This window comes from Apodemus sylvaticus, chromosome 3 (assembly GCF_947179515.1).
Source record: "Apodemus sylvaticus chromosome 3, mApoSyl1.1, whole genome shotgun sequence".
NCBI classification, from domain to species: Eukaryota; Metazoa; Chordata; class Mammalia; order Rodentia; family Muridae; genus Apodemus; species Apodemus sylvaticus.
Genome location: NC_067474.1, coordinates 99815443 through 100392158, shown reverse-complemented (window position 1 = coordinate 100392158; position 576716 = coordinate 99815443). Strand labels below are relative to the sequence as shown.

Sequence of the window (576716 nt, the reverse complement as noted above, 5' to 3'; positions counted from 1 at the left end):
AAGTTTTACCCTAATTCCTGGAGACCTATCAATCACTGTCAGATGATCACTAAATAAAATCTCAGTCAACTGGAACAGAGACCTAAGATGCAACGTGCTTTATCTGACAACTTTATCCTCCATTAGCCTGACAGAGCAGCATGAACTTATCTGGTGTCCAACTGAATTTGAAAAGTCAAAATATTTTTCCCTGGATGCTAGAATTAATACATATAAAGGTTAAAGGAGCAAAATGATTTTGTAAGGCTACTTAGAGAAGGGGTGTGATGTTAGTTAGAAATTATATTTTGAGTATGAGCCATAAGGAATCTAAGTTTTCTGCCTCTATTCCTGCTCAATACCATAAGAAGAAAAATTTTAAAAATGTGGGCCAGTAACCATTAAAATCATCAGTGGGATGTCTGGTGAGGCCAGGCGTGAGGAAATAATTCTCAAACTGCATGAGAGGTAAACGCTATAATCCCCTCATTTTTCATTAACTTTTAAAAATGAATATTCTATGTGTATGAATGTTTTGTCGGCAGGTGTGTCTACATACCACATGTGTGCCTGTGGGGGCCAGAAGAGTGCTTCTGTTTCTCTAGATCTGGACTTAAAGGCAGCTGTGAACTGCAATGTGGCTGCTGAGAATTGAACTTGGATATTCTGGAAGAGCAAGCAGTGCTCTTAACCACTGACCTGTCTCTCCAGCTCCCGGATCTGCAAGGGTTTTTGGGAGTACTTAGGTACATCTGCCTTTTGACCTATGGAGCTGGTCAAGGGTACATTCCACAGATATGCTTGCCAACTGCACAAAGATGTCTTTCGATTGTGGTGATTATCCCATTGTTCAAAATAGCACAATACCGGAAACCATCTAAACGTCCTTCCCTAGGGAAGAGTTGAGTAAATAGTGGTCTGTATCGAATGATAAGACTATGATGTTGAAAGATGGCCAAAAGCGGCTGGAGAGATGGCCCAGCCGCTATGGGTTAAGCTCACAAATGGAAAACAAAAGATGGGCAAATCTGTATGTGGCCGATGTGTAATGTGTCCATGTTATGAGAACAGTACACAGAGAAACAGGAGAGTGAGATTCCATTTGTATTAAGAGAATTAGCAAAGCATAGGTATGGTTGTATTTGCATAGCAAACTATACAGGGGGCAATGCACAATTCCTTTAAGCATATACAGATGGAGGAAGTTGCTTAGTTCTCTTTCTCGCTCTGTCCCAAGAGCATTTTATTTGACTCCAGTACTTATCTTTTATGAAACTCTCCTTTCCCACCACATCCATCTCAGATTATACCCAAGATGCAGTGGCATCCTTTCCAATTAACGAGTTCCCTGGAATTGTCATAACACATCACTGCAGGCATTGAGGCTTAAAACAACATAGTCTTATTTTCTAAATTCTGAAGTTGAGAAGTCCCAAACCCATGAAGCATGAGGTTTTTATTCCCTCTATGTGAGCCAATCACCGTCTTTTGCCTCTTCCAGCTCCTGGTGGCTCCGGGTGCCTCTTGTCTCTCTCTCTTTTTTTTTTAATATTTTTTATTCGATATATTTTTTTATTTACATTTCAAATGATTTCCCCTTTTCTGCCCCCCCCCCCACTCCCTGTAAGTCCCATAAGCCCTATTCCCTCCCCTTGTTCTCCTACCACCCCTTCCCACTTCCCTGTTCTGGTTTTGCCTTATACTGCTACACTGAGTCTTTCCAGAACCAGGCCACTTCTTAGTTCTTCTTGTACCTCATTTGATGTGTGGATTATGTTTTGGGTATTCCAGGTTTCTAGGTTAATATCCACTTATTAGTGAGTGCATACCATGATTCACCTTTTGAGTCTGGGTTACCTCACTTAGTATGATGTTCTCTAGCTCCATCCATTTGCCAAAGAATTTCATGAATTCATTGTTTCTAATGGCTGAATAGTACTCCATTGTGTAGATATACCACATTTTTTGCATCCACTCTTCTGTTGAGGGATACCTGGGTTCTTTCCAGCATCTGGCAATTATAAATAGGGCTGCGATGAACATAGTAGAGCATGTATCCTTATTACATGTTGGGGAATCCTCTGGGTATATGCCCAGGAGTAGTATAGCAAGATCTTCTGGAAGTGAGGTGCCCAGTTTTCGGAGGAACCACCAGACTGATTTCCAGAGTGGTTGTACCAATTTGCAACCCACCAGCAGTGGAGGAGTGTTCCTCTTTCTCCACATCCTCGCCAATACCTGCTGTCTTCTGAGTTTTTAATCTTAGCCATTCTGACTGGTGTAAGGTGAAATCTCAGGGTTGTTTTGATTTGTAGGTACAAAACTATCTCTGCTTCTTTGGCTGGCTGGGCTTTCTCTCCTTCTGACTCTTACTAGGATAATTGTTAGATTTATTTGCTAGCATTTAAGATGTGACCTAAGAAATATAAACACATTGCTCTAGCTAGAAAGCACATCACACTCTCTAATTTTATTAACATAGCTGTTATCCATTTCAATGCTGACATGACAGCCACGGGGGTTCATGTGGGGAGTAGGGCTGTTGTGATGATGAGGAACAAGGAGGAATTATTTTCCCTTAGGACAGCCATGATGGGTGCTGTTGAACGGTTAGAGCCCAAGAAGATGGCAGAGCTGGACAACTGAGAACTGAAGAGAGGCGGCTGTGTGTAGAATTTTATGCAACTCTAGTTGTGACAGATCAAAATCTGTCTTTGGATTGTGCAGAGGAGAGGAAATACACATGGTCATCTTACTCTTAAAGCCAATGAGACACAGGTTGGTGGAATTGAGGCAAACAGTCTAGAAACCATAGAAACCCATTCTGTGCGTGGAAACAGGATGGTTGGAACCTGGGGATCAGTTGATAGAGAAGCCCTCAGATGCTGCCCTCACTTGTTCACTTTTTCACTTGCTCTGTTGGGAGGCCGCTGAACCACTAATGAGCCTCTGGAGAATGGTATGAACAGTGTCAAGGGGTTCTCTTCAGTCACTTCCTATGGTAGCTGGCAGGCACCCAGGCAGAGTCTGCTGTGCTTTGCCTTTTAAATGTCTTCCCAAAGCCCATATACTGGAGACCAATGACCAGGAATGCCATCAGTGGAAAGATGACAGGTGTTTGTTGGCTGCCCTTGAAGGGAATCTCATGCCTCAGCTCCGCCCTTCTCTCTTTGCTTCCTGGTCTCCATAATTTGAGGTCTTCCTCCACTGTACCTTTACCTTGATATATTGTGTCAAAACTAGTCAAGCAAACATAGATTGGAACTTCTGAAACCGTGAGCCAAAATATTTCTATTTTATAACTTATTTACCTCAGGTATTTTGTCACAGTGATGGAAAGCTGACTAACACAGAGAACCAAGGCCTCTGAAAAGGTCTGGGGTCAGTACTCCGAAGTGCTCTTCCTACAGAACACAGGGAACAGCTGTTCCCAGGTGCTTCAGGCAAGACTGTGTGAAATGATACCGAAGAGTATCCCTCCTCCCCCACAGCTGATCCGTCATCCCTGTGCCCCCTTTTCTGTGTTTATACACCCCATCCCCACTATGGGTGCATCTCCTCTCTAGGTGAGATACAATCCCTTCTCCGGAGACACTGAAAGTCCCCGCACCTGTTTCACAGGCAGCACAGGCAAGGGAGCCACCATGTTGTCTTTTAGATATCTGAGAAGGTTAGTATAGAGGATTATAGGGGATGACTTGAGAATCATGGGAGTCATGTTCAGTTATTAGAGGCATCCTGGAGCCTCTTCCAGGTAAATGGAATTCTCTTCCCAGGTCTTTCAGCTGCAAACCATGGCCAGTTTCTTAGAGCAGAGCAGCAACATCTCCAGTCAGACTTAGGGCAAGACTGGGACATGCTTCTTGGCTTCTCCTCGCCCAGCAGATTCCAAAGAACTAGGGCAAGCATACCGGTGAGAGGGGCACTTGCTTAGGAGCTGAGCTTCCTGTGAATAGAAGAGGGAAGCCCCACACTGTGGCAAGCCAATGGTAAAACAGAACACAACTCTTTTCATAATTACAATTTATTCATTTGGTGTGTGTATGGGGGCAGGATGTAAGGTGTGTTACATGTGGGTGTAAGTTAGACCTTCCAGGTGCTTCCAGCAAGACTGTGTGAAATGATACCAAAGAGTATCCTCCCCCTCCCCCACAGCTGATGCATCTTCCCTGTGCCCCTTTTTCTGTGTTTATACACCCCACCCCCACTATGGGAGCATCTCCTCTCTAGGTGAGATACAATTCCTTCTCCAGAGACACTGAATGTCCCTACTGCTGTCTTCATGTAGAGGTAAGAGGTTATATTTGGTGTCTGCCTCTATCACTCTCCGCCATGTTTTGTTTTGTTTTGTTGTTTGGTTTGTTTTGTTTGAGACAGGGTGTCTCACTATACTGAGCTCACATCTTTGCCTAGACTGGCTGGCTAGTGGCTCCTGGGATCTGTCTCATCCCCAGCACTGGCGTTAAAGACCAGCCCCCGCCCCGACCTGGCTTTTCTGTAGGTAGGAATCCAAATTCAAGTTCTGTTTGCTCAGAAAGCACTTCACCCACGGAGCCATCTTCATGGCTCCTATTTTTTATTTTAAAAATAAATTTTATTGTGTATACTTTAGGCTTACAGTGGGATGCTATTGTAAGACAGTAAAATGCTCCAACAGTATTCTGGTATCATGATAAAGTAGATCAACTTTTATTGTCTCAATTACTTTTGTGTGAATATGTTGAGACAGGCTAAGCTTTATTTATTTGACAAAACATTCACTAAAGTACAGTTTTATGAACTCTAGCCCTACAGTTGTATGTTACAACTCTATATTTGTGCAACGTACACCTCTGCTATTGTGTACATTTTTTTAAATGTACACCTTCCTATATCTTTCGGGGCTCTGCCTGGACACTATTAATACTATTTTAGAGTCTATGCAGAGCAACAATATCAACCAAACAGACCCCCCAGAGCTCCCAGGGGCTAAGACATCAACCAAAGGGTATATGTGGCTCCAGCTGTATATGTAGCAGAGGATGGCCTTGTCGGGCATTAAAGAGAGGAGAGGTCCTTGGTCCTATGAAGACTCGATAGAGGGGTGGAGGAACACCCTCATAGAAGCAGGGGGAGGCAGGATGGGATAGGGGCTTTCTGGGAGGGGGGCTATACTGGGAAAGGGGATAACATTTGAAATGTAAATAAAGAATATATCCAATAAAAAGAATCTATGTATAGCTTCAATTGCATAGTGTTTTCCTTTCTGTATCTAGCTTATTTCATTTAGCATGACTCCAAGTCCATCTTTATTGCAGCAAAGGATGGGCTGTTCTTCCTTATTGAGGCTGAATGGTAATCCATTCACGTACCATACATGTACCATAGTTATCCATTCATCTACAGCCTCCTGTCCAGGGTAATGTTGCTTACAAGAGCCATGGTGTGAGAAAAGCTAACTACTGACTTTGTACTTTTCTCCCCTTCCCCTTTGTGGCTCCTCATTCTCCACCTTGCTTTCCTATTGTTTAATTCCTTGTATTAGATTCCTATGGTTTTCAGAGGAAATGGGGTAGCTCAAACAATATGGCTGCCATCTCCCCATCTTTCTGGGGTTTGACATTCCTCTTAAGAGCTGCAGCATCATGCTCCCTTGAAAGTCTGCTTTGCCCTTTCCAGTTGCTGGTGGTTTGCTATGGCTCCTTGGGGCTCTGTGGATGCTAGCTGCAATCTCTGACTCCTTCACTCGATTACCTTCACCTTTCAGAATTCTGAGGCAAAATAAGAGGAAGCTCACCCAAAGGGCAAAGAAGCTGGGCGTCAATCTCATTTGACCCTGTCCTGAGAAGCTGGTTGGCAGCTAAGATTGCAGTAATTTCACTCTTGTTATTTGTATCCTAGGAAATGGGAATCTGCCTGTAATCTATGTTTACTTTGTCCACCTTAAAATTTTATGCACCCTGTAGTTATTTTACAGTGATGTGTTTTAGAAATGGGGGTGGGGTACAGATGTGATTCTGCTTGCAATTTTGAACTACTAAGAGACATTTGGGAAGCTGAAATGCAAAGCATCCTCTAGATTTTTCAGATAATGAGCCATGTTTGCCTCCTGTGACCCTTAAAGCCCCCCAGAAGTTTGCAGACAAGGGAAGCAGAGATACTGAGAAGTGAAGTATTTCAAATCAGAAGAGAAGAGGGTGACTCCCTCCTCCTAAGAGGATGCTCCAAAGAGGATGAAGACTCTATGTTGTCAGTGCACCTGGCCCTACTTACATTCTTCTATAATCTAACAGGGATGGAAAGGTGATGGGTGATCAAGATCCTAAGGAGAGCAATGTGTGAGGTCTGGTGACACGGGCTCCACTCTGAGCTTTATGGACAATGAGCTCAGTAATGTGACCTTGGGAAGGGCATCTGACCTCTTCTATCTCATCTGCCTCTAGCCCATCTTCTGTGAAACCGTGGTAATAATCCTGAGAGTTGTTCCAAGGATTAGACATGGCAGTAGACACATACTAAGTGTCATTGTATGGTGGATTAATGTTACATCTCTTCCCAATTCCGTTTCTGCTTTGTTATTATACTTAATATGAGTGGTTTCTAAGCTATTAAAAAGCAATAAAAGTAGCAGAACCAAAGTAATGAGAAGAAGTCGTATTTTATAAGAAAGATCCTGAATTCTGTTTGGATCTAGTTCAACAGAAACAGAGAACTACAGCACCAGCCCCAGTCCCAAGGTTTTGTCCACTGCAATAGAAACTGGAGAACTACTGAACTATGCAGCATGAACTGTGCAGAACTGTGACTCTCTCGAGAAAAAAAGATCCAAATAAATGGACCACAAAATAACAACACACAGCTCCCTGCATTCTTTCTTTTCTCCCTTTCCTGTCCCTTCTTTCCTCCTTCCTTCCCGCCCTCTTTACTAAGTCCCCCCGCCCCCCACTTCTCTATCTGGTACCTTCCATGAGGCAGGGTTGTGAATCAATCAGGATGTCAAGCTGTAGCTGCAACATAATCCCGAGCAAAACCACTGATTGTCCCAAGTGATCAATTGTTAGGCTCCTTGGTTACAGGCCAGGACAGAAGTTTTATAAACAGTCTGTGTCCACTGAGGCCCTGGTCTCAGTCAAGTTCTTAGGCTCACATACAAGGTAAGAATGTGATATTAGTGCCTAGTTCCTAGTGTTGGGAAATTAAAGCTTCCCTTGGGGTGGACGGAAAACACCAGCATTTGTGACAATTTGTATTATAGTCTCCTGAGAGAAATTACCAACATGAACGACATGAATCTGAATTCTTATACTGCACTTACAGTGTGCTTTCAGACAAGCAAATAGCAGCTATTTTCTGGTGTGATGGCTAGAACTTCAAACAAGAATTCCCTTGGCTTGGGTTTTGATGTCAGGTTTTGCTGTCTTGTTCTTTTCATAATTCTAGGTTAATTCAGTTTTTCTCTAAGATCCCTAAGCTGGAAAAAAGAATAATTTTCTCTAAAAAAATATATGAGTATGAAGCTTTAATCTCAGTAATATTCTGTGTATATACAGAATATAATGTACACATATATCATGTAGAAAAATCATTTCCTCAATTAATTTTTTTAAAGGTATGAAAATTTTAGATTAGAAACCAAAGAATTGGTGAAAACCAGATTGGGAAAAGATCTTTGTAACATTTCTGAAAATTAAATATAATATGCCTATCTTAGTATGCACTGAAATGCTTTTAAAAAGTACTAAAAGTATACTAAATGGCATTTTCTGGGTCTGGGCTAGCCAGGCCCTACAATGCTTAGATATTTCTATCTCTGATGCATTCCAGGGTTCTAGCAGGCTTATTTATCCTGAATAGTGAACTTGGTCCCCAAGAAATTGGAATGCCACTTCATGATGGTACTCTATGACAATGGTGAGAAGACCTTTAAGATGGAATTAAGGTCAGCAACATTTAGTTGTAGTTAATCAAAGGAGAGATTGTTCCAAATGGGCTTGACATGGTCAGATGGTCTGACAAAAAGGTTTGAGGATCAGAGCTGGGAGGAATCAGAGGCTCTCTGACCAATGCATCTATGTCCTACAGCTTTCAGAGAATGAATTTAAAAGAGGGACCAAAGCATCAAAGGAGACCCAGCCTATGCCAACACCTTGTGAGATCTCCTACAGAGGACCAGGTACATTGTGCTTGAATTCCTTCCTTTCTCAAGAGCTACACGTCATTTTGAATTCTTTTTTGGCTCTAAGGTGACAATCACAAACTGCAAAGATTAAGCAAGGTCATATTTAGGGGAACATCCTGCCACAATCCTTCCTATAGTTCTGATAACTTGATACATATTTGAAGTATGTCAGAATTGAGGCCCCCCACATCTAACTCATTTGCACTGATGCTTTGATGCTGAGAAGACTCAGTGTCTTTACTATGTTTTGAATATGGACAGTGTTCCCCAAAGATCTGTGAGCTAAAGGATTGTTCTCTGGAGAGACACTATTAGAAATGCTGTGGACCTTTAGGGAGTGAGGTTTCATGGGAGATCTTCATATCACTGAGTGCTTTAAAAGGAATTGTGGAACCCACTTCTCTTTCTGCTGGTTTCTTTGTTTTCCTTCTTGGATTAGGAGTGATCAGTGTATTCTGAGATATATAGAGATAGATATAGACAGAGATAGAGATAGAGATAGATAGAGAGAGAGATAGTTATAGAGATAGATGATAGATAGATAGATAGATAGATAGGGAGGAGAGGGAGAGGGAGGGGGAGGGAGAGGGGAAAGAGAGAGAGACAGAGACAGAGAGAGAGAGAGAGAGAGAGAGAGAGAGAGAGAGAGAGAGATTATATATCATTTTTACCAGAAGTTGAAGGCAATGAATCCAAACTCATATTGGCACATTGAAAACTGTGTGTTTAGTGAATCTTTTTTATTCTAAGTTAATTGCTACAGGCATTGTAGTAATGCATTTCTATGATACTAGTGATGAGAGTGATACAGGCAAACTCCAAACCCTCTGTCTTCTATTATGAATGAAACTATCAAATTCCCAGTTGTGACTGCTGAAAGCATTGGCTGGTAAGCTTATTGCCTAAGCCAAGTATTTCTCAGGTACCCTGGGGTTTTCCCTCTAGCGTTCTTAGACAAATGTGAGGTCAAACAGTCTTGTTCTGGATGTCTCTTTTAACTCCTTGGAGAGCTTCTAAGAACCTGGTTCTTTTTGAGTTCTTTGTATATATTGAATATTAGCAGAGAACCAAATAACCCTATTAAAAATGGTTACAGAGCTAAACAAAGAATTTTCAAGTGAGGAATACTGAATGGCTGAGGAGCACCTAAAGAAATGCTCAACATCCTTAGTCATCAGGGAAATGCAGATCAAAGCAACTCTGAGATTCCACCTCACATCAGACAGAATGGCTAAGATCAAAAACTCAGGTGACAGCAGGTACTAGGGAGAAAGAGGAACACTTTTCCAATGCTGGTGAGATTGCAAGCTAGTACAACCACTCTGCAAATCAGTTTGGCGGTTCTTCAGAAAATTGGACAAAGTACTCCCTGAGGACCAGCTATACCACTCCTGGGTCACACAGAAGATTCTCCATCATGTAATAAAGACACATGCTCCACTATGTTTATAGCAGCCTTATTTATAACAGCCAGAAGTTGGAAAGAACCCAGATGTCCCTCAACAGAGGAATGGATACAGAAAATGTAGTACATTTACAGAATGGAATACTACTCAGCTATTAAAAACAATGAAATTCATGAAATTCTTAGGCAAATGGATAGAACTAGAAAAATATCATCCTGAGTGAGGTAACCCAATCACAAAAGAACACACATGGTATGCACTCACTGATAAATGGATATTAACTCAAAAGCTTGGAATACCCAAGATACAGTTCACAGACCACATGAAGCTCAAGAAAAAGAAAGACCAAAGTATGGATATTCTGGTCCTTCTCAGAAGGGGGAACACAGGAGAAGACATAGAGACAAAGTGTGGAGCAGAGACTGAAAGAAAGACCATCCAGAGACTGCCCCACCTGAGAATCTATCCCATATACAGTTACCAAACCCAGACACTACTATGGATGTCAACAAGTGCTTGTTGATAGGAGCCTGATATAGCTGTTTCCTGAGAGGCTCTGCCAGTGCTTGACAAATACAGAGGGGAACACTCTCAGCCGGCCATTGAACTGAGCACAAGGTTCCCAATGGAGGAGGTAGAGAAAGGACCCAAGGAGCTGAAGGGGTTTGCAGCCCCATAGGAGGAACAACAATATGTACCCCCAGAGCTCCCAGGGACTAAACCACAAACCAAAGAGTACACATGGAGGAACCCATGGCTCCAGCTGCATATGTAGTAGAGGATGGCCTTGTTGCACATCAATGGGAGGAAAAGCTCTAGGTCTTGAGAAGGCTAGATGCCCCAGTATAGGGAAATGCCAGGACAGGGAAGTGGGATTGGGTGGATTGGTGAGCAGGTGGAGGGGCATGCGTTAGGGGGTTTTGGGGGGAACAGGAAAGGGGACAATATTTGAAATGTAAGTAAAGAATATATATAATAATAATAAAAAAGAAACTTGTTTTTTTAAGTCTATTCTTAATGTCATTTAAGCATCAGGTCTTCATGAATTGATATTGCTGGAAGACTTTACCTCTTTGTTATTCTTTGCATAGTACTGGATCCTTTAGCAGAAGCAGAAACATTATATGAAGTCAAAGATGGCTGCATGTCTAACTTGAGACTTTTGCCTGTGGTTTGCGTGTCTTATTTGCAAACAATCAAATAGTTAATGATTGCTCCCTAGAGTAAACAGTTATTAAGACAAGGCTCTGTTTATTCTTATTGTGAGAATATGATTCTTATGTAGTCATCACCTTCTGCTTGGTTCATTTCCGGTGGCAAATTCAAGAGACATACAGTCTTGAATTCTGGTTCAGGACAGGCTTCTCAATGCAAGGCTTGTTTGGAGAGGGTAGGAGCCAAGCTGTAGTTGCTCAGGACTAGTGGATACACAATAAGATTGAGAGTCAAGGGATTAGAGATCTTAGAGAGCAAACGAGTATTTTCATTGCTCAATGTTGTCTGTGAGGAGTTGACAGCTAAATGATGATGTAAACTGATTTCATAAAAAATTCAAAATAAAGAATAAAGTTATTTGCAACATTTATCTTCCTGAAGAATACTTTCCCTGAATAAGTGAGGTCAAGTAGATGAAGACTGTGGCATAGTAAAGTTACTATAACATTGACTGGTTCTGTAGATACAGATGGCTTGGTTTTTACAGCAAATGATTTTGAGTTCATACCCAGAGGTGGTAAGACTATAATGATGAACAGAAGGGGTATGAAGAAGAGAGTTCACTATGGGAATAGCTTCAGTTTTATGCAGCAATAAAGACTGCTCTGACAAATAGAAGTGTTAAGGAATTAAAAGGGGGTTGGAAAGACAACAAGTACTGATTATATTGTAATGTAGTGAGCAGAGCTTCAATCAAGAAATCCCAATATTTAGATTTCTATGCAGGCCTTCACTGACTTGTTCTCTGCATAATTCTAGGTAACCTTGCTTTTCTCTAAGATACTATATTCATAAGAATAATTTTTACATAGTATACCAAAAGACCTCAAGGTTAAGGCATGAACACTGTAAAAATGAAGAAATAAATAGAAAACAAAAAGGAAAAGGATTCACAAAGCATTTTCTAATTTTTACAAATATCAAAATAGCTACCAAAGTAAAGCAGTCATATTATCTTGGATGCATAAAAATCAGAATATCCTGTGCTGTGGGAAGGAGAGAGGCATGGGTTACATGGAGAGGCTGGTGATGTTCTACTCCTCTACTGGTGTTCTTAATTATACAAGTATTGGCATCAGGACCAATTTTAAACTGTGCGTGTACATTTTTCAGTTTTCATGTTTACATTTCACAATAAAAATATGGATACCACAGCCAATATAGAATGCTATCGTCTTATGCATGCTGTGACAGAAAGAGCTAAAAGAACAGTGAAAATTGCTACAATGGTTTATGGCAGATTGGAAGCCAATGTGGAAGACAACTATGTTCTTTTGGTCAAAATTTCTGAAAATCTAGTAAAATGATGTGCTATAATGTTTCACATACTAAAGCATTTCTTACTAAATCCAACAAAAAACCTTAGAATTGGATTTTCATAATTATAAAACCCTGGTATTCCCTAATGTTATAGCCCAGGATATTAATGATATTAACCATTGTGAGGATGAGATCGCTGAAACCAAAGAGATGTCAGTAATAATTAAGAAATAGTATAACTTTAGTTTTTCAGTGTCTACTTTTAATGGAGGTTCTTAAACCTCCCTTTTAGCCCACCACCCACCAGTGGTAGTAGAAAGGCATGTGGGGGAAGTGAAACTGTTTAGAAATGGTTCTTTGGAGCAAATTCCATCTGCTTTGTCAGAAAACAAGCAGTTCGATTCACAAGTGAGCAGCCACAGCTCGATCTAGGCACCAACACAAACACTTCATGGGTGACTGGCAGTCCAGTTCTGTAGAGTCAGAACAGCATACAGGAATCAGCAGCAATGGCCCCACCTAGCAGAGACAGTCAGGCCTCAGCCTCAGCAGGAGGGACCAGAAGGAATGCCAGAAGTTCTCACTTGTGCCTCTCTCAGTGAAGGGAAGATCAGTCAAGGCTGGAGCTCAGCAAGCATTGCACAGCTAGCTCTATACACAGCCAAGCTCAGCCTCTGTCACTCTCTGTTGAGTCCTACTTATACCCTCCAAACATAATGTGTCCTCCACAGATCTTGCCTCAGCACATGTCTTGCCTCAGTGAGTCTCTCTCAGCTGACATCACTCTGCCAATCGGCCTGAGTCTGCAGAGATGGCAAGAAACTGTAGCACACCACCAGAAGTATTTTTGGTGTCTTTCTCTCGATGGAGTCCCAACAAATGCAGCTCAACTACATGCAATGTAAGGCAGACCAATACATGCATGTCATTAACAAAGAATCCTTCATCATGTGTCCTTTCATATGCTTGTTTTAGTAGAGCATCCTTTCACCTGTGTCTGCTTCAGCTAAATGTTCCTTCATGAGTCTGTCTTAGTCTTTGTTTCACCTGTGTCCACTTCAGCTAAATATTCCTTCATGTGTTTGCCCCAGCAAAACACCTTCCAACACAAATGACTTTTCAAAGAACTCTTAAGTTTCCACTTCAAAATAGGGGAACTAGAAAACAATTATTCTGAGTGAGGTAACCCAGACATCCAAATAAAACTATAGTATGGATTCTCTTACATGCAGATGTTAGATTCTAAGCCTTTGATAATAGTCATACTGCAATACATATAACCACAGAGGTCAGATATAGAATAAGTGACTAAGGGGGAAAGATTGAATGGAGGGAGAAGGGAAGAGGGGGTGAGGATGAAAATATGACAATGGGTAACAAACATTAAAAGTTCATTTGAGAGATCATATGGAAACCTACTATAGCAGAAGCTTCTTAAAATATATACATATATGAAAAAAATTAAATGAAGTCAGCAAATAATGGAGGCAACAAAGCCCAATTAGACACCCTTCACCACCAAGAAAAAACCTCAGTGTCATGGATAGGTTATATCTAATTGAGTTTTTGACCTGTGGGGTTCCATAAAATCAGTCAGTCAGCCCACACTATGGCTGATGCTATTGAGTCCTCTCCATAGCACTGATAGTAAGGTTTTATTCCTGAAGACAACACCTATGTAACTCACTGAATACAGAGAAGTCAAGCTGGGGCCTGCCTAGAGCCTTCACCCTTTCTGATTAGTGTTCATGGCACCAGAAGTTACTATTTGCACTATCAGAGGAGAAAGGTAAACACCAACCCTTCAGTCCACACTAGTTCAATAGTGGTACAAAGCTGGTGGGAGTAACCAATCATTATCTGACCGGAAGTAAGGCCTACTCCATGTAATAGAACCTATGCCTAACACTACTCTCTGGTCACCTAGTAACCTGAAACTAGATAGGCTGTGGACCTAGAGGAAAATCAAATAGTATTGTTCTACTCAAGGAACAGCAAAAATAACTTGTAAGGAAGCTTTGATAAACCCATGGAACAACATCATGCTCAGTCACTATCAGGCAAACTTCTTCCTGCAGAAGATGGGAACTAACACAGCTCTACAACTGGTCAATATGCAGAAAGTGAGAGATCATGGAACACTCAGTCCTAAATGGGATGTCTTCATCAGATTTCTCCCCTAAAGGCTCGGGGAGCTATGCAGGAGAGAAGGTGGAAAGATGAAAAGAGTCAAAGAGAATGGATGACACCAAGGAAAGAGTGTCTTCGGGGCACAACAGAACTGACACACATGAACTCACAGAGACTGTGGCCACGTGCACAGAGACTGTCCAGGTCCAAGCCCCAATTCTGAGAGCGGGAAGAGGACAGGAGTCTAACCAAGCAGCTATCTCCAAATGACAACTACTTTCAAAGGAAAGATCAGTGTCCTCCAATTGAGTCTCACTGGCTATATAAGCCCCGTGCTCAGTAGTAGTTGGCCAACACAAAACGAACTCAAAGATGGTGTGTATGTGTGGTGGGGGAGGTGTTTCTTGTCCCCTTTTCTCTTTAAATTTGGATTGTTTTGTCTGCTTTCTTTCTTGTGTGTGTTTGTTTTCTAAAGAGAGAAAGAAGGCATGGAGTAAGATGAGTGGGGAGATAGGGAGGATCTGGGAGGAGATGAGGGAGCAGAAATCATGAACAGATGTATTGTATAAAAAAAAGAAATGGGTACAACTGAAAATATTCCTAATACAAATACATATTTCTCTGAAAATACCTTTGTGTAGCATAATGCAGTATATATATATATATATATATATATATATATATATAATACATAAAATATATATCATATGATATATATTGTTTATGTATATCTGTATATATATGAACAAGTTTTAAAGAAAAAGATGTATACTTAGGAAGAAATAATTAAATCATTCAGAACAGAGTAAACAGAAGAGATGGGAGAGAGGGAGAAGAACAGAGGGAGGAGGAGGGGAGAGGAAGAAGGAGGGGGAGAGGGAGAGAATTTCATCAACCAATTTGGTAGTTACTTGGAAACACAATGCTCTCCACCCTACACACTGCCTACTTTTATGTTAGATAAGAAAGCTCTCCTCTCTAGCCACAGTTTAATTAGTGCAATCACAAAATTTAACCTTCCTGAACTATCTACCACCCTGAGTGTATACCCATATTTCATCAGTTGTTCAGTGGGATCCTTTTTATGTTTGTGCTTATTGTCATGTCTCCCAGATACCTTAAGTCTGGAAGACTCCTAAGATTGTGTTTTCCTTGGCCAGGACACTTGAGAACAGTATGGAGTGGTCAATTGGGGTGTGTCTGTTTTCATAGAAGTAGATGGAGTCTGCACTTCTTTTTTCAGATGTGCTGGCCTGTCCACATTTCTGAGTTGAAGTGTAGAGTCTTGTTGACATGTTTGGTCTAATACTATGTGGCCCTGCTTTACTTGAGCAGATGTCAGTTACTGGCTCCTCTATCTTCATATGGAGAACCTTCAATAAACTAAAAAGAAAGTGAAACATAGAACTCTCATTATCCAATCAGAGGCAGATCATCAAGATGAGATAGATTCTTTTTTTTTTTAAAGACAGTTATTTTATTATATCTGAGTGCACTGTAGCTGTCTTCAAACACTACAGAAGAGGGAGTCAGATCTTGTTACGGATGGTTATGAGCCACCGTGTGGTTGGTAGGATTTGAACTCAGGACCTTTGGAAGAGCAGTCAGTGCTTTTAACCACTGAGCAATCTCACCAGCCCCAAGATAAGGTAGATTTTTAGCAACTCTGACTTGTGTTGAAGAAGCTTATGGTGGTGGTTTAAGCCATCACAGTAGAAAGGTTGTGACACTGACCTTGTGCCAATACAGTCATTGACTGGGGGACATAGGTGACTAATTTCCTGATTTTGGCAGTGTCTTGGATTAAATGAGTCAGGTTAAATGATTCTATTAGTTGAATTGAGACCTCTTTAAATATTCTCAAATTAGAAAAATATCCAACACACAGGCACACAGGAAATCAGCACAATGTAGGAGAAAGAAAAAGAATCCAGCCACATACCCCAGTAGTTCCTCCTTTAGCCACACAGTGTTTATATAATGAAGACAGAAGAAAATAGAGAAAGAGGAACTGAGATTAACATCCGAGCACAGATGTGAGGTCATCTTCATTAACTTTCATCTTTTAATGTCATTTTTCTATGAATATTTTCACTGTGTTTGGAGTTAAAGAACTCTTGAGCTCTCTGAAATAAACTGTGCTCATCCACTGTAATCTAGAGCCTAGAAACCATAGTAGCTGAGACACGGCCTGTTAAGACAAAGCTTTCAGGTCTAACAAATGAAAACATGAAACAACTAATTACATTTAAGTTCACATAAACAAAAAGTAATTTTCAAACATCTGTTTATCTCAGATTCTGGATGATGACTGTATCTATTTATCATACTCAGGGAATACAAAACTATCTTGCTTTTCTTCTGCCCTCCTCCCTCCTCCTCCCCAGCTACTCTGTAGAAACCTTAAGTATCCATTTAACCATCTTAGAAAATCCTCTCTAGAGTTCTAACTTAAAAAACATTGTGAGTCACGGGCTGGGCTGTCCACTCTTATAGAATACAAAAGGCTTTGATTTGCAAAGAGAGGAGGGGACTGCCTGAGACAACATTGTAACGCCAAGACTGCTCAGCGACAAGAGAATGAAACAACTAATTTTTAAAAAATCAGACAGGAATCAAAGCAGCTACCACAGACTAAGAGAGCAAAAAATTTTTCTTTGCCCAGGTGTACTGCCTCACTGTAACTACCCCATTGCCACTGTAGTTTTACATTAAGATCCCAGGACACCCAGAAGTCAACTTTGTGCCTAGGATATTATTTAGAAGTTTTACTCTTTTGGGGAAGTAATATGAGAATAAATTATATTGAAGCAAATACTGTCTGGGAAATAAAGCAATGATGACAAGCTTGACACAAGTTTTAAAAGCAGTAAAAAAAAAAAAAAAATACACGATGACAATGTTTGGTGCTTGCATGACAGGAAAGCCTTCCCTGTGTGAGGAAAATCCATCTAGAACAAATTGCTCCTGAGACTTCCAAACCACAGACATTTTCCTGTGGTTACTTTTCGGGTTGATATATTTCAGGTGAGCATGTTAACTGAGTTGAAATTGTATGGCTAGTTTCCTTAATGTTTTATTTTCCTTGGCACATGGTGACCCAGTTCTTTCTAAACAATTAATCTCTGAGGTCATAGTTTCAAGGAACTCAAGTCATACTTGTTGCTTGGAGTAAGAATTTAACAAGCTTTTGGAAACCTAGGGATTCAGAAAGACTGTCCAAGCCTTTTTACTGGGATTGGGGAGGAAGTGTGGGTTATTTCACTTAAGGAGTATGTCTTTAAAAGAGTGGTTTCTAGGGGTCCTTTTAAACCAAAGCCTTTTCGTGCACTAAAGTAATGTTTAATTAATACCCATGTTCTGTATATTTCTGTGCTTCTGTTTTGCAAAGAAAGATAAATATGTCACAAAGCTGGGCTGTGCAGATGGACAGAACTCTCTTCAAGCAGGCCCTTAAATGTGGAATATGGATAGAGAAGCAGAGTGAGACAGCCAAGTGTCAAAAGAAATCTGTCGGCTTTTCAGTGGTTGAATAATTCAGAAGATGTACGGTAAGCCAACTTCTTAATTTCCAGTGCCCCCTTTCTAATTCTTTCCTTTTCATCCTGTGATCTTTCCTTCCTCTCCCTCAAAACTATTTGCTACAGAGATGCCCTGGGAAGCAGGTGGTCTTCCTTATATGACAGCATCTGCTGCTCCAAATGAGAGGAACAAGATCTAAAGGCTGAGGAAATGAAGCCCACACCTCTATAAATGCCTTTAAAAACAAAAACCAAAAGCTGTCGTCTTAGTTATTTTTGTTGTTGTTGCTGAATTGATTGGAACATTTTTATTCTTCACAACAAAACAAATTGTCTAAAGGTAATACTCCCGCTCCTTGTCTATTTCAGATACACATGTTTGTCTGTTTTTATCCAGCCTTGTTTAATTTGTTTTTTGTTTGTTTGTTTGTTTTTATTTTGGCACAGGCCTCTTTCCTAGGATTTGCAAATGCTGTGGGCAGCTGCAAATGCTTGAAGGTTTTTCTTAAGCCATTTTTTTAATATCCATAAATGGACTCCAGCCTTTATAGTTGTTGTTGTTGTTGTTAGTGATGTCTCAATGGCACAGTGGTAAGGTATTTTTTTTGTTTTTGTTTTCTTTTTTTTATTCTTTCAGGACTGGAGGAGAAAAGAATTCCTAGAAAGACTTCTAGTTGGCTTATTATCACACCAAAAGAAGGAACCAGAGAGCACAAGTTTTGCATTTTAGGTTCTTGTCTGCATGTAGGTATGATGGATAATGTCACCTGTTTTACAAGTAGCAATGGCAGTTTTGAGACCTTAATTTCCTCAGGTGAATATATTAATATTTATACCACAGGGTTAAAGGTGGAACTGAGTGGAAGTACCACATAGCACTTGTTTTGTAGGCTCTTCAGTGTCAGTTTCCACTGGGCAGCACCTTCCATTTCCTCTGTCTCACTGCCAAATACACAATAGCACAGGTAAATATCTACATCTATATGAAGCCAGGATGTGGCCTTGCCATTTACAAAGAAGACTTGGGTGAGGTAGGAACCTGTCCCAGCCTGTCACATGGACACAGTGAACTTTGACTTATGAATAACATTCTTTGTCTTAGTCTGGAGACCCCTACGGGTAGGGCCTGACTCAAGCTCACTCTTGGCAACCCCTGCACAGAAAGGAAGTAGGGCCTCATTTTGGCAGAAGACATTTTCTTTTTGAACCTCTGCCATTTTGTCATGTTTTCTAGTTTATCACAAAGCTATGGAATGCAATTGTATATTCTTGGAACTCCCAGAGTATACTCCCAGAGGACCTTGAAACAACCATCCCTGCTGTATGAAACCACAAAATGGTGTCATCTGCCTTGGGATCAACCAAAGCTGTCTGTCAACATTGTGTTCTCTCTTCTTGCTTCCCTGGCTTATTGTTTCTCCCCTAGGCTGGTATTTCCCTGATCTAGGCTGGCTGGCTGGCTCCACAGCAGTGGGACCCCCAGATCTTCATGGAACACAAATTCAATGATTCTTAAATGAAGTTCTAAAGATGATCAACTCTAAACCTAAGTTTAGAAACTTTTACCACCACTTAATTCCTCACAAATCTGTTTGTGATCAATTCCCCAACTCTAGACAAAATTAATCTACTTTCTGTTTGTGTCAATTTGTTCATTTACATAAATAGAATATTATAATATATATGTTTATATATGTACATATATATTATATACATATAGTATATTCATGGTTTTAGTGTTTTCCCTTTATAATGCTTTGAATTCATCCATATTTCAGCATACATTGGGGTTTTCTTTCTTTTTTTCTCTTGTAAAAAAGTAATCTACTATGGTGAGCACAACACTAAGTATGTTGCACTCATCAGCTGCAAGGAGCATAGACTGTTTCCAGTTTGGATTATTAATGCTTCTCTGAACATTATACTCAAGTCCTGGCATATTCTTTTGTTTTTCCACTAAGCTTTTAAGAGTCTGTTGGATACCTGATCATACTATGAACCCCAAGATTATGTTGTTTACTGGAATAACCTGTGTCTAGCTGTGGTGTGGCTCAGCCTTAACATACACATTTAATCCTAAACTATGATGGAAAAGTTAGTTTGTAGAGGGAGTTTAATTGAGTGGCAGACAAAGTAATGAATCAGAGAAAGATTTGACAGAATAGGATATGCCCAACTCTCTTGAGAAGAGGGAGGAAAGGGAAGTTAATTGAAGGACAGGGGAGGGGGAGGCCGTTTTACTGGTATAGTTGTATAGTTGTGTAGAGACAGGTTGAGATAAAGAACAAGGTCAACTTAGGTGAAGATAGATGAGCCCAGGAAAGAGAAGGAACCAGAGGTTTAGAACATATTGCCAAAGTTAGTAAGAGGCCAAGCAGAGCAAAATGTCAGAAACCAAGAGAGAATTGATCCCCTTCTAGGGGAGTTTGAGTCAGAACCACTGAGTTGAACCAGCCAGTTCAACTTATTTAGCATCAAGTATAGGCCTAGATTAGATTGCATGGAGGCTAGAAGCATCCAGAACTAGACCTAGTTTAGCAGAAGAGATGGCAAGTGTCAGAGATCACAATTACATCAAGCAAAAAAGATACTTTTACAGGGCTCCTATGCTAAAGTCTGGGTGCAACTCTTTAAAGAAATTGTTCAACCCTTTTGTAAAATGCATTTGGCATTGGTTTTCTTTTTAATACTAGCCCTTTGAACTTGTGGACTTTGGTAGTGATAACTCCATGTGGTTTTAGATTTCTCAATGTATGGTGATAATAAGAAATTTGTTTGGTTTGGTGTGGTTTCGGAGACAGGGTTTCTGTGTACAACCCTAGCTGTCCTGGACTTGCTCTGTGGAATAGGCTGGCCTCGAACTCACAGTAATCTACCTGCCTTTGCCTCTCAAATGCTGAGTTTAAAGTTCTGTACCACCACTATCCTGCTGATAATAAGAACTTTTAAAAGTACATAACTTTTCCTGTCTGAAAGAATTACAGGGATGGAAATGGAGAGGAGCCCAAGGAAAAGAAGGTCCAGTGACAGGCCCAAAGTGGGATCTAGCTGAAGAGGAAGTCCCAAGGCCTGACACTATTACTGAGGTTATAGAGTGGCCACAAAAAGGGACCTAGCATGATAGCACTCGGAAGACCCAACAAGCAGCTGAAAGAGTCAGATGCAGATATTTGCACCCAACCAATGGACAGAAGCAACTGACCCCTGCTGCTGAATTAGGGAAGGCTGAATGAAGCTGAAGGTGACCCTGTAGGAGGACCAGCCATCTCAATTAATCTGGACCCCTGAGATCTCTCAAACACTGGACACCAAACAGACAGCATACACCAGCTGATATGAGGCCCCTAGCACACATACAATAGAAGACTGCTGGGTCTGTGTTCATCCAGAGATGACAAGAGACTGGAGGCCCCAGGGAGTTTAAAGGTCAGGTGGGGTGGGGGTAGGGACATTCATGTGGAGACAGAGGCAGGGGAGGAGGTATGAGATGTGGAACAGTTGGAGGGTGGACAGATTGACAGGGTGGGGAATAAAATATAGAGTGTATAAAAATAATTAATAAAATGATTTTAAAAAGTACTTGTTAGCTATTTATATGTCATCTTGCTAATTTTATCATTGGACTATCATATTAAAAATTGAGTTCTTTGGTATTTTGGATGTAGTTGCATTACTCAACAAATGATTAGTTAGCATTTTTACCTGCTCTAAAGTTTCTCTCCCCGCCCCCTTTCTACCTCTCTACTCCATGCCTCATTTCCTTTTATTTTTTCTCATTTTCTCTCCTTACTTTCCAGCTTGCTGTGTCCTAAGCTAACCTTGCCCTAAGCTCCCCATCCTCCTGCCTTAGCCTTCCAAGCACTGAAATTACAGGTGTGCAACGTTTACTTCTTTCTTCCTAGGGGGGGTCTCTTAAAGCTTGCTTCAGCCAGAGCGTGCTCAGTCCACCCTTTCTTTGTAGGTTCTGCATGAGCCCTCGCACCACAGCTAAGACCTTTCTGAGTAGTCAGAGATTTTAAAGTTGGACTCTGGTGTTCACACTGAATGTTTTATATTTTTGTTTGTGGCAGTATCAATGATCCGTTCCGAGTTTTTACCTTGTGGTGTTAGGACAAACATTTATTGAAAAGCCTCTTTTTTTTTTTCATTGGACTGCTAGGCATCTTTGCCAAGCAATGTCCACCAACACAAGGTTTATTTCCATACTCAATTCTGTCCCATTACTCCAAATAACTGTCTAACAGCAGTACCACACTGCCTTCACACTGTAGCTTGTAATAGATAATTTTTCACAGTTACTTTGACTATCTTATGTCCTTTGCATTTTCATTTATATTTTATCATTACCATGTCAGTTTTCACAATGAATCCTCAAATTGTGTCTGTGAACATGAGTTTCTTCTCTACTTATGGAAACACTCTTTAATCTCTTTCAGCAATACTTTGTGGGTTTTACTATAAAATCCTAAATTCCTTTTATTAGACTTGTGGTCATATATCTGGGCTGGTTTCACTTTGTCAGTGGATTAGAGTGCTTGTCACTAGTTTAAACAAATACAGTTAAGTTCTGTGTGTTAATCTTGTATCTTGTGAGCCTAAAGAAGTTGTCCTAATACTTTGATACTGGGGACCTATGTCCGTGTTCCTTAAACATAGGTATGATGAGGATCACATCACCCATGGATACAGATAAGCATGTTTCTTCCCTTGTGGTTTCTATGGCTTACTTTAATTTCTTATATACAGAAAATTCCAGATTTCACCATGAACTACAATGATAGCTGAAGAATTTTCTTGGATATTCTTTGAGGTGGCTAGAGTTTTGGCAACTTTTGTCAAGCTAGGCTCATTTGGAAAGCGGAAACCTCAATTGAGAAATGCTATCATCAGATTGGCCTGTTTGTCATTTCCTTGATGAGTGACTGATATGGGAGGGCCTAGCCCCTGTGGGTGGTGCCACCCACAGGTCACAGATGTATGATAAAGCAGGCAGAGTGAACCATGGGAATCAAGAGAGTAAGAAGCACTCCTCTACACTCTCTGCTTCTGTTCTTCCCTCCAGATTCCTGCCTTGACTTACCACTCGAACTCCCCTCAAGGATGCTCTGTGATCAGATGTGTTGACCAAATAAACTCTTTTGTTACAAAGTTGGTTTTGGTTGGTGTTTTGTCATAGGCATAAAAAGCAAACTTGAATACTCTTCAGTAAGTCGAGGAAATCCTCTTCTATTATAGGATGGGAGGATTTTAATCATGAATTATTAATAATGAATTAGTACTGAGTTTTTGCCACATACTTTATCACTTTTCACTGAGATACGGATGTTGTTCTTTATTTTATTAGCTGATTTTTATACATGAGGTCCAACTTTCACTTGGGAGACAAATTTTAATTGATCTTTGTTTTTTAATCTGATTTGATATTTCATGTGTGCCGAGACTGTGAAGATAGTTTAAGGAAATATACAACTATCAAACACAGTACCCTGCGTTTGAATCTGAAGGACTCATAGAAAAAGCTGAGCAGACACTTTTAAACCCTGTTCTGTGTGGGGTGGAGACCAGTTTGCTGACCCTAGCTTCAGGGTCAAGGAGAAAATTTGTTTCGAAGGAGTAAACTGGAGGCTGGAGAGCAGAATACCTAATGCCATTACCTGGTCCTTGCATGAAATTATGTAGGGCTTGAGTACCTACATATACATGTGTATATACACCCCACATACACACATATACCCCCCACAAATATACTATATACATACACATACACACACATAAACCATAAACCACACACACATATATATACCGCACACAAATTTACCTTACTCATACATACACATGTGCATACACATTCACACTATACACAAGTATACCACATACACACAAAATACCACACACACGTATGCACAGAAACCCTTTCCCCACACACAAAAATACTACACATATACAAACACAATACATACAAAAATCATACACACATACACATGCGCACACAGACATAAACACACAAAGACCACACACATACCATATACAAATACACCACATCCAAACGTGAACACATAGATCCATACCAAACATAAATATACCACACATAAAAATAAACTTATACATACACATACAAACATGCTACACACATAAACCCACACACAAATATACCATACATATACATGCATTTACATCATTCACAAATATACCACAAATCACATGCAAATATACTATACACATACACACCACACAAATATAGCACACACACATACACCACACAAATACAAATACACTACACACACATACACACATGCACACATATGCATGTACACACATACAAAATTTCATATATTTGAATCTATGATCTGTGTTTGAGAAATACTATGTGTTTTTTTTAATGTTATTTTTATCTAGCTTTTGCCTCATACAATGGGTTAGGAGCTATTCCTTTCTATTTTCAGGAGAGTCTGAGGAGGATGGAAGTTATTATTTTTTAAAGTGTTTGGTAGGATTCACCATTGAAACCATATCTGGTTCTCATCTAATCTTTGTTAAGTATTTTTCAGTTACTGATTAAACTTTTGTGATAAATCTGTTCAGACTTTCTTTATAAGACTTTAATCATTTGTGATTTATTGGTTTAATCTTTCATCTAATTTGTTGTTTTAAAAATGTTGATAGTGTTTTCTTATAATTCATTTTGCTCCTGTAAGGACAATAGTAATGTCCCACTTCTACTAGATTTCTAATTTTACTTATCTCTCCAGTCCTCTTTTCTTTAGTCAATGTAACTAAATTTCATCTTTTCAGAGAATCAGCTGTTTGTCCCACCATTCTTCTGCTCAGTGGTTTATGTGGCCCCACTCTGATGCTCAGTCTGCCCCACTATCAAAGTCTTTAGGTTTGGCTTGCCTTCTAATTTTTGGAGATGGAAAAATGGATTATTGGTTTGATAGCTTTTGGGGTTTGCTCTGTTGCTATGGATTGTACCCATACACCAAGTGATACTATGTAACCTTGCCTCTCCATCCCCAAATTATCCCTGTTTGCTCAGTAAAGATGCCTACAGCCCTTAGCTGTGCAGAAGAGAGGTAGGCAGGGCTTTGGTTCAAGAGTTTGCGATCTGAGGCAGCGATCACAAGAGAGAAGAGGAAAAGGAAGAAGACACAAGTAATATCTCTGAGTTACTGATAGGGAAATGGGTAAAATAACATAGAGGGTTGATATCTGTCCAGCGCTAATGCTTTAAGGTTTAGTATGATATAAAGGTTGTGGGTCTCTTATTTGATAATTAAATGGTCTAAGGTGGGGTAGAAGTTCGCACAGATAGTTTTCTTGTTGTTGTTGTTGTTGTTGTTGTTGTTGTTCTTCTTCTTCTTCTTCTTCTTCTTCTTCTTCTTCTTCTTCTTCTTCTTCTTTCTCTCCTCCCTCCTCCTCTTCTTCCTCCTTCTCCTCCTCTTCTTCCTGCTCCTGCTTCTTATCATAAGAATTAATAGCAATGTACAATCTTCCCTTATAGCACCCCTTTTATTTCATTTCAAAAGTATCAGTAAACTGTATTTTCATTTTTCACTTGTCTCAAAATTTTTAGAATGTTACTGTATTTTGTTTTCTTTTGAGAGTGTGCTGCTTGATTTTAACAGATTCCTCAATTTTTCATTTTTCATTATGTTTTAGTCCTAGAAAAATATTTTTGTTTGATTTCAATATTTTCAAAATTATCAAAGTTTAGTTTGTCCTTCCTATATGTTTTACCTTGAAAACATTACATGTATACATGGGAAGAATGGATATTCTAGCTTGTCATGCTGCTTTTCCAGGTCTTCTCTATGTGAGCTTATATCTGATGGTTGATGATTTCGCTTTCTCTTAAAGGCCATTGTGAAGAAATTAGGCTGACCCAGATAACTAAGGACACTCAACCTATGACATAATTTTATTTTAAAACTTTTTAAATTCTTTAATAATTCCATACATGTATATAATGAAGTTTGCTATTTCCAGTCCTCAGTACCCTCTCTCATCCCCCTCATAGGGCAGAGGAGAGGGTAGAAGGAAAAGTTAACCATGCTGTAATTCTTAATCAGATTTGTAATTTCACTTTTAACTTGAAAGGGAACATACATATTTCAGAGATTAGGATGTAGGTACCATTAGGAATATATTATCCACACTACCAAATACTCTTGACTATCAATCTATGACATATTCTTAGATACTGTCTATAACCAGCACAGTCATATTTCTAGAGTAAGATAACATAGACTCATGAGAAAGAAGAGTGTATGCCTACAATAGCATTTGTAAAATATTAATATCAAAAGATTCTTGGGTTTGCAAAATGGGTCAGTGGGATAAAAGTACTTGTGTGCCAAGCTTTATGACCTGAGTTCAATACTTGAAATAACCATGATAGAAGAGAACCTACTCCTGCAAGTTGTCCTCTGATCTACACGCACACTTCCTGGTATGCCAGCAACCAGCTACGGATATACACACAAAAATAAACAAATAATGTAAAAGAAGATGCTATTTAAAGCAGTATTTTGATGGTATTTTATCACCATGCTGTGGTGGCATATTCCTTTAATCCCAGCACTTGGGAGGCAAAGGCAAGTGGGTCTCTTGGAGTTTGAGACCAGTTTGGCCTACAAAATGAGTTCAGGATAGACAGGACTAACTACATAGAGAAACCCTGTCTTGAGTATAAAGGGGCCTCTAACTTATGTAATTCTGAAAGTCAGGTCTGAAAACTACATTTAATATACTTACTATAATAAAAAGTATTCAATTTAAGTGGTTTCACAAAGTGGCCAGAAGTTAGAATATGACTCTCTTCCAAACATTTCTGTTTATTTGGGAGATTTAATTGGGGCATAGAAGGACATAAGTTTGTACCAACCTATACTTTGTGCCTCTAATTATGAGATTTCAAGGTACAACTTCCATTTCTAAAAAGGAAAGACCCTCATTCCCATATATGGTTATACCATAAAATATGTTATAGGGTAGAAAAGGTTTATATATTAGGGATTATATTTTCCTCTGAGGACTTTTGTAAAAGATTTTCTTTAAAAAAAATAGTTCATCTTTGTTTGATGTCACATAGCTTGAAAGAAATTGATTTAACTTCTATTCAATTAAGATTTACTACTTTGCATTCCAAAGCTAACCCATAACTATAAACCTACAAAAAATAGTTGTGGCTGAACAAATGTCACATATTAAGTGCCTTCCTTCCAGTATTTAGAAATGTCTAGCTATCAGCCAGGGTATTTCTGACCAATAAATTCAGTCTTAAAGTTTGATGCTCCCTTGTCAGACTTTAAAGTTTTTGTTGGCAGAGGTAAGGTCTTTTGAAGGATGCACACAATATCCCTATAGAAAATAACATGGGAATTGTTTTTGATAATCTGTTGAAGAACAGCCAGATGATGGATTTTCTGACTTGTTTCTGAAAATTACAATTTATGTAACCCAGGAATTCAGTATCTTTGAATCTCTTTCTCATCCATAAAGTGAAGGTGATACCCACTCAATCAGTTTTATGAGTTACTGGTGTATGTCTTTAAAAATGCAACATATAAAGCAAAGGAAATGGATGACCACCACAATCACATCAATAGCCTTTCCAGTCCTGAATCCTAATAACAGTGGCAAATGTGTGTATGGCGAGCATCAGGAATGAGTGGTTTTTTTGTTTGTTTGGTTTTGTTTATTGTGGGAAGTAAAAATCCATTCATGGATGTAATGGATTTCCAGTGAATGGACTGCAGGGCTGAGAGAACAGATGTAGACAGTGTTTCTCTAAATGAGATTGATATCTATGTCTTATCCACATCCCTGACTCTCCCAGCCATCTCACAAGGAACTGGTGTGGCATTAGGAAGGTTTAGCAAGCCATGATGGATTTAGTCCTGACTAGGGAAAGGGCCCGAAGACACAGCTCCCTGCATGGTCATATGTGACCTCAATGAAGTAAAACACCAAGGTATGTTGATGTGGCAGAAGTTGGGTCAGTAATATTGATAAAAAGTCAATAGTTATAAAAGTAACAAGTATCACACTCAAATGTAGCTTTAAAAATGATATCATAAATGATTTAGTGGGAAATTTCCTGACAGTATGAACTCTCTGATCAAATATTTGTACAATATGCACACACAAATGGACACAACGCAAACAGCCTTTTGTATGTCAACTAATTGAGAAAAAGTATATTTCATTTCAGTGTACATATTGTATTCATAACCTCTGCTATGGTGCTACAATGAGAGCAGGTATATACTTTGAACTAAAGGAAAGGTTTCTATTAAAATAATTTTAAATTATTTAGATATTGTGGAGTTTTAAAAATCATTTAGAGAAAGGAAAACCAAAAAGGAGACAGAGTTCCTCAGCCCATTAATGTCATTGAATACATGGAGTATATATAATACTTTGCTTACACTTTATTGCTAGACAGTCATATTGCTGCATCTATCCTTCTCGTGTGTGTGTGTGTGTGTGTGTGTGTGTGTGTGTGTGTGTGTGTGCCCATCCATCCAGAAATGGAACCCAGAGCCATGCACATCCAAGGCAAATACTCTACCACGGACAAGTATCTCCAGTACTACACTTAAATCATTATGCCACTCAATCAAGCTGCAAAGATCAAAGAAGGATTAAGTTGGGTAAAATCAAGCCATACACCCCATGTTTGAATGCCTATATCCAAAGAAGGACTTCCAATGAAATAGTCAGTAGGCATGTTCATAAAATTGGAAAACTTTTTTGTACTGCTAACCTAAACAAAAAAAAAATCCTATACTGTTTTATAATTAGTGCATTTATTTAAGGAATGTACTCAAGCTGACCGGACACTGTGAGCTTAGGTGATTAATTCAAGTACTTGTTGGTCACTGATCAATAGGAATAGGAGTTTGCGTGGTAGACTGAGCTTTGCAGAAGAACACAATAACTCTTATTGCACATTCTCTCTCACCCATGATTAATATTAATATTTTATTCCCTTTGTATCTGGGAGATATACTTATTAATTTGTACATTGAACCATCTACCAAGCCACCTATCACTTGCCCATGAATATGTATATTCAGTTTTCATTTGTATTTTAAATAGATATTATAAAAACATGATATTGAATAAATATATAGCAATTCAAATTTCACAATTTTCTGTATCTTAAGTACAATTACTATTTTACATATAGTCACTGGGAGAAACACAATTGATTTTATGATTGAAACAGTAAATCTGAGACTGGGAGCACACAGCTTGCTCCAAGAGCACGGAGCTTAGGTTCCAGTCCTGAGGCCTCTGGCGGGAGCCTTCAGATCTCCGCTTTGGGATCTAGAACAGCCTGGGCTGGAACGCCATATCTCCAGGTCCTGCAAGACACAAGAGGGGCATCCGGGAGGCCGGCTGGGATGAGTCAGTGTGCTTTGGTGAGTCCAGAAGGCCCCTGTGGGAGCCTTCAGGTGTCTGCTTCGGGATCTGAACAGCCTGGGCCACAGGACCCTGTCTTTAGGCAGTGCAGAAGGTCAGCTGTACACCAGAGGCCACCTGGGAAGACGTAGCTTGCACTGGTGAGTCCAGCACTGACAAGACCAACTAACACCAGTGAGAACTAGATGGCAAAAGGCAAACGCAGGAACTTCACTAACAGAAATCAAGGCAATATGGCAGCATCTGAACCCAATTCTCCTTTATCAGCATGTCCTGGATACCCCATCACACCAGTAAAACAAGATGTGGATTTAAAATCACTGGTCATGATGCTGGTACAGGAAAACATGAAGGACATACTTAAATAAATTCAGGAGAAAATGGATCAAAAGTTAGAAGCCCTTACAAGGGAAACACAAAAGTCATTGAAAGAAATCCAGAAGAACACAAAAGCCAATAAGGAGGAAATGGAAAAATCACTTAAAGAAATACAGGAGAACTTTGGTCAACAGACTGAGGTCATGAAAGAGGAAACACAAAAATCTCTTAAAGAATTACAGGAAAGCACAAACAAGCAAGTGAAGGAGTAAGCAAAACCATCCAGGATCTAAACTCAGAAGTAGAAACAACTAAGAAAACTCAAAGGGAGACAACTTTGGAGATAGAAAGCCTTGGGAAGAAATCAGGGGACATATATGCAAATATCAACAACAGAATATAAGAGATAGAAGAAAGAATCTCAGATGCTGAAGATACCATAGAAACCATGGACTCAACAGTTAAAGAAAATGCAAAATGCAAAAAGTTTGTAACCCCAAATATCCAGGAAATCCAGGACACAATGAGAAGATCAAACCTAAGGATTATAGGCATAGATGAGAGTGAAGATTTACAACTTATAGGGCCAGCAAATATCTTCAATAAAATTAAGGAAGAAAACTTCCCTAACCTAAAGAGAGAGATTCCCATGAATATCCAAGAAGCCTACAGAACTCCAAACAGACTGGACCAAAACAGAAATACCTCCCGTCACATAATAATCAAAACACCAAATGTACTAAACAAAGAAAGAATATTAAAGGCAGTAAGAGAAAAAGGCCAAGTAACATATAAAGGAAGACCTATCAGAATCATAGCAGACTTCTCACCTGAGACTATGAAAGCTAGAAGATCCTGGACAGATCTCATGCAGACTCTAAGAGAACACAAATGCCAGCCAAAACTACTATACCCAGCAAAACTCTCAATCACCGTAGATGGAAAAACTAAGATATTTCATGACAAAACCAAGTTTACCCAATATCTATCCACAAACCCAGCCCTACAAAGGATAATAGGAGGAAAACACCAATGCAAGGAGGGAAACTTCACCCTGGAAAAAGCAAGATAGTAACCTTTCATCAAACCCAAAAGAAGTTAACCAATCAAATTTAAAAAATAACATCAAAAATGACAGGAAGTAACAATCACTATTCCTTAATATCTCTTAACATCAATGGACTCAATGCCCCAATAAAAAGACACAGACTAACTGACTGGATACGTAAACAGGACCCTACATTTTGCTGCATACAGGAAACACACCTAAGGGTCAAAGACAAACACTACCTTAGAGTAAAAGGCTGGAAGACAATTTTACAAACAAATGGTCTCAGGAAACAAGCTGGAGTAGCCATTCTAATATCAGATAAAATTGACTTTCAACCCAAAGTCATCAAAAGAAGACTCTTCCTTAAAGAGACTTCTTGCTGGTCAAAGGAAAAATACAACAAGAAGAATTCTCAGTCCTGAACATCTATGCTCCAAATGCAAGGGCACCCTCATTCATAAAAGAAACTTTACTAAAGCTTAAAGCACACATTGCACCTAACACAATAATTGTGGGTGACTTCAACACTGCACTTTCCTCAATGGACCGATCAGGAAAACAGAAACTGAACAGGGACACAATGAAACTAATTGAAGCTTTGGACCAATTAGATTTAACAGATATATATAGAACATTCTATCCTAAAGCAAAAGAATATACCTTTTTCTTAGCACCTCATGGTACCTTCTCCAAAATCGACCATATAATTGATCACAAGACAGACCTCAACAAATATAAGAAAATCGAACTAATCCCATGCTTCCTATCAGATCACTATGGAGTAAAAGTGGTCTTCAATAGCAACAAAAACAAGAGAAATCCCACATACTCGTGGAAACTGAAAAATATTATACTCAATGATACCTTGGTCAAAGAAGAAATAAAGAAAGAAATTAAAGACTTTTTAGAACTTAATGAAAATGAAGACACAACATACCCAAATCTATGGGACACAATGAAAGCAGTGCTAAGAGGAAAACTCATAGCCCTGAGTGCCTCCAAAAAGAAAATGGAGAGAGCATACACTAACAGCTTAATGACACACCTGAAAGCCCTGGAATAAAAAGAAGCTATTTCACCCAGGAGGAGTAGAAGGCAGGAAATCATCAAACTCAGGGCCGAAATCAATCAAGTAGAAACAAAGAGAACCATACAAAGAATCAACAAAATCAGGAGCTGGTTCTTTGAGAAAATTAACAAGATAGATAAACCCTTAGCCAGACTAACCAAAGGGCACAGAGGCAGTATCCAGATTAACAAACTTAGAAATGAAAAGGGAGATATAACAACAGAAACTGAGGAAATTCAAAAAATCATTAGATCCTACTACAAAAGCCTATACTCAACACAACTGGAGAATCTGGAGAAAATGGACAGTTTCCTAGACAGATATCCGACACCAAAACTAAATCAGGATCAAATAGATCAACTAAACAGTCCCATAACACCTGAAGAAATAAAAAGGGTCATAGAAAGTCTCCCAACCAAAAAAAGCACGGGACCAGATGGCTTCAGTGCAGAATTCTATCAGACATTCATAGAAGACCTAACACCAATACTCTTCAAACTATTACACAAAATAGAATCAGAAGGAACTCTACCCAACTCATTATATGAAGCCACAATTATGCTGATACCAAAACCACACAAAGATCCAACAAAGAAAGAAAACTTCAGACCAATTTCTCTTATGAATATTGATGCAAAAATACTTAATAAAATTCTTGCCAACTGAATCCAAGAACACATCAAAACGATCATCCACCATGATCAAGTAGGCTTCATCCCAGGGATGCAGGGATGGTTCAATATAAGGAAATCCATCAATGCTATCCACTACATAACCAAACTCAAAGAAAAAAACCATATGATCATCTCATTAGATGCTGAAAAAGCATTTGACAAATTCAGCATCCTTTCATGCTAAAAATCTTGGAGAGAACAGGAATTCAAGGGCCATACCTAAACATCAATAAAGCAATATACAGAAAACCGGTAGCCAACATCAAACTAAATGGAGAGAAACTTGAAGCAATCCCACTAAAATCAGGGACTAGACAAGGCTGTCCTCTCTCTCCATATCTTTTCAATGTAGTACTTGAAGTTCTAGCTAGAGCAATTAGACAACATAAGGAGGTCAAGGGGATACAAATTGGAAAGGAAGAAGTCAAATTATCACTATTTGCAGATGACATGATAGTCTACTTAAGTGACCCAAAAACCTCTACCAGAGAACTCCTACAGCTGATAAACAACTTCAGCAAAGTGGCTGGTTATAAAATCAACTCAAGCAAATCACTTGCCTTCCTATACTCAAAGGATAAGCAGGCTGAGAAAGAAGTTATGGAAATGACACCCTTCACAATAGCCACAAACAATGTAAAGTATCTTGGTGTGACTCTAACCAAACAAGTGAAAGATCTATATGACAAGAACTTCAGGTCTCTGAAGAAGGAAATGGAAGAAGACCTTAGAAAATGGAAACATCTGCCATACTTGTGGATTGGCAGGATTAATATAGTTAAAATGGCCATCTTGCCAAAAGCAATCTACAGATTCAATGCAATCCCCATCAAAATCCCAACTCAGTTCTTCACAGAGTTAGAAAAAGCAATTCTCAAATTCATCTGGAATAACAAAAAACCCAGGATAGCTAAAACTATTCTCAACAACAAAAGAAATTCTGGGGGAATCAGTATCCCTGACTTCAAGCAATACTACAGAGCAATAGTGTTAAAAACTGCATGGTATTGGCACAGTGACAGACAAGTGGATCAATGGAATAGAATTAAAGATCCAGAAATGAACCCACACACCTACAGTCACTTGATCTTCAACAAAGGAGCCAAAACCATCCAGTGGAAAAAAGATAGCCTTTTCAACAAATGGTGCTGGTTCAATTGGAGGTCAGCATGCAGAAGAATGCGAATTGATCCATTCTTATCTCCAAGTACTAACCTTCACTACAAGTGGATCAAGGTCCTCCATGTAAAACCAGACACACTGAAGCTAATAGAAAAGAAACTGGGGAAGACCCTAGAGGACGTGGGCACGGGGGTGGGGGGGTGAGGGGGTGGGGGGGAGGGGGAAGTTCCTGAACAGATCACCAATAGCTTATGCTCTAAGATCAAGAATTGACAAATGGGACCTCATCAAATTACAAAGTTTCTGTAAGGCAAAGGACACTGTTAAAAGAACAAAACGGCAAGCATCAAATTGGGAAAGGATATTCACCAACCCTACATCTGATAGAGGGCTAATATCCAATATATACAAGGAACTCAAGAAGTTAGACTCCAGGGAACCAAATAACCCTATTAAAAATGTGGCACAGATCTAAACAAAGAATTTTCACCTGAAGAAATTCAGATGGCCGAGAGGTACCTTAAGAAGTGCTCAACATCATTAGTCATTAGGGAAATGCAAATCAAAACAACCCTGAGATTTCACCTTACACCAGTCAGAATGGCTAAGGTCAAAAACTCAGGAGACAGCAGGTGTTGGCGAGGATGTGCAGAAAGAGGAACACTCCTCCACTGCTGGTGGGGCTGTAAGATGGTACAACCACTTTGGAAATCAGTCTGGTGGTTCCTCAGAAAACTGGACATGACACTTCCAGAGGACCCCGCTATACCTCTCCTGGGCATATACCCAAAGGATTCCCCGGCATACAATACAGACACATGCTCCATTATATTCATAGCAGCCATATTTATAATAGCCAGAAGCTGGAAAGAACCCAGATGCCCCTCAAAGGAAGAATGGATACAGAAAATGTGGTATATTTACACAATGGAATACTACTCAGCAATTAGAAACAATGAATTCACAAAATTTTTAGGCAAATGGTTTGATCTGGAAAATATCATCCTAAGTGAGGTAACCCAGCCACAAAAGAATACACATGGAATGCAATCTCTGATAAGTGGATATTAATTAGCCCAGAAGCCCTGAATACCCAAGGCACAAATCGCATAACAAATGACTCCCATGAAGAAGTCATGATCCTGAAAAGGACTGATCTAGCATTGGAGGGGAATATAAGGACAGAGAAAAAAAGGAGGGAGGTGATTGGAGAACGGATGGAGAGAAGAAGGTTTATGGGAAATATGGGGAGGGGGGATCCGGGAAAGGGGAAATCATTTGGAATGTAAACAAAGAATATACAAAAAAACAAAAACAAAAAAAGAAACAGTAAATTTTAACTTCTAAACTTAAATACTCCACATTTCTGTTGTTTCTACCACACCAGAATCTATTATATACTACATAAATTAAGAATATGGGCTGAGTATCATTGGTTCATGCCTCTTTGAGGATGAGGCCAGCTTGGTCTATAGAAAAAGTTCCTGGATAACCAGGGCTACACAGAGAAACTCTGTCTTGAGAAACAAAACAAAACAAAAAAAACAACAAGAATATGGCTGTGGATATGGTATGACCAGATTTAAATTCTGGCCCTGGCTCTTAAATATGTTAACACATGAAAATCATTTAATCTTCTATGCTTTAGTTTTGTTATCTGTAAATACAGATAATCATGGCACATGCATTGAATGATAGCTATAGAAACTATGTTTGATTAATATTTGTAGAATACTTAGAATCAGTGCCTTGAAAATAGTTAAACATTTTCAACTACAATGATATATTATCAACTACATTGATAATAATGGTTAGATAATACATTAAAAATAATACATTTCAATCTTCCCCATGTATTTTCCCCTCAATTTTTTGTCTGTGTTTATGTGTGTGTGTGTGTGTGTGTGTGTGGCTTCATGTGTGATTGCAGAAGCCAGAGAAGGATGTTGAATGTCCTTCTCTGTTACACTTCACCTTATTCCTTTGAGACAGAGTCTCCCAGGACCTGGAGCACACCCTCCTAATCCTTCTTTCTGGCTTCTAGTACCTCAGAGCATGCACAACCATGTGCAGCTCTCTTATGTGTGTTCTGAGGTTTTGAACTAGGTTTTCATACTTGTACAATAAGCATTCTTACTGAGCTATCTCTCACACCACCCTTTCCTCAATTAAACCTAAATTTTGTGGATTATATAATGGAAATTTTGCAAAATAGCATCTCTGTAACTCTTCTATTTTCCATGAAGGTGCTTGATGCACAGGGTACAAGTAAGTAGTTCTTTCTGAAATGATAAAACTTTGATACAACAAAGAGATATGTAGGTGGGTGCAAAAGATGTGTATGAATTCTTTACCTCCTGAATATTCATATCTATAACATTTTTGGCCCATAAATATCTCCTTTTTTGCTTTGCATGTTCATAACTGATAAGATTATGCTTTTATTTTACAGAGCAGTTTAAAATGTAGCACAACTGAACAAAAATGACACAAAGTCACCAAAGTCATTAAAAAAAATCACTTTCAGGATTACCTTCTGATATTGCTTTTTATGATTGGGCCATTATCAATAATCTAATGCAGCTGGGCATGAAGACATATGGCTTTAACCTCAGTACTCTGGAGGCAGAGACAGGCAGATCTCTGCAAGTTTTAAAGCCAGCATATTCTACACAATGAATTCCAGGACAGCCAGGACTACATGGAGAGGCCTTGTTTCAAAATAACAAAGCTCTAAAAGATTAAGTTAATGCAATTACAAAAAACACGTGAAGACAATGTTGATCAGTGTCTGACTGCCATATGGACCATATCCGTTAAAATATCTATTTATAAATGTAGTTTAACATTCAGTTCTGTGTTTTCATCAGGATACAATCATATCTCTCTTGTGCAGTTCTGGTCACCTATTTTGTGCTTTCAATTAGAACTTACAGCTCAGCCACCCAGCTGATGCTCTTCCTTGAGCTCCCTGTGCTCTTCTCAAGGCCAACGCGGAGTGGAGCTGAGGCGTGCAGAAGACTCAGAAAGTAGAGGCACCCGCTGTCGACATAAGTCAGAGAGAGGAAGGCATCAAACCCCTCATGCATATGCAGCACCAAATGGAGAGAAAGGATTTTCACAACAGGAAAATGGAAAGCAGCTAATATAGTCATAGGAAAATTCAGGTGGGAGTCTCTCAGTCTGTTCAGGCTACTGTAACAAAATGCCATACACTGGGAGGCCGGTAAGATTAGAAACCTATTAGTTACTACTGCGGAGTCTGGAAACTATGAAATTGGGGCACCTTCAGAGTCACAGCATGATGGGGGCTGGGGTCCTGCTGTTAGCAGTCAGCTGGCTGAGGCTCTAGTGTTCCACTTAGTCAGAAACTGTAGATTGACAAGATGCTATGCAAGGACTGGTGCTTGGCAGTTTTTGAATTGACAGTGCTGTGTGGCGTGCTGGGTAGGTGGGAGCAGCAGCAGGAATGCCCTCTAGAATTCAGTTTTCATGCACACCTTGGGTGTTGAGACCCTTAGCTCTACAACTACTATAGTAACTCCATCAATCTGGGAGTTAAGTTTCCTTAGCTCTAGGCAGAAGCTGGCCTTGTAGTTTCTGGGCAGGTCTAGGTATCAGGATTCCTTAACCTTTAACAATGGCCGGTATTAGAGAGGTCCTCTCTCTAAGGCTTGGCAACGTTCCAAAGTTCTTCCAGTGATCAGAGCCTGTAGTTCGCCTTCTCTGACTCTATACAGCCTTCTAGCTTGCTTCTGCTCCAGATTTCTCTCTCCTACCACCCCATTGTTCTGTCTGCCCTCTCTCAAAAGGCTCATCAGCCTCTTCTTCAGCTGCCTGTCACACCACCAGCTGCCTTGCCACTTCTGCTGCTTAGTGAGAAAAGCTCTTAGCTATTGCAAACCCAGGAGAGGCAGCATAGCAGTCTCCCAGCGAACTCACTAAGTAAGCCTAAGCGGCCTACTTGTATAGAAGGTGTTTGTACTAATCAGCACACTTCACATGCAAATGAAGGTTTGTTGCACCAAACATAGCCTTGCCTCTTTAGCCCAAGTCACAGCAGTCTCTTTGCTTTGCCACCAGAAGGAACATACCCCATCTGACCTGTATGGAAATGGTTTTAGGGTCACCCAGAGTTCATCAAGACTTGTAACAGCCCTGGCACAAACTATTGAACATGGTCAAGGCTGAGGCTGGACCTTCAGAAGCTGGAGTAGTCAGTGTTGTTTGGTTTTCTCAAGATATCCACTGCGTATTCAAAATGGCTGGTGTTGGTATACGTATAGTCCACAGGATTGTTTGACTGACAGTACTCAGTGCTCCAACTGCTTCTAATCAGGAAGTTGAATTTCCAGCCTCCGACATGTTTGCTTATTTGCAGGAAAATAAACAAGAGACAGAGCCCTTATAATGAGATCTAAACTTATTATTAACACTAATGACTTTGGCAGAGCTTTGACAACACTCAGCATCTCAGTGTCCCAGCGAGCGAGAGGTGGTCCCTATGTCTCTCTGGTTCATCAGCAGCTATCTCTTTTTCTGTAACTACACATGGCAGATAGGTGGTAAGGGAGTTCTCTGGAGTCTCTTTTACAGGACATGAATCCTGCTTGTGGTGGCTCTGCCTTCACAGCTGTAACATTGGCTACTTACTGGATTCCAGCCTGTGAATATTAAAGGATACAAGAAGAATTCAGACCATAGAGATGGCAGGGTGGTGGTTTGGGCAGCTGGACACGGAGACCAGCCTAAAGAAATAAGTCAAAATGAATATGACGCTTTGAAAGCAATGAGAAGGCAAATGAATAAAATATTTTGCATAGCAAAATACAAGTTGCACAAAAAGTCGCCCTTCCTCCCAGCTCCTCATATGCCTCTCCTCGGTGCATGCTGGAATGCCCTGGGTAGGGGACCCTTGGCCATCTCTCTAAGGCATGAGCAGTTCAGCAGCTGACAGCCACTTATCAGGCTGGTGGCTAAGGGAAGGAGGAAGATAGCCAGGGAGTCCTGGGAAGGAAAGAGCATCTAAAGGATGGGAAGCTGAGCAAAGATTAGCACATGCGCATCACCAAGTCAGATGGCATCCCTTACAAGATGGCCATCAAGGCAAGCCAGGCAGGCAGAAATGTAGCTCAGCAGTAGAGTTCTTGCTTAGCAGTCTCGAGGCCCCAGGTACAGTCTCTATCATTGCAAAAACTAATTTTTTAAGTGAAATGGAAAAGCCCGTCTCATATCGATTTGCCATATCTCAGTTTTAAACATTTTAATTCAGCAAAATCCAAATGCTGAGTTCCTGCTTTTAAAACAGTGGAGGTAGCGAGGGAGGATGAAATCCATATGTTTCCGATTCATTTACACAAACTCATTGAAATTCAGCTCAGTGTAGGGCGATTGAATGTCACTTAGGCAACACACAGCACAGTGATCGTTTCTAAGCCATTTTTGACGCTCCAGGAAGTCTCCAAGAATAAACAACATGAAGCCCCAAAGGCCTCACAGAGCAGCCTGAAAGAGAAAGCCAAGAATATCTGAACAAGAGTCTCCATTTCCAGATTCAACAGTCTGCTGTGAGGAATCCAAGGATATTTTATGATGCCCAGGAGGCAGGGAAACAGCAGACAGGACATGACAATCAGAGAGGCTCACCAGTGGAAGAGATGAAAAGACCAAACCAAGTTCAAATGGAGGAGACAGTGGGGCTCTGTGTGGGAGTGAACTGGAGGTGGATGGAAGAACTAGAAAGGGCCACAGAGAAAAGGGACTAGATGAAAGGGCTAGCAGCAAATCCCTTCATTAAAAAACAGTTTCAAGGCTGCAATGCTAATGGGATCCCTTTAGCTCTATGTCAATGTACTATTGTATTGCTTTCCAACATAATATTTTTATTGATTATTTGGGAGTTTCGAATCATGCACCCTAATCATACTTACTTTCCATACTCTCCAGTCTTTCCAGGACAACCACACACACACACACACACACACACACACACACACACACACACACACATTGTGACTCACCAAGAAAAGGAGAAGAAGGGAAAAATCCAGTTCGTGCTGCCCATATTCACTGGAGCATCGTCACTCCCAGTGACCTGACCTGCATCCCCACCAGAAGCCATCAATTGTCCCGTCCATATGGAGACTGACAACCTCCCAGGGCTGAAGATGACTGAGCATGCCTGTACCACTGAGCAGCTTCCACAGTGGTGGGGGAGAAAGGCTGAAAGAAAGCGGGAAGAATTGAGGGTGAGGAGACATTTTGGTTTACACAGTGGTAAGGGTGAGCAAGTCATTATTGAGGTCAGCTGGGCTTGAGGAGGCTCAGACACATCCATGGGGCATGGTAAAGGAAGTGATTGGATCTCTTTATTCTGGCATCATCAACATTACTGAAATTTGAGAGGAGTTGAAACTCCTGAAGAGTAATAGGGAACATGAAGTGAATGTTTCCATGTGCTAGGCACTATTTTGAGTGAGTTTAATAAAAATCCTATTTATTATCACAAGGCTCTGTATATCTGGAACAATTATTACACAGAATATTTATAAGAAAACAAGGCATCAACAGATTCTGCTGTGTGAAAATTAATGTGCCCAGAGCACAGACTATGGACAAGCAATGTGAGAGGCTCCAGTAAACAGCAAAAACATGGTACCCGATACTTAGAGCTTAGAACTATGTCTATAGTATCCCACTCTATCTCACATCTTCAAGGATGAGCACACACTGTTTAAAAAGCATCTAAACTAAAACACAAAGAGCAAAGCAGATGGATACAACAATTCAAACCTTCAAACCCAGTGCTAGCACAGTGACAGATGTGAAGAATGACTTTGTCTTCATCTGTTGTTCAGTAAAGTATCTTTTAATGAATGGTCAGTGGTTAACTGGCCTATACCCACAGTGCCATGATTCGCAATACTGCACTATACAAATTCGCAAGGTCAGACTTGCTAATCACAGGCACAGTTCATCGATATATATTGATTTATCTCCTATCGATTGCTCAGAGGTATTTAAGACATACTAGATTAGTGTGATTATTATCACTTGTTTTAATTTATTCTAGGATTAAATTTTATGTATTCTAAAAATCTTATGTTAAACTAAAGTTAGGCTTTTGGTGGTCTTGCACATACTAGTATATCACAGAGCAACATTTCCTGATAAAAAATGTAAACACCAACTAGAATTCTATCATAATAAAACCATCTTCATCATTTTTATCAGGTCCTTTGTCTGACAGTTTGATATTCACATTGTTTGCATTTTGTTTACTCTTTGCATAATACAACTTCTGACTTTCGTGTATCTAACTTAGCTCTAGTCCTTTCTGAAATAAGTACATAGTTGTATTTTTATTATTTACATATTTATTTTGGAGGTTTCCAAGACAGGGTTTCTCTGTGTAGCCCTGGCTGTCCTGGAAATGTCTTCCTGTAGACCAGCTTGGCCCTGTCTTCTGAGATCTGCCTGCCTCTGCCTCCTCCTGAGTTCTGAGGTCAAAGGTGCGTCCCACCATGCTCAGTGTTGTCTTTGTAGTTTTATCCACTCAGACAGCATTTATGTTTTCAGTTCTTCCACCTAGTCCATTTATATCCAAAATAATTGGAAATATTTTTGTAGTTAATTTTTTTAAATTTAACTTTATGAAGAACTGAGTTGGGATTTTGATGGGTATTTCATTGAATCTATATATTGCTTTTGGCAAGATGGCCATTTTAACTATATTAATCCTGCCAATCCATGAGCATGACAGATTTTTTTTCATTTTATGAGGTCTTCTTCAATTCTTTTTTTTTTTTTTTTTTTTTTGTCTTTTTTTTTTATTTGATATAATTTATTTACATTTCAAATGATTTCCCCTTTTCTAGCCCCCCCCCACTCCCCGAAAGTCCCGTAAGCCCCCTTCTCTTCCCCTGTCCTCCCTCCCACCCCTTCCCAGTTCCCCGTTCTGGTTTTGCCAAATACTGTTTCACTGAGTCTTTCCAGAACCAGGGACCACTCCTGCTTTCTTCTTGTATCTCATTTGATGTGTGGATTATGTTTTGGGTATTCCAGTTTTCTAGGTTAATAACCACTTATTAGTGAGTGCATACCATGATTCACCTTTTGAGTCTGGGTTACCTCACTTAGTATGATGTTCTCTAGCTCCATCCATTTGCCTAAGAATTTCATGAATTCATTGTTTCTAATGGCTGAATAGTACTCCATTGTGTAGATATACCACATTTTTTGTATCCACTCTTCTGTTGAGGGATACCTGGGTTCTTTCCAGCATCTGGCAATTATAAATAGGGCTGCTATGAACATAGTAGAGCATGTATCCTTATTACATGGTGGGGAATCCTCTGGGTATATGCCCAGGAGTGGTATAGCAGGATCTTCTGGAAGTGAGGTGCCCAGTTTTCGGAGGAACCGCCAGACTGCTTTCCAGAGTGGTTGTACCAATTTGCAACCCCACCAGCAGTGGAGGAGTGTTCCTCTTTCTCCGCATCCTCTCCAACACCTGCTGTCTCCTGAATTTTTAATCTTAGCCATTCTGACTGGTGTAAGATGAAATCTTAGGGTTGTTTTGATTTGCATTTCCCTAATGACTAATGAAGTGGAGCATTTTTTAAGATGCTTCTCCGCCATCCGAAATTCTTCAGGTGAGAATTCTTTGTTTAACTCTGTACCCCATTTTTTAATAGGGTTGTTCGGTTTTCTGGAGTCTAACTTCTTGAGTTCTTTATATATATTGGATATTAGCCCTCTATCTGATGTAGGATTGGTGAAGATCTTTTCCCAATTTGTTGGTTGCCGATCTGTCCTCTTGATGGTGTCCTTTGCCTTACAGAAACTCTGTAACCTTATGAGGTCCCATTTGTCAATTCTTGCTCTTAGATCATACGCTATTGGTGTTCTGTTCAGAAACTTTCTCCCTGTACCGATGTCCTCAAGGGTCTTCCCCAGTTTCTTTTCTATTAGCTTCAGAGTGTCTGGCTTTATGTGGAGGTCCTTGATCCATTTGGATTTGAGCTTAGTACAAGGAGACAAGGATGGATCAATTCGCATTCTTCTGCATGCTGACCTCCAGTTGAACCAGCACCATTTGTTGAAAAGGCTATCTTTTTTCCATTGGATGTTTTCAGCCTCTTTGTCGAGGATCAAGTGGCCATAGGTGTGTGGGTTCATTTCTGGATCTTCAATCCTGTTCCATTGATCCTCCTGCCTGTCACTGTACCAATACCATGCAGTTTTTAACACTATTGCTCTGTAGTATTGCTTGAGGTCAGGGATACTGATTCCCCCAGATTTTCTTTTGTTGCTGAGAATAGTTTTAGCTATCCTGGGTTTTTTGTTGTTCCAGATGAATTTGATAATTGCTCTTTCTAACTCTGTGAAGAATTGAGTTGGGATTTTGATGGGTATTGCATTGAATCTGTATAGTGCTTTAGGCAAAATGGCCATTTTAACTATATTGATTCTACCGATCCATGAGCATGGGAGGTTTTCCCATTTTTTGAGGTCTTCTTCCATTTCCTTCTTCAGAGTCTTGAAGTTCTTGCCATACAGATCTTTCGCATGTTTGGTAAGAGTCACCCCAAGATACTTTATACTGTTTGTGGCTATTGTGAAGGGGGTCATTTCCCTAATTTCTTTCTCAGCCTGCTTATCCTTTGAGTATAGGAAGGCCACTGATTTGCTTGAGTTGATTTTGTAACCTGCCACTTTGCTGAAGTTGTTTATCAGCTGTAGGAGCTCTCTAGTGGAGTTCTTTGGGTCACTTAGGTAGACGATCATGTCGTCTGCAAATAATGATAGTTTGACTTCCTCCTTTCCAATTTGTATCCCTTTGACCTCCTTATGTTGTCGAATTGCCCGAGCTAGTACCTCAAGTACAATATTGAAAAGATAAGGAGAAAGGGGGCAGCCTTGTCTGGTCCCTGATTTCAGTGGGATTGCTTCAAGTTTCTCTCCGTTTAGTTTGATGCTGGCTACCGGTTTGCTGTATATTGCTTTTACTATGTTTAGGTATGGGCCTTGAATTCCTGTTCTCTCCAAGACTTTAAGCATGAAGGGATGCTGAATTTTGTCAAATGCTTTTTCAGCATCCAATGAAATGACCATGTGGTTTTGTTCTTTGAGTTTGTTTATGTAGTGGATTGTATTGATGGATTTCCGTATATTGAACCAACCCTGCATTCCCGGGATAAAGCCTACTTGATCATGGTGGATGATCGTTTTGATGTGTTCTTGGATTCGGTTGGCAAGAATTTTGTTGAGTATTTTTGCATCGATGTTCATAAGGGAAATTGGTCTGAAGTTCTCTTTCTTTGTTGTATCTTTGTGTGGCTTTGGTATCAGCGTAATTGTGGCTTCGTAGAAGGAATTGGGTAGTGTTCCTTCTGTTTCTATTTTGTGGAATAGTTTGAAGAGTATTGGTGTTAACTCTTCTTTGAAGGTCTGGTAGAATTCTGCACTGAAACCATCTGGTCCTGTGCTTTTTTTGGTTGGAAGACTTTCTATGACTCCTTCTATTTCTTTAGGCTTTATGGGACTGTTTAGATGGTCTAGTTGGTCCTGATTTAATTTTGGTATTTGGTATCTGTCAAGGAAATTGTCCATTTCCTCCAGATTCTCCAGTTGTGTTGAGTACAGGCTCTTGTAGTAGGATCTGATGATTTTTTGGATTTCCTCAGTTTCCGTTGTTATGTCTCCCTTTTCATTTCTAAGTTTGTTAATTTGGATACTTTCTCTGTGCCCTTTGGTCAGTCTGGCTAAGGGTTTATCTATCTTGTTGATTTTCTCAAAGAACCAGCTCCTAGTTTTGTTGATTTTTTGTATGGTTCTCTTTGTTTCTACTTGATTGATTTCGGCCCTGAGTTTGATGATTTCCTGCCTTCTACTCCTCCTGGGTGAAATAGCTTCTTTTTGTTCTAGGGCTTTCAGGTGTGTCATTAAGTTGGTAATGTATGCTCTCTCCATTTTCTTTTTGGAGGCACTCAGGGCTATGAGTTTTCCTCTTAGCACTGCTTTCATTGTGTCCCATAGATTTGGGTATGTTGTGTTTTCATTTTCATTGTGTTCTAAAAAGTCTTTAATTTCTTTCTTTATTTCTTCCTTGACCAAGGTGTCATTGAGTAGAGTATTGTTCAATTTCCACGTGTATGTGGGTTTTCTGTTGTTTCTGTTGCTATTGAAGACCACTTTTATTCCATAGTGATCAGATAGGAGGCATGGGATTAGTTCTATCTTTTTATATTTGTTGAGGTCTGTCTTGTGACCAATTATATGGTCGATTTTGGAGAAGGTACCATGAGGTGCTGAAAAAAAGGTATATTCTTTTGTTTTAGGATAGAATGTTCTATATATATCAGTTAAGTCTAATTGGTCCAAAGCTTCAATTAGTTTCATTGTGTCCTTGTTTAGTTTCTGTTTTCCTGATCGGTCCATTGAGGAAAGTGCAGTGTTGAAGTCACCCACAATTATTGTGTTAGGTGTAATGTGTGCTTTGAGTTTTAATAAAGTTTCTTTTATGAAAGAGGGTGCCCTTGCATTTGGAGCATAGATGTTCAGGATTGAGAGTTCTTCTTGTTGTATTTTTCCTTTGACCAGCAAGAAGTGTCCCTCAGAGTCTCTTTTGATGACTTTGGGTTGAAAGTCAATTTTATCTGATATTAAAATGGCTACTCCAGCTTGTTTCCTGAGACCATTTGCTTGTAAAATTGTCTTCCAGCCTTTTACTCTAAGGTAGTGTTTGTCTTTGACCCTGAGGTGTGTTTCCTGTAAGCAGCAAAATGTAGGGTCCTGTTTACCTATCCAGTCAGTTAGTCTGTGTCTTTTTATTGGGGCATTGAGTCCATTGATGTTAAGAGATATTAAGGAATAGTGATTGTTACTTCCTATCATTTTTGACGTTATTTTTTAAATTTGATTGCTTAACTTCTTTTGGGTTTGATGAAAGGTTACTATCTTGCTTTTTTCAGGGTGGAGTTTCCCTCCTTGTATTGGTGTTGTCCTCCTATTATCCTTTTTAGGGCTGGGTTTGTGGATAGATATTGGGTGAACTTGGTTTTGTCGTGAAATATCTTAGTTTCTCCATCTATGGTGATTGAGAGTTTTGCTGGATATAGTAGTTTTGGTTGGCATTTGTGTTCTCTTAGAGTCTGCATGAGATCTGCCCAGGAGGTCTTCTTCAATTCTTAAAAAAAAATGTTCAACATCATTAGTCATTAGGGAAATGCAAATCAAAACAACCCTGCGATTTCACCTCACACCAGTCAGAATGGCTAAGATTAAAAAACTCAGGAGACAGCAGGTGTTGGCAAGGATGTGGAGAAAGAGGAACACTCCTCCACTGCTGGTGGGGTTGCAAGTTGGTACAACCACTCTGGAAATCAGTCTGGCGGTTCCTCAGAAAACTGGACATGTTACTTGCGGAGGACCCTACTATACCACTCCTGGGCATATACCTAGAGGATTCCCCAGCATGTACTAAGGATACATGCTCCACTATGTTCATAACAGCCCTATTTGTAATAGCCAGAAGCTGGAAAGAACCCAGATATCCCTCAACGGAGGAATGGATACAAAAAATGTGGTATATATACACAATGGAGTACTATTCCACCATTAAAAACAATGAATTCATGAAATTCTTAGACAAATGGATGGAGCTGGAGAACGTCATACTAAGTGAGGTAACCCAGTCTCAAAAGATCAACCATGGTATGCACTCACTGATAAGCAGATATTAGCCTAGAGACTTGGACTACCTAAGACATAATCCACATATCAAATGATGTCCAAGAAGAACGGAGGAGTGGCCCCTGGCTCTGGAAAGACTCAGTGCAGCAGTATAGGGGAATACCAGAACAGGGAAGTGGGAAGGGGTGGATGGGGGAACAGGGAGAGGAAAGAGGGCTTATGGGACTTTTGGTGAGTGGGGAGCCAGAAAAGGGGAAGTCATTTTAAATGTAAATAAAAAATATATTGAATAAAAAAATATATGATCACAGGAAAAAATTGTTAAGTTTAAAGCTGTATTCCTTATTTGAAGTTGATTTTTTCATCTCTCCAATTGTGACATCATTACAACAGACAACAGACTGCAACGTAGTTGACTAGCCAGCCCCTTACATCAGTCATATGCAGCATATACTATGTATGAAGTCTTAAAGTCTGACTTAGGATTGTATTAATCCATTTCAGATATACACTTTCCTTACCATCCTAGACACTGGGATCACTTCACTGAGGTTCTTTAAAAAAAAAAAAACAATAAAACACTGTGAAATGAAGTGAATGTGTTATCATGACCTTTTATGCCTCTATAAAGCTGCTATGAAGATTAAGTCAAATGATGTTTCAAAAGCACCGGACAACTGATCCTACCATGTGGTTATACCACCCTTGTCATTTTCTAAGATGGAAGTGTTGATGAGATTGCAAACCATTCTGCATTCTTAGGGTCCTATACATTCAGAAACTTAAATTGTCGTGCACGTAGCTGGCCTTATTTATTTTACTGGTGTACATTGAGAGTGTTTAGTTGCGGTGTAAGAGCTAACATGTGTGTGTGTGTGTGTGTGTGTGTTTGTGTGTGTGTGTGTGTGTGTGTGTATGTGTTCTCGCTTTGTTGAAGCCAGGTATCTTTGATGCCCTTCCTTACTCTGCTCAGTTCTGCATGGTGACCAGTACCTACAGTACCTGGGATTTGTGTGTGCAATGCCTTCTGTCAGCTGCTTCCTACCACGTTTTTCGAGGATCTTCTCATATCAAAGTTGTGACCAGAGGGCAGAACAAAACTCAGCCTTAATCCATTGCTGTTTGAGCCTGGACGCTTCCCCCCTCTCCCCCCATAGCTGTTTTCTCCACTGCTCATTTCTTTGAACAGACTTGCTGTACATCTAACTTTCATCCAGTTACTTCTGCAAATCTCCCCAATCCCTCTATTTTACTAGTAATACTGTCCTCATGTTTGGGTTATCTGTGTCCTCCTTATGATTTCTTGGCAACCCACCCTTATTGTAACCAGCCACATAGGCTAAATGTCTTATTTTGTAAATGCTACTGCAGAAAGAGAGAGCGAGAGCGAGAGAGAGCGAGAGAGAGAGAGAGAGAGAGAGAGAGAGAGAGTTGTATGTGCTAAGCAGTGAATTAAAGTAAATGCATTTCCATTTTTTGTGACTGTAGCTTCATCCAAACTGCTTTGAACGCTTTGAAATGGTTAAATATGAAGCTTGAACCAACTAGATACTCTAAGGATAAGAAGCCATTTAATGGAGTCACTGAGTAATTGTAATGTCCTCAAAGAGGTGTGGCACTACAGATTATAGGAACACTTTGTGGGTTCTATCCAAAGACAGTTGTTGGTTGAGTGATGTAATATTTCTGAAACAATAAACATCATAAAGTAAAAACCTATTCCTTTCCCAAAAGGGGTACTTACTCACTCTCTAAGCTGTCTGCCCACCTCACTATTTTTCTGTTGCTAAATGAACACAGAAGAGGGCCTTCTATACACACTCACTCTTTAATAATATCTGTCATCCAAGTGGGAACAAGATCCCCAAAGAGACAGCAGCTGGGCTGCTGGTAAAATATCATCTAAGAGCTAAAATAAAATGCAGACATGGTGAGTTCTGGGCCTAAATATTCGGGGGGTTGGGTTGTCTGAAGCTAGTTTTGATATAAAATTGATTTCCATTAGTAATCTTGAGATCCTTGAAGAAAATGGAGCAAGAGAAATGACTCCAGAGTGTTCCAGTCTTCCTGACAGAGATGGCTCTGCTTCTTGGCGCTCGCCTCCCGCGCTGAAGCTGTGCTCTTGTTTTATTTGTCTGCATGCCTGTTTCAGATTTTCATTTCCTTGTTTTGAATGTTGACTCCTTTAATTACTTTGTTATACATGTGCCAAGAAGAATATTTTTCAGTCTAACTCTGCGTGCCTGAAAAACACCAAGCAATTTCTCTAAATAATATCCCTCTTGACACATTACTGGCACATACTGCTTTCCTTCAATTCAGGCCAGTGTAGAAAAGCTTTTCACCAATGCAGACAGATCTCTGAACCAGATTTGATCACACACACACACACACACACACACACACACACATAGTCTTTTGTGCTTCAGGTGGTTAAAGTCAAATGCTGTTGGTGCTGTTTCCAGGTTTGAACTGCTAAGCAAGTTACACATGTTCAAAAGGGATAGCCTAGGAATGCTCAAAATATTTCAATGTCGACAAATATTTACTAGATGTCTCCTATGTGCCAGGCCCCCTTCTAAGCAGTACAGGATTTTAACAATTAGACTCACAGTTATGTGGGGATTAAAATGAAACAAGCTATTTTGGCACTTAGTGTTGTTTCTGGCAGGTAGTAATGCTCAGTAAGTGGAATTTAGACTTCATAATCTGGCATCCCGTATCCAAATCCTGTGCATTGAGTGTGGGTAAGATAGGTTATTTGCCCTAGGATCCTGACTGTGACTTTGTTTATTTCCCATATTATCAGCTTGAATCTAACCACTGACCTATTATATGCTTAGCTTGACCGCTGTTGCTGTTACCTATATATTGATAACATTTTGTGATCTTGGCTCCCGCCATGTTCTGATGGTACTCCCACTCAACAATTATGGAAAATGTAATTCCTGGTTATTAGGAAATGAAACCATCAGCAGGTGATTATACAACCAGGACTGGGCCCTTGTGGCCTCATGAAGGAGACCCCACAGGCCTAGCTCTTTCTGTAATTTCTGTGAAATGACAATAAGTCAATAGCTCCCTAGCTATGAGGATACAGGGATCCCGTGTCCTCACCAGACACTCAGCTGGCCAGTGTCTTGACCTTGGATTTGACAGTCTCAAATTTCTGTTTTGTATAAGAAACTCAGCAATAATGAACTGTTCACATTTAGCCCAGTCCTAAGCTCAATGCTTCGCTAGTATTCAGTCTGGTCACCCTCTCCTTTCACTCCCTACTAACCAAGGCTAAGTAAGATCTTGTGAACTGTCACTGGGACCTAGAAAGTGGCAGGGCTGGGATTTGCCTCTAGATGACTTGGGGCCAAAGCTATGATCTTTAAATGTAGGTCATATCACCAGAGCCCTGGAGTCTCCACACCACACACCTGTCCAACCCCAGGTCATGAAGATGCTCTTCTGGGCCCATGCTCTTAGTGATTTTCAAGGCCTGGCCTCTTGAAGATTAAGTATAAAGAACTAGAGAGTTATGTAAAAGGGGAGAGAGATATCAGATTATAAGAAGTAAGACTTCCCTATGTGGTCTTCCTGGTTTTTCTCTTTGGACACAAGGAAGAGGAAACTGAAAAAGTAAATGGTGTTTGGTATGGTGGTAGAGTCCTTAATATCAGCATTCAGTAAGCTGAGGCAGGAGGATTTCAACTTCAAGACCAGCCTGGGCTGCAAAATGAGACCCATGATTACTTACTTAAAATAAAAATGGATAGATTTTTTTTTAAAAAAAAAAGAGGCCTTTTGTGAGAAACCAGGTAGAAAGAAACAGCATCCTGGAGGTTTATTACAAAGAGAAACAGTTTTAAGATGGGCACTTTTTGATTAAAAAATAAAAGGGAGTCAGTAAGAGAGCTCGGTAGAGAGATTGGAACTTTTGTATATATCCAACAACCTGAGTTTGATCCCCAAACACAGCAAAATGGTGGGAGATAACTAACTCCTGCGAGTCAGTTGTCCTCTGATCTCTGCAAGCCTGCCATGGCATGACATGCATGCACATGGGTGCACACATGCATGTGTGTGCTCACACACACACAGACACAAACACACACAAATAATAATAGCACTAATAAACAATAAATAATAGACAATAAATAATAAACAATAATGATAACAATAAAATTGAAGGGCCATAAGCAAAACCTAATAGTAAGGGAGATTTCTCTGGAAGGACCGTAGGGAGGAAGGACTTTGAAGAAGCACTCATCCTCCCTGCAATGTATCCTTTCTTCTCGTCGTTGTAGGCAAAAGGCTGCTTCTCCACTTTGTCCCTCCTCTGCTCTCTAAAGATGTCCATTCTCTATGTCTCTGTTTCCTCTCAGGCTGCTCCCCTGACCACCGTAGAGCATGCCTTGAGCTGTAAGCAAGCCAACCCTAAGCACCATTCTCTGCATGAAAAAATATTTCTATCTCAGAGACATATGGCTTCAAGACAAAGATGGGCTTAATTTGCATTTTTGTTGACAAAACCAGTTTTGGCTTAAGGTTGGGCAGTGTCCTCCTAAGTACTTCTTTATGTGTTGTGAGCTCCAGCTGCCAGAGGGGCCAGAAGAGCCTCTGGGAGGAACCTGCAACTCCTTTCACTCTTCCTCCCTGCATCCCTTCCCGAATGTCTTCCCTCCCTCTCTCCATCCTTCCTCTTTACCCATTTCCCTGATCTTGTTTGTTTGTTTGATTTTGTTTCTTTTCTCACCTTTCCCAGAAATGGTTAGATGCTATGAAGAATGGGTGCCAGCAAGCCTGCCTTGCCAGGACACTTTGTGGTCGCCCCTCCCAGGGGACACTTGTCTCTCCTCCTGTATTCTAGGCCATTCATCCTCAACATCTTATCTCCCAGTGCATGTATGAGCCGGCTCTGTGAAGGTGCCTTGTAGATAAAGCAAGATGGAAGACATCCAGCTCATCAGAATTCTTTGCAAAGAAGAGATACCATGTTTCAGAAAGAGTTCTACTTTGTTTTGTTTTGTTTTTTGAAATTATAATTATATACTTTCCCTCTTTCCTTTCCTCCCTGCAACTCCTTCCATATACCCCTTCTTGTTTTCTTTCAAACTCATGGCCTCTTTTAAATTTCTACACACACACACACACGTTTATATGTATATATGTATATATGTATATATGTATATATGTATATATGTATATATGTATATATGTATATATGTATATATGTATATGTGTATATGTGTATATGTGTATATGTGTACATGTGTACATGTGTATATATGTATATGTGTATATGTGTACATGTGTATATGTGTATATATGTATATGTGTATATGTGTATATGTGTATATGTGTATATATGTATATATGTATATGTGTATATGTGTACATGTGTACATGTGTATATATGTATATGTGTATATGTGTACATGTGTATATGTGTATATATGTATATGTGTATATGTGTATATGTGTATATGTGTATATATGTATATATGTATATGTGTATATGTGTATATGTGTATGTATGTATGTATATATGTATGCATGTATATATGTATGCATGTATGCATGTATGTATGTATATATTTATATGTGTATATATGTGTATATATGTATATATGTATATATGTATACATGTATATATGTGTATATATGTATGTATACATGTATGTATACATGTATATATGTATATATGTATACGTGTATACATGTGTATATATGTATGTATGCATCTATGTATACATGTATATATGTATATATGTATACGTGTATACATGTATACATGTATACGTGTATATATGTATATATGTATACATGTATATGTGTGTGTGTATATATGTGTGTGTGTATATATGTGTGTGTGTATATATATATATATATATATATATATATATATATATATATATATTCCTAAATACATAAGTACAACTTGCTCTGTCTGTATGATGTTACCTATATATACCTATATGTATGTTTTCTGGGCTGACTGTTTGGTACTGGATAACCTGTTGATGTGCTTTACCTTGGGGAAGATTATTTCTCCAGATCTCAGCATTCCTTAGTTGCCTGTAATGTTTTGTGTAGGGTTGAAGCCTCATGGGTTTCTGTTCCACATTAGCATGTCTCGTGTTGCTATTGTCCAGCCCATTTTTAGGCTGTCCTGTTGATGAGACTTTATGGATGTAGCTTCTGACATTCCTAGAAGACACAATCTCACAGGAAACTCCCTGTTCCTCTGGCTCTTACAATTTTTTCTGCCCCTTTTCTATGTTGTTCCTTAGGTATGAGACTTCTATTATAGGTGTATCCCCTGGGACTGGGTAAGACAATTCTGAATTTTAATTGGTTATGGTTTTCTGTAATCCTCTCCATCTGTTTCAAAGAGAATTCTTCTTGACGAGGGGTGAGAATTCACTTATCCATGGTTCTAAGAACAAATATTTAAAATATAGTTAAGGATTATGTTGGTTTAGTAAAGTGGTAGCTGTAGGTTCTCTTCCAAGATCCATGACTTTCCATGAATCTAGAGCCTACCAAACCCAAAGGGCACGTCCCAGCTCTGCAATGCTGGCTGCAGTCACTTAACCACTGGCATCTTGCTCTGTGCTCCCGAATAATTAGGCACAGTCAAGGTAATTTCATTGCAGAGTTATGACAGTGAGATGAGTTTACACATAAAGCCAGGACAGTGTGCGGACATAATAATTATGTGTGTCTTCTTTTTTAATATTTTTATTTTCCATATCCTTTGTTTACATTCCAAGTGATTTCCCCCTTCCCAGATCCCCCCTCCCCATATGTCCCATAAACGTTCTTCTCTCCATCTCTTCTCAAATCACCTCCCTCCTTTTTCTCTGTCCTTATATTCCCTTCCCATGCTAGATCAATCCTTTCCAGGATCAGGACCCTCTCCATACTTCTTCATGGGAGTCATTTGTTATGCGATTTGTGCCTCAGGTATTCAGAGCTTCTGGGCTAATTAATATCCACTTATTAGAGATTGCATTCCATGTGTATTCTTTTGTGATTGGGTTACCTCACTTTGGATGATATTTTCCAGATCAAGCCATTTGCCTAAAAATTTTGTGAATTCAGTGTGTCTTCTTTTTATGTCCTACTTTAACATATTAATCCTCATTATATCAGTTTGAATGTACTCTCAGAGGAGTCCATATTTCTGCAATAATGAACTTCTGTGTCCCTCAAGGCTGCAAACATATTACACACCCAATGTCAAGGACTCATTCAGAGTAAGTCCTTATTTTTTTTTCTGAACATGCAAGCAAGGGTTCTATATAGAAAGGCAACTCTATTGTGATTTATTGAATTCAATACAAATATTCTGAGTACTTACTCTGTTCCAGACACTGTATTAGGACCTGGTCAATCTGAGAATTAAAAAAAAAAAAAAAACAAGTTCTAGAGGAGTTTCCAGTAAAGTCGGACTGCTCTGTTCCAGTTATCATAGACGATGGGGTGGAGCCTGGTTAAGTCTCGTGCCTACTCAGCACTGAGTCAACAAGCAGCACAAGTGGTTGGAATCATTTTGGCCTCACTGAATATTATGAAAGCACAGTGAGTAGATGTCTATAGGAAATACTAGTAGAGACTATATCTTTAAAAAATAAAACAGAATAATCAGAACTCTTATTCTGTAGAAAATAATTTGCACCAGGGAGGAGGGCTTTGTAGCTTTCATAGCTCTAGATCAGGGCTCTTTTTGCCCTCCTCTAGATTAGCACATAGTTTCACCCACAGTTGGCTAAAGGAGAGGAAATCTGTCATTCTTCCAAGAACCCAGTGAGGATCCATACCTTCCCCTAGATACCCTGTTGTTCAGCCAAAGGGAAGGCTTGGGAAGTGCCTGCATCCTTGCCCCATAAGCTCTGCCCTGTCCACAGCAGAAACACACATTTTCTCTCATTCATTCAACATCTCTTTGGCTGATTCTTATCATGTATCTCCTGCTACAATACTGGGGGTACTAGGAGGCTCCATACATGTATTCCTCATGAGTGAGGTCTAGGAGTTAAAAGGAAGGCTCTCTCACACGTGTGTGTTGTGTGTGAGAGAGGAGGCTTCCCTAGGCCCTATTTCAAGTGTCTGACAATCCTTCAGAAATCTTGTAAGATATAGACTTAAAGGCCCCAAGTCCTCTTTACCGTTTCCTTCAGAAGGCTCAGATGTCGTTGTACAAACAGAATCCTAGATGTGTCCTCAGAAATGCTGGAGTTCTCCCGGGGACAGAGAGTGAGACTTGTGATTCTATTTTTAAATGTGACTGTACCTTTTTCTGCCTTCCTCAAGGCAACCATTGATTTTCATCATCTCTTCCTTGCCTGGTATGTGACCATAATGTGACTATACTCAGAGGCTGCCCTCCAGAAAGGGCTGAGAGATTGGCAGGCTGCAGAACTACCCCAGGGCTGAGCTGCCTTGTCCCCTGCTGAATCCTGCCACAGACTGCCCACCAGGGACGGTGTCTCTCTATGCTTTACTTTCCAAGCCAGGGACCACCAAACAATTGGCCTGCCATAATATGACAGACTCCCCAGTCCAGGTGTCAGCTTCCTCTCCTTTCTCATGGTAACTCTAGGAGCTGGTAGGGCTACAGAACAGAGTCTGGCACTTGACTGGCATGAGGCAGAATTGCTCTCAGCAGCAAGCCTACCTGTCAAGTGCCTCTGGGATTAGGAGTACCCCGTGCCAGCTCTCCTCTTTGGAAGAAATGATGGGTGGGCCTCTTGCCAAGAGGCAGAGCTCAAAACCCTTCTGTGAATGTGCTTCTCAGGCCCCCAATTGGCTACTTAGCTGTTTGGCTAGATCCCAGCTCTTTCAGCAGTGTTTCCAAACCCAACCCATCTTTAGTTTGGCTGGGTTGAACAGACCCACCGTCAAATGCTATCAAATTCCCTTCATACATGAGGCAGGCTCTGAGCAGTTTGTTGGGTTGGGTCCATGTCTTCCCTGTACCCTAACTGCCAGTCTCTCTCCTCCACCAACACTTTTGATGATACAAGGCTGGTTTTGTCCTTTTGAAACAAAGCCCCTGTTCTGGGTGGATGTTCCAAGTCAGAAAGCCTGGTTGTGTTTATCCCGGACACTGGCGGAGCATTCACATGCTTTTTGTATTGGTAAGTGACAGTATTTGCAAAAGCTGATTGCCACAGCAGGCTGAACAGAGACCAGACCAGTGAAAACATGTGTCAGGAACATATGCTGGAGGCTTTTCTTCTTTGCTTGAAGGACTAACACTTCCTGCAAGAAGAAGAAGAAGACTTTATTTTACATGTACATAGATTATAATGGGGTGAAAAAGAGCAATGCCACTTTGTGACCTGAAGGAGGAAACAGGCATATCTCTCTATCCCGTCTCCTCTTATCATAGATCACATGATATACACAAACTCATCCAGCCTCTCCACTCATCTGCCATAAGCGGACAAAAAACTCAGTTCTGGCTTGTTTTGAGAACTTAGTCACAAAATACACAAAGAAAGTACCTTCTGCACCCTCAGGGTGGGAGTTGGGTAGGGATGGGTGGGGATGCTCTTCTTTCTTTTCCCAAGTCAACATGCCTTGGAAGGTGGTTTTATGTAGCTATGACACTTCCCTTTAATTGCATCATCTTTGACCAATAGCAGCCGTAGTGACTGTGGGCAATCTAGCATAGTTCTGGAACTACTTAGAACCTAACAATTCACTTCATGTATTTTCATGTAGCCACACACAAACAAAAATGAATCTGAAAGTGGATCTTGGGAAGCAGAACCAAATGGAACTCAGATTCCTGCATTTTAAGGAATTTTGCCTTTGTCATGGGTGGAAGTTCAAAAGAAGTGGGTGACGCACTTTGGGATGGAGTTGGCAAGAGCCTCTTGTGCCTTACTGGAAGTTCAGAGACTTCAGCAATAGCACAACCACCATTTGATTTTTTTCTTCCACTTGTAAGTAGCTCTCTCTCCCATTTGAAGACTGAAATCGCTACGCACTGATGGGTTTACATGAGTTTTTCCAGCCACTTTCCACATTCTTCAGAGAAAAAAAAAACATATCTCACACAGCTCCCAGATACCTGCTTCTGCTGGTCCCCGTCTCTTAATGTAGACTCACAAGACAGTACATGTGGGCACATGTTGAATGAATAGAAGGAGATGCTTCTTACTGGGTACATACTCTTGTCCTTGGAGTTATGCCAAGCATACATTGTTACTGTAATTTACAGCTACCTCAGGAGACAGCTTCAACCTTAGTCTACAACCAAAAGTTAGGCAAGTTGCATTACTTACACAACATATCATACAGTCAAGAAGTAGCTAGGAGTCTTGGACACAAGATAACACAACTTTAGAGCCTAGCATTTAACCATTATACCAAGTCAATAGGTATTAGATTCTCAGAGAACTTCATCAAAAGCTCCATGTCTGACACACTTGATCACTGTTGTCTCTTCTTTATAGTTCCAGTCCTGCCTGTCCTCCAACAAGGCAGGCATCTTTTAACCCTGTTTCCTGGTTTGCTGCAACTCTCATTCTCTGTTTCTTATAGCTTTGTCTCCCTGTTTGCTTCCTCAGTGCACTTTCCATCCACATCTTTAGTTGTTTACTCAAAGAGCCATCCCTGGGCAGTGAAGGCAGAAACTGGCATGGCTCTTTCTACCAACTGCAAGACTGAGAAACTTTTTCCTTTCTGTTTGGCCCACCTCCTAAATCCTCACCTCTGCAGTCGGGCTACCTGTGGCAAGAGTGTTCTTAACCTCAGCCTCTGCACTCTGGTGTTCTTTCTTGCTCTTGCACTCTCCGGATCTTTCTTTCTGTTCCCTGTTTGATGGTCCAGCCATGGTTTCACTCTGCCTTGTCCCAAGTTGGCCCACTCCAGGTTGTAACCCCTTCAGATCTGTTCCTCACCCTGCTATTAACCAGGACAAGTCCACTGTGTCTCGGACATAATAGAACATTGTCTTGTCCAGGGCCCCATGGAGTCCTCAAAGGCTCAGGGATGTTCATAGTGGTGTCAAGGTCACAGCCATGACACACCAGAGCTGTCTCACAGTTCCTCATTCTTCCCCACTTTTCCTTTTGTTCACCCTTGATTTTCTTTCTTTGCTCGTTCACCCACCCACACCTTTTTAATTTAAGTTTTCACATCTGTTCTCTCTTAGCCCATTATTGCTGCAACATTTTGTATTATGTTGAATTTCCATTTCCATTTCAGACCACTTTTCTTACTTAAAAAACACATTTGAGCCCGCTTTCAAATGTTTTTATATAACTTTTAAGATCGCTACAGTTCTTTCTAGCACCTTGCTTGCCTTCTCGTTTTTGCTTTCTTAACAGAAGCAACTGTTTTCTGTCTCCCTGCAGATTCGCTCCCTCTACTCTCCATGCACTATAATATCAGCTCTGTAATCTAGTAATCCATTCTTCGTTATTATTTGTGAAACTTGTACCTTTAAAATCAAACCAAGAGACTAATGGTGTTAGATTCTTAATGTTTATTTGGGGAGAATAAACAGGACTTTCCTTCTCTCTCCTCTTTCTCTCTCATATTTTTATTGACTTACGGGGGGGGGGGGCGGAAGAAACCATGGAGAAAGAAAGTGCCATATGTGAAAGAGACTCTTGCTCCACATGGTATTGCTGTGATATTTTACCTTTTTGGTTTTCTTCCCATAATACCACCTGCAAAGAGCACTTCACTGTGAGTCAGATGTTCCCCCCTTGGGCCTTCCACATCTGACATGTATTGAACAGCTGGGATCCTTACCAGGCTCTTGGATGTAAAGACCCAATTCACTAGAGAGAAAGCAATCCCACCACTGAAAAGGAGCCTAGTGTTTCACAAACATTTGTGCTGTGTTAGTCAGGTACTAGGCTTGCTTGTTCTTCCCTATGAAAAGCCTGCCACCTCATGATCTCCACCTAAGAGAGAAGGCAGAGGAGGAAATGGAAGCTTGAATACTGAAAGCTTATTGAGGTATTTCCCTAAGCGTACACAGGTAGACAACAGCAGAGTCAGGATTGAGCCAGCTCCTCTAAGTATATAAGACTATTTCAGGGAGACTTGATTGCAAAATGCTTGTCATATATTAGAACTAAGGTGCACCCAGTAGGCTCAAACCATGAAGAGTCTAACTCCATACTGTTGGACAATGGAGAATGGTCTCATTCTATCTGAGCTCTGCCAGCTACGGTATTTTCAGACCTAGCCACTCAAAGTGGTACTGTTATGATCACAATGCTAACAGCGAGTATTTGAGATTATAACTGGATGAAGTTTCTAAACTTCCATACTTTTAACTTGGGGCCTGAATAATCGTTGGTTGTGAAGAACTGAGCTGTGAGAGGTTTCCCAGTGTCATGGCCTCTTCCCCCTGCACATTGATATGACCATGCCCTCTGCCTCCTCTGTCCTTTTTTACAGTCTTGGGATCAAGACAACCAAAATTATATCCAGACATTTCCAAACATCCCCCGAGGGACAGAACTCTTCCCTGGCTGAAAACCAGTCTATAAGACATTGCCCAAATTATAAGTACCTGGCTGGATTGTGACTCATCTGAATGGGGCCACATTGTACACTCTTTTCTGGCATCCTCAGAGCTTAAGCTGAAATGTTGTTGCCACTTAGAAGAAGAGGTCATTGCTCAGCTCCTTAAAGCCAGGACTCTTGTTTTCAGAACTGTCCAGTGAGAACTATCAATACCTAGGATACCCGCATTCTCTCTTTCCCTATTCTTTCCTTTACAAATTGACCTTTGTAAAGGTCATTTTATTCCTCTCTCTTCTATCTTGATCTCAATCACTCTTATCTAAGACAAATTATAAAGTTTAGTAATTTTCAATAAGGAATAACTGTTCTCCTACTGATCATTCCCCCCACACCACCAAGGGGGAAAAAGCAGCCATTTTGGCATAAAATTAACTGGTAGAAAAATTCTTTAAACTTGTCCTAAATGTGAAAAGATATTCCTTTCAAGATCTTGATAAAAGTTCTCTTGGGAAATTCCACTTCTTTCATTGCACATCTCTACTTTCCCTAGGAATTAGCACATTCTAAGCAAACCTATACATCTTTGTTATGCTTTCAATAACTCAAACTGAATAGCACTGGCAATAACTGAGTGCTAATGTTTATTGAGAACTCACTATGCGATGGGCTCTCTACATGCTTTACAAATAGTCTTATTCAATCACCACACTTAACACACTTACCTAGAGCTTCGTTGCAGGCATCAAGCTAAAGGTTTGTACAACTAAGCATCACAGATGTTCTGAAATCTTGAACAATTTTCCCAAAGTCAGTACAACCAGAACGAGGACTCAAGCCCTGATCATTAGTACATTACTACACCCATTATTCCTGCCCGCCCTCCCCAATTTCAAAAGATTGACTAACACCTTTTCTAGTATACATTTTCTCAGTGTAATCATGCAGCATATTTTGAATATACATAATGTCAAATGGATTTATTTTCGGTTTGGGGAAAGTCACAATTGAGACCTTCCTGTAACAAAAATGTAATTTGAATTTCATTCACTCATGTTCACATGATTTTGCCACTCACTGATAATTATGCTATTGGGTCTGATCCTATTTTAAGTAGTATCAATTGGTTTTTGAGTTCTAAAACACCAAAGTACTTAGGAATGAGCACATTTTCCTCCCAGTAGTTGAGTTTATTTATGAAGTATCTTCAAGAATGCAGTGGAGACAAATGTAATATAGGACCTTAAAAAATATAGCAAGCCAGAAACCTGAGAGTAGACAGGTAATGGGCCTAAGGGTAAACCAAAAACTTTTATTTTGCTAAAGGAACAAAGCAATAGACATATTGCTTTATACATAGATACTGGTGCATTGCTCAGCCATAATCAGAGAAACCTCTCCTTGCTGAAGATGATAATTAACAAAGAGATCCACAACTGGACTAAGTGTGAGAGATTTTGGAGTGCTCAGCCCAAAATGAATATTTTTTTTAATCAACATCCTCTCCTCAAGGATCAGAGATCTATGCAGAAAAAGAGGTGGGGAGATTGTAAGAGACAGATGTGGTAAATGACTCTTAGGAAGCAGCATCTTTCCAACACAATAGAACTGGTACGCATATGAACACACAGAGACTGTGACACCATACACAAGACCTGCACAGGCTCAAACCAGACAAAATATCAGCACTGCAGAGAAGAAGTGGACCCAAAGTCCCACCCCTATCCAAGAAGTTATTTGTAATTGAAACCTGCTGGGGAAGAAAAAATTAATTTTCTCCAGTGAAGTTCACTTCGTGCCATAAGCACGTTCTAGGGTAGGCCCCATGTTCTGGAATAGTTGACCAACACTAAACAACTCTGTGGGTTTTGTGTGTGTGTGTGTGTGTGTGTGTGTGCATGTTTTTTGCTTTGGCTTTTGTTATTGTTGTTTCCTTCTTGTCTATTTTGAAAGCTTTTATTTTATTTTATTTTATTTTATTGTATTTTAGGGAGGTTAAAAGAAAGAACATAAGGTTGGGTGGATGAGAAGATGGAGAATTCTGAGAGGAGATTAGTAAAGGCAAAAGAATATGATCAAAATCTATCGTATAGCAAAAATGCTTTACACAAAAAGACAGATCAATTAAATGTAAGAGTCAGAGTCTAGGACCAGCTCTTCCAGAGCCTGATGCTCTTCTTTTCAACTTACCATGCTTCTCAGGGGCTTTTTTGGAGCACTAAGAGAGATTTACAACTTAGAAAACTACAGATAGGGTCATGCTCACTACCTACAAATACCTCTTTCAATGCCTATTCAATACTCAGACTTTTAAATCCAGCAAATCTAGACCTGTGTATTCACACCTGGACTTCAGGAATCAAAGAATTCTGAAATGATGTGCACCTTTTTGTGCAAGTGTCACAGGTGTGCTACCCAGAGATTATCTTTCCTCAGTTTCTCAAAGGGGTCACTGATCCCGGAAAGGAAAGAACATCTGCAGTAGAGAAGATGTGAGAACCATGTGATGTCATTGCCTATGTCTGGATCATCTGCTAGGAAACAGAAGTGGTAATCAGTTTTAATAAGAAGCCGTCTTAATACCTGCACCTTTCCTGTCTTCCCTTTGCCTCACATGTCCACGTGTTCTCCTTCCTGTCCCCTACCGGAACTGCCTTGCTTATGACAAGAGCTCTTACAAGCAGAATTTCTTTGACTACAAGTGATGAGGAGTTATATTTTCTTGTGTGCTAACTAAAAAATGAATGATGGGTGATCCAAATTGTAAAACATGTTACTGTAAACAGGATAGAGACCTTTTGTGAAAGGAAACAGTTAGTGTATTCTCTGTTGTCTGAAGTCTACAGAGAACAAAAAACAATGGTAACACAACCCTGGGCAAAACACTAATGGCTGCATAATTGACTTAGCAGATAATTATAAAACACAGTTTCACATTAAAATACAAAAGATGTAATGATTGCACTTTATAAACTAATTAATGAACACTAACTCAATTCAATAATTAATAATTCATTATTTAACCTCTAATTAAATAACCATCCTTTTCTCTGCAAACTTTGCTGGTGGTTTAATTACTCTTGGCTAAATAATACAAGCAAGCATTCCTTCTCTGTCAATTAAGCAGTGAAATCACTGTAACTAAGAGAATGTGTGCATTTAAATAGAAGTACCTCCCACCTGCAAAAGACAAGAGCAGAGATCTCAAATGATTCAAAGTAAGATCCGGCTGAAGAACTAAGGCAGTTGGTGGAATAGTGAAAGATGATTGGGGTATAGGTCGAGTCCAGTGGCAAGGTAGAGGCCCATACAAATATTTGAATAGTTAAAAGCCAGTTCTCTGCAGGACCTATGGGAAGGAAACAGTGGACATAGGTCCATCTGATCCAGCTGTGCATACATCATTAACTCTTTTCTGACATCTGTTGCTCTCTTGAACTAGTCATCATGAGAGTTTAGTAGATGCACAATAAGCCATTTCCACACACACTGCCTCCTCTTTTTCTCACTTCTCTTGCTGGGATGGATTATCTAGAGAGAGACACACTGAAAGAGGTTCACAAACCAGGGTCCTTCCTACTCCTTTCTTCCATTCCCTTTCCTTCCCTTCCTTTTCCTTCCCTTCCCTTCCCTTCCTTTTCTTTTCTCCTATCCTCCCTCCCTTTTATTCATTCCCCCTTTCCTAGATAGATAGATGGTAGATAGATAGATGGATAGATAGATAGATAGATAGATAGATAGATAGATAGATAGATAGATATGTATATACATATGTATGCATATCTTCTGGGCATGATGGTGCATGCCTTTAATCCTAGCACTTAGGGGGACAGAGGCTGATGGATCTTTTAGTTCAAGGTTAGCCTAGTTTACATAGCAAGCTTAAGAACAGGCAGGACAACATAGTAAGAACCTATCTCAAAAGGGAAGTCGCACAGCACAGTCTTCCTTGACAGTTACTGTAACCAGACCATTGGCAATGTTCTACTCTCTAATGAATTCTTCACATTTTGATGAATATTTTTTTCTTGAGACAAGGTTTCATGAAGACCAAGCTGGCCTCAAACTCCCTGTAAACCAGTGGAGTTCTTCAACTCCCAACCATCCTGCCTTTACCTTTTGAGTGCTGGTACTACAGGCATGTGCCACACAGCCTGCTTTATATAGCATGATGCTAAGAATCAAACCCAGGGCTTCATGCATGCTACAGGGACTATGTCAGCTAACCTACATTCTTAACTCTGTTTTCTACTTTTAAAGTTTATGTTTGTGTGTGCAGATACAAGTGTGTGTGTGTATGTGTGTGTGTGTGTGTGTGTGTGGTGTGTTAGTTCTGAATAACATTTATGTCTTTGATTCTTTTGTGTTTATTGTAGGCAGAGTAAAATTATCACAGCACAGATCACATGGATGTTCTGTGGAGAGGCCAAGGAACAGCAGATGGGTCTAAGGAATGCTGTCCTTGCAGAGGCCCTTTCCTATGGCAGGAAATGCTGGTGGGAGTAGGGAGCACTCTGACATGCTGGAGTCATCAGTGTGGTGGCATAGCATCAGATAGTAAGATAGAACACATCTGCTGTTTCCCTTTCTCTCCTCCATTGTGGTTTCCTAGAAGAGCTCATCTTACTTAACAATCACTAATAGTTTCCTCATTTTAATTATCATTTTTAGTCTATCCTATCCTATCCTATCCTATCCTATCCTATCCTATCCTATCCTATCCTATCCTATCCTATCTTATCTTATCTTATCTTATTTTATTTTATGTGTATGGGTATTTTGCTTGGGTATATGTCTGTGCCCCATTTGAGTGCAGTGTACATAGAGCTTAGAAAAGGACATTAGGTTCCTGGGAACTGAGGTTAAAGGTGTTTGCTGGGAGTTCAATGTAATAACTAGTGTAGAATCTTAACCACCCCCAGGTACCATTCCTGTCACAGGATCAGCACTGTAGGTCAAGGGGAGTTTAGCTGAAGAAAAACTAGTTGTAAGGCGAATGACTCAACAGTGAGCTGCACCTCTTCAGTTTCATAATGCAGCATCTACAAAAATTGATTAAAAGGAGTTCTTAGCTTGTATAGTTGTTGCAAAAAATAAATGAAATCAAGCAACTCACTTCTCTATGACATTTTCTTTAAAGTTAGGGATCATCAGTTGGCAGCTACTTGGGATAGCAAATGAATGACAAGCAGATCAAGATGGATGTACTGGCCCTGTTACCAGGGATTGTGTGGGACATGGACCTCTTTATGGCTCTCCTCTGGCCAGGCATTGACCATGGGCTTTCTCATGGCTACACTTCTGACAAGATTGTATGGTCTCAGAGCTGAGACCATAATGTTTGGCTCCTGTGTCTCCCAAATAGCTTTGGTGGCAAAGATTTGGCTCTTGCTCCTCAGGTCCCACATTAAATCACAGCGAGTGATAAATTGCTAGGATGTGGGAGCAAAAGTGATGGAGGGGGGGTACAGTCTGGCCTGAGAGGTTTGCCTGAACTTTCAAGTAGCTTCCACAATAAATCCAGGACTGCCGTGTGATGATTAGTTAGAGGAAACAGAAAGTGCAGGACAAAGCCAGGAAATGACCATAGAGACTAAACACAGTGTATTTTATTTTAGGGCTTTTTCTCACTTAGAAGTGCTGCCAGGTTGTTTAAAGAGAATGAGTGCTATCAGGGAAGGATTTGGGGGATCTGCCAGGCTTTGACAACATGTGGTAAAAGATTTACAAAGCCTGGAATCAAAGGAGAAGGATGGACAGGAGGATGTGTACTCAGGAGATGCCGCAGGTGGGCTGGAAACTCACAGGCTTTTTATTGCCCCTCAGGGAGTTTTCTAGTAAGCTTGGTGGACTCTGGGGCTTCAGGGGAAGCAGACAAACTTGTTTCTGTGAATTTCAGAAGACTCAGGGAAGGGTAGGAAGTATTAGGAACCCATGAGAGTTACTCAGGGAAGGGAGTAGAGGGGGCAGAAAATCAGGGCAAATGAGACTTTGGGCACAGGCTTACCCTCATTTTTGTACAGATGGAAATTGGGGAGATATTTGAGCAAAACAATTCAGACAAAAAAGTTAAAACCGTTCACAGGAAATGGAGCAGAAGAAAGGTAAAAGGAATTGGACCCATCATTCTGTCTTGTTGCTGGATTGCCTTTCAACACTAACCCATGACTACCTTAACATGACAGAGAAGACAACGGAATACTCAGGCTGGTTACATTCACCATGTTTGTTGCAAGGGGAGAATGAATTTAGCACCCAAGATCCTCTCACTCCAAAGCCTTCTGTTGGACTGCTCAGAAGAGCCAGGCAGAGAGAGCTGAACACCAGCTGAAGTAAACCTGCTTCTCCCAGCTTCTCTAGACAACTGCCTTGTCACATATCTTAGGAATGCTGTACAATTCCCTGAAGTGAGTGCTCAGGAGTCTCCTTACAGATTCACAGCATCCCAAGGATATATCTGGCTTACCAAACATAAGATTATTTACATTCTCACATTTGTAGACAACTGTCTACAGGCTTATCTGCTAATTATATAGCTGGATTGACCTAAACCTGTTTATATTTAATAGGACAATTAATTGATGTGTGCTGTCTTAGACTTGTATTAGTTAGATTTCCTATTACAGCCCCACCCACTCTCAGTCACAGTTCATCATGGGGAATGACAGGGAATGGACTCAAGGTTGGAACAGGGGGCAAAGATCATGAAGGAGTGCTGCTTACTAACTTACTTTGTCTGCTTTCTTATACAACCCAGTACTAGCTGCCCAAGGTTGGCATCATCCATAGTGAGATGTGCCCTCCCACATCCATCATTAATTAAAGAAATACAGCCATAGATTCATCCATATACCAATCTGATGGCATTTTCTCAGCTGAGGTTCCCTCCTTATAGATGACCTAAACTTGTGTCAAGTCAACAATAACAATGGCAAAAAACAACCAGCCAACCAAAATAAAACCAAAAAAAAAAAAAACAAAAACAAACAAAAAAAACAACCCAGAAAACATACAAAGGGATTATTCTGGAGTGATTTATTTTTTCTACTAAAGAGACCATGTGACTTGTGCCCTAGATTTTAAAATATGACAAGATAGCTAATAATTGCTTCAATTTATAGAATGCTTACTCTATGGTGGAACTGTGAGAAGCATTTTATGATCAATAATCTTGCTGCTGAGCATGTAGGCAAAGTACAAGCCTGAATGTCTTCAAATGGAGCCTGTGCCTGCCTTTAACTCACTGAAGCTCTCACCAGGGCCCAGTAGCTGCACACAGACTTTTTACGGTATAGTCAGTGGTCCATACAGCAGGGACCATAATGATTTACTGCTGTGGCCAAGAAAGAATATACAGCTTGGCTAATGTCTTCTGCTGAGAAAGTGGCAGATTGGGTTTTGAGAACAAATTCTTCTGACCAGAGAATGATCTTTTTACTAGTACATTCTATTCCTTGAGGGTCACAGTGAGGTTTTCATGCTATGTTACGGTGTCTTTTATTAAAGAGAAGGGAGGTAGTTTGTATTGTTTCCTTCAGTAGTTTCAAAGTCGTGGGTCTTGAAATTAAGAGTTCATCAAATTAAATCCATTTTGAGCTGATGTTTGTACACAGAGGCAAATACCTGATAGTCTTGGTCTTCTACATGTGACTGTCCAGTTTTCCCAGCAACACTTTTGAAAAAGACTTTTTCCTAGTAAGTGTTTGCTACTGTTAAAGAGTCAGTTGGGTGTTGCTGTATGGGCTCACTGTTTCTGGTTATCCTATAACATTGGTCTATCTGTCATAGCTACTACTATTATTATTATTATTATTATTATTATTATTATTATTATTACTATCAGTGATAAAGCAATGTTCACCCAACTATCTATAACCAAAGGATTATAGTTGCCATTTGTTCCATCATTATATCTTTCCTGTTTAATTTGTAAATTAAATTATTGTGTCTGCACTGGCAAATATTCTTGTTTGGGTGCTGAACATAGAATACTAACTTCAATTTATTCATTTACTACTCATTTATTCACTAAATACTTACAAAGTGACCAAGTGTTAGGAACAGAAAGAGTGATTAAAATTCTTGCCCTCAAGGTTAATACATTCTAGTGTAGCACTTTCAAACAGCAGGGCACAATTCATTAGTGATACATAAAATTAATTTAGTGGGTCATGACAAGCATTAAGGAAATAAAATGGAATAGAAAAATACCAAAGTGAACTTCATGTACTGTTTTACAAGATTACGGAAATGAGGCAAATATCCCGGGTTGCAGAATAAAAATATAGGGTTTTATTGTTTTGTTTTCTTTCGTTTACTTTACAACGGACTAAGATCAAAAAGCACTGAACACGAGCATCACTGGCCTTGTGGTCTAGGAAGTGGGCACATGAGAACAGATGCTTGCATAAGGAGGTGGCCAGATGGCCGAGTTACAGGGTTTTCTTTTCCCTTCAGGTGTTGCTCAGTAAGTCAACAGATGTCCACAGCCTGAAAAGCACTTGAAAGCACAGTCCGGAATCTCTCTGGATATCAATGCATCATTCTTTGTGACTAGACCTCTTTTTTGGTCTTAAAACCTTCTCCCTCCCCTATTCTTAGGGCTAACATTAGAGACTCATTCTTGCTTACAGAGGGAAACATAAACAGTATGCACACATATTCTCACATTCTTTCTCCATTTGTAGACACAGAATCTTGCCTTATCAATGAGTCCATGAGTTCTAATCATGGGGTCACATGACCAGTGTGACAGATAGATTGGGTGGGAACCAATGTGGGTAGCTAAGCTATCAGGCTTGGCAGCTTTCTCAGAAACCTAGCAGTAGGCTACTTGCTGATGGCTCCCAAAGCCGGGAACACCAAGTCCTGTGCTCAACCTAGCCTCAGTGTAATTCAGTTTCCCATCGCTCTTCCCTTGCTCCCATGTGTGATTCAGGATGTGAACAGCTACTGTTTATTTTTCCTAAGCCTCCTTTCAAGCTCCTCGCAAATCTCTAGCCACGTTTGTGCTTAGAAAGGTTTTGTTTCACATTCTCCAGATTTTCAACTGAATCCAGACGTCACAGTCTCGTTCTGTTTAGGTTTGTTTTCCTTAAAGTAGTCTTCCAACGAGCTTTGAAGCAAGCACCATACAATGATAGATGAGACACTCACACCTCTTTGAAGGACTGCAGTCCTATGCTGCCTGCCTGGAACCCATGCCAGGCAGCTCTAAATTGATTTAGGGAGACAACTGGGAAACCAGGAGAGTGCTCCCTTGGAAATGTCACTGATTAAGGGCTAGACTCACCAACTTGGTCTTTGTTTTACTTTCTTAAGAACTACACTCCAGCACAGAAGTTCCGTGGCTCTGCAGTGCCCATAGGACTTTACCACATTGGAAACCAGAATTCCTCAGTAGAGAGGCAGGTATTATTTAGAGATATCCTTTTTTAAACATTTGCCTGCCTCTACTGGGGGTGGGGCAAGAGGAACAACTATTTTTTCTTCCCAGTTTGTTTTGGGGAAACAGCTGCTTCCTGGACACTTGGTTAACTCTTCTCTAAACTTGAAGAAAATCACTAACAACAAGAACTGAGCATATAAATAAAAAAGTAGGTGCCCTAAGGTAAAAAGATTGTGCAGGTTTTCTTATATAGATGTTGTCCGACTAGCAAAATGGGAGAGGGATACTTGTCACAGTTCAAGATCGGTGAGGGTCTTCAAGACAACAGAATGAATTAAACCTTTCTGCTTCCAAATGAAATGTGGTGTTCATAGATGAAAGACTACAAAAATTGAATAATCTCCAAAAGTCGTAATTGCTACCCAGGTAATTATTAACAATAACCAAGGCTGCCAATTTTCTTCCCTTTTCTCTGTTACCTCCTGCCTACTTCAATGAGATTTCCCTTTTTTGTTTCCATGGAAACACAGAATAGTTGACACGAAATGTTTCTTAAAAGCAACCATGGGAAACCCATCCTTTGTGTATTAATCTTATTAACTGCATTCTGCTGCACCGCTTTGATATCACATCAGATGGATCATGTCAAATTTTTGGACCATGGATTTTGCCCCCATGTCAGTTCTACTTTAAAGACAGAGCATAGGTGTGATATGAGACTTGGTGTGTTGTAGTCTTCAAAGCTGAGTGGACAGATATTTTTTCACCCTGCTTAGTATATAAATGGTAATAGGAACCCAGTGTCACTTCTTGTCTATAAGCAATAAAAGTAGTAATTCCCACTCAAGCCTAATTTCAAGTTCTCCTTTCATGCCTTTCCCACGTTTGACTCAGGAGTGCTACCGTATCTATGCCCATCTGTGTTTTGCTGATCTCCCAGAATTAAATCAATTAATGAAAGCAAACCTGTCTAGAATAATGCCTGGCATATACTACAGATTTCAACACATTCATCTTTGTCCTCAGAGCATCTGTGATGTGATCATTCTTATTAGCAAATAGATAGCTATTCAAGGCAATGTTTGCCATTCAAGCCAAGATCATAGCAGAGGACTGGGTTTGTTTGACTACATTTGTAAGGAAAGGTCAGCTCCTTTTTTTCCTGCCAAGCTTTTGGATGAAGAGTCCAGAATGGAAGTGGTGAGAGAAAAGCATCAGAGGCATATTCTTCATAAATACAGAGTATTTGTCAGGACCTGTTGGTGAAAACAGACTGAGCATGTGGATTAGGAACCCTACTGCATGGTCTTTGGAAACAGGGACTTAGGTACATTGATTACAGGACTCTGACCCCAAGGTGACCGCTTGTACCACTAACAAGAGATGAAATGTAGGCACTGTGTCTGTGTATTTGGCCCTTAAACCTCTCATTTATAAACTCTAGTAAAGAACTCATCATGGAGGGCTGTGGTAGAAATTTTAGTGTCTATAAATTGCCGCTGCAGATAGAACTAGCTCCCATTCTTCATCAAAGATGCTTCTTTTTGCATCAGACACATGACCATTACAGAAATCAATTGATCAAAAAGCAGAGAATCACATGGATCCCAGCCCCAAATAATATAACAAAACCCCTACACCTAAAGCTGAGGGGTCGTCATGGAAAAGCAAACTGAAAAATGATATGCACAAGAGGACCAGGAAGTCTGCTTCCAGACTGTGTTTCCTAGAAATGACAGCAAATCTATATTCATGATACCTCAACTACATAGCTGACTAAGGCCTAACCAATGATAATACCCATGAATGTGCTAACATGGTGCTAATGTGGAAAGAAGAACTCTCATGTAGCCCCACCCCTAGATGAATAGCTACAGGCAACTAATGAGTGCTGAGAGAGAGAAAATTAGTCTTCCCTAAGGACATGTCCCCTAATTAGTTATCAAATACCAACCAGTCATTCCTGAAATCACACACACACAAGCAACTCTAATGGACTCAGCAAGTTGTACATATACTGTGTGTGTGTGTGTGTGTGTGTGTGTGTGTGTGTGTGTGTGTGTGTGTGTGAATAATAACTAAAGAAGAGGCCATGAATTTGATTGGTGATGATGGAGAATATGGAAGGGCAAGTTGTGTAATTAAATTTTAATTGTAAAGAATTATAAAAGACAAAAGTATTTGGCTGAGGAGAAATGCTGCTGCATAGTATAGACTGTGTCCTCTTTTGGTCTTACTACCAACACCCACACACAACGTCTTCAACTTCGTAATATATACGATATTTGGTGAGTGGTGCGCAGAAGAAAGGATGTACATCCTTAGAGGAAGAGAAGAAAATTTAGAAAGGTGTGGGTAGTATTTGGAAGGGGCACTGAGTGGTACTTGGAGATGCCTTCAAAGTAGTAAGCCTGGACATGTGACAATGTATCAGGTTCAGGCTATAGACAGATTAAACCAAATCACAAGTTCCAGGAGGAAAATGGAAGAAGAGGTGAGGTAAGCTCATCTGCTTACAGTCTGGGCAACAGCATAAGGAGGTGAACCGTGCTTGGTTCATGCAACTGAGGCAGTATTGATTCAGGCTGAGGAGCTGAGCCCAAGTTACTCTGCCCCACTCCGGCAAGGGTGAAAGTAGTTGGCGCTAGTACACGGAGGGTGAGTGTGTTTTTGTGCTAATAATAATGTAATGAAAATATCAGATATAAAGTAAGTGAATGGCTATTCAAAGTGACCCAACACTTGAGAGGAAATTTTAAAACAAAGACAGTACAATAGGGATTCATAGAGCTGTCCAGACAGGACAGTGGTTCTCAACCTGTCACGACCCCTTTGGGGGTTTCAAATAACCCTTTTACAGGTGTCACCTAAGACCATCAGAAAACACAGACATTTACACTGAAACTCATACTAGTAGCAAAATCACAGTTATAAAGTAGCAACAAAAATAATCTTATGGTTGGGGATCTCCACAACATGTTTAACAGTATGAAAGCAGCTCAGCATTAGAAGACCGAGAGCCACTGATGTAGGCGATGGTGTGAGATTCATAAATCTCTTCAACATTCAGGTATGATTCTGTGTGAACCTGTGTTGCTCCAGCTGTTAGAGAATAGCTTTTGCCTGACAGAAAACACTCCAGAGCTACAAACCCAGAACATTTCAATTGGCACAGTGGTTTTGGAGGTTGCAGGGAGTTAGTAAAGTTCTCAGGAAATGAGTGTTGCTGATCTGGGCACTGCATGTAGGAGAAGCAAAGTTTCCTCTGGGTGAGGCTCCACAGAATGACCTAGCCTTCCTCCAGTCTGAATGTGAGGGTTGATAGTGTGTGTGTGTGTGGGGGGGGGGTAATGCCTACCACAGTTTTCTTGTCTGGGACATTTATAGCCCAGAGACTGCTCCTCACAAAAATGACTCAACTGAGATTTGATAAACTTTCCTGCTTGCTGTATGTATAACAGCTGTATGTATACCCTAGCTGCTCTGTTCAATTGTTTTATAGTAGCCCTTCCTCCATGTTCCTCCATGTATACAATCACCCTGAATCCTTGACTGCTTGTATATAACAACCCCACCTCCCTGTTCAGTTGTATATAATAAACCTGCCTCCTTGTCTGCCTGTATGTAACAACCCTGCCTCCCTGCCTGTATGTAATAGCCCAACTCCTATTCAACTGTATCTCATAAACATGCTGAGTTCCCAGGGTGCAGCAGCTTTTCCATCAGAGAGACCAGTCCACCAGATCCTAGCTTGTCTGTGTGTCTATCTGTGTGTCTGTCTTTTATTCATTTCTTCACTTTCCTAGTTAGGGTGCTAGGACATAAGCCATGAAGAGAAAGATTGTTTCTAGTGTGGTTCCTTCCCATTTGTTTTATTTTTATGATGAATTACAAATCATAAGTTAACCTGTCACATATATTCAAATACTTCAAGATCACATACTGTATTCATAACATTTAAACACACACACACACAAATTCAAGAGCAGTAGACTGAAAATGGACATCTTCATATTAACTGAGTATAGCCATCTCTGTTTTAAAAGACTTATTTTATTTTTATTTATTGTGTGTGTGTGTGTGTGTGCGCGCATGCGTGTGCATCCAAAAGGATGACTAGCAATTGGAATTTCTGCCTTAGCAGATGAAGCTTATATGGATTTGCATGTGTGTGCACATGGGGATGTTTATGTATCTGACCTGCCACAAATTCTTAATGTATGAAGAAGGAAACAATCACCACAACTCACAAACTAGGCTCATTTGAGGACAAATGGATTATGCGCACAAAACCACATTTGTCTACAGTTACCTTCCAATGTATGTAATAAGCTAAAAAAAAAAATGGAAATTGTAAGACTAGAGGGATGGCCTAGTGGTCAAGGGCACATGGTGCTCTTCCAATGGATTCAAAGTTGATTTCCAACAAACACACTGGGCAGATTACAACTGTCTATAACTACAGTTCCATGGCACCCAACACCTTTGTTCTCCTTCAGTAACTGTACACATGTAACATGCACACACACACACACACATGCACACACAAATAAATAAATATAAAACAACTCCTTTAAAACGGAAAAGGTTCTACTCAGTTAATGTGAAGATGTCCATTTTCTACACACGTGTGTACTTATATGTTGTGAATACAGTATGTGATCTTGAAGTGTTTAAATGTATATAATGGGTGAACTTATGATTTGTAATTCATCTAAGCAAATAAAAATAAAATAAATGGGAAGGAACCACACTAGAAACAGTCTTTCTCTTCAATCCACAAGGCTTATGTCCCAGCACCCAAACTAGAAATGTATAGGAATGAAGAAAAGACAGATACACTGACACACAGACAGTTGGGATCTGGTGGACTGGGCAGACTCGTGATCTGTAATTCCTCAGGGGCAAATAAAACCAGAGTAAATGGGAAGGAACTGCATGAAAACAGTCCTCCATATCTTTTAAAGTTGACATTTGTTTTTAGTTCTGTGGATGTGAATGTGTGTGTGTGGGTGTGTGTGTGTGTGTGTGTGTGTGTGTGTGTGTGTGTGTGAGAGAGAGAGAGAGAGAGAGAGAGAGAGAGAGAGAGAGAGAGAGAGAGAGAGAATGAGATTTTTTGTGCCCAGGGACACCAGACAAAGGGGTCAGAGCCCTGAGCCCAGGAGCTGAAGTTGCAGGTGGTTGTGAGCCACCAGACAGGAATACCGTGTTCTTTAAATGAGCACAAGACACTCTACAGCACTGGGCCATCTCTCCATGCCCAGCTTTTCATATATTCTTACTTTAATTTGAATTCAATAGGCCTTTCAACCTCAACATTTTTATTTACCATCCTGGAATTGTAAGGTAAAGATACAAGTTTTAATGAATCTACTTTGTAATACAGAGGAAATAAGACTGTCTCTAAAGGTCAATATATATTGATATATATTAGTTTTTTTTGTTGTTGCTGCTGTTGTTTTAATGAGAGCTTGAGTAAGTCACCCTCGTTTTTAATGCCTGTAGGTTCCCCACGCCCATGTATAAAATGATAATTGTTGTGTTAGCCAGCATTCCACAATTATAATAAAATACCAGAAATAATTAACTTTTAAAGAGTGAGAGTGCTTTTGCTCACAGGTCTGAAGCCCATGGTGCACTGTCAATCAGACCCGTTGCTTTGGGCTTATGATGAGACAGCATAACCTTGTGGGAACAGGTGCTGAAACAAATCACTTACACAGGAAACAAAAATTTCCTTAAAATGAACACCCCCAGTTACCAAAAGGTCTTGCTAGAGCCCATCTTCCAAAATTTCCACCATCTCTCAATGCAGCTGCTGTAGACCAAGCCTTAAAACAATCCGGTAGGAAACAATCAGATTCTAAATTGTCATAAATCCTTCCCTCAGCAGAGGAGGGAAAGGCATGACTGCAGTTACCAATGGAAACAGCTGGAATGTAGTGGGCCTTCAAAACCCATGAAGATTGTTACCTGTGATTTACTTTTCATGTTTATAAATCTTTTGACTTTTGAGACAGGTCTCATAGTGTAACTCTGTCTGGTCTAGAATTCTCTGTGTAGACCAGGCTACCTTCAAACTCACAAGATCCACCTGCTTCTGCCTCTAGAGAGCTAGGATTAAGGGATTACGCCACCATACCCCAGTGTTTGTAACTTTTAAACTGCAGAAGTATCATTTTAAAGTAATAAGACATAGATAAATCAGTATGGGGGAAAGGGATAAAATGAGGGCAAAGAGGAAGAGGAGGAAGAAATAGAGAGAAAGATGATAAAGTAAAACATAGAAAGCGATGAAAGTTCCTCTGCACCTCTACCTAGTGGTGGTCACACCAGTTTTTAACTTCTTTCTTTCAAGTTTTTTCTTTCTCCTTGTTTCCTTGTTTCTTTCTTTTCTTTCTGGTTTTTGTTTTTGTTTTGTTTTGTTTTGTTTTGTTTTGTTTTGTTTTGTTTTTGACCCAAGATCTCACCATGTAGCCTTGGCTGGCCTGAAACTTCCTGAGATCCACCTGCCCCATTTCTCAGAGTGCTATTATTTAAGCTGTGTGTCCCAGCAGCCTGCTGTGTTTTTTAAGGTATGAATTACCTTGTGGAAATTTCTCTATATACATATATAAAACATAGATGCGCATTCTAGCTAAACAGACAGACAGACAGACAGACAGACACAGAGCACATTTTATAAAACTGACACCATCCAAGGTATACTTTTAAATACCCTTGTTTTGCACACTTATAAGACTGTTTTTGTGCCCCAAATAGAAGCGTTCACTGTGCTGTGAATGTTTACACTGATGATTTCACTCTTAGTCCTTACCTTTTACAGTAAGATGTACATTATCTTTTAATTCAAGTTATATTTGTTTCATAAATACTCAGTTTGTATTCAGTTTTAAAAAACATGAATAGGTTCCTCTTTCTGCCTTCTTTGTACCCATTCTTCAGACAGAACTGCTGTTTGCAGTGAGGTTTGTCCTTCCCTACCTCCCCTCTCTCTTTCCCTCACTCCTTCCTATCCTCACTCCCTACCTCACATGTACCTGTGCATATGCATATGTGTGTGCGTGCATGCATGCATGCGTGGGTGTGTGCGTGTGAGTGAGTTTGTGTGTAAGTGTGTGTGTGTGTGTGTGTGTGTGTGTTTAGGGAGGTTGTTCCATTTTATTTCAATGGATGGACAGATTAAAACATATTCTCCAGTTACTGAAAATATTTAGTACTTATAGAAAGTATTTGTATTGCTTTAGTTTTAAAACTCACACTTAATTCATAGTTTATCTTGAAACATGAATAGAATTAGGTTAAATCTAGAAAACAAGTCACCTCAAAACTTTTGTGTAGAGGATAAGCAGGGGTGACTAGAGCAAGACTCATAAGGAAAACACCCCTGGGACATCATATTGCGGAGTAGAGGACATCTTCCAGGTCGTTCCATTACCCTGGTGAGCTTTTTCACAAGTCCCCCTATAATAAATCTACACGTGTATCTTCAGAGTATCTCCTTCCAGTCTTGGCCCTGAAACTGAAACTCACACATGCAAATCATTAAGTACGCATTACATTGCCATATTTTTCCTAGTGACAGTATTCCACAATAACAACCCGACTTCTTTAATACTATAATAAAATCAAGCTAAAGAATAACATGACACCATATTTAACATAATATTTCTAAGAGATGGATTATACAGATAAGACAAACAACATTTCACTGCTGTCATTTTGTACACTCTTCATGGCTAAAAAGCATTGGTCTAAGAGCTGGGGAAAAGGATTCTTGGGTAAGGGTCCCTTGGTGCAAGAATGAGGACCTGAGTTCAAATCCTCAGAGCCCATGTGGAGAGTCAGAAACAAGTCTGTAACCTCAACCTTGGTGAGGCGTGAGGCAGAGTACAGGTGAAGGCAAGTGAATCCCTGAAACTCACTGAGCAGCCAGGCTAGCTGAAGTAAGAAGCTTTGGGGTTCAAGTAGAGACCCTGTCCCCCCCCAAAAGTAACAGTGTGGAGTGATTAAGGAAAGACGTCTGACTTGGACCACATGTCTCCACACACATGTAATATAACTCCCAAGAAGAGTGATTAGTGCAATATAAACTACATCAGGTTTTAGTCCACATTGCATTCAGACTTTGCAATAAAGTGCATACTTTACAAGTAGATGAGTTTCTATGTACACATATCCACACATATATACAGTTATATAAAGATAAGAGTTTCAAATGCTTGAGATCGTGGGATAAGTTTAGTAACTGCTCAGCACGTGTGGCTGATATCTCACCCTGCACCTCCTTCACATGGGGAAACGCCACCACTCGTTCTACTCTTTCTCTCGGACCCAGGACCCAGGTGTACACTTATTTATAACCCAGCATTCTGAGCCACATGTTAATTAGTCTCATTCGGGATTCTAAAGCACAGCCCAGGAGCACGGAGTCTGATTTTAAGCTGTTAAATTGATCTGAGACAAACAACACTTTGCATTTGTTCTGAGTCCGTTTATTCTCACAAGGAGCAAAATTCTAGTTCGCTTTATCAGAATTCATCTGGTTCATCAACCCTGAGCATAACAGAGTTGGCTAATTAAGAACTGAGGAAACAGCAGATAAAAACACTCGCTGCTTTCTAAACACTGAACTGTTCTTGGCCTGCAATACTTGTTTTGTTTGCCCTGTTGCTAGTATCATTAGGAATGCATAAAAATATCCCTATCTTAGAGATCTACCAACGTCTGTAGAAGGAAAAGCCTCATACTCACTGGACACTGTGATCAGCTATGAATGAAGGGAATGCTGGCCTTTTGTCTTAAAGGAAATGATCAGATTTGAGAATATTAAAATTAACCAGACTCTCCTTCATGCTCCTCTCCTGTCCTTCCCCCCTCCTCTCCCCTCCCTTCCTCCTCCTCCTCCTCCTCCTCCTCCTCCTCCTCCTCCTCCTCCTCCTCCTCCTCCTCCTCCTCCTTCTTCTTCCTCTCTCTCTCTCTCTCTCTCTCTCTCTCTCTCTCTCTCTCTCTCTCTCTCTCCATCTCTGGAATTTTATTGTAATGCTCTAATGCTTAAAACCCAGTAACAAGAGATATAGTTTGGGAAATCGTTTCTTTATAATAACTAACAGGCTGGTGTAGTAGGAAAAAAACTTTTTAAATAATCAGATTCTTGAAAGAGAGAGAAGACCATACTGCATTTTCCCCATGTGAAGTTGTTTTCAAGTTTGACTCATTCAGAAACCCTCCCTTTTCATCAACCCAGGGAAGAAAAATGGTGTCTTCACAGCTCATTGTTGGACTTTTTAATAGAAGCATGTCTGGTTTGTTTTGTTATAATCCCTTATTCTTTAGGATTTAATGAGACAAGATACTGTATTTTGAAATGAATGCATACACAAAACCAAGTTGATTGCTTATGGAGATAAATCCTTTACAAAACTCCAGCTCTACAAATTTGAATCTAATAATGGCTTTAACTAAATCTGTACACAGTGAAATCCACTAATGGAGACCACCCCATAGTTCAATAAAGGGAAAAAATAAAAAAGGGTCCTTTAGGCAGGTGGTCTTGCGTACAAATTCATAGTGGTCCATTTTCAATTACTCACTGGCAGGACTGGTGGCCATCTAGAGTCAGTGCTATTCTTTTCCCTTCTTAAGGAATGTCACGCTTTCTTCTTCCACCCACAGCGTGATTCTCGGGGATGCATGGTTATGAGTCCAGCTTCCTTGCAAAAGGCCAAATAATACAACAGGCATGTGCTCAGCTCTGGGCAGCAAAAATGCCCTACCCATCTCTAGTGTTAGCCCAGTGACAGGAAACACTCAAAAACAAGGAGCTAAGGATGTGGGGAGCAAAGCTGTTGTGCAAAAGGAGGCTACCTGAGAGGAATCCATTTTCCTTTCTCATCTTTTGGCTGCTTGAAAGCATCGGCATCCAAATCTATTTTATACATATTTAACATTAATGTAGGGAAAATTATCAAAGCTGAGAAAATCTTTTTTTTTCAGAGCAAGAAAATAAAATAACCCTAAATCCTGGCTCCTTAGCTCAGCCACGGCTTGCTTGTGTATGTTTTCATCCCACAGTTGTGTATAAACGTAGAGACTCACACATGGAGTTGAACTCATTAAAGGTAGATCCTACTCACTTTCATTAAACATTTGATTTCACTCTACAGTCATTAACTACATAACAGTACTAGGAGCTGATAAACTTTCTCCCATATCTGGACCACTGCATGTTTGTAAGCAAAGTTTTATTGAAGCACAGTAGTGTCCCTCCATTTCTGTGTTGCCTTAGGATGCTTTCAGGTGACAACAACTGAGCTGGAAGTTGTGACAGGAGACTACTTTGCAGACTACTACATGTAGTCTGAAAAGCCTAACATGGTTATTGCCCAACTCTAGTTACCCAGCAAGCATTCGCTTGCATTTCGTCATGTGTATATGTTAAAAAGTTTTTTGGCCATGATCAGTTTTTGCCCTTGACTGTGTCTCCAGCACATGTACTTCTCTCTTTTTTCTTTATATCAAAGCCATATTCCATCATTTAGTTCAAAATCAGAGCCTTGAGGTGACAAAATAACCTGCACAGGTCCAGTCTTGTCCCTGCTACTTACAAGCGCCACACTCTTTATAAGAAAGAGCCAGTCAGTGGAGCAGTCAGTGGAGCTCTCTATCCCATTTCCTTATGTGTGGGGGGTGGGGTGGGGGATGGGACTGTGAGAAAAGACTACCAGTGTGTTTACTGTAGTTCCTAGATGCTAGCCATCATTAATATCAGATGAAACAAGAATATTCAGTAACTGTCTCTTTAGTGTACATAGGGTTAAAATATTTTAAATAAGCACCATTACCCACCATTTTACAGTAAGGAAAAGAGTGCCCAGATCACATGAATAAGCCACCATAGGGCTATCTGACCCCACCTTCACTTTCTAGCATTCAGACCATCAGCATCCTAAACTGGGGAACCCCAAATCTTCTACCACCTGACAAAATTTCCACTTATGGCTAGAATAAAGAGATGGGAAATGGGCTCTTTGTGAATGTAATCTCTCAGCCATGGGTGCTGACTGCTTTCACCTGTCTCTTGGATCTCCCTGATAACCACTCTCTGTGACTCTAGCTCAGGAAGTGGAGGGCAGCAGACAGGAGGTCAGCCCTGTAATTCTGTAACCACTCAAGCACTCTCTGCTTAGTGAGAAGCCATGATGACAGCAGGCATCCTTTCTGTGATGAGTAATTGCCCCATCACACAAATCTATGTAGACCACATCCTTCTGGGTGCAACCACCAGTTGATTTAAGATGCAAACCTCGTGTAGATCATTGCCAGAGGGGTGAAATATGAAGTTTACCTAGACTTTTCTTTGCTGAACCATTTATTATAAATCATTAGTTACTGTGAGTTGCTATCTATATATCATGCCATTGCTACCCGGGTTCAGGTGATAAAAGAATTCTCTGTACTTGTCCAACAAAAATGTACCATTTTTTTCCAGGAATAAAATGACTAGTTTTTTAAATCCCAGCTAAAATATTTGTGTGGAGAAACTCAGACCCAAGGACACTCAATTAGCTGGGAGCTGCAAGTGTGGTTTTTAATGCAAGAACCATGAGTCTTTAGGGATGTTTATGAACATGGATAGCAAATTCCTTACCTACTATTCATGCTTTCAGGCTGTGAGAGGAAGAGGCAGACAGGCAAAGAGCAGAGCGTCCTTCTGTTCCAAATCATCCATTAAACACTCTGTGGCAACTTAATTCTCCTGACAACCCCTATGGGTAATCTTTTATCATCTTCATTCTATAGATGAAAAAACTACAGCTCACTGTCTCATGCCACAAACCAATATAACCACAATCCACAGTGGTTCTATAATTAGCCTTACCAAAAATCTCAGTTAGATCACCACATAGGAAGGCTCACAGCCTCAAATGGCTTTTTCTTGGCCTCTTTGGGTGGCTTTTCAGAAGTAGGGTAGCTAAGGTTGCCCATCATCATGACTGCCCTCTCCCAAATATCAAGGAAGAAAGCTGCTATCCATAGCAAGCATTTTCATCTTGGCCACCAACAAAGATCAAGCACATAAAATCTGAAGACCCCTGGGGTAGAAGAAGCAGCAAGGTTCTCTTCTGCCCTGAGCATTCTACCCAGAGCACACAGCAATATGGACAGATAATTAGTATGAATGGATTTGATCCAAGCACCAAATCTGATTGATGCCGAAAGCACACCCTTGTGGAAATACACAAAGGGGTGGAGGAGAGGGCTAGACATATGAATCCAGGCCTGCTTATGAATTCTAATCCTCATAAGCTGCTCTTTTCACTGGGTGGTTTTTAATATTTATTGGCAGGGGCTGTTTTAATCCTGCTGAAAATAACGTGTCCCAAGGAAATGTGTTGTAGCTAGAATGAATGAATGTGGCCTTGGCATTTAAAACGTTCCACGGAGATCAATAGGAATACAGTGGAGTCTAGCAGAAGGTAAAGGTGACCCAGAAATGAATCCTGGCAGAAGACGGGAAATATTACTGCCAGTAGGAATTTGAGCTCAGAAAACTCAGCTCCGGCTGAGTTACTTCCTTACAGCAAGACCCACTAGGACAGGAGAAAAGTCAGTATAACTTAGAGGTGAGAAGGAACAGTCAGCGTTCATCTGCCAGGGTTCAAACCCCAGCTCTGCTGTCTCTCAGAAATTAAACGAAAATGAGTACAAGCCTTCTTGTTTGATATTAGCTGAGACAATTCACGTAAGTCGCAGCATGTCGATGTTGGTGCAGATCAAGTGTGGCGTAACTGGGAGATTAACCCGCCAATTGTTTTCAGTGTATGTTTTTCCCTGAAGCCACCGAACTTTTTTTCCTAGAAAATTAGCATATCAGATATGAATGAATCAAGAGACAGAAATTAGGAAGATCTGTTGGAAAGAGTTAGGGGAAAGTAATGGTAGGTCTCCGCCGATTCAATTTAGATTTGAAGCAGATTGCAGTTAGGGGGAGAATAAGACTTCATCCCTTGCCCTGAGGGACAGAGGCAGATAATGTATTCATACAATGTTTGCATTGGCAAGCAAGAGCTATAGTGTCATCATGTTGGGTGTAAGTAGTGCTGACCTGTGAAGAACCTTAAAGACTAGGAGATGGTCTACCGGCTCCCATTCCCCTGCTGCTGTTGCAATCCCGATGTTTCCATTGATGGCATAATTTCTAGCACCCAGAACATTTCTGTCCTCTCCTCTTCACTAATTGCCCTAGCAATGCAAGTATCTGCTTTATCTTTGATGAGTGTGGGTAACAAGCCTCACATGCTGTGGTTTTATTAAGCTTATGACTGGGGATCTCAGATTCCTATCTCCAAGGATTAGGCTGAACTTAAGAGGTTCCATGGTCAGGAAGAGTATGATATCTCAACTTCTATATGAAGCTTAAGTAAAACAGCATTAAATTATGAAATGTGTTCATTGTTCCAAGTGATATGTTCCAAATAAATGGCACTGGAATTACAGTGTCTTCTTCCTCATTCTCTCCTTGTCACCTGCTTTACTGTCCTAGCTGCACACTGACTAGTGTAGATGCAATATCAAGATTATAACAATTACTAGGAAGAGACACAAGAATTTGGGCAACTGCTTAGTGAATACAGTGCTTGCTGCACAAGCGTGAGGAACTGAGTTCAGATCCCCTGTACATAAGTAAAACTGGACACAGTAGTATAACCTTATAACTCCACCTCTGGGATTGGTGATGGATAACTCCCCAGGCCTTGTTGGCTAGCCAGTCTAGCTGAGCTCTGGTTCAGTGATAGACCTCATGTCAAAAACTTTAAGGTGGAAAATGACAGAGGAAGATACTCTGGGTCTTCCTCTGGCTTCCATACATGCATGAGTACATGTATGCATGCACGTGGATACACACACACAGACACACACAGACACACAGACACATACACACACACACACACACACACACATGCACACGATGAAGAATATACTATTTTTTTCTTCTAGATTGAACTCTGCATGCCCTTTCCAGTCATGATGAAAATGCCTTATCATTTCTGTAGTTACTATTCTTTAAATATATATATATATATATATATATATATATATATTTAAATTTTCAGTTTATGTGTAAATGTGTCTTTGTGCATATATATGTGCACATGTTTAGGTACCCATAGAGGGCGTTCTATCCATTGGAACTAGAATCACCGGTTGTTGTGTGCTTTTCATTGTGGGTGCTAAGAACTGACCCTGGGTCCTCTAGCACAGAAGCGAGTGCTGGCAACTGCTGAGCTGTTCCTCCAGCCATGGTGAGTACTGTTCTTAGGCATACCCAGCTACAGAGCAGAGCTAGACTAGGCCTAGCTTTCTGGTATTCAGACTAACCTCAGTTTGTAGCCACAGGTAGTTTCCTAAGCTACTGCTCCCTAGTCTTTCTCCCTTTCACTTCATTCCCTGTGCTTTCATCACAGAGGACAGTTTGAAGTATAAATCCAATAATGGCACTGCCTAGTTAAACATTTTTGAAGGCTCCTCATAGCTAGCGCTAGAATTTTCCAAGATTCAGTGAGAGTAAAGACAAACATGATGACCTTCATGCCAACAATGATAAATATAAAAGAATTTCATAGAAATAAAATGGATATATTACTGAATGTAGCACATAAACTTGGATGTCAAAGACAAAAATGTAAGACTTCTCTTTTGGACCAATGGCTCTTCAGGGGGAGGGAGGGCAGGCAGACATGCAATATTGTCCGAGGACTTTAAAATGGAGAAGCTAGCAAGGCATTGTCCTAAGGGACAAAGACAAACTTCCTGCCAACAACTTTCAGACGCCGGTCTTTTGTCCCCAGCCTTATATTTCCTTCCCAACCACACTTTCTAACATCCCACATTTCATGTATCTCATATACAGTGCCGGTTACAACCACCCTGGCTAACTCTGGTCTTTCACCCTGTCTTGGAAATCCCAATCCTTACCTATTACTCACGTTAACATCTGTAGGATGGTGATTGTTTTCAGATTTCTTTCCTCCCACCCAGAGAACTCAATCTGAATGCCTCCTCAGGAGGCTTCCAAAGGGGTAGTTCAATAAAACTGTGAGGATTTTTCCCTCCCTGAACCTGTAAGGTCTAAATAAAGCCATCTGTAAGTTGCCTTGGTCATGGTGTCTTAGCACAGAAATTCTAAGGAACTAAGATACCAGGTTTGCATATGGCTCCCTAACTTGTCATCTAGATAATTTTGAACTAGTTAAATATGTCATGTTTCAATTTGCTTGTCTGTAAAAATGGGGATTACAACAGGATGATGATTCTGTAGAACAAGTCAGAGAGTTCAAATATGTTTAATACTTTGATGAAAAGGTCTCCAAACAAGCAAGAGTGGTTGCCACCTTTCGACAGTATTAGCTACTATGAAAGACTTTGTTCAGGACACACAGTGTTCTGATGAAACAGGTCTTGGTTCTCAGGCATTTGCACAGGACCCTACAACATCCACATTTTCCAATTTATTTTTTTGCCCCCTTCAAGAGGGCCAGAGCATTTTGAAGCATCTATATATGGGCTCTACCCTTTTCCCTCTTGAACATGTAAGTTACAAAGGAGACTGAAGGAAGATATATTTTTAATATAGAGGCCATGAATGAAAAATTAAGTATTGAATAATCGAGGTTATAAGATTAAAACTTAGATAATTTATGTGTATGTATGTTTTGCCTGCATGTATGTGTGTATGTATGTATGTATGTATGTATGTATGTATGTATGTATGTCATGCTCACAACTGGTGCCCACGGAGTTTAGAATAAGGGGCTGAATTCTTTGAGACTGGAGTTACAGATGGTTGTGAACCTCAGTGTGGGTGCCGGAAATGAAACCCAGGGCCTCTGCAAGAGCAGCAAGAGTTCTTTACCACTAAGCCATGGCTCCTGCTCTGAAATTATAATATTTAATGGGCATAAAGTTTATATACTAGACCACAATCTTCTTGAAAAGATATGCATGGAAAATAAAGAAAGAATAAAGCCAATATTTGTTGTAAAAATAATAAGGCCAGTTTCCAATAAGCAATTTCCTATAGTAGCCTCAGACTAACGCCCTCAGACTGGGAGCTGGCATGCTGTAGTGAATGACCCCTTGCCGCTCTTGCAGAGGCCCTGGGTTTCATTTCCGGCACCCACACTGAGGTTCACAACCATCTGTAACTCCAGTCTCAAAGAATTCAGCCCCTTATTCTAAACTCCGTGGGCACCAGTTGTGAGCATGACATACATACATACATACATACATACATACATACATACACACATAAATGGAATAATTATAATTCAGGGGATGAAAAATCAAAACTCTTAAAATAAGTTGAGATATTAACTCACACAGGGATTAAATCCCCCCTGCCATCCTGTAAATTAAAACATGTGGGCATTTCCTTCTGATGAAATTCAAAAGGGCAAATGGTGTTATTTTAGTTAATTTTAACTAATTTTAAATTAATGAAATACCTGTTCACTAGGAAACAGACTCCAAAAATCCCTCACCTCTGTGTATTGGATATAATTTCTGATGTTAAGCATGATTCTCTCTGCAGGTTGGAGGAAGGCAGCAGTGGCAGTTTGGGGGTCAGGGGTGGGCTAAAAGAAAGTACGTGGGGGTCCTGCAAGAGCTGCTGAGGCTGGATACTTGGAGCCATGCCATTGTCAAGACAACAGACAGCAGTTGGTGTCCCATAATCACATGAGGGTCCCAAAGAAGTCACTCTGGTCTCTCTTTCCATATTGGCATTCACTACAGCATGCCAGCTCCCAGTCTGAGGGCGTTAGGAAGGACTTGAAAAGTCAAGGGCATTGCTATCATTCCTCTTGAGCATGATTTGTTAATCCACTGTGAAAGGGCCCAAATGGAAAACAAAGCAGCTATGCAGCTGCAGGACCCACAGGAACCCAGCCCACTGGGACACAAACCAGCCGCTCATGTTCTAGCTGGGATTTTGTGACTCAGAGTAGAGGCTGCAAGGTCTTAAATCTTGTGCACAGAGTTTGGTGTGTGCATGGATAATTATTCTGATTATTCATCCCTGGGCTTTCTTTCCAGAGACTTTGCCAATGCCACAGTTTGCTATTGTCTTTTCATTTAGCTGTTGGCAACAGAAGCTCCTGTTTTGTGATAACTCGAAACCAGTGTCTTTCTCCTCCTGGAATGGGTTGTTCTCACTGCCCTTAACTCCCTTCCTACTGGAAGAAAGGTGCAGTAGGCTCTTGAGTGAGAAGAGCAGCTCACCTGGAGTTAGGTGACCTTCTGAGCTGCCCCCAGCTCTGGCACCAGCCTGCTCTATGTACTTATGCAATCTCCTCAGCCTCTCTGTGGCTTCCTAACACACAGCATTGCTGGAGAGATTCATTACAAATAAAGAAGATACTTATGGAAGAATGCCCAGAAATCATGGGTGCTTAATAAGTTATATTTTTCTCTTCTCTTCCCGTGAATTGGGTATTTTCAACATGGGCATTAGTAATTATGTCTTGTTAATAGCTAAGAATTAAGTTTATAGGGTAGCCCTTAGTGATAAGCTGACATATAATATGACATTCTGGAAGGCTTGATATCTTTGTTAGAGAAAACACATAATCTGAAAATAGGGAAATATGCCTAATTGCTCATTTACTTCGCATATGCCATCTAGGCAGGATAAGGGGATACTTGCCTGGCCATGGCTTTTCAGGTCCAGTTTTTTAAAGGATTTGGTATGAAGAATTAGCCACTCTCCACCATGAGCATTGTAAGAGGTACTCTAAGCAGTAAATGTATGGAATGAATGACTTTTGTGATGTAAATTCTTTAGAGAAAAAGTGAATGTTTAATGGATGTGAGAAGAATGTGTTTTAGGAAGGACACGGATAAAATTTTTAAATCATGATTATTTGTTTTCATTTTATTTAAAAGAAATGTTTGGATGAGGTACATGAAGAATGGGAGGAGTGGCCCCTTGTTCTGGAAAGACTCAGTGAAGCAGTATAGAGCAAAATCAGAACAGGGAAGTGGGAAGGGTTGGGTGGGAAAACAGGGGAGGGAAGGGGACTGATGGGACTTTCGGGGAGTGGGGGTCCAGAAAAGGGGAAATCATTTGAATTGTAAATAAATATATCAATTTGAAAAAAAGAAGAAATGTTTAATTTACTTCTATTCTATCATTTGAGGGAAATCAAATTTTGTAAAGTACTTTGATTTTTGAAATATTGTTAGAAAATATAAAAGGTGACATGTGGATATGGGGCACATGGGACGTTCAGGAAGTTTTGCTAGAAGTACTAGGATCCACTTCCTGGTTCCCTGCCAAAAGAAAGAATGACTTCTGTGAACCCAAGTAATTTCTTTCCTCTTTCTTTGCACCATTTCCCTTATTTCTTAAGGGATAATTCTGGTGCTACTTAAGGAGCTGAAGATGAATATCCGTAAAACATTAAAACACTAGTTGGCATGTGCTAATGTGAGATTAGAATGAGAAAGACAGCATGGCATAAGGTTGGCCTGGAGTCTGTCTCTAAGTGAAACACAGTGGTGCTAAGTGTTATAGCAGATCTCTGATAAGCAGACAAACTACTACCCACACAAAGGACACTTAATAGGTCGACAGATTGGACTGTGTTTAGTAAGAGTGGAACTGCAGTAAGGGATTCCCAGTTCTACTTTCTAAGCCTTTGTGAATTACTTAAGGTCATAAACATATTACTGTATAATTGAGAAACCACACACTTGGAGAGCTGGGAGCATGCTTCTGCCAAAGTACAAAGAGCAGAGGAAATAACTGCACAGTGATTTCTCCTGCGAGACAAAACGTACCAACCAACTCGGATGACTACTCTGAGCCATTGTGGGACTGGTCCAGTGACAGTCTAGGCTCCCCAGAGACTCCAAAGGCATATGAAACAATTCTGCACCCTTTCTAGTCATTCTGTCTATGGGCATTTCATTCCATTGTTTCCAAATACTCACAACTCTGAACTTAATAGGTCACAATCTGTACATAGAGCTATTTAGTTCCACCCAGAGATAGATACATTTTAGTTTACATCCATGTTGCATTTCTAAACTAAATATTCCATGGCTTGTGGCTTAGAATTTTAAAACTATCTTAATTGAACAACACATATCAAGTAAAAAAATACTGTGGTAGACTTAGGAATACTGCCATCAAATGTTTGTCGAAAATATTTTCAAATTTTTCATTTTTAGGCCCTCTTTCTTGAGCCCAAGGTATTTGGCTACAACCAGAACATCCCAGTGCATGCGGAATTGCTTGTGTATGTGTTTTTAATTCTCAGTATACAATAGTACTTAAAGATAATGAGGAGACCTACATCAAAGAATTCATTTAACCTAATCATGTTTAATAATGGGCTTCTTCGGTGCATATGCATTCATGATTATATGGGCATGTGTCTACATTCATGCATCATCTGCACATGAAGGCCACAGGTAATCTCGAATGTCATTCCTCAAGGACTTTGTCTTTGATTTGGGTTTTGAGATAGTCTATTACTAGCCTGGCACACTCACCAAACCTCACAGGCTGGCTGGACAGAGAACCTTCAAGTCTACCTGTCTCTGCCTCCCCAGTACTAGGATTACAAGCACGTGTCACCATGCCTGGGTTTGAGGATTGGGTTCGAGGATCAAACTCAGACCATCATACTTGTATTAGCCTCAGTGGTGGATCCTTTTAAAAACGGTAGCACTAAAAGGCAGAATGAGACATAATATTCGTTATAGGCAATGGTCACAGCATCAGTGCAAGAACTCAGGGGATTTACTCTGCTTCTTCATTTCACTCATTCAGCCAGTCTTAAAGGCTTAAAGCTCCTGCTTTGGAAAGGTTTTTAGAGTTTCCTGAGATCTCTCCATTCCATTACCAAAGCTTGAGTCTTCCTCGTGTTTAATTTTTATGTTAAGTCCTCTCTCTCTCCTTCATCCTCTCTCTTCTGAAATTAGCATTCAAAGTTGTCTTCCTTTATTATTATTATTATTATTTTCTATATTCTTTGTTTATATTCGAAATGATTTTCCCTTTCCCGGTTCGCCCCCTCCCCATAAGTCTCATAAGCCCTCTTCCCTCCGCCCATTCCCCAAGTTGTCTTCCTAATACGTGTATTTATCAAATTGCATTTCTACTTAAACTCCTCCCCCTGACCCTAGCTTCCCACTGACCACACAATTAAGACAAAATAATTACCCCTAATTTGAAGGTCAGATACAGGATGGTAATCAATAGATTAATATTTGGATGCAAATAGTTTCATGGACAGGGCATAGAACATTTATTTAATCCACTCTAGCCTCATTTTTCTAATCTCTTAATTGGGTATATTTATTCTTCTGATTTTGTAAGGTTACAGATGATGAAGCTGGATAGGTAGATGTTGTCAGATGATAAAAAAATCTGAAAATGCTTACAATTTTAGAGATTGTATTAGTGCTGTACTGCTCAAGAACAGAGTCCTGGCTCCCCGGTTCTCTAGTTCCATTATTTCATATCACTCCCCAGCCTCCTGTGTTTCAGCCACAACAAATGTGAGTCCCTTCTCCAGTGTGCCAAGCCTTTGATTGCTCCATGATTCTGCAACCCAATTCTTCTCTGTACAGAACTCTGCTCCATTTCAGCAGTGGAGACAACCCCTGGTGTGTATTGCAGATTTAAATAAATATCACACAGCTTAGTTATTTTTCCGTGCAAGAAAGATTGAAGCCTTAGTCTTCTTACTCAGAACTAGGGAGAGTTAGAGATATCCTAATTTGGCACGACTGATTGCCTAAGCTTCTCCCTAAGTGGAAAAGGAGATCTTAGCTGATTGACAGATCTGATTAAAGTCAGCAAAAGAAAAGACTCTAAAAGCTTACATGCCAAGAAGCAAAAGCTAAGAAAGAAGCAGTCCAGGTAGAGTAATAGACATTTACTGTGGAGCACAGTCGACGAGGAAATTACAGAGCCATGTGAGCTTTAACCCCAAAGACAGTCTGGACTGGACAGAGATAGCTGACATTCCTTACGATGACTCCAAATCACCGGAGACTGTCAAAATAATAATATACACATACCTTGATTTAATAAGACTTGATGAGGTGACAACACTATGCTCTGCTTTTTTTTAAAGTTTGTGTGTGTGAGTGTGTGTGTGTATGTATGTGTGTGTGTGTGTGTGTGTGTGTGTGTGTGTGTGCAGGCACATGTGTGTCTGCAAGCAGAGGTCAGTGGACAAACTTAGAAGACAGGGATTCCTGTCTCCACCTCTCTTCCATCTTAGGTATTCTGTGCTTTTCATGTTGCTTGATTTGACTCACAGTCATTGGACTATTACTGTCATGTGGACCCTGCACATTACAATGAGAAAGAAATGTACTGAGAGGTGAAGAAAGCCTTGGTAAGAAGGTTCAGGGAGTGGAAGAGTTCTAACAATCAGTAGTTCTCAGTCTTCCCAATGCTGCAACTCTAATACAATTCCTCATGTTGTGGTGATGACCCTCAGCCATAAAATTACTTTTGCTGCTACTTCATAACTGTAATTTTGCTGCTGTTATGAATAGTAACATAAACATCTATGTTTTCCAGTAGTCTTAGGCAACCCCAGAGAAATGGTCATTTGACCCCCAAAGGGGTCATAACCCACCGGTTGAGAGTCACTGTTTTAGGGCCAGTTGTCCATTGATGAGCCCTGTATACACAGCTGTGAAAAACTATTGATATATATTTGTTATCATTATTATTATTATTAATTTGTATGAATAAAAGGCTTTATTTAAAATGTCAAACAGCAATGCTTATATTTTTAAACACTACAGCTTTAGAAATCATCGAAGTAGAATATCATCTGCCTGAACAAGCAGATTATGTTTAACTTACAAGTAGAAATCCCTAATGCCGGTTGCCATCTTTGAGCTGCAGGACACTATTGTGTAAAAGTTAAGTTGTACACCCTCTCAGGATGTTGCCCTTAGATCTAGAGACACAGGGTCACATAAGACTGAGGGGGAGTGGGTGCGTTCAGTGTTCCTCTCATTTCAGTTTTGCTTGTGAGCTGGTTGTCTCCCTTCTCGAATGCCTGGCTTGCCCGCCCCCCAGCCCCCAACAAAAGCAGAACCACCTCTCTGGAGGCCTATTCCTTGTCCCTTCAAGGTCGTCCTTAGAGTGTCACCTTTTAAAGCCAGCCCTTGTTTCTCTTCTTATTAAAGCCAGCTCCTCCCACTCTTGTCTAAATCTTAGCCAAGCATAGCACAGCCAGCTGGTGAGAGCCTTGCAGGAGACAATGGCGCCGGCCCTGCTTCATGGAACGCTGCCTTGCCAGGCAAAGCTTCCTGGTTCAGAGTGGTTGGTTTTGAGTTGTAGCCCATCATCTGACCCATATTGACGTGCTGTGTTCAGTGGGGATTAAAGCCTTGTGAACTGGAGTAAGAAGAAGTAGAAGAAAGAGGGCATTGTGGGTCTAGAGGGAATCAATATTGTGTCTTTGAAAAGGCATGTGTTTATTCCCAGACTGACCATCTGGGCTGTGTGGCCCCATTTCAGCCACAAAGGAGGAAAGACAATGGAACTGGCACTAGAGAGAACTTTGTAAAAGGGCAGGTCTGCAAGGTAGCTGGTCTGGGAAGACAAGGACCTGACGAAGTCACTATACAGCAGCACTTTCAAGTAAAGGGAAAAAAGGCACATTCTGTGCACATCTGCAGGTCACCCATCCTTCCCCGCTTCCTCCCCAGTGTTCTCCAGTCGTGAATAAAGAACTGTCTCTTCAGGACCCACCATTTCTTCCTAAGTTCTCTCCAAGACCCTTACATGTTTTGACAACAGAGTTTTGTTTACAATACAACTAACACAATACAAAGCTACTTAGGTGGCTTCCAAACATGAAACTTAGGAGGCATATGCACAGAGTGGGGCGTGGGGAAATGGAGAGATCACGTCTGCGCCAGGGCCTCCAGAGCACAGGAAGTGCTCTCTGAAGTCTGATGAAGACACAGCATCAAAAGTAGCCAGAAAAGACTGGCGATGTGGGATAGTGAAGCAGAAAGCAGTCCAGGCTACATTTGAGTTTGCTCAGAACAATCAGGATACCTGAGGAATATTTTAGGGAAACAAATTTGTTTCCTGGGACCCCAACTAGTCAAATCCTACTGACAGTGCCCCTAGGCACTGTCTAAGCAGGAAAGACAAGAAAATGTATGTAGGATGACCCAGATGACTTTGTTGTATGCCAGGATAAAACCCTTAACATATATTTCTCAATCTTTTATGAACCAATATAAATGGCATATTTTAACTTGCCAGAAGAATCCTAAGTGGAGTAGAAAGGTAAGAAGTTGGTAGATGCATGTCAAGTCAGAAGGAAGGTATTATTTTAACTTGATTGATTGTGGAGGGAGCCTGTGTGTATTGGGGAGGGGTGGGTATACCACAGTATGTGTGTAGAGGTCAGAAGGAAGAGTTGTGTCTCAATTCCACCAGGAGGATTTGAGAGACCAAACTTAGGTTTTAGGCTAGGCAGCAAGCACTTTTACTCACTGAGGGATCTCTCCTGCCTAAGAAGGGACTTTTATTAATAAGGTCTGTCTACTAGGATCTCCTATTATCCCCCTCTCCCATTATATCCAAGTGGCAAGGAGTCACCTGGCTGTCACATGGTTGTATCTGAATTCCCCTAAAGATATGGGGAGTCCCTGTGATCCAGTCAACTTCACTATCTCTACATACCAAACCTGTGTGCTTCCCACATCTCCATCTGCGTCTTAGCTTTTCCAAGGGAGAGGCCTCGACCTTTACCCCACCTTCTCTGTCATATTACCCACCTCCATACCACCTTCAAGGCCTGCCTCTCTTTTTCCTTTGTTACTGACTCTGCTTGAGTACCAACTTGTGATTTACCAGGACTAGGACATTTCTGTCTTTTGAATATAACCATCCTAGGGGTAGATATAGCTTATTGTTGTGGGTTTCACTTATATTTCTCTAATAATATTATTGGACATTATTGAATGCATTTTGAAACATATTGACTGTATAAACTTGTTGAAGAAATCTCTCTAAATTCTTTGCTCATTAAATTCAAATTGTGATGTCTTTTTATATAGTCTGGAAACGAGGTTCATATTAGATATTAGATGCATGATGTGAAGTATTTATTAGTATGTAAGTTGCTCTTTTACTTTCTTGATGATATATCTTGATACACAAAGCTGTGAATTTTTGTGAAGCCCATATATTATTTCTTCATCTGCACTTTTAGTGTCAACCTTAAATCCTTAGGCCAAGGAGATTAACCCCTATGATTTCTTCCATGAGTGTTGTAGTATTAACTCGTATATTGAAATTATTGATCCACTTTTATTTTAAAAATTTTATATGCATCTTTGGGGGCTTTTGCTCAGCTTTCCAGCCTGTCCATCAGCCTTCTAGGAATGGTTTTCCCTCTGTGCCATCTCTGGTTTTGCCTGTGCCTAACATAATATGCAAGCCCTTCTCTTCATCTCTGGCTCTGACAACTGCCAGGAATTTTACCTAACCTGTACTATAGGGGCTTTTGTTGTTTGTTTTTTTGTTTTGTTTTGCTTTAATTCTCATAAGAGCAACCTCAAATTTCAAAAATAATTCTTTAAAATCATTTTGTAAAAGTATAAGTTACAACATCCATCAATTTATACAACCTTGGCATTGCTTTGTAAATGCTAAATAGTTTCTTGTTATAGTCAACTGAACCCCTCCAACCCTGACTCTAGGTAATCAGTAAATTGCTGTACGTCAGATTAATTTTGTTTTGTCTAGAATTTTAGGTAAATTAAGTAATATAATAAGTGGTATTTGTGTCTGCTTATGTTTTAAATTTTTCATTTTTACTTTTAATATGTGCCTATGTTGTGCATGTAAATATAGTACCCACAAAAGTCAAATGAGGGTGTCAGATTCCCAGGAGTTAGAGTTAATGGTCTTAGCGACCCATTCAAGATGAGTACTGGGAACTGAAGAGGAAGCCTCTGCCAGGATAATACAGGCTTTTGACAGCTCAGCCATCTCTCCAGTCTCTCTACTTAATACTTTTGACATTTGTTTAACTTGTTATACATATTGGTAATTTATTTGTCTTTTTATTTCTGCATAGTATTCCCACCATGTGTTTTTATACCAGTCTGGTTTCTCTGAATACCAGATGATAGACAGACTTTTATCCTAGTATTAAGCACTATAAAAAAAATTGCTATGCACATTTTATAACAAGCCTTTTTTGTGGACATACAATTTTATACTTCTTGGGTAAATTCCCAGAAGTAGAATTGCTGAGTCATATGGTAAAGGCATATTTAATCTTATAAAAAAATGCCAAAATATTTTCCAAAGCTGGTTGTGTTTTCTGCAGTTCTGTAAAGTGATGTGTGCACTTCTCAGATGTCCTATGCCCTAATAGCACTGTTCTGTCTTTCTTCATTTTAACTCTATGAATAACCTCCATTAATGTCTCAGGGTTTTCCCCCCTTCTTTGGGCATTTACTTTTTAAATTGGATTTTAGGGTAAAACAGGAAAACTGACATTAGGTTACAATGGGGAAGCTCTCAGAAAGGACAGTGAGTTCCTATATGCTCCTCTCTCGGCCCCTTGACCATTTCATAGGGTGTGAGACAGGAATAGGACACGGTTATTTTGGATAGATATCGCAACTGTCATCCCAGCACCTTGGTTGGGAAAACAATTCTTTCTCTATCTGGTGGTGTTGGTGTCAGTCAAAGTCAGGTAGTTGTGGGCGTCTGAGTCCACTTAGTCCACTTTGCAGCTTTTAATCTGTTGCTTTACACTCTGTTTCTACTTTGTAACAGGATCAAGCTGTTAGGTTATTGTAGCTTCCTGGTACATTTTAAAATCAGAAATAATCGCCAAATCTTCTACAGTTACTTTACAAGTCCGTTTGGCTGTTTAGTATGGTCTGTGGTCTTATATGAATTAAAGATAAGCTTTTCTATTTCTTCCACAAAATTTAAAGTTTTGAAAAGATTTCATTGAATAAGTATACGGCTTTGATATTTTCCTCGCAATTATATTGATTCTTCTAATCCATATACATGGTGTGCCTTTACATCTATATATTACTTCTTTAATCTTTCACTAATGCTTTAATTTTTAGAACACAAATATTTTACCTCCTTTGTTAGGCCTATTGATAGACTTTTTTTGCTCATTCTTCTATGCCAACTACATTTGTACCCTTTATTAAGCCTTCCTCTAACATCTTCCCTCCTATATTTCTGAGCCTCTGGTGAACACTACTCTACCTTCTCTTGTATAAAATCAACTTTTTAAGTGTCTATGTATATGTTTGAATGTGAAGCACTCATTTTTCTGTGTCTGAATTATGCCCAGTAACCATACAATGTTCCCCAATTCTACCATGTCGAAGCAATGACAGGATTTCATTGCACTGTAACTTAGTCACCCTATGTGGTGGTTCAGATAATATTGTACCCAACAGGCTCACACATTTGAATGCTTAGTCTTTAGAGAGTGGCACTACTTGAGAAGGATTAGGAGAAACAGCCTTGTTGGGGATAGGTTTGTCACTGTGGTTGGGCTTTGCAGTTTGAAAAGTCCAAGCCATGCCCAGTGTCTCTCTTCCTCCTGCTGCCTGTAGACCTGGATATAAAACTCTCAGCTAATTCTCCAGCTCCATGTCTGCTGCGTGTTGCCATGTCACCGCATGGTGACAATGGACTAAATTTCTGAAACTGTAAGTCTGCACCAAATAAATGCTTTCTTTCATAACAGTTGTCTTGGTCATGGTGTCTGTTTCACAGCAATAGAAAACAATGACTAAGACATCCCACAAGTGTGTTAGAGCATTAGAACTTATTCTTCTAAGCAGCTGAGTCATTGTTACCCAAGTTATAAAGAACTAGAAGAGGTTGCCAGAAAAAGAAGTGATATGTTTCAGGAGATGACATTTTGATTATTCACATTTGATCATTACATGTTGTATGTGTATATTGGATTTCCATACACAACCCATAAATGTGTACAACTTTCATGCGTCTACTTTAAAAGCAATCTCTAAAAAGAATTTCTACTTTCCCTCATCACCATAGACTAATTTGAAAAAGAATTTAAGAGCATGAGTCAATTTACAATCCCAAGTGTTCTGTATTGGTTAAGAAGGTCTATAAATGATTGGTGTTAAGTTCTCAATGTTTGTTGGCACTCACCAGTGAAGCCAAACCAACTGAATCTTTATTATGTCCCTCCTCAGCACTTCCTAATCCAGTCTTCCTCTTGTACCCATATTAATTTTCCAAAATATTAATTATCCCAAGTCATGCCACTCCAATAAACCCTTTATTGGTACACACACACACACACACACACACACACTTCTAACTTTCACTTCTAATCACAAAGAATTGTTTTGATATAAAGCAAACTCTTTGGGGACTTCTGTTAATTTTTTTATTATATTTCTTTACCTAGTACACCATTGCCCATTTATAGACCTAGCAAATACTTCCTCATCTTTGGGGACTGATCACAAATATCACCTCCTCTGTGAAGACTTCCAAAACTTCCCTACTCTGCCAGGTGAAATAATTCTATTCTGAACTGCTCTTCATGGTTATCTTTTGAGGTCTCTTTTGCAGGTTTTCCCATTGGCTTAGATAATGTGATAAGTATTTTTGAAATATTCTCTTCTTTCCTTCTCAGTCCTCCTTTGATAATGACCTTGGCTATGTGGTAGTTTAACTTTGTTGTTGGCAGATAGAATATAGTCCCTTCCCTATGCCAGTAAGCTTGAACTTACAGCTTGTTTAAAATGGAATATTATTAGAAGTCTCATGAAGCAAAAACATGAAATGTGTGTTTGGATGGCCACCGACTTGAAACCCCTACTCCTAGATAGCATTTGGAATGAGCACGGATGCCCCATGCCCAACCTAGTGCTACCCCTGGCACAATTTGAACAGTTACCGGTGAGGCCAGGCCTACATTACATCACTTGTCTGTTAACACCTCTAAGTTTGGATTTGCTCGAGGCTTTCATAGAACTAACAGTTTATGCCAAAATTGGACAAGAGGAACATTGAGTTAATAGTGTGCTATTTCTGTTCTGTATTTGGGTCCTATGATATAGGCTGGCCCCTAAATTGGTGATGTTTTCATCATCTGTTTATGGGAATATGCACCAGGTTATTCCACATTGTAATTTGTAAGTAATGTATATGGGAATGTGTTAGATTGTGAGGACATGCTATTCCAAAGCCAACTTCATCCCTCAAAGTTAGCTCTAATAATCACTTCTAATGCCATCTGTGAATGTGTTTGTAATTTGCACAAATGCATTTATACTTTATATCTTCATTTTAAAAATCCACCTTTAAGAGTTCTTCTCATTTCTTTATATTTTACAGATTATTTAAGATCTTTCCATGAGACTGTATCTACCTGTTTGCTGCTTTTAGCTAGGGTATATTACCAAATCACCATATTGTGCTCATCCTATCCTAACCTTTTAATGTAGGGCTCCTTTTAACATATCAGATTCCTGTTCATTTCCCTCTGCAGAACAGATTCAATCTTTTTCTAAGATATAAGCCTAAAAATATGGCTGCTGGGCATCACATACATACGTATTAATTTCATCAGGAACAACTTTCCCTGAATGACTGCTGAGTCACCCCCCCACCCCGGCAGATGTGCAAGCAGATTCTTCTCTCAACATTATCATCAACTGGGATACTATGCGATTCCTTCCTTTCTGCCCACCACAACCCCACTGATGAAAAATCACATTTCTAGGATTACTGGAGAGCTAGATGCTATCCGAACACACTAGTTATTTAAGCTATCTCATATTGAATTGTTTCTTGAGGCCTTTTGCTATTTCCCTATTGAGTGTCCTGAAGTTTTATTATTTCTAGGTAGTTATTTTCTGTAGTCTATATGATTATCTCATGTTTATTTTGCATTGAAAGTAGTTGTATTTGCCTCTCACTCAGTAAATCAATGTAATATACTCTGCTGACCAGAGGGGGGAGATAGGTATTACAAGGTAGATATGAGTCTAAACTCACAGTAATGTAGATATTTACAATAAACAACTCCTGTATTCATGTTTAAATTAATGCATTGATTATTCACATTACTCTATTTTATTTTTCAGATAGTAAAAGTCTCCCCCAAGTTCAATTCTGTGACGCTCACAATCATAAGACATTGACTAAGGGTTTGTGGCTCAGGAATTAATTCTGATGCCATCATTTACTAGTGATAGAGTGCAGACAAGTCATTTACTTTATTTTTCCCTTAGGTTTGCTTATTAAATTAAACTAACTGTTTGCCTTATTTTCACAAATGTCTACTGTCAGGACAAAATAGAAAAAAACTCTCACAAACATACTTTAAAAACCACACAGCACTTTATGACTGTTATTAGCTATCATAATACTTTTTAAAATGTTTTGGGAAATCGCTGGCATCATAGACTTACCCCTCTACTTGTTTCCTCCTGATTTCTCTTTCAACAGGCTATGGAAATGACTTTACACTTTAGTCCAGGTATATGACTAGCATACTTTCATGTGCATCTTTTATTGGATTAAGAAAATAACCATTTTACATGCAAAATATTTTTTAATCTTGACCAGACATTTTAAGAAAATCCCCTGTCAAAATCCATTGAATGGGTGGAGATGGGCCAAGATTGTATTCAATACCCAGGATGGTGCACTGTAGAAGGAGAAAACCAACGCCCACAGGTTGTTCTATAACAGATACAACATAGGCTGTGCATCCCTCAACCTATTAATAAACTAAATGCTGAGTTGCATATCCCCTAATATTGAACTATATACAACAAAATATCATAACAAAAAATAAAAAGAGGGTGGCACAATATGTAAAAAACCTCATCCTCTGAAGGTAGAATGTATGTTTGAATTATTAAACTGTCTGCTGCGTGGCCTTGGACTAATTACTTTATTATTTCTAAATTTCTTATTCTTTATACTACAAGTACAAAGTTATAATCCTTCAGAAGTTTGGTGTAAAAGTTCATTAGCTAACTCAGCTAAGAATTAGGTACAAGTTTGTTGTTATTGGTTTGTGATATTTTTTCCTGGTCGATCTATTTCCAATTACACTAGAAGACAAGGCAATGACAGACCCAAGAAACTGTTCCATTAAAGTCCAGTTTGCTGGACTCCTGGTTTATTCTGGTTATTTAGAAGTGTGAACAATTGGTTTATCACAGAAGCATGGGTGCCTTGGGCATCTTCCTCAAAAAAAAAAAAAATCACCCCAGTGACTTTGGGTGGAAGTTCATAATGGTGCAACTGAAAAGTATCACTTGCATCTCCTATGCAACTTGGAGGCAACTATGCCACCAATGACTTTAATGACATTAGATCATGCAGAGTAGAAGATTAGGAAACTAGCAATTAGATCAGCCAAAGTCAAGAATGCACTGAGTAGGCTTGACTATTGGCACGTGCAGAATCCAAGCAGACAGTCTATAACACTACTGAAGACTTGACAATGAACCATTGTGCACCAAGAAGCATCTGATGCTGTGGTCTTCAGTTAACCTCTGAATTTAAGGTTCCTGCAACATATGCAATCAAACAATCCTGTATGATACATTCCTTCTATCTGAGCCTCCCTCCAGTAGGTAAGGATGCACTGGCCCTAACAGTGCTTGTCAGTGGTAAGAAAAGCTAGGTTGAAATGCAGCTGACATCATAGAAATACCATTGGTTTCATCTAATAATCTATATCCATGATTGAAATAAAATAAGGGTATTTTTATAACCATAAACATATCAGTAAAGGTTGTTATAAATTGACTATATATGGACTAAATAAACACAACTAAGTATTTGTTTATATTTATTTATATGTGTGTAATATTTTGCATTTATTCATGTTTTAAGTGTACCATGTATGATCAAGAGTTGACAAGAAGGAGGTGGCTATAGGAAATTTCATTCAACAGGGCTCTACACCTGGAAATTATTTGGCCTCACTTTCTGCATGGAGATGGTAAGTATGTCTAAGAGGGAAAATCAAATTCTTATTCAGGATATCTGGTAATGTGACGGTAGACATAGGAAGAAGGCTAGGAGCAATACAGTATGATAGGTTTCCAAAGCTAAGCTGGGCTTTTGGGGAAAGAGCCTGGATGTAATAGACCTTTAAATCACACTGTGTTATAGTATTTGGTCTGAACCAATGATGTTTACTCTATTTCTGCCTGGCTGACACTGATAATTCTATTATTTTCCCCTTGGAATAAGCATGTGCCCCAGTTTTAGTCAATGAAAACCTAAGAGAAATCTGTTGAGGTTTGGGCTTCTGGGAAATAAAAAGGGAGTGTGTGTGTGTGTGTGTGTGTGTGTGTGTGTGTGTTCGCGTGCATGTGTGCACGTGTGTGTAGGGATTTCCTCTATTTCCTTCTTGCTGCCAAGATAAGTATGTGACATTTGGGTAAATAGCAGCTATCTTTGACCACAAAAGAACTGTAAAGCAGTAAAATCTCCCTACAAAACAGCCACACTTGACTAACACAGGGTTTGCTAGTTCACAAAGTACTTTCCCAAACCAATCTCATTTGATGTTTAGAAAGCATCGTGAGCTGGTTAACATGTATGTTCAGAAAGGATAAAAAAAATCTGTGAAGTTTCACTTGTATGATAGCACAATGGCAGGAACGAAGCTACCAAATGTTTCCAGATGGCTTTCCAACTAATTCTTGAAGGAGGGGTTGAACTACAGCCCCTCTGGGTGTTGCAAGGAAAATCAATTAGTTTGCCAAAAGCATTTGTGTTTTGTTGAGACTAGAACTGGGATCTAGGCAGAGCTGTCCAGAACACAGGGCATTTGTTAACACAGTGTCAGAGCCAACTGCTAGGGAAATGCTGAGGGCACCAGGCTGCTCCAGCTCCTCCATGGAGTGTGGACTTGAAAATCATCTAGCAGGCAGATTTTACTAATGTTCATTTTGAGAGATTCCATTCTAGGGAGTTGGCACAAAGTCACTGGAGTTTTAAATCACCAAAACTCATAATTCTACCTTCCACTTGGAAATGATTTATTCCTATTATGTCTGAAAGAGCCCACAAAGTTAAATCATTGCACATAATTAAATGCTACAAGGTAAGAGTGACCTAAAAATTGTATCACTTTTAAGTACAATAAGTAAAGGGATAATATATTTCTATGATTATCATGCTTCCAAAACTATGTTACCTAACCTAATATGACTATCCCAGTATACTTATAAGATCATCAACCTATAAACCTATACAGTGAACAAATCACAAAGCTAATGAAACCAGTTTTCAGGGTAAGACAAATGAGGGCCATCATTGACAATTATTAGGCTGTCAAGGAACAAAAGCAAGCAAAAAATTCTTAATTCAAGTTTTTTTAATTGAATCAAATAGCCCTATTATATTTCTTGTTTGAAAAACAGTATCAGTTGAATAATTTAAGTTTTTAAAATTTTTAATTAATTATTTTGAAATCAGTTGAAGCATTTGAAAACATCTCAAACAAGTTGGCTCGATTCACGTGGTTGCAGGATTTCCAATGTGAGTATCTCCTCTACTTCACATTTGATGAAAGTGAACACATAGCTTGGTTATTCCCAGTCTCCTGAAGTATAAGTCACAATTAACAAATGAGAAGAGCGTTGGGAGATGTCAGCTTTAGGCTAGCGTTAGAGAGCAAGAGGGTGCAGCAAGCCCATGTACATCGCGCTTGCAGCCCTGACCCATGCCTGTCCTGCTGTTGCGTTGTGTGCTCTCTCACAGGTGACAGGGGAAAGTACCTTTTAACGCACAAGATGAGTTGCTTCCCTAGCTGAAGCATCTGCCAGGCCATTTCCCCCTTAAGTGAGGGTTTTGTGCATTTCCTATTTGCTCCCTAAGGGAGGTGCTTCAGGAACAGAGGAGAAGGCTGCACTGCTTGTCTCTGGGTGAGGCTTTGTGGATCACAGCCTTAGTAAGGACCACGGCTGTGTCTGCTACACAAACCCTATTTGTGTCATTTGGGGATGTGCAAGTGCTCTTGTATTCATGCTTATGGATGTGTTTACAGTTACAGCAACAAAGCCCAAGACCTGACACACACAGAGGAGGACTCCCTCTACCACTGGGTTACACACCCTTTTTTTAAATTTTATTTTTAAAGTCATATTTCTAGGTTCTCTGATGGCCTCAGTGATCATCAGTGAGAATGCCAAGTGCCCACCACTCTGCCTGTTCTGCCAAAATTAGTCAGGCTAGACGCACACAGTCTTTGTCAAACTGGAAAATTTTTAGCAGAAATTAGGATTTTTTTTGGCTCTTTTTGGTTTGTTTTTTTTTTTTAAGGATTCTCCAAGAATCAATTCTGTGATCTAGAATACTCTTCCTAAACTGCCATTCTATCTATCTATCTATCTATCTATCTATCTATCTATCTATCTATCTACCTATCTTTCTTTCTATCTAGCATCTATTTATTATCTTTCTATCTACCTATCTATCACCTATTTATCATCTATCTATCTAATCTATCTTTCTGCTTATTTTGTTTTGATTGCTTGCTTGTTTATTTATTTACTTTGAGTCAGGGTCTCTTTATATAGTCCTTCCTGTCCTGGATCTTGCTATGTAGACCAGGCTGGCCTCAGACTCAGAGATTCTCCAGCAACTGCCTCCAGAGTATGGGGATTAAAGGTATGCTCCACTATACTCAACCTCAAACTGCCTTTCTTAAATATTCATTCAATATACTTAAGAAAAAATTTGTAAATATAAATTTCCATGGAAATTAAATAAAAACAAAGATATATAAAGTACATACTTGGTTTGCATGGTTTTATGTCTTCGATCATCAGATTCAACAGAAAGAAACTACTCTTACTTAAAAACATACCTTTTGTTTCTATGATTTCTCACCAATTTCTGGACAGATCAAGCTTATACACTACACTTAGTGCAGGGACCATTCACCTTGAATAGCACTAATCTTTAAAACCAAGAATAAAAACATCTCTTGCCCTTGGAAGAGTGGCATCTAGAATTCAGTGCCTAATGTATCTGAAAAGCTTGGGGGGCACCTACTCTGGCACTTTTGAAACATGAGCAAATGTCACTCCTGGAAAAAAATTAAACCCTCTTATCAGTATTGATAACCTGAGAAATGAGAGACCAAGAAAAATCTGAGACATTGTTCTGAACACTGACTCCCTACCTTCCCTACAAATTTTGCTCCACATCCCAGTACATATACACATCAAGTCTTAGTCTATTCTCTTCCAATTCTGCTGTAATTGCTGTAATAGCCAGAGTAGAGAAAACAGACACGCGCGTGCACACACACACACACACACACACACACACACATACACACAGAGTTCGTCATTGCAGGGAAGGCAGAGTGGAACATTGTGATCCATGGTAATGTGAGCTTGTAGCTGCTACTGTCCAGGTTAGCAAGTCAAAAAGCAGACTATAGAAGCAGCAGCAGAGCACTAGAGTCCTTCCTCTACTGGCCTACATCCACAGGCTGGGCACAATGGCACAAAGGTTTCAGGCACTATCTAGGGATCCTACACATGAGCTATAGGGGACTTTCCAGATTCAGACCATAATATGGAAAGTTCTAAATGTTAAATGGCTCAGATCCTGGTCAGTCTTCACACAGCAGAAGTCACAGAGACTGAGATTTAAAGAAACATCTTGACAAAGGCTATGTGACTCACCTAAGATTCATACTCTTAGATTCTCTATTTGTAGAAAAGCTCCTTTTCCATGAATGTTTGATACACAAATGATCATACCTTTCAAATGAAGGTATTCCCATTGTCATGGCTAGCTTTTATATAGACCTACCAGTTCATCTTAACATATATCCCTGCTGGATCTTTCATAGAGCATGTAATACAACCTATACATTTTGATATCTAGATACCATTTTCTCACTGAAGTTTTATACACATCATCTAATATTTATATTATCCCAATAGTACTAGGTAAGAAACTGCCATATACCCAAACCACACAACCATAAACATCTCTTACCCATGCATGTGGTAAGCACATTAGGAGATATGTCAGAGTTTCTGCTGTCTCTTGAACTTGCATACACATGGGAAGAGTGGCTGGTTGTACTCCAGTTAGGATGATACTCCAGCTTGACTATTAAAGGTCCCCTGAAGGCCCATGGGCTACACTATTCAGGAGCCTTTAGGAGGTGATGCCTAGTGAACAGTCTTCCAGTCTTTGGAAGCATGCTCTTGAAGGGCATTATGATGCCCTTCCATATCCTCGTCACAAGTGAGGGCCTGACTGAGCACTCTTACCCATGCTGCCTTCCCACAGGTCCCAAAACACATGGGGCCAATCATGCATGGACCGTAACCTCCAAATTGAGGTAAAATAAATATATTTTTCTCTTTGTCATAGTGACAGAAAGATGGCTGGCACAGATGATCTCGGCTGGAGTGACTAGGGTAGTTTGGCTTTTGCAATGTGAGTCTTTCATGCCCTAGCAGGTTAATGAAGACATGTTCTTGGGGCACCATGCAGGGGAAGAGCAAGTATGAACTCATAAGCACTCTGTTTGCACTTCAGTTAGTAACACTCCACCAGCCAATGTGGGTCCCAAGGTTGAACACAGAGTGGAAGTGGGAAAACATAATGAGTTTTGACGACAGTGAGCCTGAGTATTACATGCATAAACTGTTAATTCTGCCTCTCATTTCCTGATATTCCTCTTCATTATATCAGAAAATCTACTTGATGATTAAGAATACCAAGTCGGAATCATATAAGAAGACAAGACACTGTGCATGTCAGTATAAACGGGATATACACTCAGGATTTGGTTTGCTCATTTGTTTAATGAAATCTGCACTTTTCTTTCTCCTGCTGGGCAGAAAACAGACCCATTTTTAATAATGGATATATGAACATTTCTTGCTGTAATCCCCAGAATAGCTCATAATTCCTACTGGGACTAGTCTTCATCCCATGGTATTATGGTATTCTCAACAAATGAATTTAACATTCAAGAAATAATGCTAAAATAACTACTTATTATAGTTAAATGCTTTTCTGGTAAAACCCGTAAAATATAAAATGAGCTTTCTTACTGGAGGTAGACTCTAGGGAGATTTCCTGTTTTAAGAATTTGATATCTTCTTTTATTTTCATTTCAAAAAAGGCAGACCACTCTGTTTTTTCCTTTTCTGATGTGTTAAGTAAGAGACACATTGCTAATTCCATTTCTTAAGGAAATAGAATATAAGTATTTCCATTTGCATAAAGCTTCTCTGGCCATCTTAGTGAAGTGGAAATTTAATGTCTGCTCCTCTGCTAGCATCTAACGTTTTAGGCAGTGACTTTATGGGCAGTCCCTAAAGGAAATCAAAAATTTCAGAAAGGGTCCACGTTGTTAGGGAAAAGCTCATCCCCCTGTTCTGAAGGCGGTCCCTGGACATGCCTGAGAGTCTGTGTGACAGAATCTTGTGCTGATGAGTTGGGATCATTGTCTACTTTTGTTGACAGCTGTTTTGGACCCATTATTTTGGCTGGATAATGGTATATGGATAATTCCTCATAAACATGTGAGAAGCAATAGAAGTATGTAAAGATGGTGTGTGATATTGCATGGAGTTTGTCTTCCTGTGGCTGCATCACTGACTTCACACTTCTGCAAGGGATTAGGACTCCAGGCTCAGATGGCTTTGTGTCCGTATTTTAACCAGATCATTTACAAGCTTTGGAAATGGTCTTGAACTTTGAGATTCTTTACATGAACTTAAGATTACTCACACAAAAAAATGAAAATGTACTTCTTATATCTACAGCTATGCTTAGTGCAGAAGAGCTCACTGGTTTCCCCATCAGCGTCCACGCTGTAGCACAAATTTCTAAACTCTGAATTCTTAGTTCTTTTTATCATCATCTCAAGTAGAATAGAAATCACTTAACTGAAGAGAGAGAAGAGGGAGGGGGAAGAGACTGGGGGAGGGAAAGGAAGGGAATGAAGAGGAGGAGGGAGAGGAGAGGGAGAAGTAACTAAATCTTGAATTTTACATTGAATTATGCTGTAAATATCTCTAGAGTAAAGCAGAGCTGTGTCTGAGTGACAAGAAGCAGGGGAGGAGGGATGGGAGGGTGTGTGGCGTTTCATCTTGAGAGGAGGAGGAGGGTGGAAATTTAGTGTTTTGCTGGCATGAGACCCAGGATTTCAATGAGAAAGGGAACAGGGACTGAAATGACTTTGGCTTTCATGGAAATTATTATTTGACTTTGATCTTGAGAGAATGTCATTGAGCCAAGTTCTGATGTTTATGTTTGGGGGAGGGAGTGGAGGTCGATGTGGGGAAAGATGAGAAAAGCCAAATACACTTCATTCTGGGAAGAATAAGTGGTGTGTGTGTGTGTGTGTGTGTGTGTGTGTGTGGTAATAGGGTGGCGGATGTAGAGCACAGGGAATTCCCTTTTGCCCTCAGGAATTCAGGTTTAAAACAGAAGTCTCAGAGAAGATGAAAGATGACTGGCTTTAATTCCCTCAGTTCCGTGCTAGTTATAAACACGGAAAGAAAATGGGATTGAAGAACGTCTGGGGGAAACAGGCCCTGTAAACCATTTATTATCATATTTGTGGCTTCTGGGGGATGACTTTAAAGCTATCTTTTAAGATGTTGCTTACTTAAAGTAATTGAATTTAATTTTAAATTAAATTTTAGAAACTATCCAAAGTATTTTTCTCCCTGCAATCTATTTTCCATTTACTCTTTTTTTCTAAAAACAGTATGCACAGTTAAATATGTTTGTAAAGGGCATTTGAAGAGAACTATTAAACAGACTTTAAAAAAAAAAACGTATGGAGATAAAAAGCAGGGCCTTGTCTCAGCAGGAATGCTTGCAAAAGTTCTCCTTCTCTCTGGTCATAACCTGCTGTGTGATCCAGGATTCATCACGAATTTCTCTGAGTCCTAGTTTTTTATGGGGTAGAACTGCCATGCTAGCTCGGTTAAACTTGTGTCATAATTAATCTAGAGGTAATTATAAAACATGGTTACTATAAAGTACGATAAATAGGTCCATCTACTCAGCATCTGCTCATCTCCAGTCAATAAACCAATTAGCTACCTCAAACTCCAATTTGCTAACCTATACATATATAAGAAAGTATATTATCCACAGTACTGAGCTTGTGAAATTTGCATGATAAAGGGCTTGCAACGAACCTAGCACATGACTGGAGCTTAGGAATTGCTCCACGGATGATGCTTTAAAAAGAGAAGAACAAGAAAGGCTGGGAAGATTCAAAATCAAATGGCTTTCTGTGGTCCACAAGACTTATGAGGGTGTTGCCTGTATCAGCTCCCTTGGTCCCCATGCCACACCTAAGATGTCTTAGATAAACATGCCATCCTCGGTTTAGATGAAAAGATGAGACGGGTTATGGAAAAAGAGCCGCCTTTGTTCTTCCCTTAGTCAGCCTGGAAGTTGACACTTTCCCTGAAATATGTGTACAATGGGGCTGAGGGTGGGGCAGAAAATTCTATTCCTGATTTACTTGGTGGGTGGAGGGGATGGTCCAAGGATGCTGGTGTGGGCTGAATAAATGAGATGCAGGCCTGAGGTCAACTGAAAAAGTTCCCTGCCCCTGTGGTCCCAACTGACTCTCCTGAACAAGCTCATGGAGGTGACACATTTGTCTAATGAAGTTAGTTATGCTGCCCCCTGCGTGGTGATTATGAGCGGAGCTGTGCTGTGGCTTCAGCAAGCAGGTGGTGGAAATGCTTAATGAAGATTGAATTCAGATTATAACATTTCAGCGCACTCTGTGATGAGATCCGCCAAGAGTTCAAAACCTTTTCCAATTGGCTCACTTATCCTCCTGCTCACAGGACGCAGAACACAGGAAGAACTAAATATAAATCGCATTGGCGCTGCCCCCACGGCAGAGGGCTGACTCAGAACGCTCATGAATAGAGAGCTTCTGCCTGCTCTTTATGAGGGAAAGCCCATAGGAGACAAAAGCATGGACTCGGAAGAGCAATTCTGACGGAAGAGTACTGGCGCTGATTATGAGCTATGACCTCTGCTGGAGAATGAGAAATGTGTTAAAAATTAAGAGCTATTTGCACCTGGCTGTCCGGGTGAATGATCAAGTGCTATTGTTACAGAGGTTGAAGAGGTGGTCGGCAGCTTCCTACACTGAGGAGAAATGTTCTCGTGCTGCCGTTGGGAGCTGAACTATTGACAGATGGTCACCCTCACTCGCAGTGGAAACACTGTTTCCAGAGGAAATAGACTGGGAAAGAAAACGTCTCAGTGTATTCTCTTTTCTCTGTCTCATAAGACAGTGCTAAAAATAGTGTCACCCATAGGTAAAGGAAAGACATTTGAACTCAGGAATATATACATGCAAATCAGGAAAACAAACCACACACAAAGGATGAAATATTTACCCCTTCTCCATTTTAAAATAATGTTTCACACACACACAAAGGTACAGGTTTGCTCATAGTAACACACAAAGCCTGGGCACTATTTGTTTGTGGCCGTCTCTATTCAGCTTGTTGATAGTAATTTTTCAATTAATCCTGTTGTTTGAGAAGGATTTGTATTCAAATTTTCATGTTTCCAGCTATCACAATCAGATATCACTGTGAGAATCTGCCTGTCTGCTTTTATGGGGATTTAGAAGCTTAGTTGTTTTTTTGTTTGTTTGTTTGTTTGTTTGTTTTGTTTTTTTGGGTTTTTTTTGTTTTTAAAAAAAAAAAAAACAATAGTTTGGCATCTTTTTTGAGTTTTTATTTCCCCAACAGAATATTCAGCCTGACCCTCTCATTTACCAAAGGATGTTAATAGTGTTAATAGTGACATGATCAGTAAGGCTGTGAAATTAAACCAAACATCCCTCACTCTTCAAAGACAGATACAGCTAAGATGTTTCAACATACACAGCATAGTCTTTTCCATTTAAGACAAATTTGTTCTTAATGAAAAAATATTAGGGCTTTTTTTTGTTCGTTCGTTTATTTGTACTTTGAGCTTAGCTAAGAGAAATTAGTGACCCTCAGGATGCTGAAGTGATTTTTATATTCAGACCTATTCACCGTTAAACAAGGATGTCTTTTCATTAAAAACAAAGGGAGTTACTTTATACACTATTATAACATGTACATGACTACTATTATGAGCCTGCACACAGAGATTCAACTCTATTCTTAATTATTCATTCAGGCAGAGACAATGCAGAACTTTATACAGTCCCTAATCCTTAATATTTTCATTTAGGATGTCCTGTTTGACTCTTTCTTGAAACATGAAAACGTACAAAAATGATGTGTTAATATTTAAGAACATATTAGCTACCTTCTGTATTGAGTTTGAGACAACAAGGCACAAGATGAATCAGTAAGTCATACATCTGCTGAGAAGCCAAGATTCAAAAGGAGGGCTACACTGACCAAGTGCACCCCTGTGAAACTATGCAAGCGAGCAGAGGAACAGTGGATCAGTTAATAGTGAATATCTAAAATCTTGGTACTGAGCCAATGAGGTGCTGAGTTGAAGGACTTAGGGGCTCTAGTTTTAGGGAGTAAATTAGATTTCTAGAAGAATATGGATAGGAAAGTATAAGACCACTCCTCCAGACAGTGATTTGCCAGTAGCAGTAAAAGAACAGAAGCTCATATACCTGCTTTCTGGTTCTTGTGTCAGTGAAAAGATGGGACCCCATCTTTTGTAATCATTTTGTCGTTGTTTATTTGCTTGTTTGGGGGGCATTGTTTTTGTTTTGTTGTGGTTTGTTGTTTTGTTTTATTGGACTTTTTTGGAAGCTTGTTTGTAGAAAACAGCCTTAATTGCTGTTTTGTCTATAGTCACATATGGAGAAAAATGCATTGAATGGACTGAGGCTTAAGGTGATAGCCATACACCAGAGCAGCCGGTGCCCCAATCATGTTAAACAGCTCATTCTTCACACATTCCACACATTCCCCATGTTTCCTCGGAGCTTGCCTCCATCTGGGATGCATTGTGCAGTAGTACAGACTAATTTAAAATATTCCTGAAGTCACCGTAACGGTAAGTAGCTACATCTCATGCTCACGTTCTGATCCACAGTGCCCTCAGAAGCCACCCAATTCCTCCTCCCCCAACAACTTCCTCTAATCAGCTTCATAAAAGGTATGTGATGGCGAACGCTTGTCCTGACTGAGTGGCTCTTGGCTATGTTCATTTTGAGTCTCCTCTAGAGACTTTGATCTTCAGTCAGAGAGGTAAAGATGTGTTCCTGGCCCTGGCTGATGTCTCCCCTGGGCTTTGATTGGCGCTCCCTCCTGGATCACTGCTTTGGCTTGAATACAGGATGCTCACAACGATGCTCAAGCTCCTGCCTGTGCTGCCCTCTGGGGAGGTTCTGCAAGATTAGGGAGCTGGCCCTAGGTATCAGAAGTAGGTTTTTGGGAATGTGACTTTGGGAGTTCCAGCCAGTCTCCAGCTGTTGGCTGATTCTCTGTGTCCTGTTCACCATGAGCTCCGGCCACAAGCTCACTGCCGTGGTGTTTCAGCCTCACTGGTGACAGGCTCGAAGACAAGGCTAAGCCAAAGAATCTTGGGCTTAACCTTCTAGAACTGTGAGTTAAAAGAGACAGACGTTCTGTTTCTGTTGAAACAGGAGAAATTGAAAGAAAAGGACAATCTTTCAAATTGTCCTATCACGACGTTTGGTCACAGTAAGGCGAGAAGGTAGATAACTAGAAACTAAGAAACTAGAATCTTGGAGAACAAACATAGTTTATCATTCAAATGGAAAATTCACGCTTTGGTATCAAGTCTCAGGTTGTGTCAACTCCTGTGGTGTCTCTTATCAACCCATAGGGCAGGTTAAATGCATCCCTAAATCCTCTATCAAAACCGAAGGATGGGACAGTTAGATGGTTCAGCATGTAAAGGCACTTCCAACGAAACCTGATTTCCTGAGCTTTATTCCTGGATCCCATGTGCTGTAACAGAAGAAATGACTCTACAAATTGTCCTCTGACCTCCACATGTGCACCTGGCACCCTAGTGCACACACGTGTGGACACAAACCTATATGATAAACAAATTATGAAAATAAAACACCTACATGGTGACATTTAACATGCGTTGATCATTTTAATCACCAGTCTGCCTACCAAAAGACTGAAAGCTTCCTCAAATGATGTCCTAAGACACTGCCTAACACAGAGCACAAAGTTCACCAAAGTTCACGGAGAATAAATGAGTATGTAATTAAATCATTGAGCTAATATGCTGCTGTAGGAAGTGAGATTTGTGGGCACTATGGTAGCTACTTGCTGTGATTTAACAAGTTATCCCTGAAACTGGCCAACTGGAAGAGTTTGTTATCCTGGATTCTGGGAGTCACAAATCTGGGAATGTGTTTTCTGAGGGAGATTTGCTTTGTCAAAGAGGAAGTCAAGTCATTCATTGGCTAGGACTATCATCATCCTACAGGGTTGCAGGCAGGAGGTTTCGTTTTATGTTTTTTCTTTCTTTCTTTTTTTTTCCATAGGGCCTTCTTCTTGTGACTGCCCACATGGTAGTTTCCCACAGAGCAAGCTCCAGAAGAGAGGCCAGGTCGTGCAGTCTTTTATGACGTATTCTCTGTGTCGTATATTGCTGCCTCCATCTTACTAGTTAGAAATAACCCTCTAAGTCTAGCCCACATCCAACAGGAGAAAGGATTTCACAGAATCTGAATGACAGGGAGGGGTGATGGGCCTTCTTCCAGGCTGTGGTGGGTCAGAATCTTGTTTCTTCTTCCTTTATTCACTGTGCTGATGTCATTGTTGGTGAATAAAGCATTCTACTCCAAACAATCTTTCACATCAAACCAATGCCTTGCTTTTGTGGAAACAGAGGAGCACTAAGAAGGGTGAGTGACAGTGTGTACCAAACCTTTCTTTTCTAAACTAATTTATTTTCAACCATATTAGATTTGACCCATAGAAAACTCTGACCCTATGAAGTGGGCAGAGCGATACTGACGTCACACATCACTCTGGCCTGAGCCTCTTTCACTAAAATGAACATTGTAATTCTAAGGAGTGGGCAGTGATAGCAGCTACATGTGCTAGAGAGCTGATATCACTGATAATTTACCAAGCAATTAATAAGCACCAGACACTGTGCTGGGGGCTTTGGATGTATTATTTCACTCACAACAGCTCCAAGAGGTAGACCTGATATTTTCCCATTTCTTTAAACATGGGTATAAACTGAAGCTCTGAGATTTGTGATTGACCCAAAGGAAGAAAATTGTTAGTGCCAGGATGGACATTCTATGGCCTTAACCTCCTTATATTGATGTCTCTATGCTTTAGGGAGACATATGCTACAGTTGCTACAGGTGTGCCGCTCATTATTTACTCTTGAGTTAGCTACCTGACTAATTAAGGATAGGTTAAGGGCTCTTAGAGTGCCCTCCCTAAATCTTACCTTTTTTGCTCTCAGAATGGGATAATTGTGTGCTCTCTATATGTTTTAGAGACTGGGTATGATTTTTAAAGTTTATTTTGATTATTATATATATGCGCATAAGTCTGTGTAGAACGTGGGGCATGTGCACATATGTGTGTGTGTGTGTGTGTGTGTGTGTGTACTTGCTGAGTCCAGAAGAGGGCATGGAGCCCCCAGAGCTGGAATTATAGGCTGTGAGCTATCCTACTGGGATTCAAACTCAGTCCTGTACAAGACCAGTAAACTCTCTTAGAGCTGTCTCTAACTCCCTGAACAAAAGTTTGCGCGCCTCTCACCTCAGCCTCTTGCAAGTCACTGTTCAGTAAATACAAACAGTAAATAAACAAGAACAAATCTAAAAGAAGAGAAGAAATGTATTCTTCAGTCATGAAAATATAGATTGACATTGCTGGGTTTGCATTGGTACAGCTCACTTATTTGTCCTTACATTTATTCATTATGCATTTGTTGAATGCCTACTGTGTGACGAACACTGGGATCATCTACAATGACACGGAGTTTGTCTACAGGTACGACTCATATTTATCGACAGTTCTTGAGGTCGGGTGTGTAAGAAGAGCATAGTGATACATCACCCTGACACTGTTTTCATGACTGTGGATGAGAGTGTTCATCCCGTGGCTCTTACACCTGAGCTCTGTCAAATGAACTTTAGTGATAATAGCCTCATTCTTTAAAGCCCTGTCTGCCCGGCGTCTGATTGATTGGACCTGAGGTGCCCACTTTCCATTTCTATAGCTTGGTTCCTTCTTTCTCCATGGGACTTTCAGGACGATTGATTTTCCTTGTACATTGTCATTTCCACTCACAGTCCCCAGGCTCCCCACTTTCCCTCCCACTTCCCGCAGTCACTGGTCCCTGCCTGCCCTGTGTTTTGCTGATCTCTGGCTCTGAGGTTTGTGTTTCACATGTTTCCCATACACATTTGCAATAAGAAGTGAGTTAGACTAGGACAAGATACAGTGTTGGGGTGTAAGACCAAGATACACTAGGGCACTCATTGCTAATTCTCTGTCAGACCTCCTTGGGTTTTAGCAGGAGATGAGGGATTTACACACCAAAACTTGTGTGCCTTTATAGTGCATCAATTAGTAACAGTGCATCTCAAAGAATCAGCTATTGGAGCAAGGCCTCAAAAATAACACAAAATGATACTTTATCCCATGCTTTTTTTCAATTACTATGCATTTTACTGTTTTTTACATCATTGCCTTTTACTTCAGCTAATCCAACAATGACAGGCAATGAATGGGAAATCCAAGAACCCAGAAATTGCTCAGTCCATGAGGCTGAATGTCTCAGTTGGTCTTCAATATACACTGGAATCTCAAAGAAATAGGCTATAATGCCAGTGAAGGGATGGGCTTGTTAGCAGAGAAGGGCAAGCATGCAAAGAGCAAAAGCTTCCTTCTTCCATGTCCTTCTACAGGCTTCCGGCAGATGTGGCCCCAATTGAAGTCGTGTCTTCCCACTTCAAGATCTGGATTAAAGGTGTTTGTCTTTACATTAGAAGCAGATTTTCCAACTTCAAATTAAATAAAAATCGTTCACATGTGTACCCTCCATTTTTGGATTTTAGTTAATTCCAGATGTAGTCAAATTCACAACCAAAAAATAATAATCACAAGGACCCAAGTTCAGTTACCATAACCCACCAAAGATAGCTCATAAATACTGGTAACTCCAGCTCTAGGGGATCCAACAATCTCTTCTGGCCTTCATAGACACTGACACACACACACACACACACACACACACACACACATAAAATAAAATAACATTACCTCTTGTCTTCCGTCAGGTGTGGGTATCACATGCCCTGACCAGAATTCCCAGAGGACTAGAACTTGCCAAAGTAGAATTAGGAAGGCACAGTGACTTCCCCTGCAATGATCCCATGGCCAATGATGATATAGATGTGCTCCCATTGGACAAAACTGTTCAATTCACCAGATTCCTGAACTCAAGAGCAGGCCCAGAAGAGAAGTGAACATTTTGACAAGTGGGCAAGGCCTAACTCGGCTGGCTCCTTCCCCACAAAGGTGGTTCCAGTAAGAAGATCAAGTAATTTTAAATGGCAGAGGTGATCCATAAAATAAAGGGACACAGTAGGGACAAGAGAGACAACTGAGCAAGCCAGGTCCACTCCCAGTGTCTCCCTGTCTGCCTCCTCTAATTATAAAGCCAGAGTCTGAGAGACCTCTGATTCTTTCACAGCTTTACCTGGCCCTAATTCTAGTTGATTTGTGTTTTACAGCTGAAGATAAGGAAATGAATCCATCAGACAATGGCATCTTTTATAACAAATATTCTTCCAGGGCTCTGATTCCTGAGGATTCAAATCTTGAAGCTGAGAATGCCCGAAACTTTTCCCACCACCAAGAAATGTCTAGGCCCCCTGAATCTCTGAGGGGAATCTAGCACTCTGCAGGCCACACTGTGAGCATGCTAGAGATGGACGGGAAGAAATAGCTACCACAGAGCAAAATCTGAAAGTTAGATGTCCTCATCCCCACTGGATTCTAGATCTTTCTGCTGTAGGGACTGTGGGTAGTACCCCATATCAGCTCTCTTTTCACTTTAGCACAGACACTGAAAGTCTGCATAGTTAGTTATACCTCAGTACACATTAGACACATCTAAGGCATAGTGACCTTTCTTTGCTTTGATTTTTTGAGACATAATCTTGTCATATAGCCCCAGGTGCCCAAAGAAACTATCTGTGTAGGCCAGGTAGTACAGTTAGACTTTGAACTTGCAATGATTCTCCTGTCTGCCTCTTGAGTGTTGAATAATTGGCCTTGTGAATATTGCTCTGTGTGTGTATGTGTGTGTGTGCGTGCGCGCATTGGGTACATATTTGTATGGAGTTGAACATGTACACTTTTGCACAAACTTGTGGAAGCCAGAGATCAGTCTCTGCTTCATTACTTGAGTGTTGTCCACCTTGTCTCTCATTGACCTGGAGCTTGCTTGTGCCAAGAAGTATAGGCTGGCTAGCCTGAGAGGCCCAGAGATCTGTCTATGTCTATATCCCCAGTGCTATAATTACAAATATATACCACCACACCCAGAATTTTATGTGGGCTCAAGGGGACCTGGGCCCTCATACATGGTAACAACTGAACTTTCTCACAGCCTGATAGCTGGCCTTGGAGAAACACTAGCACGAATGTGTCCTTGTGTAGAAGGTGTCTTTTTGTTCTGCTTCAGTGTAAAATCAGGAACCTCAGAGGGATCTGTGACACTTTGTTCTGCTTACCCCAGACAACCACTTTTATCACTGCTTACTAGGCAAATAATGTTCTCTTAGTCCCTTTGGACTGCTGTAACACGACACCACAAGTTCCATATGAACAACAGAAATGTATTCCTAGCAATTCTGAAGGACAGAAAGTCCAAGATAAAGGCACCAGGGGACCAGTGTCTAGGGGAGTCCACTTCCTGGCCTTAGCTTTTTAAATTATTGGACCATTGCATGGCAGAAAAAGCAAAGATATTCTCCTAATGGGGCATTAATTATACTTATAAGGGCTATGCCTCTAAGAGTTAATTACCACCCAAAGCCCACCTTGAGACACGATCACAGTGCAGACTGGGTTCCCACATGCACACTGGAGGACACAGCATTTGGTCTACAGCAATGTGAATACTGCTTTGAAAACCAGGCTTCCTGGTGCCTTTACCTCTATGGATGTGGGCACGACAAATCATAGAGAGATGTTCCCTGCAGCAGAAAGATGTTCAACTTTTGTTCTCTGGCGTCTTGCTCGCACTGTACTCTGGCCTTGTCTATCAGGAGACCAATGGTTCATTTAAGATCTAGGAATAATCAAGGTGGCAGGCTTCCTGCTCTCTGCTACTTTTCTCTCACTGACTTCTCAGTAGACTATGGGTCCCCTTGCCCTGCAGTCAGTGTTTAACACAGTAAGTCTCCAATCTGGGCTGCTTGAGGGATGCTTCATTTTCATGTGCCACAAATAGCAAACACTAATGTAATTTTTTTCTTGCATTTTAAAGATTGATTAATTCCATTTCTGGTGGAAAACTGCAAGGGAGGAAACTCAGTGTATTGGTTGGTGTACTGATGAGTTTTCTTGCCACTGTGACAAAATTCCTGACATAATGGCAAACATTCTCAGGGTGAGGAAGTCATGGTTCCAAGAGCCAGAAGGGGCTAGTCCCGTTGTATCCACAATGAGGAAGCAGAAAGTGGACATGGAGTGGGGCTGTACTCTAAAACATCGAGGCCCATTCCCAGTGACCCATTTCCTCTAGCAAGTTTCCATAGACTCCTAAAGGTTTTACAACTTTGCAAAGCAGTGCCACCAGCCAGAAACCAAGTGTTCAGACATGTGAGCCTTTTAGGAGGCAATTCATATTCAAACCACAAAAGATGGCAAACTTTTTGAAATGGCATGAATGGTGATTATAGGTAGACTGTGGCTGTAGGCTTCATAGGAAACTAGTGTTTTTCTGTTCTGATGTTTGCCTTCTTTCTGGGATTTGAGAGCTTTTCCCCCTCTGGGGAATAGAAGATATAGAATTTTCTTCTATACAAAGATATTCTCTTCCCCAAAGAGCCTTTGCACACACTTCCATAGCTCACCAAGGAAAGGAAACCAGAAGACTGACTTTCATTTCCTCACTGTGTTGTGTTGTGTTCAGTCGTGGCTTGAACCCTGACTCAGATACTTGCTTTTGCTGTGGGTAAAGTATATTATCTATATAAATAGATGGTCTTTCCATAGAGAGAAAATAGAATGTGAAATTATCAGAGTAGTTTACTTATTTGTATCCTTTGTTATACTTGTACTGATTATTTTGATAACAAAAATAATCCATAATACCTTTTTTAATATTTATTTTATTTTTATTTTATCTGTACACATGAATGAACCACATGCATGTTTAGTGTTTGTTGTGGTTTGAATAAAAAAGTCCCCCCATAAACTCATAGAGAGAGAGAGAGTGAGGTGTGGCCTTGCTAGAGGAAGTATGTCACTGGTGGTGGCCTTTGAGGTATCAGAAGCTCAGGCTGGGCCCAGTGTGCCATTCTATCTTCCTGCTCTCTGCTGATCTGGATGCAGGACTCTTGGCTCCTTCTCCAGCATCATGTCTGCTTGTGTGTTGCTACGCTTCTCTCCTTGAAAACAATGGATTAAATCTCTGAACTATAAGCCAGCTCTAATTAAATGTTTTCCTTTATAAGAGTTGCCGTGGTTGTCATGTCTCTTCGCAGCAATGGAAACTCTGATTAACACAGTGTCTACGAAGGTCAGAAGAGAGTATTGGGTCTCCTAGAGTTACAGACAGAACTGAGTTGTCATCTGGATGCTAGGAACTGAACCAAATTCCTCTGATAGAGAAGCCAGTGCTCTTAACCTCAGGATTATCTCTCTAGCCCCCTTATTACTTTTTTGAGAAAGAAAAAAGCACCTGAGACTTTCTGCTTTTATTCAAGGTTTTTATGCAGTGTACAATTCTTCCTACTAGCAAACAAAGTCCATTGTTGAATGCCTGCATCCTCCAGCTTGTATAGTATTTTATTATAAATGAACAACTTTAGCCCTTCCAATCTAAACAATAGAAACACATCAGAATTTTATACATTACTACATTCAACCAATTCAGCCAGTTCATTATTATACCCCACTGATTGTGAGATACAATGATTTCAAAAAGACTAATGTGAAGATACGAGCATCTAAAATTGATGACAGTCTTAACAGGAAGCACGATTGGAAAGGTGTGTGTTTAGAACTGTGTTAGCTCAACTACAAAGAGCAACAGCAACAGTTCTTTTGGTAACCCTATAAGTCAATGACCACCATTTTATAAATTAGCAAGCTGCAGACCTAGAAAATTATAACAACAATCACGATCAATGATCATAATTAGTAATATGAAATAAATCATGAGTATCATTTTTATGGCCACTTGCTATTAGGATAACAAAATTTTCATAATAATTACACCTATTTGCTTAATAAATTTATCTTTCTGATATCTGTTTTTATCTGATGTCTTGAAATAATTAATGAGACATCTGTAAATAGAGAACATTTCAGAATCTCTGTATTAGATCACAAAGCACGTATTTATTTTCTGGTTGTTAGGCAGGACTTCATGGAGGAGCTAGTGGCAAAGCTGTGAGATAAATTGGACAAAAAGCCTTAAGTTATGTTCACTGAAGACTATATGTTGACAAAGAAATCAGTAACATAAATGGAGACACAGCACGTTAGTGGGTTGGAAGCAGAATTGTTAAGATCTCAGTTCTCCTCCCATGTGGACTTGGAGATTCAGCATAACCCTGATCAAAATCTTTATGGGTTTTAGAAAATGAAATGATGAAGGAATTTTTAAAATAAATATGCAATGGTAAAGGGTGTCTATTAGTCAAAACATTTTCATAAAACTAGAGCAAGTGTAGAGACACCATGGTGATCATGATGTCGGGCTATAAGGATAATCATGAATAAGCCTTTGGTGTTTTGAATGAGGATGGTCCCCAGAGGACTTCAATGTTTGGGAAAGATTAGGTTTGGCCTTAGTGAAGTAGGCATGTAGGCTTTGAAGTTTAAAAGTCCATGATAAACCCAGCCTCTCTCTTTCTCAATATCTGAATATTTGCTGAATATAAATGGATTTAACTGTAAGAACATTCTAAAACAGACAAAAAACCCCATGATTTTCCTAAAGATTATGACATTTCTTCCTTTCTTCTAATTTTCACCTATGCCCATTATTTTAACAGTGGTTTGACAGCTTCATCAGAGTTCAAATGGCTTAAACAGACTAGAAGTTTATTTCCATAGTAACAGTGGCAAGGTATATACTTCATTTCCATATAACAATGGATATAGTCCTACACACCCCTATGAAGGAGCTATCACCTTCTGTTCTAAGGGCCAGAAAGCTGATCCACAAAGAGATGTGATAATTTTCCCAAAATAATATCATTAAAATATCAATTTAGATTTAAACTCAGAATCCACGTAGAATCTATGCTCGTAGGTATACAACTTTCAATGTGTCTACAAATCTTTGGGGGAAAAATTTAAAGCAAACTATAATTAAGCAGGCCTGCAATTCCGTGTTTCTAGTAAGCTCTCAGATGCCACTGCTGGTCTGAGGACCATGCTGATTGGCCAGGCATTCCACTCCATTCCTCTCTCCTGAGGATCAAGATTAATAAGCAGTCTAGAGTATAGGCTAGGTCGTACTGGGTTAATATCAAGTGCCTTCTTCCTTTTCACAGTGTTCTTAGGTAGCCCTAATCCACAAAGGTTGTGAGGAGCCATCCTTACTGCATCTCCATACACAGGAAGGAGAGAGGAGAAAGCACTAAGTAACTACTGTCCTTTATGGGGTATGAGCAAAGGTTATATATCTCCTCAGTGCTCTGCTCACTGGATAGCCACAGCTGCAAAGGATAGACATACAGTCTCTCACTCACTGTCTTTTGGTGAAAACAGAAAGAATCTTCTTGAAGGGAGTAGTGGCAATTGGCGAGACACCTGGAAGTCTCCAACACAGAAGCTATGAGAGCCTTCTACTGTCTCCTCACACCTCCTCGCCTTTCCTCTCAGAGCAATCTCAAGGGCTCCCACTGGCCCTCCCTTTCCCTTTGGTTGATGGGCACAGGAATTCCTTTGTCTTTAAGAAAACCAAGTTTACAACTGAGTCTCTTCATTTCATTCAATTCCTCCAAAATTCTAATCAAATGGAGGGGGGAAATTAATTTTTGTATAGCCCAAAAGCCAATAGTTTAGGATGTTAAATAATGAACACTAAATTTCTGAGAGCCCACTTTTATCCATAATTTTTTAGTGACCCACCTGTTCTTTAATCACTACCATCTTTAACGCAACTCACCGACATTGGAAACAGCATCCTCAAAGAGATTTATTTTGCTTAAATTCTCCTTTTTCTCTTTAACTGCAAGTGCTGATAAGTAGCTTTTGTTTTCTTATCTCTATTACGACCAGAGAGGCCCCTGGAGTAAAGACTAAAGGTAATTCATTCTACACAGATGTGATTTGAATCAAGTGCGGGCAAAGTCGGGGAGGCTCTGCTCATTTTTATTGGACCATCTTGGCCTAAACCTAGCAACTCAGAGACATTTGGATTAGACAACTTACACAAAGCACTTATCCTCCCAGCAGTCACGGATGAGCTGGCTGGATGTAAGAATGCAGCCAACAGCGGCGCTCACAGAATGCATCCAGTTCCTCTGCAAGTTAAAAGAGAAGGCTTAGGAAGTAGCCATTTTATTTTTGCAACTTGCTATTTTTTTTTTAAAAAAAAAGAAATTTATCTTCTCAGTTAGGAACTATGTTTGATGAGATTGAGTGCGTTCCAAGGAATATGGTCACAGACAGAAGACACATTTGTCATGATAACTGTTTCTTTACCCCTTTTGAATTAAGCACGAGCTTTAAAAAAAAATGAGAAAGAAAACCACACAAAGAAGAACAACAAAGGAACACAAGACTGGACGACGCAGAAATGATCCTTGCCTATGGCTTGTCACCAAAGCCATTAAACTTTTGTTTCTGAAGTAGGTCACTCTGCAAATGTACCCAACAAAGTTTATTGGAGTACATTGTAAAAAACCTTCCTCTCCTGTCTTTCTGGCTTGCTTGCTTTCTGCCTCCCTCCCTCCCTCCCTCTCTCCCTCCCTCTCTCCCTCCCTTTCTCCCCTTTCTTTCTTTCTTTCTTTCTTTCTTTCTTTCTTTCTTTCTTTCTTTCTTTCTTTCTTTCTTTCTTTCTTTCTTTCTTTCTTTCTTTCTTTCTTTCAGGATTGTTGTTGTTTGGTTGTTTGGTTGATTTGGTTTTTGCTTTTATTTTGTTTTGTTTTCTCTTTGGCAGCCAAAGCACAGGCTCACTTTCAGATGGACCTGGGATTTTTCTAATAACCTTGGTTTTTCAAAGGGTGGCACCCATCTGCATCTTGACAGAGGTTTAGCTATTGAATGAGCCTTGGCAGACAGCGAGGCAAATGCATTTGCTTTAGCTTTCTCAGTAATCAGCGAGGGTCTCTGCAGGCTCGGTGAGTCTGACTGATTGATTGTAAAGACAGCCAAAATGAACAGCTCGACCATCTCACAGCCTGATTTCCCCGCCATGTATTGACCCAGCCCAAGTTACATATGTTACAGTATTTGCAAAGCTGTCTATGTTGTAAAACACTGACTGGGAACTCACTATTGACAGAGGTTTTATGAGAACCCATTAAAATTTGAAACCAGATAGTCCTGGCCTGTTTTACATTTGGAAAATTCTTTTATATAGGGAGAGGGAAGCCATTTATTAGATATCTACACATTCACGTGAACAAAATAGCAGTTAAGAACACTGAAAAGACAGCTCTTCCTGAGAATTCCCTTTGATGTGATTAACTGAGCAGAAACTTGGAATGAAAGGAGAGAGAGAGAGAGAGAGAGAGAGAGAGATCTTGTATATGAGTGCATACAACTATGTGTGTATGTGTGCATGCCTGTGTGTGTGTGTGTGTGTGTGTGTGTGTGTGTGTGTGTGTGTATGTGTGTGTGCGCGCGCACACACGTCTGTCTGTCGGGTTGTTCTTGTTTTGATTTAATTAATTTTTTAGATTTCAGAGGAGCTCAAAGCCAGGATCCTTTCTCACCCTAAGAAGGAGGCGGTGCTGGCATCTGCTGGTAAAGGTAAGCCCTGTTTTTAAAACGTGTCATCTCATTAACTCTGGAGATGACCTGGCCTGTCTGGAAACTGTCTGCGTTTGAGACCTCTTGGCTGATTTATGGTTAAAGCAAAATGGGTCATTTGAACTTGTGGAGCCAGCGGTTTCCTTTCATTCATCTTTAGAGCCTTTAGTTGAATTCAGGCCAGATCAGAGAGCTCTCTCCTCGAGCTGAATAAACTTCTGACTTTAGTAACTGAACTCTTCAGATGGGCCACTGTAGGAATGCGGGAAACTCAAGGCCTGTTAAATTACTGAGCATCATAGCTGAAATTATGATGTTTGGTCACCCATGGCTGAATAAAGAGCTGAGATTTAATGAGTTTACCAAGTTAAAATGAGCCAGTGCAAGGCAGGAATCAGACTTGATAATTAGGGATCCACTTAAACTGTTGGGCATTTTCCTTAACAACAGAACTGGAGGTGGGGTTAGAAATGGGGGTAAACACCCTTGCTCTCAGCCAATCATGAGCCACTAAGTGGAGGCTGACAGTGGGAAGCCAGTAGGGAGCAAGTTTACCTAGTTTTACCATTGACCACAAAATGAATGGATACCCCAAATTCTAGCTGCCTTACTTTGAATCCAGTCAATACTCAAGAATGATAGTCTTTCCTACCTGAGGAAATTTCTAGAACATAGATGGCTCCTATAATCTTGTGTTATTTCTGAAGCCAAAGGTGGTATGAAAAAGGAACTTGGCAGTCTTTCTCAAGAAAGGTAGACTTTTCTTAAGATGCAAGGCCCTTGTGGGTGAATAGAATAAAATCAGTTTATCCCTTTCCATAATAGCCGAGGATGAGGGAGCCCTATTGCCACCTAGCCATTGAAGACTGGAGACATTGGCTTTAGAGAAATCTTGTCCCTGTGTCTTGCTTTAAAGTATTGAGTGCCCTTTTTTCTTCTTCTAAAATAAGGATAATGGTTTTTAATTGAAGCATACACGCCAGGGACTCCACATGGTGGTTTATGCAAAAATACTTGGTGCCTGTTATTTACCTCTGCAGAGTAGGTGACCCAGAGTTCTGCCCTCAACCTTAAAGGGGACACTAAGTAAGCATCATATCATCCTTTCCAGTTCTAGTTATAGCAGTGTGTATCAATGACTATAGAAACGAGAAGGAAAGTACTGTAGCTGCAAAATGTTTTGTGGAGTTTAGTCTGGTGGGTAGACGCAGGCACTGGGTAATTCTTCTGTAAGAGAACTTGATTCCCACAGATCTCACCGCTACGCTCTATCTTGCGTACATCTCTGTCTCTTCTTCTTTCCCTCTGCTTGCTTTTGTAATAGAAGACTTCAGACCTGCTAACATCTTCCTGCTAGGACAAAGTCATCCTACTTCTGATGGATAGAAATTGCTAATGACATTGTACCAGACAAGTCAGGAAGCCGATGTCTTTTGTGACTGTTTGGGACAGCTTAGTGCCGTGTTCAACGCGCTACTGTTCTGATGTAGGCATCTCGGATTCTTCATTCAAAGATGAACAGCTGATCTAGATGTAGATGCCTACAGTTTGGCTGATCAGGCACATTCTGTCGGTATAAAAAGAATGTAAGTGAAGAAAGGTCAGTTCATCCACATTAGGTGGAGATTACTGACAGGATATGGAAGGGTGGGGGAATGAGGTAACCTTTCTCTTCAAGTTAAAACCTGCATCTCTAAGCCCTGCAATCCAGAATACACTTTTCCCTGAAACTATGGTACATAGTTCATCACCCCTGTGCATGCTCTCAGTACAAGGGCGTGATAAGGGAAGTGAAGCATCTAGCTTTGAATTCACATGTGTCTTCTTGTTGCTTGCATATGTATAATGCTGGAATGGACATACCTCCTGGTCTACTAGGGACTCTGAAGCTTCAGAAAGACCCTGTCCCATAGAGCATGCTGCCAACAAGTAGCTCTTAAGAAACATGATGCCCACATCTTTAAATATATACCCATTACGGAAAGGGGGATCTGGATATGAGTAAAAAATTCTTTCATAGATTAGACCCTGATTTCCAAGTTCTACTTGTTTCACTAAGTCAAGACTCATTCCCTCTCAACTATTCTTCCATTTTAAACCTCTTTAAATGTTTAGGAAAAAAAATGATGTTGTGAGTAAGGCCCCTAAGAGTAGACTTTTTAAGAAAATCACCATTGTGTTCTTAATTCACTTTCATATCATCACCAACTAGGATTTCAACCTTATTTTGATGAATGGACAAAGAGAAGTAACCTTTGCACATCAATAATTAGAATAGGGTAACATTTGTAAAAAGAGAAGATAGCATCTTCCTTACCTGAGATGCTGAAAAAAAAATGAGAGTCTTGGAAATAACACTGTTGTATAGCTTTGGTCAATCACAACATATATTATAAACATGTCGTTGGAGAGCTATCTGCAAAATTGCTTTCTATTTAATTTCAGAGATGTGTCAAAATTTTTCTCTCAACCTTTTGGCCTGATTTTCAGTAGCAACTGTGTTTTGGATGGTTGTGAGCTCAAAAGGACTGTATATGTTGTGAAACAATAAAGAGATTGCTAGAACCACAGCAAAGAAAGAACTAATGAGAAGGGACCTGAGCAACATAATGAAAATAAATAGTTCTCCCTACAATGCTCCTCCTGGGAGCAGGTTATGAAAGAGAGCTAGAATCGCAGACTCTGGAATAAAATTATCCAGGGTAGAAAGTAATTAGGGGTGAGCACATGAAAGCGTGGGTTTAATTGTTCTTTTTAATGTAGTGAAGAAAAGGCATTCGTCATACAACTTTAAGTGAGTGTCCCATTAATGGAGTGCTCACCCAATGGAATACTATAAATTAATATTTTTATATATCCTGTAATTATTTGGTGAGTAGCACATTTGTGGTGCACTGTACTTGGGGGTATGTGTTAAAAGCATCAATCACATAAATGCCATCATTTAAGATACCCTGTAACAGTTAACTCTGAGTTTGTGCATTTCTTCGTTTCAGTGTCCCAAGATTCTCTTACAGATGGTTGATACTTGCTTCAGTTTCTAAGAAATCTATTTCTCGTTCTGATTCTAATTTACTTTCTGATATTGATTTCCTTCCTTCCTTCCTTCCTTCCTTCCTTCCTTCCTTTCTTTCCTTCCTCCTTCCTTCCTTAATTCCTTCCTTCCTTCCTTTCTTTCTTTCTGTCTGTTTTCCTTCCTTTTTTTCTTCCTTTCTTTCTGTCTGTCTGTCTGTTTTCCTCCCTTCCTTCCTTCCTTCCTTCCTTCCTTTCTTTCTTTCTTTCTTTCTTTCTTTCTTTCTTTCTTTCTTTCTTTCTTCCTTTCTTTCTTTCTGTTTTCCTTTCTTTCTTTCTTTCTTTCTTTCTTTCTTTCTTTCTTTCTTTCTTTCTTTCTTCCTTCCTTCCTTCCTTCCTTCTTTCCTTCCTTTTTTCTTTCTTTCAAGATTTCTCCAGGAAGCACACTTGAAGTCATTCTTTGGTTCTGATCAGGGACTGAGACATTAATTTTATTTGCAACCTCAAGTATGTCTATCCAGAGGCTCTTGGAGCTTCCTAATGTTTTGAACCTTTAATACAGTTACTCAGGTTGTAGTAACTCCCAAGCATAAACTTATTTCTGTTGTCACTTCATAACTGCAGTTTTGCTACTGTTATGAATTGTAATGTAAGTATCCATGTTTTAAGATGGTCTTAGGTGAAGCTAAGCATCAGTTCTCAATGCACAAATTGAGAACTGACACTCTAGACCCATCAGTTCCTGAGGCTGGGATATGAACACCCAGGGTTTCCCTGCCCTGCTTCAGAGACAACATCAGCTTCACTGTCTCTTACATGTGATGCTTCTTGGTAATATGAAGGAACATTTTGAGGCAGATATCATTGTCCTGGGTACCGCTCCATGTGAACATACCTGGCCTCAGGACACTTTTGGAAAGCTGGTTCTAAATGTCTTACTTCTAAATACTCAGATAGCAGTGCAATTGTGTGAACTAGGTTAAATTAGAAACACAGCATGCTATTTTACCATGTTAATCTCATACCACCATCCTGCAAGAAATTCGTATTTCCTTTTGGAGCTATGATCGCTGTGATTCAAAATGCAGAGTGTTTTGTTTTCGTTTTTAATACATGCAAAAGAAATTATGGTCTCAAGAATCATCAATCGGCCACCAACTCCCTAGGAGTCTTGGGCCAACACTTAGCCTGTTTGCAGGTCTGTTTCCTCATCTCTAAAACAGCAGTGATCATAGAGCCTGCATCTCTGAGTCTTGTTGAGAGACTCATCCAGTTATAGGTGGACTGTGCTTAGCAGGGCTCAGCCACTTCCAAAGACTCGGTCTATCTTACTGTTCTTCTTCCCCTAGATCAGCTGCCTCAGTTTGCTCTAACAGAGTTTCAGATTCTGAGGGTTTAGAAAACGAGATAAAATATACACATGCCTTGGAAAATTACTCAAGGAGATGTGACAGCTTGCAACATCCCACCCAGTGTGAGGAGTCAAACATGAAATAAAACACGGAACAAGAATGTTTAAGCTCCTGAAGTAATTATTCTTTGTTTCAAATTACGGTATTCTCACATTTCATCTTTTGAAGGAAATCCCTATTGTTTGTATAAATGTGCACATATGTCACAGACACAAACGAACCACTACTTGTGGGATTAAACTTTCTACCACTGACATCTTGTTAGTGGTTTCTCGTGTTTATCATCCATGTTGTGGAGATGGAAATCGACCTTGACAGCAGTCATGCTTGCTGAGTATCCCCTTACCCACAATGTCCTTACTAATTTTTGTTTTTATAAACATTAATCATGAACTTCCAGTGAGCACAAAGTTATACGTGTTGTATGATAGTAATTGTAGTCAAATGTGTTTGTAAGAGATGACAGCATCTCACACTTCCATAGGACACTCCAGTCCTTCCTCGTATGCACATATATGAGTGCGCAAACGAAGACACTCACTCTTCCTCCTCCGTGAAAAAGGATAGATCCAGAGGCTTCCAAAAGCAGGTGGTGAGGAGCATGGGCAGTTAGAATAAATGCCTTATACTAACATGAAGCCTAGAACAGACATTGAGAAACTAGTTAAACTCTCAGAGAAGATGGAAGTGTCCTGGAGCTGTGCCACCAAACTGACTCATGAACACTGAAAACCCCAGTGAATTAGACAACCAGAGGAGAAGGTTTCAGGTTTCAGTCTCAAGGGATTGAGCAGACCTCCAAGATTTATCTTCAGACATTTTTTTTTATTAGTCTCTGTTGCAAAGTAAAACTTGGGTGGGCAGAATTCTCCCCATTCCGGGGATCCTGTATAGACTGTGGCAGCATTTTATGGGACTGGTACAGTTCACTTCAGGGGCCATTTCTGCCCAGTGTCTTTGCTCCCCTCAGTCCATGTACACCAGTCTCCTCCCCCACCTTTGAAAATTTACAGCATTTTTCAACCAGGCTTGGCTTAAAGCCATTGACCTCTGTGGCCTGCGTTATTGACCAGAACACAGCATCTTCTGCCCACATAATATATGTCTCTTTATCTCCCTGAGAGGAAAGGAAATGACTCTTGAAATGGCCAGGAACACAATAAAAATGAGAGGCTTTCCCAGTTTTTCTCACTGGCACTTGCTTTAGAAACAGCCACCGTGGGGTGGACATTGGTTTGTGTTTTGAGCAGAACACTGAGGGGCCATCCTTGCAAGCAGCCTCTGAAAGCTCAGAAGATCCAGCCCAGATAAATTCACATTTTTCAGCTTTTCATGTGAGTGAAATCAGTGGCTTTTCACCAGTAATACCTTGGAATTAAATCTATAGATACCTCACTTGGTAAGCCCACAGAGACGGTCATGAAAATACAGTAGGATTACCCCCCCCAAGGCCTTGGGATGTGCACTGAGGTGAATAAGAGAATTGTTGGAGCTGAGAGAGAGGAAGCAGTCATCTGACACCCGATATGAACACCTGGCTTACCTAAGGTCTCATGGAAAGTTCAGGCTTAAAGATGGAGCCAACCACTAGGCTAAAAAAAAACATATGCATGAAGCACAGTCAGTCCTCAAAACCTTGTCTGAGGAGTACTCAAGTATTAATCCTCAGGAGAACTCCAGCCAACCAGGTTTGTCTGTAAGAATGAATAACAGCCCTCTGTCTTCCCTGTCAAGTAATTGTCTCAAAAGTGCACGCTGGAGAGCTCTCAGACTCCTCTGGGTACCGCTTTCAGTCAGGAACTGGGAGTAGCCCAGAGACAAATCCTAAAGAGCAGCGATACAGACAGCGTCAGTTAGAGCTTTACAGTCATGGGTGAGATGCCCATCCTCTCTGCCTTCACTTCCCCATGTGCGCAGAATGATGGCAACCTCTGTCAACCTGGATCTTGAGACATGAGATAGCTGGTATAGGGAAATGTTCCATGTGTGAGGCACTTTTGCATAGCCTAGGGTTCAGAAAAGATGTATGCCACCGTCAAACACTCTACAGGGCTTGCGGTATTTTATTGGAATGTTCTAGGACTTAGTTAGGAAGTGCTTTGGCAGAAGTCTTGTATTAGCAGAGTGCTAACTCACTAAGAGCTGGTCACCCTTGGTCTCCCTAGACTTATCTGTAGAGAGTGTTCTGCACCTAGGTAGTGCAGTACTCTCTGCAGGACACCAGGATAGACTCTGTTTCTATACTCAGATTTAGGAACTGGAACCTAGACAGATTTCTACAATGCATATTGCCACCTTATATCCCCATGGCCTACCATTGAAATTCATGGCCAGTTAGAATGAGTCATGTCCCTCATTAAGGGAACTTCTCTCTGCAATAAATGCAGACCATTATAAAAAAAAAAAAACACAACTGATGGAAATCAGTGCCAACCAACACATTTACAGCACAACTTCTGCACTGAAGGCTCAGGTATCCTTGTGGAAGAGGGGATGGAAAGATTGTCATAAGTTTAGGGAGTTTGCTATGAGACTGTCTCCTAGAAATGTCAGAGAAGCCACACCATGGAGTCTGTCTAAACATGGTTGTCTAAACATAACCTGAACAAAGATACCAACAGACATGCTAATGTGGAAAGGGAAAAGCTCTTGGGGCCTCAACCATTCAACAAAGAATTGCAGGCAACTAATGAATGTTGAGAATGGGAGAAACAGTCTTCTTCAGGGAAGAGCAAACTAGTTGGTATCCAAGGGGAGACGTTGGAGAGAGGAAGTGGAAGGGAGGAAATAATCTCATTATGTTATAATTCTCAAAAATAATTATAATAAAAATAAGAGACTCAGAACAGCAGACTCCCATGAAGTTTGCCATTTCTACCACCAGTTATTCATTGCTTATCTTTAGGACTGATAGATGGATGGATGGATGGGCGAGTTGATTTATAAAACAAGCTTTAGCAAATGCCAAAGGTTCAAGTAAATATAGAGCAAATTTTTTAATGAAAGAATTCTATCTCCCCATAAACTTGAAAAGCACATATTATAGAACTCTAAAAATAGAGCATCACAGTCCAGCTTGTAGCACATCAAAGATGCAGGGACAGTTTAAAAGCCACTGTATCTGAGGGCTAATAACCAGGAAGGCCACCATTTCTGGTGATCTCAGTGTTAAACCAATGGATGGAAACAGACAATTGCAGATCAGCTAACAGTGTCTTTTAGGAAACATGAAACAGAATGAAGCCATCTCAGGGTGTGTGGTCACTTGTTTAGTTTACTTTAATAAACCATACCTCAGTCACCAAACTTGAAAGTCTGTGTCCAAGTTCCTAGATGTAAACAGGAATCTGTCAATCAACCAGAGCATAAAACATATCTGCCCCTCCTGAAATACTTGGTTTTCTCAGGTTTTTCTTGTGGGACACAATATATAAGAGAGTAATAGCAATTTGAATTTAAAACTGGGTTTCTGTTATGTTTCAAAACTGAACACTTCAGTGTTCCCCTGGTAGTGATGCAGACCTTAAACCCCTGCACTGGGGAAGCAGAGGCAGGAGGATTTCTGTGAGTTCAAGCCAGCCTGGTCTACATAATGAGTTCCAAGAAAGATGGGGCTACATAGTAAGACACTGTCTCAAAAAGGTAAACAAAACAACAACAACAACAACAAAACTGAGCACTCAACAATAGGCAACAAATATGTCACTTGGATGGAAGTTGAGACAATGGCATGGAAGGATAGACAGACACTCTGTGTCACAAGAAAAAGATTCCACTGATAATGTTATTTCATTTTTAATCATAAGTAACAGTTAATGCTATTCACAGCTACTGTGTTTGACATTTTCATAGATTTTTTTTTAATAAACCTACTACTTTTGTATTAAACAAACCATCATTCTTATGGCAAAAATTAAGCCTGAGTTTCTGAGCCCAGCAACTTAATGGCTGAATTACCAGAGACAACACATCTCACCCACCAGACTGCTTGTTCCACAGGGATCTGAAGGCAATTTAAGAACAGTACCCTGGGCTAGACACTGGTACAGGAATTATGGGTACCTGAATTTAGTTATGTTTATAACAGCCATTTACAAAACAAAATGTCTTTGACAGCACTGATTAGCCATAATATACATGAATTAGATTTTTTTGGGCCCATTGTTAGCTAATCATTTTTGATAGCTTAGTTGAAATCCAATTTAAAAGCAAACAATTCTATCATTACAAAACAAAATTTTATTTTCCAAATATCCTAATCTGAAATCTCTAGATCAAACAGGGGGCCGAAGTCTTGTGGAATGATTTATCTAATTTGCACCTAACTGTGACAGCAGTAATCTGGGTTGACAATTTTTCTAGTGGGAATGAAAACTACTACTTAACACATTTCAAAGATATTACTGCTGTTGTTGTTACACTGTGTCATCTTTCAAACCTTCAGGAGAAACTCTGCTCTGAATTCCATAGACAAGGGCAGCCAAAATTCTCCTGGAGAGTTGGTCTGTTTCTACCTTGAGAATCCAGTGAGTGGACTGACCATGTTTCCACCTTGAGAATCCGATGAATGGGCTGACTAGACACCTTTTGAGTTGCTCTTGCACAGCTTGAATCCAAATGTGTGGTCCAAGTGCAACAGATGTGTGAGCCCAAGTAACATGTATGAATACGTGTGTGATATGTGAGCCCATGTGACATGTGTCAGTCCATGTGACATGTCAGTCCATGTAAGAAGTGTGATCCTATATGAGATGTGTAAGTCCATCTGAGAAGTGTTATCCTATGTGAATCCATGTGACATGTGTGAGTCCAGATGAGAAGTGTGACCCTATGTGAGATGTGAGTCTATGTGAGAAGTGTGATCCTATGTGAGATGTGTGAGTCCAAGTAACATATGAGAGCCCATGTAAGAAGTATGATCCTATGTGAGATGTGTGAATCCAAGTAACATGTGAGAGTTCATGTGAGAAGTGTGATCCTATGTGAGATGTGTGAATCCAAGTAACATGTGAGAGTCCATGTGAGAAGTATGATCCTATGTGAGATGTGTGAATCCAAGTAACATGTGAGAGTCCATGTGAGAAGTGTGATCCTATGTGAGATGTGTGAGTCCAAGTAACATGTGAGAGTTCATGTGAGAAGTGTGATCCTATGTGAGTCCATGTGACATGTGTCTGTCATTGTGAAAGATATATGAGTCCATGTGAGAAGTGTGATCCTATGTGAGTCCATGTGCCATGTGTCAGTCCATTTAAGTGTGACCCTAAATGTGATATGTGCCAGTCATTGTGAGAGATGTGTGAGTCCGTGTGAGAAGTGTGATCCTATGTGAGATGTATGAGTCCAAGTAACATGTGTGAGTTCATATGAGATATGTGATCCTGTGAGATGTGTGATCCTATGTGAAGTGTAGGAGCCCATGTAAGATGTGTGAGTCCATGAGACATGTGTGATCCTATGTGAAGAGTGGGAATCCATGTGAGATGTATGAATCCATGTAACATGTGTGAGCCTAAGTGACATGTATGAGTCTATGTTACATGGGGAAGCCTATGTGAGATGTGGGAGTTGTTTTGCTAAACCTAACTCCTACTATTTTGCTTCTTGCTTGGAAAAAATTCCACTACAGACATACATATGCATGGGGACAAATCTACAGGGACAGGAGTTAAGGGCCTAGGAACAGGAGCCTCTTATCCCTTGCTTTCTTCCTCTGCCCTCACAGAGACTCAGCCACTTTTATCTGTTTGTTTTGGGTTCTTGTAGCAGTTCCCTCCATAAATCTAGATAAGAGGCTTACCCTCCCTTTCCCATCTATCAATCTCAGATAACATGTCTAGACACCTTAATATAGGAAGGGAAGATTGAGCATCCCAGCTTCTTCCTCCACCAAGGATTTCATATTTATCATTTTTAGTTCTCCTATGATTCCTACCTTTGAAACGTTAAGTAATATATAAGCCTTGTAATTAGCGGTTCTAAGGCCCTGATCTTTAATCATCTCTATAATCACAGCTGTCATTTTTAAACATGAAAACAACTAATAGCACAAACTCAAGACCAGTAAGGCCAGCAAGTGATGAGGATGAATAGAAAGCTACAGAGGTAGATAGGCCCTGAGACCATAAGGGAGGGCTGGGGGAGCTCCAGACATCCTGGGGAAGCATTCAGGTTTACTGTGTGCCGTCTCACTTACGGCTGACTCCACGTGTGACTTCAGAGGGGGGTTTGCAGTGAGTCGGTAGCATCCAGCCACACCCAGGAGAATTCTCTACAAAACATCTTAGGCTTATTTGATTTTGAGTTTGTCTTTCTCAAAATCTGTAGTGCATCTGTTGAATACTTCTTTCCTATAAAAAAAAGTTTTCTGTCTCCATCTCCTGATGCTTCTATCTTTGGGTCACTTTGAGAATGAAAGTGGTAAATTGTGTTGACGTTAGTTTATGGTATTAGATATGTAGATATATTCGGAAGCACTTCACCATGCTGAAAAGTGGCCCCTTCCAATGGGCTTCTCCCACCAGAACACATTAGGGGGATTTAAAGACTGTGTCTAAAAGCTATAACCAAAAACATCAGCAGTAGGAGCAGAGGTGGGCCCTTCACCACTCAGCAGCCGTGCACCTCAGTGAACTATGTGCAGAACTCAAGACCAGGACTGCAAAGCATACAGAATTGGCCCTCACCCGGAGGCAGATGGCTGACTACCCGGAGTGGTGACTGACTGGTGGGGTCAGATGGTAGGGTGCTTTTGTATTTTCTAGTTTTCAGCAATGGTGTGAATCTGGGCAGTTGGCTTGCCTTAGTGAATAAGCGTAAGGGTCAGAGTTGGCATCCACAGCAGCCACGGGAATGCTGGGAAGGCTGTAATCACAGCATTGCTAATCCCTGGAGTGAGCTGGCTGCCTAGACTGGTCCCGCTCACAAGCTCTGGTTCAAATGTACCCTCAATATACGAAATGAAAAGGAATTCAGGAAGATACCAGAAGTCAGTCTCTCTCTCTCTCTCTCTCTCTCTCTCTCTCTCTCTCTCTCTCTCTCTCTCTCTCTCTGTCTCTCTGGTCTCTCTCTCTGTCTCTCTGTGTCTGTCTGTCTGTCTGTCTGTCTCTCTCTCTCTCTCACACACACACACATACACACACACACACATATGAATTCACACCAAAAGAAAAATCAAAAAACCAGAATGAACCTATAGTTTGTATTTTGACCCAGTTTGTCTCAACCCTGCTACCCCTCAGGGCTAGGTTTGGTGGTTGGTTTAGCTGTTGCTTTTCCTTCCGTTTTGGTTTCAGCTCCCTTAGACTCTCGGAAGTATCCTATCCTGACCAGAACTGAATCCTTCTCTAGCCCGAACTTTGTGCTTAGCAGACGCTCTTGTTCAAGTCTACATGATAATTTCATGTGGCAGGGTTCTCAAAAAACTCACCACGTATGCTGCGCTCCACTGCAGGATCTCCAGCGCAGTCACTGCACATCATGGGAGCTGCTTGCACAGCGTGACGAAATCCACAAGAGTAACAAATATGCAGGTAAGATTTGGGCCACGTTCAGAGCTATTTCCACCCATCTTGGGCCAGATTCATCCCTGTTACTAAAGGGGGACCCAAAATAATTTGTTTTTACTATTACTACTACTACTACTACTATTTTATTTTATTTTATTTTATTTTATTTTATTTTATTTTATTTTATTTTATTTTATTTTATTTTTATTATTGATCCCACCAAGAAACCCAGCTTTTCTTTACTACCAAAGGCACTAAGAACCACAAATCTTCCTTTAAGAACGTCCCTTGCTCTCTCACGGTCAACCAAGCCCACAGGCAGCCCGGGATAGCTATGAATGCCTGCGACCCAACATGAAGTCATAAACTAGTTTAATGGACAACTTTTGTTTGTCCTAAATCCTTCCTGCGGTTCTGCAGTGTGAAGTCTGCTTTCTGCAGAGTCCCTGTAGCGCACTCAAAAGATTAGGGGCACTTGGGAGGCCGCACTCCCACCCCGGCCCGGGTTAATCAACCATCCCTAGGGCCCTTCAGGAGCAACAAAAGAAAGTTCCGGGTCTTTAAAGAGCTCCCGGAAGTCCAGGGTAACATTTCCTCTCAAAAGCTCTTTGCCACCGGTCCTCTCAGGGATACATTTAAGTGAAACTCCCAAAGGAAATTACCACTTAAATTAGGCAGGGCAGGCAGGCTGCTGGCCTGGCCTGTGCCACCCGCACTGCAGGGGATGGGGGCTGGCCCAGCAGAGAGCAGCCTGGCTGTGATGGATGCTGTGGTGAACCAGAGCCCAGGCTTGGGGAGAGCCCACCTGGGCTGGGGAAACCCCGGGTGCAGCTCTCTGATCCTTTCCAGTCATTTTGTGAGAGATTACATTGTGTGGTCATGTACATTTTATCAGCTCACAAGTTACTCAAGTGGAAGTTGTTTCAACTTTTTAGCTGTGCTGACAAATGCTGCCGTGACTGTGACTGTATGTTGTACATTTTTAAGTCGCTGCACGTTTTTTTGAGCATGCAACCGGGAGTGCAGTTGCCTGTGTCCTATGCCAAGCTGCTGTGGAGCCTTCAGAGAGGATCTGTTTGTGCCTACCTCAGACACCAGTCTAGTTCACTAACAACTAGAAGAATAAATCAGATGGATGAGCGGATGGACAAAAAAGACCAGCTATCAAATAAGTGTACTTATAACCTTTTCTATGTGGTAGCATTGCATATTCATTTACAAATGGGATTTATTCTTAAGAAATGGTCATTATTGATACTTTAAGTTATGCGCGCGCACGCGCGCCCACATACACACACACACACACATTATACAACTCTAATCTGAGGTCTACAGAAAGGCTACTAGATGGCTATAATTTCAGAAATTATATACAGAGAGAGTAATTTCAAAGAGTCAAGCAAATCTTCACCACAAAGAACAAAAGAGGAGACACGAAACTACCTGACTTCAGAATGTAGTGCTGAGTTGAATCTGGTAAAGGCACGTGCTGCAAGGTCAAACAGCCTGAGATCAGTCCCTGGATACAAGGATTGAACCTGCACCCTCACGTTGGCTTCTGACTTCCATACATGCATCATGGCACCCATGTGCCTCTCTGAAAAAAAATGAAAACTGTGTGTGTTTCACACACACACACACACATACACACACACACACACACACACACACACACACACACACGACGTATGGTGGCTCTGAAGGCTTGGCTGCCCAAGCATCTCAGGGCCCAGGCTGAGAGAAAAGAAAAAACAGAACTGGATGTGGTTTTGAGCATCTATAACTCTAGTGCAAAGGGGCAGAGATAAGCAGATCCCTGGAGCTGCCCAGCCTGCCCAGAAAGGCAACCTCCAGGTTCAGTGGGAGATTCGGTTTCAAACAACAAGATGCAGAAAGCCTGAGGAAGTCCTACTGACATGAACTTCGGGCCTTCACATATATGTGTGCACACATGAATATGCATGTATGTATTCATACACTAGCCCCCATATATACAAGCATGTGAACTTGAAATAAAAGCATTCACACAGAGCAGGTACACAGAGTCCAGGGATTAGACATTAACCCAGGCAACTGGAGCCAACTGATTTTCAATAAATGTGTTGAGAATGCAGAGAAAACTAGATACCCACATCCAAGAGAATGAAGCTTGACCCCCTATCTCTCACAGAAAAATGTAGATACTACTAACAGTCTTAAACACAGCTCTCTTAAGACCCAGCATCCTATCCTCTGGGTGTGTCCTGTCTCTTGCTGTGACTTTGGTAGCGGGAGGCAGTGTTTCTCACCACCGTCCCGTATTCTGCCTCTTACACTATTCCTCCCCCTTCTTCATTCATACTCACGCCAACCTTATAGAAGCATTGCAAAGATTTAATGTAATTAATATAACGTGCTCAGCTTACTTTGATGGGTGTCACGATTGCCCAGCGATCTTTTGGGAAGAACATGGAGCCCACTGAGTTAGACCGGTGAGAGGGAGAGAGACTGAACAGCCTTAGTAAGAGCCTTGGGGGAATCCAATTACTTTGTCCAGCTATCTCAGCTCTGTGATGAACCAGGACATGAACGCAGTCTGTCTGGCTCCAGAGCCTGTGCTTTTCAGCCCTGTCCCCTAGTCAGAAACTTTCCCCCTCTAGTTCTGTGCTGAGTGTGTCATTTTAGAAATTTCTAGAAATCCTGCTGGCTTCTCAAAGACGTTAACCATTTTAACAGCATTCACATGCCCTAGCTCAAACTTAGATCATGCTAAGTTTTTCAATTTAGGTTATCAGAGATCTTGGGGGGAGGGGGCGATAGTCGGGGGCGGGGGGACGAGGGTAGTGGGGGGGGGGGCGGGCAGAGCTAGAATTTGCTCCCTGGTTGTGGGAAGAAATGCTGTCTTCAGGAGACTTTCAACCAAGCCTCACTTTCTCCGTGTAACCAGCCAGGAGTCAGCAAGACAAAGCCTGCCTGGCTGCCGAGGGCTCTGGCACAAGGCCAGTTCCAGGGGTGAGCAGGGGGCCCACCTCTAGAAAACAATAGCCCATTGCCCCTGGCCAGGTGCAGCAGGCCCTTCTCAGCACAGTGTGGAGCTGCGAGAGGAAGGCTCACAGAGAGGAAAGCTCTTTGTGAGCTCCGGAGCAGCCGCGGAGGGAGGGGCTCTTTGATTTGACTCCTCCAGGAGCTCCTGACAGTCCGCTTTCCGGAGACTTTCTTGGGATTCAAGTCACACCCCATTGGATTTTACTTCGACCTGAAAACTCACAGCGGTCAGCTGAAACAGCTGATTTTGGCTGGCTCTCCCTTCAGGGCCATAAATCATACCGGTGCCACCGTGGAACAAGAAGCAAGACAAGAACCTGGGCCCAGACTGGTCTAATTTGCCCCAAATATGGGAGAAGTCGAGGAATAAGAAAGGGTTTGAAATGCGCTCGTCTTCTTGCGGTTTCGCCATGAAAGGTTTTCATCCCAGAATTGAAAAGTGCTGCCTTCAGCTTAAGTACTCGACACAGATAAGGAGCAATAAGCAGTTGCATAGGTTGTAAGGGGTCTTTCTAAAGGAGATCCTCTCCTCCCCAGGTCTTGGTAGCAAACCCAGTAAGGTGGAGAAAACTGACTTAAGCCACCAGTTGAGATTCCTTCTGACAGATCTAAAAACTTGGTTCCTCTAGGAAGGAGGGCTCCTCTCACAGCCGTGCCCTGGTGTCTCTACCCTTTCCTGGTGAATATAAATTCCATTAACTTTATTGGCGCCATCTGCCCTCGGGGATCATAGATCTCTAATTGGTGTGAAAAGAGGCTTGGGATACCCACTTTGCCTCTGCTACCCCTGACTAAAGGATCCGTCCCCACTGCTCTCCACTGGGGGGCGGGCAAGGTCTGGTGCGTCTCTTCCCCCAGCTTCTGCAGGAGGATTTGTGTGCAACTTAAAGATCGCTAATTGCAATATAAAACGGATGCAATCTCGAGGATGCCTTAAGGACGACTATGGCTTTCTCCAGAGCCTTCTGCGTTGTTGTTGTGGGGTTTTTTTGTCCTTGTGTTCTGTTCAGCGAATTGCCTGTCCGATGCAATACGAGGAGGAAGAGGGATGGCAGGTCTCAACAATCTGTTTGGCCTTCATTTCCACAACGGATTATTTCTCTTAAAACCCGTCTCCCAAAAATTTTCCGATTCACACGTTTGAAGCTGTCCGCCCCAATCCCGATGATAATTGAAGGCACAGCATCACCCCTAAGGTACTCATAGCTGAGCTGTAGTCTCAGGATGAAATGAACACTTGGCCGAATGACATTTTAAAATCGTGGGAAGGACCTGAACGGGTATGCCTGCCCTGGGCAACAAGGGCTGCTGCTGGCGCGGGACAACCAGAATCCTTGCATAGAGAGATGCGAGACCCCAACCCCGGAGGCTCAAGACAAGACTTTCCTTAAACAAGGGTGTTGAATGAAAGGCGACATGTAACTATCGCGAAGAGAAAAGGAGATAGAAAATGGTGAAATCAAACAAAGGGGCAGGAAGAAAAAGCAGAGAAACAAAAGTGGTCCTCCTCCGGCTGGGTGAAAAGAGCCGCCTCCAGGGCTCTCTCGGTCCTCTCCTGCCATCTAGTGGCCGCCGCTTGCTGCTACTAGTACGGGAGATGTAGTTCGGAATTTCACCACCTCCCAGTCAGAAGAGGAGACTTATTCTCCAACACAAAGGGTAACCTGAACCTTTTCCGCGCGGAAGAGTTTGTTTTGATTTGAAATACTGAGCAATTAAAGAACAGATGTGTGTCTTGCTCAAACTGCAGGCCAACGGAAGTTGAGCTTGGAAATTCCCCAGCCCCCAGCAAGTTCTTTAAAAGGGTTCATGCGTGTAACTCAAAATTAAGATCTCTGCCAGGAAAGGCTGGCTCTTCAATACTAAAGACTATTTGTTACTTCTGTTTCTGACACTATCCAGAAAGAACAATCTTCATTTCCACGAGAAGCTGGCAGGGAGTATGTCGCCAGGATCCAGTGTCCTGGATCTACTTCATGGGGTAGCTTCCAACAGTTAGCTTTCTGTGAACAGTTTCTGGGGCATCATCTCCTGCCCCTGCAGATATCTCCAGTGCCAAATAAATATTTCCAATCCTAATGATCAAATTGAATTCAGTTTTCACTGGTTAATATTTAAAAGTAGTACAGTATTCAATGGTTAATATTATAAACTTCAGAATGCTCCCGAAGGTGGGACTGAGGTGTTAGAAATAAAATTCACACACGAATGGTTATACTTCTAGAAGTAAAGGTATACCCTGAATGATTATTCTTGCCAATGTCAAAGGCTCTCACGTATGCTATATTGTAAAAGATCACAAAAAAGTAAATATTCTGTACTTGCATATACAACTTAAACAACAGCATGTACATCTAAACAGCAGCCTACTTTCTCCTAGATGCCTCTGTCTTCTTTCTAGGTCACTAGACTTACACAGTTGTCTGACTGAGTAGGTACAGAAGCAGCCCAGGGAAGTTTGGATACTTGCGCTGTAGCTCATCTGATGGGACTGCAGGGCCACTGTCCATCCTGGGATTGGCACTACTTACTCTCTCCGTTTATCGGAGGGCTTTATTGGAGGGCTGGGGACTGAAGGTCTAAAGATACTTTTTCAGATGTCCCATTGGATGCATAGGTGTGTTCTGAGACCAAATCCCCTTGACCTTCGAGGCTGGCATGAAGACAGCCTGGATCAGTCAGCAGGACACGGGCTGGCTCTGTCCTTACTCCTGCCACAGGACTGATTCTCTCCCTTAGGCAGGAGAAACAAAGGGAGAGGAGGAGGAGGCAGAGCACAGGGGTCCTGTGGGGAGCACACGAGTGTTCCTGTGGAGATGCAGCTTCCCAGTGCCGAAGCCTCAGAGACTCCATCTTCTCTCCCCTTTATTCATCTGGAGCCCAAACTTAAAACATTATCTTCTGAGGGCAAAGAAAGTTATTTATCTTGAAATAAGTGTTATGGGGTCCTTCCGGTTCTTGGGGAATTATAGAGGCCCCTGTTTAAATCAATGATGCACATAATAATAGCTGACTAGATTTACCATAGTGTCCAATCAGGCCTTTTGCAAACACATCTTCTAACATTTCAGCTCCAGAAGTCAGGGTTGGTTGAATTAGGAGGATTGCCACAAGTTTGAGGCGCTTAGCAGAGTACACAAGGGGTTCCAGACCAGCACGATTAAGACTAGACAGACAGACAGACAGATGGATGAAAGGAAGATAGATAGATAGATAGATAGATAGATAGATAGATAGATAGATAGATAGATAGGCAGACAGACAGACAGACAGACAGCAGATTTAAGAAATAAACTGAATTCTAGTCAAGTGGGTGCTAATAGAATCTGCTCTGGCTTAACCCTTGAAATGAGCTAAGATGGCTAATGAGTCCTCTTACCATCCTCCCAGTGCCCCCAATCACTGTTAAGATCAATATTATTGGTTAAGAGCACTGGCTGCTCTTCCAGAGGACCTGACTTCAATACCCAGCAGCTACATGGCACCTCACAACTGTCTGTTACTCCAGCTCCTTCACACTAATGCACACATACACACACATTAAATAAATTGTTTTTAAAAGGTCATCTTTAAAAAATACAGACATGGTGGTGCATGTGTTTAATCCCAGCACTCTGGAGGCAGAGGCAGGTGGATCTCTGTGAGAGGCAAGCCTGGTCTACAAAGCAATTTCTAGGAGAGTCGGGGCAGTTATATAGCAAAATCTTGGCTCAAAAAAAAAACACAAACAAACAAGACAAAACAAAACAAAAACCCAGAACAATAAATCAATATTCTCGAAGGCTGAGAAAACAGCTCAGTCAAGTGATTGCTACCAAAACATGAAGACCCTCATTCCAATCCCTAGCACCTACATAAAAAGCTGGGTACTCATGTATAGTCACCAAACCCAGACACTATTGCGGATGCCAAGAAGTGCTTGCTGACAGGAGCCTGATATAGCCGGCTCCTGAGAGGCTCTGCCAGTGCCTGACAAATACAGAGGTAGATGCTCACAGTCAACCATTGCACTGAGCACAGGGTTGTCAATGGAGGAATTAGAGAAAGGACCCAAGGAATTGAAGGGGTTTGCAACTTCATAGGAAGAACAACAATATCAACCAACCAGACTTGTCCCCCCTCCAAGAGCTCCCAGGGACTAAACCACCAACCATAGAGTACACATGGAGGGACTCATGGCTCCAATTGCATATGTGGCAGAGGATGGCCTTGTCTGGCATCAATGGGAAGAGAGGCTCTTGGTCCTGTGAAGGTCCTGTGATGCCCCAGTGTAGGGGAACTCGAGGGTGGGGAGGTGTTAGTGGTTGGGTGGGTGGGGGAACACCCTCATAGAAGCAGGGGAAGGGGAGATGGGATGGGGAGTTTCGGGGGGGGGGGGCTGGAAAAAGGAATAACATTTGAAATGTAAATAAAGAAAATACCCAGTAAAAAAAGAAAAGAAAGGAAGGGAGGAAGGGAGGAAGAAGAAAGAAAGGAATGAAAGAAGAGAGAGAGAGAGAGAGAGAGAGAGAGAGAGAGAGAGAGAGAGAGAGAGAGAGAGAGCTGGGTACTGCAGCATGTACCTGTAATTCCAGCAAAGTGATATACAGACACATGGATCCTTAAAACTCACCAGGCTAACTAACTTGTTTTGTCCAAGTTCCGTTGGAGACCCTGTCTCAAAAAACAACCAGTTGACATCTTAAGATACTTCATGAAAACCTGCAGCCCCCCAAGACACACACACACACACACACACACACAGAGAGAGAGAGAGAGAGAGAGAGAGAGAGAGAGAGAGAGAGAGAGAGAGAGAGAATTTTACAATCCCACTGTGCAGCTTTTGGATGGTCGGAGCTGGAGGCTGAAGATGTGATGTGGGCAGTGTTCTAGAACCTCAAGGGCATAAGGAAGGAAAAGGAGCAAGGCAGGAATTAACTGCAAGAAAAGCAGGGTGTGACATCTCCTGCGAGCAGCCACGAGGTCGGAAACAGCACATCTACCCCAAGGGTGTTCTCCCACCTCAGCTGGCCAAAGAGGATGTCTTGGATGCTACCTTTTCTGCTATGCCCACTCTTCTGCACAACAGGTTGGCAAACCTCTGCATGCCCGAGCACAGACAAGGCACAACGAAAGGATTAGAAGGCCCCGTGTTGTCATCTTCATCTGGGCTACCATCTTCCTCTTTAGAAATAATCCCAACCTGTACTAATGTGTCTCCATCGAGGGACAATCAATAGTTGGCGTCATCCAGACATGGCCACCACAGTATTCTTCATTCCAGGACTGGTCCTACTGTGTGACTTCACCGTCCCTAGGTGAATGTGGCTGGGTTTATAGACACTTCAACCACGGACAACAAAAGCGATGTGGTGCATCTTCCAAGGGCGAAATGGCCAAGGGCTCTCCCCTGGTGAGGTGGGTAGGAAGCTGTGTCAGGGACATTTCCAAGAGGATGAACTGCTTTTCTTCATCTTTACTGGGGTGTCGCCTCCTCGGCAAGATGTTACATATGAACGTGTATGAAGTATCAGAGGCTGAGGCTGTGATGATCAGCAGGAAGTGCTTGCCCAGCATGTGAGGCTATCTGTGCAGTCCCCAGCACCACAAAACAGAAAGAAAGACAAGGACATCAGCAGTTCAGCGAAGAGACTTGGGGAGCATTTCACCATGGCTAACGTGACATCTATTGTACGACGCATTCAGACTCAGAAGACAAGGGCAGAGGGAACTATTCTGTACCCTCATTGTGGCCAGACACCTTTCAGCACATAAAGGACAAGGGAGTTATAAGGGACTTCACTTCCATTGTGTGCCAGCCAGCAAGACTGACTTATTCACGACACATGGTACCTAAGGCCCACAAAACTTTCAGGACTCACAGAAAACATTTCCATCTCATTTCTGATATATGCAATATCAACTCCCAAGCTGAATATCATGCTTTAATATAGTCTTCTTTAGAACAACATTCTCATAAAAGAGAAAATAGTCAATATCACTTACATTTTTATAGCTGGAAGCTTTTCTTTAATGTGGTTTACAGGGGGGAAATAAACATGTAGTTGAGTTATCTTTGGTCGCCTGCTCTTGCTCTCTTTTGCTGTCTCAGTATCTAGATCTCATGGAAGCCCTCTGACAGGAATCCCAGATGGGCCTTTTCTGTTCAGTACTTCCCCTTTCGGAGACTAGATGGCCCCCTTGCTCTAAAGTTGGTGGCTCCCACTGCCCTATTTCCAGCAGCCTGTCAGGTGCTCCTGGAAGCCTCCTGTGGAGTAGGCCAGGTGACTTGTCAGTAGGGCTGCAGTCTGTATGCACAGCTGGAGGGAGGCCTGGGAATCTTCCTGGCGGCCATTCTTTTAAACTCCTACTTCCCAAGGGTAATCTATGGGAAGTAAAAACTGGCCATTTAAAAATCTATTTGAATTATTGAGCATGTAGGCATGAAAAATTTAAATGTCTAGGAAAATAAATAGGCCACATAAAAAGATTTTATTGAGTTTCTCCAAATCAAAACAGAATAGTAAATAGCTGCTTTTGTAAAAGGGCATCTAGGAAGTCTCCGCAATTGCTAGGAGAGTTCTTTGCTCCCTAGACAGCCATGGATACGAGACTTAGGGACTAACTAGAAGGAAAAAATACTACTCCCTTCAGTGATTTACTACTTAGAGAGATGGCTTATTAAATGTTTTAGTGGAACAAGAAAATTTTCCACTTTCAGAATTTTTAACCCAGAGCTGGCATTCATGAAGCACAGGCCTACACAGAAGCATTTGGTTGTATCCTCCCTCATTAGCTGAAAATACCATTCCATTCGTGATGTCATAGCCTTCTAATTATGATGTAATATGTTTACACTGATGATCTCCTATCCTGGCAGTTATGACATCACATTCTTCAGATTGTGATGTCATTCTGCTGAGGGTGTCATACCCCCCCTTAGGATGTGACAGTCTTCAAATTATGATGTCATGTCATTCTATTTATGATGTCATACCTTTCTAGTGCAAATAAAAGCTGATAAATTATGTTTAAAACCCATGCTTGCCACTCTTGGGAGAAGAGGGTCACTCTAGTTCTGCTTTTATTAGATTATTTTGTATGTAGATTCTTGACCTCCACCACCTCTTTCTCAATCACTTTGAAAAGGACTTGCTTCTATTACACTAAATTCTAACTCTGCATAAATAATAGCTGTCTTGCTATAACATGAGCCCTCAGAGAGGCTTTAAGATTCTTGCCTGCATGGTAACAAAAATGGCAGTACCAAGCAATGCCAGAGCAGAAGAGAGGCTGCCTGGTCATGTTCCCCTAGAGTTCCCTGGGGAACTGTGGATGGAACCATTGCTATCTCTAGGGAAGAACAGGCTCAGACTTGATCAAGACATGTTCAGGTACCCACCTAGGTGCCCATCAGATGAATGGCTAAAGAAACCTGGCACATGTGCATAATGGAGTTTTATGCAGCTGTAATAAAAAACAAAATCATGACATTTTCAAGCAAACGAGTGCAATTGAAAGTCATTATATTAAATGAAATAAGGCAGACTCAGAAAGGCAAATGCTACATGTTTTTCTCTCATATGTGGAACTTAGATTTAAAATTATGTGTGCGAATGCGTGTGTCTATGAGGGTGTAGATTATGTAACTAGAAAGGAGAACAAGAGAGGGAAGGAAGAGATTTTGAGGTCAGTCAGTCAGAGTAATAGAATATATATGGTAATAAACCATGGGGATTAACGGGAGGGAGGGGCTATGAAAGGAGGATGGTGGGGAAGGGGAAGCAATGAGAGTGAACCACAGTGATGTCATGGGAAACCCACCACTTTTTATACTAAGAAAGTATAAGGCACATAGCCATGTTCAGGTAAGCCAGGAGGTGGTGGCTCACACCTTTAATCCCAGCAGTCAGCAGGCAGAGGCAGGTAAATAGATCTCTGTGAGTTCAAGGCCAGCAAGTTCCAGGATAGCCAGTGTTACACAGAGAAATCCTATCCCTACAAACAAAACAAAACAAAACCCACATGTTCAGGTGATAAATGTATGTTTATATGAATAAATATAAAACCTGATATTGATGGTGATGATGATGATGATGATGTAGTTCTAAGACTCAAAATTGTAAAATGCTCTACTATTGAGCCCAAACTCAAAATTTATTTTTAAACTTTATTAGTGTACTGAATGGATTTCAGTATGACATTTTTATATACATATATCATTGGACGTTGCATTCAAAATTCTTCCAGAAACATCTTCTTTAAATGCATACAAAGGGCACTGAGGTAATGGTGGCAGACACACTGTTAGAAGCCGCTAGATAATTTTGAATGGGGCCTCGTAATAAACGAGGCTGTGAATGAATTAACAGCACTTGACATGTGTCAACTCCATCCTAAACTTATCTTCTATAAGAACTTAACGCTAGAACAAGCCTATCAAGGTGGGGGTCATTGTTATCTCTTTCAAGAGATGGAAATTGAGGGTTAAATAACTTGCTAAAAGCCACAGAAAGGGGACCATTAAGGGACAGGAAGAGACCCTATGGGAGGTGGGAACTAGAGTTTATAATACACAGGATGAGAAAGCAGGAAGGGTAACTACAGGGTAAGGGAGGGGAGGGGAGGGGGAAGGGCCAGAAAGGTGCTGTGAGGGACCAGCACAAGCAAAGGTTGGTCTAACTCCAACCCAGTTTGCTTTCAGACCCACTTCTGCCATTGGCAGTGTCTTACTTTCTGTTTCCAAAACGTTGCAGATTCTGTGCACAGTCTGCTCATATCCCCTTCGATCTCATCATTGTGCCACTGCTCCTAACAGTTCCAAAGTGCCCAAGGGCTCTCTGGTGCCAGCTAATTAACACACACAGACTAGTAGGAGGCTAGCAGATGTAAAATCTCCCTTCCCCCCACCCCCAGCTCTGCAACCAGTGGCTCCCTGGAGATGATGGAGGAAAACAAGCTTCCTCTGATGGGCTTTGGGGCTTCGAGCTTTACTGCCCCTCAGAGGACCCAGTAGTTGAGTCAACATAGCAACCTGGTCCTTAGTGTCCCATGTGGTCAGTGTGCCCTTCCCTTCTTTTATCATCAGTGCTACAGCAGTACTTCCTGTGATCTCCTCCCAAACAATGTTTGTACTTTATTTTTACAAGCATAAATCATATTTATTTAGAATCCCACTCCCTAGTGAGAATTTCCCTGCCTTTTAAATCATCTACTATGTAACTTACTGTGGTAATGGAGCAGAAACATATGCTTTCTTTGTCTGAGATTTCTTTTTTTATGACAAAATTAAAGATTTACATGGAAAATTGGAAATATTTCAGATAAAATAGAAGAGATACATAGAAAAACACATTAAAACTGACGATTTTCATGGAAAATTAAAGAGTAAAGTGGTAGACATGTAAAACATTGCTAAATTAATTGAAATATGAAATAGAAACATTTTATGAGAAAATTGAAGATTTACATGGAAAATATTTCTGATAAAATTGTAGAAAAAAGTAGAAAAACATGTTAGAATTGAAGATTATCATGGAAAGTTTTATATAGATATAATAATGGTAGGCATAAAAGTATTCCTAAGTTGATTGAAAGTGGAATTATAAACATTTTCTGATAAACTTGAACATTTACATGGAAAATATTTCTGATAAAATTGAAGAAATCTATAGAAAAACATGTGAAAATGAAAGATTATCATGGAAATTATACAGATAAAATGATAGGCATAAAGATAATTCTAAGTTTTTATATCTACCATTTTATATGTAAAATTTTCTATGAAATAGTCAATTTTAGTGTGTTTGTTTATATATTTCTTGAATTTTACCAGAAATATTTTCCATGTAAATCTTCAATTTTATCTTAAAAAATGTTTATAATTCCACCTTCAATGCTTGTACTTAAAGAGTCTTTCTTACCTTGAGGATTAGGTCTGCAGGCTCTAGCCAGAGGCATGAAATTTCATAAACTGAAAACTCACAAATGCTAAATCAACTGCTGATAGCTAAGAATTGTCTTAGAACATATTTTTTTCTTTGTTGTTTTTTTTTTAATTGGATATTTCATTCATTTACATTTCAAATGTTATAATCTTTCCCAATTTCCCCTATGGAAACCACCTATCCCCTCCCCTCTCCCCCTGCTTCTATGAAGGTGTTCCCCCCACCCACACACCCATTCACTCCCACCTACCTACCCACTCCCACCTCACCAACCACTCCCACCCGACTGCCCTGGCATTTCCCTACATTGGGGCATCAAGCCTTCACAGGACCAAGGGACCCTGCTCCCACTGATGCGAGATAAGGTCACCCTTTGCTACATATGCAGCTAGAGACATGGGTCCCTCCATGTGTACTCTGGTTGGTGGTTTAGTCCCTGGAGCTCTGGGGTTACTGGTTGGTTCATATTGTTCTTCTTCCTATGGGGCTGCAAGCACCTTTAGTTCCTTCACTCTTTTCTCTAACTCCTCCATTGGGAACCCTATGCTCAAACCAATGGTTGGCTGGGAGCATCAACATCTGTATTTGTCAGGCTCCGACAGAGCCTCTCAGGAGACAGCTATCTGGCTCCTGTCATCATGCACTTCTTAGCATCCATAATAGTGTCTGTATTTGGTGTTTATATTTGGGATGGATCCCCAGGTGAGGCGGTCTCTGGATGGCCTTTCTTTAGTCTCTACTCCACAATTTGTGCCTGTATTTCCTCCTGTGAGTATTTTGCTACCCCTTCTAAGAAAGACTGAAGAATCCATCTTTTGGTCTTCCTCTTGAACTTCATGTGGTCTGTGAATTGCATCTTGGGTGTTCTAAGCTTTTGGGCTAATATCTACTTACTAGTGAGTGCAAACCATGTGTGTTCTTTTGTGATTGGGTTACCTCATTCAGGATGATAATTTCTGGTTCCATCCATTTGCCATCCATTTGAATTTCATTTTTTTAATTGCTGTGTAGTACTCCATTGTGTAAATGTACCCCATTTTCTGTATCCATTTCTCTGTTGAAGGACATCTGGGTTCTTTCCAGCTTCTGGCTATTATAAATAAGGCTGCTATGAACATAGTGCAGCATGTATGCTTGTTATATGTTGCAGCATCTTTTGGGTATATGCCCAGGAATGGTATAGTTGAGTCCTCAGGTAACAAACATTATGTCCAATTTTCTGATTTCCAGAGCATTTGTACCAGCTTGCAGTCCCATTAACAATGGAGGAGCATTCCTCTTTCTCCACATCCTTGCCAGCATCTGCGGTCACCTGAGTTTTTGATCTTAGCCATTCTGACTGGTATGAGGTGGAATCTCAGGGTTGTTTTGATTTGCATTTTCCTGATGACAAAGGATGTTGATAGAAACAGTCAAGCAGATGATATGATAGTATACTTAAGCGACCCAAAAAATTCTACCAGAGAACTCCTACAGCTGATAAACAGCTTCAGCATACTAACTGAATATAAAATTAACTCAAGCAAATCAGTAGCCTTCCTATACTCAAAACAGGCTGAGAAAGAAATTAGGGAAATGACACCATTCACAATAGCCAGAAACAATATAAAGTATCTTGGTGTGACTCTAACCAAACAACTGAAAGATCTGTGTGACAGGAACATCAAGTCTTTGAAAAAAAAATCCAAGAAGACCTCAGATGGAAAAATCTTCCATGCTCTTGGATTAGCAGGATTAATATACTAAAAATGTCCATCCTGCCAAAAGCAATATATAAATTCAATGCAATCCCCATCAAAATCCCAACTCAATTCTTCATAAAATTAGAAGAGGAGTGGCCCCTTGTCCTGGAAAGACTCAGTGAAGCAGTATAGGGCAAAGCCAGAACAGGGAAGTGGGAAGGGTTGGGTGGGAAAACAGGGTTGATGGGACTTTCGGGGAGTCGGGGTCTAGAAAAGGGGAAATCATTTCAAATGTAAATAAAAAATTTATTGAATAAAAAAATTTAAAAAAAAAAGGAAAGAAAGAGCAACTCTCAAATTCATCTGCAATAACAAAAAACCCAGGATAGCTAAAACTATTCTCAACAGTAAAAAGAACTTCTGGAGGAATCAGTATCCCCCCAGACCTCAAACAGTACTACAGAGCAATAGTGATAAAAACTGCATGGTATTGGTACAGTGACAGGCAAGTATATCAGTGGAATAGAATTGAAGACCCAGAAATGAACCTGCATACCTATGGTCACTTGATCTTTGACAAAGTAGCTACAACCATCCAGTGGAAAAAAGATAGCCTTTTCAACAAATGGTGCTGGTTCAACTGGAGGTCAGCATGCAGAAGAATGCAAATCGATCCATTCTTTTCTCTTTGTACTAAGCTCAAGTCCAAGTGTATCAAGTACCAACACATAAAACCAGATATACTGAAACTAACAGAAAAGAAACTGGGGAAGACCCTTGAGTATATGGGCACAGGGAAAATTTTTCTGAACAGAACACCAATAGCTTATGCTCTAAGATCAAGAATTGACAAATGGGACCTCATAAAATTACTAAGTTTCTGTAAGACAAAGGACATTGTTTAAAAGGACAAAATGACAACCAACAAATTGGGAAAAGATTTTTATCAACCCTGCATCTGACAGAGGGCTTATATCCAAGATATAAAAAGAACTCAAGAAGGTAGACTCCAGAGAGCCAAATAACCCCATTAAAAATGGGGTACAGAGCTAAACAAAGAATTTTTACCTGAGGAATATCGAATGGCTGAGAAGCACCTAAAGAAATGTTCAACATCCCTAGTCATCAGGGAAATACAAATCAAAACAACCCTGAGATTTCACCTCACACCAGTCAGAATGGCTAAGATCAAAACTCAGGAAAAAACATGTGCTGAAGATGTGGAGAAAGAGGAACACTCCTCCACTGCTGGTGGGGTTGCAAGCTGGTGCAAACACTCTGGAAATCAGTCTGGCAGTTCCTCAGAAAACTGGGCATGATACTACTGGAGGACCCCGCTATACCACTCCTAGGCAAATACCCAGAGGATTCCCCAGCATGTAATAAGGATACATAGAAGCTGGAAAGAACCCAGATGTCCCTCAACAGAGGCATAGATACAGAAAATGTGGTATATATACACAATGGAGTACTATTCAGCCATTAAAAACAATGAATTCATGAAATTCTTAGACAAATGGATGGAACTGGAGAATATCATCCTGAGTGAGGTAACCCAATCACAAAAGAACACTTATAGTATGCACTCACTGATAAGTGAATTAGCCTAGAAGCTTGGAATACCCAAGACGCAATTCACATATCCAGTGATGCCGGAGAAGGAAGGAAGGAGAGGCCCCTGATGCTGGAAAGGCTCAGTGCAGCAGTGTAGGGAATACCAGGACAGGGAAGCGGGAAGGGGTGGACTGGAGAACAGTGGGAGGGAAGAGGGCTTATGGGATTTTCAGGGAGGGGGGAATGAGGGAAAGGGGAAATAATTTGAAATGTAAATAAAGAATATATTGAATAAAATATATTAAAAATAGAGAAAAAACAAAGTAAAGATGGGGTCTGATGTGGTGTTGTGAGTGCTTCTTACATAGAAGGCACTTAATGAAATATGTCAGGTGAATTCAGTAATATAATCACTAAAGATATGCACTACATGTTTTATCTTGTCATCTTGTATACCTCAGATCAACTGTGAAAATAAACATCAATAATATTTATTAGGTTCAAAAAAACTCCCAACCAAAAATAAAAGCCAAGGATCAGATGGTTTAGAGGAGAATTCTATCAGACCTTCAGAGGAGACATAACACCATCACTCTTCAAACTATTACACAAAATAGAAACAGAAGGAACACTACCCAATTCATTCTAGGAAGTCACAATTACGCTTATACCTAAACCACACAAAGACCCATCAAAGAAAAAACTTCAGATCAATTTCCCTTATGAATCTCAATACAAAAATACTCAATAAAATTCTCACAAACAGAATGCAAGAACACATCCAAATGATCATTCACCACGATCAAGTAGATTTCATCCCAGGGATGCAGGGATGGTTCAATATATGGCAATCCATCAATGTCATCCACTACATAAACAAACTCAAAGAAAAAAAAATCACATGATTATTTCATTACATGCTGAGAAAGCATTTGACAAAATCCACCACCCTGTCGTGGTAAGAGTCTTGGAAAGATAAGGAATTCAAGGCCCATACCTAAACATAGTAAAAGCAACATACAGCAAACCAGTAGCCAACATCAAACTAAATGGAGAGAAACTTGAAGCAATCCCACAAAAATCATGGAACAGACAAGGCTGCCCACTCTCTCCCTATCCAACATAGTATTTGAAGTCCTAACCAATTAGACAACAAAAGGAGGTCAAAGGGATACAAATTGAAAAGGAACATATTTATTTTATCTACCATGCTGGTTGGACTTATCTGCAAGAAATATCAGGTCTATCAGATGATGCTCCATATGTTTACTTATTTTTATAAACACACACTAATCATACAGTGGTGAGCTTCCAAAAGATATTTTAATTTAAGTATATAATGTGTTTCATTAGGAAAGAATTTATCTCTAAACTATATGGCTTAGTGAGTTTGGAAAATTGCTTAATATAACTTTGACTTCGATACAGCTTTTAAAAATATTGCATGTTGCATAACTGTATTAAGGATTCCAAATTACTCTCCAGGTCTGATATGAACGATACTAGCACAAATTAATAGCCTATTAAAACACACAGCTAAATACACATATTCCATTTTACTTTTCTCCAATATGTTGTACTCTAGAAAAAGGTTTTCTTATAATCTATGTTATGTTTAATTGTAATTTTTGCCCTAAATATGTCTTTGCATCTTCATTTTCTTGGCTACTCTCCTAGCTCTGTCCTTGTCCCTCTATTTATTTTCTATGAGAATCTACAAAAATAAATCAATAAATCGACATCAATTAATCATAATCTCTGAGACTTGGGTTAAGCTATATATCATAATTACGTTTTGAAGCACAGAGAGGCAAGATGTTCTGAAGAGATTGGATAGAAGGGGGTGCTCCTAGCAGCTGTCCTTTGGCGCTCTCTCTCTCTCTCTTTGGGTAGTTCTCCCAGTTAAACTGAGCTCCAAGGGATCCAGCACAAGGCAACATTGTTTCCATATCACTTCCCCTTGTAACTCTTCCTGCTTGGTGAAATCGCTATCCCCATAGAAGCTCCTATAAGGTCTGTTGCCTTCTGGGCACTCACTGGTATTAAAATTGCTTTTTACAACTGTGAAAAAACAAACAAACAAAACAAAACAAAAACAAAAGTCCATCCTCCATAGTGACTGTTGGTATTGGGACCTCTGAGACCTGTGACATCACATAGGCGACAGCACGACCTATACACCTGTTGCCAAGGCAACAGCCACCATGATCCCAGAATCCATTGGCCTCACCTTTACCTGAGACCATGTCACCATCCCACCATCCGTATATATAAAAGAATCAATCACCTCCCTCTCTTTCTCTTCCCCTCTTCTCTTTCCACCACCACCTTTGCCCTTTACCTCCTCAATAAACCCCACATGGAGCTGTTTGGCCTGGTGTGGTCTCTCTGCTGCATTCGCCGACCCCGCTGCTGCTGCTGCTACTGCTGCTGCTGCTGCTGCTGCCGCAGTCGCCTGCAGATCCTAACAGTGATAACTAAGCTACAACTCTCACTTGATGTAAATATTTTCCCTTCTTCCAATGCTGGTCTTTTTTGGGAAAAAGGTGTGAATGATTATATTCAGCTGAATATTAGGGTTAGGAGCAAGGAAGGAGTGAAGTTTGAGATCTACATGATCCTTTTTGCCCAGGATATCACCCCTGACAGCATGATTTCTGTGTCATGTGACTGGATCCTTTTAAGTGGGATTTTGATGGTTTCCCTTGAGTTTTTCCAATAGACAGCAGCAGGGCAGTTTCCCCTGATGCTGATAATGCAGCATCTTTTGATCTTAAGCCTCTTCTTGGCCTACCTATGGCTGAGTTTCTTTGCCCTGGATTCATATTGTGCTTTTGGGGAACACCTTTGAGATGAAACATTGACAGGTTTTTTAATAACATTCACAGCTGGATTCTGGGTATCATCATTGTCTACATGAAGATAATGTCAGCCTGTACTTCTTCCCATGGTCCAAGAAAGCAATATGGTTGAGAAAGGGGTGACACAGTTGTGGGATTGGGGGGTCAGGGGAGGAAGAAACAGGAAACTTTGGGAATGATCCTCAAATACCAGATGAGAGGAAATGACAGGATGCTTCTTTTTGTTCTATAGAGCTGGAATGGTCACAGCACAGCAAGAGAGGATGTCAGTCATTACAGCAAACGACAGTGCCAATCCAATGCCTCTTACAGGTATAGAAAACCTCCAACACTTTGTGGGAAAATAAAATTCAGCCAGAAATCAAACAAGTGATAGATTACAAAGGGCTGAAATATCTGTATTAGAAAGCATGCACACCAGTGTGTGCACACATGCACAGTGGTGTCAGTTGTGCGGGACAGAAAACAACTGCAGTGGTTTGCAAGGACAATTTCAAGATAGTAACAGAGTTCAAAGTTCATTCCTTTAAAGTATCTTAGCAAATGAGCACTACAAGGATGTGCCAGGTTTACGGAGAATATATGTCTTAAACGAAGAGCCATTTGTTCTGTGAATAGCAAAAGGGCACTAGAGGCAGACACAGAAGCTATGGAGCAAGCTGATGGCTCCCCATGTCCCTCCTCTTATGAAATAATGTCTCTAAAGCATCCCTTAATATTTGAAAAGGGAGGCATAGCTACTGAAAATGAAGAAACAACATGACAACAATGTGACGATGATATCATCATGTAAAAGTGACACTTCAGATCACCAGCTGAAGTGACCTGGTGCTTATATGAAACAAAATATACACTGGAATATTTGCTGCCAATCAGTGAGAATATATGTGAGATAGAGAAATGGTGATATTCTCTTATTTGCAATGTCAAAAAGACACAGGAGCCCAAGGGCTGTGTGGATAAGCATGACTCACATGAAGAAAATTACAAAGCTCAGTTGTGGCTCATAAAAAGTAGGTATAAGATAGTATGGATAGAAAAATTAATACTAAAAAGATGTCAATTTAGCTTATAGGTTTAATGTAATCTAACCCAAACACTGTGGTATTTTTAAATTGGTCATGTGATACTAAAACCTAAATGAAGCCAAAAAGGTGCACATGAAAAGTTTAAAAAGATCCCCCAGGAGGGCGGCGGCGGCGGCGGCAGTGGTGGCAGTGCAGCAGTGGCTGGTCCAGCTGAAGGGCCATCAGCAGTGGAACCAAGGCGACACAGGGTCCAGTTAGGCCCTGCGCCCATGACCACTGACCTTCGCTGACCAGCTGGGCTGCAAGCAGCTGCGGATTTGCGGTGCCTTTTGCTGCAAGGAAGCCACTTCAGAACTCGGCCTCCCGCCAGTCAGGAGAGGCTCACCTCCATCTTGGTTTCGGACTCCAGAGAGATTGGACAGACTGAGGTACACAAACAAAACCCGAGGCCAACACCGCGGGGGTCTGAGCCCGACGGGCGTTGGTCTGCACCCAGGCCCTGGGCTGTTTGGGGGGCCATCGGGGTGCCAACCCAGCCAGGAGGTTTTTTTGCCCGGGCCGGTGTGCGCACCTCCATTTTGCCTACAGGACGCCAGAGAGCTCTGGCGGGCAGAGCCAGCTAACAAGCATAGCCAGAGGCTAACAAAGCGGGGGTCTAGGCCCCAACGGGCCCTGGACTGACCCCAAGACCTGGGCGGCTTGGTGGGCCATCTGTGTGTCAACCCGCCCAGGAGGTTGTTAGCCCAGCAGACTCTCCCGGCGCTTTCAGGGAGCGCGAGCTCTGGTCACCTGGCAGACACCGTTGACAGTCATAGCCCGAGGGGAACTTTGCTCATACTTTGGCCTCCCAGGCTTTTGCCTGGACTCAGGGCCTGGGTGGCCAGGCTAACCTTGTGTGCGCCAGCCCGGTTGGGGGATCAGCTGCCCAGCGGAGTGATCAGCACACGGGTGAGGTCCCAGCAGCATACGCCGTCTGCGCTCCCTGGGGGTGCACACGGGCTCCATCTGGTCCACAGACACAATCTGGGGCAAAGCACACTAGAGCTGCAAGGGCACCCAAGAGCACATCAGCAATCTGCTACAGGGGAAACCCAGCCATATAGTGTTGCAGTAATAGCCCCAGAGCCCCTCAGGAAGCCCAAACACCAGCCAGGGACAAGACCAACTAACTCCAGAGAACAAGATGGCAAAGGGCAGGTGGGAAAACAGGGGGAGGGAAGGGGACTGATGGGACTTTCAGGGAGTAGGGGTCCAGAAAAGGGGAAATCATTTGAAATGTAAATAAATATATCAAAAAAAAAAAAAAGATGGCAAAGGGCAAACACAGGAACGCTACTAACAGAAATCTAGGCAATATGGCAGCATCTGAACCAAACTCTCCCACATCAGCAAGTCCTGGTTATACCAACACACTAGAGAAACAAGATTTGGATTTAAAATCACTGATCATGATGCTGCTAGAAGAACACAAAAAGGACATAAATGAATCTCTTAAAGAAATACAGGGAAACATGAATAAGCTAGAAACCCATATAATGGAAACAGAAAAATCACTTAAAGAAATGCAGGAGAATAAGGCTCAAGAGATAGAAGCCAATAAAGAAGATAGGCAAAAAAAACTTAAAGAAATGCAGGAGAACTTGAGTCAAGAGGCAGAAGTCATGAAAGAGGAAACACAAAAATCTCTTAAAGAATTACAGGAAAACACAAACAAACAAATGATGGAACTGAGCAAAACCATCCTGGATCTAAAAACAGAAGTAGAAACAACTAAGAAATCACAAAGGGAAACAACTTTGGAGATAGAAAACCTTGAGAAGAAATCAGGGGCCATAGATGCATATATAAACAACAGAATACAAGAGAAGGAAGATAGAATTTCAGATGCCGAAGATACCATAGAAACCATTGACTCAACAGTCAAAGAAAATGCAAAATGCAAAAAGCTTGTATCCCAGAACATCCAGGAAATCCAGGATACAATGAGAAGACCAAACCTAAGGATTATAGGTATAGATGAGAGTGAAGATTTACAACTGAAAGGGCCAGCAAATATATTTAACAAAACTATGGAAGAAAACTTTCCCAACTTAAAGAGAGAGATGCCTATGAATATACAAGAAGCCTACAAAACTCCAAACAGACTGGATCTGAGCAGAAATACCTCTTGACACATAATAATTAAAACCCCAAATGCACTAAACAAAGAAAGAATATTAAAGGCAGTAAGAGAAAAAGGCCAAGTAACATATAAAGGAAGACCTATCAGAATCACACCAGACTTCTCACCAGAGACCATGAAAGCTAGACGATCCTGGGCAGATCTCATGCAGACTCTAAGAGAACACAAATGTCAGCCAAGACTACTATACCCAGCAAAACTCTCAATCACAATAGATGGAGAAACCAAGACATTCCATGACAAAACCAAATTTACACAATATCTTTCCACAAACCCAGCTCTACAAAGAATAATAGGAAGAAAACTCCAATACAAGGAGGGAAACTACACCCTGGAAAAAGTAAGATAGTAACCTTCCTTCATCAAACCCAAAAGAAGATAATCACCCAAATATAAAAATAACATTAAAAATGACAGGAAGTAATAATCTCTATTCCTTAATATCTCTTAACATCAATGGACTCAATTCCCCAATAAAAAGACATAGACTAACAGACTGGATAAGGAAACAGGACCCTACATTTTGCTGCATACAGGAAACACACCTAAATGTCAAAGACAAAAACTACCTTAGAGTAAAAGGCTGGAAGACAATTTTACAAGCCAATGGTTTCCGGAAACGAGCCGGAGTAGCCATTCTAATATCAGATAAAATTGGCTTTCAACCTAAAGTCATCAAAAGAGACACTGAGGGACACTTCTTGCTGGTCAAAGGAAAAATCCACCAAGAAGAACTTTCAATTCTGAACATCTATGCGCCAAATGCAAGGGCCCCCTCATTCGTAAAAGAAACTTTACTAAAGCGCAAAGCACACATTGCACCTAACACAATAATTGTGGGGGACTTCAACACTCCACTCTCCTTAATGGACCGATCAGGAAAACAGAAACTAAACAGGGACACAGTAAAACTAATTGAAGCTTTGGACCAATTGGATTTGACTGATATTTATAGAACATTTCACCCTAAAGCAAAAGAATATACCTTTTTCTCAGCACCTCATGGTACCTTCTCCAAAATCGACCATATAATTGGTCACAAGACAGACGTCAACAAATACAAGAAGATTGAACTAATCCCATGCCTCCTATCAGATCACTATGGTGTAAGAGTGGTTTTCAATAGCAACAAAAACAACATAAAGCCCACATACACATGGAGGCTGAATAATACTCTACTCAATGACACCTTGGCCAAAGAAGAAATAAAGAAAGAAATCAGAGACTTTTTAGAATTTAATGAAAATGAAGGCACAACATACCCAAATCTTTGGGACACAATGAAAGCAGTGCTAAGAGGAAAACTCATAGCCCTGAGTGCCTCCAAAAAGAAAATGGAGAGAGCATATACCAGCAGCTTAATGACACACCTGAAAGCCCTGGAACAAAAAGAAGCTATTTCACCCAGGAGTAGTAGAAGACAGGAAATCATCAAACTCAGGGCTGAAATCAATCAAGTGGAAACAAAGAGAACCATACAAAGAATCAACGAGTCCAGGAGCTGGTTCTTTGAGAAAATCAACAAGATAGATAAACCCTTAGCCAGACTGACCAAAGGGCACAGAGAAAGTATCCAAATTAACAAAATTAGAAATAAAAAGGGAGATATTACAACAGAAACTGAGGAAATCCAAAAAAATCATCAGATCCTACTACAAAAGCCTATACTCAACACAACTGGAGAATCTGGAGGAAATGGACAATTTCCTAGACAGATACCAAATACCAAAATTAAATCAGGACTAAATAGATCCTCTAAACAGTCCCATAACCCCTAAAGAAATAGAAGGGGTCATAGAAAGTCTTCCAACCAAAAAAAGCACAGGACCAGATTGTTTCAGTGCAGAATTCTATCAGACCTTCAAAGAAGACTTAACACCAATACTCTTCAAACTATTCCACAAAATAGAAACAGAAGGAACACTACCCAACTCCTTCTACGAAGCCACATTTACGCTGATACCAAAACCACACAAAGATCCAACAAAGAAAGAAAACTTCAGGCCAATCTCCCTTATGAACATGGATGCAAAAATACTCAATAAAAGTCTTGCCAACCGAATCCAAGAACACATCAAAATGATCATCCACCATGATCAAGTAGGCTTTATCCCAGGGATGCAGGGTTGGTTCAATATACGGAAATCCATCAATGCAATCCACTACATAAACAAACTCAAAGAAAAAAACCACATGGTCATTTCATTGGATGCTGAAAAAGCATTTGACAAAATTCAGCATCCTTTCATGCTTAAAGTCTTGGAAAGAACAAGAATTCAAGGCCCATACCTAAACATAGTAAAAGCAATATACAGCAAACCAGTAGCCAGCATCAAACTAAATGGAGAGAAACTTGAAGCAATCCCACTAAAATCAGGGACTAGACAGGGCTGCCCCCTTTCTCCTTATTTTTTCAATATTGTACTTGAGGTACTAGCTCGGGCAATTCGACAACATAAGGAGGTCAAAGGGATACAAATTGGAAAGGAAGAAGTGAAACTATCATTATTTGCAGATGACATGATAGTCTACCTAAGTGACCCAACAAAACTCCACTAGAGAGCTCCTACAGCTGATAAACAATTTCAGCAAAGTGGCAGGTTATAAAATCAACTCAAGCAAATCAGTGGGCTTCCTATACTCAAAGGATAAGCAGGCTGAGAACAAGTTAGGGAAATGACCCCCTTCACAATAGCCACAAACAGTATAAAGTACCTTACCAAACATGTGAAAGATCCGTATGACAAGAACTTCAAGACTCTGAAGAAGGAAATGGAAGAATACCTCAAAAAATGGGAAAACCTCCCATGCTCATGCATCGGCAGGATCAATATAGTTAAAATGGCCATTTTGCCAAAAGCAATATACAGATTCAATGCAATACCCATCAAAATCCCAACTCAATTCTTCAGAGTTAGAAAGAGTAATTCTCAAATTCATCTGGAATAACAAAAAACCCAGGATAGCTAAAACTATTCTCAGCAACAAAAGAAATTCTGGGGTAATCAGTATCCCTGACCTCAAGCAATACTACAGAGCAATAGTGTTAAAAACTGCATGGTATTGGTACAGTGACAGGCAGGCAGATCAATGGAACAGGATTGAAGATCCAGAAATGAACCCACACACCTATGGCCACTTGATCCTCGACAAAGAGGCTGAAAACATCTAATGGAAAAAAGATAGCCTTTTCAACAAGTGGTGCTGGTTCAACTGGAGGTCAGCATGCAGAAGAATGCAAATTGATCCATCCTTGTCTCCTTGTACTAAGCTCAAATCCAAATGGATCAAGGACCTCCACATAAAGCCAGACACTCTGAAGCTAATAGAAAAGAAACTGGGGAAGACCCTTGAGGACATTGGTATAGGGAGAAAGTTTCTGAACAGAACACCAATAGCATATGCTCTAAGATCAAGAATTGACAAATGGGACCTCATAAAATTACAAAGTTTCTGTAAGGCAAAGGACACCATCAAAAGGACAAATCAGCAACCAACAAATTGGGAAAAGATCTTCACCAATCCTACATCAGATAGAGGGCTAATATCCAATATATATAAAGAACTCAAGAAGTTAGACTCCAGAAAACCGAGTTTTATTAAAAAATGGGGTACAGAGTTAAACAAAGAATTCTCACCTGAAGAACTTTGGATGGCGGAGAAGCATCTTAAAAAATGCTCAACTTCATTAGTCATTAGGAAAATGCAAATCAAAACAACCGTGTGAGATTTCACCTTACACCAGTCAGAATGGCTAAGATTAAAAATTCAGGAGACAGCAGGTGTTGGAGAGGATGTGGAGAAAGAGGAACACTCCTCCACTGCTGGTGGGGTTGCAAATTAGTACAACCACTCTGGAAATCAGTCTGGCGGTTCCTCCGAAAACTGGGCAGCTCACTTCCAGAAGATCCTGCTATACCACTCCTGGGCATATACCCAAAAGATTCTCCTGCATGTAATAAGGATACATGTTCCACTATGTTCATAGCAGCCCTATTTATAATTGCCAGATGCTGGAAAGAACCCAGGTATCCCTCAACAGAAGAGTGGATGCAAAAAAATGTGGTATATATACACAATGGAGTACTATTCAGCCATTAGAAACAATGAATTCATGAAATTCTTAGGCAAAGGGATGGAGCTGAAGAATATCATACTAAGTGAGGTAACCCAGACTCAAAAGATGAATCATGGTATGCACTCACTAATAAGTGGATATTAACCTAGAAGACTGGAATACCCAAAACATAATCCACACATCAAATGAGGTACAAGAAGAACGGAGGAGTGGCCCTGTGTTCTTAAAAGACTCAGTGAAGCAGTATAGAGCAAAATCAGAACAGGGAAGTGGGAATGGTTGGGTGGGAAAAAAGGGGGAGGGAAGGGGACTGATGGGACTTTCGGGGAGTGGGGGTCCAGAAAAGGGGTAATCATTTGAAATGTAAATAAATATATCAATAAATTAAAAAAAAGATATTATCAAAAAAAAAGAAAAAATTGGGTTAATAAATACATGAAAATACTGAATTCATGTATAAGTGAAAAAAAAAAAAGATCCCCCCAAAGAAAAATAATGGGCAAAGATGGGCCTTCCTGGGAATTAACTTAAAGTCCACAGAATAGGGAAGAGTCTTACTAAATTTCCAGGAACAAAATCAAATTAGATATTTCCCAAAAGATAGAACATTAAAGACATAAAATAAAATCAAGTCAGCACAAATCTGATAGGTGGAAGAGATGGGTATCTCTGTGGTGCCTTTGTAGATAAGAGTATTCCAACTTAAAGAAAGTGAAAGAAAAGACAAAGGGAAAACTGAGGAGGTCTGATTTACTGGAAAATCTGAAGCATCTGTAAGGGGGAAAAAAGTAAACTTCAAATCAGACCAAAATTTGGGAAGAAAAAAGAAACAGGAGAAGTGTTTACATCTGGATAAAAGGACTTAGAATCCTTACATCTCCCCAGGAAATGAGAGTGTGAGCATTGAAGCGAAGAGTCCTCAGTGGGCCTTTATCAGTAATTCTATTTCTATCCATCTAGCCTAAAAATCCACTGAGGTGCACAAAAAGCAAATTTATTACTTAAGGCAGGAAATCACTCAAAATAACCTTTCTCTCCCGCTGGAGGAAAAGTCCTAATAATCGTTGCCTTCACATAACAGAGTACACCTGCAAAAGTGATGCTTCCCAAGAATATCTAGCCATGCGCAAAATGTACTAAATGTGTGTAGGAAAGGGAAAATACAACATAAGTGTCTGCTTATGTCAGTTTGTATGTATGAATGTATGTATTATATCTGTACTTCATATGTACATGCAGATAGACGTGTAAAACTGGAAGGATACTATTCAGCCATTAGAAACAATGAATTCATGAAATTCTTAGGCAAATGGATGGAGCTGGAGAACATCATACTAAGTGAGGTAACCCAGACTCAAAAGATGAATCATGGTATGCACTCACTAATAAGTGGGTGTTAACCTAGAAAACTGGAATACCCAAAACATAATCCATACATCAAATGAGGTACAAGAAGAATGGAGGAGTGGCCCCTTGTTCTGGAAAGACTAAGTGAAGCAGTATAGAACAAAATCAGAACAGGGAAGTGGGAAGGGTTGGGTGGGAAAATAGGGGGAAGGAAGGGGACTGATGGGACTTTCGGGGAGTGGGGGTCCAGAAAAGGGGAAATCATTTGAAATATAAATAAATATATCAATAAATTAAAAAAAAAACATTAGCAGTGGTTTGGTAACAAGTGGAGATACTTTTCCCTTTATTTTTCTCTTAAATTATTAAGTCTAATTTTAGTTGGCACAAAAATAAACACATATTATTTCATCTACCTTAAAAGGTCTACACGTATCTTACAATTATTAACCTAAGCAAGAACAAACTTTGATGGCTCACAGTTCCAAATTTCAAAATTTACCACAAAAGTGCAGTAATTAAAAAAAAATGAAGTGTTGCTTATGTATGTGGAAACATGTTAGTGGAGTAAGATTGAAATTTCAGAGTTCAGTAATGAACTACATATATATGTGGCCTTGTTGACATACATATTTACATGGTGGTTTTAATCCATCTGGCCCCAACAGACTCAGGTTTGAAACCTTGGCCTGTATGGACTGGCTCTGTTAGGATGTGTGGCCTTGTTGGAGGAAGTGTGTCACTGTGGCTGGCAAACTGAGGTCTCCTAGGCTCAAGCTCCATCCAGTTGAGTATTTTTCATCTATATTCATAAGGGAAATTGCTCTGAAATTCTCTTTCTTTGTTGGAGCAGACACTACTGTGGACGCCAAGAAGTGCTTGCTGACAGAAGCCTGATATGGCTGTCTCCTGAGAGGCTCTGCCAGCTTCTGACATATACAGAGGCAGATGCTTACAGTCACCCATTGAACTGATCACAGGGTGCCCTATGGGGAAGTTAGAGAAAAGATTGAAGGAGCTGAAAGGACTTGCACCCCTATAAGAAGAACAACAATATCAACCAATCAGAGCTCCAGGGTCTAAACCACCAATCAAGAAAGCACATGGCTCCAGCTGTATGTGTCGCAAAGGATATCCTTGTCAGGGATCAATGGGAAGAGAAGCTCTTGGTTCTGTGAAGGTTTGAGTCTTCAGTGTAGGGGAATGTGAGGGCTGGAGGCAGGAGTGGATGGGTGGGGCACCTGGGATGGGGGCTTCTGGGGGGATCGGGAAAGGGGATAACATTTGAAATGTAAATAAATAAAATATTAAATAAAACATTTTAAAAAGCCAAGCTTGATAGTGCAAGCTTTTAATGAAAGCGCTAAGGAATCAGAGACAGGTGTGTCTTGGCCAGGTTCAGGGTGAGACCCTGTCTTAAAACTCAAACCAAACAGACCTTAGGACTAACACCTGAGGTTACCTCTTACGTGTAAATACACATATATGCACTCCCACTCACCACACAAACATAAAATTAGCTAATAATTAGAATAGGCCTTTCTCCAAAAAATGAAAAGATACATACATAAATAAAACACAGGAATGACAAAACAACAATAATAAAGTATACTGTTTTCTACCTATGAGAATGTTACCACCATTAGTAAAGATGGACAGTTGAACTCCTCGTGTGTTCACAGCAAGAATGAAGAATGGTGAAGGACTCTAGGGGAGGCGAGGCTAGTTTTTCAAAAGTCATGATTTACAATATTCACTACTCCACTGCTTTGTTCCTTGACCTATACCAGATATAATCACAAACACCAATCAATAGAGTGTGCACATAAATATCTGTAGAAGTATTGTTTGAAGTAGCCAGAGTGGAAACATAGATGTCTTCTAACTTATGAATAAGTAAACAAAATGGGGCATAGCTATATGATGGAGCATTGCTGAACAGTTAGTTACCACACGAGTTGGTATTGTAGTCTGCCTTTTGTTTTGTTGTTTCTTTTGAGGCAGGGTCTCACTGTGTAGATCACATTAGCCTTGAATTAGCAACAATCTGGCTGGATCTGCCTCCTGAGTCCTGGAATTAAAGGAATGTACCAAGTTTTATGTGGAGGTCCTTGATCCACTTGAAGTTGAGCTTAGTACAAGGAGATAAGAATGGATTAATTCGCATTCTTCTGCATACTGACCTCCAATTGAACCAGCACAATTTATTGAAAAGGAGGCTATCTTTTTTCCACTGGATGTTTTCAACTCCTTTGTCGAAGATCAAGAGACCATAGGTGTGTGGGTTCATTTCTGGGTCTGCAATCCTATTCCATTGATCCACTTGCCTGACATTGTACCAATACCATGCAGTTTTTATCACTATTGCTCTGTAGTAAAGTTTGAGGACGGGATACTGATTCCCCCAGAAGTTCTTTTACTGTTGAGAATAGTTTAAGCTATCCTGGGTTTTTTTTTGTTATTCCAGACGAATTTGAGAATTGCTCTTTCTAACTCTATGAAGAACTGAGATGGGATTTTGATGGGGATTGCATTGAATCTGTAGATTGCTTTTGCCAAGATGGCCATTTTAACTATATTAATCTTGCCAATCCACGAGCATGGAAGATTTTTCTATTTTCTAAGATCTTCTTTGATTTCCTTCTTCAGAGATCTGAAGTTCTTGTCATATAGGTCTTTCACTTGTATGCTCAGAGTCACACCAAGATACTTTATGCTGTTTGTGGCTATTGTTAAGGGTGCCATTTCCCTAATTTCTTTCTCAGTCTGCTTATCCTTTGAGTATAGGAAGGCTACTGATTTGCTTGAGTTGATTTTGTAACCAGCCACTTTGCTGAAGTTGTTTATCAGCTGTAGGAGTTCTCTGGTAGAATTTTTTGGGTCACTTAAGTATACTGTCATATTATCTGCAAATAGTGATAGTTTGATTTCTTCCTTACCAATTTGTATCCCTTTGACCTCCTTATGTTGTCTAATTGCTCTAGCTATGACTTCAAGAACTATATTGAAAAGATATGGAGAGAGGGGCCAGCCTTGTCTACTCCCTGATTTTAGTGGGATTGCTTCAAGTTTCTCTCCATTTAGTTTGATTTTGGCTACCGGTTTGCTGTATATTGCTTTTACTATGTTTAGGTATGGGCCTTGAATTCCTGTTCTTTCCAAGACTTTTAGCATGAAAAGATGCTGAATTTTGTCAAATGCTTTTTCAGCATCTAATGAAATGATCATGTGGTTTAAAGTTCCTGTACAGAACATCAATAGCTTATGCTCTAATATCAAGAATTGACAAATGGGACCTCATAAAATTACAAAATTTCTGTAAGGCAGAAGACACCGTCAAAAGGACAAAATGTCAACCAACAGATTGGGAAAGGATCAAAGGACAAAATGTCAACCAACAGATTGGGAAAGGATCTTCACCAACCCTAAATCCAACAGAGGGCTAATATCTAATATATACAAAGAACTTAAGAAGGTAGACCCCAGAGAACCAAATAGCCCTATTAAAAAGTGGGATACAGAGTTAAACAAAGAACTTTCACATGAAGAACTTCGAATGGCTGAGAAGCACCTTAGGAAATGTTCAACATCATTAATCATTAGAGAAATGCAGATCAAAACAACCCTAAGATTTCACCTCACACCAGTCAGAATGGCTAAGATTAAAAACTCAAGAGACAGCAGGTGTTGGCAAGGATGTGGAGAAAGAGAAACTCCTCCACTGCTGGTGGGATTGCAAGATGGTACAACCACTTTGGAAATCAGTCTGGCGGTTCCTCAGAAATCTGGGCACATCACTTCTGGAGGACCCTGCTATACCACTCCTGGGCATATACCCAGAGGATTCCCCCAGCATGAAATAAGGACACATGCTCCACTATGTTCATAGCAGCCCTGTTTGTAATTGCCAGAAGCTGGAAAGAACCCAGGTGTCCCTCAATGGAGGAATGGATTAAGAAACTGTGGTATCAAGGCACAAATCACATAACAAATGACTCCCAGGAAGAAGTATGGAGAAGGTCCTGATCCAGGAAAGGATTGATCTAGCATTGGAGGGGAATATAAGGAAAGAGAAAAAGGAGGGAGGTGATTGGAGAATGGATGGAGAGAAGAAGGTATATGGGACATATGGGGAAGGGTGATCTGGGAAAGGGGAAATCATTTGGAATGTAAACAAAGAATATAAAAATAAAAATATATAAAAAAATAAAAAAAAAAGAAACTGTGGTATATATACACAATGGAGTACTATTCAGCCATTAGAAACAATGAATTCATGAAATTCCTAGACAAATGGATGGAGCTGGAGAACATCATACTAAGTGAGGTAACCCAGTCTCAAAAGATCAATCATGGTATGCACTCACTGATAAGTGGATATTAGCCTAGAAACTTGGAATACCCAAGACATAATCCATATATTAAATGATGTCCAAGAAGAACGGAGGAGTGTCCCCTGGTTCTGGAAAGACTCAGTGCAGCAGTATAGGGGAATACCAGAACAGGGAAATTGGAAGGGGTGGATGGGGGAATAGGGGGAGGGAAGAGGCCTTATGGGACTTTTCAGGGAGTGGGGAGCCAGAAAGGGGAAAATCATTTGAAATGTAAATAAAAAATATATCGAATAAATAAAAAAAATAAAGGAATGTACCACACCAGGTTCTGTATAGTATCATAAAACAGAACAAGTTACTGATAGATACTAACTTCCACATGAATGATCCTTGGCAACATGCAGTAAGCAGTTCTCAACCTGTAGGTCACAACCCCTTTGGGTCACCTATTGGATACAATGTATCTTGGATATTTATATTACAATTTGTAACAGTAGCAAAATTACAGGTATGAAACAGCAACAAAATAATTTTATGGGGGTGGGGAGGAGTCACCACAACATGAGGAACTGTACTGAAGGGCTGTAGCATTAGGAAGGTTGAGGACCACTGCGCTAAGAGAAAGAAGCCCATCTCAAAAAAAAAAAAAAGCGCTAACAGAATGTAGCGCTCAGGGAGATGAAAGGACTAACTGGAAGAAAGAAAGAGGGAGGGAAGGAGGGAGGGAAAGAGGGAGGGAGGAGGGAGGGAGAGAGAAAAAATAGAGAAAGAGAGAGCGAGAGAGATGCCAAAATGTTGGACAACCTTGGTTTTAGAACATTTAGACTATTCCAAAAAATAAAAAAAAACCCATGGAATTATACCCATAAGTGATTAACTTCATGTCATGTGAATTTTATTTCCATCAGATTTTACATTATTCAACATACGCTTCTCGCTAAATGCAAATCAAGTATGTACCTGGTCTCAGATATTACATGTGACCAGGTTCTGTAAAATCTGGACACATATGTTAAGCTTTTAGTCCCTTATTTTTATCTCTTAGCCTATTTCTAGGAAGGAGGTTGTACTTCTGTCTGAGTTGTTATAGGGCTCAAAAATGCATCACACCTGTCCACAATGCTCATGCATATGTGTGCATGCACACACAATCACACAGCTTACAAAACAGAAATTCAGAGAATGGCTTTATAAGCTATAGAGAAATGTGCAGTTGGGAAACAATCTTAGAAAATACTATGTCTTTAATATGGTTATTGAGACACAAACCATTGGAGAATACAGTTGGATCAGGTCATGGTAAGTTTTTTATATAAGGAGTCTGGACTTTGGGGTAATAGAGAACTAGGAAAGAGGTTTAGGGGAGAAGTGTTCACATCACACATGTATCTTAGGAAAGGGTCTGTTGGCAATGCATCAGAAAGTCCTACACACATATGCTCAGCAAATGGGTCAGATAGGAGCTGACTGAGACACTGCAGGCAACAGGTTTCAAGAATCTAAAGGGTAAAAGTAGAGGCTTAAAAGGAAGGCATTTTAAGACAGAGGCCAAGGCGCACACAGGAGATATACTGTGTAAGGCAGAGACGAGATAAATGTCTGCTGAGGGACTCTATTGTTGAAATCTGATATGGTACCTACAGTTTGTCAAGACTGATCTTTCTGAAAAGGGGTTGGCAAAATGAGGAAGTTACATTTTATTTGTCATACATATATCAAGGATTATGTTCTGCAGCAATCACAGATCAATGAATTTCATGAAGCAAACTCACCCAAATGCATATGCCAGTCAATAGCAATCTACAGTGAAAGTCACTCAACTATAAACCATTAATGCAGAGAACAGAATTTTCTTATTCACGAAAATGTCCCTTATACCTAGCAAAGTTTCTGACATTAAAAAATAAGTTGTCAAATTATACTTGTAAAATGAACAATTAATCTCATTTCTAAAATGCAATAGAGTAGAGTCTTACTGGCACAGAAACTCTCGTAGCCTCTCTCCCTCTCCCTCTCCCTCTCCCTCTCCCTCTCCCTCTCCCTCTCCCTCTCTCTCTCCTTCTGTCTCTAACACACACACACACACACACACAGAGAGAGAGAGAGAGAGAGAATCAAATATGCATCTAGATTCAGATCTTCTGTGTGACCCAGTTCTGTAAAATCTGAACACATATTGTTAAGCTTTTAGTCCTTTATTTGTGTCTTTTAGCCTATTTGTACTTCTATTGATCTTTTCCTTCTATTCTATTAATCTTTTGCTTCTCTTTTTTGTGTCTTACCCTTTGTCCATATGCTTTCTCTATTAATTCTTGGGGAGAGATCCCAAGCCCTATGCCCCCTTTCAGATCTAACAGTGAATGATGGGACTGATTCCCAGTCAAGGGACCCTGATAGGTTCATCTTAGACTAGATAATAAGCTATAGCTTGAGGAAGAAGGACACATAGTAGTATGTATGGCTAATCTGTATGGACATGGCTTAAAAATAAAAGAGAGAATATGGGCCAACAAAAGATGACTAACATCTCTAGATACGGCTATAAGTCAAATGCTCAGATGTAGCTGAGAATCTGGGGCCAATACTACAAAGTATTTGTGGATGAGGAATCATTAGTGAACAGATGTGCTCACAGCCACTGATTCAGATGAGAAAACTCAAGGAGAACATATAAATTAACATATGTAGACACGATGACAATCAAGTATTACATGTCACATTTCTGGGATAATGTGAGAAAATGCCTACTCATCCCAGGTCATAAATAAGAGATCAAAAAATAACTGCAGGCAAGCCTAGCTTAGAGATCCAGTGAACTTACTGGGCTTCTTTATGAAAACATAGGTGAGGGTTTACCTAGCAGGGGTTACATCACTGGAAAGCCTCCAATACTGGGATTGGTGAGAATCCCACAAACGCTGTCTCACTGGGCTCTGCACAATTTGCAGCCAGATAGACCCACCACTGAGTCTTCTCCACCTGAGCAAAGGCTTTTATTACTTAAGTAATCTCAAGGAGATCTTGGAGAGTCTTCTAAATTCCATGAATGTCCCGGGCCTAAGAAGTTCCTTGTGCAGTTAATGAGCTTCCCTTCTTCTCCAGTAGAATATTTCAATCTAAAAGAAACATTTACACAGCCCCAAGTTACAGAAAATAGAGAGGGATAAAACTTATGAATTAGGTAAATAACTGTCAGGAAGATATGAAAACTATGAAGAGAGGGCTCACAGATTTTTAAGAAATGGGAGTATATTTAAGAAATAAAAATACAGCCAGGAGGTGGTGGTGCACACCTGTAATCCCAGCACTCTGGGAGGCAGAGGCAAGCAGATTTCTGAGTTCAAGGCCAGCCTGGTCCACAGAGTGAGTTCCAGACAGCCAGGGCTATACAGAGAAACCCTGTCTCAAAAAAAAAAAAAAAAAAAAACCAAATCCAAAAAACCAAAACAACAACAACAAAAAAGAAATAAAAATACAATAAATACAACTTAGTGCTGCTGCCTCTAGTTACCCCCTCCCAGAGGTGGAAGGTAAAGTCCTTTCTGCTGAAGATACCTTGCACTTCAGGCAAAAAGCCCAGAGGCCCCTGAGCTAGATATGATCTGGATGCCTCCTCACTGAGGGTTAGCTTTCAAGGTACCAGAAGGTGCAATAGAAGCTTCCAAAAGAGGGAAGCAACCGACAGCCCTACACAGGGATGACAGCTATCAGCCCCAACAACAATCAGCATGGCACAATAACCCTAAGTATGTAAGGTAGCTAGCATTCCTTTGTGGTAACCAACAGCTCTCTAATTGGACTTAAGGCCCACACTCCAAGAAGGAAATCATACCTGGCACTGAAAACCTAGTCGACACCCTGTTAGTAAAGTCATGGATCTTGGAGGAAATCCTACAACCACCACTTAACTAAACCAACACAATTTCTAACTATACTCCATTTTTTCTTTTTTTTGTGTGTATGTGTGTGGGGGGGTTGTTTTTTTTGTTTGTTTGTTTGTTTTAATATTTTTATTTTCTATATTCTTTGTTTACATTCCAAATGATTTCCCCTTTCCCGGATCCCTCCTCCCCATATGTCCCATAAACCTTCTTCTCTCCATCCCTTCTCCAATCACCTCCCTTAGTCCTCACCTCTCATCAACGAAACTTCTCCTTTCAACAGATGGACACTAATAGAGAAAACCATGGCCAATCCAAATGCAGAGTTGTGGAGAAGATAAGCCCCAGTGGATATATTTATAAAAGAACCCCTGAACTTAAGCCTCAGGGAACACTGAAAGAAAGTGTCAAAAGATTGTAAGATGAGGATGAGGGTGTTGGCTGTGAAATTGTGTCTCCTAGTAATGTCATGAGAGACACCCATACAGTCTGACCATGGGACTGCCTAAATGTGAGCTGAACAAGGACACAAATAGAAATGTCAAAATGAACAAGGGAAGAAAGCCTATGAGGCCTCACCTCTACATAAGAAACTACAGGCAACAGGAATGTTGAGAGTGGGAACAAGAGTTTTCTCCCAGGGAAGAGCACACTTGTTATCCAGTGCCAAATGATCAGCCCTGAAAACATGCATACAAGTAACAACATACAGACAGGGAAGGTTGTATTTATGTATTCAGAAATATATGTCTATACACAAATACATGCATGTAACAAAATTAATAAAGAAAAAGACTGGATTTAAGAGAGCACAAATGGGTAGATGGGAGGTTTTAGAGGGAGGAAAGTAAATGGAGAAATGATGAGATTATAATTCAAAAATAAAAGAAATAGAAGTCTTAATTTTACAAGGATTTGTCAGTTTCACAAGCCCATCAGTTGAAGAAAAAAGTGTGTACGGTGTTTCTGGATGCCAGTCACATACTTGTCAATCCCTTTAATGATATCATTTGGGCATACAATGGAAAAATGGGTATAGAGTGGAGTTCAGCTAGAAGGGTGCTCATTTAGCCAAGTAAAGAATCCCATAGGGTTGCTAGTTAATGGAAGACTAGCACCGTCAAGGCTCTAATGTAAGCTAAGAGGCTCTAGGCTAGCCTTGTCTTTGTGAACACTATAAATTATGGGGATGTAATCAAAATTAGCTATTACCTAATTTGTGAGTAGCATACACCACAGAGGATTTGTATGTGATGGCGTTAAGGTGCCTTCTTGTAGTCAGTGGGGAAGGTAGGAGGATCGTTACGTGAATTGAGATAAACCACCTGTTGGGGGGTAGAGAGCAGGGTAGCCATGTTCTCATTTTGATTATAACAAATTAATTTATGACCTGACTGACACCAGTGATTTCCAGCCCTAGTTAAATCCTCATCAAAGGGATAAGAATGGGGAATGCATATGTGTAATCCCACTCTCTAGGGTGTTCTAAGGCTATCCAGGACCATTCAACAGTTAACACACTAGGAACATTGGTTTAGATCTTAAATAGACTCACTGTCTTAGTTCTTTTTCATTGCCATAACAAAATACCCAAGCCTGTATATTATAAAAGAAAATAGACTTATTCATCTCACAGTTTTATAGACTGAAAGTCCAAGATCAAGCAGCTACCTGTGCTCAGGATTTGGTCAGGGCCCAGTGGGGTGTGGCATCAGAATTCAAGAAGAGATCACAAAAGTAAGGTAGGGAACATGAAGGATTTAGAAGCCAGGCCTTTCTTTTTATAATAACCCACTCTTAGAAGAACTAAGGCCTCACAATATTAATGTTTTCTGAATCCCTCACCCACAACCCAATTATCTCTCAGTAGAAACCACTTCTTAACAGCCAATACCTCACCACATCACCATATTGAAGGTCCAGCTTCTGGCATGTGAGCTTTTGAGTGGAAACCCATCGCTTGATTCCCACATCTCTAAAATGAGAACTCACCATCTTCCCCAAGACCATTCTAGCCTTGTCTTTGGCATCTATTCTTGGAAAATAGTGACTCATGTCTTAATAGAAGAAAGCTTGCCTAACACCTACCTTGATGCTGTCCTGAGTCCCTGTGCTGGGGATTTAAGTACCCACATGATACTGCATAGTCATGGGTCATCATTCTGCAGGACTAGTGAAGCTGTACAGTGGTTTTAAAAGGAAGCTATAAAAATGACACACATTTATATGAAATTAGTTGTGTAAATAGGTAAATAAAACCTTAGTTCTCAAAACCTGAAAGATTCAGGGTTATGGAGACTGTCTCTTTTCTTATATATATATATATATATTCTTTGTTTACATTCCAAATTATTTCCCCTTCCCCGGATCCCCCCTCCCCATATGTCCCATAAACCTTCTCTCCATCCATTCTCCAATCACCTCCCTCCTTTTTTTCTCTGTCCTTATATTCCCCTCCAATGCTAGATCAATCCTTTCCAGGATCAGGACCTTCTCCATACTTCTTCATGGGAGTTATTTGTTATGCGATTTGTGTCTTGGGTATTCAGGGCTTCTGGGCTAATTAATATCCACTTATCAGAGGTTGCATTCCACATGTAATCTTTTGTGACTGGGTTACCTCACTTAGGATGATATTTTCCAGATCAAACCATTTGCCTAAAAATTTTGTGAATTCATTGTTTCTAATTGCTGAGTAGTATTCCATTGTGTAAATATACCACATTTTCTGTATCCATTCCTCCTTTGAGGGGCATCGGGGTTCTTTCCAGCTTCTGGCTATTATAAATAAGGCTGCTATGAACATAATGGAGCATGTGTCTTTATTGCATGCTGGGGAATCCTTTGGGTATATGCCCAGGAGAGGTATAGCAGGGTCCTCCGGAAGTGTCATGTCCAGTTTTCTGAGGAACCGCCAGACTGATTTCCAAAGTGATTGTACCATCTTACAGCCCCACCAGCAGTGGAGGAGTGTTCCTCTTTCTCCACATCCTCGCCAACACCTGCTGTCTCCTTGTTTTTCTTCATTGTCTCTATAGCTGTTGTTTAACCCCTGAACTCATCCTTGTCTAAATGTCTCAATCTAGTCTAAATAAACCAGTGTGCTGGAAAACCATCTAGATAACTAGTAATAAAGTGAATCATAAATGTTTCTTTACAAACTGAGTCAAGTGATTTTGCCATCACAGAGCAGACTAAATGGTCCAATGATTGGAAGGTTTAGATGCATCTCTTTATGCACATCCTCCCTTAAGCTTATCCTCCCTTTACATAGGAGGAAAAGCTGGCTGTTCAGTGATACTTGAGGGAGAAACCATAGTTCGAACTAGGCTCTACATCAATAGCCCCAAATAATTTCATAAATCACAGAACAGCTTGGAGAAATCTCATCTGGCACCTTACTCTGCACACATTAACTAGGCGCCAATCATCTCCTAAAGGAGACCATAGCCTGTTGTAAAAGAACAAACCATTCAAAAATAATAAAAATGTACCATAGAAGCAGGGAAGACCACTATCAATCACACCTGGGGCAAGTAGCAGAAGATCTGCGAGGAGAGCTAGCAAGGTAAGCCCAGGAAAGAGGGCTTCGGCCAGGGTAAGTTTAAGTACATGCTCCTCCTGTGTGTGCTGTGTGTGTATATCTGCAAACACAGAAAAGTCAGGGGTGATGAGAGGTGTGACTAGCCATGAAGGCAGCGATGAAAATGTGGGGATGCCCTGGGGACTTCATACTCTATCCTGTAGTGATAGGTGAGTAGGCTCTGCAGCCTAGAGGGTGCTTGAAACCAGTGATTCACAACTTTCCTAATGCTGTGACCCTTTAATATAGTTCTTCACATTGTGGTGACCCCCAACCATAAAATTATTTCATTGCTACTTCATAACTGTAAGTTTGCTACTGTTATGAATCGTAATGTAAATAACTGCATTTTCTGATCGTCTTAGGTGACCCCTAGGAAAGGATCATTTAATGTCCTCAAAGATCCGCAGCTCACGGCTGAGAACCACTACTTTAAACAGACCTGAAAACAGGGTAGAAAGACTGGAGTTTTTTGTGTTTATGAGACCTGGTCTCACTATGTAGCTTTAGCCGGCCTGCAACTCACTATATAGATCAGGCTGGCCCCAAATTCTTAGAGATTGACCTGTTGTCCTTTTTTAAATCGTTTATTTAAAAAATTTTAAACATTTAAGTATTGTTCCCTGATTTTTGTGATATGCAAGGTAAGGAGCAGGTAACTAGGCAGGGCATCCCATCCCTAGAGCAAGAAAGTGACTGTGGTATGTCATCTTATGGTCAGCTATGGGAAAGGCACCATTAGCTGTCTTACAGGTCAGTGCTTCAGAGGCTTCAACATGATACCACTTACCCATGGATCTTGCCATGGTGTTGTCTCTGATGCAGTAGATCTGAGGTTATATCAAGGACTGCACATGTGACAGAGCCGCAGTGCTACTGTTGGTGACGATGGTCCTTCGATGTGCTTGAGGTAGTAAGGCTCCAGATCCTTGCATCTGCTGATTTAAAAAAATAGTCACAAAGTGCTGGAGAAATGCTTAGCACTTAAGAGCACTTGTTTCTGCAAAGGACCAGAGTTTTATTCCCAGAACCCATACGGTGGCTCACAGCTGTCAATAACCCCAGCTGCAGGAGATTTACCACCTTCTTCTACCCTCTGCATGCACTAGACAGACAGATGACATGAGTGTAAAACACTCATATACTTAAAAAATTTAAAATATGTCTAAGAGACTTTTCCAAAATATGTCTGGGGCATAGAGGAACATTTGAGAGCTGCAAATGTCACATGAAATGTGGGAGCTCAGAATGAAGCTTCACTAACGTTCCTCTCAGGCTCAATCCCACTGAATTTGTACCCTCTCTTATGACATCTTGGAAGAGGTAACACATGAGATGTCTTCAGGTTCACAGAATTCCTCCAGCTACATGCAAATTCCCACTCCCTTAAACGCTGTAATATTCTTATATATAACTATATTTCTGAGATTTCACATCAGTGCACAGCTATATATTGAAGCATACTGAGAAGTAGAATATGCCTCTCAGTCTGTACCTACCTGTATTCTGTTATTAAATGCTTTTTTAATTTTTTATTTTATGTGCATTGATGTTTTGCCTGCATGTATGTCTGGGTGAGGGTGTCAGATCTTGAAGTTACAGACAGTTGTGAGACCATGTGGGTGCTGGGTCCTCTGGAAGAGCATTCAGTGCTCTTAACCATTGAGCCATCTCTCCAGCCCCTTTGCCTATATTCTCTAAGGAGCTCATCTGAATGAGAAAGGATAGATATTGCATTTTTTTTTGTTTTATCCTGAATTATGTCTAATCAACTAAATGCTGTGTCACCCCACACCAATTTATATATCAAAACCTCAGTCCTCAGTGTAGTGGAATTTAGAGGTGGGACCTTTGACCCATGATAAGACTGGTGCCTTTCTAAGAAGAGAGAAGAGACCGGAATGGATAGATGGATCTGGATGGCAGGCTCTCTGTGGTTTCCTGTGTGCTCCCAGCCTCCCTGTCTCTCCCTATCCTGTGCCCATAATGAAAATCCTGACTTCATACTTCCATGTTCTAAAACTGAGGGAATAAAATGTTTGTGTTCTAGATTCCCTGGTCTATGGTATCTAGATCTTAGCTTTTGGTCTAGTTTGGTTTCTGTTGCTATGATAAACGCTATAACTAAAAGCAACTCAGAGAGGAAAGGGCTTCTTTCAGCTTACCCTTCCAGATTACAATTCTGCCTTCATTGAGGAAAGTCAAGGAGAAACTCAAAGCCTTAGCATGAAGCAGAAACGATGGAACAACGTAGTTTATGGGCTGGTCTTCTTCCTTGTTTTCAAATTCATGAGTCAGCTACCTTTCTTAGCCTAGGTCCACCTGCTATAAGACAGTTTCACCCACAGTGGGCTGGATCCTCCTAGGTCAGTTAGAAATGAAGGAAATGTCCTCATAGACATGCAAATAGGCTAACTTGATGGAAGCAATTCTTCAATCAAGGGTCCTCTTCCAAGATGTGTTAACCTGACAACCCATGATTAGCATCACAGCTCCCTAAGCTGCTTTGTCACCAAATCTGATAAATGAGAGTTAAAGAAATTTAGAAATGCCCATATAAACTCTCGTTTTTAAGACCTTTTTATATATAGCCTATCCCTACCTTTCTGACTGAACTATAATATAACAATTGTTACAAATTATATCCTAGCCTCCCAGTCAACAGAAACAGAGCTGAGAGCCAGGTCTCCAGTGCCGATGATCACTAATGTCTGCTACTGACAGTGGGAATGCTTTCAAAGTCTTTCAAAGCAACTCACTACTAAATACAGAGTTCCCATTCTTCGTGGGCTGGCCTTGTGAACCTGAACTTAATAGCTGTCTGGTACTTCCATTATTGTTGTTGTTGAGGATGATAAGAATTTCTTTGTTGTTGAATACTTTTCCCATTAGAAACATTTGATTAGTGATTATCTAGGTTCTTTGATTTATAGAAAGTCAAGGTTAATCTGACATAGAGAAAGCCTTTCTCTGCCTTGAAAATTCTTTCTCAGTCTTTAAAATTCAGGTGCAATATTCCTATTCTCTTTAGCCCTCCTGAGGCCTTTTTTCCACCCAGCAAACTCAAATTTTCTTTGTGTACCACTGTGTTTTGTCCATATGCCCAGTACTACACTCGCAGTCATTCACAGTCAATGGTCTTTGCCACCATAACTCTGGGTCAGTCACACTTGCCCACAGTCTGGTTGTCATTGCAGGAGATCAGTCAATGTTTGTCAGTTGGGTACTGAATGAATGAATAATGAGTGTGTCTCAGGATTAGGGCAGGATTTGACAGCTAGAAAGGAAAGGATGCTAGGAATCAACAGTGGTCATGATGCACCTTGCTCTATACTGCCCCACTGTGCACATTCAGAATTCAAACCAAGGATCACTTGTGATGCAGAGATGAACTTCATAAGCCTTACATGTTTTCCAGCTCTTCCCCTTGTCCTTTTCTTCCCCTCGATGAAGTGCAGCTTTCCCAGAATTGTCACTTGGACTTAGTTTTCAGGAGATTCATAGTAAATAAATACAGCATATAGCAGACTAAACCCTAAAGAATGTAGAGCAGGACAGAACTCCTTTCCTTCAAGCCCTCTGCTAAGTATGGCTTGCATTTTTAGGTAGTCGTCACATACTGTTCTTGTCAATTTATCTCTTGCAGTAAGTCTTACTAGTTGTTTGTCTGTCTGCTTGCCAATTCACAAGTGGGCAAATGAAATTCATAGGAGAGAGTGTTCTTCTCCAACCACTTCATGTTTTTTTTTTACATTTATTTTTTTCTTTATTTTTTTATTAGATATATTTTTATTTACATTTCAAATGATTTCCCCTTTCCTAGCCCTCCCACTCCCAGAAAGTCCCGAAAGCCCCCTTCTCTTCCCCTGTCCTCCCACCCACCCCTTCCCACTTCCCTGTTCTGGTTTTGCCGAATACTGCTTCATTGAGTCTTTCCAGAACATGGGGCCACTCTTCCTTTCTTCTTGTACCTCATTTGATGTGTAGATTATGTTTTGGGTATTCCAGGCTTCTAGGTTAATATCCACTTATTAATGACTGCATACCATGATTCACCTTTTGAGTCTGGGTTACCTCACTTAGTATGATGTTCTCTAGCTCCATCCATTTGCCTAAGAATTTCATGAATTCATTGTTTCTAATGGCTGAATAGTACTCCATTGTGTAGATATACCACATTTTTTGCATCCACTCTTCTGTTGAGGGATACCTGGGTTCTTTCCAGCATCTGGCAATTATAAATAGGGCTGCTATGAACATAGTAGAACATGTATCCTTATTACATGGTGGGGAATCCTCTGGGTATATGCCCAGGAGTGGTATAGCAGGATCTTCTGGAAGTGAGGTGCCCAGTTTTCAGAGGAACCGCCAGACTGATTTCCAGAGTGGTTGTACCAATTTGCAACCCCAGCAGCAGTGGAGGAGTGTTCCTCTTTCTCCACACCCTCTCCAACACCTGCTATCTCCTGAATTATTTTTTTAATTTTTTTTATTTGATATAATTTATTTACATTTCAAATGATTTCCCCTTTTCTAGCCCCCCACTCACCGAAAGTCCCGTAAGCCCCCTTCTCTTCCCCTGTCCTCCCACCCAACCTTTCCCACTTCCCCGTTCTGGTTTTGCCGAATACTGCTTCACTAAGTCTTTCCAGAACCAGGGGCCACTCCTCCTTTCTTCTTGTACCTCATTTGATGTGAGGTATTATGTTTTGGGTATTCCAGTTTTCTAGGTTAATATCCACTTATTAGTGAGTGCATACCATGATTCACCTTTTGAGTCTGGCTTACCTCACTTAGTATAATGTTCTCTAGCTCCATCCATTTGCCGAAGAATTTCATGAATTCATTGTTTCTAATGGCTGAATAGTATTTCATTGTGTAGATATACCACATTTTTTGCATCCACTCTTCTGTTGAGGGATACCTGGGTTCTTTCCAGCATCTGGCAATTATAAATAGGGCTGCTATGAACATAGTAGAGCATGTATCCTTATTACATGGTGGGGAATCCTCTGGGTATATGCCCAGGAGTGGTATAGCAGGATCTTCTGGAAGTGAGGTGCCCAGATTTTGGAAGAACCGCCAGACTGATTTCCAGAGTGGTTGTACCAATTTGCAACCCCAGCAGCAGTGGAGGAGTGCTCCTCTTTCTCCACACCCTCTCCAACACCTGCTGTCTCCTGAATTTTTAATCTTAGCCATTCTGACTGGTGTAAGATGAAATTTCAGGGTTGTTTTGATTTGCATTTCCCTAATGACTAATGAAGTTGAGCATTTTTTAAGATGCTTCTCCGCCATCCGAAGTTCTTCAGGTGAGAATTCTTTGTTTAACTCTGTACCCCATTTTTTAATAGGGTTGTTTGGTTTTCTGGAGTCTAACTTCTTGAGTTCTTTATATATATTGGATATTAGCCCTCTATCTGATGTAGGATTGGTGAAGATCTTTTCCCAATTTGTTGGTTGCTGATTTGTCCTCTTGATGGTGTCCTTTGCCTTACAGAAACTTTGTAATTTTATGAGGTGCCATTTGTCAATTCTTGCTCTTAGAGCATACGCTATTGGTGTTCTGTTCAGAAACTTTCTCCCTGTACCGATGTCCTCAAGGGTCTTCCCCAGTTTCTTTTCTATTAGCTTCAGAGTGTCTGGCTTTATGTGGAGGTCCTTGATCCATTTGGATTTGAGCTTAGTACAAGGAGACAAGGATGGATCAATTCGCATTCTTCTGCATGCTGACCTCCGGTTGAACCAGCACCATTTGTTGAAAAGGCTATCTTTTTTCCATTGGATGTTTTCAGCCTCTTTGTCGAGGATCAAGTGGCCATAGGTGTGTGGGTTCATTTCTGGATCTTCAATCCTGTTCCATTGATCCTCCTGCCTGTCACTGTACCAATACCATGCAGTTTTTAACACTATTGCTCTGTAGTATTGCTTGAGGTCAGGGATACTGATTCCCCCAGATTTTCTTTTGTTGCTGAGAATAGTTTTAGCTATCCTGGGTTTTTTGTTGTTCCAGATGAATTTGATAATTGCTCTTTCTAACTCTGTGAAGAATTGAGTTGGGATTTTGATGGGTATTGCATTGAATCTGTATAGTGCTTTAGGCAAAATGGCCATTTTAACTATATTGATTCTATCGATCCATGAGCATGGGAGGTTTTCCCATTTTTTGAGGTCTTCTTCCATTTCCTTCTTCAGAGTCTTGAAGTTCTTGTCATACAGATCTTTCACATGTTTGGTAAGAGTCACCCCAAGATACTTTATACTGTTTGTGGCTATTGTGAAGTGGGTCATTTCCCTAATTTCTTTCTCAGCCTGCTTATCCTTTGAGTATAGGAAGGCCACTGATTTGCTTGAGTTGATTTTATAACCTGCCACTTTGCTGAAGTTGTTTATCAGCTGTAGGAGCTCTCTAGTGGAGTTCTTTGGGTCACTTAGGTAGACGATCATGTCGTCTGCAAATAATGATAGTTTGACTTCTTCCTTTCCAATTTGTATCCCTTTGACCTCCTTATGTTGTCAAATTGCCCGAGCTAGTACCTCAAGTACAATATTGAAAAGATAAGGAGAAAGGGGGCAGCCTTGTCTGGTCCCTGATTTCAGTGGGATTGCTTCAAGTTTCTCTCCATTTAGTTTGATGCTGGCTACCGGTTTGCTGTATATTGCTTTTACTATGTTTAGGTATGGGCCTTGAATTCCTGTTCTCTCCAAGACTTTAAGCATGAAAGGATGCTGAATTTTGTCAAATGCTTTTTCAGCATCCAATGAAATGACCATGTGGTTTTGTTCTTTGAGTTTGTTTATGTAGTGGATTGTATTGATGGATTTCCGTATATTGAACCAACCCTGCATTCCCGGGATAAAGCCTACTTGATCATGGTGGATGATCGTTTTGATGTGTTCTTGGATTCAGTTGGCAAGAATTTTATTGAGTATTTTTGCATCGATGTTCATAAGGGAAATTGGTCTGAAGTTCTCTTTCTTTGTTGGATCTTTTTGTGGCTTTGGTATCAGCGTAATTGTGGCTTCGTAGAAGGAATTGGGTAGTGTTCCTTCTGTTTCTATTTTGTGGAATAGTTTGAAGAGTATTGGTGTTAACTCTTCTTTGAAGGTCTGGTAGAATTCTGCACTGAAGCCATCTGGTCCTGTGCTTTTTTTGGTTGGAAGACTTTCTATGACTCCTTCTATTTCTTTAGGCATTATGGGACTGTTTAGATGGTCTAGTTGGTCCTGATTTAATTTTGGTATTTGGTATCTGTCAAGGAAATTGTCCATTTCCTCCAGATTCTCCAGTTGTGTTGAGTACAGGCTCTTGTAGTAGGATCTGATGATTTTTTGGATTTCCTCAGTTTCCGTTGTTATATCTCCCTTTTCATTTCTAAGTTTGTTAATTTGGATACTTTCTCTGTGCCCTTTGGTCAGTCTGGCTAAGGGTTTATCTATCTTGTTGATTTTCTCAAAGAACCAGCTCCTGGTTTTGTTGATTTTTTGTATCTACTTTGTTCTCTTTGTTTCTACTTGATTGATTTCGGCCCTGAGTTTGAAGATTTCCTGCCTTCTACTCCTCCTGGGTGAAATAGCTTCTTTTTGTTCTAGGGCTTTCAGGTGTGTCATTAAGCTGCTGGTATATGCTCTCTCCATTTTCTTTTTGGAGGCACTCAGGGGTATGAGTTTTCCTCTTAGCACTGCTTTCATTGTGTCCCATAGATTTGGGTATGTTGTGTCTTCATTTTCATTGTGTACTAAAAAGTCTTTAATTTCTTTCTTTATTTCTTCCTTGACCAAGGTATCATTGAGTAGAATATTGTTCAGTTTCCACATGTATGTGGGTTTTCTGTTGTTTTTGTTGCTATTGAAGACCACTTTTATTCCATAGTGATCTGATAGGAGGCATGGGATTTATCTCCTGAATTTTTAATCTTAGCCATTCTGACTGGTGTAAGGTGATATCTCAGGGTTGTTTTGATTTGCATTTCCCTAATGACTTATGAAGTTGAGCATTTTTTAAGATGCTTCTCCGCCATCTGAAGTTCTTCAGGTGAGAATTCTTTGTTTAACTCTCTACCCCATTTTTTAATAGGTTTTTTGGTTTTCTGGAGTCTAAATTCTTGAGTTCTTTATATATATTGGATATTAGCCCTCTATCTGATGTAGGATTGGTGAAGATCTTTTCCCAATTTGTTGGTTGCTGATTTGTCCTCTTGATGGTGTCCTTTGCCTTACAGAAACTTTGTAATTTTATGAGGTCCCATTGTCAATTCTTGCTCTTAGAGCATATGCTATTGGTGTTCTGTTCAGAAACTTTCTCCCTGTACCGATTTCCTCAAGGGTCTTCCCCAGTTTCTTTTCTATTAACTTCAGAGTGTCTGGCTTTATGTGGAGATCCTTGATCCATTTGGATTTGAGCTTAGTACAGGGAGTCAAGGATGGATCAATTCGCGTTCTTCTGCATGCTGACCTCCAGTTGAACCAGCACCATTTGTTGAAAAGGCTATCTTTTTTCCATTGGATGTTTTCAGCCTCTTTGTTGAGGATCAAGTGGCCATAGGTGTGTGGGTTCATTTCTGGATCTTCAATCCTGTTCCATTGATCCTCCTGCCTGTCACTGTACCAATACCATGCAGTTTTTAACACTATTGCTCTGTAGTATTGCTTGAGGTCAGGGATACTGATTCCTCCAGACTTTCTTTGTTTTAATAATAGCAGAGTTGATATGCAAGCCTGACACTCAAATCCATTCTCTGAAATAGACCAGCAAAAGAAGGGGAGTGGGGTGGTTTTGTTCTGGGGTCTGTTTAAATCCAACATATGTTTAACATAACTTAAACACCAGGTCAACGGAAATGATAAAAAATTTATTGTTATCAAGCCACTACTGATCAATCAATCAATCAAGGCTGAAGACAGATTTAGGAGCTGAACTACAACCCTGATGGGATATTGTGCAGCACGTTTAAAGTATAAAACCATAAGCAAGGGGGAACATGGTGGGCTATAGCATTGTCCAATCATATTTTCACATAAGGGGGTGAGCAAGGGAGTATCCATCAATCAGGATAAGATTTGGTCTTTGGGCCTGGGAACAGGAACTTGTTTGACCCTGCCAGCAAATGGATAAGCTGTCCTTGAGATGTCTGGACTCAGACAACTGTTTGCTTACAACAGAAGCTCTTCAGCTACAGGGAACCTTGAATTTAGTTTCTCCCTATGACCAAGTGGAGTCTCAAATTAGAATGGTAGTACTTAGATTTTCTTTTGCTTGTTCCCAACAGTTTATGTGAGAATGACCCCCAACAGCTCCTATGTTTGAATGTTTGATCCCTAATTGGTGACACTGCTTCAGAAGGATTAGGAAGTATAGGTGGCCTTATTGGAGGAGATATATAATCCATCTCTCTCTGTGCTCAGTTTCCAACTCATGAACAAGGTATAAGTTCCCGGCTACTAGTCCAGCACTTGCCTCCATGCCACCATGCTCATACAATGACGATGGTAGACAAGGCCTCTGAAACAGTAATCAAGTCCTCAATTCAATGTCTTCTTTCACAACAATATAAAACATGGACTAAGATATGTATACAAACACTGACATGGACACCAACACAGACATGCTTGTGTGTGCATGCACACATTCACACACACACAAACACACACTATTGTGTAACAGAACTTTTCCTGAAGAGCCAACACACACACACACACACACACACACACACACCCCTATTCATCCCAGATAGGTATTGTATGACTAATCAAAGCACAGAGATCACTAAAGTCCAACTTGGTAAACTAGTGAGTTTTATTGAAGTCACTTTAAAGGAACAAACTATAGGTAGCTCAACAGGTTCAAGAGTGTGCTTTCCAAGTGACTCGGTTAATATAAACATCTTCTAGGCAGCCTGACTGGTTTCTGATCCTTCTAGGCAGCTGGTCTGATCTGAGAGTCTTCTTTTCAATTTGGGTCTTATGAACAGTCATAATTGTTTATTCTTGGGAGGAAGGAGGCTAGTGAATCTGGTCAGTTTCAGGAACTTCTTGAAAGTATTTTGGATTGTTTTCCTTCTGTCTTAAAGAGCTTCCCTGCAAAGATGAACTGTTTTAGTCTTGGAGGAAATTATCCCCCCCCCCCACATACAGATCAAGAGAGATTATGGGGAGGGAGAGGTTTTAATACTTTTTAATTACTTGTTTCTGATATGGTTCAGATCTTCTCTCTCTTATTTTTAGAGTTGCTTTAAATAATATTTAAATAAAATAATGATAGCTCTGGGTTTGGTCATTTAATTTTTTGAGAAATTTATTAAAATGTATATTTACAAATTCATTCTATGTATATTGTGCATCTTTTAAACTGGAAATTCAAAGCCATGCACTGTGCATCAAAAGCATCCTAGTTTGCTTTCAATTGAAGTAAAAAACTCTGTAACCAAAGCAACTTGAATAGAAAAGGGCTTCCTGTCCTTATCACAGTCCACCACTGAAGGAAATTAAGACAGGAACTCAAGCAGGGCAGGAACCTGGAGGCAGTAGCTAATGCAGAGGCTGTGAAGGAACATTTCTTATTGGCTTGATCCTCTGTACATGCTCAGCCTGCCACCCACACAAGGGTGGCACCACCCACATTGGGCTGGGATCTCCCAAATCAGTATTAATAAGGAAATGCCCTACAGACTTGCCTACAGGTAATAAGAAGGAGGCATTTTTTCAGTGGAAGTTCCTTCTTCCCATATGACTCTAGATTGTGTCAAGTCAACAAATAATGACTACGCTATAGGCTATGAATTTTTAAAAAATTAGAGGATAAAAATTTAATTTTTATTTTTGTAAGTATAAAAAAACAGAGCTGAAGAGGTTAAGAATCCACTACACTCAAACTAGGACACAGATCAATGGCTTTGAAAGCATTTCCTCCCAGTCAGTTTTGCCATGGTGAGACCCTAAGATGCCTTTTCCCTTTGGATAGCAGTATTCTCATCAGTATTTTCTATTTTATTTTTTATTTTTTATTTATTTTTAATTTATTCGATATATTTTTATTTACATTTCAATTTATTTCCCTTTTTCTGGCTCCCCACTCCCTGAAAGTCCCATAAGTCCTCTTCCCTCCCCCCACTCCCCCCATCTACCTCTTCCCACTTCCCTGTTCTGGTATTCCCCTATACTGCTACACTGAGTCTTTTCAGAACCAGGGTCCACTCCTCCGTTCTTCTTGGACATCATTTAATATGTGGATTATGTTTCGGGTATTCCAAGTTTCTAGGCTAATATCCACTTATCAGTGAGTGCATACCATGATTGATCTTTTGAGACTGGGTTACCTCACTTAGTATGATGTTCTCCAGCTCTATCCATTTGTCTAAGAATTTCATGAATTCATTGTTTCTAATGGCTGAATAGTACTCCATTGTGTATATATACCACACTTTTGTATCCATTCCTCCGTTGAGGGACACCTGGGTTGTCAGCCTCAAACAGGACTGCTATGAACATAGTGGAGCATGTGTCCTTATTGCATGCCGGGGAATCCTCTGGGTATATGCCCAGGAGAGGTATAGCAGGGTCCTCCGGAAGTGTCATACCTAGATTTCTGAGGAACCGCCAGACTGATTTCCAAAGTGGTTGTACCATCTTGCAATCGCACCCCCAGTGGAGGAGTGTTCCTCTTTCTCCACATCCTTGCCAACACCTGCTGTCTCCTGAGTTTTTGATCTTAGCCATTCTGACTGGTGTGAGGTGAAATCTCATCAGTATTTTCTAATCCACCATAAATTTCACTTGATATAATTTCTACTTAGTCACTAAGAAAAACGATTAATGTTTCAATTCTTCCCAAGCCTTGAAGTAAGTAACTTAACAGGTCAATATACAAAAGGGTATGTCACTGAATATTTTATGTCCAATATATAATTTAATATTCACATTCACAATGGTATGAAATTGTTTTCTCATTCTATGGTTCAATAAATTAAGGCAGACAGGTGCTAAATATCACAAAATGGCATTTATTTTTAAAAAGGAAAAACTAAAGGATCATTTTAGTGTGTGAAAGACACTGGCTCCAATTATGTGTGACATGTGTTCAAATACTGGTTATGTAGTTTAGTACCTTTGTGGTCAGAGAGCAAATTACTGTTTCCCTCCAATCTTTCATATCAGTCATCTATTTAATAGTGATGATATCAGCAGTATCTTCTTCTAAGGGTTACTATGAGAATTACATAAAATGTAGTAATCAATAATTGTATCTATGCTGAAGATGACAATGATTTATACTCCTTTGTAAAGTGTTTCCTTTTAACAGAACCCAGTATCTTAAGAAACCTGTCAATTCAAAGCCATGCACTGCACATTAGTATTGTCTGGCAAATAGTCCCCTTTCAAACTGATTAGAAAGATTAATGCAATGTGCCTGCCTAAACTATTCATGGTGTAAATGCATGTGGACACAAATTTTGAACAAGAAAGTGAATGTCAGAATCATATGCGTTGTATTTACAGTGCAGTTGCAACAGACCCTTCCCCCATATACACTCACAGGAACCTTTATGTTGATTAGTAGACATAATTAAAGTTTCTGCATTCAAGAAGGTCAGGGGAATATGTCATACCCCTTTGCATCAACAAGAGAACACTCACATCCTTCTAACCTCCCCTTATACCCAGCAGAACTGGCTATGCCATCAGGATTTATTGGATAATTCTTCAGTTTAATGGTGAGAAACATCTTGCTGTCTTTTGGGCTCTGCTGAGCTCATTAGGTACAGAAGGCCCCCAGGAAGATAGGAAATGTATTCAGATTTCTGTTTGTCTGCAGTTTGATGTAATATTGTTTTATTTTTGGCCCCCAATTGCTCAGCAAAAGAAAAAAAACCTTGGTTAAGCTGCTGATTTCCTCTGAATTGCTGAGCACAGGGATTGAAGCTGATGAAGTCATTTAGTGCTGAATGTTTTTATTCAAACCGTGCCAGTGGCTCTGGCTGGGGTTTTGCATGAGGAATATTATGACATTCATTCTCACGGAGTCGAAACAACTATGATATAACTGAAATACTATCTTGTAACTACCTTGTAAGAGATTTTTTTTCAGCTTCGATTTCAGCTTTAGGGCATTAAAACATAAATTTTCAGGTAGGAACACAGAATGAAAGAGAAAGCGTATAAACTCTGACTTAATAAAATCAGCTGCTGTGTCTCAAAATATTTCTAAGTCCTGTAAAAGTACTTTGACCTTGAGTCTGCAAGGTGGCACACTGGGAACATTTTCCAGGAGGTCCATCTGGAAAAAAAACCACTACCGCCACCACCATGAACAAAATAACAAACAAACAAACAACCTGCATTGTTTTGATATCAACACTAGAGGAAAAATAGATTCAAGACAAAAATACTATTTGAATAATAAATGTATTCACTCTCTTTTTTCTCTTCTTACTAACCACTTCACACCTTTTCTTCTCCTATCTCTGAAGGGAAAGCAATGAGCCAAGAAAGTATGGCATACTTACCCAAATGAGAAAAAACCTGACCAATCAGGAAAGCCATTGGGTCTCCACTATCCATCTGCCTGTCTATGCAGTTAGTATATATTTGCTGAATACCTAGACAGTATTTTCTGAATACATGTAAAATAAAACAGTATTTTGCCCATCAGTTATCCATGCAACATACATTACCAGTTAGCCTATATTTGATTCATAAAAACTGACATACATGAGAAGGCTATATGCTGAGAGAGAGAAAAAAAAACATGAGGAAATCATTCAGACCCAGCCTACAGCATTTAAAGGCTAAGTTTCAGAGAAGAACAGAGGCTACCATAGGGTATGAAACACAACTACTTCCTCCCTCAGCTCTCTGTGGACTAGGAAGCAGTATGGAATAGCAGAAAAGATCTAGTCTCTGGAAACACACAACCTTGGACTCTCATCCTCACTGTTGTATCCTGCTAAAACAAGGTCCTTTCAATATCTACCTGTCCGTCTACAGCGACGTAAGTATGGATGGACCTGGGCAAACAACACCCAGGATAGACCCAGTCTTCTCTTTATCTAAGACCCCATCTTTGCACCTCACCACTCTATTTTTGGTCAAGAATTCATTAGCATTTACTGGTTTACTTGTTCTATTTGTTTTAAATAAAAAAGAATTACTTATTATTTGTAATAATATGTGTATCTGTGTGTGTTCTTACATGGGTTTAAGTGTATCGTGTTTGTATATGCGTGTGTCCATGCAGGCCAGAAGAGGGTGTCAAATCGTTATCTAAGCATAGCTTGAGATTAAGTTTTGGTCGTTGATTACAAGTAGAAATGGTGTTTGTGTAATGTCCAAGACCTGTCTGTAAGAGAAGAAGAATTTTGGCTTGTTTCTCTGGGCAGGTAGTTGGCAATAGAAGCTGGTGCTACAGGAGCCTTGTTGGTCCACCAGATGGATGCTTTATGTGTAGGATGGCAAGACAATGTGAGCCACAGTCTAAAGCCACTAAAATTCAATTGCATTTTGTGTAACAATGGTTAGGTTCCTATCAATTACATTGAAGCTAATCTTAAGCCTATAAAAATGGAAAAAAACCCAGTATCTACTTACATATATGTTACAAGCCCAAATTAAGAAAATAAATTTAATTCACCTTGGACAATGTCAAGTATGCAACAGGGTTACTACGTAGTACACTGTTATTTTATAATAATGGTCTCTCCCTACCTAGTGTCTCTGTTCTCCAGTATTTTAACTTAAATAAGATTAAATATCCAGCTCCCTGACAACTGACCTTCCCATGGGGTTGTGATCTACTAATGAAAGAGCACACACTGGGGTGTGTGGTGCTCTAGGACTTAGACTTCACAGAGACTACCTGCTTCCAGCTTGGAAAGGTCCTTCTCCCAGATGGTGCGGCCTTGGGAGAAATAACATGGACTGACAGCAAAGGAAGAGGCTCCTTGTTAGAAAGCATGGTCAGTTCAAATGACATGACTGGTCAGAAAGCTAATGAGATAAGAAACCATTCTCTCAAATTGTACCACCTTAGGCCAACATTCCTAGCCCATTGGCCTCTCTGCCTGTCAGTCAAATGTATATATGGAAATTAGGTTCATGATCATAAGTCACCGTTCATGGGAACATTCTCCTAGAGCAAGCTGAAATGAGTGGAGGCATGTTAATTAGAGAGAGAATCTCTCTTCAGAGGGAAGTTGGCCAGTACTTTCCCTCTCATTCCTCCCCTTGATCAACGGGAGTTGCTTGCTCCCATGATCTAAGGAGGCGTAAGCTAACTATGGGCTCAGTATGGCCAAATAGCAGCCTTTGGGGAAGCTCTTTGGAGGAAACAATATTAACCAGACAGGATCCAGTCTCTGGTTTGCACCTAGCAGCTGTTGTGTCATTGGACCACATGTTGTTTACGTTCTCTAGAATTCAGTGTGTGCACCTGCAAGTGCAAAATTAAACTAAGAATTTCTCGGGCCATGAGAGTAAACAATACATCTAGTTAGTGTTTGTGGGATGAAATAAGCCTTATAATTGAATGCTGCTCATTTGACAATCACATAGCTGTATTTACCTCAGTTCTTAGCCACTCTTAACAATGAAAGTTAAGGATCTATTTTGGAAAATATAGATAGCAGAAGTTCAGCATCTGTTGGCTGAGTCAGCCAACTACCAGACACTTAAGAGATATTTGTCATGTATGAAACATTGCTTTGGGCACCAAGGAGCTGTGACTAATAAGAGGGGTGTGTGTGTGTGTGTGTGTGTGTGTGTGTGTGTGTGTGTTCTATTGAAAAATCTTACTGTAAGAGGAATGGGTAAAATATCAGAAAACCAGTAGAACAAACTAACTTTTTATGCTAATAAATGCCTGGTAAAATAAGAAAATTTGAGACAGGCTGCCTGGTGATGAGGGAAGGGTGGACATTAATTTAGACATGGTATCTATGGAGGCAAAACCTGGGTTAGGCAATAGGGCCACTGTGCAGAAGAAGGGCTCTTGAAGCAGGGCGGTAGATAGGAATCCCCTGGAGAAGACTGAGGTAGGCATGTGTGAGGGACAAAAGAAGGTCTGTCTGTGTCAATCCAGAAAACAAACTAAAGGAACAAGGCAGAATTTGAGTTTGAGGGAAGACAGATTGTGTATCGTCTGCTCAGCAGAGGGAGAGTCTAGATTTCATTCTGTTTTGCACTTGGAAGCTTTTGGAAGTTTTTTTTAACTAGGACACAGATATAATCTAATCTCTCCTTTAAAATGCTTTATCTTTCTGCCTCCTATGGAAGCTATTCTCAAGAGGACAAGACAGGGTGACATGAAAGATAAGAGACTATTGCAGTGGTCTAGGTAAGAGTTAACAGTAGCTTACACACCAGCTGCAGTGGAAATGGGCCAGCCAGGAAAGACTCAGAATATGTTTTTGAAAGAGACAAATGATGTCCTGAGTGAAGGTGAGAGGTTAAAAGTATTTCCTATGCAGTGGGAGATGATGTTGAGGTAGGACATGAAGGAAGAAGAGAGTTGAGGTGGGGGAGAAATCAATATTTCTTTTCTCACATGTGCTAAGTTTGAGATGCTTATAAGATAGTCCAGCACAAATAAATGCTAAGCAAGCAGCAGGGTGTGGGATACACGATTCCATAACTAATAAGAAATGTTCCGAAGGAGCCACAGAGATAAGACTTGTCAGCATGAAGATGCTATTAAAAGCTATGGGGAATAGTGAAATAACCTGCAATTGTAGATACAGGAACAAACAAGGTCAGAAGCTTGAGGAGTTCCAGCATTTAAAGGTCACTAGAAAATGAGTGTTTGGTGAAAAAGACAAACCAACACACTGATATAGAAACCTAGAGGCACACCGATTTGGAAAGAAAATGCCTAATTAGACCAAATGCCAATGGGATGCCATGCAACAGAGGGGCAGAAAATCACCCATTAGTGTAGGCAAGATATAGGTCAGTGGCAACTTGTGTATTGTAGGCTTCAGAGATACACTCCAACCACTGTGGTTTCTCTTTATTCATGCCTTTGTGCAGTCTATTTCTCATTACTGTGGGCTGGATCTAGTCACCTGTTTGCAATAGAATATAGCGGTCATTATGCAATGTAACCTCTGAGACTAGTTCAGAAAGGACTACCTCCTTGGTGACATTCTCCAGTATAATTTGGCTTGGACTTTGTCATAACATAAACAGGTGGTGAGACAACTGTGTTGGGAGGGGGCTGGTGAGATTTCTCACTGGGTAAGGGTGCTTACTGCCAAGCCTGATGGCTTGAATTCAGTTCCTTGGACTCATGTGATGGAAGGAAACACTCAACTCCTGCAAGCTTTCCTCTCACCTCTACACATGTGCCGTGACATAAGCATACAAACATAATGCACTTGTGTAAATAAAAAATGTAAATTTTATAAAGCTGTACTGCAATTTCTTCTTAGGCAACTGTTATAGAGTAAGTAATAGATGTATAATTCAAGACAGTATTGATGGTTCATAAGCTCTAACCTGGATAAGAAAGAAAGTGGTGATATGAAGTGCTTGAGAAAAGGGAAAATAGCAGGTCAGGGATTTAGAAACACAGTGTGTGGGGGGGGCGGGGGGGTTAACTCAATGGAATAAAGGGATACCTAAGAAAAAATATTGTGGATGCCAACAAGTGCTTGCAGACAGGACCCTGACATAGTTTCCTGATAGGCTCTTCCAGTGCCTGACAAACACAGAGGTTGATGCTCTCTGCCAACCATTGAACTGAGCACAAGGTCCCCAATGGAGGAGCTAGAGAAAGAACCCAAGTTGCTGAAGGGGTTTGCATCCCCATAGCAAGAACAACAATATCAACCAACCAATTCCCCCAGAGCTCCCCGGAACTTAACCACCAACCAAAGAGTACACATGGAGGCACCCATAGCTCCAGCCACATATGAAGCAGAGGATAGCCTTGTCAGACATCAGTGAGAGGAGAGGTCCTTGGAACTGTGAAGGCTCATTGCCCCAGTGTTGGAGAATGCCAAGACAGGGAAGTGGGAGTGGGTGGGTTAGTGAGCAGAGGGAGGGGGATGGGATAGGGGGTTTTAGAGGAGAAACATGGAAAGGGGATAACATTTGAAATGTAAATAAAGAAAATATCTAATAAAAAATAATGAAAAAAAACTTAAGTAGAACAATACTTTAACCCAGCATTGGTGAACATAAGGGCTAATATGCAATTCTAGAAGTAAATAGAGAAGATGAAGTTAGGGAAGACAAATAGAAAGACACCAATGATGTGAAACATGCCACTCATGGAGGTGTGACACTCATCTATATGAAAACTTAATAGTAAAATAGATGCCAGTGCTACTAAATGCACATTAGATGTGAGTGGCAAATTGGTGATTGAAAATAATGAATGGAGGTCTATGAATGGTTTGCAAACTACTGAGGGCAGGAGTTACATTTCTCTTCAAGTAATGGCTAACTGCTGAAGTAAGTTAATCCTCGAATGCTGCTTCTATATTATCAACTACTATCATCATCACTACTTATGAGACACCATACAAATGCTAAGACTAAGTTTCTTTGTTTTTGTTTTCTGTAGATGTTGGGTGTCAAGCCTGAAATAATGTGTGCAAGTAAGGCAAGCACTTTACTACTCATCCGTATCTCCAGGCTGTGCAACAAAGATTTCCTCCCTAAAATAACCCTGCAGTACAGACTAAAAACTGTAGCCCAAACAGATTAATGACATCCCCAGGGTAGAGGCTATTTCCCAGAGTTCTCTCATCAGTCTGAATTCACGTGCATGTGGGGTTATTCTAGGTAGGCATTAGTGATGAATGTAAATGGCAGAAGTGAAGCTGGCATCAGTGTTCTGTGAGGATTGATACAGGGGCACACAAAAGTTATTGCTTCTTGACTCATCTTCATGGTCCAGGTCATTGGATCTACTCTTTCAACTTCTTCAGCCCGTGAGAGTAGTGTGTGTGCAGTTCTGTCAGGTTCTTGGTTAGGTCATCAGGTTCTCTGGTAGAACCCTGGAGTCACAGGGCTGGATGTGACAAGAAACAGAACAGGTCCTAACTTGGGTTTGTGGATGCTCAATTTTCCTTATGGATTAAAAACTTCCTTGTTTCTCTTGCCCAACTCTGCTGTTGATGGCTATTCTTGGTTGTCAACTTGACTACATCTGGAATTAACTAAAATCTAAAAACAGATGTCATATCTGTGAGGGATTTTGCTTAATTTGAAGTAGGAAGATACATGTCTTTAATCTGGACCTTGAGGCATAGAAGACACATATTTAACATGGACCACATCTTCTTCTGGAGGCCCTAAAGACATGGAAGATTTCACTCTTTGCCTGCTTCCTCTTGCCTTGATACCAAGTCTATTTTTCTCACTGGCATTGGGCCTATGCCTTTGGGATGCTAGTGCCTATTACAGACCAACTTGAGACACCCAGTATCATGGAATGAGCAATTTCTAGATTCTTAGACTTTCTATTCATAGCCAGACATTGTTGGATTAGCTGGATCTCAGCCTATAAGTCATCTTAATAAATCATCATCATCTCTCTCTCTCTCTCTCTCTCTCTCTCTCTCTCTCTCTCTCTCTCTCTCTCTCTCTCACACACACACACACACACACACATACACACACACACACATACACACACACTTATTCTATAAGTTCTGTGATAAAAAGTTCATAATTCTACCAAATGTGATATAGATAAGCCATATACAATCCACCAAACACTACTTCTGTCATAGTCAATAGCAGAGTTCCTTGAAAAATCTTTATCTTTCATAATTTAAACATGGTAATGTGGATTTAACACTTAAGTGCTGATATCAATCAATAGTATATAGTAAATGAATAGTAGAAATAAAATATTGATATCAGCATATCAGAGATATTCACAAATATATCCTCCACAAAATGGGACAGAAGTACCCATGCTAGTTACAACCTTTGTTTCTATAGCTTGTTATGTAGAAGTAGCTGATATTTATAACTACTTTCCTTTATTATCAATTTTCTATGTATCAATTTCTCTATTATCAATACTCAGGAAGCACCTTGGCAGGTCTTTCTTCTTTACCAGAGGTGAGCCACACCACCCTGCCTAGGTTGTGTTGCTGAGGCTTCCCATTGACAATAATCACAGGTCACGGTAACTCCAGCTCTAAGGGATTTCCTACACTCCAGATACATTCTTTCTTACCTCCATTGTGGATTACTAGTGCAACTTCTCCATGGTAGTATAGATCAATTGCCCCTTTTACATTGTAACTTTGTTTTAAACCTGTTGTCTCTGGATATCAGAATTCCAAAGTAGTCAGGAGAAAGTCTTATCTTCTAATTCAGTGAAATGGTTGTTGAGTCTCTTACTCAAAGCACTTTCCAATCTGGAACCAAGACTTCTAAGTTAGTAGGGTATTAGGTCACATGAATAAGAACAATAACAAAAGAATGCCTGTGGTTACTGGAAGTGATGGTAGGTGATAATATTTCCATTTCTATGCCTTGATACCTAGATGCATGAATCCTGGTTATGAGAGGAGCAACACCTATTTTGGATGCTGATTTGAAGCATGTACAACCTTCTCTGGGTTCCTCTTCTGGAGAACCCTGCCCTAGCCCTTCTAGCTATTGCAATATAATTGACGGTGTAATGGCATCTTTAAAAGTCCATTCCACTGTTCTTTCATCTGTGTGTTTCACAATGGTGGGAAGCAATGTAAAACTAGTGAGTTCCTTGAACATCAGCTTAATGCCACACTTCTTTGGTTGTGAAGTGAGTTCCTTGATCAGAAACAGTGTTGTTTATAATACTGTGATGATGGGCATTCTATAAGTCCATAGACGGTAATTTTAAAAGAAGCATCATGTGCTAGAATGGCAAATTGGTACCTAGAAAAATTATCAGTAGTAGAAACCAAAGGCATTGACTATTGGACTATTTTGTGCAAATACTCATACCTTTAAGTTCTGCTTGGACTCAATCACATTCTTACCACTTTGGTTTGATAATGGCATGCCCAATTCTATGGCTTAATGAATCAGATGAAACCCAGCTCATGAAGAGTGTCTCAAGTTACATGCTAAGTTGATGACCCATTCTCCATCCATACTTGAACTTCCATTATGACCCAGGAGCAAGCCAAAGAGAGACAATGACTCTCTCAAAGAGAGAGTCGTCTGTAGATTGCTAAAAGGCTTTTCTCCAATATCCCCAGGACTGTGACTCACTTTTCAGAGCATGACAACACTCTAGGGACCAGCCCTATTTGCCACTGAAACACACTCATCAGGTGTGCTATATCGTAATGTTCAAGTGGCAGAGCACGCTGCACAGCAGCCTGGACCTGATTAAGAGTCTTCTGTTGTCCTGAGCCCCCTTCAAGATTAGCATCTTTTAAAGTCACATGATATATGGACCAAATTAACACACTCACATGAGAAATGTACCACTTCCAGAATGTTAAAATGCCCACTAAACTCTGAGTCTCTTTCTTTGTGGTAGAAAGCCCTAAGTGTAATAACTTAACCTTTGCCTCAGAAGGGATTCTCAGCATGCTCCACACCAGTAGACTCCCAGAAATTTTGCTAGAGTAGAACACCATTGAATTTGCTAGGATTTATTTTTCATATTCTGGTACATAAATACTTCACACAAAGCTCTGTATTGTCTTCCTCCCACTTACTCAATATAATTGGCATAATGGACCAATGTGGTACTCTGTGGAAGAGACAGTCAATCAAGATCCCTGTAAACTATGTTATGAAACGAGGCTCAAGAGTCAATATACTCTTTAGGTAAAGGTATACTACTGGCCTTGATGGTTGAAAGCAAATTGCTTCTAATTGTCCTGTGGGTAGACATAGGAAAAAACATTTATAAGATAAGTAGCTACGTACCAGGTACAGGAGATAGGATAATATGCTCAAGCAAGAAAACCATACCTGGTATAGCAACTCCAATTGAAGTCATCATTTGATTAGGTTTATGATAATCAATTGTTGTTCTCCACAATGTAATCATCTTCTGCATAGGACAAATAGGAGATCTAAACTGGGATGTAGCAAGAACCCTTAGCTCTGCATCTTTCAATCTCTGAAATCCCTCAAGGGATGTGATACTGTTTCTGATTCCCTATTCTCTTTAGCAGTGGCAGCTCTAATGGCTTCCATTTAGACTTCCCAACCACAATTTCCCTCATTTCACAGTTAGGAAATCAGTTTTGGCATGCTGCCAACTTCTAAGTATACCTATTTCACATCTAGATTCTGAAACTGGAAAAAATAACAACAGGAGGACTCAGGAGCTCAGAGGATCAGCTGTGAGTCATTCTTTGACTAAAGAACCATTGATCACTTGACCTACTTAAGGTTCTACTTTAACTAAAGAGCCACACGCTGACTAAGAGCTCTAGGAATCAATATCAATTCTGATCCAGCGTTTAGTGGGCCCTGAAGGTTTGATTATTTCCTTCACATGGATGCACAGTTGCCTTGGTAATAGGCCAAGGTCTCTTTGGCAAAGCACTGGAGAAAGAGTGACAGTAAGATGTTACAGTAGTTTAGTAGGTTTTCTCTCTAGGGGATCTGGCCTGCCCTTCACTCAAAGGATTCTTATTCTCTAAACCAGCTTATGACTGGGAATCGGTTGAAGAGCTATAGGTCTCTGTTGCTATGAGTCACGAGAATATTTTGTTAAATTGTTCCAGAAGTTTCTGCTTTCAAAGACTGAGCAATAGTTTAGTAGGCTGCCTATCACTTCTGGGAACAACATAGTCAGTGTCATAGGTCATAAGTCAGACCATTGTTTTGCCTCTGCCATCCATTGTAGTAAGTATGCTCACTATGCCTTTGGGGACTGAGTGCTGTCACTTGGCCCTTTTCACCCTGGGATCCAAATAGAGTCATTTAAGTTACCCAGTTGAGTCTGGATCAGATTCTGGTGCTCCTCTCACAGATTTGTTTCTTACAGTAATAGTGAAGGGTATATCTTATGAATTCCCCCATTGTAGAAGAGTAGGTTTTACAATGGCAAATCCCCTCCAGAACTCCAGTTTCCCTGAGCCTCCAAATCCTCCAACCAACACTAAACCAAGAGATATCAGACATCTTCAGCTCATTCACAGCAGGCTGTCTTTTGACAACCAACCAATCTTGGGACAACCAATCAGATAAGCTAATATCTTGTTTTAACTGTGTGAACTGCATTATTAATCTCAAGAATTTCTTCTTGATAGGCCTGTATCAGTAAACTTAGACAGATCTAGGTTAATGTTCCTTCTATCATCATCACACACCTATCCCCACCCAGGAATCATTAGCAGTATAATGTACCTCCTCAAGGGTCAAACTGCATATTTCACCTCAAAGGACCTGACAAAACCTGAGTTGGATTACAGATAACAGGTCCTGAGGAGCTAGGCTTTGTCTTCATTGGTGTCTATATTCAGGGAAGGTAACTGCTGTTTCCTATAGACAATTCCAAATAAATTATCAACAATAAAAAATGGAATAGATTTCCGTTTATTGAGCCATTCCTGCATCCCTGGAATGAAGCCTACTTGATTGTGGTGAATGATCATTTTGATGTGTTCTTGGATTCGGTCTGAGAGAATTTTATTGAATTTTGTTGCATTTATATTCATAAGGGAAATTAGTTTGAAGTTCTCTTTCTTTGTTGGGTCTTTGTGAAGTTTTGGTATCAGCTTAAACTGTGGCTTCATAGAACAAATTGTGTAGTGTTCCTTCTGTTTCTATTTTGTGGAATAGTTTAAAGAGGGTTGGTATTAGGTCTTCTTTGAAAGTCTGATAGAATTCTGCACTAAATCATGGGCTTTTTTTTTAAGTTGGGAGACTTTTAATGACCACTTCTATTTCTTTAGGGGTTATGGGACAGTTTAGATGTTTATCTGATCCTTTTTTAACTTTGGCACCTGGTGTAGCTAGAAAATTGTCCATTTCATCCAGATTTTCCAATTTTGTTGAATATAAGCTTTTGTAGTAGGATCTGATGAGTTTTGGAATTTCCAGTTTATGATGTATGTCTCCCTTTCATTTCTGATTTTGTTAATTTGAATACTGTTTCTGTGCCCTCTGATTCATCTGGCTAAGGATTTATCTATCTTGTTGATTTTCTCAAAGAACCAGCTCCTGGTTCTGTTGATTCTTTGTACAGTACTTTTTGTTTCTATTTGGTTGATTTAAGTCCTAAGTTTGATTACTTCCTGAAGTCTACTCCTGGTGTATTTATTTGCTTCTTTTTGTTTTAGAGCTTTCAGATATGCTGTCAAGCTACTAGTGTAAGGCCTCTCCATTTTCGTTTTTGGAGGCATTTAGAGCTATGAGTTTTCCTCTTAGCATTGCTTTCATAAGTTTTGGTATGATGTGTGTTTATTTTCATTAAATTCTAAAAAGTCTTTACTTTCTTTATTTCTTCCTTGACCAATTTATCATTGAGTAGAACAATGTTCAGCTTCCATGTGTTTGTAGCCTTTCTGTTGTTTTTGTTGCTATTGAAGACCAGTCTTAGTCTGTGGTGATCTGAGAGGATGCACAGGATAACTTCAATCTTCTTATATCTGTTGAGGCCTGTTTTGTGAGTGATTATATAGTCAATTTTCGAGAAGGTACCATGAGGTGCTGAGAAGAACGTATGTTCTTTTGTTTTAGGATGAAATGTTTTATAGATATCTGTTAAATCCATTTGGTTCATAACTTCTGTTAGTTTCACTGTGTCTCTGTTTAGTTTGTGTTTCCATGATCTGTCCATAGATGAGAGTGGGGTGTTGAAGTCTCCCACAATTATTGTGTGAGGTGCAATCATTGTGTTCTTTGTGTTTAGTAAAGTTTCTCTTATGAATGTGGGTGCCCTTGCATTAGGAGCATAGATATTCAGAATTGAGAGTTCTTCTTGGTCAATTTTTCCTTTGATAAGTATGAAGTATCCTACCCTACCCTTTTTGATAACTTTTGTTTGAAAGTTGCTTTTATTTGATATTAGAATGGCAACTCAGATTGTTTCTTGGGACCATTTGCTTGGAAAAATTGTTTTCCTTTACTCTGAGGTAGTGTCTGTCTTTTTCATTGAGGTATATTTCCTGTATGCAGCAAAATTCTGGGTCCTGTATACATATCTAGTCTGTTAGTCTATGTCTTTTAATTGGGGATTTGAGTTCATTGATGTTAAGAGACATTAAGGAATGGTGAGTGTTGCTTCCTGCTATTTTGATGTTATTTTTATATTTGTGTGGTTACTTTCTTTTGAGTTTGTTGAAAGAAGATTACTTTCTTGCTTTTTCTAGGGTGTAGTTTCCCTCCTTGTGTTGGAGTTTTCTATCTGGTATCCTTTGTAGGGCTGGATTTGTGGAAAGATATTGTGTAAACTTGGGTTTGTCATGGAATATCTTGGTTTATCCATCTATGGTAATTCAGAGTTTTGCTATGTATAGTAGTCTAGGCTGGCATTTGTGCTCTCTTAGGGTCTGCATGGCATCTGCCCAGGATCCTCTGGCTTTCATAGTTTCTGTTGAGAAGTCTGGTGTAGTTCTAATAGTTCTGACTTTATAAGTTACTTGACTTTCCCTTATTGCTTTTATTATTCTTTCTCTGTTTTGTGCACTTGGTGTTTTTACTATTATGTGACAGGAGGAATTTCTTTTCAGGTCCAATCTATTTTGACTTCTATATGCTTCTTGTACGTTTATGGGCAGCTCATTCTTCAATGCCCCAGTGAAGGGGAATGCCAGGCCAGGAAGGCAGGAGAGGGTGGGTGGCTGGTGGAGAGGCAGGGGAGAAGGGTGAGATAGGGGGTTCTGGAGGGAAGACCTGGAAAGGTGATATCATTTTAAATGTGAATAAAGAAAATATCCAATAAAAGAAACAAATAAAATGGAATAAAATAAAAGGTGGCAGTGAGGGTTGGGTTGGAGGATCTATCTGCCACTTAGGGTAGGAAGACTAGTTTCTCAGGCACGATAAACACCACAGAATCTGAGGATTCAGTGTCCTTAGTCTTATCAGAATCCTCCCATGCATTTAGTGCCAAAGTCCTCTCTGGTGCCTTCATTGTAACTGCAGAAGCTCCTCATAACTGAGGCTTAAATTTAAGCTGTAATTCAACTAATCATATGGAGGGGGTTATGTTTGGTTTTCATCAGCTCCAGCTCTATGATTGCTAGAAAGAAGATTCTCAGAATACATTAAGAAGCATTGAGATCATGCACATCTATAGCTAGGAAATTACATTTCTTAACTATTTTTCCCTTTGTTATTATACTTAGAAAAACAAGCAGCCAGTGTTTTTACATTGCTTAATTTTCCAGAAATGATCAAAGGCCTTATATACAATCACCAATTGCCTACAGTGGTAAGTCAGGAGTATCCAAGGCATTTGTCATGTATATTTCTTTGAACAGTTGACATCATAAATTATCAGCACTCTTTGCTCCATCTCTTAGTTTCCTTTCCTGCTGCTGTGATCAAATAATCCAACAAAAGCAACTCATGGGAATGAGCTTGTGTCAGCTCACAGTCCAAATGTACAGTCTATCAAATGAATGTGTATCTCAATGAGGCAGAACTTTTAATGGGCGAGCTTTGCTCTCAAGACCCCTTTCCTGTCATAGCAGTGCAGCACAGATTTCTTTTCAACAATTACACCTGCTCTCTAAGAACCAGCCTGAATACCTCCTGTCTTGGAAGTTCTTGCCAAACAAATTAGTCCACTAATTTTCAATTCAACTCACATTCTCAAGGCAGTGGCAGAGTGACACCAGATTCTTAGTCAATCACACAAATAACTCCTGTTCCAGCTCCTTATAGAACCCTTGTTCCTCTCATAAGTCTTGCAAGGTGAGATTCCACAATCCACCTTTCTCTCCACATTTTGTCTTCTGAGCTCCCAGAGAATGGTCCATTGTGCTCTTCTTAACACTCAAAGATGAGTCAGAGGCCTGTCTCCTAGGTGATTCTAAATTATGTCAAGTTTACAATTAACACAAACTGTTACTGCCAGAATGTCTTTAGGGGCAATAGAATTTGAAAGCCAGCTCCAGATTCCATTAGAACTTTTACCGAAGTCTATCTTAACAGTCTTGTTTCTCTAGAACACTCATGGTATCAAAATCTGTATTAGGTATGATTCTCTACAAGAAACATAGAGTGGGAGCAGGAGCAGGAGTGGGAGTGGGAGCTAGATGAAAGGGGACTTATTAGATTGCCATAAACAATACCAGCAGGACAAATAAATCCATCATCTTTAATTAAATGTTGAACAATGGCCATTAATAAACTACAGAGACTTGGGACTGAGAACATGATAACTGATAAATCCATGAAGCTGGATGCCACAGAAGTCTGCCACTGAAGGCCTGGACAGTCACTGGTCATCAGTCTACACCGGCTAGCAAAGAAGCTGGTGCCTGACGTCAGTGGAGAACGGCAGCAGTGGCAGTGGACACGCTTGCCTAGGAACAAGAACCAAAGGCAAACAGGTGACATGGGTTTTTCCTTGAACCTCCTCATATCTTGGCTGCCCATTAGAAGGTGCCCCTCACTCTGAGGAAGAGGCTCCACTGCTCGGTTAATCTGGGGACACTCTCTCAGATACACCCAAGTGGCCTTGGCCATTCTAAATCTACAAGCTGACAATCAAGACCATCACAATCACAAGTAGCAAAGCCAAAGGGTCAAAATAATGAGAACAAAAAGCTACAGAAAAAAATGCAATGCTAATTAAATGAAAAAAGGCCTAATCATTTAATAACAGTGATGTAGGTTTTTTTTTTCATAAGGAAAACCACAGCAACTATGAAGTAAGTACTCTTTCTGTTGGCATATCTCGTATCCCTACAATATTTTAGGAAATACATTTAACAAGATAAATCAAGCACCTTCAAAATATTTGTACTTTATTCCACTTTTGAGACCTGCAGCCCCTGAAATGAGAGATAAAGGTAAAAATTAACATGTGACAAATTTAAATGGAATTGCTTCTATTAAAAATTATAAACACCGTCAATGTACAAAAGAAGAATAGTCAAATGAATTATAGAACATTCACAGGTTGAATTATTCAACAGCTATTAAAAATAATGTTTCCGAGAAGTTGCAATAACATAGAGAAATATTCATGATTTAACACTCCGAAGAGAGGAGGACAAAAGACAGACGTACTGATGTTGAAAGCGCCTGCCTCAGCTGAAGCTCCGTTTTGAGGAAACCACCCTGAACAGCTAGCAGTTTGTGCCTAATGTTGCTTGAACTTGTGGTTAAATGCTGTTATGTATAAATATAACCAGATACCTTCTAGAAAAATAAATTACAAAATGAGGGAAGGGGCAACTCCTAAATTAGTGTTGTCAAGTCAATGTTGCCTGCAATTCCACTCAGTAATTTTGTTCCTCTTCCTGGGCTTCAGATAAAAAATGAGTGGAGTGAGAGACACTGTCAAGTTGCCAAAAAAAATAAAAATAAAAAATATGCTTTTTCCCCTATGGGTGATAAATTACTTTGAGGGTGGTTTGTACAAAGAAGCCCAAACATGGTTTGAATTGTGGAGTACTGCTGTGTCATTTGTGAGGTGAGTCTATTCTGAAGAGAATATTCTTTAGTCATGTAAATGGAGGGTTAGGGGGAGAAAATATTTCTATTTTCACAACGCTATTATTTGGCTTTAATCAATTATTTATAGACCACTTTTTTCCCCAAGAAGCAATTTAGGGTGATTTCCAGAGATGATGTGGGGTTATGAACCAGAATATTTTGAAACTAAGAATATAGCACATAACTGAGTATGTTTTTTCTCTGTATAATGCTCTGGGTTCAATTCCCAGTACCACTCTTCCTCAGCCTCCCAAAATCCAAATGCTCATTTTGGATCACCTAATGGTAAGCTGGATGAAGATGCCCTAGTCTCATTCCCACTGTGAAACTGGTACCCAAGCCTGACTTCCCCAAGCATCTTGAGCTCTCATTTCCCACTAAGGGTCTCTAGGTGCTGGATAGCTGTCCCCCCACCCCCAGGTTTTTGCAGAGATCACGAACCTCAGATTTGACTGATTTGCAATAACGACTCTCCACATCAATAAAGTACTCTTGTGTTCCGGCCATAATTACAGGAAAACAATGAGCATTGTTGACCCTCCGCTGGAGCCCTCTGGATCTGCCTTACCCAAGTGCCTCTGCACAGGATGGCAGCATTCCATGGCACCCAAAGCTGTCTTTGTTAAATGCAACTGTTCCCTCTAGTCAAAATTGGTCTCTCGTGTCACCCCTTAAGCCACATGATAGAAAAAAAGATTAGTGAGTGCACAGGTCACAGACTTGGAATGGTATCAAAACTCTATGGTCAAGAAAGTGAAATGGAACCAGATTTGATCTAAATCACATGCACAGGAAGCTCCACACACCTGTAGCCTGGAAGCTCAGCTCCTGTAGTTCCAGTGCATCACTCACTCCCCTTTTATTATCTAAAGTAAGACCCCAAGAATGAGTCTGAGAAACCATAAGCAAGCCAGTCTCTCCACATTTCTTTTCCTGTTTCCAGAACTTTCCAGAAGGCTTAAGTTTCTAAAATATTCACATATAAGACTTTACTGAAAGTAAGAGAACTATGATAAGAATGTTCCAATAAAAATGGTTTTTTCTATAAATGTTGGATATTAAAATACCCACTATCCATTTTAGGTCAAATCCAGGTGTTTTGACCACCAGTCACCTCTGTGTTCATGATCTATTATTCTGATCTCCTTTCTGGACACAAGAATCCAGCTGTCATTGGGGCCCAATACAGAAGGAAGAACACTGCTTTTTCCTCATCCCCACCCTCAGGCCCTGCTAGACTATAGCATGGAAGTCTGTATAGGGGTTTCTTTTCTTTGTTTTTTTTTTTAAAGGCAGAATTTTGGATTGATATTCCAAACAATGTAGCATTCCTGATGCCCAAACTTGTCCATTCTGAAGTCGTTTTACTTTATCTTTTCAAAAGATATATAAAAATAATTCTAGTATAACAAGTCATCTTCCTTGAAAATGAATGCAAAACATATGATAGCTTACAGCCTGGAGCACCTTAGATCAACATTACAAAAGTATTGGCTGAACTACGGTTTATTTTTGGTTTTTTGTTGTCGTTGTTGTTGCTTCTGATGTTTGTGGGTGTTTTATTAGGGGGGAAGGGTCAAAAAATGAAGTTCTCAATCTTCAAGAAGCAGCTGAGGAGGAAGACACAAAATTCCCTTTGTGTTTCAAGGTGCCCCTAAGTCTTTATGTTAAAAATAAAACTGCCTGATGGCAGAGGTGGAAGGGAGAGAAAGCAGGGAGAGGGGAGGTAAATAAGGGATATTGTTACAATGACGTCCTAGTTATCACAGCGCTACCTTTCATAAAGCCATTTCTTAGTGGTCCTCACTAAATTGGAAGCATCTTCACCGATGGAATCAGGTCTTTGGAGCACCAATTGCACCCTGGTTAAGAACATAGATTTAGCTCAGAAATGGGTTTTAAGGAATTCAGCCCAGAATTCTTAACACAACCCCTTACAGATAGCTTCATTCTGTGAACACACATGCACATGCACACCCAAACACTCACACATACATATTCATGAGTATGCACATACCTGCAATCAGTTCTCTCATTTCAAGTTTATTCCTATCTCACAAATGTCTCTCTTAAAAATAGTTAATGTCAACACATACATTGAGTTATTACTTCACTGTTAATAAATGTGGCTCACAAGGATACTATTTCACATGTTTAGGTTCTTAGCATGATAATGGTGTCTCATGATTTCCTTGAGCCTACTCAGACACTTATGGCGACAAACACCTGTCCATGTATGTGACATTGAAAAATATGAAAGAAAAGATAGTACAGTGACAATAATGTGTCATTAGATTTAACGTTGGTAACCAAATTTGACATGAACCAATAATAAAGATGATGAAAGTATATTAAATAGTTAGGGTTTGCTTTATTTATTTTTGAATTAGGATTCTATAATTTGAAGTTTTGATGAGCACTATGCCTTGTTTTAAAGCATCATAGAGGCTGCCTATCATATTATCAAGTACAATTGGAAAAGCCTTGGGTAATGCTCATGTTTGGATATAGTGGGATTGGTGCTGAGCCAACATCTCATTCCCATGATGAACAGGCTCCTCAACCCTTCTCCTATTTTGAAGCCCATTTGTGGAAGAACGGCAGTACCCATCCTCCCTTCAAGAGACCAAGACATTAAATCTCTGCAGCCATAACTGACATTGAACAGCTGGGTATAGGCTGATGCTACAAAGAAGAACCCCTTTTGTCCTGAGCCCTGATTTAAAACTTCAAAGGCCCTCACTGTGTTCAAAATGGTGACAAGGTTATTTGCCAAGAAAACTTCCCCAAGCGGATCATCTTGCTATTCTGTGCACAGATGGAGCCCCTGCAGGACTTGATAACACATCTGGGTTGGCCCTTTGATGAACAAAGAGGTTCTGTAAGCCATCACGACTCATTACAGCCCTCATCAGTATGCGTGTCAGTCAGAGATTGCCAACTAACTGGAAAGAAGTTTGTCACCATCCACTTACAAGTAAGTTCTCGGTTTCATCAGAGCGAGAGCTTTATTCCTCTCATTTTCAAATGATTTTGTGAAGAAATGAGAGCAAAATATAAATGATTTTGCTAGGCAGAGAATCACTGGTTTTCTTAAGGACAAATTCCGAAGGCATTGACTGAATGGAATATCAGGAGAAAGTTTAGGTCTCTCAGGGAGAAAAGAAAGTTTGTTCTGTGTAACCTGGTAAAAAGGTTATGATAGGTTGTATATGCTTGGTCTGAGAAGTGGCACAATTTTGGAGCTGTGGCCTTGTTGGAGGAAGTGTGTGACTGTGGGCATGGGCAATGAGACCCTCCTCCTAACCACATGGGAGCCAGTCTTCTCCTAGCAGCCTTCAGACGAAGGTGTAGAACTCAGCTCCTCTTGTACCATGCTTGCCTGGATACTGCCATGCTCCTGCCTTGATGATAATGGATTGAATCTCTGAACATGTAAACCTCCCCAGTTAAATGTTGTCCTTATAAGCGTTTAATGAGGACATCCCGAGTTTTGCAGGCAAATGGATAGAACTAGAAAATATCCTGAGTGAGGTAACTTAGACCCAAAAGGATATGCATGGTATGTACTCACTAATAAGTGGATATTAACCAAAAATAAGTACAGAATATTCAGGATACAATGCACAGAACTCGAGAAGGTTAACAAGCCAAAGGGCCCAAGTGAGGATGCCTCAATCCCACTTGGGAGGAAGAATAAAGCAATCACAGGACTGGAGAGGGAGGGACCTGGTGGGAAAGGAGACAGGGAGGGGAAGATAGGAACATGATCGTGGAGATGGGAGGGGGGATTATGGGGGAGAGAGGAGGTACGGAATGTGGAATAGTCAGAGGGTGGACCTTGAGGGGGATAAAATCTAGATTGTAAAATAAATAAATAAATAAATAAATAAAATTTTTACAAAAAAAATAAAGGTTGGTTGCTCATGGTGTCTGTTCACAGCAGTGAACCCTAACTCAGAAGTGTTCCTTTGGGATCCATATTTCTCTGTAAAGGACCATCCATTCAAGACATTATGGACTCACCATTATGGATGTCAGTTAAATACAAACAGAAAAACTATATTGGCTGAGGTAAATGTTTTTTATCCTAAAAGATAAAGTTAGACATGGAAATGTTAACTGAGTTTACAAAATCAACCTCATGAAACTAGAAGCACTTTTGTAAGTTAGATAGGACAACGTTTTAGCAATTTAATTACACACAGAAGCCTAAGAAATCAAACATGGAGGAGAAACACATTTCACATTATTTGCTTGAAATAAAAAACACACAGATTTAGGATACACACCCTTTATTGGGTCGATGCACAGCACGAGCCCTGCTGGCAGACAGTGACTTTAGGCATCGGCCTAAGAAATGAAGCAGTAGAAAGAAATTCAACATGATGAATCGTGAGATCTTGCGGGAATTGGGGTGTCTGGAAATAAGTCTGCCCTTGTCTGGCAATGGAAGTAACTGATACCTAATATACTTTTAAAAGTCTCAGTCTTTGAGATGACTATTTGAAAAGTTATCTGGGTCAAAGTCATACATATTGCCACATCTAAGATCTTCCCAAACTTTCCAGTGACCTTCTGAGCCCCAAACTCCACCTTCAGAATTAAGTTCCACTTTTAATGTTGTTTGAGTGTTTGGATCTTTTCATCTAAGTGCTCAATGTATTTAGGTGAAAACTAAGCAAAAGACATAATTCTTAGAATAGGTTTCAGTGTTCATACATATAAATCTATAATATTTAGACTGCTTCCTCATATTCTTCTACCCTACCCTTCTTGTGCAGATATCATTTTTATATTTATACAAAGGAGAAAACTCTCCAGTGCAATAAATTGTATGAATTGAAAAATGGTTTATATATAAATTTGCAAATTTTTTGCCATGAATTAGAATTGGTAATTTTCAGAAGCTGTCCAAGATTCCAAAACTTGTAAGAATTGCTGATCTAGAAGCACAAGTGTACCAGTTGTCCTTAAAGCAAGCAGTGAGTACAGTTTCTTTGAACAGAGGTGTTGATAGACTTAAAAAAGTGTGAGCTGTGGTTCAGAGAAAAATCAATGCACCATTCTGTAGTTTGAAGACTGAGTTGTATGCAGTACCCCATCATTATTAGGGGCAGAATCAAAAGTCTCATAATAGAACTTTGTATTGGCTCCAGGAGTTCAAACCTAACAGGATCCAACTCTTCCTAGAAGGTCAATATTATCTTCTCAATATCAATAAAGAAACAAAAGAATGATACAGCATCATCAGCCAAGTGGCTCTAGCTGGCTTTGATAGATTACATTCATGATCTGTGGAAGGAATGAGCTTTGCAAGACTCCCAGGGAACACTGTGATGGCTGTTGTCAGCTCTCAACCCTGTTAGATTAAGAAGCTGCTGGTCTATTAGTAAAGCTATGTATGAGCATTTCTATGAGAATGTCTCCAGCAGGGCCTGAGTATGAGCAATACCATCCCATATGTTAAGGGAAAGACAAAAAGGAGAAACTCAGCTAGTGCAGGCTTCTTTCTCTGTGTCCTGGATGTCAGAAGAGCCTACCACCGTAATGTGCTATGTCATCGTAGGGTTAGATACATGTAGTCAAGGGACCCTGGGATGAAGCCAAAATAAATCCCTCACCTTCTTAGTTGTTTATCTTAGGTGTAATATATACTGGTTCATTGATGAAAAGTCTAACAGAATTTTTGTACCAGAGAAGGGGACTGTAGCTGTAACTTCACCGGATGGTGAGGTCATAGGCCTGTGGAACTGGTTTGAGAGAAAACTTTGGCATTGATGGTTAGAGAAGCCCAAGAGAATTCTGGTGAGAGCTTAAAAGTTCAGAATGTGGCTAGAGAAGTGCTAAGGAGCACGTTCATGAGGTTTCCGGTGATAACAGTAAGTACTCTCAGTATTGGCTTAGAGTCCATGCATATCATATTCTGAGAAAAACTCTATATTCTTGTCCTGAGACTTTGAGTGAAGTGATGCTGACTTTAGAGGTGACTCCGTATTGGCTCCAAGAGTTCAAACCTAACAGGAGCCATCCCTTCCTAGAAGGTCAATATTATCTTCTCAATATATTATATATATAAGATATATTAATTAAGATATATTAAGTATATCTTAATGCAGTAGAGAGAGTGGCTATCTCTTTGAAAAGTAGCCCAGCAACCAGGCTAGGATGTACCTAATAAGAGATACTTTTAGCCAAGTTTACAGTGAAGACTGTGAGCAAAAGGAATGGAGGCATTTGGAAAATTTGTGGCTTCCCTTGCAAGGGGGCACATATGAAGTTGGGGACTAGAAAAGTGTACCTGGTGAAAACACTTTAGCCACCAAAGAATCCAGTATTTTGTGTTAGAACAATAGAGAGGACGACTCAGTGGCTTCTCTGGAATTAAAATTATGTCAGACATTAAGGCCCATGGTTGTAACTCATCTAAGAGACTTTGCTATAGGAAAATGTGCTTGGCTCCCATAGGACCAACGAGAGATGCAGTTCCCACATTCAGAATCCCAGACATTCAGAGGCACTGTGTAACCCATTGCTTGAGCTGGCAGCACACCTTGACACCATCAATATAATAACTGGTTTTGCATTTTATAAAATATAAGAACTGTGGAGTCACAGTAGCTTCCCTCCAGATTTCAAAGGAAAACCCTGGGATGACAGGAAACATTCCTTAGCATTCTCACTGAGAACTCCAAGAAGGCAGTGAGCAAATCTAACAGCAAGCCAAAAAGTGTGATGTAGACCCCAGAGAGTCTGAGATGCCACAAAATACAGATGGTGGACCTCATTTACATTAAATACCAGAATAGAATGTTTATAAAATAAATGATTAACTTCAAGCTGCCACATAAGCCAAAAAAGAAATCCAGAGAATTAAAGTTTTGTTGAACTTAATGCAAACAAATTAATTTTTTAAAGTCAAGGTTTGCACAATGCACAATGCACAATGGAAAGCAACCTGTTTGGGAGAAATTGTAATTTTAAATGTGAGTATCAGAAAAAAGAAAAGATCTCAGAGCAATAACAAAGATAAGCGATAAATAACACACCAAACCCAGAATAAGCAGAGGATTAAATGGTAATGGAATGAAAATAAAGGGAATAGGAAAGAAAATTAAAACCTACTAAAAGTTTTGTTGGTGGTGATAGTTTTTGTTTTTTGATTATCAACATTAAGAAAGCCTGACTATGGTGGTTTGAAATGCCCCCATAACTCTCAGAAATTTGGTTATTACATGGTCCCCAGCTGTTAGCTCTTTGAATTAGGATATGTGGTCTTGATGGAGGAAGTACGTCACTGGGGGTGGACCTCGAGGTTTCCAAATAGTCATGCCAGTGCCGGTGCTCTCTGTCTTCTGCTTGCAGCTTGAGATGTGTGCTCTTGGCTAACACACACGCCTTTGCTTTGCCATGTGGACTCTAACACTGTAAAACCATAAGTCCCAAATAAATTCTATTTTAAGTTACCTTGGTCATGCTGCCCTTATCACAGCAAGAGAGAAGTAACTAATAAAGCAGATGTTGCCAGGAAATGGGCTATTTCTGTGACAGATGGGACTATGCTGGGTTTTTGAGGAATGTAGAAGACTTTGGGATTTTGAACTAGAGAGTGTTTAAAGACTATAACTAGAGCTTAATATATCAACTGAAGAGGAGCTAGGAAGACATTCATGCTGAGGGCTACGTGAACTGTGAAGGCTCATCCCTAGAGGCTACAGAAAGGGAACAATATTCACAGCTGGGCTAGAGACCCCTCATGATATTTGGCAAAGGATGGCTGCTTTCTGCCCTCACCCTAAGAATAAACCTGAGGCTAAATTAAAATGTCATAAACTGTTTAAGAGTTCTTTTTGATAGCTTCCTGTTTAGGCTGCTACTTTTGGTGCAGAAAGGGAGTTGTCACAGAACCTTCCATGTTCCTCTTTTTTATCTACACGTCTGCAATCATTGCTATAACTGCAAAAGTAGTTGGCTTGGTCTTTACAGTCAGCAAGAGCACAGATTATGTCACGTGACAACACAGACCACCAATGCAGCCCCTGGCTACAGTAGACCCAAGGACCTTGATAAAGGCTTCAGAGGTTGCCCAAAATGTGTGATAAGGATGCTGAAGTTACCATTCAACTATTGATGGCTTCTGACGGTGGCGTGGAAAGGGTTCAACTCAATTCTATTTAAGGGGCAAGCCACTGAGAGTTTAACCGTGCTCTAGTGAGTATATGGGTAACATAAAGGGGAGGGTTTTTTTTTCATTTTAAATTTAATTTTTATTTTTATTTTGGGTGAAGAGGTCACAAGGATGGGTGACAGATTGGTGTGCATAATGTAGATTTCCAAAAGAATCAATAAAAATATTATGTTGAGGAAAAAAGTCATAAACTAATTTCTTGATGGAGGAGAAAGGGGCATTGGGAAGCATGGTATTATAGCTAAGGCTTGTGCTAGAAGGGAGGCTGTAACTGTTAAGGAGGGGCCAGATCTGTACTGGAATAAAAAGAAGGGTACCCTCAGTCTACGATCTTACCCAGCTTACCTGGGTGAAAGAAAAGTCCTATAGAATTAACAAAAATGGCTAAAAATGTGGTTCAGGGGACTGGGGTTCTTCCTAAGTGGGCAGTCAAACTTGGCAATGGTCTCCATGTGGTTCTGTCTTCAGAGTCACAACAGATACATGAATAAAGGGGTTGTGAAATCTTTCTCTATGGTTAAGGAGAGATGCTGAGGTTAGGCAACATACAACAGGGCAGTCTCTATGTAGAAGCTCTTAGAGGGTAAGAGTCTCTGAAAGACCATTGGGTAAAGTTGTGAGAGTGAAGCCTGGATATCATTGGAGAATTCAAGATGCCAGACATGGCATAACTATAAGATACCTTCTGAAGGTATGGGTTCACCAATGTGAGAGAAAGAGAGAGGGGGGGGGAGAGAGGGAGAGGGAACAAACAGCAAAAACAGCAAAGTTAGAGAAACAAAGTCAGTTAAAGCTGACTCAGACATGGAGCTACAAGATTTGGTATTTGCCCTGATTGTTTTTATCTTGCTTTGGTCCAATATTTCCTCCCCTTTCTTCCCATTTGCATATCCTGTACCATTATATGTAATTTGCCTTTTTTATTCTATATAGGGGTTATGATTAAGAATTTCCCTTGAGTCTCAGAAAGCACTTTGAATTTTGGAAATTTAATTGGTGCTGTGACTGTCAAAGAAAGTGGGGACTTTTGAAATTACACTACATTTTACATTATGATATGGCCATAAAACTATGGGAGTCAGGGAGTGGAACGTAGTGGATTGAATGAGATGCTACCCATGAATCTTGGGCATTTGGGTACTTGGTCACCAGTTGGTGGCTATTTGGGGAGGATTCTAGGGTGTGGCCTTGCTTGGGGAGTATGTTATTGGTGGGTGGGCTTTCCAGTGTGCTCTCTGCATGTTTACACTTCAAGGTGTAAGCGCTTTGCTATTCTTGTCTCCACGACTATTCTGTCATCAAGGACTCTAATTTTCTGAAAATATAAGCCCAATTTTATATAACTTGCTCTGGCCGTGGTGTCTTAACACAGCAACAAAAATAGTAACTGGTACATTGACTAGAATAAGTGAGACAGGGGAAGATCATACAAATGACCAAAATCAAATGAAAGAGAAGTACTAACCATTTCACAGAGACAAAAGGGGATACAATGGAATATTTGACAATTATGTGCCAACAAATTAAACAACTTAAAAAACACAAATGTCCAATAGAACAAATTACTAAAACTGATTCCAAAACAAATAGAATTTCTAGAAGGTAAATTAACTTCATAATGGAAATCTTCCCATATAGAAAAGCCCAGACATAGATAGAATCCTTAACAAATTCTATCAAATATTAAAGAACAAATAATACCAATCCTTTAAAATGCCTTCAGAATATAGAGGATGGTCTCCCAACTCATTGAATCCAGAATCATTTTTAAACCAAAGAAAGACAGGCATTATGAAAACAGAAAATCACACATCAACCCAGCTCACAAGCAACCCAGTAGCTAAATAAATTCAGTGACATATTCGAGGAATTAAAATCATGACCAAATAGGATTGATCCTAAGAATGATAAATCAGCTTAATGTTCCCAGATAAATCATAGTATATCACATTCATATAATGGAGGAAAACAAGTGATCACCAAAGATTATGCAGAGAGGTATTATGACATAATCCTTCAGTCACTCATATAAAAAACTTTCATGAGAGGAAGAACAGAAGAAGAAAGTTGCAACTTGACAAACAATGCCAGTGTTGGAGAGAGACAGGACCAGCAAGGAAGGATTAGGGGTTTGGGAAAAGGCTGTGTGTGTGTGTGTGTGTGTGTGTGTGTGTGTGTGTGTGTGTGCATGTGAGAGAGAGAGACAGAGAGAGAGAGAGACAGAGAGAGACAGAGAGAAACAGAGAGAGAGAGAGAGAGAGAGAGAGAGAGAGAGACAGAGAGAGAGAGAGAGAGAGATGTGCCTATGTTTTCGGGGGGGGGGGGGGACAGAAATGTCATAATGGAACCCATTACTTTCTATAATGACTTTAAAAATAACTTTATTTACCCTCCAGATTTTATCCCCCACCCCTACCCGAGTCCCTTCAGACTCTTCCACATCCCATATCTCCTCCCTGTTGCAGGAAATATTAAAAAACACACCGGTACATTCCCGCACTAGTGATCTCACTCACTGGTCTCTCAACCTGCCAACTCTCTGGCCCAGTAGGGCCACATGGCCTCTGCTGGGCCATCTCACTTGGTGGTCCCTCTGCTAGCCATCTCTCCGGGGGGCGGGGGGCTGAGTTCATTTCACTAACACTCAACACCTACGCACCCCACGGTCAGCCATCTCAACACCTAGTTACCCAGTAGAAATCAAGACTCTTAAAGCTTAATTAATCAATCAGATTTATATATCAATAAAATCACAATTTGCAAGATGCCAATGCAGTAATTTCAGAGACAACTGATAATGATAAAAGCTTTATTCCAATATTTCTAAACTTGCTGTGAAATCATAGCTATTGTGGCTGGAAAGCGCCACGTGGGTACATGGCTGTGGCCGTGGTTCTTCCCCTCCACCCTCTGGGACCTTCCTCTCCCACCCTTAGCTCCTCATCCTTTTCCCTGTCCAATCACAGACCTCCTCTATACTAATGTAATTGGGAAGGGAAAATCCTGTGACACCATCTCCCACTTCTCAACGACGATGTCTCCACTCCAACCCCCCAGCACACCTAACCTCTAAACTCCCTGGGGCCTCCAGTCTCTTGGGGATTAAGTTCATCATCCCTGATTGAACCCAGACCCGGCAGTCCTCTGCTGTATATGTGTTGGGGGCCTCATATCAGCTAGCATATGCTGCCTGGTTGGTGGTTCAGTGTTTGAGAGATCCCAGGGGTGCAGGTTAATTAAGACTGCTGGTCCTCCTACAGGGTCACCCTCCTCCTCAGCTTCTTTCAGCCTTTCCCTGTTTCAACCATAGGGGTCAGCAACTTCTGTCCATTAGTTGGGTGCAAATATCTGCATCTGCATCTTTCATCTTCTTGTTGGGTCTTCCAGAGTGCAGTCATTTGTGAGTACTCTATAGCCTCAGTAATAGTATTAGTCCAGCCATGGGATCCCTCCTTTAGCTGGATCCCACTTTGAGCCTATTGCTAGACCTTCTTTTCCTCAGGCTCCTCTCCATTTTCATCACTGCAGTTCTTTCAGACAGGAACAATTATGGGTCAGAGTTTTAACAGTAGGATGGCAATCCCCACCCTCATTTGATGCCCTGTCTTCCTGCTGGAGGTGGGCTCTAAAAGTTCCCTCTAATTACTGTCAGACATTTCATCTACGGTCCCTCCCTTTGAGTCCTAAGAATCTCTCACCTCCCAGGTCTCTGGTGCATTCTGGAGGATCCACCTAACCTCCAACCTCCAAAGGTTGGCTGTTTCCATTCTTTCTGCTGGTCCAAAGGGCTTCAGTCCTTTTCCCTCACCCAATACCAAATCAGGTTGCCCTTTACCCCCACCCCACCCCCTGTCCACTCTCCCTCCAGTGTCCCTCCCTCCTCCCTCCCTCCTGACTTGTGATTGCTTTCTTCTCCCTCCCAAATGGGATTGAAACATCCTCACTTGGGCACTTCATCCTGTTGACCTTTTTGAGTTCTGTGGACTATATCTTCAGTATTCTGTACATTTTTTGTTGGCTAATATCCACTTATTAGCGATACATGCCATGCATGTCCTTTTGGGTCTGAGTCACCTCAATCAGGATGATATTTTCTTTATTGGAGAACGGGTGTTTACAAGTTGTTTACTAAACTGGTGATTTAGCCTTAATATACAAAATATTACAGTCACTATTCTGTACAGTAGATCACTACAGTTTATCCCTCCTGAGACTTTGTACCTTTGACCAGCATCTCACCCTTCCCATGCCTTCTCTACTGTCCTGCTAGCCACTGTTCAGCTCTAAATATCTGTGAGCTATGTTTCTTCAGAGTCCACATGTGAGATCATGTGATATCTATGACTGGTTTATTTCACTTGACATGCTGTCCTCCAGATCCATCTATGTTATCAAGTAATACAATCCCCTTCTTTTGCAAGGCTGGATACTACTTCACTGTATCTGTGTATTGTGTTGCCTTATCCACTCCCAGGGAATGGATATCTAGGTGGCACTGTATCCTAGCTGCTGTGGAAGATGTTGTACATAGATCTCTCTCCAGGTCTTAATCTGAACTTGACTTCATTTGTAACCCTCTTCACGATCAAACGAATGCTTTGGTCACAATCTTATTAAGACCATTTGAGTTTTCACTTCACAGTTTGGATTTATCAGATAATTATACTTGAACAAAGTAAAAGGATTTCCTTAGTAACTTCATTATAAAATGTTTTGATTTCCTCCTTTATCTGGGATACTTTAAAAACCAGGATAAAAGAGTAAAGAAATTTATACTAGAAACAATAAGAAAAGAAAAAATGTCATTGTAATTTTAGAAATGTCATAAGCAAACATTGTCCTTAGGGTCTGAGCAGGGATCTAATCTAGCTACTGATGAACAGTACAGTGTTCTACTGTCTTGGAAGGGATAACTGTTCAGGTATGAGGATTAACTGTCATCTGAGTACTAGTTTCATTGGGATGAATGAACTATTTTGATTTTATTTAAAAGGATGATATTCTCTAGTTCCAACCACTTGCCTGCAAACCTCAAGATGTCTTCATTTTTAATAGCTGAGTAGTATTTCATTGTGTAAATGAACCACATTTTCTGTATCCATAACCACATTTTCTGTATCCATCCTTCTGTCGGAGGACATCTGGGTTGTTTCTAGCTTCTACACAAATAAGACTGCTGTGAACATAGTGGAACAGGTGCCCCTGTGGCATGGTGGGGCATCTTTTTGGTATATTCCCAAGAGTGGTATTGTTGGGTCTACAGGTAGGTCTATTTCCAATTTTCTGAGGAACCTCCATATTGATTTCCAGTGTGCTTATACAGGTTTGCAATCCCACCAGCAATAGAAGTGTTCCTCTTTCTCTACATCCTCTTCAATACGTGTTGTCACCTGAGGTTTTGATCTTAGCCATTCTAATTTTTGTAAGGCAGAATCTCAGGGTCGTTTTGATTTGTACTTCTCTGATCACTAAGAACTTTGAACACTTCTTTAGGTGCTTCTCAGCCATTTGAGATTCCTTGGTTGAGAATTCTTAATTTAGCTCTGTATGCCACTTTTTAATAGGATTATTTGGTTCTCTGAAGTCTGCCTTCTTGAGTTCTTTATATATTTTGGATATTAGCCCTCTATCGAATGTGAGGTTAGTCAATAATTTTTCCCAGTATGTGGATTGCTGATTTGTCTTATTGGCTATGTCCTTTGCCTTAAAGAAGCTTTCCAGTTTCCTAAGGTCCCATAAATCAATTCTTGATCTTAGAGCATGAACCATTGGACTTCTGTTTAGGAAATTTCCCCCTGTGCCAATGAATTCAATGCTCTTTACCACTTTCTCTTCTATTAGACTCAATGTATCTGTTTTTATGTTGAGGTCCTTCATCCACTTGGACTTGAGTATTGTGCAAGGTGACAAAAATGGGTCTATTTTCTTTTTTCTACATAAAACCAGCCAGTTAGACAAGCACTGGCCAGTTAGACCAGTCCCACTTATTGAAGATGCTTTCTTTTTTCCGTTGTATATTTTTGGCTTCTTTGTCAAAGATCAAGTGTCTGTGTGTTATTTTATTTCTGGGTTTTCAATTCTATTCCATTGATCAATGTGTCTGTCTCTGTACCAATATCATGCAGTTTTGGTTTTTTTTTTTATCACTATTGCTCCATAGTAGCTTGAGGTCAGGGATGGTAATTCCCCCAGCCATTCTTTTATTGTTAAGAATTGTTTTTACTATTCTGGGTTTTTGTCTTTCCAGATGAATTTGAGGATTGCTCTTTCCATGTCTTTGAAGAATTGTGTTGGGATTTTGATGGGGATTACATTGAATCTGTAGATTGCCTTTGGTAGGATGGCCATTTTTTCTGTTAATTCTGCCAATCCATGAGCATGAGAGATCTCTCCATTTTCTGAGATCTCCTTTGATTTTTCTTGAGAGACTTGAAGTTATTGTCATACAGGTCTTTCACTTGTTTGGTCAGAGTTACCCCAAGTTATTTTATATTATTTGTGGCTATTGTAAAGGAGTTGTTTTCCTAATTTCCTTCTCAGCCTATTTATCATTTGTATAAAGGAAGGCTACTAGTTTATTTGAGTTAATTTTATATCCAGCCACTTTGCTGAAGTTGTTTATCAGCTAGAGAAGACCTCTGGTAGAATTTTTTGGGGCTGCTTACATGTACTATCATATCATCTGCAAATAGTGATATCTTTATTTCTTTTTTACCATTTGTATCCCCTTGTTCTCTTTTAATTGCTTATTGTTCTAGCTAGCATTTCGAGTACTATTTTGAATAGATATGAGGAAAGTGTGCATCCTTGTCTTGTCCCCGATTTTAGTGGGATTGCCTCAAGTGTGTCTCAATTTAATTTGTTATTGGCTGTTGGTTTATAGTAAATTGTTTTTATTATGTCTAGGTATGGGCTTTGAATTCCTGATCTACCCAATACTTTTAACATGAAGGAGTGTTCTATCTTGTCAAATGCTTTTTCTGCATCTAAGGTGGTGATCATGTGATTTTTTTCTCCTTTGAGTTTGTTTACATGTTGGATTGCATTAATGGAGTCTCATATTGAACAAACCTTGCATCCTTGGGATGAAGTCTACTTGATCATGGTGAATGACGGTTTTGATGTGTTCTTGGATTCAGTTTGCAAGAAAACAATGATTATATTGCTCGTGGCTCAAGTCAGTAAGAAGAATATTTGCTAACATTGGGTGTACTCACCATTATACTAGAGGCTTATCCAGTGTAAACATAGGAAATAATAATTATGGAGGGGCCTACATTGGGATGAAAGGCTGTCACTGTCTTCATTTGAAGTTAGCATAATTCTGTGTATGGAGAATTGGCAAGTGTGAGCACAGCATAGCAGATAAAGTCCTGAGAGAGTAGAGTTCTCAGTGGATGTGTGCTGTTGGCATGGCCATTACTATGTCAAGACCACAGCCTCAGACTCAGGGGAAAAAATGACAAAGATTGAAGCAAGCACCCAGTCCTCCAATACACAGATGTTATAACAAGAAGCATCAAGAACCTTAGGTACTGGGTTCAAGGCCAGCCTTGTCTACATAGTGAGTTCCAGACATCCAGGGCTGTACAGAGAAACCCTGTCTCGAAAAACCAAAATAAACAAACAAGCAAAAAAGACAACAACTGCAACGGAAAAACAATAAAAGAACATTAGGTAGCTATCACCTTACTTAGTAGACAAAAGCTGGAAAAAACAACCATAAGGCATTAATATGTACAGATTTGCAAAAAGAATTAGAATTATTTTTACAAAGAAACTCAATGAATTTCAAGAAAATACAAAGAAACTACTCAGTGGATTTTCAAAGAAACTTAAATGACAAATACTTTTAAAAATCAAACAGACATTCTTAACCTGAGAAGTACAATAAGTGGCATTAAAATATCATAACAAATAGTAAAACAGACAATATAGAGGTAAAAAGCAGTGGGCCTTTTGAAAATGCACAGTTAAAGAAAAAAATAAGATCAATGTTATAGTACAAACTTCAAAATATCTGGAGGAAAATACAATTCAAATTCTCTATGGTCTTTGATTATGTCAATTGTTCAGTGTGATAAGAAAAGCACAAATCATAAAAGAAAGAAGATAAATTGTTCTAGGATAAAATTAAATTTTTCTGTGCTTCAAAGGGTATCACAAGGAAAACTTCACACATTAAAGAAAACATTTGCAAATTACAAGTTAAAGACTTTTTATCCAAGTTTCATAAAGAACTCTTTATAACTCAACAAAGAAACTTAAAAATGTCAAAACCAAAATGAACACTTCACCTAAAAAGGCATGTGAAAATATAATCAGCACCATCGCTTATTAGCAAAATGGAAGTTAAAACTACTATGACATGTCCTATGGTACTCCAATAGTGGAGTCAGAACACTGCTGTCCAAGTGCTGGTGTCTGTGTGAGGAACCTAATCCCTCATACACTGGTAATAAGCATGTAAAATAGTGTTGACACTTTTAAAAGAAGCTCAACATTGTTTTTAATAATGAAATCCTACATAACTTGAAATACTGGAAACAGTACAAATGTCTATTAAGTGCTTTCTGGGTAAACATAAATTGGCATATAATATTCAGCAATAAAAAAATGACTATCAGGATGGGGAGTTGGACCAGTTGATCAAGTGTCACTGTGCAAGCAAGGAAGGAACTGAGTTTGGATCCCCAAAACTTCAATAAAAAGCTGGTTATGGCAGTGTGTGTTTAAGACATCAGTCCTATGGTAGCAGAGACATGCAGATCCCTGAAGCTCACAGGCCAGTGAGCCTAGCCAAGGAGTTCCATAAGAGACTCTGTCTCAAAATTGTCAAGGAAATACCACATACATACACCACATACATACAAATACATGTATGAAGACTGAAATACCATTGAAGGCTTCAATATAAATAAGTTGAAGCTTACTCTGATTATAATGAAATGCAAAATATAACATTATAGGTATGACTCCATCCACATGAATTATCCAGATCAAATACAGATTATGTTTATAAAAATTCAATTGTTTAATTACATTTATTTTGTTATCAATTATCCAGATCAGATTTATGTTTAAAAAAAAAATCTGTCCTTGTCTATGGCTAGGGAGGGGTGGAATATCGGCTGCAAATGGCTCTAGAAAATTTTAGGGAATTATGGGACTGTTTCAAAACTTATAACTACATAAACAGCTAACAACCATTGAGTTTTGCGTTGAAAATGGATAAATCTTATGGCATATAAATTGTACACCAATAGAGATAAGTTAAAAGTATGTATACTCATGAGGAGTAATAATGGCTTAAGTCACGTTTAAAATCATTGAAGGTTGACAGTCATTGTACAATTCAGGTGTTTTTTTTTTTCAACTTTTCCTTTTATGTGAAAATTCTCAAAATAAATATTAGAGAAAAGATCTTTAGGAATGTTGCATTTGTCTTGGTAGAAACTAAAGACAGTAAAACCATTCAACAGTTGAGCATGGTGTCATTTCAAACCAGCAACCCTTTTGAACACTACCTGACTGACTTTGTTTTCAAGGCCTATTTGTATATTTCCATGAGATTGCTCAGAATGAGTTGAAAACCAGGCCTTTATCTGGGAGCACAACTTTCTTTGGTCACACCTGCCTGTAAGGAAAGCATCTTTTGTTCTTTTTTTTAAATTTGATATATTTTTTATTTACATTTGAAATGATTTCCCCTTTTCAGCCCCCCCTCCCTGAAAGTCACATAAGCCCCCTTCCCTCCCCCTGTTCTCCCATATACCCCTTCCCACTTCCCTGTTCTGGTTTTGCCCTATACTGCTACACTGAGTCTTTCCAGAACCAGGGGCCACTCCTCCATTCCTCCTGGATATCATTTGATGTGTGGATTATGTTTTAGGTATTCCAGTTTTCTAGGCTAATATCCATTTATTAGTGAGTGCATACCATGATTGATCTTTTGAGACTGGGTTACCTCACTTGGTATGATGTTCTCCAGCTCCATCCATTTGTCTAAGAAATTCATGAATTCATTGTTTCTAATGGCTGACTAGTACTCCATTGTGTATATATACCACATTTTTTGCATCCATTCTTCCATTGAGGGATACATCTTTTGTTCTTATGAGTTAGATATAGAGCCCCTTTCCTGGGCAAAGAGTTCTCTGGGTATATGAAAATAAAGTGCATTTTAGGCCTTACTCACATAACCAACTTTTTCTTTTATTTTTAAAAGAATGCCTTAAAAACTTTCAGTGTCTAAATCTATCATAGAGACATTTGCTTTAAATATTGTTGATCACTGATGGATCTCATCTCAGTGTTTTGATCCTCACAACTATTTATTTCAGCTACATTTATGTGTTTGTGGTCATAAAATCCCAGAGGAATAAAGATGTTTGCCTTGTTACTTGACAGGAAATCTATAGTGTAAAAATTATACATTTATAAGCTACAGCCTACAAATCAGTGCCTAAATTTCCCTCATATTCATAGCTAATTTATGGTAATGAGTTCCTTTCTGAGACAAGGTCTTCTGTATGGCCTAGGCTGGCCTAGAATTCATGACCTTCTTGTTACTGCCTCATAGGAACTGGAGTTACAGGGATGCACCCCCCAACATAAATTCTAAAGAACCGGTGAAATCATGAGGAGGAGGGGAGTGTTTCAGTAGGGACCAATGTAAGGAGAACAGGGGGAAAGAAAGGAAATGGGGGGGGTGAGATTGGGGGTGGCTCTAGCAGAGATTCCTGTGGGTGATATGGATCCTGAAATGTCCACTTCCTGTCGCCAGGCCAGACTCCCAGTGTAGGGATAAAGACAGCAAACCACCCAGTAAAACTTTCAAGTCTACAAGATGTTCAAGGACAAAGATAGAGCAGAGACTGAGGGAATATCCAACCAATGACTGGCCCAACTTGAGACCCATTTTATGGGCCAGAACCAATCCCTAACACTATTAATGATGCTCTGTTATACTTACAGAAAGAAGCCTAGCATAATTGTCCTCTTGGAGGCTCCACCCAGCATCCAATAGAAAAAGACACAGAGATTCACAGCCAAACATTAGTGGAGCTTATGGAGTCTTATGGGAGAGTTGGGGGAAGGATTGAGTCCTCTGTGCAGGACTGCACGCAAAGACCAACAGTGTCAAATAACCTGGACCCTTGGGAGCTCCCAGAGAAGGAAGCACCAACCAAAGAGCAAGCGTGGGCTGGAACTAGCCACCCCCCCAAAAATACATATGTAGCAGATGTCCCCTATACACATATGTAACAGATGTGCAGCTTGGTCTTCATGCGGGTCCCCCAACAACTGGAGGGTGAACTGTCCGTGAATGAGTTGCTGGCCTATGAATCCTGTTTCCCTAGCTGGGGCCCCATGTTTGGTCTCAGTGGGAGAGGATGTTTCTAGTCCTTCAGTGACTTGATTTACTGTAACTGGGGCGGGTGGGGGGGCAGGCAGTATGGAAGGGAGGGAAGGGTGTGGGAGGATGAGAAGGAAGATACATAGAGGGAGGCTCTCCTTCTCAGAGGAGAAAAGAAGGGGCATGGGGGAAGGATCTATGTGAGGAAATACTGAGAGGAGAGGAGAGATTGATATTGGAATGTAAAGTGAATAAATAAATTCATTTAAATAAAAGGATTCATAGAAACAGTATTCATTATTGGTTTAATTGTATATTGGGACATTCATAAACAAAGGGCATAAATAGTATCAATTTTTCATTGGCCAATACAGTTAAAATATAGTCCGTAGATACTGTTTTCAGCCTAACCATCTTATGTTGAATGATATAACCACAAAAACACTAATAAATGTAAAATATTAGATCCTCACTGGATGCTGCAGTACATCACATGTATGAATTAGAGGTGTACTTTAAATTATTATGTGTATTCTTTCTTGATGGGCAATTGATTTGTCAAGGGTAATTTGACCCTAAATGTATTAGAATCTTTGTTGTCATGGTAACTAAATTTATTGTTGACCCCAAAGCTCAGAGAAATAGGAAGGTTAAGTTTCAAGGCCACACTAGCAGAAAGCCTGAACCCAGCATCCCTTTTCCTGCACGTTCCCTGTCCACGCCATGCCTACCAACCCTCTGCCACAAGTAGCACTTCCCTGGGAGTCATTTCTCTCTTCTCATGTCCCTCTCCTGTCTATGATGTACTTACCCTAAAGCAGAACCATGTTTTATTTATATTTGTATCCCCAGTGTCTGAGTCATCCACGAAACTCAATAAACAGAGCCTCTGATTAACAGCTGGCCTGATTTCAGACTATCCCACGTCAACATTTATCGAACGTCTTCTATTCACTAGATTGCTCAGGTTAAGTGAGGAGCACAAAAAATAAGTAGATAGAACTCTGTTCCCCACAAGGAACTTGTAGTACAATTTTAATAACAGAAAAGAATCAATTATTTTAAAAGATTTTTATGTTTTATTATATCTAATACCCTATAACTGAGAAAATATATAACGTAACTAGACAGTAAATTTTAAAATATATATATTCTGGGGCCAGCAAGATGGCACTTGTTGTCTTACACTGGCAACCCCAGGTCAGTCTCTGGAAGCAATGTAAAGGGAAAAGGAAAGAATCAGCTCCACAAAGTTGTTTGCTGATGTGCCCTGGTGTGCCATGGAAAGAGCTATGTGTGCACACACTAATAAATAAAAAATTAAAGCATCTATTTTACTGCCAAATATCTAATTAATTTCAATAGTTCTAAAATTTTAGTAGTATCTACCACTTGAGTGAGACCAGCATAGCACCATACTGGATAATGCTTACACACAAAATGCTATAGATTACATTGTATGCACTGCATGCATCATGTATATGTACAAAGATGTACATTGCCTACACTCTTGTATGGCATTTACTCTCCACACTGATGTGACAGTTTTTGATCATCTTATAGATAAGGAAACAAGCTTAGTTCGCCATTTTTACAAGAAGCAGCACAGAGACAAAATGTGATCCCATGGATTTACTCCCTGAGTTTTAGGATAAAAATTTCAGCAAATCTACAGCTTAAACCTCCTCTTCTGTATAAGTTTAATTTTATTAAGAGTTACCATGTGTCTAAATTTAGGAAAACATGTTTGTTACAGAGATTACAACACATTCTGGTCCTGGACAATAAATTTGGTCACATAAGTTACTGAGAGTTCTGAGGTGCACTTCGTGCCTTTCTATTGAAGACAAGCCCACTGACACTCTGATTCAAAGCTGGAGTCAAGATGTGCAGCCAGGTTCCTTTTTCCAAAGATAGAATGACCAAGTCACAACTATTACTCCCATATGAGTTCATCATATATTTGTTCTGAGCAAATTAGGCCACTGTTTAAAAGTGTGAAAAAATGGGATCTGTCAAATGTATTTAGGATAGTGAGCAAGTCCAAGCATGAAGCTATGAAAATTTATACCCCTTGCCTTCTGTTTAAGTTGCAGAGAGAGTATTTTTTATCTAAAAGACAGAAGAAAGGCAGAGATTTGTATCAACAATCAGTGAGAAGATAAGTTAATGTAATTGAGGTTACATTTAGCATTGAACTTGGCAGTAGAAACCAAAATAGAAACATTATAAATTATGTAGTTTACATCATCTGATAAAATGATGCAATTTATCTTTTGGAACATACAAACATTGTGCTACTGTTAAATTCTAAAAAGAACTTCTTCACAGAATATATCAACAGTGGGCAATGGTCAACTAATGGGTAGAGTTTTACAAAAAGAGGCAGAAATTTGTACTTTTTAACCTCTTCCCTACATAGTTCCCTGTACCCATGTAGCATCAAGACCATCTTGCCACAAATAACCCAGTATAATTCTGTGCTAACAGAGAATATTTTTCCTCCTATTGAATTATCTCAAAAACATAGAACCAGAACCAATCTTAATTACATTTCTGTTCCAACATTTTACTGTAAATAGAAATTTCTGAATAAAAGAAAAATTTAGAGTGCCATGTATATGTCAATAAAAAACTTGATCATTAATGAACTCCCAAATAAATAAACAAATAAATGTTGAACAATTTTCACAAAGCATTGAAGCCACTGATGTGTGGAAGCTAGGTATAAACTTTGGAGTTTTATGCATAAATGTAATTCTTATAACTGAAGGTGAACTTTCAACCTCCAAATGACTCCAGAAAGCTCTACCATTTGTTGCTATTTTAATTTTTTTAATTTTTTAAATTTATTTTCTATATTCTTTGTTTACATTCTAGAAGCCTTCCCCTTTCCCAGCCCCCCCCCCATGTTCCATAAGTCCTCTTCTCTCTATCCATTCTCCTATCTTTCCCCCTCCCTTTTCTCTGTCCTGGTACTCCCCTACAATGCTGAATCAAGTCTTTCCAGGATTAGGGCCCTCTTCTTCCTTCTTCATGGGAATCATTTGATATGCTAATTGTATCTTCAGTATTCAGAGCTTCAGGGCTAATTAATAGCCACTTTTCAATGACTGCATTCCATGTGTATTCTTTTGTGATTGTGTTACCTCGTTTAGGATGATATTTTCCAGTTCTATCCATTTGCTATTTTAATTTTTAATTTTTACTTTTAAGCAGAAGTATAATGATGGCACAAGGAAAGCTTAAGGGTACAACTTCAAAATAAAGGTAACCCCTCTGCCTTGAATTTCATTGCTCTTTAAAGACCCACAATACCATTCTTTGCAGAGGTTTGGTGACAGGATAGCTCACTGTCTGGATAGCTTAAGAAATACCACAATGAAGAGTGTGCAGAAAGGCAAGCAAGCAACTCCTCAGCATTAGTGGGAAGTAAAACAGAATCTGGAAAAATAATAACAATTATAAGAGACAATGCAATATCATGAGAAATGTCATAAAGTAAAACATTATTTATTATGCAAAAGGAAGGTCAGTCAGAGCTGGAGAGGTCATGGCAAGCCTTTTGGAAATTTTGAGATCTGGGCAGTGTTTTCACTTTTATCATTATTAATTTTGAATTAGCACACAGTATAATAGGCTTCATTATAATGTTTTCATATGCATGTCATTGTGCCTTTTGAGCAGTACTTTGAACAAGAGAGACCAGAAATTTTAGAGGGGGATTATCAGGAAGAAGTTTTGTGTGGGGTAGATACAAAGACAACTGCAATCAGGTTATTGGGGTAAGTGGCATAAAGCATGTTCTAAGTCATGGTTTTATATTTTAACAAAATGGGACTACTGTCCTATCTAATGATGGAATCATTCTCTATCTGGGTACTCAGAGCTTCAAGCCAATAAACTCAAATTCAGGATAAAAATGTAAAAAATGTGATGCTGGGTGTAACTGTGAGAGTAGGTGCTTTGACTCATATACCTTTATTTTTGGGTGTGTGCATTCCATAAGAACAGCATCATGTAATCATCTCCTAATCAAGGAATATTCTGTGTCCTTCATAATAGAATTCTTTCATTTTTATTTGTTTTTTAAAACTACTACATTAACAATGACCTCTTCCGTACTGTATTCTACTTTTCAGTTAAGGTAGCTGGACATGGGGGTAGGGTAGTATGGTAAGACCAGTTATTCAATAGTATTATCCACTGTACCTCTTTGAAGTAACTGAGTGCTCAATTCAACTGAAACTATACCAAATGTCATGAGGGTGGATAAGGCATTCTGAGCATCCCTGAAAATGATTCTACCCAAAACATCATAAACAAAAAAGACAAGTTCATAACCCAACATATGATCACATGAAGAATCATCTCTTCCATCTCCTTTATGTAAAATAAATATAAGAAACCTACCCAAAACATCATAAACAAAAAAGACAAGTTCATAACCCAACATATGATCACATGAAGAATCATCTCTTCCATCTCCTTTATGTAAAATAAATATAAGAAACCTGCCAATGAGTAACTGCAGTGTTCCCTAGGGAAATGGTGACCTATCCACCTGGGATCTCCAGTTTAGTAAATATGCACACTGAATAGGTTATTCTGCATAAGTGTGAGTTTGGGTTTCTAGCCTTGATCTCAGCCACCATAGCTACCTTACCCATAGGTCTGTTAAAAGCACAGATGTAACTACAATAGCTTGCATCCACAGAGGGAAATTTTTTTTTAATTGTTTTTATTCGATATAATTTATTTACATTTCAAATGATTTCCCCTTTTCTAGCCCCCCACTCCCCGAAAGTCCCGTAAGCCCCCTTCTCTTCCCCTGTCCTCCCACCCACCCCTTCCCACTTCCCCGTTCTGGTTTTGCCGAATACTGCTTCACTGAGTCTTTCCAGAACCAGGGGCCACTCCTCCTTTCTTCTTGTACCTCATTTGATGTGTGGATTATGTTTTGGGTATTCCAGTTTTCTAGGTTAATATCCACTTATTAGTGAGTGCATACCATGATTCACCTTTTGAGTCTGGGTTACCTCACTTAGTATGATGTTCTCTAGCTCCATACATTTGCCTAAGAATTTCATGAATTCATTGTTTCTAATGGCTGAATAGTACTCCATTGTGTAGATATACCACATTTTTTGTATCCACTCTTCTGTTGAGGGATACCTGGGTTCTTTCCAGCATCTGGCAATTATAAATAGGGCTGCTATGAACATAGTAGAGCATGTACCCTTATTACATGGTGGGGAATCCTCTGGGTATATGCCCAGGAGTGGTATAGCAGGATCTTCTGGAAGTGAGGTTGCCCATTTTTCGGAGGAACCGCCAGACTGATTTCCAGAGTGGTTGTACCAATTTGGAACCCCACCAGCAGTGGAGGAGTGTTCAGAGGGAAAATTTTATTCTTATCATTACAAAGAATATCTCCATTCCCTATATTTCCCATGTGCCTTACCACTTTCCATTACCTCAGACTTACTATTTCTACCATCTATCTTTTTAAATTTTATAGCATACTATACATTAGTTTTGGCAGTTTCTATTTTAGAGTCATTGGTTATATATGAGTGGGCTTTAATCAATTTTAAGAGTATTTAATCTACCGTACAGTTTGATGTTATTGCTGTTACAACATTTTGTTTTTTTTCTACTCTGGGGAATGAGCCTTCAAAAGTAGACTGCTGAATAAGATCCCAAATTAAAACCAGAAGAGATGTCAAAACCCCAAACCAGCATGCATGAAATGCAACAAAAAATTATAAAAATGCAAGGCAATAAAGTTCCCTGTAAGTTCATGACATCTCAACTACTGAATTCAAGTATATTAAACAGACACCATGGTGTATAAAGATTTCAAATGTTTAATATTTAAAATGATCTATAACCTCAGTCAGTTTACAAAGAAGCAAATATGAAATCAACCCAGGCCCTGGGGTCAGAAGCAGAGAGCAAGTTCAGCAACATGAAAGAACGTTTCAGACAGAAGTGATTCAGTGAATCAAATGAAAACACAGTGTGAACAGTGCCAATACATCGAACCAATCCAAAGAAAAGCCAACAGGAGCAGAGACAAGAGTGGGTAAAAAGCTACATAGAAACATCAAAAATAAATAAATAAATACCTGAGTATGGCCTCAATATTAGGAACTCTGGGATACATTCAAAAGCCCAGACCTCAGAATCTGGGAGATAGGAGGAGCTGAGAGATTAAAAACTAAATGTATAAAGGATCTACTCATTGATCTTATCATATATAAGCATAAATTTTCCAAACAAGGAATATATGTATGTCCTAACACAACATTTAGGAACTCAGGTAGATGTGGCCATAAGGATAATGTGAACATTATACTTAAAATGTCTAAAAGAATAATGAAAAATAAAATATTAAGAGCAGAGAGACAAAAAATCACCAAGATACCCACAAAAGCAAATATACCAGATTAGTAGTAGATGTCTCTTCAGCATTCCCCAAAGTCATGAAAGCATAGTATGATATATTTCAACTGCTGAAAGTATAAATTTGTCAATCAAGTTTTATAAACATCAAAGCTATCTTTTAAAGATTGATAGAGAAATAAGGATGATTCCAAAGAAGCATAAACTAAGGCAGTTCTTTACCACCAATCCAGTACCTCAGAATATACTTGTCTTAGTTATGGTTTCATGGCTATGAAGAGACACAATGACCAACACAACCAATTCTTACAAAGGAAAATATTTAATTGGCGCTGTCTGTTTCAGAGGTTTAAGCAGAAATAGTGCTGAAGAAGGAGCTGTGAGATCTACATCTTGATCTTCAGACAGCCAGGAAGAGACTGTGTCACACTGACCAAATAGCATGTATAACCTCAAAGCCCACTTCCACAATTACACATTTACTGCAACACACCTATACCAACAAGGTCACACCTCGTAATAGTGCCATTCCCTATGGGCAAGCATTCAAACACATGAAACTATGAGGGTAATATCTGTGTAAACCATTGCAATACTTAATAAATACAGGAAAAGATGAAATACAGTTTGGACCATGAACACACAAGACAGAATAAATAAATTTCATCGGGGAAAAGAAATAACAGGAGAGGTAGAAAGGAATCTATCATGTCTGACACAGTAAACCAACAAATTCCTAACACTGCAGGGAAGAATAAAGGTGATACAACCAACTAGTAAAACAACCAATATAATTACAGGAATTAGTAAATATATCTCAATAATAACATAACAATAACTTAAAGCAAAAATTACTTCAGCTCACTAATAGATAAACTAGCTGGTTAGGTTAAAAGACAAGATCCAACTATTTGTTGTCACCAAGAAACATGTCACATGGGCAAAGGCACCCACAGATTGAGAATAAAGAATGAAAGTCCACCTTCACAGCAAGTAGAAACCAAAACCAAACTGGCATAACTCTCTTAATATCTGATTTTATATATGTCAAAGCAAAATAGTTCAGGGAAGATAAAAATAGCATACTTAAATGGATAATCATTTGTCACAAGGATATAACAATTATTAATATGCACCAAATGTTGAGCCTCCTAATTTCATTAAAAACAAATACTGAAAGTATAACATATCAGATAGGACTTGCTACAGTAGATTTTAGAGACTTCAGTGTCTCACTCTAATCTTAAGATATGACTTTTAAACTAAAAATGAAGACATCAAAGACAACCTATGTCATAGAATAATTGAATCTACTTCAACAAAGTGTCTGGATATAAAAGTAACTCAAAGAAATGAATAGCCTCTTTCTCCTCAAAGGATGAATAGAGAGCTAAGAAAGAAATGAGGGAAATGACACCCTTCACAATAGTCACAAACAATATAAAATAACTTGGTGTGCCTCTAATCAAGCAAGTGAAATATCTGTATGACAAGAACTTCTTCAAGTCTCTGAAGAAAGAAATCAAAGAAGACCTCAGAAGATGGAAAGATCTCCCATCTTCGTGGATTGGCAGGATTAATATAATAAAAATGGCCATCTTGTCAAAAGCAATCTCCATCAAAATTCTTCATAGAGCTAGAAAGAACAATTTGCAAATTCATTTGGATTAACAAAAAACCCAGAACAGAGAAAGTTATCCTCAACAATAAAAGAAAGTCCGGGGGAATCACCATCCCTGACCTCAAGCTCTATTACAAAGCAATAGTGATAAAAACTGTATTGGTACAGAGATAAGCAGGTAGATAAATGGAATAGAATTGACGACCCAGAAATGAACCCACACACCTATAGTCACTTTATCTTTGACAAAGGAGCTAAAACCATCCAGTGGAAAAAAGACAGCATTTTTAAGAAATGGTGCTGGATCAACTGGTGGTCAGCAAGTAGAAGAATGCAAATTGATCTATTCTTATCTCTTTGTACAAAGCTCAAGTCCAAGTGGATCTAGGACCTCCACATAAAAACAGATACACTGAAACTAGTAGAAGAGAAAGTAGGGAAGATGCTCGAACACATGGGCACAGGGGGAAATTTCCAAAACAGAACACCAATGGCTTATACTCTGAGATCAAGAATCGACGAAAAACCTCATAAAATTGCAAAGTTTGTATAAGGCAAAGGACACTGTCAATAGGACAAAATGGCAACCAACAGATTTGGAAAAGATCTTTACCAATCCTATATCCAATAGAGGGCTATTATCCAATATATACAAAGAACTCAAGAAGTTAGACTCCAGAGAAATGACACTATTAAAAATTAAGTACAGAGCTAATCAAAGAATTCTCAACTGGGAAATACTGAATGGCTGAGAAACACCTAAAGAAATGTTCAACATCCTTAGTCATCAGGGAAATGCAAATCAAAACAACCCTGAAATTCCACCTCAAACCAGTCAGAATCTCTAAGATAAAAACTCAGGTGACAGCAGATCCTGTTGAGGATGTGGAGAAAGAAAGAGAAATGCTCCTCCATTATTGCTGGGATTGCAAGCTGGAAATCAGTCTGTAGGTTCCTCAGAAAATTGTACATAGTACTACCTGAGGACCAAGCTATACCACTCCTGAGCATAAAACCAAAAGATGTTCCAACATATAACAAGGACACATGTTCTACTATGTTCATATCAGCCTTATTTCCAATAGCCTGAAGCTGGAAAGAACCCAGATGCCCTTCAGCAGAGGAATGAATACAGAAAATGTGGTACATTTACATAATGGAGTACTACTCAGCTATTAAAAACATTACTTCATGAATTTTTTAGGCAAATGAATGCAACTAAAAAAAAATCAACCTGAGTGAGGTAACCCAGTCACAAAAGAACACACATGGTATGCACTCACTGATAAGTTGATATTAGCCCAAATCTTGGAATACTCAAGATACAATTCACAGACCACATGAAGCTCAAGAAGAAGGAAAACCAAAGTGTGGATCCTTCAGTCCTTCATAGAAGGGAGAACAAAATACTCATGGGAGCAAGTTTGGAGACAAAGTGTGAAGCAGAGACTGAAGGAAAGGCCATTTAAAGACTGCCTCACCTGGGGACCCATCCCATCTACAGTCACTAAACCTGGACACTATTATGGATGCCAAGAAGTGCTTGCTGACAGAAGCCTTATATAGTTGTCTCCTAAGAGGCTCTGTCAGAGGTGGATGCTTGCAGCCAACCATTGTACTGTGCACAGGGTCGCCAATGAAGGAGTTAGAGAAAGGACTGAAGGAGCTAAGGGGTTTGAAACCCCATTGGAAGAACAGCAATCAAGCAGACCCCCTCAGAGCTCCCAGGAACTAAACCACGAACCAAAAAGTACCCATGGCTCCAGCTGCATATGTAGCAGAGGATGGACTTGTTGGGCATCAAAGGGAGGAGAGGCCCTCAGTCCTGAGAAGGCTTGCTGCCCTATTATAGGAGGATGCCACGACAGGAAAGAGGGAGTGTGTGGGTTGGTGAGTAGGGGGAGGGGGGTGGGATAGGGTGGCTTTGGAGGGGAAACCAAGAAAGGGGATAACATTTGAAATGTAAATAAAGAAAATATCTAATAAAAAAAGCAAAAAAGTGGATCTTCTCACCTCAAAAAAAAAAAAGTTCTTTTTGATGTCTTCCTGTTTAAGCTGTTACTTTTGGTGGGAAGATGGGGTTGTCACAGAACCTTCCATGTTCCTCTTTTTTACCTACACATCTGCAATCATTGCTATAACTGAAAAAGTAGTTTGCTTGATCTTTACAATCAGCAAGAGCACAGATTATGCACATAGTTCCTCATGACAGCACAGACCACCACTGCAGCTCCTGGCTACAGTAGTAGGCCCATGACCTTGACAAAGGCCTCAGAATGTGTGAAAAAGATGCTGAAGTTACCATTCAGCAATTGATGGCTTCTGGTGGTGACGTGGAAAGGAACCAACTCAATTCTATTTAAGTGCTAAAGACTCTGTCAGAAAAAAAGAATAATTAAATTTAACAAACATCTTCTGTATTTTCCAACCAACAAATAGAGAATGCACATTCTGCGCAGCAATCCATATATATGCCCTTGTCTAGAAATGGTCAGATTATGAGATCCTAAGAAAGCATTAACAAATGGAAAGCAATCAAAATATTTTCCTGTAATTCATCGGATCATAATGGAATAAGATGGGAAATCAACAGTGAGAAAAAAATAACACTGAAGATTATCTGGAGACCAGACAACATTCATGAATTACCAGCAAACAAAAAAAAACCAACTTCCTAGAATCAAACGAAAATGAAAGTATAACTTGCCAAAACCTTTGGGGTATAGCCAATTCAGCTCTAACAGGAATGTGTATAGTTATAGCTATAATTGCTTATCCTAAAAAGTAAGACATTTAAAAAAATAAGCAAATTATGCTCATTATGGCTTCTGAAAAAGGGAATAATCCAAACCCACAGTAGAAGTCAACGAGAAATGATATAGGTCACAGCACACTAATGAAGACTAAAAGAACAATACACAGAATCAAACAAAATTTTGCTTCTTTGAAGAAACAAGATCAACAAAACCCTGACTAAAGAACCATAGACCTTCCTTCGAACAAAATCCCAGTCCTAGAAAAATCCCTTGCAGTTGTTGGTCAGGGGTGTCCAAGAGACTCTCAAACTGTAGGATATTGCCATTGCCCTTGGTTGTTGCCAGTAACTTGAAAGTAAGGAGTCATTGCTGCAGACATTACACACTTCAGACACAAGACCTGGAGAAACTGAGCTGGAAGTGACCTAGAAGGCTCCTCTTTGAGAACTAATTGGACTTACCTGAAGGTGATAAGCAACCTATCAAAGGAGTGAACTTGTAATCCTACCCAGCTAGGGACCCTATAAACACAACAACGCCAGGCCAGCAAATTATCCTCAGTAGAAAGATGGTGGCACTTTCATCTTTGGAGAAATCAGCAGCTGTCTAATGGGACTTGTGACTCATCTAATGAAAGGGTATTCATATATGGCATTACAACCCTAGCCAACTGCCTGTGGCCAGAGAGGTAACTGACCTTAGAGGAGAATCAACTACTGCCATTTTCCTAGAGAACTATGATTTCTAACAAAGTTCTAAATAGTTATCCATATACTTACAGATAAGTGTAGCTTTCACTCCTCAGTAAAGAAACTTTTACAGCAGATGGAGGCCATTACAGAGATCCATAATTAGTTAAATTACAGAAAGGCAATGACTGTAGGGTACCTGATCCAACTGGAACATAAATAATGTAATCCCTACACCTAAGTCTCCAGAGACATCATGGAAAAGGGTCCAAAATGAGTATAAAAGCAAGAAGATCAAATGCATGCTGAGATAATATCTTTAAGTTATGATAAGAAATCTGTACTCATTTATTTTAACAATACTGTTGCCTTTATTGCATTTATTATAAACTACATATATGTATATATAGATATGTATATGTATAGATATAATTGTGATATACAGATCAGTATGATATATAACAGTACAATATATGTATAAACCAGAATGATATATATATATATATATATATCAGTATGCATATACCATACTACCATACTATGAATATATGTCCGTATAATATCAGTATATACAAATATCATTTATCAGTATGATATATATCATCATGATATATATATGCACCAGTATGATATATATATATATATATATATATATATATATATATATATCATACTGTTGATATATACATATATCAGCAAAGAGTACACATGGAGGGATCCATGGCTCCAGCTATATATGTAGCAGAGGATGGCCTTTTCAGACATCAATGAGAGGAGAAGTCATTGGTCCTGTGAAGGTTCAATGCCCCAGTGTAGGGGAACTTCAGGCCAGGAAAATGGAGGGGGGAAGGTTGGTAAGCAGGGGGAGAGGGTATAGGATAGGGGGTTTTCAGAGGCATAATGAAGAAAGGGGATACCATTTGAAATGTCAATAAAGCAAATATCTAATAAAAAAGAAAAAGTATCAGTATGATATATATCAATATGAATATATGTATGTATTTTTATAATCAGTCATGAATTTGAGAGTGACTGGGGGCATGGGAGGATTTGGAATGAAAAAAGGAGAGTAACAATTATATAATACAATATTCATTTATAAAATTTAAAATGTTAATTACAAAGAGATAAAGAAAAGAGACACACATTAATAAAATTAGAGTTGAAAGGCTTTTTGTCAATTTAACACAACTGAGTTGTTCTGGAAGAGAATACCTCAACTGAAACAATGCTCTCACCCACCATATTGGCCAATTGGCAGGCCTGTAGTGCATTTTCTTGATTAATGTGGGAGAGCTTAGCTCACTGTGGTACAAATCCTGGGATAGTGGAATCACAATACCTGGCCTCAAATTATAGTAGAGAGTCATAATAGCAAAAAAACATAGTAGAGCCACAGGTATTGGCAAAAATATCATACCTGTACAGCAGTGGAACAGAAAACCTAGAAACATATCTCCACAGCTCTGGGTACAACTTCTTTACAAATATGACAAAAGCATGCATCAGAGAAAATATAGCCTTTGGACAACTTGTTCTGGGATAGCTGTATCTCCACATGTTAGAGAACGAAACTAGATTGGTATCTCTCATCCTTCATTGAAATCCATTCAAAACAGATTAAAATATTTAATATAAGACCTTAAACTTTAACAGTAATAGAGAGAAACACTTCATAGGTAATGCAAGAATTGTATCCCCCCTGGGTTGGGGAAACTGAGTAATGTCTATCCATTCCGTCTACAGTTCCAACGACAATCAAAGTTCAATTCATTCTGGGGAACCAATGAGTTCATTGGTTGTACTGATAGAGCATGGGTGAGGGCTAACTTACAGGAACATGGGTTATCACAAAATTGTCTCATTCAGCTTCACGCAGCATAATGCTGGCTTTCTCATAGCTACAGAGAGGGAGCCTCCTTCCCCCAGCTCTCTCCAGCTTATATACACTAGTCACGAAGACCACAAGGCCATATGTAATCAGGGTAGAGTTGCACTCAGGTGTCTGGGTAAATACTCAGGTGGGGGTCCCTCACTTCTTTCTTCTATGAAGGGTCAGCAAGCCTAGCTAGAATGAGTTTTAGCAAGCAGACAAAACTTATCTTGTGAGATCTTTCAATACCTTAATGAGTTAACATCACACTGGGCTTGTTCTAGAAATTTCCAGTCACCATAACATGGCTTGGTTGACCAATAACTGAGTCATTATTAAATAATTGTTTGCATGATTCATGCTGAGTCTATAACAATATTTTAAAAATTCTGGGTGTAAAATGAAATGCTCCCTTATACAAATTAGAGTAGTTAATAACAGTTTAGCATCTGCAAAATGACTCTGAAACCATAGGTTGTGGGCTCCCTGTTTAATTTCTAAATGCTAGAGATGGTTCCAGGCCCAGCTGGAATTCTTTGTTGGTGAGACCAGCATCCAGCATGTCCTCTTATTCTCAAGCAATGGAGTTCTGAAAGCAACATGTCTGATCTTGCTTGGCAGGCTGTGAGAGATGACCAGGTAAGACAGGTGGCAATAGGTATGTGTAATCTAAGTTCATCCAGTTGCTGCACTTTCTTCAGAAGTGAACTCAAAAATCAGGCTGGTGATAAGCAACCAATACTATCTATTCCATGATGCTAGAATATTTTTACTGTTTGCTTCTGAAATTGGTAATATTTTTATTGTGTACAGTCTATTCCAAGCTTTGCAAAAAAAGCAATTATGACTTGAACAGTATGCCTTGGCCCAAAATTGTTTATTTAGAAATCAATAATTTTGTTTTAGAGGAAAAATAAATATTTGGTATGCTGGTGGTTTGAGTCTTTCCCCATTTACCAGAATTCTTTATTCCTCTCTCTCTCTCTCTCTCTCTCTCTCTCTCTCTCTCTCTCTCTCTCTCTCTCTCCATCCTTCCCTCCCTCTCTCTCTTTAAATGCTTATCTTCTATACCACTGAATAGATCTGAATACAATATTACCTTTGACTAGTTGGATATGATTTTTAAAATTCAGTTAGCAAAAGAGAGAACTATGAATCAAATACAATTGTGAATCTAATGACATTTGTAGCACGATTATTTGAACAGATTTGATTTCAAGTTTATGTGAGGACATGTTTGAATAAGCCCTGCTCATTTTCTTCTTTCAATATTCCCTGCAACTAGCTCTACTTTATTTAAAGGTGTACAGACACGAGGCATTTCAGGTACTGCTGTGCGGCTAAGGGACATCCAGAGAGGCCATAAAATTCAATGAACTTGAGTTAGGCTCAGACTGGAGAGATGCAAGAGAATGGTGGGCTTAAGTAGGCCCTTGTCTGGGGACTAAGGGACAAAACCTCTCGCCAAATTCTTGGTTTATACTCATTGCTTGATCTTTGGCCCAGGGCCATTGCCAACAGCTTTAGTCTCTCAATGGATGGGGATGATTGCACACTCAGAGCTGTTCAAATGAATGCCATGGGTGTCTTTGTCTCCTAGAGTGGAAGAAACTGGAAGAAGCCAATGAGTTTTATTTTCTTCAGGGATATTTTAATAACTGATAAGAGTTCTCAAATGGATGTACAACAGTCCCAACTCACTTGTAATTTGGGGTAAGTTCTCTTTTACTAATTGTCAGCTTCCTCGTTTGTGAAATACAACAATAATACTTTTGTTGGTTTTGTTTTGTTTTGTTGTGAGACAGGGTCTCACTATGTAGCTGGCTATCTTGGAATTTACTATTAGACAAGAATGGCTTTGTGCTCACAGAGATCTGCCTGCCTTTGCCTCCCAAGCACTGGGATAAAAGGCATGTGCCACCACAACTGGCTTTTTATTCTTGATCTAATAATACTTACATCACACTGTTTTAAAAATAGAGTGCACTAATATACCTCCAAATTCAGCACAATGGTTCAGAGCAAAACAAAACAAAACAGGAAAAAAGTCTCATAGAGCATATTGTAAAAGAAATCATTTAAAAGACCTCTTTTCCCAAGGAATTTATGAAAACAGCTTACTCTTCTTTAGGGAAAACAAAACAGGGTGCGGATACTTCCTTTAGCCATAAAATCCACTATTTTGTGGACTCTGCTGAGTGTGACTTCAAGTCCTCCACAGAAGCCTTAGAAAGATCTTTACAACTATTGGGATTTTCTAGAAAGGCTGTTCTATTTAAGACTTGCTTCCTTACCACCAACCCCTTCTTCCCATGAGTGGCCAAAGGAGCCTAATATCCTAGATTTTATTTATTTGCTTTTGATTATATTTTAGATCTTAAATGTTCTTACCTGGGCAATACTCCAAATAGGTGTTCACTGACTTGTAGCTATTGGGAGGTGGTTGATCATCTTGGAAGTAGGGCCTAAAGGAAGTAAGTTAGAACACTTGGCACATGCTCTCAAAGGGCGTTGTGATTACTAGATCCTAGTTCTCTCTATATTGCCAGCATTCCTCTCATACTCCCAGTGCCAAGATGTTCTGCCTTTCTGTAGCTCCAAAGATAATGGAGCCACCTGACTGTAAACTGAAACTTTTGAAAGAATGAGCCAAAATTAACCTTTCCTTCTTTTAAGTTCACTTTTCAGTTACTTTGTCAGCAACCAGAAACTAATTAATATACTCTTCTCTCATATAAAAAGGAGGAGCTAAAAGGGAAAGTCAATGAGAAAAGGTAAAAGAAGAAAAAAGTAGAGAAAGAAAAAAGGAGAATGAAAAAAGGATGAAGAGGAAAAATGAAAATTTAAGTCTGTAGAAAACCAAAACTCTGTAAAATCTCAAACTTGAAGTGATTAAAAATGGCGGGGGGTGGGGGGGAAGAACATTCATCCTAGAAGAATTAAAGTAAGAAAAAACATAAATTCCACTTTATCGCCTTGTACTAAGCTCAAATCCAAATGGATCAAGGACCTCCACATAAAGCCAGACACTCTGAAGCTAATAGAAAAGAAACTGGGGAAGACCCTTGAGGACATTGGTACAGGGAGAAAATTTCTGAACAGAACACCAATAGCATATGCTCTAAGATCAAGAATTGACAAATGGGACCTCATAAAATTACAAAGTTTCTGTATGGCAAAGGACACCATCAAAAGGACAAATCGGCAACCAACAAATTGGGAAAAGATCTTCACCAATCCTACATCAGATAGAGGGCTAATATCCAATATATATAAAGAACTTAAGAAGTTAGACTCCAGAAAACCAAACAACCCTATTAAAAAATGGGGTACAGAGTTAAACAGGGAATTCTCACCTGAAGAACTTCGGATGGCGGAGAAGCATCTTAAAAAATGCTCAACTTCATTACTCATTAGGGAAATGCAAATCAAAACAACCCTGAGATTTCACCTTACACCAGTCAGAATGGCTAAGATTAAAAATTCAGGAGACAGCAGGTGTTGGAGAGGATGTGGAGAAAGAGGAACACTCCTCCACTGCTGGTGGGGTTGCAAATTGGTACAACCACTCTGGAAATCAGTCTGGCGGTTCCTCCGAAAACTGGGCACCTCACTTCCAGAAGATCCTGCTATACCACTCCTGGGCATATACCCAGAGGATTCCCCACCATGTAATAAGGATACATGCTCTACTATGTTCATAGCAGCCCTATTTATAATTGCCAGATGCTGGAAAGAACCCAGGTATCCCTCAACAGAAGAGTGGATGCAAAAAATGTGGTATATCTACACAATGGAGTACTATTCAGCCATTAGAAACAATGAATTCATGAAATTCTTAGGCAAATGGATGGAGCTAGAAAACATCATACTAAGTGAAGTAACCCAGACTCAAAAGGTGACTCATGGTATGCACTCACTAATAAGTGGATATTAACCTAGAAAACTGGAATACCCAAAACATAATCCATATATCAAATGAGGTACAAGAAGAAAGGAGGAGTGGCCCCTTGTTCTAGAAAGACTCAGTGAAGAAGTATAGGGCAAAACCAGAACGGGGAAGTGGGAAGGGGTGGGTGGGAGGACAGGGGGAGAAAAGGGGGCTTATGGGACTTTCGGGGAGTGGGGGGCTAGAAAAGGGGAAATCATTTGAAATGTAAATAAAAAAATATATCGAATAAAAAAAAAAGACAAAAAAAATGTGAAAGAAAAGTAAGGCCCTGAGGTTTTTAAGTAGTAAAAATTGAAAATATCTCTACTTACAAAATGTTGATTGATCATCAGAGACTAGTACTTCCCTGGATTTATGCTGGAGACTTATGTATTATATGTGTCCAAGTTAGGCATAAAAATACTATCATATTGACACAAAACTAGACATATCTGGGAAGACAGGAATTCCATCACCTTTTTGATATAGGCGAGTGGGGCATTTTCTTGATTAATGTTGGAAAACCCAGCTTAATTTGCGTAGTGACACTCCTAGTTCTAGAGTATATAAGGAAGCAGGTTGAGCAAGCCAGGGGTAGCAAGCCAGCGAGCAGCATTCTTCCATGTCTCTGTTTCAGTTCCTGATTCCAGGTTGCTGCCCCCAGCCCCTGCCCCAACTTTCTTTCAGGAGAGATTGTAAGCTATAAGAAAAAATAAACCCTTTTCTCCTCCAAAGTGACTTGTAGTCTTGATGTTGATCACAATAGAAACTGAAATAAAACAGGACATCAATATGAAGTTCCATCTTTCTCTTTTTAATTAAAATTATATTCTGCATTGCACATATGGTCTTTTATTTTTCCCCACTCAGTCCTCATTAAAAGAAAAATGCAACATCATAAGTTTTAATTCTATGAAATTAATATTGTGCAAAAACATCTCAGGACCAGATGCAGATAGTCAAACTAAAAGGATGGAGTTCATGGTCTTCTCAGAAACCTTTCAGGATGAAGCTATTCAGGATGAAAGTAATTAAAACAGAGGCTATGAATAATTGTGATGCTAAAGAATTGAAAGTGCCATCAATTTGGCTGTTAAAATAATTTACCCAATTAGTGAGTCCTTGCGATATGCTAGGCCCTTTGCTAGATGTGCTTGAACAGTGAATCACTCACTCTCCTTAGCCACTAAGGATGGACTTATCATCTCTCGTTCTTCCTGCCCACTCTTCTTTGATGGCCCATAAGCTTTGTGAGGATGACAGATTTTAATATTGATAGGAGTGGGAAGAATGGGAGAACTGAGGAAGATGGGCTGGTTATGGAAATGTGAGGTGTTGGTCAGGAGGCTTAGCCAAAACTAAGGAGGTATAAAGAAAAGCCATATGATATCATTTTGTAAGTTATTTAAAAATATAATTTTAAAACTTTGAAGAAAGGTACTCTGCATGAATAAATGATAGTGCTCCCAGAAACTTTACATTATTAAATAAAAATCCCAGGGCCAGGTCTTGGACACCTAGTTATGAGATGTTAGTCAGGGAATACCCCCCAAAGAGGCTCCCAAAACAAAAATACCATTGCAATATATTTTTGTTGCTACCAGAGCTAGACGGTGAGTCTCTGCTTCTAAAAGCACACTTAGTGATTGTATGATGTAGCGAAATCAAGCTGGAACTGAAGCAAAGCCTTTTCCCTGACGGCTAGCTTTCATGATATGAGAAGATGCTATGCAGCCTTCTGTGGGAGGGAGGAGTCAACAGAAACTGTAAGCCCTGTGGGCTACAATGCCAAACTGTTAGGGAATATGTGGACTCTCAGGTGGGGTTCAAGACCCACTCCAGAGGAGGAGTTTATGGTTCGGACTGTAAAGCTGATCACAAGCCTCCTGCTAGGATGATCTTAGATCCTAGGGGAAAACCCTATTGTTTGCTATGTGAACAAGATGTCAGTCTGCTTTCTAAATATTTATATTTATAGCCATAGATGAGTGCTGCCACCAACCTTGGTCCTAGGACATCTGGTTGAAGTGGGCAATGATTAATGAAGAGGCTCTAATTGGTGAAAGTCCTTAGAGTAAACGAGTGCCAAGTGCTCGGCCTTGAATGGAAAGAGATTTGAGAGACGGCATTGAACTAGAGAGAATAGCCGAGAGGACAAAACATTATGAAAACCGTCATTTTCTAAGGGTTTCAAGGACACGGAGAAGACAGCCATTATAATGAGTGTTTTCAGAGTAAGTCAGGCTTCAACTCTTGTGAAGAGACCAAAATGAGTTGAGGGAAGGGTTAGTGATCAAAGGAAGAGGCAAGGAAAGGAGATTAGTCACGAGTGACTGGGCGGTGTGGACATTCATCAGCAGATAAGAAGGCTACTGGGCACCCATCAATGATCTGGAGAGACCACTGCAAGATTTGTTACATAAACGCAGAAAGCAATTAAAGAATATGGACCTAAAGCTTCCCTAGCCCTGAGCAGCAGACCCTCCCCTTGTCTCATTTTCCTCCTTCATACCTTCAGCTCAGAGGCTGATGATGCAATCGGACAACCCTCCTTCCACATATATGCTCACCACAGGGCCTGACTTTACATCATCTCTTTGTTTTAAAAATCCTTCTTCACATCCACCCGGTCTGTACATTTCAGTCAGTTTTTTTAAGCATGGCAGGGAACATTACAGGGAGAGATAGGATCTTATTTGCCTACTTCTAATGTGAATTGAGACAAATGACCCTCTCCATTATGACTTCACATTCAAATTGCTATGAAAACAACCGCTTTTCCAATTTTTTTAAAAATACTTACAATATTCAGGATAAATATAGCAATCCACCCAATATAGCACCACAGTTTCTATTTCTAATCGAATCATCATGAAACAATTTTGTATTGAATAATAATAATGAAATCCAGGCTACAGTTGTTTTTTTTTTTTTAAATCTCTCCCCGCCTCTGTTTTGAAGGCTGTAAGAAGGCAGGTGAGTGACAGAAGGGATGAACACATGGGGATTATTTGGATGAGACTCGGTAGAGAACAGAAATCAGCTGGTGGAAATAGTCTGGGCATGTCTTCCACATCGATGATTCTGGAGTTTGTCACACATCCTTGAAAGGATGCTTAACCCTCAATGGGCCATCTTAAAATAGATTTTCTTCATCTCGCTAATAAGCACAAAGGATATCTATCTCTAGGGGACAGAGGTGAGGAAGCAAAAAATATCCTATTCCCTTGCCTTAAAGTTGCAGTTTAATGAACGCTTCTGACTTGTGGGTTTGATATTGGAGAGGAAAGAAAGGTAGAGGGCAAAGAAGACATTAAATATGCATGTTCAATGAAAGCCTTCACTGCAATCCAGACACTGCAAAATGTATGAACATGACCATTTACAATCAGGGGAATACAGAAATAATGCAAACAAGCCCTTTTCAGTGTGAGGGAGGGATGGTCACTTGAATACACCCTACAAGAAAAAAAAAATTGGGATAACTTTTCAATCACTTTGGATTAGTGTCTGCTGGAAAGCACCCCTGTGAACTCAGCTGCCCACGCTCATCCACACATCCTACATTTAAAACAAAAGCACAGTGGTGATAAGAAACAAAGAATTAATTTAGTTAGAGTACTGAAGCTGGTAATAACTTCCTTGGTTGTTTGGTGATAACTAACGGACGTGAAAAGCTTCGTCCTTGTAACTCATGGAGTAGGATAGGACAAAATGTGGGAAGTGAGGGGGTGAGAATTCGTTGTCCAATCTGGAAAAGGACTATTTGTAGAGTAGAACTCTGGATGCCAAGAGAAGAGAGCAGGAAAGAGTGAGCAGTGGGGAAGGGATCCGTGTGAAGGAAAGGATCACGCTGCACCCAGGCTGCATGCGTGAAGCCTGGAGGAGGTGTGCTCAACACCTCACATTGAGGTCCCACCATCTGCTCAAAGTCTCCTCTCCTTGCAATAATTTGAAGATGTGCACTGGCATCACATTCAGAGAAGATGCTTCATCTCTGTAACTTTCCCATTCTCTGAAACATGTAGGAAAGCACTAAAAAAAAAAATACCATGCAATTATTTAATAAATATGAGTTTGACACAAAAAAAAGAGTAAGAAAGATGTCATTTAAACAAGGGAAGCTATGCAGCCTTCAATGGGCATGTATACAGGATAGTCTCAGCTCATGCCAGTCACCTTCACCTTCAGGAGTTTGTCTATTTGCTGCTCACTGGGCGAGGCTCCCAGCAGGAGAAATTTGTTTCTGGAGATTTAAAAACACTTGTTTTTCAGACCATGGCTTATTAGGAGGTAGTGATGAGAGACATGAGAATTTCAACTTCCTTCTTTGAACTCAGGCTCCACTAAGGCTCCATATGTGCCACTCTATACCTAACCTTTACCTTACTTAACATGCCTGCACCCCTGGAGTCAAAATGAGTTCACACTCATCGGAACCACTTGTTCCCTGCTTGGATCTTGACAGTTCCTGCCTGGCACTTGGTTGGTTGGTTATACTAATTATTCATAGGGTTCTATTCCAGGAAAATAAAATTAAATCAGAGTCTCTGGAACCTGAGCTTAGATTTATAATCTACAAAAGACATTGTTGAGACAATAGACAAGAAATGTTAGTTTGTAGATGTGATTTGATGATTTTTTTTCCTTGCTGAAAATTTCAGTGGAGCTGTGAAAGAAACTTCTTTACTCTTAGAAGTATTTAGGGGTAAAGGATATAGTGACTGTAACCATATTGTTAGAAAGATTGTTAGAAAATGTGCACATGAAGATGGGCACATACATAAGCCATAGCACATGGTCATTCTGCACAAAGGTATGCAGATATTTCTCTGGACCATTCCTATAACTTTTGTAGTGAATCTAAAAGTACTGGAAAAGAAAAACATATAGAAGAACCTCTTTTGAAAGGAGAAGGCAAGTCTCTGAGGACCCCAGTTTTACTGGTTAGTTCTATGTCAACCCGACACAATAGACCCATTTGCCAAGAGGAACTCATAATTAAGAAAATGCATCAGTAAGGCAAGCATTTTATTAATTAGTGACTGATGTGGGAGTGTCCAGCCCATTGTAGGTGATGTCAACCCTAGGCTGGTGGTCCTGGATGCTATAAGAAAGCAGGCTAAGTAAGCCAAGGAAGAGTAAGTAGCACTTCTTCATGCCTCTTCATCAGCTCCTGTCTCTAGGTTTCTTCCCTGTTTGAGCTCCTGTCCTGATTTCCCTCACTGATGCACTGTGCTGTGGAACTATACACTGAGTTAAACCCTTTCTTCTCCAAGTTGTTTTTGGTCATGGTGCTTTATCACAGTAATAGAAGCCCCAACAAAGATACCAGGTCACCAGTTCTTTAGGGTCAGTGGGTAAGAAAGTTTTCAGTGGTTCCTCTTCCTCCTTCTCTTCCTCCTCCTCCTCCTCCTCCTCCTCCTCCTCCTCCTCCTCCTCCTCCTCCTCCTCTTCCTTTTCTTCCTCCCCTTCTCCTCTCCTCTCCCCCTTCTCTCCTCTCCTCTCCTTTTTCTTTTCTTCTTCTCTTCCTCCTCCTTCTATTCCTTCTCCTCCTCCTTCTTCTTCTCAAGTCAAAATTTTATTTCAAATGTAAAAGAATGCTCTTAAATGCTAGTGAATCAGCAGGAGAGTATAGTGTGGTCCTGTCCAGCCCAACTGTGCAGGTAGCTCGTGATGGCCAGTGCTGAGTGCTGGCTGTTCCACAGTAGTGCTGTAAGACTATCTGCATTTTGGTAATGGAGATTCCCTGCAGTGCTTACTGGGTTTACACCATTCCTGAGCATGAACAAAGGCCCCTGCTCCTTGACCATAGCCAAATCCCTTGGGCCCAAAGTTCTTTGTGGAGCACCCTTTACATTAGATTTTACCTTTCTCAGTCAGAGTTGTAGACTCCAGACTCTTCCCATTGTTGGAGCATAGGAAAGAGTGTTTGATTTAGAGCTTTCCAGCTCCAATGATTTCAGCAGCATACACAGAATCCCCACACCTGGAACACTTCTCAGCACCTCCACATTTCTGGGCAAATTTCGAAGTGTTTGGATTTGTTGTAGGCCTGTGAGATTGAGCCCTCTCTGGCTTGATGCCCAGCTTCTCACCAAGGTCCATGTTGAATGTGTCAGTGCCCTGGCCATAACCATAGCCTTTTTTGGTCCATACGTCTTTCTGTAGCAGGATTTGCAGTAGATTTCTTTATCAGGAATCACCACTGTTTGTGTTGTCTAAATTTTTCCTTCAAGCCTTGCATAAAAGCAGCAGCAGAGGAAGCTCCACCCATCACACAGTACTTCTTCAGCGTGGTACATGGTTCTCCCGCAGGCCCCGAACTGATTTCCCCCGCCCCAGACAGGCATTCTGTGTTCTGCAGTGCTCATGGATGATGTAAGAGGCATCTGATGGACAGTCCCTCATGAGGCCCGAGTGGGAGGTGAGAGCACATGGTGGGCGGAGCTAGCGAGGTCCATACAGAGGAAAGCCTGGGTTGGATCTAGAGCTTCTGTGGCCCTTCTTAGCATTGGACCTTAGTCAAGGAGGCTGAGGTAAGCAGGTCACAAAATTCAGACCATCCTGGATGGCGAACAACAGCATTCCTCCACAGCTTCTACTTACGTTCCTGCCTCCAGATTCCTGTCTTTGAGTTCCAGCTCTGACTGCCTTAGATGGTGGACTATGAAGCCCTTTCCTCCCCCAAATTGCTTTTGGCCATGGTATTTTATTACAGTAATAGAAACCTAACTAAAACACACACCATTTCAGAGATACTACAAAGTGGGTTGCAAGTCAGTAAATAATTGAATTAATTCATATGCCTTAATTTGACCTAATCAATTTTTTGGCACGGCAGAATATCAGTATTGGATCATACATCATTATTTTTCAGTGCTTTTTATTTTTATTTTTTTATTTTTTTTTGTTTTTTTTTTAAATTTGGTTTTTTTTTTAGAGACAGGGTTTCTCTGTATAGCCCTAGCTATCCTGGAAATCACTGTGTAGACCTGGCTGGCCTCGAACTCAGAAATCCGCCTGCCTCTGCCTCCCAGAGTGCTGGGATTACAGGCGTGCACCACCACCACCCGGCTCTATTTGTCAGTGCTAAAACTTCTCTACAGAAGTTATCAGACACCATCTCCATTAAGAAAAGACCAGGAATCATAAGGAGGAACTAATACTAGGATCCGGGATAGACCTGAAGGAAATTAATTTTACTTAAATATCTCAAACCTCATTAAAAATAATTTCACAAAGACCCAAAGATGGCTGTCATCAACCCTGTACTTTTAATTTCAGCTAGCGCTCTCTAGTCTATGAGAGATACGTCCTTGGAAAGTTCACTAGTTTATATGCAGGTTCCTCAAATAATATGCTACACAAATATTCTTGTCCAATATAAATAGGTCTTATGAAAATCTAGTTAAGGTACGTTGCGGGAAATATTAAAAAAAGAACCAGCACATTCCCGTACTCGCCAGCAACTCCAGCAGGCCGGAGCTCCCGAGTTCCCTGCACTGCCTTGCCAGCCCCACCCAACGTCTGTCCACCCCACAGTCAGCTGCCACAACGCCCAGCAACTGGACCAGGTAGAAACAAAATTCTAGAAGCTTATAATTAACTAGTCAGATTTATATGTCAATAAATTCCCAATTATCAAGATGCCAATTGATAAGGACAAAAGCTGCCCTCCTAGATTAGACAAATTATCTCAATCATTCTAACATTTGTGATATCATAACTACCTGTGGTTATTAAAAGCTATGCAGGTTCAGGTTCTTTTTCTTGTCCATCAGCCTCCATCTTGGCTCCTCTTTCTCTACTGAGACGATCTGTCTCTGCAACTCTTAGCTCCACCTCCTTTTTCTCTGTCCAATCACAGGACTTCTGCTGCACTAATATTTTAGTGTGATTGGACAGGGAAAATCCTGTCACAAAGGTACTGTCAAGTTCATAAAAAGTATGATCATTAGGTTATTTCCTAATCAATAGATTAGGAAAGCAGAACTTCTAGAATGCAGCAGTGACCATGTCTGGTTTTCAAAGTGGGCCTTTCATTCTAAAACATGGAAACCTCTAGAAATGACCTGGACCACAAAATATACCACTGTGAATCTACTGTACTATCTACTGTGCCACCTGGGTCCTTAATTGCTGTTTCCCTAAAACTGATCTCATAGTCTCATCAGGGTTCTTTTTGTGCTTCCAAGCCCATCCACAAAAGAGATAAAGTGTGTCCATGTGATTTGAAAGCTGAGTGGCAATATGGAGATTCACCAACAGAAGCGACTGCATTTATGTGTGCCTTTTAAGTGCAGAATCTGGCAACAAAGTTTCAGAGATCAAATTCAATTTTGGGTGTCAAAATTGATCTGTCCTTCTACATCAGATCTAGTACCAATTGATTCTGTTCTCAGTTCTCACGACTCAGAGGGGAAAATTGCATCATACTAAGCAGTGCAGATAAGTGTGGGAATATATTTCTTCTGCACCTGAATGAAAAGTTCTCCTACATGGCAATCGTTCGGAAATCATCTAGCAAAAAAGTAAGAAATTATTTTCAAAGTAAAGCCCAAGCCAAGGAGAGGGCATTGGATGGTTCAAATAAAGGCCTTTTCCCAAAATATAACATCTCAGGAAAAAGACAGACTAATCCATAAAGACTTCTTTATGTAAAAATGAAAATGGTTTAGTTTCCAGGCTTCCTTCCTACTACAGAAAGCATAAATCCTGTGTCTAACGGGTTTCTTTAGGGATATAGTGAAAACATAAATTTATAGGCAAAGACAGCCAATTCTAGCATGATTTGAAAGTTCTTCTGTATCATAAACACACACATACACACTCACACACACACAGAGACACACACACAAAACTTCAGAAATGAATCTCTTCCGCACATATGGAAGAGCAAGAGAGAAATGGGAGAGGTGGGGAAGGACAGAAGCGACTCACTTATACACTAAAACTTGACAAATTTATCTATACTAGCTTAGTCGAGCTTTTAGTGATTCTTTTGTGGTTAAATATCAGTCATGGATTAATCATCTATCAATCTAAATAACGTTATCAGATGACAAAGCAGTCCCACACCACTGAAGGGGAAGTCCCTTCCAGGCTGCAGGTGCTGACATCTGCCTTCTCCAGCAAGACGGATGGAGACGACGGAGACGAGGAAGAATGTGGAGCTCACTGCAGGAGACTGGAGGTAGAAGTGCACACTGTGCAAATGGTGCAGGAAGATAAGGGGTGAGATTCTATCATGTGCAAGGTAGCACCACAAAAGTTACACTAGCCCTTGTTAATTTCATAAACTCTTTCATAAAGGCACATATGTAGTAAAGCTTAAGTTTAGAGATTTTGTACAAATAAATGTATTATGTAATGAAGCTCTCATACTTTCTAATGAACTCTATAATATGAGATACAAAATCCTAAATATACAAACAATACAATTATAATTACCTCATGTGCTCTATAGATTTCTAAGTCCATATATTGAATCCTTCATATGACCTATATAAGAGTCCTTACATGCCAATGTAAGTGAAAGCTGTACAGTTGTAACATGAAATCTGTCTTATAAGTTGGAGTATACCCTAAAATAACAGAAGTACAATTCAGTAAATATACCACTAACATGCTCATTAATATCAACCATTATAGACTATGGTATTGTATTTGCTACACTTACATGACTGGAAACTCAGAAGGTTTGTTTACAATGGTATCACCATAATCATACACATTAGAACAGTTATAATGCCCCTGGACAGTCAGAATTTTTCAGCTCCATCATAATACTATGAGACTATGATCATATTCACAGACCATTGTTATTCCATGGTATAGGCACCATTAAGTGGAATACCACTTGCTCTACATATATGTATATATATTATATGTGTGTATACACTTAGTCAAAACAGGTGCATTCTCTCAAAGATCTTTACTAATGAAGAGTTTGCTTAAATTCTGCCCACTTTCGATGGGTTACTTATGTGTTTGTATATACAGCTTCTTTTGGGCAATCACCTCATAGGGCAAATTTAAATGGTAAGGATAAAATCAAGTCAACTAGGGTCCTTAAGAATAATTCACTACTGTCATTTCTTCCAGCTGTGTTGATCCATTTGTGGAATGATCTATGTCAGCACACTGAAGCAGAGATGCAAGAGTCATGGGGCTCGTCCTGCACAGTGATATTGAGCTTGAGAAAGCACAGTGTCATCCTGGATGACTCTTTTGTGCCTGTGAGAATTAGGTACCTACTACCTGATAGGGTTGCTGCTTCTACACACTGTGCACACCAGACATGAAACATTCATAATACTCTTCATCATAAGCTGCTTTGACCTGCTGTATGCATACACATTTAGTTGCTTATTCTACAAATACGACTGGGATTCAGGCTAGTGTTCTACTATGGTGTGATGGTGAGGAGTAACTGACACCAAAAATCATTCTTCTCTTTTCTCAGTAGTGAAAAGTCCTAGAAAGGAGCTGCTCAGCCAGGAATTACACTTCCCAATGTTGTGTTTTCACTGCCCTCTAAGGGAAGTAATAACTATCTTGAAAGTCTAACTGTGTCCCCTTGCATAATCCAGCTGGGCTGGCTGACTGTTTATGTCCCTTCATAATAGTGTGGAGAGAGTCATAGATACTTACCTGAGTGGTTAGATATTGTTTAGCCCCTATTGTCTGATACCTTGCCTTAATTGTCCTAAACCTCAGAGAGGGGATACAATATTTAAGCCAGGGAACACTAGTAGAGAGAAGACTCCATCTGAATGGTTACAGGAAACCCCTCATCCCTGACGCATAAAGATTTTCTGGTTTGGCCTTTTAGAGCAGGAGCACCCACACCTCTGCAGTCACCCTTCATCTGTGCTTTGAAATTAAGCCCAATTAAGTCATTGGCTCACCCAGATGAACTTGGGTGGATTCATGCCTCAGTATGTTGTTGAAACCTTGGGGAGGTTAGCCTTTGTCTATATCTTCCCCTGGAGAGGAATTTTATAAATACCAATCCACTTTGTAGCTTAGGTGGTGCTACCCGAGTAATTTTTAAGCATCAGAAAGCAACATGATCCACTTCCAGGTCATGGTGATGTAAATGGATGACTTTTACCTTTTTTACCCCTTCCTTTTTGATTTTAGTGGGCTCAGAAGTCTTGTGGAACAGAAGAGTCACAAAACCTTAAGCACATACCCTGATCAACCATGTAGAAAAAAAAAAAAAAAAAAAACACTGGCCAATCAAGGAGAATTTGAGTAGGAGCATGGTTTTTCAGGGTGATTGTACATTATTGGCTGGCATCAAGGTGCTGAGAATGCTTAATTTGCATGAAAAGGAATTCCAAGTGCTTGCTGGACATGTCCTTATAGGGAGAAGGAAGTTTAAGCTGTAATTTGGCCACCAGGCTACTGGACTCCCTCAAGAATGGTGGAGATGGGGGGGGGGAGGGGGCGGGTGTTGTAAGGTTTATATGCCCTGGGGCGTAAAGACCCAGAGAAAAGAGGAAACAGTCTTTCTCCTACTAGTCTCAGGACAAGATTTGGGGGGGCGGGGTTGAACACATCTTGACCTCACTCTTGCTCCGGATTGGCTCCCCTTTCTGGCCTTTTTGGCCCCACACAGTATGATTTCATGAACTTGACATGTTAAGCAAAATGTTCAATAGCAATAATGTAGCATTAGGGATACAACAGATCATAATTGTTTATTTATAGTATCTTCAACATAGTGTGTGTGTGTGTGTGTGTGTGTGTGTGTGTCCTAAAATAAATTTTAGATGTGTTATAACTCTTTTAATTTAGGATTCTGTGATGATCCTAGAGCTGAAGGCATAGGTTTGCAGTTTTATACAAGGAAATAGTTTCCAGGTTCTACACCATACATCTGATTCTATAACATTAAAATTCAAATGAATTAGTGTCTAGAAACATTTGAAATGGCATGAAATGAAAGAGAAAAGAGTATAATAATCCCCTAGTGATTTAAAAACATTAATAAAGTGCTGAATTTTAAATGTGCTGGTAATTGAGCAAGAGCGAGTTTTCGGGAAGGTATCCCAAAGCTCCTCCAGTCAATTCAAAATCCTTTCAGTGATCATTCCATTAGTACAGGCAACACATCCTGAGAGGCCAGATTTTATTTTCCATAACAGAGTGGAAAAGAAGGAATTGAATTTTAAAAGATGAAGTGCTACCCTCTCAGTTTGTAGTGGAATCCCAATGACCTCTTGAGACCGTTTTCACACTCTTAATCATCTGATTATTCCCTTAAAATTTAAATGTGCTCCAAGAGAGCCCTTATCCTCAGAACTTATTTCCCCTCTGTGTGTCAGGGCGCAGTGTTTGCAGTGATTAACTTAACAGGGACTCCTTTCAGACCAGTTCCAGTCTACAACTTTGCTTTCCGTTTTAAAGGAGTCAATAACTTTCCTTGCCCCCAAATTGCAAACCACTTATGCTGAGGCACAGGCTTCTGGAACTTTCTTAGTTTTTATCTTCACCATGTTTCAGGCCCATATTTTTCAACTGCACGTTGAGCACAGGAGAAAGCAGTTGTCCCACATGCGTTTAACTGTTTGTCACTTGCTTTATTTCACCTTTCTGTTAGAAACTGAGACATCAGTTCTAAACAGAGGATTCATAATTTTTTTTATCCCACAGAAGGAAATGTGTTACTAAATTTACCAAAAAGTAGCTAATACCTAAATAATGACAGCACTTTAGGAAAAAAAACCCATAGCAACAATGAAGTCATTTTCTCAAGAGCAAAGAGGGCTCAGTGGAGACTGGCTCATTGTGAAGGTTGGCATTTGTTTTGGCCATTACCTGGACCAACATAACTACAGCATGAACTGATAGGTTCCTGTTAAATCCACGCCAAAAAAGAGTTCTGAAATTGGAGGACAGAAGTGTGATTCCCATGTGTGAAAGATGGTATATTGCCCTCCTGAGTCCCTGCAGGACTCCTGAGAACATAAGTTCTCCATATAGTGTCTTCTTAGAGCAGGGGAGGTGGGGACAGGAAATTCAGCAGAAATTTGATGTCTCTATGGAACTGAAGTTTTCAAAATTACAGATCACTTAGATTAAGACTCTGATGGGGTCAAGGACAGAGTACCATCTATTAACATATGACTAGATTTCCCTTTAACAATTTATCAAATTTTGAAACTACATAGAGCAGGAAGCTAAACAGGTAAACATAAGTCCTCTAAGAAACAAAAGAGGTTCAGTCAAGAAGCAGTAGTTCAGAACTTTGCAGACAAAGCAGCACCAAGAACTTATCATCCTCATCTTTAGAACTGGCTGCTAATGATACACTCCAGGAGCTGAGGAGAATTGAGGCATGCAAAGACCTGTATGTATAAGTATGTATAAACCTATATAGTTATAAACATGTATAGCTATGTCCATATATAGAGTAAGATAACCATAGCCATTACTTCTGTGTAACAAAATGATGAATAGTTTTGAAAAAGATAAAACATTTGTAGGTTTTGGCAATAAACAAAGCAATATATCCAGTCAAAACAATTACATCCAATTATAATCATCACACATGCCAAAGGATATAAATAACTTAAAATATAGCACATACAGGACTACATATGGTTCCTATAATGGTGAAAAGTTTTCCAATGAACAATTATTGATCCATTAAAGAAAGCAGATGTAATGATAGAGAAATTTTTCATAGAATCTATATATCTATGAAAATGGAAATTCTTAGACATAAAGGCATAGTACATGAAATTAAGAATACACCACATAAATTAATGGATTAAACATAACAATGGAGAGGATTGGTAAAGTAGAAGCAGATAACCAGGAAATATATAAAGGAAAGCCTTCAAGAAAAAAAATAGAAAATTTGGAAATGTCTAAAAGAGATATATTTTAAAGGTCTAGAATAAGTTTAATTATGTTACAAAAAGAAAAAATAGGATTCCATTTTGAGCCTGTCACTGGACCTTCTATTCCTCAGGCTTCTCTCCATTTCCATCTCTGTAATTCTTTCAGACAGGAGGAATTATGGATCAAAGTTATGACTGTGGGATGCCCCCCTCCCTCATTTGAAGTTCTGCCTTCCTGTTCTATAATTTTCCTCCCCCTACTGTCAGGCATTTCATCTAAAGTCCCTCCATTTTAGTTATGTGAGTCTCTCACCTCCCAGGTCCCAAGGCCTGACACTATTACTGAGGCTATGGAGCATCCACAAAAAGGGACCTAGCATGACAGCATTCCCAACAATCCACAAGCAGTTGAAAGAGTCAGATGTAGATATTTGCACCCAACCAATTGACAGAAGCATCTGACCCCTGCTATTGAATTAAGAAAGGCTGAATGAAGCGGAGGGCCACACTGCAGGAGGACCAGCAGTCTCAATTATTCTGGACCCCCAGGATCTCTCAAATACTGGGCCACCAAACAGACAGCATACACCAGCTGATATGAAGCCCATACATTAGAGGACTACTGGGTCTGTGTTCATTCAGAGATGATGCACCTAACCTTCAAGATACTGGAGGCCCCAGGGTGTTTAGAAGTCAGGTGGGAGTGGGGATAGAGACATCCACGTGGAGACAGGTAGAGGGGAGGAGGTATGGGATGTGGAACAGACAGAGAGTGGAGAGGTGTTAGGGTGGGGAATAAAATATGGAGTGTATAAAAATAATTAATGAAAAGTACTTATAATAAAAAAGAAAAAGAAAGAACAGGAGGAGATGATGACCAAGAATTTCCTAAATAGTTGAAAATAACTACTTCAAAGTGCATCTGCAAGAAACATAAATTGTTAAAAATATTAGCAAGAACAATCAAATATACAGTAATTTCTCAATACAACTTCTAGAAACCAGAGGATGAAATGATAGGTTACGGGTCATGTGCCATAAAGCTCCATACCCAAATACTGCCAGGAGAGAGTTAGCCTCCTAAGAGTGCAGACAAGCCTGTGAGCGCAGGTAAGACCACTATCGCTGCTCAGAGGAACCCGCCCGGAACCTTCAGGATACAGAAACCAAGGAACAGCCTGGGATAGGAAGGTTCTGGTTTCCCTCTCTGCCTGGAGCTGACCCTGTGCCACAAGATCATACCCAAATTCCTCCTGGAGAGAACTGGTCTCCCAAGAGTACTGACACACAGGCTTTCAGAAGGGACAAACCACAGTCAAAGACAGCAAAACCAGCTAACCTCAGAGATAACCAAATGGTCAGAGGCAAGGGCAAGAACATAAGCAACAGAAACCAAGCTACTTGGCATCATCAGAATCCAGTTCTGGCACCACTCTAGAGAGTCCTAGATACCACAACACACCAAAAAATCAAGACTCTGATAAAAAAATCACATCTCATAATGATGATAAAGGACTTTAAGGAGGACATAAATAACTCCCTTAAAGAAATACAGGAGAACACGAGTAAACAGCTTGAAGCCCTTAAAGAGGAAGCACATAAATCCCTCAAAGAATTATAGGAAAACACAACCAAACAGGTGCAGGAATTGAACAAAACCATCCAGGATCTAAAAATGCAAATAGAAACAATAAAGAGATCACAAAGAGAGATAACCCTGGAGATAGAAAACCTAGAAAAGAGATCAGGAGTCATAGATACAAGCATTGACAATAGAATACAAGGGTTAGAAGAGAGAGTCTCAAGTGCAGAAGATACAATAGAAAACATTGACACAACAGTCAAAGAAAATACAAAATTCAAAAAGCTCCTAACCCAAAACATCCAGGAAATCCAGGACACAATGAACAGGCCAAGCCTGAAAATTACAGAAGAGAGTAAAGATTTCCAAATTAAAGGGCCAGTAAAAATCTTCAACAAAATTTATAGGAAAAAACTTTCCTAACCTAAAGAAGGAGATGCACAAAAACATACAAGAAGCCTACAGAATTCCAAATAGATCCGACCAGAAAAGAAATTCCTCCCATCACATAATAGTCAAAACATCAAATGCACAAAACAAGGGAAGAATATTAAAATCAGTAAAGGGAAAAGGTCAAGTGACATATAAAGGCAGGCCTAATAGAATTACACCAGGCTTCTCAACAGAGACTATGAAAGCCAAAAGAGCCTGGGCAAATGTCATACAGACCCTAAGAGAACACAAATGCCAGCCCAGACTACCATACCCAGCAAAATTCTGAATTACCACTGATGGAGAAACCAAAATATTCCAAGACAAAACCAAATTTACACAACATCTTTCCACAAATCCAGCCCTACAAAGGATACTAGATGGAAACCACCAACACAGGAGGGAAACTACACCCTAAAAAAAGCAAGAAAGTAATCTTATTGCAACAAACCCAAAAGAAGATAGCCAAACAAACATAAAAATAACACCAAAAATAACAGGAAGCAAGAATCACACTTCCTTAAAATTTCTTAACATCAATGGATTCAATTTCCCAATAAAAACACATAGACTAACAGACTGAATATGTAAGCAGGACCCAGCATTTTGCTGCATATAGGAAACACACTTCAGTGACAAAGACAGACATTACCTCAGAGTAAAGGGCTAGAAAACAATTTTCCCAGCAAATGGTCCCAAGCTGGAGTAGCCATTCTAATATCAAATAAAAGCAGCTTTCAATGAAAAGTTATCAAAAAGGATAAAGAAGGACACTTCATACCCATAAAAGGAAAAATCGATCTAGAAGAACTCTCAATTCTGAATATTGCTCCAAATGTAAGGGCACCCACATTCATAAAAGAAACTTTACTAAAGCCCGAAGCACACAATACACACACCTCACATAATAATAGTGGGAGACTTCAACACCTCACTGTCATCAATAGACAGATCAGGGAAACAAACTAAACAGAGACATGGTGAAACTAACAGAAGTTATGGACCAAATGAATTTAACAGATATCTATAGAAATTTCATCCTAAATCAAAAGAATATACCTTCTTCTCAGTACCTCATGGTACCTCCTCTAATGTAGACCATTACCTCAGAGTAATATAATTGGTCACAAAACAGGCCTCAACAGACACAAGATGATTGAAATAATCCCATGCCTCCTATCAGATCACTATACATATTAAGGATGGTCTTCAATAGCAACAAAAACAACAGAAAGCCCACATACACGTGGAAGCTAAACAACACCCTACTCAATGATAATTTGGTCAAGGAAGAAATAAAGAAAACAATTGAAGACTTTTTTAGAATTTAATAAAAATGAATGCATAGTATACCCAAACTTATGGGACACAATGGAAGCAGTGCTAAGAGGAAAACTCATAGCTCCGAGTGCCTCCCAAAAGAAGCTGGAGAGAGCATACACTAGCAGCTTAACAGCACACCTGAAAGCTCTAGAACAAAAAGAAGCAAATACACCCGAGAGGAGTAGACAGCAGGAAATAATCAAACTCAGGGTTGAAATCAACCAAATAGAAACAAAAAGAACTATACAAAGAATCAACAAAATCAGGAGCTGGTTCTTTGAGGAAAATTAACAAGATAGATAAACCATTAGCCAGACAAACCAGAGGGCACAGAGACCATAACCAAATTAAGAAAATCAGAATGAAAAAGGAGATACAACAATAGAAACTGAAGAAATTAAAAAAGCATCTGATCCTACTACAAAAGCATATACTCAACAAAACTGGAAAATCTGGATGAAATGGACAATTTTCTAGACAGATACCAAATACCAAAGTTAAATCAGGATCAGATAAACCATCTAAACAGTCCCATAACCCCTAAAGCAATAGAAGCAGTAACTAAAAGTCTCCCAAGCAAAAAAATGCCCAGGACCTAATGGGTTTAATGTAGAATTCTATCAGAGTTTCAGAAAAGACCTGATAATAATACTCTTCAAACTATTCCACAAAATAGAAACAGGAGGAACACTGCCCAATTTGTTTTATGAAGTCACAGTTATGCTGATACCAACACCACACCAAGACCCAACAAAGAAAGAGAATTTCAGGCAGATTTCTCTTATTAATATCAATAAAAATATTCAACATAATTCTCATAAACTGAATCAAAGAACACATCAAAATGATCATTCACTACAATCAAGTAGGCTTCATCTCAGGGATACAGGGATGGCTCAATATACAGACATCCATCAACTTAATCCACTACAGAAACAAAGAAAAAACACCACATGATCATTTCAATAGATGCTGAAAACGCATTTGAAAAAATTTCAAAATCCCTTTATATTAAAAGCCTTGGAAAGATCGGGATTTCAAGGCCCATACCTCAACATAGTAAAAGCAATATACAGCAAACCAGTAACCAACATTAAACTAAGTAGAGAGAAACCTGAAGCAATCCCACTAAAATCAGAGACTAGACAAGGCTGCTCTCTCTCTCCATATCTATTCAATATAGTACTTGCAGTTCTAGCTAGAGCAATTAGACAACAAAGGGAGGTCAAAGGGATACAAAGGAAGAAGTCAAACTATCACTATCTTACAGATGATATGATAGTACACTTAAGTGACCCCAAAAACTCCACCAGAGAACTCCTACAGCTAATAAACAACTTCAGTAAAGTGGCTGGATATAAAATTAACTCAAACAAATCCGTAGCCTATACTCAAAGTATAAGCAGGCTGAGAAAAAAAATTAGGGAAATGACACCCTTCATAAGAGTCACAAAAAATATAAAATATCTTGGTGTGACTCTAACCAAACAAGTGAAAGATCTGTATGACAAGATCTTCAAGTCTCTGGAGAAAGAATTCAAAGACCTCAGAAAATGGGGAAATCTCCATTTGAGAATTGGCAGGATTAATCAGTGCAATCCCCATCAAAATTCCAAATCAATTCTTTATAGAGTTAGAAAGACTAATTCTCAAATTCATTTGGAATAACAAAAAAATCAGAATAATTAAAAATATTCTCAACAATAAAAGAACTTCTGTCGGAATTACCATCCCTGATATCAAACTGTATTATGGAGCAATAGTGATATAAATTGTATGGTATTGGTACAAAGAGAGGGAGTAAGATCGATGGAATAGAATTGAAGATCCAGAAATGAACCCACACACCTATGGTCACTTGATCTTTGACAAAGGAGCTAAAACCATCCAGTGGGGAAAAGATAGCATTTTCAACAAATGGTGCTGGTTCAACTGGCAGTCAGCTTGTAGAAGAATGCAAACTGATCTATTCTTATCTCCCTGTACAAAGTTCAAGTCCATGTGGATCAAGGACCTCCACATAAAAGCAGATACACTAAAACTAATAAAAGAGATACTGGGGAAGAGCCTCAAACACATGGGCACAGGGGAAATTTTCCTGTACAGAACACCAGTGGCTTATACTCTAAGAACAAGATTCAACAAATGGAGCCTCATAAAATTGAAAAGCTTCTCTAAGGCAGAGGACACTGTCAATAGGACAAAATGGCAACCAACACATTGGGAAAAGATCTTTACCAATTTCACATCTTATATAGGGCTAATATCCAATATATACAAAGAACTCAAGAAGTTAGACTCCAGAGAACTAAATAATCCTATTAAAAAATGGGGAACAGAGCTAAGCAAAGAGTTCTCAACTGCAGGAAACTCAAAAAAACTGAGAAGCACCTAAAGAAATGTTCAACATCCTTAGTCATCAAGGAAACGCAAATCAAAACAACTCTGAGATTCCACCTCACAGGAGTCAGGATGGCTAAGATCAAAAGCTCAGCTGACAGCAGAAGCTGGGGAGGATGTGGAGAAAGAGGTATACTTCTCCACTGATGGTGAGATTGCAAGTTGGTACAACCACTCTTGAAACCAGTCTGTAGGTTCCTCAGAAAACTGAACATAGTATTATCTGAGGACCCATGTATACCACTCCTGGGCATATACCCAAAAGATGCTCTAACATATAACAGGACACATGTTCAAGTATGTTTATAGCAGCCTTACTTATAACTGCTAGAGAGATGTCTCAGAAGTTAAGAGCACTGACTGCTCTTCCAAAGGTCCTGAGTTCAATTCCCAGCAACCACATGGTGGCTCACAACCATCCATAATAAGATCTGACTCCCTCTTCTGGAGTATCTGAAGACAGCTACAGTGTGTTTACATATAATAAATAAATAAATCTAAAGAAAAGAAAGGAAAGGAAAAAAAGAAGAGAAGAGAAAAAAGAAAAGAAAAGAAAAGATAATTGTGCATAGTATTACCTGAGGACCCAGCTATAACACTCTTGGGCATATACCTAGAAGATGCTACAACATTTAACAAGGACACATGCCTCACTATGTTCATAGCAGCCCTATTTATAATAGTCAAAAGCTAGAAACAACCCAGGTGTCCCTCAACAGAAGAATGCATACAGAAAATGTGGTACATTTACACAGTGGAATACTACTCAGCTATTAAAAACAATGACTTCATGATATTTGCAGTCAAATTAATGGAACTTGAAAATATCCTGAGTGAGGTAAATCAGTCACAAAATAACAGACATGGTATGTGCTCACTGATAGTGGATATTAGTCCAAAAGTTCGGAATACCCAAGATTCAATTCACAGACCATATGAATCCTAAGAAGAAGAAAGACCAAAATGTGGATGCTTCAGTGCTTCTTAGAAGGGTGAACAAAATACTCGCAGGAGGAAATATGGACACAAAGTGTGGATCAGAGACTGAAGGAAAGGCCATCCAGAGACCGCCCTACCTGGGGATCCATCTGATATAAAGTCATCAAATCCGGATGCTATTGTGGATGCAGGGGAGTGCTTGCTGATGGAAACCTGATATGGCTGTCTGTTGAGAGGCTCTGCTAGAGCCTGACAAATACAGGCCCAGATGCTTGCAGTCAACCATTGGACTGAGCTCGGGTTTCCGATGGAGGAGTTGAGGAAGGACTGAAGGGCCTGAGGGGGTTTGTAGTCCCATGGAGGGAGCAACAGAGTCAACAGACCAGATCCCCCTGACTGGACCATCATCCAAAGAATACACATGGAGGGACCCATGGTGCTAGCCTCATATGTGGCAGAGGATGTCTTTGTTGGACATCAGTGGGAGGAGAGGCCCTTGGGCCTGAGGGTGTTCAATGCCCCAATGTAGGAGAATGTCAGGACAGGAAGATGGGAGTGGGTGGATGGGAGCACTCTCATATAGGCAGGGGGTGATGTGATAGGGGTTTTCTGAAGGGGAGACCTGGAAAGGGGAAAACATTTGAAATGTAAATAAAGAAAATATCCAAAAGGAAAGAAATGATAAGTTTACAAATACTGAAAGAAAACAGATTTCTATTTAAAACGCTATATGTGGTAAATTTATTCTTCAAAATGAGAGGTGAAGTAAGAATGTTTCGAGTTGAATGGAATTCTTTTGAGTTGATCTGCTGCAGAAGAAATGCCACAGGAAGTCAAAGGACTTTAGGTTGAAGAAAATCTAAAAATAAAAGAACTATGCCAATGATATAAAACTGTGATAGTGAACATAAAAACAGTGATAATAATGCCCTTTGGGGCTTTCAATATGTATATAAATGAATACAAAAGTTATCACATGAATCAATTTTAAATATTAGAAAGGTGGGGAAAAAGTTAATTCATATCAGAATGTAATCATGGCTGGGTGCTGAAATCTCTATGACAACCTCTAACAATATAGTAACATAATAAAAAATAAATAAAAGCTAACAGAAAGATGACAGTTTAAGAGGAAAAACAGGAGTGCATCCAAGAAAACTGACCACACCTACACAGAGAAATCCCTGGAATCTTAGACTTACAATTATAATTAATTTGTAATTAATATAAATGAATAAAAGTTCTTAAAACTTTATCTTCATCAGTACTAATCTACAAAGCACTGTAGATTAGGTGGCTCATAAGCAACATCAATTCAGTTCCCACAATTCTGCTAGCTGGAAGCCCTGACCATCATGGCTAGGTTCTGCTGGGTTGAGACTTTGCAGTGTATCCTTCAATGGCAGAAGAGGAAGTAGCTTTCGACACTCCCCGTACAAAGCACTAATTTTATTAATGAAGGCCCCAGTTACTTGCCAAAACTCCAACCTCCTGACACTATCATGTTGCTGTGGACATTTGAACATATATAAATCTTAGGGGAATGGGAGCATTCAGCTTACAACATATCTGCAAAGATGCACACCAAACTAGTAATTGTGTTGTTACTGGCAAATAAGAGAGGTTGAGAGAGAAATAAGAATTCTGTCCTGAAATTGTATTTCCAATAACTATATTTTATGTTTAACTGACGAATGTGTGGATTGACTGGCTGTCTATGTGTTCTGTGTGGAGAGTATAAAAGTGTGTACAGGTGTACAAGTATGTGTGTAGAGGCCAGGTGTCAACCTTTGATGTCCCTCCTTGGGAAGCAGCCATCCTGCTCTTTTGAGACAGGTTTTGACTGGAACCTGATACTCACTGATCAGTCCAGGCTGGCCAGACAGTGAGCCCTGGGATCCTGCTGTCTTAGTCTCTCTAGCATTCGGATTACTTTTATGTGGATTCTAAAGATCAAGCTCAGGTCCTTATGTCTGTGTGGCAAACACTTTATCTAAGCTATCTCCACAGCTCCTAACGATGATTTTAAAAGAACTAAAATATAATATGTTGTGTATCTCTTTATTGACGTTTTATATAAATATTAGTATGTTTTCTTTTATGTTATACATATTTCTTTTTAATGTGAGATAGTAATTAGATTTTACTGCCCATTTTGCTTTCTAAAAAACTACTGGTCATACATGAGGGAAATATGAATTTTATCATGGTTTTTCTTCTAGCTGGCAATTTTATTGGACCTAATAACTTAATTCTCATCTTCCAGACATTATAACAAGTTAGCATCTTGGGATCCTTAGATCAGCCTCCTTCTTCATATGAAAATGTATAATGCAGTAGACTTTCTACTTGACAAGTAATTACATTCCGTCAGCTCATGTTTTTGATACAGTTTCTATTTTTTCTAGTATTATTCTTTTTCATTGTAGTTCCCAATGCTCTTTCCTATCTTGAACAGATTTTAAATACACATAGGAAACAGGAAATTTATTAATGTTAATATATTAATAATTAATTATATTATTTTTAAAAATGTATGCATTGGCTCTATCAGGTGACCTGGTGTGAGACTGTAGGTCCCTCTTCCCTGAATAGCCAACTCCCTTGTGTCCAAAGAATCTGTTCTGAGACTGCCTTGTGTGGCCTTCTTGGGACAATTACAACTAAAATTCTCCTTGCTGTCTACATGGTTCAGTCAGCAGTCTGGATCCTTTGCCCCAGGGACCTGAACAATGTTTTGCTGTGAAATATTCTACTGGCTGTCAACTGGTATGCTGACAAGAATGACCTTCAACCAAGTACACAAATTTAAGCCCTTAAAATTCTTCAATTTTATCTCTGTACCCCCGTTTTAATTGGGTTTTTTTTGTTTTTTTGTTTTTTTTTTTTTGAAGTCTAACTTCTTGAATTCTTTATAAATTTTGGATATTAGCCCTCTGTCAGATGTAGGGTTGGTGAAGATCCTTCCCCATTCTGTAGGTTGCTGTTTTGTCCTATTGACAGTGACCTTTGCCTTACAGAAGCTTTGTAGTTTCATGAGTTTCCATTTATCAATTGTTGATCTAAGAGCTTGAGCCATTGGTGTTCTGTTCAGCAAACTGTGTCCAGTACCAAATATGTTCTATTTCTCTTCTATTAGATTCAGTGCATCCTATTTTATGTTGAGGTCCTTTATCCACATGGACTTGAGTTTTGTAAAGGGTGATAAGTATGGATCTATTTGCATTCTTCTACATGCAGACTCCAGCAAACCAAATAACCCAATTTAAAAAATGGAGTACAGAGCTAAACAGAATTCTCTACAGTGGTATGTCAAATGGCAGAGAAGCACATAAAAAATGATTCAACTCCTTAGTCATCAGGGAAATGCAAATCAAAATGACCCAGAGATTCCACTTTATACCAATCAGAATGGTTAAGATATAAAAAAAAAAACTTCAAGCAACAGCACATGCTGGCAAGAATGTGGAGAAAGGGGAACACTCCTCCATTGCTGCTGGGATTGCAAACTGGTACAACCGCTGTGGAAATCAATCTGGCAGTTCCTCAGAAAATTGGAAATAATTCTACCTGAAGACCCAGCTATACTGCTCCTGGGCATATATCCAAAAGATGCTCCCCAAGGACACATGCTCCAGTGTGTTCACAGCAGCCTTATTTGTAATAGCCAGAAACTGGAAACAACCCAGATATCCTTCAATAGAACAATGGCTACAAAAAATGTGGTTCATTTATACAATGCAATACTATTTATTCAGTTATTAAAAACAAGGACATCATGAATTTTGCAGACAGATAGATGGACTAGAAAATATAAGCCTCAGTAAGGTAACTCAGACCCAAAAAAGGCATACATGGTATGTACTCACTGATAAATGGATATTAGCCATAAAGTACAGGATACTGATTATACATCCCACAGATCCAAAGAAGTTAAACAAGAAGGAAGGCCCGGTGAGGATGATTAAATCTCACTTAGAATGGGAATAAAATAGTTATAGGAGGCAGAGGGATGGAGGATACTGAGTGGGAGAATGGAGAGGAAAGGGAAAGTGGGGGCAGGATCAGGTGTTGGAAGAGACAGGAGAGAAGGCCAGAAAGCCAGGAGAATAAATGGAAATCTACAGCTCCTGGAGGTAGGAGGAGTGGGAGGATCTCTAGGAAGTACCAGAGACCTGGGATGTAGGAGGCTCACAGGAATCAATGTGGGTGACCTTAGCAGAGATGTCTAACAGTGGGGACACGGAACCTGAAGATGCTACTTCCTGTAGCCAGGCAGGAACCCCAGTGGAGGCATAAGGATACTAACCCACACACAAAATTTTCAACCCGAAATTTGCCCTGTCTAAATGAAATTCAGGGACAAAGATGGAGCAGAAACTAAAGCAAAGGCCAACCAACATCCAGTCCAACTTGAGACATATCCCACAAGCAAGCACCAATCCCTGAAACTATTGATACTCTGTTATGCTTGCAGACAGGAGCCTAACATAGCTGTTCTCTGAAACACTCTACCCATCAACTGACGGAAACAGATGCAGAAAACCGCATCCAAACATTGGATGGATTTGAGACTCTTATAGAAGAAATGAGAGAAGGATTGAAGACCCTGAATAGGATAAGAACCCCCACAGGAAGACCCACAGAGTCCACTAACCTGGATCCCTGGAAACTCTCAGATACTGAGCCACTAACCAAAGAACATACATGGTCTGGATTGTCACCCCCACCTCTGCCCCCGCACATATGCAGCAGACATGCAGCTCAGTATCCATTGCTGCCTGGTCTGGTCTCAGTGGGAGAAGATGATCCTAATCATGCAGAGACTTGGCATGCCAGGGTTGGGGATACCCTCTCAGAGGAGAAGGGGAGGTGTGGGAAGAAGGACTCTGGGGGCAGGAAGCAGGGAGCAGAGAGCAGGGGCAGCGTTTGGGATGTAAATAAATAAATAATTTTTTAAAACCAGAATAAAGTTAATAAAAACATTTTTTCACTTTTTCTTTTCTTCCCCCTCCTTAAGGTCTCAAAACATTTAACCTGACCTGAGAGATTAAAAAATCAACAAAATCCAATTGTTTTACTACACAGAGGTATACAGAAGATTATCCTACTAATGACACTGTCTCCCAGATAACAGTGTGGACAGTGTTAAAACTTGAAGTACTACATGCTCATAGTTACAAATTTGTGAACTAGGGTTGGGAGATGGATCAGGTATTTGTCAAGAAAGTGTAAGGACCTGAGTTAGAGTCTTAGGATCCATGTGAAAATGCCATCACTTAAGATGCAGAGACAGGTGGATCCCTGCAAGTTGAGCAATTCACCTAGCCTATTTGGCAAGCTCTAAGCCAATGACAGACTCTGTCTCAAAAAAAAAAAAGCCTGGCTTCCACTTCACACACACACACACACACACACACACACACACACACACACACACACACTCAAGGTTTGACGTCTCCTATGTTTAAATACAAAGAACAGCAGTTATTTTTTTCTTGTTTGTCTGTTGTTGTTTCTGCTGCTGCTGCTGTTTCGAGACACGGTTTCTCTGTGCAACAGTCCTGGGTATCCTGGAAATAGTTTTGAACTCACAGAGATCTGATTGCCTCTGCCTCTCCACTGCTGGGCTTAAAGTCATGATCACCACCACCCAGTTTTTGTTGTGTGGTTTTTGTTGGGGGAATTGTTTGCTTGCTTTGTTGCTATAGTTGTTTTGTCCGCATGTATGTCTGATGTGTGTGCCTGCTGCCCACAGAGACCAGAAGATGGCATTGGATCCTCTGGAACTGTAGAGATGCCTGTGTGCTGCTATGTGGGTATTAGGAATTGAACCTGAAACCTCTGGAAGAACAGCAAGCATGCTTACCTGCTGAGCCATCTCTCCAGCCCTCTCTGTTTCTTAAAGAATGAAAGATAGCAAAGGACTCAGGTCACTCTCAGTGTGACTCCTCATAAAAATTCTTGGACAAGAGAATTGAATCTGTCTGTCTTGGTTGTCCTCATGGCACTGTGGCCTAGCCTTGAATGACTGTCCTAGCTCTCCAGAAGGAGCCACTGATATCTTAACAGATTTTTCACATGAATAAACATGCTCTTCCTTTGTCATAATAACAAGGCTCCTGAGACTTCTGAGGCTCCTGCTCCAAACAAATGGAGAATAGAGTCACATGGTAAGACTGGCAGAAAATCACCTTTACAAAAAGGAACTCAAAGCATGGTCAGTCTCACGAGATGATAGTTTTAAAACAAATTCCACTGGGAAGCCATAAAAATACAAGGAGTAGGGGAACTATCTGCATTTAGAAATGGCAGACTTCTTCCTATTGTAATTAACATTTAAAAGGCTTTCATAACCATTTTATTCAAATATAACACCTTTGTAGCCATAGTAACTCTTTTATATTTAGCTTTGATTGCAGCTACAGTCTACTTGAGCCATTCATTTCATCTGCCTCCTACAGTACCTGGATTCTTTCCCCTCTGCTTTTTCTACTAGAATCCATTTTCTTCTAATATATCAGTTCTTCCTAAAGGATGGGATAGAAGCAAAATAAGCCATCATAATGAGGGTCCAGACTAGAAACCCACGCCCTGCACTAACAGGAAATGTTAGAAGATGCTATCTGCAGACATCCACTTGAAACACCGTGCCTTTCTATTCGTCTTTGCTTCTGGAATAATAACCATGTTGCTGACTCAAGTCTTGGGACTCTGAAATTCAAGACTGAGGCCAGCAAGACTTTTTTCCTCCAAAAAGGACCAGGATCTTTTAAGTGCCTGTTCTATTTCCTTTTATGTATGTGAATAAAATGTCAAATGAGATATGAGACATAATATAAAATTTGCATTTCTCTGTTTCTCTTTGTGTGTCTATATAACTATCTGATTTTGTGTTTATAGACATATATATTTTATTGTATGTATATGAGCGTTTTCTTCCATATATGTATGTGAATCACATCTATGCTTAGTGCTCACACCAGCAGGCCACAAGAGGGCGTCAGCTTTCCTGAAACTAGAGTTAAAATTGGAACCTTTCATGTTGGTGCTACAAACCAAACTCAGATCCTCTGCAAAAGCAACAAGTGCTATCAGCTACTGAGTCACCTCTTCACCCCTTGGAATGTAGTTTTTAAATAAAGTTGTTCTGTTTGATAGCACTGTTGGGTAGACTTGTCATTAGATGAATGACTAAGCATTGAAGTGCTGTCGATCACAGTCTGTGTCAAGGTGGAACAGAGAAGAACGGCTCTGATTTTACCAACAACCTAAGTGTAAAACACAAGTGTCCTTGCTGAACACACAAGCAAAGAGCACAAGTCAATATGACAAATGACAGAATCAATGCTTGTCAATACTTTCTGTGATAAATAGTGGCGCTTCCAGGTAAGGCCGCTCCCTCATTGACATCATTCCATCACATACCATGCTGTGATGACAGGTGTCAAGAAGAGTCTGTTGCCAAAGGCATAATACATTAGTGTCTTCAATCAGTATGTCAAATTACTGTGTCAGCTTTAACCATTAAGGCATTTCTTTAAAAGTTAGAGAAAGCACTGGCATCTCTGATAAAATGTCATTTATTTAAAAGATATCTCCGAATACCTGAAAGTCAATTTTTATAATATATCAACAGGATGTTAAAAAGAACAAGAATTACAATCATCTTGAAAGATACAGTAATACTACTTGATAAAATCAAGCATGTCTTCTTAATGCTAAAAATAGTCAATAATCTAGGAATAATAGAGCACTTAGCCAATGTGATAAAGGCTGTTCCTGTGCAGCTGTAAGAGCACTGTACCAATAATTAAAGACTGTGTGTTTACCCTGAATTCATGAATGAGACAGCTTTCACTACTTCTATTCAGCACTGCAGTAGAGGTTCTAACCACTCCAATTAGGGAATAAAATTAAGTTACTCTGAATAGAAACAAAGAATTAAACTATTGTAAATGATTATCTTAGACATAAGAAACCATAGAAGATCTTCAAAAAATCCATTACAATAAATAAATTGGTCCAGTAAGGTAAGGATATAATGCATATTGATATAGAATATTGATTAATAATTAGATAGATAGATAGATAGATAGATAGATAGATAGACAGATAGATAGATAGATATCAATGTATCTCCACATCCAACAATAACCAGTCCAAAACTGGATTAAGAAAGTAACTCCATTTATAACAGCACTAAACAGCATAAACTTGTTGGAGTTAATGCCATGAAAAAGTTGGAGTTAATACCACGAAAAAGACACAAAATGCATTAGAGAAGGAGTAAGCCAATACAAGAATTCTAATCTGAGAATTGAAAGATTTTTGTTGTTAAGACCACAGTTCTCCATAAATCAATTATGAATTATGAATTTTCAATATTGAAGTATGAATTCAATATAAACCTTTTAAAACTTCAGTTGGTTCTTGGCAGAAGCTTATCTTACAAGTCATGTGGGAATATTAGAAAGACAAGATGGAGGTGACAGAAATGATAAAGGTATGGGTGGAGTTACAATCCCCAATTCTCCACGTCTGGTCTTCCAGACCACAATCTATTGTCAACACCATTTCTTCTTTATGAAATCTAATTTCTTCATAAGACAATTGAATTTCTCATTTTCAAAGATGATATGAGTATGTCTCAATAAGGATATTTTAATGTTCGGTTCATTGAAAAATTTTTCAAATATACAGCTATGTTATTTTATAACTTCTAATAATGGTATAATTTCCATCTGCTTTTCAGCTAAAACACTATAAATATTCAATTGAAGTAAATATACAGTGTTTCTCTAAATTTTAGAATTCTGCTTCCCATATCTTTAGATATATTTGCTTACTGTCCCATTTATTTGATGAATAAATGTAAAATTATATAAAATAAATGAGAAATTACCAAGAAAACAACCATTAGACTGATTTATTTCATAACCCAGAAGAAACTGATGGATGACTAAACACTGCCAAGTCAAAACATGCAGGATTTTTAAAAACCATAGTTAAAACCCATATGTTATAGTAACATGACATTATCACATCTATATGAAGATCAAAGGGTTTTTATGTCAATAGATTTGACTGCAACCATTTTTGTCAGACATCACCAACAAAGACTTGCACCGAGCTGCAGAGCCAAGGAGTTGTCAGCTTCCCAAGATTAAAGAGAAAACTTCCAACAGTCTTCAAGGTCACTGAATTTTTCATTTAAAGGGATTTATTTCACATCCTTACCCAGCACAGTTGAAATGTCATCAGTAATTCTTGCAATGTTTCTGTCTCGATTCCCTTCCCTCTGAGTACCACTCTCATTCTATAAAACATGTCTAACAAACTAAGCAGACGAGTAGTCTTGTGTCCGTGTCTGCAACATTCACTTGGCAAGATCCCGTTAAATATTCATGCCCAAAACTGTGCACTGGTTTAAGACTTTTCAACTGCTTTATTTGTTTTTTTCCCCAAACTTTTGAATGTTTCTATTGCTTCCTTTGGGGTGTGTGTGTGTGTGTGTGTGTGTGTGTGTGTGTGTAGTATGTGTGGCTCTGTCAATCCACACGGCATGTGTGCGGGTCGGAGGTGGATCTCAGGCACTTTCCTCAGTCACTTTCTTCATTTTTTTTTTTTGAGACAGGAGCACTCACAAATCCTAGAGCTCTCCATTTAAGCTAGAGTGGCTAGCCAGGGAATTCTCTTGCCAGTCCCCATAGCTAGGTTTCTAGATGTATGCTCCCTCACACAGCTTTTAACTGGGTGCTAGAAATCCTAAGGAAGGACTCACACTTATCAACAAGCATTCAAATTGTGGAGGTACCTTCTAGCCTTATTTCACTAATCTTAATGTTTTTAAAATGTTTTCTTCTTCACCACTGGGCTCTAAATTCCCTTACTTAACACCATCAAATTTTAAAGAACATATTTCCTAATGTACTAAAATATTAGTTCACTAATTTTTCTTTTAATTATTCAATTATGTATTACTTTTTTATTATTTTCTTACATCTGAATGATTCCTGTTTACTACATATAACAAATACTGAAAAGCACCAGTAAATATTGTGACTCCTTCCTTCTGGAGGTCAGTATGTAATAACGTGTTATAAATTCTTATATTCTCATATAAGTATAGAAAATCTTATGATTTTGAACTAGAACTCAGACTATTCAAGTACAGTAGTAACTAGAATGCAATGTGATTCTCCCAAAGAGCATTCTGTTTGTCAAGAATCACAGTACAATCCCACAGAATCCCGGATTGGCCACCTAGTCCCTGAGTTGTAAGTCTTAGATATTGCATGACAGGTAGGTATCTTGTTTATCAAGGGTTGTTAAGATGGCCTACAACATGATACTTATAAAATAAACTTAATGCTTTTCCATTGTTATAATGAATTTTCCAGGTAGTACAGAAGTATTTCAACACTGAATAAGAAATATGGCCATGAACTATTGACCCTAACCCTGTTTGAGTCTCCCCTTATAGAGGATAAGAGAATTAGAATTGTTATTAATAAAATACTACTGTGCTGTGTATTAACTTGGTCTATGGAGAGCTGACAAGAATGAAGATTATTTAAAGAAAAATGATGGCTCTTCCTTGGTGCTTTTGTTAAAAGCTTTTACCAAGATAAAGCTAGCAGTTCACTGGCTTTTCCTATGGACTAATAGTCAGGTAGACTGGACTGAGGAATCCCCTGTGGTTAGTGATAGAAAGAGATGAATCTACGAAAACATGCTAGTGGCAAAGTTTCATCCTCCCCATCTACATGAGTGTGAGAAAAACATACATTCAAAAATTCCTAGATGGTTCCAGGGAGCACAAAAATATATCTCAGAGTAGACAAAAGTCTCCACCTACCATTTTTTGGTAGAGTCATATTCTAGTAATCTTATACTAAGAAAATAAAACAGAGTAATGCAAAACATGCATGCATGACTTCCCAGACAGTTCCAAGGAACAAAAAAATAAACCACAAAGAAGACAAAAAGTCTCCTTCCCACACTGTTATGTGAAATGTGATGTCCATTCCAGTAGTTTTAAAATAAGAAAGTAATGAAAGAATTGTTAAATGAATTACGCGACCTGCACATAGGAACAAAACAGCCAAAAATTAAAAGCAAAATTTTCCAAGTCTCTAACGGCCTGACTGCTTAAAGATGGAGCAGTGGTTCTTAACCTTCCTAATGCTGTGACCTTTAATACAGTTCCTCATGTTGTGGTGACTTCAGCTGTAAAATTATTTTCATTGCCACTTATTGTAATTGTGCTACTGTTATGAATCATAATGTAAACATCTGTGTTTTCAGATGGTCTTGGGAAGCCCCTATGAAAGGGTCATTCACTCCCAAAGGGGTCACAGTCCACAGGCTGAGAGCCACACATCTTATACAAACATCTAGAGCCTAACTCCTAAGGTCGTCTCAAACTGCCAGTCTCTAGAGATGGCTGCTGGTATAAATGTTACTTCTTAATAAATTAGCAAGCCACCAGCAAGCCTGTGGCTGCAGATATGGAGGCCACACCTACAGAACATGAGAACAAACCAAATAACACCCTCTCAACTACAGTAAAAGATTCCCATCTCCCTCCCTGAGGCACACTCGCTAAGGCTGCACAAGGTGTATCTGTATCAGACAAGCTTTCTACTTCTGCCTTTTTCTGTGGATGCTTCAGTAGCTTGCCTCCATCATCTCTGCCTGGTACATAGGGGGCAGCAGTATGCAGCCCTTTGGACAAGGTAGCCATCAAGTAACAGGAGCACCAATGCATGTCCTCTTCATCCAAGTCAAAAGCATGAGAAAATCCTGTTCTGAAGACAATTTCATAGAAAACCCAATTGATTGTTCAATCCAAAACTAAAATTAACTATTCTTTTGCAAACAGTAATGATGTTTTGAACAAATGAGGCCAAAATACAAGAAACAAACAATAGATGATATTCTTAAACTCAGTGATGTTCCAGCAAAGTAAGTTGTAGTTATAAGCAGTCTACTCTCCTGCTTGGAAAAATAACCGAAGAACAGGACAAATACTGGGAGGGGACACACCCTGTGACTTTGGTGGCTAAGAGTAGGGAGAGGAGATATCTTGGAACGTCAGTGGCTAACAGTGGGAAGAAGGCATGCCCTGTGTGAGTTTGTATGTGCTCAGCCCAGGGAATGGCACTAGTAGAAAGTGTGGCCTTATTGGAATAGGTGTGTCACTGTGTGTGTGGGTTCTAAAAACCTCATTCTAGCTGCCTGAAATCCAGTCTTCCAGTAGCAACTTCAGATGAAGGTGTAGAACTCTCAGCTCCTCCTACACCATGACTGCCTGGAAACTGCCATGATGATCCCACCTTGATGATAATGGACTGAACCTATTAGCCAGCCCCAGTTAAACGTTTTCCTTTAATAAGACATGCCTTGGTCACGGTGTCTGCTCATAGCAATGAAACCCTAACTAAGACACCCTGGTACCTCAATGCTTTGTACATTATCAGGGCTGGAATGATGCAAATGTGAGTAACCTTACTTTTTTAAAAAAGTAACTCTACATGTGATGAGTTGAACAATATCCCTTCCTTTTTAAATCTGTGTCCCCTGACACCTCAGAACACAATCCTTTAAAGAAATGTTTTGCAAACAAAATTAGTTAAATGTCATTTATTAAGAGTAGACTTTAAATCCCAGCTATTGACTTCTGAAAGAAGATACAACAATACATAGAGGCACACAGAGAAGAGTCAAGGGGAAGGAGGCAAAGAATGGCAAAGATTGATGAAAGCTGCCAGAGGCTAGGAAAAGGCAATCAACAAAATCTTTCCCTGGAGCCAGGATCATGTCAATACCTTGGTTTCAGACTTCTCACCTCTGGAACTGTGAGAAAATACGTTTCTGTTGGTTTAAGGCACCAAGTGTGTGGGGATCTTGCCACTGAAGGCAACCCAAACAGAAAGTTAAAAAACGAGAACTGAAGTGAGGTAAGGAGACAGAGGGAGAGAATCAAGAGGTCAGATCGCTGTGGAGTGCAGAGCATCATATCATCATTAAACATCATTAAACACAAGCATCTGTGCTTGCTGACCGCCATGATGAAGTCTAAAGGGAGGCTGCTTTCTGATATCAGCCGGACCAGCTTCCCACTGCCACTGAGGGGATGGGAAGACTAAGGTCTAAGGTGAGATCAGACTCAAGCAAAGGGCCAGGAGCTGGTTTTGAGCTTTCAGGTCTCTATCCCAGGGCACTGCCCCCCAGTGCTCATCTCTCCCTCCCTTCCACACTTTTCCTGAACCAAATTCAGGCAGCAGAGAATTTCCTAGTGTGCAAGATGAATAATAATCGAATAATAATCAAAGAATACTACCTATATTACACAAATATATACAGAATAATACATAGGAGAGATGGGAAAAGAAAATACCAAGGACAAAGGAAGCTACAGAAAAGAAATAGAAACCAAAATCCAGAAAGCCAGTGAGATGGCTCAGATGATAAAGGCACTTGTCACCAAGCTCGATGACCAAGTTTGATCCCAAGACATAAATGGCTGAAGGAAAGAGATTACCAATTGACTTGAGTTGTCCTCTGCCCTCCCCACATGTACTCTGGCATGATGTGTGCACACAAATGCATGCACACACAAAGTAGATGAAATAAAGAAAAAGAGAAAGACAGTACCGGGGAAATATTTACCTCAAAGAAAGAACATTATGATGTCCTTGTCTGAGTGTAAGAAGCTGAGAGCACAGCTAAAGGGAAGTGACACGGAGAAACAATATGGTGACGTAAAAGCATGAGGCAGAGGAGCTGAGAAGAGGAACCAATTATAGTAAAACCAAAGGAAATAAAAATCCATATTGAAAAGCAGAAAGAAGACATAAAAAAAAAAACTACCAAAAAGTTGTAAAAGATTCAATGGTATAACAAACAGCCTTAACCTGATTGCTATAGCTAATTACACAATAGTACAGAGGGGATCAATCACAAAGAAATAGACTTGTTTGGGCTGACAGTCCCAGGTCAAGGCCAAGATGCAGGATCTGAAGAGCGCTTCCTTGCTCTCTGAGTCCCAGGATGCCATACAAGTCATCACAGAAAGGCACAAGGAATGCACAAGAGGCCTGGCCCATGAGGCTTTTATACCACACTCCTTTTAGAGATAAAACATGTGCCCATATGTCCATTAATCTATTCATGAAAGCAGAACCCGAAGACCACTTAAAGGTCCCATCTGGTCTCGCCTCTTTATGTGTCATGAAAGGGATTAAGTTTCAATAAGAGTTTTAGCAAGGACAAATTTTATTCAAATTCATGCAACTTTCTTTGACAAGTTCCATATGAAAAATGAAATGGAAGAAAGCAAGAGACCTTTAAAAAGAGCAAAGTGAAGGATGGGACAGTAAGACTGTGGGTATTGTGTATGTGATGGTAACTGTTCCTGAAGATGGCAATGCAGTGACATTGTGTATGTGATGGTAACTGTTCCTGAAGATGGCAATACAGTGACATTATATATGTGATGGGAATTGCTCCTGAAGATGGCAAAAAAAAAAAAGAAAGTAGGGGAAAATTTGTTTTAAGCAAAAGTGAAGATTCAGCAAACTGTTCAGAGTGTGGTGGGAAGGAGGAAGTTATAGATATTCAGTGAGACTTGTCAGGTGAAAAACCTAGAGATATATGTTTCTCTATACCAGCAACACTATATGACAGAAAAGCAGGGAGACAATCCAGAGTTAGCTGTAAGGGTCATGGTGTAAGTGATTTCATTAAACTTATTGTCCACTTATAATGGAAGCCAAAAAATGGAAGTTCTCAGAGAAGGCATGATGGTACATACCTGCAGTCCTAGCAGTTGAGAGGCTGAGGCAGGTGGATTGCAAATTTAAGGCCAACCTGCCCTACACAGTCAAACCATACCTCAAAAAGGGAAATAAATTAAGACACAAAATAAGAAAAAATATTTTTAGCCATAAACCCTCCTGGCAAAAACAACTTGAAAATGAAATTCAGATAATTAAGGAAACAGCAACACAGGAATGAGTAAGTCATACACTGAAGGGGTTAGAACAGGGCATGCAAGTTAGGATAGAGCTAAGGGTACACATGGGATTTGATCTATACAGTGGAGAAAATACGTGCAAGTTTAAGTTTGTGGACATGCATGTATTTTCAGCAATCAGTCAATACTTTTGTCTGGAGTTGTCAAATCCACAAAGAAAAAATGTGTTCATATTATGACACAAGAAAAAACACAAGGATACATTAAAAACAGATAAACAACTTCAAATGAGAAGGAAGACTAAACACATTTCAAACAAGTATAAATCTAGTACATATCAAATTTTACTTTCAAATAGTACTTGAAAAAAAACTCAAAAGCCTGTCTCAGTGGTTAAAAGCACTTGCTGTCCTTCCAGAGGTCTAGAGTTCAATTCCTAGCAACCACATCGGGGCTCATCACCATCTCTAATGGGATCTGATTCCATCTTCTAGTGTACATGAAGACAAAGAACTCAGATGCATCAAAATAAGTGAATAAATAAATCTTAAAAAAAAAAGAGCCTGTGCTAGAAAAGCAACTGCCTGGTAGAGCACTTGCTTAGTATAGGTGAGGCCCTTAGTTCAATATCCAGCAAGGCAAAAATAAATAAGTGAAAAAGTAATATGAACTCAATAGCCTGCTACATTGGTAAGATACTCCCTCAAGGAAAGAAGAAGCTTCTGTCTGGCATTCTGACCAGAATTCTGATAACAAATGTATGTTGCTATAAGAAAGAAACTTTATAGTGCGTGTTATAGTTGCAACAGAAAACTAATAGCCTCAAGATGGGGCTGACCATTTGACTTGGTGTCAAATGACAGATTATGTCTTTGAATTCTCTACTGTGAGAAATGCAATATAGCTGAAGGACAAAACAAGGACTTCAAAACAGCTATTATAAATATGATCAAGGAAATCTTAAAGTGCGCGCGCGCGCACATCCATTGTGAAAGCTATGAAAACACAAATAGTGGAATGCAATGAAGTAGAAATAGAATCAACAAAGAAAACCCAAACTGAGGGAAAGCTGGAAATGAAAAAATTAGAAACTTGAACAAGAACCTCAGTGGCAAGCCTCACCAACAGAATCCAAGAAATGGAAGAAAGAATCTCGGATATTGAAGACAATATTAGAAGAAATAGATACCTTGGTTTAAAAAGAAAAGTTAAATATAAAAATATCCAGATACAAATAATTCAGGAAATCTAGGACACTATAAAAAGACCAAATCTATGAATTCTATGAATAAAGGAAGAAGGAGAAACCCAGGTCAAAGGCATAGAAAATATTTTCAATAAAAATCATAGCAGAAAATTTCCCCTACCTCAAGAGGGAGGTGCCAATCAAGATCTAAGAAGAATATAGGACACTGAATAGACTAAACCTGAAAAAAATTCCCCAAGACATATAAAGTCAAAACACTAAATTAAAGAACAAAGAAAGAATACTAAAAGCTACAAAAGGGCAGAACCAAGTAACATATATAAAAGGAGACCTATTAAAATAACACTTGAGTTTTCAGTGGTGTCTCTTGAAGCAAGGAGGGTCTAGACATATGTTCTATAAACTCTAAGAGACCACAGGTCTCAGTGCAGACTACTATACCCAGCAAAACTTTCAATCACAATAGAAGTAAAAGGAAAGACATTCCCTAGTAAAAACAAATTTAAGCAGTATCTATTGACAAATCTAGCCCTACAGAAGGCACCAGAAGGAAAACTCTAACAAAACTAACACACACACACATACACACACACACACACACACACACACACACACACAAGTAGCTTTCCTATGTACAAAAGGCAAACTGAGAAAGAAATCAGGGTTACCATACCTTTCAAAATAGCCTTTAAAAAAACATAAAATATCTTGGTATAACTCTAACCAAACAAGTTTGCACTCTACCAAATTACAAAATCTAATAGAAATGGATAATTTTCTTGATATGTACCACCTACTAAAGTTAAATCAAGATCAGATTAATGATTTAAATAGATCTATAAATCCCAATGAGATAGAAGCTATCATTAAGTCTCCCAGACAACAAAAAGCCCAGTGCCAGATGGTCTTAGCATAAAATCCTACCATATTTTTGAAAAAGAATTAGTACCAATACTTCTCAAATTATTCCATACAACAGAAACAGAATTTGCATCGAGGTCATAGTTATTACCCTAACACCCAAACAAAGAGAGACCCAACAAAGAAAGACAATAACAAACCAATTTCCCTTATGAACATAGATGCAAAAACTCTCAAAAAATACCTGTAAATGAAATCCAAGAGCACATTAAAATGACCATCCACTATGATCAAGTAGGCTTCGTCCCAGAGATGCAGGGATGGTTCAACATATATAAATCAATAAATGCAATCTACCATGTAAGCAGACTGAAAGACATATCTCAAGGTCCTCATATGCCAGATCTTGGACATAGACTCACAGGACTCTACATCCTACTACAGAGGCACTTGCTCAGCCATGCACTGTGCTTTATTCATAATATTCAGAAACTGGAAACAACTAGATATCTGTAAACAACTTAATGGATAAAAAATGTGGAACATTTACACAATGGACTGTTACTAGGCTATTTAAAAAAAATGAAACCATGAAATTCACAGGTAAATGGATGGAGCTAGGGGGAAAAAAATCTCACCCTGAGTGAGGTAACTAGACCCTAAAAGACAAATTAGGTATGTGTTATATATGGATGTTAGCTGTTAAATCATTGAAAAGCAGGCAACAATCCACATAACCACAGGTTTATTATAGAATAAAGGATTAGAGGGGAGAAATGAATCTCCCTAGAAAAAGGGAATAGAATAGGCAGTTATGAAGGGAAAGGGAGTGTGGAGGAACAATGGGGGAATCAAATAGAATAGGAGAGGGAAGAAGAGAGTGTGGAAGGGAATTCAGGAAGAAACAGCTAAAAAAAAATGGCCATTTGAGAGGTCATATGGAAATCCAATACAGTAGAAGCTTCCTAATATATTTGCAAATATGTAGGTGATTTAAACAAAATTACAAAATGATGGGGTAGATTGAGCCTCGATTGGGAATCTCTTGTCACCAAATGAAGCCTCTAGTCCTAGGAATGGGCTACATCTAATTGAATTATTGGTCAAATGGGCCACCAGGGAGACCTCACATCCAGGCTATTGTCAAGGCTATTGGCTGCTTTCCACAAACTGATGGTAAGGCCCAATTGATAAAATCAACACCCCCACAACTCACTGAACATGGAAAAGTTGAGCAGGTGCCTAACTAGAGCCTCATCTCTAATGACTAGTGTTCTGGGTAGTATAAGTTACTCTTCACACTACCAAAGGAGAAAGATAAACACCAACACAGCTACAAACCTTTCAAGCTACAATGGCGACCTGCATGAAAGATGTGCTAGAGAAATAGTGGCACAAAGAAAGCTTCTGGAATTAACCAACCAATATCTGAATGGATTCATGGCCCACTCTATGAGATGGAACTCATCTATGACATTGCGGGGATGAGGTGGGGGTGGGTGTTAAGAACCTGATTTAGTAGGCCAGGGATCTAGGGCAAAACCAAATACTGCTGTTCTCCTAAAGATATATAACAAATAACCCTAATGGAGTCTGATACTCTCATAGATCACTGTGGCCATCATACTCAGGCATCATCAGAGAAGTTCCCTCCTGCAGAGCATGTAATACACAGAGAGACCTAGAGCTGGGCCAGTGCAGAGAGGAGCAGACCTTATAACACTTGGTCTTAAATAGACTGTCTCCATCAAATTCCTCCCTTTAGGGTTTAGGGAACCCTGCAGATGAGAAGGCAGAAAGATTGTAAGAGCCAGGAGATTGGAGAAAACCTAGGAAACAAGACACTTTTAACAAGGCAGGGCTGACACACATGGATTCAGTGTGGCAGCATGAACAGGACCTGCACAGGAATACCCAGATAGGGTCCCAGTGCTGAGAGGGGAGATGGACACAAGCCCCCATCCCTAACCCAAAAGCTGTCTCCAATTGGTAACCACGGGCCAATGAAACATCAGTTTTCTCCAATGAAGTCTCACTGGGTATACAATCCACTTTTAAATGTAGATCCTGTGCCCAGCGGTAGATGGATAACTGAAAAACAACTCAGTAGTTATGGCATACTGTGGTTTAGTTTGGTTTTGGTATTCTAGTTGTTTGCTTTGGGATGTTTCCTGAATATTTTTAAATGCTTTTTTTTTACCATACTATACAGGTCTTTTGCTTATATATTATAGTTCTGATGCTCTTAGGGGCTTTCTCTGCACAATGTGTGTCTGTTTCTCTGAGTCCCTTGTGCTTTTGCTTTGGGTCTCTGTTTTTCTGTTGATTTGTTAGTTTTTATCTATTCGATTTTATTTCTTTTAAATGCCTATTGTTTTCTTTTTAAATTTTTATCAGTTATTTTGTTTATTTACATTTCAAAGCCCCTTCCCAGTTTCCTCATCAAATCCCCATTCCACCCTCCTTCCCTCTTACCTCCACGAGGGTGTCCCTCACCCACTCCTGCCCCACCACTCTAGCATTCCCCTATGCTGGGACATCAAGCCTTCACAGGACCGAGGGCATCCTCTCCTTTTGATGCCAGATAAAGCCATCCTTGGCTACATATGAAGCTGGAGCCGTGAGTCCCACCGTGTGTATTCTTTAGTTGGTGGTATTGTTTCCTAATAAGAGCAAGAAAGGCTGGGTTGGTAGAGATGTAGAGAGGATTTGGAAAGGGTTGGAAGAAAAGCACAATAATCAGAATATATTGTATGAAAAAAATCCATTTCAACAAAAAAAGTAAAATTTAAATGCACCCATCTCACTCCAAGACATATCATGAAATTTTAGAGCATCATGAATATAAAAATTTAAAAATAGAATGGATCTATGGAACATATGGGGGGTGGATTGGGAAAGGGGAAGGCTTTTAGAATGTAAACAAAGAATATAGAAAATAAATTTTAAAAAATTAAAAAAAATAGAACGGATCCCACCAGAAATCACTAGGAGTCCACATGTCACTAGCTTTCTCTACAGTAACAAGACATCCAATAGTAGTGAAGAAACACCTTTAAAAAGCTTGTGTGTCCTGGGAGGCTCTGCTAGTGCATGACAAATACAGAGGGACACACTCTCAGCCAGTCATTGAACTGAGCACAGGGTCCCCAATGGGGGAGCTAGAGAAAGGACCCAAGGAGCTGAAGGGGTTTGCAGCCCCATAGGAAGAACAACAATATGAACCACCCAGTACCCTCAGAGCTACCAGAGACTAAACCATCAACCAAAGAGTACACATGGAGGGACCCATGGCTCCAGATGCATATGCAGCAGAAGATGGCCTTGTTGGACATCAAAGGGAGGGGAGGCCCTTGGTCCTGAGAAGACTCAATGCCCCAGTATAAAGGGGAAAGCCAGGACAGGGAAGCAGGAGTGGGTGGATTGGTGAGCAGGGGGAGGAGGGTGGGTTGGGGGATTTTGGGGGGTGGGAGACCAGGAAATGTAAATAAAGAATATATCTAATAATAATAATAATAATAATAATAAAAAGCTTGTGTGCTTATTCCAGCAGCATGTATGCTAACATCCACAGGATACTCAAGCAGGTAAAACACAAGTTCCCTGTCAGTCTGGACTATCTAGGAAGATCCTGTTTCCCAAACAAAAACAAAAACAAAAAATCCAACTCAACATTTCCAGGAAAGGCCCATTCTAACCCCCAAATTTACAGTTAGCTGTGCAAGGCGTGTGGAGACAACATTTTTCTTCCTGCCTAGACACGATGGGCTGCATTCCAATAAGCAAAGAAATACAGTAAATATGACAGTGTGTCTGGAAAGCAGGAGGCGGGGGAAAGAACGGACGTTTCTCAGTGAAGTCGTTGTAGTCCTATCTGTAGCACTTGTAAGATTCTTTGTCACCTGTCTTAGCATTTTGATTCCCAATCAACTGAGGAATAAACACAAGAGCAGCAGGTGAGAGGGAAACTCATTCCTGCCAAGGAATCCACTATGGAGAAGGTGAACAAACCCAGTCACACAGCCTCTTCAACTGACCCCAGAGCTGGGGCAGAATCTTGCGGGCATAGAATGGCGAGGGAAGCTTCACCCCAACGAGCCCCATCACACGTAGGGAGTTATTTTCGAAGCAGGTGCTGTATGTACTCCACCTATATCCATCTTGACACCTCCAACCTTGGAAAATGGTTAGTGTTATTCATTCCAACTCTATGAGTTGAACAACATAAATAGTTTAGTTCAGCAATCAAGAGCCAAAGGCAGTGCCACACTCTTGATGGCTCGTTTGAGGCTAAGGCCTGTGACTTTCATTTTATGTTCCGATTCCGAACTGGAGTTCAGTAGCTCACAAACAGCCCATAGGATGAAGGCAGCAGAGGCGCAGTTTGTAATCTGGCCGCTCCGACTCCAGGAAGTCTCCCTTACCAATGTTGTTCTTTGCCAGTGTGGCTCTAAGAGACAGAAGGGCCATTCTGGAGGTCACTCAAGAAGTCCCCACTGGAACCAGGAGGATAGCCAAGACTTTAGACTCCAAGTCACTGCTGAAATCAATAGACTCGATCCGCCTTCCCCCGGGCCCTGGCCTCAGCACTGCGGTCAGGGCTGGTGCCCAGAAGCCAGGAGGCTAAGCCAGGCTTGCAAGGAGATGCTGACTTTTAGCTTCCTGGGCATTTAAAAGGCAGAAAAGTTCCTGTTCCTATTTGTAAAACTAAGTCATCTGTCACTCCTCACTCGGTATCTAATGAACAGAAGAAAGCCATCTTTGGGATCGGGGTATTTGTACTACTGAAATGCCTTTGTAAAAGGGAGAGAATCCTAAACTCGTCCCTCAACCCCACAACCTTCACTGTTGTGGTTCTTATACAGCCAGAAGAAGAAGGCCACAGACAAACAAATCAAACCAAAACCCACCACCAAGAGCAAAACAAAGTAAAGGAAGCTCAGGGTAGGGACCCAAGGAGAAGTCTTTGCAGAGAGCCAGGATTCCATTTTAGTATTTATACCCTGTTTTTTTCTTACTTTTTATTAGATATTTTCTTTATTTACATTTCAAATGTTATCCCCTTTCCTGGCTTCCCATCAGAAAACACCCCATATACCCTGGTTTTTAAACAAGCAAGAACTAGGTTCTTTTACGAAGCAGACCTAAGCAAGCCATCTCAATAGGAAATGTCACTAACCCCATCATATTCCGTGAGCAATACTGCAAAGAACTCTGACCTTGGGGCTCAAGAGGGAGCTATTTGATGTTGAGCAAATTACTTTATCATACTAGACCTTCATTTCTTCATCTACAAAATGAGAATTGTAGTGATAAAAATCTAGTAGAATGAAAAGATAAGTAAAAGCTGTTTTCCAGTGACAAATCCGGTTAATGCTCAAGATATTAGTTCTTTATTCTCACACCTGTTGCCCGATGCAACAGTCACAAGTGCTGGGGACAACACCTGTCCATTCTTCCAAGCACAAAGAATTATTGTTCCTTTGCCTTGTGTGACCTTAGATTGGTCACGTGGTTAGCTTCAGCCAATGAGCAGTGAGCAGCCAATGCGACAACGTGAGTCTCTGCCGCTGCTGTAAAGGCTAAAGCCATAAAAGCTACTCCACGTGCTCCATGACGGTAAACTGCAGGATGCCCACTTAGAACAACTTGCAACCCAGAACAAGGGTGACACAGCAAAATTCACAGGGGCAGTTGTGCAAGGGCAAGCCTATGAGTGTTCGGCCACTGTGATCTCCGAGTCTCCGGTTACCACAGAACAAGCTACTCCTTCCTGACTGGCATTGAGTAACACCTGACAGCAGCTGCTTTTCCTTCTCACAGATACCATCATCTCGTGAGGGCTGAAATGCACAGATTCTTGACTTCAGAAGCTCCTAAAGAGGGAAATGTCAGGGCTATGGTCTGGACATTGCAAGTGCTTAGCCCGGGATTTTCGCATTCCGCCTAAGGGAAGCCCAGAGACTGCTCATGCTGGGAATCCTAGCACCCTGTGCACATGGCCTCACAACCTACAGCTTTTGGTAACATGTAAGTTAGAAATTGTAATAAAAGGTGGACAGAAAGGAGGAATGTGGGGGAAGGGAGAGCGAGGAAAGAGGCAGTTAAACCGACTCTGCCCAGTTCACCTCCACTTTCTGATGATTTACTACAGCTTGGATTTTTGTTTTTCCTGATTTGCTTTTTTTTAAATTATCATATCAAAAGGAGATTTAAAAATTCCTAGGCATTTCTATGACACTAGAGATGGTTGCTTTATAAAACACCTTGCTAATTACAAAGCACAGCCCCAAGTTGTTTGATGCTGCCTCTGCAGTTATTCTATTCGTCGGGGGTGTTAGTTACAGTGACCACTGAAGACATAAAGGCTATTGGTTACTCACCAGAATTTTATGGTAAGACCCTCCTGCTGACAACACCATACACTTCTGCCTTAGGACTTGGAGAAATCAAATGGTAATGACCAGGAAGCCTCCTCATTGCTAGATAGCTCTTGCCCAGCTATGAACTCTTCAAACTACAATGATGGTCTATGTGGTCATAGTGATATGATCCTGTGTACAGCAGTGGCACAAATGTTGTGGAAGTAACTAATTGCTTGCTGATGGGATTGAAGGTCTCCTCCACAGGAGGAAACACCTGCCTAAGCCCCTGCAATAAATCTGTGCCCAGGGTTGAAGAACTCCTAGGCCTGAGGTATAAACCTACTCGTGATTATTCTGCTAAAATGAGCATCCTGACAAACCGCCTTCTTAATTTACATCTCTTTACTCTAGATCAATGAAGCTCTCAGACCTCCTCAGAAAAGTTTGTTTGTGTACCTGACAGTGGTTAACACAGAAACTCACAACTGATCTGACACAGAGATACCCTTGCCTCCACCTCCTGAGTTTTAAGTGTTGTGTGACTGTGCCTGGGAGCCATGAAGAAACAGAATTGACAGGGAACCAGTGGTAGACCAAGTACAGAAACCACCAAAGTCCAACTTGGTGAAGCAATGAGCTGTATAGGAATATGGACAAGAGGTTAACTGCAGGAATAGAAATGACTCAAAAGCAGCAGCAGCAGCCAAAGCCCACACCACCGCGGGTGACAGTCCCCTAAAGCTAGATACCTGGACCATACTCCGCAGCATTAGGCAGCTCAACAGGTTGGAGAATGTTTATCACTCACTTGGTCTGAGCCTCTTCCAGGCAGTTTGACTGCTCTCTCTGTTTCTCCAAGGCACCGCAGCAGACCTGTGATTCTTCCAAGATGTTCGGCTAATTTCTGCCTCTTCCAGGTGGCTGACTGGTCTGTTTGAAGCCTCTTTCTAAGCACCAAAGCTTGCTGAGAGATTTCTTTGGAGCTTGTCCCTATCTGTGAGTCTCTCCTCAGTTAGTCTGAGAGTGACTATGCCGTCTTTACTTCTTATATATTCTTGGGGAAGGGGGTGACTAGTAAATCTTGTTAGTTTCAGAGACTTCCTGAAGATGTTTTGGGTTGTTTGCTTCCTGTTTTAAGGCCCTTAGCTGTCTCTGAGCAAGATGGAGTATTTCACTTCCCCTCAATACCCTTGTTTCACTTCCCTGGAAGCATCCCATCTTAAAATATGCCAGGTTTTTTGTTGTTGTTGTTTTGCCTTCCTTTTCATATCCCATGTTTTAAATTTCCTACTAAGATGAAGGGTGTGAATGTGAGAGAAAACTGCAACACAGTCCTCGGATTACAGGCCATGGCCAGCATGCCCAGTTTGTTTTCTCTTAAGCAGAACCTGTGCAGGCTAATCTTGTTTTTTTTGTTGTTGTTGTTGTTTTTGTTTTGTTTTGTTTTGTTTTGTTTGTTTTTTTCATTCTTAGCATTTGCAACATGGGACAGATAGGGATTTCTCAATTAATAAGGTCAAAATCAAGGGTACCCTTGGGTTCCGTTTGTACAGAAGGTAGAATGAATGTGTGATTGTTCTCATCCTTCTAAAGTGGTTTTGCAATCTGACTTGGTTCCCTCTCCATATCAACAGTTACCCATCTGTTGGGTTGTTTTGGGCACATTATGGATGGCTGTTGATGACCCGAGGCGGTTGCAGTGATCTTCTCCTGATGTTCAGGTTGACTCATCATGATCGATGTGAGCCTAACTGAGTCATTTCTGAAGTCTTCCTTGGGACAATGCTGGTATTGGTTAACTGTTTCCTTCCATCCCCTAAGTGTTTGTGAATAAAATGATGTGCTGTTTGAGATTTGTTTCATGATGAGGGACACTGAGAAAGGGGGCAAGTATAAAATACAACTAACTGGCCAGGAGTCAATAATGTTGCAAGACAATGATGGCCCCAAAAGCTTTCTGTATTCTTTTCCTTACATCTGTGTGCGTTTATTTCCCAGAACAAATAGTAAAGGTTTGTGTTCTTTTTTTAAGTTCAACCCATGATGTTCAAAATAAAAATGAAAACCTCTCAGTAAGGCAATAGTCCTGAATGTCTGATGAAAATGAAGGGCTCTAGATTCTGGATGCTTCTTTTGACTTGGCAAGACCACCCAAGATCTGAGTGAACCTCTGAGGGCTGCAGAGTCAAAAGGATGGAGCGCAAGAAGGGGCCCAAATGCACAGAAAAACCTCTACCGTTTCCCAGGGTGGGGCCTCATCTATCACGTTTAAAATATATACATATAAAATGTCCCTCAACAAATAGTTTGTTCCACCTTTAACTCATTGACCCATACTCTTGGCTTTATCCCCAAGGAGCTGGACTCAGTTTCTCCTGGTTAAGGACATCTTTGCAAATAAGTCGAGAAGACATACTGGGTTGGAAATCCAGAGGCAAAAACATGAGTCTGTCATGGTCACCAAAGTTACCCAGGGTCTTGGGTAGTATCATCATACGGATAATAAAGTGTTACCCTGCCAGTCTAAAGACCCTTCAGTGTCTCCTTTCTATAAGCCAAAGGCTTCAATTCCTGCTGGGGCCAAGAACCTTGACCCACAGCCTGTGCCTTTCTAAAGACCATCTTTCCCACCTTTGCACATTATAAAGAGACCGATATCCCTGCTGATAATTACAGAGGAGGTGGCTACTAGAGGTGACCCCAAACTTGATAGCACTTTCGGGCTTCGGGAAGCAGGTATGGCAAGGACCTGTACGATTTCTCCTTTGTGCCCTTGCCTGCTTGCACACCCTGACCCGGTCCCCACTGCGGAGAAATCTGGCTGGCGGCGGCGGCGGCGGCGGGCGTGGCCCGCGCAGGAGGCGCGCAAAGCGGGAGGGCGCTGAGCTGCGGCTACTCCCGCGCTGCTGAGAGGGAGGGGCCCAGTGCCGTCCGCCAGCCTAGCTCGCCACCGCTCGCCCGCTGCTCAGTGTCCTCGCGAGCCCAGCTTCGGCCAGCGAAGGCGACGTCCAGCGCGAGCCCGGGCGAGGCGCGGCCCCGAGCGGCCCGGCTTGTGAGCCTTGCTCAACGGTGCTGGTAAGTGCGGGTCTCCGGGTCTCCAGCTCTGCGGCCGCCAAGCCGCTTGTCCCCGGGTGGGTCGCGCGCATCTCGCAGCTGCGCCGCAGGCTCACAGGTGGCCCCGTGGTGAATGTGGCGCCCCAGGCCCAGCTCTGAGTTAGCCAACTCTCTCCGCTCGGGGGCGCGGGTTGCCAGCCCCCACATGGCCCACCGAGGCTCTGGGAGTGAGGGCACCGGCGAGAACCTGACTTAGAAAGGGATGCGCAAAGGCGCGCTCCTTCCCCAGACACACACAAGCTATCCGGGGAGAAGCGGAGCAAGCACCACCCCAAAGGCGTCGCAGCTCCAGGCTGGCAGGTGGGGTGGCTACCCTTTCGTTTTATTTTCTTATTGACCCTCCATGGGAAAAGTTTAAGATCATGCAAAGCAAAGTTGGGACTCAGCTGGGGGCACATCCCAGAGAAGGGAGCAGTGGGTTTTCATAGCTCAGCCTGGATCTGATCTTGCGCCTTGAGAGTCCAACCCAGGCTAGCCTTGACCCGGCACTGTGACAATCCCTAGAGCGCTGTGAGTCGCTTAATCACGGGTGCTAAGCTTAGACATCTGCAGGCAGCCAGGCATTCGATGGGCTGGGGTTATCTGAGGAGCAGCTGCAACTCAGCCTGTGTTGACTGGTAGTCCTGCTCTGCTCCAGCTAATCCCAGTGTGTAAGGGGCGTGTGTTTAATTAGCTTATTTTACACCTGAGGTGATCTCGGCGAATGCTCCTAAAATGAAATCGTTGGCACAGAAAAAGAAAATAAGAACAGGAAAAGAAAATAAAAACAAGAAATGTAAAGGCTTGTTTAGAAAGGGAATCTTGACTGTAGAGGCAGTCCTGTGGGGTACTTTACCCACCTCTTCCGTGGAATAGCGAATCAAAACTCTGCTTTGCATATCTGGCATAAAGGATAGGTGTTGGGGCTACTGGGGGAGGATTTTATGGGCAGAGGTGTTGCTGCAGCTTGCATGTTGTTTACGAAATACACACTCGGTGTCTCTAAATAGCCTCCTGGTCATGTCACTGCATTGAGCTTTGTTTGAGCTTTTGAAAATAAGACTAAAGGATTTGGTTGTTTTTGAAGCTCCTGCTGAAAACAGTTTAGATGCTTTAAAGAAACAGCAGCTTGTTCCTGTTGCCAAGACATTTTTTTTTTGTAAACTTAAATTTTTAAAGAGCAGGTTTTCTGTATCTAATATGAGACAATTTCATAAAGATAATATCCTTTAATAATTATGTGAACAGGAAATCAGTATTACCACCTCCCAAATTCACTCCTTTCCAAATGATAGGTTCAATCAGAAAATGCACTGAATTACATAATTGTTCTAGGAGAAAGCATAATGGTCAGTTGTCAAGAACTTAGTTCCAAAAGAAGTGGAACCGTTTTAGCCCAGGAGGATGTTGCGTGATTTCAAATGGATGAATTGACTTTTGTTTATAAATGTTTCATCCTTACATGCATTTCAGCTGCCTGAGCCTAATGTCAGATTTGTTGAAATATTAACTTGGTTTATACATGTGTGATTATGAGTTCATTCTAGATACCTCTTATTCCAAGTGCTACTTATGTTTCAGTTCATCCTAAAGCGATTTACGAGGCTGTAGTTCAGCGACAAAGTTATTGTCTGGAGTGTTGAAGCTCTGGATGTGCACCCTAGAGAGCACACACACACACACACACACACACAGAGAGAGAGAGAGAGAAAGAGAGAGAGAGAGAGAGAGCAATTCTGGTTTGCAAGGACTTTAATTGCCTATGACTCTTAATCAACCAGTCAATATCTCTATGTCTCTGTGTCTCAGTCTTTCTGTCTCTCTGTCTCTCTGTCTCTCTGTCTCTCTCTCTCTCTCTCTCTCTCTTTCTCTCTCTCTCTCTCTCTCTCTCTCTCTCTGTGTGTGTGTGTGTGTGTGTGTGTGTGTGTGTGTGTGTGTGTGTAGGTAACAAACCCAGGGTTCCAAGCTAGCACTTCAGTCTAGTCCTGTTGACCAGTTTTAAAACAAGGAAACCCAGGACTGTAACAGCAGTGTAGAGGTTAAGAGCACTTGCAAGTATACATGTGTGGTTTGTAAGAACACTCTGCTCTGGCAAAGAAGCAGTCTGATTCCCAACATCCATGCTGGATGGATCTCACTGCCTGTACCTCTAGCTCCAGGAGATCCTAAGGCCTTTTCTGGACCTCAAGGGCACCTGCACTCACATGTGCACATACTCACACACAGACACACATAATTAAAATTAAGAGAAAGATTTCAATTAGATTAATAAATTAAGGAACCCGTAGCACCTAGAACTCAAGTAACTTACCCATGAACACAGGCTATAGGACAAGACTTCATCACATCTGCAAAGTTATCTTTATAGAAAGGTAAGATTTCATGACTCACTTATCATTGTTGTTTTCATTTAAACTTAGGTGGTGATATATTCCCCGTGAAGAGTAAAGATCGCAGTTGTAGAAGTGCCCCATACGCATCATCAACTGGGAAGCAAGGAGCAGTATGACAGAACCGTCTGTCTGAGTCTAGAACGTGAAGACCACCATATCCACCAGAAAAGCCGGGATGGATCGCCACCAAAGCTCCACAGTCAGGCTCCTGCAGAAATGGTGCTCCCATGAGTCACCATTTGGCTGCAGGAGACATTATAACACCAGGAAAAAACTGAAGCTAATTCGAGTCATTGGCCTTGTCATGGGCCTGGTAGCTGTGAGCACTGTCCCATTCTCAATCAGTGCCTTTACTGAGACAGACTCTCAGAGCAATAGAGGAGAAGCCAGTGACGTGAGTGGCCCTGGGGTAGCACAGGGTCACCGTCAAAGAACTCTCTTAGACTTAAATGACAAGATTCGAGATTACACCCCACAGCCCCCTGCTTCTCAGGAGGACCAAGCTGAGAACAGTACTGATCACGCCCAGGGAGACTACCCAAAGGATATCTTCTCCCTTGAGGATCGAAGGAAAGGTGCCATCATCCTCCATGTCATCGGAATGATCTATATGTTCATAGCGCTAGCCATTGTCTGTGATGAGTTCTTTGTTCCTTCTCTGACTGTCATCACTGAAAAACTGGGAATCTCTGATGATGTGGCGGGAGCCACCTTCATGGCTGCCGGCGGGTCAGCCCCAGAACTTTTCACGTCTCTTATAGGGGTCTTCATTGCACACAGCAATGTCGGCATTGGCACCATCGTAGGTTCCGCCGTGTTCAATATCCTCTTTGTGATTGGCATGTGTGCTCTGTTTTCTAGAGAAATCTTAAACCTGACCTGGTGGCCGCTCTTTCGGGATGTGTCCTTCTACATCATTGATTTGATCATGTTGATCATATTTTTCCTGGATAACGTTATCATGTGGTGGGAAAGCTTACTCCTCTTAACCGCTTATTTTGCCTATGTGGTTTTCATGAAATTCAACGTCCAAGTAGAGAAATGGGTGAAGCAAATGATAAGTCGCAATAATGTTGTCAAGGTGACAGTACCAGAAGCCCAAGCAAAGGTCGGTGGAAGTAGTCTTTACTTAACCATTTCCTTAGCATGGTTCTGAATGCAGATGTTTTGGCAAGCTGCAGCTTGTTTTTGTTTTGTCTTTTAACTGTGATGATCTTTGGGCTACAGTGAGTAATAGGTTGCATTCTGCAGTTTTGTGAGAGCCAAGGAAAATGACACTAGAAAATATAATTTGTGGGGCATTCTTCTACATGTCTACCAAGTTCCCAAGCTACTATAGAGTTAAAATCAATGTAAATATAGGTTACATAAGCATCCCATGGCAGAGTGAGCATTGGCTTGTTATTTTGGAAAGTGGACCCAGTGATTTTTGAGAGTGCTTCCATTGTGATGGGCATATTCTTAGCAAGTGGCAGGTAAGCCACTGATAGAGATCAAGAACCATCTCTTTAACGATGTTTAAGGAAGAAAGTTTGTTTTCTAAGAACTGTATCTTTCAGCAGCATCCCCGGGCTTAACAGCAGTTTGGCTTCATTGTCGTGACAAATAGATATTTTCCCCTTGTCTCTTCAAGTTGGTTTTATTTCATGGTGCTGGGATTAAACCCAAGTGCCTCTCACATTGCTGGGCAGGCAACCAGAGACTAAGTAACACCCCCAGACCTATGCTTATTTTTCTTGATCCATGTGATCTTATTTGAGAGGAATCAGTATCCACTGTAGAGGGAATCACTGGCCAGCCTGCTGCTGTATTGCAGGAGCCCTTTTGCACAGCATAATAAACATGACCCAGTGAGTGCACTTTCACAGGAGAATTGGAGGTGACGTTGCTTAATTAAGGAGGCAGATCTGTAAAGAGTTTAAAAGAAATTGACCTAAAAAAATGTTGATTTGAAAGGAAAACAATAGATGAAGAGCATCAGTGAATTTTTATGTAGTTTCATTATTAATGCAGCATTCTGATTTATAGTCTAACTATAAAAATGTCATCTCTGAATATGATTTTCAGCAGAAAACCCAAGTACATGCAGAAACTTTTCATGTTTGCAAGTGGGAAAATTCTCACACATATAAAAAGCAGATGTTTGAGTAACAGGAGGAGGTTTGATCACAAAATGAAGAAAATGGTATTATATTAGTTAAATTTGCATAATTCCATTTTAGTATAGTTTGATGATCATAATTTTTATAGTAGTCACAGAGTAGAAGCAGAGTGAAAAAATCACTAGTAATATTTATGTAAACAGGAGAGAGTATACACAGGAACATGCAAAGAAGAAATGTTTTAATTATTTTTAATGTGCACATGTACGTGATGTGTGTGTGTGGCGGGGCAAATGTGCCACGCCATCTGTCAATCAGAGGACAACTTTGTCAAGTTCATCTCTTCTTTCATCCATATGAGGGTTCAGGGAATCAAACTCTGATCACCAGGCTTCTGTAATAAGCACCTTTATTTTCTCTAGTCCACAGCATGTTTATACCATATATGTATCTTAACATTTATTTCCGTGTGTGCTCATCGGAAACTGTAGTTTCTACAGGTAATTTAGCATAATATATGGCGAGCATGCATTTGCTTGGGACAGCTGATGGCATGCCCTTCATGGCATCTGACAGGGACATTCTTTGTGCTCCGTGTTGTACCTTAGTAACAAAAGAAATGGCCCTCAGACTCTCTTTGGGCCTGTTTGAATGATTTGCTTACTAGTCTGTGGTCTATTTTGGTCAGAGTACTGGACAGTTCTCAGGAAAAACCATATTTTTGAGAAGCAAGGAAGTGATCTGGCACTTTAGAAATATTCCAAGCACATCAGCAGTGAAAAGTCTTTTGAGGAACCCTGAGCCTTGGGGTTTTTTCTTTTTCTTTTTCTTTTTCTTTTTTCTCTTTTTTTCCCCCTACCATGGTCCTTCTTTACGTAGACATAACTCAGTTGGAAATTGTGCTGGTCACATTCGCAAACGTTGGAACTTGCAGAGTTTGTATTCTGATTTTAGCGGGGGTAGGAATGCATCTGGTTTCATACATGTGAGAAATAGCTTTAAATGCAGGCTACAGAGAGCACTCTGTCAACTATAATGTCCTCATTAAAGGAGACCTGGCAGAACTCTTACCTGCTTAATCATAGGATTGTCTTTTCACTTTTCTGATCATTTATAAATCAGGGATTTGGGCTGATGTTCCTGTTTCATATCCCTAATTTTATTCTTAATTCTGTCTTAGTTTTAATTTGTAAACTCTGAGTATAAAATTTTATCATAAAGCTGGAGGTTCTAATGTTAAGTATTTCCATGGTGCTTATTCTCTTACTGTCACACTACACAATTTTAATTTATTCTATTCAGTCATCACCTTTCTTTTAGCACATGATAACTAATTGGAGTAGATGGTTTTTTTTTTTTTCCATAGCAGACCTATATCTGGCTTGAGCACAATCATACATTTTCAAGTGCGGTGGTTCGTAAGAACCTGACTCCCTTCAGGAAACTAGACCTTGGTCTCACTTTAGACTCATGGCTGGAACTTTGAAGTGAATGTGACCCTTATCACATTCCTGATTCCAGAATCCTATAGAACATGCTCCCCAGCTCCTAGCACAGATATCCCAGAAGGGCTGATTTGAGTATAGCCACTTTCCTTCTGGTGTGCTGAGCTCACTTTGACTGGAATAGCACTTTTCCTCTACAGGAATCAGTGCTCTGATGTCACCTGGACACTTAGAGAGTCCCTGCACTGAATGTATCCCATGTGCATCTCAGAAGGAAGGACTACATTGTATAGACATCCAGGGAGCAGATCCTAGCTTGTTTCCCTGTGAGCTTACTTGGTGGCTATGTTTTTGCAATTATGGGGCAGGAGAATTTAAGAAAGTAGAGAAAACACATTTTAGATAGCAGATCATCAGATGGTTCTTGCTGTAGAATCATCAGCTCTTCTGGGCTCAACGTAGTGAAACAGCTTTCAATAAGGACATTGGAAATCTTAATTTGGTTCTGTAGTGACTGATAGATTGTGCCAGAAAGGAACAGACTGTGAACATGGAGAAATTGGGAATTCTTTTCATAAAATGTTGCTTCCCTGTGTGTGTTTTTTTTCTTCAGTTTTTGGTTTTGTTTGCTTGTTTAAAATTTTTCCTTGATGACACCACTACCCTCTTTAAAATGTTGTGTGGTGTCATGACATGATGCAGAAGGCCAGACAGAAAATGGTGCATTTTTTAAAATCAGTTCTGTGAGTTTCATAAAATGTCTTTTGATCATATTCATCCCCAAACTTTACTTAGTTATGCCCCTCTTTATTCCCTATCTAACTTTGTGTCCTTCTTTTTTAATCCTTAAAGATCAATTTGTGCTGCCCAAATATTCTCGGATGTGTAGTCTTCCACTGAATAGTAATCAACATTTCAAGGACTAAACTCTTAGAAAAAAAGAATCCCCCCCCCCATCTCTTCCCTCCCTGCAGCAGCTAACAGTTTCCAATAGCACTAAGGCTACATGACCACCTCCCCTCTTCATAGTGGGATTTAGTCTGGCTTGAGTTTGCACAGGTGTTTTTCATGCTATCACAACAGCTGGTAGTTCATTTGTGCAGCTGCCCTGCTATGTTCAGAAGACATGTTTCCTTGTAATCATCCACTATCTCAGGCTCTTAAAATCTTTCCGTCCCTTCTTCCACAATGATTCCTAGGCCTTGAAGAAAGGGCTACAGTATATATGTTCCTTTAGGGCTGAGCAGTCTTCAGTCTCTTAGTCTCTGCACCTTGGCCAGTTGTGAGTCTCTGTGTTAATAACCATCTACTGCAAATTGAAGCTTTTCAGTTGAGGATTGAGAGATGTATTGATCTAAAGGTGTAAGAATCTATAGTGATCTATCGGTATGATGATAAGTCATTAGGAGTTACCTTAAACTCTGTCCATTAAACAAAATGATAACAGTAAGCTCTCCTCTGGGACCTTTCATTTATCCAGCCACAGGCTCGTGGCTGGATAATAGTGTCAGGTATAGGTTTCATCTTGTGGAGAATCAAGTCAATTTTTTAAAAAGTGGTTGGTGACTCCCATGATAGCCATGCCTTTATTACACCAGTGCATATGTCTTGCCAGGCCAGTCACTATTGTAGTTTACAGGGTTCGTAGCTGAGTAGAGCTGCTGCTGAGTTTTCTCCTCTGGGAGCATGCCTAGTATCTTCCACCACTATAAACACTAGCTAGCGACAAAGATTCCAGGTCAATGCCGGTTGGATTTCTCCATGTTCTATGACTCCGGGTGTATGGTGGCTTCAGAAGCAGGGTCTTATGTGGACTGTAGCCAAGAGCATGTGAAATAGCATGTAATGTTTGGGGGTCTATGGCACCACTCTGAACAACAACTCCAAAAGAAAGAATTCATTCCTGGTGGTGAGCTTTCGACTTGATAGCTCGTGGTATCTAATGGAGGTGTTTTTTACCTGCTGTGGGTAACTTTATCCCTTAGGGTATGTGTATTTATAATCAGAAGCTTCTACCAAAATAAGTTTCTGATGTCTTTTTTTCAAAATGTTTTTAGTGCCATATATTCCTCTCTATATGCCCCCCTCTACCCTGCTCTCTCCCCCCATTTCAGTTTAACCCTTCCTGTTCCATTTCTCCCTTTTAACCCTTCTTTACCAGTTCATTCTATCTCCTCTCCCATGAAACCTGTCCCACAAGTGCCCTGAGTAATTTTCTGACTTCCCTGGGTATCCGGAAAGGGGTTTAAAACCCATCTATGTAGCAGAAGCCTAGTGGCTTCTGAAAATTTATTGAAGCTCTCTGAGCCTCGGCTGCTTAATTTTGAAGATGAAGTTAATAGCGTTAAATTTCTAAAGATCACAAAAGCAATTAAATGACCCCCGAGAAGTAAAGCACCTAGCATAGTCTTTGACAATGTGGCATGGTCAGTGTGTGTTGGTCCCCCTCTTTCATTATCCTATTCTTAAGTGAGCAATGAATCAGAATAAGTGGCTCCAGGTTTAATTTATAGGAGCATTCCTTGAAGGGCAAATTTACTTTAGTGGCCCACTGGGTTAAGCAGGCTACTGTACCTCCCTGGGGAATGTATTTACCACGTGATAATCTTCATAAACCTAATGACTAACTATGTACAGTGACTATTGTTTGCATGTTATCAACTCCGGTGAAACCATTGAAATGAGGAGACCATGTAACTTCTGTTTAAAGCACGTAGGCATAGGATGATTGGAACCCTGTTCTCCAAGCCCCATCCTAACTGATTAGTGGTATGGGGCGTTAGAGCTGTCTCTTTTTGGGGCATGAAGACATTTTGGGGAGCACCTAGCTGCTGAGACCTGGTTTTAATGTGTCACTGGACTAGGCTGTCACTGGCCCAGAAAGCAGCTGTCCGTGGTACTTAACTTCTTAGACTTGGCACACTAATCTGACAGCAAGTCAGCTGAGTTCTAATCAAGGGAATGATCCAAATAAAGACACTGAAAACAGTAAAGTGAGGTGCTGGAGTCTAGTAATCTGGGAGCACCTTGCTTTAGTCAGCCTGGCTGTTCCTGGAAGTTGATAGCAGTTTTTGCAGATGAAAATGTTAGTTATATTCCTGAGGAAATTAGAATTAAAACACTATAAATATTCCTTACATAGTTAGCATTTCTTTCATTAAATCCTAAATAATTTTATGAACAGTCATGTGTAGCCCAAAGCTCGCTTAAGATTCAGAATGTGTTAGGAAACTCAAGCCCTTTCAAAGCTAGTATATAAATCAGTAAAACTCATGTACAGACACCAAGGAAGACAAGTCTTATGAAAATAAAGGGGATTTTTTCTTTCTACCCTCCTTTTTCCCTCCCTCCCTTCCTTTCTGTTCTCCTAGTTTATTGTGTTGCCCAGACTGAATTGGCAACCTCAGTCCCACTCAGCTACCAGGGGTACTAGGAGTAAAGGTGTGCATGCCCAAGCTAGGAAGGGCATATGTCTAAATAGATGTGAAAAGTGATCATCATTTTTAACAGAAAGAAAGTTTAGGGGTCACAAATCTGTAATCAACTAGAATTTCAAGTGTTATATGCTCATTTAGACAGACATAACAACATGCTGCTATTTTTATTGTCTTTTTCATTTCTATTAACCAGTTGGTAAACCATTGTAAACTGTGGTTTACAATGAGTGAGACATTTGGGGAGACCTCCAAGGTCAAGGCTATTTAATGCATTAAGTCCACATTTGACTTTCTCTGGTTTAAGCTCTGAGTTGGTCAGCAATGCAGAAAAGCAATTACCTTGCCTCAGTCTTCCACCATTCTCCCTCCCTGCCTTCTCCTTCCCTCTCCTCTCCTGCTCCTTTTTGATAGAACCAGACAGCTGCAGATCTGCATTCCAAAAATTGGAATGTGGAGGTAGAGAAGCAGCTCAAAAGTTAAGAGCTCTTGCTATGTAAGTCCAGAACTTCAGATCCAAGCAGCCAAGTAACAAGTCAGTTGAACAACACATTGATTTAACCACACACCACCTCCCCCCTCACCCCCCCACCCCCACCCCGCAGGCCAGAGGCAGGAAGACTTCTAGGGTTTGCTGACTTGCAACCTAGAGGGAAAAATGCAAGCCCTGGGATCAAGAAGAGGCGCTCTGGAGGAACAGGCAGGGACTGATAGAGGAGGACACCTGTCACCCTCTCCTGGCTTCTGTTCACCACACACACACACACACACACACACACACACACACACACACACACACAAATAATAAATCTCTTCTGAAAAAGGAGAAGGGAATTGTTGTGTTAACCTTTCCTGGAGGCATTTGTCAGGTTTAATTTTCCCATTCTTTGATTTTTCACATCTTGTTTTGTTTCATAAGTCTGTCCTAGGCACAATGCAGATACATTTTGTTTCTTTTCCAGGTTGACAGTCATTTTCTTTGAACTGGAGACTCGGTGTGTTTGACTGAGATATTTTTCTCTCATACCCTTATACTTTCTATTGTTTGACCTTGCTGTTTCTTTTCATAATTTTCCTTGCCTTTTATTTTGATTTTTTTCTGTTTGTTTTTCTAGAACTGTACTGTTCTAGAATGTATACACCATACTTCAGTACTTGTTGTTATTGTCTTGAATTTGAATAATTTCATTTGTTTGAGGAGGTTATCTAGTATTTGGGGGTGTGACACATTGAGAAGAGATTTTCTGAATACGTAATCTATCATATTGCCAGAAATACATTTTAGCCTGTGGATTTGTTAAAAGATAATGTATGTAGCAGGTGACAGTGATGTGTGATTTTAATAATATATTCCCAAGGTGTTTAATGCTGCCTATCTGTGGAAGAAAAAAACCCTTATCAAAAACCATCCTCCCAACGGCAAAACTTTGAGTCAAATCAATTTTAAGAGGATATTCTGATAGGAAGTCATATGAGGACATTTTAAATATTAGACTTGCCTTTTAAATTATATATGTTTTTAACCAGACTCAAATGAAACTACTAAAGATGTGAATCTGAAGTAGCTTCTAATCTCTTCATTGCACCATCCAAACATCACTTTTGCCTCTAGACTTCTCATACATATGCATTTGCACATGTACTGATTTGTGTGTGTATACCTACATATTTGCACAAACTAAAAGGACTTTAGACATGCATGATTTAAAAATTATGGTAACTATAGATTACTTAACATGCTCTTAAAAATTCTTAGCCTATTGAGAGCATGTCCTCTTCCTGGAATATGTTAGGTACTGTTTAGTTTTATCACGTATTATTTATTGTTGTATTCACTAAGGCTATAAAAAACACGACAGATTGCATATGAGCTTCTATAGAAAAAGAAACTTAACACCATGGGTTTTGAGCTTTTTAAAGTTTCTATTGCTGCATTCTTTAGTATTGAATATTAAATGTTGTTGTGTCTTCCAATTCCACAGGTGAAATCTAAAATTTTGATTAGTTTTCACTTGCATTTCTCTGATTAATTGGGAGGTTCTGCTTTGAAACATATGCTTATGACAAATTAGGTTTTTCTTGTGTGGATTGCCAGTTTCCTATGTCTTTTGTGTCAATTTTAAAGTTCACTCTGATGACTAACATGAAAATCTCTTACAAATATATGCTGAGAATCCTAACTTTAGCTTTCTCATCTTTCCCATTTCCATACCTAAATACCATCAGGAAGTTTTTGCCATTTTTGCTTTTGTTGAATGGGTGAATTATTCCGAAGAGGAGGCCTTGAGACAGAGGTTCCAAATCTGGCATGTGTTTCCTGGACATATGACCTTGGAGGATTTTCTACCAGTCAAGATCTCTGTTTCCCTGTGGAGAAATGTAGTCTGATATATAATGAAACAGCCTGATATATTAAGATGTATGTTTGAGATGACCCAGTATTATCAGTGTTTTAGCATATTGTTTCTGTACTTAGAAGGTCTAATACTCTGTTGACTATCCTAACCAGGCCAACTAGAAATCTCATATGTTGACACTATCAGAAGACTAGATCCTAACCATATCTATATCATCCAACTCTTCGCATTAACTGCTTTCCATGTGATGTTTCACTTGAATGTTTTAATCAACTTAATTAAGCTGTAATTTAACTTAAGCATGCCTTGGGAGATGGATCTTCTGGACAGATGGGGAACAGTGAGCATGGAGGAAAGTCATTTAAAGTTTACTGCAGGACACTCGGCCTCCTTGGCCCTGGCAGCTTCTGGCAGTGAATACCCTTGCTGGCAGCTGCAACTGCCTCACTGTGCTACCGGAGCCTGCTGAGCCCGGCTGGCCTTCCAGAGTCAAGGGCAGAGAGGATCAGAAAACTAGACAGCACTTCCTCTCTGGCTCACCCATTGCCATACAGGTGATCATCTCTGCCTGCAGATCAAGGGATCAAGGGATTTGAAAGTACAGATGATTTTAGATTTAAATTTAAACTGAATTTGCACTTGTGTCTGCCTGACTAGTACATTCTGACTTGTAGACCTTAGTGCTTCTCTGGTTAATTAGCAACAAAGATAAATTACGCTTCCAAATTATATTCACACTTCATATTAGGCTCTATTGAGTCAGCACCTTCAAAATATATTTTTTTAACATGACTTGTGTTTAAAATAATAATTTAAAAATGTTTGTTTGTTTGTTTTTGAGGTCCTGGGAATTGTACTCGGGGGCTTTCACCACTGAGATATATCTCAGCCCTAAAACATACAACTTAGTGTGTAGAAGTCCACTGTGCCACGGAGCCAGGTATAGCAACTCAGTATATATACACACACATGGCACACATGCATGGGTATGAGCATATTTATATATAAAAATGAAATCTAAATAAATGAAACACTGCCTTCACCTTTACACTGCTTACATTTTCCGTTCATTAAAAACATTCTCTTCAACCTTTTTAATAATGACTTGCGACCTGAGTTGTAAAAAGTCTGTTTGAAAGTTTCTTTTTCATATTCCCTTCTTCTTCTCCAAAGGGCTTCTTGGCACGGCTTTTAGTCGTATAATGCTCAACGGCATCTGTCTGAATAAAGGAATGAATGACAGCAGAAATCTGGAAGTCAGCTCACTAGATTAGCTCTGCACTTCAGCATGAGACTGTAGCTTCCAGGTGGATGGGTGGTGACTCTCTCTCTCTCTCTCTCTCTCTCTCTCTCTCTCTCTCTCTCTGTGTGTGTGTGTGTGTGTGTGTGTGTGTGAGAGAGAGAGAGAGAGAGAGAGAGAGAGAGAGAGAGAGAGAGAGAGAGAGATCTCAGAGGGACACTTGTAAGACTCACATCCATCCCACCTTTTGGATTCCCGGGTGATGGAACTCGGATGTCACACTTGACAGCAAGCACCTTTCGTTGCAGAGCCAACTGGCCAGTACTTTTCAATTCAGCAAAAGATGTTCTTTGGCCTAGTGGGGCCCTTGCTTCTTATCACCAAATTTTCCCTTTTATGACTTTAGTGTCTTTGGAGTCAGAGTCACGAATCCAAAGAAATCATTAAGTACTAGTATACCCATGCTAATTTTAATGATAGAAACTTATACCATTGAGATGCATCCATATGTCTTTATAGCTTCCTTCCCAAGGGTCTCTCTCTCTCTCTCTCTCTCTCTCTCTCTCTCTCTCTCTCTCTCTCTCTCCCTCTCTCTCTCTCTTCTCTCTCTCTCTCTCTCTCTCTCTCTCTCTCTCTCTCTCTCTCTCTCTCTCTCTCTCTCTGTGTGTGTGTGTGTGTGTGTATTGTCCTAAGAAGTCAACACTCAGCAAAATGTGTGCTGCACTGCAGCTCTGACATGGTTAGGAAGGTATGATGGTTAGCTTTCATTGTTGTTGTTGTTGTTGGGTTTCTTGTTGTTTGCTTGCTTATTTGATTTGTCATCTTGACACAAGTGGCTCTGACAGGGTATGGAAGGTACGATGGTTAGTTTTTTTGTTGTTGTTGGGTTTCTTGTTGTTGTTCATTTGCTTATTTGATTTGTCAACTTGACCCAAGATAGAGTTATCTTGGAGGAGGAAACTACAACTGGAAAAAAATGCCTCTATCATATTGGCCTGCAGGCATGTCTATGAGACATTTTTTGATTAATGGTTGCTGGTAGGGAGAGCCCACTGTGGGTGGGGCCATCCATGGGCAGACGTATTAGATGTATAAGAAAGCAAGCTGAGGAAGTCATGGGGATCAAGCAAATAAGTTGTGTTCCTACATGGTCTCTGCTTCAGTTCCTGCCTCCAGGTCCCTGTTTCAGTTCCTGCCCTGATTTCCCTTCATGAGCTATGAGGTGAAAAGACAACCAAACAAGCAAACAAAAGAAACCCTTTCCTCCACATACAGCTTTTGGTCATGATGCTCATCCTCACAGTAGGAATTGACCAGGACAAGAGTGAAGATTAGATCCTGAGCTGACAGAGCCTTCACTCATGCTTGCTTCCCAGTGTTTTTTTTTTATTTATTTACATTTCAAATGTTATCCCCTTTCCCAATTCCCCCCCCAGAAACCCCCTATCCCCTCCCCCCTCCTCCTGCTTCTATGAGGGTGTGCCCCCACCCACCTACCCACTTCCCCCTCCCCACCCTCACATTCCCCTATACTGGGGCATTGAACCTTCACAGGACCAAGAGCCTCTTCTAACGAAGCCATCCTCTGCTACATATACAGCTGGAACCATGGGTCCCTCCATGTGTACTCCTTGGTTGGTAGTTTAGACCCTGGGAGTTCTGATTGGTTGATATTGTTGTTCTTCCTATGGGGTTACAAACCCCTTCAGCTCCTTCAGTCCTTTCTCTAGCTCCTCCACTGGGAACCCCATGATCAGTTCAATGGTTAGCTGTGAGCATCCACCTCTGTTTGTCAGACTCTGGCAGAGCCTCTCAGAAGACAACTATACATAGTTCTTATACCAGTAAAATTAATGGTTTTGGAGGAGTCTGGGCATCAGGTACATTTAATACCATGTTCACATCTTTACTGGATGCACTCAAAACCATGCACTGGCAGGGACCAAGCCTAGGAGATGGAGTGCCTTTTTGCCCACACCCAGGCTGTGTAAGACTGTACCAGGCACTTTACACCAAGCGTCTATTCTCTGGAAATGAAAGGCTGGATTATATCTGATATCCCCAGCAGCTCTCTTAACTGTGCTCCTCTGTTAATGGAAAATAAATAAGTCACATGAAATGGCATAGGATTTGTATAGAAACTTCATCAGTCTTTGCTATATTTTCAATTGTCTCTCAGTTACCTGTACTTAATACAGCTTGTTACATAAGTGGTTGTTAGACTGTGCTGTTTAGAAAAAATGATGATGAGAAAAATGTCTATTGCTCAATACAGCCACTACTTTCCAAACAATTAACCTACAGTTGGTAGAATCCATGGGTGTATACCTGTTTGTAGTTGTAGATTAACCAGCAGCAGAGATGAGCAGGTATTGAAGCTCCAAATTTACCTTCCTTGGAGAGGTTTTCATTGAAGAAACCTGATTAGAGAGAGTAATTCTTATGGAATGAATCAAAAGGGCGTCTTTGCTTCTTTCCCTGCCTACAGGACCGTCTTAGAAAGGGCCGAGTGAGTCTGTGATGCTCCTGCACTTTCTCTATTACCGTGTGGTGAAACTGAGCATACATAATGCAGGGAGAATTAGGTTTCTTCTAGGTGTTCACACAACTGCAACCTCAGAATTCTGGGATGCTGAGGCAGGAAGATGTAGAGTTCCAGGCCAACCTGGGTTGCAGAGGGAGTCACAGGCTAGCTTGAGCTTCCTAGTGAGAATCTGTCTCACAAGACAGAAAGACAGACAGAGAGAGAGATGGGCAGACAGAGAGATGGACAGACACCTACACTCAGAGGAGAAAGAGAGAGACAGAGACAGAGAGCAATATTTCAATCATTTTAGGCCCAAGGTCAGCATAGAACACAACTTTTGCCTGAAACCCATCATTCTTTTCTTCTGAGATTACAATGATTAGAGCCAACACATTTAGAACTAAGTGGTCATGTGATCTTAGATGTACTGCTCAACCTCCTTGAGGTTTGTTTGCTTATCCATATGTTGAAAACAATAGAACAATTTCCTTTGCAGAGAGGCTATGAATTCTGAATGAGACTAAATGGTTAATTGTTTAGCCAAGCCCAGCTCAGGCCCCACAACTAACAAGTTCCATGCTGGACTCTAGGTCTCTCGCTCTGAGTCTTGTGCTCCAGCCTTTCCCACAGCTCTCTCTTGCTTTCATTGTTTGCCTCCTGCGATTCAGGCTCCCTTCCTTCCTTCCTTCCTTCCTTCCTTCCTTCCTTCCTTCCTTCCTTCCTTCCTTCCTTCCTTCCTTCCCTCCTTCCTTCCTTTCCTTTTGTCTGCTGCCCCCTCCATGCTTCCCTTGCAGGCATATAAATATGCTGTTGCTCAACTAATCCTCAACAGTCATATCTTTATGTTGGATGTAAATCTGCCCTCCCTTTATGATTCCAGGAGATTAAGAAAGTGTGACTCCTTATCTATGACACTGGGCCTTTGTCACCCATAAAATTATTCCAAGCTCTACTACGTCCACTCTGAAATTATATTTACTTTTGCCATATACTTCATCAATATTTAATCCTAATGCTTCCTCTGTCGGTCTCCTTGTACCTGATCTTATGTTGACTTACTGATATCTGTTTTCTGCCTTAAGTAAGCTACACCTCTCCCCTTAGTAACTATTGAGTTGTAGTTGTAGAGTTGACGCCTGGCCCAGGCTCATGAGGAGGGCAATAGGTGCCTAATGTTCCAAGAAGTTAATATTGGTGGTGATGAATGTTTGCTCTGGATGAGCATTCTAGGCCGGATAAGTTCTAAACTACTTAGTCCGTGTGCCAAGGCCAGAGGTTAACGAGTTTTCCTATGTAGGAAACAGGGTTCATTAGAAGTCATTTATTATTCCCAATCAGAGTGCAGATATGAAAGCATGTCCCTCAGCTACGAAGAAGAACCTCACTTCTGCCAGCTGTGTTGTTCCAGCTGTGGTCCTAGGAATTCCATTGTGGCTTCTGTTGGCTTTTTAAAGTCACAGCTCCCTTCAAATAAAATTAATTTGCCACAGTATACATTGTAAGTGAACACTGTAGAGATTTTTTAGGATTTTTGGATTGTATAATTTCAGAATGTTTTAATTACCTTAGAAAGAAGCCCTTAAGACAATAGTATTACCACCTCGTCCTCTGGCTCCTTATTAACCCTCAGTGGACAGGATCTACTTTTCCTGCAAAGATTTGCTCACGTTAGGCAATTGACAGAGATGGAAGCATGAAATCTATAGCTTGTTGTCTGGTTTCATTCATGTAGGATAATGTACTCCTGGAACTTCAGGATTATATCTTTCATGGCAAAACTATATCCCATTACATGACTTTAATACACCTTGTTTACTGTTCAGTTTGTGGGCACTTGGGTTGTTTCACCTTTTAAATCGTTGGGCATAATGCAGCAACAAGCATTTGTTTACAGGTTTTGCAAGTAGATGCTATGGATAGTGTATGGAATATACTTAGTGAGTATATACTTTTACTAGGTGAGTGCAGTCGCCAAAACATATGCTAACATGATCTGTTTAACATTTCGAGGCTCTGCCAGACCATTCTCTTTTGTTCCAGCGCCATTTTGTGTTCTTACCAATGGCATATAGGAATTCTAAAGTTTTTATCATTGTCTCCTCCTACTCTTCATTTTGCCTTTTGCTTTTTCTGAAACCAGGTCTTGCAAAAACAGCTTTGGCTGTTGTCAAGATCATAGCAGTCATGCTGACTCTGACCCCAAATGCTGTTTGTAGATGTAAGCTACCACACCCCCATTCCAGTTTCTCCCTATCACTTTGTAAGATCCCTCTCTTCATCCCAATCCATGAGTATGAAGCTGTACCTCAGGATAATTTTATCTGTGTCTTCTTGGTGGATGATGATAGCTTTATTAAGATAGAGATTTGAGGTCACTTGTGTATCTTCTTTGAGGAAATGTTTATTAAGAGTCTCTTGCTTGTTTTTAAATTGGGCTACTTGCTTGAGTGATTTGGTTACTGGAATATATACCCTAATCGGGTATATAACTTACAGATATTTCTCACAATTGTTGAGTTTTTTAATGTGCTTCATAGGTGAGGCTACTCCTAGCCTGGGAACCCATGAAGATTTAGCTTTTCCATACTATTCTCAAGGCATAATTGTGTGGAAAGAAATTTGGTATCCTTGGGTCAACCCTGAAGCTGCATCCGGCTGGAAGCTATGAAAAAAAAAAATCCTTGGTCTTTGGGGAAAGATGAATTCCCTTGAAGCTGAAGCCTTTGTAGGGTCCAGGCCTTGTTAGGGGGTCTCTGACCTCCGACTACAGAGAGGCTGGGAGTGGATCTGCTTAACATCAGGTTGATTTATCACTTTTCACATCGCTTTGTTTCCAGAATGTTCTCTGTTTTACCTAAGGCAGCTTGCTCACATCCAGTCACCTTACTTCCTTCCTGCTCAGAAGCCCTTCCCATGACACACCAATGCCATAATTCTCTTTAGTATCTAATGTGGGCATTTTTGATGTATGTGAATGTTTTTCCTGCATATATGTTCATGTATCATGCATGCTTGCTGCCCACAAAGACTATAGGAAGGCATTAAGATCTCCTAGAACTGGAGTTACAGACAGAAGTGAACCACCAGGATGGGGGTGCTGAGAACTGAACCCAGGACCTCTGGAAAAGCAGCAAGTGCTCTTAACCGCTGAGTCATGGCTTCCAGTCTCCACAGGCTTTGTTTCCTCTACTGTCTGGCAATGGCCCTTAGATTTATTCATTTTGGTTGTGTTCCACTAAGACCTGTGTGTGTGTGTGTGTGTGTGTGTGTGTGTGTGTGTGTGTGTATGTATGTGTGTGTGTGTGTGTCCCTTCCTATTCCATGCCCTAGTAACATTTGCATCTTTCTTGAATAAGACATGGAAGCTAATTTGCCATATACACCTATGAGGTATAAGAAGAGAGCTTCTGGGGCATTGTCTAGCATGAGCTATCGGTAACTCCATCAACCTGATCAATGAGCACAATCCGAGAATAGAGAACAACTTAACCACATGATTATGCTTTGAATGCACAATTGGTTCAAGGCTCTGGTGGTTTCCTAGGGGCCAGAAAACATCTTCTCCCTGGAGTCTGCTTGCGTCAGCTGCGTAGTAACTGGTGGCTTTGTAGATTTGAGTTCTGTAGCCTTGAGCAAGAAACTGATTTATTTAAATGGCATTCAGATGAGCCAGGCTGCTCTTTTTAGGCTGACTATGAAGGACCATTACAAATCTACTATTTTTTCTGCTGTCTTTTTATTTTAAGTCCCATGATATAGATAGCCATAAATATCTCTGACCTTGAAAGTCTAAGTGAAGGTGAGATGTGATAACGGGCTTAGGGAACATATGTTTTGATGTGTTAATGCTCTGCAAGCCTCATACACTTACGGAAATAAATAGAACAGGAGAAGATAGAGTTGTGCTGTAGGGGGAAGAATTTAAAAGCTCTAGGAAAGAGCACCACATGCTTCGTTGCTGGATAACCACAGTCTAGGATACAATTTCACCCAGCTCTGTTGCTTCATCTCTGGGTAGCTCTGGGAATTAGCTCCACGTGTATGAGATTTCCAGTGATAGTTGTTGTGTGAGCTTCTTAGACCAGCATTTTTGCCACATGCCACAACTGGACATGCTCCCTTCTGCAGTCCCAGCGTGTGCTTAGGTTCTTTATTTTCAGTAAAACAGTAAAACAGGGCCAAGAATGCCAAACCACCATTTCAATTCAGCTTCTTGCAAATGTGGATGGCAAAATGAATCTTCCGTAGTTGAATAGCTTGTGTAAAAAATATTATCAGCATGGGGCCTCTTATTAAAATGCTTAAAGCTCTCGATTGTGTTGTAGAGATTCTAGGAGCTATTTTTGTCATCCTAAAAGTAAAAATACTAAGTATCTGCAATGCCCCCAAACGTTTGTTCTCTGTGTTTAATCTCCTCGGTCCTGGGAGACAGATGCTGCTCTGAGGGTTGCTGACACCGTGGATGGTCAGTGTTAAATTTCACTTCCCTATCTCTACGTGTTGTTATGTTCCTGCTATCTCACTGTTCCCACACTTCATGAGTTACATATGCATTTATCTGTCCCCAGTTTTCTACATCAAAAATGGGAGCAGATGGCCTTCCTCTTGCTTTGCAGGGTAGTGTGAATATTAATGAGGTAATGGGAATGTTTCATAATCTGAGCTCATGTCAAAAATGAAACTGCAGACAGGAAGATAGTGAGAGATGCTAAGTGGGTATATTAGGAAGCAGGATTAGGACAGTTGCATGCACATTTTAGTACAGAGTTCAAATGATCTCTTAGGAAAGGTTGTTCTTGGGTGACTATCTTTGTTAAATGCTCAGTGGTGATCTCAAGAGGCTAATGTATGAGTGCACAATTTTAACCCCAGAAACTTTAATTTATCCATAAGTTCCTTATTCTGATGCCCAGAACATAACCAAGGTGTAAAGTCAAGAAACCTATGACCAGATAAGAACTTCACGTTTCATATAGGAACTTCTTGAGGCCTTTTGTTATAATGTGCTTTTTATCATATTCAGAATTCAAATAAGTTGGCTTGCATTGTTTCCCACCCCATAAAGAAACTAGAAGTAGGAAATGTGTTCTGTAAGTCTTAGTGGACAGTATTTTGAGTTTCTCTTGATTTCCATACATACAATGTCAGCCACTGGTCATCTGCAGAGTCTTTAAATGGATTGTGAAAGATCCTTAACCTGTACAGTTCAATTAGAACAGAAGTACAACCAGTCACACACACATGCATATAATATATGTGATTATATATTACATATGTGTGAATATATACATATAACAGTTTATATGTTTATACATATATATACATATACATACACACATACACATGCACATATATAGATGTGTGTGTGTGTGTGTGTGTGTGAGAGAGAGAGAGAGAGAGAGAGAGAGAGAGAGAGAGAGAGAGAGAGAGAGAGAGAGACTGGATGGGCAGTAGGCATCATTGCATAGAGCAACCTAGAAAATACCACACAAGCTTCTCTGCACCCATAGTTGTTCACCCCTGGGCAGTGCACAAATGCTCAGCCTAAGCTGCGCTACGGATCACAGCAATAACTTCCCATGACAACAAGGATCAGAGAAACTTTAGCAACATACAAGAATCTTTCTGGGGCCAGAAAGTGTAGGGTCAAATTACAGTAGTTTACTTTCTCATCATATCTGTATATAATAGTGTTATCCACTGATGAATGTTGAACATGCCCATAAGAACACTGAGAATGACTATGCCCACACTGGCTGTATTAGATGCAGTAGGGCTGTTGAGACAGGGCATGCAAGCCAGGGTAAGAACATAGTGCATGTGCTGATACTGTCATCCACACAAGAGATGATGGTGGCCTGGCCAGGAAGATGGGAAACAAACAGGTAAAAACAAGTGTTCACATTTGAAACATATATTGAAGGTAGAGCTAATAGCCTATTTTGATGGATTCGATGTCATCTAAGAGAAAAAGGGAAAGAAGAAGGAGATAAAGAACGTTAAAGGTTTTTGTCCCTGTGATGGGAAGAACTGCCCTCAGTTGAGAAAAACACTGACCAAGAAGCAGGTTTCCAATGAATGCTACAAGCTCAGTTTTAGATTTAAGTTGTATATCTAATTAGCTAAGGTAAATATCAAAGGGAATGAAAAACAGGCATTTGGATATGAGTCTGAAATTCAGACCATGAATACAATTTCAGAAATTACTAGAGAATTACCTAAATCTAGAGATCCTAAAGTTGTGAGGTAAATAAAATCATCCAAGAATGAGTGTAGATAGTTTGAAGACTGAGTCATGAGGTCTTGACAACACAGAGAAAAGAAAACAGGGACCCATTAAAGGAACCTAGAAACAACAGGAAACAGAAGGAACACAACCTGGGGATTGAGAAAAACAGTACAGAAAGTCTCAAGTGAGTGAGTGTGTCACAAGGTGTAGGATAAGGACAGGGATTTGAGCATTGGAGTTAGCAATGCAACAGTCATTAGTGACTTGATAGGAATGAAGGAATGGACTAGAAAAGATGGTTCAGTGTCTCAAACTTCTGCTGATCTGTGTACCTGTGTTGCCCCACACCTATGTTGGACAGCTCACAAATGTCTAGAAGTGCAGCTTTGGGGTCCCTGACACACTCTTCTGGACTCTGCGGGCATCTATACTCATGTTCACATGCCCTCACACATACATTTAAAAATTAAAATAAATCTTAAAGAGAAGTGAAGGAATAGGAATGGGAGATGTTTACAGTAGAGAACAAACAATTTTATATTGTTTTGGAATGGGGTCTTAATCTACCACAGACTGGCCTGGAATGCTTGGTAGACCTCTTACCTTAGCTAACCTCTTGAATGTTGGGATTACAGATATGAGTCACCACACCTAGCTTATTTTTTTTAAGTAGAAAAACAAAAGCATAGTAAGATGGGTATGACACAGCAAAGGGAAGACTCGGTGATGTGTGGAAAGTGAGAATGGCTGGCTCAGTGTGCTCAGTTAAGTGGGGAGAGGTGCAGACCCTACACAAAAAATGGGAGCGCTGGAGCGCTGGGCTGATGAACATTGTACACACGGAAGACTGGTGTCCAGCAGTGTGCTTTAGGTGATGGGTGTCTTCCTGGGGTGTGGGGAGTTGTCTTGCTTTTTTTTTGATCAGTAAAATAGAAGACGACAGATTCCCAAAATTTGATTGAAAACTCTTAGACAATAATACAAATCATCTGTCATTCAAGCCAACATTGACCAGAATAACATTTCATGCCTCAGATCAGATTACAAAAAAAATCTGTTCTGCTTGTGCAGCCAAGTAGAAAATGTTCAATTATCCTGCTGAAAGAAAGACCACAGGCTATACGGAAGGACATTTTCAGGCAGGTTGATGAAGCTCTGGTGTAGCTTTCTCAACCTCCACTCTACCCCAGGAACCTCGGAGACCAGAGTAGGCACACAGAAGTTGGCAAAGTGCACACTTCATCAGGGCAGAAGTCTGTTTGGTTCACACATGCATACTGAGCACACACTAGGTGCTCAGTAAAAGTTACTGAAAAACTGACGAGCATCAAAGCAAAGAACAACCAGGCTGGACTTTATTTTAGAGGAAATAAAATGTTTAAGTCATCTGCGTCTGCGTTCTTGGTTTTCCATCCTGTGCTGAAAATTATCCATATGGCCACAGTGACGCCATTTTCCCTCCTTCACTCCTTTTTCCATGAAGTGACTGAGGAGCATCACTTACGTTCTGCTTATGGGATCGTTTCAAAGGTAGCAATCCCTTGGCAGTTGAAAAGCTAGCAGGGTCTCTGTGCAGAGAGTTGACCTTCCCTTTGATGCTGTCTGGACCAATCTCGTTATTAAATAGTGATGGTGACCATAATGCTTAGTGGCTAAAGTGCCAGGCACTGTTTGTTGGCAATTCAGATGCTTACACCGGAGAGGAGATGGTCTTCTGGCACCTCGGTTATGCCAACCTGTCACCATATGGCAGGGAGAGTAAGAATCAGAAGTAAACAGAAGCATCATGTTTTGTGGACAGTCTGAGGACCTGTTTGTCATTGGTTTTTGTTTGATCTTCTTTGTAAATGGCAGGACTACAGAGTAAGCCAGCTATACTTGATTTCTCTCTGCTTGGCAAGAGTGTCTTCACATAGATCAATAGGCTGCATACTGATGGCTGGGCCATCTCCACGTGAAAGAACGAGGCAAGCACTTTTGTGGTTCATTGCAGAAGCCTCAGACAAGGTGCATTGCAGGATGGGCTGAGCTGCTGAGTCAAGGGCAACAAGTGACCTTTTTTCCACTGGAGAATAACATGCTAGGCTTCACTTGCGCTTGCCCGAGTTCTTGACAGACTTGAGCAAGAAACAGGAAGTACCACAACTGTCTGAATTGAAGTATAGGATTTAACACTCTTTAAATGAATTGCCTTCATTTTTGAAAGCAAGAAAGTTCAACAGGCTCTGCCTCTCTTAGGTCCTCTCTTGTACAATTCAACTTCATTGCATACCATCCCCTTGGGACCTTCTGGGTGCATAACCTAACAGGAAAAGCATGCTCCTTAGTTCCTTGACAGAAAGAGGAATTTATTTTCTAAGTCACATTATATTATGACTCTTGGTTTATTTTTTTCTCACTGAAGACCTAGTGGAAACAAAGAAGGAAAGGTCAAAATTGCATATGGAATAGTTAGCGTTAAAAGGCAGCACAACTTGCTCAACCTGTAGATAGGTCACTTAAAACCTTAAGAAGTTCCTCACTTCTTCCAGAGGAAGGCTGAGGTCCTATTCATGTGAAGAAATGAACAAAGAAGGAAAACAATAGAATATAGCAACTGGGGTTGTAGGGTCCTCCCTGTTGGCTCTTCTCCACAAGTGTAATGTAGACCATTGGCTAGACCTCATGACTATTGGTGGATCACAAGTTGTGTTTACTTTCCATAAAGTTCCTGTTTGACATTAAAATTACTCTAACATGGGCTCGGTGATACAATCTCTTCACTTCTGTTCATAGGTCTTGAACTTTGTCAAGAATTTTGCTGGGCTCAACATGGATTTAAGATGCTAGAAAATCACATTCAGCTTATCAGGTTGATTTTTTTATGTTTCTTTGTTTCAGTTCTTGGCCTGGCATTTTCCTCAAGCCATTTTTTTCAATTATTGTAGTGATATTTCTAGTTTCTATCTGTTTTCTAGCAGAGAAAAATGTAGCCTCATGGAATTTTAAGTTAACATTACTTAAAAAGAAGAAAGGGAAGAAGGGAAGGCAAATGGATTGTTTTACCTTTCTCTTCTTTTAGCAAGTGATTATGAATCAATTTAAATTATCAATAATTGTTTTCACTCAGGTATTTGTTGTGCTGCTATGCTCGTTTTCATTGGAAACTCAAATCTCTCATTCTGTGTATGAAAACACATGACAGAGACCATGGCTGGGGCTCAGGATACAGAAACAAATGTGACATTTCTTGCCTTCTAGGCTGATATACTGTATTATCCAGCCAATTAGTTCTTTCAATAAGTACTTGGAGATTCCAGAATTGTTAGGCAGTTATTTGTATTGTAAAGAAGCTACAGGAGAAGGCCGATGCATGGATTCTAAGTCTTGCATTTAGACATTTCTGATAGTATCCTTCTTATCACCCAGAGTCTTCCCTGACCAGGAGTGTATGATAGAAGGAATACAGAAATGTCACGCTTTCCCCAAGAAAACATACTCATGTCAAGGTTTTTAATTCTACTCTGAATTAAAACATTAAAATAGGGTTTTCAGTTCCAGAATAACCTTGACCTCTTGAAATACCGTTAGTGCCTCCCAGAGGAAAATTAGTCGTCACATAAGACATGCAATCTTCAAGGTTTTCAATGATCTTTTTAATTGAAAATAATATAAGATGTCAATATAAGGAGCTATCCAATTTTAGAATATCAACAACTAAGCTTTGAGCATGTTCAGAGATTCATTGTAGAATACTTAGCACGTGGTTTATCCTTACTTAGAGTCCCTTTAGAAGAGTTTTCTTTTCATTTTGTTTCTCTGGGTTTTTTTTTTAAACAACTCTGATAAAGGACACATCCATGTGTTCATGGATTCTTCATCAAATATTTATTATATATCAACTATGTATGTGCCTGGCACTCAGCTCAACATTTTGGGGGGACAATCAGACTAGAAACGATCACTATACCTCAGCAACTCCCAGACATGGAAGCAGATTGTGGTGTTTTGATGTTCAAGTTTCAAGATTATCACAGGAACTGGAGACAGTAAGCAGGTAACCTGGTGAATTTACCATGCTCAGGGATCTAGTATTCAGCCCAATGCTATGAGCCCAATTGCATGAGTCACTGCAAACAGTATAAACTCATATTAATATGCTCATTATGAGTGTTCTTTATATTATACAAATGCAATTAGGGCCCCTAAAAGACAATCATAACTCCATCTCTAACACTAAGTGGACTGTGCTTCATTTATTGGCCTGTAGGCAAGTCCATAGAAAGCAATTTATAATAATCAGGGTGACCATCTATTAATTTACAGTGAGAAATTAAGCTGTCAAGTTGACTAGTCTTTCCAACACATTGGTTCATATAGATAGCCAAATGGGAAGCCAGATGATTCCATTATGATGGCTTCAAAAGTGTTATTTTGCTAAAATAGCTTGACAGACTCACCCACAGCAGGGGTGACCTTACTGAGGAAAATGGAGCAGCTCCTCAGCCAAAGTCGCCTCTCTCCTTGAGTGGCCTAGGGCAGATTGGCCAACTCCACGTCTTGTGGAAGTTTGTGTCATTTACTTGTTTGAGACTATTTCTAAAATGCTGCACAACAGAGTTATGCTTTGTTGGCTTATAATCGCCTTCAGTTCTCCTTCAAAGTTGTGTCTGAATCTCTTTGGTTGGAGTTTGTAACATTTTTGTACATTTTATTCATGTTTGATAGACATGCTTCGAGAGGATTAATCAATACAGTGTGATAACATGCTATAATAGATTATAGTTCTATCAGAACTCAGAACAGGAAGAAACTGACATTCATTCACTATTATGGACCAAGTATTACAGTAAGGATTCTACATGTATGATCCCATTTAATCCTATAATAACCACATTATGTAGTAACTGGGATTAAGTCCCTTGCCTAGGGTTATAAAGCAAGCAAGAAGCAGGACCACAATTTAAGCCCAAGCCATCCAAGCTCACAGCTTATGTTCTTAACTGTTGGCTCTGCTGTCTTCCTAGTCATTTGTTTGGTCCTGACATACCCACACCAAAGGACAGATTTATATCATTCTGGACTTAAAGAAAATAGAAAATTCTCTGTTATTTTAAAGATAGCACCAGTTTAATGAAGGGATGGGGTGCTAAGTGCGTTTGGAGGATTGGAGTGGCAGGCTGCAGCTTTGGAAAAGATTTCCAGACTGTTCTCTATGACTGGCCGCCTAGAACAGCTGCTGTGTCTGCCACAGTCGGAAAGGTAAGGAATCAGGAGTCTAGAACAGAGATACCTGGGGAAGCTCATTTTCTCTTCTTTCCACTCTATGTGGGTGATGTGGAATGCCTTGGGTATATGTTCTCACTGCCACATACCTTTGGTGAGACAGTCGCTTTGAAGAAATAATTTATTTTAGAGTTGGCATAAGTAAGCAAACACTGGCAGAAAAGATGAGAAATTCTAAACTCCAGGAAGTACTAAAAGATGCTGACACATCGGAGGTTGAGATGCCACTGTAATACAATTTAATTACTACCTTGAAAAACCAAAGGTGAGCACCACAGTATAGAAAGATGGTGTTTTAGATTAACACTGCTCCTGTGCTGTTATGATGACTAAGTACTAGTGTATAGAAACAATTTATGCAAACAATTGTAATTTGGGGTCCCCCCCCACACCCCCGCCTTCATTTTTAGGTCTTCTCTCCTGCTTAGAGAACTCTCTAGAATAGGAGCTTAATCTATTTTTAAAAGACATATTGATTGTCGACACAGATAAAATTCAGGGTTTCTAAAATGTTGGGATTTGAGAATCTGAGAAACTGGAGGCGCTGTCCTTGCGGAGCCTGGGGTAAGGAGAGTCTGGGTGTTTGAGAAGTGATTCAGCTGTTGTCCCTGTCCTCTCTGTCTGCTGGGGCAGAGGAGCCTGCAGAGGTCTGAGGGCTTCAAAGGGTGCTCTGTATCTTCATAAGATGCTTTTCTTCACAACCCACAGAATGAAAAAACAGAGGTGAAAGTGAATCTAGGTCTAAGTTCTGGGGACATCTGAAGGAGCAGGAGCCTTCTTTGAAAACCAGCAACTTAAGGATTCCGGCATTTCCATCTCTCTTATGTTTGCCATTTGTCCTCATTTTGTCTGCTAATCCCTAGAGAGAATTTTGTGCATAGAGTAGTAGTCTCAGCACAGACTCAAAGACTCTGGTATCAAATTATCCTGGATCAAAATCCAGCCTTACTGCTAGTTACCTGTCTGACTTTGGGAGGCCACCCTGTTTCTTCTCTCACCTGCAGAATGGGTGTGGTAATAGTTCTCACTGCCTGGGCTTATTGGGAGAGTAACAGAAGCGGCTGCACACATATGTGCATACCCTTTGTCTTAATTAGGGTTTATTGTGCCTTCCACATTTCACATCACAGCCCATCATCAAGGGAAGTCAGGGAAGAGCCCTGAGGACTGGAACTGAAGCAGAAGCCTGGGTGAGCCCTGCTTACTGATTTGTTCTCTAGAGTTTTCTCAGTCTGGTCTTTTATAACAGGAATACCAGCCCAGAGATGCCACTACCAGCTATGGGCTGGGTCTTTCCACATCACTAATTAAGGAAATTCACTAAAGACTTACCCACAGGCCAATCTGGTGGGGTTATTTTCTTGATTGTGGGTCCCTCCTCCTAAAATATTTGAGCTTGTGTCAAGTTAGCATAAAACTAGCCAGAATACCCTTTAGAAGTGGTAACTGTTAGTGAAGTGAGTTGTTTCCTTTCTTTCTCTTCATAGCATATAAGAAAACTGTTTATTAAGCGTACTTGTATATGAAGAAATTGAGGCCCACTGTGGTTACAAAACTCTCCCACAGAGACACGGCTTATAAAGGTGCCTAGTCAGGGGCTGAGTCCCCAGATTGCTTGACACTATATCCTACGCCAAATGGCATTTTGCTTCTCGTGGCAGTCTCTTCGACAGTGTAACCCTGAAAGAAACAACAACTTCTATTCCTTTGGGGAATCCTTTGCCTTTTCTTATTGGGATTCCCCCTGTAATCCATCAATTTCTGGGTCAGAATTGATCTTGCTATAGTTTCACGAGCCCCATCATCCTCCTACATTGGAAGCTATTGATGGTTACTCAGTGATCCACCATTCTTAGGTCTTTTAGATCTGCTAAGGAAACCCCTCTTCCCATTGTCTCTCCATCCTGAACTGAATCTGTCTGCCTAGTTTCCAGGTCTTTTCTCTTTCCTCTCTGGCGTGCAGCCTGCCCTGCTGCTGTATAACCAGACGCCTGTCATACTCTCATCAAGTGAACATTTTTAAGGTCAGATTCTGCCATTTGACAACTTTTCACTGCATGGAAAGTGGTTCCTGTGCTATACCTTCTCATCTGTGGAGAATGAGCTCTCTCTGCAAGGCAGCAGCTGGTGCACAGAGAGAAGCAGCACCTGACCTGTCTACGGAGATTAGTTGAGAACACATGTGCTCTGAAGTGGTTGATCCACCCTGGGCCTGCCTCTGTCTCCCAGATTGGAAAGCAGCCATTGCCACCTCTCCACCCACATTCCATATCCCAGCATGCATTGGCTAGGGAAAGGAGCACAGGCTCCTCTGCAGCATTCAGGAAGGACATGGAGTGGTATCTCAGGTGGACCTGACTCCCATGCCCATCTATAAGGGTCTTTTGCAGATGTTGCCCATGGGACCATAAACAGAAAGCTACTGACTCACAAGCCAATATTTGGGCTTCTCCTCCCCCATCAAAAATATAATATAGACAAACCAACAAATAAATATTCTTCGGCTCTTGTACTAAGTTTTCCGAGGTCAAGTGGACCCATAATTCTCAACTCTGTCTGTATATGAAAACCACCTAGCATGTTTCCAGACCCAGGTTGTTGGCAGTAGTTCTCAAGTAAAACTAAGCATGAAAATTTGTAAACATCTTCACAGTTGAAGCTGCATGTAAACCTCCAGTTTCCTAGCTAGAATATTGGCCAGCCCTTTACATCCTTCCTTCCATTTTCTCTCCCCTAGAGAAAATAAAGTGTTGTGGTCAGCATTAGAAATTTAAAATAGAAGTGGCGTCAAAAAAATTAACACAGCAGGAGAGTGCTTACCAGCATTTCCTACAGAAATGTCTCCTGCAGTTACTGTTGCAGCCAGTGCTTGTGATGCATCCCAGGAGCAGAGGCCCCTGCTGCATGCTGAGGAATAGGAAACAGGAAGGAACTTCTACATCAGAAAAGGAAAGAGGCTTCCAGGATGCAGAGCTAACACCCACACAAGCTCTGACTCCTCCAAAGACAGAGGTTGTCAGGTATAATCAAACAGTCTCTGCAGAACCATCTTGCTATCAGAGCATCAGACAATGTCCGGTCATGTGACAGGATATGTTGTGGGGGACAGTGATAGTCAAGAGGCTGGAAATAAAGACCAAAGCCAAAGCTTGAAAAACTTGTGCCTTTTGCCTGGAGGAAATTTGGATTTTTCTTTCTCTAAGCAAACCAGTTTTGTTTTAATAAATGGGGGAAAAAAGCCTCCTCATATTTGCATTTTAGATGATTAACTGACCTAGCAAGGAGAGTCAATTCAGAAAAGAAATGGCTATGCAGGAAGAGCTTAGTTCAGACCCTCGTGCTGTTGAGGAGGTCCAGAGGTTAACACCATAAGCTGAGAGACAGCAGCCTTACAAGGAGTGGCATTGGGTGCCTGTGGGCTCTCAGCCAGGACTGTTGAAGTCTAGCTATAATGTCTGTAGTTGAACAGGATCAGAGGAGGAGAAGTAGTGTTCAAATAAAAAAAAAAGTAAATTAAGCAATGAATTCTGATGAATTCAGGGGTGTTTTTGGCTGTACAAGAAGATACTGAGGTAACAGTATTCTTTAGACAGCTAGAGAGCAGACAGAAATCACTGCTCCCCTAGGCCTCCCCAGGTTTCCCAGTAAATCTTCCTGCATTCTGGAACCCAGTGAGACATCACACTCCAACCAGCCTCAAGAGCTATTAGTTAGAGTTGTTTTTTAATGTTTGTGTCATTCCTTGGTGATTTCTTTCATTAAACACCATTCTACTTGACAGCATCCAGTGGTCATGGATAAGTGGAATTCTTCCTGTCTTCCTTAAGTTCCTAGAAGGTCTGGAAACTACATAAGTCATTCATCAAATGGGCATATTCCACCAAACTTTCTCACAAACAGCGATTCCAGGTTGGATAATTGGATCATGATTCTGTTAGCATTGTTCACCGCAGTGAAAAATGTACACAGTGTGAGAAGAACAATGGTACCAGTCCCCCCCAAGTGGCCACATATGTACTGCTGCTATGTGACTTATGAGTCTATAGGGTCCCTCCTAATAAGACTTTTGGGGAAAATACAGGATGCTCAAGATCATTTGAATTTCTAGTAACTACTGGATAATTTTTTCAGGTATGTACTCTCCAAAGTATTGGAACAAACATCATAATAAAAGTATCCTACTGTTTTCTACCATGCAGATTCACTTGAGAACCTTGAATTTGTATATGCTCATGCTGACAACCCTAAACTTCACCTATGTCATCTCTTCTCATTTTTTTTTGTTTTGAGACAGGGTCTCCCACCACCTGATCTTGAACTTATTGTATAGCTCATGTTAGCTTCAGACTTGTGGCAGTCCTCCTGTTTGAAAGCACCAGGTGCTAATATTACAAACATGTGCCATGATGCCCAGCCTCTTGTGCCGGTCTCGCAATGCCTGCTTTTGTTTCCTAATGCAGGAAGAATTGACCCCCTTTGCACAGGGAGACCCGTGCCAATCTGCCTCCTGAGTGATGCTTCCCCAGACTAATCCCACAAGCAGTAGACTCTGCTTTGGTGCTTTGTTTTTGTTTTGTTTGTTCTACAACTCTTTGAAGGGACTCTGTTTTATCCATTGAATGTACACATCCACCTTTTAAAAGGATGAATCTGTGTTAGTCAGCATTCCATATCTGATGAAGATAGTAGAGAAAGAAGAACTGAAGTTGAAAAGATTGGTTTGGGGTTTGGTTTCAATGGTCCTGGACCATGGTCGCTTGGTTCCCATCACCTTTGGGCCTGTGACAGCACAGACCATCATGGCAGGAGCACATGACAGAGGCGCCACCTACCTCCTGGCAGCCATGAAGCATAGTGAGAGACAAGAATCGAATTCCCTCTTTAGGGACACTCCCCCAACATTCTTCTACTAAGCAAAACCTGTTTTATTTTTTTGTTCATTCGTTGTCTTGTGGAAACAATTAGTGAATCTGACTGAAGATTCGGGGATGCTGCATTGTAAAAAACCCCCTCTCACCTAAGCAACCAAAAGCTGAGAGTGAAAGAGAAAGATGAGCTGGGTCAATATTTGGAACACACACACATTGATTTTGTTGAATCATGGGAATCTTGGGGACATATTGATGGCATCTGGAAATAGCTCTGAGAGCTGATTGTGCTGATCAGATATGTCTCATCCCTTACCCCAAGGTCCCCAGAGAGAGAAATGCTGCAGAGTTGGAAGGGAGTCTTGTTTCTTACTGACATAGGCCTGCTTTCTCCTGTGTCCTCTGCATTGACAAGCAAAGAGCATGTTTTGTGGTCCTCGGCTGATGCTGAACTAGTCCCCTTTCCTTCTTCACCTGGAAATATTTCCTCCTTCTGGTCAACCCAATGATATGGAGTAGCTTGGGAGTTCTTGAGTTATGTTGTAAAAACAACAACAAAGGAACAACAAAAAGGAATCAGGCCTGATATGCCAAGATAAAAAGACTGTTCAGTTCTGCCAGAATCTGATTATCAAGTAACACTGGGAAAGATCCTGGTTTTGGCTCTACCCATCCACATCTGGCACCTACCTGGCACCCTTCCTGCTCCCTGTGACTATACAGAACTTTTGTTAATCATTCTTAATTATTGTTCTGTTGCTGTGAGGAGACACCATGACATCAATACAACTTTTAAAATAAATCATTCAATTGGGAACTTGCTCACAGTTTCAGGGGGTGAGCTTATGATTATCACGGCAACAGGCAGGTAGACAAACAAGGTGCTGGAGCCTAATTAAGAGCTCACTGTGCTTACCCATAATATGGAGAGAGAGAGAGAGAGAGAGAGAGAGAGAGAGAGAGAGAGAGAGAGAGAGAGAGAGAGAGAGAGAGAGAGAAAGGAAGACTGGGCCTGGCAAAGCCCACTCCCAGTAATACATCTTCTCCAACAAGGCCATACTTCCTAACAGTCCTACTAACTGGGGACTAAACATTGAAATGTGTGAGCTTCTGGAAACCATTCTCCACACCACCTCAGGCATCTCCACAGTTTTTAGATGCCTTGCCACACAATATAAACAGAAGGCCAGTTTTAAAACCTTATGTCGTTTGGTTAAGCATTTATTCCAGCCTGGTAGTTAAGAGGAAAAGATGCCAAGTGTGGTGTTTGCATGTGCTGGTGGGACTCAGCCAATAGGTCTACTCTCTTGCACAAAATGTTTTTATCTATTCGAGTTGGGCTGTGAGTTGCAAATAGTTCTGGGGATTTATTCTTAGTAAATAATTCATCAGATAACCTGTATATTCACTGTCACTCATATATATGAATGACATACATACATACATACATATAATATTCTGTGAGCTTGTAGACTTTGGAAAATCATAAAATAGAAAATTCTGTATAGGCAGAGAGGTTGAGAAGCAGCAAACATCAGCAGGCAGAGGCATGAGCAAATCTGTTTGCTTAGAGCATCCTGCTGTGACTCCTCTTTATCAGCCCTGTGATCTCTGAAGTTCATGTGCCTCAGTTTCCTCATCTGCAAGAGGGAGGTGATACAGTACTGTTCTGGGCACCAAGTGGCTTGATACAGATCAGCTTGTATGAGTTCCTGACACAGAGCCTCTCTATGAAGTGTGTGTATGCACGTTTATGTCTGCACCATCCCTTGTGTGACATCAGTACATGATGCTATCTTCGTGCTTGGACTGTTTCGGTGTCACACAAAGCAGGTAGAAATTTTGGCATTTACCAAAGGCATAGTAAAACTGAATTTTCAGATAAGGCAAGAATTTGCTGTAGCTAATCTCTGGAAAGGCAGAGTGCTGCGTCAGATAAGAACATTCTGTAATTAACTTCTCCCACATGCCTATTACCTGCTGAACACTGTGCTGAACATTTTACTCTAGTAGGTAGGGTTATTTTCCTTGTTTTACATATGAGGAATTTTAGACTTAAAGAAGCTAAGTGTGTATATAAAAATTTGTATAATGGATAAAAGGAGCAAAAAAGGGCAAATCATGTATGGATATTATACAATTATTTATAGAAATAAATTATACTCATATAAATCTGTATATGTATATTATGAAAAGAATATACAGACATACCAGTGTGCTGGGGAGAGGTTTGGGAGGTGACTGTGAGAAAGAGTATTTGCTATGCAAGCAAGAAGACTTAAGCTTGAATGTCCAACATTGACATAAAAGCCAGGCATAACCAGCCAGACATGATCATGCCTCCAATGCCAGCTTTGAGAGAAAGATAAGGAAAATTCTGAGGGTTCCCTGGCCAGTTACCTAACTAAAACAAGCTTCAGGGTTACTGAGAGACACTGTTTCAAAAGGTAGATGGGGAAGTAGTGCGTAGTGGCTCATGCCTTAAATCTCGGCATTTAGGAGGCAAAGACAGGCAGATCTCTGCGAGTTTGAAACTAGCATGGACTACAGAGCAAGTTTAAGGACAGCCAGAGCTGCATAATGAGACCCTGTCTCATAAAACAAACAAACAATAGTATATAAACAGAAAGTCAGAGAGGAATACACCCAATGCCCTCTTACCTCCACATATTCACAGGTGGGTTCATATGCCCATGCATGCATATGTCTCTCCTCTCTCTCTCTCTCTCTCTCTCTCTCTCTCTCTCTCTCTCTCTCTCTCTCTCTCTCTCTTTCTCTCTCTCTCTCTCTCTCACACACACACACAAACAAACAGAATATTCATGAGGATGATAAATATCAAACAAGGTGGTGATGGAGAGAGATGTAATCAAGGATTGAGTTAGAGAGGACGCACAGAGGTTATGTAACCTTATCTGGGGAACTTTATTTCTTGTAAATAAAGGAATATGAAATGATATTAAAATTAGAAGAAGTAATATATTCAAAATTCTATCTTTAAATGTTAAAATATTTAGTTCTTTTATAAAGAAGCATTTCTTAGTGACTTGGAAAGTCCCAACGCATGTTACTGGCACACAAAAACACTCAACAGTTCTTGTTATTAGGAATTTTCTCTCCATCCCTAAAAATCTGTGCTGTGAAGCAAAACCGTTGATTTCAGTATTGGGATTATATTAGAAGGGAAGATACAGGACCCCATCTCAACTGCCCACCTGGAACTAAGAACACCTTGGGAAACAACCTTGTTCACAGTCAGTCAAACCATCAAGATGAACAAGTGCAGCTAGAATAAACATCTGCAAGGGAGCTCTGCTTACACACCGAACAAGTGTTACTGGTCAGAAATAGCATGAGCTTGGTCTTCTGTAAGTTTCCTAGGGACTCCTTAACCTTAGCTTAAGAACATGAAGTTGAAGAAAGACTGGGGGTTAGAGAAATGTCAGAATCAGGGTCATTCTGATTCTCTGGATCAATACATAAAAAAAAAAAAACCTCATAGACTATCCTTGAGTACAGTTTTTTTTTTTCAGAAGCAATATCAATTTTGTTTGACACAGCGCAATTATGGTAATGGACGGTTGTTATTACTGAATTCTATTACAGTTGGTCATCCTGAGTCCATACATGTTGTCTACAGTTAGAATTCTTCAGCTTCTCAGTCATATAAGGCATATTGAATAGTTTCCCATCAGGATTGGCAGTTTCCTCTGTCATAGTCCTGGGAAAGTCAGCAAGCTGGTTTACTTTTATTTATATTTTGCACCTATTTTAAAGTTACTTAGAAATTTTATGAGTAAAGACAAAAAATTTATGCTTCACAGACTTGTGCTTGCCTTTGTAGAAGGTATTGTGCTGTAACAGAGTGCACTCCTTTATTCAAAAGAAGAAAAACTGAGTGAAAAGTATATTATAGAGGGTAGGATCATGGCACTGTGGTCATCTTTGATCTTTTCTGTATTTTCTAGCTTTTCTGCAACCAATATAGCTGATTATTACACATAATTTTTTTAAAAAATATTTTTATTTTCTATATTCTTTGTTCATATTCCAAATGATTTCCCCTTTCCCAGATCCCCCCTCCCCATATGTCCCATAAACCTTCTTCTCTCCCTCCATTCTTCAATCACCTCCCTCCTTTTTCTCTGTCCTTATATTCCTCTCCAATGCTGGATCAATCCTTTCCAGGATCAGGACCCTCTCCATACTTCTTCATGGGAGTCATTTGTTATGCAATTTGTGCCTTGGGTATTCAGAGCTTCTGGGCTAATTAATATCCACTTATCAGAGATTGCATTCCATGTGTATTCTTTTGTGAATGGGTTACCTCACTTAGGATGATATTTTCCAGATCAAACCATTTGCCTAAAAATTTTGTGAATTCATTGTTTCTAATTGCTGAGTAGTATACACATAATTTTTATTTTACATATTCTTGAAGACTTTTTCATTCATTCAGTCTCCTTCCCCAAATCTTCCTAGATCTAGCCTTCTTTCTCACACACCCAACTCTGGGTCCTTTAAAATAAAAAATCAAAACCAATTTATGCTACCCAAATACTCTTGGATGTATATGCCACTAGAGTGTGATCAGCTTACCAGAGGCCACACTCTAGAAAACACCATCTCCAAGAAGCTAACTGTCACCAGTAGTTCCAAGGCTAGGAGTAAGATTGTACGCTAACTCCCATCACCATGGTGGAATTTGCCCTGGCTTGGGCTTTCACGGGCCTTGTGTATGTTGTCACTACTGCTGTGAATTCTTTGCACAGCCACTCTGCTTGGTTCAGAAGATACTGTTTCTTTGTAGTAATCTACCACCTCTGATTCTATACCTGCCTCACCCCATCACACCCCACCCCATCTCACCCCACCCCATCCCCAGCCAACACACACACACACACACACACACACACACATTCCAGAAATGATCCCTAAGTCTAGGGAGGAAGGGATGTATTATAAATGTTTGATTTAATGCTGAACATTCTGCAGTCTCTTTCTCTGCATCTCGGCCAGTTGTGGTCTCTGTTAATCTCTATCCATTGGAAATACAAAGGCTCTCAAATGAGAGTTGAGAGTTGTATTGATCTACGGATATAACAGTAAGCCATTGGCAATCTGATACTGACCTGGAAGCTTCATCCCTATGAGCTAGCATTTGTAGTTCTAGAAGGGACTATGGAGAAGAGTAATTATCAACCATACCAAGTTGGTATGGTTGTGAACTACAATACCAATCAGCTTGGCAAAACATGCCTACTTATGCCGTAGAAACACAAATATCATGGTAATAAGCACTTTTTGATTGACTTTAAGTCCTACTCCACCGAGATGAAACTCATACATGTCACCATTTTCTGGTTAAAAAAAAAAAATAACCTATGGATAGATAGCTCCTAGGTCCTAGAGGAGAACCTACTAATATCACTCTGATAAATGGATTTTTTTTTTTATATTATTGCCAAAAGACTGAAGGAAAGAAAAGGCTATGGTTAATGTCAGAAAGCCAGACAGATACTGACTCTGACACATCTCTTTCCACTAATTTTCAAATTTTCAAGATTGTCAGAGTGAGAAAAATAAGCTGACTTACTTTTCTAACATGCAAAAATTTTATACATTAAAGTTGGTTAATAAAATGTGAAAACCTAAGAATAAAAAATATTTCATCTACAAAAAGCCTTTCCCCGGGATATAGAAGAGGGAATTGAAGTACAGCAAGATACAAGGGATAGATTAACTCCCCTCCTTTATATCTTTAGGCTGGTATAGAGGGCAGTGGACCTCAGACGTGTAGTCATCAAAAGAACTGGGAGAGCTTGTTAGGCATAGTCAACCCTGGGAGTCATATTTAATAGGTCTTGGGAAGGGCATGAGATTATGCATTTCTAACAAATTTCCATCTTATACAAGAACTATTGTTTGATGTATATATGCATGCACAGTTATTCCAGGGCATTGGGTCCTTAGACCCTTAGTGGGGACCTTGGAATATGCACATCCAGTAGAATGGAAGATTTGTTAAAATTGACTAGGGGAGATTTCTAGCTGTGGAAAAGATGGCAACAGTCTCAGGCTAGATGTTGGGTAGACATGAGTAAAATCGCATGGTACTGATCAGCATAAGTGAATCTTTAGGCAAAAGATTAAATGTTTGGTGGGATCCTATGAGGCATTATTCATTTCACCCACACACTTTATTGTTCAATCTTCCAAGTCTGAAGCCAACATCTAAGAGTTATCATTTTGTCTATGGAAATCCAGATTTCTTTCTGGTTTTGGAAAATCTACTGTGGCAACTTGAGATCTGAATTCCCAATGTGACAGCAAGTGAGCAAAGACAAGACTGGCTGTTCCTTTTACCTGACGCATTTATTCTTAGGCTAACCTGTCCCAGCTGATCCTTCCCTCCTAGACATAACCAACAGATCTCTGTGTGCCTGTGTGTTTGCACCAAACCCAACACTGAGATGTAGCTACATCATGAATCAGGCAGCAAGAGCAAGAGGGTATGGACTCAACATAAGTGTAAATGTTGACTTTGGGAGGAAACAAGAACAGTTATTTCTGCGATGTGCCAGTGGTAAAGGATAGACTGGCGTGGACCAAAGATGGTAACCTTCAACTTCTTAACAAGTCCTTAACAAATAAGACTCCTTGTTAACTTGAGAGAAGAGGGCTTTAGTCTTAGGAAACAGACAAGGAATTTGGTCTAATTGCTGAAAAATGTGTTGAGGAGTTAACAGGGTATACTAAAAACATCAGAAAGCAGGTCAGTTAGCCCATTTACAGTAAGAGTATGAGGGTCTCTGCTACACAGCAAAGTGGGTAGGTAGAAGCAGTGACCTGAGACTGAGAACTCCCCGAATAAAGAGATCCATCCATGTGTAGAATTTCTATTGTACCAAGAATTCCATCAACTGATTATGGTTTTTGAAATGTGAAAGTAATGTGTGCCTTGGAATAAAGAGAACAAGGCCTGACTATAATGTTATTGGTAGGTCTCTCTCTGCCTCTATCTCTGTCTGTCTCCCTCCCTCCCTCCCTTCCCCCTCCCTCCCTCCCTCCCTCCCTCCCTCCGTGTGTGTGTGTGTGTGTGTGTGTGTGTGTGTGTGTGTGTGTGTGATATGCATGGCTTACTTTGGCATGTATGTGGGTGCACATATGTATGCCTGTGCGTGGAGGGTGGGGATTGATGTTGAAGATCATCTTCCATTGCTTTTTCTGCCTTACTCCTTTAGGTAGAGGCTCTCAGGCAAATCCAGACTCCATGACAGGGCTAGGTCTAGTCTTGCTGGGCATCTCCCCCTGGAATCCCTGTCTCTGTCTCCTGGGGCTGGGACAGCAGATGGGCTATTCTGCCCACTTGGAGCTTACATGAGTGTCTGGGGATCCAGACTCAGGGCCCCAACCTTCCACAGCAAGTGCTTCAGCAACTGAGCCATTTCCCCAGTATTGGTAGATACTTTAAAAGAGGCCAGCATTTAAACCATTTCCCTAGCAGATAGTTCAGCAAAAATGTAATGGATATGGAATCACTGTCTCTTTCTTAATGCCATCTCAATTTCAAGGAAATTGATCTACACACCTCTGCCCAGCCTCCATGGCTAACACATTTTGTCTTCTGTCTGACGACAATAGCAAAGTTTGAGAAACGCCACTGAAGGGAAACATTTCATTCTTCACAGTTAAACTTGCAGCACAGTGAAGGATGGTTGTTTTAAAAATTCAAGAAGTGCAGTGTTTTAAATAGTTTCCTTAAAAAAGCAGCCTACTAAAATCCTGTATAATTGATCAGGTGAATTTCAAATGAGAGCATGATTGAGCTTGCTGTGAACAGAAGCGATAAACAGATTGACCTGGTGACATAACCTCAGCAGTAATTGTCCAGCCCTAACTGCTTCATCAGCAGAGGCTTTCCCTGCTGATTCCTGCATGTGAAATGCGACTTTTTTGCAAGCTATTACTTTGTAAAAGAGGTGCTAAGTACAGATTCCTTTGTTTCTCAAAAGAATGGAGTTGTGACCTGTTTTTCCCTAGAAAAACAGACAACTAAATCTTTTAGTCAAAAGATTTTTTTTTTTCAAGAAGAAAAGGTAGTAAGAGAAAGAAGCTACTTCTTCTTTAGGAGTGCCATGGGGATTGGCCAGGGCCACACCAGTGAAGCCGCTCTTAGAGGGGCATATCAATAGCCTCTGTTGTTAATTAGTGTCAGAGGTGGCTGCATTTCCAATCCTGTTTGGAAAGATTTTTTTTCTAAACAATTGACACTTTGTCTATTTAGGATCCAATTTAAAAAAAAGAAAGAAAGAAAAGAAAAAGCAAGATTACACACACACACACACACACACACACACACACACACGCACGCACACGTTGCCATGCATTTGGTCCAGAGGGCTCTGGTGGAATGTTGCACAATGGAGGGCCTCATTTCCTGTCTTCAAGCCCTCAGGAAAGATGGAATGCTGAGAGCAGAGAGTTAAACTAGAAGAGCTGAGCTTCCCATCTCTTTTCTTTCCCCCGTTAGCCTAAAGCAGGTGAATTCATTATCATTTATTGAGTCCTCCCCCACCCCCACCCCAGGATAATACCTGCCTATCTTTCCAAAGCATGCTGTGACTTGATTCCCAATGTGGATCTTTTTGCTCTGGGCTGTATTCACTCATGCAGTGTGTAACTCTCCGCTCACCCGCTTGTAAATTCACCAACTCTCTTAAAACTCCCCTATACTAAGTGACATTGGAACTTTAGTGGAAATTGTTTGAAAATGGAAGTTGGCTTTCTGATCTCTGGATGTCAAGTAATACCTGGTCTGTTTCATTGGCAGTGAGAAAGAAGCTTTGTGAGAAATAGTATAAACATGCAAGAGATGTGAGTGAGGCTTTTAGCTCAGGTTATCCCCATTTTACAAACTATGCTAACTATAGTATTATTTAAGCTTAACAGCTTAGTTTTAGTGGTTGGGTTTTACAATGCTAATTGAGATAGCTGAATTTTCAAATATATAAAATTGTTCTGCGTACCTAGAGTGGGAGCAAGGCTGAGTCTAATAAAGAGGCTCTTGACTTTTTATGCAGATGTATCCCCAATATAAGAAGATAATCAATAACTGGATGTCAAGTCACAAGAGCAGCAAACAAGAACAGAGTCTAACTCTTGAAGGTCTGTCAGTCTAGATCCAATTAAGAGGCAGAAATTACACCTGCTATTTCAGCAAGGCAGGCTTCCCATAAAGAATTGCTAACTAGGTAGAGAGCTGTTAATTATCTCAAGTGAAAGGGAACTTTTTTAAGGTACCTGCGAGATAAAATTGCAGGAAGCAGCTGCCGCTCTAGGCACTGGGGAAACAAAAGGAAGACACTAGAATTATTAAAAACTCAGAAGCTCAGAGGAGGTAGTGTTTAGAGCATGGAGTGATAAAACCGGTCCCGTGTTAGACAGTCTGCGCACTGGATTCAGCTGCTGTAAAGAGCCACTGTCAACCCTGGGGTCAAAGGGGAAGGATCAGAAAACAGGAAGTGCACTGAAAGAAAAAAGCTTAGACCAACACCATCTTCCCGCTCCCCCCTCCCAGGCTTCTGCTCTTTCTAAGCTCCCCATTTTTAGAAGAACCAGAAGGCCAGAAGGGAAAAGGAAAGGAAATTTGCAAAGTCCCCTCTCCAGTGTCACAAACCAAGAATCCAGGGCAGGTTGGAGGCTCAGACATACTCAGTGTCACAGCACAGAAGCCTTCAGGCAGGAGGCTAGCCTGTGAGCTCCCACAGGGAAGCTCTAGGCAGATCCTGCTGCTAGGAATAGCCTAGAGACTGTAGCTGCTTTGTAATTGTTGTCCCTAAATGACAGTTTTAACAGTGTTTATTTACCTTCAAATAAAGTCAGAACTGACTTGGAAAAAGGCTGTAAAATCATCACACAGCTACTGTAGGACCCAACAAATAAGCTGTTGTTGTTGTTGTTGTTTGTTTGTTGTACAAAAAGTAGACTGAACTCCCAGATCCAGCGGTAACAGCCGCCGTGGGTATTTGTTCACTCTGTGTCACCGCACCATTTCCATGTCCCTCTCAGTTTCCCACTGAACTGTCATTCATAAACAATTCATTGTGCTTAATTGCCACTTGATGAATTTTTACAAAGCAAACGGCTCATGTAAATCTCACTTAGATCTAAACAGAATTCTGCGAACACTGGAAGCCTCCTTCCTCTACAGAGCTCCCTGGGGTTTCTTGACTGTTTTCCAGAGGAGAGGCCCCTTTTGCCAATTTTACACTTTGTATGCATAGATGATATGTACTTTCTAAAGTCCTTCCTAAGATTTTTATTGTTAATTGTTCTGCTTTATTGTTTTTTTCATTATGCATGACACCGTATTACAGAGATCCACTTCCATGCGAGTATGTATTCGTCCCCCATGTCCCCCTTCCCCTCCTCTCCTGCTCCCCTCCCCAATAATTCCATTCGGCCCCATGATAGCTTCACCTCTACTTTCCTGTCATCTAGACACACATGGTTTTTATGTGTCTATATAAAAGTTTAGGATCCACATGAGAGAAAAACACAATCTCTGTCTTTCTCAGACTGAGTTAATTTGTTTACTATGACTCTCTCCAGCTCCACAAATTTTCCTGAAAGCAATGCAACTTTGTTCTTTATGGCTAAAATAATTCCGTTGTGTATATATACCTCATCTTCTTTATGCCTTCCTCCGTTAATCATCTCCGTTGATGATTCTGTGAGTTAGCTGTTATGGACAGCACTGTGATAAACTTGGGTGTACACGGATTTCCCGTGCAGTGTTGGAATCCTGCTTGCTTTTTGAGGAGCACTATGGCAAACCTATGCTTGCTTAGTTCACATTCCCACCAGCAGTGTATAAGGGTTTGCTTTTGTCTGCATGCATACTCACAAGTATTTGCTGCTTTCTTAATGACTGCCATTCTAAAGGGTGGAACAGAAAGAAATCTCACTATAGTTTTAAATTGCATTTCTATAATGGCTAGTGGGGCCAAACTTGTCTTTTCCATGTTTATTGGCCACTTGAAGATACCATTTTTTAAAATGTTAAAATGTTCTTTTTAATTATTGACTGGGTTGTTCAATTTCTTGATATGTAACATTTATTAATATTTATTTAATATTTTTTAATCTTTTATGCATTCTAATATCAATTTTATTGATACATTTTTATTTACATTTCAAATGATTTCCCCTTTTCTGGGTCCCCACTCCCCTCAAGTCCCATAAGCCCTCTTCCCTCCCACTGTTCCTCCATCCACCCCTTCCCACTTCCCTGTTCTGGAATTCCCCTATACTCTTGCATTAAGTCTTTCCAGAACCAGGGGCCACTCCTCCATTCTTTTGGGACATCATTTAATTTGTGGATTATGTCTTGGGTATTCAAAGTTTCTAGGTTAATATCCACTTATCAGTGAGTGCATACCATGACTGATCTTTTGAGACTGGGTTACCTCACTTAGTATGATGTGCTCCAGCTCCATCCATTTGTCTAAGAATTTCATTAATTCATTGTTTCTAATGGCTGAATAGTACTCCTTTGTGTAAATATCAATTTTTTATTGATACATTTTTATTTACATTTCAAATGATTTCCCCTTTTCTGGGTCCCCACTCCCCACAAGTCCCATAAGCCCTCTTCCCTCCCACTGTTCCTCCATCCACCCCTTCCCACTTCCCTGTTCTGGAATTCCCTGTTCAGGACACCTGGATTCTTTCCAGCTTCTAGCTACTACAAATAGGGCTACTATGAACATAGTGAAGCATGTGTCCTTATTGCATGCTGAAGAATCCTCTGAATATATGCCCAGGAGTGATATAACAGGGTCCTCAGGAAGTGTCATGCCCAGTTTTCTGAGGAACCTCCAGACTGATTTCCAAAGTGGTTGCACCATCTTGTAATCTCACCAGCAGTGGAGGAGTGTTCCTCTTTCTCCACATCCTCGCCAACACCTGCTGTCTCCAGAGTTTTTGACCTTAGCCATTCTGACTGGTGTGAGGTAAAATCTCAGGGTTGTTTTGATTTGCATTTCCCTAATGATTAATGATGTTGAACATTTCTTAAGGTGTTTCTCAGCCCTCCGAAGTTCTTCATGTGAAAAATCTTTGTTTAGCTTGGTACCCCACTTTTTAATGGGGTTATTTGGTTCTCTGGGTTCTACCTTCTTGAATTCTTTGTATTAGCCCTCTGTCGGATTTAGGGTTGGTGAAGATCCTTTCCCAATCTGTTGGTTGACGTTTTGTCCTTTTGACAGTGTCCTTTGCCTTACAGAAACTTTGTAGTTTTATGAGGTCCCATTTGTCAATTCTTGATCTTAGAGCATAAGCTATTGGCGTTCTATTCAGGAACTTTTCCCCTGTGCCCATGTCCTCAAGGGTCTTCCCCAGTTTCTTTTCGACTAGTTTCAGTGTGTCAGGTTTTATGTGGAGGTCCTTGATCTATTTGGAGTTGAGCTTAGTACAAGGAGATAAGAATGGATCGATGCGCATTCTTCTGCATGCTGACCTCCAGTTGAACCAGCACCATTTGTTGAAAAGACTATCTTTTTAATATCAATCTTATATCGGATATGTGCACGATCAAAACTTCCTCCCATTCCATAGGCTATCTCTCCACTCATTTCCTTTGCTAGAAGCCAGATGCTCTGGATTCAGTTGTGTTTTCTCACAGAAGCTCTGAAGAGCTAACAGGTCACATCCAGCCAAGCCTTTCTCCCCTATGGCTCTTCAAGAGCCAAATCTTTCCCATCCCCAGTCCTTAGAACTGTCCTTTCCTGTAGCAAAGCCCTAAATAGAAAACACTACAGGCCGACCAGTGTCATATTGCATACTAAGTACATCTAGCCTCATATTCAGGAAGGTCCTTGGGGCTATTAGAGATGTAATATCTCTGTCTCATTTAAGTGCCGTCCACTAACCATGAACCCCTTTCTTCTACCATAGCTCTCCCATCCCTTCTGCTTCCCCTGGGCTACCTGGGGCTCTCCTTCCAACCCCTCTTTCTCAGTTCTAGTTCCTTTTCTCAACAGTGGATCCATTTCTGTCTCTGCCTTGAACCCCATCTTTTGAACTGAAGAACCTAACACATTTGTCAGTTGTTGCTATTATTTCTAGACTTCCTTGATCTTATTCAGAAAGTCTTTGCCTATATAGATATCTTGAAATATTTTCCCTATAGCAGGTTCAGAGTCTTGGGTCTTACATTTAGTTTACATACAGGTGAAAAAAAAAAAAGGAATCTGAGTTTCATTTCTCTTTCATGCTCTTCTTTAAATTGAACATTATTGATGAGCTCTACCCATACTGCTGCATGTGGCTGTATTTCATTTCTCCTCACTGTCCTGTAGTAGTGCATCGTGGGAGTATCCCTGTTTTCTCCACTCTTTGTTCCATGGATATATAATTTTGTCGTTTCCAGTCTTTGGCTGTTAGAAACAAAACAACTGGGCACCCATGTCTTCTAGTATATATTTGTCTACATTTCTATTGATAATATGTCAAAAATAGGGTTTAGGATATGGATGTGTTCAACTTTAATAAACTGACTTTGAGTTTTGAAAGTAGTTCAATCAGTTTAGTTCTAGTTGCTTCAGGTAACAATTTTTGATGTTGCCTCTATTCTTTATTTTAGCTCTTCTGTGAGGTATATCATATTTTATTCTTGCTTTAATTTGCATTCCCTTAATGAGTACATTTTCTGATGGATGCTTAACTTGGTAACTGAATATATTTTTGTAAAGTGTTTGATTGATATTTTTCTTGCTGATTTGTGTTTGTGTTTGCATGTTCAGAATGTGATTTTTTTGGGGGAGTTGGACATGAACTCTGCAAATATTTTCTTACGCTGTAACTTATCTTGTCATTCTCTTTGATGGTATTTTTATAATAAAATATGTAATTTTAGTGTAATTCAACATATTGGACTTCTTTGTAGTTAGTTCTTCTTGAGTCTTATTTAGAGTGAGCCTTTTGTCTCTTCCATTTGGGCCTGTATTCTACCTGATGATGAACTTTATGAAGTGGGGTAGATTGACCAAACGTGTAGTGGAAAAACTATCTTTTCCTTACTGAGACTTTCCTCCTTGTCATAAATTGATAGTGTGGACAGGAATCTGTTTCTGGTTTCCCAAGCTGTACATGATATCCCAGTGTGGATAGCATGCTATTTTAATTGTAATGGAAATTGGGATATCTGGTAGTGAAAATTATTTTTTATGTATTTAATTTATTTGCATTTTACATGTATGAGTGTTTTGCCTGCATATATGTTCTTTGTACCACATGCAAGCAACGTCCTTGGAGTCCAGAAAGCATCAGAACCTCTGGACTTGGAGTTATGGATAGTTGTAAGCCACTGTGTGGATATCGAGAACTAAATCTGGGTTTTCTGAAAGAACAAGTGTCTTTAGCCAGCATTTATCACCTCTCCAACCTCTAGCACACATTCATAAATAATTTCCTTCAGAGTGTTCTCAGCCTTTTAAATGTTTGACAAACATTTTAAGTTTGCTTGTCAATTTTCAAATTACCTGTTAGTTTTAATTAGGATTATATTCAGCCTACAGGTTGTCCAGAAATGGCTTCCTTACAACATAGACTCACTCTGATCAAGAACATTTTTTGCCCCTTCTTTGAGCTAAATAGCTTCATTTCTTTGAATAAAGGCAAGGCTCTCTGCAAAAGCCATGTAAATTATTAGGTTTATATTTCTAGGCAAATATTTTGTGTTCTCTTAAATGGAACCATTTTATATTTTATGGTTTTTCATTATGTGGGAATTGGTTTGTTAATTCTTGCTAATGCAAATGACATACTCGGAGATAACTGTGGCTTCTTTTCCTCTGTACAGATAATCATACTGGCTACCAATTTTGACATTGTATCTTTCTGACTCTTATGCCTTCCACTTTTTTTCTTGGTTTCTTGCATTGATTAAAATCACTATTGCTTTTAGACCATCCTAAGTACACACTGGATGTGGACACTCTCCCTTGAAGTCTGTCTGACTAAATGTTCACTGTTTACCCAACATCAACAAACTCTCCAGAAAAAACAGGTCTCCACATCCCTCAGGCTGCATCTTTGAAACAGAAGCAAGCTTAATTTTTACAAAACTGTTTAGTAAAATTTTCAGAAGTCAAATTTAAAGTGACAGATTTATTTAATATTTTACTTGAAAATTTGAGACTGAAATTATTCTTTTTGTTTTAATGTGAAGTAATGAAACATTTTGAAAAAATACCTTTTAAAATCAACAAAAATAGCTTCTTATATTTTTAATGAACTATATTAAAACTGATTCATCCCAAAAGAAAACCTATAGAATCAGCTAACCTGGGCTCATAGGGACTTGGAGAGACTTAACTGGCACTCAGGGAGCCTGCATGGGACTGACCTAGGCGCTCTGCATATGTTACAGTTGTGTAGCTTGGTCTTCTTATGGGACTCCTAACAGTGGGTGTTAACAGGGCCTGTCTCTGATTCTTTTGCCAGCTTTTAGGACCCTTTTTTTTGTCATACTAGGTTGCCTTTAATATGAGGGGAGGTGCCTAGACTTACTGCACCTTGATATGCCATGTTTGGTTGATATCCTTGGGAGGCCTGCCTTTTCTGTAGAGAAACAAGGAGTGGATAGGAGGGCAGATGGGAAATGGGAGGAAGGACTGAGAGGAAAAGAGGGAAGGGAAACCACAGCTGGGATGATGATAATAATATAATAATAATAATAATAATAATAATGATGATTATGATAATAATAATAGTAAAAAACTTATTCATCTTGTGGGCAATTGCATGTTACTTTTATCTTTCAAATTGTTTCTATCAAAATATCAGTTGAATGACAATCTCTCAACAAGATAAAAAGATTATCAATATGAAGGTATTAAATAATGTAATACATATGTATTGATGGCTTACTCTCTCTTAGTTTTTTAACCAACTCAAACACATGCAGTCCAGCAACAGCACATCTGAATATGCACCATGATAGTTAAATGCCATCATCTTTGATGATCTGCTGTCTTTGAAATTTTTAGTCATGTGTAAATGATAGTCTTGTAACATTTTTGCCCAGGTCTATTCATCAATGTAGAAAGGAAGAACATATCTTGACAGTGTCTTAGCTTGATTTATTATGCGAACATATTTAGGTATGTGGAACACAGAACTCCATTTGTCTTGCCGTTTTTCACAAATCAGTGAATCTGACAAAGACCTTGGTTCAAAGTTGCAGAAAAGAAAAGGCACTGGGCACCCTTGTTCATCATGTGATTCAAATAAATCCTTGGTTGTTTCTGCTCCGGCTTTTTACGCTCTTCCTGTCGCCTTCTAGGAGGCCTCACTGTGGTTTTAGATTTGCTTATTTCTCCATTTAGTTGTTTATTTCTGCTGTATCTATCTTGACTCAGTGTTGTCAGATTCATTATAAGTTGGGGATCTTGTCACGTTATCACCGGTGTGCAGTGGACCTCCTGACTGTAATCATTACTCTGGCTTTAAAACTGAGCTTCTTTTTGTGGTTTACTTTTGAGATTGTAATTTAGTTACGTTTCTGTCTTCCCTCCCCTCCTCCAAACCCTCCAGTATGCCCCTCCCCACTCTCTTTCATTGCATTCATGTATGTATTTCTGTATATATATATACATATATATACACATATATATACATACATACATACACACACACACACATACATAAATATAACCGTTGAGTCCATATAATGTTACTTGAATGCCTGTATGCCCAGGGCTGACTGTTGAGTCCTGGATAACTGGTGTGCTCTTCCCTGGTCAGGACCATCTCACCATTCCCAGCTTTACTCCATCACTAGTAGTTCTTTTATATTTTTTCCCCATCCAGTTTAGTATGTTTGTTGGTACCGGCCTTGTTGAGATCATGTGTGGGCAGTGATGTTGGTGAGACTTTATGGATATGTCTTGTGATGCTAGTAGGAGACACAATCCCACAGCAAACCCCCTGATCTTTTGGCTCTTACAAGCTTTCCACACCTTCTTCTGCAGCCTACACTTGAGCCTTAGGTATAGGAGTGCTTTGTAGATGTATCCATTGGAATTGGCCTCCACAACTCTGCGTTTTGATTGGTTGTAACTTTCCTGTGATGATCTTAATCTGTCACAAAGAGAAGTTTTTTGAGAGGGGTAAAGTCTATACTTATGGGTATAAGGATAAATGTTTATTGATTGTGGTTAACGGTTATGCTGGCTTAGTAAATTACTAGTTCTAGATTCTCCTTCAATACCCATGAATCCACTGGCACTGAGTAGTAGTAGTATCAAGCATGGTATCTGTCTTGTTAAGTAGGTCTTAAGTTTTCAGCCAAATTAGAGATCTGTTGGTGACCATCATGTATGTGTTGCCAGTCCCATACCTGTAGGGATTTTGTGCTATGCTAAACTGATCATTGAGGTGGTTCACGCCAGGCTTTTTTTTTCCTTAATGTTTGTCTGGAATTTTCTATTTTTACTTCCCATTATTTCATATTTAAAATGTCTCTTACAATCTTTAAGTGATTGGATTCTGTTTGCAACCTGTTGCTTAAAATCTTTTTCTTTAAATAAAATATGTAGTCTACCCCAATCTGATGTAAGTATGGGTATATTTCGTGTTTAAATACATTATCTTATTTTTCTATGTGTCTGGGTTCTACCTCTTTCTTGTTCTTGCTACTTTTTGCATTGACCAAATATTGTATTTTGTTTCTTTCTACTAAGCCCATAGAAAAGAGTCTAGGGTAATTTCTTAGTGTTTAAAGTTCTTGCCATGCAAATGTGAGAATCCACATTCAAATCTTCATGTAAAAGCCAAGTGGAACAATGGTGCTCCTAAGACAAAGTGAGAGGCAGACGTAGGGGGATCCTTGAAGGTCCTGAGCCAACCAGCCTGGTGTCTACACTGCAGTGGCAACCAATACCACAGATAAATAGATAGATAGATAGATAGATAGATAGATAGATAGATAGATAGATAGACAGACGGACAGACAGATGGACGGATGGATGGGCAGAGAGGCTGGCAGACAGACAGACACACAAATAGATATAGACAGGTAGACAGACAGATAGATGGATGGAACCCTTGCCTCAAACAAGGTTGAAGGTAAGGACCAATATCCAAGACTTTCCTCCTATTTCTACACATGGCTGTCATTCACACATTCATAAAGACACATGAAATATATGATGCATGTTCAGTGTACTAGATAACATGGTTACCACCTTCTTAGTAGCATGTATTAAAAACTCTAGACTATTTTGATCCCATATGATCCCCTCTATTCTTCATGGTGCTGTTCTCACATCTTAATTCTGATCGATTCCAATGGCCCCTTGGTATGGCTTAAACTATCCTGTCTTCTGTCTACATGCCTGCTTTTGCAGCGAGCTCCTCTAGCACCATCCGAATTAAAGTATCCTCCAGGGACCCTTTCCTTTCCATTTCCTTATTTTTCTGTTTGTTTTTCTTCCTGCGCTTCGTGCATGACATGACAGTATGCTTTTGTTTTGGTCTGGGTTTTGCATTAAGCTTCCCAAGGGTAGAACTGTGTCTGCCTTGTTGGCACTTGATAAGCATGTTTAATCAGAAGGATGGATAAAAGATGCCAGACAAAGGACAAAACCACCAGTCCTCATAGCATTAGATGTTTGATCCACAAACCAGAGGATTTTAATGTCAAGAACCTGAAGATCACTGCAGAAATAGCTAAGTGTGCAGATCTCCCCTGTGCACATTTTTTTTCATTTGTTCATTACTTCCTGAAAACCTGTGCAGATCCCGGTGCTGGTAGAGGTGCCAAACTAGATGCCATGCTGCCAAATAAGATGCCACACTGCCTGGGGAAATAGCAGCCTTCTCCATGGGATCCTGCAGCAATCACATGGAAAACAGTTCCTGGCTGGAGGGATGGGGGAAGGGGAGGAACTGGATGGCTAAGACAAGGTTGGATGAGGAAGGACTGGAGTGAAGACAATTCATTGTCCATGAAGCATTCCCGGGCCGAAGGAAGTCAAGAGCTTTGAGCCCAATGTCTCCAAATCAGCAGCAATGAAACAGGGAAAAAATTCCCAGGGGTACTCACACATATAGATTCTGAGAGCTGACATATAGTATTCTACACTCACAGACCTGGATTTGTAATTCCCTGTTACATTCATTCTTAAAATTTAGAAACCAAAGACCACCTTGCCTGGAATTTGGGACCAGGAGCCAGGGCAAATAGTACCTCAGATACCCAGTGTTTCCTTGAAACTTTATTAGCCTTTAAAGCAAAAATCAACAAATGAAAAATTTTTTTAAAGCAAGAGCAAAACTACCAGTCACAGGGCTGGAGACATGACTTGGTGACTTACTCTTCTATGGGACTGGAGTCTGATTCCCAGCACCCACAGGCAGTTCACAACCACCATAACTACAACCCCATGGTATCTAGTACCTTCCGGCTTCCACAGGCACTTGTACTTGTGTGATTCACATAAAACACATCCAGGTTCCCATGCAATAGGTATCAGTGGCATCCTAGGATGTGTCCTATCTTCATATGAGGTCACAAACCAAGTTGCCTATGCAGTTGTTGCATCCCCAAATACTTCTCCCTGATTTTACCCAGATATGAAATAATCATACAAAAGGGGTCCAAGTTAATTCCTAGGTTTTACACACAAAAATCGCAGTTGAAAATTTTTATTGTTGTTGTTTCAAACAGTGAGGCTGTATTGTTTTTACCTTTTCAGCTCTCAGAATTCCCTCCAGACTCACAGGCAGATGGGAGGACAGCTTGCCCTACAATAACAAATGACCCTGGCTGCCAGAGTCTGTGTTTCGAGGTCAACCCTGAGACAGCCAGGCATGAGACGGGAGACCGGCTGAGAGAACAGACCCAGAACAGCAGTATGAAAGAGGTATCCCTCAAGTTGGTGTTAGGATTTTACCTTCATGCGTACCTCCCACTGTTGAAGCCTTATTCAGAGCTGCCAGCCTTGGTAGAACTGTATGGATAGATGTTCTTAGCTGTTTTAACAACCAGTTATTTCTAGCATTTCTGCAAGGAGTGGATTCAAGGTACTGTGCCAATCTAAGCTATACTTAATTGGAGTGTGTAGAAATTATTCTCATGACCTCTGCCTTATATGATCACCAGCAAGGCTTAACCACTTGGGCTATTTGGGGAACAAACATATTTGGGTACTCACAAGGGTCAGGATCTGGGTTGGGTGTAATAAGCTGTCTGAACCTATCCTTTTCTGGGTATGTGTAAATAGGTAGCAGTGTTGTCTTAGTCAGAGTTCATTCCTACACAAACCTCATGACCAAGAAGCAAGTTGGGGAGGAAAGGGTTTATTGAGCTTACACTTCCCACATTGCTGTTCATCACTAAAGGAAGTCAGGACTGGAACTCAAGCAGGTCAGGAAGCAGGAGCTGATGCAGAGGCCTTGGAGGGATGTTACTTACTGGCTTGCTTCCCCTGGCTTGCTCTGCTTGCTTTCTTATAGAACCCAAGAGCACCAGCCCAGAGATGGTACCACCCACAAGGGGCCCTACCCCTTTGATCACTAATTGAGAAAATGCCCCACAGCTGGATCTCATGGAGGCACTTCCCTAACTGAAGCTCCTTTCTCTGTGATAACTCCAGCCTGTGTTAAGTTGACACACAAAACCAGCCAGTAAAGTATCACTTACACACTGTGGTTTGTCAATACTACCATTGTGCTTTTCTTCTGTTCCCCAGACCTGGATGTCCTCATAGATACTATTCTATCCATTACACAGACCACAGAGAGCATCCATGGAAGCAGCTAAAAAAATTGTTCCCAAGGTGCCTGTTGCAAAATTAGACTTCCTTGCCCAGTCACTTGAGACCATTTGCATCACAGCTCAGTCCCTTTTACTGTTATTTGAACTACTACTCTTTCTCTGCAAACACTTAGGCAACTGAGTTTCTCATTTCTCCATTTGGGATGAAGCTCATATAGGGAACTTTCTTCATTTCTGTATTATTCAAACCACATGAAGCTGTAGTTTTCTTCTCGGTAATTCTCCCCTTTATCTTTGACACAAAGACTATAGAATGCCCAATCATTTTACCTGGAGGGTACTGTCCTTTAGTTTCATGTTTTGTTCTTTATAGCGTGTGAATAAGTGTGTGTGTGGGGGGGGGGGTCAGAAAAAGGTGTCAGATCCTTTGGAGCTAGAGTTAAAGTCAGTTGTAAACCACCTGACATGGGCAAATGCTCTTAATTGCTAACCCATCTCTGCAGCCTTCTTAGACTCCCATTTTGAATAAGCAGAGTAGCTAAGGATTTTGTGTTCACTATGTCAAAATGGAAAGTAATTTTATTTAAATGGACTTATGACAACAATGTATATTCATTGGCAATTTATTACCATCATTATTACTTCTGTTTTCAGTAATGATTTTATTATAGTTATTAACTAGCATGACAATATACTTTAATGAATTTCTCAGAGTAGATTTCGAATCTATTACCAAATATAATCGCAACACATAAATAGTATTTAATGTATTAACTCTATGTGTACAGGCAGTGTTCACAGCATATGCTGCCAAGCAAACTGAGGACAGTTCAATCACACAGGTTCTACTGACAGGTTAGGGTGTGGCACAAACTGTAGTGTGGCTGCCTAAACCATTTTACTTAGTAGTAGCCCTGTGCTGGCTGTGTAACATAGGTGTGTGTGCAAGCTTTGGCTGTTACACAAAAATACCACAGACTGGGTATCTTAAGCACCGCAAGTTCACGTCTAGCCATTCTGTACCTTGAAGTCCAAGATCAAGACACCAGGTGATTCTTGGTTTTTTGGGTTTGTTTTGGTTTTTTTTTTTAAGTTGTTTTGTTTTGTTTTGTTTTTTGCTGGATTGTAAAAGGCAACCTCATTTCAGCTAGAAGAAGGGAGGGAAGGAGAGAGGAAGAGATCAAGGAAGGAAGGGAGAGAGAGAGAGAGAGAGAATGTTTCCTGTCTTTTTTCACATTAAGAACACCGAGCCAGACAGTGCTGGCACATGCCTTTAATCCCAGCACTTGGGAGGCAGAGGCAGGCGGATTTCTGAGTTCGAGGCCAGCCTGGTCTACAGAGTGAATTCCAGGACAGTCAGGGCTATACAGAGAAACCCTGACTCAAAAAAAAAAAATGTTTCTGTGTCAGGACCGTACCCTTAAGTTGCTTCCTCAGAGTTCCTGCTTCCAAATAGACCCATATTGGAGAGTGGGGCTTGATCTTCTCACACATTTAAGGACAACACATTCAGTCCATAACACTATCATAGAACCACACAAGAAACCCATTTTACACCCAGAGACCCTGAAGCTCTGAGAAGGTATTTCATACTGGCATCTCTGTCAGAGACAAGTTTCAGGTACGAAGTAATGACAAAAATCTGTGCTTTGTCACCAGCTAGGTGGCTCCCTGAGCATAGCTCAATGCTATGTGACATCCAGACAGTAATTAAGGAGCGATGGAAGTGCTTTGTCGGTGACCATAACGATCATGCTAGTCTGCCTCGTGTAGGCTTGTTCTGAAAGATGTACTCACGAGGAGTCAGCATCACTTCACACTCACTCAGACTGTGTGGCAGGAAACGTGGAAACTGTGACAGATTTCCTGTACATCTAATTCTTGGGAAATGAGTCTTCTTACATTGTCAGACACATTTGTTACTAAAGGCAAAATAATAACCTAATATATGCAAGATGTAAGGACAGAAAGGATAAGGAGTCCTGGCTTAAAATGCTGCTCAGTGTGAATTTAAATGTAATGGGGCAGCCCAAGATACCCATCAAGTAACACTTTAAGTATAGCAAAGACCTTTAAGGCCAATGTAGAGTATGTATAGCTGTATCAATTTGAGCAATAGAAACTATATCCAACCTAGTATCAATACATACCTGTGTATTTGCACAGGGACACTCTTGGGCCTTAGATTCCACAGTTAACGTGTGAGGTTAGAGGTTTGTTTCATATCACCACTAAATAAATTAATCCCACTCTGTGTTGCTCCAGCCTGGGCGTCGGTAGGCAGTTTTAGTTTCGCTTTATAAACAGTAAAGTACATCCTTGGCGTGCCTCTTTGCTTTTTTAAGTCCAAGTATCAAGTCAAGCAAATAAAAGCAGCTTTTGCTTCTAAATGCCCTTCATCCTGTCAGTGAACAAAAACCAGCCAGACTGAAGTCCACTGACTTCAAAAACCTTGAGGAACCTTCTAACATCTGGAGCCTCCCAACCCTAAGTTTTCCCAACTGAACCTCTTATGCAAACAATATAAAATGTATCAACAGCCTTTCACATTTTTGAACCATGCTACAGTCTTTGAAATTTGAACCTACCTGTTTGGTCCCCTTTCCCCCCACACATATGACAACTTAGATATTTTTCACTGTAACAAAGTATAAGAATTAAAAAAAAAAAATGGCAGTCACTGATAAGTGGATATCAGCCCAAAAGCTTTGAATACCCAAGACACAACTCACATATCAAATGATTCCCAAAAAGAAGGAAGGAGAGGGCTCAGGTCCTGGAAAGGCTTGATGCAGCAATGTAGGGGAGTACCAGGACAGAGAAGTGGGAGGGAGTTGATTGGGGAAAGGGCGGAGGGAAGAGAGCTTATGGGACTTATGGGGAGAGGGGAACAGGGAAAGGGAAATTTGGAATGTAAACAAAGAATATAGAAAATAAATAAATAAATAAATAAATAAACAATGTTTTGAGGAAAAGGATATTCCCTGGGCTAGAGCCTGGGAAATGCCAATGTGCTGAATTCGAGAACAGCTAGCCTCGCTGCCTCAGTGCCCATTTGCCTGGATTTAGGAGATACTGTTCTTCTGAATTTGGCATTTATAAAATGATCTGACTGGGAGCGAGTCCATTTCATTCTTCTGTCACTAATTCATTAGAAATGTCAGTCACACAAAGCAACTCAAGAGAGACCATCTGCTTTTCCAAAACCTTAAGAACACAAAGAGCAAAGTGGTTGGTTGTACACCCCAGGTCTGAGAAGGATTGGATATGCGTGGGACAGGGGCAGCCTACAAACACACACACACACAGAGAGAGAGAGAGAGAGAGGCAGACAGACAGAGACAGAGAGACAGAAAGAGAGAGAAAGACATAGAAAGAGACAGAGAGAAACAGAGAGGCAGGCAGGCAGACAGACAGACAGGCAGACAGACAGACAGACAGACTAGGGGCAGAGCCATTCTGCGCTCAGCACTCTCACCTGCTCCCCGGAGCTGGCTGGGCCTTCTGTGTGAGCTCCTTTCCCTGTGATGAATCTGAGGGTATGCCGTGAACACTACAAACAGCAATGGAAACGGTATCCGTTTATGATTTCTTGTTTTTAATAGTAATTAGCCATGCTTTTAAATAAATGTTAATCAGACTACATGGCAACAGGACATTTCTCCAGAAAAGGCCTCTTTTTAATGTTTAAGGCATGTGTAATTTTCAAAAATTATTTCTTCTAGAAAGGGGGTTGCAGCGAAGTTCCCTAATAGCTTTTGTTAATGGGAGGAAGATTGGGAGAGACTGCGGGTCCAGCCCACTCCTGCTGGCCTGGGCACTGCTTGCTAGGACTCCTGCCGGAAGAAGTGCTAGTCCCGAGCCCCGCCCTCCGGAGCTTCCATACTTTAGGGAAGACAGACAACACAAACAAAATAAACAAAATAACTAAAAATCTTAAAGTATAGAGGATAATGAAACATTTTTGCAGAGGAGAGAGAAAAAATAGACAAAGGATTATGACAAAGGATTCTCGTGACACCCTCTTTGTATTTTACTTTGTGAGGACAACAAAAATGTCACTCCATAAAAGTCCCCATTGTTTGGCTCTGTCCACACAGGGACATCTAATTTTTATGGCAACTTAAAAGTAGAGGGTGCAGGATTTAAAGCTGAACAGCTCTTCCTGGTGAGAACACAGCCATGGTGGGTGCTGTGGCTACACAGTTGCCCTTTCTGCTCGCCTAATACTTGGCACGATCTTAACTTCACTGCTGACAAAATTCCATCCCAAAATATTTAAGAGGCTCAGTGAGATGGGAAGGAGCAATAACTCTGGGACTGAGTTCAGGAAAGCTTTTTCGGACTGCATGATGATCTGCCATGCATCATGTAATAAACAAATTGCCTTCATTCTCACAGGAAAAAAAAAGAAATAGAATATGCCCAGGGGCATTTATTGGAACTGTAAAGCTAGCCAAGAAACTTTCCTTATCGTTTTCTTTTTTATTATTTAAAGAAAATATATATCACATTGACTTGCCTTGAGGTAGACAGATCGATTCTACCGGGTGCAAAATTATTCTGTAGAACAGTTGGCAAACTGAAGTTGAATTCAGCGATGTCAGGCATATGTGAAGAAGGAGGCCTGCAGTGATTTGAAGTGACTCATCTGCACAAGGAGAGGATGTTTAATGCCAAAAGGGTGTGTTAGTCTGCCTCACATCTACTCCCTCTTCAGTCTGGAGAAAGTCGCTCAGGTCTCCAGGCACGGAGAGCTTCTGTTCTTTCTGCAGTTTCAGGAGAGGTTCGGGACCTTGAGCCTGCTGTCTGGAACCACACAGCAGTTTTATTTGAGTTTTACAGACATGATACAAGAGGGACAACAAAAGTGATATTTGTGAGAATAACACAAACCTATGCTAGCACATGAGGAAGTCGGTGCGTTGGCTTTAGATTTTAGATTTTGCCACTCTTTATTTGGTTCTATTCTTGAAGTTCCAGTATCTCCCAGGGAATCATATCATCGCAAGGAATCTAACCATCTAAAGGAAGTATGGTCCTATGTAATTTTAAAAAGTATTTTATTTTTTAGCTGTGTTTCTATGTGGGATTTTCATGCATATTTCATTTTGGCTGATCCTTGCCACAAGATAGGTGGTTCCAGGAAGATGAGTTTGTAGGTGCTATAAAGCTCAAAGCAGAATTTTTCCTTCCCTTACTGTTCCCCCTTTCCTCTTTCCCATACTCTTCTCCCCCACCTTCTGTTTTCCTTTTAGATAAAGGGACCTCAATAGTTTGGAAGTGTGTGTGTGTGTGTGTGTTTGTGTGTGTGTGTGGTGTTAGGTAGATTCTCTGAGTTTTACTGAGGCTCTGTGCATATATCTAGGTGAGAGTCTCTCTTTGATGAAAGAAAATCTAGGACAAGGAATAGGGCCTGCTGCTTATTTGAGAATGAATGGCTTGACATTATCAAACAAGGGAACTAGAGAATCAATGTGGAAGAGAGATTCAGAACCCCAGGACCTGTCTATAAAAAAGCATAGCAGCCCTGTGTGCTTCAAATCTATAGCTCTTTAGGCATGCTTCTGTGCACTGCCCATAGCACCTCCACACTGTAAAGGAGTTTTCTAGGAAGGCTTACGAGCAAGGGAGATAAAAGACTTAATTTACTTAAACAATCACTCATAATGCACAGAGCTTAAAGCAGGTAGCTCAAGAGGAGATATAGATCCTGCTATACCACTCCTGGGCATATACCCAGAGGATTCCCCACCATGTAATAAGGATACATGCTCTACTATGTTCATAGCAGCCCTATTTATAATTGCCAGATGCTGGAAAGAACCCAGGTATCCCTCAACAGAAGAGTGGATGCAAAAAATGTGGTATATCTACACAATGGAGTACTATTCAGCCATTAGAAACAATGAATTCATGAAATTCTTAGGCAAATGGATGGAGCTAGAGAACATCATACTAAGTGAGGTAACCCAGACTCAAAAGGTGAATCATGGTATGCACTCACTAATAAGTGGTTATTAACCTAGAAAACTGGAATACCCAAAACATAATCCACACATCAAATGAGGTACAAGAAGAAAGGAGGAGTGGCCCCTGGTTCTGGAAAGACTCAGTGAAACAGTATTCGGCAAAACCAGAACGGGGAAGTGGGAAGGGGTGGGTGGGAGGACAGGGGGAGAGAAGGGGGCTTACGGGACTTTCTGGGAGTGGGGGGGGGCTAGGAAAGGGGAAATCATTTGAAATGTAAATAAAAAATATATCGAATTAAAAAAAAAGAAAAAAAAGAAAGTTAAAAAAAAAGAGTCAAAAGGGACTGGACAGATGTACTATGTCCTCTAAGAAACCATAGATGCAAACCTAGACTACTACATCCAGCAAAACTCTGAATCACCATGGATGGAGAAAATTAAAAAAAAAAAAAAAAGGGACCTTAGGACCTACCTTTCCCCAGTGTCTATAACATTGATCATGAAGGTAGCAAATCACCTTGGGACTGGAATTCTTTACCAGAAACCAAGATTAGTACAAGTCTTTCATGTGTATTGTAAAATGGGAATGCTGGGACTTTGTGGTTCTTACCATGTCATGAGGTCTAATTGAATGGAACTTTTGAACCCAGAGAACTTCAAAGCAGAAATTTTGATGAAGACATATTATTCTTTTTTTTTCTGATTGTTGTGGGTTTTTCTTTTTGTCTTGTTTTGTTTTGTTGTTGTTCCCTGGTGAGGTTTTGATTTCCTTAGAGCTGTGTTTGAGTCTAAAGACAAGCAATCACTGTGTTCACAAACCCACCTTGCTAAGAACCAGGCGTCACTGGGTATGGTCTCAGCTCTGTGAAGGTTGAGGGAGGAAGGTTGCCACAAGTGTGAAGGTGATAGGCTGGCCTATGAGATGAAACCATGATCTTAGAAAAAAATGAGGGGAAAACCAGGGAGGGGTTAGGAGGAACAGCAACAGTGTGTGCACCCAGAAGCATAGGAGCTTCTTTTGTTTGTGACTTTGTTTTTTGGAGGTTTTGGGTTGAGTTGGGTTGGGTTGGGTTGGGTTGGCTTGGGTTGAGTTGGGTTGGGTTGGGTTGGGTTGGGTTGGGTTGAGTTGAGTTGGTTTGGTTTGATTTGGTTTGGTTTCGTTTGCCTGTGCCATCCAAATATGAACATAAAGGGCCAGGACAGTGATAGATAGACTCTTTTCCTGGGTACAGGAGCAACTTCAGCGTGAGCCATGGGTCTGGGTGGTGAAGCTTGTGATAGGCTGTACTTAGCACCCATCTGTACACTCTAGTTCTCCCATTCAAGTAAGAAGAGTTTAGAGATATGACACTCACAATGAATCTATTCCCCCAAAATGCTCATCCTGTAAATACCATAGCTACAGCACCTTCTTTAGATGCTAATGATGTGTTATTTATTCATCCACCATCTCATCCTGTTTGTGGGTATTTCCTTTAAAACGGAAAAAAAAAAGATGTATGTATGAAAAAGTGCTCTAAATAAAATGAAATAAAATGTCATGGTGTGTATAAATGAAACTAGGACATGGTTTATTTTCTAGACACTTTACCTCCAAATCTGAGAACTTTATCAAAACATTCAACAGAGATTGGACACAGTCCATCGTAAGACAAAAATATAGTTTAAAACAAAAATATTGAGCCAAACTCTCTTACCTAAAGTATTTGCTCATTCTGAAGGAGGCGTGCACAGATTGGCATTGGTTCTTTTAACTGTGTGTCATGGGTCAGTGAGGGGAGACACCTGACTGAGTATAAATAAAATGTAATTTAAATGTGCAGTATGAAATTAACTACTTACCAGAAGTTTAGTGTGCAAGGTACACAACAGGGTTGCTCAACCTGGTTGTCATTTCTTTGTCAACAACCTTCACAACTTCATCCCCAGCAACACATTCATTCTCCAATTGGACTAATCGAAAATATCTTCAGACATTGCAAAATGCTCCTGTACAGAGAAGTGAGCAAAATCACCCTGCTGGAATCTGCCATGCAGTGTAAGGCAGAGGTGGTGCAGACCATGACCATGACAGGGTTGAGGCTACGGTGTTGAGAGTGGAGAGACTGGAGAGAAGCTATGCTAGGTAGACCCTTGAAGTTGTTAAGAAATTTTAAGTTAAACTGGGGCTTGCTGATTGGTTTTCCTTTAGTGGTACATAGTCTAACTGGTTTGGGGCTTTAAAGTATGCCCTCTTAATTTCAAAGATATTTAAACTTGTAAATGTACAAAAATCAGAATGTATTTGCAAATGAGAACCTGGGAAGCCTTCAGTCATTCTTATTTTCCACTGCAGATGAAGACCAAATGAGTTCTGAAATCAATATGTTAGAATTAAAAGCATCTAGATTCAATTGGATTGAGCTAAGTTCAGTGTTCCCTATGTATAAATGCCACAGGGAAATTTACTGAAAGAAGAATGCTATAGATGACCCCACATCCATCAAGTTACCATATAGATGGACTTTTTCCTTAACCTTCCTTTCCCTACAGAAGGAAAAAATCCAGTGTATGCTGCACAGTTCGGGCAATTTATACTGTTCTCCAACTCATCTTTTGGGGAGCAAACTTGTGCACAAACACCCATCTTTTTTCAAATACCCATTGAATCTTCCATTTGATCTTAACTTTGTCATCTTCCTTTCTCAAAGGAAGGGACTTGCTAAATTTTATCACATTGGAAAAATCAGACAATATCACATGTTGTTATGTGGGGGTGTCCTTCTCTTCCATCTAGTGTCACCCCAGAGTCTGACTGAGCAACTGAAAGCTATTCACCTAACCATGGATGTGGTCAACTATGATCCTGTGATCACCAAATATTGTGGTCTGGATCATTCATAGAAGTCTTCTAAGAACATTTGTCCTTCGATGAGCTTTCCTTCTCTTTTCACAATACTGATTGTGTCTGCCAATATGACTGCCCAGCAAATTAAAGAACAGGAATATATCAGATCCTAAATTTAACTAGGGATGTACTACAAGACAGATTGAATCATGGGTTAAGTGAAATTTCATATATTTAAATATCAAGTATTTTCAAGCAAACATAAATGTGTAAATCAGAAATGATCTGTGTGGTGAAAATAGTGTTATCACTAAAATCATGTCTCATCCAGGGCAAATAGCTAGTAAACTCATAATAAGTGCTTGATGAATTAATTAAGCCATGTAGGTCAATGTCTTTCCTAGCAACAATGTATAGAGGGCTTTTCAAGGTCATTTTGCCATGTTTTTCTTTTCTTTCTTTTTGACTATAACTCTGAACTTGCATTATTAATTATTCACAAAAATTCCCTTTAAATTAAGCTTCAAGGAAGGTCTCATGAATAGAACACGAATAGCCTGTCTCTCATCCATCTGTAGATGGAAATGAGATGATAGCCCTCATCCTGCTCTAGGGTTCCTTGTAGTATTACAGCAGATCCTAAAGGCACATGGCAAAAATGTCTTCTTTCCGAGAGACTATGCTGAAGCTTTTCTGAATTGATGAAAGATGCAGTTTGTGGCAGAGGGTGGGGGGAAAGCCTAGGTTGTAAATTAAATGGAAGGTGATAGAATATTTAGAATAGAAACGCCTACGTTAGATGTTATTTTTAAAATGAGGAAGGTGTACCAGATGTTCTGTGGGCTCGCTCTTTTTGGTGCATCTTATTTTTCTTTGTTGTTGAGTAGAAACACAAAGTAAATTAAAACTCCTTCACAACTGTGCAACAGAAATAGAGAGCGCCAACAGCACACACGCCGGATAAAGCACTACTGGAAATAATTGTCACAGGCTATTTTTGCAGCTCCATTGTGAATTAGAGTGCAGAAATGTGCATGATAAAAGTGGCATCTGTCATTTCAAAAACAATATAATTTATTTAAAAATGGATCCTTATGCAGTGCTTAGATTGACAGGTCTTTAAATTTTGATGATAATTTTATCACTACCACCTCCAAGGCCAGTATTTTATGTGCTTTTTGCTTTGGGATTTTCCTTGAATTAAAAATTGAACAATCTTATTGCACTGCAGAAGAGATTTCATTACTTTCTGAGGTGACCTTCCAGATTCTATTAGGGCAAGAAAATAGCCCTTAACAACATCACTTAAAAGCTGTCTTCCCATCCCGCCTTCACCCGGTTCCAGCACCTCCAAATGTTCCAGAAACTCTTTGACATTTCTCTTCTCCTTGATTTTCCCAGACAGACTCTGTAATAAGAATGTGTGAAGGTTCTTTGGAAGTCATCTTCGTTGTTCTGCCTGCATCTGTGATTCTGATTCTCACAATATATTATCGCAAAGACTTTTTAAGGATGAGAGCTCGGCCTTGAAGATGAGACCGCTCTATCCTGATTTCTTTGCTATCTTAGCAGACAGCCCACTTCACGTCTCTGCACCTGATGGTTGTCTGGTCATGTTGGCTTCTTGCTCATAAAACACCCCATGGGTCCTATCTTGATTTGTTGCTCAGTTTTAGATATTACGTATGAACTCTAAACCAAATATTAACCAGCTGTTCTCACCTATTACAGATGCAGTGGTGCCATAGAAGGCACTATATCTTTTTATTTTTAAAGAGATAAAAAAATATGTATCGAACTCAGTGTTCACAGCTCAGTTAACTTTTCTGTGAGGAGGGGTATGTTCTTATATTACTTCAGTAATCCTAGAGATAAGACATTACAGATATCAGTGCATGCTTTCATCTGCTCCAGAGTTCCTTAGTCCACTGGCCTGTACCTCATGCTAGGCAAGAAATGATGTAAAACCACTCTCTACAATTTCCATTTGCCTCGAGCCCAACTGTAAACATAACACACACACACAGCTCACACAGGGTTGCTGATTTCTTCAATGCTTTCTCCTCTCTGGAAAGGCCAGATGGGGTAGGAGGAATTTAGAAAGGGATTATGGGAAATCTGGAAGTTGTCTTATATTAGAAGATGAAGAGCAAAAATTGCCTGGAGTGAGGTTGAAAAACAAAGTCTATTTGTCTAAAGAAGAAAAGAAGAAGGAAAGGAGGGAGGAAGGGCAGAAGGAAGGGAAGTTTCACTAATTCGGTGATTATTTCAACTATGGAGTTATATGAAGATGGTGACCAGTGCTTTCTCTATAAATATATGGACATAGAGTCTTAGCAAAAAATAAAATAAGACTTAGAATTCAGACATTAATCTTAGATTAATAGATTTAATTAATGAGAATACCCTCAAAATGAAGATTAGTGTATAGTAGAAGTGGTTCCTTAAGGTCTGTAGATTTTTCCTTAGGAAGCAATAGGAATGAGGAGTCACGAGTGTAGGATGTAGAAACCAAATTCACCTTGATGCACATCTGAGCTTCCTGTCTCAATGCTACCTAAGACTTCTTTCCATTTATTACTTAATTTCTTGATTACCCTCTTTGATTTCCTTATCATCATTTCATGAATGAGGCTTTTAAACTTTATTTTCAAAAGAGGGAGATGACATTAATGTTTGCTTATTTTATCGGGCATATTTTTGTCTCCTTGTTTTCTTTCTTTTGCTGTTAGTCCTCCAATTAAGTCAAAACATTAGCTCCAAGTGAGAAACAATTCCAGATGCACACAAAAGCTTCTCTAGCCAGTGTCAACAAAGATCAGCTTTCAGAATACTTATTCCATAACGGATGTGTGCCTGGGATCCAACTGGCATCACTATGCTGAGTCTTGATGAATATATAGGATTGGTGTTGGTTTTCAAAATAACCCATGTGTATGAATTTTTAAAGTGACATCCTCAGAATTGGAAATTACCTGAATTAGGTGCTATTTTTAAAACTTCTTTCCTTTCCTATTCCTTTGTTTCTTTTGTTTGTTTGTTTGCAGTGAAATATTTCAAATTCCCTTCACTTTGAGACAAGTGATGTTTCTCAGATTTACAAAAAGCAGTAGTTGCTGTGGAATATAACAGACAGTGAGAAAGGTCTGAAACAAGAACTTCTTGTTTCCATACAGAGCAGAGTTACAGCTACCACAGTAGGTGCTTGTGCCCAGCACTCTGCTTTGGGAAAGAAAACAATAAACACATGACAATACCAGCAATGTGTAAGTGTAGACATACTACAAAAGTGCAGAGATGCAGCTCACATATGCACCATTCCTTACACCCATATGCCTCTAAAATGTATACACCACTCCACACACACACCACTGTACACACACTACTGTACACCCATAAACTCCTTTTCAAATACACATACACACATAAACTCCTCTAAAATTCACACACCATTGTACATACACAACACAACACTGTACACACACCACTGAACACACATGCTCCTCTACACAAACACACACACTTCTCTACATGCACACATACATACTCCTCTACACAGATACACACTGCTGTAAATACAAATACTCCTTTTCACATACACACACACACACTCACACACACACTCCTCTAGACATACACACACCACTCCTCTGCATATATACCATACACATTCCTTTATACATATATACACTACTGTACACATATAGTCTCTATATATACACACCGCACATACACGCATTTCTCTACACACACAACACTGTACACACACATTCCTCTACAGACACACACTACTCTCTACACACACCACTCTACACATGACACTGTACATATGCACACCTCTGTACATTCACATACACACACTACTCTGCACACACACACACAACCATTCTACACACCTACTACTTCTCTCCCACATACTACTATACATACACAAAAGAAAAGAAAAGAAATCTATTTCAGAACTTCAAAGAAGAAATCAGGATGAGTTCTATTTAAGTGATTTCTGTTGATTTACTAATATTGCTGGATTTTAAACTATATCAGGTAACATGATAGGGGATTGTTATTAGCTTCTTCCTTCTTGGTACACAAAACACGTTCAGTATGAAATATTCGTCACTACAGACTTTGAAAAGAAGCTTCAGATGTAAAGAATTTGGTATGTGGATGGATATCAGACACAGCCCTCTTCCGACAGAGCTGTAACTCAGCAACACTTGGAGGCCAGTGAAGAATTCAGTCAGGTCTCGGAATCCACCTGTCCACTGTGCAGTTCCACATTCAAATTCCCAGACAAGGTGTCTCCAATCAGTCCTTCCGTATATATTTACTTCCTGAGATTTGTGTACTCTCTTCTGTGATGCCAGTACCTTTCTGCAGAGGAAATCAAGCTGATGACTCAGAAGCCCTCCAATCAGACCTTTGTCCACCCAGAGGTTTTTGAGATACGATGTGAGGATTGCTTGCATCTTCTTGGTCACAGTACTAGCGGGTAGTGTTTACAAGCTTCAGCCTGCTCCCTCAGTTTATGTTTCCTCCCTGGCCTCGCAGAGCTCCACTAGGATCCCAGGGAGCTTCAGGGCTGTCTTGGATGAAGACCAAACCCAGAAAGCTTAAGTATCCTGCTGGACATCACAGAATAATGCATGCATCAGCATGTATTCTGAGAAGTTTTTATTGTATGTACTAAAAAAAAAAAAAAAAAAAAAAAAAACCCAAAAAAAACCAAACAAACAAACAAACAAAAAAACCTGTTGTAGTTTGATTTCTGTTGTAGTTTGATTTATGTTGCTGTGGTAGAACAAGCACTCAGACCAAAAGCAACGTACAGGAGGAAAAGGTTTAATTGACTTACACTTCCATCATTGAGGGAAGTCAGGGTAGGATCTAGGGTAGGTGCCTGAAGAAGCCATGGAGGATCGCTGTTGGCTTGCTTGTTCACACTTTTAGAGCTTTCTCATACAGCCCAAGACCAAGGGAATTGTGCCACCCACAGTGAGCTGGGCTCTGGTAAATCAGTTAAAAATCAAGACAGTCTCCTACAGACATACCCACACAATATGATCCAGGCAACCTTCACTTGAGATCCTTAGGTGGCTCTAAGCTATGTCAGGTTGACAGTTAAAGCTCTAGGAACACAGCATATAATCCAGATAATGGGTGACAATATGTGATGAAGTCTTCTAAGCCAGCAGAAAGATTATATGGTGTGCCTGGGTTTGAACTACATCTTACTGCATCTCTAAACTGCTGTTTTGTTTTGTTTGTTTATTTGGTTGGTTGGTTGGTTTGGGTTTTGACAGGTTGTTGTTGTTGTTGTCTGTCATCATCATCGTCATTGTTGTTGTTGTTATTTGTTTGTTTTAAGTAAGCCAGGAGTGGTACGACATAGCTTTGATTCCAGCATTCATGAGTCAGAGGCAGGCAGTTCTCAGTGAGTTCAAAGTCAGCCTGGTTTTAGTCCAGTCAGGGATACATAGTGAAGCCATGTCTAAAAGAGCCACAATAAAATAAAAATAAATAAAAGTGTTCAAGATTTTACCTTAATTGCAAAATGAAGCAAAGGCATTAGAATTTAATAGGATGAAGTAGGAGGATTGCTGCAAATTCAAGTTCAAAGCCAGCCTTGGCTACATAGCAAGACTCTCCCTCATATCAGACAGAGTTAAGGAGAGAGACAGAGGGGAAATATTCCAGGGCCAGGAAGGAAGGGACAGAGGAGGAGTGAGAGAGGAGAAACATTTCTATAAAGCCCTAAACAGCTTGCCAGGATGATCCCTTCTTTGTCTATTCTGCTTCTCACTGAAGACCATTTCTCCTACCATCAATACAAATCCTCACCAAAGCCAGTGTCTGGCGTGTCTCAGCCCCAGCTGTCATCTACAGTGAAGGTCTAGGAAACAAGATGATTTGAGGCAGAATAGACATCAAATAGTAGTGAGATGGCCTTAAATATATGTTCTTGTCTGAGGCAGATACATATACAAAACATAATGACTTTAAATACATCCCTTAATGACCAATCAGACAGATGTGACAATGATTCACCACTTCAAAGGTGAAAACTCTATCTAACAAGCCAAAATCAGCTCTATAGTCTCTAGAATCTTCTTACTAGGTCATCGCAAATACAAACAAACAAAAAAAACCAAAGGAACAAACAAACAAACAAACAAACAAGAGTAGAATTTATACATGCTACAGTATCCTGACCATAATGAAATAAAATTTGTTTAAAAAGATAATCAAAATTTAAACTCATCTTATCTTGGAGCCATGTAAAAAAAACCCACCTGAGGCCCCTGGTTCTGGAAAGACTCAGTGTAGTAGTATAAGGCAAAACCAGAACAGGGAAGTGGGAAGGGGTGGGTGGGAGAACAGGGGGAGGGAAGGGGGCTTATGTGACTTTCAGGTGTGGGGGACCAGAAAAGGGGAAATCATTTGAAATGTAAATAAAAATATATTGAATAAAATAAAATTTTAAAAAATGGGGAAAAAAACTCACCGGAAAGCCAGTGACATGGCCAAAGGTCCTTGCTGCCAAGCCTGATGAACTGAATTCTGTTCCAATATCCTACCTGGCAGAGAGAAGCAACTCCTGACAGTTACAGTCTGATCACATGCATGATTGGACATATGCTTTCCACCCCTGAATAAAGTAAATAAATACAATGCCTTGAAAGAACTCATAGAACAAATGATAATAGGCAACAGGACAGTTCAGATGTCAGTCACACCAATGCTAAAGTAACTAGAACGGGGTAGGAATTGTCCAAAAGGTCTTAAGAGGTTAGATGCACTTCCTTACCCACTAACTTGGTCATAAGAATGTTGCGATAAGTTGCACTGAGCAATAGGAAATCCCTGCGTCTCAAAGCAAAGTGCCAGAACCCACGGCAGGGAGTGTCTTGTAACTGCAAACATAAGGCCAGCAAGCTATGCACCTGAATGTTCCACCAATCAATCAACTCTTAGTTCTTCATGCCCGGAAGGAAGACTCATCATGAGCCTTCACATTTGGGGTGTTATGTGAAATGTGGGTGGAAGAGAGTTGGGAGGACACTCTGCGGAGGACTTGATTGCTTTCTGCCAATATTCAGTTTAACAGCTTATTGCAGATGGGTCTTTTCCTTTTCATATATCTTGAAATATGTCAAGAGAAATGTGTCCCACTTTCTCAGACCAGCTCTAAAATTTCAAAAGGCAAAACGCCAGTATAAATTCAGAAAGAGTCATGGGGGAAATAAGTTGACATCATACTCCAGAGTTCCCAAAGTTGAATAAAAGAGAAAATGGGTCACTCTTTTTAAAAATATTTTTTTTATTTTTGAAATTGTAATATACCTAGATCATTTGCCCCTTTCCTCCCTGCTACTCCTCCCACAAACCCCCCTTCTCTAGCTCAAATTCTTGATCTCTTTTTCTTTTAATGAACAGATAGAAAGGCATCCCCACTGTGGATACTTCGGTTCCAAGTATTGAGACATAAATGAGTTTCACCTCTGGGTCTAGTCTTGCTGTGTCCTTAACATAATGACAAATATGAGTGGTAGCAAGGGCCTCCTCGGTGCCTATCCAGGCGACACAGTGATGTTATAACCATATGAAATATTCCAAGTTTCATTCAACAGATACCCAGTTCACACTTGTCTTCACACTGCCCAATCACAGTAGAGCTTACAAAACACATGCATTCTCTAGCGACTTTCATTTAGTTAAGTCACTGAGAAGCTAAACCTTTAATGATCCTTATATGGAAAAGATATATATGATGTGGTCACTGCAAGAGGCTCTGGGGTTCTTAGTCATAGAAAAGAGAGAGAAGCTCTCCTGAGAAATTAAAATAATAGTAATAATAAGTCCAGAATCTCAAGCATGGTGCTGAGCCATTCAGCATAACCATACTGTTGAATAATTGAGCCTTCAAAAGCAATGTGTTTGTGTGGATTCTTCCTGCTAGAATCCTAAAAACATAATCACACAAATAGGCTTTTTAAAATTGCTACAGTGTTCTTACTGCTCTTCAAAGCAAACATTTTGACAGCAGCCTTTTAACAATAAACACATTTCTCCCTGGTTGGGTAATATGTATTTTCTGCTAGGTGCCTTCTAAAGTGGAGTCCAGCTATGCAATTACAGTGCTAACCTTGACAGGAAGGGCCACTCACTTTAATCATCTTCCTGCCCATCAGTGCATCACCTAAGAGCAAAACACAAGAGGAATTTGATGTGTCTCCAAAGTACTCAGTTCACTCTCCATCAAAGGTCGCTTCTTATATGTCTGGAATTCTCTTGAAAACTAGATTTGGACATTCAGAAACCTACAGACTACTGCTGTGGTCATTTGAATAGGAATAACCCCACAGACTCCTGGGTTTGATTGCTCGGCCCACAGGGAGTGGTGCTCTTAGGAGGCATGGCCTTGTTTAAGGAAGTATGTCATGTGGAGTCAGGTTTTGAGGTCATATATGCTCAAGCTACGTCCAGTGTGGTATACAGTCTCCTGATGCTTCCTACAGATCAAGATGTAGAACTCCCAGCTCCTTCTCCAGCACGATGTATGCCTGCACACTGTCATGCTCCCACCATGATGATAATGGGCTGAACCTTTGAACTGTAAGCCAGCTCAGTTAAATGTTTTCCTTTATAAAAGTTGCTGTGGTCATGGTCTCTTCAGAGCAATAGAAACTCTGACTAAGACAGGCACCAAATGTCAAGAAGTCTTCATTTTCTGATGATGGTAATGTACCGGTGGTTGTAAAGGAAGAACTGAACAGAGGGTCTCAGGCACCTTAAAACTGGGTTTTCCACATCTTCTTACACATAAAAGCTTAGGCTGTTTCATATCCTACTGCTCTTTCCGCCCTTCCCACCTTTCCTATAACCAACCATTTTTTATCCTCTGCTTCAACACAAAGCAGCAGATATGGGGGCCAAACAAGCTTAAAATCCTAATTTTCAACATGAAGATCGTAATTAAAAGACATGTATTAAAAGGCAGTAGTGGTGGAGCATTCCTATAATTCCAGCATGCGGGAGACTGAGGCAGGAGGATTGCAGTGAGTTTAAATTCAGTCTAGGCTACAGTGAGACACGCTATGTCTGTCTTTTTTCATGGTGCAAGGCTACACTCCACTGTGTTAGAGAAGTCAAGGCTGAAATCGCTGCTCACATCCAGTCCAGAAGCAGAGGAAGATGAATGCGCACTGCTGCCCAGCTTCCTCTCTCCATCTGTGCAGTCCAAGATCCCTGCTAAGGATGGAGCCACCCACAGTGGGTGGACCTTCCCACATCATTTAACATATTTAAAATAACCCCTCCTAGGCACACCTCCCCAGTCATTCTGGATTCTGTCAAGTCAGTTAGCAACTAACCATCTTAGCCCATCTCCAAAAGAAAAGAATAATTGTAGAACAGGAGCTGGAGAGGTGGTCCAGGTGATAAGAGCACTTGTTACTCTTGTAGAGGACCCAGGCTTACTTCCTTACACCCACGTGGTCTCTCACGGCTATCCATACGTAACTCCAGTTCCAGGCGATCTGATGTCTCCAGATGCTGAGGACACAGGCATACGACATGCGGGCAATATACTCATGCACATTAGATAAAAAAGATAAATATAATTCAATTTTTAAAAAATAGTGTAGTAGAGTCTAGGTGCTATTGCCACGGGAAGAAAAGTAGTTATGCAAGATAACACATGTTAACTTGTTCCATTATCAAAAAGCATTTTACTTGATGTGTGAGTATATATATATAATGAGTGTGTGTGTGTGTGTGTGTGTGTGTGTGTGTGTGTGTGTCAGGAGCTGCCATGAAAAATATATATAATCATGTTGTATGCCTTAGTTATACACAATACATTTATTGGAAAAAATTGAGTAATGGTGAATATTTCCTCCATTTGAAACACTGACTGGAAACAGATGAACAGTAAACCCCAGGAGGACCAGCAGTGAAAGCCACAGACAACACTAAAAGGGATAAAGAAGAGGCTGATGTATTTTAAATCAAGATAACCCCCGAAGGGAAGGGATCCTGTCAGCTTTTGACTAGACTGTGAGTTCTTTAAAGGCAGACTGTTGTATTGCCTTCATGCTTCTGAGTGTCCTGAACAAGCCCTGGCTGGAGAAAGCAAGCTTTAGCACCACTCAGGCTCCCAAATTCTGAGACCTACACCCACCTTTGGCTCTGCTGATATAAACTTTTGCTGAAGGAAGAGTATATGCCACCAGTGCATTTAAACACACGCACACTCATTCTCTATTTACCTACCTACCTACCCCCCCCTCTCTCTCTTTCTGTTTCTATTATTGTCTTTGAAAAGTGTTACCAAAACATTTCCATCCACTTACTTCTGGAGAATGCACTCATGAAATTAACTTAATTTTAAGAAGTTATATTTAATGTATTTGGAAGTCCTCATTCCCTGGAGGTTCTCGGGAGCGGCACTGCAATAAAATGTCTTTTAATAGCTAACTGAACCCAAGTCTTAGGATGGGTATTCTGACTGTTTGTAAGATCTGCCAGCAGCTGCCCTTAGTGTCTCCCAAGTGTCAGGCTTACTTGGCCCTTATGATTCCTCTTCAGCACTTGAAGTTCCTTCCAGAAAAAGTCAGCATCCTATAAATAAGGCCAGCATGGTTTAAGGAATTCAGGAAGACCGCCACATGCTGGAACTGTACGGTGATGCTACTTACAACTCAGAGAAGCACACTTATGACTTAGAAGGATGAAGAAAAGATGCCAGTCTTTCATCAGATACACTCCTAATTGCCTAATTTTTGCTCTGTGGTGAGCAAACATTGGTGTAAATACTGGTTGAGAACCCTGGCTTTTGATGTGGGAAAATGACTGCAGTTTTAGGTCTCAAACACAAAACTCTTCTCTTTTTTTAATTAGATATTTTCATTTACATTTCAAATGTTATCCCTTTCTTCGTTTCCCCTTCGAAAATCCCCTATCCCATCCCCCCATCCCCTGCTCACCAACCCACCCACTCCCACTTTCCTGTCCTGGCATTGCCCTACATTGGGGCATCAAACCTTCACAGGACCGATGGCCTCTCCTCCCACTGATGCCTGACAAGGCCATCCTTTGCTTCATATGCAGCTGGAGCCATGGGTCCCTCCATGTGTACTCTTTTGGCTGGTGATTTAATCCCTAGGAGCTCTGGGGGTACTGTGTGGTTCATATTGTTGTTCCTCTTATGGGGCTACAAACCCCCTTCAGCCCCTTGGGTCCTTTCTCTAGCTCCTCCATTGGGTACCCTGTACTCAGTCCATTGGTTATCTGTGAGCATCAACTTCTGTATTTGTCAGACACCGACAGAGCCTCTGAGGACACAGCTATATCAGACTCCTGTCAGCTAGCACTTGTTGGCATCTACAATAGTGTCTGGGTTAGGTAACTGTATATGGGATGGATCCCCAGGTGGGGCAGTCTCTAAATGGCCTTTCCCTCAGTCTATGTTCCATACTTTGTCTCTGAATCTCCTCCTATGGGTATTTTGATCCTCCTTCTAAGAAGGACCAAAGTATCCACATTTTGGTCTTCCTTCTTCTTGAGCTTCATGTGGACTGTGAACTGTATCTTGGGTATTCCGAGCTCACAAAAGTGCTTAACAATAACTTGTTTCTGCTTTCGAAGAACCGTTTTTTGAGAGGACGGGTGAAAACGTGCCTCTCAGTGGAACATCCCTAGAGCCTTATCATCATGTAAACAATGACCACTGCAGTTTTTAACAAGTTACATTGAAGACTTTCTTTGATTATGACAAATTTCCATTTCCCCAAAAGAACCTCCCATCTATCTTTGGAGTCTTGAAACACTACTAGTACCTTGTTCACCAAAACATCATCCATGTTATCTCTGAGTACTAGCTGTTAGGGGTACAGCCTTAGATAAAAACAAAGGCATGCACAGCAGAATATCTGATGTAACAATAGGTTGTGATAAATAATAGGAAGAAAATAAGGTGGGAAAGGGAGCAGATGGAGCATGGGCTTCTGTTTCCAGACTGGGTTTTGAGAAAGTTTCCCTAGAGGTGAAATTTGAGCGCAGACCTAAATTAAGTGGCAGAGTGAATCAGGCAGATAACTAGGGCAGTGATTCCTAGCCAGGGGTGACTTTGCCTCTCAAGGGACATTTGGCATCTGGAATGTTTTAACTGTCACAGCCAAGGATGGGGCTGCTGCTGACCTTTGTTATACGGGGGCCAGGAATGATGTTAAACATCTGTGTGTGTGTGTGTGTGTGTGTGTGTGTGTGTGGTGCTCGTGACGTGGCACTCTGTGGTGTTCAGAGGATAACTTCAAGCTTCCACCATCTTCATCTTCTGCTTTGTATGAGGTAGAGTGCTCTTTGTCACTTTCCACAGTGTATTGGCATGCACTGACTGAGTGACCAGACTGAGTGACCCACAGGCTTCTGAGACTCTGGCTTCAATCTCCCATCTCCCCATAGGAATGACTGATGCTTGGACTGGATGTTCATCGTTTGCATGGGTGCTAGAGATTCCAACTCAGATTGCTCATGCTTGCAGAGGAAGTGTTTTTACACACAGAACCATGTCTCCTCACCTTAAACATCTTAAAATGCACAGGACAAAGAATCATCCAGCCTAAACATCAGAGACTGGGAAAGAACATTCTAAACTAAGAAGACAGGACCATGCACTGAGACAGGAACTGGACTGAATGCTTAAGAAGGCCTGTGTAACACGAGCCTGGTAACAAACAGATGTACTGCAGAAAACAGATTTGAAAGACAGCTCAGAGCCAAGTCTTGTGGTAATACTCACAGCCTCCATCCATCTCTTCTCTATCCAATCCTGCTTCTCACTTAAGATCCTGCTACACACCTCTCCTGAGAGACCTGCTGGGTTTGCTAGGAGTTCTGGGTAGCTGACCCCAGGGTTTTATGAGAAACAGGGATTTCACACAGTCACCTATGTAAAGAGTGACTTCACATCCATCTTGCCTTTGTGAGGGATCTTAAAGTTGGCTCTCCAAGGATTTAGGAAGATTGTTCCACTGAACCAATAGAAACACCTTCACTAGTAAGGAAGTTCCCTCTCTTGTGGATCTTTGAATTTACATTTTTGAAATAAAATAAAATATAAAACTCATTCCTACCAGCCCATGGAATCCTAGTCTTATGGCTTGACCCTACCCTGCCCTCAGTGTCCTGGGTCTTTCCTGGATACTCATTTGCCTTTCTTCTGACCTCTGTCGGGCTTTTCCAATTGAAAGTCCCCATGGCGTCTGCACAGTAGAGCAGCCTGCTATACTTTCCCCTGGCCTCTGTGCATGGTATATGACGACTGCTGGGATGTGCTTACACCAGCATCCCTCTGGGTGGTCACTTGGGTTCAGGCTTCTGGTTCTCCAAGTCCTCCGCCTCACTTCTCAATGCTGTGTTATTTTCCCACCTGCCCACTCTCTCCTGCCCACACATCGAAGCCTGTTCTGATCTCTGAGTATTACTCACTTGCTCTGTTCTCTTATTTTGTTTAATGAACAAAGAATCCTCTGAATTGCAGATACAGATTTCATGTTTCCACTTTCAGGCATTTTTCCTTGTGCTGTGCAGGCAGTGGCTCTGGTTTGAAGAGACAACAGCGTGAAGTTAGAAATCTGCTTCTTCCGTCAGCACTGTTTGCGCTCTCTCAATTTTCCACACTCTTGGTAACGTCTGGCCTTTACATGTTTTGTTTTAGAACAATTTTCATCCCTAGAACACCTTAAATGTCACTGAGGATCCTAAAGAGCTTTTGTTTATAAGATTTTATCTTTCTGCATTTACCATACTCCAATTTAAAACCAGGGACATTTGGAACTTAACACAAAGCATCAGCCATCAGAACAATGACATCATCACATATTATACAGCCTCTGAGAAACTCTGTGTGTTCCTGATAGAATAGAACCAAGCAGGAAAATGTAGTTGTCCTTTGATATCTGATGAGAGAGTTTTGATGCCAAGAATCAAGTCCCTTATATAATATGAGGTTTGCGTATAACCTACATTCTTCCTCTACATACTTTAAATTATCTATATTTTACTTATAATAACCAATGCATTATAAATTATATATTTGCTATATTGTATTAAAAATGAGAAAAAATCTGCACATTTAATACAGGTCCAATTTTTTTCACTAGTTTGAGTCCTGTTTGGTTACAGCTACAATGGGACAAATATAGCACCTTAGTGTTATAAACATAGTTTTGATCTTCAGTGGGAAAAAAATCCCCAGACCTTACTTTGAGAAATGCTAAGAAGAGGCAGGTCTTTTTCAATACCACTAAGTGAAACTTCCCTTGGCCTGAAGTGGTTAATAGATTTTCAGAAAGAGGAAAGTAAGATCCCAAAGAGCTTTTGTTAAAAGGATTTTATCTTTAGTTATTTTTAACTAAGAATCTGCTAAGGGCTTTCCTGGTACCTAGTCCATCGCGCAGTCCCTTCCAGTCCAGTGCTGGTCTCAGTCCAGGAGCAGCTATCCGTGTCCACTGACTCACTTGAGGATGGATCAGATCTTCCCTGCAATCTTACAGTAGCCTCAAAACCACCCTACAGTCCACAGCCTCCGATCCACAGTCTCCAGTCTTGACTCCAGTCATGCAGTCAGAGCAGCCTTCCTAAGCCCTCATATTGATCAGGTTTGAGCTTGACCTTTCCCACTGCCCTTTGGGTAAAGTTCAACTCTCCCTCACAACCAGCGAGGTCCTTGTATAACCAAGCTCTGTTGAGCTAAAGGCTTATCTGAACATGTGACCTTGTCCTTCTGTTTGAGACCTCAAATTTGTCTTTCCCTCAAATGTGCAGATATCACTTTCTCAGAAAGACTCCATACCAACCCTGCCTACACGGTGATACCGGTCCTCCTAGTGTTGGTCAAGAGCTCATCAAGGAATGAAAATAAAGCAACTTCCTCTTCCATTAGTTTGAACAAAAGCAAACCCAAATTAGAACTCTCTGCTTCTCTTCCTGTCTTCTGTCTGACCCCCAACAAAGGGTTTTGCTCTTTATTAAACAGCACAGAAAATATGGTATGGGAAACACATAAGGGATTATTTACTATTTTTAAATACAGTATATTTTAATCATATTATTTCTCCTCCCAGATACTTCCCCTCCTACCCGTGCAACTTCTTTCCTTTTCTCTTTCTCTAAAACAACAACCAGAAAACACTACCAAACCAAAAAATGCACAAAACAAGCAAACAAATAAACGTGAGATTCTATTTTGTGTTAGCTAACTGACTATTCTTGGGTATGAATGAAGTGTGCCTCTCACTGTGTGAATCACTCCATTAGAGAAAACTGTTATTTCCTCTCCAGAAGCTATCAATTTCATGTCCCCTTCAGAATGAGTGGCTCTTTGCAGAAATCTTGAACAATTTTGCAAGAGAAGTAACTTTACTGGTCCCAACTGACCCAGCACTCAAAAGTGCAAGTAGATACTATCACCCTGTATACATGTTACTTCTAACATTTATGGTGAATATTTGTTGTTTTAAGGTTGCCTTCAGTTTGTTGGCTGTTTTCAGCAAATGATTACAACACGCATTCTTAGCCAGGCATAGAAAAGTGTATAGTTTAAGATTAAAGTCATGCATTTAACTTGGGCTATAAAAGCTGGTTGTATGGGAAATTCAAGGCTCAATAAAGTTGGTGACATTGTTCTCTCTCATAGGCAGGCTAAATAGAGAGAGTATGCAGTATGGCAGCAGGCTACATACATAACTTTAAGTGACCAGCCTTTTATTAACTTGACTGCAAAGGCCAGCAAAAGTTCAATCTTTTGGAATCAAGAGATATTTTCATGAAAATCTGTCACTACAGACCCTCTCTACCGCCTGGCCTTTCTTATTATGGTAACACTTGTAACCTTAAAATACCCCAGATAAGGCTGACATAATTTATTTCCTCTGCCTGAATATATGGTACAGAGCTGTTAAAGAGGAAATTACTGAATGAATCAGTCAATTTTTAAATCTCCTTTATGCTCAGTGTTGATTCTTCCACTTAATACTCTTAGCTACAGTACACCTCACTCCCCCATTTGAAGAAGTGTTGGCTCTTTACTTCCACACCCTGAACACCCCAACAGCTAGAAACTGTTGAAGCTGGGATTTTGAATCACATGCCCGTTACTGTGTGTTGGAAAGGGAATCACCGAATTGAGGGAGCACAGCAGGAAAAGAGTGAAGCCTATAAGGGGAATTTTCCAAGTGAGCATGCAGGTGAAGGCTCTTCAAAAGCAGCTGGGGCCTCTTTGAACTAGAGGGCCACTGCTGGGATAGTCCCAGCCAGAGCTTAAAATAAAGCCACTGAAAATAATTGTTCAGGAAACCGATCTGGTTCATCATAAAAGTATTTTCTCAGCTGGCAGTTTTGAAAAGGTCTATTCCTATATCTTTGTTGCCTTGCTGCAAGAGAAAAAGGAAGATTGACTAGTGGATAGACATGCACAGACAATCTCTCTCTCTCTCTCTCTCTCTCTCTCTCTCTCTCTCTCACACACACACACACACACACACACACACACACACACACACAGCATGCAGTGCCTGTGGAAGGCCACAAGAGGATTTGGCTCTTCTAGTGGTTATGAGGTGCTATATATGGGTGCTAGAAACTGAACCTGGGTTCAGTTCAAGAGTACCAACTATTCTGAACCAATGAACCATCTCTCTAGGCCCACTTTGATTATTTTAAGGCAAGTTAGTAATAGAAAGTACAAATCAGCAAAGAACGTGTAAATCACTTCTTATACTCCACCATTATTTTTGTTTATATTCTCCTGTCTGTTTTATGTTTTGTCTCTCTGTCATCTGAATTTATATACTTTAAACCCTTGTCTTTCTTCATGTGAAGACAACCTCCTTCTTACCATTACTGATGTCTTTCTGAGCCTCAGTCCCCTGGCTCACACTTCAGTGCTGTGAGAGTCACTGTGTGCAAAGGCAGCATCTCCGAGCCCCCTCAGACCTCCTGCCCTGGAAACTGCATTATAACAAGCTCCAGGTAAAGGCAAAGTATGGTCCAAAGACCATATTTCAGCAGCAGAGGCTGACATGTTTTATGAGCACTGCACAGAATCTCAGTGTCAACATAGTTATGTTGCCAAACATTAGGGTGATTTATGACTCCCCGGTAAAGACGCAGGGCTTCTTTATAAACACGAGCACACACGTCCCTCGACATTCTCCTAAAGCACAAACACTGTCAGCTGGATGCTGTAGCTGCTTAAAGAAACTAATTCATTTTTAAAGAAGCTAGAGCAGTAACTAATGCCACTGGGACGCCCATGAGCCTGTCAAAGTGACCCCGGCCTTTTCTAACGAGCCTGCATCTCCCAGTCTGCAGTGACCCAAGGCTAAATTTGTTTCATGTTTTTGTTGTTGTTGTTACATGTGATCACGAAGCTACTTGAACATGTTACACATTCCCTCTGTCCTTCAAGTTACCTGATTCTGTCCAACTTCACCATGCAGTTGTAATCTCACTTCCCGAAGTCGTTCCTGACAACTCAAGGTGCGGTGAGCTCACGTGTCAGATACTCTGTTACTCCCTCAGTCAATGCACCTCCTTTCTCTTCATGACATTTAGACACATCTCTTGGGGCTTCTCACCTCCTTGACATGACTATAAGCAGTTGGTCGGGGGGCGGGGAGGGGGGTCTTCAGCACTTGACTCCGTCTTCTGGCACCACTGGCCCCTCCTTCCAAGCAAGGGACTGGGTGAGGTGGGAAGAGCTTGTGGCTGAGTCTCCCTCCATCGGGCGCAGACTCATTCGAGCCATGGTCTCATCATCTATACAGGAAAGACAAATCTTCAAGGCTTCTGTGTCACTTGATCTTTCGCGTGGATCAAGAACACAGTCTGTTTTAACATGTCCCCTCACAACATGCTATGCTAGAACATCTCATACTATAGCTTGCCTCTACGTTCTGACTGATATATAGGAGTCTCCTCCCTCTCCACGCATGCACACTCCAAGAGAAGATGCTTTAGAATTTGCATTTGTTTGCATTCTAAAAATTGATATTTATATTAAAATAGATGAATAAAATGTGTACATGTATGTTTCACAATGCCATGCTTTTAATGTAGCTTTTTAATCAATGAGAGTTTTCATCCAATGTATTCTGATCATATTGACTCCCCACTTCTTCCCCTAATTCCTCCCAGCTCCACTCCTCAAGAACAAGATGACATTAAACATATGAATATTTGTGGACTGAATAAATCAGTATATTTATTTACTTCCTAGCTATGGCAAGAAACATTGGGTTTTAGTTATAGTAGCAATATAAAGTTTGCTTTTTAAAAGATTTATTTTATTTTATTTTATTTTATTTTATTTTATTTTATTTGTGGGTGTGTATATGCACATATGCACGCACAGATGCTGATGAAGACCAGAAGAGGCATCAAATCCTTTGAAGCTGGACATACAAATCTTTGCAATCCTCTTAATGTGGGTGGGTGACATCAAAATTCTGGTCTTCTGGTAGAGCTACAGTAAGTGCTTTGAACAACTGCACCATCTCCCCAGTCGCAAAGTTTACACTTTAAATAAATTTACTTAGGTTAAAAAAAAGCTATTTAACACAAAAGTCTGTGTAAGTCATAAAGCATTTAAATTACAAAAAAAAATATAGCAAACACTCTTTCTACTGGTAAAAATTATTGGAGTTTGAGAACCATCTACCTATCAGTAAAACAACAAGTAGACACCAGTTGTTATCTTAGCTACTGTGATGTAAACTGTTGGCTAACCAGTTCCATCATTTCCTGCCTTAGACATAATAGAATCTCACTGAAAATTATCTGTGTGGAAAATAGACCAAACAGACAAGTGTTCTATCATTTAACATGGTAGTTTGTTTTACTTTTCTTTTCTGTTGCTGTGATACAATACCCTGACAAGAAAAACTTGGGGTAGGGGGAAGAGTTTATTTTGCCCACAATCCCAGGTTACAGCCATCATTATAAGAGCTCAAGGTAGTAGGAGCATTTAGTCACTTCCCATCCAGAGTCAAGAGCAGAAAGCAATGAATTAATGCCCACAGTTTGGCAATGCTCAGCTTGCTCTGCCCACTCCTATACAGGTCAGAATCTCGTGTCCGGGGAGTGATGCTCTCCACAGTGGATGAGTCTTCCTGCCTCGCTTACAATAGCCAAGATAGTCTGCCACAGGCGTGCCCACAGTCAAACCTAATCCTTCATTGATGCCCCCTTCCCAACCGAGTCTACATTGTGCCATGGTGACATAGAAAACCATCACACTTTCCTCTGTCTACCTCTCAGAAGTATCCACAAGCAGGGAGAAAAATAGCTGTTTCTGATAAAGAAGTTAGATATAAATGTAGTAAGTGGGTTTATTAAGGTAACCGGGGTAGATAATGCAATGTATACTGGTTCCACGTGGGAGAAAATGAACAGATTACTACACAGCTATATCATGTCCTCATTATGTAGAACAACCAAGTTTTAAGGAACACCATTTACCTGGACGAATTTGACTCAAAGCTTCATTCATTAGACAAATGAGCTTATTATTAGAAAAACAAGCTTGTTAGGCTATGAGTCACCGTGATTACAACCACTGTACTAGAACTTAAAGGAAACTCACTCACATAGTTTTTCTTTTAACCTTTCAAAATCTCTCAAAGATGAGCAGGTTTTACTAATTATTCTCTCTATGAAGAACTGAAATAAGATATTGGGAAGAAAATTGTATTTAATGAGGGTGGGATGAGAAAGGGTAAGGTGGGTGAATAAGATCAAATACAATATCAACCAACCAGAGCTCCCAGGGTGTAAACCACCAGCCAAGGAGTACCCATGGCTCCAGCCGTATATGTAGCAGAAGATGGCCTAGTTGGGCATCAATGGGAGAAGAGGCCCTTGGTCGCATGAAGGAATGATGCCCCAATATAAGGGAATGAGAGGGTGGGGAGGGAGGTAAGTAGGTGGGCAGGTGGGTAGAGGCACACCTTCATAGAAGCAGGAGAAGGGGGATTGGGATGGGGGGGTCTCTTGGGGGGAGAGAATCGAGAAAGAGGATAACATTTGAAAAGTAAATAGATAAAATATCCAATAAAAAGTCCATATTTTGTTGGATAAAAATATCCAATGAACAAGATCAAAAACATTATATGTGTATGAAACTATTAAAGAATAGATGCAAGGGAAAATCAGGTAAGAGAGATTATGGAATTAGACTTAATGCCACATGGGTATTTATAGGTAGAATAAGAAATAAAAGATACATACTCTATTGACTAGAGAATTCACCATTGATTTTTATCCAGCACGGGTTTCTGGAACATTCCATGCAACCTTGCTTACCTGAAGATATTATTTGACTTGACTTGGGGGTTCCAGATTTGAGTTCTGCCCAAGTGGGGTTAAATCATATGTTAGATTGAGTTGAGAGAATGAGTTTAATTAAGTGGGATTGAAATGGTGTCTGGCACTGTTTGTCTAAAGAGAGTAGAAAGGAAGGAGCGTTCTCTGCAAAGTGTGTTGAGCAAGCATCTGGTAAAGTAGACCAACGTGTGGATAGTTCATTTCCAGGAGACTTTGCATCCTTTCTCCTCATGATTGGAACCAAAGCAAGGGAAGATGAAGGTGAAAAATTTCACCCTCAGAGCTGAACCAAGTCGTTCTAAACCCTGCTTCTACCTTTGTCTGTAGGGTCTTGGGCAAGTTGTTTAACTCCTCTAGTTCCTAGTTCAACTACAAAATAGGAATTGTAGTGTTTGCTTCAGATAATAGTGACAGGATTTAATGTGTAAACACAGAGTATCCTTGCAAGAGAGCCTGTCTGTAAAACAAAGTACAAACTGGCGTGCTAAGGATTTCCAAGAAGGAAAATTTGAGCTAGTGTTTTAGACGCTTCAGGATCCTCTGGGACTTACAGACCTGCTCCTGAGGTGGAAATTCTCCCTGCGCTTTGAATGATTGCCATGTCCTTTGTATTTTCCATTTGTTTCATTAATGATTTTTTTCTAGCCTGTCTCAGCACCTCTGCCTGAAGGGAGACACGCTACACCTCTAACCACCATGTCTACTTGCTGATTTGATGTCTCAGCCACTAAAATGAAATTCAGTGTCATCTTGTGCCGGTCGAATTGCCACCTGACCTCCCACTGCTGCCTTCTGCCGTAATGACCCAGGCCACATCTCTTGATCTGTGTCTCTAATTTTCACCCCATCATGCTCTTACTAAGGGCTCTTCAGAAACAGATCCTGAGACAAGGCTTCCAGTGTAAGTGGATTACTCAGGAGGTCTAGAAACACTAGCAAGAAAGTGAAGAAATAAGGAACATTGAGGAAGAAGGCCACTGGGGTACATTGTAGAGCCATCACTACTGGAGGTGGTAAGACCTCATTCCCTGGAAAGAAATTCTGGAAAATGATAAAAAAAATTGTCCAGATAGTAGCCCTGGAAATGGTTCCTGCCCATGTTTAATCCCAAAACTTGGGAATATGTTGCCTTATTTGGTGGATTTCACATGTGTTAGGGATCTTGGGATGGAAAGATTAGCTTAGATTATCCAAGTAGACCGAGAGAAAGAGAAATTTCAAGGGCCTTGTAAGAGAGAGAGAGAGAGACATCAGGTCAGAGTCATGGAGAAAGTTGGAAATATTACCCCAATATTTTGAAAGATGAAGACAGGGACTGAAAAGAGCCAGGGAAGAAAAGGATGGTGGTGTACACCTCTAGCCTCTACATTTGGAAAGTAGTGCAGCCCGGGCATCAGGCGGTTGATGAAGGTTGGATCCAAAGGCCTGGCAGTCCATTCTCAGCCCTTAGGTTTCTGCATTTGTGCAGAAGGGGAAGTCAGGCTGTTTGTGTGCAACACTCCGAGCTTAAGTGTACAGATCTTGAAAACCGTGAACTGTTGATCCCTTCAGTCTGTGTTCTGAGAATAGCAGCAGCACTGTGGGCAAGTGAGAAAATCGATATCAAAAAGGAGAAGGTTAATTAAAGGAAACATTTAAAACATGTGGCTGTCAGTAGGCAGTAGAGAACCTGAACCTGAGACATTCTGAGTCCTGCACAGTCACAGGACGGCAAAAATATACTCAAATAAGCCCAGCTCAGCTCACTCCAGCAAGCCGCACACGCCCTTCCCCTCCCCCCGCCCCCCGTACTGCTGTCAGCACCTTCCTGGGAAGGGCTTCAGACCCAAATGACCCCTTAAAATTTAACTGTGCCCTTCACCATGCATTTTCTCAAAGTATGATAACTCTGTACTTGTTGTTTGTCTAAACAGTAGAAGAGAGATTTAAAAGGGTGTCTGTACATTCTTAACATGTCAAAAATCAAAATATGCTTCAAAATTGTATTGAATATGCTTCGAAATTACCACAGGTGGTACTGAGGTTTCCCAACACTACATGAGGTGTTCAGTTGGGTGTCAACAGAGTAACACACGAGCACCCAGAGGAGGAGTTACTATTGACTCTACAGTTACAAGTGGAGTTTCACAGGTGAAGTAACTTGTCTGCCTGATGGCATATAGAAGTTGGTGATTTAGTATTAGACTGTTTTCCTTAAGCTCTTCTTAAGTTTTTCATTTCATCTGTGGGGAAATATCAGTGACCACATTTTATAGATACAGTTACATGGGCTCAGCTAGTAAGCAGCAAGTCCTGGCTGTGGGCTCAGGTCTCATGACCCTTTTTTTGTTCATTGTGTTCAAAACAGAAGGGCTGAGTCACTTGGTGGCCTGAAGCCAGTGGGTGGAAGACAGTTCGTTTCAGAGCATCATCCCGGTCAGGAATAGGTCACTAGCATAATTATTAGATTAAAGAAATCGATGTAGCAAATGTGGAAACCGAGATGAAGAGATGACTCAGCCTATGCAATCCTGACTATCTGAATTCAGATCACAGAATCCAGGTAAAAAACAAACAAACAAACAACAGAAGTGTGCCCCCAGGCCTGTAATCTTAGGGGTGATGAGGTGGGGGCTCGAAGCACAGGTCCCTGGAAGCTTGCCAGCTACCGTAGCCTAGTTGGCAAAGCTTCAGGCCTTTGACAGACACTATCTCAAACAAACAAACCAAACGGAAAGCACACGAAGATTGACACCAGAGGTTGTCACGTGTGCGGGTCACATGTACCATCACCACCTTCGAATGATTAAAGGCTTCATTTGCATTGCTGCTGCTGGTGCTTGTCATGCACACTCATGCATGCAGACAGTTTTAGGAAAGTAGGGATCATGCTACATGCATGACGGTTTTATGAAACTGTCGGGTACATTGGGGATACTTTGGGGAGGGGCTTAGCAGACTGCCTCGTGAATCATGATGCTTTATGAATGAAGTCTTAGTTTGTGGCAGTGCTTGCTTGATGTGACCATAGTTAGCCCTGATTAAAGTCATTATCTGTGATGCTGCAGTTTTACATCTAAACTTGAAGTTCAGATCTCTACAGCCATAGATGATGGGGCCAGTTTCTCCATTTTGAATGTTGTTTTAAAGCTGTCTAAGGTTGATGAGTGAATACAAATTCTCCTTCAAGTATGCATTTTCCAGACCATAGCTTAACAGAATTTGTTTCTCCATATTCACTTTACCTTTTGTTCTGGTCCCCTACCCCCACAGTCCAGGGCTTGTTTGTGTAATGCCGAAGTCCTTAGAGACACCACAGTTGGTACTAAGATGGATGTAACAGTAATCCCCAGTGTTTGCCATCCCAGCCACTACCAATGCCAGAGAGCAAATACCTCCTGGCACAAACTGGGTCTTAGTCTCCATCCTTGTGCCCATCTTGGCGCCAAGTCAGACACCTGGCAGGCTCCCAGCACATTTCTTGAAAATAGTATGACAGCCTACATGTTCTTCATTGGACTTTCCAAACTGCTCAGTCACTTCCACAAGTCAGGCCACCGCTCTGCACCTCAGGGTCTTCACTTGATGCTAGTGGAACAGGACAAGTCCCATGTAAAATCACCTTACATGTGCACATCACCTGGGCAGCAATTGCCTTCTTCCTGCAGAATCTCATGTCTCGTGGGTGTGTGATTTCTTCCCTCCTCTCAGGCTATAGGTGCTATAGGTGCTATAGGTGCAGCACACGTCCTTTTGTTTCTTCTCTGGAATCTCCGGGCACACTGGAAGTTGGGAAGTGAGGTGGGGGTTGTGGGGTGTCAGCAGTGACAGACAGGGTAAGCACATGACCCTGTATACCTGAAGCAGCTCTCACTGAACCCACTCAGGGACCTCAGTCTCCATTTTATTTTTTGTAGACATCTATATTAGCATTAGTTTTGCGTTATATAAACCCTTCTGTGAAAAACCTTAAATTATTTAAATAAAATGGATTTCAGTAACTAGTGTGGAAATGCAATACGCATTTTAGTTTTAAAATATTTCAGTAAACCATCTTGGCCATTTTTTTTTTTTGCTTTATTACTGGCCATGTTTTTAATATGTAGTTATAGATTTCAGAAGTATAATGCTTCCCTCTGACAGGATGTGTGTCATAAGGGAACAATTATGCTAGGCATTAACTTTTTTCCTGATGGAATTTGCAACCCTATTTTTAAAAAAAAATAAAAAACGTGAACTTATTAATGTTCCCAAATCTAATTCCTCTGAATGAGTACTTGGGGCCCCTGGAGAGTAGAAAGGTGGCTATGTCATTCTGGGGACTTTTTCCCTGAAATACTAACAGAGGGTGAGTAATTCAACTAGTGACATATATTTTTTAAGATTTCACTACTGGTAATAAAAATTCAACATTTTCAACCAAATGGATAAAATTATAGGCAAACTAGCATAACAAATTTAAAATGTTCATTTACCCAGTTCTCAACTCCATTTTTATCATTTAAACCCTAAGTGACAGTTTTTGGACTTTTTCCTAAAATTCCAATTGTGTTCTGTAGGGCCAAAGAAAAAGCTATTTGTTAAATAATTGAAGAAGTTGCTATGATTTCAACAACATTGATGCAGCCCCTCGTCTCCAGGCATAGTTTATCAGTGAGGTCTCAAAACACTGCTAAGTATGTTTGTTTTAATTTCCCTCATTTGTCAAACAAAGCATAACTGCTAAATGACTCAAAAATAATATGTATCTTTTATAACAATGAATAATTTATCTCAGCCTGGCAGTGGCGGCTCAGACCTTTAATCCCAGCACTCGGGAGGCAGAGGCAGGTGTATTTCTGAGTTCAAGGCCAGCCTGGTCTACAGAGTGAGTTCCAGGACAGCCAGGGCTGCACAGAGAAACCCTGTCTCAAAAAAAAAAAAAGAAAGAAAGAAAGAAAGAAATGAAGGGAGGGACGGAGGGAGGGAGGGAGAGAGAAAGAGAAAGGAAGGAAGGAAGGAAGGAAGGAAAGAAAGAAAGAAAGAAAGAAAGAAAGAAAGAAAGAAAGAAAGAAAGAAAGAAAGAAAGAAAGAAAGAAAGAAAGGGAAAAAAGAGAATAAACTCTTAGTTGGTGTATGAATGTAACCGGACATGTCACACTGTGTACTGCCTTGTAGCTATATAACTTTCAAAGGCACAAGACCAAATTATTTCATATGCTTAGTTATGAGAAAAGACAATCCAGTTCTAAAACGATGCCACTGAGATTAAATTTAACTTTTTATTTCAAATTAAATTATGCTTTTTAAGGAACATGAATGAATTATATTTTTTAATTCTGTGTTTGTTTGTATGTGTGTGTCTGTGTGTGTGTTTGTGTGTGTGTCTGTGTGTCTGTGTGTGTCTGTGTGATACCAGAAGAAGTCATCAGATCCCCTGGACCTGGAGTTACAGATAATTTTGAGCCACCATGTAGATGCTGGGAATCAAATCCAGATGCTTTGGAAGAGTACCCAGACTCTTAACTGCTGAGCCATCTCTGCAGCTGGATATGTTATATTTTAAAGCATTTAATAAGTACTATACATATTGGGACTTTTTGGTAACTATTAAGTTTTTGAAAATATATTTCTACTTCTTGAATGAGATCCCCCCATTAACTTGGTGCAATATACTCTTTTAACTTTCTGAAATGTGATTTAATATCATCTAAAGCATGTTAGAAATATAAAAATACATGTAACATGCGTTAGGAAGCCCAAAACTACATGGAAAGAAATAAAATATGAGTGGTTGAAGTTCTCTGTGCCCCTCTGGTCACACTGACTGCTCTGCCTCTCAGGAAGCTTTTCTCCTGAGTCTCACAAAAAGCTAGAAGGATCTGGTGTGTGGATAAGGAGTGACTCCTTGGAGGACATAAAGTTTCTGCCTGTGCTTTTTAAATAGATGATCTCTTCCCGAGTGTGGGATTCTGTGATGTTTCTAATTGGCACATAACTGTCCATATTGATAGGGTACAGTGTGGCATTTCAACACATTGTCATTATCATATTTGTGAAGCTTATCTGCACTTAAATACCTCTATATCATTCATGTTCAGTGACTGGTAGTATTAGCTATATGAATAGACTATGGTTAATCTGTTATTTACCTAGTAAACAGTTAAATTGATTTTAGGTATTTGTGACTAGTCAGTAATGCTGCTAAGAGTAATGAAGAACGGCTGGGGCACATCTTTGTTCTGGTTCTAGCTTCCCGGGCATTGCCAAATTGCATTTGGGGTTGGTTGTACCTATCATTTCTTTGTGTGTGTGTGTGTGTGTGTGTGTGTGTGTGTGTGTGTGTGTGTGTGTGTGTGTTTTCATGATCTCTAGTACCTCTGAATTTTTTTAATATGATTGTTTTTATTGTTAGATTGGTGAGTTTTTTTTTACTCTGATTTACATTATGAGGGCTTGATTTGAATGTCCATTAAAGGCTAGCCATCTATAATTGAGTGTTTTGAAGGGATGCATGATTGACAGGGCCATGAACAAGTTAACCGTAGGCGTCACTGTGCGCTATGATTTCGTTGGGAGAGCTGCCTGTGCTCTGCAGAGTGCAGCAACTTCCCTGGGTCTCTGTCCCTTGGATTCAGCAGCATCCCCTCCAGTCATGGCGATCAAAATTCCTTCTAAACAAGCCCTTAACATGCACTTGGGAATGGCCACTCTTGAATAAATACATGGCAGAATGACCGCTTACTTTCCCCAAAAGCTAAGACTTGAAAGAACCGAATTTTCTCTGGTTCTACTTGCCTTCTTCAGATAAGCTCCTACATCTTTCTCGAGGTGGAAGAAAATCAGCTTGGTGAGAGCCAGGCGTATCTTTCTCCTCGCCCCTCCATCCCATTCAGCACTCCACAATTTCCTGAAGTGTTTCTGGCACCCATGATGCAGTGCCTCCAGAGTTCCCCTCCCTCAGCTTCCTGTCTCCGTAGGGTGGCCTCAATAGCCTGGGAAATACAGGTTTGCCGATCCCTATATCTAATCAACCTTGCCATGACGTTATATGTATGTGTAACTCCTTTCATAAGACATTACTAAACTGGAATTTAAATGCATGCTAGGCCGGCAAGGTGACCTGGCAGGTAAAGGCTTTTGCCATCAAATCTGATGATCTGCATTCAATCCCTAGAACCCACATGGAAAAATGAAAGAACAGATCATACACACATGCACACATACAATAAACAAATAATGACTAAAATAATGAAAAAAGTAAATATCTTTTCAGTTTCACATCCATTTCTCAATGAGTACATTTGACATTTTGTGCTGTGAGGGACACATGCACCTGCCCAAAGTTCTTTCCTTTGGTCAGCCTTTATCTTAGGAACACCTTGTCATGTTCATTTCCTGTGGCTGCCTTGTCCTCTGTAAAAGAAGCTGTCAATCTTAAAAAAACAAAACAAAAAAACCACTATTATAAAATAGATTTACCCAAAACAAATAAAGTAGCTATTAAGGAGAATGTACATCCTCCATTGGAATATGTGCGCTTTCCCATGCAATCTGTAAAACTTCAATGTAAATCACTCAGTAAAACTTCAATGTATATCACTCAGCATGGGGAACATCTTTTGTTGGCATGTTTAAACTGTGTGGGAGGTGGTTAAGGTAATTGCTAAAGCAACATTGTATAGGAATAAATTTTTTAAGCTAATATTTAATATTTCATCTAGTATTTTGCTACAAATTGTATTATTTTCCTAATGTTTTAAAAAACTACTGAGGATCAACAGTGAAATGGTCTGGAGGATTTTTTAATTTTATTTTATTTTTTTTTAATTTTTTTTTATTCGATATAATTTATTTACATTTCAAATGATTTCCCCTTTTCTAGCCCCCCCACTCCCCGAAAGTCCCGTAAGCCCCCTTCTCTTCCCCTGTCCTCCCATCCACCCCTTCCCACTTCCCCGTTCTGGTTTTGCTGAATACTGTTTCACTGAGTCTTTCCAGAACCAGGGGCCACTCCTCCTTTCTTCTTGTACCTCATTTGATGTGTGGATTATGTTTTGGGTATTCCAGTTTTCTAGGTTAATATCCACTTATTAGTGAGTGCATACCATGATTCACCTTTTGAGTCTGGGTTACCTCACTGAGTATGATATTCTCTAGCTCCATCCATTTGCCTAAGAATTTCATGAATTCGTTGTTTCTAATGGCTGAATAGTACTCCATTGTGTAGATATACCACATTTTTTGCATCCACTCTTCTGTTGAGGGATACCTGGGTTCTTTCCAGCATCTGGCAACTATAAATAGGGCTGCTATGAACATAGTAGAACATATATCCTTATTACATGGTGGGGAGTCTTCTAGGTATATGCCCAGGAGTGGTATAGCAGGATCTTCTGGAAACAACACTAAGATTTCATCTTACACCAGTCAGAATGGCTAAGATTAAAAATTCAGGAGACAGCAGGTGTTGGAGAGGGTGTGGAGAAAGAGGAACACTCCTCCACTGCTGGTGGGGTTTGCAAATTGGTACAACCACTCTGGAAATCAGTCTGGCGGTTCCTCCGAAAACTGGGCACCTCACTTCCAGAAATTTTATTTTTTTTATGTATGTGTGTGTTTACCTGCATGTACATCTGTGTGCCTGGTGCCCCCCAAAGGTGGGAAAAGGCATCAGATCTCTTGGGCCTGGAGTTCCAGAGGGTTATAAGCTGCCAGGGGAGGCTAGAAATAAGTCCCAGGTCCTCTGGAAGAGCAGGCAGTGTTCTTGACCACAGAGCCAACTCTCCAACACTGCCAGGGCCTTTTGTTTTCTTTGAGGGGTTGGTTTGTTTGTTTGTTTGTTTGTTGAGAGCAGAGGTTCTTCCTAATGCCTTGACCCTTTAATACATTTCCTTGTGTGTGGTGACCTTAGCTGTAAAATTATTTTCAACGCTACTTCATAACTGTAATTTTGCTACTGTTATGAATCATAATATAAATACCTAATATGCAGAATGTCTGATATGTGACCCCTGTGAAAGGTTTCTCGATCCCCAAAGGGGTTATGACTTACAGATTGAGAACCGCTGGTTTAGATCGACACAGTTAGCCATATTTAAACGGAAATTCTAATTCTGTCATAAGTCAGCTCATGCACTTCTCCTTACCAGTAAGATTTTCAAAATTCCACATTTGCAAATGGCTTAATACATGTTCATCTTATAAGGAAGATTATCATTGACCATTGTTTAAACCTCCAACCAACCTAATTTTTTAGATACTTTCCTTAAGTGAAAAACTAACCCGAATTTAATTTAATTCTAGTTCATGAATAAAAACTACAAGAGAGGTAGAGAAAAGAGGAGTGAGGGAAGTTGTTTTTTTTTTAAAGAGAGAGAGCATTCATGCCTCAGAAATCATCCCTCTAACAATCCAACCTCTTTTCCCTGGCACTCTTTTCTTTGTTTGAAAGGAAACTAAGAAAAGTTTCTCTAAGCTGACAGGAGAATGAGTTCAGCTCTCCTTGGCCTTGTCCATGCCCTGTTCTTACATTGTCCTCCAAACGTACTTGACTATGGAGTCACTGTTTCTAAACCTCTTCCTCCTGCAGATATTTAAAAAGTAGGAGTTTGACTACAGAAAGTCGATGTTTCTATCTGTTGATTATTTTTTATGTCCTTGGCTTTAGGCAGGGACATTAACAGCCCGAGAAGAAATAGTTATGTTCTGTAGTAGTTATCAAACAACAACAACAATGAAATAAAGTGCTCTAGGCTGGAGAGATGGCTCAGCAGTTAAGAGCACTGACTGCTCTCCCGAAGATCCTGAATTCAAACCCCAGCAACCACATGGTGGCTCAGAACCATCTATAATGAGATCCGATGCCCTCTACTGGTGTGTCTGAAGACAGCTACAGTGTACTTATTTATAATAAGTAAATCTTTGGGCCTGAGCGAACAGGGTTGACCGGAGTGAGCAGAGGTCCTAAATTCAATTACCAGCGACTACATGAAGGCTCACAACCATCTGTACAGCTACAGTGTATTCATATACATAAAATAAATAAATAAAATAAATCTTAAAAAAAAGAGAGAGATCCACCTTTAAAAATAAATAAATAAAGTGCTCAGTACTCACTGCATACCTACTGTGTACCAGGTAAATGTTCCGTTTATACACAGGTACACAGATGGACAGATCCTTGGTGGCCCCATAGAGAGGATCCTCTTCACGGTGTTACTCCATTTTATTCTCCCAAATACCCTGGGAGTTAGTAGTGTCCCCACATTTACAGCCTTTTTTTTTCTGCATAAAGAGCTCACATCTCATGGCAGTAATGTTTTACCCACTCTCTGTTCATCAGTTATCCCAGTTTTGATACATTCAATTAATCAACATAATGAAATCCTCCAAGACTTTTGAGGCACTGTTTCCAAAGAGAAGGGTAGATGCTGGGCAGAAGGGAGCCTGGGAACAGTGGAGGGCTTTTCACATGAGCAAAGAGATGTAAGCCTCTGTTTGTATGAAGATGTTATTAGCTGTGCCACACTTGGAAGCCCTGCATCATGTCAACAGACCTGTGGTATTTATCCAGCCAAAACTAAGGTAAATATGATGTTGTATGTCACACTACCCTTCCTTTTAAGGGAATGAATATTTTTAGCATTATTCTGATGCATTGAAAGAGGAGTCTATTAGTTCCCTGGTCCAAGACTCTTCCATTCTCTACCCTTGCTGATGAGGATGCCAAACTCTGATGGAGTTGTATCAGTCACACTAAGACTAAACTAAATGAACTAAAAAAGCTCACCTTTTTGGCAAAAACATGTATTGCTATTGCCGCAGTACAATGAGAGAGATGCCATTCCTTCACATTGCAACTGAGGAACCTGAAATTCCAAAGACTTTTTTTAATGCTTTGCCTAAAGCCACATAGTTATCTGTGAAGCTGGGATTATTAGTAGCGTGTCCCCAAATGAGAAGAAGGCTTTTATTTTTTTATTTCACACATTTAATAGCACCTTTCTTTATCAAGATTTCCTCCATCTGAGCAAATTGATTTGCGAGTATTTTTAGAAATCATTTCACCCATCACTGAAAAAGCGGCCTCTTTCAATAACATACTGAAATATTGCCTGGCAGTTTAATGAAATGAAAAAGGTGGTGGTGGGGAACAATTGGGAACTGCAGAGTCAATAGAAGACACACAGGCTGCCAGAGGTCGACTCCCCACTGGCTTACCTTGGCTGAATTCACATTTACATAGTCTGAGCTTTGTTAGATACAGCCTGGGTCCTGTGCAGAGATGAGGACACCCAACTGGAGCATTTGCTACTTAAGCTACAAGGGCCCAAACCATTCTTTTAACTTGGGGTGCTTATCAAGACAGCCAGAACTAGTAACCGACAAGAATATGAACCCGACTTGGTGAGAAGCGGAAGATACAGGTGCCATTGGCAACGCAGAACCCCAGACGGGAACGTTTGCAAGAGATCCAAAAGTCAGGAGATCAGAAACAAGTTAGAAACATGCCCTGGGACACACTGGAAGAAGTGACGAGTGTAACCCAGCTGCCAGTCACACCTGTTGCCTAAGCACTTGGTCACCCAAGTGAGCCACAGAGAGTGTGCTTCTATTCCCCCTCACTACTCCACCCCCGAGTGGATGGCAAAAATTCTTAGACTATTCCACATTCTCTTACAAAGTTCCAGGCTATGCTTGCAGAAACACATCACATGCCATTTATACATTCCACAGGGAATCTGTACCACCCATCCACAGATCAGGCAAGAACTCAGCTTTCCAACAGCTGTCATCTTGTTGTCTTCTGGCATCAAGTTTTTCCAGGGTTCTCACAGTTGGGCTTCCATCATGGGGAGGTTCATACTAACCCTAAAAGAAATTCAGCGGCCTAAAACCCGTTCTCAAACAATCAAAGACCACTTCAGCCATCAAATAGACTCGGATGTCCCCTGCTTGGATATCCATCTCAGCGATAGTTCCTGAAAAGTGCTTTTCCCTCGGCAACAAGCATTGACTACTTCAAGACAAAAGCATCATCTTTTCTAGACCACCAGCATGGGCAAAGAACCGGAGTTTGCTGAAGGGATAAATATCCTGAGAATGTAAGGCCAATGGCCTTGGTTTGGCAGCATTCTGCCAGTGGAGCAGTCTGACTCTCAGTGAATGATTGGGAGATTTCTGCCTCTCTCAGTACAAATAGCCAAGGAAGAGTTTCTGTCTCTCCTGGACACTAGAAAAATGAAATGGCACAGAATGGGGAAGAATAATTGGAGACCATTTAACAGGATCGGCCTGGATTTCCTAAAGACCCTTTGCAAATTGCTTCCAAATTCAGTTCCTTGTTTCCCTCCAATTCTATGAGTTCTTACATAAAGAACTTCCCTTTTCAGTTAGTAGAAGGTTTCCTTTGCACATAATTTTAGAATTTTGAAATCTACTCCCCCCAAAGGGAGGCAGTGGGGAGCCAGAGACACAGAGAGAAGCTGCAGAAGTGGGGAAAGAGTGTGGATCTCACGTGCTCAGGACCGTGGCCCTGTGCTGGGAGTCCTGGATCTCAGATCACCAACAGCTTTCTAAAATATTAACCCGCAAGTGAAGAAACTACATAGTAGTTTCCCTGCTTTTTAAAAATGGCTCCCTCTGGTCAGACCAAGTACCTTTTACTTGCTTCAAGCATTGTCAGTCAAAGCACAGTCAACTCCTCTGCATCTTTTAAGATGCAGCTCTGCATCCACAGCATCCATCTTACCTGTGCATCCACAGCATCCCTCTTACCTGTGCATCCACAGCATCCCCCTTAACCGTGTATCCACAGAATCCCTCATAACCTGTGCCAGAATGATCTGTATCTAGCATATCCCTAGTAAACTATTCCAGAACCATCTTCCTTGCCCTCTGCTCCAGTGCCTGTCTGCAAATAGCTCTGTGTTTCTTAGTGCTGGTTCCTTATTTGATTCAGTTAAGCTAGCTGTCTTTCCTGCCAAACCCTAATGTTCTTGCCTTTGGGCCTTTGCTTGTAGTGTTTCAATGAAGCACTTAGGTATATGTCTGGTATATGTGATAATCACTCAGTAGTCAATTTACTGCTCTTTAAAAAGACTTGAAAGTTTGTCTTACTAGCTCCTCTCTTTAATAAATGCCCTGAATAGTGTCTTATATCAACATCACGCTTGGAGTGAGTTTTGGGGTGAATTTTCATCATGGATTCATAGCCTTCCTGACATGTTAACATGGTTTTGTTTCCTTGTTTTATTTGGTTTTGTTTGTTTGTTTGTTTGTTGTTTTTCAGTAAGTAAGCCTTTTCGGAAACAGTTGCTTTCAGCTTTGCTTTTATTTTTAATCTACCTCACTCTAAGACAGTCACCATCGAAACTAAGGGTATAAATAGTGACATCACAGGGTTTCCCAATGAACTTCAAAACTCTTCCACATCTTGTATGGCCTGCTTAGAGCTGTATAGTAGTCATGATCTGACGTCAGCTACAAGTGTATGTTTAATCCCATTTAGAGATGATGCCTCCTCCAATGTGCCCCTATATGTAAAGCTAATCATCCCTACTGTGTGCATCTCCCACCTGGGAATTGCTGTGACAGTATAGAAGTGTGGTGTATTTTCTGTAATGTGTAAATGGTCAGGTGTGTTTTGTTTTGTCATTTTCTCTGTACTATAGCCACAGAGGCTAAGACAGTAAATTTCTAGTTTTCTGCTGAACATGTTCCCCTTTACCATTTTAGCTAAAACTTTCAAGGGGACAGAGAAAGCAGGAAGGGACTTCTGACTGCTACTGTAGGGAGCTGGCCCCTTTGTTCACACACAAGACAGGCTTGCAGAATACTGAAAACCTTGCTCAATGTTGTCTCAATTCCATAGGCTAATACTGTCTGTCAGTACCAGGGGAACATTAGATAAAATTTCACATGTGCAGTCTTAGACATTGAAAAACTGAGTCTCGGTCAGGAAATACTTATGGTTGTCCATCAGCGAAGGCAGCGGTGTTATAATTAGAGCCTCACCTCTGGTAAAGCACATCCCTGATACCAGATAATGAGTTTCAGAGGCCCATAGCTAAGTCCCAGTTCCAATTAACCTGTGGCAGAGAGAGGTGCAGAGGAAATGTCAACAGTGATGAGCTGGTGGATTTGAGCAGACGCAATGACGATAAATCACACCCCTCCCCGGGATCCGGACCGCGTCTCTTCCCTTTACACAAAGAAGTTGTTTGCACAAGTCCTGCCTCTCACTCCTTTCTCTGATGTCCAACACATATCCTGCTTTCTGGATAAAGATTGACATAATGGGTCTCCAGAAAATAAAATCAAGTTGTCTCTTGCACTCAGTGACATGGAGCTCCTTATGATGCGTCTGAAACATCCATGGTTGTGTTGGAGAGCTTGGCTCTGTCCACAGCGTTGTTTTCATTTTATTTCATTTTGTTTTATTTATTGGGCTACATCCAACATGCCTCCAAAGCACTGCGAACCAGGGAAAAGGAGAAACAAGGATACCAGAAGCCCAGAGAGACCCAGTCTCTACAGGAACACAGGTGGCTTTCTATACTGCCCCCAACAGAAGATGGCAGTTGGCAAAAGAGACAGTAACCCCTTCCCTTAGAGACATACCATTTGGAAGATGGACTCAGAAAATAAAGTACATAAACTGAATAGAATGTTGAAAGATGAGGGAGGCTACAGAGAAGCATCGAGTAGAAAAGCTAGGGAGGGAGTTATGGGGAGCAGAGAGACTGGTCCTGGAAAAAATTCTCTGTTTTATAAATAAGGCAACTAAGGTGAAGAATCCGGAAGACAGAGAGGGAAAGATCTGAGGTCTGTGTGAAGAGCTTGGTAAAAAAGTGTCTTAGAGCAGAATACCAAGGTCAAGACCCTGAGGTATCCCTGGACAGCTGTGAACAGTGCAGGTCAGAAGGCATCCCTGAGGCGAGGCACTGAGGTCTCTTCTAAGGAATCAGTCTATGCTCTGAGATGGGGTGCTTGGAAGCCTTTTAGTAGGAGAAAGTTGTGCTCTGACATTTGGGTGTCACTCTGGTGGATGTGTTGAGGGTCTACATTTGCATATTATAAAGTCTTCCGTGCGTCTTTACAACATATTATGGTAGGGCCTCTGAGTTTCTTTGGGTGACATAGTAAAATTCCAAAAATTAGAACAAGAAAGAAAAGCCATGGTGCTTATTAAATAGAAGTAAAGTGCTGCATTAATTGCTAAACTAGAGGCATAAAAGACAAGCATTAGAGCTGGTTACCTGAACACTCCACAGATCTGACATACTGATGCAGCCTAACTCTAGTGGGGTGCACACCTCAACTTTGAGGTCCTCCTGCCAGTTAGACTGCAGCAGAATGAGAAGCAATGTCTCTCATGGAATATAGTTGTATGAAAAGTACTGAAAGCTACAAGATCTAGAGCCTTGGGTAGTGGGGAAAGAAGAATGTGGAATTTAAAGTCACAGTGACATAGGAAAGGCTCGGCCATTGTAGGCTGTCATGGCTTAGTGCCTGCTCCATGCTAGGCTTGCTCCTTACCTCCTCTTACCCAATTCATAGGCCTGTCATTAGTCTGAGATGGCATCAGGAAGAGACTCAAAAGAGATGGAGTCATCTCTCTAAGGTTACAGAGCAGCTGTGACAGAGAGGAGAACTGTCTTCTTAAAGTCCCATGTCGGTTGCTGTGGCACTCCTGTGACCTGGAACCTGGTTCTGTTACTGCACACTGTTGAGTGTTGGTATGCATTCATACTTTATATTATACATGTTCAAACATATACATCTGAACATATATAAATATACCTGTAAAGTTTTGATCATGTTAAGTGTGGAGGATGCAGCTGTGAGTTGAAGGCAGCATTCACACCCAGGGAGCTTCCAGTGTGGCCATAGAGATGGATGTGTAAACTAAAAGTTTAAATTAAAAAAAAATTCTGCATGAAATACATACGCATGTATTTGTGTACGTAAAATATGTGCATACTAGTATAAAAGCTACTTAAATTAGAATAAGTAAGTTTATAATATATAACACATAAAAAATACAATGTGTACTGCATAGTAAATGTACTTATTTGCTTTTAGGATACTACACAAAGATTTATTTTTGAATCTCACTATGGAGTCCTGGCTAGCCTAGAATTTGCTATGTAGACCAGGCTAGCCTGTATAGATCCACCTGCTTCTGTATCCAAATCCTGAGGTTAAAGACATGCACCACCACAGCCAGCCATTATTTGGGGATTAACTGCCAAAATACATGAACATTTTAATCACTTTGACTTACATTTTTCCAATTGAAAAGACTTTTGCTTTTTTGGTTTTGTTGTTGTTGTTGGTGGTGGTGGTGGGTTTTTTTGTTGTTGTTGTTGTTGTTTTGTTTTGGGTTTTGGTTTTGGTTTTTGGTTTTTTGGATTTGGTTTTTTCAAGACAGGGTTTCTCTGTATAGCCCTGGCTGTCCTGGAACTCACTCTGTAGACCAGGCGGGCCTCAACGTAGAAATCTGCTTGCCTCTGCCTCCCAGAGTACTGGGATTACAGGCATGTGCCACCACCACCTGGCTGAAAAGATTTTGTTATCGATAATGTTTACAAAGAAATCACCTGGGTTGTGAAAATAATGTATTTTCAAATGAAACTGGTTCCTCTTACTATGCAATCCAATAGTAGGGAAGATTTCACCTGTCTTTTGTGATTCTTAATGGTTATGGGAATGCAGAGTAGTAAATATTCACAAGTCAAGAATTAATTTATCTTGCTTTATCTGCTTTCTCTTCATCATAATTTTGCCTGATCTTTCTAATTATTTGGTTTTCATTTTTATTTTTATTTTATTTATGTATTCAGTTTTACTTCACTCATTGACCACAATCTTCCCCCTCCCACCTCCCCTTCTCTTGTGTGTGGGTGGGGACCCCCTAGATATTCCCCCCAACCCTGGCACATCAAGTCTCTGTGAGGCTCACTTCCTCTCCCACTGAGGCCACACAAGGCAGCCCAGCTAGAAGAACATATCCCACACACAGGCAACAGCTTTGCAGACAGCCCCCATTCCAGTTGTTCAGGACCCACATGAAGGCCAAGCTGCACATCTGCTGCATATGAGCCTAGGTCCAGCCCTTGTATGTTCTTTGGTTGGTGATTCAGAGTCTGAGAGCCCCAAGGGTCCAGGTTACTTGACTCTGTTGGTCTTCCTGTGGTGTTCCTATCCCCTTCAGGACCCATAATCCTTCCTCCTATTCTTCTGTAAGAATTCCCCAAGCTCAGTCCACTGTTTGACTGTAGGTGTCGGTATCTGTCTGAGTCAGCAGCTGGTTGGAGCCTCTCAGGACAACTTGCTTCTGTCTGCAAGCATAACAGAGTATCATTAATAGTGACTATTTTATTCCCCTTCTAAGTGAGATTCAAGCTTCTTTGCTTGGGCCTTTCTTCTTTTTTGAACTTCTTTGAGTCTGTGAAGTATAATGTAAAACCTGTATTTTATGGCTAATATCTTATTACTTGGAACGTGCTCTGTTCCAGGCTGCCCCTGAACTCAGAGATCTGCTTGCCTCTATCTCCTGGGATTAAAGGTGTTTACCACCTTGCCTGGACCTGAGCTTTTCATGATTACTATGCCTCAAGTTCCCAATCAAAAGCCTCTGTCTTCCAGCCTCAAGATCTGGATCAAAGGTGTGCCCTTCTGGATCATAGTTCATTCCAGATGTAGTCAAATTGACAACTGGGACTAACGCTCTCAGTCGTAGCATTTTATCACAGTAATAGAAAGCAAACTCAGATAATGAGGTCATTAACCAAGACAATAATTGTGGGGGACAGGGCAGATCTGAGTGGGATGGGGTGAGTATTGGGTCATTCATTTTTTAATAATTTCTTTTAAAAGGCCTGTAGGGGAAATGGGGGATGGTGATTGGAGTGGGAAGGGCTTCAGCAAGATCTCTATCACTGAGATAGCCATTTCCTCCTTTCACAATAATACTTAACCCACGAGTTTATTTTCTCCTTAAAGAATAAATCATGTAAGTTATGTTTTTAAAGGAACTGGAAATCAAATTTCTCATAATATTTTTATACAGATTCATTGGTATCTCAGCTGAATGAAACAGACCCCCGTTACATTAATTAAACCGTGGCTGAAAGAAGCAGACCCTGATTATATTAACTAAAATGTGCCTGGTTTTTCTTGATGCGTACTAAACGTTTTTATCTTCAATGTTTTGAAAAAAGAGTGAGAATTGATGTTTGTGTAGTTCTGAGAGTGTGCACATAAATAGCATCCGCCATGGTAGGCATGTGCTTTTGAAGAGATCAAATGCCAACAGAGAGGGAGGGGAGGGGAAGGAGGGAGAGAGGGAGGGAGAGAAGGAAGGAGGGAGGCAGGCAGGCAGAGACAGAGAGACAGAAGCAGAGTCAGAATAGACAACCAATCAGGGAGAGTTCTCTCTCAAGGCTACTCACTGTTACCTTGGGAAGAGAAGAAAGCGTCGGCACCAAACAGAACCTGGTGGTTTCTGTCTCCCTGGGAGGGCCAGGGAGTCTGTTGGAAGAGAGGAGGTGTTATTTCATTGCTGGTGCATGCTGTTCTCATAAGTCGTTGCAGATAAGGAAATTTGGATCCTCAGTACTACCCAGTTTTCCTTTATCTGCATCACCGTCTTAGCCAGAACTGTAAAACTCCTGCGGTAAACATGACGGGTGCTTCGCTGTCCTCAGACAGCTAGGAAACGAGGTTTATTTTCTAGAGTATGCTTTCTCCTGTCCTTACCAACAAGACACCATGCAATTTCCCCCATGGTTTTCTTATATTCATTTCAGGGACTAGAAAACAGGGACCTTGATATTTGGTAATTAATAAGCAGCATCCCTAAAAGGTCCGAGACAGAGAGGCTGGAGAGAAGGCAGTGAACAGTACTGACTGCTCCTCCAGAGGACTCGGGTTAGATTCCCAGCACCCCCATGAAGGCTCACAACAATCTGTAACTCCATCCCCAGGGATCCAAATGTCCTCTTCTGTCCTCTGTGGGCTACAGAACACATGTGGTACACAGAGAGACATGCAAGCAAAACACCCAGACATATAAAATGAAAGGGCCCTGGGAATAAATCATTAGATTAGTTATAAAATAATTTCTAAAATCTGGGGTGTTTTCTTACCACGGGCTCTTTACATACATTGATTCATATTACACATATAATGTCTCATGTTTTTGTAGATGAGGAAGTGGAAGCCCCGCGTGAGTTAAATATCTGCCAGGTGGTGAGCTGCCATACCACAGATCCTAACTCCTCTCCCTGATTTTAGAGTTTGTTCTCTAAAGAGTTCTGTAGCTAACCCACTTCAGCTAATGTCTAGTCTGTGATGTTTAGATACACCAGAACAAACTGTTCTCATCTTGTCACTGTGACATAAACATGCACTCAGCTGCCCAAGCCGGAGGCCTGAGTCTCATAGACAGCAGAGCCTCACTCAAAAGCCCACATCTGCCATGAGCAGTTCTCACCGCTACCTTCTCTGCACATCCAAAGCCCTGCATTGCTTCTCCCTTGCTTCCTGGTCAGTATAGGTTGTCTAAATTATTCCTCGGATATCAGCTAGATTTCTGAACACTCTTCCCTGATTTTGTCTATTATTATTATTATTATTATTATTATTATTCTCCTCCTCCTCCTCCTTCTTCTCCTCCTCCTCCTCCTTCTCCTCCACCTCCTCCTCCTCCTCCTCCTTTTCCCTCTCCTCATCTTCAATAAATAAGTTGATATGCATGATGTGTTTGTCACAGTGGTGTATTTCAGAGCTTCGGTAAATGGCAATTTTGATTTATTGCCTTAAAAAATTGTAAGCTTACCTTTCATCTAAGAAAACCTGCATCAAATCCAGGTGCCCCTGTTTCTTCATGTTGTTTTCCATATGCCGAGAGGCTTCAATCGCCTCTGCGTTCAGTCGTCAATCTGAACTCAGAGGTGCATTTACCTGCATCAGGAGCCATCTTCTGCCACTCACCTTCAAGTCTCACAGAGCGGGCAAGACGTGGTCCTCGTAAGGAAAAGAGGCCGAAGAGGCGTGGGTTGTGCCTGTGCTCCTGCACGATTTGGCTTAGTGATTCTCGACCTTCCTAATGCTGCGATGCTTTCATACACTTCCTCATGCTGGGTGATCCCCCAGCCATAACATTATGTTTGTTGCTACTTCATAACTGCACTTTGTAATGTAAATACTGTGCTTCCCGATGGTCCCAGGTGACCCCTGTGGATAGATTGTTTGACCTCCAAAGGGGACGTGACACAGATTGAGGACCACTGCTCTGGATCATCAGTGCCCACAGCCATGCTTTCTTTGCAGTAATCCAAGGCTCCTGGGTCAGAACTGAAATTGAAAGCTAGACAGAAATAGCATCATCATAAACAGAGCTGAAGTTCTCCTGGGGCACTGACCGGCCATGCCACCTTGAACAAACCCATTGGACTCTCTGACTTCTTTTCTTCTCGCCTTTTCTTTGGCACATATTACTGTAAGAACTCCTCTTCAGGGAGGTCACGGGGCTTAATGAGAACGCACAGGAAAAAGGACCCTGCTTCCTTCTCTCCTTCCAAGCAATCAGTAAATACATTACCCGGCCATGTGCATCCTTGGCAGATGATAAGTATAGAATTTATTTTAAATTGGAAGTTTTTTTGTTCAATAATGTAAAGATCAAGCCATATTTCATTTAACATATACTATGAGCTGTCCCTGTATCAATTTTAGAGTATGGTACTTATTAGCCATCTGGGGCCACTAGGATGTGGATTGCACGCATGTGCACACACACACACACACACACACACACACACACACACACGAAACCACTCATCCATCAATGAATGAGATAAATGAGCACATTAGTTATAAGAGCACAACATAAATTTAATGAACCATGCTCAGAAAATAGGCGTTAAATCTAATTGAGAGTTGGCAGAGGAGAGGACGGTGTTTTAAGAACAGGTAGGTGTTATTCTAAAAAAATTAGATAGTATTCTGCATAGCAGTCACACCATGCCCAGAACCAGGAGGCCTGTGGTGGTACTCCAGGCTCAGAGGCCACAAGTATCCTATGCACTATGGGAGAATCAGAGTGTGCCCACTCCTGGGTCTCTGCTCAAGGAGGAGACTTGCGCATGCCTTGGAGTGTGGCTGGCATGGAGCATGAGGAGTGCCACATGCCCTGGGAGATATGAGAATAATTAGAACAGACAGATTGGGCGACAACAGTCTTTGAGACCTACTTTGTGCTAGGTGATTATCTTGCCTTCTAAATAGTCGTCTAGGGCTGCAGGGTCCAGAGTGAGGCACTGCTGTGCTCTTCAAGTGCAGCTCAGCCAAAAGGAGATGGGCTGAGATCATGTGAGTTTGGTATCTAAGGAACGGATGCCCTGAGTATCTCACCTGCTGTCACTAACGTGTTACCGATTGCTGAAATTATAATCCTGAGGGTATATTTGATCAAGTAAAACATACAGTGAAAACTAGTGCCACAGGCAACTAGACAACATAAGGAGGTCAAAGGGATACAAATTGGAAAGGAAAAGTCAAACCATCATTATTTGCAGATGATATGATAGTCTACCTAAGTGACCCAAAAAACTCCACTAGAGAACTCCTACAGCTGATAAACAGCTTCAGCAAAGTGACAGGTTATAAAATCAACTCAAGCAAATCAGTGGCCTTCCTATACTCAAAGGATAAGCAGGCTGAGAAAGAAATTAGGCAAATGACACCCTTCACAATAGCCACAAACAGTATAAAGTACCTTGGGGTGACTCTTACCAAACATGTGAAAGATCTGTATGACAAGAACTTCAACACTCTGAAGAAGGAAATGGAAGAAGACCTCAAAAAATGGAAAAAACCTCCGATGCTCATGGATCGGCAGGATTAATATAGTTAAAATGGCCATTTTGCCAAAAGCAATATACAGATTCAACTCAATACCCATCAAAATCCCAACTCAGTTCTTCATAGAGTTAGAAAGAGCAATTCTCTTAATTCTGCAACCTTCATGCCTAAACTAGTACAATTTGGGAGTTCTTCTCCCATTTCTAAATTTGGCCTCCAATAAAAAATAAAAAAGATATAGCTTTGGCCCTCTTTGGACCATTGCATCCTTGTTGACTCTGAAGAAATTCCAGAAGATTTCTCCATATTGGTGACAGCCTATTCTTTTTTTTGAATTTTAATTTTTTTAATATTTTTATTTTCTATATTCTTTGTTTACATTCTAAATGATTTCCCCTTTCCCGGATCCCCCCTCCCCATATGTCCCATAAACCTTCTTCTCTCCATCCCTTCTCCAATCACCTCCCTCCTTTTTCTCTGTCCTTATATTCCCTTCCAATGTGTCTTAAACCAGATTTTAAGTCAGTGAAAACAGATGAATTACATCTGATTGAAAATCACCTTTCATCCCTGCAAGTGCAACACCCATTATAACAAATAAAGTGTTTCTTAAAAGACAGTTTTCCATGTTAAAAAAAAAAAGAGCAATTCTCAAATTCATCTGGAATAACAAAAAACCCAGGATAGCTAAAACTATTCTCAACAACAAAAGAAATTCTCAGGGAATCACTATCCCTGACCTCATGCAATACTACCGAGCAATAGTGTTAAAAACTGCATGGTATTGGTGCAGTGACAAGCAGGCAGATCAGTGGAACAGGATTGAAGATCCAGAAATGAACCCACACACCTATGGCCACTTGATCCTTGACAAAGGAGCTGAAAATGTCCAGTGGAAAAAAGATAGCCTTTTCAACAAATGGTGCTGGTTTAACTGGAGGTCAGCATGCAGAAGAATGCAAATCCTTATCTCCTTGTACTAAGCTCAACTCCAAATGGATCAAGGACCTCCACATAAAGCTAATAGAAAAGAAACTGGGGAAGACCCTTGAAGACATCGGTACAGGACAAAAGTTCCTGAACAGAACACCAATAGCATATGCTCTAAGATCAAGAATAGAGAAATGGGACCTCATAAAATTACAAAGTTTCTATAAGGCAAAGGACACCACCAAAAGGACAAATTGGCAACCAACAAATTGGGAAAAGATCTTCACCAACCCTACATCAGATAGAGGGCTAATATTATACAAAGAACTCAAGAAGTTAGACCTCAGAAAACCAAATAACCCTATTAAAAAATGGAGTACAGACCTAAACAAAGAATTTTCACCCAAAGAACTTCGGATGACTGAGAAACATCTTAAAAAATGCTCAACTTCATTAGTCATTAGGGAAATGCAAATCAAAACAACCCTGAGATTTCACCTTACACCAGTCAGAATGGCTAAGGTTAAAAACTCAGGAGACAGCAGGTGTTGGCAAGGATGTGGAGAAAGAGGAACACTCCTCCACTGCTGGTGGGGTTGCAAATTGGTACAACCACTCTGGAAATCAGTCTGGAGGTTCCTCAGGAAACTGGGCACATCACTTCTGGAGGATCCTGCTATACCACTCCTGGGCATATACCCAGAGGATTCCTCAGCATGTAATAAGGATACGTGCTCCACTATGTTCATAGCAGTCCTATTTATAATAGCCAGAAGCTGGAAAGAACCCAGGTATCCGTCAACAGAAGAATGAATGCAAAAAATGTGGTATAAGTATGCAATGGAGTACTATTCAGCCATTAGAAACAATGAATTCATGAAATTCTTAGACAAATGGATGGAGCTGGAGAACATCATACTAAGTGAGGTAACCCAGTCTCAAAAGATCAATCATGGTATGCACTCACTAATAAGTGGATATTAGACTAGAAAATTGGAATACCCAAAACATAATCCACACATCAAATGAGGTACAAGAAGAACAAAGGAGTGGCCCCTGGTTCTGGAAAGACTCAGTGTAGCAGTATAGGGCAAAACCAGAACAGGGAAGTGGGAAGGGGTGGATGGGAGAACAGGGGAAGGGAAGAGGGCTTATGTTACTTTCGAGGAGTGGGGGGGCCAGAAAAGGGGAAATAATTTGAAAGATAAATACAAAATATAGCGAATAAAAAATAAAAAAATAATAAAATTTAAGAGTGACATATGTGCCCCACACTGCATTTCTATTGGACAGTGCTACTGTGGTCGGAGGTCTTTACCTACAATGTCAAAAAGGGACACAGAGTTTGAACACTGCGATGGGGAGTGTACAGGGCTCAGGTAAAAGAAAAAATAGGGATTTCTGGAGGACAAAGGAGACTGAGCATCGGTCCCAAGGTGGGACTGCCAAGGTCTGGTTAGGAATCACTCCTGAGCCATCCGGAGAAGTAGGGGAAACGCGTCAGCAGTGTTTTGACAAAATACTTTCAGAAATGTGCAGTGGATGCCGTGATAGCTTTCATATCTGCAGAAGACAGGAGTGTCTATAACTGAGAGAAATAATGGAGGCTTACAAAGAAAGGCTCTCTAACCTTTTATTGTTGGTGGCTTTGTAGTCAAGGAGTCCCTCAGAGACAATCAAAATGCAATGCCATAATTAAAGTTTTAGAAAACTAAGGTTGATATTCTTGTCACAACTTTATTTGGCCTTTCTTAACCCAATAACCCAATAACCTCTTGCAACTATAAATACATGTGTATGTTCCCGGGAGGTTAGTATGAGGAAACAGCCGTGCCTATGAGAGTTTCTTGACATGAGAGCTAAGACATGTCTCCAATCTCTCATAATGATCTACTCTTCAGCAAGACATACTGAGCTGAATTGATCCAGCCTGGTTTGTTTTTTTATTCCTGCTTTAAAAATAATTTATAATTAACTCTGCCTTTTCTTGACCATCCAAAGAATAGTAATGTAAAACTTATCCAATACTGAATCTGTTGTCTTAGAAGACTAGTTTATGTGGTACTGTCCATGGTATTTAACCAGCAGACTAACTGGTGGTTAGGAGGACATATAGGCTGAATAATAAATATGCAAAATACACTGATATAAAATATTTTATTTTGATTAATTAAATTATGTTGGATGAACTTCAGTCATAAGAAAGGTTACATCTAAGCACCAAAAATGTCAGGATGTCTAGCATACTTGCTCATCTAGCAAACCCATCAAACACATAGATGGAGGACCAGTAAATTCCATATGGGAAGGTTTGGAAAAATGAGACTGGCTTTGGTAGCAGAGTCACTTTTTGTATGCTCTGGCATACTAGGCACACCCAACTGGGCCAGAATTACTGAATGCCTGAGCTCTGAGAGATCAGGGTTCTAGCCTGTCTTTTAATTCTATGTCGTATTGGTAGCAACACTGTCTGCCTCTTAAGCCTGTTGTAAGAGTACAGGAGGGTAAGTGCCTGCAAAGCACTTTACACATGCCAGGCTGGGGTGGGGTGCATTTGGTTATTGAGGGAGTCCAATGCAACTTCTCCTTTGAGAAGAGAAACATAGAGCCTCTGGGTCAGGAAACAGTCTCCCCCAGAGTTTCTTAACCTGTGGTGCCTAGCCAGGTGTGCCCCCTGCTACCCAGGAAAAGTGGGCATTCTCCCCACTCTAAGCAGCTCACAGACTTGGCCTTTTTCAGGAAGGCTGGGAATCCCTCTGTGTCCTTTTTCACCTTCACTCCTGGCCACAGTGTCGAGAATGTTGCCATTTCTCAAATACACTGCAATACCTTTATGTCAAGGAGAGATTTGTTTGTCTTCCTTAGTGCCCTCACCTGTGGGGATTATCAAGAGGACAGGTAAGATTTGAGGGTGGATATAAACACCCCTATACAAAGAAGTTAAATCATTACTAAGAGCCTCCTCCCCACCCTGGGTACCTACTCGTTTGAATGAGTCACTCCTACTAAAAATAGTAGCATCCTTAAGAAGAAATGGTAGAGCAGTAATTACCCAAACAGCAGCTTCCTTCACCTGCTCACCTGGGCAGGAACTGAGACGCTAAAGACAGGGGCGAAGAAGGTTCTGAGAAGAGAACATTCAGAGGCTGCTCTGTGGCCCAGGAAACCTTGGGCTCTAGAGCTTTCATCTGTCTGCTCTTTCTTCCTTTTTCATCTGAAAGAATTGGTAGTTACAGAATAGCCTATTTGCATTTAAAAGGAGCTTAGTTCCCCCACATTCCCCTACCTTTCCTCTTAAAAAGGAGGACAGTTTCTGGAGTGCAAGGCCTTGATGGTCACAAAGGTGGGGACCTGCACCACCACCCGGTGTTCTGCTAACTTTCATGGGAAGCTGCCAGCCATAGAGCAAGCGCATTTGAAATCCCTGAACCTCCCACCTGGACCTTTCAGCCTGTGTGCATGCCTTTTTAGACCTCAGCTTTCTCATGCACTTCCTCTTTATCAAAGAGTTGCCAGTTAACACAAGAGGCAGGCCTTCAACACTGGGCATTAGTGCCAGGCCAAATGGCACTAGAGAGGGATCAACAGCCCAGTATGAGATTTACCCATGATTATTGGTATTGTATGGAAGATAAACTATTGGTGCCATCACAGCCTAAATTCCATTCCTGCCTTTTTTTTTTTTTTAAACCTTGGGAGAGTTAGAGGGCAGGGGACAGTAGAAAGCATGTCACACACATAAAAGAAGCTAATTAAAGAGAATTTGTGATTGGGTAATTGCTAAACATACAGCTGGCATGATTTCCTATGCTGTAACAAAGGACTACTGATGGAATGACTTGCCACGGAAGTCTGTTGCCTCAAAGCCCTAGAGGGTAGTAAAATCAAGATGCTAGAAGGGCTCTACCCCTGCCTGAAACCCAAAGGAGAGCCCTTGCCTGCCTCCTCTTAGTTTCCACTGAGGGCCAGCAGTCCTTGCTGTTCCCAGGTGAGCCTGGAATCCCTGGTGTGGTGGTTCTACCTGTTCATCTGCCTTCACTCCCCCGTCTGCTTTATTATTCTTTTTATTTTTGATTGTCACATACTGAAACATATTTGTAGGGCACAAAGGTGATGTTTCAATATGTAGACATCTTGTAATGATAAAATTAGAGTTAATTAACATAGATTATAATTTCTTTGTTATGAGAACAGAAAAGCCTTTATTTCCAGCTGTTTTGACATATACAATGAACTGGCGTTAGCTACAGTCACTCTAGTGCACAGCAGAATGCTAGAAATAATTCTTCCTATCTAACTGTAATGGACACATTAGCCAGACTCTTCTCAGTAGCTCATTCCCTGCTCATAGGGTCTTAACAGGACAAGTCACCGACTTCCCTCCTCCTTATCTCTTTATACCCAAAATAACTCCTTGCAAATGTAAGCTTTCTGAGGTGCTATGTATTAGAATTTCAGAATGTCCCTTTGGAACTCATGATGGTGAGTTTTAGGGAAACCAGCAAGGATCCATGGTACTCTGGTCCTTCTATTGACTAAGTTGGGACACAAAAGTCAGGTTTATTGGATAGGAGTTGAGGTCTTGAGAAGAGAAAAATAGCCATTGACTGTCCATGGCCACCAGAGAGCAAGTTGGGAAAAAAACCCAGTGTTCTAACTTCTCTTTTCCCAGTTGGGTCTCCTGATGCTCATGCTAGTACCTCACCCTGACTGAACCAACAGAGAACCCAAGGTCAGGAGCCCACCGATACAGTGACTGAAGATTATACTCCAGGGTTATATGACAGTAATGGAGGACCAGTGGGTATGCAGAGGTGAAGAGAAAATGGGTACCATAGCCTGCTAACTCTTGCAAGCTTCCATTCCCCTGTCAGCACATTGGGGATAATATTAATGGCTACTACATGGGGTTCTTAGTTTGCCACCCAGGATATGGTAATACACATTATTGTTTTATTGTGAGTTTTTTTAAAATGACTCCACTGCCCTGCTGCTGCCTTATGATCCTGCTAAGTGAGAAGTCCCGGTTTCATACTGTGAGTTGACACAGAGGTATATACTCTGCTCAGCTGTGTTCTCTACTCTTCTGAGTCATCAGCGAATGTGGGCGTTCTTCATTAGTTTGGACCAATACTGTCCCAAGGCAGACTGAACTTTCCATAATAAAGGTAGAAGGAGGGGCTGGAAAGATGGGTCAAAGGTTAGGCACTCTTGCTGCTTCTGCAGAGGACCCAAAGTCTATTCCCAGCTGCCTGTAACTTTGGCTCCAGATAATGCAACACCCTCCTCTGGCACACACATGCACATACTAACACATAAATAAAGATAGATAGATAGATAGATAGATAGATAGATAGATAGATAGATAGATAGATAATTTAAATCAAAAATAGAAGCAGTCCAGTTTCTGGTTATATTTTGGAGGGTGGTGTGACTGACCGATAGGAGCTCAGAGTGTCATGTAGTTTCTCCGAGACAACCTCACAAGTATAAATTATTGATGTGTTTAATACTCATAAGAGTGCTGGCTGTCAAAGAGATGTCTGAGAGAATGTTGTGATTGAGTTGTGATTGAGGTGGGCCCTGATACAGCAGGGTTTGGGCAAATGGAGATTGAGTGTGAGAAAGTAAACATACCATGGAAGGTCAAAAGTACAAAGCCCAGACAGGTAACTCTTAGTATTTGGAGTGAGATGGATTATGGAGGTAGATGGAGGACAACAGAGGCTCACAAAGAAAAGAAGACTGGGTTTCCACCTCAAGCTTAACTAACAATATGGAATAAGTATATTGCTCTCTAGGCCAAAATAATATGTCTGTCATTCTCTAATTGTAAATGGACTCTCTTCATGATGACCCTGCTTAACTACCCATGGTTATTTAAAGATGCATCTGGATTGAACTAGAATTACAGCCTAGAACTGACAGGAGTGATTCTTAGAATCCAGAGGTGGGCATAATCCTAGAACCACTTGGTAACAGCACAGCACAGCATATGCCAAAGACGAGGACTCAGTAAATCCACATGGACAACCGCCCCAATGGAATTGATAAGAGAAATTCTTTTGTACTCAGTGAGCTGTAATTTGTGACTTAGGATGTGGTCCATTTAAAGAAAATTCCATGGCTATTGATAATAATAATAATAGGTATTCTGCTTTTGTTGCATGGAATACTCTATAAATCTGTTAAATCATTTGATCTGGAAAAAAAAAGGGAATCCTGAGGATAGATAAAAAGGCCCTTCAGATCAGCATGGCGTACCCTGGGGTGTGAGAGGGATCTGTGGCAGGTAAAGGGCTATGGGGAAGGCAGGGGTGGGACAGTGGACAGTGGGGTAATGAGCAGGGACAAGAGAATGGCATGTCCAGTGTCACTGCTGCAAATAGACTAAGAAGGAGGGTAGCTCAGCTGTGTGTCAGTTGCAAAAGAGTGTAGGCACCGATAAGGGACATAGGAGTGATGTGACTGTGTTGTGGTCTCTGAACTAGGGTATTGACACAGATGATTTTCATACAGATTTTTAAAAAAAAATGGTAGCCAGGAGGAAGAGTGGGAAAACCGTTCAAGGAAGGTCTCTAGAATCAAGAAATAATAAGACACATTACACTGTACTGCTTAAGGACTGAAGAGATTGCTCAGTAGTTAAGAGCACTTGTGCTTCTTTCAGAGGACCTGTGTTCTGTTCCCCGCACCCAAATGGTGACTCACAGCCATCTGTAACTCCTGTTGCAAAGGTTTCAATGTCCTCTTCTGTCCTCCATGCACACACATGGTGCATATACTTATATATAGGCAAAGCCTCACATTAAAAATAAATTAACATTTTAAAAAATAACAAAATAAAATGGTCTACCTTGTTTTATAATCATTTGTTTAAGTGGCCTGGATGTTTCCTATGTCAGAGACAAGGGTTTCTTTAAGTTTTTGTCTTCAATCAATAATAGCATTCTTTAATAACTTTATGTGTATATATGTTTTGTCTGCATGTGTGCCTATATACTACTTGAGTGTTTAAGGCTTAAGGGGGCAGAAGAGGCTGTTGGACCTCCTGAAACTGGAGTTAGGGATGGTTGTGAGCCACCTTGTGGATGCTGGGAGTCAAACCTGGGTTCTTTGGAAGAGCAGCCAGTGTCCTTAACTACAAAGCCATCTCTCTAGCACCAACAAAAGCATTCCTAACACATGGATGACATTAAAAAAATGTTAAGCTAAGAAATATCATGTAAGAAAAATGAAGAGCAAAATTAGTAAAGGGCAATAAATATTTAATTTCACAAAATATAATCACCATTGAATGAAAACAAAGACTTGAGTAGAAAACTGAGATGTTAGACTAAAACATGAAAGAGAAGACAGCACCAGCATTTTGAAGGCCAGAGAAAATGCAGGTTATGGCTGCCATGAGCAAGGGGGCAAGATCACATAGCAATCCAGACTTCCCAGGTGTGTGTCTAGTGTTTCTATTTTCAATTTTGATGCTGACTGTAGTTTTGGCAACCACAAAGACTTTGTATTCTGTTCATTGTGTTAACCAACATGACAGTCTGACTTAGATGAAAGCTCTTGCTATGGAAATGACGTATCCCCTCCCCCCCGATTTAAAGAGAAGCACAATTCAGTTTGCAGCATCAGAGCTTCCAGTCTGAGGGCTTGTACACATGGTTCTGAAAAGGCCCACTTACCCTAAAAACCCAACCAGGAGGAACGATTCAGGCTCCTCCTAAGAGGTTAGAGCATCTGGGATTGTTTTCTCACAAACAAGTAGAGCACCTTCAGACTGGAATGTTAACCACAGTTTTTCCAAGTTGCTCTCTCCCAGACCCCTCCCACTAAGTTCAGCCATATACGGCCTCAGAAATGTTCTCAGTGAAGTGTTTCAGGCAACCTCCACCACCTAGTTGTAACAGACAGGGGAGCTGAAACCCATTTGCCCCCAGCCTCCAGAAGGTTTCTTTATATACCTTCTTTGAGCAAGTTTATATGACTTCAGTGCATTCTGCCAGCGAAAAATAAAAAATTCATTTACTAGTGAAGAATTGCCAATATCTCATTTATCCACCCCTGAGACTAAGAATTTTAAGTGAGTGAATTTTTCAGAAAACTGAGACTTTTGTTTCAGAGCCATTTCTGATGGAAAACTTGGGAATATTTGTTACACTTTCCTACATAGGAAAGGAGGTGTATTGGACATAATTTAACATTTGGTTAACTTATTCGTGAGTTTGAACATTTGTAAAAATACTTCATACATACGTTTCAAGAGACATGAACCTCTCCTTAAGTCATGTCCTGCATTGTTAGAGATATAGAGAGAGCAGAGGGCCAATTCTGCAACCTCGGCATCTTCCAATTTTCCCTCTGACCAAATACTCCAGTAAATAAGATTGTTACATCACCATATTTTCCACTGAACCAAAGTGACAAGTGAAGTATATTTTTCCCCAACAGTGGTAGATACTTCTTTAATATACTTCTGAATTTCCTGCTGTTTTGCAAAGTATGAGTTCCTTATGTTATAATTTCAAGATTAATGGAATGTTTAGTCATGGCTTAAAATTTTTGTTTTGTTTACATTATTTGTCTAGAATCATCATTATAACTAGGTTAAAGACAATAAACAAGTGTCCATATTGCGAGTGGCTTTTCTAATGGGGCGCTGAGGAGATGAAGGAATGACCTCATGCACGCACGCTGCACACGTTGCCTGTACAATCCCTTTCATTGTCTCTTCAGTGAACAGTACCTGTGAGGTTCAGGAGTGTATGTGGACAGTCATGGGTTGAACGAGGCAGCTGGATCTCAGTGGGAGGGCAGACCAAGGGAGATAGAGTCGTTTGGTATGTTGTGGGCACATCCCAAGGTTATCTACACTTCCCAACACATCTCCAGCCTGTGCACAGTCCTCAGTCCTACCAGACAGAGGGCTTTGTTAGAACAGTAACTCATACTACATTTTCTCATGACCCCTTTATCTACCTAAAATAAAATGCACAGATAAGATATTTAAGGAAAGGAAGATGTTTGGTAAACTGTACATTCCTCATAAGACCAGTGAGTACCAGGAAGTTAACGGAGTGAGAAAGATTCTCCACGTGGCCAGATGTTGTCAGTACATAACAGGCATTTCTATGATTGGGGGACCCTCATAAATCCTGGGAGCACACCGGCACTGAAGGACAAGACAGCAGAACAAATTTCAAACATACACCAAGCTAATGGCCTTTTGGAAGCAGCAGAATGGAAACATGTCAAAAGTCTGTGAAATAACCAAGCATCAAAGACTACATTCTAGTGAGGCATGGTAACACAACCCACAACCCTGTAATCTTAGCATTCAGATGAAGAGAGAGAGGATCCCAAGTTCAAGGCCAACCTGGGCTGTGTGGCAAGACCTGTCAAAAAACTAAGGGCTGGGAGTGTGATAGAGTACTTGCCTAGTGTGTGCAAGCTGGGTTTGATCCATAGCACTGAAAAAGAAGAGAAATAAAATCAAGAGGGTAAAGAGAAGGGGAAAGAACTCACATTCTGTGTGGGTGCATTTAAGTGACTGTCTAGAAAAGTCAAAACTACAATAACAACTGACAGATCCGTGCTCTCCCGAGACAAGGGGAGACGCTAACTACAAAGGAGCATGAAGAAACTTCTCAAAATTATAGAAAGGTTTTATATCGAAGATTAGTGGTCACACAGCCTTGACATTTCCTGAAACTTATTGAATCATACATTTAGTGTGGATGGGTTGTACTACATGTAAATTATGTCTAAGAAGAGTTGGGTTGTTTTAAACTTTTACCTCTGTAGGCTTGACATAATGGTGGGATCACCCACCGAACAGCTCCACATCAGAGCTGCAACTCCAGTGACCAGCAGCAGGTGAGACTGAGTCCACACAGATGCAATGCCTGCTGTTGGCCACGGAGACATTTACTCCGTGTATATCGCAAACCCACTATGCACTGTGCTAAGCCACAAACATGCAGCGATGAAAGATACATAATTTAAAAAACCTGGGACACCAAATAAAATTAAACTCAGCTGCATGATTCCACTGACTGACATTTGAATACCTTAAATCTAAATTGTCAGCGTGGCCGTTTGGATAACTTAAAAAGATCAGCTGTCCAGATAGAACAAAGCTTTCAGAGTGGAGATTATTGTCCTGGTTTAAATCCCAAGTGATGGCCCACTACAAGTTAGGACTTCTGCACCTGTCCCCTCAGCTAGCGATGGTAATTTGAGTGCTGTGGAGGAGGAACCTTTTCACATTGTGACACAACATGGCCATCTACAAAAGTCATGCTTGAGAAACTCAACAACTAAGTTGCAAAAAAAATTACAAAAGAAAATCTCACATTTTAAGCAAAATATTATTATCATAATTATTGGGCTACGTTCATAACTCTCTGTGGCTATATGTGATCCACTGGCATCACTGCATATGTGGAAATGTCTCAATGGAACCCAGTTCTTTTATATTGACAAAATAATAAGGACACAATCAGGGAATAATGGGGGAAGAGTTGAGAGCAGAGAGGGACAGAGGAGCACACACAGCTGTCAGCTTGAGGACCCGATAATATTTTAGAATCTTCATGAAGAGCCTGGCCTTAATTCTTAGGTCCTCTCACCTGTGAAACCAATGTGTTTTTTGGTTTTGTTTTCTCCTGATTCATCCAAAAACCTAATCTCACAAAAGTAACAATATAGGAAGAAAATCAGGAAAAGAAAGGGAGAAGCGTAGGAGAAGCGTAGCGATGGGTGTGGGTTTCCCTGGAGCAGTCTGCACATCCCTTAATTCTTAATGTCAGTTCTTCCCAGGTGTCTAATTCACTGGATGAGCCCTGGGATTCGAGGACAGCTTGAGTCAGACCTGCCTGTCTGCATACTCATCCCACTCACCAGATAGCCTTGGACATGTTAGTTACCTAAATCCTCTCCATTTTACACTTAGGGCTATAAGATAATAATAGCACCACCTTAGACATCAGGTATATACAGGAATCCAACGAATTGGATAACAGAAGTATGCTCTTGAAAGAGTCGGGTTGTACTGTACACTGACATTTATGCCTCATATAATCGAGTGATATCATGGCTGACATCCAAGTAGAGTGTGATTGCTTTATACCATACTTTATTTTACATCATACTATTAAGACAAATAAAGTGATCAAGGCTTCAGACCTGTGATTCCTCATCCTGTCAGGTTCCCATCTGAATTCATTTCCGAAGCGATACTAATTTTTCCATTTTCAAATTGTAGGTGGCAGCACATTATTTATCTCTGAGGCATATAGATAGCACCAATGCAAACTGACTGTTTCACTGTGGGATTTCTACAAATGCAAATGACAGCCACAGCTCTGTTCTTCAGGTCATTTGAAGCCTGGCAGCAGAATCCACAGAAGGCCTCTGGGTGCCAGCACACACACTAGACTAGAAGCCAATTTGTAAGATACCTATGAATTAGTTTTTATTTTAGTTTTAAGTCATGGTTATTTGTGTATTTTGATCTGGGAGTGTATGCATGCTGTGTTGTGTTTTCTCTGAAGGGGGCCAGATTGTTTGTGTGGAAGTGGTCCACTCAAGGACATTGCTATTTCTAATGAGGCCAAGGTCACAGCTTCTATTCCCATTTGGTCAGTTAGTTTTAACTGTTAGCCACAGGCTATGCTGCTCCCTAATTATTAAATCCAAGCCGTCTCACAGAGTGGAAGGATGCTGGGTAAAGCAGATTATCAGGGCTGATACTATGACTGCAGGCCAGGGCCTACATTAGACCGGAGACCTAGAGAAGAAGCAGCTAGACCACTCACTACTGTGTTCTGCATTGTGCTCCTGTGAGCACTTCTTTAACCACAGTGACTCCCTGCAGAAATACATTTGTGGTTCTTTATGTCCAAATGATTAAATCATTTCATTCTTCCTTCCCTTTATGTTTAACACATATCCCTAATTAGTAACAATCACTTTCTGTCTTCAGAGGTATTTTAACACTGTGTGTATTTTTCAGCTCTTGAGTCTATTCCCGAAGACTCTACTGAGAAAAGCTCACACAGAATGATCCTCCTCCTCCCAGCCATTAATTGCCTTTAGCTCTTCATCTAAGGGTGGGCCTTGTGAGATTTCCCCATTCGTGTTGACTTGTCAACTGGTATTGTCATTGCTCAGGTCTTGTTTAAACAGCCAGGTTGCTGAGAGTTCATGGGCACAGTCTCCCCATGACACACAGAAGACACAATCTAACAACAGACATTCTAGTTCTCTGGATCTTACAAGCTTTCCACCCACTCTTCCAGAATGTTTCTGAGCCTTAAGTGTTGTAGGAGTTGTATTGTAGGTGTGTCAGCTGGGCTAAGCAACCTACAGTCAGTTGTTCTCTGCATGTTGACCACTGTAGTTTTTCTGTAATGCTCTCTGTCTGTTGCAAAAAGAAATTTCTTTGATCAGGGCAGAGAGCTACATGTTCTGTGAATATAAGGATAGGTATTTGGAATGCAGATTCCCCCCAGATGGGTTGTCCAGTACCAAGTGGTCAGCTCTAAACATATGTGTATATGTGTGTGTGTGTGCATATATGTGTGTGTGTGTATATGTGTGTGTGTATACGTACATGTATATATGAACAACACTAAATGGCCTAAAAAAAGTTGTATTTATATGTAACAAAAATAAAGAATAAAAGATGATAAACGTGAGGACAGGATGAGCAGAGACAGAAGAGAAACTGAAGTGAGGAAAGAGAGGAGAAATGATACAAATACAGGACTCATGAAATGATCAAAAAAATTAAAAATGCTAAAAATTAAATAAGAATTTATATATGCTCTAAAGTAGAACATTAAGTTTAACAATAAATAGGTCAAAAAGTCTCCTACTGAGTATTGAGTGTTCAACACATACCAAGATTATATATCAAACCAGCATATGAGATAAAATGGAGTTTTCTTTCTTCCCTCTGAAAACCAGAGCAGTAGAGTTGTCAGCTGTTCACAAAGTGAGTCAGGATCCAGCTCCTGCTTGTAAGCTGTGATACTTTTACCCATAATACCTTGACACTTACTGGCAACAGTAGCATGCTGAACATAGTAGGTGACAATTTAAGCCTATTCCAAATTCGAACTACCAGAATGGATTATCCTATACTGTTTCATTTGTAGAGGTACATCCAAGATGGCTCCTTGGAAAACTGGGCCACTTGAATACACTCTTTCAGTGCCAGCATTTAAATCATAGCCCCTGGAAACTTTGGTGCTTCTCTGCTGAATCTCAAGCCTCTAGGAGAAAGAAGATGATGCTTGGACAACAGAAACATGTGTGTTCGAACATGCTGAGATTTGAGGGCAAATAAAATCTATGTCCAGTGAAGCCTTTGATCCAGTTGTACTCTTTCCAAACATCCGCATGTCCTAGACCATATTTCTTTTTTTTTAATTTTTTAAATATTTTTTTATTCGATATATTTTTCTTTACATTTCACATGATTTCCCCTTTTCTGGCCCCCCACTCCCCGAAAGTCCCATAAGCCCTCTTCCTTCCCCCTGTTCTCCCATCCACCCCTTCCTACTTCCCTGTTCTGGTTTTGCCCTATACTGCTACACTGAGTCTTTCCAGAACCAGGCCACTCCTCCATTCTTCTTGTACATCATTTGATGTGTGGATTATGTTTTGGGTATTCCAATTTTCTAGTCTAATATCCACTTATGAATGAGTGCATACCATGATTGATCTTTTGAGACTGGGTTACCTCACTTAGTATGGTGTTCTCCAGCTCCATCCATTTGTCTAAGAATTTCATGAATTCATTGTTCCTAATGGCTGAATAGTACTCCATTGTGTACATATACCACATTTTTTGCATGATTCTTCTGTGGAGCGATACCTGGGTTCTTTCCAGCTTCTGGCTATTATAAATAGGGCTGCAATGAACATAGTAGAGCACATATCCTTATTACATGGTGGGGAATCCTCTGGGTATATGCCCAGGAGGGGTATAGCAGGATCTTCCAGAAGTGACGTGCCCAGTTTTCTGAGGAACCACCAGACTGATTTCCAAAGTGGTTGTACCAAGTTGGGAAAGTTTTCTTCCATAATTTTGTTAAAGATATTTGCTGGCCCTTTCAGTTGTAAATCTTCACTCTCATCTATACCTATAATCCTTAGGTTTGGTCTTCTCATTGTGTTCTGGATTTCCTGGATGTTCTGGGATACAAGCTTTTTGCATTTTGCATTTTCTTTGACTGTTGAGTCAGTGGTTTCTATGGTATCTTTGGCATCTGAGATTCTTTCTTCCATCTCTTGTATTCTGTTGTTGATATTTGCATCTATGACCCCTGATTTCTTCCCAATGTTTTCTATCTCCAAAGTTGTCTCCCTTTGTGATTTCTTAGTTGTTTCTACTTCTGTTTTTCGATCCAGGATTGTTTTTCTCAGTTCCTTCATTTGTTTGTTTGTGTTTTCCTTTAATTCTTTAAGAGATTTTTGTGTTTCCGCTTTCATGACTTCTGCCTGTTGACTCAAGTTCTCCTGCATTTCTTTAAGTTGTTGGGTTTGTTTTTTTTTTTTTTTTTTGCGTTTCTTCTTTATTGGCTTCTATCTCTTGAACCTTATTCTCCTGAATTTCTTTAAGTGATTTTTGTGTTTCCATTATACGGGTTTTGAGCTTATTCATGTCCCCCTGTATTTCTTTAAGAGATTCATTTATGTCCTTTTTTGTGTTCCTCTAGCAGCATCATGACCAGTGATTTTAAATCCAAATCTTGTTTTTCTGGTGTGTTGGGGTATCCAAAACTTGCTGTTGTTGGAGAGTTTGGTTCAGACGCTGCCATATTGCCTAGATTTCTGTTGGTATCGTTCCTATGTTTGCCTTTTGCCATCTTGTTATCTCTGGTGTTAGTTGGTCTTGTCTCTGGCTGGTGTTTGAGCCTCCTGTGAGGCTATTTTCACAACACTGGATGGCTGATGTGCTGCCCTCCTCTTGGGTGCCCTTGTAGCCCTAGTGTGCCTTGCCCAAGATTGTCTCTGTGAACCAGGTGATGCCTGTTTGCTCCTTCAGGGAGTGCTGATGGTGTATGCTGAGGGGACCTTTTCCAAGTGCTGATCATTCTGCCGGACAGCCGATCCCCCAACCGAGTTGGTGCACACAAGGCTAGCCTAGCTGCTCAGGCCCTGAGTCCAGGCAAAAGCCTGACAGGCTTAGGCCAAGCAATGTTCACCTTGGGTTATGACTGATAACTGCCCTCTACAAGTCCTGGGACAGTCTGCCGGGCTGACAACCTCCTGGCGATGTTGGCCTCAGGCTATGACTGTTAGCTGGCTTTGCCTGCTAGAGCTCTCTGGCGCCTCATAGCCAAAATGGTGGTGCGTGCTTCCTGTAAGTGCTGGGACAGACTGCTGGTCTGACAACCTCCTGGCCGGGTGGGCACACTGATGGCCCCCCAAACAGCTCAGGGCCTGGGTGCAGGCCAACACCTGTTGGGCTTAGACCCCCGCGATGTTGGCCTCAGGCTAAGTCTGCATACCTCTGGCTGTCGGTTCTCTCTGGCGTCAGAGAGCCAAGATGGTGGAGAGCCTCTTGTAACTGACTGGCAGGAGGCAGAGTTCTGATGTGGCTTCAGTGTGGTGAAAAGCACTGTAACTCCACCGCTTGCAGCCCGGCTGGCCAGCAATGGTCAGTGGTAGCAGGTGCAGGGCCTGCCAGGACCCTGTCACCTTGGTTCCACTGATGGTGGCCCTTCTGCTGGATGAGCTGCTGCTGCCGCCGCCACTGCCTAGACCTTATTTCTTAGAAGTGATTTGCAAATCCTACAAGTGTTGATCAGTATTCTGTTTTAATGATTCTGATTCAAATCACATTGAAGTTGACACCTAGTGTTCTGAGCATCCCCCGTCCCCTCCCTTGTAAACATGTGGCTCTTTTATCTCCTCAAAACAGTTTTGTACACGTTTATTACAGTTGCAGAGCAACTATATTATCTGGAGAAAGAAAAGCTTACTATTCCTCACTGTTTAATCATAAAAGGACAACCCCCCCTCACCTACTCTCCCATTTCAAGAAACAGTTCTGTGTTCTTTGATGATTAAAATTATTCAGCCCTAGCTCCACCCTCCAAATGCCCACACTGTCTAGACGTCATCTCGAGATGCCACTCTAGTTTTTCAATTGAGCTGACCAATCCCTTGGCTCTGAACCTTCCTAAGCAGTGCTCGCCTCTTCTGAAGTATCAGGTTTTATTCTTTTTAATCAATCAGGGTAAAATTTAGTAAGTTCCATTATTTTGAAAAAAGTATCTCTAGGCCCAGACAATTTGAGTGAAATCAATTTTATTAAAAGAAAAAAGAAAAAATAACAAAAAACTTTGAGTCACTCACTTCCTCCCCTATTTCTAGCATTCCCAACCTGCCCATACATGTGGGTGACACATCGTCTGTATAACAGAATACTGATCAACACTTTTTATAGAAATTTCAGAAGCATGAAGCTCAATAGCCAATCCTACCCCCTAGGTCTTACAAAAATATATATATATATATCGTCTCATGGGCTGTGCCTTTGTGTCTGTGACATGTTTGCCCTGGTTTTTCTCTGTCCAGTAGACTTAAATGGTGCTTTCTCCAGTCCAATTGATTCCTGATTTTAAATTGTTTACACCTGTGACTCGAGTTTTCTTCTGGTCTCCTTAGGTGACCTGGTTCAGCCTCCTTGCTTTGAAGCATCCTGCTGTTCTGCCCAAGTTCTAGACTTAACTCACTTGATTCTGTCTCTTTCATTTTGTGTTTTCCTGTTGTCTTCATCCTTGGCCTCTGACCTCATCAGGTGTTTAGAGGGTTGCTCTTTTTCACATTTAAGATTGTTTCGCTCTTAATCTCTTCATCCAGACTCCTGATCCTTCCACAGATTCATTTTATAAAGTTTGGTTGAATCATATTATCCCAATTTGGTGGATTTTCTTTCAGATCAAACACATGCTGCAGTGCCGGTTATTCCTTGGATGACCTTGGAACAGGGTGTTTCACCTTGAGATGGCTGTGCTTCCTACCTACAAAATTAAGTCCATAATAGCTAACTGAATGGGTTGTTATGACCGTCATATTACGAATGGCTGCCAGTGTCTAATAGAGTTTTGGCACGATAGCTAATGTCAGAGCCATTTTTGTCCGTGAGAACTAGCTAGTGAGCAGTGCTGTCTCGCCTACTTGGCTTTTCATCTTACCTTCATCTCCTTTATTGCCTTCCACTACACTGTGAAGAGAAAAGGAGGTTCCAACTCAGAGCTCACCATCCTGTATGAATGTGCACTGTAAAGCTGTCCGAGACAACTTAAATGAGGCACCCCATCATCTCACTTATTGCAAACTTTGCCTGCCCGGGAATCAAGTATTTTCATGTCTGTGATAGGAGCTAATGATTCTTACAGGCGACTTACATTCACCTGAAAGTGGGGAGTCAACATGAGAGACGGAGCTCAGGTGATTGTTTTGGTAATCATCCTTTTCTGCTGAGAATAAATCTTATTTCCTCTTTTTTTTCCTTCTTATTTCAGTGTCTTGGTTTGCTTTCTGTTGCTGTGAGAAAACACCAAGACCAGAAGTATCTTGGCAAGGGGAAATCCTGCTTGTTACACATGCTGAACAGTCTACCATTGAGGGAAGGCGAGACAGGAACCTGGAGTCAGGAACTGAAACAGAGACCATGAAGGAACTCTGCTTCTTAGTAAACTTAGTAAACTTCTTCTCCATGGTTCCCTCAGCATGTCTTACCTGCTCAGGGATAGCACCGCCCACAGTGGGTGGGGCCCTTCCATGTTATTCCTTACTCAAGAAAATGCTCATAGACTTACCTATAGGTCACACTGATGCAGGCTGTTTTTTTAATTGAGGTTTCCCTCTTCCCAGACAAGGCTAGTTTGTATCAAGTTGATAGAAAAATAAAATAAAAAAGAATAGAAACTACAAACAGACAAAAAGAACTCAGCAGTATATTCGGAGGCGGTCTTCTTTTGTTTGTAAATGCCCATGCTTCCCTACTCTCTATTAACCTTCAGATTAATAACTGTGGAAGAATGGAGGGAAAAGATCAACAAGTAGAGTGTTTTTATCTTGTTTCCATCGGATTAAGAACACTATTCCTGTCCCTTCCATGGTATTCCAGAGCCAGTCATGCTAACTGGAGCAGGGCTTGCTACGCCACCACATCTCGGGGACAATTGTCACATGAAAACATAGTCGAGAACGTCCTCAGCCCTCCAGCCTCCCTTCCCTAATTTTAAGGACATATTTATGATCCTGTCCTCTTTGAATTTTTAATGGAAAAACTAGTTTAAAAGCCTAACGCAATCTCAAAACCACTAGTTTTGGGGCCAGTGAAATGACTTGTCGAGAAGGCAGCCAGCTGCCAAGCTCAACAACCTGGGTTTGATCTCTGGGCCCCACATGATGGAGGGAGAGAATGGACTCCCATAGTTGTGCATCATGCCACATGCATACATGTGTGTGTGCATGCACATAAACACAAACTTTTTTGGAAGTTTGCATGTAAGGTTTTTATGCAAGGTTTTTAATGTAAGTTTTTAAGATGGCTTTGAAAACTCAATAGTTCAGTGTTGCTGAATGAAACATTCGTTTTCTGTGGGAAAGTCATGGGTCCCTGATCCTTCCTTGCTCTTTATCAATGAAGAGTTCACAGCATCATGAGAAAGCAAAAATAAGAGTCAATTGCTAATGAAGGCAGGCTGCAAACATCGCTGCCGCACAAGAGGGAATCTTCATAGTAACGTGGGAAAAGAAATTAATTTTAGATGGGAAAACCTTGAAAGACTCATATTGAAAGATGTCAGAGTTAAAGACAGGATAGCATTTAGACTTCTACAGGGAGATGGCCAAGGAAAATACACCAGATAAAGGAGCAGCTGAAGATGTTGCAATGTCTTCCTTCAAAGTGGGGTGTGTGTGCTTGCATGTGCAAGTACGTATGTGTGTGTGTGTGTGTGTGTGTGTGCACGCGTGTGCGCGCATGTGCATGTGTGTGTGTGTGTGCGTGCGTGTGTGTGTGTGTGTGTGTGTGTGTGTGTGTGTGTGAGAGAGAGAGAGAGAGAGAGAGAGAAACACTGGTGGGAAATACCTAGAAAGACAGGGTAAAGCTGCATCTTCAGGCCACAGAGCCATATTTTCACAGTAAATGTGTGAAAAGCTAAGATTGAGAAGGAGGAAGAAAGTGTGCCTCACTCGCTCTTGTCCACATCTGATTGCTCACACTGTTAAAATAAGAAGCTTCTTGTCCCATCTGTGCTGTCAAACCCCCACCCCCCAATTTAAAGCCCAGTGCAAGATCCGTACCAATCTGTCCCTCACAGTGGTGACCTTTCTTCAAAGACAAACCTGGCCTGACCTTAGTGATGCTTAAAATCAGCATTCAGAGCTTGAGAGGAATGTCTTTCTGAAGGAACTAAAAAAAAAGAAGAAAAAACAAAGTGTCATTCCCCAGATGACATCCTGCCACACCCCCTGTTCGATGCCAGCAGAGATACAGGTTGTGATCATCTGTGGCAAGGCCATTTTCAGAGGACAGGAAGGACCTGCTGGGTGAAATCATGCATTTTGAAATCCACAAGAGAATTCTGAGTGCAGGTAAGAAACCCAGCTAGGATTGTTCTCTTTGTGGGAAATAGAAACAGGTGGGTTGGTAAGAACTAGAAAGTTCTTACTGGACTACATTAGTTACACAAAACAGCCAGAATCCATTGCATTTTGGCTCGAATCATGTTTATCCCTATGCCTGAAGGAGTCACAGGTTAGCTAGCCCAGAAGGCACAACTATGCGCCTTCCCATTGAAAGTGCACTAAGATAGAGGTGCATCCTATGACATGTGGGGCTTTTTTATCTTATGGACTTGTGGAGAAAAACTGATGGTGTTCCCCATGTCCCATGGGTATGAAGATGAAGAAAAGACCTCAAGCCAATCATCTTACCCAGATCTAATGTCTTTTTGTACATTGAAGTCACCCATGCTGCACCCTACCACCACCCCCAGCCCCTTACACATGCCCAAGGATCATTTCCTGCCTATACCAAAGTGCTGAACAAGAAAATTCGCTTAGATGAGACAGGAGAGATGCCTCTGACTGCTCTTCCAGAGAGGACCCAGGTTCAATTCCCACCACTCATAGGCAGCTAACAACTATCTGTAATTCCAGCTCCCAGGGGATCTATTGCTCTCTTCTGGCCTTCATGAGTACTGAACACATGTGGTGCAAAGACATGCGGGCAAAGCACTCATACATATAAAAATAAACATAAATAAATCTGAAGAAAAATAATTCCCTTAGAGGCTCCTTATAACCTTAGAAAGTCTTTTTATTAATCATTCAGGGAATGGGTGTGAAAACTTCTTTTTTGCAGGAGCAATGGAGAAAACCAAGAGTAAGGTATGGGTGTGCCCAGGTCTGGGTGACAGGATCACTAGCAGTGCCTCCTTCATGCTGAACTCTACCCACATTCAGGACTATTGTCCCTGCCCTTCCCTCCTTTGTTCCTGAACCCACTCCTTCACTCTTTGGCACTACATTTTTTTTTTTACTTTTTATTGATTCGTTTCCCACTCATCTCCTCATCCCCTCATATCTACCCACCACCCTTGCAATGCCCCCCTCAAAATAAAAAACACACAAACAACAAAAAACATAGAAAACATCTTATCGTTGAAGCTATAGTGTGTAAGTGTGTCCCACAATATATCCTTCTGTCCACACATCTTCACTTGCAGACATTCATTGGAATGAGTTTGAGATCTGTGGCATCTGTGACACCATCAATATTGGATTCTCACTGTGACTCCTTTCAGTTATCCTGTGGTTGTGCTGGGTCATGGAGATCTGCAACCTTGGATTGGCAGATGTGGCCCTTTCATGCATCCCAGTCACTCACAGTTGATATAAATTTTGGAGTGGGCCAACTCAGTACTCTGTATCTGGGCCTGGGTGTTAGCTGAGCTGCTCAGTGTGCTGACTCTCCTTTATCTGCACCACCAGCTCTGGGGAGCTCTCCAGCACTGCTCCAGCTAGGCCACCCAACCCCCCTCCCCCAATGCAGCCATCAGCAGGAGGCAGGGTTAGCTACCTGCTCTCTTGCCCTCAGGGCCAGCTCACCAGCAACCACACCTCCAGTGCCTGATTCACTGTGCTGCACAGTCAGGGCATGAGACCTGTGCTCCCAAGTGTGACAGCCTGTGAGGGGCTGAGCCAGCTCTCCAGCCCCTTGGGCTGGTTCACCTGTGCCCTCTCCACCAGGGCCAGCCCTACTGTGCTGCCCAAGGGAGTTGCAGGGCCCACTCTTCTGAGTGTTACAGCCAGTGAGAGACAGGAGCCAATTCTCCCTCCCTCTTCTTATGACCCCAGGGCCAGCTCTCCCAGCTCTGCAACTGACATAGGGCAGGGAGGCAGATGACATCTCCCCAACCCACACAATTCCCCCAACCCAGAACACCTTGTGGTAGAGGAGTGGTGGGGTCAGATCTTCCTTGCTCACAACCTCTGGGTAGATTTACCAGCACCCCCTCCAGCCCTACTGTGCTGACAAGTCGAGGTGCTACCTCAGTGCTGCAGCAGGTGAGAAGTAGACACCACATTTTTGAAGCATATTTATTCTTTACTATCCTGTTGGAAAGCATACTATGTTTTTTAAATATGGAGAATTTAGCATAAAAATATCCCCATTGCCTCATACAACCATATGTTCTTAACTTACTTATATGATTATAGCCCTGACTTATTAATAATACAACTCTTCATGGTGAATGAGAGCAGAAATGTTCAGAAAATAACTGTGTCACTTTTACAGCCAGCCACAAGCACGTGCTATTCCTACTGTGGTGGAAGTTCCAGGAAGCTTGGCTTTTCCAGACAGCTGTAAAGAGAATTGCATTATTATGCCTTAAAAGTGACCTCTAAGAGTAGCATTTATAACTTACCCGAAGTGTCTAACCTGCTGCCTGCTCTAATTCTTACACTGCTTTTACAGTATATAGTTTGAAAACATATCATATTCTCTTCAGGGAGCATCTAGAGTAGTGGTTCTCAATCTTCCTAATGCTGCGACCCTTTAATACAGTTCCTCATGTTGTGGTGACCCACAACCATAAAATTATTTTGTCGCTACTTCATAACTATAATTTTGGTGCTATTATGAATTGTAATGTAACCAGTGTGGTATATATGAGTATATCTGATATACTATACCCCCACGGGTCTCAACCCATAGGTCGAGAACTGCTGATCTAAAGAGACTTTTCAAAGCAATGTCATAAAAACAAATAGGATGTTTCTCACCTGCAAGTACTTTATCTCCTTGCTTAGTGTCAGGCTTGTTCAAAATCTGTTCTGAAATGTTTCCGTTCGTGTAGAGAAAAAGCCTTGTTTAGGTAAATATGCTTTTAGGCTTGAGAGCTCACAGAATGAGAAGACCAATATAGTCACAAGCTTAGACAAGCTCCCAGGCAAACAGGTACCATTAATAACGGCAAATATTCTATATTAACACCCAGATACAAGCATTCAGTAACTGAAACATGAAAACCCGTGCTTTCCAGAATGTAAATATGAGCTCCCTATATTTCAGTCATTTTATTTTACATGAAAATTTGTGTGAGCTAGGATCAAGTAAGGAAAACAAAGGCCATAATTGAGGCTAACAGGGTAATGTTGAGGGCGCATTGCTGAGGGCACAGGCGTGAGGCACACCCATTGTGTTCAGCTCTTCCATGTGGTACCATGTTTGAATGACAGATCTAATCATTCCCTCCTCAGTTTCCCTGTCTCCTCTCACAGGCTCGTTGTAAGGACTCAGGAGGTAAACCTATGTAAAATGTATACCTCCTGTTTTGTACTAACAAGCGCATAGTACCCATTATCTTAAAGTTGTAACCATGTCGGTGTGCCCCTGAGAAACATGTCTTCTACCTACATTCATGTTTCTACGTCCTGCAACCAATAAAATTTTATCATCATGGGCAAACTACGTTACCTGGGGACTTCTAAGGACTCTCTGATTTAATGCTGGTAGAAATTAATAGAGTAGCAGCACCATACCAAAACAGCAGAGAGGGTAGGATCACCCAAAAGTAAATAAGCAGGAAAACTCCAAAGGAAACCTGATGAATGTTAATTAAAAGATATGCTAATTTAAGATAAAATTACACACACACACACACACACTAAGCTGGAGGGCTGGGGAGATTGCTCAGGTATTAAAAGTACTTGCTGAGCCAGCTTGACAATCTGGATTCTACCCCTAGCTTCTCCAGTGGAAGGAGAGAACCAACTCCCAAAAGTTGTTCTCTGACCCCAACCCCACACATGTACCTCGGCACACATGTACACACACACACATACATACACACATAATGACAATGATATGATGATGAATAAAAAATTAGCTAGAGACACTTCAAAAATAATATTAATGAACGCCATGACATTTCAGTGGAAAGGAGGATTAAATAGAATACTTTTATGTTTTAGTGTCCCCTGAATTAGGAAAGTGCCGATTTTGTAAAGCCCATTTTTATGGTCTTTATAGAAGAAAATTGCTTCTTACTAGGGCTCTGGCAGCTTACATTTGATATGCAAAGAGCACATTAGTCGTTAGCTACTAAATCGGATTCGTTTATTTTTTTCATAAGTGGGCAGATGATTGTTGAATTTATTTAGATCCATAAAATAAAAAAGTAGATACCATCGCTAAAAGCAAGATCTGGCAGTCAGAAAACACAAAAAGTCATCACTTCACAAAACCCAAGCCAACAATCCAGACGAGCTCTATTTGTTCTGTGGACGCTGGGCCAGTTTGCCGAACCGCTGGTTAAGTGGACTCTGTATGACTGAACTTGGCTCCCAGAGACGTGTGCTCTTGGCTGGGAAAACAGACCCTGGGTTTCAGTGTACTTCCATCTGGCCTCAGCCATGGATGCGGAGTGTATCGGCACTCCTCTCTACTCAGGCCCTTGCCAGATGGTGAAGAGCCACATCACCCTGCAAAGCATGCTGCTCTCCAAGAGGCATGAGGCCTGGCATCTACTTGTCTGCTGGAATATTCCTTCCTCTGGTCTCAGATCCAATATAAGCATGCAACTGACAGGATAGGAGACCTGTGCAGTAGGCCAAATGCTAGAACATATTCTAGTGTGTGTCCTACCTGGGGAATCCCCAACACAAAAACTAGTTCTCAGCATTGTGAGGTTTTGGACTTACTTAAGTCAAGCTAATGTCCTATATACTCACCTGGAAATTGAACAGTCCCATTTCTAACTCCCTTCCCTTGCTCCCCAACTGCTGCTTCTTTATCAGGAGTAGATGCTACCCTAAATATGTGGGAACTTGGTCTTTTCTATACATAGTTTTGGTGCTGATCTTATTTCAGAAAAAAAAATGGAGACATATTTTTGGTAGAATGTGTGGCAATTGCTGATATAAGAGATGTTGGAGAAAGAGAGAAAAATAGGAATTAAGAGATTTTTTTCTTCGTTTTTAATTTTTATTTATTTTTATTTAAAAAGGAAGTAAAAATAGTTTATGATAAAATTGAAGATTTACATGGAAAATATTTCTGATAAAATGAAGAAATATATAGAAAACATGTTAAAATTGACAATTTTCATGAAAAATGAAAGAGTAAAATGGTAGACATAAAAACACTGCTAAATTAATTGAAAAGGGAAGTATAAACATTTTATGATAGAATTGAAGATTTACTTGGGAAATATTTCTGATAAAACTGTAGAAAAATATAGAATAACATGTTAAAATTGAAGATTATCATGGAAAATTATACAGATAAAATGGCAGGTATAAAAATATTTCTAAGTTGATTGAAAGTGGAATTATAAGCATTTTCTGATAAAATTGAAGATTTACATGAAAAATATTTGTTAGCCTATGTCTTTTTATTGGGGAATTGAGTCGTTTTATGTTAAAAGATACCAAGGAAAAGTGATTGCTGCTTCCTGTTATTTTTGATGTTATTTTTATATTTGTGTGGTTACCTTCTTTTAAGTTTGTTGGAAGAAGATTACTATCTTGCTTTTTCTAGGGTGTAGTTTCCATCCTTGTGTTGGTATTTTCCATCTATTATCCTTTGTAGGGCTAGATTTGTGGAAAGATACTGTGAAAATTTGGTTTTTATCATGGAATATCTTGGTTTCTCCATCAATGGTGATTGTGAGTTTTGCTGGGTATAGTAGCCTGGGCTGGCATTTGTGTTCTCTTAGTATCTATATAAGGTCTGCGCAGGATCTTCTAGCTTTCATCGGCTCTAGTGAGAAGTCTGGTATATTTCTGATAGATCTGCCTTTAAAGTTACTTTTCCTTTTCCCTTACTGCTTTTAACATTCTTTCTTTGTTTAGTGCATTTGGTGTTTTGATTATTATGTGCCAGGAGGACTTTCTGTTCTGGTCCAGTCTGTTTGGAGTTCTGTGGGCTTCTTGTATGTTCACGGGCATCTCTATCTTTAGGTTAGAGATGTTTTCTTCTATAATTTTATTGAAGATATTTACTGGCCCTTTAAATTGGAAATCTTTGCTCTCTTCTATACCTATAATCCTTAGGTTTGGTTTTCTCATTGTGTCCAGGATTTCCTGGATGTTTTGGGTTTCAAGACTTTTGCATTTCGCATTTCTTTGACTGTTGAGTCAATGTTTTCTATGGTATCTTCAGCACCTGAGATTCTATCTTCTATCTCTTGTATTCTGTTGTTCATACTTGCAACTATGACTCCTGGTTTCTTTCCAAGGTTTTCTCTCTCCAGAGTTGTCTCCCTTTGTGATTTCTTCATTGTTTCTACTTCCATTTTTAGATCCTGAATGGTTTTGTTCAGTTCCTTCATGTGTGTGTTTGTGTTTTCCTGTAATTCTTTAAGGGATTTTTGTGTTTCCTCTTTAAGAGCTTTTACCTGTTGACCCATGTTCTCCTGTATTTCTTTAAGGGAGTTATTTATGTCCTTCTTGAAGTCTTCTATCAGCATCATGAGATGTAATTTTAAATCCAACTCTTGCTTTTCTGGTGTGTTGGGGTATCCAGGACTTGCTGTAGTGGGAGACCTGGGTTCTGATGTTGTCAAGTAGCCTTGGTTTCTGTTGGTAGGGTTCTTGCACTTGCCTTTCACCATCTGGTTATCTCTGGTGTTGTTGGTCTTGCTGTCTCTGGCTAGAGCTTGTCCCTCCTGTGGGCCTGTAAGTAAGCCTGTGTCCCCACTCCTGGGAGACCAACTCTCTTCTGGCAGGGTCTGTGCACAGAAGGCTGTCGACTGCCTGGCTCTCTGATGTAAATGGCAGCTGGAAGTCCCAGCTGCTCCACTGATGGTATGTACTGTGCACTCCGTGCCTGGAAGGCTCTGTCCCAGATGCTCCACTGATTGTATGCACTGTGTGCTCCTCGCTGTTTCCTCCAGAGATACATTGGAGAGAAGGTGGATATCTCACCTCAGATCTCAGAAGTGGAGGTATTGCTGGGAGATCACTCTCTCCTGGTGGGCTGTGCACAGAAGGCTGTGGAGTCACCTGGCTCCCTTATGCAAATGGCAGCTGGAAGACTCCTGTCCCAGTTGCTCCACTGATCTTATGCCCTGTGAGGTCCTAGCTGTTTCCCTCCAGAGAGAAGGTAGAGATCTCACCTCCTCACTCAGAAGTAAAAGTGCTGCCGGGAGATCACTTTCTCCTGGTGGGCTGTACACAGAAGGCCTGGATCCCTGGTGCCAATTTTTTTTTCTTCTTAAACAGCTGAATAAGGTTAGTGATACCTTCCTCCATAGATGGGATATGGAAGATTAACAGATAGGGAATCAAAAGTCAAAATTTCCCAGTGAACATGCATTGTTTTAATCATTTCAACACATGAGTTACTTTAATTATTTTAAAAAAATGTTTTCAAGAGTCTAGAGAGATGGCTCAGCGGGTAAGAGCACTTGCTGCTGTTGCAGAGGACAAAAGTTTAATCATTGGCACATATATCAGGTGGCTTACAAGCACCTATAAAAAGAGGCTCAGGGGCCCAATACCTTCTTCTGGCTTCCTCTGGTACCTAAATGCTGTGGTGCACATATATACACATAAAATTAAAAATATTTAAAAAATTTTTTAAGAAACATAACCAAAGAAATGAAAATTTTTATAACATTCAAATGAGTGAGGAGACTAATCCCACCAGCACAGGGGCATCTTACTTCTCATATCCGTGCAATTTATGCCAGCCTTTTTAAGTCTGTTGTGCTCAATAGACATTAAACAGACGTGGCAGGTAGACAGAGCTACATATTTAGAGTGCACAAAGTCAGGAGTAGAGATCGCATAAGGGAATTGAAGGCCACCGGATTATTTAAGAATAGAGTAGAGCTCCTATGACTTAGAAGACAGTAAGGCAGGAGGACACCATAGAAGAATCTCAGGAATCAGGCAACAGGAGGGTAGTATGTGACACATGAGCTCAGGGAGGTGGTTGTCATCTGTGTATCTGTGGTGTTGGTGACATGAAACACAGAAGCATCACTGGTCTGGTGTGTTACCCTAATTAGCATTCCCAGTCATCACTGTAGTGTTTTATCATTCTCCCAACAATCTACACATCAGTGAAAGCCATCTCTGTGAAAATCAAATACATTAATGGAATGGCTTCATTAGCTCACCCTTTGAACCTAGAATCAAATATACAACTAACTCCAGGGCTGTACCTAGTTGGAGATGAGTAAGGAACTCAGACACAAAATCTCCCTTTGATTCAGTGTAATATTTTAAAAACATGAATTGACAAAGAATAGCCTGCAGACTAGCTTCCTGTTTTCGGAAAACTAGGATTTATTGGAACCAGGGCCAGAAGTAGGTGTACAGTGAGTGAGGAAGGGCCGTACAAGTAGAGAGGAAGGTTCTCTTAATTTAAAACCTTGACATTCAAGAAACACCAGGTTTTTTGCATTAATGCTGAGTAGGGTTTTTTTGGTATTTCATTATATCATTTTTAATATTACACAATATCATTTATCTTTGTATTATGAAGTTGTTTTAGCTCTTTGCTTGGTTTGATTTTATTATTTTGTTGTGGGGGGTTTATTGTTGTTTGTGGTGGTGTTGGTGGTTGGTTGGTTGGTTGGTTGGTTGGTTGGCTGGCTGGCTGGTTTTGTTTTGGTGTTCAGTTTTGGGTGGTTTTTTGGTGCCCTTTTACACCTGTGTATAAGGTCACTAAAGCATTCACCAGATCCTGGTGTTGCATCAGGACCTATCTACTTCCCAGTGAATATGTGTTCCTTTCAAAGTCAAATTATATATATATGTATTCTAGTTAGTGCTTTCAAAAATATTTTAACAACCTAAAATAAATCCAAGGATATGAAGAAGTTTTTCCATTCATACAGAGAGAAACACATCCAACTTTCACAGCAAAACAGGGGAAACTTTCTTGCTTTCACCCTGGATTTGATGTTCCCCTTGCTGGGAGTCAGAGGCCGGTGGATTAGGAACAGCAGGAGAGCCATTTTCAGATGGAGCCGTTGATGCTTTCATGGAAAAGTTCCAGAAAGATTACTAAGATGCAAAAGATATCCTGCTTTTTTGACAACTTAAATATGTTAGGATCATAATTTTAACTTGTGACTTCTTCAACAGAGTTTCTCTTTTTCTCTAACTTATTTTTTCTTTTATAATTTCATGCACAAGGATCATGTACTTCAATCATCGTCCCCGTTGTCTTTTTCTCATCTCACTCCCCCTCCCTCTTAACCCCTCTTCTCAGCAAGTCATTTCTCTTGGTTTTGTGTCCTTTTTTTTAAACTTTTTCTATATTTTAACCCACTCCACTTAATTCAGGTTGATTGAGTGACAGGGTGAGACCTGTTTATCTGAGCTGAGCCACTTACCAATGGCCACACCACTGAAGAGCGTGACTCTGCCTCTGCCAACAGCCATGACCTGCCTTTGGCAGCTCAGAGAAGAGTTGAGCTCTTTGAGTCCCTCCCAGTCTCCATTCTGGAATGTTGATGGATCTTATCCTGTGCAGGTCCTCTGTAGGTAGCCATTCGCTGCTGTTCTGTGTTCCTGAGTACAGTAGCCACACCATGTTCAAAAGTCAGCATTCTACAGTACCACTTACCCTCCTGGGACTCTTGCATTCTTTCCATGTCTTCTTCTGTGTTGTTCTCTGATGGTTAGAGGAGATTATAGAGATGTCTCACTAGGGCTGAGCACTCAACAGTTGCATCCTTTGAGAACTTTTGACCCATTATGTGCCTCCGCATTACCTATTGCAAACGGAGTTGAAAAGGGCTTTTTTTCTAGTGGCCAGATGACCAAATGCAAGAAACAAGTGTGTGTGGTTTTTTTTTTTGTTTTGTTTTGTTTTGTTTTGTTTTACTTATCTAATAAATTCTGGTTACTGTGCTGGAGCATGAAGGAACTTATAAAATTCAAAATCATGCCTTTGACAGTTTGAGGTTTGAGGTTTGATTTACAGGATAAATACGTGTTTTCCAAGGTAGCAAGAACTGTTTTTCCTCTCTTGGTCTTTCCCCTCTCTTCCATAGCCTATGCATTGTGTTTTAAAGATTGGTTTGTTCCTGTCATAATTTACATGTGGATGAATCCCAAGCCTTCATACTGTATTAACTCTCATCACAGCTAAGCTCATACTAGAGAAGAATGAGGTCTTAGATGGGCTTTCCATTATTGTCTGTCCATGCTGCCTTACATGAAACGCTGAGAATCGCTAAAAACAAAATGCTATCAGTATGAATAATGAAAATTGGTTATCTAGATCTATTGTTCATATGACCCAGAAGTCCATATAAGGCTATTGGTTAGAAGATGCCTGGAGGTATCCAAGTACATACGTGCCCCAAAGTGCTTGTCTCCTCACTTGTTAATTCTGTCATCTGTCTAGATAATGGCTGAACTTCCAGGGGACAACTAACAGAGTATTGTAACATATTCTTATGAAATATGGGTAGAGTTTTGAAGGATATCTTCATTTATACAAGACCTTTTGGGTCTGTGCTAACAAATGGTATGTGTGACTTCCATGGACTCTGTTGGTCCAGTCAAATCACAAGATCTTGTACAAAGAATGGAATAAATTTCACTACTGTACCAGTCTGGGAATCTCCATACAAACCACTCAGACACCAATCTCAATCAAGTAGGAATAGTTTATTGAACACTATATCCCAAGACTGATAGATCAGAGACATGATTTAGGCTCGGGAGCTGAACCATGACCTTAAGTGAAAGTCCTATAGGGCTTTTTAAGCCTGAGATCTACAAATATCTGTGCCAAGTTATTTCATCAATCAGGATTTAGGGATGGGAGTCTTTCTTAGGAACAGGTCTTTGTTGTATACATATCCTGCTCCCATTGGTTGGGGGATTCAACTATGGCAGGAGACAACCAAGATGAGACTTTTCTAGCATTCATGTCTTAACTTGTCAACCAGGATGTCAGTGGCCCACATACATGTCTCTTTCTGTCAAGCAGGATGTTAGTTCCCAAGGAGGTCTTAGGAACCTAAATGTTACCCGACCACTATTAAAAATGAAAGTCTTATTCCAAGTAGTTTATTTTACTGGTGCAACTGTGTCTTACTCTGGGCTCCATCCCAGGGGCAGCTTATAAAAGCTAATACAATAAAAGCTTATGCACAGATGCAGGAAGTGGTGCTGGGTGGTTGGTTAGGGTCCAAGCTGATTGTGGGTAACTATACAAAGCCGTTCTGTTTACTTCTATCATGACCGGTTTCAAGGTCATGATAACATAACAGAATATGTAATCAACTTGGCCTTAGAAAGTTTCCTAGTAACAGTAGAAACATGTGAGAAACTTCCTATAATGGCAGGCTAGCCAGGTAATTGTTACTTAGGCCTGAACATTTTACATTGGCCTTAATATTTTACCTAGGTCTTAAAAACTATCACCTGGGGGTAGGGGCAGTAGGGGTATGTGGGCTGAAAAATACCATTATAAAGAGATATGGGTATGGAAAGGAGAGTAATCGCAGCCATTCCCCAAAGCACCACAGCTAATATACTTGGAAGCCCCCTCAATTAGCTAAAATACAGTGGTACTTTTCAACAAGAGCATTGTTGGGAGAGAAGAAAATAAAGAGATTTGGGAAAGACTCTGTATTGGCTAATCCATTTGCAAATGCAAAATAGTCCTCAATAGAAAGGGAGAAACTAGAGAGATTATGTCCCCATCTCTCTAGGATAACAGCTGACTTGCCCTTTCTCCATAGCTTTGTGAAACTGAAATTTTTAGCTAAAGTTTTGGAGAGATTCATTCCGATATAGACATTCTAATCTGGCCACCAGCCATCACTTGAGTTTGGAAACCAAGTTGCTTGGTTGGAGATTCTTATCATTTTATACCTCTTGTGTGTTTACTCAGTGTCTGTAGAGAGAGGACTTTACATATGTTGTCTTATTTGATTGGATAATTAAACAGCCCTCTGAGACAGCATTCCTCCACATTCTACATGTGCAGTTTCTGAGGCTTGCATCCCTCCAGCATCCAGCTGGAGACCACAGACCAGGAACTGGCAAGAGGACTGTTTAAATGCTGCATGGCATTGTCCAGTGTCCAGTGTCCCCTTAGCTTTACCCTTCTGAGTTACAGTATTTTGAGTATATATATATATATATATATATACTCAAAATATACACACACACATATATATATACATATATACACACAAAATATATATATACACACATATATATAGTGCGTGTGTGTCATATGTATTTTTATTATACATATGTGTACTTACATGTTCATACTTCACACATGTGGAGTCCAAAGGTGTTAAGTGTTCCTCCCCCATAGCTCTCCATCTTCATTTTAAGAAAGGGTACATCACTGAATCTGAAACTTATCAGTTGGACCAGTGTGGCTGGTCAGTGGCTCTCAGAGAGCTGTCTATCTCTGCCTGGAGTCGCTCTGCCCCATTCTAGCAGTGCAGGCCTTGTAGACACTTACCACCATGCCTGGCTTTTCATGTGGGCTCTGGAGCTCTGAACTCAGGTGTTTGTGTTGTGTGCGGGTACGTTACAAACTGAGACATCCCCCCAGCCTCACCGTGTTTCTCTATTATGCTTAATACTTAGAAGTTAGAAATACTATTATCAAGCCAGGCATGGTGACACATGCCTTTAATCCTAGCATTTGGGAGACCAGGTTGTCAAATTTCTGTGAGTTCAAGGCCATCCAGGGCTGCATAGTGGGACCCTGCACACCCACCCCAAAGGAAAAAATACAAATATCAAAATGGGAAATAATTGTCCCATTACCAAAATGAACAAAACCAAGATTCCCTTAGGTCCTCCAGTATATTTAAGTGATTATTTGTAGATTTCCAATTTGATAAGAGCTAGAAAGTATTACAAGTATTAAGACTGTTCTGACAAACTAACATCTACAAATAATAGTAAATTTACTTTTCTAAAACTTGATTTCCCACAAAACTTCCTAAGAATGTGTGTACTGGATTGAGAAGATTCCCCTGGAGAAATTTTTCTTCATGCAGTTAAGTGCCAATAATCTGAGACCTTGTGCCCTCCTTGAGGGTTAAGTGTTTATTAAACCCACCTGTCCCATAGCATCAAACCCATAAGGACAGAGAACCCCCACTTCTTGAACCCCTAGCTGGATGTGAACCCTAGCTTTGCTGTATAGTTACTCTGTAGCCTTGGGCTCATCCCTCTCTTTCTCCAACAGTAAAATGAGATTAATAATGCTCAGAAAGCTATAAATATTGTAGGAGATCTCGTAAATCAGGTGGTTCAAATGTTAAGTGCTATCATCTATCTCTCACTGTCCAACAGAAGCTGGCACAAAGCTGGACAAGCCGACTGCCACGCAGTGCAGGCTGGGAACTTGGTCACATCTCTCTCTGGCCTCCCATGCTGTGTATCTATGACACCGAAAGGATGGTGGGAAATTGCCCTCTTTGGGCACAGTGTGAACCCCACACCAATCTGCTTAGTCTTGGCTCAGTCCAAGTGCTTTATCTCTGAAAATGAGATCTGAGGAGACTGCTAATACCTCTAAAGCCGGGAGACAACAGCCGAAGAAAGCGTAACATGATGCTTGGGGTTTCTCGACATCCTTGCCTTGTCCCCTTTGGTACTGATGAGGAAGTAAGCCCAGTACCCATTTTCAACATATCTAGGCAAGTAGAAAAAAAGGAGATGTTCATTATTTTCTCACTGTCTTTGTTTCTGTTTGAGGGACTTTAGGGGTGTCTACCTCTCCCTTTTGTCTCTTTGACGCCCAGTGCAATTACAGATGTGAACCGCCCTCAAGGCTAACAGTCCCTGCCCAGGCACCATTTAGAACAGAGTCAGTGAGAGCTGGCAGGTGCCCGTCCCAGAGTAGACCTTGGGCACCCTGCCCGGTCTGTGCCCACTGAATAGTGTCAGACCATCTGCGGTGACATTCCAGCTTTTTCCTCAAGAGTGTGAACTGATTGAGAGCGTGACAGCATGTGTGGAGTGCTCCACACAGCCTCTGCTCTCCCTCTCCTCTGCCAGATCCCATTGTAGCATGTGTCAACTCAATGGGCTGCAAGGGTCCTCCCGGAGCTCCTCCTTCCTGCTGGTGAGCAGTGATCCTGTGTGCCCTTTGAAGAGTGTCTTCCAGCATCCAAAGGGCAAGTAATTTGAAACCATCAAATTCATGATCCTTAGTCTTTTGGGGGCTCCTGGACAGTTTTTAGAGAGTTTCGTACAGTTGTATTTCTGTCCCCCGAAAATTCACATATGCCCAAAATTTAGCCAGTCTCAGACTTCCACAATCCTCCGCTCCCCAGATTTAGAATATAGAGCAGTTACCTCTTTCTATTCTTTCCTTAGAGCCAAGCAGCAGGCCTGTGTCTCCCCTGTAACAAACTAGCTCCTTTCCTGTTTTAAAAGACAAAAAATATCATGGCTGTATATAATGTTTATATTTACAAACTTGTAAATAGTCATGTCCGGACATGACTGAACACCAAACAGTGATCATGAAAACTGTACTTATGTCAGACCACCAGATGACTGGGTGAGTAAAGGCACTTGCTGACAACCCTGATGACCCAAGTTTGACCTTCCACAGGATGGAAAGAAAGAACCAACTTCCTGCAAGTTTACCTCTGACTTACACGCATGCACCATGGCAAGCTCAGGCCCATGTGCAAACACATGTAATAAACAAATGTAATGTTAAACCCTTACGAAACAGAGTGCTTATGTCACAGCAAAATTCTTAGTGAATTGGCTGTTTGACTCTCTGTCCTTATGAGAAAGTATTTTTTTAGAAAAATGGAAAAGGAAGAAGCCTGAGCAAGTGGTGTCATTGATTGTTTTACATAACTACACTTCAGACAGAAGTACAGAACAAACAAAATTGACAGTGTTGGCAAGAAACAAACAGACCCACCATTAGAAGGTGTTCACCTGTTAGTGTCGCCCATTTCTGAGCACACAAACACACACACACACACACACACACACACACACACACACACACATGCTTGTACATACACGGTAGCTGACTGTACAGGAGCATGTTTGTATATTCTGGGCTGAAGATATTATTATGTCTATAGTCTGCTTTCAATTATTCAGGAAAAAATATACCTATATTCACAAAACAAGTACAAAAAATATCAGTGATTTTGCGTGAGTGGCAAAAACATGACTGTTCTGAATTTTTCCTTGGATTGACATTTCTCATTATAAAAAACTTTAAAAATGAACAAAGGGACATAATCAAGCAAAATGTCAGCCCAAGTACAGCCTCTGTTTGGGGACTGGATCTTTTTAATCAGCCCTACCATGCTGGTACATTCTCTACTGCTTATTGGAGTCCTGCCCAAAGCCATCCAGTACTGCCGCTGTTGACTAAACGGTGAATGTTTAATGCTGATAGACGCAGCCTTATGATTATTCTCAGCACGTGAGATGCTGTCTGAGCAGTAAGCACCTGTAGGTGAACGCTGCTCCTCCCAGCTCCTGAAACCACCTTGAGACCAGCCGTCATTGGAAAATTTTACATCATTTTCCTCCAACCTCGCAATGGAATTTTATTCCAGAACTGAAACAGTGCTGAGTCTTTGGCCGCGAAGATGCTGCTGATGTAATACTGGTCAGTTCTTGGCTGCTTGTGACAGCAATGCAGTAAGGCTTTCCAGAGCACATCTTTCCATTTCTGTTACTGCCAGGCTACATCTGTTTTCAATTGCACACAATTTCCGCTGTTCTATTGACAGATAACAGATAAGACAGGCCCTGGGAGACCAAAGCCACTGCCTGGAACCAGATTTTTTTTTTTAAGACTAAACTTGTAACATTTTCAGCAAATATGACGTGCTATCTTAGTGTCAAACCCTAGCTTTATCTCTGGTTTTCCTTTTATGCTTTATAAGATTAGATAAATCTCATTTTAAAACATTAGAAGTATTTGTGACATTGAACATAATAAAGTTTATTTTTCAAAGCCTGTACTTTTTTGTTCAAAGCAAAGCCAATGACTAAAGTTCTAGACTTCTTCAAATATTCCCATGAAGATCTGGGGGTTAGGATTTCTAAATACATTTTACTATCCTGCCAGGAAGATGGATTCAGAGTGTGGTTTATGTCGACTTGGGGAACGCAGAGAGAGTGATGGACCCGGGGAGTCTGGGCATTAAGAATGTGTCCCATTGTGCTTCCCCTGAGTGCAAAAGGCCTGAGACTTGGTGCTCAGCACTCAAAGCACACAAGACAGGGACATCGAGGGAAGGAAGCAGATGGTTTCAACTAAGTTCCAGACCCACCCATACTGCCTGTGTAATCTGAGGGTAAAGTAGTTTTAACCACACTCACCTTTCTTCTTTGAAATGTGTAATAGCTCTTAGATGGAGGTACTTGGATGCAAGCCCAAGATCCTAAGCTTGATCCTCAGACCTTACAAGATGGCAAGGGTGACCCAGCTCCCAGGAGATGCCCTCTGACCTCCACACACACCCCTTGACACACATGTACCCACACTTACACAAACACAAAATTGACCATGCATAATAACAAGTGAGCGTCCATCACCAGAAGAACTAGACCGTCTAAGAATCCCATGATACAGCATAAAAGGAAAAGCTGATATCACCAGAATTAAAACTTCTGACATAAGAAAAACTTTAATATTTACAGCCTAATGAGCCAAATCATATAACAGGAGAAATATTTTTAAACTCGGGTATCTGACCAAACTTGTATGGAGTATACCTGTATTTGTAAAATATAACCCTAAAACACATAAATAACCAATTAGAGACAGCACAGGAGGCACACATTCACTGAAGGAGATTTAGTTGACAAATAAGGCCATGGAAAGACGCTCATCATCAAAACCATTTAAGAAAGCCACGTGAACACCACAAATAGCTATCACTGCACTAATTTGAATGTCTGAAGTAAAAAATCATGGTAATACACAGTGCTGAACAGAATGTGGAATCCATTGCTGGGGAGAGTGTAAGATGGAACAGCTAGCTACTGGAGAAAGGAGTGTCAGGATCATTTTAGTGCTAAAAGTGCTCTTAACATATGGCCCAGAAATTGCTTTCTTAGCATAAATATCAGATCACTTATGTTTATGCAAAAAAACTTGTTTGAAATATGCACAGGGTCCCAGTGATCAAGCCAGAGAATTGTTTAAAGATGCCATTGTATACTAGTCAAATAATATCTGATGGCTATGACCTACACCTAAATACCAGATCCAAATATCTCAAACGTCTTTTTCCTCATAGTTTTTCTACCTACTTAAGCATTGTCCTTCTTTTAAAAAGCTTTGGTCCCATCCCTGGTGACAAAGGCCACTGTTCACGAAGTGGTGTTAGCACAGTGGTAGACAAAACATGGAGTATAATAAAGATGTGTAAGATTTAAGATGACCTTGCTCAAGAAAAACCTACGATTCCAGTAAAACATATAAAACGGCACACTATGTAACTAGGACTTATGTTTGTATTATCATTGCTGTGACCAAATGCCTGCCAAAAAGTGGTTTTAGGGAGGAATGGTTTATTGGGGCTCACAGTTTGGAGATACAGTCCATTGTGGTGAGAGAAGCTTAGAAGCAGACACATGAAGCAGCCGGTCACGCTGTGTCTACAGTCAGAAGCAGAATGAGATGAGAGCCGGTACTCCAGTGGTTTCCTCTTTTCTCCCTCTTCTCCAATCCGGGACCCCAGCCATGATACAGCACCCCCGCTACCCAGGGTAGATCTTCCCTTCTTAGTTAAACCTCTCTATAAACACCCTCTAGACATGAGCGTGTATCTCCTGTGTGATTCCAAATCCAGTCAGTCTTCATGATGCCCTGAGATGCTCGTTCTGATTAAAGAAGTTCAAAGAAGGGAAGTTTAAGCTTGTGCCTTTCCCAAGAATTAAGACAGCGGGGGCCAGGTCAGAGCATACATCCCTGTGTTGAAGGAAGTGACTCAAGAGGCACTGGATCATCAGAAGTATCAAAGACAAGGGGAAGGTGATACAGACCAACCCTGGGCTAACCAAAAGCCATTTCCTCCAGCATCCCTGTAGACAAGCATGAGGCTCAGTGGCTCATCTGTTACTGAGCTACAGTTACTCAGCCTCTAGCACCTACAATACAGAGTGGGAAATAAGGTAACACAAAAATGCGTGCTGTCAAGAGGATCATCTGTGTTGGAAAAGAGAGATGAGGTGAATGCAGAACAAACTGGAGAGGCCATGGAAGCCACAGTGGGGAAGGTAAATGGAAGCAGTGCCCCCCTCAGCTGTGGAAAGAAGCTTTAGCTGCCTCTTGACCTCAACCAAGCACAAAGGCGCAGCTTAAAAAGTACAATGACACCCAATTGTCAATACATTTTCAACAGAGACTTTATTATGCCTTTCATTGCTTTCTCCAAAATGTATTTACCTTAGCACTGGTATTATTGAATCAGATTGGGCTGCATTGTATTTATTTGGTTCCTGGGAATTCCTAGACTAAATCCAAGGTTTCTCTATTTGTCTACACTTGTGGCAATGGTGTCAGGGTGCTGAAGAAATCAGGTGGCCCCAGCACAAGCAGCATCTCTAGAATGGAAAGTTTAACGTGTGAAGGATGCATCCATTGCACTCCTAAGGCTATGCTTTTGCACCAGAGTCTGTCTGAGAAGCTTTCTACAGCATGCAATGACCATGATGCTGCTTTCCCTGCAGACTCTCGTCATCGTCGTCGTCACACTTAAATACATACATAAAGGCCTCTAAAAAGTACGTTAGCAAGGAACTTTGCTAATGCCGATATGGAAAAAGTAAGGGACACTCAAAATTTTGTCAATTTCACTTTTATCAGTCTTTTAAGTATCTGCTTCCTCTTGATCCCTGAATTTTGCTGTACGTTGAGTTTAGACCTCCACGGACACAATCATGTTGGTCATATTTCAGTTGTCTTTGCCAATACTTCTCCAAACAAGGGGACATGTTTAGTCCAAGATTAAAGATCAGTCACAAAATATAACCACAGACATGGTAGCTAGATTCTAGGTATTTGTAAAGTGATGTAACTGCTACTGGCTCTTTCTCGTTAACTTTATAATAGCATATACCAAAGTGTGAGGTCCGTAAGGACAGGGAACTCGTGACAGGTTTACTCACACCTAACTTGCTAAAACCTAGAAAACAACCTGACTTGATATTAAGAGTGAAGTACGTGTTACCAGATAGTGTTAATGAATAGTGAATATAATAATAGTTATAATGAATGGCATCTATTAACATCTTACTGTTCAGAATATCCAACAATGTTGCCAACATTAAGGCTGACTATTTCATTTTCTGAGCTTATGTGGAGAGCCAGAGTACTTACCAGAGTACCAGAAATCAGAAGATTCGACAGTCATGTCTCCTTCTAAATAAACAGCATGCAGAACAGGATCTGCTCCTGGCCACAGTGTGAGCGAGGCCACCAGACAGCCCCAATTCCTACGGGTTGCTGAGTTATTGAGTCCTAATACAAGTCAAGCTGATGTATAAAGAAACACATTTGCACCTGCTGCATTGTGAAGGTCATAAAAAGTACCTCTATGACCCTCCATAGACAGAAATTACATTTTAAAACACTGGGACCATTGTGAATGAATCTTCATTACAATTCTGGAAGAGGCAAATGACCAGAAAATTAATTTCTATATTTCCTCTGCTCTCAAGCACTTGCTCACAATTCCCAACAAAACAAATGTGTACATAATGAATACAAATAAAATCTGTCATCATAAATTCCCAGCGATTGCTTGGCATCTTCTGGTTTCCATTAGAAGTCCAAGTTCATGTACGGTTCTTAATATTTTCATTGCATTTGGAGCTCTGTCAGTTGCCACTTTCTTCCCACAGGTTATTGTAAAGAGAATTCCACCTCCTTATTTTCCAGCAATGCTCAAAGCCCAGCTATCTGAGCTCAGATCACAGCTTTGCCATGCACTCCCTAGCCATGGGGCCTGGGACAAACCCACCCACCCTCTATCAGCCTCAGCATCTTTATGAAGTATAGGAGATAGAAGTGATTATAACACCTATTATTTTAATGATCCGGTAAGGTATTTCTTATACATTTTGCATATACTGTGCTTTCCATAAATCATACCTGTTTTCACTGAAGGGTGCCTGATTCGTATAACATATCTTTTGTCCAGCACTAGCATTTAATGGATTTATAAAAGAAACCAGGTCTGGGGAAATGGCTCAGTTGGTAAAGTGTTTGCTGCACAAGCGTGAAGACCTGAGTTTGGGTCCCCAACACCCATGTGAAACAGGAATATGGTAGCCTGCATACCAGTACTGGGGATGTGGAAACAGAAGGAACCCTGAAGCTCACAGGCCAGCTAGCCACTGAGAGATCCTGACAGAAAAACTGACATTGGAAGTGATAGAAGACACATTGTGTGACCTTCTAGTCATACAACCACAAGTATGCACCATCTGTACACACCTGTGTACAAACACATCACACACACACACATACCACATCAAGGCAGGGGCCCAGCTCAGTGATAGAGGACTTGTCAAGCATATGTGAGGCCTTGGCATTTATCACCAGCACTACAAAGGGACAGCATAGAGCAGTGGAGACAGTATTTGGATGTATTTTGGGTTCCTAACCAGTGAAGGCCAATGTTCATGTTTTATACCAGACCAACACTAACAGACTCTGGTTGGCATATCAAAATAGCTCATTAGCAATTAGGAGAATTGCTCAAACAATATGATAAAGTAAATGAGCAGCATCTGGATTTTGCAGAAGAAGGCAAGAGATAGCAGTGGTAGATGGACTGTTAATTCCCTAAATTAAATGACTCGGCATTGGTGCTACGTATCCTGAGCACAGAAACAGCCTGAGGCCCTTCCTGCCTCGCACTCTCCATTTGTAAAACACAGATTACTGTCTTCCCCATGTACCTACTTAATAAGAAAGATTAAGTAGTCATTGAAGAAGTGGACCTAAATAATCAGCATGACTATTAATTTAGCCAATGTCACAGGCAGCTGGGGAGCTTCACTTACTGACACGGAAGCACGTACCCACCTGAGTGGCTCGCTCAAGCGTGCCACGTGGTTGTGGTCCAAGTTGCCACTGTCAGGGCCATGGGAAGCACAGAGGTGAATTCTGTCCACAAAGATATTACAACTTCTGTTATTTGGGAGGTGCTGTGGAGGAGCTGGGCACAGATGTACCAGATATAGCTTGTCAGTTCTGTGTGAGGTATTTAAAGAAGTCCTATTTAAAGGTTGCTGCGGATGTGCCAGTGGAGTGTATGAGATGACTATTTGGTAAGCAAGAAGAAGATATTAAGATGACTTCTATTTATTTATATCTTTCAAGAAAGAGTCAGCAGCCAGTTTGAGGCCAGCCTGGTCTACAGAGTGAGTTCCAGGACAGCCAGGGCTACACAGAGAAACCCTGTCTTGAAAAAACAAAAGGAAAAAGAAAAAAAACAAAAAGAAAAAGAAAGAGAGTCAACCACATGGTTCATCAGATAAAGATGCTTACACCAGTTTTGATGGCTTGACTTCAGTCCCAGTGTTGAAGTTAAAAAGTAGACTATCTCAAGTTGTCTTTCATACCTTCAAACTTGAGCTATGACATGTGTATATATACACAACAATAGCTATTTAAGAGTAAATAACTCAGTCTAGGCTTACTTAATAGTTGTAAGTAACAGATAATGATATACAATAGAATAGAAGATGATAGATAGATAGATAGATAGATAGATAGATAGAGGGGTGGATGGACAGATGGATGGATGGATGGACAGATGGGTGACAGGTAGATAGAAGTGTAGATGTTCAAGAGTCAACGTCCATAATTGTTCAGAATGTTTCTGATAACCATGTATGATCAACAGTTTGTAACACTGATCATACATAATTATATAAGTTAGTCAGTAATAGTCCAGGTCTGTATGCTGCTATTACTCTGGTATCAGCCTTACTTACTAATCATTCTCAAATTACATTTTCAATGATCTTATTAGAGAGTCCAAGCTGTGCCTCTTCTCACCTTCTAGCAGAAGAATCTGCTCTCTTACATGGTAAGCTTCTTTCCAAGTTGTAAAGGGACTTTACTTCCCCTGTTAGCCAAATCATGGTGATTAAGAGATAGCATTCCATGCTTGTGTGTATTAGACATGCTCACAGGTCATCTGTATGTGGACTGACTTCTTGCATGAAGGAACCTCTAATCCAGAACCCAGCCAGAGAAGGAAGATGCTCTATTAGAGCCTGAACTTGATGGGCTCTCAGCTTTCTGATCCCATATGCTCTTTCCCACTCATGTGAGTAGCAGCCTACAAGGGAAAGTGTCATAGAACACTTAGATTTTTGAGAATCTATGGGTTCAGACCTGCATTTTATCTTCTCTCAGTCTTCTACCTCCTGAGAGCCTTGAGTACAGAAGATATGAGCTACTGACCGTTTCTTGCCCATGCTGTGTCCTCCAGAAAGTACAGAGATGAGTTCAGGGGCCAAGTCAAGGAAATAGAATCAGTTGTATCATCTTCTTCCACAGATGCCAAACTGGGACCTGCCTAAGTGGTCCTGCCTAGATTACTATTTAAGTCACCTCCCTCTACCCTCATCAATGAATGTGTCTGTTTCCCATAGAAGCCACCCTACTTCCAAGTCTGATTCCTGGCCTTAACTACTTGAAGCTGTTACCCCTTGTCTTGTCACAGTACTTTCACAACAGCACTGTATTCTTATCCCCATTTCAGAGATGGAGGAGCTAAGGAACAGAGCAATTAAGTCACCTCCTCAAGGTCATATAGCTGAGAAGAGGCAAAAACCCAATTGCCAATGCTGTCCCTGAATTCCATGTGACACTCCTCAACTGACATGATCTCTTCTCTTGATCAATGATCTTTTAAAAAAAAAATGTTCTTTAACTTTCTCCAATCAATTTATCTTCTACTCCCTCTGTTTGGTATTTCTTTCTACTGTTTTCAGATCTCTTTCTACTACCCCCAAATATTTCATGATGATGGAGACGATCTATCCAGACACATGATTGAAAGGCTTTGCTTCTGGACCCTGAGCTTCTTTGATAACATTTTCTACTTGGGTCATTTAGAGCCTTTCTCCCATCTGATGTCTCTGTAAGGCAGAACTGTGACAGGCATAGTCCGTCATCCTGGCCTACCAGCTTCAGTTGCCCTTATTTTTCTTACTTCCCTGAAGGATTAACAGAGATTGTGACCTGAGTACACAGTCCAATATCCTCTGGATCTTCCTCTCTTCTTTCTCTTTCTAAACAATTGTTTAACTTCCCCTCTGAGGAAAACACTGGCGCCTCATAATAAGAAAGATTAAGAGATGGTCTTCTGTCTAGAGGAGTAGGGATTCTTTCCTTCCTAATTTTACATTTGAGTTTTTATGCCTTTTACTTTATCTTCCCAACAGGCTTTGAGGCTTATTTACCTTTATCTGAGAAAGATCAGTTAAGTGTGTTTTTATTATAGAAAAGAACATTGACAGATAAAGGATACACCATTTTTAATGAATGTCATTCAATCAAGTCTCCTCTCACTCAATCCTGGGGTGTTAACATTAATTCTAGTTAAATATAAGATTTGCATTTTAATTACTAGATTATCTGGCTTAGGTCACATTTATGACCAAAAGGGGGGAAAAATGGAAAAAAAAAAACCTTTAAGTTTTTCTATATGTCCTTTACTTACAGTGCTGCCTGCTCTTCAGGACATTTCACAGGGCATGGTTAGAAGGTTTTGGAAATAGAAGTTAATGATTGTTGCTGTGGCATTTAGTCAGCTTCAGTGTACCTCTGTCCTGTGCCCAGCCACTGACTGGGAAAACCACCTCTCATTTTCCAGTCTTGTCTGTCAGCATCTGAAGCCTTCATGGTGACTCACTTGGTTGTATAATTTGCAGGTAATTTCAAGCCAGAATGAACCACAGGCACTTCTCACTGTGTGGTCCAAAGCAGCTGGACCACACAATATTTGCCTCATTTTCACATGCCAGGAAAAGAGCAGGGAGCAGTAAAGCTGTGTACAAAGTTACATCAAAACTGCATGTGCCATCCAGTGAAGCCATTTCCCAGCCAGAAACTTCCCAGATCAAACACAAAAAGAGATAATTTAAAGACTTGAGGGGAGGGGATTCTATCTAAAATTCTTCCAAACAGTTATAGGTTTTATTATCTGGGGGCAGAGCACTTTCAAAATAATTATAAGTAGCTAACAAAATTACCATGTGCAAGTAGCATGTTTCTCTAAGAAAGATACCAGATACTGCAGAATCCCAGTTTCTCACGTTCAATGCAGTCATCGCGTGGCTAATGTGGAGTAATGATGGAGAGGCCTATTTACATTGAATTACAAAACTGAATTGCAGAATTCTATCTGACCCTGACCTGGTTGGGTCCTGTTACTATACGAGAAAGGGGTCTTCTTTGATCACCGGAGCCCCAGCCTAGGACCTTCCAGTATATCCTTTAGAGAGCATCTTTAATAATCTGGAGAATTCTTGTGAATACTGAAGACTGGCTGAACAGACCTCTCCTCTATGTGGCTCAGCCTTGGAACTGACCTCCAAAATGGGGCTTTCAAAATAGTGCAGTCCTGATCGATAGTATTGATATATTATCAAGAAATAATGGACTGTGTTAAAATTTAGATTTTTTTTTTAAGTCACAATAAGAACACCAAGATTGGAGTCTTACTAATCTTCTTTAACATCGACTACAATAAATTTCTCAGGCAACCGTGGCCCTGAAAATAACTCTGACACCAGAGTCAACCCAATTAAAGCCCCTCTACCACTGAACTCTAAATTCAATCAGGAGCCCACGTGAGGATCGAAAACGTAAGTAAGATGAGCACTAGAAATCACTCGGGGGGGGGGGGGGGGGGGGAAGGTGGTCTTTATCACATGTCACACCTCAACAGACAACAGAAAAGAAGTCAGGCCAGACAGGTTCTCCTGCCTTCGGTATGTCACCTACTCACCTACATTTACATGCCGTAACCTGATGTATATCCACCATCTGCAAATCACACCTGGAAGAAAAAAATTAATGATGTCAACTTCTTTTGACATTAACCAGTAGCACATCTTGGAAAGGCTGCAGGAATGTCTGTAGTCTTTGTTCTTTGCAGAATCTGTGCGCTAGGCCTGTTCCTTCAGCTTACGTTATGGTCCTTCTAGCCTATAAGAGAAAAAGAAGTCACTGGGGTACAATTATTTTTCCTTTTATTCAGACCCAGATGTATAGTTTTGAATTTTTCTTCCTCAAATAATTTTGTTGCATACATTTTTTATTTTCTATATATATATTCTTTGTTTACATTCCAAATGATTTCCCCTTTCCCAGTTCTCCCCTCCCCATAAGTCCCATAAGCCCTCTTCCCTCCACCCGTTCTCCAATCAGCCCCTTCTGTCCTGGTAATCCCCTACAATGCTGCATCAAGCCTTTCCAGGACCAGGGCCCTCTCCTTACTTCTTCTTGGGAATAATTTGATATGTGAATTGTGTCTTGGGTATTCAGAGTTTCTGGGCTAATATCTACTTATCAGTGACTGCATTCCATATGTGTTCTTTTGTGATTGGGTTGCCTCACTCAGGATGATATTTTCCAGTTCCAACCATTTGCCTAAGAATTTTATGAATTCATTGTTTTTAATTGCTGAGTAGTATTCCATTGTGTAAATAACCACATTTTCTGTATCCATTCCTCCATTGAGGGACATCTGAGTTCTTTCCAGCTTCTGGCTAATATAAATAGGGCTGCTATAAATATAGTAGAGCATGTGTCCTCATCACGTGCTAGAGAATCCTCTGGGTATATGCCCAGTAGTGGTATAGCAGGGTCCTCCAGAAGAGTCATGCCCAGTTTTCTGAGGAACAGCCAGACTGATTTCCAGAGTGGTTGTACCAGCTTGCAATCCCACCAGCAGTGGAGGAGTGTTCCTCTTTCTCCACATCCTCGCCAACACCTGCTGTCTCCTGAGTTTTTAATCTTAGCCATTCTGACTGGTGTGAGGTGAAATCTTGGGGTTGTTTTGATTTGCATTTCCCTAATGACTAATGATGTTGAACATTTCCTAAAGTGCTTCTCAGCCATTTGAAATTCTTCAGGTGAAAATTCTTTGCTTAGCTCTGTACCCCATTTTTAATAGGGTTGTTTGGCTCTCTGGAATCCACCTTCTTGAGTTCTTTGTACATATTGGATATTAGCCCTCTGTTGGATGTAGGGTTGGTGAAAATCTTTTCCCAATTTGTTGGTTACCGTTTTTGTCCTTTTGACGGTGTCCTTTGCCTTACAGAAACTTTGTAATTTTATGAGGTCTCATTTGTCAATTCTTGATCTTATAGCATAAGCTATACATTTTTAAAGCATCAGCCTCTCAGCTGAGCATTTTTCCTCTTCTGAAGCCCTCCCTTTATCCCTCCTCACTCTCTTCTCTCGTGTTCTGTGGTATTGCTGGGATATCAGTCCAGCTCCTAGTATTTGCTTCACATTTAGCCACAAGGTATAAATTTGCTAACTGTAAAGGCGTGCTCTGGCAGCTGGTCTCAGTGTGTGTCCAAAGGCTAAGCTGGCTGCACTGGACAGTTTCCCAGGAGAGTTACACTGGAAAATGTGGATCCGTTTGTTGAGCCACGGAAGAACAAAGAACAAAGAACCTACCTTAGAGAAATGAGCTCCCAGGGTGCAGAGAGAGAAATCAAAAGATAACTTCCGGCCAACTTCCGTTTCCAAGTTTGTCCTTGGGAACTAAGACGTCAGAGATATTTTTCTGTGGTATTTTTCAAGAAGCCACTGAGTGTTAACCCCCAAAGAAGATGCTATAGCAAGTTTAGTGATGCCCACAGGCTGTGCTGCGAAATTATCACTAACCCAGAGCTTGTCTGTCTGTCTGTGTCTGACACACAAGTTCTACATGGATCTAATGTTTGGAAACAGAAGTGAGCATGCAATATATACATGATTCTAGGGTCCAACAAAATCAAATATTATTAAATATTTGATTAAAGGTCTAAAATAGTTAAATCAACCTTATTAAGTACCAAATTTATTTATCTTAAAAATAATATCACACACAGGGCTGGAAAAATGGATTAGCCTAGAAAAATGGCTCAGCTGTTAAGAGTACTAGCTGTTCTTCAAGAAGTTCCCAGTTCAGGACTAAGCACCCAGATTGGGTGATAATCCTGGTCTTTGGATCAATTAATTTCTTCAGGTATTATTTCACTCACCATATGTGAGGCAATGGATATAAACTCCCTCCAAACACAGAAAGTGACATTTCACTATAATCCCATCACTCAGCAATAACCATTCACAGCACTAATTCTTGCAGAATCTTTTCCTTTACATACACTATAACTTTGATGAAATGAAGTAATAAATATGATTTTAAAAACATTTTTGCACTTAATATATTTTCCATTTCAGTATGTGTGGATTCATCTCATTTTATTTTAATGATTACATAGTATCCTGCTGTGTGAATAGGCCATAATTGATTTCATTGCTTTCTATTACTGGACATCATAGTTGGGCATTCAAGTTTTACTTTTCAAGGCAATAAGTCACACGTCAAAATAAACCATTAATATCGACTAGAGATATAGATCCTGTGCACCTATTTTGACTTAACTCATATGGAGAGTAGAAATAGCCATCTGTGTATTGATTATTGTTATTAAATGAAAGCCTGTGTGGAATTTGTTGTTTATTTCCTTATCTTTTGTCTTTTCCTTTTTTTTCTTTTATGCAGACGTCTGCAGCTGGAGACAAGGAAGAGCCAACTTTACCGGTAGGGAGCAGTATCCCTGCCTGTTCCTGTACCTGTGAAGAGTGTGTAGCAGAGGTGGGGAGGGAGTTCTCTGCTTGCAAATCTTCCTCTCCCTTGGAATACTTGTGGTTTGATAGACTTAGGGGGATGTATTTCTGTCCAACAATTAGTAACAAAATAACTCTGGCATTCACTCACAAATTCTTTCTGATCTTAAGTTTCAAAATTTTGAATTCTTTCTTCCATTGGACATGAGCTTTTATACATGTTGAAGGAGTAAGAAGAGTCTAAATTATATTCCAAGGGATGTTGGCTGATACGTGGGATCCAGTACTTGAGAATTGTTTTCTTTGTGTGTCTGCATGCAACATCCTGTTTGAAAAATGCTGCATAAGATGTATATATTCAGTATATCCAACCCTGCCTGAAAGAATGCTGTCTTCAAAGCATAGACATAATTCAAGTCTAAGGAAGATACCCCCAATGATTTTCCAGAATAACAGCCATAGTGCCCATGATTATAAGGACAAATCATTAGCAATGACCACATTCTCAGTTGCTTTCTAATTAACACATGGCATTTCAGATTGTGCTGCCTGGCAAGGAAATAACCTTGTGAGTTTTTGTGTTCAGCAAGCAGTTACTGCATTTCTCTTGGATTTAAGCCTGCTACCTTTGCCCCCAGAACATTTTGAACTTTGATGATCTGTATCCTCTATAACTAAATGCTACGCTGCATTTTAAAATGTTGCAGCTTTTAAGGTTGAAAGGGATGGTCATGAAACTATTTGTGACCCTATAAATACTTTCCCCCCATTAACACTCAGAGCTAAGGCATGACATTCACTGAGTGCCCAGAGGATACACTAAACTCAAGACCAAGGTACAGCTCAAACTCCAGGCTGCCTTTGAAGAGCTCAGAATGTTTTTTCATCACTAAAACACAAATATTCTCCTTCATTCATCTTTAAACTCTGCTGGGTTAGGAATACAGCTTTAATGGAACATCAACTATACTAAAATCACTGTTGATTTCTCCTTGTATTACATGCTGAGACTTTACCCATACTTCAATACTGCAACCAGTTTTAGGTTTGCCACCCAATTTTTTAACCATGACCCTTAATAAGAATTTTCTGAAGTAAAAGCATATGGTAAATAACTTGGAAACACTGCCAAAGTGGTCAAAATAACCATAATTCTCTTGTATTACACTGGGTTGATGGCTAACATAAATCTGAGTTTCTCAATGAGTTGTTCTAGAAAATATCAGCCTGTCTGAATGTGTTTAATTATGGGGTTTCTAATGAGAAATCTGTGATAGAGGAGTTTGAAAGACTTGGTGAAATGTTTTCATTTTAATTTTTAGCTAAAATAAAATTAGAGGATAGGTTTTAATTTTACCAGAGCACAGAAAATTTTCTTGTTAAGATTTTGGACCAAGTTCAATTAAAAAAAAAAAAAAAGGAACATTAAGTCAGTCATGGTGATGCACACCTTTAATCCCAGTACTCAAGAGGAACAAACAAGCAGATCTCAGTGAGTCAGTGAGTTTAAGGACAGTCTGGGCTACATAGGGAATTCCAGGACCTCCAGAACTACACAGTGAGACCCTGCCTCAAAATAATAATAATAATAATAATAACAATAACAATAAATCAAAAAAGAAAATATTCTACTTATAGCAGCCCTCATCTCTAAGACTGTTGACAAGGCCTTGCTGCCTCTGAGAATCTTCCCCTGTACCCACAAAGTCAACCACAGAGAAGGAAATCATTTCTAGGCAGGATTAAATAGTTGTCCAAATGAAGTGGCATCAGGTGGCTTCTGTTTAAGACTGTTTGCTTTTGAAAGAAGTAAGAGCTTGTTGGTAACCTCATCTCCTGAAGTTCACTTGGTGTCCTCATATCTTAGATCCAATTATTAGAGCAAAAGATCACAGCTCCCAGGACTCTGGCATCCTGGAGGCCAGGAAGGCTCTGTGTTGGAGTCACAAGTGGAAACTCTGTCTTTTAGGTTCTCAAGTAACATGCACCACAGAACTTTCTGACTAAAGGATAGATATAGTGTCTTAATCAGGGTTTCTATTCCTGAACAAACATCATTACCAAGAAGCAAGTTGGGGAGGAAAGGGTTTATTGAGCTTACACTTCCACATTGCTGTTGATCACCAAAGGAAGTCAGGACTGGAACTCAAGCAGGTCAGGAAGCAGGAGCTGATGCAGAGGCCATGGAGGGGTGTTTCTTACTGGCTTGCTTCCCCTGGCTTGCTCAGCCTGCTCTCTTATAGAACCCAAGAACAACCCAGAGGTGGTACCACTCACAGGGGCCCTCGCCCCTTGATCACTAATTGAGAAAATGCCCCACAGCTGGTTCTCATGGCAGCACTTCCCCAACTGAAACTCCTTTCTCTGTGATAACTCCAGCCTGTGTCAAGTTGACACACAAAACCAGCCAGTACATATAGGAACCAGAGAAAACATGGAAGATGATATGGGTGTAGACGAGTCATTGACATAGATACAGAGAAACAAGGATCTCATCAACAGGACACACAATCCAAAATTTTAAAGACTATCTATTAGGTTATAAAGAGTCTTTAAGAAGAGCAAGCCTGGAATCCATGCCTCCATACAACTTGTGACCCAGGACCTCGTTTTACTCCTCAGAGACGTCATGGTCTACCTAATGTTGGTACTCACAGCATCGAGCTCGTGAGGCTCATCCTGAGAATGGAATTTGTGAATGATGTGAGGCATGCCAAGCATTGCCTGCCTTGTACTTACTTTTTAACTTTTGTTGAAAGGGGTGATGTGGGGACTAGACAAAATTGATTCATTTAATAGAAAAGCTGTTTCCTTGGAATGTTTGAAATATTCTTTGCAATTCTTTGGTTTAACTGTACGTGACCATTTAACAGAAAGGAGTGACCATAGACTAAACGAGACTCCTCTCTGTGATGCACTTGATATTCATTTCTGAAAACTAACAGCACCTTTGGTTTCTCTGTTCAGGCTAAGCCACGCCTCCAGCGAGGTGGAAGCTCTGCTTCCCTCCACAACAGTCTCATGAGGAACAGCATCTTCCAGCTCATGATACACACCCTTGACCCACTCGCTGAAGGTAATGGTCAGACTTTGGTTTGGGAGCATTGTTTTGGGGAGAGGAGGATGTCGGAGACTTTGCTTCAAAAACAGCATATGTATGCCGAGTTCACTCACAACTGTCAAACTCCTCTTGGTTAACTTCTCCAGATGAAGCCTTGACTCTTCCATGTGTTTCATTCACTACTGCTCAGGGTGGATTTATGTTGGAAGCAGAACATGAGTTCCGTGTGCTGATTCAGTCCTTTGATGCCTCTGGCACAAACACCGTTTCTTATGAGGCAGGGGACAGAAAGGTCTCCATCTGTTTAGTATTTTCCTTTATCATTTTCAAAACAAAGTTGTGTGTGAAGATAAATTGTATAGCTTTAAAAAATAGAATAAAGAACTATAGCCAGCCACATATGTAGCAGAGGATGGCTTTGTCGGAAATCAATGAGAGGAGAGGCCCTTGTTCCTGTGAAGGCTCGATGCCCCAGTGTAGGGGAAGGCCAGGACAGGGAAGTGGGAGTGGGTGGGTTGGTGAGCAGGGGGAGGAGAGATAGGATAGGGGATTTTTGGAGGGGAAAAAGCAAAGGGAAGTAGAAAAGGAGTAGCATTTGAAATGTAAATAAAGAAAATATCTAATAAAAAGGAGAGAGAGCTGTATTCCAGGGAAGGGCTATTAATGATTTAGAGGACTATGTCCTCTGAATATCGGTAAAATGGTACTATTTTTTGGCAGTTGGGTGGGGAGGGCATCCATCCAAAGAACCCATCATAACTTCTTGGGACCAGTAATTGGAGACCCAAAAGACCTGGTTCACCTCCCAGAGTGATTGTAAGAACCATTGCAAAGAATCCAATATTATGCCATTCGAATTTTACTGAGTCACAAAGCCAAATATACTTAGTTTCTTCCATTGCATAGGTGTCCTAAAAATGATATTTGTAGTAGATAGATATCTGGTATGGCTAAATAAATAACTGGGGCTCTGCCACAAGCAAGGAGTTCAGATACAACTCAGTCTATCCTTCCACTCCCGATCTTATTGTCTTACCTACTGAAGCTAACAGGGAATGTGGGAAGAGCGAACTAAATAGACACGTGTCACAGAACAGACATAGGACATCTGGTTGTCAGTCATATTGCATATATCAGAGTTCTCATGAAAAAAAAAAAAAAACCTACCTTTGGTAAGGTTTTTCCAAGCTATAGGCACTTAGCTTGAAAACTAAGTGAGACTTAACATGGTATAAATGACAGCTGGGGACCAAAAGACCATCTTCTCAGGCCCCGACTGCTCCATTGAACACAGCCTCTCATTTAGAATAATAGGCGGGGACCACAGATCACATCTCACGTTAGAACTCAGAGCATCTCAGTTACAAAGCACTCCTTCTACCCCTGGACCACTGAGTTGCCATGATGCTCCTCACGACATCGTGCTGGCACACTGAATGCTTGTGGAGCTTGGAGAGGAAACCCAGAAGATTGTAGCTTATATATGTCACTAACTTGTTTTCCTGGGAGCCTCCTTTCCAGCCGTCCTCAGAGACTACTTGTCCTCCCTCCTCAGCATTCGTGTCTCAGTCGGTTGGACAGTGCTGTCACGTGGTTTACTGGGTGCTGCGGCCAGAGGACGGGCTGTTCTCGCTCTGGTGGCCGAAGTTCTGGACTTGGAAAATCATATCCCTTCCTGCTTTTGACACCAGCTCTACCAGACAGTTGTAAGCCAGGAATTTGGGCTCTCTAGAGTGTTTTACTTATTAGAAGATCAAGTGGTTTCTTCCTGGGCCTGTCAGGCCTGTGATCTAGAAGACATCATACAACACTTTCTAGCACAAATCACATTTTGTGAGTGACTACTCAGGTTTCTTATGTATGTTAGTCTCAATAAGGAAATTGCACAGGTTTGAAAAGAAAAGAAATGGTGCTGGTTCTAACTGTCGGTGATGCCTATGCAAACAGCTGAGATACGATTACTCTGTTCACCCAGTGGTCCGGTTAATAAGGGAGTGATTCACAGCCAACAGCCTTCTTTTATTTCCAGGAAAAGGAATGAAAGAATCCTCTTGGCTTGCTCCTGCCACTATGCAGCCATGTGACTTTGGGCAAGTTAGGGTCTCTCTCGAGAGCCTGCCTTCTACATCTATTGTGGCACTTTTCTCTATAGGACACTTCAAAGTTGACAAAGCATTCTCACTCCTGTGAATTTATGTTCCAGCACATATTCTCTCTCCATGGAGTATTGTACCACCAACAGATCCTAACCGAACCCGCTGCCTACCCTTAACCATCATGTTCTGGAAGCCATCTTCTTCCTTCCTCTGCAGCTTTGGAGCTGGTCCTCTTGCAACGCTTCCACCTGTTTCCCACACAGCAGTCCAAGTCATCTTTAAGTCAACCAGGTTATGTAAGCCCCTGCTTAGCAACCTTTAGTGGCTAACCAGGGTTCTTAGGAAAACTATGAAACCCTCTCCTCCCTAGAATTCACTTCTCATTCCAAACCCAGCTGGACTTATTTTGAATAAGGCCATCTTCAGATAGCTACTCTCAGCACTCTTTACTGTTTCTATCACCAGGACGTTCTTTCTTCCCCAATCCCTCTCCTACCTCCCCTTGCTCCCCTCTCTTCCACTCTTCATCCCTCTGACCATCCAGTACAATCCAGGACCTCTAAGCCGCATCTGTGCAGATCCCTTTCTGCATTCTTTACGGTTCCCATTATAATTTCTGGGGTTGTTTCCCAATGCCCAAGTTCTTGAGAGCATGCATGCTCTGTCATTCAACAGCAGTCCCCAAAGCCCCTAGTGCAACCAGCATGTCACTACTACTAAGACTCAGGCGGGCCAGGCAACTTGGCCCAAACCATTCACAGTTCTAAAGCCCCCAAAAGCCATTCAGACTTGAGACTGTCAATCAAGTTCACTGGTTATTTTGGAACACCATCTCCTCTCCCCTTATTACTCTGGAGAATCAACCAAGAAAAGAACAGTTGTTTCTGTCATGGCTATGTCCTAGACAGCTGACAAGGAATTTGATTTTGACATGACAATGTTATGTGGTAAAGAGGAAAGGCTCCAGACCTGGGCATTCTGACTCTGATCTCACTTCTGCATATACTAGCTACATGACCTTGTACAACTTACCTACCTCTACCTCAGTTTCTTCATCTAGAAAATCAGAGTGTAATGATGTCTACCATAAATGTATGGTTAAAGGCATGAATTCACAGAGAGCATAGCACACTGCCAGCAGGTGAAATGGGTTCAGAGTTCTCCACATCCATTATTGTGATGAACAAGGACAGTTTTTTTGAACTTTTAAGTGTTCAAAGGGCCATCATGGGAAACACCTTTCTCCTTTACTCACTGTCCAGCCTGCTTTTCTCCAGTTCCCTAACCCTCCCTCACGGAAACCATGGTTTTCAGTTCTTGGGGCCTCCTTCAGAGAAGTTCTATCTTAAGTAAATGTGTGTGTGTGTGTGTGTGTGTGTGAGAGAGAGAGAGAGAGAGAGAGAGAGAGAGAGAGAGAGAGTCTATGTATATGTAAGCAAATGTGAATGAGAATGTGTGCGTATATATTTGTCAAGTGTGTGTGTGTATATATATATATATATATTTGTTGTGTGTGTGTGTGTGTGAGAGAGAGAGAGAGAGAGAGAGTCTATGTATATGTAAGCAAATGTGAATGAGAATGTGTGTGTATATATTTGTCAAGTGTGTGTGTGTGTGTGTGTGTGTGTGTGTGTGTGTGTGTGTGTGTGTGTGTAGCCACAGGTCTGAGCAGTCTAAATAGTTCTTTAGTTGAAGGATTCCTTTCTAAAAGGGCTTGTTTTTGTTTTTCTGCTTAGAGGGGAGGTTGTATTTTGTTTCTATGTGATAAGAGAAGGTGAACCTGGGTTGTCTCAGAGTTGGGCCATCAGTGATTTTCCAAAACACCTGGTCCTTATGGAGCTAAGCTGCAATTAAGCTGTTTGCAACTGCTGCTGTAGCGAGAGGCACCTTTTGAATCTGGGCACTGGCTTTCAAGGTGAAACCTCTCCCTGAAAGACAAGGGCTCCCTGAGCATGAATCTGAGAGACGCTGAGGACCATAATCAGTTCTGCACTAGGTGACTGGAAATGCAGAGAGCACTTTGATGCTTTAAAATTGCTCCATAGCACACAGACAAGAGAAGCTTCTTGTGGTATCATTCTCCCCCCGCCCCCCCTCTCCCTCTCTCCCTCCCTCCCTCTCTCTCTCCCTCTCTCTCTGTCTCTCTCTGTCTCTCTCCCTCTCTCTCTCTATGTCTCTCTCTCTCTCTATGTCTCTCTCTCTCTCTCTCTCTCACACACACACACACACACACAGAGAGAGAGAGAGAAAGAGAGAGAGAGAGAGAGACACACACAAATAAAATAAAATGAAATGAAATATTCACAATCACTTTTCATTTCAGCCAAAAACTTAACCCACTGCTCTCTCAGAAATGGTCACCTCTCTTGGTCTAGGTCTCATCACTTGAATTCACATGTCCTGTGACAAACTGCAACTTTTGAAGACTATAGAATATTCTGGTTCAATCCCCAGGCTAACCCCGTGAATGTGGCAACATATCTAGATATCTAGAAAGTTCTCTGATGCTCCTGGCAGTCACTTGGCTGAGAGGTCATGGGAACCCCTGGTGTGCAGCCAGTGTTCACAAAGTAAAGTCTTCCATGTCGCTAAAGTCATTTAGAACAGATGGCCTATAGGGACATATTTCCCCGAATCTCATTTGTGCCACACAGGTGGGTTGACTGGGCCCTAGCTAACACCTTGACAGGCATCTGGTTTGGCCTCTGGGCCAGCATCCCACAATCCAACTGTGTGTGTATCCACCTTCCATCCATGTATCACAAAGCACCCAGGACCTAGAGCTTGACTTTATGGTAGGAATTCAGTTGGGAATCGGCTGGGTGATTCTTTGCTTCAAACAGTGTGGATGGGGCTTATTTGGTGATACCTAGATGGACAGCGAATAGGTTGGAAGGTCTGAGAGGGCTTTCCTCACACAATCTTCTGAAGGAGTCTAGGCTCATCTAGATCTCTGACTCCCCATGTTGTCTTTGGCCCCTTACACAAAGCCGGATACCCTACTTGACACCTGAGGGTTCCAAGAATAGACCCAGGAGACCCAGGCTGGCAAGTCCCAGAGGTTCACTTCTGCTACATCCTCAGTCAAACTTCACAAAGGCTGGGCGAAGCTCCACTTCTCAAGAGAGCAATGCCAGAGGGCGTAAAACCACCTACCATCCTAGCCCAGGCTGTTTTATTCACCTGTTCACGGTTGTCTGGTGTGCCGGAAGCAATCTACACTGTGCGGAGGGATAAGCCAGTCAGTCTTCCAAACAAAGCTGACCTTGTCTTTTTAGGAATGCAAACCCATAAGCATGCGTTGTCCATGAATACAAGGTCTCAGATCAGACTAAAGCTCTTAAGATGGTTGAAATAAACCAAGACAGGAGGATTGCTGCTACTTCCAGGCCAATCTTGGCTACAAAGTAAGACCCAGAGTCAAATCCCAAAAGAAGGCAAGAGTAAAAGGAACAATGACTGAAATACATTTTTCCCCTTTATAAAACAAGTCCTGGAGAACCAGAATTCTCAGACTTTGAGATTATACCATGACTGTCTGAATTGATCCTTCTAATAAATTCACTGTTCTCTATTGATTTTAACATTTGTCTAAACGAGCCATCTTTATTGACCTAAAACACCAATGCTGGGCTGAGTGTTGTGCAGTGTGACATACCCTCTGCTTTGGATGTTTCTGATACTGGAGTATGCACATTTACAGGGTACTTACTGCAGCCCCGGCACTCTGCTAAGAACTCTGTGAACCAGAGTTTCTCTCCCTCCCAGGCCCTCTCTCTCTCTCATGCAAAGGACAGACATGAAAAAGAGGCCATGTCCTGCCTAAAGGTGACACAGGAATAAAATGGGAGAGCCAGGATCTGAACCAGTATCTCCTTTGCTCAAAGTCCATCTTAGTACTTCTTGTGCTTTGAGCCACTCCTGTAAGCTTCTGATGCCCAGACTCCTTCTCATTTGTCAGGCAGGTATCTGGAAAAGGAGAGGGTACTACAGTGTTTTTTACACATCAGCCTCCTGTGTAATCTCACATCGAACATGCTGTTCACTGTACTCCTGATATAGACAACAGACTAAAGCCTGGGTGCTCATCCCAGGCACATCCCTGGACTTTGTGTATTCAATTCAAGCCATAAGGTCTGCATTTCCCATACAGCAAGGCCAACGGCTCTCCCTTACCTTCCCGATCTCCAGCCCACGCTCCTCTCCTTTCGGTCTGCCTGTTTGACTAATGTAGAGGCTACTTACACCAGGACAAGAACTCCATAGCTAACTCTGCATTCCAGGTTTCAGGGGAAGGGGGGGTGTCTTGTATGCACAAGTCCATATATTGAATCCACAGGACCACAACGAGAACAGAAGAAAAGGAACCAGCAGAGTGCAGCCAGGTTTGTATTTGAGGAATAAGAGAATGGAGGGAAACCCACAACCCAACACTGCATTTCTGGAAAAGCCCCTGACCTTGTGATGACATTGGAGAACAAAACAGGTGGGATAACATCATAGTTTGGCCATGTACACCTGAACTGTGTGTGTCCCAGGACTAAGACCACCTGGGTTCAAATCCCAACCTGATACCCCATCAGACCGCCATTGGACCATGTTAAAATAGATCGTATATAACACGACAAGCACACTTGTATAATGATGAGTGTTAGGCAGGCTTTTCAGGCCTTGGTTTCCTCAGATATAGAAGGAGATGGTGTGAGAGCCTCTGGTGGAAGGTTGTGAGGATCCTATCCCATCACCCCTTGGGAGCAGACAATAGCATTGTTCTTGCTAGCAATTGTGATTTGTTAAAGAGTCCAGTGTCACGTAATGGACTCCATTTGATTTAAAAGTTTTAAGGATTTCATTACTCTTTTTTATCCAAATCCCAATAGTAAACGCAAGGCTGTATCTTTAGGGGCCTGTTCACATCACAGTTTTCTTCCCTGACCTAAAAAAAAAAAAACAAAGAAATAACCTCCCCAGACTGGCATAGAACTCAGTCTTCTGATTCAGTCATCTCTCATCTTCATTTCTGTAGGGTGGCAGCTGTGCCCCTTCAGCCAACTCCCCACCATTGTGTCTGTATCCCAGCAGGAAGGAGGGCAGGTGTTTTTTTAATGAGTGAATCATTAGGATTCCTCACGTGGAGTTTCCCGTGCTTCATTAGAGCCGAAGCAGGGCTAGGTGAGCACCTCCATGTCTGAAGGAGCCAGGAGCAGACGCTTTGCCTCTCAGCAAAAGCAGAATGTTCTTGGCAAGGCTACATGGGTGTGTCAAGAAGATGGCGTTGGTGTTTACCACTTGTTCTTGCTATTGTTGCTTAGAAAGACTTAAAGTGCCTGCTTTTCCAGAGAGGAGAAAAACTCTCTTCTCCTCTGGTTTTTGGACAATAAAAAAGTATACAGACAATAAAGATGTTCAGGACTGACATTTTGTAGAAAAGAAGAGCTTTGGGGAAATGGTGCCATTTTCTTCCTGCCAGCCTTGCAAGATCTTCTGGTCCTGTGGTTCGTTAGTTGTGTCTCGTGGAAGTGAGAGCTACACAGTTTGTCACTGTGAGCCACTCCTGTAAACTACTCCTGAAGCCCAGACTCGCTTTTCGAGGCAGGAACAACTGCCCTCTTTGTCCCTGAAAAGGAAGGGGCACTGCAGTGTTTTCAGCTGATCAGTCAAAGGCACCATGGGACCAATGACTGGTAAGGCTTCAAGAATAAGCATGCTGGAATGAAAGTTAAACCACAGTGGCTTTGAACATCATGACAATGGCATGCACTCCAAATGTAAAATATCAGCATTTAAATACAAGACAGAATTTTAAAAATTACTTCCTAGGCCAAGAAGGCAACAAAGTTATTTTAAAAAACTAATAGAGAGCTCTGACTATATGAAGGTTATTTTGCTAAAGAAAAATAAAGTATAATTTTAAGAGAGGAGCCACCACTCTTTGAAAACTTGTCTACAACCTCATACTGATACCATTGGCTCCATTTTGGATGGAACATTGGATGTTCCTCAAGGCCAAGAGCATTATAGTGGTCAGGCCAGATGTACAGCAATCTATACCCATACTGAGGTGGTTCCATCATCCTTCTGTTAGGGAGCAGGAGTACCAAACATCTGAGGTCATAGACGCTTCTCAAGGAGCTGTAGGTTGCTTCCTGATCTTCATGAAAAGCTGTGGACGTTGAATCATCAGAGGATATTTCTATCACATGATTTCGTAGCAAAGTACACTAATTTCAGGCCCTGTGGGTTCCATACCTAGTTCTGTCCTTTTCCAGCTGTGTAAGTCTTCATCTGTAAAATCAGAACAGTACTACCTGTCTCATTGTCTTCGCTAGGTTTCTTTACAAATAAATATTGAGATAGGGTTTTAGAGGTGGAGGAGGGGGGTGTTTGTTTGGTTTTTCATTTTGTTTTTTGTTTTGTTTTGTTTTTGTCAACACCACTAAGGGTCAAATGTCAGGTGCGAACCTCAGTTGACCAAATTTTCTTAACAACTGATGTGGGAGGGTCTAGCCCGCTTTAGGTAGTGTTACCCCCAGATGTGTGGTCCTGAGTTGTCTAAGGAACTAAGTTGAACAAGACATGGGAAGCAAGCCAGTAAGCAGCATCCTTCCATGATCTCTGCTTCGATGTCTGCCTCCAGATTCTTGTCCTCTCCCCTTCAAAGGGACCATGATCAGGAGGTGTGAGCCAACTAAACCCTTTCCTTCCCAAGTCGCTTCTGGTCACAGTCTCATCACAGCAACAGAAAAGTAATGACGCCGTGACCTACCTCTGTTCAAAGCCCTCTCACCAATAATGCCTATCCAGACTCCACTGTGACTGGAACTCTGCCCCTCTCCCTGGTCCCCTTGCCTTTCCTCTCTTCACTTCTGTTCCTGCTCCTCTGCTTCCCTTCTGTCTCCCTTCGTCTACCTTTATCTCTGCCTGTCCCTTTCTTTCCTTTCATTTGTTTCTTCCTTTGTTTACTTCTCTGGCTACCTAGAAGCTCCAACAAACTCTAAGCAAACTTCTGTCTTAGGGCCTTGGCACACACGCCCACTTGACCTAGACATCCACATCTCTCCTGTTCTCTGTTCCACAGAGTCAGCTCCCAGAGGCTACCTGACCGGAGAGGTCTTGATTTCCCTTAGCTCTGTAGTTCTCCTTAACAATTATCGCACGTGTTTGTTTCCCACCCATGTCTCCCCTGAAATGGCCAGTAGGACAGGATCTAAGCAGGCCCTGTTTTACCCTGAGTGCCTGGCTCAAGCAGACCCCAAGATATATTTGTTGGCTAAATAGAATGAATACTGGCTTTTATTTTTTTTTTTTTCATGCTGAACAACTATGTGTTTAGCTGCGTTCTGGTGAAGAGCTCTTTTGTTGTGATCAACAAAGTCCTATTCAGTTGTTGTTCATCTTACAGTAGTGAGAAACAACCTTCTGTGCTTTGGCTCCTGTTATAGCCACAACCTTCAGCATAGCTCCTTCCTGGAGCAAGCGATTGGTCTGCCCTTGCTGAATGGTGAGATCAACACTCCCCTCAATTGCAGCTACCAAGAGAAACAGCCTTTCTGCTTCTCACTTCCTCGGGCATCTCAGACCCCTTCCAAATACTGTGTTCTTTCCTTTTTCTTCCCCTTGATATTGGCCCTCTCATTTATTGCATTCCATGGACCTGGTTTTACAAATCAAAAACCTTAACATGACTGCAAGAGTCTAAGAAATTGGTTATCTGAGCCCATCACTCACAGTGCACAGACACACACACACACACACACACACAGCCCTGTAAAATAGCACCCAGAGTTTGTGTTGGGGCTAAGGTGCTCTCCAAGCACAAAAGCTGAGCCTGCTACATTGCTCTGAACTCCTTTCTAAGACCAGTGCTTTCTCCATCCTGTGGAGATTAAAAATTTGTCTTGCATTTTCTTTTCATTTTTAACAATTGTATTGGGAGTAGCAATATGTATGAAGTAAGTACAGTAAACACCTCCCAGCACAAAAGTAGAATCACAGTTGCCTGGAGAGCCTGTCATCAATGAAAGGTTATTTGCTGACAAGCCTGAGAAGGTTTAGGACAGCAGGAGGCCCCAGTGGAGTCCCCACATGGACTCTGTGAGGCAGCTTTTTGTGACAACGCCTTCAGAATGCTGTAATGAGGTGTCTTCAGCTGACTCCACCTTTCCCATAGGATGTGTTCTTTGTTTGCAGTTAGGCAGATTTCCCCTGTGCGAGAGTTATCTTCCAGACAGCAGCCTGCTCACCTGCCTGCAGATTGGCCACACTGTGCCTTTCAAAGGGACCTTTGTGCCCTCATTTCTTTCCCTCTCTGCTGACTTGATAGTAGCCTCACGGTTCAGGGAACGGGTGGTAAGCAGGTGACATCAGTGTCCTAAATCCCAGAATGCCTTGTTCACAAATGATAAGCAAACATGTGTGTGTTATTATTTTTGTCCCCAAAATAATAATATGTGGTAATATATATTTTAAAGTCTTCTCTATCATATAAATCATGGATTTTCTTTTTTCTTTTTCTTTTCCTTTCCTTTTCTTTTTTTAACAACAGAGCTCTTTTGTTCAAAGAAATCCCCACACAGAAGAGTAAGTCTTTACATGGTTATAATTCCTGAGCACTTCCGTCAGCTGCTCTCAGTGAGCCTCAGTCAGTCGCCTCCATCCCGTACAGCAGGAGGACTGAAAGAGCAGACACAACAAAGACATGCCAAAGTACAAAGAATACACGAAATCAAGATTTCAAATTTTTGTAGCAAAAATAATCAACATTATTAGTCTTCCTGAAGAACATTGAAAAAAATACAAGGCAATGTGTTAGGGAGATGTCCATTCTTTCCAAATCAAATCTCAAAAAGATATTGCATGAGACTGCCTAATTTGATTTGTAAATGTATGCAAACTAAGTAAGAAGACCAAATGATATTTTTTGGCAACAAAGCGGGAGATGTATGGGCCAGAGATGAAGGATCATTCTCGAAGCATCTCTGTTAAATGCTCCAGTTGAAGTCTGAGGAGGGAGAACAGACTTGATGAAGGCAGGAAAGGTGCCCCTTGGGTGGCCCTTGAGGGACTTCTGGAACCTGAATAAGTACTGCTGCCCTAGAATCTATGACCTGCTCTTGGTAAAGCACCAGGGAGGGCTGTCTTCCCAGACTGAAGAAAACAGGCCCCTCTGCATGCACTTGTGTGGGGCTTTCATTAAATGTCCTTGTGCAGTACACCACAAAGCCTGGGGACTGCCACAGCCCAAGCCTCTGACACAATGAGTGTAGCTAGTCACATCCAGTGGAATCCATATTGCTGTGTGAAGCCTAAAGAAAGGGCCATCAGCGAGCATTTCTGGAGACCACAAGCTATGAGAGCAGCTGGTAGAAGTAGAGGGATTGTGAGCACCTAAGGAACTGGGTGGTTCAAGGAGACTCAAAATATGGACTGTAAGCTCAACAGAAGCTAGAGCTCCTTTAGGAAGAGTAGGCATATCAGATGTTCCTCATTGCCCACTAGATTACAAGTCTGATAGCTGCTCCCATCAAGGATGTGTATATGTGCCTATGTCTGTATGGATGTATGTCTTGTATGTTCGTATATGTCTACATGTGCATGCATATATGTGTGTGCCTGTATATGCATGTGTATATGTGTATATGTGACTTATGTCTGTCGGTCTGTCTCTGTCTGTGTGTGTGTGTGTGTGCGTGTGTGTGTATGTGTGTGTGTGTGCGTGTGCGTGTGCGTGTGTGTGTGTGTGTGTGTGCGCGTGTGTGTGTGTGTGTGCGCGCGCGCGCGCGCGTGTGTGTGTGTGTGTGTGTGTGTGTGTCTGGCATGTCTCTCTGTGTGTGCATGTATGTGTATGTATGTGCCTTATGTGTCTATGTCTCTGTATGTGCATGTGTGTGTCACATGTGTCTGTGTGTCTCTATGTGTGTGTGTGTGTGTATGTACCTGTCTCTCTGTGTGTGCATGTATGTGTATGTATGTGCCTTATGTGTCTGTGTCTCTGTATGTGCATGTGTGTGTCACATGTGTCTATGTGTCTCTATGTGTATGTGTGTGTGTGTGTGTGTGTGTACCTGTAGAAGTCAGGTTGATGTTTTGATGTTAGCTGTCTTCTCTTGTGGTTCAACCTACTTTTGTGATAGGACCTCACTGAACCTGGAGCTCAGCAATTGTCTAGAGTGACTAGCTAGTGAGCCCCATCTTTCCTTCTCTGCCCCTCTACAAACACTGTGATTCAGGCATGAGCTGCTACTCCCAGCTCGTGTGGGTGCTAGAGAGCTAAACTCAGATCTCAAGCTCGGGAGTGCTCACCTCACTGACTGAGCCATCTCCCTGGCCTCAGGACTGGAATTTTTGAGTCCCTTTTCCTCCGTGTCCCACAGCTGACGGTCATCTGTGGGATTCTGACAGTAATGGTGCTAAGAATGGAGACGTGTTTTGCCTCTGAGGAAACACATTTAAAAACACTGTGAGTGCTAACAGCCACCCAGGCCTTAAGTTTGGCTTCAGAGCTGAGACATTTGCACCCACACAGGACTCGTGTCCACAGTCACACACGCCCATCATCGCTGACTGAGCCATCTGTCTCCGCTCCATTGCCTTCCAGCTCTCTAACATATGTGAATGTCAGCGAGAAGCTGACACGAAGATTCAGCCTTCCCTTTCCTACTTGGCTTTCTTGTTCCTTCCCAGACCCTAGAGCCTGTTATTTATTCTTCCCAGCTTCTGTTCTTTTCAAGGAAAGAGTTACAAAACGAGCTTCTACAAATTGTCATTTGATCCCCCAAAGAAAGTCATTCCATGCCCGGTTCATTCAAACTGTGGAGGTGTCCCTGAAAGCAGAGGTGTAACCTTTCTTTCTGTCTCAAGTCATACATCAGTTCAAATTAGCAAGAAAAATGTTTGCACACAGCCTCAGCCGGGGAAGTGAGGAGCAACAAGAGGGGAAAACTCCCCGGGAGAGAAGACGCTGGCCAGGGGCCTCAGTTCAATAAGATGACATCAGTGAAACTAACACCAACCTGCAGGTAGAGGAGAGCAGGCTGTGAGCAGGACAAGCCTGTTAGCCCCTCTTTTAGGGGAAAAGAAAGCTCATTTCTGTATTTTAACATCATAATGATTGGAGTACAATCACTCCTGTGTTGATCACATTATAAATAAATATCAGCTAGGGCACAAGGGAATGTGTGCTGCTTTTGAGTGTGGAAATAGTTTCTCCCCTCATCCCCTCCTCAGCCAGGAATTTATTTTGCTGGCATTTGAGAATTAACCGTAGCATGAAAGAGGCAGGCTATGAAGCACAAAGTTGCACCTCGGTTGCTTCCTTGGAACTCATTCTCCAATGGTCGCTCTTCCGTAAAGGAGGACTCCGAGTCCAAGAGATGAAAGGCAGTTTTCCAGACAGTCCTTGGATGTAGGGCAGTGCAAGGGACAGAGGCGACCCTGAAGGGGAAAAGGTGTTTTCAAAATGCAGGTGTACACATGGCACACACGGATATAGTCTGTGCCATAGCACGTTCAAGGGTTTCCTTCCAAAGGAAAGGCGTTTGAGCTGAGTGCCTACCTTTAGCAGTGAGAATGCCCTTCCCCCTTATCCCATCCTCTGGGAAGTGCTCGCCACCCTCCTAGGGATACTGATCCTGTTGAGAATACGCACCCTCAAGTGGCACTCAGGCTCCTGTCTCTCCTGGCCTTACATGATAAGGTCTGTCATATCTGGCTCCTTCATATCAACCATTAAAATCATCCCTTCGCCCACACCACACAGCCTTTACCGGTTGTTTGTGCTCAAATGAGACTATATTATATACTCATCCGTGCACATGTTTTTGAAAAATAAGCCAGAAACCATTGTTGCTTATATAAAGCTCTCCGGTCTCCATCAGATGGGGGCAGGGGGTATATGTGGACCCATTTATTTACAAAGCACTTTTCTTTCACAAACTGGCACGCATGGCGATCCCATTTAAAACATTTTCTTTGAGAACTCTCACTATATGCAAAGTTTCTGGGGAACTATTAGGCAGTGCTTGTCCCAGACTATGTCTGGATGTCCAGCTCAAACGCCACGGTTGAGCACGACCTTTGCAGTATCTACGCAGCTGCTTTCATTTTGTCTTCGAGGGTGGCGGCTCTCATGCCCAGACAACTAATAATGGAAGGAACTTTGCTTTAGCTTAAAAGCCTTCAGGACAAAACACTTGTCATTAGCGGGAGTTAATGTCATGCCAGAAAACTGATAAGAAAATTCTCCCTCGTGAGAGAGAGGTTTGGCAGGACCCAGCAGGCATGGAGGCAGAAGCAGGAAGCTGAGAGATCACATCTTCCAATGCAGAAAAGAGCAGAGAGCCAATTGGAAATGGAGTAGGAATGTAAACACTCGAGGCCCACCCCGAGTGATGGACTTCCGTCAGCAGGGCCCCACTTCCAGGAGCTCATAGGTCTTGGAGAGATGTCTCAGGGATGAGAACACTGGCTGCTCTTGCAGAAGATCTCGGTTCATTTCCCAGCATCTGTAACTCCAGTTCCAGGGGATCTGATGCCCTCCTCTGACTTCTGTGGGCATTTCACACACATGGCACACATGCACTGCATACTGGCAAAAACACTCACATAAATAAGTTTTTAAGGAAAAAGGCACGACCTCCCAAGGTTTCCACAACTTCCCCCCAGATAGTGCCACCAACAGAAGAGCAAATGTTCAGAGAGGGACAGTCTCACTCAAACCACCAAAGCCAGCTTCTCGGGAGGCCGAACACCAGCCAGAACAGCATAGGAAGAGCCTAGATGGAAACTGCAAGTGGGAAGAGCTCTGAGACTATAGCTAGTCGATGGTAGAGTCCCAGACAAGCACGCTTGAGGTTCTGGGCTCAGCCCCAGATATTACAAAATCAATCCTTGACCTATCCTTTTCTGTATTTTCCCTTAGAAGGGATCCTGTTTAGCTCCGGATGACAGCATGGCTGAGTTTCCGCCACTCACTTTCTAGTGGGCAGAAGTTATCCAGAAGCTGCAAAGCTAGAGTTTTTTGTGTCTACAAATTTTTGTCTTTTATACAGTGAGGAAGTGGCAAGACATAGGATTTCACACGTTTTCTTTGAGAGGTCTGAACGTCACCTGGAGTGCATAGCTTTAGTATGGTCAGCAGACCTGAAGAAAAAAACAAAATAAAACAAAAACCCTCTTTCGAACATAGTGAGGAAAACCTAGAAAAGCAGTTGCTGCACTACTTTTTAAACCCCACTGAAGCATCCCCAGGCTAACCCTAGAATCCACCAGGGCTAGAAAATGACTGTTTCTGCCTCCTGATTCATTCATCACATTCTCTGTATAGCTTCAGGTATATAATAGACTATCATGAAATATACCCCGGTCCTCTCCCTTCAGTCACCCGTCTGTGTGGCCCCCATCACAGAGAAGAGCGTTTAAAGAAGTCAGTCCGATGAATGGGGCTTGGAGTGGATGATGAAATCTTAGAGAATCATCTTAGTCTTCCTCCGACTTTTAATCCAGTCTTCTAAGTTTGTCTTCCTGTGGGCTGCATATTTCTGCTGTGATCAGGAGCTAAGTACATAGTGAAATCTCATCCAGGACAATACTGTCCTAAAGAACCTATGATTCCACAGATGCTCGTTTCTCTCCATTACTTCTGTGTCAGGGAATTAGTGGCTTTTCTGCTGCGTCTTCTTGCCCTGGAATCACTGTTCTCAGCCCCTCCCGAAGTTTCACGGTCCGTCTTACTCTTTGCCTTCACTTTCCCTTGAGTGATGAGATTCTGCTTTGTTTTCTTCTCTCTCATCCTCCTTCCCCTAAGTCATGTATCAGAGGGTACACAAGCCTGCCCGTACACATCCACTATCTGGATATACATTAGCTCCAATTCTCTGTGTGGCATACACCACTGAGTCCAGCCACGGCCCCAGAAGATATCCAGGAGCATGTCCACCATGTTCTCCAGCCAGGGCGCAGCAGCTACTCCTCTCAGCAGTGTCTTCCCTCCCATCCCTTAGGTGCATCTGTGTGCCGAGGTCTCATTCTTCCTATGCCTCTTTTGCATGAAGTCACCCCCCTCAAATAGAGAAAGAATTACCAACATTCCTAGAGTAACACCAAGGATAGCCTTCCCTTCACAGACTTCCTTCCAACAGACACTAAAGAGTGGTAGACCCTGCAGAGTTAGAGTAGTAAAAGAATCCTGGGCAGGGCGCCAAAGTCAGGGCTGGGAGGAGACAACCAGAACACTTTAAAGGAGGATTTAATTGTTGATCACCATCACCAACAAAGTACCAGGAACTCTGCAGGAGGCTGAATTCTGTGCCCTAAGCAAACTGGTTAAGGCGGCTTTGACAAGCGAGGCAGCAAGAGCCAAGTATCTGACACAGGCATGCAGGAAGGAAATGGGTTATGCTAGGGTTGGGGGCACTCCGTGGTGCCTAGGGGACTGGAAACCTTAGAGCTTGTTTTGGAGTGCGGAGTAAATTGGGACACTCAATAAAGTTCCAACAACAAAAAGACAGTACATGTGAGGATGAGAAGTAATGGCCTTTGAAAGATTACTTGGCAAGTGGTACGGAAACATCAGCAAAGCAGAAAACTTCAGAGAAGGCCACTGTCGCAGTAGAACACACAGACCTTGGGAGGGAGGGGCGCAGAGCAACTGGGGATCCGGATCCTGTCTCTGAGATCACTAAGGCTCTGACCAAGCCCCAGATCAACTCAGCATCGCCTTAGACGCCCTTCTCCCAACCACAGGTCTTACTCAAATTTATATTTTTATGAAACATGTTGGCCTCTCTGTATGGACAATCTCAGAAGTTTTTTTTCAAAAAAGAAATCAGGAGAACTGATTTTTTAACCAATTTTAAGGCCAGTAACAATTACATCTAGAGCCTTTAGATCTGGTAGAATTGAATCACAGAGTGCCTATAAATATAAAAATGTAGCCAGTATGTTTGAAGATAATATCAGTGAAAAGCTCAGGCTTCCTCTCCTCCTCACTGGCCCCTAAAAATCCTGAAGACCATGTTTTAGGAATGCACTATTAGAAGAGCCAAATAAGTTGTTAAAACCAACAAATGCCTGTAATTCTCAACACGATTCTACAAGATGGCTATGGTTGTTCCTATTTACAGAATGATGAAAATTGAGTTTCAAGGAGATCAGATCGCCCTATACACACACACACACACACACACACACACACAGACGCACACACGCACGCATGCACACACGCACACACGCACACACGCACCCTTACCTCCTAGCCAGGAAGAGCAGATCCTGCTATGTGAGGTTATCAGCTGTACACAGACCTATCACATTATCACCTGATTTTCACCTTGACTTTGGGAAAAAGGAACAAAGCACACTCTAGCAATGCGTCAGGATCTGAAACCATCTGCACATAGTTGTTAAGGTTTGAATTGGCACAGTTAAAAGAATTCTCATAAGAAACGATGTCATTCTAACCGAGCTGTGTTGGGCTGGGTCTTTTCTTAGGATGCTCATTATTTTGTTTTGTTTTGTTTTTTTCTGAAAAGCATCCTTCCCAGTAAAAGGCTTATTCTACTCTGCCCTATCCCCTCCCTACCCCATCTCAAAAAGAGAGCTGAAACTCACATCCAAGGGCCTGTTTTTTTTCTTGCCTGATCATCCAGCGCATATAAAATATGGTGAAATATGGTCTGAGGCAGCCCCTCACAGGACAGAGCTCGGCAAGCACTGTGACACTGCTAAGCGACACCACAGAGAAGCACGCTGCAAATTAGGGGACAAATTTGTAAGAAGCCAGAGCATCTGGGGACTCACATGGACATTTTATTATGAGCCATCTGGATGATCTACAGTAATGACCACACATTATTGTTCGCTGTTCAAGGCTGATAATTCCCACATAATTATATTGACGCCTTCCCCCTGTGATCCTAACCTAGCTTTCAAAGTCTTCTACTGTGCTTTGCTTCATCCAGGTACTAATCTGCAAAATGACAGAGGAGAGTTAGAACTAATGAGCAATTTTCATTCCTCCCAAAATAAAATCTAAAGCACAGTAAGAAAAGTCCCTTTCTGCTCTCTGCTTGCACAGTGGTGGAACTTACTGCCCAGGAGTGCCCATAACAGAACAGATGGAACAGTCACAATACCATAGATCCTCAGGCTTCCCAACGTGGGCTCCGCTACAGTTCCCCAGAGGAAACCATCGGAAGATTCAGTCCCATTCTCGCCCAGCAAGGACCCAACTAGGGCACAAAGAAGCAAGTCTTGACCTGATAAAGAAAAGTGTCAGGCAAGGGTCCCTCCCGTGTCCAGCCACCAGAATGGTTCATTTATTCAACTAACATTTGTAAGTAAATTGGACAAAGCAATCTGAATTTAAAGCGCAAGTTACAAAATTGATGACCGAAAAATATCTCAGATTCATTAAGCTTTTTTTTAAATTTAGAGTTTGTTGAAAACACATGAAAATCAAGAGGTTTCACAAAGAAAGCCAGGTGTGCAGGTTCCACTCCTAAGAAAGGGTCTGTGAGAACTTCATTTGTGGCACTCATTTACATAAACCAGGAAGCAAATGAGTGTGGGAGACAAAAGCGTTGGTCATAACAAACCACAAGGCCTAGATTCACAAAGAGTTGAGAGGAGAGTAAGAATTTCACAAAAGGCCTTTATTCAGAGGACATGAACGACCGAAGTAACTCAAGAGCACAAAGGCAGGCACCTGCGTGTGCGCATGCGCAGGCATGTATACCCTGTTTGTACATCCTACTGGGAACTCAGAAGCTCAGTACTGTCGAGTTTCATTTGGTGATGCTCTACCAGAATGCCTAGAACTGGGTAATTTATAAAGCACAGAACTGAGTGCTCGGTTGCTCATCATTCTCATCAGCCTGGCAAGGCTGGCTCTCTCCTGTCAGGATGGTACCTTGAACACACATCCTCTGTAAGCATTGAATGTCGCTCACAAAAGCAAAGACAGAGCCCTCCCGTGATCCTTTTTATAGCGCCATGCATCTATTCCAAAAGAAAACTATCCTCATGACCTGAACGGGTCTTGAATGGTTCCAAATCCCAATTTTATTACGTTAAAAATTAAGTTACAATTCATGAATTCAGGAGAACCCATCCAAACCAAGTCGAGCTCTTTATTTTCATTTGCCAAGTTCTTGTCTTACTTTGAGAAACCTAAGTGAGAAGCTTTAATCTCATAGAACAAAAAGAAGTATCTTTCGGCTGGAGGAAAGAACTCCATGGGGCAAACTGTGTCTCTTCTAACCCCTCATGCCTGGCATGAGTATCACGTGCTCAGTTCAGCCGGCCCCGGGCACCTGTGTACCATGTACCTGTTGAAGAGCCACTCAGAGAAGTTCATCTTGAATGCCAGTCTCCCACAGAATGCCACGCTGAGCTTCAGGAGTGACTCAGTACTTAGAAAGCTTTGGAAGCTTTTGAATTTGAAGGTTAAAATATTCCTTCCCTTCTCACTTGAGTAGGAAGTGAGACTGAAGGTTGTTTCCTCATTGAACCTCCATCTCTTAAGTGGTTCGGGCTTTGTTTTGGTTTTCTCCCATTTAAAAAAAAAAGATTACATCTGTTGGCCAGGAACATTTGATATATAAGATGGCTAATGAAAACCTTTAAGAAAATCATTAATTTTGGTAGTCCATACGAATTGGTTTTTGAGGGAAAAAAAATCCAACCATAAAGCTTAATATTGAACTGCATTAGAAAACATCTTCTTTAAGCCAAGAGCTAATGCTTAGTATGAAAAAACACTTTCAAATTAGGAGACATTAATAGAAGATAGTAGTTGTGATGGCTCATGGCTTTAATCCTAGTGCTTGGGGGGCAGAGGCAGGTGGATCTCTGTGAATTTGAGCCCAGCCTGGTCTACAGAGCTAGTTCCAGTACAGCCAACAAAAAAAATAAAAATAAATAAATAAATAAGTAAATAAAAACCCTCTTTAAAAAAAGGAGTAACCAATTTATTCCACACACCCCACAAAACAATCATAAGATCTACAAACAGTGCTAGTGTTATGTATGATGAGAAATTACAGATCATCAACCCTTATCCTGTCTCATTTAGAAGCGTTCATGCTGGATGTTGGGTACATGCCTGCAGTCTCAGTGCTTGGGTGGATAGATGCAGGAAGAGCAGGGGTTCCAGCCTGAGCAGCTTAGTAGTGAGTTGGAGCCCAGCTTGGGCAACTGGAGACACTGCCTCAAAAATCCAAAGTAACAAGAAATAAATAAAAAATCTTCAAAGAGAACATTTATTTACTCTGTGATTAAAGGAAATCCTCAGATTTATAAAAGAGACAAAATACCTTCATTCTGAGACTAACTTGACAAATTGCTGGCTTGCTTCTGGAAGTTTCCCAAGGCATCCTTTACCAGGTTCTGTGTATTGGGAAAGAAGTATAGGTAGTTGGTTTCTCATTTGCGCACCTCAAAATATCCCTGATAATAGCGACCCATGGAGACAATCAGCCTTTGTATGGGACTTCACTACTTTACACTAAGCTGAATTTTATAGATTGTTGCTGGACCTTCGGCAGACAGAGGAAGGAGACCAGATATTAATGATGTTTGTAACTCCCCAGTACAAAGTGTTTTACAGGCCAACTTGTCTGACCCTATAAAAACACTCCTGACAAGTAATCACCTCTCCCTGTGCCCCCACTTCAGTTTACAAAAAAAAAAAAACAGAAAAAAGGGGGGGGAAGGGGTCCCCAGCTCATAACTAGTAGACCCTACCTCTAAACTGACCAATGAGTGTCATTCAGAAGGCCTCTTGACCTCTGTTGTAATGATTGCAGTGGAAAACTTTGAGCATCAATGTTGACCTTCTTAGTTTCACAAAGTCCAGAAAGCCTCAACACACCAAAGCATTCTGAATGCCACTGTCTCTGGGGAGCTGTGCCTTTGAATACTTTTATTTAGTGAATGTGAGGAGAGCTGAGCATGTGGTGTGGGGATGTGGGTTTTCTGTTTTAGACAGATTTAAAGTAAGATAGAATCTTTACTCTTAAGGTAAGACAAGTTAGCCAGAAACCAGCTCACTGGCAAATACACAAAGGGAAAACATCTGGGCTCCGATCAGCACCTGACTGTCAGATGAAGAAGGGTCACGTGTCCCATCTCTCCCTCCTTTGGGTCAGTGCTTTGCTTTTCCTTAAATCTGAGGGCCGATGTGCAGGATTACTGAAGAGACATTTTTAAGACATTGGCCCCATCATGATGAATATCTTTTGCTATTGAACATCAAATCTCTTTTCAAAACCTCTTGGTCAGGTTGAATTTGCCTTAACAAGCTTGGATTGTCTCACCGCCCTGCTCTGCATCCCAGGGGTCCTCGTCTTTGTGGCACTTTCAATAGTGACAGCTTCTCATATTCTTCCTCGTGTGGATCATCCTGCGTGCTCCTCACTGCCACTCCATTTATAGGACAGAGCAGTGACGGTGCTGAGGAGGCCAGCATCCAGAGAGAGGCAACGCCTTGCTCAGAGTCGCATGTCCCATGAGCAGCAGATCTCAGTTCCAAGACTACACCTCCAACTTCAAACGCCATCTTCTTCCATGCACTTTATGCTGAATATAACCCTTGCAGGCAAGGCAGTACTCATCCATACATCTTGATAAGCAGCCTAACTGCACTTTGGACTGCAGTCAGGACTAAGAAAGCCTTGATTTTTTTTCAGATTGTCCCGAAAAAGTCAAACTCATACCCAGAAATAATGCTAGATCTTTGGAAAGAATAGAGCATCCATTGGTCATTATTTTTCTCTTGAGATGACAAATAATAAATGTGTATTCTCACTTATTTCTCCCCCCTCCAGTTCCCATTCAAATCAAATGAACTCAACATAGATCCTTCTACTGATCTTCCATTTCCGATTTTAAATCTTCAAACATGAGAAGTCCTTTTTCTGCTGCTCCCATCTCGAGGGTTTGGTGGTAGCTATGGAATGAAGAGTGTCTAAGGCCTTAAAAGTACAGCTGAGGAAGGAGAAATCTGTGCCCGTATAAACTTCTTGAGAAAGGTAGAAGCCATGAGCCCCCAATACTAATTCTTATTCACAGACTGGAAACAAAACCCTTACCCTGATTTTGTTCAGTGTGAAGTATGGACCAGAGCCCAGACCCATAAAGTCAACTAGAGAGATTGCTAGCAACTGTGGATCAAGGTGGTCAGACGAACAGTGATACGTTCAGTTCCTTGGTTGTATGGGAATGTGAACACCTGGGTCCCTAGCTCTCCAGATGGCACAAAAGCCAGCACAGCACCATGTTGGGCAACATAAGTGGTCAGCCTTCAAGCTCTTTGGAAACATATCGGTGAGTTTGCGGTGTGTTTGCATGGCACTGTGCTAGGAGGCATCAATGGTCAGATTTAGGCTCATCCCAAACACAAGCCAGTGGGTTTGTGATATACTCCTCCCCTTGGACTGTGTGATGTTCTTAGAGAAACCTTTCAAAGAAGAGGCACCAGATGATTTCCAGAGTGGAAACCAGGATGACACACCACTCTTTCGTTCAGTTCACCACAGTGAATGCTGCTAGCTGGGACCTTCTAACTTTCAAGCCTCTTTCCACCTTTTCTCAAGAGAGTCTCAGTTGGTTCCTAGTCCAAATAAGTTGAAACTAGTAGGGTGATGGTCATAAACACCTTTAATTGCAGCACTCTGGAGGCAGAGGCAAGAAGATCTGTGAATTCAAGGCCAGCCTGGTCTACAGAGTGAGTTCCAGGACAGCCAGGGCCACACAGAGAAACCCTGTCTCAAAAACCCAAAGTAAACACATAGATGATTGATAGATAGATAGATAGATAGATAGATAGATAGATAGATAGATAGATAGATAGAGATAGAAAAACAAGACAAGGGTGGCTTGAGAAGGTATCACAACTTGAGGGGTGGGTGATTTGGAAGTCAAGTTCTTGCACAGGTGAGTTTCAGTATGCCTTCTGGGCCCTTACAGCCAGGTTAGCCTGGCCACAGGCTGTCAACAAACAGTGGCCGAGGCCACGTTCTGTGGGGGCATCCCTTGCCTATGGGACTGTAGCCAGATGTGTGAGGAGCTCTGGTTTCTGCACGCACACCATTTGTCCTGCTTGCATGTGGCATCCCTCAACCCGCACCACCCATGACCCCAAGATCAGGGAACAGGCGTGTCTGGCTCGTGGAGATGTTGCCCTGCTTCCCTCGGGATGTGGCTGCTGAATTCACCATCTCACCATCCCGTGGCTGCCAACGATGAAGACTGTGTTCTAGTCCACTCATTTTTGTCCGCCATCCTTTCCTGAAAATATGGCCCCCTCAGCTCGAGTGGATGCTACCTCCTCCGACTGCTTGACTAGCCATGTAGCCTGTTGCTGCGCAGCTTTTCACTGCCTCCCTCCCCATCATTCGCCTTATTTTTTTCCCATAAAGTGTGCTCTGTTCTTGTTCCTGTGTGCCATTCATCATCCAAGGAAGCAGCTCAGAAGTGATCTAGATATTGCCACAGTGCAAGAATGTGTGAGGCTTGTTATATGTGAAGAGTGCCTACTCTGTGTCGACATAAAGTGACAATTCAATAATGTGATTGTATTTATTATGCTTGGTTCCAAGGAGAGATAAAGTTCAAAACAATAGCATCTACCATGAACAGATGCTTCACAGGTTGGGATCAACACGTGGAAAACAGGTGTGTGCATGCAGAAAGGTTTGCACCGGAAAAGATGGATCCACTGACAGGCAGCCATGTGTCATCACTGCGCAGAACATGGTTGCAAACACATGGCCACCCATATCCCATTTTCTAAACAGATAATAGTGGATTCCAGCTGCCTATTCCTCTGCTTTACCTGGTAGAGGAAAGGGAGTCTATAATAAAACTATTTGTCGGCTGATAGAATTTATCAATTCACTGCAAGATCACACACACACACATACACCACACACCACACACATACCCATGCCTCTTTTGTAAAGCCACTATGAACAAATGATATATTAATACTTATGAAGTATGTAGATCATTTAAGATCTCTATAAACACGCATACATGCATACACCAACTGTTCTTAAAACAACAAAATTTTCACTAAGAGCGATACCTAGAAATCACACAAAAAAATATTATTTAAATAAAATTCAACTTCTTATTGAAACACCTGCATCTCTCGTCATGATTCTAACGAAGGCCAGAATAGATCAGATCCATAAGAACATAAAGATGGGATGATTTTTCTCCCCAAAGGCATAATTTTCCATTGATGTATTTGTATTAAAATAGCTTTAAATAAAATGAGGCACGTGGAAAGGGATAGATAGAGGAGAGAATGTGTAGTATAAATACCCAGCACAGGGGTGTTTGTCATCTCCTTTAAGCAGGCTCCTGCATCTCACGTAGACTCTTCAATTCCAAGTTGATTCACATGTGAGTTTTCAGCATCTGTCCAAGGCAATGGACCATGGACACATTCTGTGGAGTCCCAAGAGTGTCTCTGGAGTCTAATTAAATTCTTGAAGTGTATTAGGAGAGGGTCATTATGACCAAGAAAGCCATTTTTAATCAGCTTACAACATGGCTTAAAATTATCTGGAATTATGAAAAGAACAAAAATCAAAGTCTCTGCTTTGAAACTAAAGTAAGAAACAGAAGAAGTGCATCCCTGTCTCCTCTCTCTCCTAACCCAGTCATCATGTCCCCATTTGACTCCAACATCCCTGCCTCCCAGTGATCTCCAGTGCAGACAGGTCCCCGGGGCCATCTACACTCAGAAACACAAAAACTGCTCCCCTCCCCTGCTCCTTGCACCACAGCAGGCCATGCCTTGGTCCCCGGGTTGTTCTACTCTCTCGCCCGTCCCAGCCAGGCGGGCTTCCCCATGAAGATGCCTCACTGGTCCTTCCAGTGCTCGCATTGTCTCTGGCACCTCGTCCAGCATCCTGCACACATGACACTCCATGTTTCATCTAAAATTATGAGACCTTCAGGAATAGGAGAGTTAAAATCGGGCTGTTCATACAGCATCTCTCCAGGTAGCCTCCTTATTCTCTAACAGATGGTTCTGCTGGCGGCTGGAAAAGCCATGCGGTGACTTAGGTCACTCTGCATAGCAAGTGTCTACAACGACCCCTGGGTGTAGATGACTGTGCTTGCTCAGTCCTTCCCTCCTGGAGTGTCACCTCTATAAAAGTCGTGAAATTAGGAAAGGCCTGGGCCGAAACGCCTTCACCAAGTATTCTGTTTTGTTGAGTGTTAAACTAACTTGTCCTATTCTGCAACGCAACAGCCCAGCCCACCTTCAGTTGAATAATATGTCTTCAGTGATTCTGGAAACGGGCCGTGAAGCCGTCTGCCGCATGGCTCCCGTTTGCACATCTCCATATCGTAACGACTGCCGAATCTGACAGCGTGACTCTGAATCTGATTAATTAAGAATGTGTAAAAGCAAAGTTCTTGCCTTATAGCTCGTTCCTTATCTTTGTGTCTTTTACTGTGATGTTGTAGAACTTGGATCATATGGAAAACTAAAATATTATGACACAATGACTGAAGAAGGTAAGAATGATTTCAGAATTGTATGCCCCTGGCTTTTTCCTTTTCCTTCTTTTATTTATGGTGTCTGTCGCTTGCCCATGTTTTAGCCTCTTTTTTTTTTCTTCTTTGCATGCTCTCAGTCACATTGTGTGGTTTTTGATTGGTTTGGTTGGTTTTTGATTTGAGTTCCGCATTTTTGTCTAGTTTACGCCATTGTGTTTAGTTGGAATTAGAGACGTGCAATACCATGGGTAATTTTGTTACTCCATTCAAACAATCAAACCATCCTGATTATATAACAACACACGCAGAGAAATGGTGTCCGCAACGCAAGTACAAATCAACACCCACGTACCCACGGGAACATACAGAAACATGTCTGCCCAGCGCTCACCTGGGATGCCCTGCATTTCAGAGGGGGATTCAGTTTTTATGGATTTATTGTTTGTGTAAAAGCAATGAAATACCTAAAGTAGCATGTACACCTTAAACCAGCCTAAAACCCAGTTCTTAAGCAGAGGGCAGTGGCCTGTGCTTGAGACCCTACTGTCCTCAGACCCTACTATCCCTGCCAATTCAGACGAGAATCCTAATCTGAGAGTCTAGAGCCACCATTCCAGTCACCAGGCTTGTCCCTAGGAGGCTCCCACACTGTCAGCTTAGGTGAGTCACTTAAACAATTTCCTAAGTCAGGATTTATTCTTAAATGTACTTACTAGTGGATTCCAGTCCTTGTCTCAGAGAGCAACCTTGTCCCTGGCAGAATCACTTTTCATAATTATTTAATTCCAGAACAGAATTCATGGAAGAGCAATTCGACATTTTTGAATTCTTGTAAAGTGACTTGTCTCCTCACCCTAGCTGTTGTTCTACCCCACGCATGTCTCCAATTTTTGAGGGATATGTGATATTTATTTAAAAAATCATTTGGGGTTTTTACATAATTTTTCCTCTGATACTAACATGCAATCAGAAGGAACCCTAGATGTCCTTCAACACAGGAAATTCCCAAGTGTGTTGCATATCTTGCGTTCAGCTTCCAGTACTTCTTAGCTGCCTTAGTTTACCAAAGATTTCCTAGTTGCTTTGCATGCATCTGACAGTCCTGGATAAGCCCATCCTCAGCCCCTCCCAGTTGTGGCTTCTGTACAGAACTGGGCCCTTCTCTGCTGCTCTCCTGGGTTTCTGGCTAACCACTGCAGAGTTTTTAAGTGGTCTGGCCACTAAGAAGATCTTCATCAGAGTCCTGTCAACAGCCGGAGAAATGCAGGTCCTTGGTCAGTGCCCTTCCACCAGGGAAGAGGTTGAAGGGAGCCGCCAGCCTGGCTGTCATTTGACTTCTGGCTTAGGGAGAGGGTTTGTTGACTCCCACTAATCCCCACTGTGTCCCTTATAACACCCTGTCCATGGCCTACCAGCCCCACCTCTCTCTTGTCTCCCTGTCACTTTATCAACCCCTTCTCTGTTTCTCTCCTTCTGCTTTGTACAACCCTCTGAACAAATGCTATTACGCAGCCGCTCCTTCCTCTTTCCCTGCTACCCCAGATAAGATCATGTGGCGATGCAGGAGTGGAGCTTGCAGTCTGATGATATTACTTGTTAATGACTGAGGTTTGGAGGAAGAAAACTAAAGTCAAACTGTTGTCTGGACTAAGAACCAAGGATGGTCCTTGGGTTAGGAAGCTTGGCCGCTGGTGTCTCAGTGGCCTCGTAGCTCACCTTTTACCCCCTTTGTCACTTTGACTGCTCCTCCCTTCATCTGCTTCCCACTCACCGTCTTATTCTTGGCTAAACACCCCTCCTCATTATGATAAGCAAACAGTAACTGAAGCAGCATTCTATGTCATACTCTCCTGTGATGTTACCAGTATGCTTCAACACCGAGGAAGGGAGCCGAGGAGGGAGCTGTACTTAAAGCACTAAGAGACTTTTGACTTAGACTTCTCTACCAGGTGACTCTTGGTCCTTGGCTGTGCTGTCAGACACCACAGCCTACAGTAAATCATGCAGACAGTGAATCAGGTCTGCAGGGTTCGCAGGCTTCTTTGATCAGAGAAATCTTTCTTCTGTGGATCTTCTTGTGGGACCATCCAGAAAATGCTACCTGAGGTTAACTCTTCATCTGGAATGAAAACCTCTGAAAGAGTAAAGTCTTCCAAGCACATAGCAGTCCCTTTGAGGTACCAACATAAAGGAGATTGTGGAACAGAGCTCCAACCCTCCCAGACCACACTATTTGACAGGACAAGCCAAATCTGACTTGAACCTGGTTCTTGGATTCCATCAAGGAGACCCAAAGTCAACTTAGATCCCTTGGACCTGACAATAGACATTCTCAAGGGCTTCTCACCTTTCACTTAAAAATAATCATAACTGTGATTTATGACCCTCCATGCTGTGCAATGTAAGGGAGTGTAATAAAGATGGAGGCATCTGGGGCAATAACTATCAGTCACCACCTTTGGGAAATACTCCATCCCATTAAAGCAGTTTTACAGTTTGAGCATTGTGACTAGCCTCCAGTAAGACTTTATTATGTCGGCTCATATGATGAGTCATTATAACTATTTACAGGGATTCTCTGGACATGATGTAAGATCAGCTACCTGCAGCAAATCCTTCTCATCCTCTTTAAATGGATAAAATGGAAAGATGCATTATACACACCATCTCATCTCTAGAGAACAATGGAATAGAGACTTTTAAATACTGTCCCACACATAGTTGACACATAATTTTTGGGCACCTTCTTGTGCTAGGCATCCTAGTAGGTTCTCTGAGGAAACACGACTGAAGAACAGGCAATCTGTTCCCATGAAGCTTACAAACAAGGGGAGTGGTAACAGAGAGTGACTGGGGCACCAGGAAGAGAACAGTAAAAACTGGAGAAGTTCAGAAGATGGTGTAGAAAAGATGTTTGCCAGTATGGAAGGGGGAAGATTTTTATGAAGAAGGGTATCTTTGAATGAGCCCTAACAGGTCAGTAGATTCAGGATAAACTAGATAAGGAAGATGGCAAAAGAACCAACCGGCTGGGCTGAGAGAAAGATGAAGAAGGAGGCCACCCCAGCATAGTGAAGTGCCTGAGTGCAGGCCTGTCTGTTTTGTAAACTTTGTATTGTCTCCCCAGTACCATGGTCACATGGGTAAGCTGTAATGGCACTGGGAGAAATCAAGGCTCGTAGAAGTGTCTTAGTACTTGATGACACTGAAGTTCAGAGGAGCAAGGTGATTCATCTAGGAATACAGAGACAGCAAGTGATGGGGAAGGGGCTGGACTCAGTACAGTCACCCCAAAGCTCTGCCTTGTGCTCTGGGAACAAACCCATACCAGTTCTCTTCTACCTCTGTTTTGGTTTGTCTCTAATAAAGTACTGAAACAGACGCAACAGCCCAAGCCATCTCTTCCTCCTCATGAGGAAGGATCAGGAGCGAGCGAAGACGATCTGCTTGAAAACCTCTGCTGTCCGGGCGGTGGTGGTGCACGCCTGTAATCCCAGCACTCTGGGAGGCAGAGGCAGGCGGATTTCTGAGTTCAATGCCAGCCTGGTCTACTAAGTGAGTTCCAGGACAGCCAGGACTATACAGAGAAACTCTGTCTCGAAAAAAACAAAATCCAAAAAACCAAAAAAGAAAACCTCTGCTGAGTGGGAGACGAGATATGAAGGCTTTAAGACATTAAGCTGGGAGAGAGCAGCAGAGAAAGAGCGCCCATCTCTCAGTCTTGGGAACCTAGAGCAGGCAAAGTCCTAGCCCTACCCCAATCAAACACTGCTTCTGTAGCTTTACTCCTGTTCCCAAGATGATAAACTGTCTAACCAGTGTGTTCCCTTAATAATAATTTCACAAGAATTAGTTTACAGATATCAGAGGTTCATGACCTTTGCTTTTCCCAGGGACTGTATTTGCTTTTGGAACAAGACACTTTTGGAAATTCTAAAAAACAAATGGATAAAGCTAGTTCAAAGACAGTGAGAGGGTTCAGCAGATAAAGGCACTTGGCTGCCAAGTCTGATGTCCCAAGTCAATCCCCCAGGACCCACATGGTAGAAAGAGAGAAACAGTTCCTACAACTTGTCCTCTTCACTCTAGATACACACATAGCACAAGCTCCCACCCCACATACACACCCCACAAAAAAAAACAAATGTACCAAAGAAAAACTTATCTCAACCTATTTTTTCCGAACTGAACCCAATATCTCAAGCATGCTAGACAAGCACTCTATCACAGACTGACCTACTCTCCCCAACACCAGTTTATATAACAGATTTAAAGCAGAGGCGATGTGCCTAAGTAGTCATTTTTGTTCTATGGAGATCAGCATTTTATAGAGAGGTAGGTGGCTGAATAGTTACTTTGACATCATTGAAAGCCATGATCTGTAGCCAAAGCTGCCAGCATCATATTGTCCTGAAACAACTGCCAATCAACAAAGACTTTTGCAGAAGAGAAGATTTCACACACACAGCCAAAAAAGCATTCATTTCATTAGCATAAATAAAAGTAAGGCAAAAAACATTGTGAAGGTCAGAACAAAAATTATTAAGACCTTTCCTTGATGGAATTAATCCTGTTTCATGGCAACCAACAACCCCTATACCTCAACAAGAAACTATTAATATTGTGCATGAATCATCTAAACTAGATACATGGCTAGATTTAAACACACACACACACACACACACACACATTGTTTCAAAGAAACAAAAGCACCAAGCACTCACCCGATCCTCCAGCTATCTAATGTTCTCTTCCAAAGACAGGTGGATTTTGGAATAGCGTTCAGCAGTGTTCTTCTCTATTGCCCAAAATACATCCTGTAAAACCATAGGAATAAAACAAGATTGTGGGTTATCCATTGCCTTTCCTATACATTTTAATCATTGCTTAAATATGCATGACTATGTCGCACACACGGGTATTATCAGATAGGGTTGACTCAACAATAAATCCAAATTAACAATGTCTTAATTAGGTAGAGGTTTATTTTTTGCTCAAGTGTAAGACCCAGAAGATATGGTTGTCCTACAATAATTCAAAACCCAGGATCCTTCTACCCTCCCTGCTGCTTCAGCGCCCTAAGGGCTCCTCGTGGTCCAAGATGTCTGCTGCTGAAGCCCCAGGATCACATCCATAGTCCCAGAAGGTGAAAAGGTCAAAATGATTCCATAATCAGATAGTCACAGCCCCTCCCCCTCAGTAGTCACAGTCCCACCCCCTCGGGTAATCACAGCCCCACCCCCTCAGATAGTCACAGCCCCACCCCCTCAGATAGTCATAGCCCCACCCCCTCAGATAGTCACAGCCCCACCCCCTCAGGTAGTCACAGTCCCACCCCCTCAGGTAATCACAGTCCCACCCCTTCAGATAGTCACAGCCCCACCCCCTCAGATAGTCACAGCCCCACCCCCTCAGATAGTCACAGCCCCACCCCCTCAGATAGTCACAGCCCCACCCCTTCAGATAGTCACAGCCCTCCACAGATATTTTCTTTTTATTTCAAGGAAGCATCTCTGAAAGTCCTTTCAATAAAACTTAAAGATTTTAATCCACATCCACTGATCTTTCCATCATCACTCCTATGAACCTAGCATTACACAGGCAAGCCTTGCCACATGGTTAGTTTAAAGACAGACTGGAAATGTAGTTAAAAAAAAAAAAACACTTGGTAAATTACTGCCCCTAATAATTAAGTAGTAAGTCATTAGGAAATGAAATTAGAAGAGGCAATGATGGGCACCTTGAAGTCTCATGACAGGGAGATCTCACTTTCAGAAACCTATGTGTGGGTGAGGAAGGCAGAGCTAGAGGCAGTGTGTGAGACCTCAAGAGCTCATTGTAACTTTGGGAGTCCCAAGAGACATCCAAGCAGAGACCCTGAGAAGGGTTTCATAAAAGGCTGAGCTTGGCAGAGTTGTTAGACTGAGCTGTAGATGTAAATTTGCAAGTCATACATGTATCCTTTGTGGTACCACAACTGGGTGCTAATATGTCACTTGTAGATGGGAAGAGATGGCAGCTGACTGAGCTTTGGTGACTCTGAAGCTGGGAATCTACAAAGAAAGACGAGGCCCAAGTAGAAAAGCCATGAGATGAGGAAGATGTCCCAGAAATCAAGGGGAGATCACTTTCCAAAGGGGGAGCTAACAGATGGGAGTGGCAATGAGCGGACCCACGAGAGCAGGGTGTGCGCTACTGCGCATGTCCCAGTTTGGGAGGTGGGGGCGTGTCATGGCGATGGGCTCTAGAGATAGCTTTAAGATAAGTGACTGAGAAGAAACAAGCTTGAAATGCGTGGGTTGCGGCAGTAAGGGGCTAAGGATGGCGAGGCTCTCCTGTGTGGTCTTGCCGTGTTCCTAGTGTTAGCAACAGAAGTATTAGAAGAGAAAACCATGATGGAAAGGGTTAAAATCTTCAGAGATTTAAGTTAGGTAGGGCTTTGGGGTGTAGACATAGTGGGGTTACTGGGTGAAGGAGATGTTCTAACAGCGAGGAGGGAGTGGATAGGGTGTTTCAAAGGCTACAGATGAAAGGGGGGCTTCTGCACATAGTGTCCGAGTTGGAAGAAAGAAAATAAAACTTGCAGAGGAGAAGTCAAGACAGTGGAGGGTTGCTGTCCTCAGAACCGGGAGGTTGCACCAGATCGGGAACAGTCAAGGCCATCTGGAGACGTAGGTCTGGATGCTGATGGACGATGCAGGCATCCTACGGGGATGAAAGGATGTTGTTTATATCTAGGAACAGCCTAATGGTTCTCGCCTTTCTTGGAATGAGCCCATGGGCCATCTGTCATGGAAAGCAGTGTCTGTCTTGTCAGAAGGGAGGACTTCAGGTCCCTTGGGGATCAGCTGGTGGTAGTGCCTGACTAGAAAAAGAACCTTCCTCTGTTCAAAGAGAAATTTCAGTCCAGCTTAGGAAAGCCTTTCTCCTCAGACATCTCCATAGCCAGGGTGGCCTTGCTTAGGAAGGACAAGCCTCCATCTCTGAAGAGATATGATCAGATGGTGAGTACCTCTTATATCCATGGCTGTTCCTTAGGAAGTATGACATCTCTTGATGACTTGCTGTCCACTGCAGTCTCCCACCACCTACCTTCATAGCTCGTTAAGCCAGGGAGCAGTAGGTGCTTCCTAGGTCATACACCTAAAGGGGAAACCCTAAATATTGTTTGGTGCAGTTCACAAGTAGTGCAACAGCTTCTAGACCTTTGAGAGAATAGATGGTATATTCCCTTTTGATTACCAACCCAGACATTTACGAGAGTATCACAAGTTAATTTTAAATTAATTAAGGCTATTTTTATTTTAAAAGGAAAACATTGCATGCATACAAAAGTTTTTAAAAAAAAAAAAAGAGTCGCTGCTTAAGGAAATACAATGAAGTGTCCTTTTTCTTCTGTAATCTCCTTAACGGTGGTTCTCAACCTTCCTAATACTGTAACCCCTTAATATAAGCATCATGGTCCTTCCTGTCACCCAGTGAGGAAGGCTGGAACCTCACTGCACAGCACCATTTCCCTCCCTATCTTCCAGTGACCAAGGCAGGAGCCCATACACAAACACCATTTCCCTCCCTATCGTCTTCCAGAGACCAAGGCAGGAGCCCATCCACAGACACCATTTCCCTCCCTATCTCCTTCCAGAGACCAAGGCAGGAGCTCATCCACAGACACCATTTCCAGTGCTGTGTTGTGTTTCATTCATTCAGCTCAAGGTTAAATTCATCCAGTCCGATTCTTCGTGGCCAGAGAATTTTTGAGGTATTTGAACAGATGCTTTCTGGAAGATTGGGCTTCGTCCAGAAAACAAATATCTGAACTCACCATCACTTCTTCAGGGATGTATTCTGGCAAGTGTCTCCCTGGGACTGGATCTTAAGAAGACAAACAGCAAACGTGCATAACCAAACTAAGCAGCTAGTTCTGGGTACTGAGTCTGTCAGAGAGAGCAGCCCCAACCCTGTGGGCAAAGCTGCCATGCTGCTGAAGACTGGGACCAGGGAGTTCTTCCTATGAGAATACATCTGCTGCTCAAACTCATTGCATCTTATTTTCCTGATCTAAACTGTCAGCGGTAAAAGCAGAAAGATCAGACTTGGCAAGCTCAGGCTGATTTTGCCACGCTGCATATGTAGAAGGTGTTAAATGGCAGCAGAAGGCAAATTGTGGATGCTTCACCCTGTCTGTTCCTGACATCCTTAGAGCTCACGAGGTTAGGTGGCCTCGTCTTCATCAGTCAAACTGAAACGCTGTTGTTCTAAATTAATTTTCCCCAGCACGCATACAGCTTTGTGTGTGTGTGTGTGTGTGTGTGTGTGTGTGTGTGTGTGAGTGTGCATGTGAGTGTGCATGTGTGTGTGAATGTGAAAAGAGAGAAAAGAGGGTCTGGAGAGATGGCTCAGCACTGGCTGCTCTTCCAGAGGACTAATGCTCAATTCCCATGGTGGCTCACTGCCATCAGTAACTCAAGACCCAGGGGACCCGACACCCTCTGGCTTTAGTGGGCACCAGACACACATGCAGGCTGAACAAACAAACATGCAGATAAAATGAATGTGCTCATAAAATAAATCAATAAGACTGAAGGAGGGAGGGAGGAAGGAAGGAAGGAAGGAAGGAAGGAAGGAAGGAAGGAAGGAAGGAAGGAAGGAAGGAGACTTCATTCCCATAGGAAGCTGGCATGTTGACTTAAGGATGGTGAGTTTCTCTTATGATTAATTCTAAGATTAACTGAATTGTCTAATTTCAGTCATGGGTCTCTCTGCCTTGAGTTAAGGAGTTCCTGCTATACTGGCATTTCTGCTGCAAACCCACAAGATTTGCAGGTACCAAACTGCAGTGTGAAGTGAAGGGAACAAAAAAATCGAACAAGGAAAAACAAACAAACAAAAAAAAAAAAAAACCAAACAAACCTAGGAACTCAAAGTAATTCTTTTACACAAGAAATCCAGATGACAACAGATTATACCAAAAGGGTAAAAAATAATGATAATAATAATAATAATAGTGACCTCTACCGAGTAAGTTTTAGCAAATCTAATGCCTTTTACAACCAGTTTGCAGAGACATTTTCCAGGCCCAAGCCTTAATGAGCTGCCTTAGACCGGGCCTTGCCACCTGATAGGAAATACTTTGGAAGTCTCTGGGTCTACTTTATCAATGGTGTCTATTTATTCATTAATCTCTTAGCTCTCTCCAAGGACCTGGGGGTGGAAACCAAGAGAGATTTAAAGCCTCCATCTGCAGGCCTACCTAGCTTAGAAAGCCAAATCTAAGAATCAGGCTTCATTGAGTCCTCTGCCCCGGGGCGAGGAGGGGCAGGATGGTCACAGGATAAAATTCTAAAACAGAGCAAACTCCCTGACAGGCCTTGCTGGGAGTCCCAGTTCTCATGAAACACTGCCTTAAAGACTTGCTACAAAGTCTTTGTCTTGGCTTGTATACTTCACATTTCCCCTGAATTTCACTAGGTAACACTTTTCAAAGATGACCACATAATCTGTATGACCACATAATCTGTTAGTGCAACTCAACTTTGGGAATCTACCAAAAGTGTGAACTTAAGCAGTCCCCTGAGGCTTCTGCCATGTGCTTTTGGGCTTTCCCTCTTTCTTACTCACCCCCCAAAAGTAAACTCAGAATTGAGTTTGAAAAAACAACCCACGCCCCTCCCCACCAACCCCTTCGCTGTTGTTTATAGTCACGGTACCACATTCACACACCCCAGTGCTAGAGCAAGCCCAGTGTTGGGGACCAGATATAGCAATCCCATGCTCGAGGCCCAAATGCTAGCCAGGGAGAGTCAGAAAAATGCCTTGCAGGGTCTCTGACAGATATCCCCAATAGGACAGATAGCAATGTGTTGTCTTAGAAGAGATCTCTGAAGGCTATGATGGGATTTGGAAGAGTAAGAGAAACCACTTAGCAGTGGGAACCTTGTGGGAGGTGAATAGAGATGAAGGAGACAGTATGGAAGCTGGAATCCAGTGAAGATGCTACAGCTGACACCCAGCCAAGGAGGCCTAGCTTGAAAGATCGAGTCAAAGGTCTTAGCATTGATGGGCATTGGCCCTGGAGAGAGCTAAGATGCCCCTGGGGGCAGGAGACTATAGTGTGGACAGCAGCAACAGCAGCTTGCCCAGGTAGAAGAGCTGACTCTTAGGAAGGAGGATGATGCCTGAAATTTGGAGCATTTGAGTCTGTCAGCCACACTCCTGCCTGGAGGAGTCAGTCTTCTGGAGAACGGAGTCTGAGCTTCAGGATTTGGGGACATTCAGGATAGCAAGTAGCTGGTTCCTCATGAGAAGAGAGGAGCTCTGAGGATTACTGATATTTGAAGAGCTCCCTAGGGGTTGTGAAAAATTAAAATGATTTTGAGGATGGGATAAAGGAAGCCAAATGCTATGGAGAAATCAGGTCATGAGTAGGAAAAAAATAACCAAGGGCAGGTTCCCCAGAGCAATGCTGGCAGACACAGGATGAGGGGGTAAGACCAGCACGGACAGGTTTCCCAAGTCGGGTGTCTGCAAGGGAAAGGTAAGAGGGCAGGGACAGCAGGAGCCAAAGGCTCCAAGGGGACCTTGAACCTGAGAGAAGAAACAAAGACTGAAGATTAAATATGATACAACATCTATGAGAGGAAAGTCTGTAAACCATAAATGTTAAAAGCAAAAATGTCAGCATTTAAATACCAACATTTGTAAAATGTTGAAAATATTTCAGTAAGTTTTCAAAACTGTGCTCATTCTGCCCATGATGAGGCAGCCAGCTCAGGGCTGTAACATAATAGATTCACACTGACCAGATGTATGCTTTCTCATTCATTACAGATCCACTCAGATGATCATACCTACCAATGTAATGACACTCCAGTTATGTTGACCACTTCTACTATGAAGTTCACTCACAATTGACTAATGACAATTTATAACAGTAATTTAATTCCATTAATATGAATGTAGTATAATAAATAAATAGCATAATAAATTCATGATGAGTCTCAGAATGAGGGAAATAATTTGGAAGCTGTATTTCAAAAACAGATTTAGGGGTGAATAAAAATCTTATGTTTTGCTTAAGATAAAATTATTATCTTTAAATTTTTAAAAGTCTCAAATGTTTTCTTTTAAGAATAAAAAGCAGCAGGATGGTGGTGGCACACACCTGTAATCCCAACACTCTGGGAGGCAGAGGCAGGTGGATTTCTGAGTTCGAGGCCAGCCTGGTCTACAGAGTGAGTTCCAGGACAGCCAGGGCTGCACAGAGGAAGCTCGTCTGGAAAAAACTAAATCCAAAAAAACCAATAAATAAATAAATAAATAAATAAATAAATAAATAAATAAATAAATAAATAAATAAAAGAATAAAAAGCAAGCCAATCCCTATTAAGAAATTACTGTTTCACAGAGTTTATAAAACAGTCCATTCGTCCATCCTAGCTGCTAGGTAGCCTCTGTGCCAAGGGGCCTTTTCACTTTTATTCTCTGAGCTCATATACACACGTGCACACACACAACATACACATGTCATATACACATATACCACATACACTACATACATATACCACACATACATACACCACATGCACACATCACACATTCACCACACACACACACACCATATACACACATACCACACACCACACACACACACACACACACACACACACCACAGCCATCAGGAAGAGCTCTATAATTAGAGTGGGAATCTGAAATTCTTGGGAATAATCCAGATTGTGAATGTTTCAGAGGCACCAGACAAACCTCCAAACTCTACTGAAAACACAGCTTTGCTTAAGATTTCCAAGATTACCTTGAGCCTTTGGGGAGAGTGTCATTGCAGTATGCATCTGATGAGCCTGGCGTTGTTGATTATAACCACTGAGCCGTCTCTCCATCCCACAGGCCTGGCATTACAGGGGAATAGAGACAGCTCGGAGAAGGCCCCTCCTCAGTGAAGTCTGCCCTCTAGTGGTGAAAATGGGTATGTTGCCAGGAAACAACACAGACTGACTGACTGGCAGACAAGTGTCATGAGACCAATGACTGAAAACTTGGGAAGGATGCTAACAGAAAAACCTTCAGGGTAGCCACTCATAAATGAGGGTCACATAGTAAAGGGGGAGCAGAACCCAGCTTTCTGCCCCCAGGTTTCCACAACACTACCCAAACCTATTCTTCCACCCCAAAGACTCTTTGGGGAGCTGGCCCTGGAAACTCACAGAAGAAGGGAGCAAATGGTATGGGTGCTGCCTTTCTCTGGGTTCTAACTACTCAGTCTGTCCCAGCCATCGCCTATGTAGTGATAGAAGGCTCCCAGCTTGGAGGATCTCTGTTCTACCATGGCCATAAGCTGGGAAGGTTCTGAGAGAAGTGAGTTTAGGTTACAGCCACTAGGAAGGAAGTCTAACCTCACCTATTTGCCTCGAGATGAGCAGCACAAGGTTTACTAAACTCTACCGGGTGCTAAGAACACAGCAAGAGGGAAGAAGAGTGGAAAGACCTGTTGGCCCCCAGCTTTCCTGCCAGTAGAAAATAACACCTAAGCAACAGAAATAATGGTAATGGTATACGCATATAAGTGTGTGTGTGCGTGTGCATGTGCGTGTGTGTGTGTGTGTGTGTGTGTGTGTGTATGTGTGTGTGTAATGATAATTTCCTGCTTCTGAGGAAGTAACATAGGCATAGGAAATGCTAGAGAAGAGCTACTCAGGGAAGACAGGACGAGATGGTGACAGTTAACCAGATTCTAGAAACTGTGATTTCTGTTGGGAGAGCTTTGCACAGAGCAGACCAGCCAGTTCCGTGGTCTAGAGTGGAAAGTTGCACAGTGTTCTCAAGAAACAGGAGAATGTGGCTAGCCTGACTGGAGCAAAACAAGAAGGGGGTGGGGGTGACAGGAACAGGGTGCCCAGGGATGAGCTAGAATCCTGCCGGCTGTTGTACTTTCACTTTGACCTGGAGATGCACTGCAGACCATCTACCAAAAATGGATTAATATGACCTAATTTTTCTACCCTGGGGTACTAAGATGACAGACGACAGGGAACGAAAGAAGAGGTCACACCAGCTGTCTGAAATGTTCCTCTCCAGGGAGGCTCAGGGTGGGACTCAGGAAGTGAGGCCTGGAGAGAGAAGGTGGGCGGAAATAATGTAAGAACAGAAACACCTGATTGGCTGGTGGGTGGCTGAAGAAAAAGGAGCGGTTGGGATGACCACCCCTGGTCTGTCAAAGCCTTGTCAGAAGAGGATGGTCTCTCCTTTGATGCCAGTCACAGCTTTCATGAGAAAAGACAAAGAAGTCCATGGGACGGAAGGGATGGGAGCTCAAGTGACCTTTGGCTTTCAAAGCGACCTGTCAAGCCCTGAATTTCAAAGAGACAGAAAAGGCAGATTTGAAAACACAGAAATAGACTTAGTGGCTGGCTCGCTTTTACATCTGTTTCTTTAGTCTCGTTTTTCTTTCTGCATTGCTGAAACTCAGACTGTGACAATCTGGACCTAGTCTAGTCACAAGCCCAAAGGGTCCCTTTTGACAGTAGCCTATCACAGGCTTGGTGGTGCAAAGGTGAAGGGATTTCCAGGGGGCTGTTTTAATCAATAGCAGGACAGAAGCCAAGTTTACTTCCCTTGAGTGACCAGGTTGTCACGAGGAGCTTGAGACTTGTGTTTTACCTCGGAGTGGTCCAGCCAAGGATTTTGGTGGCTGTTTTTCTCAATTCATTCTCCTTCCCAGGAAGCCCTCAGCTCCCATCTTTTCCTTCCAAACTTCCTGACCACCCCCTCAACACACCCTCCTGTGAGGACACTCAGCTGGTACTCTTGCACATTTCAGATCAAACTAAACTATACTAAAATTGTGTGCCAGGTTTGACGTAGGTGCCTCACGATCCCAGTAGAGTTTGCTATTTCCGAGGCTTCTAAGTATACAAATATCTGTAGCTATATAAAAAGACAACACCTTCAGGGTTTGCACCACAGCAGTGGATATTTTTAAAGCTGCTTTGAATCAGGCTAAAAAATCACTCTGTGGCTCACCTTGAAAAGTATTCAAAGGTGTCTCGATTTGTTCTTGCCAGACACAAAGCAGCATCTCTGTGCCGTACGCCCATCCTCTGTGCCCCCACCTAAATGTAGGCCTAACACTTAGAGGTGATTTCTAGAGGATTCCCTGAAACTCCAGCAACAATCCGACAAGCTGAACTGAGCACGGCTTCCTTTGTCCGGCTCTGCCTTCCTCCCTCAGGAATGTGCGTGCCGACTGTGGAAAGTGAGCCTTTGCTAAAACCTAAAACCTAAGACAAAATCCCTTCAGATACAGGTGCCATCATCAGAAAGTCTCCGTGTCAGAACAGTAGGACTAAGGACAGTCTTACTCTCATGCTGCGAGAGGAAGCATGTGAAGGAAAGAAATTAAAGAATCCCTTGCCAGCCTTGGTAGCTTTGCTCAGCTGTCCACAGAACTAAACACCAAGAGAAAAAGGCAACAGGTCAGGACCTTTTTTCAATAGCACAGGAAGCTAAAGACCTGCTACCCTACTTGGGGAAAACAGTGACACACAAGTAAGAAAACCCTCCCTCATGGTCACGTGACTGGGATCACAACACTCCAGCCTCACCACCACACCCCAGTGTATCTGCCATGGTTCTTACAGAACTTGGGAAAACCACACCAGGTATGGCCAACTGTGTGTTGAAGGATGTTTCGTGACAACATGAGTGGCTACAATGGTTCGTGTCTGGGAGTCCATTTTTTTAAATCATTTCTCTCTGGCACATGTACAAGCCGTGGAAGGAATCCTTTAAGAATGGACAGTCCTTGAGAGCTTCTCTCCTGTGCATAGTCTTTGCTGTAATTTGTGACTTGAGGGCATTGGTTGGGCTAGGTTGGTTTACATAGGCTCGCTTCTCCTGCAACCCTTTCTACTTTGTTACTGTGTTAAACAATGTATCTGATTTCCTTATTTCATAGACATACAAAGTGACCTAAGCTCAAAGGTGGATCCCCACCATAGCAAAAAGAGTTTTGTTATCCAATAAAATTGCATAACCTCTTTTTGCCTCTCCTGTGTAAAAAATGCATGATTTGGAGACTCACTGCAATTGTCTTCCATGAAAAGTGGCCTCTTTAGGCTTAAGATTTCAGGGTCCTAAGAGCCACCTGCCACACCTGCCTGGTGCTCAGAGAAGACCACCAGGAATCCAGGAAGTACCTGGCATCAGCCGGGCCACCAGCAGGCTGCCACACCTCTACCCATCTCCTTTACAGTTCTTCTTCTCTTCCTTTCCTGCTTTCTTTCACTCCCTTCTTTTTCTAGTTCCCAGAATGACTTTCCTTCCCCCTCTTCTTCCCACAATTTACCATGTAGATTAGATAGAAACGGGCAAGTTCAAATCACCTTCCAGGATGAGCGCCTGCCCATCTCCTCATTCTTCCTTTCCATTCTGATGGCCTATGAGTTGGTCAGTTTCCATCACAGTGACAACACTCTTGAGAAAAAAACAACTCAAAATGAGCTAAGATTTATTTTGGCTCCTGATTTCAGAGTTCCCCATCACCTGTTCTTTGCTTGGATCCAAAGGAAGTCACGGCAATGAAAGCCTGGGGCAAAGGCTGCTTGCTTTGTAGTGCCCAGAAGCAACGAGAAGTAACGGGAAAGAGCTAGGGTCTAGTTATTCCTGGCAAACTCATGTCTTCCCCCAACCACACCTTGCCTGCACAGTTTCCACCACCTTTACTGGCCTACTTAAGCATCTAATCCATCAATGAAGTAAACCACTGATAAGGCAAGAGTGAAATCTGTTTGCTCTGAAAATATACTCGGATATGGGGAAAGACAAGACTAATCCCCTAGATATCACTCACCCAATCAAGTTGGTCATCAAAATTAGCTATCACACAGACCATTCCACATTCTGACCTCACCTTCCGTTTCTCATTGCCCTGCCCCTTACCTTTGGGAGCACAGTGTGTAGCTCACTTATTGCCTAGGCCAACACCTTTGTCTAGTAATTTAGGTAATGGCTGACAAGATGGCTCCATGGGTCAGGGGCTGACTACCCAGCCTGACAGCCCACCTTCCATCCCCAGCACCCAAGTGGTAGAAAGAAAACTTACTCCTATGAGCTGTTCATGTATTTGCTGTAGCATGCATATGCCTTCCCAATTTAAAAAAAAAGTTTCAAAATTGCAGTGGATTGAAACACAAATTTAAATTCAGTAGTTTATAATGTTGCTCAAAACACAATTTAAAAGAGAGAGAGAGATTTGTGATAGTGGCTAATGGAGCTGTGAGCAGAAATGTGTCACCTACACATAGGTGTTCACATGTTCGATAACTCTGAATCCATCATAGGAGTCACCATTCTGACCTGCCAGAGTCCCATACTTGGGAAAAGGAGAGCTCGCCTGCTTCATTTGAGCTGCTTCTAACTTGAAAAATAGAATAAGATCCCCCAATAATATGTTGTTAGATAACACAACCAAAAAGAAAGCCCAGTAGGAAATTGTGGGGCCCAGGGTATTTTAAGGAACACATTATGCTGGAATCTATGCAGCAATCAGCTGGTTTAAAATGAGAATCTTTGGTACCTTGAACATTCCCAAGGATGAAAATCACAGATTAAAAGAGAGAAATGTGCTTCGTGTCCCTAATCGCTACACTTTGCATGACTGTTCGTGTGCTTGTCGCATGCATTTACCCATTAATTGTGTCAATGATGGAGAAGAAATGTGCGCTGCTCTTGTGGCACAGCTGTTTACAGTGATTGCTTTGAGCATGGTATTTCTTTTCCAGCACCTTTCCCAAAGTGTCTCTTCTCCAACATGCTCAGTCGATCGTTCTTTGTCCTAAATCCCCAAATGGAATCCGTTGCCGCCTTCATGCTTTAACTGCAGCTGACTCAGCTTTTCTGGAGAGCTGTGATGTCTGGCCCTGACTCCTTTTGGAAGCTGCAATCATGATGAATGCTTGAAAAACAAAGTCAATGTGAAGGACTGCCCGGCTTGGCTTTCCTTCCCAGCCGTTGTCTAAAGCAGATCTGGAATGAGCAATTAATTCTAAAGCAGCTGTAGGTCTTCAGCCTTGTTTGGGGTTTCAGCGGTAGAGGTGGTTTGGGAGGTGATTGGTGTTTTCACGCATTTTGTGAGCAGCTGGAGGGGAGGAAGAGGTCCAAGTCACACCTCCCCTCTATGGTCCGGCAGCTTGCAGATAGATTCTCAGACAGAGAACCGGGCTGAAGAATCCACCAAGGTAAGAACACACCCTGCCCCCATATAGATTGAGAGGCATTTGGGCTGCACCAAATGTGTGGTCACTGCTGTGAGGACTCGTAGAGAGACCACCCACCTGCTTTGGCAATCCTTCTTCCTCACTCTCCTCTCTCTCCTGCCACTTTCTCTTGCTTCAGGGAGGTTCAGAGAAAAAGCTTCAATTCTCCACAAGATCGCCAAGAAGAAATGCCAAGTGGATGAGAATGAGAGGCAGAATGGAGCTGCCAATCATGTGGGTGAGTGAGAGGCCCACCCCTTGTCCTTCCCTGGTGGGTGTGGGGGAGGGGAAGAGAGACAGAACCAGAATGGGAACCCCTGCCCCAATACCAGCTCAGGTCCTTTCTAAACAATTAAATGAGTTCTTCTTCTTCCCCTGGGATAAGGCAGGAATGGACATATATGTCTCCAGTAACACTAAAGGAATCCACAGGGAAGAGTAATTGTAACCAAATCATCAGATTTGACAGGCACTCGGCGTCAGAATGCCACCAAAAAGGAGACATGTTCAAGTCATCCAAGTCATTAACATTTAGCTAGAGGTGAGAGTACTGCTTCTGCATGTTTGGTGATCAGAGTGTATATCTGTGACACTGCTCCCAGCACACACACACACACACATACACACTTACCCAACAGAGTCCTTTTAAATCCATGCCATCTCCTCTTTCTTAAGAATTCAGCACCATCCGTGCTGGGGAGATGCATCAACAGATGAAGTGCTTGCTGTTTGTGAGGACCTAAGTCTAGATCCCAGCACCCACACAAATGCTGGATGGGAATGGTGGGTCCACCTGTACTCTCAGCACTTAGGATCCAGGGACAGAAGATTCCCCAGGGCAAGATAGCTAGCTAGACTTGCCAAATTAACAAATTCTGGTTTCCACAAGAGACCCTTAGTAAATAAAGTGGGTATCAACCTTTAGACTCCATACACATGTGCACACATATACACCAACACATACACACACACACACACACCTACACATGAGCTCACACACATATATATACACAGGCAAAAAAATAAAAAATAAAGCTAGGCAAAAATCAACCTAGGTCTGTCTTGGCTGACTTTTCTAGAACTTCTGTGTGACCAGATTGTGACATTCAGGCATCTTATTTTAACTTGGGACATCATGTTCCTTTTCTCCTGTCTGTAACTATAATATAGCTCTCAATTCTAAATTCAGACTAAATTTAACCTAATCTGGATCTATGCTGTAAATGAAGCTATTGCCCAAGTGACTAAAATTATCTGCAGACAAATCTCAACAGTTTTGCCCTCAAAATACTCCATAGAAGACTTCCTGCCTCTCCTACCATCCTGAATTCTAACCCAGGCAAAATTTCAGCCAAGGAACAGTTAAGAGTCCATTGAATATTTGTGGAGAAAGTGGACAGGAATCAGTTCAAGTGTTAACTAGGATTGGGTTATGAATTGCGGGTTTTTGTCTGATCTTCTCTGCTTCCGTTAACCTGGACACATTTTGCAGAATGAGCAGAATTTTGGTTTTGCATTGCTAAGTCAACAGGAAAGGTCACTGCCTGGCTAAGCTCTGTGTGTGACTTTTTTGGATTCACTTACAAGGGCTACTTTTTCAACTCTTGTTTGTTGGTTTTTCTTTTGAGGGATGAGGTAGCTTGGAATAGAATGGTTTATATGTCTGGGTTCATTCCCAGACCTCCTCTAGCACGCTAGTGAGTGTAGGCTTAGATTTAATCATCCATGACAAATAACCCCAAGGAACGCTCTGCTGGTAGGAACAGTGAAGGACTTGGTAATGAGCGTGAATCAAAAATCTATGCTTTTCCAAACATCAGGATTTATTTTTGTATTTTTGTGACGATAAAGACTGTGGTTGAAAAGCACACTCATTTTATAGGCTGTGCTTGGGAAGTGGATTCTTATTTGTCCACTTCCCAAGCACAGCCTATAAAAGCCCAGGTTCCTACACTTTCCATACCTTCATTTGTACCTCAGGGCAACATGGTTGAACTCATGAGCTTTACCTAGGATTTTCAGTATTTGACTGTTTCAAACCAAACATTTTTATGAAGTTCTTTTTGTTGGAGGGCATAATAGGGTCTTGCTATATAACCCAGGCTGGCCTTGAACCTGTGACAGCTCTCCTACATCTACCTACCTAGTGCTGAGATTTTTAAGCTCTATTTTCTTACATACTAATGATAGAAATATTTGCTCCTTCTGAAATTGCTAAGAAAAAAATCCTACTCTTCCACGAGCATCCTACAATTGCTCTCATCTGGCCCAGCTTAAACAGACTGGTGTCCAGAGACCCTCCTGACTCGTTCCCTCCACACCCTGAACAGAGCTGGTGCCAATAGGATCCTTTCATCGTTCTTTATTTTAAAGATCTCCATTTGTTTTTATGTGTCTATATGTGGCCCACATGCACATAGGTGAACATGGAGCCCAGAATAGAGCACTGGACCACCTAGAACTATAGTTCAAGGGAGTTGTGACCCACATGATACAGGGGCTGGGGACTAAACCCAGTTCTTTGAAAGAGCAGCAAATGCTCTTAACTGCTGAGCAATCTCTGCAGCCTCAATGAGAGACTTTCTGTCTCACTCCTGCTTAAGTCCCAGTTGAACCTAATGGGACCTGAACACTGGTCACCTGGAGAGGCTTCTCTTAGCCCTGGAAAGAAAACTGCAAAAAGCTGTTTCAGTGACAGAGATTCAGATTATTCATTTCTGGCTTGCTCAGGCCCTCGAGTGCTTTTCTCGAACTTCCCAACCTCTCTGTCGGTGAGGCAGTGGTAGCAGCAATGGCGGCCATGGAAACAGTGTCACTATTAGCAGCAGGATATTCTCCAGGCGAGGAAACTGGATGCCACAGAGGTTGAGGCAGTTGCTGACGGTCATACAGCATAAAGTGTAGCACGAGCATAGAAACACAGGTCCATCTGGTTCCTAATGTGACAGAGCCCCAGGGCCTTACCAGGGCCTCCTCCCCGTCTCAGGAAAACGCATCTGCATTTGTTAACCCGAAGCTTCTCTGGCTAGCTCTCTCACTCACCCGTGTTCCTTGTCTCAGTACCCCCACCCCCTTGCTTTTCTTGGAACAGGACACCCTGTGCAGAATGTGCCATTCTCAGGATTGTAAGAAAAGGCAGGTGGCCAAATTCTCTCCCAGCACAGGCAGTTTTGAAGACTGAGTATTAGAGCAGAAAGCAGAGGACCCTGCCTGGCCGACATCCACAATGAACCATTCGGCATACAGGAGCTGTTCCAGCCCAGTGGAAAGGGGGCCTGACACAGATGGCAGACTGATGGTGACAAAGTATAGCCTAGGACATGATACCATGGACAGTGTCTTTTGCAGGGAGGTACGATTGTAGGGGTGATCCAGCTATCTCACAGTCTGTATCTAAATGTCTCAAGGTATGTATCTGTATTCTTGCATGGCCTATCATGTGGCAGCTTATAGGGCCTCCAGTGGTGTCATGTGTGAGCCAGAAACAGCACTATGGAGAGAGACAGCACACTAGGCAGCACAGGCTGTGGTAAAAACCCTTTGCCAATACCCAACACCAGCTTCAGGTCTCAGATGCCTTCTTATCCCCATTTTACAATGCTCGTTCCAACATAGCCCTTTATCCCTGTGGATCCTGATTGTTTTCTTTGTGTTTAAATTATGCCGCAGAAAAAATTGAACTCCCCAACAGCACGAGCACAGAGGTCGAAATGACGCCATCGAGCGAAGCTTCAGAACCTGTCCAGAATGGAAACCTCTCCCACAGCATTGAAGCTGCAGATGCCCCGGTATGATGTCTGACATGACAGTCCAGCTTCCTTGGTGGCCCAGCTCCCAGCTGAATGGACACCAAGGGGGATCTGGTTCATATATGTGTCTTCTCCGGGGCCGCACATGGGGCCACTTCTTTTTACATTGAATGAACACCAAAACTCTCTAAGCTATTGTCATCTTAGAATCTGGAAATGGAAAGGCAGGCAGTAATGTATGGTAAAGTTTGATGGCTATGGTTTTAAATCCAGTGCTAAATAGCAAAGAACTCACAATCTTCATACCTTTATGAGATCTTTTATCTCTGTGTTGACATTAATATCCTTTGGCCCCGCCCAGAGTTCAACCACAATCTGGAAGTAATAATACCTAGCATCTATAAAAGACCTACTATGTGCCCATATGTGGTGCTAGATACTTTAGAAATGACCATCTTCATGCCTCACAGATGAAGGTTCTGGCATTGGTACCGTACAGCTGAGGAAGTCATGCTAGCTGAGATGAAGTGGTTAACTGGGTTAACTAGTTGCAAGTAGTGAGTGGAGACTTCATCTCAGACATGTCCAAGTGCAGTCCCTGAGCCAATTCCACCATGAGTACTGCCTTTAGACCACAGTTGCTCAAACCATGGGTGTAGCCAGTATACATGGGTGTAGCCATGGTCCAGTGGCCATGGAAAACCTGATACACCTGAACGGAGTGCTGGGGGTGAAATAGGACGGGTGGTCAAGAGAAATACAGAGCCAAGACAAAGTTTTCTGATCAAGGCTCAAAGTTTAATTTCCAGCCCTGTGTTTATATAGGCAAACCCAAAGACCCATCCTTTGTTTCAGCTGGGTTCTGTTGCTTTGTTTCAGCTGGATTCTGTTGTAAAACAAGCTCAGCAGGCGATCAGATCTTCAAAGCTCAGGCAGGAAAATACAAATGCATCGAAGCCAAGAACCTACTCCAGAAAGGTTGTAAAAACTGTGGGAGATTTGTTTAGTCTACTGGAGGCTGGGGGAAGGGCACAATCCCCCTTGTTTATTTTTTAAAGATAAGCTGGACAGGAAGCACAAGATACCTGTACTCCATGATCCCATCTAGGAAATATGGTGGCTAGGTGGCCATGTCTGTCTTAAGTCTGGGTCTACATTGCTCCTTCTTACCCGTCGTGGAAAACAAGCTCAGGTTGTTGGCGTTTGTTTGGACAACCGCAGCCTTTTAGTGTTTGTTTAGACAAACACACGCCTTTTGGCTTTGCCCCAGTCTTAGGTCACTAGGAGCTCAAGAACTGCAGTTACCTGTCTCTGACCACCGCCTTCATAAGCACACCTTTTCCCATTCAGCCCAAAACCCTGAAGGACATATGTGTATGCATTCAATGCATTTCTTTATAGTGATGATAACTGCCTTTATAGGGTGAATAACTGAGCTTGCTGAAGGTGATCCTGTGTGAAGGCAACCAGTCTGCTTAAGATGCAAAGTCAAAAGTTAAAAGCAACAGGATTAAAGTTGTCTTCAGGAATGTGGTATTCAATTTAGCTGCAAATTGGCAGAGATCAAACACAAAGTCTAGCTACCAGGTATATGGGGTCGTGACTTTGAGAATTAATAGAAAGCACTCTCAGGTAAGAGTGGAAACCACACTCCAAGTTAACTCAGCTGACTCATAAGGATTTTGAGCCGTCTTCATGATTGGTATCTCCAATATTGGATTGTTTTCTAGACCAATAATTGGTCACATTAAAGGAAAGAGAAGAGTTATTATAACTTCTCCTTTTGATTAATTTTTCTAAGTCAGTTTCCACACTCTCCATGTTCTCTGTCCCACAGGGTCTAGAATCTTGAGGCAAGTTATCTTGTCCAATCTGGGATATAGGCAAGCAAAAGTGGGTCAGGAACATATGTCCAATACAGCTTTCCTGTCACCATTGTCAGGGTACTCAGCAATATCACCGTCAGCATCATTCTCTGTCCCTGCATCAGCACGTCACACCAATCACCACGGAGGCTAGCGTGCTCCTTCAGCATCCTGAGGCAAAAACACAAACATGCCCTCTTCCCCAATACCTGATCGGGATCATGTCGTATGCCAGTAAGTGGATCCTTCCATTTCACCAAGGCATAAGTATACTTGTTGTAGGGTGCCATAGACATTCAGCAGAGAGTTCCTTGGCATCCAAATTTAGAAAAATTAAGATTAAAAAGCATAAAAATAATATGGTATATGGGGATATAATTCCCCCTTTTTTTATTTTTTTAAAGAAGATGTTTTAAAGTTCCACAATACCTTGTCCTTTAGGATAATAAGGAATCCCAGTAATATGGGTAATATTAAATTGTTGACAAAACATCTCAAATGCTTGACTGTAATAACCAGTTCCATTATCTGTTTTAATCTGATTTGGAACACCAAGCATAGAAAAAACAATACAGGCAATGACTAATTACATTTTTAGTTGCTTCTCCTGTTAAAGCAGGAACTAGAAACCCTGAAAAGGGGTCAATAGTCACGTGTGCATATTTTACTTTTCTAAAATGAGAAATATGAGTATCATCCATTTGCAATAATTAATAAGTCCTTTATGATGAACGCCATTATGTGGTGCAAGTAGAAATTAAGGACTCTGAGAAGAATTCTTTACAATTTGATGTGCACATTCTCTAGAAATACCAAATTATTGTCTCAAGCCATTACTATTTTGATGATGTAAAGAATGAGATTATAAGGCCAACTGTTCCTGTGTAAGGCCTATAATCTGCCTGGGATACAAATCTGCTGTGGCATTGCCCTAAGGGGTCTTGTCCAGGCAACCCAGGATGAGCTCTTAAATGTCAAAAGACAGTCCTTTAAAGGAACAGTACTTTTTCTTAACTTGAATTGTATTTGCATAAATAATTGCAAAATCTGAGAATTAGCAGTATCTAAAAAAAAAAAAGAAACAATTCCAAGCAATTGTAAGCCATGAGCTATACATTTGTTATCAGTATACAAATTCAAAGCTTGATTTTTCAATATTTTAAAAACGGTGGCTACAGCATGTTACTCAATTATTTGTGCTGAAGTAGAGGGAAACTTCAAGAGAATAACCATGTGATCCAGTCACATATGCTTCTCTCCCATAGATGAGCTGTTTATAAATACACTGGAAGTATTCTTTATGGGATGCATGCACAAATTTAAAGAAAATACAAAAGCATGCATAGAAGCAAAATTTAACTACTTGTCTTTTGGATAATGATTGTCAATTTTGCCTAAAAAGTTTTGCCATGCAATAGGCCAAATATCAGTATTCTTCAATAACCAATTTAATTACTGTTTGGAATAAGGAATAAATGATTCATCAGATTCTTAAGACATTCTTTCCAAAATACTTTCAAGATTCTATCCTACAATTCTTTATTAACACCACAACAGCTTTACAATAGGATGTTAAAACTTTTCTTGAAGATGAAGAAAGAAGAATCCACATAAATGCTCCCTTTGCCAAAGAATTGCTGTGGGCACACAACATAAACAGCCAGCAATTGATTATCTGCAAAGCTATTCATCTCTCACCACTTAATTTGCATCCCCTTTGAGAACATCAAACAAAGGCTTAATTCCTCCTGTAGTGAGCTGAAGGTGAGGTCTTAGTTATAGAAGCTTTTTAAAGTAAGTAACCTAACTTTTCTTATTTGAATTTTCTGTGCCACAATTTGTTTAGGATATAACTGATTCCCCAAATATTGAAAAAGATATTGCCTTTGAATCTTTTCTGGAGCAACAACTACTCCAAAATTTTAAAGCTCGTTGTGTTAAAGCAAAGCCTTGTAGTAAAACTCCATCAAAGGAATCAACTAATAAAATACTCTCCATATAATGAATAATATACACTGAAAGATTCAAAGTCCTAACTTCTTGTATTGAGGCAGAAGCAAATAATTTTTTACATAATTTCCTGAGGCAAAAGTTTCCAATGATGTTGATTCATAGGCTCTTTAAAATTACAAACTCATTAAAAGCAAACCCTTTACAATCATCAGGATGCAAAGGAATATAAAAAAAAAACAATCTTCCAAACCTATAATAATTCTATATGCATTTCCTAAAATAGTATAGCGTAGGCGAGCAGGGTTTTAATGCCTTCATAAGTTCCATAGCCTCATTAACCTTTCATAAATCTTAAATTTGAACTCTGTTCTGAACAACACCTTGATAGATCTGTAATAATGATGTTTCAGCCTGAAACTTCCTAGGAAGGGTTTGCAAGACAAAAGCCTCTGCTGAAGCTGCTCTACTATTTGAACTCAAATGTAAATATTTATGATACTCTCCCAAAAAGGTTGCAGCCATAGCCAAACCCTGATTTTATGAGGGTCCAATAACAAAAGGAACCCCTGCTTGAGGGTTCCCCTCCAAAATTTCTGCCATCTGCTTTTTTAGCAGTCTATTCACAAAGTCCTGAAACAGTTCATCAGGAGCCTGTTTGATACCAAATAAATCCCCACTGAGATCTCCTTTCCAATCTTGGGGAGTTAAATTTTGCTTCTACCACTGTATCCAATAAAGCTTGTATAAAAGGGGAAGCAGGCCCATACTGGCCACAGCTATTTTTAACTTTTATTGCTCTGATAATCATCCTAATTACAAATATAAGTGACTTTAGAATCCTAAGTCTGCAATTGAACTACAAACTGCAGCCCATGGAACACTGGCAACTTAACTATAATTTTTAAGTCTCTTTTGCAATATTAGAGCATAACCACAATTTTGGAAAGCAAAACCCAATTTTAAACAATCCATTCTCTTTAAATCAATACCAAAAGCATTACTTTCACATTACAAAGTTTGGGTGCCAGTTCTTATATGTGAATGCATGACAGTGCAACTTTTAATATCTCATTAAAGAGACATTGTCTTAAATCTTATCTTTTATAAGTCTAATTTCTAGGATATGACTTACATAAAATATTATCCCAATTTACAAGTATCTTTAGAGACCTGGTTTCCTGAACTGGTTCATACCACGGGTTGTTGTTTAAAATGACTCCAACCGAAAGAGGAACACTCCTCCACTGCTGGTAGGGTTGCAAATTGGTACAACCACTCTGGAAATCAGTCTGGCAGTTCCTCCAAAAACTGGGCACCTCACTTCCAGAAGATCCTGCTATTCCACTCCTGGGCATATACCCAGAAGATTCCCCAGCATGTAATAAGGATACATGTTCCACTATGTTCATAGCAGCCCTATTTATAATTGCCAGAAGCTGGAAAGAACCCAGGTATCCCTCAACAGAAGATTGGATGCAAAAAATGTGGTATATCTACACAATGGAGTACTATTCAGCCATTATAAACAATGAATTCATGAAATTCTTAGGCAAATGGATGGAGCTGGAGAACATCATACCAAGTGAGGTAACCCAGACTCAAAAGATGAATCATGGTATGCACTCACTAATAAGTGGGTGTTAACCTAGAAAACTGGAATACCCAAAACATAATCCACACATCAAATGAGGTTCAAGAAGAACGGAGGAGTGGCCCCTTGTTCTGGAAAGACTCAGTGAAGCAGTATAGGGCAAAACCAGAACAGGGGAGTGGGAAGGGTTGGGTGGGAAAACAGGGGGAGAGAAGGGGGCTGATGGGACTTTTGGGGAGTAGGGGTCTAGAAAAGGGGAAATCATTTGAAATGTAAATAAAAAAATATATCGAAGGAAAAAAAAGAAAAAGAAAGAGCAAAGGAAAAAAAATGACTCCAGCCCTGAGTTACCAGTTTTAAGCTAAATTTCTGTTGCTAACATTACAAAATTTTAATACCCCATAACCTATAGGCTAATACTCTATAGCCAAGACATGCAGAACATTTCTATACCTTTAAAACCAGTCAGAAACAAAAATGAAGCGGCTACACAAATCTTACATATTTAGACCAAACAAAATTTTCCTTTTACTAGCTATAATTTCAAGAAAAAAAAAGCACCTTGTCACTTGCTGAACCTAATGATCACAAATGCAGAGATTTTTCTAGGACAAAACAACTATCAGCCTACTTGCCCTGAGAAGCTTCTGGCCCCTTTAAAAGCAGCTTTTTCTCCAGCTGTGCTTGATTCCCAGCTAAAGGTGCAGGGCAACCTATCTTATCAGTTTCTTCTGTGCATACTGAGACTAAATCAAGAGATGGGTAGCCAGCAGAAAAAGTTTTAACCATTTTTCCTTTTCAACATGAAACATAGGACAACAGTCATTCAAACAATGAAACAAAAAACAGACATAAATTGACACGTGGTGGACAGATTGGTACACTAAAGACAGACAGTACACAGAGAGGGAAGAGAACTTAATGTAACCAGTACTAAGAATATCTTCAGTAGGAGACAGAAAGGAAGCAGGATGTCTCCTGATTTCCCCCTGTCCCTAGGAGAGCTCTGAAATCTGTTTTCCTTCTTTTTTTGCTAACAAGTCGCAGACAGGAGACAACTGATTTTCTGAGACCTACATTCATTCTCTCTGTCTCTCTGTCTCTCTGTCTCTCTCTCTCTCCTCTCCTCTCCTCTCCCTCCTCTCCCCCTCCCTCTCATGTCATTTGTATATTTACCGTTCCCACTTCTAGGAGCCATGCACAGCATAAATATACTTGAACTAAGAATTTTTCTAACATCTGTGGTGTTTTGTTGGTTTTTGTTTTTACTATATTTTATTTTATTTTATACGCTACTCCTCTTGCCTGAAGCAGCTCTTACCTGTCGACAAGTGCCTATATAGAATTCCCCAGCCCAATTCGCTGTCACACCCTAGATGATAATCAGTGTTGGGCTGATACTGACTCAGTCTAGCCTGTATCCTTTTTGCACCCTTGCAATGGACAGCCCTCAAAAAATGAAATTTTTAGCAATAACATTAATGCTGTTTGTTGCGCACCATGAAGGATGCCATAATTTATTCCATTTTCTGTGGAGCTCCACCAAAGACAGAGTCACTCAGTTAATCTCTCCTGCTTTATCAAGCCCCTCCTTTGGGCACCACCTGTAGCCATCCAGTGGACAAGGATAACCAGTACACCTGAATGGGGCGGGGAGGGACTGGGGATGAAATAGGACGGGCAGACGGGCAGACTAGAGAAATATAGAGCCAAGACAAAATTCTCTGATCAAGGCTCAAAGTTTAATTTCCAGCCCTGTGTTTATATAGGCAAACCCAAAGACCCATCCTTTGTTTCAGCTGGGGGGTTCTTTTGTAAAACAAGCTCAGCAGGCGGTCAGATCTTCAAAGCTCAGGCAGAAAAGTGCAAATGCATAGAGGCCAGGCACTGACTCCAGCCAGGTTGTAAAAACCTTGGGAAATTTGTTTCACCTACTGGGGGCTGGGGGAGGGGCACAGGTGGGCAGAACCAAGTGGTGCTTGCTGGGGGTTTGGGTCTCCTGTGAGCCAGAACTTCTAAAGCATGGGGCCTCCGTTTTGCATCTCATCAAGTATTCTCCATCAAAGCTTTCACAGATAGAACTGCACTTCCAAATTCTGGAGTGGGTGGGGAGGATGGTGATTCTGACTTTTGAGTGCTGTAGTAAGGCCCAAGACGTGGAATGGAATTGGCTTCCTGGTGATGATGGTGCTTCTGGCCAAAGGACCATACCTTAAATAGCATCAGCCTAAAGTTTGCAAGCAGTCTTGTCCTGGAATTTTTCCCAATGAGCTGATATACAGATCTCACAAAGAGAACCGAGCCTATGGCCAGTGTGTTCTAGTATCTCCTTTTATGTCAGGAAATGCTCTGCAATAGGGGCAGTCTGCCTTCTGGAAAAGGTGTGTAACTGCTTGCCTGCTGCCCCTCATCTCTAAGAGTAATTTAGAAGGACATTCTCAACATTTATCTGAAGAGAGCTTCTGCTCTCTCTGCCCTTGTGTCCTCTGCCTTCCAGCTTCTCACCCTCCTGCCCGGAGCACTGGGCTGCCACCCCGTCAGCTCAGCCCTGATCATCTGGCAGAGTGGCGGCTTATGTCCACATGGATAAGCAGCATGTGGTGGCAGGAGGCAGGCCCCAAGGACATCTGGCTGCCCTCGGCCTGGCACAGTCACAGGTGTGCACAGGGACATCTCATCACCATGCCACTCCATCTGGCTGGCCAAGGGTCATCTGTGTCCCTTCAAGGGAGGACCTTGCTGCAGGGGAGTGAAAGTCTCAATGACCCTGGTCTGTTGAGATGCCCCAGGTTTCAGTGCATGGAGATGGGCAGATTTGTGTGCTGTGCTGACTGGACTGGAGAGCAGTCAAGCTATCAAAGTCATCATGATAGCTGACTACATGGTGACCTGCTGATTTGTTCCAAAGCCACAGGGCGAGCTGCCAGCCTGACTGAGTACTCATGTTCCCCTTCTCCTCCTCCTTTTCCTCTATCCTCCTCCTCCTCCTCCTTCTCCTCCTCTTCTTCCTCCTCCTCTTCTTCCTCCTCTTCCTCTCCCTTCTTAAAGCACAAATTCTGAAAATACTGCCTCATTGGTGCTATTGTAAGAGCTAAATGTGCCTTTGGCATAGAGCCACATGCTAGCTGCTTCTATCGTATGCCCAAACTCATTGCTTAAACATCATTCACCCCTTTCTTAAAGAATTCCTTGTAGGTAAGTGAAGGGGCATTGTATAAGTATACAATTTTAGTGAGTATTGGTGATATAAATAAGTCAGCCAACAAGCATTTGGTAGTTAATAATGGCCCAGATTAATCATACAGGGCTCTGAACACAGTGCTCTGTGAGCCTGCCCCACCAAAAAATAAAAATAAAAATAAAAAATAAAAAATAAATTCTAGCTGGGGAATATATGAAAACTCTGTAGAACATGCATCATTTGAGCTTGGCATTAATAGATGAAAGGAATTTGTCACTCAAAGAATAAAAGTGAAATAACAACCTATACAGGTGTCAAAAACGTATTTAGTGATTGCTGAGCAAAATGGTCGATCTGGAGACTGAAAACCAAGGTTCTGCCTACTTTATGGGTTCTTCTTCCTTCCCCCCTTCTCCACCCCTTTCCCACTCTTTCAACTCTCTACACTACTCTCTAACTCTCTAACACAAGTACTTGACAGCCCTGACTAACAACCAACAACCCACCGCACCTCCTGAGACCTTCCCATTTTTATACCCTTTGAAAAATCCCCAAACGTCACAGTCACAGAAACTGTCTACTGCTGGCAGAATCACACCCCTGCTAGAGCACAACGCAAGTCATAGTCAGCTGCTATGGCTGACTATGACAGTCTGAAGCGGCCCCATCTCTCACACCTGGGATTAAAACAAAACTATATTCCCATAATATTTCTGTGTTTTTTAAAGAATCCGAAATTTCACCAGAAAGTGCAAACTGGCTTGAGGTTCTTCACCCACCCATCAGACCAGAAGGCTGTCAGTGTTCGTCTGGGCCATCAGTGTACTGAGCCCTGAGCAGTCCACATGAGACTGATGGCCACAGGGGCAGAGCGTGAAGGAGGATGAGGGCACAGGGAAGTGCAGAGCCCTCTGGAAAGCCTTGCTGAGAGGGTGTCCTTCAAACTGAGATGGAGCCTGCCAAAGGCACAGCAATAGGGGGCAAAACATGAGCTTGGCATATTTGGAGACACGAGCAGGAAGGCAGGCCTTTAGACGGTGGGACGTTGGTTCTTCTCGGGCAGCCACAAGCCACTGGGCATCCCAGTTGTGGTTTGCACTACGAGAATGTCCTTGAGGTTGCATCCAGTCTGTGTTTAAAGCAATAATGAGGCAGAGCTTGGAGAGGTGCAGGAGACCCAGAGGAGGACATAAGTGTACATCACGAAGCATGCTGTGAGTGCTGGCCAGCTCCTGAGAGTGCGGAGCCTTAAAGGATTTAGAGAACAATGGCAACTTCTGGGTGTTTTGCAGTGAGAAGGCTCATCTTATCCAAGAAGGGACCAGGTAGTTAGAGGTGTAGGTTGGTAGTAGGGCACTTGCCTAGCATACGCAGGGCCCGGATTCCAGGCCATGAGCCACAAAAATGAGGGGAGGGCAGAATAGAAAAGGAGCAGACACAGAAAAGCAAGTCAAGCACCCAGACGCTCGTGGATATGTGTGTTTGGGTCCATGAGCCTGTGTCTGCATGACCCAAGGGGCTAGAATGGTTTATACATTTTCAAAATGTTTTTGTGAAAAAGAGAAGCAGGAACATATGGAACAGGGACCATATGGACCCCAAAGCCTGAAATATTTACTGTCTAGCCCTTTGTGGAGCGCGGGGGAGGGGTACTGCTCGTGCCCAATATAGACCATCTGTAGTCTCTAAAGAGAAAGCTCTCCTATACTGATTTGGAACAGTCTTCGGTAGGCGTTGTTAAGTGAAAAGGCACTGTGCCAAAGTGTATCCTAGATTGTGAGATTCGGCAGAACACTGTCTGATACGTGAAAGGAAAAAGAGGGAACAAGCAGGCAAGCCTTTGTTGGGACGCTGCTGGAGGACTCAGCAGTGCCAGTCACCGCCACACACTTCTCTGATGTGGGTTTTGCACTTTGTACCAGGTAATTGTGCTGCCTGGTCAAAAAAATTTTTTTAAAAATTAAAAATGAAGATAAAAATACCGATGGGTTAAATTAGGAACAGGGATGTAAATCGGTAGGTAGAGTGCTTGCCTAGCACATACGAAGCCCTGGCTTCAACCCCCCAACACTACAAAAAGGGCATGCCTGTAATCCCAGCATCTGGGAGGTGGAGGAGATGAAAGGATTAGAACTTCAAACTCATCCTCCAATATATGGTGATGATGATGGATCAAATTAACACATTATTCATTAATCATTCAAACAAGCTACGGTGGACCACCGGAGTCCAAGCCCCAGCCCTTCTTACCAACTGTGTGGCCTACAGCAAGGCACTAAACCTCTCTGTTCTCCACATTTCTTCTCAGTGAAACAGTAATTTAAAAAAAAAATGAAAAGAAAAGCTTATCTTGTAATGTTAGTGTGAGGCTTGGCTGCTCTTTAAACAGTTACTGGTATATAGAAAGCACCTCACTAAAGTTTATTAAAGTTAGCAATGCTTAGAAAAGTCCTTTTCGGTTGGCTACTAAGTAGCAGAGATGACAGGGCTCTCAACCAAGTACTGGTTATAAGGTAAAGCATGGCTGGATTTCAGAGTTATTTCTAAGCCAAAATTGAGAAGCTATGATAAAAACTGACCATAGAAAAACAGAAAATTCAGTTTAAATATTCATTACGCATGGATCAATTAATAAAGTGGTTCATTTTAATAATTAAATAAAAAAGGAAAAACAGGAAAAGGGGTGCTATAGGGAAGGCTGGGGTGCCTGACTGAGAGGATTGGGTGAAGGTGTGGATTAGGGTAACTACTCCAGGGTAAGAGTAAAACAAGATCTGCAGTCAGGAAACTCTCGCCTCTTGGCACAGACTTGCAGAAATGACTCGGTGGCTCGGTTTTGTTATTTCTGTGTTTTTCTAAATTGTATCTTTATCAAGTTCCATGGCAAGTGAAGTGTGCATCCTAACTTTATCCGTGAAAATCCTGAGCCCATGTTCCACGCTCATTGCTGCCCTTCTCCTGGGAGTTTAGCCCATCTCCTTAATCAACCTGCTATGTCTAAAATCCAGGTTTGCAAGTGAATTTCAGCTCTACACCTTGGGCCAGGGGTTTCTCCAGCACAGTCATTTCACGACCCATGACTGAGACGAACATATGAAAAAAATCCCGCACGTAGACCACAAGCGCTGTGCGGCAGGCTTGCTGCATGCTAGTCCGTGCAGTTACAGGGGACCCAACCTTCTCTGCCCTTCAGTTCTGAGTCTCTTCTCACCTGATGAGCCTCTGCTGCAGAGGAGTGAGGCGCAGCCCCCCCATGAGTTTGCAGCCTGCCCAAATTTTAAATGAGGATCATTTCCCTAGGCAGAGACCCTAATGTTTTCTTACATTTTTAATTCTGCCACTCTGGGGACAGCTTGCTTAGCTAGTATGAGGTTGGGGGGGGGTTCCCTGGATAGGAACCCAAGGACTGAGGAGTTGAGGGGACCACCTCACTGGATTTTAATTTTGTACTCTAGACAACACACAGCATGCTTTGTGATGTGCCTCCTTGCTGCTGTGAGGCATCTGAACTCTGCAGATACACAAAGCAAAGGTCGGGGTCTAGCTAAAGAGCTCACTGGTTTAAATCGCTCCTGCTTTTTCTTTTACTCTGAAACAGCTATATAGTCTCAAAGTCCTGGAACTCACTCTGTAAACCAAGCTAGCCTTGAACCCAGAGCTCTACCTGAAGGATGATTAAGGATTCAGCAGGATGATGAAGTAGGGGGAATATAGGGGTTAGGTGAGAATATAGGTGAGTTAGGTGAGTGTGGCTAGGCGGCGTGGGGGAAGGTGTCCAGGCGGGCCCTTGCCTGGGCACTTCTGCCCCTAAGGGACCACACACACACAGACATGGTATAGAATAGAGTTTATTCAGAATAGGGGATGGGAGTTAGTGGGAGAGAGAGAGAGAGGTAGAGAGAGAGAGAGAGAGAGAGAGAGAGAGAGAGAGAGAGAGGAGAGAGAGGAGAGAGAGAGAGAGTGGAGGGAGTGGAGGCCGGCCATGACCACATGGAGGGGGGAGAAGAGCCCCAGGGGCAGAGAGGTGAGAGTATGTGGGAGAGCGGTGAGCAAAGAGAGAGAGGAGGAGCAAGTAGCCCCTCTTATAGTGGGCCAGATCTCTGGGGCAGGGCATATCTGGCTATTGCCAGGTAGGTGTAGGGTGGAGCTTACACAAAACCCCAACACTACCTGCCTCTGCCTCCTGAGTCCCGGGATTAAAATGTGAATGGCCATACCTAGCAATGCACCATAAAGCGGCTATTTCTCTTTGCTCAGCTCTGATGTCATTTCATCAGACTGCTCTGTCCTTAAAGAGGCAAGTCTTAACTGTCCTTGTTTTGGTTGAGGCCCAGATATAGCCATGGGTAAGAAAATTCATGTGAGAAAATTGCATCCCTGGATAGAAGGATGGATGGATGGATGGATGGATGGATGGATGGATGGATGGATGAGCAGACAGATGGAGAGATAGACTGTAAAATGCAGGCTCTGTTCTTGTGTTCTCACCTTATAATTTGAATAGCACCATACTCTGTTAAAGCCCTTGTTTTTTGCATTTTAGAGCTCAGTTCTGATTTATCTCTTCCTAGTGTATCTCTTCCTTCCTTAAACCCGACAGGGTTTTCAGGACCTGACTTCTGCAGTCCCCATTCAGAGACGGAGTAAAGGATGAACAGGGGAAATGGGACACACGTGACTGTTTAAATCTCTCCTTTAAAAAAGAATTAAATGCTTAAAAATATCTCCTGCCCCTTAAATCTAGGTTTCCAAGGGTGCTTTAGAAAAACAAGTGCCATTTTTCAAGGTTTATCATTTACTGCAGCTTGGTGCTGTTGTGATCTAAGGGCTCTCTGGAAAGACTTGATAACGCAAGTGACTCAGATTGCCAGGTGTCATGGGAATTTCCAAAATTACCCACGCAGGTGGTGCCTGGGATCCATATTTTCTGTTTCTTCTGCAAATCATTACCCTTAACATAACAGCAAACATCTCTCTCCACGGTGATGGGGTTCTGCACAGGGACCCCACACTCTCCTGTTAATTAGCAGGGGAGGGTGTGTGTGGATAGGAACAGATAAAGCACTGTGGAAGTTTAGAAACACCTTCATTTTCCTCTATCATCGAAATCGTCTGCCTCTTGGAATAGCCATGGAGCACAGTGAGAGGATTCTGATAGCCATGAGGAAGTGGCACAGCCAGGCCAGAGGGCAGTAGTGGGAGAAGGGGGCCACACTTCACTGTGCAGGCAGTGGGGATGTCAAAGGACTGCCCAGTCCAACTGGCTGGATGTCGTCCTTAGAAAAGAAACCATTTGTGTCAGATAACCAACAGTAGCCATAAAATAGGCAAAACTTAGAGACTATTGCTGACCAGGCCATTTCCAGGGCAGATAATATTTTTCATTAATTTAATGAAAAATTAGGAAGTGGATAGTGGATACAAGGAAGATCTGTTCCCTGTATCCACTAACCTAGATAATATTTACCAAGTGCTGGATTCATTCAGGGGCCTTTTAATATATTTGTCCAACACAATATTTTTATTAATTATTTGGGAATTTCACACAATGTATCCTGATTACACATTCTTTCCACCCCCAACCCCAGACCCACCCTCCCTCCCTTGTGCCCTCACCCTCAAAAAAAAAAAAAAGAAAGAAAGAAAGAAAAAATACAAGTACAATTTGTATTGCCTATATATTCATTTGAGCATGGTCAAACTTCCAGTGGCCAGCCCCTTAAAGATAACTAAGTTCTTTTAATATATTTTAAGAATAAAATAGATGCAAATTTAAGACTCTTTAAAGTCTTCCCAAATTTGAATATTGACAAAGAATTATACCTTATTCACTGGGAAGCTTGTTGTTAATATTTGCACTTTCTGAGGAGTTTTGAGAATATCTGTTCATCTTTCACATGATACAACAGTAATTGACTATTATTAAAAGGAGGTAAAGCTTCATTATCACACTAGAAAAAATGAAATACCAGCATTAATAAACTGTTTCCAATGACTAATTCTAACCCAATTGATAAGAGGCTAAAAGGGCATTTATGGTTACTAATTCTCCACTTAGCTTCTGTGCAGACAGATCTATTATGAATGTATCAGCAATATTTACAAGTACCTGAAAACACTGCAAAGCCATGGTACAGCAATGCAGAAAAAATCCATCTTGTCCATACCTGTGTGCCTCAGAATCACTTGGACAAAACACACAATGAAGGGAAGACACTGCATTTCAATAGAGACACGTACATGCTGTTCTGCATGATTAGGAATGGCTCCTTGCCTTCCTTGAAAGCTGAGGTTCGGACAGCTCTATCACTCAGAGCAATACGTGTTTAAAAACCTTGGTTTTCATTCAGCGTCTAGTACAAGATGAAAATTTGGGCTTGCCACTACTCAGTGGAATCTTATTTCGTGTTTCATGTGCTAAGTGTTTGATGCCAGATTTTTTTTCCTGCATGTAAAGCAGATTAATCATGTCATTATAAGGGGAATGAGTCCCTTCCTTCCTACCACCTGCAGCAAATGTGCTCATTTTTTTGAAGGAAATCTGTTTTCTAGTTAAAGATTACTTCTGTCAGTTCAGGATGTCCACACAAAAGGCAAGGCAAATGTCTCATATGGTGCATCCCTTCTAAAAAGAGATGGCATTTGACTTGGGCTCTCTTCAACTTGTGTATAAGAGACAATGGGTAGGGACCTAGAGGCTAAGGACGCATTACAGGGAATATGGGGGGTTGGGAGAATATATGAGAGATCAGTGAGCCTCTTAGAACATGAAGGTAGGTTATTCTAAGACTCAAAAATGAGTTTTAAAGGACAGGTGATAAGCAGACTAAATTAAGTCTTTCTACTCAGCAATGAGCTGATGGAAAAGGATTAATATCTGTACAGTCATCTTGCTAGTCTACTCAGACAAACCTTAAAAATGCCATGGATGGCGTGACTTACCCAACACAAACTCACAGTTCTGAGGGTTAAAGGTGCTAACCTCCAGTCAAGGCTCTTTCTGGCTTCTTATGGAGTGCTCACATGGTCTTTCCTCCGTGCAGGGGCAGGGAAACACAGAAGGAGAGGCGGGAAGAGAGGGGGAGGGAGGGAGAGGGAGGGAGAGAGGGAAAGAGAGGGAGAGAGGGAGGGAGGGAGAGGGAAAGGGAGGGAGGGAGGGAGGGAGGGAGGGAGGGAGGGAGGGAGGGAGGGAGGGAGGGAGGGAGGGAGAGGGAGAGAAGGAGAAAGAGAAGGTAAGGAAAAGCCTAGGGGCAGGGGACACTCCAGGGAACAAGCACTCTAGGATGCCTTTTTATAAAATAACGAATCTTTTCAGATTAGGGCCCCAGCCTCAGAACCTCATTAAACCTTAATTACTTCCTCAGAGTTCCCATCTCAAGCTCAGTTCCCTGGGGATGGGGGGGGTGGGGGGGGTGGCGGTGTCTTGACATGCTCACAGTGGTTTGCATTCAGCAGGACTCTTCCCTTCAGATAACTGAAGTTTTCCTGTATGGCTTTCTAGCTTTCCATCACCTGCTCTAAAATTGTTTTCTTCTTCAAGACTTTCCTGGTTTTGTTATAGAGGAAAGGCAAATGAAAATGTATCACTTAGAGGGGTAGAGCCTTTCGGAGACCATCCCAGAACTCTGAGACTGCTTTGAACATAACTCAGCACACCTTGTTTGACAAGTCCACAAACTGATTTTGAAATCCCAAACGTTTAGATCCCATGTGACAGTAAAATGATCCATAAGCCAGTAGTAATGTTTTTGTGGCCGTCTTAGTTTGGGGTTACTATTGCTGCGATGAAACACTGTGAACAACTTCGGGAGGAAAGGGCTTATTTTGCTCACAGTCCCAGATAATAGTTCCACTTCAGAAACAGTGAGAGCAGAGATTTCCTCAGGTTAGGAACCTGGATGCAGGAGCTGATGCTTACGGAGGGATGCTACTTAGTGGCTTGCTCTTCCTGCTTTCTTATAAAATCCAGGAATACCAGCCTAGGGAGGGCAACACTCACAATGGCCCTGGTCCTCCCCCATTGATCAGTAATTAAGAAAATGGCTTACAGCTAGATCTTTATAAAAAAAAAGTCATTTTATTCATTTACATTTCAAATGACATCCCCCTTCCTGGTTACCCCTCTAGAACCCTCCAATGCCCCCCTCTCCCCCTCCCTTTTGCCTCTGTGAGGATGCTCCTCCACCCACTCTCTCACTCCTGCCTCACCGCTCCACCATCCCCCTACGCTGGGGCATCAAGCCTCCACAGGACCAAGGGTCTCCTCTTCCATGTATACTCTTTGGTTGGTGCTTTTTACAGCCAGATCTTATGGAGGCATTCCCTCGGGTCAGGTTCCCCCCCTTCAGATAACTATAACTTGTGTCAAGTTGACATAAAACTAGCCAGGACAGTGGGTCAGTCTTGTCCATAATCCATATTCTATTTCTGTAGTTGGTTGACAAGCATGTCTGTTACTATGTTAGCCTCCACAAAGTGGCCAGTACATTTTGTGAGACAATAGAGCTAGCCAATTTGTACCATTTCCTCTGTGTCAAACGCAGTTTAGCGGCTGCTTACATCACAGGCACCCTGTGGAAGTCTCCAGGCACTTTCTACCAGGCAATCAGTGATTGACCATAGAACCAGTCACTGTTTTAAAGAATCTCTGTGCATTTGGGGTAATTTTGCCTTAAAAATAATTCCAGCACTGGTATTGTTTTTTAGTCTGCGCAGAGCTCTGAGTCAAGGTGTCACAATATTATGAGTCTTACCATCTGCTTAAAAGCTCAGTTTCCAATAGAAAGTCATCTCAAAGCTACCTACTGAATAACATAGTGTTTTCCTCGGGGCTGTGGAATTTCCCTTCCCTTTTGTTTATAGAGTCTTCTATTTATCCATTTGAACTAAGAGAAGAAAATTGGATTGTTGGTATCACTGTAGTTGACAAACACTCAAAAAATACTGGATGAATAAACAGATGGGGGAAACCATGCAGTTTCCACCTTCATATCAAATAAGTGAATTGTAGGACTCTATTGATGAAAATATTACAATTCACATAATCAAATCTCTCTCCTAGAAGAAATTATTTTCCCGACTGTTTATTTTTAAGAGTGATAACAGCCGTGTTTTGAGTGTTTCTTCTGTGCCAAACACTGTTCTAAGTACTTTGCATGAATTATTTCAGGCCAGTGCTGTAAAGGAACCTTCTAGAACAAAATTCCTATTTTAAACAGCTTTCTGTCTGACTTTCTATTTCATAGGAAACACGTGATGAGTGGATCTGTGTCTATGGAGTCCTTCTACAGCTGTCTCATCATTAGATGAGGCACCCTGAGGATGTCCTCCGGGAGCATCTTACAGGCTCACTGCCCAGGCCCACACACCTTTCACCAGTTCCCATGGAGACCTACTTTGAGAGATGATGCATATTACCAAAGAGCTTCCTTTTTAATGCTCTGGGCATAAAAAGGGAGAAAAGTAGTCCCAGGATAAAGACAGAGCTATTTTCTTATGACAGTCTTCCCGGGAGGCATCATGACCTTCAAACACTGAATGACAGAGTCCGAAGCTGACCCATCTCATATCTCAGCCCTGCTGACATTAGTCCTAGGAAGGCTTGTTATCATAAAGAGTTTCATTCATTTTCCACAGTGCCCCAGAGATTCCATTTTAAAGGTAGCCAAAATGGATTATCCACAGTTGTGGGAGTCTGGGGTGGCATCAAGCAATGAGACCCACACAAATTCTCATCGTCGGGTTTATCTGCCACCTTCCCCTTCAGCAAACCCCAGGCAAAAGCAAGTCTGTCTTCTTGCCTGTGTTTGAGAGCCTAGTATTCACTGGTATCTATAGCTCCTGCATTTCAGTTTTTCAAATTTTTTTTAAACTAAATTATACAATTTCTCCCTTCCCCTTTCCTTCCTCCAACATTTTGCACAAATTTCCTCTGTTTCTTTTTCTCTGTTACTTGTGTGTGTGTGTGTGTGTGTGTGTGTGTGTGTGTGTGTGTGTGTGTGTGTGTGTGATTCAGGGATGACCACTTAGTACTGGATAAGCAATTAGGGGCCTCCTCCGTGGGGAGGACTATTTCTTCTGCTCTCAGCTTTCCTTCGCTGTCTGTGCTTTGCCTTGGGTGGGGCCCAGTGACATTCCCCTTCCATGTTAGCACGTCTGTCAGTGGTGTTCTTGCTCAGGTGTCCTATTGGCAGTCATGCTGTTGAGGTATCGGGGATGAGTCTTCCCTGTCACTTCCAGGAGACATAGTCTCACAGCAGATTCCCTCATCCTCTGGCTCTTACCATCTTTCCACCCCATCTTTTGAGATTTTGAGATTAAATGCAGGATGTATGTTGTAGATGATAATGACAAATGATAATTTTTTTTTTATTTAAATGTGTATCTCAGACCCTGGAACTAAGGAGACAGCATCTCCTGTCCATGCCCCTAAATTGCCTTTCACATCCCTTGAGTGCTATTGGGAATGCTACAAAGCACAAAGAAAAGGGAGGGGATATGAAGGGGTTTGGGGGGATTGACTTTAAAAAAAAAAATATATAGACCTTCCAGAAAATTAAAAAAATCAGTTTTAGGCTCATGACAATAAATGGGGAAATGTCTGTTAAGTGCTTAGTGTTTGTTACAGCTGAGATTTTAAATTTTTAATTTTTTTAGTGTGTGTGTGTGTGTGTGTGTGTGTGTGTGTGTGTGTGTTATGTAGGGCCTTCAAGTCCAGAAACACTATATTTTTTCAACCAGGTTCAGAGGCTGAAGAGATGGCTCAGTCTTAAAGTTCCTGCCACACAAGCATGAAGACCTAAGTGCAGATCCACGCTATCCAAGTAAAAGCCACGTGTAGTGGTACACATCTGTAACCCCAGTCCTGGGAGGCAGAGGCAGGCAGATCCCTAGAAACCGTTAGCAGTGTTAGCCTGCCAGCATAGCCGAGTCCACGAGCTCCAGGTTCATACACAAGAGGCTGCATTCATTACAGAACAAAGCTGGGAAGCCTGATGTCACAGGTCACAAATGCCTGCTCTGTGGCATGGAGAAAAGGGACAGTGTAGAATGGGGAAGAAAGAGGTCACTAAGGCCTGGCCTGGAATTGGGGCCTTCTTTCAAAAGGTCACCTCATCTCAAGGCCCTCCCTCATCCATCAGCCAAGGCAGATGGCCTTGGATGTGGGATGCTCCCGACTCTGAAGCTCTGGAGTTGCTTCTCTCTTCACCTCAAGCTCCTTTGCTGAAAGACCCCAGCAGTTGGCTTTTATGATCTCTGAGCGCCCACAGAAAGCTTAACTGACAGTTCCTCTGGGAGGCAGCCCCCTCAGCAGGGGGAGATGACAAAAAACGAACAAACAAACAGTGGCCTCAGGATGGCCTGGTTTTAAGGCCTACTGACTGTGAGGTGCAGCAGTGTCTGCAGGAGGTGGACTGCCAGCCCATGAGCATGGCAGACCCTGAGGGGCCGCGTTATATTCTTAGCCAGCACTATGCCACACGAAGGTGCCACCACTGGGGAAAGGCAGCACCTCTAAGTTCTGAAGTGAGTAAGGACAAGGGAGTAAGATCTTCACTTCCAACTTGAAGCAAATAAATCCCAGCTAAGCTGAGTTGGAGGCCAACCTTGGCAATCCTGAGTCCACTTTCTGTGAACTGGGGGTGAGGCCTTGCCAGCAACCGGTAAGACTAAATCTAAAAGCAGCTCATTTATAGATCCTTTTGGGGTTATTTTGCTTTGTTTTCATTTTAATTCCCTGGAAGAAGAGATTGCCTTAGAGTGAGTTACCTTCACCCTAGAATCTGGTAGCCACCCTTCACAAGCAAAAATGATATACTGAGTTGCTTCCGAGAAATAGTGTTCGGGCTTCAGAGGTAACCTCTGGACTGGTGAATCCCTACAACATACATGCAAAGATGCTAAATGGATGCCACAAAGCCTGCAAGTAGCCAACAGTGGGTGCCTTGGGATCATCTGGTTTTGCCTCTCCTAGGCAGGAACCCTAGATTTTCATAATTGACTTTATACCTTAAAGGAGAGGCTGCTTAAAAAATCTGGAAACTGGAGTTTGCAAATCCTGACTCTGTTGCCTGGTCTCCCTATCCTCCTAGGTCTGAAGGCTAATGTACCACCCATCACTTGGGCAACTAGTTAAAGTTGTGCGTCTATCTGTCTGTCTGTCTGTCTGTCTCTCTCTCTCTCTCTCTCTCTCTCTCTGAGTGTGTGTGTGTGTGTGTGTGTGTGTGTGTGTGTGTGTGTGTGTGTGTGTGTGTGTGTTAAGCGTTTCTCTATATATACTAGGAAAACCTGCGACTTATCATATAGCCCAGTCTGGCCTTGAAGACTGGAATCCTCCTGCCTCCACTTTTGGGAATACTAGGATTATAGATATAAACCCCCACTGTCCCATACTGAGTAATGTGTTTTCTTCTAAGGTTCTTTTATATCAGAAATTGCAGGGTCCTAAAGAGCTAGCCACTAGCCTAGTTTTGTGTAACTGTATGGTTTGTACAGGACCCCAGCAGATACCAAACCATGTTAAGCTTTTATATCAAAAATCACTTGGATTCTTTCTGGTGTATCCTGCTCTCCTTGCCTTGTTTTCTAGGAGCTTTCTTCAGATACTTTAGGAGGCAAGAATGGGTCATCCCAAGGTCAAAGCTAGCATGCTACAACTCTAGTAAAAGCTGGAGTTCATTGCCCTGACCCCAATGGCCTCTTGCTTGGCTCCAAGCCTGATTCGAGCATTGCAGCTCCTGCTCCAGCAAAGACAAAATAGGTCTTGAACTTGGAACAGTGTGTTCTTCTGCTAAGTCTCTAACCAGCTTGCAAGCTGTTGCCCCTTGAGCCAGAGTAAGATTTCCCTGGCAAGAAGACAAAAATAATTTCTTCTGAAGCGTTCTGACAGCTTGCTCCTGAGGCCCCTCTCTCCTCCATCCCAGGGTTCTAGGTTCCTTACTTCCCTGCATAGGAATTGTCCCTCACCCTCACCCCATGAAGAGTGGAGATTCCTGTTGGCATAGCCTAAGGCACAGACTCTTCTTCTACTTCTCTCCTGCCTTAGCAGCAGCCACCCTTGGACCCCATACAACACAGCTAACTGTTTGCACTGGGCATTGGTGTGTTTAGAGCTTAAGCATCCAAACAGACAATTATTTTCTGCTATTTGCTAGTGGCGCTGCCTGCCTGGTGACTTTGGCAGATGGAGAAAAGAGCTAATCCGTAGGTTACAAGCAGAAGGTTATTGATGAAATGTCACCATCTGTTGGTGTCATTAAAATGATATGAGTCATAAAGCGTTGCTTTTGGGTTTGGTTTTTTTTTTTTTTCTCAAAAAGGATAGCTTGGAGTTTAGGGAGAAGTTGTTAAATTGTGGATGGAGGTGGGGACAGAGGGGGGAGGAGAGGTTACCCCAGAAGAAAGAGCTTCGTGAATCAGATGATCTGGTTTGTCTTCAGGGAAGCCAATCCTCTGCTAGATTAAACCCTGTGTGTACATGCTATAAGGTGAGGTGCTCACGAAGGCTGGTACAGTACCTCACCTCTCCGTGCCTACCTCTTGGTGCCTACTACCAGGCTGTGGACAGAAAAGTCATTCATTTGGTTACATGAAGAAGACCTCATTGGAGGAAAACTTAATAGGCCCCCCCAGCCTTCTTAGTCTTCACTGCCCTGTGACACACAGATAATATACCCAGATGGCACTGTAGGTATGTAAGCCCATAGGAGATGGTTGTCTCTGTGGGTCACCTCTCCTCCAAGGATGATGGGGTGGCTAAGATCAGGGACAGAGCTCCCAGGAAAGAGTAAAGACAGTGGTGGAGATTGCAGCTTCTGCATTACATTAACACATGGGTTGCAGAGGCTTGAGGTGTGCGTTTGATGAAAAGGTTTGGGTAACCAAAATACATTGTCAACTTCTTTATTTAATCCCCTTAATTCTCTCCTATTTGTACTTTGTGGATTCTTACCTACTGCCACAAACCTGTTGTTTTCAGTCTTTCCCAGTACAGTTTCCAATCCTTGAGTTTTTTTTAAAGACCTTTTGTTCATCCCTAATGTGTACCAGTAAATAAATCTGTACATACCCAGTCATGACCTCCTAGTTCAGTACTTTGTCCCTTAAGCCATCTGGCCCAAGCCTTTTCCACCTGCCCCTCCTTAGGAACACAGACACTGAAGGAGCCCAGCCCTGGTGCTTAAAACATGTGCAAAAGCTTGAAGACGCTCTCTGTGCTATCTAAAGGAAACATCACTGCAAGAGCACTTATTGATATTTTTAGACCGTGTGCTCTGTCCCGCTGCTGCTGTTTCGTTTTGAAACAAGCAGCATGGGCAGCGATGGGTAGTGTCAGCAGTGCTGTGGTGCTGACACTGTGGCCCCCAGCTCAGGGACCAATGGTCATCCTGCTGGGCAAATCCACCTTTTGTGTCTTCTGCCCCTGGGGCTTGAGAGTTGCTGACTGCAGTAGAAGCTGCCAAAGCACTGGGAGCAGGCTGCCCTGTCAGAGACGGGGTTCTCACTCTGCCTCTGAGATGATCCCCGTATCATCAGAGTTGGTCCTGCGGCATGCTTTACCCGTTTCTCCGAGTCCTAAGGCACGTGTTTATATAATGTGCCCCTAATGACGAGTGAAATGGTTTAGAAGTCACTCAGTTGATTAAGCAAGTTAGGAGCACCCATGGAGACGTGCTGAGCTTATTCTTGGGTGGGTGAGAGGGACCTCTCAGGATTATCACTGAACTGTTTCTGAAGTGAGTTTTGTGTACCTGGTGGGTTGGAGAGAAAGAGAGGAGGGGGAAAGAAAGGGTAGCTAGCAAGAGATCTTAATTTTTTTTTAACCTGTGTTCTTCCTGCCAATGTATCTGAATCACAGCCCTAGGGAAAAGGAGATGGGGGGGGGGCAGTCACAGATCAAAAGATCAGCAGATATTGGTAATCATAAAGTGGTCATGAAAGGAGTTTTTTTTTTTTTGAAAGGATGAGGTAAATCCTATCAAAGCACATTATATGCAAATATCATAAAGAAGACCCCTGTTTTTACAGCTGAATAAGAGACACAGTTGGATCAAAAAAAAATGTCATGAGTAATAACTCTGGCTGATGTTAAATAATCAGTTGATAAACATGAGAGGCCATAAGATACCCCCAAGGAATGAAGAGAAACTTCTAGAGTGCTCTGGAGGGGTGGAGAGCTGCTTGTTCCTGGGCCTCATGCTGTGACAGATGGGGTGCCCTTACAGAAGAAAGCCTGTGAAAGCAGCCGGGGTGGCTTGGGAAAGCTTGGAGCCGGCCCTTGCTTGCTCTGCAGTCTTACCCTTGCCATTTGTGGCCCTGTGACTCCCCTCGTCTCTGCCTGTTTATATCTGTCCTCTCGCTCTACAGCCTGCCACAGAGACTGCCGAGAGAGAAGACGACCAGCCCCTCAGCCTGTCCTGGCCGGCCAACACCCGCAAGCAGGTCACCTTCCTAATCGTTCTTCCCATCGTATTTCCTCTCTGGATCACCTTACCTGACGTCCGCAAACCTGTGAGTGAACCCCTGTGGAAACAGCTCCCCTGTGAAAGCATGGTAGCCACCATAGTCTGTGTCCGGTTGTGTTTAAAGAGAATGGGGAGGTGACATGCGTGTACGTACGCCTCTTCTCAGACATGCCTGAAACTTCAATCACAGTGACTATTCAGTGACTAAAAAACGTGAACCACCCAGAAACTAGAAGTGTGAAACCACCATGTTATTCTGCTCATGGATCCTGTGGGACAACTAAAAAACGTGAACCACCCAGAAACTAGAAGTGTGAAACCACCATGTTATTCTGCTCATGGATCCTGTGGGACAGGAATTGAATCGGGTACACTGGGGATGGTTTGTCCCTACCCCAGGCAGATCTCTGTGAATTCAAGGCCAGCCTGATCTACATAGTGAATTCCAGGACAGCCAGGGATATATAGAGAGAGTCTATTATTTTACAAAGGGAGAGAAAGGTGGTGGCGTTCACCTAGAGGCAAAAAAATGACTCACACTGCTTTTGCAGAGAACCTAAGTTCAATCCTCAGTAACCACAATAAGTGAGTAGCTCATAGCCACTTGTAACTCCAGCTCTGGGGATGTCATCTTCCAGACCTCGAGGGAACCTGCAGGCAGGTGTGTCCAAATGCAGACATAGACACATATAAATATGCACAATTTTCAAAAATTAAATCATAAAAAATAGTTGACCTGGAATATATACCAGTGTCACGTGCCATATGAATCTCTTAATGAGAAAAATGTCAAAGAACCCACAACCACCGTAGTGATTTTCTCTTAAGAAGTACAACTCAAGGTCCAAGCAGGAAAGCAACGCTGTATTTCCTTGAATTTTTTTTGGCTATGTATTAAATTTAAAAAATAATTTAAAGAATTGCAAATGCCTATATATATGATATCCCTTCTACAATTGAATTGCCATCTTTATAACCAATATTATTTATTTAAGATTGCCAGGTGCCAAAGGCTGTGACTGCCTTACCATCTGACAGACAGCAAAGTACAATCTGAGTACAGACTAACCAAGGAACACTCTCTCCCAGGGGTGGTAAACTCGATCTTGAACCATTAATGTTTGCCCTGGAGGTGGAAACAGTGATGAGAGTGATAGGGCACAGGCATCAACACACACACATGACGGAAGCATGTACCTATCTGTCATGCATCAGATTCTGCACCGATATTTTTAAGGGACCACATCATGGGATCTCCAGAAACATCTATAGTAGGATATACATCTATCATTGGTGAAAGAAAAAATATCGGCTCAGGACCCCCAAAGACCAAGTTCTCAGCCAGGACAAAGGAGATTTATTTGCCCCAGAAGGACAAAGGACGGGGAATAAGAGCCAAGGAGAGGAAATCGAGGAAGAGGAAGAAGGGGGACAGGAATAGGAAGGAGTTGTACAGATATTTATCCCAGAAGGGATTGAATAAAGGACTGCCTCTGGCTAGAGAGGAAACAGACTGGCCTACAGGAAAAGGGCAGTTTATAAAGTTAACAAGGGGAAGCCCTGTGTTAGAATGAGGTGTTTAATTTTAATTGGGCCTGTTAATTAGGAGGCTTTTGACTGTTGGACTTCAGTATTTTGATAGCTGGCCCTTGGTAGTCAGCCTCAGGAGGAGGAAGTAGCCAAATAAGGGAATAGATCTGGGGCCAGCTTTAGGAATGTGATCTAATGGGGTTTAGCAGGGCAGAGGGAATGGGGGAGAAGGGCAAGGCCTGCCAGAGCCATACTCACCGTGCGGAGGCTGGCCAGAGTCCCTTCAGCTGGTAAAGAAAAAGAGACGTAACAGTAAGTCAACCAAATCATACCAATCGCTTTCCAGAGGATGGAACTGAGATGCATACCCACACTGCACTGATAGATCTGAGGTGTCTTCATTATCCCCTCTGATGGTTTATATTGACTGTCAACTTGGCAGGATCTAGATTAACCAGACACAAGCCTTTGGGCATATTTGTGAGAGGCTTTAGGTTACTCAAAGAGGGAGGACCCACCCGAAATGTGGGTGGTGCCATCCCATGGTCTGGGTTCCCCAGACTAAATAAAAAGGGGAAAGGGGGACTGGGCACCCACACTCATCTCTCCCTGTTTCCTGACTGGATACAATGTGACCAGCTGCCTATGTACCCCCTAACTGAGAGCCAAAGAAACTCTTCCCTACATTGCTTTTGTCAATTCTTTTGTTACAAGGAGAAGAAAAGTAACTAAAATGTCCACCATTCCCAGTCTATGCTGTTTGAGCCAGTGTTTTTGTTTACTTCACAAAGAAAACCCAGAAGACTAGGTATCGTTTTCTAACTCTCTACAGAAGCGTTAATGTGATATGGTGCAGAGTAGCCGGCTATCTGGCTAATGAGAGTCAATTGTTGCTATGCTCTGTGCCCTTGGGCAGAGCATCTTGGGAGCAGAAGTGTGTGGTAGGGCTCTTCTTCACTACAAGTGGGCAAGAGGTGGAGAGGAAATGCTGGGGCTCTGGTGGCCTTCTCCTCTCCCTTTTATTCTATCTACCCCTGTGGCAGGTCTGCCCTCCTCCATTAATCCTCTCTGAAAAGCCTTTGAAGACCTGTCCAGGGGTGTGTCTCACAAGTCTCCGGGGTGATTCTCAGTCCAGTCGAGTTCACAGTGAGTACTGTCCCATCTCACAGCTCCATCGTGACAGGTCTGACTGATGAGAAAGTGGAGCTGCATGGGACTCTCTTCTTGGCGATCCTGCTGACACATTCTTCACCAGGCAGCCTGCCCCCAAGGGCTGATAGAGCTTGCCCTCTCTGTTAGTCTCTCTGTTAACTGCTCTGACCGGCTACCTGGCAGAGGCAGCCTAAGGGGAGAAGGCTGGATTTGGGCTGGTGGTTTTAAAAGGATAAACTCCCTCAGGTCTGGAAAGCATGGCTGATTGGCATGAGGCAGATGGTCATGTGACTCTCACAGTCAGGAGCAGAGAGGGGTGAATACTAGTGCCCACTGATTTCCTTCTGTTGACCCAGTTGGGGTTCCCATAGGATGCTATCACCCACATTCAGTGTGAGCCTGCTCTTCTCAGTTAGACCTCCTTGGGTGTGCCCTCAAAGACAAACCCAGAGGTATCTCTCCTATATGATTCCAAATCCTGTCAAGACAATGAAGATTAGCCATCACCTTCCTTGCTTCCCCAAGTATCAGCCACAATGTGAACTGGCCCGTTTTCTGTCTTTTTCTGGGTTCGGTATGCTATTCCAAGCAGAAGTGAGACTACCAAGGGAACATTTAGTTATGTTCAGATTTCCTCAGCAAATATTCAGCACTAAGGAACACACAGGCCCTTAAAGAGTATAATAACACAAAATTCATAGTTTAATAACTAAACCAAGGTATGCTTGCTGTGCTGGAAAGTTTTTTTGTCAACTGGATACAAGTTAAAGCTGTCTGAGAGGAGGGAACCTCAGATGAGAAAATGCTTTCATAAATGGAGCTATAGGAAAACCTGAAGGGCATTTTAGTGATTGATGGAGGAGGGTCCAGTCCATTTTAGTGCTGCCCTCCGTGGACTGATGGTCCTGAGTTCTATGAAAAGGCAGTCTGAGCAAGCCACAGTGATCAAGTCAGTCAGCAGTATTGCTCCATGGCCTCTGCATTAGCTCCTGCCTCCAGGTTCCTGCCCTGTTCAAGTTTCTGTCCTGACTTCCTTTTATAATCAACAGTAATGTAGAAGAAGTATAAGCCAAATAAACACTTTTCTCCTCAAGTTACCTTTAGTCAGAGTGTCTCATCATAGCACTAATGGCCACAAGTAAAAAGCATTTACGCAGAACTCAAAGCAAAATCCATAGCAACAGTGAAAGAAGGGTAGAGCCTCAACCTCCAACTCCTGGCCATGCTCACTCCACTGCCCTGGCTGTGGTCTTTTGTTCCCCCTCTCCTGTCTTACAGGAGCAACCTTGGGAGGAAATGCATTTCTCTGGACCCCATTTTTGTCAGCTATTAAATAAAGGTTTCTAAGATGTCTAGATTCCCTACCAGCCTTGGCATTCTGTGATTGAGAAAAGCAAAAATAAAGAGATCAGCCTCAATACTATATTACAGACTGAAGGGGACTGTATACCCCAGCTTGTCCGCAATAGTCTCAGCCTACTCTGAGAGCATACTGGTTGGGAGACAAGCCATGCAGACCTCCCTGTCCATGCAAAAGGCCCAAATGAAATAAAATGAACCTTGCCATTAAGATGTTTCCTGGTTATATTTATTACAGGGGAGTTTTACTAGATTGTTTCTTACATCAACTTTCTTTTGGCTCCATAACACACCGTCTCAAACTCAGCTTAAAAGAAGAGTATTTCACCCCATGATTCTGAAGCTGGGAAGCGAATGCTAGGCTCAGATGGACAATTCTCCTGGGAGCAGGTTGCCACAGGAGCCTCTCAGCTGAAATAGCTTGTGTTCAACAAGGCCTCTAACCTTTATGTATGTAGTCTGTCTGGTCTGGACTTAGACACAGGTTAGAAAAAGACCAAGAACTATGAGAATGGAAACTCCAAAAAAATCCTCCTGAGATCTAGTTTGGGGTTTGACTCCATCACTGCCAGCGCATTGTGTTGATTGAAGCCAGTATAAAGCCAGCTCAGACCTCAGAGAAAATAAATAGAGATCACCTATTGCTGGGAAAGGCAGAGTATTTTAGTTTGGGTTTCCATTGCTGGAAGACACCATGACCAAGGCAACTCTTATAAAGGACATTTAATTAGGGCTAGTCTACACTTTCAGAAGTTGAGTCTGTCATCACCATGGCAAGAAGCGTGGTAGCGTGCAGGCAGACATGGTGCTGGAGGAGCTGAGAGTTCTACATCTTTATCCAAAGTCAGCCAAGAGACTGTCTTCCAGGCAGCTGGGAGTAGGGCCTCAAAACCCACCCCCACAGCGACACACTTCCTCCAGTAAAGCCATACCTACTCCAACAAGGCCATAGCTACTCCAAAAAGGCCACATCTCTCCTAATAGCACCACTCCCTGGGCCAAGCATATTCAAACCACCACACAGAGTAATGTACTGGCAGCTGGGGAGGGGTGTCTTTGATTTAGTCCTGCCACGGGCCTCATGTGTGTCCACAAAGGCCACACGATGTAATATCAGGAAAAGAGTGAGAAAATTAACAAATAGTTGCTCCTTTTTGGGCCTACCATCTCTCTTTCTTCGGTAGGATTTTTTTAAATTCCTCATGGAGATGAAAATCCCAAAGCTTACCAATAATTGCAGAGAAAGCATGATTGTGTAGCTCTAATTTCAGAATAAATATTACTCCCACTTGTTTTTTATCCCCACGTCATTTCTATGCAAATGTTTTGCCTATGTTTATTAAATATTGCATACTTTCTATTCAGGCACTAAGTAGGAGCCTCACAGTTACAGTTTTCTTAAATTAACAACTTTGTTTGAAAAGGGAAAGGGCTAAAGCGTAATCCTTGATGGGAAACATACCTTTGAAGGAAACTGGAAACAATAAACAATAAAACATGTTATTTTCTCCCATGGCCTGAGATGGGTGTTCAGACAGAGGAGGAGGATTTCCTCTTGAGACAGGAAATCATGACCCATTCGGGCTGGGAAGGAGGCTCAGCCCCCAGCTAGAGGCTTGCAGGTTCTGTCATCTATTCCTTCACCAGGTTTTTATTGATGATCCGGCAGGAGCCAAATGTAATGTAGCAAGAATGAAGTGATTGAGACCCACGGCGGGTTAGAGGTTTGTTCAATCACAGTCAGCTACTAAGAGGAAAGCCAAGACTCCACCATACCAGGCGTCCACAGTCATTGTATCTCCCCAGGGGTCAGCCTCCTCATTTCTCAAAAACCACAGTAAAGATGATAGTGTGCAGGCACAGTTGTGATTACTATCTGGGCACTTTTTATGCCCTTGGGTAAGGACTTGTCCAAGTTTTTGTGTACATGGATCTTCAGAACATTTAGATGTGTACTACTTTTCCCTTGCATTTTACAAATGGAGAAACCAAAACTTAAAGAGGTTAGACAGTTCTTTCTAAGCAGAAAAATCCCTGCTCGCTTGGGAGCAGAGATTTCAACCTCCATTATCTTACCCCAGTGGCCATGTTTTCATCTTAGTAGGATTGTTGTGGGAAAGCTCTTAAATGTGTAACTTCCAGAGCCGGCAAGATGGCCCAGCAGGTGAAGGGAATTGCTACCAAGCCTTTTAGCCTAAACTTGATTCCCATGATCCACACGATAGAAAGAGATAACAGTCCCCCATGAGTTGTTCTCACACCTTCACACACACACACACACACACACACACACACACACACACAAAATAAATGAATGAATGAATGAATGATGAACAGATAAATAAATACAAGAATGTTTTTTTAAAAATGTATGCTTCAGTCCAGACTTAATAGTAAGTACCTGTGACCACCACTACTCAGAAGACCAAAGCAAGACAATTATAAATTTGAAAACACCCTGGGCTACATAGCAACACCCCCATCCCTTCTACCCAAAGTATACTCTTCAGGACATTGCACAAAGTAGATGCTCAGTGACAATTAAATTTAGAACAGCAAGGACACAGCCCGTTCGCTCAGCCAGCTATTGTCCAGTGACATTTTGCAAACCAATATCACACCGCTCTCCTAAAAGCGCCTAATGGGAACATTAGCTGTCAATTAGGTACCTAGCCATTACATGGGAAACAAAATGGACAGCACATGGACACAATTTGCTCATTTGCTAATTGGTATGAAGCCTATCCTAACAGATGTCAAAATGAGCCACCATTACTGACTATAACCTAATGTGTTAGACCTTGGTTTTTAGGGCTGTTTTCTCTCTTCCAGTGGGACTGGTAACCTAATACCTGTACAGATGCTCCAGGGCAGTGATATCCAGAATGAAACCATGGAGTCCAAATGAGGAGAATGGTCCAGACATAAAATGAGAGAAGTGATTTCCTGGGCTGTGAGACTGGGCATGGCAAGGCAGTTTGACAGAGAAACAATTAGCCAAGCTGCTGGTGCATGAAGGGTTGCAACTTCCGAAGCAAGAACAATATGGGAGGTTGGGGAGGCAGATGGCCAAACAGCTGGAGCACTGGCCTCTGTTTCCTGGATGCTTTTTTTAAATTTTCTGGCATTGGTAACAACAGATCCTGGCATGGTGATGATGATGATGATGATGATGATGATGATGCTTGCGCTGCCTGTGGCTGTGTGTCTTTTGAGCAGTTTGTGGCCCTGTTTTCTTCAAGAAGTGTTAGGCACACATACTGTGTAGTCAGCTGACCTGAATTTCATCATCAGTTGAAGATCTGTGTACAAAGTAGGTACCCAATCTTTACCTATTCCTAGTATATGATGAGGACCCTGAAATTCACCTGAGAATATTTGTTTTTTTTAATAAGCCTCTGATTCAACATTTGGTGCTTTTCGATGCCTATCAATTATTAATTGGTATCCTAATTAAGAATCTTAAATATTCAATATTGAATTAGGCAAGTTTTCATTAATGGATTGGTTTCCATTTTGTTCCTTTATATCCCTAGTCTCACCCCTGGCTTTGTCAATCTGCCTGGGAATGTTCTACAGCTCAGTGTTATGAGGGAATCTTAGTATTTTGATTCTGACTGATGATGTCATCCCAACGAACAGACATGCAAAGGGGACATTTTAAAATGTATTAAATGAAAAATAAAGAGAAGTATATATACACTTAGTAAATATGCAAGGCTGGAAACAGAACAGCCTGTGAGGACGCCTCAGGACACGAGGAATGGATGTCTCAGCATCACGTAGATTGTAGCTCTGTGCTTCTCAGGACATAGGCAGGATCCTGATCTAGTTGCTACTGGAGTCACGGGCAGCCTCATGTGGCTATCACTGCCTGTCTCTGCCCATGACAAAGCATGACCCTGGGAGACTGAAACCTGCATCCTGAAACAATAACTAACTGTGTTATTGGAAGGGAAAGACTGGCAAGTCCAGTCACCTCAGGGCCCTGCCTGGACAAGCTCCGTGTCTTCTCTGGTGTGGGAATCTTATCTCAGGAATCCAGTTCCCAGCCTTCAAGAAATCTGCTTTGGGAATCGAAGGTGTGGGCTCCAATTTGGGGAGGGGGGAGTGTTTCCCCATCACGCATTGAAGTGCTCAGGGCTCTAGGAGAGACCAGAGTCCTTACCCAAAATACTTTCCTTCTAAGAAGGAGAAGGAGCACAGGGAAGAATTTAAGGGGGATATCTGGCCTGCTCAATGTGGCATGATGCCCTCTCCCAACTGAGCATGCCCATTTTGTCTTACAGTCACCCCAGAGAATGCTCCTCTACAAAGCAGCACCCATTGGAAGAGAGAAAAGATTCTTGTAGAGTCTAAGAGTTATATGAATAATGTGCTAATAAAAAAGACTTACTCAAAGCTTGAAATTAACAGAGAATACAAGCCTTGTCTGGAACCCTAAACTATCACCGTGCTTCAAACTTGAAAGACAGTCACACACGAATTTCTTTTTTCTTCAAATTCCATGGCAGCTCTTTGGACAACTGATGCTTCCCCTATTTACATGAACTGCAGGCACCACTGTCCTGAACTGGATAACATTATCAAAGCACAATGTGTGTTTTTCTCAGCATAGATAGCTTTGAAATCAAAGCATTGGCAAGAAGGGGTGGTAGGGTCTTACAGTCTGTCTGGACCAGTGCCCTGAGCAGACCTTGGGCACAAACTCTGCAGTCAATCCTGCAACACCCAGAGGAAGCTACACAGGCTCCTTTTGGACCATTAGGGCCAATGCCCTGAGCAGACTTTAGGCACAAACAGGCTCACAACTCCCAGAGGAAGTTCCACTCCCAGGTGCTCTAACATGTCCAGGAACATAGGATCACAGAATCATAGGAGCTTGGTCACACCAGGATCTCAGGGTCCCAGAGGCAGCTTGACTCTCAGGAGCTCTGACACACCCAGGATCTCAGGATTACAGAATCCCAGAATCACAGGATCACAGAGACATCTTGACTCAGAGGAGTCCTGATGCAACCAGGATCACAGGAAGGACAGGCTCCAGTCAGATATAGCAAGGGCAGGCAGCACTAGAGATAACCAGATGGCGGAAGGCAAACATAAGAACATAAGCAACAGAAGCCATGATTACTTGGCATCATCAGAACCCAATTCTCCCACCATAGCAAGCTCTGGATACACCATCATACCAGAAAAGCAAGAATCGATGTAAAATCACTTCTTATGATGTTGATAGAGGGCTTTAAGAGGGACATAAATAGGTCCCTTAAAGAAATACAGGAGAACACAGCTAAATAACTAGAAGCCCTTAAAGAAGAAACACAAAAATCCCTTAAAGAACTTAAAGACCTTAGGCACAAACAGGCTCACAACTCCCAGAGGAAGTTCCACTCCCAGGGGCTCTAACTTAAAAAACAAGAAAGAACTTAAGAACAGGAAAACACAATCAAATAGGCAAAGGAAATGAACAAAACCATCCAGGACCTAAAAATGGGACTAGAAACAATAAAGAAATCACAAAGGGAGAAAACCCTGGAGTTAGGAAACCTAGGAAAGAGAACAGGAGTCATAGATGCAAGCATCAACCACAGAATGCAAAAGATAGAAGAGAGAATCTCAGGTACAGAAGATACCATAGAAAACATTGACACAACAAAGAAAATGCAAAAAGCAAAAAGCTCCTAACCCAAAACACCCAGGAAATCCAGGACACAATGAGAAGAAGACCAAACCTAAGGATAATAGGTATAGAAGAGAGTGAAGATTCCCAACTTAAGGGGCCAGTAAATATCTTCAACAAAATTATAGAAGAAAACTTCCCTAACCTAAAGAAAGAGATGCCCATGAACATACAAGAAGCCTACAAAACTCCAAATAGATTGGACCAGAAAACAAATTCCTCCAGTCACTTAATAATCAAAACACCAAATGCACTAAACAAAGAAAGAATATTAAAAGCAGTAAGGGGGAAAGGTCAAGTAACATATAAAGGCAGGCCTATCAGAATTACACCAGACTTCTCACCAGCGACGATGAAAGCTAGAAGATCCTGGGCAGACATCATACAGACCCTAAGAGAACACAAATGCCAGCCTGGGCTACTATACCCAGCAAAATTCTCAATCATCATAGATGGAGAAACCAAGATAGTCCATGACAAAACCAAATTTACACAATATCTTTCCAAAAATCCTGCCCTACAAAGGATAATAGATTAAAACACCAACACAATGAAGGAAACTAAAGCAAGAAAGTAATCTTTCAACAAACCCACAAAAACATAATTCTACCTCTAACAGCAAAAATAACAGGAAGTAACAATCACTTTTCCTTAATATCTCTTAATATGAAAATTAATATTACCAACATATCCTAATCGATTGAAATTCAAAAATATGAAGAATTAGAAATTTGTTGGCTGTCACTCAGTGGTCTCTCTAATTTGGTAATTGGAGAAATAGGTCCAATATTGTACAATCCATATACACTCTCTGCTCATTTGTACATGACAGTGTCTTGCTGTGTACCACATAATGGTCTTGAAATCATGCTTCTCCTTTCTCAGCCTCTCTATTAATAGGATTGATTATTTGATGTTTTTACACTATGGTATGGTTTTCAGAACAGTTTGCATATTTCAAAATTATTTATACGTGCAAAAGAAACATAAGACAATTTAGGAGGTGGCTTGTAAGAGAACAACAAAGAATGAGACTAAATTTTTTGCTTGATATTTATAATTATTGTATTAATTTTGAAGAAGATGGCCTTTTAAGTTACCCCTTTTCTGAGATGAATGCTTTTCAAAATCATCACAGCCAATGAACCAGGATCTTACCCTCACCTAATGTCTGTGCCACCCTCCAAGCAGAACCATTGTTCATTGAAACAGTTGATGAATGACTTCATGGATAGACCATCTTAATACACACACCATTTCTTAAATGAATGTAACCTGTTCCCTGTGGGCTGAGAATGATGATAATCACTCAAGGCAAATAGCTTTGACCATAGCAGGAAACCTGTATCCAAATAATTGTGCCTGCAATTCATTCCTTGGCACAGCAGAACTGTCAACTCTTAGCTTAGCTACTATGGAGGTGAAATCCTTTGGTGTTGTGACAGACATTGAAATACAATGAATGCCAATGTCTAAAACTTGTTCTTATTTTGGATTTGTACCACAATAAGAGCCAAGATCTTAAGCTCTACTAGATCACTTAGGTAGACTATCATGTCATCTGCAAATAATGATAGTTTGACTTCTTCCTTTCCAATTTGTATCCCTTTGACCTCCTTATGTTGTCGAATTGCCCGAGCTAGTACCTCAAGTACAATATTGAAAAGATAAGGAGAAAGGGGGCAGCCTTGTCTAGTCCCTGATTTTAGTGGGATTGCTTCAAGTTTCTCTCCATTTAGTTTGATGTTGGCTACCGGTTTGCTGTATATTGCTTTAACGATGTTTAGGTATGGGCCTTGAATTCCTGTTCTTTCCAAGACTTTAAGCATGAAAGGATGCTGAATTTTGTCAAATGCTTTTTCAGCATCCAATGAAATGACCATGTGGTTTTTTTCTTTGAGTTTGTTTATGTAGTGGATTGTATTGATGGATTTCCGTATATTGAACCAACCCTGCATCCCTGGGATAAAGCCTACTTGATCATGGTGGATGATCATTTTGATGTGTTCTTGGATTCGGTTGGCAAGAATTTTATTGAGTATTTTTGCATCGATGTTCATAAGGGAGATTGGTCTGAAGTTTTCTTTCTTTGTTGAATCTTTGTGTGGTTTTGGTATCAGCGTAATTGTGGCTTCATAGAAGGAATTGGGTAGGGTTCCTTCTGTTTCTATTTTGTGGAATAGTTTGAAGAGTATTAGTGTTAGGTCTTCTTTGAAGGTCTGATAGAATTCTGCACTGAAACCATCTGGTCCTGTGCTTTTTTTTGGTTGGAAGACTTTCTATGACCCCTTTAGGGGTTATGGGACTGTTTAGATGATCTATTTGGTCCTGATTTAATTTTGGTATTTGGTATCTGTCTAGGAAATTGTCCATTTCCTCCAGATTCTCCAATTGTGTTGAGTATAGGCTTTTGTAGTAGGATCTGATGATTTTTTGGGTTTCCTCAGTTTCAAGCAAAAAGATTTTATCTATTTATATTCATTTAATAACATGTCCACCATTTTTGTGCTTGGTATATTTGTGTTGAATATAATAAAAAAAAGTTTTAGATAATTTAAAAAAGAAGAAGGGCGGTAGGCTCTCCAACAGCATTCTGTTATCTAACTAAGTATAGCTCACGTTCTCCACCAAGGCAATCAGCAGAAACTAGTTCAGCATAAACCGCCATTTCCTGGGAATGGGGTTAAATAAGAAATATTGCATTTATTATGTATTTGTCTGTTCATTGCTTACTCCATGTGATCAGAAACAACTGGCAAGAGTTGGTTCTCTTCTTTCACTACATGGGTCCTAAGGAGAGAACACGGGTTGTCTGTCTTGTCAGCGGGCACCTTTACCCACTGGGCTATCCTGTTGGTTTCTGAGTGGCTGGTTTTCGACTGGTGTTCTGAGGGTACTATGAGTGCTCTCACAGTGTATAAGCCCAAGGTGACACAAAGTCCAGTGTTGCAAGAATGGGACTTGTAATATACGTCAGAGTAGCACACAGGAGGAAACACATTCCCAAGACTGTACCTGACCTGCCCATCCCCTTTAGAGATCGCTCGGATTGGGCATCTCCACCTCTGTCCACTCCAGCTGATGTGTGAGGTTAGTGTCTGAGAGACTAGCTATCTCCACCCACCTGTGACAGTGGCTCCCCTGATAATTCATGGAACTCTAAGATGAATTATTTTCCACCTTCCTAATCCTTCCCATTTCTGTTCCACATAATCAGTCCCACAAGGGGTTTTGGAATGTAGATTATTATGACACATGGTTTGCCAGCAGCAGATTCTGATGGCCTGATTTTGGCCTTAAAAAAAAAAAAGTGGGAAGGAGAGATAGAGGGAGGATACAAGAAGTTTAACAGAAGAAATGATAGAGAATCCAGACTGTATAAAGGACAGGGGCAGAGGGCATTTGGGCATCTAGCTACAGGTATGAACTGACATTCTCTCAAGTGGCTTCCAGGCCTTACACCGCGGCACATGTCACAGCACTTTAAAGGCTAAGGCAGGAAATTCAGATCTGGAGCCAACCAGAGATACATAGTAAATTGTGGGCTGTCCTAGGCTATCCTAGGGTATGAAACCTTATCTCAGAGAAGTGGGGAGAGGAGGAGGAAGAGGAGGAAAAGGAGGAAGAGGAGGAGGAGGAAGAGGAGAAGGAGGAAGGGAGAGATAAAGATGTCTTACCGAGTTCTGCAACCATTCAGCTTCCACTGATTTTAATTTCCTAGAATGAATTTTTCCTCTCCCAGTTTGATTAGGGAGGGTAGCACCCTTTGGCTGGTTACCCTGCCAAGAGGCAGGAATGTGGGAGAAATCATGGCAAAGATGGCTTTGGCTTTGGGCTATGGATCCACCACAGCCCAAAAGGTGCCACCAAGGGCAGCGCTGACCCTCTCGGCTCTGCTTGTCCCGCAGGCTTCCAGGAAGTTCTTCCCTGTCACATTCTTTGGCTCCATCACTTGGATCGCAGTCTTCTCCTATCTGATGGTGTGGTGGGCACACCAGGTAAGGCCGCACACCACCCATCTGCTTTGTTTGTCTCTAGTCTTGGCTGTCAAGGGGTTAATCGTGTGTTTGGCTTTTGAAACCCATACAATATTGAGTGTAGTACAGACAAGGGGTGTTTCAGAAAAGGATTTTCTTATTCTCCAGGCTTATCTTTGTGGTCAGAAGTCAAATCAGCAGAGCTGTTGTTAGACGGCTCTGTGGAGAAAGGCAAGCCTGGCTGCTGCGTCTTGCTCTCACCTAAGGCCCAGCTGAAGAAAGTCAAGATTCTGTCTATCTCGGTGTCTTTATTTCATCTTGAGCAAGCCCCTCAGCATAGCTCTCTCTCTCTCTCTCTCTCTCTCTCTCTCTCTCTCTCTCTCTCTCTCTCTCTCATATAGTTTAATGATAGACATCTTGCCTAGCATGCACAATGCTCTGAGTTTGATCCCCAGGATGGATGGATGGATGGATGGATGGGTGGGTGGGTGGAGCGTCTAGCTGAGGCTAGACCAATTCTCCAAACACAGCTCAGAAGTCTTAAATAAACACCTTGATGAAATAGAATACTGCACCTTCTCATTTTTCAATAATGATGCACTATTTACAAACTGTCATTTAACCCACAACCTCCTTGTAAGGTATTATAATCCCTACTTAATAGCTAGGAATGCAAGAGTTAATACACTGTACAAACAACAGTTATCAATTGCCTTAAGTCAGTTTGGGCCTGAGGCCCTCTGATTCCTTGATGTTGGTTCTACATAGCTGTTTTGCTGATTTAGATTCATATTTCCAAGCCGAGGTCCCTGTGGAAGCAAACCAGGTTATACGTGTTAAAGAGTGGTGGAAACAATGGGAGGTATTAAGAAAAAGTTGAGACTCTATCTTAACACTCAATGGGAGATTAAAGGGCCCTAGGACTTGATGCCATTGTCAGGTGCTGGCCTTAGGTTCAAAATCCATTGGTTCTTTATGTGAATCTTGCAGCTTCCCTTACACTGTCTGAGAAGACACAGTATGGTAGATGGACTCAGAGTCTCTACAGCTCTTGATTATTTGAGATAGTCTGTTTAATCTTCATATGAACACCTCTGACTTCCTGAGTGCATGTTAAAGCAGTATAAAAACCTTTATCAGTGATTATGGCTTGTTGTTTTTATTGTATCAGCACTTATTCCAAAACAGAGGCAGGGCTCATTAAAAAGGAGTCACATAGCAACGCTGGGGTCTCTGACTTCCAATCCTCACATCTGTCCCTGCTGTGACATGCAGGTTGGAGAGACAATCGGTATTAGTGAAGAGATCATGGGTCTGACCATCTTGGCTGCTGGGACCTCTATCCCTGATCTTATCACCAGTGTCATAGTGGCCCGAAAGGGCCTGGGAGACATGGCTGTGTCCAGCTCTGTTGGAAGCAACATCTTTGACATCACTGTGGGGTGAGTAAACTGTTCTGTATGCATGCACACCAGCTCCACCTGTCTTTGTCTTCCTAGAAGCTGTAGAAACATGAGCTGGCTCTCTAACCCAAAACTTCTCAAGTGCCAACTGAACTTAAGCCTGGGAGCCCTGCTCCATTTAACCATCTGGCTTTTTATGACCAGCAAAAACAAATCCTTACATACAGAATGGTCTAGAAAATAAGACTTCATTTACATAAGTACCCTCAGCACTCAGTATGAATATGTACTGTCCAGGTAGGACTGGGGTGCCTCTGGTAGTTTCATGGTATTTTTTTCCACTCTCTAATTACTAACCTGACCAGGTAAGATTGGAATCAAAGGCAGCTTGGGACATACCCAGGCCCAACATTGACATCCTCCTTTCCTGAAAATTAACGGCAGCCTAGGTTTTGTGAAAGGCAGAAGATAAGACGTTTTCTCCGAACTGAACAAACTGGAGTTATTCTTGGTAGCAATGATCTGTAGTGGCAGGGACTCTGTTATCTCTCCCATTCATATAACTTGTCAAAAGTAGTTGGCAAATGGCCCTGAATGTCAGCTCTCCTAAGTCACGGAGTCTCTATGCTTTCAGGATAATAGGGCTCTTGACCCTGAAGTTGGGAAATTCACTAAAATGCATCCAGTTTCTCACTGACTATCTTGAAGGTTGTTCCTTTTCCTTTCAATTAAGCTATTATATATGTGTCTGTCACTGTTCATATAGTGCTTAGAGTTAGCAACTTAAAACACACAACTGTCATATAGATTGTGTATGATCAACCTCATTTTTGCATGGAAACTAGAAGACACAGAGCTAGTGTAGCTGGTAAATGGGATTAAAATAGGATCTCTGAGGGCAAGTACTCTATCTCAGAGTTCAATCCAACTGTGAGTTTGCAATGTCTGATTCATCTGCCAAAGACCAAGGTGCCCTCTCCTAGGGCCTTGTGCCTTTGCAGCTTGCCCGTTAGATGGGTGCTTGCACAGGAGTTGCTCTGGGATGAACTATATCTGTCAGCTCTGCTGCTCACAGACTTATGCTCACCTCAGTGGGCCCAGCGAGGGAGGGGAGGGAGAATGTTCTATCTGTCGTGTGAAAAAGAAAGAGCCTACGACAATCTAAGAATTGTACACAGATAAACATGTTCGTCGTGTTTTCCAAAGGTACATACTCTGACAAATTAAAGCTCGTGGTTGCCTTATCATACATAAATAGTAAGAAAGGAAAGTTTCTCAGAATCTCCCTAGTCCTGCTACCAGAAGCCCTTTGTTTTTTAATCTTCTCCTGCAAATATTTAATAATTTTTTTAGAGAATATCCAGTTCTGTTCTCTTGGAGGGCACTTATCTTTTCCAACTTAAAGCCACACAGGCCTGGCAGGAAGTGGCTTCTCCTAGTCACCTGGCAGACCATGTGCACCTTCTGCTTGGTGTTTTTATAGCCCTTGGAATTGACATTCTGACTTCAAGAGTGTCTCCTCTTGCACAGTCTAACCAGTGTCTTTTAATAGATCATCTTTTTTTTTTTTTGCTTTATGCTATTATAGGTATTGTTTCATTACAATAATCCCCTTAAAGCAGCATTAACAGACAAAATATTTTTTAATATTTTAATGGGTAAGATATAGTTTGTATTTTTATTTTCTTAAAAAAAAAACTTTCTCAAAATTTGTTCAATTTTATGTTTTTATTATTGTCCCACCAAGTGTGTCGTTAACAGTAGAGTGAGTGTAAAGTTTCTCTGCCTGCATTTCCTTTTGCACACATAAGTAGTAGATGAGGGTTTTAGAAGATACAGACAGAAATTAATGATGACCTGACACCCACTCAAAATATGTACATCCTACATGATTGAAATTGCCTTGCTGGTTTGATGTGTGCCCTTCATTTTTTAATTAAAATTATATACAAGGCTCTACTTTTAATCCTAGCACTTCAATAAATATATATCATGTGAGGGGTGGAAGGAGGAGGATCAGGAGTCAGCCAAGTAGCAAGTTCAAAGCCAGCCTGGGCCACAAGAGACCCTGTCTCAAAAGTGAAAATAAAAAGGAAAAAGGAAAGATTAAATTAAAATTACATCGTGAGTATTTTTCTGCACAACTTGCAGAGTTTATGGTTCGCTTTGCTTTGGTTTGGTTTGATGAGTCACGGTCTCAGGCAGTCAGGCGGCCTATGTCGAAGAGAATGATCTTGAACTCCTGATTCTTCTGGCTTGACATCCCACGTGCTGGGTTTACAGCACCATTTCTGTCTTAGGCAAAGGAGATGAAGCTAGGGCATCTTGCATGCTAGGCAAACATTCTTCCAGCTGTTCTGTAACCGGGATCGCTAACTATGGTTTTAAATAGCCCCGTAACATTACACTGGCTTATTCATGATCTAACTAGTTCTTTGCTGCTAGAAATTATAAAAAGATCCCCAACTCTTTATTCAAATAAGGCGGAAATGATCATTTTTCTGCATCAAGTCCCACTTGTAGCCCATTTTCTCCTTACGTTGCTTCACTGACAACAGAGCTGACAGATCAGCTCCCCAAAGAGTTTTACAAACTGTCAGAAGTGCTACCTGCTTTAACTTTCCCAAATTCAGTTGTGCATGTGTGTAAGTGTGGCAATGGGCTGGTTGGCTTCCTGCCCCATGACAAATACTCTCTATCACTTTAAAGGAGAAGATATTTATTTTCACTCATGGCTTCAGAGGCGTCAACCTGTAGCCTCTTGTCCCTATCACACTGGCCTTTGGGTAACTGTGTGTCACAGTGGGAACATGTGAGAGAAGGCCTGTGTGCCTGGTGATGGGCAGGTAGCAAAGAAAACGACAGAAAGGGGCCAGGGTCCCAAAGTCCCATTCATGATCGTGACTCCAGTGACCCAGAGTTCCTTCCACTCTACCTCCTAAAGACTTCATCCCCTTCTAAGAGCCCCAGCTCAGGCTGGAGACCAAACCTTTAACAGCTGGCTTTTAGAGCATGGTCAAGATACAGCTATAGTGCAAAATTTAAAGGGAGTCAAGTGTCGTGGTTTCCCCAGCCCAGCATAATGCACTGAAGTAAGCATCTCCCTCGCAGTCTTTAGTGAGCAAAGTTCTGTTTTAACATCACAAGTCATGGTGTCAAACACTTAAGCTTTGCCTAAGTCAGTCTAGCACCCCTATGTGTCTACAAGTGCTAGGCCTAGGAATTCGGAAAATGCATACATAATGTGGCCGCTCAAATCCTATTAGCTAAAAAAAAAAAAAAAAAAAAAAAAAAAAAAGGAAGGATGGATGGAAGGAAGGAAGGAAGGAAGGAGAAAAGAAAAGAAGAGAAAAGAAAAGAAGAGAAGAGAAAAGAAAAGCATGCTTATGTCCTATTTGCTTTTCCATTAGAAATCTTTGTGGTTCAAACTTTGTGGGCCTCCCCAAAATCCCAGACACGAGGCCACACCTGCACCCTCCTGGCCACGCTCAGCTGGGAACTGGCTGCATGCCATGGAGCTGCCTCCAGATGGTGGTACACCACTGGAACCAGATATTTCCAGCCATGTTTCTTTATCCTTCAGGCTCAGTTAACTAGCTCCTGTGTGTTCCCAACAACTGTTCTTCCTTGTGATTGTCAAAATCAGCACTCTGATTAGGAAGCAATGGTTGTTGTCAGAGTTCAAAAGTCAGTTCAAAGCAAGAAAGCTATAGGAAAATCTATAATAAAGTTTTAAAAATTAATTATAAATATAAGACCCATTGGTTGGTTGGTTGGTTGGTTGGTTGGTTGGTGGGTGGATTGGTTGGTGGGTGGGTGGGTTGGTTGGTTGGTTGGTTGGTTGGTTGGTTGGTGGGTTGGTTGGTTGCTTGGTTGGTAGGTGGGTGGGTTGGCGGGTTAGTTGGTTGGTTGGTTGGTTGGTTGGTTGGTTGGTGGGTGGGTGGGTGGGTTGGTTGGTTGGTTGGTTGGTGGGTGGGTGGGTTGGTTGGTTGGTTGGTTGGTTGGTTGGTAGGTGGGTGGGTTGGCGGGTTAGTTGGTTGGTTGGTTGGTTGGTGGGTTGGTTGGTTGGTTGGTTGGTTGGTGGGTTGGTTGGTTGGTGGGTGGGTGGGTTGGTTGGTTGGTTGGTTGGTTGGGCTTTTTTACTACATAGTCTCACTATGTAGTACTAACAGTCCTGGAACTCACTCTGTAGACCAGGCTGGCTTCAAAACCTACAAGCCTGCCTCTGCCTCCTGAATTCTGGTATTAAAGGCGTGTGCCACTGTGACCAACCCAAGACCCTTTTTAGTAAATAAACTTTACTAAATTTAGTAAATAGTTTATTCCCAGAATAAACTTCAGACTGGAGATTGTGCCTTGGTCCCCGTCACCACCATGCAACCTTGCTGCATTTTAGGTTCTCAAAGAAGTCCTTGTTACTCTGTCTCTATTCTAAAAATTAGAGGCTCCCTTCTCCATTTTTACCACTCATGCCTGTTCCCTTTTTCTAATGTCCTGTTCTCCCCTCACCCCATGCAAATCTTGGTTCACCTTTTAGGGCTGAGAGCGCATTGGAATCTCCTCTAGAAAGAATACGAAAACTAATTTGAATCAAATTCAGAGGTCACTGCAGCAGTCACACCTTTATCTTGTTCACTAGAGAATAAATGAGTCAGAAGTTAGTCAAGAGTCTAAGGGTCTCCCGACTTCTCTACGTAATTTCCTGAGCCAATCGTTTGTCCTAGAGACCCTAGGGTGTCATCCTCCTCGAGCCGTAGACAGGCGTCCTCTAGGGCTCCTTCACCGCACCTGACGGCTCCCTGTCCCTCTCCTCCTGTCTGCTTCTCTTCCTCTCAGGCTCCCACTGCCCTGGCTCCTCTACACCATCATCCACAGATTCAAGCCAGTGACTGTCAGCAGCAATGGCCTCTTCTGTGCCATCGTCCTCCTCTTCATCATGCTGCTTTTTGTCATTCTCTCCATCGCCCTCTGCAAATGGCGGATGAACAAAATCCTCGGCTTCATCATGTTTGGCCTCTACTTCGTGTTCCTGGTGGTCAGCGTCCTCCTGGAAGACAAAGTTCTCGAGTGCCCTGTCTCCATCTAGTGGAAAAGCCATATCTTAAACCAACAGCATGGATGGTCCCTCCCGGCTCTGGGCTCCAGGTTCCTTGCAGTCTTGAGAAGGGGCAGCTTGTGCACAGCCCTGGGAGGCAAGTGTCCCTCCTTGGAAGGTTGGAGGAAGGATGGATTCCCACGGGGCCCTTCACTTCACAGGCACCTCACCCTTGCCTGATGAAATGACTCCGTGTAAGAGACAAAGAGGACCGTCTCTCCATCACCACTGACAGGTACTCCTTGCTGGTCGGAGGTACGTTCATTATGATGACGCAAAAGAGGACAGAGGCTATACATACATATAAATATAAATATTATAAATATATACACATGAGCATACAAATCTTGCCTGTTTCTGTACAATACCTCTCCTCCTATACCTATAGATTAATACATAACTGTACACAAGCATAAAGAAAAATTATATATATATAAAAGTCATATATTTAAGTGCAAATGCATCTTTTCAGGGATAGCTCTAGTATATTTATAGTACCTATTTGAAGAGGGGCATCAACCTTCAACCTTCAGTTTGTGCTTTGCCCCTCAAGTGCAAAAGCTGAATTAACAGAATCAATAGGCAAAGTGTTCTTTGCTGTGATCCCTAGCCTGCCTTGGATGTACTAAGTTTAGTGAGATTCTTTGCAGGAGAGCTTAATAGAGGGAGTCTATAGGAGCCCAGTTAGAACCTCTAAAATACTCTCACAAGCCAAAAAGACTCACCCTACTCATCCCCACTGGGGTGCTCTGAGACCCTCGTGATTCCATAAGACAGAGGTGAAACTCAGACTGGGTGACAACGAAGGGGGATCTGCTGAGGGTTAGGCTGTTTCGGTCTGTTTTGTTTTCTTGTAATGCCGCAGCATGCAAGTAGATGATATGAATGAAAAACCAAATTAGTGCTTTTCTAGGACAGCAAAAATTATATAAACTGAACCCATCATGTTTCAGTGCATGGCCCATTGTCATCAAATGAACAAGAGCATTCTTAGCCGTGACTGTCATTCGACATGCTTTAATGCCAAGGGCTCCCACACAGTCCAAAGTCCTGCCAAGAGTGCTGCGATGTGTGCTGAAAATCACCATCCAGCAGAGGTGCTTAGTGGGGGTTGCCACCCGACGGGAACATAGGGCATAGCTCCTTAGAGCATTTCCCAGGGTGGTCACAAAGGGCTGCAGTGTCTAAAGATCATTCCCAGTGGATCAGAACTAAAGACAGACAGACAGTGTTTGGTTGAGGCTGTTCAGGTTTGTTTGCAGAGGCATTTAGCCATTAGGTGTGTGCCCCACCCCCGCCCCAGAACAGTTTCCAAGTCCTGTGTCTTGGATTTGGTATGTAGACCCATGGAGCATCTGTATCCGGCCTCCCATCCTAACCCCATCTGGAGCTCTAGCATTCCAAGCAGCGTGGGAATGGTACGTGTTCCATCGTTCCTTTACATTACTTTGAAGCAGTCACTCTGATCTCTTGCTCAACTTCACGTGGGGTCATCTCATTCACTGAGTGTCCCCAAGCTCTGTCTGACATCTCGTATGACTTCTCAGGTTTATTTCAGTAGCAAATAGGACTGATTGGCAGCAAATTAAATTGAAAAGGTATACAGAGTTTTTCATTTCCCTAAACCATGCTTTCTCCTTAAAATCAACTGAAAAAGAGAATAGATGGTGGCCACCTGCATGTAAATCAGCACACATCATATATGGAGAATGTCACCACCACATATTCACGTCCTGGTCTGGCATTATGTCTTTTCTGATGGTTGTGAACACCCCCACTTAACACAGGGAGGCAGGATGCAGAACTCAAAGATGAATAAGAAAAGGTTGGGTAACCCAATACCCCTGCTCAACTTGACCATTCCATCCACAGATGCTCTATTTACTGAGTGTGGCAGCAGCAGGCAGAGGCCAGCCTATCACCTCCCTCCACTCATAAGCTAAAGGCACTTCAAAGTGGAGGCCCCCTGGGGACACAAGAAGTAAAAAGGCCTGCCGCATTAGAAACTGGCTTTCAAGTCTCTCCAAGAATGCAGAGTTAGGGTTTCAATGGTGAAAGAGAAATCCATGCCCCATTTATCAAGGGTTGGACTTTGTATGGGGCAAGCATTTGGGTCGCTTCCTTACAGAGATAGACGAAGGAATTTCAGCTTTAGAATCTCAGACTCTCGTCCCGGCCACTTGGATGAGAGTATGATGATTGTTGGATAAATTCTGATTTCCGGTTGGTTTGTTGCTTAAAATGCATATATTTTTTAAACAAAAAACAATTACAAATAGACTCTAAAGAAAGAAAGGTCATAGAATGTCTGCTCCTGCGATTACTATCCCTTCCTCACCAAGAAGCCAAGAAGCACTCCAGGAGCCTAAGAGCTGGGAGGGTTGTGGTCTTTAACATTAGTTGCTTTGAGCAGACAACATTCCCAAAGCCAGTCCCCACTTCCATGGTGTTTCCCCTCCCTGAGAGGTGCAGGCACCATCCACTGCTGGCTCTTGCTGCCTTGGCTGGGGAGTGTGTAACTACATGGCCATATGTTGTCCTGGAATCATTCACATTGTTGTAAAACTGCTTCCTACAGAATAGATTCAGATCATCTCCAAGTTCTTTCTTGCTTGTCGGTGTGTGCAAGTGTACTAGGTCTGCTGACAAACAATACCAATGAAAATCATCACCCTATTGGCCCAATCACATTTGGAATCCCAAAGCAAAGAGCATCAAATTTGACAGTCGAGGAAGAGGAAACGCATGCACACTGACCATAGTGAACATTTTTGAAAAAAAAAAAGGTTTCTTTTTTTAATTCTGTGCACATATACACACAAACGTTCGCATACCATTCAAACACTCCAACACACAGAATGTAGGAAATAGCCAGCTGTGTCCCTGTTGCTTTCAGAGAAGCAAAAATATGCAACAAGAGAAATGGGGAAAATTTTTTAGACTGCTGACTCTTTGCTTCATCAGAGCAGGGTATCAAACAATATCAAAAATTCAAGCCAAATTTTTACTGCTCATCCTGCTCATCCTAAAATAAAGGAATTGTACACAAATGGGTCCATTTGCTCAGAGAAAACCAAGCCAGTCTTGCTTGCGTGCTCACCTCTGCTATAGCCTTAGGCAACCCTGGAACAGGAGAGAAATGAGGTTCAGACTGAGGAACCTAAAATAGAAACCCCTAGATTTGCATTGGGAGTGTCCATGACACATCTACCTGCCCTCTGGACCCGGCCAGTCTCTGATGGGATGAAGCATGAGATTAATGGTGTTATTCAACTTCCCAGCACCTAAGCATGCCAGACAGAGTCAGCATGGCAGAGGCGTTATTCATCATATCTGGGGTTATTCATCAGCTCAGCAGATGATGCAGAATGTCTGAGGCCTCACTTCCATGCCGTGAAAAGAGACAAGGACCATCTCATATTCAAGGAAAATGCTTTGCAAGGCCTCTGACAGGGGCCATTAGAAATTATTTTATAGGGAAGACAGGAGTCAGGTAGTTTGAGGGCCTTTCAGAAAAACAAAGCTGCCTCCGTGATTAGATTTTTGGTAACATTAGCATACATCTGCTCCTAGCCAGAGAGAGGTGGCCTACTCCCCTACACCACCTCCTCCCACATCTTTTAAATGCCTCTGTGACTTGAGATAAAGTAAGATGGGGTCTGTAAAAGAAGGTTATCCACACCCAGACCACCTTAACAGAAAGTTGATCACAGAAGAGACAACTATTAGAGCTACTGGTCAGTCAGAGGGAAAGATGGAATTTGACTGAGAGAATTGCACTGAAGCATTTGATAGGGTTTGATGCCTGTGTGAATGAAGCATTTCAGAGAATTTCAGTGGGCTTTCATACAAACACACACACACACACACACATACACACACACACACATGTACGCACACACACACACACTTGAGTGTGCAGGCACACACACAAATTCTATTCTTCCTTGCACCCAAAAAGATTGGGACTCCAACAAGTAGCATGTTACAGACAGCAGGTCTGTTCCAGAAAAAGTGTGCTATAGAAACTAACGCCCACTTGTATACTCACCTGGTCTAATATTTTTAAGCTGTCATCTTCCATCCCCATGCCTCTCACAACATTCTTTTCAATTAGCAGACAAGGTCTTCCCATTAAGAGAGAGTTGGTAGAAAAATATAACACTCAATGTGGGGAGGGGGGAGAGAAAATGATTTGTTTGTAATAGGGTTCCTAAGAAAGCAACCAAATATATCTATGATGTTTAAAGTGGTTATGAATAGCAGACATTTTAAAACAATTACTAGAGTCTATACACATCCTACATTTATTTGAAAAGCACATGTCGAGAAGGACTCAGGAAAGAAAGGTACCTGTGCCTTGCCCCAGTGTCTGTCTGAGTTCAGTTTACTGCCTTTGGATCTTTGTGGTCCTTTTTAAATCTCACAGCTTCATATTCCTTGAAATATATAGCTAAGAAAAGCAATAAAGGAAATACAGCCAGCTCAGATCCAATACATATTATTGCACCCTCGAGCTATTCTCTCATGTCACTGGCTACTTTGGGTCCACAGAAGCTATGGCATCACAGAAAGGAGGACATAGGCTTCTGTGCATTCACAGATGGACTCACACTTGCTACATCTAGAAGTAGCTTGCTTCCCACATAGACCGCCCAGACAGCATGCATCCACATGCCTTTCTCACACATAGACAATCAACCTCACTTTAGACTACCTAAATGGCACCAAAGTCTTTAATCTTGTTTGTGAGTCTTTTCTTAAGAAAGGGTGGGAGAGAGGGCCACGCAAAGGACAAACAAATGCATGACCCAGCCAGGCTCTGAGAGACCAACTAGTCCTGAAAGTTTAGCCACCTGGGCTCAAATTATTGAACAGTGAAAGACTGAATGGAGAAGCATGGTGCCTAAGCCAAAGCACTGTTCCTAAAAGACTGATGGGCTGGACTGGTAAATCAATAAATACTAAGGATGAAGGAATGCCGTGGACATGCATGGGCTCCCACCAGAGACTGATTCCACTGGGGAGAATCTGTCTGCTGGTTACTATAGTACAAAGGACCACTGGTAGTAAGTCATCATGGGATCTCAGCAAAGAGTTCCTAGTGTAACTAAGGTCAGTGTTTAACACTGACAGAAGAGTCCCCATCCAGCTTCACCCTAAGACCCTACAGCTGACGACTTCACCCTTTCACTATTTGTTTGGTTTGGTTTTTTGTGTTCCCTTTGTGGCAGAGGTCAGTTGCTTTTGAACACTTTTTGATCTTTATCCATGACAAGGTTGAAAGTTGCCATTGTAGGACCCTGTATCTATTTTCATCAGAAGCATCCTTGAATTTTTGTTCACTTGTTTAAGTGTTTTCTTCTTCCTTCTCCTTTCTTTCCTCCTCCTTTCTCTCCTCTTCCTTTTCTTCCTGCTGTTGTCACTGCTCCTCCTCAGTGTACATATTCAAAAGTTCTAGACCTTTACCCTCAACAGCACTTTCCTGTGCTTGACTAATCCCTAGAGGAGTCAGGCAGGATCTGTTACTACAGACATGCGCAATAGTGCAAATACCTTCCAAGGACCAGCAGACTTGAATACAGTACCAATAGGAGTTGGTTGTTTGGTGTCAAGATAAACACTGGGCATAGCGTTATTGTAGAGGGCTGGTGAGGGGGAGGTTGCAGGTCCTTTTGTATCTTGCATCTTCATTCCATAGAGTCACAAGGGAAGCAGGAAAGGAGCCACATTAAATCATCCCAAGGCTCTGGGTTTGTGCTTGCCTATGTTGATCCGGGGAGGAAGTCGTTTCAAATGGGAGGTCAGAGAAAGGGTCAGAGCTCCTCTTGTTATGAGTCCCACTGTGCATTTAGTTCCTCATGCAGTAGGTTTGTAGAAACAGTAAGGTCACTTCCTGACCTGGGAAACTGGTCACCAAAGGATGGGAATTTTCTCTTCGGCTGCAATTTCTTCATAATATATAAATAATGAAGATCTTGCACACTGACAGGTCTCTAAAACACTCAGCTAGCCAAAAGAGATACCAATTTTCTTCAATCATGTTACATACACACAAATGAGAAAAGTGAAATATCATTTCCAAAATGAAATTGCATGTGTGAATTAAGGGCAGAAAATTCCTTGCCAGTTAACTCAATGACTCTCCAATTCTTACCATCAGGATAAAACTGAAGGACAAAGGATGCCTCTTGGGTTTTTTAATTTTTTTAATATTGCACTTTATAGTATTTCATAAGAGACGATTGTCTTAATTAAAGCCATAAAATACCAATAATGCATATATTCAGGGCTTCTGGATATAGTCAATAAACAGTCCACGGGTCATTCTGTGTGTTGTTCGTTGTAAAATGAAGTTTATCTGTTCTGTTTTTATTACTTAAACTACTGTTCTAGACAATCCTAATCGACTAAAAAATTTTAGGTGTGTATTTTAATCAAACTTTGAAAATCAAAGAAATTATTCATTTTGTGGAAGAATTTTTCATTTCCAAAGCAGCTCGTTGCATGGTTTCTTTAAATAGCAAGTTCCACTATTGCACTGAAAATATTTCCTTTAAAAAAAAAAAGTCCTAGATTATTTTTCAGGAATCCATTTGCTATGTTAAGCAAGATTTATCCATGTGGAGATTGAAATGGGTGATTAGCAAACATGCCTGAAAAAAATTAGGATGTGCTTGTGTTTCTATATAAATATATGGTGTGTCTAAGAAGTTCCCTTATAAAAATGGCAAGCAGATATATAGCCTATCAGTAATATCTTACGCCTATATTTGTATACATCCCTGGGAAGACCAGCAAAAACAATAGACTTAATGGTGTGCTGGGTCATTAATTTCCTTTTCTGTCAAAACACAGTTTGTGGTCGGGGGTGGTGAGTTGTTCACGTATAGATATGGACAGAAGTTCTCAAGACTAAAACCCTTAATATTTCACTTTGTGACATAATCAGAGTGAAAGCTGAGGTGATGACTAGGAGGCACATAAGAGCCTAGAACAATCCACCACAGCAGGATGGCTAAGTCCTGACGTACGCCCCAGCATTAAATAGAACAACCCCATCGATAATCTCAGACTTGAACAGACAACGTACCCTAAAGAAAAATATCTGAATGCAGAGTCGGTGACATTCCTCTATCCCAGGCTGTGTGGAGCCCCAAGGTTCTCAAAGAGTCAGACTGTCCATCAAGAAGAGAGAGAGCTTTGGTTGAATTCAGGAGAGTCCACTTTGGTCTAACCTTGTTCTTTCAAGTCTTCATAGCAACAGCTTCCATCTTCACAATGTAGACTCAGAGAGGTACATGGAAAAAAATGTGACTTGCAAGCCAGGCACATTAGCACACCTGCAATCAGAGAAGTGAAGAGGTAGAAGCAGGAGGATTGGAAGCTCCTGGTCAGCTTTGGCTACATGAGACCCTGTCTCAAAAAAAAAAAAAAAAAAAAGTAAGAGTAGCAAACACTATCCTCTTGTTTTGATGAAGCCACTGCTAGAACAAAAGATAAGTTATATATTTTTAAAACAGAAATATTATTAATGTTGATCCTAAGATAGAGATATACCCTGCAAGGTATAACCTGCCTTTTAAATGGGTTATGTTAAAAAAAAAATTAAAATGTGCTCAAGATCTTCTGTTTGGGGACAAACAATCAATTACTGCCAACAAAGCCTTTTCCATACACTACGGTAGAACCTATGACCCAGATTTAGTCATGATATTGCACCCCATAAATATGTACTGCAACTATGCCAATCAAAAGAATAAAACAATTTTTAGAATTTTTAAATGAATACATTTTGGAAAGATCCAAACATATCAGAATGCCATTTTTGTGAAGGATCTTTTTAGGAGCGGTCTGGGTCTCACACGGCCTTGGTTTGCCTGCATTCTAAAGAAGCATCTTAGCCCCTGTCTCCACCCCTCCAGACTCCAGGGGATGCACTTTAAAGTCATCTTTGTCATTTTGTGTTTGTTGCGAGCAGTTTTCTCTGGCTGGCTAGACGTACAGCGACTCCGTGTCATTTACTCTGTGACTCTGTCTATGCATAACTGGAATTTGGATGGCACCTGTACATAGGCTGTTTGGAGTGATGTGCTTGGGTCACGTGGTCTCATTCTGATAAAGGGTTTTCTTCCATGTTTTACTGTCTGCATCCTTGTGCTTGTGCTACTGGTAACTTACTGAATACACTTTATGTAACTAAGTCTCCTCAGTGTAAATGTAATAATAATAAAACAGTTGACTCCAAAAAGAGTGTGTGTTTTTTTTTCCTGTGGGTGCAGGGGTGGGCTGATCTCTACTGCATTAAGTCTCCACACTCAGCATCTCATGAAATAAACACTCAGTGGTGGGACTTTCATGGAAGGAACCAGAAGCTGGCGTGGGGCAACAGGGTTACTGTTGCTTGTATCTTTTACCTGTTGATTGTTTGCTGATCTCATTTGAGCTTTTGCATGTCTGTGGTTATTTGTTCACTAAGAAATCTATGGCTAGAAAATGAGGTTTTAATTAGATATATTAAAAACCATTGTCACCTGTTTCTGAGGTCAATTTGGACATACTGTTATGAAAAACAGGGAAACAATGTGATATTCACCTGTGGTCTCAGCACTTGGAAAGTGGAGGCCGGAGGATCAGGACCTCAAGGTAACGGTAAGTTACCTTGGCTACACAGTAAGTTCAAAGCCACTTCAGGTATGTGAGACCCTGTCTTAAAAAGACTGGAAAAAATATCTCATGATAAATCTAATGTCTTTATATAAATATGTATGATCACCTTTTTATTTGAATATGACTAATTAACTTATAAGTTTAAATGATTAATTTATAAATTGAGTTATTGAACTCTCTCCAGCATTTGATATACACATCTGTTTCTCTCAGTGGCCTCAAAAACCAGATAGATTTACAAACCAAAATAGCAAAATCTAACTATGTCACAAGCAATTCTTACAGCAAATCAAATTTACAGGCTATACTAAACCAGATTGCCATAAGAATTTTAATACTGTTGACAGTATTAAAGCCAACTCTACCTTTAAAAGTCATTAGGCTAGACCTAATTGCACATTTCAAATTTTAACGAGATTATCCACTGTATTGAATTTCTTTCAAACACTTTAAAATAAAAATATATGTAAAATATTCCAATGATTATAAACCTGATTGCTAAACCACACCAGTGTGGATTTTATGAACTTGGTTTCTTTTCATCTCCACATTTTTATAGCATCTCCCCAGGTTTTGAAAGGTCTCACATCAGTGATGAACAGATCTGCCATCTTGGAGCAGGTAGGACAACTGAGCCACATCCTTCACTTACCATCTAGAGAGTCAACCTCCTGGCATAACACAAAGGTCCTGGGATCCCAAACACTACCAGGACGGGTCTACCGGAACCATAGCTGGTGGTGCTACTGAGTCCAGTCCCCTCATTGCCCGTAGTACCCTCTTCTTACCTGGACCACACTTATCAGCATCAGTTTTGTTTTGACGTCTACTGGCTGTGTTCCTGTCGGCATTGATAGGTGTTAAAGTCCCTGTCCCCTCACTTGGGTCTGTGAATTCAGCAGTCCCACCTGGATTTATAGCAGATGATAGATAGATAGATAGATAGATAGATAGATAGATAGATAGATAGATAGATGCATAGATAGAGAGATAGAGAGAGAGATATGAGAGATAGAGAGGTAGATAGAGAGAGAGATAGGCAGATGATAGAGGTAGATATTGATTGATTGATTGATTGATTGAAAGAGATAGATAGATAAATAGATAGATAGATAGATAGATACTAAATAGTAAATAGATAGATGATAGATAGACAGACAGATAGATAGATAGATAGATAGATAGATAGATAGATAGATAGATAGATAGATAGATGAGATTATAAAACTGATTCCTAGGCCACAGTGTGATACACATGTGTATGTACATGTATGTATGCATGTATGTATGCATATGTATTTATCACATAGGATTATATTGTTTCATGGGATTCTTTATTCTTTTCCTACTTTTTTATCCTGATCACAATGCTAAACTTGCTACTAACAACTTTGTGTCTCTACTATACTACAGGCCTACAAATATACATACATAAGCAGGCTGGCAGAGGCTATGGGGGTCCAGGCACCTGACCTCAAACCCACATTTCTATAGAATCATACAAAAGTGTCAAAAATAAGCTATTTTTTAGGCTATCCTAAACCAGATTGCCATAAGAATTTTAATACTGTTGACAGATTACATCTGTCTACAGATTACATCACTGTATACTTGGGGTTGCCCGAACATTCAGTGTCAGACATTTTGTGCTGAGTCACAGCCCTCTTCCTCCATGTCCAGTGTCAGCCATGGTTTACCCAACATATGCCACATAGCCATATCAACACCAAGTTATCGAAACATAAACTGAGCCCTGTAACCTTCTGTTCCCAACACTTCTATCACATAATTTTCAACATTGGCACTAGTGACATTTGCAGTTGGAAAATGATTTGGTAAATGCCATCCTGTACATTATGGGATGCTTTACCCTATAGGTACCAGATACATTTTTTTAAGTGCTCAGACATTGCCAAATTTCTCCTAAAAATATCAGGAGATAAATTTTATAGAATAAAATTGCCCCAGTTGAGAAGCACTACTGTTCTATTTGATATACTTCAGTCCACTACCTCAAGATGTCTGTACCTCAGCCAGTCCTTCCCTTGTAGTCCCTACTATAGTCTTGCCATACTGTGTAACTGAAAACCATCTCCTACACAAACACTCACAGCTCCATATGCTGCCAAAATTAGAAACATTAAGTATTCAAGCAGGAATCTGAGTGTAGTGCTTCAGGCCTATAAGCCCATCAGTTAAAAGACTTAAGGTGGGAACATTGCTGTGAGTTCAAAGCTAGCTTGGGCTACATACTGAATGCCAGGACAGCCTGGGCCACAGCGTAAAAGCCTATCTCAAAAGAACAACAAATATCAAGCAGGAAAACCTGTTTGGCATTATTTTCTCAAATGGTCTTGTGTGAACTGCAGATACTGGAAAGCTTTGAGATGACTCCTCCCTAGTCCCAGTCCAAGGGACCAATATCAGACAGTCTTGGTTGAAAACTTTTCTGAGTTTCTGGGTTTCTCCCTGATCCTTGATTCTCTCTGAAGATTTCTCCAAGCTAAAAATGGAGAGACAGTACATTTATGTCTTTAATGTCCTGTGTAACTGCCCACAGTTACATCAAACAGGTTACCTGGAAGGGAAGCTGGGGTGTATGAGAAGGCGGCAAAAAGAGACGGAGACTGTCTACTAAGACAACACCTGATATTCAAGGTCTCAAAGTTTAATGGGGGACTCAAAATATATAGGCAGGGGGAAACCCTTCCCCCAAAGGCTGGAAGCTTCTCCCCAGAACCAGCTCAGTTGCTCTGCAGGTGGCTAGTGTTTCCCAGGAGACTGCAGGCCCTTGAAGAACAATGGGCTTCACCTTGGTCTGAGCGCTCCACCCTAGGTGGCCCTATGGCACACCAGCAAGGCTCTACAGTCCCGGTAGCTAGATCGCCCATTGGAGCAAGAATGAAGACCTGTTATTGTCAACACAGCTGATCAGTTTAACCCCACCTCAGGAAAGCATGATTCCTACCTGCCTCTCATCTCCTCACCTCCCAAAATGAATTCCACTGCGTTGTAGTCAACGCCATGATGCTTAAAAGCTCTGTGTCCATCTTTGTATAAGAAAAATGGCAGGCTACTTTCCACAATGTTGACTTGGGTTTAGTCATGAAGCTGATGGAGTCTTTCATCAATTCCTTGTGGAATACAGATAGACCTTTTCTCACTGATTTTATTTTATTGACATTTTCATGGGGGAAATTTCCCTTAGGAAATTTGAAAGTGGGAAAAATAGGAACACAAAGACAAAGTAGGAGCGAACTCAGCCGCGCCTAAGCGTGGGGCTTGTCTCTGTCAATATTTTTATCAAGTTTAAGCTACTTGAAATTTCTACAAAACCCAGTTGATATCCTAGAGGTCTAAATTTCAACAACATGCATGCATGGGCATACACCACACACACACATGCATGCATGCATTCACACATGCACATGCACACATGCATGCACATATAAGACCCCCCAAAAACTGAGGGTGCCCCAGCACCCCACGCCTCAGAAGACAACACCCAAATCACTCACGAGAAATGGTCTCGATGCAATAACATGAGGATTTCTTTATTCCAGAATTCTGGGTTCCACAGCCATACACCGCACAGGGCTAGAGGACTGTGGACCCCAAGTGCAGAATTGGGACAGCTTTTATAAGTTTACAACAAAGCCTGTGAATCACTAACCAATCATTCCTTAGCATGGAGTGCCCGTGAAATGTGAACCAATCGATTTGTACCACTCCATAGTTTTTAGGCCAATCAGTTTAAATTATCAGAGCTCGCGCTCAGTGGACCAATTAGTTTCCTATTTTCTTGGAGTCTGTAGCTGCGTGAACTCCTGGATAGGTAATGGCGTAAGCAGCTTACAGAAGCAAGATAAGCTTAGCTCATTTCCAGTAACCTTGTGGGGCCAGGATCACCTATTCAAGGCCTTTTTGCCTAATTCTTAAAGGGTGGACTCTGGAATGTGACCTTTTACCTAGTTTCTAACAAAGAGCACAAAGAGCGGGCTCTGGAATATGAAGCGTTTGGGGCTCCTTAGAAGGCTGGAGTTAGGCTGTATTTTCTATTCTTTCACACACATACCCGTGAACACATGCACACATACAACCCTTTCATATAATTTTTATGGCTCTATATTTCACCATAGTTATTTTAGCAACTGTCAATTTTATTTTTATGCTAATAATTTCTACAAATTCTGTGTCTCAGCACTGCATACAAAATGTCCTCAGTATTAAAATAGTGAGCTTTAAAAAAAAATCAAAATTGGGGGACAAGACTAGAGAGATGGCTCAGTGGATAAAAGCACTGACTGTTCTTCCAGTGATACTCAGTTCAATTCCCAGCAACCACATGGTAGCTCACAACCATCTGTAATGGGATCTGTTGCAACTCTTCCGGTGTGTCTGAAGACAGCAACAGTATACTCATATACATAAAATTAGTAAATAAATCTTTTTTTAAAAAATCAAGATTGGAATTTAAACATGATTCATTAGTAAAACTGATTCCAAAGCCAGTTTCTCAAGACCGTCATGACTTGTGTGATGTGACTATCAGAGACCCATGAAGGAACCAAGGAGTCAAAAGATCGTGAACAAGCAACCGAGATCTTTTCAGATCTCCAGAATTCATTCCCAACAGATCTAAATCACAGAATTCAGTAAATATTCTACATGCTTTTCCTCAATCCCTGAATATTTCCTTATCCCTTTGGAGTTAGTCTCAGGGTCTGAGTAAATCCTTTGAGAACAAGATTTATCCTATTCTGAAAGAGAAGTTTATTGTAGATAAACTTTCTCCTCCACCATACCTAGAAGCAGTCATGTCCTTTCCTTTCCTTTTTATTTCTTTTTCTCAGACTTTACCCTCAATCCCTTTTCCCCTTAAACTGCTTCTCATCAAATGTTTGGTCACAGCAACAAGAGAGGTAGCTGCTACAGTCCCTAGAGGGAGAGTGGCACCAACTAAGAACCTGAGGGCCGTTTCCCAGCGTCTCTAAGACTCAAGGTGGCTCTTCGGAGATATTAGCTTTCAAATAAAGTGCCACTCTCATTTACATCATTCAGAGAGGATGTAAAACTGAGTGGAGGAAGGTGTGGGCTAACCCTCCCAGCAAGATTTATAAAAGTATGTCACAGTTCTTTGTTCATGAAAAGGCCTATTGTTGAGAGCAAGGCTATCCCAAAGCTTTCTCAGAAGCCTTGATGAATGGACAGAGGGAACCCTGGTTTTGTTCCTTAGGCCAGGAGCAGACTTGGAAAGGTCTCATCTGGGAATGGAGCCAGGGTGTCAAAGGAGTTAAGGTTTAGTTTTCCCCATGAAGAGACCAGAGTTGTCAGCCCCAAGGCCACTGAAATATCTTGTATTCCGTTTGTGCAACATCGCTTGATTAACTTCCTGCACACTTGGCTATGACACAACCTGCAAAACTTGTAAAAGAGAAGAAGCAAACTCCCTTTGCTCCTGTATTCAGAGTGACATGTCACATAGAGAAATGAATATAGTCCCTGAGATACAGTAAGAAATAGTTCAGAAATAAAACAGAATACTGAGCTTTCTGTGTTTATAGAATATTCTCCCAAAACTTCAGTTAGAAAGGTCTTTAAAGTAATTTTCTCCATTTGCCCACTAGAAGTTTACCATCTACCAGATGTTTCACAAGTAGTTCTGGCCATTGCTGGCCCTGCCCTCTTTATCTCCTGTGGAAGAGTCTGGATGTCTCTGGCTAATAAAAATTCTTTCATACAGAAACTCAGACATCTGTCTTCCTGAAGTGTTTGTTCGTGGAGCCTGCTTTAAAGATATAGTTCAGTGCTGCAGGTAAGAGCGCCAGCTCTGGAGTTAAGTTGCCTGGGCTCGCTGCTTTCTGCTTTAGTCTAGGAATATGAATTCCCCCTTTGTTTCCAGGATGTCTGAATTAAGTGCTTATGGCTGTGTTGAGCACAGAGTAATGATTTGATGATGATGATGTCTATCATTATTATTCTGTTTTTGATACTTATGCAACTTTTCCAGTCTCTAATTTGTCAGTTCTGATTGCCTCAAATAGCGTGTGTTCAAATGCCCACACAGATCTCGATCATAAAATATGTTCCAGAGCCTTAGTTGGAAAGGGAGGGCCCTGAGGGATTTCTCAGCTATTCTCAGTGTATTACCTCTTAAAAATTATGCCTCTCTTTACAAATGGAGTCCAAGCCTTTGAAGACATTGAGATAGGAATATCGGGTCCTTCTATAATTTAACTGTCTGAGAGTGTATGTGATTTTAATTCCAAATAAATCTTCCTTTATATTTAAAAATTACATCCTTTATATATTAAATTTTATGCAGTGTGTGTTAATCATACTCTTATACCTCCCCCAACTTCTCCATGTTCAATGACAAAAGTAAGTGATGTCTTCAGCTATGGGGCCTTATCACCAGATTGTAGAGGGTAACCAATAGCCTTGGAAATAATCTGTAATGTTTGGAGAGTCTCTGGGACCCATTTGGTCAATGACTCACAAGATAGAGCCTGTTCCTGGCACTGAGGGCTTTACTTGGTGGCATATGTCATTTAGTTGGGGCATTATCTCCCCTATTATATGGTGAATCACTTAAATTCCTTTTACTTAAGTGTATGTTTTAGGAAAGTTCTACAGTAGTGTTTCCATAGAGCTTTTCAAAAAGTGATAGTTGTCCCTTCCCATACTTTCCCTTCCCCCTACCCTCCCATACCCCACTGCTTAACTCTCCTATTCCAGTTTCTTATTTATCTCTTTGTAACACCATATTCTATTTCTCCCTCCTTGGAACATCTCTTCCTCCCGACCCCAGCCCCCAGGTCCATTACTAGCTACCTAACCTCTGTGAATATTCTAATTGAAATACCCATCACTAAAGCTTAAGTTCTAACCAGGCGGTGGTGGTGCACGCCTGTAATCCCAGCACTCTGGGAGGCTGAGGCAGGTGGATCTCTGAGTTCGAGGCCAGCCTGGTCTATAGAGTGAGTTCCAGGACAGCCAGGGATACACAGAGAAACCCTGTCTCCAAAAAACCAAAATCCAACCCCCCCCCCAAAAAGCCTAAGTTCTAATTACACATATAAGAGAGAATGAGAGAATTTGTCTTTGGGGGTCTTACCTTACTCAGAATGACTGTTCCTAGCTCCATCCACTTACCTGAAAAATGTTCTTAATAGCTGAATAATATTCCATTGTATAAATGTACCACATTTCCATTATTTACCAGTCAATAGTTATCTAAGCTGTTTCCAGATTCTAGATATGATGAGTGGAGTAGCAATGAACATTGGTGAACAGTATCTCTATAGAAAGATATAGAATCTTTTGAATATATGCCCAAGAGGATATAGCTAGGTCTTATGGTAGATTGGTTTTCAGCTTTTGTGGTGGAATATACAGACTGGTTTCCTTAGTAACTATACAGGTTTGTGATCCCACCAATAAGGAATAAGTACTCCCCTTTCTCTCAGTTTTAACCATCATGTGGTGTCATTTGATTTATTAATCCTGGCCATTCAGACAGGGGTAGGATGGAATCCCAAAGTAATTTGCATTTCAAATGATGGTAAAACTATTGAACATTTTTAAGTGTTTCTCAGCCATTTGTGTTTTATCTTTTTGAGAACTCTGTTCAGTTCTATATTTTATTTTTAAATTGAATTCTTTGTTTTCTTGATGCCAGGTTTGGGGGCTTCTTTATATGTTTTAGATATTAAACTTCTATCAGATATATAATTGGTAAAGATTTTTCCCGTGCTGTAGCTGCTGCTCTGCTTCAATGATAGTGTTCTTTGCTACCTGTGGACCAGGATGTAGAACTCTCAGCTCCTCCCCATCACTAGGTCTGCCTGCACACCACATGCTTCCCACAAAGACAATAATGGACTAAATGTCTAAACTGTAAGCTACCCCCAACTAAATGTTTTCCTTTATAGGAGTTGCCATGGTCATGGTACCGCTTCACAGCAGTAGAATCCCTAAGACAATCTAATTGAAGATGAAAAGGTAGAAAATGTAGTAAACACTGGGGAAATTCAGAGAATCATAAGGACATGCTCTAAAAACCTGCATCCTGACAAATTGAAGGCATTAACATTATCTACAATCACTGTGTGAGGGCCAGTACGTGATTTTGGCCATAGCAGTGCTTCTTTTATGAACTTGGGTGCTCTTATGTTTGGTACATAGATAGTTCAGTACTCAACATCCTCTTGGTGGATTTTTCTTTGAATGAGTTTGTAGTGTCCTTCCTTATCTCTGCTTATTAGTTTTTATTTGAAGTCTATTTGATCAGATATTAAAATAGTTATACCTGGTTCCTTCTTAGTTCCATTTATCCAACACCTTTTCCATCCTTTTATCCTAAGGTAATGTGTACCCTTGAAGATGAGGTGTATTTATTAGATGCAGCAGGAAGATGGATCCTGTTTTTTAACCCAGTTTCTTAGTCTGAATCTTTTTATAGGGGAACTAAGACCACCAATATTGACAGTTATCAATAAGCAGTGCTTATCGATACTTGTTATTTTGTTGTAGAGATGTACTTTTCCCTCTCTTAACTGTTTTAGGATGATTTTTAATTAAAATGTTTTATTAATCCTTTGTGAGTTTCACATCCTGAACCCCAATCCCATTCATATCCTCTGCCCTTAAAATCACCCTGTCTAAAGAAAAAAGAATATCCTTTCCTCGTACAGCTTTGCACATGTTCATTGGGATAAGTCACCGGTTAGAGGCCTCTGGCTTCTGCTACACTATCAATACTGAATCCTCCCCAGAACTTGGTTGCCCTGTGCCATGTAGATTCTGCAGCTTTGAGTCTGCAGGACTGACCCCTTCACCTGCTCCAGCAGAACACAGATGGGGCAGATGCTGGAATAAAGCCAACTGAGAACCCTGGATCTGGGCCTGGGTGGAAGCTGAATTCTTCAGTTCCAAGCTCTCCTTTGTCCACACCACAAGAGTGAGCTCTTCCCTTTGCCTGGGCAAGGGCTGGGGAGAGCTCTCCTACTTTCATGCCCTCGGGGCCAGCTCATCTACCTACTGCAGCTGGTGGGGGGGAAAGGGGAACAGGACTAGGGGCAGGGCATCTCAGCTGTGCCGCTGCCACCACACAGCTGATGAGAAGTGGGGCCATCTCTCCCAAGTGTGATAGCTGGCAAGGGGCAGGGTTGGTTCACCCATGCTCCCACCACCAGGGTCCAGGCAAGATGTTGGGCCCACTCTCCCAAGTATTGCAGCTGACAAGGTTGTAAGGACAGCTCTCCAACAAGGCCAACTCTCCTCTACCCACACCACCAGACTCAGTTCTCCCATGTTGCCCAAGCAAGGGGCGGGGCTAGCTCTCCCACTACAGGTGAGGGACAGAGCCACCTCAGCATTTGCTTGGACACCTGTATGATCTCAGGCACCCGCATAGGCCCAGATGTCATCATGGCCTCAGGTAGCAATGCCAGCCACTCAAATCAATATGTTGCTTGGTGACAACATGCCCTTCAGATATCCACACAGCCTTTTGTTTTAACTTGGGGCACAAACATCAGCAAAGATGGCTTTGGTAGAGCCACAGTCCCAGTCATGACCCTTGGCAGCAGCCCAGGCCCAGACACCACCATGGCCCCAGGTGGTTGCACAGGCTCCTCATATCCACCTGTTCCTCGCCACCTTTGAGTCTCCAGTCCCACCCCTCTCCACGGAGCATGGACCTCTGGGCTTTGCTTTCTATCGCACCACTCCACTCCATACTCCCTCTTTCCCATCTCTCAGTCACATATTCTTTCATGAAAGTGGTGCCCGCCATGGAGCCCAGGACAAGAACTTGGATGTCTCCTGCTGTTTGGAGATTATTTTTATCTTGTGTCCTCTTGAATGCAGTTAATCTTCTCTTTAGACTGAAGTTTTCCTTCTAGTATCTTCTGTTGAGCTGGATTGGTCAACAGAAATTTATTAAATTTGTTTTTAATCGTGAAATATTTTTCCTTCTCTGTCAATTCTGATTGATATTTTTGCTGGGTATAGTAGTCTGGGCTGGCAGCTGTGGTCTCTGAGCTTGTAGAACATATGTCCAGACCTTTTTGGGTTTTAGAGTCTCCATCAAGTCTTTTTTCCCTTGCAATTTATTATCCTTTCTTTGTTCTATACCTTTAGTGTTTTGATTATTTTGTACCATAAGGAGTTTCTTTTCTGGTCCTCTCTGTTTAGTGTTCTGTATGCCTCTTATATCAATGATAGGCATGTCTTTACATTGGGGAAATTTTCTTCTATGATTTTGTTTAAAAATATTTCTGTGCCTTTGCCCTGGTGTTTTCATACCATTTCAGATTTCCTAGGTGTTTTGTACCTGTATTCTTTTAGATTTAACGTTGTCTTTGGCAGAGCTATTTCTCCTACCTCGTCTACAGACCTGAAAATCTCTCTTCCATATCGTATAATCTGTTAGTGAAGATTACTTCTGAGTATTTTATTTCAGTTCCTGAGGTTTTCATTTTATTTAAGATTGCCTTTTCTTTAGCAATTCTATTTCTTGGTTAATTCTACATTCATGTCTTGAATTGTTTTCACTATTTTACTCAACTGTGTTTTCACAGTCTGCATTGAGGAATTTGTTTATATCCTCTGTAAGGTCCTTGAACATATTCCTTATTTTTATTTTGAAGCCTTTGTCTTGTGTTTCAGCTACATTGCTTTTCTTGGGGCCTATTATAATACTGTTGCTGGCTTCAGAAGGAGGCCCATTGTGTTGGGCTCCTTTCATGTTGTGTATTTGTGTCAGGATAAAGACATCGAGAGTGATGGCATTTGAGGTATTTCTTGATATAGACATCTGGTCTCATCTTTGATAATGGGCATCCAGGTTTTTTGGCTACTGTTGCTCCATTTTGGGTCCTAGCTAAGTGTGGTGAATGTGGGTCCCTGAGTCCCCACACCGTTTGGTGGCTTTGTAGAACATATGTCCAGGCCCTTCTCGCTTTTAGAGTCTCCATCAAGTCTTTTTTTTTTCTCCCCTTGCAATTTATGATCCTGGTAGAGAGCTCTTTTGTGGGTCCATGGGAAGTCACAAAGGAATGAAGATGAGCTAGAAGGAAATGCTGAAAGGGGCAGCAGGGAAGAGCAAGGGAGACCCTGAGCCCAAGCCAAGGAACTAAGAAATTTAGCCTTACTGGTACAATCCTATGAAAACATCTCTTACATTTTAAGAAACTGAAATTTTCCTGGACATCACAGCCAGAGTTGTTAATATACCTTGAAGTCACTTAAGACTCAAGACTGCTATCCTACTGTTTGTATAGGAGAACAGTGTAATAACCAACCTTACTTACCTTGGATTTCCCATGTAATCCACTTTCACAACCTAAGCTGATACATAGCTGTAATCTTAAATTATGTGCTATCCCATGCCCCTGACCAGAACAATAAATGTGTATCATTTGCTGGAATCAGCAAACATAGAGGTTGAACACAGCAGGAGTGGATAATGTTGTCCATTTGGATATCAATTAATAAACAACGCTGTTTGCAGTACTGTTTGTTATCTGGACCAGCTGGAGTCAGTGATTTAATCCCTTATAAGCTCTGTTAAAGATTTCTGTAAAGTATCCCATTCCTTCTCTGTGTGATGCTTTCTGTGCTGTTCAATAAATACAGAGCAAAGCCCTTTGTCAAACACAGATTCACAAGACAGACTTCAGGCAGGCACAGATTCAGACTCATAAAACACACAATAGACAGACAGAGGATGGAAAGCAAAGGGCTCATGAAGTGTAGAAAATTCAAATCTGGATTTGCTCTTAGTTAAATGACATCAAAGGCAAGTGCTTCAATACCATTTTGTTTTGTTTTTTAAGATATATTTATTTATTTATGATATGTAAGTACACTGTCTTCAGACACCAGAAGAGGGTGTCAGATTTCATTACAGATGGTTGTGAGCCACATGTAGGTGCTGGGATTTAAACTCAGGACCTCTGGAAGAGCAGTCAGTACTCTTACCCACTGAGCCATCTCTCCAGTCCCCTTCAATATTGTTATTTTGTTTGTTTTTGTTTTTGTTTTTCTTTTGTTTTTGATATTCCTCCTTATAATTCGTTTTGTTGGGGACATAGATGGAAAATCTTGACAGAGAAGTTAATAGTATCAATTTTATGTAATGAAAATAAATAGATAAAATTTAGATATTATAATCCTCTAAACATGAAATAGACCTAAAGCAACCACTTAAAATATGAAATGAAGTATATCTTAATATACTTCATTAAGGCTTGATGGCACATGCATGCAACTGCCTTGCTTCACAGGCCAGCCCAAGCTACAGAGTGGAACCATGTCTCAAAGGGGGCAGGAGATAACTTAAAACCAATAGATGTGTTAAAATGATATTGTAAGAAATGCTGAAATAATCCAAAAGTGGCTAAGAAAGGGAAAGCATAAAAGTAACTTTTATTTGTTGGATGTAATTGTAGACTTGGAGACTTACTGCTGAATAAGCTCACCCTTTCTGGCTCTCTGAGCTCTGCCTGGCTTATTCAACTCAGCTTTTCCGGCTCAAACTCCTCTCCAAGCTGACTAAGTCAAAGTGGCTTCTCTCAGCTTCTGACTGAATTGCTCTGCTTGTCCCTCAAACTAATTCTGACAATCTGTTCTAATCTTATGGCTTCCTTCTCATTCTCTGGTTTGTTCTGTCTCTCACCTCCTTAATGTGATGACAACAAGTTACTGGTTAATTACCAATGCATTTGGTGTTAATTACTAATGCATTTAATCCGCATACCCTGGTATGTTAAAGAGCTCAGCAGTGAGACGAGTTGTAACAGTTTATCATATTAGCAGAGTGAGCAGCATCACAGAAGCCAGACCCTAAGCCTTCCCCTGCTCTGCACTGCCACCAACCAGTCACAGGATGACACTCAGGAGGGGAGTAAGCCTTGTGAATTTTACACTTGGGTTTTGGTTTGTTACTCACATAAGATATTTTCTCCTGCTTTTATCATCTACACAGAGCTTATGAAAGGGTAGTGTAAGAAGAAGCAAATGCTTTGCTCCCTAATACTGATAGTGGTTTTAATTCATTTGGGACACAAACTCTTTTCCAGACAGAAAATACTCAAAATGCATATTGAGCATGTCTAATAGCTCACAGTCATTTCTGAAGTCCCTTCCAAATGCCAGATCCATCCTTCCTTCTCCTTACCCCCCAAGTAACTAAACTAGTCTCTTAATAATGCTTAGCTCTTCAAAATATAGCTTTCACTACTCTTAAATACTTTTTGATAGCTGGGGCTTTAGCTCGACCTTAAGGTATTTACCTAGTATGCCCAATGCCTGGTTGTTATTCACAACATCATAGAAAGGAAGCAGAAAGGATGGAGAGCTAACTTAGTAAGTAAAGTATTTGATGTACAAGCCTGACACCCTGACTTCAGACAGCCAGAACACATGTAAGACCCAGACACAGTAGCAGACACATCTGTAGTTCCTGTTAACACATACAAGAAGGTGGGGAGAGACAGCACAATCTCCAGGTCTCAGCCAGGTACCCAGTCTTATACAGAAAAGAACAGGAGATGCTTTTTTCTCAAACAATGTGGAAGATGAGTACTGCCATCCAAGGTTGTCTTCTGACCCCCACATACACACCAATACATATGGATGCCCTCACTGACACACAGAGACATATTACACATACACACCCACGCACACATGCATGGAGAAAGACTAGGAAGAGGAAGGGAATACTTACTCAACTTGGTGAACAACAGGGTGACCCACTTAGGTGATTTTTACTAGCATTTTAGTTATTTGTATGTGGGACAATGGACCATAGCAGTAAACTTAGTAAGGTGGTGTAGATCCAAGACCCTGGCACTCAGGTTCCCACCTGAGACAGTAGACATCTTCCTGCTCCCTACTAGATTCCTGGCCTGGAACATGAGACACATCAGTCACATAGTCCAGAGCAGAGTTTTCCATGCTAATGAGTTATCTAGAGACCCTGAGGGTTTAGCCAATAGCTTCCTTTCCTGGACATTCCTTCCTACAAAAGATATTTAATCTGTGGCTCACCCTGAGAAGGTGGTTTGCACCCATTTTCCTCAATGAACAACCAATAAACAGTTTAGAACCAAGGACTGTCTTTTTCATCAAGAACCACCATGAGGGCTGGTGAGATTGCTCATTGGTTAAGAGCACTGACCGCCGCTCTCCTTGAAGGTCCTGAAATCAAATCCCAGCAACTACATGGTGGCTCTCAACCAGATGGTAACAAGATCTGACACCTTCTTCTGGAGTGTTTGAAGACAGCTACCGTGTACTTACATATAATAAATAAAATAAATCTTAAAAAAAAAAAAACAGTATTTAAAAAAAAAAAGAACCACCATGGGGATCATGGAGAAGGCCTTCGACTACTGAGCTGTGCTGTCTATGCCTCTCACAGAAGGCTTCTCTGTACCCCCAGCCTCAAGCCCATGAACTCCCCTCCCCCGCCCTGACTCTTCGTTTTTCCAATTCCTCTGCTCGGTCCCCTGTCCCCCTCCCCCAACCTCCCGAGTTGACTGGATGCCTGGGAGTAAGAGAACCCCAGCTTTAGCTTCCTACATCTTAGACTGTGTTTTCCCACCCCCTAAGCATTGCCTGGGTTCTTCGCAGTGCAGGGTAAATGTGGTCAGGTGTGCTCCCCACATTCGGGTCCCCAGCTGCATTTCCACACCCCAGCAGCTGGGTGGAACCCAGAACCACATTTGTATAGGAAGAAATACATATTAATAGCTTGCAAATCATTTCAGTATTCCCTTAGCATTTATTTATAGTGGCAATTGGTTGTCATTGGCAATAGCCAACATGTAGAAATGATATTAAAAAGTATGCTGTGGTCAGTGTCTAGAGGTCTCTAACACTGGCTCCCTGTGCCTATGTCTGTGTAATTATGTGCCACCTTCTCAAGGACTCTAAAGCCTCCGCTCCAAGTCTACACAGCGACGTCATTATACTGCTGCTCTGGGGATTGTTGGATTTAGTGAGTTCACCTAGCTCACTGCAGACTCAGATCTACATGTTAATTCCCTCCTCCTACCTCATATGATGAACAAATTACTTAACCTCTCTGTGTCGCTGAACGCATCTTCACTGGGACATCATAATACCATCTAAGCTGGGTGACTACAGGGACCCCACCTGTTTGTCTTGACCTGTAATAATCCTGAACACCTCAGAAACTCTCAGTCACACCCAGGGCTACCACTGACCGCTCCCACCTCTCTTCCTCAGGAACAGCCAAGGCAACTCTCAAATCTAAAACCCTAGCCCAGTCAGCAGCCACAATCCAGAGACAGCCCATTTCTTTCTTTCTTTCTTTTTTTTTTTTCTTTTTTTGAGACAGGGTTTCTCTGTGTAGCCCTGGCTGTCCTGGAACTCACTCTGTAGACAAGGCTGGCCTCAAACTCAGAAATCTGCCTGCTTCTGCCTCCCAGAGTGCTGGGATTACAGGCGTGCGCCACCACCACCCGACTGAGACAGCCCATTTCTATCTGGGTCAGGTTTATCCAGGGCATTAAGAACTCTGTAAATAAACAAAATAATGGATAAAAAATTTTAAAAAATAGAATTGTTATTTTAGGATGATAAATACTCCCGAAGTGTTTTTGCAACTTGCCAAGCATGGGCCCACCTGTAATCACAATACAGACAGGACTCAGGACTGAAGACTTAATCATAGGCAGAATAGGTAAGCACTGTGAAAAGCACTTTAAAAGGCTCAGATTTTCAGTCTTTGGTTAGGTCATAGCCAGACAGTGAATTATAACAGACTATAATTAGTGAGAATTGCACAGAAAATGGTAAAGGCTTTTGTTGAGAATTTAATATTGGAATTTCTAGGGAAAAAATTACCACAGAAATTAAATAGGTAGAGATAGAGAGATACAGAGATAGAAAGATAGAGATAGAGATGAGAGAGAGAGGGGTGAGACAGAGATAGGGGTGAGATAGAGATAGGGGTGAGACAAAGATAGGGGTGAAACAGAGATAGGGTGAGACAGAGATAGGGTGAGACAGAGATAGGGGTGAGACAGAGATAGGGGTGAGACAGAGATAGAGATGAGACAAAGGGGTGAGAGAGACAGAGATGCCCTAGCCATACAGTCACCAAACTGTTGGGCTACAGCTTTGTTTGCCTCCCAAGGCAATGCCCCCACATCCTTGTGGCTGACTCAGGTGAGGGAAGGTTGTGAACATTTGACTGTTTCTTCCAGTGGGCTCACCAGAACATGCTAGCCATTGCGATTGTAGCTGGGCTGGACCTCAGGGGTAGGGAAAAAATTACTGTTTATCACAATGAAAATGACATTCGTCCCCCTTGACCTGGCAAGGTCTTGAGAAGAGCCTGGCGGTTGAGGGAGGAAGGCGTCCAACCCCGACATCCTCAGATCTCTCCGATCTCCACATCTGGATCATTGCTTGCTCTTTGTTCTGGTGTCTTGTCTCTCCACATTCTCATGGTGTATGCTGGTAAGATTTAATGAAGAAGGCAGGAGGATTACTTGAGCTGGCTACATATTTTTAAAAGCCAGATCTCTGAGTTCAAGGCCAGCTTGGCCTACAGAGTGAGTCCTAGGCAGCCAAGGGACGCAGAGAAACCTTGACTTGAATTAAAGAATCCAACCAAGAGGCTGCACCTGCATGCAAATCAGAGGCACTGGTAAGTTTTATTCGTGTAAAGCCCAGCCCCGCCCACTTCCCTAACTCACCACATGAGAACTGCAGACTACCTCTGTTAAAGAAGGCCATAGGACAGGTTGGGAAATTAAGAACAAGGTTAAGAGTCCTGTCAGCTAAGGGTCCTTATCACCATCGGAATTACAGCTGGCTCTGGGAAGCAGGTGTCTTGAAGTTTCTCCAGATAGCACATGGAATCCTATGGTGTGTGCTTTCTGTAACAAATGTGGGGTTCCACCAGGTAGGGTTTGCGCTCCAGTGTAGAACCATCTGCTCTGGTCTGCACAGACTACAGAAGCAGGTGGGTATCAAGTACAGCCTTAAACCAGATACAGCCAGAGTCCTGAGCTGGTAACCCCAGCTCTGCCACTTACACTTTCCCAGTGTGCAGACTCTAATCTCCATAAAAGCCTCCCAGAACACTAGGGTGTAGCAAGCTGTGCCATTGACTCGGGGGGTGGGGGGGGGGTGGAGGGAGGGAGAAGGGGAGGGGATCATGGAAGGGGGGCGAAGAGGGGAGGGGGGCTGACTTTATCTGGGGTCCAGAGAAGGGATGGCCTCGGAGGTGCAGTGGAAGAACGAGAGGTCTGAGAAAAGGAAATGTTTATTCCCAGCAATAGATGGGGAGCACAGTTCAGTGGTGGGGAGGAGAGGTGGGGAGCACAGTTCAGTGTGTTGGGGGAAGGGAGACTAATAGGAAAGACAGAAATAGAGGCTGGAAGGGCAGCCAGCACCGCCTCAGAGGGGAAAGTAGCCTGGGCTGTCTCCTGCCACCACAAGTTCTTCATCAGCAGGGGACATCGAGGAAAAAAATGGCTAGAATAATTTAGGGGTGCAAGAAGAGTCTGCGCACTGCCCATGGCTGAGGGGGGTGATGTGTATACAGGAGCTCACTGGGGTTCACTAGCTGTGTTGAGCAGAAACTTTCCATTCTGCACTGATATCTTTAAAGGGTAACCCAGAGAAAACAACCTTTTTTTTTCTTTTTAATCTATGAGTATTCATAGAGGAGAAAGCACATGTGTGGGGTGCTCACGGGGACCCGAGAGGGCAGAGGATCCTCTCTGGAGTTACAGGAAGTTGTAGGTCACCCATCATGGTAAGAACCAAACTCTGGTGCTCTGGGAAAGCAGCGAGCTCTCTGAAGCTCTGAGCCTCGTCTCTCCAGCGCCACCCCCACTCACTCCCACCTCCCTGCTCTCTCCAGCGCCGCCCCCTCCCACCCCCACCTCCCTGCTCTCTCCAGCACCGCCCCCTCCCACCCCCACCTCCCTGCTCTCTCCAGCACCGCCCCCTCCCACCCCCACCTCCCTGCTCTCTCCAGCACCGCCCCCTCCCACCCCCACCTCCCTGCTCCCTTCCTCCCCACTCCGCTCTATCTCCCACCCCTGTCAATAGTCTTTGTACTTGGCTTTGGAAGATGATTTTGACAGAGAAGGAGGAGCTAGGAGATGCCTGGAGAGAGAGGCAGGGAAGGCCCGCGCGCAGAGACACCCCTGTCCCAGCCAGTCACCCTGCCCATTTCTGCTCTCCTGTCTGGATGCAGGTGACCAACTTGGGTTTCATAAGCACTCTAAGATAGCGCCTTTTCGCCAGGCGGTGGTGGCGCACGCCTGTAATTCCAGCACTCTGGGAGACAGAGGCAGGCAGATTTCTGAGTTCCAGACCGGCCTGGTCTACAGGGCCTGGTCTACAGAGTGAGTTACAGGACAGCCAGGGCTATACAGAGAAACCTTGTCTCGAAAAAAAAACAAATCCAAAAAAAAAAAAAAAAAAAAAAAAGATAGTGCCTTTTCTGTCACCCAGGATTTGACAATGATTTTGAGGGGACACTGCTAACTGATTTGTCCCCACCAGTGTAAGTGACTCCACGACAGGAGCCTTCTTGGCATCCTGAATAAGGAAGAGTTTTCTGGGTTTTTAGGGCTCTGTGTGAGATCTAGCTTATGTCTCCGATCCTTGAGAAAAAGTTCATCCCAGGACCCAGAACCATGGGCAAGAGTAAAATCTCCGTGGGAGGGGCCCAAATAAATAGGACACGGGGACATCTGAGAGCAACCTCCTTGGATTTCAGAAAGAAGCCCAGCCCCTGTGAACCCCAGAAGAGAGGCATGTCGGGAGTCACTGATTGAAAGTCTGAGAATAAGAACTGGAATGTATGTGCTCAGTATCTAAGAGACAGTGTCGGCAGGAAAGAGCACCAGTCTAGACCAAGAAAAATCTCCCCAGCAGAGCCAAGATTTTGCAAGCGCAAAGCGCCTCCGGCCAAACCAAAGGGTGGTTTTGTTTTGGGTGGGGCAGAGCAGGGCAGGGGCGGGGTTAGGGCGAGGGGGGGCGTGGAGGGGACAATAGAGGGTAGTTCATTCTAAAGCAACATTAAACCAAAAGATGAGGAGTCCTTCAGGCAAGGCACGGAGTGGGACTTCCCGACCCGGAAGGCTGGATGCTGAACTGCCCGAATGGAGCATTTTCCTGCTCTGAACTTCTGATAGTTTTCTCCCTCCTTCTCCCTCTTGTACTTTACCTGCCTTTGCCTGTTGGCATGGGGGTAGGGAGGATATAATCATTCCATCAGCTGCTTTGACATCTGTCATGGTTTAGCAAGAACTAATCTAATGACAAGAGATTGACTCAGATTCCTTCTGGGAAGAGGCATTTAGGGACAAGCACACACGGAGGAGACATGTGAGCGAAGACTGAGACGTGGGTATCTGGCAGGGGCCTCCCAGACAGTCGTCTCCTGCAGGGGCAGAGCCCTGCCAGATGCAGGCCGGGTAGGGATAGCAATTTCTCCATACCCCTTCAACAGAGCGAGCAGGCAGGCCTCCAGCCAATGCTGCTGCTGTTTTCTGGGCCACCCTCCTGGCCATCAATTGCTGAGACAACAGAGTGGCTTTGAAAATATCCCTTCTCTGTGTGACTGCCAAAAGCAGGGCAAGGTGAGAAGAGGGACAGCAAGAACAGAGAGATGACCCAAGCTGACTGACTGCCCACCCACACTATTAAACTGCAAAGAAGTTCTTGGTGATGCTGCCCTCTACTGGCAAAATGGTATATTATGACGCTGCTTCCCCAATGCCTGTAGCCTCGGGGAGAGGATGAACCAGCTGGCTTTCCTATCAGGTAGCCTAGAATAACAGAGCACAGAAACAGGGGATCCAGAGAGCCAGCTGTCATCGGAATATTACCAGAAAAGGCTGAGATAATGCCGTTAAAGATATGTCTGATTACATGAGGGTTCTGGAGGGATCTAACAAATAGGAGTGGGGACTAGCCTGCCTGGGGCGGTTGGAAATGTATGCAAATTGGTGATGAAGATGAATCAGAGGGTAAAGGCGCTTGTTGTCAAGCCTGATGTCCTGAGTTTGATCCCCGAGGGGGCCACGGGGTGAAAAGAAAAATCCTCCTCTGACTTTCACATGCCTGCTGCGGCAATACCCTACACACACACACACACACACACACACACACACACACACACACACGCGCGCGCGCGCGCACGCGCGCTCATACGCTCATATACACAGGATAAACATAATAATCAGACTGAAAATGTATGCAAATATTGTGAATTTGCATGAGGCCCTGACACATCATGTGACATCTGGAAGCAAGGCAGTGATGCTGAATGACCTGCGCAGAAAGGAGGCACTGTGCTCTAAGCATGGGAGGTCTAAGTATGTGAAAAGCACCCAGAAGGCCTTGCTTTTGTCAGGGGCACCACCATGCCACCGTTTCTCCAATACTTGCACATATGTCCCACAGCCCAATACTGCCTGATTGAGAGAAAGAAGGTAATGAATGTATAAGGTGCGTTTATGAGCTATGCCTTAGACCGAAGTACTCAAGAAAAGGCCCCAGCTGTGTTAAATCCTCTGTAAGGCGGATTGGCTAACTGTGGACAGACAGGTTATTATACATAATCAAATTATCGTGGACTGTTTCTAGACTCCTAGGGAGACTTTAGTGCTCACTTTTACATGTGCCTGGACACCCTGTGACTACTGAGTAAATTCTGTCAGAGTATATCAACAGGCCTAAGGCTCCCACAAATTCAGAAACTTATTATCACCAGATAACAGAGATTTCCCCCACTCTGCTATAACCGACCAACCCAATATTTGAAAAAAAATCTCAATTTCTAACTTTGTTCTGTTATTATAATTTTTTTTCCTGAGATGGTTAGTTACCACAATGGAATATGATGTTTGGGGTAACGTAAATCTGTACCACAGTCACTCATATTTAGCTCCAAAATAAACTCTCTTGTTCCCTTTGAGGTGAGAACTGTTCTTATGTCAGTACTAGGAAGAGCCAACACTGACAGGAAATGAAATACACCTTCTTGGTAGTGTGGAAACCCAGCACTTATCTATACAGCAACCATCCCCTGAAACCAGGCTGTCCCTGTGTAAGTGACAGATTTCTCTCAGAAGGAGCATCCCACCTGGTCCTCACACTGTGCTGGGAGACAGGCAACCCACTCAACAGACTTGGGAGCTGGGGCCTCCAGGGAGGCAACTGAAGTGCTTTGTCATTCAGCTATTTAGAAAAGAAATGAGATTTGGACTAAGTTCCATTAGATTCAGAAGACCATGTTCTTATAAGTCCCGCCAAGTTGCAGTCTGCAACATCTAAAGGAACTTTCTACAGTGGGGGAAATACCCCTTACCTGTTGCTTCTAGGCACAGGGGTTCTTGGGCACTTGGGGTGTTGCAAAGGATATAGTTTGGGGACTATGCCCTTCTTTTCTGTTTAATTAATTTAAATTTAAATATCCACGTGGGGTTAGTGGGTATTCTGTGACACAGTGGAGGTGACCTGGCTTTGTGGAATTCTATCAGTCCTCATGGGAGAAGACACACACACACATATACACACAGTTTATCAGATTAATCACTCATCTTTTCCTAAGAGTGTCAAAGGAAAGACGATTTAGCCACAGACTCGGTTACTCAGATTTGAAGAGGCCTGCCACTGTGAGCATCAGCCACCAGCCAAAGCCAAGGGTGGTAGCTGTGAGGTGCCCTGTGTCACCCACTAATGGACCAAGCAAGGGTGGTAGAGGCAAATGGGAACGTTTCAACAGGTCGTGGCTTATTCCCTTGAGGGAATTAGAGTCACTCTGTCTTATTTCCTCTAATCTCAGCTCTTCTAAAGCTAAAAAGAACAGAATCAAACGGATTCGCCAGTGACTTGACAGATAACGACCCGAGCAGGGATAACAGCCGTCTAGTTTTACTATGTCTTCAGATAAGGACAAGGACAGTAGTGTGTGCCATCTGGTTAGTGTAACCAGCACTTGTCACTTAGCCGCTGGTGGCCACTTAATGGGAAATTCAAGGGAGTGTTCAAGAGATCCCAGAACACGGGAAAGAGCCCCAATTAAAAGGACAGTGGACACTGACAGTCTCTTATCTGCGGACAAGCCCCCTCATGCATTCTGTTCTCCGTTCTGGAGATGTGGGAAGCAGGCCCAGGCCTCGCCACAAGCCCAGAAATGACAGGGCAGAGCAGCTATGGACTCTGACAGAACCAGCAAAGTCATCGCAGCTATATATGGGGAGCCATATCATCATGTTCTACAAAGTCAGCAGGAAGAGGGTGGAAGCAATAACAGAAGTAAGTGGGAAGTGATGGCAAGCCCCACCCACATGTGGGAGGAGTCCTGACAGCTGGGTACTGGAACCCACACAATGCGGCTTGAGTGATGGAAGGACAACATAGGGAAGAGAGGCTAAAGCAACTGAAGTGATACAGACAGGCTGGGAAGAGATGGTCCAGTGGTTAGCAACACATCCTCTTCCGGCAGAGGACCTAAGCTCAGTCACCAGCACCCATGTCAAGTGGCCCACCATGGCCTGTAACTCCAGCACCAGAGGAATACGACTCATCACCAAGGATGCCTGCACCTATGTGCGTGCGCGCGCGCACACACACACACACACAGAGCTATAGCTTGAATTCAGAATGACCCCCTAAAGCTTATGCGCTAAAGGACTAGTTCCCAGTGCAGCAGTGTTTGGGGGACGGGCCAGATCAGGAGGTCTGGCTTCATTGAGGGATTTAGTGCGTTGATAGTCTTATATTTGATGGCATTATGAGGAGGTTGTGGAAATGTTAGGAAGTGGTATACAGTTGCAGGAAGTAGGCCACAGCTTGGGAAAATATATCTTCTGTTCATCCCCACTTCCTCTCCCTCTCCTCTCTCTACCTCTACCTCTTCCATCTCTATCTCTACCTCTCCTCCCATCACTTTCCCCATCTCTCTTTCCTCTCTGGCCACCATGAAGTTGAGAGACCCCACAACTCAATGTTTTTAGACCCATAAACAACTAACCCAGCACAGAGTAACTTGTTTTTCTGCTTTCAGTTTAAGATAGCCCACCCTGTTCTAGTTTCAATATTTAACTATACAATGACCCAAGGATGTTTGCTCCAGATAATCTCTAACCTTCCTTAAGGTATAAACTATTGCCTGACTTCCTCATTCTGTACTTCCCCATTCCCTGCATGATTTGTCCTCCACCCCTTGCCTTGTGATTTTTGTCCTCCACCCCTTGCTTTGTGATTTTTCCCCTTTAAATACCCCTAACTTCAGTTGTACGGGGTCCCACAGTCCTCTACCCCTCTGCAGTGTATGACTGTGGACCCCAGAGCTCTGGAATAAAACTCCTCTTGCTTATTGCATCAAGACCGTTTCCCACTAGTGAATTGGGTGTCGCCTTCCGAGGTGTGGGGCGCTGGGTGCCCTCAGTTTTTTAGGATCTTACAAAGTGAGCAGTTTTGTACCACAATGACCTTCTTCTTTACCACAGTCCAGAAACACTAGGGCCAAATTTCCATGCCCTGATCCCTCTGAAACTATGAGCCAAAACCAAACATTTCCTCCTTTAAATTGATTTTTCCCTCAAGTGCTTTGTCACAGTGATAGAAAACTGACTGACACACAAAAGCATGTGCAGTGGCAGCAAGTACAATAGGCAGGAGATGTGCCTGTGCTATTCAGCAGCCAGTGCACCCCAGGGCTACATGGTGCTGGGCAAGGACTCTATAAGCTGAGCTACATTTCCCAGACTCCCTGGTCTTTTCTTTTTTTTTTTCAAGCCTTGTCTTTGAAACTGGCTATTCCTCCTATTCTTATAGGTTGAAATTTTAAATGTACAGTGTCATCATTTACTAGATTTACTAGAATTGCACAATATAAAATGTCAAGTGTTATTGAGATAAAGATAGAGGGAAGGAAGAGCAAGAAGAAGAGGAGGAAGAGGAAGAGATGCCAGGCAGTGGTGGTGCATGACTTTAATCCCAGCACTTGGGAGGCAGAGGCTGGTGGATTTCTAAGTTTGAGGCCAGCGTGGTCTACAGAGAGAATTCCAGGACAGCCAGGGCTACACAGAGAAACCCTGTCTCGAAAAAACAAAATACAAACAAGCAAAAAACAAAAAACAAAAAAAAACAAAGAAAAAAATAAAAAAAGAGGAAGAGGGAGAAGAGGAGGAAGGAAGGAGGAAAGGAGAGAAGATTGAGGGAGAAAGGAAGGAAAGGAGGGAGAGAAAGGGAGGAAAATGGAAAGACTTCTTATAATATGTAACTTGATATACTTCTATGCCTTTCTGACCATCCTTGAGCTCCAAACATCAAGAAGCTAAACCATTTAAGGTAGTCATCACTGTTTCCCTACTTTTCCAAGTATCTTAGCAGTGACTATGAATAGGCAGTCAGTTGGGCATAATGATACATGCCTGTAATCCTAGCACCTGTGCCAAAGACTAGCGTCATCTAGGTCAGGGTTGCTAAGAGAAGCAGTATTTAGGAGCAGCAAAACAAATGGCTCAAAGTCAGATTGTGGGTCCAGTTGGTGGCCTATGTTCTGCTGAGATGGTTTTTCAGACTTGTGTGTGTGTGTGTGTGTGTCTTGTGTGTGTGTGCATGTGTGTGTGTGTGTTCTGCTCTGCTCGAAACAGCTTTTTCTTGCTATTCTAATAGCTCTCTGGTTGAGACAGCTCTCTCTGCTAGTAAAAATTCTAAAAGCTCTCTGTATAGCTTATGGGTTCTCTGACCAAAGTCAGAAAAGCTGCTATAAAAAAAATTCTTGGATCTTCTGATCAAGTCAGAAATCCTGTTAGAAAAAAAATTCTAAAAGTAATTCTTGGGTTTTCCAATCAAAATCAGAAAAAAAAATGTCTAAAAGAGATGTGTTTGCTCTTCAGAGCCTTCTCTAGATAGCTGCTTGAAGACATTCTAAAAAGCGGTAACAGCTTTCTAAGTAATTCTTGGGAACTTCTGTTAGAAAAAAATTCTGAGAAAGCTATAACAAATTCTAAAAGAGCTATGTTCACTCTCCATGGGCTTTCCAACCAAAATCAGAAATCCTGCTAGAAAAAAAAAAGCCTTAAAGAGCTGTGTTTGCTCTCCAGAGATCTCCAGACAGCTCTGCTCTCTCTACAAAAACCTCGTAAAGAACCCCTATTGCTTTCTGCTAGCTCATCTCATGCAGATCAAAAACCCAGGTTTTAATTTACATATCAATTCAGTTCTTTATTCCAGGTTCCCTCTTGACCTTCTCGGGAATCACCACTCCACGACCTTAGTCCCTTGACTCTTAGTAAAAGACAGCAAACATAAGCATAGACAATAAGATAGCTGGGTAGGACCCCGCCTGGGAATCACCATTCCAAATTAGTTCTGTCCCAGGCTGATCTTGAACTCAGGATCTACTTGCATTTGAATCTGCCTGTCTTTGTATCTTTCTGACTAGCTGGCTCATAGTATAGCTACCTCTGTTCCTTTAGATCTGTGAAGTTTCTTATACAATATATATTGATCAAATCCTTACATATAAATGATGGCTCGCTAGAGAGGAGAGAATGTGGATCAGACCTGACACACCCCAGCTGAGAGCTCCCTAGACCAGCTAACCCTAACTGGCTCAGAGGACAACTGGCCACAGATTCCAAGAAAACTCAGCTGAGACCAAAAAAGTGATTAAACAGCCCTCGTTACTGACCCAGAACACGACTTGCTACTAGTTTTTTAAATCACCGACTTTCAGGTATTGTGCAGCAAGAGCTAACACGGGCAGAAATTATGTTTTATTTATTCGTATGTCTCTAATGCTCAGCAAGGTACATGGTACAATATGAGACTTGATACATACATGTTAAATAAATAAAATTTTAAAAAATTCATGTAACTGGCCAATGGTTTGCATTTAAGCTTAGCACTGTTCAGTGTATGGTGGGAATAAAACCATTCTTCCCAAAGTTATAGAAATGGAACATTTAACCAGGATCAAATAGACCATCTAACCAGACCCATAACCCCTAAAGAAATAGAAGGGGTCATAGATAGGCTTCCGACCAAAAAAAGCACAGGACCAGATGGTTTCAGTGCAGAATTCTATCAGACCTTCAAAGAAGACTTAACACCAATACTCTTCAAACTTTTCCACCAAATAGAAATAGAAGGAACACTACCCAACTCCTTCTTCGAAGCCACTATTACGCTGATACCAAAACCACACAAAGATCCAACTAAGAAAGAGAATTTCAGGCCAATTTCCCTTATGAATATCGATGCAAAACTACTAAATAAAATTCTTGCACACCGAATCCAAGAACACATAAAAAACGATCATCCACCATGATCAAGTAGGCTTCATCTCAGGGATGCAGGGATGGTTCAATATAAGGAAATACATCAATGCTATCCACTACATAAACAAACTCAAAGAAAAAAACCACATGATCATTTCATTAGATGCTGAAAAAGCATTTGACAAAATTCAGCATCCTTTCATGCTAAAAGTCTTAGAAAAGACAGGAATTCAAGGCCCATATCTAAACATAATAAAAGCAATATACAGCAAACCGGTAGCCAACATCAAACTAAATGGAGAGAAACTTGAAGCAATCCCACTAAAATCAGGGACTAGACAAGGCTGCCCCCTCTCTCCACATCTTTTCAATATAGTTCTTGAAGTCCTAGCTAGAGCAATTAGACAACATAAGGAAGTCAAAGGGATACAAATCGGAAAGGAAGAAGTCAAACTATCACTATTTGCAGATGATATGATCATATACTTAAGTGACCCTAAAAACTCTACTAGAGAACTCCTACAGCTGATAAACAACTTCAACAAAGTGACTGGCTACAAAATCAACGCAAGCAAATCAGTAGCCTTTATATATTCAAAGGACCGAGAAAGCAGACCGAGAAAGAAATTAGGAAAATGACTCCCTTCACAATAGCTACAAACAGCATAAAGTATCTTGGGGTGACTCTAACCAAACAAGTGAAAGACCTATATGACAAGAACTTCAGATCTCTGAAGAAGGAAATCGAAGAAGATCTCAGAAAATGGAAAAATCTTCCATGCTCGTGGATTGGCAGGATTAATATAGTTAAAATGGCCATCTTGCCAAAGGCAATCTACAGATTCAATGCTATCCCCATAAAAATCCCAACCCAGTTCTTCATAGAGCTAGAAAGAGCAATTCTCAAATTCATCTGGAATAACAAAAAACCCAGGATAGCTAAAACTATTCTCAACAGTAAAAGAACCTCAGGGGGATTCAGTATCCCAGACTTTAAACTTTACTACAGAGCAATAGTGATAAAAACTGCATGGTATTGGTACAATATCAGGCAAGCAGATCAATGGAATAGGATTGACGACCCAGAAATGAACCAACACACCTATGGTCACTTGATCTTCGACAAAGGAGCTGAAAGCATCCAGTGGAAAAAAAATAGTCTTTTCAACAAATGGTGCTGGTTCAATTGGAGGTCAGCATGCAGAAGATTGCCAATCGATCCATTCTTATCTCCTTGTACTAAACTCAACTCCAAATGGATCAAGGACCTCCACATAAAACCTGACGGAAATTAATCGAAAAGAAACTGGGGAAGACCCTGGAGGACATGGGCACAGGGGAAAAGTTCCTGAATAGAATACCAATAGCTTATGCTCTAAGATCAAGAATTGACAAATGGGACCTCATAAAACTACAAAGTTTCTGTAAGGCAAAGGACACTGTCAAAAGGACAAAACGTCAACCAACAGATTGGGAAAGGATCTTCATCAACCCTAAATCTGACAGAGGGCTAATATCTAATATATACAAAGAACTCAAGAAAGTAGAACCCAGAGAACCAAATAACCCCATTAAAAAGTGGGGTACGGAGCTAAATAAAGAATTTTCACATGAAGAACTTCGGAGAGCTGAGAAACATCTTAAGAAATGTTCAACATCATTAATTATTAGGGAAATGCAAATCAAAACAACCCTAAGATTTCACCTCACACCAGTCAGAATGGCTGAGGTCAAAAACTCAGGAGACAGCAGGTGTTGGCAAGGATGTGTAGAAAGAGGAAAACTCCTCCACTGCTGGTGGGATTGCAAGATGGTGGAACCACTTTGGAAATCAGTCTGGTGGTTCCTCAGAAAACTGGACATGACACTTCCTGAGGACCCTGTTATACCACTCCTGGGCATATATCCAGAGGATTCTTCAGCATGCAATAAGGACACATGCTCCACTATGTTCATAGCAGCCCTATTTGTAGTAGCCAGAAGCTGGAAAGAACCTAGGTGTCCTTCAACGGAGGAATGGATACAAAAAAATGTGGTATATTTACACAATGGAGTACTATTCAGCTATTAGAAACAATGAATTAATGAAATTCTTAGACAAAGGGATGGAGCTGGAGAACATCATACTAAATGAGGTAACCCAGTCTCAAAAGATCAATCATGGTATGCACTCACTGATAAGTGGATATTAGCCTAGAAACTTTGAATACCCAAGACATAATCCACAAATTAAATGATGTCCAAAAAGAATGGAGGAGTGGCCCCTGGTTCTGGAAAGACTCAGTGCAAGAGTATAGGGGAATTCCAGAACAGGGAAGTGGGAAGGGGTGGATGGAGGAACAGGGGGAGGGAAGAGGGCTTATAGGACTTGCGGGGAGTGGGGACCCAGAAAAGGGGAAATCATTTGAAATGTAAATAAAAAAATATATCAATTTAAAAAAAAGAAAAAAAACTATTCCACAAAATAGAAAAAAAAAAGAAATGGAACATTTCAGAACTCTGCCCTTTTGAACAACAGTAATGTCTAAGGTACTGGGTAACCGCTGGAAGATGTGGAGCCCCTACTGTGAAGTCTGAGGCTCAAACATAATTTTCTGAAGAGTCCCAACCTAAACCAGATGTTAAAGCAAAAACTAGAATAACATATGTGTCCAGCTGGATATATGAATCAATAAAACATGTATGCTTATTTAGTCCATTTTTTAATCTTGTTTACTTTGTATATGTCTGTGTGTATGGTGTATACATGTACATGTGTGTATGTTCTGTGTGTACATGTGTGTGGTGTATGTATGTATATGTGTGGTGTGTGTGTATGTGTGTGTGGTATATTTACATATATGAGGGGTATGTGTAGGTGTCTATGTACTAAGGTACCTGTCTAGAACGTTGACAGCTTTATCCAGTGGCATAGTCTGAGCCTGGAAGAGACAGCATCATGGATAAGATGTTTAGAACATTAAATGAGATCTTCCTAACTAACCATCTCCTACAGAAACGTCCACAGCCCAGGGAGAAAGCATGCACAGTTAAGCCTTGCACCCTGCCTCCTGGTGGCCCAGGGCTGTACAGAAAGCCACTGGGTGCCTTGCTTCCATGTCAGGCTACTCTACAATCATCTCGTGACAGAGATTCATACTAGATCCCCAATGGGGGGGCTTTGCCCCGGCAGCACCTGCCAACACTGCAGCAGAGCTGCTGTAACCTCTCTCCCACAAGGAGGCTATGGTACAGGAGAGAGGCTTGCTGGAGGAGGTAGAGTTTTCTTCAGGGAGTGTCTACGATCATAGAAGTCACCTGCTCCCCAGAGATAGAATTTTGTGGGATTCCACCCCCATCTCAGGACTCCAGATTCTTGAGACAGTTCACATAAGCTGCCCTGCTGCTATGGATGGTCCAGGAGATCCTTGCATTTGAGGGAACCTGGATCCCGGAACAACAGAGACAGGTCTGAAAGAGAAGAGGGAAGAAGCCTGCCTGAGCCTGGACACTTCGTCAGAGTGGGCCATGCAGAGTAGACCACTGTGCTGCCTCCTGTAAGAAGGGGCCTAGAAAAGTCATCCCTTGCTCCCTGCAGGGCATTCAAAGAATCCTAAGACTAAAGGCCACTGTGTCTCATTCACTATGGAGGAGCAGGCTCTAACCATCAATGCTGGGCAGCCATCGGGTCTTCAAGTCCTGGCTCAGAAACTCCATCTTGTGGAGTTCTCCAGGTAGAAAGCAGAAAGAAGTGTGAGAAGATGGAGGAGCATGCAGGGAAGGGCATAGGGGAACATGGGGGTCCAGAGTGACCCCAAGAATTACCCAAGAAGTAGCTGAAGCTTGCCTGCAGTGATGATAGCAAGTAGTTGGCATGAATGATGGGAAGGCCAGCCAAGTTGCCCTAGAAAACCTAAACTTCACCTTCCCCCTTGGGTGGTGTGTGTGTGTGTGTGTGTGTGTATGTATGCATGTGCTGTGCACTCTCACATACATACATGCACCTATGTGTGTTTGTGGGGGGTGAGTATGCATTCGTGTGCAAACCAAAGGACAGTCATCCTTGGGTGCCATTCCTCAGGACCGTAAACCTTGAGTTTAGAGGACTTTTTATACATGTGTTTTTTGAGACAGTGTCTGTCATCTGGCCTGAAGCTCGTGAAGTAGGCTAGCCTAACTGGGCAATGGGCCCTAGGGATCTATCTGTCTGTCTTCCCTCCAGTGTCTGAGATTACAAGTAGATGCCATCACACTGGTTTTCCATGTGGATTCTGGGAATAAGGTAGGTTCCTCAAGTGGCATGGCATTCTGGTCACATTCCTGTTGTATAATGAAACACTCCAACCAAGAGCAATTTAGGGGACATCTCATCGTATGGTTTATAGTCCATTGTTGTGGGAAGTCAAGGAAGGAACTTGAAGTAGGAACTTGAAGGTAGACAAGTTAGTATCCACACATCATTATCTCTGACCCAGGAACTCACTCGCAGCCGAGGAAGAACAGCAGAAACCACAGAGGAATGCTGCTTCCTGGCTCTCTCTACCAGCTCTCCTACATAGCCCAGGGAATGGTGCCGCCCACAGTGGGCTGAGCCTTCCTACATCAACTAACAACCAAGACTACATGCCCTGAAGACATGCCCATAAACCAATTTTGTCTGGGGAAGCTTTCGATTGAGATTTCCTTCTCAGGTGACTCTAGGATCTTCTCACGTTGACAATTAAAGCTGACTGGGCCCATGTCAAACACTCTGATAAATGAACTGTATACCTCAGGTCTTTACGTTTTCCCTTGAAAGTAATATGAGCTTTTATTCTGAATTGGAAAAGGATACTCTGGCACAGATCCTAGCTCACAGAGAATGCTCAGATACTGTTGGAAGAATACATTCCAAAGGAAATGAATTGGGCTCTTAATCGCCCATTAATTCGGGGAGATTTTTCGTCAGCCTTTAGTTATATTCTTAAAAGCAGATGTTGCTCATTGAATTATTAGAAGCACTGTCTCACTGTCTCATGTTTGACTGAACACTGAGAATATAGGAAAATTAAGATGGGTGGATGGCTCCCATACTCAGAAATTTTAATTTAATGGATCTGGGTGTTTTCTGACACTGTTATTTAAAAACAAACTCCTCCAGTCAATCAAATGAATGGACAGCCAATTTTAAGACCCCCCCCATCTGTTTACTCTTATGGCATCCACATAACAAGGTCATTCATTATCACAGTTGTGCACAGAAGAACAGAGATGAGAACTCTCCAAAGTTGGCCAAAAATTTCCCAGAACTAATGAACTATTAAGAGTCCAGTACATTTCCTGGGAGAATAATTTGGCCAGAACCACATGGTTTAGTAAGGAGCAAATTTAGGACGCAAGCCGGCATGGATGCCAGACAGACATACCAGAAAGTCACTGGCAACCTCCTGCCTCACCTTGCTCGTATTCTCCACCATCACCCACTTTTTGCAACAAAAATAATTCTTTTAGGTGAATTTTGAAACATGCAAAAATTGTGAAAGATGAAGACTGAGGAATACTTACACATCCAGGTAGAAAGCATGAGTCAGGCTTACGGAGTTTGGCATGCTTAACACAGGGCGACAGGGACAGTGTATCTATACCACGACAACCGAAATTGTCCTGGTCAAGACACAGAGGAAGATGCCAGAATTCCGCTGAGGAAGGTTGGAAGAGTTGATGCTGACAGCCCTTCCCATTCTCTTGTCAATGCAGGAAGCTGCTCTTTTAATAATTCTTTGTTTTCTCCCAAAGGACAAAGCACATTTTACACACAGACACTTCAGTCAGCAGTTGCCGTGGTGGCTTCAGAAGTGGAGCGAGAGGACAGGGAAAATAGTTTTGTTGCTGTTGTTGTTGTTGTTGTTTTTCATGCCTTTCATCCTTCTGGAATATGTTAAGCTAATAAGGTGAGGAAAGACAACGGATTGCTAACTGGCAGGGATGGGTCCCTGCAGGAGAGCACAGGAGCAAATTTTGTGTCCAGTCGTCACCGTGCTCTCAGCATCCAGAGGGCAGCAGGGTGGGATCAGGGAAGCACCTGTTCAGTGCACCATTGCTTGAGACCTAACTCTGCCCTATAATTCTCCCTGCGGATTAATCTTATCCTCACAGATCCTCTTTTGGGTTTTAAAACACAATACAACTTGATCAAGAGTCAGCAAAAACAAAACAAAACCCTAAGACTTATGAAAGACAGGAAAAATGAGGTAAAAAATGAGCTAGCATGGGAAACTGGGCCTCACAGGCCCCAAAGGCCTTCAGGAAGGAACAGAAAAGTTGTCGAGGCTTGTGTGACATGTCTGACCCCTGGCCCTACTTCCTCCCACTCTGCAGACCCCATCTAGACACTCCCCTGCTCCAGTCGGTAGATGGAGGGACAGAGCCACTGCAAAAGACATGCTACACACACACAACCACACTGTGCTCCTTTCCAGATTCCACGACCCACTCTGAGTTGTGGCAGTTCTTGGCCTAGTTAGCTGGGCTTGGGGAGATAGCTGGTAAATTGGCTACAAAACCTCACAGCTCTTATATGTGAGGGGAAAAGAGAGGGCTGGTTTTAAACTATAGCAAACAGCCCAGAAGGTGCTCAGAGCGGGCGTAAAAACAGTGCTTGATCTTCACACCTTCCATATCCACAGCTCCCACACGTAAGAAAAACCCCCATCGGCGGGGCATGGATCAGAGACACACACCTCCAGGATGCAGTGTGAAGCAACGTGTGGTTTCTCCTCAGGTGACTCTAAGGACTCTTGACTTCATCCCAGAAAAGAACTTTAGGACAATGCAGTGGTTTCAAAGAGAATGCCCCCCATAGGCTTATAGATTGACTGTTGGTTCCCAGTTGAGGGACTGCTTGGGAAGGACTGGGAGCTGTGGCCTCATTGGAGGAGGTATGTCACTGGGGGAGGGCTGTGGGGTTTCTCAAGCTCAAGCCAGGCCCAGTCTCCCTCTCTCTGCCTCCTGCCTTCAGATCAGGATGTAAACTGTCAGCTACTGCTCCAGCGCCATGCCTGCTTGCCTGTCTGCTGCCACACTTCCTATCATGGTGATCATAGACTCACATTCTGAAACTGTAAGCAAGCCTCCCAAATAAATGTTTTCTTCCATAGTGCCTTGGTCATGGTGTGTCTTCCCAGCAATAGAAAAAGAACTAAGACAGACAAGTTAGCATGGAGCAGAGATGGTATTTATTAGAAAGAGCTAACAAGCACAAGTAATAGGGAAAGAGAGAGGTGGTAACAAAAGGACAGTACACACCCAAGTGTGGGGTGGGCTTCCCAGGAGAGTTGTCCAATGGTGGCTTCTGAAGCCCCATTGTTCAAGGGGCTTTTAGGGGATACACCTCCATCTCCCTTTTTCCCTTTGTTTTCTAAAAGTTTATTTAAATTTTGTATTAATGTATGTGTGTGTGGTTTGTATATGGAGTGTGTGTGTATTACATGTGTGCTATGTGTATGGTATGTGTGTATGTGGTATGTATATGTGTGTGGTGTGGGTGTATGTGTATGTGGTGTGTATGTCTGTAGGGGATGGAGAATGGGCCTAGGCCGGAAGCAAGGCTCGTCTCTACCCTAACATTTTTGCTTGACATATCTCCATGTTCCAAATAGGTAGAGTAATGGAACAGAATGTCTATGTAGACAACCTTCACAGAAAAATTAGTTAACTGTGCTGGAATTCTGGACAATTCAGCGTCAGAGACTGAACACTCTGGGCCGAGGGGCTCCTTCTTTTCCCATGTCCCCCTCTTAGTTTTCTGTGTCCTTCTGTCCAGTCTGTGAATCCAGGATAAGCAGTGAGCAGTGCGTAGCCTGTCAGTCCAGTGAGCTCATGACTGTGTAAGAACTTGTGAATGCAGGCAGAGCCCTGAGTCACCAGAGATGCCCCAGCAGCTCCCACAGGGCTCCAGGCAAGGGAACCGAGGTGTGAGTGAAGTATGCACTGGAGCTGGTGGCAGGATTCTGGTCCTTGCTGACATGAACTCTGTGTCCCCAATGGAAATAACTCAAGAGGACCAGGTGAGAGGAAACATTTTCTTCCCTTCTGGACCACAAGCAGAGTCACTCTCAACCCAGGTGCTTCGGGAGAACGCTGTGGACACCACCTTGAAAACATCCCCAGAGATGGTGAGGGGGTCTTGTTAATCCTTCCAGGTGGGAATAAGACCACACCACAATTTTTGACCCAAATTTGAGGCAGTATTTGTAAAATACTAGCCAGGACAACAGACACTGGCTATGTGTCCCAGAGAATGGCTTCAGATTGCATTAGTCAGGTGCATAATAAAGTCAAAACCTACCCTTCCTGCCTTCATCCACTCTGTGGCAAGCATATATCCTAAATACTTCCTACACTTGTACCTCCTAGCTACATGTGATCAAACACACCCTGTGCCGTTGGAGCAACGGGGCTTGTTTACAAGAGGGCTTGCTATCTTACAACAACCCCCAATGTTCCAGGAAGCTATTTGTCCTTGGGCAAAAGGGGCTTATGGTTTAGAGGTTTGCTTTATAGATCACTTAAGCCCAGTAATTTAAACTGGTAACATAACTTCAGCCCTCACAATCTTCTGTTGGCCTCTGCGGCTCCTTCAGGCAGGGAGAATGTTCTGGTCACATCCAAGCTCTTCTCAGAATGCTGCATAAGACGACGTGCTGAGCAGTCTGAGCTGAAGCAACAAAAATCCAGGAACCCAAATATGTTCTCTCTTTTAAAACCATCATTGCTGCTGTGTATTTGTAGAGAAAAGGGAAATGGCCGCCTACAGAATAAAAGGTCATGGTTAGTGCTCTAAGAAGAAGGTCTAGAACCTGACTCCACCAGAGCTCAGGAGGTTAAAATTCACATTGAAGAGTATCCAGTTCTGCCGGTCTCTGTGGGGTCTGCCCATTTGCATTTGGATGAGTTTCCAGCTAGAGCCGACACCGCTCCACTGCAAGTCTGGAATTTCACTTCTGGGATCCACTAAAGATGAAGCTAGCTGCCCTCTTGTTTAAATAAATCACGTATTAGCAGTTTGCAGGTAAACAAGACCAAAAGGACCGCCTACTTCTGCCCTGGTTTTTCATTTCCCCGAGTCTTAGATTTGTTGGAAAAGAATAATTGTGTTCCTGCCCAAAGGAGCACACAAGAATAAAGTTACCCAGCAAGGCAATTTCTTTCTGCAAAAGAGTATGAGTGGCAGAACCCAAATCAGGCTACCGGGCATATACAGCCACGATGGCCTTTGCTTTGTATTCCTGATGTAGGTAGTAATTTTGTTTCATCTCCACTGGGAGCTCAACTTCACAGTTTGGCCCGATTGGATAATCTATACAAAGGGGAAAGGGAGGTTCAGGATCTGTGGGCCCCTGTCTGGCTACCTGGATAGAAAAAAATTATTTTTTCACGGATACACATATTTCTTTAGGTTTTCATTCTTTCACCTTGATTCTGAAGGCAAATTTAACCTGGTTTGACCTTGACAAAACCAAAAGGTAGTCTGTGTGTGGTACACACATAATCTCAGCACTTAATCCCACGGTAAAGGCCCTGTGTTTAAAGCAAAACAAAACAAAAATGTTGGGTTATAAATCTACAAGAAAAAAAAAAATCAGACAGCCTGGCCTAGCTGACTCTTCTAGCCAGCGATGTAACACCTTCTATAAAAGAAAGGCCTATTTGCCTTGCAGGTCTAGAGTAATAAGTGTTCTTCATGGCAGGAAAACACAGCAGCAAGCAGCAGACACAGCAGCTGAAGCAAAAGCCAAGTGCTAACATTTGAACCACAAGCAAGTTGGGCGGGCGGGGTAGAGTGGGGAGAGGCATTGAAATCTCAAAGCCCACCCCTCATGACAGATTTTGCCCCACAAGGCCACACCTCCTAAGTCTCCCCCAAAGAGCACCACCTACAGGGAACCAAGTGTTCAAATGTGAGAACCTATGGGACGCATGCTCATTCTGACCACCACAAGGCCCATTAGAGAAGTGTCCAAAGACACTGGCCCCAAGAAGCCAGTAGAGGGCGCCACTGCAACGAATGAATGTGTGATGAAGAGATGGGGAAGATGGAGTACTCGGTGGAGAGATGAAAGAGAAAGTAAAGCTGAGGGCTCTCTACACTGTGGAGAAAGGTGGAACTGGACCTCAAGGAGAATCAAAGTGAGGAACAGGCAGACGGTGATGTCCGGTCCCAGGCTGTCACCAAGGTCCATGTCTGAGTCCGTGGTCGCACTGCAGCAGGGATCTGTGTTGATGTCTGTGGCCTGAGCCAAAGGCCACACAGATGTCCACGGTCTGGGCTGCCACCAGAGACCACTGGATATCTGAGGACTATGCTGCTACCGGGGGCCATGTGTGGATCTGTGGTCCGATGGCAGCTGGGGTCTATGTTGGTAACCCAGACCCACATTACCACCAAAGGCCATACAGTTGCCCCTGGTTTGGACTGCCACCTGAGCTGGCCCAGGTGCTGGTGAGGCAGCCCTGAGAGCAGGAAATCTGCCCCGCCCCTTGCTAGCCTCAGTATTACATAAGCTATCTAGGGAAGTGCTGGAGAGCTCACCATGGTGGTGCAGGGGAGGGAGAGCTGGCAGGCTCTCCAACTCAGCTACCTCCCAAGCTCACATCCGGGGCTTTGACTTGGCCCACCCCAACGTCAATCCCATCTAGGATCTGCTGGAGTGTGTGAAAGGGCCAGTCTTGCAGATCCAAAGCTGCAGGATCTCCATGACATTCGCAACAACAGGATTTTGAAAAGGACAGTCCCATGCGAATCAGGTATTGATAGCATATAGCAAAAACCTATGC

General features: G+C 41.3%; 1 protein-coding gene and 1 pseudogene across 5 annotated transcripts; one reads left to right on the top strand and one right to left on the bottom strand.

The window, feature by feature from the left end:
• Nucleotides 1-243707: 243707 nt before the first annotated feature.
• On the bottom strand, nt 243708-244339 carry LOC127680279 (cysteine and glycine-rich protein 2-like; annotated as a pseudogene).
• Nucleotides 244340-284864: 40525 nt separating this feature from the next.
• Nucleotides 284865-539186, top strand: Slc24a2 (solute carrier family 24 member 2). Of its 5 annotated transcripts, none has more exons than XM_052176728.1 (11): nt 284865-285012; nt 287451-288531; nt 436936-436974; nt 439968-440076; nt 465645-465695; nt 483084-483182; nt 486614-486732; nt 510650-510793; nt 524380-524469; nt 525724-525890; nt 530688-539186. In XM_052176728.1, the coding sequence occupies exons 2-11, from the start codon at nt 287599-287601 to the stop codon at nt 530935-530937; spliced, it is 2001 nt and encodes a 666-aa protein (XP_052032688.1). In that variant the 5' UTR covers nt 284865-285012; nt 287451-287598; the 3' UTR covers nt 530938-539186. The 5 variants fall into 5 exon arrangements, with proteins under 5 accessions (XP_052032688.1, XP_052032685.1, XP_052032684.1 ...); XM_052176725.1 differs by lacking the exon at nt 465645-465695 and adding an exon at nt 336657-336824; XM_052176724.1 differs by lacking the exon at nt 465645-465695 and adding an exon at nt 336657-336824 and having other exon boundaries at nt 436936-437028.
• The last annotated feature ends 37530 nt before the right edge of the window (nt 539187-576716 follow it).

Bases quoted from the DNA above. Each gene is read 5' to 3' on its own strand.
- Slc24a2 (XM_052176724.1), top strand. From the start codon at position 287,599: ATGGATCGCCACCAAAGCTCCACAGTCAGGCTCCTGCAGAAATGGTGC. The intron at 437,029-439,967 runs GTGGGGAGGGAG...TTCTCTGTTCAG, and splicing joins GTGAAGAGTGTGTAGCAGAG to GCTAAGCCACGCCTCCAGCG. The intron at 510,794-524,379 runs GTGAGTGAACCC...CTTGTCCCGCAG, and splicing joins TACCTGACGTCCGCAAACCT to GCTTCCAGGAAGTTCTTCCC.